This window comes from Miniopterus schreibersii (genome assembly GCF_964146895.1).
Source record: "Miniopterus schreibersii genome assembly, chromosome: 11".
Taxonomy (NCBI): Eukaryota; Metazoa; Chordata; class Mammalia; order Chiroptera; family Miniopteridae; genus Miniopterus; species Miniopterus schreibersii.
Window position 1 is genome coordinate 22,059,784 of NC_138111.1, and position 576,716 is coordinate 22,636,499.

General features: G+C 42.0%; 8 protein-coding genes, 1 long non-coding RNA gene and 1 pseudogene across 26 annotated transcripts; 6 read left to right on the forward strand and 4 right to left on the reverse strand.

Annotated features, from left to right (window-relative positions):
• Positions 1-20,264: 20,264 nt before the first annotated feature.
• Positions 20,265-146,188, forward strand: GRIN3A (glutamate ionotropic receptor NMDA type subunit 3A). 2 transcript variants are annotated; one of them, XM_081151830.1, is made up of 9 exons: positions 20,265-21,085; positions 64,793-65,397; positions 78,877-79,924; positions 104,727-104,872; positions 108,474-108,589; positions 116,441-116,592; positions 136,246-136,410; positions 137,405-137,481; positions 142,073-146,188. In XM_081151830.1, the coding sequence occupies exons 1-9, from the start codon at positions 20,387-20,389 to the stop codon at positions 142,398-142,400; spliced, it is 3,336 nt and encodes a 1,111-aa protein (XP_081007956.1). In that variant the 5' UTR covers positions 20,265-20,386; the 3' UTR covers positions 142,401-146,188. The 2 variants fall into 2 exon arrangements, with proteins under 2 accessions (XP_081007956.1, XP_081007957.1); XM_081151831.1 differs by lacking the exons at positions 136,246-136,410; positions 137,405-137,481 and having other exon boundaries at positions 20,299-21,085; positions 142,073-142,238.
• On the reverse strand, positions 38,310-38,620 carry LOC308564007 (intraflagellar transport protein 20 homolog pseudogene; annotated as a pseudogene). The gene has a single exon. The product of its transcript is annotated as an intraflagellar transport protein 20 homolog pseudogene (transcript).
• A 2,621-nt stretch (positions 146,189-148,809) lies between the features above and the next one.
• On the reverse strand, positions 148,810-169,597 carry RNF20 (ring finger protein 20). Of its 3 annotated transcripts, none has more exons than XM_081151241.1 (20): positions 169,304-169,597; positions 168,215-168,369; positions 164,243-164,410; positions 163,943-164,090; positions 163,638-163,820; positions 160,957-161,075; positions 160,425-160,571; positions 160,178-160,255; positions 159,865-159,984; positions 158,396-158,575; positions 157,353-157,488; positions 156,909-157,030; positions 156,416-156,795; positions 154,884-155,001; positions 154,153-154,302; positions 152,324-152,536; positions 151,479-151,604; positions 151,171-151,311; positions 150,151-150,252; positions 148,810-149,886 (listed from the first exon to the last, which is right to left on the reverse strand). In XM_081151241.1, the coding sequence occupies exons 2-20, from the start codon at positions 168,341-168,343 to the stop codon at positions 149,710-149,712; spliced, it is 2,937 nt and encodes a 978-aa protein (XP_081007367.1). In that variant the 5' UTR covers positions 168,344-168,369; positions 169,304-169,597; the 3' UTR covers positions 148,810-149,709. The 3 variants fall into 3 exon arrangements, with proteins under 3 accessions (XP_081007367.1, XP_081007368.1, XP_081007369.1); XM_081151242.1 differs by lacking the exon at positions 169,304-169,597 and adding an exon at positions 169,038-169,055; XM_081151243.1 differs by lacking the exons at positions 168,215-168,369; positions 169,304-169,597 and adding an exon at positions 165,423-165,484.
• Positions 169,598-180,797: 11,200 nt separating this feature from the next.
• PGAP4 (post-GPI attachment to proteins GalNAc transferase 4) lies at positions 180,798-196,614 on the forward strand. Of its 2 annotated transcripts, none has more exons than XM_081151249.1 (2): positions 180,798-181,115; positions 192,668-196,614. In XM_081151249.1, exon 2 carries the CDS (start codon positions 192,746-192,748, stop codon positions 193,955-193,957), a length of 1,212 nt encoding a protein of 403 aa, XP_081007375.1. In that variant the 5' UTR covers positions 180,798-181,115; positions 192,668-192,745; the 3' UTR covers positions 193,958-196,614. The 2 variants fall into 2 exon arrangements, with proteins under 2 accessions (XP_081007375.1, XP_081007376.1); XM_081151250.1 differs by having other exon boundaries at positions 180,798-180,995.
• Positions 196,615-218,899: 22,285 nt separating this feature from the next.
• ALDOB (aldolase, fructose-bisphosphate B) lies at positions 218,900-232,088 on the forward strand. Its single transcript, XM_081151253.1, has 9 exons — positions 218,900-219,032; positions 223,705-223,826; positions 224,581-224,792; positions 225,307-225,361; positions 226,226-226,386; positions 227,268-227,351; positions 228,202-228,376; positions 228,782-228,981; positions 231,640-232,088. The coding sequence occupies exons 2-9, from the start codon at positions 223,715-223,717 to the stop codon at positions 231,733-231,735; spliced, it is 1,095 nt and encodes a 364-aa protein (XP_081007379.1). The 5' UTR covers positions 218,900-219,032; positions 223,705-223,714; the 3' UTR covers positions 231,736-232,088.
• A 7,551-nt stretch (positions 232,089-239,639) lies between these two features.
• Positions 239,640-251,469, reverse strand: ZNF189 (zinc finger protein 189). Of its 5 annotated transcripts, none has more exons than XM_081151247.1 (4): positions 251,085-251,427; positions 250,284-250,368; positions 246,947-247,066; positions 239,640-242,348 (listed from the first exon to the last, which is right to left on the reverse strand). In XM_081151247.1, exon 4 carries the CDS (start codon positions 242,221-242,223, stop codon positions 240,628-240,630), a length of 1,596 nt encoding a protein of 531 aa, XP_081007373.1. In that variant the 5' UTR covers positions 242,224-242,348; positions 246,947-247,066; positions 250,284-250,368; positions 251,085-251,427; the 3' UTR covers positions 239,640-240,627. The 5 variants fall into 5 exon arrangements, with proteins under 5 accessions (XP_081007373.1, XP_081007374.1, XP_081007371.1 ...); XM_081151248.1 differs by having other exon boundaries at positions 246,947-247,051; positions 251,085-251,410; XM_081151245.1 differs by lacking the exon at positions 246,947-247,066 and having other exon boundaries at positions 251,085-251,469.
• A 181-nt stretch (positions 251,470-251,650) lies between these two features.
• On the forward strand, positions 251,651-252,972 carry MRPL50 (mitochondrial ribosomal protein L50). The gene is made up of 2 exons (XM_081150458.1): positions 251,651-251,776; positions 252,035-252,972. Exons 1-2 carry the CDS (start codon positions 251,685-251,687, stop codon positions 252,420-252,422), a joined length of 480 nt encoding a protein of 159 aa, XP_081006584.1. The 5' UTR covers positions 251,651-251,684; the 3' UTR covers positions 252,423-252,972.
• A 1,391-nt stretch (positions 252,973-254,363) lies between these two features.
• BAAT (bile acid-CoA:amino acid N-acyltransferase) lies at positions 254,364-272,470 on the forward strand. Of its 3 annotated transcripts, none has more exons than XM_081150457.1 (4): positions 254,364-254,560; positions 266,052-266,557; positions 266,785-266,987; positions 269,896-272,470. In XM_081150457.1, exons 2-4 carry the CDS (start codon positions 266,095-266,097, stop codon positions 270,535-270,537), a joined length of 1,308 nt encoding a protein of 435 aa, XP_081006583.1. In that variant the 5' UTR covers positions 254,364-254,560; positions 266,052-266,094; the 3' UTR covers positions 270,538-272,470. The 3 variants fall into 3 exon arrangements, with proteins under 3 accessions (XP_081006583.1, XP_081006581.1, XP_081006582.1); XM_081150455.1 differs by lacking the exon at positions 254,364-254,560 and adding an exon at positions 259,861-260,092; XM_081150456.1 differs by lacking the exon at positions 254,364-254,560 and adding an exon at positions 259,861-260,092 and having other exon boundaries at positions 266,055-266,557.
• A 2,102-nt stretch (positions 272,471-274,572) lies between these two features.
• Positions 274,573-451,771, reverse strand: PLPPR1 (phospholipid phosphatase related 1). 6 transcript variants are annotated; one of them, XM_081150461.1, is made up of 8 exons: positions 451,387-451,593; positions 358,150-358,257; positions 317,450-317,575; positions 304,292-304,424; positions 293,089-293,339; positions 288,605-288,781; positions 284,791-284,922; positions 274,575-279,483 (listed from the first exon to the last, which is right to left on the reverse strand). In XM_081150461.1, the coding sequence occupies exons 2-8, from the start codon at positions 358,210-358,212 to the stop codon at positions 279,451-279,453; spliced, it is 915 nt and encodes a 304-aa protein (XP_081006587.1). In that variant the 5' UTR covers positions 358,213-358,257; positions 451,387-451,593; the 3' UTR covers positions 274,575-279,450. The 6 variants fall into 6 exon arrangements, 5 of the variants coding, with proteins under 5 accessions (XP_081006589.1, XP_081006587.1, XP_081006585.1 ...); XM_081150459.1 differs by having other exon boundaries at positions 274,577-279,483; positions 317,450-317,638; positions 451,387-451,771; XM_081150460.1 differs by lacking the exon at positions 274,575-279,483 and adding an exon at positions 284,607-284,700 and having other exon boundaries at positions 317,450-317,638.
• A 129-nt stretch (positions 451,772-451,900) lies between these two features.
• LOC308563841 lies at positions 451,901-469,957 on the forward strand. Of its 2 annotated transcripts, XR_013999855.1 has the most exons (4): positions 451,901-452,222; positions 454,084-454,251; positions 468,298-468,392; positions 469,071-469,950. It is a non-coding gene; the product is annotated as an uncharacterized lncRNA (long non-coding RNA). The 2 variants fall into 2 exon arrangements; XR_013999854.1 differs by having other exon boundaries at positions 468,298-469,957.
• Positions 469,958-576,716: the final 106,759 nt, after the last annotated feature.

The window sequence follows — 576,716 nt, forward strand, 5'->3', positions numbered from 1 at the left end:
CTCCAGGGCACGCAGCCGATGAATGAAATGGTCACCTCCAGCGCTAAATTTCTACTTTTTTAACTTTTCCTTTTGAGTACATTTGATGTGCTCCCACCGCATGCCGTGAGGCCACATCACGGGTCAGGGGGAATAGGGTGATCATTACTGATTTATGTGGAATGAGAGTAGGTGTTTGGGCCGTAACCGTAGTAGGTACTTAAGCACTAACTGAATGGAAAGCTCCCTTCCTCTCGCATCCGCGTAGCTTATACTCCCTTTTATAAAACTTCACACACTTTCCTTATTTGACTGTAGGTCCTCAAGCACAGGACTGTGACTGTCCCACTATCCACGTTATGCCAGAGCCCAGCAGAATAGCTGGAACACAATGGCCCAACTCAAAATGATTAAGGAAATAAGGAATTAAGTGATTGTGGTCCCTTTAAAGTTAGAATTTTGCTGCAATGTCAGAAGAACCCGTATTATTTTAGGGAGTTAATCTTCACTTGGTTTGACCCTCTTGTCCAGAAGACACAGAGGACACAACCTATCTGATTTCCTGGATCTCTTCCTATCAAATATGCTTAGTACTTTGTTACAGAAAAGTTTCAAGAAAGTCAGAGAAAGGAATCAGTAGTCAGTTGCCTGAGTTCATGTGCCCTGGCATGTATCTAACCTCTCCAAGGCCGTTTCCTCTTTGTAAGACGGGTAAAAACAATAATTATAACTAACATTCCTGAAGTATAAATTACATGGTCATCGCTGTCCTACATGCTTTCTACAATCAAGCTCACTTAACGTCCCCGAGTGCCCCGGGAGATCGTGTCTGTAAGCGTCGGGGCCCTGCTCTGGGCTGCATTCTGCCCACGCACTTGGACCCGAAGCCTGTGTTTCTAAGCAGTGCCCTGTATTAACTCGCAGCGTGCTCACACTTAAAGTCACCAGCCTCATAAAGCATTCGGCACCGTGTCCAATGCGTGAAGAGGTCCCAATAAATGTTAGCTCTAATCATTAGTAATAATAATCTAACAGTTGCATGCTCTGCATCCAGCAGGGCATGGTAACCACAGGGAATGCTGCGGTCAAGCCCCCTCACCACCCCTCCTTCAGAACAGAGACCAAACTACCCCAGCTACCGGGAGTGCTGATGGTAGGTGACTCACAACCAAGTCACTTTTGGGGACATGCCCTTGACAAAGGGAGCAGCCTTTCCCATGATTCACCCTCTGGAGGCAGCCTCTTCCGATGTCTAGTTTATAAGGCGAGGTTGGGAGAGGCAAAGCAAAGACCCTGCCTGCTCGCCTCAATGTGGGACAGCTCCGAAAGGCCAGCCCCGCTCCAGAGCTCCATTGAGGGATCCATTGAGGACCCTGTCACAACCGCATCACCTTCTCCCTCTGCCCAGTCCCTCAGCCCCCACAGGTACTGCTCCTCCAGTAAACTCCCCACATTCAAATCTTCACGTCAGAGTCTGTCCCTGGAGAACCTGGCCTAAGACCATAAGAGAAGACTCCACAGTGTCGCACAGCTTCCTGAAGCCACAGGATGCTCCACAAGTGCCCGGTGTCTCACAGAGCCTTGTATCCAGATCTCCTACAGACCACAGATGGTAGGGCGCTCCCCTGATGGCCCACTCTGCCTCTGTCATCATCTTCCCTTTACTGCCACATTCTTACCCAAACGCCTTCCTGGGTACACACCTTCCTGTCCCCTCCTACTTCTGCCTTGAATCTGTCATAAACTTTTTCACTGAAAAGCTGATGATAAAAGTATATAAAATTACTTAACCATATAAAATTATTTAACAAGTATGGAGCATTTCATCTATTACAATGAAAATAAATTAAAACATGCCAAAATTTTAGAGTGTCCGAGGAAATCTAAAATTGTATCCAATTTAAAATGTCCTTACATTTGTTTCTTAATTTTGCTGCCTAAATTGGAAAGTCGCCTTCAAAGTAATCTTAAATTGACTTATGCACAAGCATCAGCTCTCATGTTCTTAACTTAAAAACTCAAGTTATTAACAGGAAGTTGGTAATAATCTTGCAGCTTCCTAAATTGTACTGGAAAAACAGAATCTCCATCTCAGATTACGCCCTGGTGGAGCCCGAGTGAGGCTGCAATTTTATATACTCTGGGTTGGCTGAGTTGAGCTTCTCCGGCCAGATCAGAGCTTCTCTATAAGAAGAGTTATATGTAAGTTAAGGGAATTAACCAGAAAAAAAGAGGAAAAATAAATGTTCATAGTTCTTCAATAACTGAATATAAAAACATAATGATCCATTCTTAATTCTAGCAGAAGAATTATGTGGGTCACTTGCCATGCCCTGGCAAAGGATATTGTCTCACTTAACAACTGATCAAGTCTGGTTGGAATATTAATATTTGAGTGAACTTGTATTGGCATTATTTTGAAACTAAATGGACTGTGTATTTTTATCTACATCCAAACACTCCCACATATGACAATGAAGTAATTTCTCACTAATTGGCTAACTAAACATGTGATGTTCCGAAGTGATACTAACAAAGCACAAACAAAAGAGAAAGAAACAGCAAACACAAGCTGTCTTCCCAAGACTGCAATCCTCCGAGGAAATGAGCCAGACGTTTGCCCAGGAAGACATGCCATGCTCTTGAGTTTGGGGGTAGCCCTCGGCCTATTCCTGGTACTGGTATAAATTTAAATTGTGGGGACACAAGAAACATTTTGCAGAGGGTTTTCTATGGTCTGAATGTTTGTGTCCCTTGCCTTAGATTCATATGCTGAAATCCTACCCCCCAACAGTGATGGCATTCATAAGAGGGGCTTTGGGGAGGTGATTAGGTCATGTGGGCGGGGTCCTCGTAAATGGGATTAGTGCCCTTATAAAAGAGACCCCACAGAGCAGCCTCACCCCTTCCATCATGTGAGGACACAGGGAGAAGTCTACAACCCAGATCAGGGCCCTCAGCCCACCATGCCGGCACCCAGCAATCGAACTTCCAACCTCCAGACCCGTGAGAAGTATACTTCTGTTGTGTACAAGCTACAGTCTGCGGGATTTCTTACAGCAGCTCCAATGGACTAAGACGGGGCTCTCACATCAAATACGTCTTCTCTGAGCACCCGCAGAAGCTGCCATCACAGGAGTGCTTTAAGCCCACCCCAAATAAACAAGTGAAGCTTTTTCTCCCTTTCTAGGTCAGGGAAAGGGACTGTCACAACCATTTGTGCCGGACTCAACTGTTCGCAGAAGGAAGTGTTTCCACAGGCGATGCCTCTGAAGAAGCTACTGAGTCAGGAGAGCGGATGATTCAAAGGGCAGGATTTTACCGCAGCTAACAGGAGCCTCTTCTCTCAAGCCCAGCAGGCCCAGCTGTGATGACTGCCCATTCCCACGCAGAGCCAACCATAACCAGCGCTTTTATTTTCACTGGCAGCCACGTTTATGATTCAGATGTCCCCAGTTCTTCAGGGAGGCTTTCCAGAGCTGCCGCACAACCTTTCCATAGTGTCTGCGACTTCACAGGGTGCTGGGGGAGCGAGACGCAGGCAGCTGACAAACTGCTGGGCTTGGTCCCTGTGCTTGAGATTAACTGTTTGCCAAGTTTCTCAGTTTTTTTAAACTTACTACTTACTAAGTTTTGAGCCTAGACCCAAATTTAAATTGCTTTACCTCCCCCCCCACCCCCCAGATCTTAGAAAAGTTTACAAAGGCACAAATTAGAGGTTATTTTTAGATAGCAAATAATGCTTACCTACCAGCATTCAGGTGAATGTAAATAATTCAGAAATAAGTGCTTTGAATGAGCCTTAGGATATATATGAATATATAAATAAAATACATTTACACAAGTAAAGTAAAAAGGAACAAAATACTTTCACTTTTAGTTCAAATTATTTGATATGCTGATGTATGTTATCATTATTGAGCATACCTACCTTAATTTTAATGAATGTGTTTTAAAAATGTTTATTTATTACAAGATTTAAAAATGGAAGAATTATACCTCATGCCTTGCAAAATCTTCAGCAAATATGATATCAACAAGAATGCAAAAGCTGAGACTGAAGGCATAAGTAGGTGAGCTCTACGTTCTTTCAGTTCTGAGAGTCTAACATCATGTTTGCATTCTGCTGAGTGTTTTTCTTATCAATTTAATAAATTTAGATAAATGCATAATGTGTAATATGCATGCTTTTTTCTTTATTCAAACAGAAGACACAGAACTTGGTGGACCCAACTGATTGATTGAATGCATGGCTGAATTTTGATGTATTATTTCCCACAAAGGATTTGAGACAACTGCAAAAAGAAAGGGCGGGGGCAGGAAATGCAATAGTGGAATATAAGTGATGTAAAACACTAAATCAAGAAGTAATATTTAAAAGGCCAAGAAAAGTCAGTGTACTTGCTATACCTAAATTTCTAAGTTGGTACTGAGCTTCCTGGTAAAGACAGCGAAAGGGAGTAATTAGGACCAATTATATTTCTCATTTCTAAAAAGGAGGGAGTAAATACTTCTTAAAGGGAAACCAAGCTTTTTCTATAAGTCCTTACTAAAAGAATTATTCACAGAGAATTTTAGGCACGACTAAGGTGGTAGAGAAGACCTTCAACCTTATTTCCAGCAAATGCTTTAGCAAATTTTGTTGTAGCAATTAAAATAAACGACAAGTGCATAATGTTAAATATAATTTATGACGTGCAATTCTTCAAAGAAATGAACGAATGCAATCCAGCCGTACAGGTATGTGGTGATTCAATTTAATTGAAAGAGAGAATAAGCGGATCTTTGTCTTCTATTGCGGTCTGTTGAAATGCAGAGATGCTCTCAGACTTTGAGTTAAGTAATGCAGCTTGCCTATAGAAGCCCTATACTTTTCAGTTCTTTTTTGTTTTTGCTTTTTATGGCCTATGGAGTTTGTTTTTAGTCAGTAATAATAGTAGTTAATATTGAGTGCATGCCATCACAATGTGACAATTTAGAAGTTCAGAAAGAGTTCATTTAAAATGTGAGCCTTTTTTCTTACCCACATGCTAGGTTCTCTATACACCACTTAGGTTAACCTTCTCTTTATGAATTTTCCAAAATCACCAGTAACATTCCCCATGACTGGTCAAAGGAACATGTATTAGAGCATTTCAGTCTAAGATTAGGTCCCAGATGTGGCTGAGTCTATTTGGCCACAGTCATAGCTCAAATGTATTACAAAACACAGGGAGTGGCGCTTTGGCGAGATGGTCTGCCTCTGTAGGTCCCCATCTCAGCAGCTGCTACCAGGTGCTTCTTGGTTTTGTTTGTGTGTTTGTGGGTGAGGGCTATTGCTTTGCTGTTCTTCTAGAGTTCTGTTTTTCAAAAGTGTTTATTACTCATTTATTTTTATATCCTTGCAAACCAGGGCAGGAGGGTGGGAAGGAGGGCCAGAGCTAAAACGTTTAGTGGCCCCGGCGACATAGTCTTCATCAGTCCAAGTATGTGATACATCTGTTCTCCTGATTGCTGGAAGGCGAGGAGAATCCAGCTAGTACCTAGCTGCTGGTAGCAGGCAAGTCTGATAATGCCAGTAGTTACCGTACATATAATTGGTATCATAAGCAAGTTTGGGGAGATATCAGAGTTAAGGTCATATATATCATCCGAGGAAGAGTAGGTTCCGTTATCTCTCCATACACACTATCAGTCCTGTTTTCCTGGGTTCAGAGTTTCACTTGCTAAAACAAAGACAGGACAGAAATGCAGTTCAGGGCAGTAAATCTCAGGGGTGTGTGGTGTGTTTGTGCATGTGCTTCTGTGTGTGTTGAAAAAATTACCAGCACCAAAGCTACTCCTTCCCTGAGCAGTCCTTTTATGGAACCAAGATAATGTAGAAAATGCCAATTAATCTGGCCAGAGGGAATTTAGAAAATATTAAATAGTTCATGAAGTCCAAAGACAACATGAGTAAGAGTAACTGAGGCCTCCAGCTCGTTTCAAAGGAGCACCGTTTGACTCAGATTTCTGTAGATCACAGAAGTCTTTGCTCACAATAGAAGCTTTTGATGTCCATTCTTTCACAGCCTTGCCTTCTTTCTAAAATCCATGCTATAAAGCAACATCAAGTAGAATTGTACATATTTCCACTCATTAAGATGTTCTAGGAAGAAAATTGGCACCTGTATTTGAAAAAGCCTGGTGTTCCTAACGTTTTTATTCTGTGATTAGAATGAAAACTATAGACGCTAGGAGAGCTGTGAAGATCAGAGTGGCAAGGGTGTTCCAAAAAAGGAGAAACCAACATCTATACATATGTAGCCATTTAAGCTATTTTGCCTTAAAATAAAGTCAAATTTCAAAGTGAATAGATAGTAGGGTAATTTGTTCAGTTCATTTCCTATTCTGTTTTGACTTTAAGTACATGTGTATTGTGCTTAAAGTTTTCCATACTGCTAGCTAAACACTATGCCAAGCACTTTAGCTACATTTTCTCATTCAGCTATCACAACAGCCCTATAAATGTTTTCTTCATTTTATAAATGAAGAAACTGAGGCTTAGAATTGTCACATAGCAGGTAAGCCAGGAGGCAAGAACAAGTCTGACTAATCTGGAACCTGCTATGGTGACGTTCCAAGTTGGCAGACAATCAGATGTCATTTTGCACAATTGCAAGACAGCGGATGCAGTGAAGGTAAAGAGATTAAGGAATTTAAATTTAAGTTGTACAGTCTCGAGCAAAGACACTTAACCACTTAAGTCTCAGTTTCTTCTTCTGTAAAACAGGCACAGTGAAAAAATAATATCTCAAAGTTTTGTATGAATCAAATGAAATAACACATGTGAATATATTTTACTAATAGAGAGATACTGCATGGATCTTATTATTATCATTAATTTCCTGAGGTTTGGTCCCTCTCTTCTGATTATCTCTTCAAATCTGCTGTATTATAGGCACCAGGCTCCTTGGAATGCTCGGAGTAAAAGTTGCAAGTGTTTTTCTATAAATAAAATGTGTGAACTTCAGAGCATTGGCCCTCCAGTGATTTTTTTTTTCTTTTTTGTTCCTTGGATATTTTTTGGTTCTTAATATACTTTTAAAATGAAAGGTAACTGGGTAATTACTTGCTGGTTTAGTTATAACTTTAGTTTACACATTAATTTTTCACCTTAAAATGTGTAAATGAGGTGCTTATTTAAAAGAAATGATAACCATTATCTTACATTAATATTTCTCTGATCTTTTCCCATCTCTATCAATGTGTAAACAAAGATTTTATATACAGAATTGTAACCAAAGTATATGCAGTCCATACTTGATTTTTTTTATATTTGTAGGTGATTTACCAAAAGCTAAAATTTTCATGTTCATCATTTTTACTGACTGAATGAAATAACATAAAATTAATATGCCGTGGATAACTTAATGATTTCCCTGTTAATATTTATGTTGTTTTTGGGGTCTCTACAATGTTTCAGTTGTGCTGCAAAATACCTCTCTACTTACACTTTTCGGTTTTTCTTCCTTCCTTCCTTTTTGTTTCTTCTTTGTTTTTTGGTATTAATTTCCATGGAGCAGATTACTTTATCAAAAAGGATCAGCAGTTATGTGGCCCTCCATATGTGTTGATAGTTTGATTTTATAATCAGCGTAGGAGTATTCCTATTTTTTCCAAAGCGTCAACAATGTTGCCTAAGTACTTTGATCTATGCCTTTTAATTTTCCCATGCAATTATACTTAGCTCTTTAATCTTAGTAAAGTATATTAGATAAAAAGTGAGTTTTCTCAATGTTGATATGCAAGCTTCCAAGAAGCAGTCATTTAATAATAATAATAGCATCCCCCACTGTTTTTATACCTATGGATAAGAATTATATTTTGAAATATCATCTGATATAGTCTTTCTTCTTGATAATTAATTTGTTTTTAATTTTGCATCCATCCCACCATTACAACTGGATAGAGAGGAGAGAGGGAACAGAATCATCTTTTGGCTTTTTAGCTCCTGAGTAGGTTTCTTTTTTTTTTTTTTTTCACTCTGAGTTATTTTTTATGTTTTCCAATTACAGTTTACATGCACTATGATTTTGTATTAGATTCAGGTGTTCAGCGTAGTGGTTAGACAATTACATACTTTCCTGAGTGGATTTTTGAGAGATGATTATTCTTGAAGGCCGCATTTTCAAGAGCCAGGCTTAGAAAAAAATTGGGGTTTTATTTTTTAATTCTGAAATTCTAAAAACTTGAAAGATTTAAAGACCAATCCTTGGAGAAGTCATAAATTTTATCTACAGATGGATTTTTTTAAAAATATATATCTTTATTGACTTCAGAGAGAGGAAGGGAGAGGGAGAGAGAGAGATAGAAACATCAATGATGAGAGAGTCATTGATCGGCTGCCTCCTGCACACCCCTGACTGGGTGTTGAGCCCACAACCGGGCATGTGCCCTGACCGGGAATCGAACCAAGATCTCCTGGATCCTAGGTCGATGCTGAACCCCTGAGCCTCACCCTGCCAAGCTAATCCATAGATGGATTTTAAGATGTGTACATGATGGCATAAAAGTTGTTGGGGGAATAAGACTGTTAGCAGCTGACAGGGAAAGGAGTAGAGAGGATGTGATTACAACTTTTCTGCCAGGTGCGTCTGAAGGTACCCAGCTCTCCACCTCATTTTAGGGTTTGTGAAGAACAGACTTCAGGGTGGCCCCAATAATCTCCACCTCCTGTGTCCACCCCTTAAATACTCCCTCTCCTTGAGTGAAGTCAGGGCCTGTGACTTGCTTCTAACCAAGAGAATACTGCAAGTTAAGGATGTCACCCCCATAATTAGGCTATGCTTTATGGTAGAGGTAATGGGATATCACTCCTATGATTATGTTTCACACATGCTCTATCTTAGCCGTCTCTCCTTGCAGGCTTGATGAAATAAGCTGCCATGGTGGAGAAGCCCACGTGGAAGGAACTGCTAGCAGCTTCTAGGGACTACTGGTGGGTGGTGGTCCCTAGGACCTGAGGGCAGCCAACAGCCAAGCCAGCCAGATGTCAGGGCTCTCATCCTACAACACCAAGGGACAAAATTTTGCTAACAACCTCAGTGAGCTTGGAAGTTTGGTCTTCCCCAGGAGAGACTTCAGATGAGAACACAGCCTGGCCAACGAGACCCTGATAGAGGACCCAGCTAAGCTATGCCTGGACTCTTGACCCCAAAGAAAGTGTGAGATAATATATGTGTTAATTTAAGCAGAATTTAATTATGTGATAATTTATTACCTCAACAGAAAACTAATACAGGGTTGATATCCTCAAAGAGGAAAAAGGTAGATCCTATGAACCCCAACTTAAGAGGACACCACAGCAGAAGGAACTATTCTCTGGCAACTTGGCATTTGACCTATGAGACTGGAAGCCTTGCAGAGAAGCCCCTAAGCGTTAGAACATTAGCTGAGGGGATGCCGAGAGAGAAGACTGACAGTAGCCCCCTCAGTTCCACACTCCCAAGGGTTCCACGGACGAGTCTCAGAAAATTCTCACAGCTGCTTAAAAGAGGTCCAAAAGCGGCTGAAAATGCCAATGGCCCAGAGAAGCCTGGAGTTGGAAGAGGGGGACACAGGAGGCATGGCCACATCAAGAAACACCACTGGAAGCTGGGACAGGGAGGGAAGCACCCACAAAGCCAATTCCCCTCCTCTAAAACCAGGACAATTCATAAATCCACTTCCATGCCTGGGAAGGGAAGAAAGGGAATGGGAGAGAAAGAACCCTAAGGGGTTGTATTCAATCCAGATTGAATTTCCTTAAATTGGCCTATTTAAATTGTTCACCATCCGTAGAAATGGAAATTTGAAAACTAAATTAAGTTTTATTTATAGAGAAGTAAAGTGACATTTTTTTACAACCCCAAATGCCACCTATTTGGACACCATAAAATCTGTAAATCCTTATTTTTACTATGACAAATACAAAATATATATGTGTGTGTGTGTGCATATATTAATATTTGGGCTTTATTTTAACCTATATTAGCCCACTTTCTAATTTCTGGCATATATTATATTTTCTGTGATCTCATTTTTTCTGATTTCCTTCATGCTTGATATTCTTATAGAGAACCCAATTACAATTCAGGAAGCCTTTTCTATTTCAAGCTTTAGTCTTCATATCTTTAAAGCTTTGTTGGAATGGCAACATTCTCTAACACTATTGAGATATCAAACAGGGACCATTTCATCTGTGTCTGCCTTCTACACCAAACATCTATATGTCCCTAACGCAGAGCCGATTTTGTTTCCATGGTGACATGTCAACAGTTATTAATTGTGAGTGTTCCCAGCCTTTATCCTAACTCTGGCACTGAAGATGATTCTGGTTTGAAGTCCTCAGTCTCCTGACAACTGGAGTCTGTTTTTCAGAACCAGGAGGAAAGCTAGCGGCAGAGACAGATTGGGAGGAAACAGGCTATGGCTGAGGAAATCTTCCAACAAGGGGAGGCTTGATGATTTTAGGGACAATTTAGGATGGAAGAAATGTGGAAGCAGTGGCAGGGAATAAAGAAAATGAATGTGAAAGATGAAGAACATTTTAAATTATTACTGCAGTGTGTGGATCTCTCTTCATTCTATTTTGAAAAGTATTTGTTGTTCTAAAATTATTTTGTGACTGGATGTGTTCATGTTCACCTTGAAGCTACTTCTCCTAGGTACTATGTGAATGTATGGAATTGGTTTTTCATAAAAGTACATGCTGAGTGTGTTCAGTTTGTTGATGGTTCAAGGTCTTTACTGTGGTGGGTCATGCAGTGGGAGAGACTTCACTACGTGAGGTTGTAGCAGTAAATGTGAGTGTTTGGGCTGAACGTGGGCTCTCCCCAGGATAGACTATGGAGATGTTGGAGGTTTTTTCATAATTGATTAATCTCTGGTTTACCTTTGGAATATTTCTCTGAAAAGTGAACAAGATGCATCTAATTACATTTCCTCCCAGAGATTTATACATGTGTATCAGTCACTCTGCAGCAGAAGAGAAAACAAAAACATCTCAGCAGCACAGAACAGGGCATTTCTTCCTCACTCGCTCATCTAGGCTGAGGTCAGTTGGACATGGCCCCAAGCTGTAGTTGGGTCCAGGTATGTTTTATATACCTCTCATGGTCTTTGGACCAGCAGCTGTCCAAAGAATGTTCTTCGGGTAAAGGTAGGAGCTCAGGAAAGCAAGCCCAACTGTGCAAGCACATTTCAAGCCTTTGTTTGCATCACGTCCACTAAAATCCCTTTGGTGAAAACAATGGGTTAGCCAGGCCCCAAGTCAAGGACTAGAGATATCACTCCATCACGCATGAGGTCATACTACAGATGATTGGAAAATTGAGACCAATAATTTAACTTGTACGTATTGCTAAATTACACTTTAATACATATATTTCACATTCCATTATATATCAATATATTGCTATAGCCTTTCCTAATACACTCATAGGACTCAATATAATCTCATTATCATATATTTTCTGATCTTGTAAAAACTATAGTCAAAGACTGAATTAACTAGTTTGATCTCTTTAAACCAGGTCCCCTGACTATGTAGACAAATAAAACTTGCTGGCATTAGCAGAATCAGAGTGAAATAATGTATGGGCAACCCATAGACATGATAGTCACTTGAAAATTGTGGATGCAAAAGCAAAACAAGCTGTAGGCAATCTCCCCTGTGCATCCCATATACATACAGATGACTGCACCACTAACTGTGGGCACTGCCCAAGCAGCTTCCTGACCACCCATTTCTGGAGTGAAGATGATGTATTTTGGCACGAGAGAAGATACCATGGGGGATGAGGGGGGTGGAAATCTGTAAGAGCAAATTTAAACCCCCTGATGGAGAAGGTGATAAACCAGGAAAATCACAGCTTGATTTAGAAAGCAGCAGGGAGCTAGGAGGGAGACTTGAAGAGCAAGATTGAATAGCAGCTACACTAGAGAAGGAAGATTGCTTTTGCTGAAAGACCATTTCTAAAACTTCACAGAAACATGCCTGTGCTGCCAACCAGACGAAGGACTTCAGGAAGAAGCCATGCTAAGGTGGGAGGAAATTGCAGCTCTCCCAGTTAAAAAAAAAAAAAAGAATGAAGATAAAGGCAGATATGGCCATTATAAGCAAATGAGCTACAAGTGTTTTCATTACCAGGAAAGCTCAGCTCACTAATGGCATCAAATGTCGAAGCAAACGGGTATTTTTGCATGGGAGCGGATGAGAGGAGAAACACCGGCCTCCACAGCACCAGCTGTGGTCATGGAGGTAAATGCTGCTTTCCCACTCTGGCTACTATAAAGTAAATGGGATCTTAGTCCTTCATCTGCCATATGCTGTGGCTCCTTGGGCTATCAATTTATTGACTGTCTGCCTCAGGCATCAGCTATTCACAATTGATTTAAAACTACCTTATATATAAATATATTAATATATCTGCCCTCTTCTTACTTTAGAATTTTTTTTAATCTGAAAAAAAAAAAAAGCATTAAAAAAAGAGGCATCATCTTACTTCAGAATACAGTAGATGTTATTTTCATCCTGCCTCATCCCAATCAGTCTCATTATACCAGCATTTTTAATGGATGAAATGTTTTCCCATTAAGTTCTTGGTAGAGTTCCCTGTGATCATAAGCTAATCACCATGACTATTGTCTAATCAGTCCGCTGCTCTCCATAGTGTGATAGTACTGTTGGAGGAGAGGAGCAACGTGGTTTTTTTTTTAAATCTGCACCCAAGGATATGTTTTTATTGATTTTAGAGAGAGAGGAAAGGAGAAGGGGAGAGAGAGAGAGAAACATCGACCAGTTGCCTCCCATAAGCGCCCTGACTGGGGGTTGAATCTGCACCTGGGTGTGTGCCCTGACCAGGAATCAAACCCAAGATCCTTTGGTGCACAGGACAACACTCCAACCAACTGAGCCACACTGGCCAGGGCAACTTAATTTTTTTAACCTAATGCTGGCACCCCAAAAGAAAGAGGTACAGTGTTGAGGGGGTTTCAAATTCAGGAAGAAGAGCTCATTCCTCCTTCAATAACAATTTCTGATGACTAACAATCATTTCAAAGAGAGGTTCCGTTCCCAGAAGATTCTCTTTCAGCATAATCATGAGATTTTTCGTTTTCAGCCTGCATCAGTTGGAAATGAACGGAGGACAACTGTGCTGAGCAAAAGCTCCCACATCAAAATAGGAAGCACATCCAAGATCATTTCTGAGTGAGCTAGCTCATACCAAGCAACTCTCTCATCCCTTGATCAGGATAAAAGTCCTGTCCATTACAGCGTGTGCAGAAGCAGCTCCCGTCTGCCTTGTAGAAATGAAAGTTCCCCTTCATTGAAATTGCCCCAGTGGGAACATTCTAGATGCACCATTCCATATCACCCAGATTTTCACATGCTAAATATTCCTTGATGTCTTGAGTATGTGGTTGCTGAACAGAGCCCCTAAGTAGAATGAGTTATAATAATTCCAGTGACATTTAAAACTGCAACTGAGGTAGATGTCCTTTCACAAATGAAACAAAAAAATATATATCTGCTGGGTATTTTGTGGCCCAATAAGAGAATAGGAAATCATAGTGATTCGTTATGTGTAGTATTAAACAGTAAGAAAATCATGTCCTAAAATCTCCTTATCTATTCAAATTTTAGCATTTTCATTTATATACCCTGACACTTGCTAAATAATCAAGTAACTGTGATTCTGTTCATCCCATACATTGGTTAGGTGATGGCTCTATAGTCAGCCAGGCCTGATCATGACCTTTCCCTTTCACCTGGAGACAGGAAAGAAAAGACCACGGTCTTTGGAGTCAGAGGATCAAATCTGGGTTTGATCCCTTCTTAGCAAATGATTCAGCCTCACCAAGCTTCAGTTGCATCATCTGTAAAATAAGAATAACACAGTCTATCCATGAAATTAGGAGATCATGCGTACAAAGTGCCTGGCGTGTGGAAGTCATTCAAGATGATAAGTTCCAGAATAATAAAGATTTCATCATTCTTGCACATATTCTAAAAATCTCCCTGAAAGTCTCTTTCTAAAAAATCAAAACTATTTTTCTTACACAAAATGCTTTTACAGACGTGAGGCATGAAATCCATGAAGGCAGATAGCACTTAGAAAATCCCCAAATTCTTTTGGCTACAGGTATAAAATTTGTGCTACAATCTGGGCACAAAGATGTCCTTTGTGAATGCCGCAGTCTGTGATGGGCCAAGTTTTATTCCATAACTCATTTGGATAAACACTAAGCTGGAATGATTGCCACCAAAGGAGAGAGAGAGAGAGAGGCTGAGAAGCACTGCCGTATTGTCACCCCCTTCCCCCGCCAAGTCCTATTCGATTCCCTAGTAGCCTGTGGTTTAGGGGAGGACTCAGGAAATCCAAACACTCAGCCAATAATCCTGGTGGATGTTGAAAAGGCCATGCACTTGTCACAACTGATAACTTACTCCCCCAACAACAGCTAGACCGAGCACACCACAGTGGTCTTTTTCATTTTTGAAAGGCAAACAACTATTGGCAAACCCGAATTTATTGCTTGTTAATGGCCCTCGCCCAAATTTGTTTTCCTGGGTATGGCTGATTCGCATGGTGCAAAAAAGAAGACATTTCCCTTTATATGTTCCAGTGTAAGGGCAAAGCCTAAGCACAGTTTGAAATAAACAAATTAATTCTTTGCTATGTTTTCTACACACTATTTTCTTAGTTCCTAATGCTCCTTTTCTCCTGTTTCCAGCCCCTCGGGTTGTCCAAAACTCCTTCAGTCAGACCCTACCTGTTCCTTTTCTATGTCCCCAAATTCCTGTATAATGCAAAATGAATTCCTCCTCCCTCCAAAATTCCCAACAGGATACTAATTTTACAACAATCAAGGTAAAATTATTTATACTAGTGTTTGATAAATAGTCCCATGACCATGCATTAGCTGCATTTTTAAAAGGATGGCTATTGCCAAAATTAATGCCTAATTAGTAGAAAATAGGACAGTGTTACTAGGTGTCAAGTCAATATCAGCTTTTTTTTTAAATGGGGGAATGAGAAAAGAATAATTAGGCTTTAGATGGTGTCTGCTCCTCTAAACTGACCTAATATTTTTCGAGATTCATTCCCTCCTCAGATTCTGCTACCATCACTTCCCTACCGACTCCACATCTTTTTTGGCTTGTTTTCACCCAGAGAGGTTCTCATAACAACAGGGTCTCTGGCAACAAAGAAGGTGATGTGGGGAAGGGCACAATTTGGGCTTGTGGGTATTATTAGCAAGAGGTGAGCACACTTTTCGTCTGAATATTGATTAAAGAAACAAACCTAAAAAAAAAAGAAAAGAAAAGAAACAAACCTACCTTGCTCCTTCTACATAAAAGCCTGCCCCAGAATTAGATACGTGCCACTTGATATTATTCCCACCTACAAGGCAAAGCTAGATATGGGTAGAACTTGAAATACATCAGGGTATAGGTCCCCCCCAAAAAAAAGTCCAAAGATGATGAAACTGATAGCCCTGGAGAAGCCTCTCACCCCCTTGGAACTTGAAAGAAGTCACAGGAGTCCACCCCTTGCCATATAAACAACCAGAAAGAGCTGTCACGAGGACCCCAGAAGAAAGGAGGAAGCTTGAACTTGGGGACATTAAATGTCCCACCCATAGGCAACCAGTGCTGAGAACAGGGTCGGAGCTCTGGCTCCCACCTCCTTCACTGCAGCTTCCTGGGCTGCCTCCAGAGTATCTCGGCTCTTAGTCGCCCCGTCGCTGGGACCAGGAAGCACAGATGTGCACAAAAGCACTCTTTAAATCGCCAGCATTTGGATTTGTCTTTGTTGATTTGACTCTCCAACGTGGGTTCTTAGATTAGTAGTTCTCGTTTCCAACCTGGCAATAAAAAGAGCTTCATCTCCTCTGGGTGAGCCAATTGTGACATTTGGCTGATTCTTGCTACCAACAGTGCAGCTGGGGTGAATTTAGCATTTCAGATCCACACTGCCACTCACTAACTACATGATGACTTTGTGCAAATAACCCAACTCTTCTCAGATACAATTTCCGAGCTACAGAGTGAAGATAGTAACACCGACCTGATAAAGTCGTTTTCACGGTTTCACAACAATGTTATCTGTCAAGTGGATTATTGCAACAGCCTCACATCTGGTCTCTGACTTCCACCTTTGGCCATCTCTTTCATCTATTATCAACAGAGCAGTGAGAGTGGTCCTGTTAAAACCTAAGTTCTGCCACTCTTCTGCTTTATGTCCCCTCCCCAGTGCTTTCTCATTCCTTTCGGAGTAGGAGCCAAAGTTATTCATTGGCACACGATCGCCCACATCCTCATTGCCTTCCTGACCTCACCTGCCACCTCTCTCATCCTGGATCACTCTGCCCCAGCAGCTCTGGACACCTCGCTATTCCTCAAACATACCAGAAACACTCCTGCCTCGGGGCCTTTGCACTTGCTGTTTCCTCTGCTTGGAAATTCTTGCCTTGAGTATCCAAATGAATCGCTCCCTCACCTCCCTTTACGTCTTTATTCAAAAGTTATCTTCTCAGCCAGGTGTTCCCTGGCTGCCCTATCTAAAATTGCAACCCACTCTCTTGCTAGTATTTCCTCTTGGTGCTTTATTTTTCTCCTTACCATCAACTAATATATCCTACGTTTACTTATTTGTGTCTCTCCCACTAGAATATAAGCTCAGTGTTAGCATTTTGTTCCCTCATTAACTATGTGATTTTGTGGGGAAAAACTCGAATTCTCTGAACTAGACTTTATTCACCTATCCCGAGGAGAGTCCTACAGCAATGCCAGGCTTATGGTAGGAGTGTAATTCATGGTTGTTGAAATGATGACTGAATCTCAAAAATTATGACCATTGAAACATGGAAAAGAAGCAGAAGGAGAGGAAAAAGGATTCTTTGTGCTCCTTTCCCCACATCTCCATGTCAGAGATGCTCAGATCACAGTGATATGCAAAAAGAGAACCAAGTAGCAGAATCAGAGGGGAAATCAGTGTTTCATAACTGAAAAGCTCAGGGGAGAAACAAAAGGAAGCACAAGTAGGAAGGGCTGGCTGCTCTTCGCTGTTCACTCAGTCTTCACATGATTCAGCTGCAGCTTTATCACCAGCTGGGGCAGCACTAACCCCAGAATTCTGGGGATCACCCTCTCTTCTCTGAACCACAAGGTGAGCTGTTCCCTCAAGGTAGCCATGGACTCGTGAGAGGCCTAAAGAGCGTACAGTGACTGTAGGATGCCGTTAACCGTTAGATCTGTTGACGGCAAATGGCACCAGATGTTAGACCTCGGTCCTTGAGTTTGGCTAAGAAAGAATTCAGAGCCAAGAACTGAAATAACAGTGAAAGTTTATTTAGAATGTCACAGAGGTAGAAGTGAGATGTAGAAGAAGGGAGCCAGCTGAGCTGCATGGACTCAGGAAACAAGTCACAGAGGTAAAAGAAGGGCCCTTGGAGCTTAGGAGAAAGAGAGGCAAAGAAAACACACCTGGGGAAAGGAGAGGGTGAAAGGGGCAGGTGTGCCCCAGAGAGAGTGTACCTGTGGAAGGGAGGGAGTGAGGAAAGGCACAGGCATGGGGGGGGGGGGGGAGGGAGAGGAAGAGGGAGGGAGAGAACTTGTACACACATGCAGTGGGTCTTTTGTCTTAAGGGATTTTATCTGTTTTCCAAAGGCAGGGATTTAGGGGAGGTCCCAGGGGAGGACCTCAATAGAACATTCATTAGCTTTCCAGGTGTCCTTTCAGGGTCATGGTCTCTACAGATTGGTCAGCACTAAGGTAGTTGGTCATTAGTCATCGCATCTGGTCCCAATGTCAGCCATGGCACTGCTTCCTCTGGTTTTGCCACTTCCCTGGGCCTGGAGCTGAAACACAACTGAGGCCTAGATGTTATGTCTAGTTCAACCAAAATGCCGTCTCTGTGGTCAACAGATCGGAGGCATCATTCTTAAGATTATTTGACGCTGGCCAGAACCTCATTGTCCTGAGGGCTTAATGCTTAAGGGAGTGGTCGTGCAAGGCTTGTATGGGAATCATATGAGGCTATTCTCCGGTCTCTTTGTTCTTCTCTAAGGGGCTACCACACGGGAGGAAAGGTGAGAGGAGGGTCCGAACTGCATGACCAGTGATATGAAAGGCCGGAGGGTAAACCACATGGCCATAGTTATGCTAGGGGAAGAAAGGTCACCGTGGGGCTGAGGTCCCACCCTACAATACTTGTTTTCCCAGATTGCTAGGCACCCAGGGCTGTCTACCCTGATGACCTTCTATACCTGACTTATTTTTCCTACTCTGCTCATGTCTGTCGAACTGCCTACTACTATATCAGACCTATCTAGTCTTCATCACCATCTACTTCTTAGGAAACTGATTTGAATGTCTATGTAATGCCAAGAACTTAAGAGAACCACTCTGGGGCTTGATGGCGAGCTGCAATGTGATACTCCTCAATGCACACAAACCCCCACGCGGACAAACACGCCTCCTTAGGACCCAAGTCATAGAGTCCCAATCTTCCTGCAATACAAGGGCCGGGGAATTCTACACTCTTCTTACTCAGATCCCACTCAGTAGGCTAAGCTGGAGCAACGAGGAATTCCAGCATCCACGGACAGGATGCTCTCTAAGGCCTCAGGAGGAAACTTTTCCCTTTGGGTTTAGCCTCTGTGATGATGCTCACGTTTCCCTCTTGAAGGCTTTTTTTTCTCTGGCACCCCAACTTGCAAGAGCTATTTTGAGGTAAGTTTTGCTCTGAGATGCCTTTAAAAGACTGGGTGGGGAAAGCAGCATTCCCTTTGCAGCCTTCTTGGGAATTTTATTTAGCTAGATAGAGCCTCTTCATCCCAAGGATTTAAAGCTTGATGGAAACTTTAGCTCATGAATCAAAACAATTCTCCAGAGCTAAAAGCTAACCGTTATTTGCATAACAATTTAGCAGATCCAAACAACAGGGCAAGGTCAGGTGAAACAAATTGCCAAGGTCATGGTTCTCTTGAATTGGTGATGAAATTCAGAATTGCTGATTCCCAGTGCTTGCTCGGCCCCCTACTCTCCTAAATGATTCTGTGGCATAAAATAGATTTATTGTATGTGTGAAAACCACAGACCTGCCCTTAAACTTCTCCTTTCCTTCTAATTCCAGATCATGTAGCTCATGGAGGAAAAGATCACATCATAACCCACTGACCTCGCTGTATTAGCATACAAATGAACGAATTTACTAGAAACAGTGATTGGGGGACTCCTGGCCTAAACTAGGAAACGCTGTTGGCTGTGCTTGAAACTCTGAAAGTATTTCGGGTCTCTTTAATTTCTTGATCAAAAGATTGCTTTAAACCGCAGAGCCTGCGAGCTCGTGAGAAGGACTTGGGGGGACTGAATGTCCAAACGATTCTGGGGTTGATATCCTTAGCTGCAAATTCCTCTAAAGCAGCACCTCGAAGAGAAGCTCGGTAAGGTCACGGCCTCTCCGAATCTCTCTCGGTGAACCACTGGATTCCGGGGGCGCAGCTCCGACCTCGGGATTCCCCGCAGCCAGAGCGCTCGCCCTCGGAGGTCTCCGGACGGGCGCAAACCGCGGCCCCTACCCTTGGAGCGGAGGGGACCCCCGGCGCGCGGGAGCGGCGGTCGCAGCCTCACCACCAGCGGGCGTTGAGCGCAGCCAAGCGACCGGCGGGCGCCAGCGCTCGGCGACGGAGGCACGGCCGAGGCGGGAGAACTTTGCGCTCGGGCAGAGCCGCCCTTCGCCGGCCAGTCGCGTCGCTCCTCGGAGGAAGCCGGCGGCGGCGACTGGGCGGAGAGGGGCGAAAGGCAGAGGGCAGGTAGCGAGCGAAGGAGAAACATGAAGCCGGCGCCGGGGGGGCCTGCGCGGGGGTGGCCCGCGGTGGAACACGGCCCATCTGGCTGCTTTTGCGCACCCCGAGCGTGAGCACCTTCTCCTGCGAGACCCCAAAGAAAGAAGCGGGTCCGCCCGGGTGGGAAAGGAAGAGAGAAGAACCCAAGTGAGCGCGTTGCGCCTCGGTCGCCGGCGCCCGCGAGGCCCCCCGGTGCCGCCCAGCCGAGCCGTCCCGCGGGGCACGCGCGGCGCCCGAGCCGCCCTGCAGATGGGGCGGGCACGGAGCGGGCGCCCCGGCCGCGGGTGAGCGGCACCGGCCCGCCCGGCTCCGCGCGGGGACTGGGCGGGCGGAGCATGCGAGGCGCACGGGCCCGGGCGCGGGACTGAGACTGCAGGGGGCGCGCTAGGCGGCCCCCCGGATGGCCCCGAGACCCCTGCAGCTCCTGGGACCGCTTCACCGCGCCCAGTGAGCGGCGCGCCCGCCCCGGGGGCGGAGACCGGAGGCGGCAGCTGCAGGGGGCGAGCCGGCCGCAGGAGGGGGCGCGCGTTCTCCCCGCGGGTCTCAGTAATGAGGAGACTGAGTTTGTGGTGGCTGCTGAGCAGGGTCTGTCTGCTGCTGCCGCCGCCCTGCGCGCTGGTGCTGGCCGGGGTGCCCGGCTCCTCCTCGCACCCGCAGCCCTGCCAGATTCTCAAGCGCATCGGGCACGCGGTGAGGGTGGGCGCGGTGCACCTGCAGCCCTGGACCACGGCCCCCCGCGCGGCCGGCCGCGCCCCGGACGGCAGCCGGGCAGGCGCCCAGCGCGATGAGCCCGAGGCAGGGACGTGGCGGCCCCCGGCGCCCTCGCCCGGCGCCCGCTGGGTGGGGAGCGCCCTGCACGGCCGGGGGCCGCCGGGCGCCGGGAAGCGCGGGGAGGGCGCCGGGGCCGAGACCCTGTGGCCTCGGGACGCCCTCCTGTTCGCCGTGGACAACCTGAACCGCGTGGAAGGGCTGCTGCCCTACAACCTGTCTTTGGAAGTGGTGATGGCCATCGAGGCGGGCCTGGGCGACCTGCCGCTCTTGCCTTTCTCCTCCCCCAGCTCGCCGTGGAGCAGCGACCCCTTCTCCTTCCTGCAGAGCGTGTGCCACACCGTGGTGGTGCAGGGGGTGTCGGCGCTGCTGGCCTTCCCCCAGAGCGCGGGCGAGATGATGGAGCTCGACCTGGTCGGCTCCGTCCTGCGCATCCCGGTCATCAGCATCGTGCGCCGCGAGTTTCCGCGGGAGAGTCAGGTGAGCGCGGGCTGGCGGGCGGCGCGGAGGCGGCGGCGCGGGGCGGGGAGGGGGGGGTGGGAAGGTAGGGGGAGCAGTCGGAGGGACGCAGGGTTTGAACTTTGACACTGTGTGAGCATTGGGCCACATCGGTAGGTGGTAGATGGAAGTGAAATTAAACATTTAAAGCGCGAGTGGGACTAAAGTGAGAGGGAGGGATAGCAGGTGGAGGGAAGCAAGTGGGGAAGAAAAAACGAAAAAAAAAAAATCGCGTTTTGGCCAACTTGGAGAATTCTAGTCAGTGGCGGACGGAAGCAGAAGTCTAAGTTCAAGATCTTGGAGAGCGACCCGGGTTCTAATGACTTGGGGGGGGGGGGGGATTGAGGCTCCCTGACTTCCAGACTTTGACTCGCCGCGAAAGAGCAGCGTCTGCCCCTTTGACTCCTTTAGAAGATGCTCCTGAGCCTGGGCGAGGGCGTCAGGAAGGAAGCACAGCCCTCTGAATTCCCTTGAGTAAATCAGAAATCTGTCACTCGAGCTGAAGCAATGAGTGAATAAGAGTGGCTAATTAGTCCTGGGTAACGGGAATGTTACGTGATCGCCGCAAGTGGATGGGATGAGTCACTTGGGATTCTTTCTTTCTGTGTGACCAGAGCTCAAAGACTAGCTGTATGCAGGTGCTCTGTTCAGCCCATTTCTGCTCCAGTTACCTAGAAATAATGGAAGAAGAATAGGATGGAATAGAATGATTTAGTTTCCTATGGGTTAAAAAAAAATCAAACATATTCTCCATAAAAGAAGCTATTTGTGAGCTTAACTGTTGACAATAATAATGAGATAAGTATTTAAGGAGAGGGCGGGTCCTTCAAGCAATAGAAGCTTTCTTCATTTTGTGCATTATTTTATCAAAATATAGAGGTTCATTAAGCCTCACACAAAGTATTTATGAAACAAATAGGTAATTGGTATCGGTCCCATTTTAAAGGCTGAGAAACTAAGCAAAGTTCTGGGGCTTGATCACTGTTGGTCAGTGTACTGGGAAGAGTCCAGAGACTGGAGAATTTCTAACTCTACCCCTTTAGCTGGGGGGGGGGGGGAATATATACATATATGTATATATATATGAAAATGAGTAAGGGCAAATATCAAAAGTTTGATAGAATCCATGCATAAAATATCAAGAGAGTACTAAAGATTTATTTTTCTAGAAAAAAATGAATCTTACATTGTTAATCCCAGGAAGGGCAGGCACAAGCTACTTTCAGCAGTTGCCCAGAAGATTCCTATTTAATGCTGAACTACAGAGATTTGATCTGCAGAGTGCAGGCTAATTAACTTTTATCTAAAATATTTCCGTCACCTGAATCTGAATGACTGTAGGCAGCAGATGGGAAGGCATAGAAAACACAGGTGCACAATGCTGCCAATGGCCAAAGTGTTATAAACATGAAATTGCATCCATAGGGTGCATCATTATTAATACATATGCAGAATCAGACCTAATGAAATGCGGGAGTCAGCATCACTTGCTTCTCTTCATTGCTCCTTTATTATCTAATATTTCATGAGTTGCCAATAGTGTTCACAGTCTCCAGGCTCCTCTCCATTTGTAGATTGTTTGGCAAGAGTCTTAAATCGCAAGAATTTCTCCCGAAATTAGTGTTCCTTAGTTAGAAGGAAAAAAATGGTCTGTGCTCCAGGAGGGACTTGTGCAGTGTACAGCACATTACCACAAGGGGACCAGGGCAACCATGAGAGAGCATCTAGCATCCGCAGGCGCCCAAGCTTTAGGACCCCGAGGGGAACAAAGTCCCCAGAGAACCACCTTTACAGGCAGACAACAAAATAAATACTCTGCCAAGCACATTTACTTCTGTATTTCAATTCAGAAATTTACTTTAAATCACTGTTGTCACTGTTGTTATTTTCGTGGCACAGTCTTGAAAGGGAGAGATCATTATGTTAACTCAGATCTCGTTTGCCCAACTGAGGACATTTTCTTTCATTTATCTTTGCATTTTAAATTCAAACGTATCTAACTTGTCTTACTTTTAGTATGTCATTAAATGTCAATCTGTAATGTTGTATAATAAGAATGTCCAGCTCAATGCCAAGACACTGTAGTATATAATTTTAGGATTATGACCATATCTGCTTTCAGAAAAAAATAAGAACTGACTTTTCCCTTGTTTCTCCTCAAAAGTGGACCTTTCTCTAATACACTAATGTGGTTTTTCAAAAACTACCTAAATATAAAAGAATGTTGAATTCATTTTATACATTAAGTAAAATGGACTTAATTTAGCCACTGTCCTCATTAGAGTCAACTGCCCAGTGGCCCAAGTTGTTGACTGTGCCAGTTCCTGAACAAAGGATCCTAGAAGAAAGTAGACTTGTCCACACAACCAAGTGACATAAAATTGTGTCTCTCATTTAGACAGATCAAAATTGCTTTTAGAGCAGGAGCAGTAACAGTGTTTTCTCTCTCTCCTGAAATGCTGATTTCTTTCATATTGAAGCTGTTAATTAATAAATGATGGTTTTAATAGTATCCTTCACAACTTCTGAATGGAAGAAGAAACCCCTGAAATGATCAAACCCCTGAGAAAAGCATCATGGTTTCATTTCAGTATACTATTTATTCAAAACATAAACACAAATAGATCATCAGCTTGGAAGGAATCAACTCCTTCGAGCAAGGAAATCCATTAAAAAGTAAGATAGTTAGCTACACACTTTTGGGAGCCATATGTATGTTATCACAACACAATAAAAGCTTAAGGCAGCATTCCACATGGGGTAGGGTAAAGCACCTTGCCATCCAAAAAATTCTGACTTTACTCCAACCTCTACTTGAGGGTAGCTTATTTTATTAAGATGATCACTTCTTAGTTCTAGGACCTTCAAATAATTATGTTGCGTATAGATCCAGTTATATTTACATATAAGTCACGTTACATTTCTATAGTTGCCCTTTCCTTCTCTTCCTTCCCCATAGTTTTTCTTGTAAGGGTTTTGTGTAGTTTCTCCAAAGTTAACTCCTTAAAATTTACCTGCTGAGGTAGTGACAGATACACATTTGTCTCGAAAACGTGCATCTCCTGTTAATTCCATATTGGTTCCATTAGGCAAAGTTAATGGAGTAATGCAGTTGGCTTAGATCCAGACACATGCAATTAAAAAGTGGCTACACTATTTTCAACTCATGTTGGATGTACCGTCCACAATTTGTCTGTCTCGTGAACCATATATACTAATTAATATATGTTTATTCCCATAGAAGTACGAGTGCTTTAGATGATCCATTTTCTTTGACAGTACAAGGCCAAGTACTGAAGACTTTTTATTAGAGTTTGGCTAGCACAGCTCTACTTTTGCATGATACAGGGAACGGAACAATGATACCGCTACATAACTTAGGTGCCTCATGAGGGGATAAGTAAAGGACATATATTTTTAAAACATCTGCTCTCAACGGTGTTGGCTTTCCTTGACTTGCTCCAGCTAAGCACTGCGCTCTCTCTGGAGAAAATGTATTTTTCTTCATTTCATGATGAATGGCTGATAGTAGCACCTAATTATTGCTGACTTGAAGATAAATGATTTCAAATTAAATGTCAAGTGATGCAAAACTTTTCTTAGCAGTGATCTTTCACAGGTTCCTCTTGAAGAACTGAGACCTGGGATTAATTTGGAAGTTTTTATTGTTAATTTGGGAGTTTTTCTTTACAATATTAATTTATTTTTCTAGATAAATAGACAAGAGGAAACTAGCAGACACTATTCATTAGGCAATTAGTCTGTCTCACCCACTTTTCTTTGTGCCTGCCACAGTGTAGTAGTCATAAAGAGTATTTGATCTTGATTTTCTTTGACTATTACATCTTGGCGTTAACTTATGATTGAATCAGCTGAACTAAGTATCTGAGTCATCTGCAAACCAATTTCAGTGTCTAATTCCTTAATGTTTTATCTTTTGCTGTTACAGAAAGCACCACAGATTTTGTGCCATCAGGTTTTATTTCACAAATACCCCCCTAGTCAAATTCCAATCATGTTGGTTAAAAGGAGTCTCAGTCAACGTCCGCCTCTTACTTTCCATGTAATCTGGGGCAGGTGTCTGTCCCTGAGCACCTATGCTTATCTGTCAAAAGAAGGCACCTTACCAATCTGACAGAGTTGTTTTGTGAATCAAGTGAGAAAGTGAAGTGCTTTGGATAAATGTATAGTGTTAGCCAAATACCTAGTAGAGAGGTTAGTTATGATCTGATAAGAATCATCTAAGTCTTAGTCTCCACTATTTCTCCATCAGTAGTTATTAATCAAAATGGGATGTGACTGTCTCCATCATCCACCTCATTCTCTACCCAATCCCTCATTTTTTGTTTAAAAAAAAAAAGTTGGCCTGGCTGGTGTAGCTCACTTGGCTGGATGTTGCCCTTTGCGCCGCAGGGTTGCCAGTGCGATTCCTGGTCGGAGCACACGCCTGGGTTGCAGGCCCCATCCCAGGTGGGGAGTGTGCGGGAGGGAGCCTATCAGTGTTTCTCTCTCACACATCAGTGTTTCTCTCATGCTCTCCCCCTCCCTTCCTCTCTCTCTAAAATCGATAAAATTCTTTTAAGAGAAAGAAGTAAGTGGATTCACACACAAAGTCCCCCAAATAAATAAAGAAAAAGAGAGCTGGGTTCCTAAGTAGGTTGCATACTTGCCTAGGAATAGAAGACATGCCATAGGTACTGTTTCTGTACCAATGGCAACATCTTACCTATGATACATCTAACAGTCTCCAGAGCCTTAGATATTGCCATAGAAGCTTCAGTACTATGCCCAAGGTTTTTCAGAAATGTTGGTCTCACATTGGTCATCAGTTTCTCCCACAGCGACCCTTAGTAGTTCATTCATGAGATTATAGCCACACAGTCTAACCTCTCTCCCCGCCCCAGACCACCTACTCTACCACTAGGCACACTGTTTGGCTCATCTAACATGATTTTCACAGCATGTCTTTCTTGATGAAGAAAGCAGTGTGTTGGTTCACGCTGGTACAAGCTCCTTATCTCAACATGGGGACATAACAGTTTGCAAAGCAGCTACATTGAGTACCATTGCCCTAGACGGTTATATGGGGCGTCTCATAGCAAGGTGTTGTTCATCTTAGTGGTAAAACTAAATGTAGAGATGGGATCTCATTGCCTTTTCTCCTGCCCACTCTAACTACTCCCATTGACAATACATACAAAAGTAGAGGAATTGTACGGCACCAGAAATGTGATGCCAACTCTATAAAACTAGGCAAGAGGAAAGAAGAACATCTCAGCATCCGCCACATTGCTTTTTGAGAGAATGCGTGAATAACACATAATGGAAATCTTTCAGCCACTCATTTGTCTTTCTCAGATCTTTCCTTTATGGGATGGTGGGCAAAAAGAGCGATGGGGAAAAGTGAGCAAGGAGTAAGCCAGGGGTCTACCACCTCCCACATCTTCCCCCAGCCTCCACCAGATGCTCAGATCTAGCCTGAATGTGTAAGATTCAGACACTTTCAGGGGAGGCTGCGTTTGATCTTCTGCACTGAGAAGCAGGTACCAACCTGGGCTGGTGTTGTGTCAGCCGGAGTGAACCCTGACACTGAAATCCTAGTATCTGGTTGGTCAGGATGGTCCTGCTGATGGAGATGAGCCTCCCAGGGTTCAAGTGGCAAAAGATTAAGCAGATGAGTTCTTTTTCAGTCAGGCTAAAATATGCCTCATTATTACTCATGTGAGACATAGATGTAGAAAAAATTCAATCATATGTTTTGTAGCATGCATGCTTTTTAAGGCTTCTTCGCAAATGTGCTCCTATAATCCTCCTAGCAGTCCTGTGAGGCCAATAACAATGTGTAGACAATAGAGAGAGTATGGAAAGAGCTATGCATTGTAGGAAGGGAGAAGTCAACAAGAAGAGAAGACAAATAGCTCCTTCTGAATTTAGTGTATTTGTCAGCCTACAATCCAAAAACAGACTGGATCCATCACTGCTTTTGAGTTATTCCACAAAAAAAGGGTAAATGAGAGTGATCTGCTTCCAGGTTTGATTGTTAAAAGAATATTTCACGCTAAATAAGCAATAATGAGAACTGAATTAAATGAATTATGATATATCTTTACAATGGAATGCTCTTCATTCAAAATGAAAATATATTTATTGACACAGAGGGATAGAAAAATATTATGTAAAATATGACCTGCAAAAGACAGAGTTGGGCAGAAGTAGGGTTACAACTGCGAATATTATTTTCCATATGGACAACTGTAAACCTACTTTTGCCCCACCCTATATAAAGCCAGGAATTTTATAAAAATGTTAACAGTGATTGTAACTAGATGGTAGAAGTCCACATTTTCCCTATCCATGCTTCTATTTTTCTAAAAATAAGTATGTATTACCTACACAATTAAAAATAATAAGAGAAGAAAAGGCAAGTTACCTTCACATTTCCTCACCAGTGCTTTCCATACTTCAAGATGAAGATATAGATTGAGGAAAAAAATGAATTGTAGAGTATATGTTTAAATTTACCAAAGTCCTTTCATACACATTTCTTTTTTTTTTTTAATTTACTCTCCCAATTACTTTGTGAGGTAAGCAGGACAAATAGTGCTAGTATCTTCATTTTGCAAAGGAGACAATAATAGCATATTAATGGAAGAAATAGAAGGGAGAGAATAGGTTTTTGAGAAGCACAGACCTCTGTTTGAATCTTAGCTCTGCAACATCCTAGACATCCTGGCCTTGGGAAGCAGGCTTGATATCTTGCCCCACTTGCCTGGTGCATCACAATTTAAGGGACAGTAGCCCTATTATATACTAAAGCTTATAGAAAAATGATACCCATAAATCAAACTCTGTGTTTTATTGAATGCTGACTGTATCAAAACTATTTGATACAACTTTGAGGGACTTGTTAAATGCATATTGCTTTTATGGTAACAGAAGTAATGTATATGCACTACTACCCCATGGCGTCCACAGATCACCGTGGGTAACATTTTGAGGCCTTTAATCTCTCAAGTCTCTAATGATTTAAAGTTTTTAAAAACAGTTGAGGACAATTAAAGAAAGCCTTATTATCACTCCAGCTGGGCATTGGCATCAAAGAATAGAGTAAAGCAAAATTAAAAATACATATATTTAGAAAAATCAGAGTTGACATGGCTTTTTGAAGCCTGGGTGCCCTGAGTTGATGGTATTTCTATATTAAAAGGTGGGTTTCCTTTGTATTTGCAATCTAGCTTTATATTGTCATCACTCCGCAAAGTGTCTGAGTCTGCACAGTTCCAAACATAGCTCTGTCTGCATCTTTCAGTAGCATTCTTCGAAGTGACTTAGAAATGGGCTGCCATCACTCACCTCTCAGTCAGGGGTGGTCATTAGCTGAAATTCCAGTGTCAAGCGCTGTGATGGCTGCACAGCCTGGATATAATCTATTCATGTTTTTTGTATTGAAAGCCTCAGCTCTAAGTGAAAAGTTGGGTTTATATTCTCTAGGTCAAAAATGAAAAAAAAAATTATTTCCATAAACAAAGTTAGATGCTCAGCATGTCTTTAACTAATAAGGTCACAATCTGGCTCAGCTATGGAATTTATTTGTTTAGTCCCAACCAGAGGTAGTTAAACAGAAATTTCATTAAACAAAGAATTTGCTTCTGTATATGGTGAATTTAATAGGTACAGACAGAGAGCTGTTACTGTGTCGGTGCTATACGCAGAATTAATTTGAGTCACATCACACATTGTGCTATACACATAAGGAATTGCTTCAGTGTATACCTGCAAATGAATGATAAATCTACACGGGAATTAATCCAATGTGCCTTCGCCTGGTCGCAGGCACAGAGAGCCACCTAGTGGTCCCTGAAATACAGCTTTAAGTTAAAGCATCCTAGGAATCCAGCCTCACAAGACAGGCAAAGGACTCCAAGCACCTTTTAGTCTATTGCCTGGTCTTTTGACAGTGGAAAAATCTAGGTTAATCCATCAAAGAAAATACCTTCTGCCTTCTAAGAACATCTAACAATTTCTATAATTACAATTATAAACAAGTAAGATATCTCAAAGTGTGTGTCTAGAGGGGTTGGGAGAAAATTGTGAATGACTCTTACTAACTTTAGAAATGTAGTGCTGTTAATATTTTAGTAGCTATATTTATGATTCCGTATTTGGTTCATAATGCAGTGTGAAAAGAGGCAGCCATTTTATTGTGTTAAGTATAGCATTTGTTCCCTTATTTTTGATTATCAAAACTTTATGTTCTATGTAGATAATTCTGAAAATTAATAAAATGGCAAAGAATAAAATAAAAAGTACCCATAAACCTACAACCCAGAAATCTAGACCTACGTATGAGTTATAAAATTTGGGCCATGCTATATTATGAATTTTTTAAAATTTACTGATATATTATAAACATCTTCTACGTTATTAATATTTGTTCATTATTTTGAATGGCCAGATAATTTCTCTTTGAATGGATTGCTTTATGATTTCTTTAACCCCTGTTGTTTGAAGTCAGCTTTTTCCCATTACAAAATCAGTAACACTGCTACTGATGGGACTTTGCGGACTCACCCTCCCTTACTGTTCTTGTCGTTGCGGGAGCGGTTGAACGCTCTCTGCTTGAGGTCTGGGACACCCTCGTGGCGTTTTCTTTATTCTTGGCTCTTCCATTGTTTTTTTACTGATTGTGCTTCTTGTCTTTGACCCCCTGTGGTAATCATAGTGCTGTGCTGTCCAATATGATAGCTACTAGCCCTCTAGGAATACTTATGTTTAAATTATTTTAAATGGTATCAAATTTAAAAGTCAGTTTTCTCAAACACTCTAACCCCATTTGAAGTGCTCAGTGGCCACTTGTGGGTAGCGGCTGCCGTGTCCAACAGCGCAGATAGACACCACTTTCCATCGTCACCGAAAGTTCTGTTGGAGAGTCCTGTTGCTGCCCAAGGGCATCCAGGTGCAAGGAGCGGAAACTCCATTGAGCTCAAAAACAAGGGGTTTGTGCTGAAAAGCTACAAGGGAATGAAAAGGAGCAGAGCTGCATGAAATAGAGATGGGCTGGACCAGTGGGAGTGTTAGGGCTTTATAACTCTAATCAAATCATCTGACGAGGGTCCCTCTTTCTCTTAGTTTACATTCCCCAGACATCTGCTTGGCTCAAGCCACATAGATTGGGTCCTTCCTTAATCCAATCAGAAACGGCCAGATTCCTGAGTTAAGGGTTCAATATAAACCTTAGCATAGAGCAGGAAATAAAATATCAAAGCCCCTCCTCTCAGAGAACTTACATTCTGGTGGGGGGGACAGGCAGTAAGACATACAAACAAATAAATATCCAATATGGCATTAAGTAGAGGCAAGTGCAATAGGGAAAAGTAAAGCAGGGCAAAGGACTCGAGAGTGACTGTGGTTGGTCATTAAGGCCTGTCTGCAGAGCTGATGTCTGAGCAGAGAATGAAGGAGCGAACCATGCAAACTTCTGAGGGAAAGAGCATTACAGGCCCAGAGAATGAAAGTGCAAAGGCCCGGAGGTAGGAATGAGCATAGTGATAAGTGTTTATTGAAGACATGAATAAATGAACCGTCCTTAGCACTGTTCATTATAAGATTGGTTAGTGTGCACAATTTCACAGAAGGAAATGTCAATAGTAAGGCAATGGCAAGACCTCGTGTACACACATACGGGTATTTTTCAAGGCTTAGATTCCTAAATTTGTCTCTTTGCATGTGGCAACACCAAATGTGGAATCTCCAGTTAAACGTCTCATTCTCACTTAAACGCAAAGTAGTTAAAGGTATCCTAAGAGGGTGTTCCTTCTCACCTACAAGATTCCTCCTAACACCTCTGACTTCTCCCTTTTCTTCTTACCAGGTTCTGTTCCTTCCTCAATATGTTTCTTATACGCCCACCCTTCTTTCTTATTTTCAAAAGCCATTAGTTCCTCCGACCAATACTCTTGAATGGACTTTATGTCTCTAGGTTTTCTTTTCCAAACCATTCTGCACACTGCCACCAGATAAATCTTCCTAAAGCAGAGCAACTTCCATTCATTTGTTCATTTTTTTTCATTCAACAAACACATGCCAAGTATAACTCACTGAGCTTCATGCCACCCTCTTGCTCAAAAGGCATTTTCTTTTACTGTATCAATTTATCATTCTTTTTCCATACCCCAGCATTCCTGAGGGGTAAACACACACCTTAACATCGGTGATTCAATATAAGAGCAATTTGCACAATTAGAATGGTTCACCACCCTGAAGAGAATGTATCACATTCTCCAGGTGTTGTGAGTATAGTTCAAAAAGCATTTCATGCCAACTGAGGACTCTGACATGCCTCCCCTGAAACCAGAGAAACGCAGGCTAATAATCACCAGCAAACTTATAGAACCTGGTCCTCAAGGCCTTCCACAAACACGTGCAGATAACTCTTTCCAATGCGTGACATTCTGTTGAGATACAGGTGCCCCAAGTGCGTAAGAGCTCCAGGAACAGAAATATGTGTGTGATACTTTTATCGATAAGTATAAATCATTATATAGAAGCGTTTCTCTATTATGTACCTGTGTAGAAAGACAGATGTATGCCCAAGCTGTAACGATCTGCAGATGAATTAAGCTCCAATTCAGAATTGATTTTTCCATTGAAACAATGTTATCTGTGGCTATTAAGACCTCAGGCCAGACTGAAATGCCTGTTTGACCCATAATATAGCAGAGCTGTGGTATTCATAGTTCTGTAGACACTAAACAGTGTCTGTAACAGGTTCTTTCTGTTTGAGACCAAGGGGATGTGCAGTGAGGAGGAAAAGCTGAAGACTGGCTTCAAGTTATAGCTTCAGACTCATCTGCATAGCCTTGGAAAACCTCTCTGAGCCTGTTTCCTCTATAATAAATTATAGATAGTCATGAAAGGTATTCGTTGAGTTCCTACTATGCTACTTTAAAGAATTGACATGAGTCTCAGTGACTTAATATAATAAAAACTGTAAATTCAAATTTGAAAAACAGATGAGAAATAGTTTTGTTGAAACTTCTTTTCCTTCAGGGAAACAGTCCTGGCTCCAGTTTTGGAAGCCAGGACGTATCTTCCTTGGAGCTGATTTGGCAGTAGGAACCCTTGTTCTGCCTCCTGCATTGAACCAGAGTGGTCGCTCTGTCTCCTAAACGGTCAGCAGTAGCTGGAAAGGAGGCCAGGAGAGCAGGTCTCCCACTCCAAACAGGCACTCAGTGCCCCGATAGCCAGCTGCCTATCTTAGGAGGAGCTGACAGGGTAGGAGGGCCACGGCCAGGACACAGGTCAGAAGGAGAGAGACATTGTGGAAACCAGATACTGCAGCTAAGACTGCCTGCTTCTGTTCATCAAACAGGTTAGTTAAGATTTTTGAGATTGTGTCTGTTTCTAAATAATGCCTCATACTGGGTTGGGTTACTGGAAAATAATAAAATGCCATTCTAACCTTCATTCCAAGCCTGCCTTTCAGCGCTTGTTGGGCAGCAACCAGGTAAAGATCTCTGCATGTCCATCAGGATTTAGCTGCAGCCCAGGGCAGGAGAAAGCTTAGGATTTCCTTGGTGCAACTGAGCACTAGAAAAGATCAGGAATAAACCGACAGGATTAACCGTGGCCACAGGATCTGCCGCAGGATTTCAGTGACCTCCTACCTGACTTCTCTGCCTCCATCCTTGCCCTCCACGACATCCAAGCTGCTGTCAGATAGGAACCCAGCTCACTACCTGCTTGAACCCTTTCACTACACCCTAGGAACAGTGTTGTTCCCCAAACTTTAGGCATTCCTCAGGCCTCATAATTTTTGCTGTATATCTGCATCATCTACCTGTGTTAAATTTTTTTAAAAACTTAGTTTTACTTAAATAAATTTATTGTTTTAAAAATCTTTCCATCATGACATTAGTGGAAAACCCCTGCCACAGATAGACGTGAACTGTAAAAATAAGTGGACAGTGAAATCAAAACAATCATAGTAGCTAGGTCCCCTCACCTGAGCCCTTGTCGAAGTGGGAAAACTTCCAGGTGTTGAAGAAGTATTAAAGATGTACCGACACCAAACTGAGGTTTTTCTCTTTGATTTCACAAGAGGAATTAAATGCTAATTGAAAGGGGATTAACTTTCTCACTTTGTGATTCGGATTTATTTAATGCCGGGTCCCTGAAACCTAAATTCTCCCATGAACCACCACAGGATGAATCCTAAGCAGCCGGGCCTGAGCCTTGCTCCACTCTCCTGCCTTCTAGACACTAAGCAGCGCCCTTTGCGCGCTGTGCCCAGCACTGCCCGAAGCGCTGCGCTGTTCGAGTCTCCGCACATGCTGTTCTCCCTGCTCGGGATGCCCTTCGCCCTGTGTCTGTCTGAAACCCCTTTGCTCAGATGTCACCTGTGCGCAGCTCATTGCCTGCCTTCTCCCTCTCGCTTCCCTGTGACTTCTCTGCCTGTACTTTTTTATTTTCTAGATCTGCGGCACAGCCGTGCAATCATTTGCTAACATGTGACTTTCTCCTGTACTCAGCTGAACCCCAAGCTCCTCGCACAGTGTGTGGCTCTTAATTGATGCTTAGTGACTGTTGATTAAACTCAATTGATAGTACACTTCCACTCCTTTCAGCGTAACTGAACTAAGTAACATCTGGGCAAACCCACCGTCTGGCAAGGTGGGGTGAGGGGAACCTGAGAAAGTGTGCTGCCTCCTGAAAAAGGGCCCCACTCACTGTGGTGGGTGGAGTTCACGGCCCCCCAGAATTTACTGTTGTGTAGAGCAAAGCTGGAAGAGAAAGGCCTGGAGGAAATTGATTTTGTGAGAAAAGGAAAACCTCTTTCTACTACCCTGTTGAACTTTTTGTGCATCCTTCATTGTCCCTCAATTGGTTTTCGATTTCCTGGGGACTACAAGTGACAGAAAGTGACATTATTCTCATGTCTTTGAGTCATGGCTTTCCCTCATTCTCACCCCTTCCCCACCTTCAGCCAATTTCACTATATTTTGAAGCCAAAGATTCTTGACATGTAAAATTAGAAAAAGTCAGAGTAGGTGAAATGTAAAGTTACTGGAAATAATCATCAATGAAAATGAGAAAAAAGCCTGGAATGGTATATTACCATGTCATCCCTTGTCAGACAAAATATCAGGAAATGAGACAGGAGTTCAGATCTGCTAAGAATGCCCAGTTCTATTCCTAGCTTCCCATTGTACTCACTGCCTTTCCTGCATCAAGTACAATTCCTTAGGCGTTCGGCCCCCTGGAGTGCTGGCCTTCTGTGTGTTAGCCACACTCAGAAATCTTTTCAAAATATAGATTCCCAGACTCATCAAATCAGAACCCCCTGGGGCTGGAGCCTAGAAATCTACTTAAAAAACAAACAGCTCCACAGGTGATCATGTCCACAGGTGGTTCTGAGTGTAAGTTTGGGACTACATTATCCTGAGTCTCCCCTAATGTGATTTTTAAATTGTGACCAGGAACCACCTGAAACAAAATCGATAGGTAATTTTTTAAAGTGTAGATTTTCTGCTTCACTGAGTCCCACTAAATGATGTGCTATGGCCTAACATATACATTAAAAAAAAAAACAAAAAAAAAAACCTCCCCAGGGGATTCATCTATGCACAGTACAGTTTGAGAATCAATGACCTGAGGCAGAGGCCTCAAACTCGGATGCCTTATAGGGGAACAGGAAGGTAATGAAAATGTGAAAAACATTCCCAGATAATACAGTAGGGAGTAATAAAAATTCTAGGTAATTGAAGAGTGCCTGATCTTTCTAACGGAGACAGCCAGCCACCCCTCAGCTGCAACCAGCTGTTAGCTCATGGGGATGTTGGCAGATATTGTAACTTTTCAAAGGAAGGCAGTCTGTAGGGTTCTTTAATGTAAAAATGTCCTTTAATGTTGACAGCTCACTTTTTCCAGCTTTACTGAATTATAGATAAAACTGTAATATATTTAAAGTATACACATGATGATTTGATATATGTGTACAGTTGACCTTTGAATAACATGGAGGTTAGAGGCACCAACACTCTTATGCAGTCAAAAGTTCAAATATAACTTTTGACCGTCCCAAAACTTAACTACTAATAGCCTACTGTTAGCCAGAAGCCTATTGATAACATAAATAGTTGATAACACATATTGTGTATGTTATATGTACTATATAATGTATTCTTACAATAAAGTAAGCTAGAAAAATGAAAATATTACTAAGAAGATCATAAGGAAGAGAAAACACATTTACAGTATTTCTTTTTAAATGTGTGTATAAGTAGACCCACACAGTTCAAACCTGTGCTGTTCAAGGGTCAACTATACATTGTGAAAGGATTCCCCTATCAAGTGAGTTCAGTGATTCACATTTTTAAAAATAATCTGCCAGCCCATTAGGGATAGAGAGTCACCAATTCGTTATTTTTGGAATAGAAAATGTCAACTTATTTGTTGTAGAGAAGTTAACCAGAAGTACCTCAGTGCCTTGCTAAGTAATAGGAAGTGGCAAAGGCCTGTAGCCAACACAAGTACAATCACTTTAAGGTGCAGATAGAAAGAGCTAGAATAAAGTACATACTGCAAAGGAGAGGTAGCCACCTTCATTTGAAAGCAAGAAAACGAGAAGAAAAGGTACTAAAAGACAATGAATGTAATGTAATAAAATGAATCTTAGAAACCTTACTCGGACAATAGAGATATTGAGATAATAACTACTTACAGTGTTTGAGGTATTGATTAAGTAGAACGGTTTATATCAAGTGGATTAGCAGCAGCATGTGACATATAGCAGGTATTTTTTAAAACAACTATGCTCGCTCCCTTGGTTTCTCTTTTCTTAAGCCTCTGTTCCCTTATTCTAAAATTCAACAGGCACTAAAAAAAAGCAAGCTCATGGCAAAAAACTGACAAATACCCCTGATACTCACATTTGTATGTGGTGTTTTTTTTTAAAGAAACCTGGTAATATTTCTATGACGAGATAATTAACAAGGCAGTGATGACAGAGTGATTGAAGTGCCTCATAAGAAATGTCATTTCAAAATACAAAAATGTCCTTGCATCTCATCACTGGCTTTCTTTCCTCTACTGTAGGTTCAGTGATTCCAAATCTGTTTGTGGATAGCCCCCCAAGTTGGAGGGAGAGGGCTCTCTCCTCCTCAGTCCTTGTCAGTCTCGTAAGAAAGATTTCAGATGAGTGACAATTTCATTGTAGTAAAGCAAGCAAATTTATTAAGGAAGCAAGACAAACAAATTTATTAAATATACACTTGGCATGTAGCACAAACAGGCCACCCAGCTAATCTGAGTGCCCTACCTGGTGGAGGTTTAGGGATTTTATACTTTTCTGTCTATAGGCTTCAAGGTCCCTCTGCCCTCTGCCAGATATCTTGGGCAACAGACTAGATTCCAAGGTCCCCCTTTTACTTTGTTGTGGCTTTTCCAGAATTTATGAGAACATCTGGAGATTTTATCTTGCCAAGATCCAGGACAGCTAACTTCTTTGTTCAGTGGGTGAGAGAAAACTCACTTTCCCCCTTTCTTGCCTTAGCATCCCCCAAGTGATGTTTGTCCTTGGATTTAGTTGGGGTTTTTGTTCTCTATTTTCCCAAGCCAGGGTGATTTAAGTTACGTATGTATTCTCTGGTTAGGGAGGAGAGGCATTAACCATTTGCTCTCAAGTGTCCTTGGTTGGGGGAGATAAGGTCTTGTGATTCACAAGCTGGCTTCAAGTTGCCTAAACTCTTTGGCCTTGTTTAATTTTTTTGTCTCAGTTTCTCTATTTCACTTGCCCAGGAATTTATCTAGCTTCTTACTATCCTGCCACAAATCCTGTGCAAAAGAAGTTGCTAAGCAAAGGGTCTGGAGGATTCTTGTGGATACTTCTTAAAAAGCTAATAATACTCTGGTTCAGGAAGGTTGTCTGCCTTATGACACTCTATTATTCATTGATTTTTTAAAGATATATAATAATTTTATATTCTAAGAACAATGTAATGATTATGTGAAAAAATGTGTATATAATTTTAGAGGCTAATAATTTTGTCACTTTAACATACATTTCAATCTAATTTTTGTCCCCTTGTATAATACTTGGTTTTATGTCTGTGAGGTCAGTGTTTTCTGTTTTACTTGCCATAATAATGCAAGGGCCTATAACAGTCCTTTGCACATAGTAGTCACTCAGGTATCTGTGTAGGAAATAAATGAATGACATTCTGAAATGATAAATGTACAGCCAATTTTGTATTCTGCTTTCTCAGTTCTATTATGTCATGAATCTTTTTAGTCTCCACAAACTTCAAATTACATTTCTCTATCTGTTTTGTTGATTCTTTTTATTAACTATAAAAATCAGAAAAATATGAAAGCTTAGAAAAAAAATTTACAATCCCCATAAACAAGCACTCTTAACTTGCTGAGATGTTTCTCCTAGTATTTGTTACAGAAAACTTTTTCTTTAAATGTGGAAAGTTTCTAGTCAGATTTTTTTCGTTTGATGTGACATTGCTAGTGTTTTTCCATGTTATGGGAAACCCACTATCACCATTATTTTATTTTATTTATTATTTTTTAAAACAATAATTTAATGCTTTTTCTTCTAAAGCTTTGTGAATTTACCAAAAAAGGGAGGGGCCAAAGTTTATAGCCTGCTTAATTCAGACTAAGAATGTAAGAGGTGAGAACCTCGTTCACTGTGGTCTCTGAGTCTTCCCCAGATATGCACTGCCACCTGAAACAACTCCCCCAGATGGTTTTATTGCCTTTACAGATGCTGCATCCCATACACACCATCTCATATGACATACTTGAGTCATTAGTCAAAGTCACTGGAATGGTACAGAGGATTTTTGGTGGTGGAAGGATGGGAGATTTGGGGTTGTTGGTTTTTTCCCTCCTGCTATAAAATTAAATTTTTGGTTCATTTCTTAAAAAATAAATTGGTCCCTTTTTCCCCCAAAGAGAAAAAGGGACATCTGTAATATTTTAAACAAAAAAAATAAATAAATAAAAATAATAAATAAATTAAAAATAAATAAATAAAATTTCCCCAACAATTAAAAGGTAATAAAAAAGGTTAAATAAAAAACTGTATAATCTTCAAAAAAATAAAAAAATAAAAATAAATAGGTCAATAAATTCACTTTGTTCTTCTTTACACAAAGCTTCATATTCCTTTCAACCTGCATTGTCTTTTCTGCTATTAGTGCTTAGAGTTTCTGCTATTAGTGCTTAGAGTTGCTGCTATTAGACTTCTCTCTGCTCTGCTATAGATTTGTGTAAGTTTTAAGCACCAATGGCCTTCATCTTCTCATTTTCTGCTTCTTTTGTAAGTTGGTCAACAAGCTCAATTAAAACACCAACTATTTTTTGAAATTGGCCAATTTGGTCCACAAAGTCCTTTCACTCTTCCTTGAGCTCAATGGTCTGCGGGGTAACCTCTGGGCCCAACACCCAAAGCTTGTTCAACTCATCAAAGTGCAGGGCTGCTTCACCCAGGATGCCCTTGAACATAGGTGTTTCCCGTCCAGCTTCCCTGCCAACTGACCCATAGCAGCCATGGGCTGCCTGTCACCATTGTTTTATTAACTGCATATTATCCCAGGTTTTTGGATATGCCTACAATGTTGACATTTAACTTTCTTTTTACAATTTTTGTCATAAAATATTTCACAATAAATGTCTTTGTTTATAGACTCTTTGTCCACTTTGTAGATTATTTCTTTAGCAGATTTCTGGAAGGGGTAAAAAAATGCTAGTTACTTGGAGTATTTCCAGGGATCTATATCATATGGGGTATATTTTCTACACCCTTATATAACTCAGCATGTCTTTGTTATTTTTCTTACACATAACAGATTGACAAGGCATAAAATTCATCCCAAACAAATTCAGTGAGCTATCACCTTATTGTCTTTGAGCATTTAATGTAGCAGAAATGAGAAACCATAATATTTATATCTATCCCTTTGAAGTTTATGTTTTCTTTTCTTTCTTCCTAAATACAATTCATTTGTATTAAGTTTGACAAGAATGAGGTGAGTCCATCAAGTTGAGATTTTTTTTTTAAACAAAATTTTTCTTCAGATATGTCTTTGATTAGTCCTTCTGTTCCTGTGGTTGTGGTTTCTTACTTAGGTACACCATAATTCTTAAGTTTATCTCCCATATTTAGGTGAGCAAACAGTTTATATCCAAATCAGGATAATTTTGAAAGTGAAAAGGGGAGCAGTTAATAATAACATGGGACCATAGACATAAAGCAGGAATTGTCTGAGTACAAACTGAGACGCTCAGCCACCCTGACCATCCTTTTTCATTATTACAGATCTTGATTCGTTTGTTCTGTATCCTGAAAGATCTTCTAAATTTGTCTTCCAAATACCACTAATTCAGTGGTTTGCAATATTTATCATGCCTTTTATGCTTTCGTGGCACATTTGAAATCTATTATTGAATTTTTAGTTTTCCTATTTCTTTCCATGTAACCCTATTATTTTTCATTCCATCCTATTATTATTCATCTCAACATGTTCTCCTCTTGTGAATTACTCATATTTCATAAAAGTCATGTTATCCTGTTTATTGTTTAAATGTCAGGTTCTTTGTGGGGGTTTTTCCTAATTTTCCTTTGGCTTCTAAAATATATCATTTTCTGAATGTCTTTACTTTTCTTTGCCTTTTCTGCAGCATTTGTATAGGACCCATATTGTTTGGGGTTTTTTTGGGGTGGGTGGAGGAGTTCTTATTCTAGAACAATAAGAAATCTATCTAAACCCTCTGTTTGCCAACAAACAGGCTGCTTAGATTGCTAATTGCCTTACTTTGAATTCACTTATGTTCTGGCTGAATCCCCATCTAATAAATACAGCTGGACACAAAGTTGCTGTGCACATCGCCTAAACCAAGTCCCAGTCCTTAGCTGCCACCAAATGTGTGGTATTATACTCTGCTGTACCGAGCCGGAATCTGCTTCTCTCCTGCTGTGTTGCTTTCTGATCATATGAACCAGTAGCTCTTAATCAGTTCCTCAACCTAGGCAGCCTTTTCAAAATACATACCTAGGCTCCTTCCAAGACCTCCTGGCTCAGAACCTTCGGAGACATAGGCTTGTGTACGTAAAAGATATCCCAGGTGTTTCTGATATGCCCACTTGGCTGAGAATCACTGATCTGAACCAAAAGTTCAATATACTGATCTCTACTGAGTGAAGTCCATGAAAAACAAAGATGCAGCTGTTGGTGTGCACGTCTACTAGGGTGATCTGACCCGGCTACCTTCTACGATGCTTTTCTTGTGAGAATTAAACCTCTCCCATACGCACTGCTCTTGGAGATGCAGTTTTATTTACATTAAAAAATATATATACTAATCAGAGGAGGCTAGCGATTGATTAGCATTCTGACTACTTCAAAAAGCAGAACCCATGCCGTAGAGGGGCCATGGTGACTTCTAATCAAACTGTGTGATAGATGGAAAGAAATGACAGTCGTCGGAGTGAGGAGCTGGAGGACCCAGATTGCCTAAGTTTGAATCCCCTCCCTGCCGGTTACTAGCTAAATGCTACTAGATAAGTCACTTAACTCTCATGCCTTAGTTTCTTCATTTATGAGACAGGAATAATAGGATCTACTTAATTGAGTTTTAAAGAAGATTAAATTAAATAACTTATAGAAAGTGTTAAGAAATGCCTGATATATATTATATGTTCAAGAAACACTAGCTACTGTCCTGGCCAGGTGGCTCAGTTGGTTGGAGCGTCACCCCATACACCAAGAAGGTTGTGGGTTAGATTTCCAGTCAAGGCACAGACCTAGGTTGTGGATTCGATCCCCAGTGAGGGTGGGTACAGGAGGCAACCGATCGATGTTTCTCTCTCTCACTTCCTCTCTCTCTAAAATCAGTAACAAGCATATCCTCTGGTGAGGGTTAAAAACAAAAAACAAAAAGAAATATTAGCTACTATTAGTTCCAGACACAATCATCAACTTCATATTTTTTCTTCTGATTGCACCAGCTTGCAGTTTGTGCAGCATCTTTCCATTCCAGCAAAGTTGATTGTGAATAAAAGTTCTTAGCATTGTGAGCATTCATATTTTCATGTCTCATTTGATATTTCAGTGGGAAGTTGTAGAATGCTGCATCAGATCAGTTCCTGAATTTTATTGGAGTTTTATGGATAAGCCCTTGAATGATGATCCATCACTGTAATTTCCGTTTGAACAGGCAGTCAATCATTTCATTTCTGTCTATGCCTTTATGCTATTTCCTATTGGCCGCCTTGTCTACCGCATTTCTGGTTCCACCTAGTTCTGTGACTTCAGAGCAGTAACTGGTTTGAAACATGGCAATACTAGATAAACTAGTGAAGTCCAGGAAGGAAGTTGTTCTGTGTGGTCCAAAAGGCCCCCATGGGTGATAGTCACTAGGAGGGAAGTTTGGCTCAAAACCAAGTTCTTTCTAAGCTGTCCCAATGATTCAATAAACTGTCAGATATTGAGTGTATCGGTGAGTACCGCTCAGGAAATAGAAACTGCACCAGGTATTTGAGGAGAGAAAATTTAATATAATGAATAATTAACTAGGTACAGAGTTGTTAGATGATTGGAAGGATTATAAGAGAACTCTATGGTATGAAGCTAACAAATTCTAGAAGCAGTTACCATCCCTGGAGCTGAGGATCAATAGGAAGAGGCTGGAATATTAACACTGAGGAGCTTAGAGGAAAAGCTCTGTGAAGCTGAAACTCAGATATTTGAGAAAAAGGAGCGCTGTTCAGCTGGTGATAGTGTCTCTGAGCTCCAAGGAGGGGCCAAGGGGCTCGGATCCAGATCTCTAATTAGCAGGATAAAGTAGTCCTGCAAGTTGCACAGGATTTAGCTGTTTTCCTGGAAAGGAACCACTGAAGGGATGAAGAAGCATTGCTGGGTGATGCTTAGAGGAACCTCAGACAGGCAGAAAACCCACAGGAAGTAACCAGAAAGCAGACAGGAGGAAGTCCCTTCCCTTCCTTCAGCCTTGCAGTCTCCCCCGATGGCCTGCACTGGCAGAGCCTACCAGGATCCCCCTGGCAAAGCAGAAATGTGGTTTGTAGACAGCTAGCTCTGGCATCCCAAAGCAGAGAAGACAAAGGCGGGTTTGGAGCTCAGAGACAATAGCCATAGCTGACACTCTAAGTATGAAAGAAATAGGAATGATTGCTAGCATTCATTGCACAATCACTATGTGCAAGGCATCACTCATTATCACAGTTCATTAATAAATCTTCCCTCATAGCTAATATTTTTATCCTTATACTATTGTGAAGAGATTAGGGGTTACTTGCTCAAGGTCACTAAGGACTTGATTTTCTTAAGGCCACTCAGCTAGTAAAAGGCACAGCCAGGAATCTAGTTCAGTCTTTGTAGCTCCAAAGCCTCCACACAGTTCTGCCTCCCACAGTGGACAGCATTGGTGCTATGGCTCCTTCTGAGATGCATTTATGAGCAGTTAATGTCTCTTTACTGAACATTGTTTGATTTTGTTTTATTATCAATGAAATTATTATTTCACAGCATTTAACTTAGTATGTTAGGCATGTGTGCCTCACTGCTGAGAGCTGTGGAGACTGGGCAATTTTCCAGTTCATCTGAACTAAACAGATAGTTGAGTCAGACACTACAAAATTTAGAAAAAATGTATTAATGTGAATTATTTGCCTTGGCCATCTACTTTGTCTTTCAGATGGCCTGGAACAATGCCTGGGTGCCAATTGACTTTATGCCACATAATGTCACTGTAATTGTTTGGCAAAATTCCTCCCTTGGGTACCTCATCACCAGAGGTTGACTCTCCTCAGTAGCCTCTCCATTAGAAAAGCAACTTGGATTAACTGATTATGCAATTTTGCCATAAATAGAAATCTCTGAGTTACAAGATGGATCTGTGGAACAGGGTTGAAATTGGAAAGTATTAGCCTACTGCAAATCTCTAGACCAGAGATTTCTATTTAGATAATAAATTATTGCTCTTAAGAACAGACTTGGGGCATCAGTCATTGCCAAACCTTAATATATCCACCGAGTTCTGCAGAAGATTACTAATATTTGCACATATTTTGGCATTCTTCATGCAACAATAAATTTTTGTCTTAATTTGTATTTATGCTTAAGACCCCCAAAATAATAAGAATTCTATGACATAGAGAATTTGGTTGGAATACACAATCACTATTATTCATCATTCAAGATTTTTTGATAGTTGAAACCAAGATTTTTATTAGTTTCTACTCACCCACCCCAACCCGGCCCAATGATCACTTACCTATACCTAGTAAACCAGTTGTGTTTTCTAAAAGACTGAACTGATCCTGCCAATACGTAAAACCTAATCTCTTTTAGTTCCTTCTTCTGGCCTCTTAAATCACTGGAATTCACTCAGAGTTCTCTAAAACAAAGGATTTCCATGAAAAACAATTTAAAGGAATAGTGGTAAAGGAAACACATTGTATATAGAATAAGTTTAAGTTTGGGATATTCGAACAACACTTTTTAAAGACCCTTTACTTCCTCATAGTATAAATATGATAGACCATAAAAACACCATCCCTACATTTTCTACCAGACTCTTTTATAACTACAAGAGGAGTAGGTACAGTATGAAGTTACACTAGAGTGCCTCATTGCCTTCAGTGCTTGGGGACAGAGCTTGAGCCTGTTTTTTGTATCTGTGTAATAAAAACAATAGCTCATTTGATGAGGATTTTACAATTTACAAAGTAATTTTAGTTCACATAACCTCACACATAACAATCTACAACAAATCTAGGAAGAAGGCATTACTCCCCCAAGTTACAAATGAAGTTATAAAGAAATTGAGCCTCAGGTAGACTATTTTACCGAGCGAGTATTAAAATGAGGTTTTCTGATTTTAAGTCCAGTCCCCTGTCACCTAAACCACTGTGGATTCAGAGATTCTTCATCTGAGAGCTTAGACAGTGGGTGTGTGAGCTCCTGTGGTACCAGCTTCAGAAGCTAAAGGTCCTGACTCCTTTCGTAAGACTTTAATCACCAGGCCCTGCTGCCTCAACAAAACCAGGGGTAGTCTACCAAAGATCCCATAAGCAGAAAGGTGTCCTCTGTTTCAATACATGATATATTCTTAAAAACTGCTTTTAGATTACCCTTTTGGCATCCAAAAATGTTATCTTCATCTGAAGCTGTCGAGATGGATAAATAATGGATCTGTTTCCTTCTGGAAAAGATTGTTAGAATTTGCTGCAACTTTTCACCTTGAATACCTATTCGCACATTTACCATTAGCTCCCCTTACTCACATCTAGCCTCTAGAAATCTTAAGCAACCCATCTTCCTAGGAAAAATCAATTTCAAAAGAGAAAAGAAAAAAAACTTAATTGCAGCCTGGGATATGGGAAAATATGAACATGCTGTTAAAAGAGTGAGTACATTGCCAAGGGCCATGGGAGAATTTTGAAATTGCCTGTGTGTTATGATCATTTTTAATCCTTCTCAGAGGTTTTTGAAAACATTTACAACAGTTAAAAATTTAATATTGAGCTTTCTACTATTATGTGAGATTCATAATACATGTCCTATATTCATGTTGGGGATTTATTGCAAAATTTTATGTGAGAGTCCACAAAGTTACTTTGAGGACTTTTAATAAACATCTGGGAGACATTACTGTAGACCTTATAATTTTGGAGCTAGAGGCTCACTCGTCCAGTATAAAAATGTCAGACTAACTGTACAAATGCATACGAGAAATCATCCCATTATTTCTGAAGATTTATGCCTTGAACAGATAATAAATTTAATTCTGGATCTCTAAACCAAAAATGACTCATTCATTATTAATTATAATTATATAAATAGGACCTTATCATGGCAGGTGTCATATAGATAATTCCAAGGTCACATTAATATTTATCTATGACCTTGAGCTCATCGTGTGTGCAGGGGGAAGGGGGTGGCTAAGCCACAGTTCCCCGCCTCTCCTTTCATGCAGAGCATTCCACTCCCACTATGGCTTAGCAATACTATTAGCAATACTGTCACATAATTCCGTAGTGCCACTGGAACAAAATATGCTTTAATTGGCTCTATGTAGAAAGCCATCCCAAAATTCACATTATCTTGTTGGAAAATATACTTAAAAAAGGGCATACGATGCTAGTCTCTCTGCCATTGGACAACCCATTCCCCATAATCAATAATATTAAATCTCTGAAAAATCATAAAACTCAATTAGCTGTTCAAGTCCTAAAATGGGATTGCATTAATCGCTTAGAGATCCATCGACTGCTATTAGCACTCAGCCACCGACATGGCCTCAGGACCCTCTATAATGAATAGTATTTTACTCTTACCAGCTAACTCATTTTAAACTCTTCATCCGAATGGGAGGGTGCTCCCCTTCCCTCTGATCTAAGGCTGTCGAGATCCAGCGCCTCCAAGGGCCGCCCCCTCCAGCTTTTTGCACTGAGGGACCCCCTCTTGCCCTCACCTGGTCATCAGGAGGATGTCACTGGGTACCGTTAGGGGGACAGCCTTGCCAAAGAACTACCAAAAGAGAAGCACCAGCAACTCCTGCTTCATTCTCTTTCCACCGTCCCCATTGGGAACATCAAGCGTGAAGGCGGGGGACCATCAGCCTGGCCCGGGGGGGGGGGTAGAAGCTCACTGTCTACCGATTCCAAGTCATCTGCACGGATAGTCTGGCCCCGTTAAGGACAAGACAGCTGCCTTGATATCACCTTAAAACTGTATGCGTGTTATGTGGTGTCAGAAGTGCTTCCTTAAACTAGAGAGAGAAGTCGATTAGTAATTCGTTTACTTCTTAATTAGATGGCTCTCATCTGTATCTGTCTCTTATTTCTGGGGATTGCCGTTCTTGGGGTATTTTAGAAAGCATATAGAGAAAGTATCACCAGGGCATCCAAAAGGGAGGTCTCTCCTGACTGTGCCGAAGAGATGCAGGACCGGACAGTCAACCAGCCATGAAGGAGAGCGGTCGAGTGGATGGGTGCAGGATTTGGGTTTGACTTGTATTATTTTACCTTATTAGACATAAGCAGTTATTGGTGATGATAATTAAGCTGGCTGGTGCGTCTGCAGTTGAGGCCATTAATGATCACCATGGACAAAGAAGAAAAGACATTCCTGCTGATATAGCCACGGCCCTGTGGCCGGCTGTGCGGAATGCTACACTCCACGAGACAAAGTGGGCTGCGGGGACGCTTCTCATTGCGTTTCTAACGTACAATCTCCACAGCTGACGTTTCAGCATCACGATTGTTTACTCTCCTGGGAGATGCTGGCATCTTCTGCAAATTTCAGTGGCTGTGGAGTAATTGCCGCTGGGATGTTTCTTGCTTCTCATTTGCTGATTTAGTCACCCACCTCATTACAAGTCTGTGATTTCTTTTCTGAAATCTGTGAGTTTTATCTGCAAGTTAAAAAAAAAAGAAAAATCAGTCCTCTTGGACTTGGTCATTTGGCCATGCATTCATTCCCCTTCCTTCTCTTGGTCTCCCTTTTTGTGCAGCATTGTATATTTTTAGATAAGGATTTGGGTGAATAATGAAATCTGTGACCAAGGAACAAATTGGAGCTTCCTGGTCTCTCTGGGAATTAAATGAACTGTTGCTTCAAGGGAACCTATGACGACCTCCTTTAGCAGCACACGCCAGTGCTTTGGTGCTTTGCCCCACGGGCAGGGAGGACTGTTTTTCCAATAATGTGTCATAAATTAAATGTTATAATGGCAGTTCTTCTAGTGCCCTGACTGCATAATCTGATATTCTTAAACACTGCCTCTCCAAACTGTAGCTTTATCTACAAGTGGCTAGAAGGGATCACAAAAGAATGGGAGTTAATATTGTTCACGTCTTAGGGTTATCATTGAAGGTGTCATAATCATCCGGAGTTCACACTTAACCTGAGGCAGACCATGGCTACCCAGGGAGTTGTGCATGCATGTGACCCATATTTATTTGTTCGGACTCTGTATTACATTAAACAACAGCACAGAACGATTATATTGCAGGAAGTAGGAATATAAGTGGGATTATATTCAGGAGAAGGAATTCACTACCAAATTGTCAATGGGGAGCCTCTGTATTCCTTTGAAAAGAAGGTTCTAGTATTAGCTGGAGCAGAACAGTGTTGGTGGGAATGAAATATAAATTAATTAAGTCCTTCCCAGCTCAGTTCTAATACCTTTTCCCTAAGAAAATCTTCCCTGATTCCCCAGACTATGTCACTCTGGAATGTACTCTCTTTATATGCTTTACCTTAGGCTCATAGAACTTATTATAATTATGAACTTACCTGAAATGGCACTTGCCTCTCATTTTTTCAAAATAAGTCTCAGGAGGTAGTAAAGCATAGTGATTGAAAGTATGTCTCTCGAGCCTCATTTCGAATCCCCTCTTGGCCTCTTACCAGATGTGTGACCTTCCTCTATAACATGGGGATGCTAGTAGTTCCTACATCACAGCGGAGTGTTGTAAGGATTGAATGAGTTAATAGTTGTAAAACAGCTTTAGGACACTGCCTGGCACACAGTAAGCATTCATTCAATAATCATTACCTATTATTTATTTTATTTTATTAATATATAAGGTGGGGCAAAAGTAGGCTTACTGTTGCAAGTATACAAAGCACAGTTTATTCTTGTATTACTTATTAATTATTGCATTATTTTCCATACGAACAACTGTAAATCTACTTTTGCCCCACCCTGTGTACCTCCCCCTTAAGACTCTAAGCTCCATAAAGACAGATGACATGTCTGTTACATTCAATCCCATAACATTCCCAACATCTGTTACAGTGCCTGGTATATAATAGCGATTCAACAGATATTTTCTGAATGAAATACAGTGCCTAGAAACATGAGTTCGTTGCTCTGGAAGTGACTATGACCTCAAACACCAAAGGATTAAATTGGGCCTCTCTATAACATCATGTTAGGGTATTGAATGAACTCACTAGCCCTTTTCTATCAAGATATACTACATGAGCCCTGTCCAGTGTGGCTTAGTTAGGTGAACATCATCCCGTGTGCCTAAAGATCGACTGTTCGATTCCAAGTCAGGGCACATACCCAAGCTGCGGGTTTGATCCCCAGTCGGAGTGAAACAAAGAAATCAATGTTTCTCACATCAATGTTTCTCTCTCTCTCTCCCCCATCTCTTCCTCTCTCTCTCTAAAAAAAAACACAACAACAATAAAAACATTTTTTTAAAAGATGTACTATATGAGAATATTTTAGGAAACATAATTTGATCCACTGATATCCAATTTTGGAGTAAAGAGCTGTGTCACAATGAGTTTTTTTAAATAACAGCTAAACTGTCTATTGTTTTAAGACAATAGCCAAAGCAGAAGCTATTTGAATATAATGGTTTCTAATGCTCAGTAAATGCAGTCACTTGCTGTTATTGTGCTCCTTTTAAAGGAAGCCCTTTGCTTTTTGTTTAAACAGAAGAGAAAGATAGAATAGAGCCACAAAGGAGGTAAATGTTTAGGTGGAGACATTTAGAGACCCATCTGGACCAGGGTCAAGACGGAGACAGGGGTAGACATGAAAAAGGGCTCACCCCACAGGCTCGGATGGAGCCAAGGGTAGCAAAGGCCGATTTCTGTGGGTCAACCACCCCAAAATAATCCTCGGAGATGTCTTATCCGTCAAAACATGAGCTTCTGAAGCTTTCAGTAGAAAGGTAAATTTTAATAGGTGACGGAGAGGCATCCTGAGTCTGGGAGTCAGTCAGCCAACAAACATCATCAACCATTCACCTCGGCCCCAAGGACAGAGTGAGCCTCAAGGGCCTGGGCCCTCCAGAAACTTTCATTTTAGTAATGAGAAAATACTCACCAACAAAGCAAGACGGTCTTCGTAATTACTGGGCTATAAAGAAGATAAAAGCATTCTATGGAGAAAATTATTAATTTCATGGTGGGTGATGCAGCGGGAAGGCTGCTAATATTCGAGAGAAAGCCCAGGGATTTGAGCTGAGACCCGAATGGTAAGAAAGAGTCAGTCCCCTGAGGGAGGAGTGTTCCCATTCTGCAGGAGGGGAAAGGGGCAGCAAGTACAGCTTGGAGAGTAATGGCTTTGAGACCACACAGGTGGAGGGAGTGAGCAGGGCCAGGTCCTCGAGGGCATAGGGTAAGGAGCTCACATTTTGCTCTCGTTGCAGTGGGGAGCTATTAAAGTGTTTTAAGCAAAGGAATGATGTGAATTTAGATTTTTTAAAAGATCACTCTGCCTGCTGTGTGTAGAAGTGATTGCCAGACAGGCGGTGGTGGAGGCAGGGAGACTGGTAGTGAGGGCTGTCACATTAGCCCAGGTGACAGATGGAGGCTCACTTGAGAAGCTGTGAGATAATGAAACTGATTGAATTCTGGACATATTTCGGAGTGAATGGGACTTACGGATGGATAAATGAGTGATGTGAAGGGAAAAAAGGAATTGGAAACTGATGTCTTAGTTTTTGGTCTGAGCAGTTGATGTGTGTGATGTATACTGATGGTGACTTGGGGAGGGCTTCCAAGGAGGTAGATTTGGCGGGGGTATCTGGAGTGGGGGTAAGAGGAAAGGACACAGTGAATCTCCTTGGACTTGTTAAGTTTCAGGTGCCCAACAGCCCTCCAAAAGGAGATATCCAGGAGGCAGTTGGATATATAAGGTGCAGGTTGGAGAATAATGGGTATTGGTGGTATTTAAATTTAGTAGCTGGAGTGTAGATAAGAAAAGGAGAGGCACTGATAGAGCCCTGGGGTACCTGAAGTTTAGAGAATGCTACCGGCAAGGTAGGAAGAAAATGATGTATGGGCTTGAGAAGCATAGAGAATGACATGTTCGAAAAGGAAATAAACAGCCATGTCAAATGGTGTTTAGAGTCAGAGTCACAGGTAGAGTGAAAATCAACCTTTGGCTTCAGCAGTATTTGTCACTGGTTTCTTTAATAAAAGTTGTTATGGCGAGTTTGAAATCCTAATCGGCTGAGAAAAGTGGAAATGAGAAAGTGGAAACTTTTGTTTGTTGATTTTTGAGAGAGGGAGAGAAACATCAATCTGTTGTTCCACTTATTTAAACACTCATTGGTTGTTTCTCGTATGTGCCCTGACCGGGGACTGAACCTGCAACCTTCGCACAATAGGATGATGCTCTAATCAGCCGAGCTACCCAGCCGGGGCCAAGGAGGCGGGAACTTGGAGCGTTGCTAAATCTCCAGACTGTGCTGAAGAGAAAGAGTAAAGTCTGGAATAGTAGCTAGAGGAGGAAAGGCTGATGTTAAGGAAGTTTGTAAGCTGATGGGAGATCCCAGGGGAGAGAAACTGCCGAAGCAAACTCCAGAACAAGGTCACTCGGGAGGTGAGAGGGAGGAATGAAAAACTGCCTATTGTTTCTCTAACTGAAGGGCCAGAAGCTTCAGGCCCGCCTCCCTCCAGCCCGCCGCAGTCTTGAGAAAGTTAAGCATCTTCACTCTTCCCCCATGTACACTGTGGCAAAACAGCTGTCCTTAGTTTCCTCTCCCCATCCTGCAGGCCATGCATAGCTGTGTCTCTGAATTCAAGTAAATAGCTGATGGCTTTCTCTTTTATGCAAAATGCAAGGTACTTTCTTAGTAATAATAGATGCATAGTAAGAATAGATGTGTTGTTTTAAAGTTTTAAAATCCTGGTAAAACTTCTGTCATCTTCCTTTACCTGACCTCTTCGCAGTCCTTAGGCTTGTTTATTTATTGTCATTTCCATTTACTTCGTTAGAATACTGTTCTAGGGTGGTCCCTGAGATTTCAGTTATTCCTCCACTTGTATAAAGATACCTCGATTAGTTAGGCACCTGGTAAGTAACTGAAGGCTGCCTCAACTTTGGTACCTCTGTATATTGAATCGTATTTTAAATGCATCAGTGTGGGGCATTTAAAAAAATTCCATTATGAATAATTTATAAAGCACAATAAATGTTTCCCCACAACCGTCTTGAGTGTAAAGAAAATGACTGACACGCCCCGAGTTGGTGCGGATCACGATTCACTTGTATTTCTAAACTGCGCCTCAGGTGCGTGTGCACTTGAGCAGGTCTGTCAGTCCTCTCAGCGTTCGGGTGCCGCTGTTCTGATTGACACCAGAGAAGATCTGTGTCTTCTTAGAAGGATGAGATTTTATGGGAATGCAGATAATATGACTCTTGCCTCTGGAGAGAAACTGTATTAGTCAAATAGGAAGGAAAAATGGCTCATAAAAAATCGACACACATCTCAGCTAAAGGTCAGGCCTCTCCATCTAAACCTAACTACACATCACCACTTATTTATTCAACCCACAAATCTTCGCTCTGAGCCTCTCATTTTTTGGGTGGTGTTACTTGGAATTTTACCATAAAAGACAACATCTCTAGGCCCCAAATAGTCCGGGAAGGAGAGAGAGGAGTAAGCTCATGATGAGCATGCCGTGTAATAAATGATTGGGGAATGTATGGAGCTAAAAGAGAGGCAGGTGATCCAGCTTGAGGGCGAGGCCAGTCGGGCACCTTTCCCTGGAGAAAGGAAGCCCGAGCACAGCCTTGAAAGGTGACTGGGAGCCAGTGATGTCAAAATCGGGGAAAGAGAAAATGACCTGCCTATGGCTGTGGGGACGAGTGCCGGAGCGCTTGTGTAAGTCCAGATGTTTTAGAATGGCTTCCAAGATAAAAGAAAACTAAGATGTACTCAGGCAATTGAACAATCAGGGCAAGATGCCACCACTGTTGGGTGTCAAAGGAGATAGCGTGAGGGCTGGTGTACAGAGAGGTGTCACCGTCTCTCAGATGGATCTTGCATAGTCTGGAAAGGGAGGCAAGAGGTAGGATCCTGTGTCCGCAGGATCATCCAGACCAGGTGGAAGGAGACGGAAAATGAACCTCGTGAATTTCGTATTTTGAGATGCTGGACTATGTTATAAAGGCTGGGTTATCGGTTCTCTTTTTTTTCCTAAAAATAACAAAGACTCCTCAAGGTCCCTGCTTTCTCTGTGGGTCTGAGCTCCCTGGTGGGACTGACTTAGAAACCTTAATGATGATCTTTGAATAGTCTTCCCATCTTAAAGCCTAAAAGCTTTCGCCGTGATTGCAAGAATTTCAAACAAAATATTCCCTATAGAGGCTAAATAATGCTAACAGAATGAGTATATATGAGCAGGAAATAATTCCAGAAAGAGATCATTCCAGGGTTCATACATTAAACCAGGTGGGAACCCAGAAAACCCACCGGATTTTATTTGATTCTTGTTAGCTAACATATTACTCAGTAATGTTACAGTGCTCTCGAGACTTCATGTGTTTGTAACGGTGGAAAAGAAAAAGTAATGAATTCCTAAGTTAGTGCACTCTTTCTACCCCTCTTATAAAGGGCAATTACATGTGGCTTGAGGACTACAGAGAGATATTAGAGTCTGCAAGGTAGGCAGAGCCTGAATCTTTCCTGTAAAATCCAGGAGATAAAATTAAACACAAGCAGATAGTCCTGAATGCTAGAATTTAGCCACATTCGCTAAAGGCCATAATGGAGACACCACCGCAATTAAGCAAGTGGTTAACCTTCCTAACAGGATAAATGTCTTTAACTCACACCCGATTTATGGCATTCCATAAACTCCAGGAATTTGGGCTAGGTGAGCTTTAACATCCCTTTCAAAGCAAATGCTAAAATCATATGTGCACTAATTGGCTTTTGGCGACTCATTCAAACTTAATATTTCTGCCCTATCTGATCATTGTTCGATTATTGAATGGATATGGGCAATGATTTGACAAGTGAGTTCACAACAGGGCCAGATTCAGTCCAAATCTTTAATTTGAAAACTAGCCAACGAGGTCGTTTTTTATTTCCTAGTCAGGAACAGCACTCACATAGACCATCCGGAAAGAACACAGACCTGTTCATCCAGAATTCATTGTCCTGGACCCGAGGTCACCAGGACTGCTTAACGAGCCTTTGAGTTTGATCACTAATTCATGAGAAAGTACTGCCTCTGTGACCAGGGACTTTAAAACTGAAATTAACATTTCCAATGCTTTCTTGCTTTGAACCAGGATTTGAAAGGCACAAAGAATTAAATTATGTTAATACGAGCCTAGTAATGCAAGTGAAATAAAATGTCATTGCAGCAAAGCTTAATCATAATTAGTAGATCACAGTTTTGAGATAAATGGCTAATATGGAAATTTACTGGGATGCTGATATGATACCTAGTGTGTGTGCTGCCGAAGTGACCACAAAATACTATTTCTAGTGTTAAACTGGTCAATGGCAGGTATCAAGCAATGAATGTGAGCCAATAAATTTTTTTTTTTAATTTCCAAATGAAATAAGCTGTTATGCAATTAAACTGATTTTACAATTATGAAATTAATCTGAGGCAGTAAACCAGTATATATAAAAGCTATATTACATCACAATTAGTTGAGCCATAGTTTAAATATATAAAACGTATACTTGTATCAATAAAAAAAAAAAAAGAATTACGGAATTGGGGGGGAAAGTTTGTGTCAACTGTGCTGTTGGTTCTGAAGGGTATTTTAGAAAGAAATCATCAGCATTTAGCTGAGTTCCCCCTCTTAGTGTAATAAAGCAAATTAGCATGTGACATAAGCAGTCTCTTCACAATGGTTTTAAGCCGCATTGACATAATCAAATTTCCAGAGGAAATTTAACTTGCATGCTAGACAGTTTAATTATCTGGTGCACATTTCAATAGTTTCTGGCCCTGTTATGAACTCACTTGTCAAAAATATAAAAAATATTTTTAAAAAAACATGCCAGAATTTGTCACCAAGAGTGGCTATAACAGTAATTTGAATACTTTGACAAGTTTTAACTCCCTGACTTCTGATGCATATAAGTGTGTTGGTTCATTCAAATATTACTTAATTTGACTGAAACTTGGGTGGTGATATAGGAGCTAAAATCATTCTTAATGCAACATCTTCTGAAAGTTCTGAAAATGCAACAAATAATCTTGTCCTCATTAATGTGAAGATGAAAAATTGGCATACAGTTTGAAAACTATATTTAACTTTATGCTCTACTCCAGAAAGGCCTCCTTTACCTCTACCTAGGTTACTGATCCTGCCCCCCCCCTTACTGTCTGGAAAACAGATATTCAGATGCATTGTCTTTCATTTTTATAGTGCTCTCTGCCACTTACTGCTTACTATACGCTGGGGCTTTAGTATATGTGCTGCCGAAGCGAGCACGATATGCTGGCGCTTTATATACATTATGTTCTTCAATCCTCACAAACCTTGCAAGGCCGCTAGTATTTTCATTGCAGAGAAGAGGAAAATGAAGCTCCATGAGGCTAAATGATTTTCACAGAGCCTGTCACACCCAACTGATAAATGGCAGAACCACACTTCAAAGATCTGAGTCCACCTAGAGCCACTGGGTGGGCTCTGGGTGGGAATTGCAATGACCTTCTCAACCCCAGACCAAGGTTTTGGACTTCGTTGCTTGCTGATAGTCTTTCCTGATATCAAATGCCCGCATCTCCAATGACTATCTGTCCCTGCTCCACCCTTCCCATTGTCGGGCCATTTTGTCTGAGCTGACTCTCTTCTCAATACCATATGACTGCATATCTTCTGTAGCCACAGCCCTTGATCAAAGCCCTCTCTTTCCCAGGTTGACCAGCGATGGTTTTCATCCCCAGAGGTTGGTATATACCATCCCCCGGGTAGGTATATTTTCTATGAGTGGGCTGGGAGAACCGGGCTCGGAGAATGAGTGGCAGCCGAAGGCTTTCAAGGTTGCCAAGGGTCAGCCGAGAGAAAGTATAACCATCCACAACAAAAGGCAGAAGTGAGGTGGAATAGAGATGAACTAGTTGAGTGTCAATAATTAGATGGAACCAGAATGGGAAAAATGCGTGATCAAAAGCTCAGTGCAGGAAGCTTGAGTGATCGCCACAGTTTTTGGAAAGAGGCCTAGGGAGAAGAGAGATTGAACTGGTTCAAAGGGAACCGCATGGGTGCTTCTGCTGTTTCTTCTGCCTGAAGACATGCAACTTTGCATCCATGGCCTGGCTGGTAATAGGCTTTCAACACATGTTTTGTTGGATGAATAAATCAGCCTTTGTTTTTTTGAAGACAGTGTTAGGCCTGCCAACACTCCCTCCTTTGCCTGGTCCAGTCTCCCACTGCCTGCTCTATTCCAGGAGACGAGACCAGCCTTCCCGATATTGCTGCAGTGAAGTAGACCACACCCAGCATGATTGGCAATATTATGCCAACTACACCGTGCGTCCACAATGCTGCCTCCTGAAGCATTCACTGTACTACTCTGTTATGTGTGTGTGTGTATATATATATATATACACACATATATATATAATCACTCAAAATCCTAAGGGATATGTCCTAAGATCTTTGTTGACACCCCCATCCATATTGGTTGAACGCCATTATGGATTGTAGTTTCAACAATGAAATTCAGTAGCATCTAAATGAAAAATTGAAGTGAGTTTTTCCAAACTTTCTTATTCTACCAAATACAAAACACAAAATGGGTGTCTCTAATTGTACAACTGAATTTCTTTATTAAATTAAATTGCTGTTAAGGAAGAAATGTGAGTCTTATGATTTTATAAGAGTTGCTACAAATAAACGAAGGAAAAGGCTGGGAAGCCAGGTGTGTGCTGGGCGGCAGGCTGAGCCCCTCACTGACTCCCGTGTGCCAGCCACACAAGGCACGTCACTCTAACGCATGTCAGGGCACATCTTAAAAGTGACTTGATCCATGGGCCTTTAGGATTACTTGCAAATGATTGGAACTATAAATATTAAGTCTACAAAGGTCAAGGCTCTCCCTCACACGTTGCCCTTATCAGGTGGAGGAAGCGGTACGGAGTACTGGCCAAAAGCACGGCTCTCAAGTCCTGTATATTTGGGTTTGGGATCCAGGATCCTTTTCTTAGTAACTGCAACCTTGGGGAAATTATTCTTTCTCGGCCTCATTTTGGTCATCTGTTAAAGGAGGCTGATCGTTGTAGTCAGCTCATGAGGCCATTGTGAGGATAATATAAGGCACTATGCATAAAGCACGAGGGACATGGTAGGTATTATTAGCTTTTCATTTGTATTATTAGAACACAATTTCTGGGCAAGGTCTATGCATTATATTTGCCTGAATCCTTAATGCAACCCTAAAAACAATTTATTTAAAAGCCTGGGCTTCTAAAGGAATAAGCATTAATTTTCAAAAAAAAAGACTTTTCTATAACATAGGTCAAATGAGGTGTGAGATGAGAAACAGAAAACCTCCTGCAGCCTCTGGCTGAGCAGAAGCGATAGCAGCACAGAAAGCCGGCTCTGGGCCCCTTAAACACTGTAGTAACCCGCAGACTTTCGAAAGGAATGTGATTTCGTCTCTGTTAAAAGGAGTGGAAATATTATGTTCACTTGAGCTTTCTGAGCTTTGGCCTAGAAGGCAAAACTGAATGGGTTTGCTTGCCAGGAAAGAGCTGAGAGAATTTCATCTTTTCTCCATTCTTAAAGCAAACCTGGTTTCATTACCTCTTTTCGTCTGCCAAGGGACTTTCTCAAAGCTCTCTGGCAAGCTCTTCACTGCAGCCAGTCCTGTTTTTGAAACTTTTACTGATCCAGAAAATAGCTTAATCTGTGCTCTCAGGGACAACAAAGATTGATGGGGATCTCCAGCCGTTGGCATGAAACATTCCTTAACTTGTAAAGTGCCACTAGATCTAGTCAACAAAGAAAGAGACTTTTCTGGGGGTGAGGGGGTGGCAGAGGGAACGATGCTGTAAATATAATTTCTCCCAAGTGAACTGTCTCACCCAGCCTAAGACAGAGCGGCTGTTTTCCTGGTAAAGAATTCATGTAATTGGTATCTGTAAAAGACACCAATTTCAGGGACCATTGTTTGAAAAGTGACAAGAGAAAAGAAACAACAGCAGAGAGAAAAGTGTCCCACAGTCAGTCACTTTACAAGCACTTCCAACGCAACAACCTAACTCCAGCAGATTGTAGCAGCCACCACGACCACAACCGACCCTCCCTGTGCAAGGCACCAGGCACTGTCCCTGCGTTATCTCCTCCTCACAGTTAATTCTTAAAGTGAATCTGTAAAGGAAGAGGCAGTGTTGTCCTCGTTTTGGAGATGTAGAATTTATGATTCTGAAATACTAAAAGACCACATGGCTCCTAAATGATGGAGCCAGAATGTAAGCGTATGTTGCCTTAACTACCAAGCCCTAACCACTGTACTCACTGCCTCCCAGAAGAGGAGAGAACAGCTCAGCTTGATTACCTTACCATCAGCAAAGACAGCTTAGGACGTAAGAACGTTGTAGAAGCTATGAAAGAAGACAATGCAGAATTAAACAGAAGGAATATAGAAGTAGGTGGTGGCTCCAACCACTTATCTAGGACTAGACAGATAGTGCCTAGCTGAAGAAGAATGGACGATCCAAATGAGACCATATTTTTAGTGAATATGTATGCTTTTATAAATCATTCGATGGTTATCTACATAGAGTGAATAATCGTTTTTATATACACTGTTTATTTTTATAAAGTCCCAATTAGAGAATGCCCGTATAGTGCAAACACTTGCATCCACTTACCCCTACTAATCATAATTATTTAACTTTTTCTGGAACTTTCTTCCCTCTTTCTCAGTTTTGCTACATCCTATTACATTTGCACTAATTTCCATAATTTATAATTATATTAAGTGTCTATTTGTCTCCTTACTCCAATCGTGTCTTCTACGTTCATGTATCTGGAATGGGGTTCAGAAGTGCGTCCTTTGCTGTTTACAGCAGGAAAATCAAGGATGGGGTCAAAGGATGATGGGTATTTTCTGATTTTTGCAAATTTCCACATGGCGGATAAATATCTGGAGGGATATGTCAGTGGCAGAGCTCCCCCCTGAGGAGCGAGAGGTCCCAGCCCAGGGTTCCAGTGCCGGGAAGAGAAGTCCTCATAACTTCTGGATATAAAAACCAGAGGGGATTGTAGCTGAGTGAGGTGAAGGTCTGCTGGAGCCCCAGACAGTTCCTCTTAAAGGGCCCACATATGGACTTACTTGAACTCAGTCCCTCTGAATTCCAGCACTGAGGCAGCAGCTCAAAAGGCACCAGGGACATATGAGGAGGAACTGAAGTGTCTGGCATCAAGATGAGAGCTGGAGGGGCAGCTTTCTCTCAGAGAGAAGGGCTGGCAGAGACCATTGTTTCTTTGATGAGCCCTCCCCCCACAGAGTCCTCAGGCAGGTGCCATTAATGAGTCTCCATCAACCTGGCTATCACTGCTCACCCTGCCCTAATGATTTCCTGAGACCCTGCCCCACCCAACTTGTGGGCCCACCCAAGCTGTTTCCAGTGACTTTTCCGTAGGAATGGAAAAGTCTTGGCTCATGCTTTAGAATTTCCTAAAATCTCTCAAACAAGCAACATTTGTCCTCAGAGTGCTCTGTACCTCTTGCTAAGTGGCCCCAGGCTCAGCATTAGCAGCAGCTGGCCTTGGTTCACAGCTCAGCCTCTCCTGGGCACCTCCAAGCCCAGCACAAGTAGCTACAATCTGCAGATCGCTTTTACTTTGTAGCTTATGCCAGGTGGCCTGGGCAGAACACAGGTGGTGACTGACCTTGGCTGACACCTCTGGGGAGGCCCCAGAGCCAGCGCACCTGGTGGACAGCTTCAGACCACATCGAAGCATAACCCAACCACCTCCACAAGCAACACACTCAAAGGACAGACTCAGCAGGCACCAGAGCCCCACTGAATTAAATCCTGCTCTGTGGGTGGGCCCCTGCACAACTGATCCTCCACAGTGGTTGCAGGGAGTCCTGCAGCAGATCACTCTGGGGGAAAATCCCTCCCATTGACGTGTGAACAGCAATCAAGGTTCAGGTACAACTGAAGAGTGTACACAGCCCACACAGCAGTGTTGTACGTGGAGTGCCCAGCTTGGTGAACAGGGAGACTGTGCCACTGGACCCTACAGGATACCTACTACATTAGGCCACTCTTCCAAGCCTGGGAGATGTAGCAGCTCTACCTAATACATAGAAACAAACACAGGGAGGCTGCCAAAATGAGGAGACAAACATATCCCAAATAAAAGAACACAACAAAACTCCAGAAAATAAACAAAACAGAGACAAGCAACCTGCTAGACGCAGTTCAAAACAACAGTTATAAGGATGCTCAATGAACTTAGGGTAAGGGTAGATGAACTTAGAGAGAACTTCAGCATCATAAAAAAGGACATGGAAACCATAGAAGGAACCAGTCAGAAATGAAGGATGCACTAACTGAAAAGAAGAATAACATACAGAGAATCAACAGTAGAGTAGATGAAGCTGAGACTCAAAACAGGATTTGGAATATAAGGAAACAAAAAAACCCACAACAATCCAAACAGCAAAAAGAAAAAATAATCCAAAAAAGTGAGGATAGTGTAAAGAACCTCTGGGACAACTTCAGGTGTACCAACATTCATATCATGGGGTTACCCTAAGGAGAAGAAAGAGAGCAAGGAATTGAAAACCTAAAATAATGATGGAAAACTTCCCTAACCTGGTGAAGGAAATAGACATACAAGCCCAGAAAGCACAGAGAGTCCCAAACAAGATGAACCCAAAGAGGCCCACAGCAAGGCACATCATAATTAAAATGCAAAAAGTTAAAGACAAAGAGAAAATCTTAAAAGCAGCAAGAGAAAATCAGTTAGTTGCCTACAAGGGAACGCCCATAAGACTGTCAGCTGATTTTTCAACAGGAACTTTCCAGGCCAGAAGGGATTGGCAAGAAACATTCAAAGTGATGAAAAGCAAGGACCTACGACCTAGATTACTCTACCAAACAAAGCTACCATTTAAAATCGAAGGACATATAAAGAGCTTCCCAGACAAGAAGAAGCTAAAGGAGTTCACCACCACCAAAGCAGTATTCTATGAAATGTTAAAGGGTCTTCTTTAAGAAGAAGAAAAAGAAAACAAAGATTAAAAATATGAAAAATAAAATGGCAATAAATATCTGCCAACAATTGAATCTAAAAAACAAAAAACAAAGTAAACAAACAAGCAGAATAGAAACAGACTCATAGATACAGAGCACATTTTGATGGTTGCCAGAGGGGAGAGGGGGTTGTGGGGTTGGGTGAAAAAGGTGAAGGGATTTAAAAGTACAAATTGGTAGTAGCAGAATAGTCATGGGGATGTAAAGTACAGCGTAGGGAATATAGTCATTAATATTCTAATAACTATGTATGGTGTTAGATGGATACAAGATTTATTGGGATGATCACTTAGTAAGTTATATAATATCTAATCACTGGGGTGTACCCCTGAAACTAGTATAATACTGTATGTCAACTATAATTGAAAAATAAAAAATGATTTAAGAAAATAAATAAATGATATTATTTTTCCAAATAATCTACTTTCTCAACTTCCATACTCCTTTATAATTTTCAACATGTAATATATTAATATAGTGTAATATATTAATATAAGTCCATGTACTTCTTTATACAATGTGTGGCAAAAGTAGGTTTACAGCTGTAAGTATGTGAAACACTGAGTTTATTCTTGTATAATTATTTATTAATTATTGCATTATTTTCCATACGAACAACTGTAAACTTACTTTTACCCTACCCTGTATACATTAACATCTGTTCTACTTATTTACCTGTTAATCCTTTTGTTAGTACTTCCCTGTTTTAATTATTAATGTTTTATAGAAATTGCAAAGTCCCTCTATCATTTTTCTTTTTCCGAATTTTCTTACCGTCTTGCCTGACTTTTCTGTCTGTGGAATTTTAATATTTTATAAATCCCCTCCGACCCATAGCAGGTGAAGCAGTCTTCCCCTGCACCACTGAACGATTCTCTGATGCTTGCAATTCTCTGACCTTGGCAGCTGCACTGCCATCCTGGTGGCTCCTCTCTCTCTCCAACTCTGTACTTGACTTCAGATTTCATTCACGAGGGCATTTTAGCATGGCCATTCCCCAGCCACACTTCTTGCCCTGTACTTTTGGAAATTTCAGTCTCCAAAATTACTGTAGAAGCAGATGATGGTGGGAATAAAACCCTAAAATAATCAATGGAGTAGAGTGGTGTGTCAACTTAGGTAGAAATCAATATTAAATTCAAAGTGTAGGAAAATTACATTTGAAAAATCCCTGAAAATATCTATTTACTTTGGCATATATGGTTTTATGTGTTATACAACTACGTATAATTATATTTATATATTACAATGCATAAATATATATAATATACCATATATAATAATGAGAATTATCAGTACGTTTAGCTTTGTATTTTCTCTCTCCCTACTGCCTCCTACTGAGCCTGTTTATTTTAATTTATATAAATTGAAAGCCCTTATGAGGCATTTTTACCCTATTACATGGTTGAGAGAGGCTTTCTGAATTTGGGGGTTTGGGGTTGTTCTGTTATTGGATCTCTGATTTAGGAGGTAAACAATATGAAAATTGTTTTTTAAAAAACTCTACCTTCTTTCAGGCCATAAGTTTGCCCTGTGAAAACAGCAAACATAGTAAGACTTAGATTTTATTTTTGAATTTTGATAGGTCTTAATTAATGTTTATCCCCAAATTTGATGAACTTTTAGGGCTGAATAATAGTGTTATAAGTTTTCATATCTGTGTGTGTGTGCATGCTTTCATCATTAACTGGAGAGAAATTGGGAGATGCTGCTCAGGCTGCCATATCACTAAACATTTCTGAAATATTATTGGATAAATATTTGTTTGAAGAATTATGTTCCTTGAGCCTGTGGAAGGATTAACTTAGACATCTGGATTTGCATAATAGAATTGTTTATAGGGATGATTATAGTGATTATATGCATTAATTATAACCCATGGGAGTGGGGGCAGGGGTCTTCATTTTACTCCCACGTCACTCTCTCACGCCACATGCATTGGTTTCTCTGTCTAGTGCTAAATGCCCAACATGACCAGCTAATTTTGCTTCCCTACTTAGCAAGGGGAGAACATGTTTGTCCCTGTCTCCATTAGAACTTACTCCTCACATACTGATTTCATGAATCCCTCTGTGGGAAGTGAATGATGGGCCCTTGCTGCAACTCAGGACAAAATATTGGGTCTTAAAGTTGTGCTAGGAATGGTCTTCTTCTCAGTCTTTCAGTGAAGAGATTATGATCACAGCCCAGAACTTGAAGCCAAGAAAAAAAAAGAATCCTGTGTGACAAACGCTCTCGGGTTAACTAAGAATCGTGCTGGAGGAATTGGTTGAGACAGGGCCCTTGTCCTAAGGAAGCTTCCAGTCGAGCGTGGTAGATAAATACATAACCGAACAGCTACACTATGGTGTGAAGGTTTCTGTAATAAAGGGATGGACATGACCCCATGACACACACGTGAGATGATGAATTCTGCTTGGTCAGCAGTGAGAGGGACAAGCAAACAGAAACCCAGTCCCCCCACTGCAGGAAATCAACAGGGAAAAATACTGGGGGGGGGGGGGAGGCCAACGGCAGCAGCAACAGAAACAGTCAGAAATGTCACATTAAGCTAGTTTCTGGAAGTCTGCACGGAAAAGCTGGGTTTTGAAGGATGCAGATGCACTTGCAGGTGGCGAGATCAGCGTATCATATCTGTGTAGGCAGGAAAATGCTCGCTCCGGCGCGAGAAACACATTGTCCGCTCTGCCTTGTCTTGGTGTGCATATTTGGGGTATGGGAGGTTAGAGACTAGGAATGGCCTCCTAAGCCATACTGTCGGTTTTCAAATGTGTCCTGTGGGTGATTCAGGGGTTGTGGTGCAGAAGGATGCTATGGACACATTTATATTTTAGAAAGAAAACTGGCAACAGGGTAGGGAGCCGAGGCCAAGAGAACAGTTGGGAATAGCTTGTTTCTGCCAGCTAAATCTGGAGCTTGCCTATTGCTCTTTGCTTCTGGAAGAAGATGAAGGCAGAGAAAGAAATAAAGAAGGAAGGAAGCTAAAAGAGAACAGAGAAAGCTCTCTGGAGCAATTCCTCTGACTCAGCGGTGGGGGAGGAAGCAAAGCTTTCATTCCTCTCACCTCAGGGCCTTGCAGGCCTTCCCCAGCCTGGAACCCAGGAGCTGCCTACGGGATTGGGGCTCCTGGCTTTTGACACCTTTCTCATTTTTGCCTCTCGTATCTGATCTTGTCATTCAATTTTAATTTAAGGAAAAAAGCCTTTCCCCATCGCCCTTTCTACCATTGCCAACACTGGCTTCCAGTTTCGACACTACGCAAGGTCCTGAAGGGCTAATGCTGCCTCTCCCGGGGGAATGGAGCCTGCAGCTGATCCCCAATGCTCTGCTTTTATCATTACAAGCCCTGCGCAAAGCTTAATTTGGGAGGAGAGTCCAGTTTTCAGAATACATTAGAAGATTCCGTCCCACCCGCCCCCCTGACTGCCCTCACTCACTGCCTCTGGTCATGGTTCTTCTCCCATAAACCCATCTGGAACCCTCACTTATTCTAAACATATCAACATTCTTCCAGCCTTTAAAGAATTCAGAGATCGGCTCAAATCCTATTTCTTATTACTTTTTTTTTTTTTTTTTTTTTGTGGATGAGGGAAGGCCACACTTCCTTTTGTACAAGGGCTTGAAACTTTACTGAGAAAGTCCTCCTCGTTTCTCTACTGATATTCTTGACCCAAATGTTGGACACTTTCTCAAGAATAATCCAGTAGTGGAATAGCTCCCAGTGGGAACAGGCTTAGTTCCAGGTGGTCAATATTTATTGTGCACCCAACACACGTAAGGCATCGTGCTAAACGTTCTCAGGGTGTCAATAGGAAACGATAAATACATCAAGTTTATCTTGGGGAGATACAATTTAACAAATTTATCCATTTGAGGAATATTTCCACTTCATCTGGTAGGGGAGGACCATCTTTTGAGTCACAGGTCGCCAACGTCTCACTGAGTCCTCACATGGTAAAAAAAGGACAAGAGAGGTCTCTCGAACCCCTCAGGCCTTAATCTCATTCATGTGGGTTCCGTCCTCATGACCCGATCGCTTTCCAAAGGCCCCAGCCCCTCATACATCACCCTGGGCGTTAGTATTTCAGCCTATGAACTGGGAGGGACACAAGCGCTCAGACCGTAGCACCACGAATATTAGAAGTGCCTTCCTCAGGGGCTGGACGTTGAAACTATGATGCATCCATTCCCCACACCATCCTTATCTAAGTACCTGCTATTCATTGTAAAGGAAGCAAATGTCATTTCTTTCAACTCTTTCCGCTGAGAGGAAAGTTTAACAAACAGGTTAATAACAGTGATGGTGAGAAATGGGACGCATGAAGGGGTCAGCCTGCAAGGAAGTAGGCAAGCCTGGTAAAAATTTAAGACCAAATGTACGTATGGTTGTGTCACCCCAACATTTACACCGAGAACCATCCGCTGTCCAATACTCTTAGCAAAAATTATCAGGAAATGAGTTGTAGGGAATCAGTAATTCCCTTAGATGGGAAACACAGCTTTCCAATTTATGGGAATTTTATCCCAGACATTCATTTGGATGCAACAGGGCAAAAGGAAGGATTAAGCCTCATGAGAAAGCAAAAGTACCCTATGTTATAATCCTTGGCCAGTGCTTCCTAATTGTTCTTTTTCGTATCTTTAAATACAGAGTCCCCTTCACCTACAGCTGAGTTTAGAAAATTCATTAAGTTCTGACGCTGATGTCACTGTCTCAATCCTGACCATGAACAACTGGTACAATTTTAGCTTGTTGCTGTGCCAGGAAGACTGGAACATCACCGACTTCCTCCGCCTCACCCAGCACAATGCCAGGTTCCGCCTGGGCTCTGTCGTCAACATCACCGCCAACCTCTCCTCCCCCGAGGCCCTCGTCGGCTTCCTGCAGGCCCAGCTCGAGAGCGTGAGGAACAGCACGCCCACCATGGTGATGTTCGGCTGCGACATGGAGAGCGTCCGGCGGATTTTCGAGATTACCACCCAGTTTGGGGTGATGCCCCCCGAGCTTCGTTGGGTGCTGGGGGACTCACAGAACGTCGAGGAACTGAGGACGGAAGGTCTTCCCTTAGGGCTCATTGCTCACGGAAAAACGACACCGTCGGTCTTTGAATACTATGTGCAAGATGCCATGGAATTGGTCGCAAGAGCTGTCGCCACGGCCACCATGATCCAGCCAGAACTGGCTCTCATCCCCAGCACAGTGAACTGCATGGATGTGGAAACTGCGAATCTCACTTCGGGACAATATCTGTCAAGGTAGGATGCGAGGCCTGGGGTACGCCCCTCTCCCCAGGCTGGGGGAGGGAGTCAGGTTCCCGTCTGTCCCCTTGGCAAAAGTCTTGACTCTGAGGAACTTCAAACTCGAATAATATTTCTGAGAGGCTTTCTGGTTACATGAGGCCGGTGTTTCATGCTCTGTTGTCTGGAATTTGATCTGTAGGCGTTTAGGACGTGGTGTATCGTGGAGAACTCTCAGCCCTGCTTTTAGGCCCTGGCTTAGTCCCTCACTAGCCGTATGTTCTTGGCTAGTTATTCAGCAACTCTGAGCCTCAGCTTTCTGATTAGTAAACTGGGGTAATATTGAATAGCCTGATATTATGTTAAAGATACCATGAAATTATATATGAAAAGTACCTAACACTGTGCTCAGCTTGTAGTAGGTGCACAACACATGTTTCTACCCCTGCTCACACTTTTCCATATCAACAAACTTGGACAAATTTCTCTAAATCTATAGAGAGAGAAACATTAGTCATGCAGGAGATGGACTTTTCTCTCTCCTCCCAGGCGTTGGTGCTTAAGACAGTATAGAGTAGTGGTTAAAGGCATAGACCCTGGAGCCAGATTGAACTTGAATTTTGGCTCTGCCACTTACTACTTGCGTGACTTGGTCAAGTTTCCTAACTTTTCTGAGCCCTAGTTTCCTATATTATATATTCATTTACGTAATCAATAAATCCTACTACCCATGGAGACATTGTGATAGATACGTAGGTAGGTACATACATACATACATAGAAAGAATGAATTAAGAGTTCCTACAAGAGTATTATACATATATACACACACACATATATATGTAGATTTTTTAAAAATTTTGGTATCTTTCCAGTTCCTTAGTCTGGCTCAGAAACTAAAACGAAAATTCCCATTTACATGAAAGAATAACCCATTTTATAGAAATTGTTTTCATGATCCCCCAAAAGGAAAATATTCTTAAAGGATACTTCATAGTAACCTAGAAGTTTTTCTGAAAAGATCACCTATGGTCAGAGAGGCCAAATCAGAGAACTACTGCTCTTTCAGAGGTGAAGGCTTAGCTCTAGGCTAGGGCCCATTTTTCAGGCAATCCTCTTGGAACGGGGACATCTGACGATATTGAGGAACACAAAGTAACCTCATAGTGTCTTACCTTTTAGAAAGATACGATTATTTGATGAAAGTTCAGGAGAATCTAAGCATTTTACATTTAATTTTGCATGTGTGGATTGAGCACCTACTATGTGCAAGTTGCTAAATGCCATCTTATATGGCATAGTTTAAGCACAGCCTATATACTCCCTAAAGAAAGTTGTTAATAAAATAATTCAAAATTTACTTATTAGGAAGCTTTTAATAATAAAATTAGATGTTATACTGTAATCTTATCTTTCCTTTTTTTTTCTCCATATTGTATTTGAATTTCCACAAGATGTAATTCTGTGCATATTTTTATTTTATAGCTGCTGTTTAGATTTAATCTACTGTTTTTGAACTAGCACATAATTGAGGCTCAGGATTTTATCTAGGATAAGAAACATTCTCCTTCATAACAAAAATATAAGCAAAGTTTTAATTTATAATTCAGAATAGTCATTATTTTGAGAGGACAATCATAAACAGCAGGCAGCGAAAAACCACTGGTGAAAATACATTATGTTATTTAGCATCTTTCTGTCTCATGTAAAATGGAAACCGCAAGAAAAATGATTCTGTTTGGATCCTAAAAATGTTTAAAAAACTACAGGGAAATATATTTGTTGACATGGTTATAATATACATCTTACAGGTTCATTTTATCAAGATCATACTGATCTTTCTGGCTCCTCAAGTTTAATTTATATTAAGTTATGTGCCCCCTTCCACAAGGATCCCATGACACTTTGTACATGAAATTACGTACAGATCATCAGTATTTGCCAGTGTCTGACTTGTGAGCCAAAATATAAATTTTATTAAGTGGAAATATTATTATTCAGCTTAGTTTAATGCCTAGCATATAGTGGCCACTTAATAGGCATTTATTGAAATTGATATAGAAAGAAGGAAAGGAAATGTTTTATTATATTTACATCCTACATCAAATGTATCTGTAGAAGAAAAACAAATGGTGGAGAGATAAATAAAATTTTGTCTAAATTAAAAACATAGTTTTTTTAACTTACCTAGATACCATCTAGTTTTCTTCTGTACCTTTTTTTTTTTTTAATGAAGTGTCAGGTTAATGAATAATCTTTATTCTTGTGGCTCTTTCCACATGTTTATTCCACAAACTATAAAAGCTGTCAAAGAAGATTGTGGGGTTTGGAGCCAGGCAGCCATTCATAATGTGTAAGGCTCAGTGACAGTATCTTTACCTCCTTGGATGAGTGTGAGACTGAACTCCAAGAACTTCAGGAAATGTGCCCGGGACTCCCTAAATTCCCTGAGGACACCATCAAGGGGCAAGTGTCACGGTGTTCAGGATCAGGAGCGGGCCAAGGGAGGTGGGCAAGACCCTGGACAGTCTTCATAACGAATAACCGAGAAGCTGCCCTGCGCTGTCAAGCATCTGTGGGGTTTTCGTCACTCTTTTCTGTTGTGCAATGCGGCCTTTTCTAAAGCTCGTTATTCCCAGCCCACGGTCGCATCTGCACACCGTAGTTTTCTTAACCGTTCCTGAATTTTGTGCCGCTGACCCCACTTCCTCGCTGCGATACTGACGGTCACCGGGCTAATGAGCCCCGGGTGGCGGGGGCAGAGCCACGCAGGCTTCCATTTCTCACAGTTTTACATGTTAATGAAATCGCCCAAAGCATGGCTTTTCCAGCCTCGCCTTCCCGACCAGACCAGGACAATGGCTTCTGGTGGCGGATACAGCGACGTGGCTGCAGCTCTGGAGGGTTTTGTTCTCCCTGGGTCTCCGCAGCCAGAGCAGGTGTCGTCACAGCTCCCTGGAGCCGGGACCGTTTCATTCAACGGTAGCCCTTGGGAGCGATGACATCCGATGTGTGATTCGGCGTTGGCTTCATAAACACGTGTGTGTGGGTGTTTTGTGCAGCCAGTGTCTGATTATGTTGAATCTGGGTGAGGTACACCAAAGGAAGCCTTGCCTGCTGCATTTGAGCTGACAGCCTGGTGCGGGAGGTTGGACAGTAAGCAGTGTTCACAAAACAAAGGCCCGTGGGCTTCTTAGGACAGAGGTGTTTCCCGTACACAGAGAGGAAGTAATGAGCTCTTCCCTGAGACTGGGAGATGAGGGGGAAACGCGGGAACTGGATCTCGATGAGTGAATAGGAGTTTTCTGGTGTGGAGCAAATTCACAGGCAGTGGAAATTCACCAAGACCAGAAAGAGAAACTGAGTACAGACGGAGCATGCATTGCACAGGAAGAGCACTTGACGTGATTCTGGAAAAGCAGTTAATTTGATAGCATGCCACCCAGGGTTTTCACGCCAAGCTAAGGAGCTTGCATTTTATATGCATACTGGATATCACTTGAAAGGCAGAACATTAGCCATGACATATTATAAAATCATAATCCTGTAACAAATTAATCAAATACGGTAATACAGCATAAAAGCCCTGCAAGTCATTTTTAAAATCTATTAGGATATAAAATTTTTTATTTCTGAAAATTGGTTTTAAGCTTGCCCACGTTTACTCCTTTACTGCATTCTAAACACCAGCCTCCGGTGAAAATGAATGGGAGTTTGGGGACTCACCTGCTGATCCTAGGGTCAGGATTTGCTCATGTTTATCTGAAGGCCTTGGGTGCTAATGAATCTATTATTCCTGGGTTACTCACAGCCCGGTCCAAGGCATTTATCCTGTAAGAATTCCAAGAGTGTCCACAGTGATAGACACCTTATTCCCCTTGGCCTAAGAAGTCCTTAATCCTTTGGCTAATTAGTCATAGTCCTGATAGTTATCCTAGCTTCTAAGTAGGGTATAGAATCTTGCCTTTCTTCTTTCAACAGCTTCTACAGTTCAGTTCTGCATCAAGTAGTCAGTGGTTAATTCATTTATTCATTCACAAACATTTGTTGACAGTTACAAATATTAGGCTAGGCCCTTGGCTAATGCAGTAGACACAAAAAACAGAAGACAGAGGCTCTGCTCTCAGGAAGCTTACAACCCTCTTTTTCTATTCTCCAACCAGGAGAGGCTATGCTCCCCCTATTACCTATATTTTTTATCCGTTTTCTTTGACTTAGCTGCCTGGTTAGTATCCTTCATTGGGACAGCACCCATTCTACAGTGATTATCCTTTGGCATTAGCTGGCATTGTTAGGCCCCCTCTTCAGTTGTCCTTGAAAAATAGTCCAACATACTAGAGCCTTTCCCCTCCAAGCTATGTTCATTTTTATGCTTACATGGTCAAGCAGCACCAAGATTCACTGGCCTTTCATTAACAGTAAATGTTGCTTTGTTTATTGATTCTGCATATAAATTCAGAACCTATTATGTGCCAGGCCCTAGGAAGCTTCAGAAAAAAAGAACCGAAACAAATATCCATTCAAAAATCCCAAGGTGTAACTTGATGATGGTCCCCATTTCATTCCTGGATATTGGAAGAGTTCCAGAAGAACGTGAGGCTGTGTGATATGATTCTAACTTGGGGTATTTCCAACCGCCTTTACAATAATTTGCTGGCATCATGACCCTGGCAGAGTTTTCTAATCTCTGTGAAACTCTAATTTCCTGAACTATAAGGATTCCTACTTTGAAAAGTTAAGTGGTATGCCTAAGGTCATTCAGCGAGTACGGTCAAAGGGGAGATTTAAATCAGTTAATCTAAATCCAAGTTCCAGGCTCTTTCAGAATTAATATAAACTTTCCTTAATTGGGATCTCATTAATTTATATCATTTCAGCCAAAAGCTATATACATCAGGAGGCAGGAGTACCCATGTATAGGCATTCTTGTCCTAAGGCCCTCTATCAAGCCAAACTAGTTAGCCTATATGTTCATCAGGCACTGAAAAGAAATGCAGTTTCACTGAACATGGGAGCCAGGGACTGAGTGCTGGTAGCGCTGGTTCCCTGGATCCCCAAGGAGAACCCATTGCTGTGGGATGACCTGCTTTGTCCAGCTGTTACTTCTACATTAGCTTCTCTGCTAGGGCTGCCAAGGAGTCAGTATCTCTCAAAAACACATGTGTTGGTATTATGTATCTTAGGGACCAGCCCTTAAGGTCTGTGTTTCCAGATATTTCAATAGGAATTCCTGTCATTGGGCTAATTTGGCTTAAATCCTTTGAATTCCCCCTTCCTTCTCTGTCACTTAAGTCATGTCAAGAGCTGAGTCTGAAATTTTCTCTAATTCATGGGGGCCTCAAGTGAGCAGCAATGGAGAATGTGTATTTCCTCAGGACCCTATTTTGGTGACTACAGCAATTTGCTTAATCTAGCATCCAGCAGGTATTAAACTGGAATGTTTCCAAATTATGAGAGCTTCCAAGCTTTTATTTGCCTGAGAGGTCATTGTGTTCTCTGTTGACTTTTTTACGTTGTACGCATCTACTATAAAACTTGGAAATGTGTCGGAAAGAGGTATGAAGATACAGAGGGCAATACTGCAGCTCTGCTCTGAACTTCAGATCTATCTCTTGGCTCATTTCGCTCTGCAGACCCTGTAACCCTCAGATGGACACTTGGCTGGTAAATATTGCATAATGTCCCGTTGCCAGGGTTATGCTAAGGGAAGAGATATCAGCACCTGGACTAGTGCTGGGGCCAAATCCAGAGAGCTAGAATGAATTAAGTTGGAGTATTCCACAGAGCAGCCAGGAGCGAGCTGTCCAAGGGGTGGGCACAGCCCATAATTGTGTGGAAGAGTCAAGGTTCATACCTTGGGAAAGGAAACCAACCTAAGCGCATGGAACAGATCTAACCACCATGTGGCAGATAACAGAAAACAAATGCCAGCTTGCCTGTTGTGCGACATGAAAGCAGGAGAGAGAGAACGTGGTATCCATGTGTCTGATTTCTAGACATAGTGACCCCCTCACACACACCAACAGTGACACAGCCCAAAATTTATATTAAACTCTGACCCAATCACATAGATTAGTATTTTTCTCCTCTTGGGGAAAAAAGTCAAGCAAAACAGGAGCTCTCCTACCCCTTCGTTTCACTTGCAAGTAACTGAATTTTGCAGATATTGGCAAAACGTAGATCCAAATGATTCATATATATGTACATGTGTACATTTAATATGTTATTAAATTACTGTTGTCCATTAGCCCATAAAAATCTATTTTAAAAGATGAGCTTTGTAAGTTGCTTTAAAGGATCAAGCAATCAATGATCATAATATATGGGGCCCTTTGCTCTGAAGACTGAAATTTAGCAATTTCTAATTCCTATTCAATTCTTTATCAGAGAGATTTCCCAATGAACTAAATTCTATTATCAATACTATCTATTCATTATTTAGGGGGAAATGAATTGGAATTTTAATGCTTGGAACAATCTATGAATTGCAAATACAAATACTTGCAGGCTGACAGAGGCAAAGTGATGAAGAGGCCTCTTTAAGAGCTGCATGTCTGATTTGTACAGAGGCGTGTTTAATTGCATCTTCCCCACATGCATTCCCGAGCACTTAGTCTGGCCAGGTGCTGTGTGTTGTCTAAGATCCAAAGATGACTCAGTGAGATGGGTGCTTAGATGACCGTCCCTTTCAGCTCAACAGCCTGCAGTGTCAGGAGGCACAGCAGTGGGAAAGGGAGGGTCTGTTCATCCCGAACAGCAACTCTGTGGAAGGGGCTGTTCTCAGAACGTGGACAATCTCAAAATCCATGCCTTGGAGCATCTAATAGTCTAAAAAGTCAAAGATGGATTTAATCAGCTACCAAATACTTACACACAAGGATATTAGCAGGATTCAAGGAGACAGTTGAGTCATTTTACACTTAGCTCAAGAAATCATCTACAGTTCACGTTTAATTTGGAGAGCTGCCCCATGTATGGAAAACAAAATCAAAGCGATGGCCTCGGACAGAGCTGGACCATCGGTGAGCTCTGTGGCTGAGAGAGCACATTTACGTTATCCTAGGAGGGAGGCAGATGCCACGGGGTCTGCTTCAGTGAAAGATGCTGCAGAGTAAAAACTGAGCTAGTAACAGCTTGTCATACAAATAGACAAAGGTTCTCCAGGGCCGTAAAAAAAGGAAAGATGGCAAAAAAGACATTTTTAAAAATGAAGGGAAATAAATACATGGATCTTGGAGGGTAGTGGGAGGGGGCCTAGAGTGGCAACAACAAAGAATGCTTAACTTAGAGATGTTCAGTAGCTGATTTAAGACAAAACTCTCTTCCTGACAGGACGGAATATTGGTATTTCCTTTGTACAAAGTCCACCAAAGGGAAGAGTAGGAGGGAGGGGAAGAGAGGAGAAAATAAAAGTCAGAAAAATAAAATATGAGAAAGAACATTAAAGGAGTAATGAGATGACCATCTATTAACCCACATGCCAGAAGCTGTGAGAGTATTGGAGGAAGGGGAAATAATCTCCAGCCTAAGGAAGAGACACAAAATGAGAATAATTCAGGGAGTAAGAGGGATTGGGGAAAAGTCTTGAGGAACTAAGAAAAATCACAGATTAAAATACAAACAAAATATAAATAGCTAATAATGCAGACAAGTGGAGGTCTATGGAGGTTGTGAAAGATCATAATTGGGTGTAAGTTTCCTGAAAGAGATGAGATTATCCAAAGAGGATAGTTGGGGCTCCTCAATGATAAAGAACAGAAAGCAATGACATAAGTGTGAGCTTGTGGCAAATGCAATAGTGTAGAACTGTGGAGGATATGAGGTTTTGATTGGAAGATTTGTTACATGATTGTAGGTATGAATCATGAGAAGAAAAGGTAGGATTTCTGAGCACCTACTGATCTCTTCCCAACTCTCCTTCTGTCTTCCCAGAAAAGGAAGAATGGGAAACTTTGGGAAAATTCCTTAGTTTTATACAGAAAGGGCTTTATTGAGCTTTTCTACTACAGTAGAAAAAATAGATCTGGAGCTAAATGAAACGTTACCAAGAAATACATATTTAGAGTCAGTGCCTAGGAGCAAGTAGACCTGACAAGAGTTATGTGGTGCTGATGGGAGGGGAGTTGGGGAGAATGTCACTGACAACACATAGCCAAAGATTTCTAATCAGGCAAAGGCAACACAATTAAGTTCTCACAGGCCAAAAAAATTTTATAGAGCATTATGGAAGATAAACAAATCTCTCATTCTTCAGGGGAAAATATTAAAAATGATGAGATGTTCATGGGAAAAGGAAATCAGCTCATTTTATAGGATATAAGAGAATGAGAATACCGATTTTTTTAATGATACAAAGAAAGTTTCCAACGGGAAAGATAAATTTTAAGGCATTACAGGGCAGAATAGATATTCTCGTGTTCAGATGTGATTAATGGAAGGCAAAAATATGGGAAAAGAGCAAAGATAGGAGGGCAATTTAATAAGAAATAAAAAACAAATGAGAGAAGCAGATATACAGAGACAAGTTGGTGAGTAAAAAAAGATTAAAGTAGAAATAAATATACGGCCTGTAAACAGCTGGGCATGGAAGAAGACACATGAAAATGCTAATAAATTTAAAAGCACAAAGGTGGATTCAGATGTCTCCAAAATGAGCACTGTAAACAATGGAATTATTATAGAACTTGTTCAAAAGCAAGAAAAGATACAAATATAAAAACACAATATTAGTAAAACTTTACTTACTGAATAAAACAGAAGAAAAATCAGGAAGCAATAGGTCTTAACCCTTTGCGGTCGTATGTCTGCTCTCAGCCACCTCAGCAAGGAACTGTACGAATCTTAACTCTATTCATTCATGTATCAGTTCATAATTTCTCTGAAAGCTCTTAAGTGTCTAAGCGACCTTGTCATGAACCAAAACATTGCCCTGACATTGCATGTTATGTATCACTGCTCTTTCCATGGAAATTAATTCCGACCAGTATGACACCCATGTCCAAATTTAATACGACCGCAAAGAGTTAAAATCTTTAAGAACATGACATTTGTAGTCAGATATTTTTATTTAACTTTAATAAATTTTAGCAAATTTAGAGTTGGGAACATATCCATAGATGTTCAGATATCAGTAAACTTTAGTAAAATTTAATTTGAGTAAATGTAGTGACTAGTAAATTTTAGCAAGTTTTTAAAAGTAAAAATAGTGCCTGATAATGTAATTAATCAGATAAATGAAGGGAAACACTGCAGTTCATGTTTTATTATTAAAGAATATCTGAACACAAATATGTCTTCATTTTTTAAAAAAAAAACACACAACACTAGAAGAGAGAAGTGGGAAGAGACCTAGAAAGAAGGGATTAAAACAAAAAACAATTATTTGAGAAATCCTTAAATTAGTATAAGTGATATATGTAGTTCTATAGCAACTAATTCTTAGATAAGTATCATTTGCCAAAATTGACTCAGAGAAATGGAAAACTTAATAGAAAAGATCGAAAACGGTGATTAAAGAATTACAATTTTTAAAAAGTGCCAGGAGGTCCAGATAGTCTTACAATTGACTCCTGCATACCCAATGGGAAAACAAAACACTAAACATTTCAGTTGATATTGATCTAAAACATTTCTTATGGAAGCTCTTTGTTTTCTATACTTTAAGAGTACCTTTGGTCCTACTTTGAAGTTAATACAGTAAAACTTCTCTCAAATGAATTATCTGGGGAGAGTATAATGAGATCTAGAATTTATGTTCTAATTGCCCAAAATTGAGGTAAAGCAATCAGAACAGAACTTCCACAAACCCACCTGTTCATGTGCACCCATCTGATTGCCTCTGGGCCCCATATTCTCTCTGCCTTCTCTGTACCCACACAGAGCATCACCCCCACTTGCATCTTAGGGCACAATCCCTTTTTCCCTCAAGGGCATCATCCCAGGAATTCTTTCTCTTCTCTCCTAGTTCAACAGTTTTCCTATTTTAACTGGATCATTCCCATCAGCACGACCCTCTAAAGAAAGCCCCTACTTTCTCTCTCTGCATTCTCCCTCGAAGCACTAGGCTCCAACACTTCGCTGAACTTACTCTAGTGAAGCCGCTCATGGCCTACACATTTCTAAAGGCCATGGTCAGTTCTCAGCCCTCATGGTATTTGATGGGTTAGACACATACGACACAGTTGATCCCTGCCCCTCTTTGAAACAACTTTTGTACTTGGCTTCTAGAACACAGCTGTCTCAAAAACATTTTTTACATAGTTTGCAAAGTGCAAATTTTATTTCAGCTCTTAGACAAAACAACACCTATGCTAAACTATAGTTCAGGTATACATCTTTTTTTTATCAGTAAACCTCCCAAGATACCACTCTGCTCCACAGAATGAAGCTCATTAGTTAATTTGCAGTGGGGTAACTTACTACTTTAGTAAAACTTGCCAATTATGACACTACCCTGTGCATTTGGACCTCTTAAAACCACTGCTTTTCTTTTTGAAACTATATATCTTGGATTATGCCATCTTCTTTCCATTTCTGCTATTGTAGCCCTTGTTGCCTTAAGCCCCTGTGAGAAGAGCAGAGAGGAAGAGGGGAAGGAGTGTCATTCCTCACTTCTGAAACTGCTCAGCCCCCTGCTCCTTCCAGCCATTTCCTATACAGCTAGGGGGAAAAAGTCTTTCCAATATCAAATCTGAGGATCATGTCCTTCCCCAGATAAAATTTCCCAAATGGCTCTCCACTGCCTTCATAGTGGCCTAGGCTCGGAGCTGTTTGCCAACGCATGTGTCTGTCACCTCTGTAACTCTAGTGCTAAGAACGGGGCCTGGTGTGTGTATTGGTTCATCTTGCCAATAAAATTATTGCTGATTTTTCTTTTCCTTGCTCATCCAAGAAAAGACACGAGCAAGATCAAAATGAACATGGTAGAGTTTGATATAAACAAAAAGATTTCAGTCTTTTAATCTTTTGATTAACTATAGTGAGCATTGAAACTTTGCCTCATAGTGTCATTACGATGAAGAGCGTGAAGTGCGACTATAAAAGCTATCAATGAGATCATTTTAATTTACCCTCACCATAAAACTGAAAATAAAAGAGACAGAAATAATCTGTCATAACTAGAGATTCTCTGAGGCCTAGTTTCCCGGTGCCAGTTGCATAGGGAAATGAGCACTGTGGGCTGGGGAAATTGGAGACATTTCGATCCTGATTGATTTGCCTTTCTGTGACAAATGAATGCCTGAGACCGCTGAGCACTGTCCTTCAGCCATGACCATCTTGATGGGATTATCACTGATAAGCAGGAATTGTTTTACTGGAATGAGGGGGTTATGTAATCTCTGAAAGATTTCTGATGACTTCTAGTCCCTTCCTTTCTTACTTATTTATTAAATTTATTGGGGTGACATTGGCTAGTATGATCATCTACGTTTCAGATGCCTTCTTTTCTGAGATAATTTAAGTATATATTTATTCACTGGTAGTCTTTCAAGGGTTCATCCAGTTAAAAATCTATTATCATTAAGCCCCAATATTCTTTTTTTGTTTTTTTAATCTTCACCCTATGATATTTTTTTCATTGTTTTTCTGAGAGACTGGAAGGGGGAGAGAGAGAGAGAGAGAAACATTGATGTGAGAGAGACACATCGACTGGTTGCCCCCTGCGCACGCCTGACAGGGGCTGGGGATCAAGCCTGCAACCGAAGTACGTGCCCTTGCCCACAATCGAACCCAGGGTCCTTCAGTCCAAGGGCGGACACTCTAACCACTGAGCCAAACTGGCTAGGGCAAACCCTGATATTCTTAAAATAATGAAGGGCTCCTCTTTCTATAACTTTACTTCCCCAATCACTAAATTACCAAATGAAATTAACCTATTTATTACTAATCACTTTATCCAGCAAGTGGGGGAGAGGGGGGTTGTGTGTGTTTCTTAACAAATCTAAAAGTAGATTGCTCATCAGAAACACAATTGCAGTCACCCTTTCCTTATAGTACCTCGGTAATTATCCATTGATTAATCTGTATATTTTAATGATTTGGATCCCTACTTCTCTAAAGAAGCAGAAAACTGTTTTAAAATCTAAGATAACTGAGACTTCATTACTTGTTGCAAAATAGAACTCATTTTAAGTGTTTGAATCCCACTGGGGAGTGCTAACATGAATAATCGCCATTACATGCAATCTACCAAAATGAGTAGTTTCATCATTGCATTTAGCGATAGTAGCATCTTCGAATATGATTTACATTTATATCTCTAATGAAAATTAGTACATTCTTCACACTTTCTGATTTTTTTTATCTCCTTTCTGTGATAGCATAACTTCTTACTACTTGTATTTGCATGTGTAATTTACTGGGCAATGCTTGTGGCAGGCAATGGATGAATGTGTGGTGCTGAGAGCCTAGATTTATAGTATATGAATTCCTCAAAAACAGTCTTCTAAGGTACATCTCAATTTAATTCCTGTTCATTTGAAATGTGTTTTGAGTACCCTCTATGAGTTTATCATAATGTAGTACTTTGTGTCTGCAACTTGAGAAAATTATACTAAAAGACAAGAAAGTGACCTGGGGACAGCCTTGATTGAAAAAACTTGAATGATATTTAAAAACTACTACCATATCTAGAATAAATACTCTGGATATTTTATGTCAGATATTTTATGTCAGAAGGTGTGGTATGTGCTTTATGTGCGTTATTTCCAACCCATATTCGAGCATATTTATACTGACAGTGTCCTGGTTCATGGGGTTAGGAAGCAGTATATCATTCAGTTGGTGATTTTCCTTCTTTTGGCTTCTGGCAGAAGCTCTTTCTAGAGCCAGAGACAATTGTTCTCCTCTAATGACTTAGAGGGAGGGTAGCCCGAGGCTCTCGGCAGAACTGCAAATCTATTTATCATCTTCTTGTTCCATGGCTGACAGCCCACATGTAGCTTTAGCTGGCTTCATGGGGACAGATATGATGATTGTTTTCACTCTACCAAGAAAAAACACTGGTAACAAGATAGGGCAACTTTCTAGAATTATGAATGCAGTTGTTAAGCAATTATGAAAGTAGGTGTATACTTACCAAAACTTACTCCTCGCACCAAAAAATATTTATTGAGCTGATTTAGTAAATAAATCAAATGTAGTGACCACAAGAAATGAAACATGTTAAAGATGCTGAGAAACTCCACAGCTTGGAAATTACATAATTAGCAGTTTATAACAGAAAGCAGTTAATACCTCCCTTAACTAGGAATAAAGAAACTTGGAGTTAGACTAAGAGCCAAGCATCTAGCCTGGGTGTTAGAACCTGAAGGTAGGACCTCATTGTCTCAATGAGATAGAATTCTTCTCCTAGAAAGAGTCCAGCTTATTAATTCTTAAAGAAATTATAGGCAATGCCTTTTTTAAAGATTAGAGTTTCTTTTTACTAAGACAATGAAGTAAAAATGAGCATGGTTTCCTGTCTTCGGCTTCACCTCTCTTTCTTACTTTTTGCCAGGTTTCTAGCCAACACCACTTTTAGAGGCCTCAGTGGTTCCATCAAAGTAAAAGGTTCCTCTATCATCAGCTCAGAAAACAACTTTTTCATCTGGAATCTGCAGCATGACCCCATGGGAAAGCCAATGTGGACCCGCTTGGGCAGCTGGCAAGGGGGAAAGGTTGTCATGGACTATGGAATATGGCCAGAGCAGGCCCAGAGGCACAAAACCCACCTCCAACACCCAAGTAAGCTCCACTTGAGAGTGGTTACCCTGATCGAGCATCCGTTTGTCTTCACACGGGAGGTAGATGATGAAGGTCTGTGCCCTGCTGGCCAACTCTGCCTTGACCCCATGACTAATGACTCTTCCATATTGGACAGCCTTTTTAGTAGCCTCCATAGCAGTAATGATACAGTGCCCATCAAATTCAAGAAGTGCTGCTATGGATATTGCATTGATCTGCTGGAAAAGCTAGCAGAAGACATGAACTTTGACTTTGACCTCTATATTGTTGGAGATGGAAAATATGGAGCCTGGAAAAATGGGCACTGGACCGGACTGGTGGGTGATCTCCTGAGCGGGTCAGCCCACATGGCAGTCACTTCCTTCAGCATCAATACTGCTCGAAGCCAGGTGATAGATTTCACCAGTCCTTTCTTCTCCACCAGCTTGGGCATCTTAGTGAGGACCCGAGACACAGCAGCTCCCATTGGAGCCTTCATGTGGCCACTCCACTGGACGTTGTGGCTAGGGATTTTTGTGGCTCTGCACGTCACTGCCATCTTCCTCACTCTGTACGAATGGAAGAGCCCCTTTGGTATGACCCCCAAGGGGCGGAATAGGAATAAAGTCTTCTCCTTCTCTTCAGCCTTGAACGTCTGTTATGCCCTCTTGTTTGGCAGAACAGCAGCCATCAAACCCCCAAAATGCTGGACTGGAAGGTTTCTAATGAACCTTTGGGCCATTTTCTGTATGTTTTGCCTTTCTACATACACGGCAAACTTGGCTGCTGTCATGGTAGGAGAGAAGATCTATGAAGAGCTTTCTGGGATACACGACCCTAAGGTAACACTTCTGTTTTACTCTAGCTCTCTTTATCGCCCATTATAACTCCATATATTGTGTCTTTTGCTGTAGTATGTCCCGTTCTCTCATCTAACGCAAAATATTCTCAGCCATCTGTAGAGACTAGTCCAAAAATCTGTTGCCTCGTTGAATTAAATATTTTATTGTTATATTCAAAGAAACAAAAAGAGTGAAGGGATTCGGGGGTGATTGTTCTAGAGAAAGTCTTTCTGGTAGAAACATCTATTACACAGTTTTTCCTTGTATTATTTGACTGACAGAATGGCTATCTGGGAATATTCTTACAAAGTATATTCACCCAAAGCAGACTTCAAAATGGATTGTTACTCTTGGGAATTAATGGAAATAAATAGTAAGATCCATATTTTAAATGGTAAAGAATCTCTTTTCCACCATTAAAAAATAGTAAAATGGAGTGAACTAACATTTTATCATCAGCTCCCAAAGTCAAATGCTAGTGAACACGATGGTAATATAAGAAGGGGTGCTGAACTAACTGAGGTGGCAGGATGAGCTAAAACTGACAAATCGCAGAGGGAAGGCGGGGGTGGGTAGATAGAGAAAGATTCACCAAGAATTTATATGCGTAACCCACAGACACAAACAATAGTGTGGTGAAGGCCTGGGGGGTAGGTAGAAGGGGTCAATGGGAGGAAAAAAAAGGGGAGACATCTGTAATACTTTCAACAATAAAGATAAAATTTTTAAAAAAGAACAGGATGTCTTTATAGAGTAAGGAAAGCTGTATAGCTGCTCACCTTGGGTTGGGGGGAGGTCACCAACAGTTACATTACAATTGTCCAAGGACATTTAAGAAAATGTTATCTAATCTAGGCTGCCTTTTATAGCCTAGATATTTGACCCTAAATGTAGAAGGAAGGGGAAAGGTGGAGTTCCGGTAAACAGGTAAAGCAGTGGTGATTTTCACAATCAGAACCAAAGATTGCCAAAATAAGGTCACGATGCTATGCATGGTTTTAGGGATTTAAAAGAAAATCATAAGATAAACCACACACAGCAGTAAAACAGTTTTTAAGCAAAATAAACAATTATTCCATTCCCACTCCTCCAGAACAGAAAGGTGAAATTATAAACCTAACTCAGCCCACAACACAAGGTGAGTAGAACTGGACAAAATCAATTCTATTATAGCTAGAAAGTTCTTAATGAAGTGAGAGAAACCTGATTTAACTATTTTTAATTTGAGATAATAAATTAACTTCTGCTAAGGTTCCCAAAAATGTATATATCTTTCCTAGTGTCGTTTCTATGTTAAAGTCTCTCATTTAAAGGTTTTTGGGTGGGTATATATATATATATATATATATATATATATAGACATCTCGATTATTTGACTAAGCAATATTTGACTCAAAAAGTAAGATTTGTGATCTGGATTTATGCACAGTTCATCAGTGAATTGAGTCATGGCTGCATAAGTATCTGTAATCACGATATCAGATAACTTGCAATGAATATAATAGGTCCATTTTTGTTCCTGATCATAAACTGCTTAGCATGCTGGATATACATTTAACACAATTAATAAAACTGTAAAGAGTTAAGAATGTGAACATTTCATCACCATTTTAGTGCTGAGATTCACTTGCTTCAACCAACCACGTTGAATCAGAGATAAAATTAAAAGCACAAGGCTATGCAGGACAGACCAATTTGTGATTCAGTGCGTGTTGCAGGACCCCAGGCAGGCTAGAATCCTTTTTTTTTTCTTTTTCCTGACCCGGTCAGAGGGAAGAAATAACCTTTTTGCTGGCTGCTGTTACAGATAACCCCAAGGGGCAGAGACTGGCTGCTGTGCAAATGAAATTCAAGAGGATGGTTCTATCCTCACTTAACTATTTTTGTCAGAATAATTTATTCTACACTAAAAGTAATATATGTAGCTTCTCGTGGCCTCCCATCGACTCTTCTGGGAGGCGAGCTCCATGCTTCAAAGCAGGTGGGCTCTTGAAGCATGAGCTCATGAAAGAAAGAATCTATGAGTGATATATTTAAGAGAGATGATATAGATATTTCTCTGACAAAAATCTAGCACTATTCATTATAAGCAATGCAGAAAATAGAGTAGAGAGATGGGAACAAGCACCCATTCCTCATCTTAAAGCCATTTCCTCTTAGCATTGTGAGATGATTGACAGGTGATAGAAACTGCGGTATTATTTTTATCCAACAAGATCTTCACGTGGGTCTATGATCTAAGGTATAGACCTGGGCATTCTTAGAACCTTCCAGCCATGGACATCCAATCTGCTGAGATATAAGACAAGATGAAAACAAATCAGTTCATGAATTACAAAGTACATTGAAAAATAAAACCGTACCTCCCCTCTTGGTGTTGAATTGGCCCAACTGAAAGGATACCTGAACATCTGAAATGAGCTATTTGCTCATTTTAATGGACTTTCTAATTCTTCTTTTCCAGCTTCTCACATAAAATGCCCCCTTTAGCTCTATTCTCTAACATTTTTTAAAATGTCAACTCCTTAGAGAGAGGCTAGTGTCATTTTTGTACAGGCAAATTATGGTGCTGCTTTAGGAAAACAGTCCTAGTGAACTTTAAAGTAAACATTTAAAATTAAATAGACCTGCTGTGAAGGCAAGAGCAGGCTTTAACCAGAAATATTAAAGTAAAGGACATTTGCATAACCCTAGCAGGACATAAGCATTTCCTCAAATAATAAAGACCACCTTTATTGATCTTCATGTAACAGCATGCGGCTGCCTCATAAAACATAGGGATTCATATAGTAAAAGCCGGCCTTGAAGAAGGGAGGGAGGCCAGAACTCCGAGGCAGGCAAGGCACTGAAGACAGAGTTTGAGGTCAGGAGAAAGGAAACAGAGCTACGCCAAGCCACTCATTCTTTCTTTCTTTAATTCATCCAAAAACAACAACTTCTGTTCCAGGCACCATGCTAGGTGGCTGGGTGTGAATTAAGTAGTGAGCAAAACAGACACTGTCCTTGCAACGTGGAGTTTAGTGGGAAAGAAAGACATTTATCAGGGGAGCCCATAAACCAGCTAACGAATTAAACGGTGGTAACTTACTGTAAGGGGAAAAGACCACAGAATCAGAGGGCCCCACGGGAGACCTGATCTGGTGGGGATCGGGGAAGCGTCCCCCACTCAGGCTCCTTCCATGTAAAGAAAGCACCTCAGGCTGAGACCTGCAGGATGTAAATGGGCTAATGGGAGAGGGGGTGCTAGGAGAAGAGCACCTCAGGGTGACGGCATGTGCAGAAGCCCTGAGAGTGCAGGAAGAGGGGTGCCGTTGTGGTCACCCCATCACTGGAAAGCCAGGAAAAGGAAACGAGAGTAAGACACATAATAAGATAGTGGGTTTCGATCACCAGGCGTTCTAGAGAGAAAATTTCTCAAAAGAAGAAAAATCCAAGAAATGCTATAGTTTGAAAAGGCACCTCCCATGGGCTCCATGTGCTTCCAGATCAAACTCATAATGGGGGGAACGTCCAATCGCTCTAGCAGCGAAAATTCATAACAGGCCAGGAAAGCAGCCTCTGTAGGAATTGTGCTAAAGCGATCTTTAACCTACAAACGTAAAAGATGATTTGAATAAAATATCGAATGTGCTGATGGTGGCACACATCTTGTCAACATACTAATATACTAACATTTCAATATACTATTGAGTTATAGTTCAATGAAGCTCTTTTAATTATAAGCAGACAAACACACTGCCATCTTACCAAATTGAAATAGTGAATATTTAAAGATGTCAAAGTTTCCCTTAGTTTATAGGCATAAAGCAAGTCCAATCAAAATCCCAAAGGGCTTTTGTTTGCTTGTTGCTTAATCTTCTAAAAAGAATGTATTGAAGTTAATATAAAAAATAGAAGATTCGAGGAATTTGATGTTGAAAAACTTAATACTAGTAAAACTAACGGAAAAGCTAATACTCATTAACCACTCCCATATGCCAGACACTGGTAAACGACATTAATATAGTATATCCCCCATTCAGTAGTCATGGAAATGAAAATAATCCAAGGGAGGCAACTTATTAAAAAACACACAAAATAACAAAAATAGTTAAAAGTCTTGTGAGGTTTTAATACCAATCTTAATTCTATTTATCCTGAACAGTTACTCTCCCCTGTCACCCTCTTTCTCATTGTCAGTGTGAACTTGGTAAATGGCAAGATTCTCTTTTTGGGCTAATATCTGGAGGGCTTGGAGGCAACTTTCTTGCCTACTAATAGCAGATTTATTGTCAATGGTGTATGTAATGTAAGCCTCATTCCTGGCTTTGTGTTGTTTCTTTTTCTACTTCAACCTATTTTAATTTATGCTATTCTGCATTTAGTGACCTTTAAGCTGCCTTAAATCCTTTCATGAAGAGAGCAAGGTACATATTAAATAGTGTTAAAATCAAATAATAAAGAATATTAACAGCAATTCAGAAAAAAAAATAAAATTGACCAAGAAATATAAAAATGTTAAGCCTTACTTGTAATCAAAGACATTCTAACGGAGACAGTGATGAAATGATATATTTACCTATCAAATTAGGAATCTTTAACTGATAGTTCTCAACCCTGGTGGAAGCACATTAAGACTGGCACCAGCATACACTGCTACTGGGAGGGTGAGTTGGCACGATATCTTCATAGATCAACTTGGCCATTTGTTTCAAGAGCCTTAAAAGGGTTCATGCCCTTTCAGCCTTGACTTTCACTTCTAGGAATCTGTCCAAAGGAAAGAATCTATGAACAACAATTTATTGCAAAGATTTGCTCCTGTCTTACTCAAAATAGCAAAAACTTGAAAATCGGGTAAATGGCCAACAGTCGCACAATCAATACATTGTATTATTCCTATGTGCTATAAAACTGTAGCCAGTAGAGATGATTAGGAAGAGTTTTAAAATGTCAAAAAATCAAAATAGCATGTTAAGTAAAAAGTTAGGATACGAAAGCGTATCTATATTTCAGATTTTGTAATACGCATAGGCATGTGCTATAAAGAGAGGTGGCTAGAAGGATATGTAACAGTGCTAACAACATTGACATCCAAGCACTGTAATTGCGGGAAATACATATTTTTATTATCTCCATTGCATATTTCCTGCAATGTCCATGTATTATTTATGTAATGAGAAAATGCATAACGAGCCAAGTAAGAATGAGAAAAATTGAGACATGAGACAATAGTCACAGCAGCAGTGTTTGCTCCACGGGCACTGTCGCTGTCCACAGCCTTTAAAGTCTCGGAAGGGTGAATCCTCAATGAACAGCATTCCCATAGTAAAACGTCTGCATCTTAAAGAGCCTGTGCTTTCCGCAGAGACTTTCCGAAGCAAGTTTTTATTCGCACCCAGTTCATCCCTTTCCTAGGATTTAATAGAGCCTGAAGTTGTCGTGGTATCTCTTTGCTTACTTGGTAGTTGTCCCCCAGTGTTTTGCTCATCACTGGATCTGCGCAGTGTTGGGTGAACAGTAAATATTCTGTAAATGTGGTTCAGTTAATAAGTGGGTGAAAAATGGCAGCATTGTTGGAATAGGGGTATAACCCTCTGCAGGGATTACTTTGAAATCAATGCCTTTGATAAGACTTTTCATAACCAGTCTCATGCTTGGTGCTATGGGATAAATAGAAGGAAAGCTCCAGGAAGGAGCACTGCACTATGACTCAAAGGGCAAAGTCCCCGTGTTGGACAGATCTACGTTTAATGTATCATAGGTTAGTTGCATGAAGTCTAGCAAGCTACTTCTCATGGCCTCTACGGCCTTCCCTGAGAGCATTCCAGAAGATAATGGATGTGAAATATCTAACTGAAGTTCTGATTCCATTCGCCACTCAATTATAAACTTCATGAGAGTGGAGACCAGATCTCTCTTATGCACCTGTATCCCTAGAGTCCAAGCAGATGACAACCGCTCGTTTAGGTAAGTGTTGGGTAAATAATGGGCTTGGCCATGAGGCCAAGCCTAGTTGTCCTGTAGGATAGAGGCGGAGGGCAGGAGCACTGCTCAATTGAAATTGGATGTGTACCCAGTTGAGTTCCAAATTACATCCAAGAGTGAGCAGGAGTGTTTGAGCCTTGAGATCGATATAATCAGATTATCAAAGCAAAGAAAACCTAAGACCATGATGCCTGTCTCTGAGCCAAGGGTCAGAGGTGCAGGATCCTTGAATGGGAGCGTGAAAGAGATGACACTGCCCCGGCCTGGGTGACTCTCAGTCCCCAGCGGCAGATTGTGGAGTGAGGTCAGAAACAGTTAGTGGTTCAGTAAGGATGAGGCACACAGTACAGTTATTCGGAGTCCTGAATGTTCTTCAAGGAACTTTAGGAAAACCATCTAGACTGAGCCAATTCAGGTTGATAAATGGAAAACTTGAACAAATGAGCATATGATCTGTTTATTTCCTTATCTATATCCACAATAATTTTAAGATGGTTCTTTATAGAATTTTTAAAATAACTGCAGCTTTATTACTTTCAAATAGTTACCCTAATTCATACTAACTGCGGCAAAGTGTTTTCAATTAGATACCCCTGCTGGGTTTGCTTTAATGAATGTCTAAGTGCACTTCCTTCATTTGAATACAAACAGGGAATGTGCCAAATTTTTGCAAACCTTTCTCTAAAAGTAGGGGGAGATAGACATAAAACTTTGTTTACATTATTAACCTGCTTAACAAGCACTCGATACTTAGATGCTTTCTATACCAATGAATATGTCATAGATATCTTTAAATAGTCACATCTATCTTATGTAATTATAAACAGTTATCCATATACATGTCTATGGACTGTATGTTCACATACATTTATATTACTTTAGAAGTTAATGTAGGTTAATGGACTCACTCACTTGTAATTTGGGAGAACTAAGTTACTCTAGGCCACTCTTGGACAGAAGGTAGAAATCACCTGGCTACACCCTCCAACTGCAAGTGAGGGATGCCCCCACCCTCTACGTCTATAACTCTGGACTCCTCTTGGCCACCTCTGCTTGGCCTAACAATTATTCAAAACATTCAAAACCATCCTCACACTAGATGCTATGGAATGGATAGAAAGAGAGCCCAGTAGGGGGCGATGTACTGTGGGCAGATAGATATTTGATGCAATTTAGGTTCGGTGGTTTGCCCCATGAAGAATCTCATTTCGTGCTCAATAAATATCTATGTGTGTCTGAAGAAGTTGCAGACAGTCCCCCAAAGGACCTCTTTTTATGTCTATGATGCATATTTTAGCTCCACACACAGTATGATTTAAGGTGAATGTTGGATTTTTATGATTGAGCCTCAACTTGACATTTTGATCCTTAATCAGATCAGGAACTAGCATAATCTAGCCACCAGTGTATCCACTGGCAAGTCAGGAAGCCGGACAGTGAGTTCAGCTCTATTATTAACTCAGTCTGGGAAATTCAGCCAGTTAGGGCTCAGTTTTCCCAGTTGGTACTGCATGCAAGCCTGCTCTAACCAATTACACAGATATATATAATGTTATTTATAACTTAAGTTCAGAAAGACATTTTATCAGACCCATTAATATTTTTCAAACTCAAGAAATGCACTTACCATGGCATTTTATCAGGAAGCTGCTGCCTAAAAAATGCCAAGTGACAGAAAATTTTAACAGTGCCAACCCAAACACAACCTATGAGTGTTTCCTTAAATTATATTTGCACTAAAGTTTCCCCCACATGTGATCTGAAGAAATATAATTAATAGAGGTGAATCTATTGGCAAACAAGAATGTAAATGAATGTAGATATATAAATATGCACATCTCCTGTGGTTTATGTGTTTAAAATGGTGATCAATCAACATCCTGAAGGCCCTACATGAACTATATAACTTCAGAAGACCACAGATATAATTTCAGTAACAGGAACTGAAAATATCAATGTCAGTAAATAATAATAATAACATTTATTGGATACCTTCCATGTTTGAGGGACTATGCTAACTGCTTTATATGGATTTTTCTCATTTAAACTTTATTGCATCCATACACACAAGGAAACAGGGCTAAAAGCATTTATATACCTTGTCCAAGGCCATATAACTAATCAATGGTAGAGACAGGCTTCATACCCAACAATATCTGGCTGTAAATTATTTTATATTCCGTGTTTTATTTACACATGCAGTGAGAATGTCCTCTGCAGCCTCATTTATTCCATCCAGCCCTTTCCCCACCCTTGTACTTAGTCTGAGAAAGCTGCTCACACACAAAGATTCAAGGACAGAGACTGCTGCTGAGGCTGTGACATTGGATTTGTGCACACTCAGTATATGCCTGAGGATGAGATGAAGAAGTGAGACACAGAGTGTTGCAGCAAGAATATGCCCTTCTGGGTACTTCCAAAACTAAGAGAAAGGAGCAATTTATCTTCATAGTGTCTTCCAGCCACCACCACAGTGGCACACTGTCACAGTCTCAGGCGATGCCCTGCTCCCTTGCCACCACTCCCTGTGAAAGGGCAGCTTCTCCTGGCTTGCATTTAGAAATCTCCAAATGAAGCTGTCGTATCTGAGTATGAACTGGTCCTAATCCATCTCCCCAGTATTAAATCCCTCAAGCTGTTACTCCATTCCACCTTCAGCACTACCCAACTCTCTTTGAATTTTGTTCAAAGAGAACAGAGACAGAACAGTCTCCGTTCATCAGGATATAGTTTATGCTGTGGGAAAGCTAGAAATAATCTACAGTCATGAAGAGGAGCGTGGTTAAAGTAGGGTGCATTCCTTCATTGGAACATAATGTTATTAAGAGAGAGAAAATAAAGTAGATATATATTATCAAGTAAAAAAAGTGGATTATGCAAAATATAAAATAGAATAGTATGTGAAAACATTCTACAAACATTTTTGGTTTTACTGAATTGGCAATCATGTAAAAGGGCTGCTCACCACTAGAAAACATGATATCAGGGACACCTCAAAATCTTCTTGCCACAGGTCCTGAAGTTCTCCCAACAGCCATTTCTTTGTGTTAAGAAATTTTTCTCCAGAAGGCCCCTAAATATACTGCATATGTTTCAAGACATTCTCTGAAAGTTAGTTACCTATATGGATTATTAATTTAGACTAGATGATTCTGCTTACAGACCTTTCTGTACCACTGGACATTTTCATGTATTTTAGAGGAAAGATACCAACCATCAGATTTGAAGAAGAGGAGACCAAAGGAGGAGGCAGCCAGCAGAGCCTCCTGCCAAGATTCAGCCTCCTCTCACTCTCTACTTCCCATAGCTGAGGCCACTTCTCCCTCACGGTCAGGCATAGCACCCTTCCTTACCTTTCCCTGAGCCAGGCTCAGGAACTAATCCTAGTCTTTTTCAGGGAGAATTTAACCTGCTCTGTCCAGGTCCTTTCAGAAGTGTGGTCCAAGAACCAGCAGTTTTAGCATCTCCAGGAGCATGTTAGGCATGCAGAACCTCAGGCCCAGCTCCAAACCTACTGAACCAGAATCTGCATTTTCACCAGATTCCTGCATGCTTCATTTATACAAGACTCTTGGAGAGGCAGTGCCATAGGTCATTTCCCACATGGCCCAGCATCAGGTCACTCTGCCACTGGCCCCATTCTTACCTTGACCCTTGAATGAGTGACATGTTCCAGAATTAAACTTTACCTCCATCGTATAATTGGCGCCCTGCCCTATTAACAAGTTCAAGGTTTCAGTGACTTTTATACTGTGATTCTGCTTAGCTCTGCTCCTCTCCCAGCATCTTGGAGATGCTTTGACTCAGAGCCACAGCTTGCCAGCTACAATTTTAACCCAACTGCTAAAAAACTTGGCTAATGGACCTGAACAATTTAGTTCACTGACCACCCATAATTCTCCCTACCCCACTGTCAATCTGATCTCTATTACTTCTGTGCCTTCTAGTCAAACCAGCAACATACCAGTTCATTTTCTGAAGAATTTCAGCAAAAAATCCCTGGTGCTTCTCACTGCTTCACCCTCAATGCAAACAAGTTCTCCCCCTGTGTTGCTCTGTAAGCCTTTTTACTGGTAACCAGTTTTTCAGCTTCTCCTTTGAGCCAGTATTAACCCATTTCTCATTCTGCTCTTCACGTGCCATAAATGACTTAACAAATCATTGCATCCAGCTTGCCTGGAGGAATGCAAGTGCTGCCCTATACTCACCCGTTACCATCACACGCTCTTGCGCAGGTTCTTGTCTACAGCCAAGTGCTGAAGGAAGGGAAAAAAGTATTACACAGAGGAAATACAAGCTCTGATCCTGACCCTGTGATTTTTCTTTTCATTTTTTACATGCTTTTAGAAAATTTGCTTCACTAATACGACAGTGACACAAACCGTTTGTAAAGCACTCCATTACTTCCCAGTGCTTTCAGTCCAGCGCCCCAGTTCATGCTCTACATCTGGTGGCAGAAAACGCAGTTCACAGGAGAGAAGACTGAGGCTCAGAGAAGTTAAGTGACTTTTCCAAAGTTCAGGTTGATGCTTAAACCCAAGCTCCCTAATTTCAGATCCATCACAATTTCAATACAATGTGTTTCCTCGCATTAAACTATACTAAAAATCTTTCTAAGCATTCAAGGGGAAGAATGCTCATGGCCCCCAAAGCTTTGCTCAGCATTTCAGGAAGGTAATTTGAGAAAAATAATTATCAGAACAAATAAGAAATTCATATTAAGTTCATTTAATTACTGCTCGATGTGCACCTGGAACTTGTGAATTACCTTAGGTTTTTAGATGGTTCAGCCTCTCAGGAAGCTGAATATTTTGCAGGCCAAATATAAAATCAAGCAGCCAATGTACTGAGAGCCAAGCTTAAATCCAAAAGTGCAGAATATATTTTGCTTTGTGTCATATACCACATGACTAATAGGCAGCAAGGGCTTTCAGGGTTATAATTTTAGCCTGAGGTTCTGGTAACTACACAAAACCCTTGAGTGGTTTATGATATCATCAGGTGAAATTATATCTCCCCTTGGGCAAAAGTTGTTGAAATGCTCTCAACCATTGAGAGCTGTGACTAGCCTGTCCTTTATGCCAATTATAGGAAAAACTATATTAAATGCCTAGTCATTTCGACAAATGACTTTTAAACATACAAATTCTTTTTTTAAATGAAAATGGCAGGCGGGCGATTCACTTATGGATCCATTCCATAAATATGTGTAAGTCACCATATACCTACCACTAAGATAAGGGCTGGGGTTTCAACGACAGACAAGTCAGATCTCTAACCAAAGTTCAGGCTGATACCAATGGAAAAGCCAAGAAAAAGTTACTGATCATACAAGTCATCTCTCAACAATATTTCAGTATCATTTCAAACAATTAAATTATTATATTTTCAATAATAATACAGTTTTTATTGTATGACACATTGCAATAGACATAATATCTTCTCGTTTTAGTGACTAGGTACACTGACAGTAGAGTTTTAACATAGCTAAATATAAATAAATGATCTAAAGTCATACCCATAAAATAAAAAATAGACACAAGATTATGTTTCAGAATTTGAAACTACATCAATAATAGGTGGAAGGAAGAAAACCAATTAGAGACACAAACCAACAGAACAAAAGACTTACTTAAATACGTGCCCCACATTCTAAATAAAGATCCTGAGACAGAGGCAGAATTGCTTTTGGGTTTATGATATCTATTAGTAATTCTGTTCCCCAAAAGTAGGTTTCATTAAGAAAATGACACGTTTAGAAAAAGTCTTAATAATGTGCCATTTATAAGAGACACACTTAAAGCAGATCTAAGCTAAAAAAAATTAAAAGCTTGAATAATATAGTTAAAAATTATATAGAAATTATTTTAAAATGTGTTTTGTCACTTCAGAGTTCATCATAAATTCAAAAATCATAAAAGTTACCAAAATATGTATTTCCTCTCCGAAAGCTGTGTGCAAATGAAACTGAAAGCAATGAAATATAGTCTAACCATTTTTGCATTAAATACTATAATTTAGTCACATACAGAAAGAATCTAGCCTTTGGGAATTATAATTTTTTTACAATCTTGCTTAGACGTCATTCTTGAGACGTGTGGCATATAGTGACGGAAGTTTTAATAACCACTCATACTTGAAATTTTTATGTGTTAATAATACTTGGAGTAAAAAAGAACAGTGTTTTCCAAATGCAAGCAGCTAAAAAATACTTGGAGACATTTGTGCAAATTTTTTGTTTTTGAAAATCACCTTGGGCTGAGTCAAACCATGGAAAATTTTAGCTCAAAGAAAAAGTATTCCTCCCCCCATCCAAAAAAAAAATGACGAGGATGGGAAAGCAGGATTATAATGGAAGTTGTCTTGCAACATTAACTGCAATGCTCATTCCCTTAAAAGGCATAACTCATGGCTGTTCCAGAGCCTCTTTCTTTCAGCAATTATGCATATTAGAGGAAAGTTTGAATACATAAAAATGAAATGCTGATAGAAAACCAAGCCTTATAAAAGGCAAGTTTACTTGACTAGTTTGCACTGAAGGTAAATATAAATACTAACTAGCCTGCCCAAGCGCCAGGTATCCCTGGTCCACGGGGTGGGGAAAGCATGAAACTGCAGTCACAGGGCAGGGCACAGGGCCTGCTGCCCGGGGCCCCCCATCGGCCCACTGGCGGCTGGTCCATCACTAGGGGACAGCTCTCTGGCTTTCCTGGGAATTCGATGCACAAGTTGCTCTTCTAAACTGACAGCTGCTACACAGGATACTCGAAATAGCTCTTCTCGCCCTCTTTCCCTCTTCTCCCTGTCTCCTTCTGAGGTCCACGGGGTGACATGGAAAGCATGTGGCCCATGCCATTTCCATCATCCCTGTACTCTCAGAACCTAGTACAGAGTCTGGCACTTACTTAGCATTAGCTGGAAGAAAAAAAGAAAGACCCCGAAGTCCTGTTTCACCTCAGAAAACTTGTGTTTGGTCTTGTCTCTGCTCCACGGGGGGCTTTGTGATCCTGGGCAAGGTACTTAAACTCTATGGATCCGATGTCTCACCTAGGAAATAGAAATGAAAATAGCACCCGCTCAGAGCCCTGCCCTTAGGCAGTTATGAGGCAATGGGTATAAATTGCCTGAGCACAGTGATTGGCCTGAATCAGTGTTCTGTAATCACTTGTTCAGTCTGTTGTAGAATGGTAGGTGACCGTAATCCCCGAGTAATAGGTGACCCGATGAGTGATGGACAGATAATACCTAAGATAAGGGCTGAGGATCCTCTCTAGTTATTTTCCTCATACTTCTAACAATAGGCCAAGACCAGATGCATCCTTGGCTTCTCCGGGAAGAATTACAGCCAACAATAATGGCAGTCAGGATTTATGCTTGGACATATATCTTGAAAACGAAGCCTGCGACCATTTTTAAATGGGAATTCTCAGAAGAAGCCCAGAAGTATTACCAAGGAATATGAAATTTATTTGTATAATTTACAGACTTATACTAACCCTCCAGGCAAGTGGCATAAATTTTAAAATCTCAAAGGAAGACACCACACACACACACACACACTCACACACTCATTGTGCCCTCCATTATCAGAATAATAAATCAGCCAGCAAGTTCTGCTCTGTACCTAGAGTCTACGGAAGATGAACGATGAACACAGTTGCATCCTCAGAAATGTACGATTAAGATGAAAGCTCTGCAGTAAAACCAAGAAAGGAAGTGTGTTCGCCCTGAAATGCCCAGTGAGGATGCTGGTACCCTGACTGCCCGTCAAACTCGGCCCCTTAGGCAGTGAGGCGAGCTCAGTAATGCTCATGGAGCCACCAAAATACCAGTAGTGGCTGCCCCCAGCATCGGGGAAGAAAAGAGATACTATAATGGTTATGCAGTAAAACTTCTGATTGTATTTTACAGTGAGACTCATGTATTACTTATGACATTAAATAAATGAACATGTTTTTGAAGATTTTTCGTAAAGTGAAACTAGTTAAGTTTTTTCCATAATTTCCTTTTCAACAGCTCAAACATGGATCTGATCTTCAGGGTTGCTTCTGTTCTGTTTTCATTCTTAAACATCTGTATATTTATAGGTTTTTAAAACTTACTGTATTTTTATTTACAGTATTCATGCAATCTCAAAAGCCCAGGAAACTAGGTTATGATCCCACCTTTTCCATAATCAAGTCTTTGGCCTCAGAGAAGTCACTTAACCTCATTCCACTCTGGTTTCTTATGGGCAAATTCAGGGTTATGAATTAAATCATTCAAACATAACCGGGTCTAACACTCTCTGATTCTGGAAAGCAAATGGTCCATTTGCAAATGAGCCAACTTGAAATAAGTCAGTCAGAGAAAGACAAATACTGAATGGTTTTATTTATATGTGAAATCTAAATAACAAACAAGCAAAACAAAACAAAAACAGACTCGTAGAAACAGAGACCAAGGGGTGATTGCCAGAGGGAAGGGGTGAGGGGACTGGTGAAAAGGGGAAAGGGAATGTAATCAATTATATTGTAGTGAATTTGCACCGTGACAAATGATCACTAGAAATAGTGGAGTGATCACATTGTCAGGTATAAAAATGTCAAATCACTATTTTACACCTGAAACTAATATAACCAACATAAGATTGTATACCAACTATACTTAAGTTACAAAAGCATAAGAATATGAACAAAAAAGAGGAAGATTTATGTAACAGATGATTTTAAAACAATCAAAAAGCTTCCACTTAACCCAGGTGCCCATTAACAGACAAGCGGATAAAAAAGTTGTGGTACATATATACTCTGGAGTATTACTCTGACATAAAAAAGAATGAAATGAATGAAATCTTACGCTTTGCAACAGCATGGATGGACCTAGAGGATACTATGCTCAGTGAAATAAGTCAGTCAAAGAAAGACAAATACCATATGATTTCACTTATATGTAGAATCTAAAGAACAAAATAAATGGACAAACAAAATAGAAACAGACTCACAGATACAGAGAACTGATTGACGGTTGCCACAGAGGAGGGGCTTAGGTGAAAAAAGTGAAGGGATTAAGAAGTACAGATTGGCAGTTATAAAACAGTCACAGGAATGTAAAGCACAGCATCGGAAATATAGTCGATAATACTGTAATAACTATGATGGTGCCAGGTGGGTACTGGAAATATCAGGGGCATCACTGTGTAAAGTATGTAGTTGTCTCACCACCATGCTGTACACCTGAAACTAATACAAAATAACATTGACTCTCAACTGTAATTGAAAAATAAAAATATTTAAAATAGCTTCCACTTACAATTACTTTTTTATACCAATCAGATACATTTAACTTCTTTTTTAAAAAATGCACACTTTTAAACTCAGCATAAATTAGTTAACATCATGAGTTTCTAGTTCTGAGTCAACTTTCACTGTTTCTTTCCCTGCACTGTGGGTGTGTTCATCACACTTGCTGAGTAAGTATTTACTGCTGCTCTCCAGTCCCTAGAGACGTCCATAGATCTGCTCTTTCGGTTGTGCCAGGCCAGTTTCTGCATGTGAATTATAAACTCCTCATTTCATGCTTCTAGTCTGTTTGCTGTGAGGAATACTCCACATAGTGGAATCAGAACTTATATTCAGGGTACGTTCCAGAGGCAGTGCGCAAGTTCAATACGTTAAATGTGCGGATGGCAAGGTTCCACTCCGTCGTCTCGTCTTAGCCAAATTGCTTCATCTTGCTGATCCTCGTTTTTCCAACCGCGTACTTTATGAATCATTGCAGGTTGTTTTTTTATTGCTGCATGAAAATTTTCTCAAATATGCAAAAGAAGGAGAAAGAAAATGCCTTTTTAACTCAGCTGACTGCTGCCCTCTGAGGCTTGGCTCACAAAGCAAAATGCTACTTTAGTTGTGCTGCTCTTGTGATTCATTTAAAAGGAGCAAATGTGCTGAACAGAAAGGAAAGATAGGCAAACACCAACTCAGCTGTAAACTGGGAGATGGGCTCAAGTGGAAAAGCTGGGACAGTGCTACAGGCAGGCTGCCCGGGGGAGGGGACAGGGGACAGGGGACAGGGGACAGGGGAGTCGTCTTCTCCTGGATGCCCTGATTCAGAATAGCTGCTTGGATCCCTGAGGGCCCCTCCATCATCCTGGCACCATCACTGGTTCCCTGAGCACTCCACGCAAAGGTAGACTCTTCACTGGCAAATAAAATCATTAGATGCAGCCCAAATCACCCCCAAGGGCTGGCCTAAGGGAAAGATAAAGCAAGAGGAAAGGCTTTCTCTTCTTACTGTTATTCAGTAGTTTGTCTTTCTGTCCGATATTTTTCTTGAGCAGCTTCTCTAAGAGGCTGGCTTCCTGGGGTCCATGCTGTGGGATTACGGACCTTTAGGTTAAACCTCCTACTGTACTTTTGCACCCTGAATGAAAGCCACATCCTTCAGGTCATGCTTCAATATTTAATTCCTCTGAGTTATATAATTAAATCAAAACTGGCATTGAAACCAGTTTCTCAGCCACAAGGACTGGGTAGAGTTGTGCCAAAAAGCTTACATCACTAGACTGGAGGTAAATGTATAGCTGTTTTTCTTCATTTGCATTTAATCGGCCCATAATTGCTGACTCTAGTTTGGGCAAGGTCCTTCCTGCCTGCTCTGTCTGCAAGGACAGTGCTGCTGGTGATGGGCAGTGACTCAAGCGAGAAGTTTGAGTTCCATGGGCCACAGACCATTTTCCACCTTGAAGTTTTTGGCTGGAAAGCAAGTCCATTATACAAACGAAAGGCCAGGGTTATTCTGATGCTAGTGGCTTAAAGAAATCCTCCCTTTTTCCATTAGAGGTGTCTGTTCTGGCCTCAGCTGACCTGGTTCAGGCCTCAATTGTGCTATTTACAGGGGAATCACATCTTTAGAGGGATCATGGTTCTAAAGTAATTGTGTTACAATCATAATTACCTTTGAAAATCCCATTAAGATAATACCTTACGTGTAGTTGGATTCTAGAGTCAGCTGGTAAGTGTGTGTATGACAACTGACTCCAAACAGCATGGGCTGAAGAGCCTGGGGAAAATTATTTCATGTATCTGAGCTTCATTTCCCCCATCCACAAACTGGTGTTATTAACAGAACCTACTTCACAGGGCCATAGGAAGCCTGAGATGACATGATGAATGTGGAGGGCTGTGCATGTCATCAGCACAATAAATCATAGACACTAGTATTAACAGATTGCTAGGAGCTAATTAAGCTCCCATGATTGGCTGTTGGGCTACAGGTACAATGGCTGAACTCTTTCCATCAGCCATTTTGCAGACAAGGGAACTGAGTCAATGTCACAGTAGTTAGGGGTTAAAGCAAAAAACTTTTATACTGTGTACTATAGCGGTCAAGAACATAAACAGTGGAGCCCCACAGGCAACTCAGGCCTGGCAGTTACCGGCCCCATAAGCTTAACCCAGTTAGTTAGTTGCTTTGTGCCTCTGGATTCTCATCTATGAGATGGATGTAATGATAGCATCTGCCACAGGATCGTTATAAGGATTTATAAGGTTCTTAGAAATTGTTATAAGGATTGTTATAAGAATTTAAAAAGTTGACATGTCTGAAGCATTTAAACAATGCCCGGCACAGGGTAAGCCACATCGTCGCCACCGCCACTGTGATTCTTACGATTCCATGGTTCTTTATTGAAGCGCCAAGGGTGTTCGCAGTGTCCGTAGCAAAGTAACTAGTCTGACGTAGAGGGAAGAAAGGACTTAGCGCTACCAGATCACTCAACACGAAACGGGATTTGACGGGGAAGTTGAGTAAGACAATGGGAAGGACCTCAGTGACCTGAAGAGGACAGGCCGCTCCAGATGAATGGAAGGAGACATGGGACCGGGGCCAGAGGAGAGCAAAATGAAATGACGTGCATGGAAAAAAAGGGGGAGGGGAAGCAAAGACATGGATAGAACACTCACAGCAGAGTAATGGTAATTCCCCTGTAGAAAGGCTAGATTCTTTGATTTGCTCTCTGTAGTGTCTGAAGGCTACACACTATAAAGACCATGATCACGGGCCCTCCCCTTGTGTCACTAGGTATGAGACAGAAAGATACCAGGGACTTCCAGAGGCCTAGTAAATGAGTACTGCAGAGCAAATTTAATCCAAGAAATTATTTTTTCAAGAAGGAAGTAGACTGGGAACTTAAGGTTTCATAAAGAGTGGATGGGGAAGTGTTGTTGAGCATAACATACTGTAAAGAAAAAATAAAGATTATTTTTATCAGCCATATACATTTGGGGAGGGGATCATACATTCGACAGGATTATATCTGGGCCTGAGGGAGGAAGGTTTTTTAAGCTCACCTTTGCATTATTGCGTGACCTGGAATAAGTCCCTTCTTTGCCTTTCTCATCATGTGCCTAAATCTGGAGCCGGACAAAGTTCAGAGCCCTCCTATATGCCTTTTGGCTGAGCAATTTAGGACAAGCTATTTAAACACAAGCCTTAGTTTCTAGTGTGAAAGTTAGAGATGAAAAGTACCTCATAGGGTTGTTATGAGGCTTAAATTAGATCGTCCATGTGAGGATTTAGCACAATGCCCGACACATGGGGAGTACTTAATAAATAGAAACTCCCTGAATTATTATCTATAAAAATAAATGAATGGACTAAATGATCTCCAGCTACTCATCTTTCCTCTAGCTTTGACTCTATATTTTTACAGGCTCCCCAGCTTTGACATCTCTCTTCAGGTTCAATCCCCAGCCCCCACCTGTAATCCAAGAAGAGTGAAAAAAAGAATAAGATGACCAGTGTGGGCAACAGAGATGTGTGTGAAGATGTGGAGATGCCAGCAAGGGAGGGACGAGTAGCTCAGTCCCTCTACAGCCACCCCCAATGCTTTTGGATGTTGAGCATGAGTGTTTGACCCCCATGGGATACAGGATGAATGTGCTTGTTTTAGAGAGCTTAGCCAATCTACCTAGCTCATTTTTTTTGCCTTTAATGAATAGAACATAGAAACTATCAGGCTTGTGCCTGGTGAATGGAATGATATGTATGAATGAGTTTTGTAAACAGCACAGTTCAAATATTGCTGTTTGTGCTGCTGTTGCTATAACTGATAAACACCTTGTTCAAAAGCCCAAAGGATATGGGCTCTTTGTCTAGTTCCTTTAAGCTGGCACTAGTTGTTTGGATTAAATTGACTGTTAGGCTTAAGGAATGCCTATCTTATCTATAGCTTCTCAAACAAAAAGGAATCCTTCCCGAAGTCAGTGTGAACTAAAGATTAATAGTACACGTTCTCCAGTTTCTGGATTCAGTTCCTTGATCTGTCACTTTCTGGTTGTGTGTGGCCTTGGGCAAGAAGTTGCTCTAATACTTCAAGCTTCAGTTCTCTCTTCTTTAAAGTGGGGATAACAGTTATGTGCACCACAGAAGGATGCTGTGAAAGTTAAATGAAGTGATGAATTTAAGATCTTGGCACAGTGCCTGGAATGGAGATATCCAATCAGGGTCGGCTATTACCATTATTAAAATAATGGAAGAAATAATATAGAAAATATTATCTATATTTCTAGGTAATATTCAAATATTTAATATGTAGATAATATTTTCTATCTTTAACAAAGTCTGCATCAAAAGGATGAGTAATAGAGGAACGTAGCAAAGAAAAGGAAGCAATGAAGCAGCTCAGCTAGATTGAATCCTCAAACCTGTGGAGGCTGCTGCAATACCCCCCACCCCTGGGCTTGAAAATTAAATTTAAAATTAGTTTAAGCATCATACTAATGTTTCAGTTTGAAATTTGTAACCGGAGCTTTCCTATTACTGGTCCTGGAAAGAGAGAAAAGACTGAGAAGGCGGGACCTCCTGTTGGAGGACTGAATACTCCATGCAGCTAGAAATGAGATGTGTCATTGCACTAAAGCCTGAATCTGGGCAGTGCCAGGAAGCCGCTGAGATTTATCAAACCTACCTCTGCTCATTCACCTGCAAAGGTGGCATCTCTTAAGTGACCAATGGGATTTTTTTTTAAATATTTTTTTAATTGATTTTTTTTTTAGAGGGAGGGGAAAGGAGATGGTGAGAGAGAGACAGAAACACCCATGAAAGAGAAACATCGATTGGCTGCTCCTGCATGGCCCCCACTGGGGATTGAGCCTGGAACCCAGGCATGTGCCTTGACTGGGAATTAAACCAGTGACCTCCTGGTGCAAGGGATGGTGCTCAATCCACTGATCCACACTGGCCCAGCAACCGGTGGGACTTTTGAATAGAGGGATAATTTGAAATATGGGAGTCAAGGAAATAATTAGATCAATATTGTCTATATCAGGGGCTGGCCAACACTTTCTGTTTGGGCAGGAAAGTGAATATTTTAGGTTTTGTGAAACTGCATAGTCTCTTTCCCACCTACTCAACTCCTCTGTTGAAAGCAGCCATAGAGAGCGTGTAAGTGAATGCACATGGCTGTGTGCCAGCAACACTTGATTTACAAAAACAGGTGGCTGGCTGGATTGGCCCGTGGGGCATAATTTGCTGAGCCTTAGTCTATCCAAGGGACTTGATGCAATGACTCAAGTTGTCAGAATGACCCAGGCTAAAGCTCATATAAATCAAACATGATGTCAAAGAGTGTGTTGACTAGAGATTAGCTGACCTAACACACAGAACTTCAGACCGAAAATGAAGAGAGGCAATAAAATGCTCACATTTAAATGGAGAAGCCTAGCTTCTGTAGAAGAAAATAAGAATAACATTGGAGAAAGAATTACAACATAAATGACTCAGTAATTCACATGGGAAACTGAGTAGGGCCCAGAAACATTACTCGCAGCTTTATTTTTCTATATCCTAAGGCAGCGATTTTCTACCGGTGTGCCGCAGGAATTTTTAAAACACACAGTACCTGACTGTTCAGTCAGGGCCACTGACCTCTTTCCCTTAGATTGTCAAATAAAAACAAATGACAACAGCCGGCACAGCAATAGCCCTCCGGTATCAATGAATCAAAATTATATCTATTTTTTTGTCCTATCAGCAAAAAATATACATTTTTTTTTTGGTGTGCTGCAGAATTTTAGTAATTAGTTTATGTGTGAGATGAAAAAGGCTGAAAATCGCTGTTCTAAGGTTCAGAGCATGAGTAATAACTGGGCGCACACACAGTTGTTTGCTAGGGACCGTCCTCATGTGCCTGTTGTTCCCATGTGATTATCAACGGTGTCCCCTTTTAAAGAAGTGTCCTAGTTTGCAATATAAATTATATGGCCACGCCTATAATAACCAAAATGATTTTGGAACTGTAGTGCAGACAGGTGTATATTATTCAAAGTTATCGTGAAAACTTGGACAGTGCACGTCTCTAAGGGCAGAGTGCAGTGCTGGATAAGATAAGGGCTGCCCCGCAGGCAGATTCAGATCTTAACTTCTCACTGTCTGCTGGTCTTAAACAATAGCCCTGAATCTCGGTTCTTCACGTGTAACAGTAAGTAATAAAAGTAGTTAGACTTAAATATATTAGCACATAGTAAATATTTGAAAATATTAGCTGTTATTTTATTATTGTTGTTGTTATATTACATATTCAAATAGATAGGTGGGCTGGGTGGGGACACAAACTTATCCTTCATATACAGAAATCACTCAAGATTTCTCACTGGAGACATTCAAGCAGAGGCTTAGGAGCACTTAACAGTGCCTCAAAGTCTGGTCCACGGACCGAGGAATGGACATTAACTGGGAGCTTGTTAGAAATGCAGACTCTCAGGCTGCAACCTCAGCCAAATGAGTCAGAATCTACATCGTGAGGAAACTCCAGGTGGGATATTCAGCTCTGCCATGGAGGCATCAATAGACAACTTGAGTAGGTGACTTTCAAAGCCCCTCCGAACTCTGAGACCACCCCACATCCTAGAGTCCGTAGGCTCTCAATGAATTCCATTGGGCAAGTTAAGAAGGGCTCTTTCCACCCTGTTTCAAAGGACACTGTACCAGGTCCAGTGCTACATTCCATTTATTATTTAAATACCAATCTCAGAAAAATACAAATGCAAAACCTCAAATGAACATATGCAATATTAGGGTTTGGCTTTTAATTTAAAGCATCACATTTACGTTGGACCTAGCAGCTTGATTATTTCTCGAGTTTACTTCTGGGGGGTGTTCTTTGGTGGGGTTTTGGTGGGGGTTTTTTTGAGCCATTTCTCTGCTTTCTGTGAAATGTCTATCTGACTCTTCTCTGCATAGGTGCTCTGGGTAGAGTTCAGTACTCCATTAATACTGAACAATTCACATACAAATAGGTAGTTTAACCTTACATATTTCCCCAAGGCCTGAAGAAGTTGACACAAATATAACAATTGGAAGAGCTAGTGAAATATTTAGTTGAGACTTTAAAGAAATCCTTTCTCTCTGGGACTTCCTGGCGATGGCTGTAATCCAGCTCAGATGCTTTAGCTCCTTGTGTACTTTTATCCCCCCTCCTTGACTCAGGCTTTCTGACACCCTGGCTGTTTGAACTACACACCACAAGGACACCAGGGTAGACGCCCCTCATCCATTGGCTTGCATCAGTCGCTTCTTAGATCCCTCTTCTGACCTGTTATTCTGTGACTGCTGAGCAGCCCATTGTTTTTTCCCGTTAGAAGCCCACACACAGAAATAAAAAAGAGCATATTGTTTCAATTAATTAAGATAACAAATAGAAAAAAATATTTTTTAAGGGGAAAGACGACATGAAGTGTGACAAAAGTATTGAATTGGCAACGTATCTAACCTAAGAGAATAGTGTGTTAATAATGACAACTTATTAACACATTATTTATCAAGAACCTACTATGTGCCACGCACTGTATTTGTTGCATCATGATGATGATGATGATGATGATGACGATGACGATGATGACAGTGGTAGCAGCTATATGTTGAAGACTTATGACCATACAAATGAGGTAGGCATGCGTCCTGCCCTCCTGGAAACTCACGAGCCAGCAGGAAAAGCAGACATTAGACAAGTGATTCCAAGTGTTACCTACTCTGTGAAACTGCGGGACACAGTGGGAGTCAGCACAGGCTTCTCTGAGGAGTGAGTTTAAGGGTTAGCTACACAAAGGGAAAGTAGGGCTGAGGAGAGAACGTTCCAGACAGAATGAAGACTATGGGGGAAGGGCTCTGATCAATCAAAAATATACGTTGGAAGAACTGAGAGAACTGGCTGAAGAGTAGAGGGCCCCAGGGAGAGTGGGGAGATGAGGCTGGAGAGAAGGCAGGAACAAGATCTGCGGAACCTTAGAGGCCACGTGAAGAGTGTTTTGACTTTATCCCAAGAGCAGTGGGGAGCCATTGATTGGTGTTGAGCAAGTGAGCGACATGATCAGGTTTGGGCTCTGAGCCCATCCATGGATTTCTGTCCCCAGGGCTTCAGGTCAGAACCAGTGATATCAAATATGTTAACATGAAGCAGAACAAAAAAAATGCACACACGATACCATAAACATGCTTAGAACACCTGTCAGAGATGTATATGGTTGTCGAGAAGTATAACCTCAAAAATGCTGCCGATTCCAGGATATTCCACTATTTTCATAATATGGCCCAATCCCAGTTCATTCTTATATTTGAAATAATCTAAGTGTAGATTCCACATTAACACTTCTGTGCAGCTTTCAAGAATTCTAACGTTTCTGTGCTCTGTCGTGTCTGTCCTAGGGACAGGACGCCTCTGCCGGACTCCCGGTGCTCCTCTCCTCACTGGGAGGTCTGCACCTAGGGAACTATGACATTACTGGGTCTCCCCCCACCCCCTTCTCTGTTGCTCCTAATTGTCTTACACACTATTCCGCTTGAGCAAATACACAACATGACTCAGCACTGGATAATACTTAAAGGAAAGAGATCATTTCATAGTAACACCAAATATAAATTCTGCAGACTTAAAATATAATACAGTCAGTCCTATTAATGTCATTGATAGGGTCTTGGAACTGTGGTAAAACAACATTAACAAAATCAATTGTACCACAGGCTAATTGATATAAACAAGAGATAAGGTCCTCTGGCATCTCATCAGCGTTCTGAGATGCCAAACGAAATGACATTGAATGAAACATTATTTGAGGACCTGCTGTATAACATAAAGATAGTTAAACATGCCCGGCCGGGTGTGGCTCAGCGGTTGACCATCGACCTAGGATCCAGGCGATCAGGGTTCGATTCCCAGTCAGGGCACATGCCCGGGTTGTGGGCTCGATCCCCAGCTGGGGGCATGCAGGAGGCAGCCGATCAATGACTCTCATCATTGATGTTTCTATCTCTCTCTCTCCCTCTCCTTTCTTCTCTCTGAAATCAATAAAGATATATTTACAAAAAAGAAAAAGACAGATAAACATAAAAGAGATACAGTCACTGCTTTGGGTCAGGTATATTTCAACCTCAGGATCCTAGGTTTTAAGCTGGCCTTTGTCTATTTCTAACCAAAGAGGAGCACGATCTTTAATTTATTACCTTAACCATATACTTTGTCTGATATGCAATTCATAATAACAAGATTGATTCTACATGCCTGTTGATACCGCTTCTAAAAATTGTGATAGGTCCTCAGTATAGAGCAGAAAATTGTTTTATATATTATGTTTGTTTTTCCATCTCTTTGCTTCTGGAAAATAGAACAATTACTGATGTGAAAGCTGAAATATGAAGGAGCATCTCCCTCCCTGTGTCTGCGCATTTCTATTGTGCATATTTATACTTGCCTGTGGTATAAAATTCTACATTATTAGATTTCAAATAATGATGAAAAAATAAAAATTTGAAAACAATTCTAAGACTAATTTATATTAAAGACATTTCTTTTTTCCCCTCATAGCTCCATCATCCTTCCCAAGGCTTCCGCTTTGGAACTGTCCGGGAGAGCAGTGCTGAAGACTATGTGAGGCAGAGCTTCCCCGAGATGCATGAGTACATGAGAAGGTACAATGTACCGGCCACCCCCAATGGAGTGGAGAATCTGAAGTGAGTGTCAAACTCTTGGGACCAAAAAGTTCTCACTGATGCGGTGTTTGTTGGTTTTTGAAAATGACAGCTAAACCTACCCACTGTGTGTTCAGTAATACCACCCACTGTGTGAGAGCCAGGAGGCAGTATGGAATAGTGTGCATTTAATTATGTCACTTAGATTACTAGTTACCTGCATAGTCTCAAGGTGGCAGTAGCTTTGCTCAAAGTGCCAGTGGGGTCATTATTGTAGTAGATGGTGGGGGAAGAAAATGCTGGCTTGACTTCACTTGAGAAAACAATGGTGCAGAAATGATCAAACACTCAGGGACTGTGGCCAGAACATAAAGTGTCCCAGAGCAACCCCTTTCTTCACAGTGAATCTCTAAGCCCATGGACTCTCTCCTCTTTCCACAAGGAAGAGGAATTTATCTTAGAGATTTCCTGTAGAGAGGAAATAAGATGGAAAGCAATGATCCCATGTCTGCATCCTTCCCATCAAAATCTGTGAGAAGCCACGAAGAGCAATCGCATTGCCGTGGCCAATTATTGGAGCCTGCAAATCAGTGAGGCAGAATGCATCAGGAAATTGGTTTCTCTATGGTTGACCACGGTGATCCTCCCAATGGACAGCAGGAACTGCCACCTCAAATTCTTTTCTTAAGAAAGAAGAAAAAATAGTTAACTTCATGGGGCAGAATGGCTGGTTCTGTGTTTCTCAAGAGCCCTAGTAATAGGCCCCTAATACAACCTTATGGACTTTAAAATAGAGTCTAGAAAGGAAGCCTGGTGCCCTCAGATTTGCAAAGTTATATATGGTGCTCAAATACTATGAAATGGTACTTTTAATTTTGCAAGAACACAAGAACATTAGAGTCCCTCTTGGACACAGAGTTTAGTGGTGCTCCTTGGCCCCAATGCTCAGCGTTCACCCCACTCCAGCCTCAAGAGAAGAAATAGTTAGAAAAGCAGGTGCAGGTGAAGAGGCTGAGGCCAGGAAGAAGCAACTTGTCCGTGGTAATACAGCTAGCGAGTGGCTGGAGCAGGACTAGAAGCAGGTCTCTAGAATCCCACCACTGCTACAGAAAAGTGGGTCTTGAATGTTGAAAGAGTAGTCCATGTTCCAGCAGCATTCATGTTCTAGTTGGCACCTGGGAGACATGAGAAATGCAGTGTCTCAGGACCCATCCCAGAATCTGCCTTTGAACAAGCTCGATCAGGAATTCACTGATCGAGGTGAAATTGGAATATAGGCAGAGCTTATCATTAATGTCCTCTCACTTCTAATCCCTGGGCTTCTGTCTCCATTTTTGGCCTAGTTACAGCCTAAGCTCTCAGCCACCACTCCAAGCAACCACAATCCTCATGTTACCCACCCCCTCGATATCCCAGAGCCTGCAGGGCACAACCCCCTGAAGTCCTGTGTACATGAAAGGTTCCTGTGTTAAACCTGTCCCTCTCTTCTCCTATCAAAATTCCCCTGGGCTTAGTTCTACTTACTTAGGGCCCTGCTTTCAGAGATGATGCTTGTCCAAAAAAACAATTCCTATTAAAGCATTAATTCCTTTTAGTATATTTACATATGACTGCGTTTTGTGTTTTATGTATTATGAAATGAAACTCAAAAAGAGCATGAATCTATGATGGGAGAAACCACTGGAGGCTCTGCCAACTGTAAGGTGATTCAGCTGGTCTAGAAGCTGCTTATACCTGGCTCACACCCAGCCCCTTCCTCACCAGTGGCTCAGGGCCCCATGAGAGTCTGTGGGCTGAGTGCTTCCTGCCTTCCTATGTAAGAGGCCTGTCATAGCCAGCCGCACTTTGCAGTCCACAATCAGAAGTTGTTTAAGGATACCACTGAGAATGGACCTGAGGAATTACTTGTCGGAAAAACTGAACCCCAGTTTTTTCTATTGTTATTGCAACCACAAATATTTGCAGAGTATTGGTAAATGGTAACCTGTTGCTATGTAGCCCCCAAGGTACATCCTGCTAATATAGCAGTAAAACTTTGGCTGGAGAAACACCTTTCGATTTTTATTTTATTGCCAAGATTCCATTAAGGTTCCTTATCATCAGCTCCTAGGAGACAGTTAACATCCCCAACCCTTTCTGAAGCTTCCCACGGCTGTGGAGCTAGGAGGTGTTCTTCATTTTGGTTAAGGTTAAACATAGGCCTCATTATAACCTAAATCCATCGCCCCGTGGAAAAAGGGATGTATTGTGAATTGGCAGTTTGACTTCCTGGAAGAACAGGAGGAGGGAGCAAAGGTCATTGGCACCAAAAGGGAACTGGACCTACTTAATACGTGTCCATGTGTGCCCCAGACAAAGCCATCCGTGTAAAGGTGTACAGCCCACCCAGTGATGAATCTAGAGGTGTCTAGGGTGCCTTTGTCTTTCAGACATGGGCCCTGGTCATGTTCTCCTCTGTATTGAATGACAATAGCCTCGTTTTGAGCTCTAAGTAAGGAATGGCTGAGCCCAGATGGGATAGAGAGGAGTTGTTCTCTTTGCCCAGCTGTTTGGACAGCGCTGAGCATCAGAAAGCCTTTCTTAGATGGCTAGATGTCCTACACCTTTCCAAAAAGGATTTGAGGTGACTGAAAACAAGAGTCATCTCATACACCTTAAACGATTCTCCTTAAACCTCCACCTTCCTTGCCCCCCCTTCGTAAGTGGGAGCTCAGCTGGTGCTGAGGCAGAGCCCTCCTCTGGACTGTCTCTGAGCCTGGGTCCAAAAGTGGGGAGAACACATGAAGGATGCACAAGGCACCTGTTGACATCTTAAGCCCAGCCCGTGGCCATTTCACTGATACAGTCCAGGGACACCTGCTTAAGTGATTCTTGCCAGAACTACCTCCCCGGATGGGAGTGAGACATGAATCTCTGAAGATAAATTAATAACACAGGCCACTAAGATCTATTACAGATTCTTCCCCTTGGTTTTATTGGAAGCTAGTCTATGGACTTTAAAGAGACCTTAACTCTCTTTCCCCCAGGAGTGCTAGATTTCTTATTTGAATTTCCTTATATCTCCTCCTAAATATAAAATGATGCCTGGTCTCAAAAATATGATAGTGATCATGGCAGAAAGAAATAGGAATGTGCACATGCTGATCAATGAGCCCACCTAGCTCCAACACTTACTAGCCATATAACCCAGATCAAGCTACTTCCACTCTCTGAGCCTCAATGTCCTCGCCTGTTAAAATGGGATAATACCACCCACCTCATGGTCATTCTGAGTGATAAAATGTGTACAGAATAATAAATACAATGCTTGGCACACAAAAAGTCCTTCAGTCAATGTACAAGACATGAACCTTCCCATTCAATTTGGTCACTCGGACTCTGTTGCTGGATTTAGAAGTCACGAAGGAACCGGTGGATAAAGCCACTGGAAAGAGGCCATGGTCTCTCATAAGAGAGGCTGTTTCCCTGGTCTGCTCCCTGGAGGCCACTGAGATGTAACAAGGCCGCGTCAGCAGCTAGCTTTCTTGTGATGCCCTTAGGGTTCAGGTTTCTGTCCCCTAAACAAAAGCTAGCTGTCAGCCTCAGTGCCTCCTGTCCATTAATGAATTATTCTTTGCTTTTCTTCTCTTGGTCTTAAATATAGGAACGATCCAGAGAAACTGGACGCCTTCATCATGGACAAAGCCCTTCTGGATTATGAAGTGTCGATAGATGCTGACTGCAAACTTCTTACCGTGGGGAAGCCATTTGCCATAGAAGGTATTAATCAGTCACTCCTAATTCACTCTTGCTCAGGATGTGCTCGCTTTGCCAACCTAGCAAGTCACAAATGCCAAAGTCAGAGGCAAAACGCTATTCATCTTCCCTTGTTTTCGTTTTCGACGCATAAGCACTTAGCTATTAAGCTGCTGAAGTTAGGGATTTATTTTTCACCTACTCCACAAACATTTATTTGCCCACTGTTAGAATAAAAAAAAAAGGAAAGGAAAGGAAAAAAAAAAACATTGTTGTTACCCAAACGATGTGGTTTTAGATATCTGGGAATGGCGGCATAGTGTAATAAATGGGCAGTCCAATTTTAAATTAATCTGTTTTCTAATGGGCAAAAATGTAAAAACTAGAATGCTTACATTTTACAGCTGGAAGGACCCTGATGTTGATCTCATCTCATCTACTCACTATACACAAGAAAGCCTGGGGACATCACATCACTTTTTCATAATCATGCAATGAGGCGATGATACTGGAATTAGAATCCACATCTCATGGTTCTTAAATGTATTTTCCACTAATCGGAAAATAAGTAGGAAAAAACCTCATTCTGTACCTTAGTAACCTTTACGAGTCCTAAACAAAACCTCGTTTGGGACCTCCGGCTTGCCTTTCTCCCCACTGGCAGCAAATTTTTGCTTCCAACTTGATCAACCCAATCAATCAAACTTCAGGGCCAAAGAAGGATTGCTTTGTCAGTAGCTCCTTTCATTTTGGACAACAGTTGATATATGGAGCTGGTCGTTTGAACCAGCAAGTTTCGTGTCTCCTAACACCCGGCTTCCCTTCTCCGACAGTGCATGCTGGCTCTCAAGACAGCCATGTTCACTTGTCAGCAAACGCTTTGACTTGAAATAATCCCAGGGGGGTGTCCAAGTCCTGAGCCCATAAAATTGTACTTCCCTGTGTGTTAACTAGTGTATCAAGACTGTTCTGATTCCACTTCCCAACCACAGGGTCCTCTGTCTCCCCTAAACACATCAGCAAACTTTGTACCGAAGCCTTCGCTTTGGGGTTGAATGGGAGTGTCATGGCCGATGCTATTTCTTAGTGCCTTCTCTCCAGAAAAATCAATCCAGGCCAAGTGGCCTCCCCCTGAACCAGGGATAGAAGCTGGGAGGAGAGAGATTAAGTGGCCATGGTCTATGAAGCCTGCAGCCTGATAGCAAAGTCACAAGAAGGAAAGAAAAGGGAGGAATCTTGAAAGCTAAAAGAACATCATAGAACCCCACTGTGATGTAACAACGGGAAATTCCCATTTTTTTGTGGCATCTGGAGATATGGAAGGGATCTTACGTATTTTCCTGTCCCAGATTCACTGGGTAATTGAGGTCCCTTCTGCCATTAGCAGCTGCTAAACAATAAATCATTGGCTGTGGGCGTAAGAATGAGGGATTGCACTTTCCATCTCTGTCTTCAGGGAGCAGCCTCATCTTGTCCAAAGGCACCGGTGAGATGGCTTGTTTGCCTCTGCTGGGCCCCAGGGCCAGATGCCACACAATTAACTCCCCGCCGACTTCCTGTTTACACTTCCATCTGTGCCCCAAGACTTCGTGTCTTGCCGTTCTCATCATCTCCAGACCCCACGTTGTTTTCAAAGAGGGTAAGAACCAAAATGGCCCGTGGAAGAGCTCTCCCTGCCAGAGAGCAGAAAGGCTCCAGGTCCGAACAGAGAACATTCTCATCGTTGTTGTTTTATTCTGGAAAGGAAAAAAAACCTATTGCTGATTTATTCTCGGTGAGGTGCATAGCAGAAAATTCCATCCAATACTGCCCCTGGCAACAAGTCCACAGCCTAAAAACAGGACTTGGCAGAGCACGAAGGGAGGTTACTTACAGGTTATAAACAACAGTGTGATGAAGTTACTAGGGAGAGTCCTCACGCTGCTGTTTTTAAAAGCACGTTAATTTCTAGATCTTTAGGGAATCTTTCTCTCTCAGTGAAATTTTTAAAAATATGACATGCTTTCCTTTAACAACATTTAGGTTTCTAGAACTCATGAAAATGTAGACTTTATTATTAATTAATTAAACTTTATAGGCATAAAATATCATCAAAGCGATTTGTGAACAATCCTTACTTGCAGGACTGTTTCATGTGTCTGTCTGATTCCTTTCACAGGATCTAGTACAATTCTAGGCATATAACAGTTATGTGATAAGTGATGTATTACCCATTACATAACCCATTAGGTTAGATTTGAAATAAGTACTTAATTTGCTCCCTAATGTAGTCACCAAAAGCACCCTGATGGTCTGCATATACATTTTTCCTAGTGCTTAAATGACTTTGGGAGCTTAGAAGGGAAAACGGAGCGCATTGGTGCCTTCGTGCCCAATGTGCGTTCCCTCTGCATAGTATCGCTGTCACACCAACCCACGGTGACTACTAAATACGCCTCCCAACTTCAGCACTCCACATTTATTTAGGCTTGAGAGATAAAAGGTGAGGCAAATGAGAGACAGTGACTCCACGCTGAGTTTGAAACCTTGCCTTTTTTTTTAATTCATCATTATTGTTGAAAGTATTACAGATGCCCCCCTTTTCCCCCCCAGTGACCCCCTCTGTCCCACTCACAAACCCTCTCCAGGAAGCACTATTTTCTGTCCATGGGTTATGCATATACGCATGTAAGTTCTTTGGTTAATCTCATGAGTAGTTAGCACAGCAAACCAAAACCATTAGGAATATAAGAGCATGTGGAAAACCTTTGGTCGTATTAAATACTATATACACCAGAGACATAAAGACGTATTGTGTTCTCTTGGGGGGAAAAAAAGAGAAAGTGTTGAGATAAATGGATACATGTCCCAAATTTATGCATTGGAGTTAGCTGACAATAAAGGTCAAACGAGAAAAGAGTAATGGAACTGCACAGTAATGATTTGTGACCTTTCTGCTGAAGACCTTTGCCTGTTTCTGAGTTTGTTCTTTTACTTGCTTTCTACTAATTATTAAATACAGTGCTTGGAGCATCAGCTGTGAAGCCTGAGTGCTTGGGTTAGAGCAGAGGTGCTGTTGCTGACTGTGCTACACTAGGCAGGTCGCTTAATCTGCTCTTCAGGTTCCTCGTCTGCATATTGGGTTCGTGAATAATATATCTGTGATAGAGTTGTTGCAATGATTAAGTACAATAAGACATGTAAAGTGTGTGCAAGCATATAGTAAGTGCCCCAAAAAATATTGTTCAGTATGTTGAATTAATAGATTGAGACCCATTCACTATAAAACTATCCCAGGAGAGATAGCCTTCAGATATTTCAGCTTCTCCCACACTCTTCTCTCTCACTTTGATGTGCGGGGGGTAAAGGAACCCCATGTTTAATGTCTCCTTTATAGTTGGGACTATTACAGTATGTTCTCAACCATTGCCCCAGAGTAGCTAAATATGGTCTCTCAAGGATGGACTGCAAAACTGAGTTAGTCTTTCTTCCTGAAGCCTTTTTTTTTTTTTAATGCTGAGACCTTATTTTCAAAATGCCTATTTTTCCAACCACATTTCAGGAAGTTCTCTTAGCTTATGAATTCTTAACTACACGTTTCCTAGCCAAAATATATTTCCACCCCTCTCAGCTGAGTAAAGCTGATTTATCCATGGGGAAAAGATTGGGATTCTATTCTGAAAATTGTTCTCTTGGGCTATTAAGCTGTATCCAATTTCCAGGGTGCCTGATGCCTTCATCTTTAGGGTTGAAGGATTCCATTTTGCTTCATCCATCAACCACAAAATAGTCAACCTCGCCTTTATTGCAAAGCCATGTTTCTAATGATAATGAAAGCAACTCAGGCTGCTAAGTTGAGTCAGCAATTTAAAAATAAGAATTCTTTGACCAATGAACACATTGAATTTGAAAAGCAACTGATAAAGAGGAGGATAGGAGTGAACCTGTCCAGGTTTTACTATTTTATGTTTCTGAATAATATGGAATTTTAGGTCTTTTAACAAATCCCTCTTCTCATTGCCACAGAAGTTTTTTGTTTTTTTTAATCTCTGCCCTTGTCCTGTATGCATAGTTTGTTTTATTTAGCTAATAATTATTATTAATGTTAAAAAATCATTAAAATGTCAATACTCATTATGTGCATTAAAATAGAAAATTAAAAAGGACAGCAATCTATTTTTAGCGGTCGATCGCCACTTAACCTTGGCGTGATGGAGTGGAGTGATTTAAAATTTATTATTTCCTATGTAGCAATTTTTTATAAATGTCCCTGTAACTTCAACAGAGCCTTTCCCCTGGGGCAATTTTTATACTTTTGTTGTAGTGCCAAAATTCTATTCTTGGAATATGTAGATTTATTATAAGCATTAATTTCAGATTTTTAAACTGCCTTATCATGTATTTTTGGCACCTCTGCCCAAAATACCACTCTAAGAATCAATCTGAGATGCCTTCTCGCCCTCTCCCCGGTGGCGATCTGTCACTCCTCTGACTCCGCAGCTCTATCCGGCCTCCTCGTGGCGTCCCAGTCATTCTATTTGATCTCTATTGAACTTATGCCTCGCTTAGCCTTGTCCCCAAGTCCTGTAGCTTCCCACCGTGTCGTGCGGTTGTGCACGCGCGCCTCCTCTCCGTGTCACCGTGAGCTTCCCGCGGGTGGACTGTCAGCTTAGCTTGGTGGCCTCCCTGGGCTGGCGGAGGGTCCGGCCCAGCGAGCACTCCCTGCGCGCCTGTCGCATTAGTGAGCGGATGTGGGACGCGGGTGCTTCTCAGGGAAACGTGAGGACAGTTGTGCCGTTATTGCACTCGGGTGGCTGGAATGACTTAAGAGGATTTGGGGAGGAATAATAGGGAGCGTCCTTGCTAGTTAATGTCCTCGTATCTTTACAGATGGCAGAGCTGTCACACACACATATATACCAGTTAGGGCTGGACTGACACTGTATTTGCACAACTTAATGAAAAGTTTATCAACAAAAGATGCCCCGAAATGATATGTATTTGTGTCTGTGGTTGAAAACAAAGCGCCAGTGTAGATGATTGTGGTTCTTACTGAGCTGCCTGGTTGGGGGGTCGCCTGGGTGCGACTGGAGCACACGGCCTGCACCGAAGGGGCGGGAATAGTCAAGCACCCCCTCGACTGGCTCACATGCTCCACTAGATGCAGCGGGCGGAGGCTTGGTTTGAGGCTCAAGCAGACCTACTTTCAAGCGCCAGCTTTGCCAACCCTGAGCTGCGTGACCTTGGGCAGTTTACTTATTCAGTCTTTGATACTTGAGTAATACATGTTCTGCCTGGGTTCATAAAAGAATTAGACACATGTGGAATGGTGCCTGGCACACAGTAGGGCTCAGTATGTTCTAGTTCTCATTAGAACCCCAAAGTGATTTAATTGACCGTATGCCATGCTCTAGTGCATGACCTGCAAAATGGGGTAAGGCATGTAAAAAGTTTATCATAGAGCAGGACTTGGCATAGAGTAAGCCCTTGAGAACTATTAGATGGTGTTGAAAATGGTTGCCTCGGGGCCTGAATATTACTGTATTTATACAATATTTTTATAACACTATTGTTTGTAATGTATTATAAAAAAATACAATAATATTCAGCAAACCTGGCCTAATTATCCTGACCATCAACCCACTTCCACCAGAGAGTTCCGAGTCCTCCTACAAGATGCTCGCATATGCCCCAGTTCTTCATCCTCATGGCACTTACCCCATTTGTGATGAAACAATCATTATGCAGTGCAGTGTTTAATACCTGTCTCCCTAACAGAGTGAACACACCACGACAGCAGGGACCGTATCTGCCTTGCTCACTGATAAATCCCAACCGCTCAGCGCAGTGCCTGTTCACTCAGTGTGTTTGTTGAGTGAATGAATGAATGAGTGAATCAGGAAATCAGCGACTGTTATTATACACGTGCCTAGGATTGCACCTGGCACGTAAATAAGCACCCAATGAATGTATGCACAACTGAGCTGTCAATAGCATTCATTATGAGAAATGTTTCTAAAGAAAACTACTTACTTATAATTACTCATTACAAAAAATGTTATTTAATGATAACATCAGCAGCAGAACAGGCTGCCCCTGCAAAGCCTTTTATTATCAGCCTCGCCTTTCAGAGCAAAACCAGTAGGCACAAAACAGGCACTCAAAACAATTTTCTATATGGAAAATTCTAATCATGCTCTTGACATTGTCATCATTTCCTTGACTTGCCATTGTTAAGGAACAAACAAAATTAAAATTACCAGGAAAAAGAAAACATACAGCTCTTTAAAACTCAGAATTTTTCTCTGCATTATTTATGCCTTTTCTTTTCTTGGTTATGCACACATCTCAGGCCGCATCTTAGTTAAAGAAGGATTTGTGTAATTTATGTACCTGCAATTAAAAAAGGAACAAAAACGAATTTCCTTGGAAATAAATTGTTAAGATAATTATGGCAGGTATTTGTCCTCAGTAAATACCTTTGGATTTGTGACAGCTTTTTAGTTTTTATCTATGAAAAGGGAAGTAACTATTTTTATACTTTTAATTTATCTTCCTCAATCATCTTGAGGGCAAAACTTTTTTTTTTTTAACTCTGCTAAAGATAAAATGCAGGTAATTAGCTCTTCCACATGGCTCATCAAGGAGATTAACAGTGCAGTAACAGTTTGGAAAGCAAATAAAGCCACACAGAGCGAGAATATAGGGTCCAAGCTGATTAATAAAACTGACAACAAATTACACACCTTTGCCTCCCTCCCTCAGCCTTTCCCCTGACTCTCTGGCCTTTGGTAACCACTGTCCTGGATTTTTAGATTCTCATTTCCTTGATGCTTTTTTCTAAATATACTTTAATCACATACATTTGAATTCCTAAAGGTGTATTGTTCTGTTTTTACTGTTTTTACATGTATACAATGGATTCATGGCTGTAATCTCCTAGGACTGACCTTTGTCACTCCGTGTCTTATTGCTAAGAGTCATCCATGTTATTGCATGTAGTTCTAGTTCATATGTTTCACACCATATAATATTCCAATTGTGTAAATATTCTACAATTTATTTACCCATCCTCTTGTCAAAGAACATTTGGGTTGTTTCCCATTTTTGCTGTTATAAACAGTGGCTCTAAGAACATTCTCATGCATGTCTCCTGGTGTGCTTGTTCAGTAGTTCTTTGGGAACGTACTTAGAACTGCTGGTCTTAGAGTATATAACTGTTCAACTACACAAAATTTAATGTATAGTTGAAACAGCAGACTGTTTTCCAAAGTGGTTATATCAATCTGCATGACCACAGGCAGTGTGTAAATGGTCTTATTGCTCTATGTCTTCTCAAACACTGGTTATTACCAGGTTCATTTTCTTTTTATATAATTGAAGTTAGTTATTATAAGTTTTTATTGATATTTTAGATACCTTTACATGGTCTTATTATATTATTTAAAAATAAACTAAATAAAAGCAAAAGGGGGTCATGTATGACCAGTGATGAGAGTATGTCATAAAGCAAAGATCATGATTACAACCCGCTTTTGTGTACGTAAGGTCTAGAGGAAGGGTTCTAGGAGGGGTGCGTAGGGCATCCTAGCCCTGGGAAAGACTTCAAAGGTGGCTTTTAAGAAATATCTTGAAAGGAAGCTGGAGGCCTTGGAATACAATGTGCCACCTGTATACCACGAACAGCCATTTCTCTCCTTTCCAGACTCATCTCCTTAGAGGGGCGGCAGATCTAAGGCAATCATACCTTGGATATATTTGAGTCCTTTGAAGGCAAGATGGGGACAGTTCACCCTACCCTGTCACCAGGCCTGATGCCATATCACTCAAGTGCAGTAGCAACCTCATGGGCGCCTCTCAGCTGGAAAACTCATCTGAGATTATATTTTCTCCTAGGATACGGCATTGGGCTCCCACCCAACTCTCCACTGACCTCCAATATCTCTGAGCTAATCAGCCAGTACAAGTCACATGGGTTTATGGATGCGCTGCACGACAAGTGGTACAAAGTGGTTCCCTGCGGCAAGAGAAGCTTTGCCGTCACTGAGGTAAGGGAAAACTGCGGATAATGTTAACGCCTTGTACAGCTTTACCTTGAATAGATTTTTTGTGAAAAAACTGAAAACAACCAATTCCCTTTTACGGATGTGAAACGAATACTCAGAGATCCTAAGTGATTTGCCCAAGGCTTACAGATAATCAGAACCTGCTTTCCATGGCAGGGTCTGCCTTTACGATGCAATTATAAAGAAACCTGATTAAGATAGGAGACTAAAAGGTGTAACAAGAGCCACGAGAGCTCAGGCATTTAAAAGAGAAGCCAAACACACCAGGACAAGGTCAGCCTGACATTTAAAAGAAAAAAATCTAAAGCCGACAATAATGCCTTCAAATAGCCCGTATTTACCAACAAGGCCCAAATATGTATTTCAGCACAGACTCTTCTCCTGAGCTCCAGAACCACATATCTCATTTCCCACTTGACATCTCCACCTGACCGTCCTACAGGCATCTCCCATTAACTTGTCAAAAACTGCGCCCTTGATCTCCTCTCCTAAACGTGCTCTTCCTCCCGCGCCTCGCGTCGGGCAGTGGCACCGCCGTCCATCCTGTTGCTCATTCCCGAATCTGGCAGGGCCCCTGAATGCCTCCCATGTCTCACCCTCTACAGCATCAACAAGCCGAATCCTCTCTTTCTATGAAATAGGTCCCAAATAGTGCCATCCCTGCAGTCCTCACTGTAGTCCAAGCCATTATCCCTCACCTGGACCACGGTACAAGGCCCCTCACCAGGCTCTCCGTTTTCATCCCTGCCTTTCTTCAGTTTGTTTTCCACGTGGTAGATCGCTCGTCTGCCTCGAAGCCTGCAAGGGCCCCCCGTGTTCGTTAGGGAGCAATCGGAAATACTGAGCACGGCCTGCCGTGCCCTGTGGGATGTGGCCCTGCCTAATTCTTCAGCCTCATCTCACGCCACTTCCTCCTGGATCAGCACAGCCCCACCACGATAGTCATTTTAGGTAGAGATACCCCAGTGGCTTCCTCGCCTTGGGGCCTGTGCACATGCTATCGCCTCCTCCTGCTTAAATACTCTTCCCCCGACGCTTACCCAGCTGATGTCTTCTCATTATAACCTCCCAGCCGAAATCTCCCTTCTTCAGAACCCACCATCGTTCCTGATTCAATCCGAGTCATAGCTCCCTCTAAATCTTATATCTCATATGATTTCATAGCACATCATCATTTATAGATTTTACTCTCCATTAACATCTATTTACACAGATTATTAGCTGTTCGTGTAGTTCTCCTTTATTAGATCCTAAGACCTCTGGAGACAAACACTTTGTTTACTTTGTGTTCTCAATGCCTGGTACATAGTAGGCGCTCAGTAAGTAACTATGGGCTAAATGAACTGGAGAAACTGAACGATGTATCTAAGAAGAAGTTGGGGAGCAAAAGGTAAGAACATAAAGCGAGTGTGATATTGGTAGTGTACTGGGTTGAATTATGTTCCCCCAAAGTTAATGTCTACCCAGAACTTCAGAATGTGATCTTATTTGGAAATAGAGTCTATGACTATTGCCACAGAGTGATGAACACTCTTTATACCAAAAACAATATCCTAGTTTGCCTAAGGAATTATATGGTCACCTAGTAATAAGACTCAGAAGATGCCTTTGACAATTGGACATTAATACCTGGTCCCCTGAGAGAACCTTGGTCTAGTCCCCTCTCGTTTCTCGGCAGCCCCAGAGCTGTCTAGCTGCAGTTTCTCTGGAAGATGAACTCATTTTGTCGAATTCTGGGGCTTTATCTGCTCCCTGGAGTCACCTAGGAAATTGCAGGTCCAATTCTGCAGACCAGACTCCAGTAATTTCCGGAGAGGAATTTTAAATTGACCTTAGATGTTTCCCCATGATCCTCCCAGCACAACTGTGCCTCTGCGCAGAGACTCATCATATATCAGTTCCACTGGGGAAACATATGGCAGGCTTTAAATTTCCCCCATTTCCTTTTACTCAGCAGAAAGAAAGAAAGAAAAAAGTAATTTTTTTTCAAGTCACTGAGTGAATTTAGGAGCTCCCGGAAGTTTTGTGAAATCTGTTATTTGCAAGTCAGGAGAGAGAAGGCAACAGATCACAGTTTAGCAAACTCCCAGATTCCTCAAGATTATTAAGATACGTGATGATAGCTCTTTTTGAAAGTCTGCTGTAAATAATGGGCTAAATAATGCACCCTTTCACCAGCTGGGAATAGTCAAGGAGGAAGAGGGAACGGTGATCTTGGCGCAGAACAGGTATCACACAAACCGTCTGAGCAGAGTTTTCAAGAAACTTTTTGCAAAGATACGGTTTAAGGAAACCAGCAGAAATATGCAGACTCCCAGGGCAGGTAAGGCGAAGGAGCCATTACCACACCTGGGCTCAAGGGCAAGTAAACAGAGCGCCGTTCCTAGGGCCCAGTGGGAATAGGAGAGGGCTTTCTAGCTGGAGCTGGAGCCTTGGGTGAGGGAGAGCCAGGGAGTAAACCCCGACATCAGGCTCCTCCCGCATCCCTGTCTCCCACCACTGCCCTAGATCAAGGCAGCCATCAATGGGGCCCATAGGAGACCTTCCCAGGGCACAGACAGGATGGAGAAAGGTGGAGAGTGGATCTGGAAGGGCAAAGAATGTCCAGAGTGTCCAGCACACGCCCTCCTGGCAGATGAAGGTGGGGCTGGGGCCAGTTAGAAGAAAGCGCTCGAGGCCTGGCCATGTGAGAATGCAGCTCCTGCCCCTGCAGACAAAGGGCCCGCCTGCAGGCAGGGGCCATGCCTTGTGCTGGAGGGAGAGAGAAATACAACCAGGCCCACTGGTTGTACCCACGGAAGGACCCTGGTCTTGGGAGTCAGACCATCCTGGCTCTTTTCCATTACAGTAAACCCTCAATTTTGCAGACCTCGATTTAAGAGACTTTGGATTTAACAGACAAAATTTCCAGTCCATATGTCATATGTGAAAATTAATACCCTGTTAATTTTTAAATGCTTTAAACCAAAATTGGCTTATAATTAAATTAACAGGTTATTTTTTTGTTATTAATTCACTGTTATTTTTAACAACTTTTAGTGAATATGCCCTGTGTTGGAAAAAACACTGTAGTAAATTCGCTGACATAAAGGAATATTACATACTTACAACTATAGTCTACATATTTAAATCCAAGAGTCACCACTGGTAAACAGTGTGTGGGGAATGATTAGCGTGTGATCACACCGCATCCCTCGAGGTAACTGGTGTGTGGCAGGTCTTTCTGCAGCAGTTGTAACTTGCGCCCTCAGATGTTCCCATGTGCACTAAGCCACTCCCCGGCTGCGTGCATGTGTTTACTCCAGGTGACCGGTGAATGCACGCACTTACTAGACCTATTCTGTATACATTTAAAATGTAGGAAACTTTTCTGTGAAATTAAACTTTTCATACATACCTAATTTCAATTACACAAACGTGTCTACATAAGTAAAAACAGGTAAACTAATTTGTCGATTTTTTAAAGTACGCATTCGGAAAACCTGCTTTATTATATAATGGACTTTCGGCTTTGACAGACACCCCCTCGCCAGAATTAGTCCGTTATTTTTATTGGACTATGAGGAGGCAGCTTCATATCCTTGGGGAAATTATTTAACCCCTCCGAGCCCAGTTTAATGTATATCTTGCTGGGTCGTCACAAGGTTTGCTGTCTCTGAATCCAGGGGTCTTGTGTTATTACTGAGTGCCGAGGGAAACAAATACTCACTAAGCAAGGGGCCAAAGTTTGCAGGGAAAGGAGCTCCATCCCTGGAATCCAGAGAGTTCGATTACACGGGGTAGGGGAAGGAAGAACTAAATTTTGAAACAGCCTAACAGTAATCATTACACTTCTCAGTGCTCTTTACTATCAAGGACAGTGCACGATGGAAACTTGCCCCGTTTCATCCCTGACCACACCTTCAGCTTGACCCTCACCCCTCCCTGAACTTACTCCGTCCTTGACCTCACCCCGTTTCCAGCTGCCAACCCCAACCTGACCTTTAACCCACTCTTCACCCTTCCCATCCTTGGCCTCCCCAGCCCTGAACTTCACCCAGTAAGGGAGGGGGCCACAGGGCAGGGTGGCAGAGGCCTGTTAAGCTCATTACTAGGTAATTTTTTAAAGCTTAAGTTGAAATCATCAGTTTTGGGGAGCACTGTAGAGGAAGAGATGTAAACATAACCATGGTGCCAAAATACCCGCATCAGAAGAGTGCAGGAAAACACCATGAACACAGACTACCTCAGCTCTCTGACTTTCCTCTGCAAAGGCTGGACAGCAATATCTGAGGTTTGCGATCTGCGTGAGGCCTAGAGGTCATGCACACGAAAGCGCTGGGCGGGCAGTGGGTGCTGAGCGGGTGGTAGATAAAGTCATCCTGCCCCTGCCATGACCAACTGAGTGACCTTCAGCAAATCGCTTAAGCTCCCCTAAGCTCGCTTCCCCACCTTAGGGCTGAGCGCTCAGCAGCCCAGCTTAGAGAATGCCGCGGTTCTCAAGCAGGGTCATCTAGGGGAACCCTGACCCCCCCCCAGCTGAAGATACGGATCCTAGGACACAGGGGACAGTGAACTAACTGGCCTCCGGCCTGGGCTCTTCATCCCTGACCCCGGCCCCAGACCACCCAAATGTGCATCTAGTGTGAAACCTGTTAATATTTGTTCCCTGAGAAAATGGGGTTTTCTCACGACAGACCCGTTCTTCCCTCTGTTAGCTTGGGGGCTGGGGGAGGGAGGAAGGGTTAGGCAACTATACACTGAAAGCCAAAGAAATCCCACAAGCCACATGAAGAAGCTTCAATGTTGGTCAATTTTCTGTCCTGTTTATTTTTAGAAACCCAAAGGGAATGGAACGGGGTGGGAGAGGGGGAGTTTTACTGCAGGTCCTTACTGCTCTTGACAAGGAGGTCACATCTCAATAGCTTCCCGCCCCCTTTCACTCCTATCCCGTTCTTTTTCAATTTAAAATGTCACTGCTATTCAACCTGATGAAACTTACGGCGAGGCAAGGAAAGTTAATGACTGTAGATTGCTTTAAATTGAAAACCCGTGTATGTCGAGAGCCACCTTGACAGCTGAGTGCTTCCCTTGGAATAGCCTAAGTAATTAAGTTTAATATTTAAGCCAAGCATAGGGTCAGATGGAACCTCTCCAGGTAGCGCTTTCTGGAAACCTGAAGGAGCAGAGCTGTTCGCGTGTCCTTTTAGGATGTGGAGCGCAATTGCGCTGAAAGAAAGGGAAACCAATCTCAGAAAGGCCTCACCTCCTTTTACTCTGCTCCCAAAACAAATTCATTCATTCATCCATCCATCCGTGTGTCCATCCATCCATCCATCCATCCATCCACCCACCCATCCATCAGAAAACATGTATTGAACTCCTGCGTCCCCTCCCTGCACTAGGTACAGCTGATGGAGAGATGGGTACAGAGCTCACAGGCAGGGAGAGACTTGTGAACAGACGCCCTCCACCACGCCACCACGAACAGCAGTGGAAGTAGATATAAGGTAGAAGTGGGACACAAGCAAACCCGTGATTCACTCCTGGAAGGGCAAGGAGGAGTCAGAGAAGGCCTCCTGGGGGAGGTGACCTTTGTAGGAGGGAGAACCCTCCAGCTAGAGCTTGAGCAAGACACCGAGGCATGAAATTACAAGCAATGCCACACCCAATCGTGCTGGATGGACAGGACTCCATGCCCTCTTCCTGGTGCCCTCCTCGGGGATTCTAAAATTATAGTTGGCCACCTTCCCTGGCTCACCTGTTGTGCAGCCACAGCTAGAACCAGAAGTAAACTATAGGCCTTCAACTTTTCCTGTGTCCCGCCTTGTAGCCCCCTCTTACTTCTGCAAGAGCAGGGACATCTTTCATCTTTTCTAGTCTCCATGTGGAAGGCATTCTGAAATAACTGAAAGAATTTCAGCTCTGAAAGTGGACACACTAGGGATTGACTCCTGTCTCCATCATCATATGAATTTGCGAGCCATGCAACTCCAAAAACTGCACATCCTCACCCCAAAACTGGGGGTGAAAATAGAGTCTATTGTAAGTAGTGAAATATGTTTAATGAGCTAGTCCATGGAGGACACCTAGCTTAACAAGTGTGTCCCTCTTCCCAGAGGACAGAGCTATGCGCACAGAAAAAAAATATTTGGCAAACAATAAGCACATGCAAGAAATTAGAGTTGGTCACCTCATGGACCCATCTGCAAAAAAGCAGGGACATTTTAGAATTACAAGCATCTTAGAATTCCAACATAAACTTTACTACTTACATTTGTTGTACATCTGAAAACTTTTTTGGCAGGACTTGAGAAATGCATGATTCTGGAATTTTCTATTTTTCAAAGTGCTGGATTAATCAGCTTTTTTCTCTTGTTTTTATTTTTTTTTATTAGATTTATTGGGGTGACATTGGTTAACTAGATAATATAGGTTTCAAGTGTACAATTTTATGATACATCACCTGTATATTGCATTGTGTGCCTGCCCACCCAAAGTCAAATCTTTCGTCACCATATATTTGACCCCCTTTGCCCTTTACCAACCCCCTTTCCCTCTGGTAGCCACCATGCTGTTGTCCGGGTTTATGCATTTTTGTTTGTTTTTATTGTTTGTTCACTTGTTGCTTTCAGTTTTATACCTCATATGTGAGAGAAATCATATGGTTCTTAACTCTTCCTGTCTGACTTATTTTACTTAGAATGATATTCACAAGATCCATCCATGTTGTTGCAAATGGCAGTATTTCGTCTTTTCTTTTTTTAAGTTTCTTTATCATGATTGTTGAAAATATTACAGATGTCGCCCGGCCGGGCGTGGCTCAGCGGTTGAGCTTCGACCTAGGATCCAGGCGATCAGGGTTTGATTCCTGGTCAGGGCACATGCCCGGTTGCGGGCTCGATCAATGACCCTCTCATCATTGACGTTTCTATCCCTCTCTCTCCCTCTCCTTTCCTCTCTCTGAAGTCAATAAAGATATATTTAAAATATATATATATATTACAGATGTCCCCTTTTTACCCCCATTGATCCCCTCCACCCCACATCCACCCTACCCCCAGGCCTTCCCCAGACCAATGTCTGTGTCCAGGGGTTATGCTTATAAACATATAAGTTCTTTGATTAATCCCTCCCTGCTCACTCCCCCCTCTCCACCTTCTCTCCGAGATCCCTCAGTCTGTTCCATGCTTCTATATCTCTGGATCCATTTTGTTCATCAGTTTATTTTGTTCATTACATTCCACCTATAAGTGAGATGATGTGACACTTCTCTTTCTCTGCCTGGCTTATTTCACTTAGCATAATACTTTCTAGTTCCCTCCATGCTGTCCCAAAGGATAACAGATCCTTCCTCTTTACAGCTGCATAGTATTCCATGGTGTGAATGTCCCACAGCTTTTTTATCCACTCATCTACTGATGGGCACTTGGGCTGTTTCTGATGACTGAGTAGTATTCCACTGTATATATGTGTCACATCTTTTTCTCCAATCATCTATCAATTCAGCTTTTATAGTATCATGTTATTCTCTTCTTCCAATTCAGCTTCGAGGTTCGAGTGGGAAAACAAGAAGATGGCTTATCCACACCTTTAGGCTGCACTTTTAACAGATCTTTAAGGAAACAACAGTACTATTTTCTTTCAATGTGATCAAGGGTATTTTGGGTGAGGTTGCTGGGTAGGCAGGCTGGAGACCGATAATTCTGCAGTCTTGTTTCCGCTTCATCCCACACCATCCCAAGGCTAGGGCTGCTTCTCTGTTGCTCTCTGGTTACTAAGTTTGAATTCTTAGGAAAACTATTTCCAGGTAGTGCCCCATCACCCTTGCTAATGACCAGGTAAACAAATCTCATGGAATAAGGGTCTCCTCTTTTATATACCAGAGATGCCTGGGGCACAAATTATACACAAGACCACATACTGTCAATAGTTCTTGCTTTTCCCCTGGTTAACTTGAGAACGTTTATGAATGTTACTTATTTACTCTGCAACTAAAAGGTGTGAATGTGCTCAAACTGATTAGGACTATTGTGAGAGAGTCTTTCATGTTTTTAGATTTTCTTATACTGAAAGCTATGGGTGATCGCACGAAACAGGTCTCCTCCCTATTTGTTCCCTGTGCTAGGTAGTTGCCTCCAGGCTCTGGAGATTCTTGGCTTGGAGTAAACAGAGAAAGCAGGGAAGTGTATAAAGATTGCCATCTAGTGGCCATGATATGAGATGTCACAAAATATCAGAAAAGCCATCTTCTTTGAGTTTCTCACGAAGGGCATTAACTGAGCCGAAGGATGTGAGAAATTGCCCTGACATTTCCCCTGGCATATAAGCCTCCTGAGGATACTTCCTCACCATATCGCTGTGAGAGTTGGTGGGATTTCAGCACATGTTGGTTGAGAAAGCAGCATCATGGGAGAGCCCTCAGTGCCTCACATGTCCTCAACCCTTTAGATGTTGGAACACAGTTGAATAAATGTCATGCTGTATGGAATGATTGAACAAACATTGCCCTTTTTTCAGTGCCCAGGGCATGGTCAATCCCTTCACTTTATCTAATACCATGCTGTCCCTTTACCTACCTGTTCAACCACACGGGCCTTCTTTAAGTTCCTCCTGCTTGATGTGCTCCTCCTGCCCCAGTGCCTTTGCACACGGAGTTCCTTCTTCCTGGACCGGTCATCCCTGCCTAGCACCTCCTGTTAACTTCTCCTCCTTGAGAATACAGCTCAATCATTAATTCCCCAAATTTCACTGATAGGATCAAATCCTACTGTGTTCTCTCTCATCTCTAACACCACCGGTGCTTCTTTCACACTTACGGGCATGATAAAGTACTTCATGTGCAACTTTCCTACAAAACTGTAAGTTCCATGAGAACAGAAACAGCTTGGAAAGTATCTGCTTTCAATCTCTTTGTATTCCTCTCATATATTAGGTGCTCAATAAATATTTGTGAAGAAAACAAATAATTGAATATACCTGCATGTGTATATATGCAGTCTGTTAGAATTTTCCAGGCAAGCCTAAAGTAGGCAATAATGACAACATCTACCATTTTTGTACCTACTGTATGCTAAGCATTGAGTCTAATTCTTTATGTATTCTATCCCATTCATTCCTGAAAATGGTATTATGAGTTAGCATGTATATCCTTGTTTTACAGATGAGCAGTCACTCAGACAAGTAACTCTGCCCAAGATCACAGAGTTAATAAATAGAAAAAGTATGATTGAAAATCATACATTCCAAAGCTCATATTAAAACCTATCCCAGAATCACAAAGGAAAATCAAGCATAATGCTTTTGATCTTTTTGAATATACATGCTAAACATGAAAGTCTGAGCAAATAAATCCTTAAAGCCGTATTGCTTACTTACTAACTATAGATTTCTCAATGGCACAACTACATATTTCTCAAAGGACTGTGCCTCGTTCACCACAGAAAACCGCAGTATGTGGCACAGGGCCTAGCACATAGTAAATGCTTAGTATGGGTTTGTTAAGTGGCTTTAAACTTGAAACAAGGTTGGTCACATCCAAAGAAGATAAAATACATATAACCAGAGTCAAACTTCTGCTTTTGAAAATGCAAATAAAGGAAAGAGAAAGTAAAACAGGGTGCAAAATATATAAAGCACCTACTGTGTGCAGGCAGGCTATTTCAGATGCTTTTTCAATTATTACTTTAGGTATTATCCCACTTAAACCTAAAGTAACACTATAACATCATTATATGTGCATAATCCCGGGACACAGACAATAGTGCAAAGGGGGGGGGGCAGTCGCTGGGGGGAAAGGGGGACATCTGTAATACTTTCAACAATGAAGATAAATTTAATTTTAAAAAAATTAAAGGGCATATCAGTTGAAGCGAAGGGGGAAAGAGTGAGGTCAACCAGGAGCCAGCATCACTGTCAACACACGCAAAGGACGTCCCCGGGCGCGCGGGGCCCGCGGGCCAGCCGCCGGGCAGCCCAGCAGCGAGGGACTGAGCGTAAGAAGATGGGCTCGAAGGGACAGGGTGGCAGAGGCCACACCCTCGGGACCTGTGTCTTCTTGAGAAATGCCCCGGGTCCAGCCTCGCGTGCACTCCTCGGGAACCCGCGGCGCCCTGCCGGAGACCCGCCTGAGCGCTGGGTGCCGCCTGGGCGCCCCTTGCGGGGACCCTCCACCCCACGTCCTGAGACGCCGGGCCGGCACCAGAAGGGCGCCGCCCTGCCTTCCCCGCGGGGAGTTTAGGGCTCGCGTGGGCGCCTCTGTCCTCGCACTCGCCCGTCCAGGGAGCATCGGCGCCCCTGGCGGGGCTCGTCCGAGCTCAGCGCGCACCCGAGCTCAGCGCGCACCCGGGACGCCGGGCTCCGGGCCGGACGCAGTGGCCCCGGGGCCAGCGCAGCCCCTGCCCGCGCGCGCGGTGCCTGTGTGAGGAAAGCGTGGAAAGGAAGGCCGTGAGAAAACAAAGCAGTGGCGGGACGGAGGTGCGGGACCCGCGCGGGCGGAGGGCAGCAAGCGGGGAGGGTGGCGGGCTCTCAGCCCCTTCCTCCCCGGTCTCTCGGCCCGCGAGCGCCCCGCCAGCTCCATCCCGCTGCCCCTCTCCTCTCTCCTCTCCCACCCCCTCCCCTGCCCGGCCCCCAGCGCTGCCCAGCTCCTGCCCCAGGCCCCCCCCCCCCCCCCCCCCCCCCCCCCCCCGCTCAGCGCAACTGTCCCCGCGGGAGCCGGCGCGCCCCGCCCCTCTCCCCTGTGCGCGAGCGGGTGGGCGTCCCCGGGGGCAGGAGGCCAGTCGCCCCGAGGCGAGGTGCTCCCACCTGGACCGTGATGAAACTGAGGCTGGGCGAGAGGGGCAAGGAGCTGGGCCTGGGCCCTTCGGGGCGGAGCATGGGCGAGTTCACGCCCCGCCGGAGCCCTGGCACCGCCGTTGGTCCCGGGCACCGAGGGCGACCGAGCGGTGGGCTTGGAGGAATTCGTCGGGGGCCCCCAGTTCGGCGTCGTGGGTTCGGCGTCCCCCGGGGGAGGCGCAGAAGCGGGGGCTCGCCCGGAGCGTCCAGGGCCGGATGGAGAGGCGGCTCCGGCTCCGGCGGGAGCTCTCCCAGGTGCTGAAGGGCCGGTGGGAGCCGCGGAGCGCCTGGAGTTACAGCAGGTCGTGGGCAAAACCATCACCACCCGGACGCGGCCGGCCACGGAGTGTCCTTCGAGGGATTCCTGGAGGTCCACAAGCAGTTGGTGTCTGTGTGAGCTTTTTTTAAAAAGCACCGCCCGACAGCGACTTGGACTTTCTCTCTTTCAAGATCAGCTCAAGACGCCCGGCAGCTGTCTTTCTGACTTGGAAGCGTTTCTCTTTGTAAAGCCGCATTTTCTGACGCTTTAGTGTCAGAAATGACCAACTCCGTGTCCTTAATTCCTCTTCTCACAATGATTCGGGGTGACACCTAGAGGAGCCTGGTGGGGGGAGGGGAGGAAATGGCTTTTATAAATGTCTTTTTCTTTGTTTTGATTCAGAGACCAAACTATAAAAAGTCTAGAAGAACTTTAAAAGTTAAAAAATAAGGGGGAAAACCCACCCAGCCAGTGCGGTTCAGTTGGTCGAGCGTTGTCCCATGCACCAGGAGGTCACTGGTTCCATTCCTGGGCCAGGGATTGAACCTGCAACCCAGGTACGTGCCCTTGACTGGGAATCGAACCCGAGACCCTCCAGGGCCAGAGCTCTAACCACTGAGCAACACCAACCAGGGCCCTGACAGGGATCAAACCGACAGCCTTGGCCTATCAGACGACACTCTAACCAACTAAGCTACCCGGCCAGGGCTCATGGTTTTATAAATGGGAAATAATCGTACAAATCCAGTGTCAGGTGAACAATTTTCATTTCCTTGTAGTGTTTAGGTGTCTTTTTGACAGACTGTTGATTTCCCATTGTAGCAACAGAGACGCATATATTTCTCTTGCCTGAGCACCTCTTAATCACCTCTCTCTGGGCAACAGAAACCCATCTTTCCCTTTCTCGGGCTGCGGCCCATTCCCCGTGATGCATCTAGAAATCCCTGAGCATACGTAATGCTGGCTGGGATGACCTCTAAAAAAGACACATTCTTTATACTCTGCAATGTGCACAGTAAAATATGGAAATTTTTAAATTATAACCAAGGGTTTGAAACATGTTAGATTACATATTCAAATTTAACAAGAAGAGGAAATATATTTCAGCTCTAGGGTGGCTGGAATTAAGCAAATAGCTCAGCCAGTCTACTTACTATAGTTACCCAAGGCTTTGTGGCATTAACCTTGAACTTGAAAGGCTGTTTCTAGCTTCAGCAATTGGAAAAATCTGATTTTATATGACTTTTGGGGAAGAAAGATCATATTTACTTCCGAGTTAGAATGCTTTGATTTTTTTTCTCTGTTGCTGGTTGCCAACAAATCTAGTTCTGTACAACTTCGGGAGGTGATAGTTAACATTTATGAACAACCGTCCCAGATGGTTACACTTGTTGTATCATTTAATTACCCTAACAACACTGTGAGGTAGGTGCCATTGTGTCAGTTTTACAGATGATGCTGTAGAGAGGTCTAGAATCTTCTCCAAGGCCTCCCAGCTGGATACTGGCAAAGCAAGGACTTGAACCAGCCTTTCTGGTTCCCAATCTCGGAGCTTTTCCCACTTCACTGCACTATCTCCTATTTTTGTGGTTCCTTTATTTACCGGCCTCAAATTATTTCTGATAGGCTTATTAATGTAATCAAATGAAGCCTCAATATTCACAAAAGAGGTGAATCACTTGTCAAGGAGCCCCACCTCTTTGGTTCCATGCATTGTGCAAAAACAAACAGACATACAAAAAAACACACATTCTGCAAGGCAGTCTTAAATCATCCTTCACCTTCGTCTCATCTTGAAAAATAGTGACAGTATTTAGATTAAACTGGTAACAGTAGCCAACATCCTTTGAGGCTCTAGAGATCAGTTACAGTTTGTTCACATGAATCCTGTATTAACCGACTGTGCCTGCTCTCTACCATACATTGCAATCCCCAAGCCACTGGACACTTCTTTTGAAACATAGGAAAAAACATGGTCCTAGAGCAGTTGGTGTATCCCCTAAGTCTATCGTGCTTTAGAAGAATTCTTAAGGAAAAACCTTCCAAGAATTTTTTTTTTAATTACAAAGTCCATTCTTCACTTATGCTATTGATTCTCTCTGTTAGAATGTAGAGTATGACTTGAAAAGGAGAGGTTTTTTTCAAATGAAAAACCATAACACTGACAGGACACTGGGAGCAATAAAGCTGTGAAGATCAAAGGATTCAACCTGACAGCTCAGCTGCTAAACCTGACCCACACATAAATTGTTTTGCTGTTAGTTTGACATGGCATTTGTCCTCACAAATATTTTATTTGCCAAAACCTTCAAAAAACTGAAGATTTTTTAAAAATCAAAATTAGCATAAAGGAACAAAGGCCACCCCAGGATGGCCCCAGGATGGGGTGGCCTTTTATTGGCTAAAGTACCTCTGAAGCACCGGCTGCAATTAAGTCTCAATGAAGGGAAACTAATGTGCTCCACTCTTCGGTACAAAAGCTCAAAATGGATTGACATGTTCATTATTTTCAAAAACAAAGCAACTGGTCATAAAGCATTTATCCCAACAAATGATATTTTTAATGACTACAACAACAGAAGAGTTTACAATAACACAAACACAACTGTGTGACATTTCAAACTGCTGTGTAATAAAATCTAACAAAACAAAGCTAACAGGAAAATTTGAAAATGGAGAAACATGTAACAAGTTAGCAAAGGGGTTAATAGCTTTTTTCAAACTTTTCTGAAGTGCACAATTGGGCAAAGGATGTAATATATGATTCACACAAAAGGGGATGGGAAAAACAAACATGAAAACTAGCCTGGCTAATTGGATAAATACAAGGGAGAATGTTTAAAAGAGGGAAACACCATTGATTATAAAGCAGGGTTGTAGAGCATGTGAGCATCTGTGCCTGGGTGTCGCTGGCAGCACTGAGAATGACGCTTACACTCCCCAGTCCCCGTCTTACACACCACCAAGTGCCAAACAGCAACAGCACCTGACCTGGTAGTCCTACCCATTGCAATACATAAAGAAAGAATCAAAAATCATTTTTTAATAGAAAAAGACTCATAGCTGTCAGAGAGGAGAGAGGAGGGTGAAGGGATTAAGAAAAAAACAACACGACTTATAGACAACAATATGGTGATTACCAGAGGGAAAGAGAGGTGGGAGGAGGCAGAAGAGGGTGAGGAGGGGATAGATGGCGATGGAAGGAGACTTGACTTGGGGTGGTGAACACACAATGCAGTATACAGATGATGGACTGTAGAACTGCACACCTGAAACATATAATTTTATTAACCAATGTCACCCCAATAAATTCAATAAAAAATAAAATATGGAAAGAATAATTTTTTTAAATGCTATGCACATTTTTTATTGTAGCAATATTTATCACATATATATAAGTAAATAATATGAGAGAAAACTATACACCTGATGGTTTGGGAGTAGTTAAGTCAGTTATGGTAAAACAGGTGATAATATAAAGCCATTAAAATAAATAAAATGACTGTGTAAACCCATAAAATTTTAGAAAATAATATTAAGTTTTTTAAAAAGAATAATGGTGATATGTTATGTTTATAACCCTGGAAAATAAATATGCATAAGGTCATAATTCAGAAGAGAAAATGAAGAATAGGAAGTAATTGTTAAAATAACCATAATTCTGCAAAAGGATTATAGTTAATCATCTCAAATTTAATTTTTAAAATGTTTTCTGAGTTTTAATAATAAATTAAGATTTTTCAAAAGACTGCACTGTGGACCTAATGTAGCAGATTGTGGACCTAATGTAGCCTTGCCCCAGGGCCAAGGCTAAAAGATGGTTGCCCAGCCTAGAAGGGGCAGGGGCTCAGGGGGCTCAAGGAGCAGGGAAGGCATCTCCCCAGCAACAGGGGCAGTGCCAGGCTGCTGAGCTGATTCCAGGTTAGAGAAGATGGGGGTGGCCCAGCCCCCAGGGCCGGGGAGGGATGGGAAGTTCCCTGATCGCAGCCCCTGATCGCTGCCCATCCGAGCCTGGAGTTGGGGAGGGTATAAATTTGGAAGTCATTGGCATATAGGTGGTATTTTGAGCTGTGAGTCTGGATAAGAAAATGAGTGTAGCTAAGTAGCTGAAGGCCTGCCAGTGTTTACGGTCAGAAAAATGGGGCAGAACCAACAAACAAGACTGAAGTGTAACAAACAGGTGTCCCCAAAACAGGGAGGAAAATGTACCAAAGAAGATCAGATAATCAGCAGTGTCCAGGCTGGTACACAATAAGGTGAAACTGACTATTGGATTTGGCCATGTGAAGGTCACTGGTGGCTCCGATGGGTGTCGTTTAGGTTATGGGTGGGGACAAAGCCTGGTTGGAGTAGGTCCAGAAGGGAAGGGGAAGAGGGGAATTGGAAGCGGTGAGTATAGGACTTAGAGGACCAGAGAAACTGCGTAGTTGCTGCATGTTGGGAGATGTGGATTGGGAGCTGGAAAGGCTTAGTTCATAGGACTTAACCAGGAACATCTAAGGCACATGAAGAGCAAAGCACTTTAAAACTGCATTTCTTGCTGGAGGTTTGAGAACTAGTCAGTTATCTAACCAGCTGTCAGATGTTTCCAGTGTCTACATCTGAGCAGGACACAAGGCGAGGTTTGGGCAGGAACAAAATTGATGGTCTCAGCCTCTGCCTGTCACTGGGAGCACTGATGGTCTGGACAGAGACCACTAGGAATGTTTGACAGTTCAGGCGTTTCCCTTTATCTGAATCTAGTTTGTTCCAGAAAATGTGTTAGCTGCTGAGTTTCCAGATTGGGGGGAAGGGGACGTTTTCCATTATTGTAAATGGGGAAAACAATAAAGAATTCCATCTTCTACCAAAATTCCAACCAGTTTCCTTAAATATCCCTAAAGCACTCTTAGACACCTTAGCATTGTTTAATATCTAATGCACAATGTATGGACTGTTACCTGTGGCAACTACCGAGGATTTCCCCCTGACACAAAGCCGTGAAAACACCACTTCAGTGCTTAGTTAGTGGGTGTTCCTGGGTTCCGTATGCAGAGTTGCTTTCCCTCCACAGTGCAAATGGACATGTACTAATGTAAATGAACAATAAAATGCTAAAGAAATATAAGTATAAATACCATTGAGCAAAATAAAATAAGTAAGCAAGGCAATTTTGTGAATGGTCACTAACTGATTAAAGAGTAAAGTGAGATTGGGTGGGCTGGCGTGAGCTCGTGGAAGACAGGGTGACGCCATAAATGACCGAGATTTGTCCCTGGCTAAATCCTGGGACAGGCTTCTCTCCTGGGCACTTGGGACCCCAGAAGTGTGTGGCTGTGAGCTATCAGATAAAGCTGCAGGTGACGCAATGAAGACAATAAAAAACACGCTTTTGTTTGCATTTCTTTGCTCTCCTTATGCAGCTCTTGGCGACATGGGGCTGGGCTGTGATTGAAGCTCTGAATGTGATGTTGCTGCTCCCGTCACAGCGGCAATCATCATTTTGTCTGCCTCGCTTAGATTTATTTTAAAGATTTGACATGGAATATTCATCGCTCCTGTCCTTCCTCCGACCGCTGATGTATGTCAGGCTGAGCCAGGTCCGCCTGATGAGAAAACGGGTTCCCGTGACTGTGGGGCAGGTGCGCACCCGGTGCACAGCACGTTCACCCTGGTCCTCGGGGACAGGCCTCCTCGGGGACAGGCCTCCTCGGGGACAGGCCTCCTCGAGGCTGCAGCCCTACATCGGATCACTCGGGCTCAGGCACAATGTAAACATTTCCATTGGACCTCACAGGCAGGTTACAGTGGGCTTTCCGTTCAGCTGGTGAGTTTTTTGAATAAAAACTTTTGCAAGTTGTCATGGGGAATAGACAGAGTTCAGCTAGCAAAGGATCTATAAATGGTGTTCATTCAAAAGGCAACATGGGCTTTGGCGGCTGACAGACCTGGATCCACAGCCTGGCTCCCCAGTTATTAGCTCTGTGATCTTTGGTTAGGTCATTAATCTCTCTGAGCCTCAGTCTCCTCAACTGAGAAATGGGGATGATAATATTTAACCTACAGGGTTATTATAACATCATGCTACGCATATGTGGTGTCCAAATACACATATTAGATGCCCAATTTTTAAAAGTAACTACTTCTATTTGTCTGTTAGTGTGTGGGTGTAAACAACAGAAATTTAGAGAAAGAAATGTATAAAATAAACGGAACACAGTCTAGCTGGTATTGAGGTAATGAGAGGAAAGCGAGACGGTTGTTAGGCACAAGAACACAGCGGGAAGCCGCGTGCTTAAAGGCGAGATGACTCACCGTCAATTCCACTCCTCCTCCTCTTGGCAGCGCCTGTCACTTCAGTGTTTTGCTGAGTGGTCGATGATGTTAGTGTTCAAGTCCAAAGTGAATTGCCTCAGTTTGCTTTCCATCCAGGGCAGTAATAGCACATTGAATCCTTCTATGATAGCTGGTTCCTGTATACGTGACACCAAGTGCAGGCCAAAAGCTATTTCCAAACACATTTGTGTATACTTTCTGGAGGTCGAGGTTATACAGTTGATCACCACCTGCAGGGAGATGTCCCAGGAAAAGCTCCAGTACCTGTGTGGCCCTCGGCCCGGTACACCTCTTTATCAAAGCCTACTGTAGCCTAGCGTTGCTTGTTCCCCAGGCCTGGGCTTCCACCCACGTTCTCAGGTCGTCTGCCTAGTCTTCCAGCCTGTGTCTCAGGCCCCTGGACCTGGTGTATGTTCTGTGCCCCTGCTCACCTGTAGTCATTGGTTCACCAGGGATCCTAACACCTGTCCTTGAGCCAGAGCCATGGCCTGAAGAAGTTTCATGGAGGAAATGAGGTTCCATGGGCCAGGCTCCACCACAGCCTGAGATCTCCAAGCTCTGCCTCTGAACCCTGCCCCCTAGATACCCTTCCTGGAATTCCTGGAGATCTGGGAATGCCCTGGAACTGTGCCTGGCTGGCTGTTTCTTCAGGATTAGGAGTAGAGGTGGAGGGAATAAAAGAAAGGAAAATCCCTTCAAGAGCATGGAAAGAGCAACCACATCAGTCAAATGAGGTGATGAAGAATATAGGCTCTGGAGCCAGGCTGCCTGGGTTCAAACCCCAGCTCTGACCTTTACTAGTTGTGTGACCTCAGAACAAGTTACTTCACTCCTTTGTTCCTAAGTTTCCTCACCTATAAAACGGAGATAGTCTAGTACCTACCTGATAGGTCGTGATGAATATGAGACAAGTTGCTGCATTGATAAAGAGCTCGGAATTGTGCCTTCCACATATTACGTGTTAAATATATATTGGTGATGATGCTGATGATGACCAAAGCCTCCAGCAAAGGGATGACACCCAGGCACCCGAGGGCTTGCCTGGTACCCCAGTTTCTCCGTCATGACACATGGCCCCTGCCCCTAAGCCACAGTCTGTTTCACAACCCCCTGCATCACTCTGCCAGAAGTCTCATCTTTCCTTTCCTTTTTTTCCTTTTTATCATAAGCTTAGAATGCGTACTTTTCCACCTGAGGCTCCCCTTTCTGACTCTTACTCTAAATCTTATCTTACGAGTCAGCCTCTCCACAGAACCCAGGGGGTGCGGATCGAGGATTCATGGGGTACACATGTTTGCTCCCTCCCCAGGGTCAAGCTGATCAAAGACAAAGACAAAACCCTCCTGTCTCCATCCAGTGGTACTTTGAAGAGTGCCTGGCACATAGTAGGCGCTCAACGTATCAAAGGTCCTTCCTTCTGCAAGACTGATGCTTGTCATGGATATCATGACTGAATAATCCCAGTTTCGTGGAGAACTCCAAGGGTCCTCTTAGAGAGCAGAGCGCCTGCCACTTTTAGTTATTGTGGCTAAAGTTGCTATAACTGCAGCAGAGCCCAGGATTTCATGCAAGACAAACATGGATTTACAGACAACTTTGTCACTTGAAAGCTGCAGGGACATCAGTTTCCTCAACTATAAATTGTGGTTATAGGTCGTATCTCCATGTAAAAGAGTAAGCAATTAATAAATATCAGATCCCTCCTCTTTCTCCTCTGTGGCTGACTAATTTGGGGACCTGGCTCAATTTATTTCACTTCTCCGGTCCCAGGTTCCCCATCTGTAAAGTGAGCACATGGAACTAGTTGGCCTCCATGTTCCCTGCCAGAGATAAAATTTCAAAATTATTTCGTCCATCATCTTTTCCCCTGAAACCTACTCATCCTGTGTTCCCGAGAGAAATTCTTTTCTTGATCACCAGTCAATGCTTTAAGGTATTAAATCGTTTCATTCCTTGGGCTCGCTCTCGGTCCCTCTCTGGAGACTGCAGCATGGTCCAGACTCAGGGCCTCTGCACAAGCCCAGGGCCGCAGTGTAACAAATTCATACAAAAGCACTGACTGTGTGTGAGCGGCACCCCAGGACCCGTGCTCTGCAGCAGCCTCAGTCCTGGCCGGGCCCCCTCACAGGGAGGCACAGTCTCCCACACCCTTCGGGTCCAGGAAAAAGTATTATGCGTCTAAGAACGACCAAGTGCGGGACCAAGTGGAGCACCGCGGTCACGGCCGTTCCTTTTCCGTTTTGCCCCAGACTTTGCAGATGGGCATCGAGCACTTCTCCGGGCTCTTCGTGCTGCTGGTCGCCGGATTCGGCCTGTCCGTCCTGACGGCCATCGGCGAGCACGTAGTGTACAGGCTGGTGCTGCCACGGATCAAGAGCAAGTCTCGGCTGCACTACTGGCTCCACACCAGTCAGGTGAGTGCGCGGGAGTCTCGGCCGTCAGAGTCCCCGTAACGGGAGAATCGGAGCCCGGGTCAGACCGACAGATGGCAAGCTACCAAGAGAACGGGGGTGGTGCAGACACCCCCAGAGTTCCCTCTGCCCCATTCACTCACATACCCCTTAAATTCAGGTCTCCCCTAAAGCCCCCTTCCTTTCATGTAACCCTCCACTGCTGCTCACAATGGAAGCAATAGAAATGTTCTCTAACCTGGTCTCACTTCATAGCGACAATCTGAAGAGATGGTGTGAAAGTTTTGTTTCCTACAGAATCTTTTCTTGCTAAAATTGAAACCCATTAAATGAGCTTGAGGTCCCTGATTCCCTTTGAACCCACCGGCCTTTGTTCTCTGCATTTTCAGTGGTCCGGAAAATGGGGCCGCTTTTGCCGCATTCATCTGTTTTGCTGGCCTCTTCACTCTGTTCTCATAGTACTTTTTTTTTTCCAGGTAGGTTTCTAATTGGTTTGGTTACACTTCAATCCTGTTTTGCCTGCCTTCGTCCTGGAAAGTATCTGGTCTTTTAAGGAGAACTCTGCAGACAAGTGATCTGCTCCACTGTGTGTTAACGTGATTACTCTCATTCTCAAGTGTCCTTCTTTCCCTCTTTGCTTTGGCTGCTGGAAAGTTCAGACTTTTTTTTTTTTTTAACTCACCTTTTTAGCAAGTGCACAGGGCCCTTTGCCACCCCTTAGTCATGACAGCTCTTCTTTGTATCACATACCTTTTTACAACCCAGAGCATTTCTAAGCTTCCTATCAAATTACTTTTTTCCCCTTCTGGTAGAATAATAATTTATATTTAAAATCCTTGTTCTCTTGAGATTAGGGGCAGAATGTTGATCTGTTTTCAAGCATCCCTGGAAATTTGTTTACCGAGGCCAAGGTCTATAGTAAGGAGATACACTGGTACTTTGTCCCTGACTGTGTGTTTCTAATGATCTCCGTGTGTGACTCTGTTCTTCCCGCCAGAGATTACACAGAGCACTAAACACATCGCTTGTAGAGGAAAAGCAGCCGCGTTTCAAGACTAAACGTGTGGAAAAGAGGTAAGAAGAGGCCAGGGCTAGGTTTCCTCAGATTTGTTAATGTAAAAGTTGGAGATGTAACTGAGACTCCGTGCTCAACAGGGAAATTATGTGTAAATAATTCAGATCAAATTAAGATCAAGTTGTTGATAAACACAATCAGTAAAAGCAGATGTGATTTCAAATAGAAATAGACCGGACAACATATCTGCACATATATGAACACTGAATTAAAGAATAGGTGATACTTGTCACGGTTAAAGGTGCAGGTGTGGTCTCTAGACTCAAGCAGCCGGGTCCACACCCATCTCTGACACTGACAATACGCGTGGCCCTGGGCAAGTCGGCTGACCTCCCCGTGCCCCCGTTTCCTCATATGTGAGACTGAGAGAAAAACAGCGCCTGCTCCTTAGATATGCGGTAAGAATTAAATGAGATAAGACATGTAAAGCCCTGAAAATAAAGCTATTTTAGCGATCACTCTTGTGTACAAGATACACGTAAGACGCTCAGCGAATGCTGCAGGTGACTAACTCCTGTCACGTCCCCGCCCGCTCCATCCCCACGCTCCCAGGGACAGCTGAAGTGCGCGGCCGGGTGTTCTGCTCACTCCGCTTCCTGGCGCTCTCACTACCAACTCCCAGAAAGAGGTCTCACTACCGGGAGTAACAGCCTGGGACGCACAGGCGACATTTGGAAATGAAAACGGCCCCCCCCCAGCCCGAGCGGGACTGTTCCCTGTGCGTTCGGTGGCTAAGGGTGTGGGGAGCGCGGGTCTGGCTGCCCCGCGGCCCTCCTGGCTCAGCAGGCGCCCAGCTGAGGGCATCGCCTCCAAGCGGCCCTGCCGTCCAGGGCGGATCCTGGGCTCAAAGCCTGGCTGTCGGGTAATTACGAAGCCCGACGCTGCGCCTCTCTGGCAGGGGCAGAGGGGAAATGGGTGGAAAACGCGATTTGTTCTTCTCGCTTGAGCCTCTGTGGGACTGCTGCAGCCCCCTTCTCTCCGGTTGCCCCTTCTCTCCGGGTTGCCCCCTTCTCTCCGGGTTGCCCCTTTCTCTCGGGGTTGCCCTCATCTCTCTGGATTGCCCCCTTCTCTCCGGTTGCCCCCTTCTCTCCCGTTGCCCCCTTCTCTCCTGTTGCCCCCTTCTCTCCGGTTGCCCCGTCTCTCCGGTTGCCCCGTCTCTCCGGGTTGCCCCATCTCTCCGGGTTGCCCCGTCTCTCCGGGTTGCCCCCTTCTCTCCCGTTGCCATCTCTCCGGGTTGCCCCCTTCTCTCCGGTTGCCCCTTCTCTCCGGTTGCCCCTTCCCTCCGGGTTGCATCTCACTGTCAGAAGCACTTCCCCGACCCCGGGAAGCCCCTCCCCCGGGGGTGAGCAGGCGCCCCTCGCGCAGTCGGTGGTCCCCCCCCCCATGTACCGCGGCCCTGTCAGCCGCAAGCTGTAGACTAATCAAGTCACAGCTACTCTTTGTCACGTTACATGTATCTTTTTCTATAATTATTTTTGACATAAATTTTTAGCCGGAGGAACACAGGAGACACAGCAGCAAAGACACCATCTCATAAGCACGAAGCGTTTGTTTTCCGGCCGTGGTGGAAACGGGAAGCCCAGCGAGCCCAGCTCCAGCTGTGGTGATTCCCAAGCACATCTCTTTCGCCTAAATCGAGGACCAAATGTGTCTTTCACTCAACTTACCCGCTTTTCTTGGCAAATCCCCTTCGGGACCCCTTATTTTGAGAAGGCAGAACATGTCCCCATGGCTTATGTCGGGTCCCCATTTCCTGTAACCCACCCGTGACCCAGCACCCACCTGTGACCTCTGAAGCGCAGCGCGTGTCTCGGGTCCCACGGCGGCCTGTCTCCTCTGGAAGGCCTGGTGGGTATCAGACCTTCCCCTTACGCAGTTGCTCGGTGGAAGCTTGTTTGGCTCAATTTTCGTGTTAAGTCCAGTTCACTCACTGGTCACATTACACTCTAAGGCTGAGAAAGCCTTAATACAAGACACAGCCTCGGCGCTGTGGGGCGCAGCAGGGCACCACACTCATTCTTTCCGATTGGACACCAAGCCTGACACCCAGCATCTGTCGTCTGGCATCCCCAGGGGGTCCAGGGCCACCTGTGGACTATCAGAGCTCTTGTGATGCCAGTAACCAGAGTTTGCCCAGGAATCCAGCTTCTGCTTATTCTTGTATGTTATGTTCCCAGATTCGTGTTCAGAGCTCTGGAGAAAACCAGATTGGCTACATCTATGTACCTGATTTCTGTGGTGGTCTGGACAGACCAGGAAAACATGCCGATAGATGCCCTACTCCCAGGTTTTCCCCACCATGAATCATTCTATGGCACCAGTTAGTTTCGTTGGCTTGAAAACTCTCCCTCTTTTTTTTTTATTTTGGAAGAATATCTGTTCAAATGCCCACGTCTGCTACAACCTGACATTCCTCCTGTGTGCTCCATAATTGTTGAAGAAATAAAGCAATACATACATGACGTGGGCTTGAGGAAAGGCTGGGAGAAATTGGGGGCCATGGTATGAAAGTTGATGTCGCTCCTTTTTTTCTTTAAAGCAGAGAAAAAGGTAGATATTGCAAGAGACTATTTACATATAGCCCTTGGTTTCTTTAACATGTGATTTCATGTAGGTTTTGGCCTATCCTTTGCCCCACTGGGTTGCCCCCTTTTCCCTTTCCTCTCACCCCAAGATACACAAAAATTGTAAACCACATAACACACACCACAAATAAGATTGTTTTGAAATTATTGAAACTCAATAGGAAATCAGTTGAAGAAAAAAATGAAAGGGAAGCGTAAGGCTAGAAGAAAACTATAACCGCATCTCTGATCCAGGTAGAACACTAAGTGGATTCATTACAGAATTGTCACCCAGCCCAGGACACGAGAGCGGAGAGCTCTGAACCCCCTGCTCATTTATCTGAGACTTAAACTAGGAGAAATGTTAAAGAGCCTGTGGCATGTAGCAGTTTTTACTGTGTGAGAAATTATCTCAATATTTAATGTTTGAAACAACAGTGATTTGCCTATGAGTCTGTTAGTCAGTCGTGCAGACTACTGATCTGGCCACACTCGGCTGATGTTGGCTCGTTTGCTCACGTGTCTGCAGCCAGCTCGTGGGGAGGGGAGAGCAGCTCAGGCCGGCTGGTCTGCGATGGCCTCGGCTGGGTCACCCGGGAAGCCTGGGGACTCTCTCCACTGGCCTGGTACCGTCCAGCGGACTGGTCTGGACTCGCTCACACAGCAGCAGCAGGTTCTGAGGGAGGCAGTGGAAGTGCGTGAGGCTTCTTAGAAGTTTAGGCTTGGAACTGCCACCTGCCACCTCTGCCACTTTCTCTTGCCTGAAACGGTCACGAGACCAGGCCAAAGGGGGGGAGAGCGGACTCCCGCCCTTGAATCCCCCTTGATAAGGATGAGGGCATGGATGAAAGGAAAAACAAAGGGCCGTGGCCGCCTCTGCCATCTACCGCAGGGAAACGTGACATGGAATCGTCCTGTTAAGTCCTCGTGGCTTTGTTCCCGGCCACGAAGCTGAATCGAGGCTTTGTCATGCCTCCTCCCCCTCCCCCTGCAGGTTCTCCCCTTCTCTTCCTGGCCAGTGAGAATCCAGTAATAAAATCTTGCTTCCGTTATCTGGATGGGGGGACCAAGACACGAGGACCTCAGAGAGCGTTTTTATCTTGTCTGGCCCTGTGGCAGATTGCAAAGTGGTCACAGTCCTCCCCCTCCCTCCCTCCCCTTCCAACCAGGCTAGAGGAGATCTGCAGCTTTGCCACTCAGGGCTCTCATCTGTCCTTGTGGCTCTTCACATTGCACCCAGCTGTCAAAGCGCGTTTCAGAGCCAGGTCCTCCGGAGCCTGGCCAGCAGTCCCTCCCGCCCTGGCTGTCCGCCCATCTCTCTGAGACCGGGTGGGCGGCTCCACGCAAGCCTGATAGAGGGGTGCCAACCGACTGCTGCTTGCCTTCCACTATCCCGGCCAGAGCTTGAGGCTTTCGCGTTTTTCTGTTGTCGTTAAGCTTCAGAAGTGAGCCGTCAGTCTCAGCCCACGTAAAGTCATCCCTGTGACGTAATGGGAAACGCTTTGCTGAAACCTGCCGCGTGTGCGCTTTTATTTTCCTCAAACTCATAAACATCAGGGCTGTGCTGCGGGACTGAGATGAGTCATATTATAGTGCCTGTCATCGGGCTCGTGCTGAGAGTCCAACAGCTCAATAAACCGATTCTTAGTTTTACTAAAGCACCGTTTCCAGCCACGGGCTCTTTCAAGGCGGAGCTGATGCCTGAGCCCTGCCGTCTGGAAGGGACTGAAAGGGCATCCGAGGCTCTTCATGTAAACACGCGTGACGCCCTGGTCCATGGGCCTCGGGGACACGCCCGCTGCAGTCTCAGGGCCGCGTAAGACCTGACCTTGAAGTGCTGTTGAAAAGGACGGTGCTGGCTCCCTTCATCCCCGGGAGGCTGGCACGCAGCCTGGCTGTGGCCTTGTTCTGCACGCTGAGCGCACCCAGCCCTCGGCCTGCGCGCGGAAACGGCCCTCGGTGGGTGGGGAGCGGCGCTTTCAGAGCGGCAGGGCGGAGGCCAACCCACGGTGCCTTTGTTTCCTAGGTTCAGTGCGGGGCCCCGGCAGCTCTCCGTGTGGAATACCTGCAACCAGAGTCACGACAACCGAAGAAAATACATCTTCAGTGAGGAGGAAGGACAGAACCAGCCGGGCGTCCGGACCCCCCAGGACATCCCTCTCCCGCCGAGGAGGGAGCCCCCCGCCCCGCTGGCCACCAACGGGAGGGCTGACCCCCTGCGCGGGGCGGCCCTGCAGGAGCTCTCGGAGCTGGAGAAGCAGATCCAGGTGATCCGGCAGGAGCTGCACCTGGCCGTGAGCCGGAAGGCGGAGCTGGAGGAGTACCAGCGGACACACCGGACTCGCGAGTCCTAGGCTCCGGTCTCCCGGTCCCCGCCTCCCTGAGCCCTCCGGACACTTTGGGATGCTCTTTGGTAACCACCGACAGAGGGAACCCGAGGTCTAGGTCTTCTCAGAGGTCAGGTCCGCTCTCCCAGCCCAAACTGCAGCAGCGGCTCTTCCCAAGCTCGCTCCCTAGGTCTCCAGGGTAGCAGCCTCCCAGAGCAGGAACCCTAAATTAGTCAGGGGTGTCAGGGATCTGTGAAACAGCCAGACGGCCCCAGCTCCTGTCAACCTTTCACCAGGTGCCACAGCACTGCTTCTGGTTTCTGGCCCTTGCTCTGCAGTAAGAACAAGAGATACAAAATTGTTACTCATACCGGTGTCTTACTGGGTTGCTGGTTAGAGATCAGGGGTACCCAGGGCTGTGGTTTTTGATACAACTCCCCAGTCTAGATTCGCTCCTGCATTTTGAATGGGAACAGAGGCAGAGCTAGAGAAACTAAGGACAGGGACTGAACTCGCTAGTATTACAGCCGGCCCAGGAGCGATGGGGCCACATCAGGGCCGTGTTTCTGAGAAGGCCCTAGCTCTCTGACACCACCCTGACATTTAGTAGGAATACATTTACGTGCCATGAAGAAAGGGGACAGGGGTGTGGTGAGCGGGGAACAGAGGACAGGCCAGAGAGGCATTAAAAATAGACATTGTGCTTTTAGAACACAAGCTCTGGGCCAGAAAAGCATGTTGGCTAAGAAATGAATAGGACCACCCTTCTGACCTAGCCAAGCATCTCCACCACAGTGTGTGCCTTGTGTAAAGGAGAAAGAGAGGAAAACAAAGCAAGGACGTGGCCTTAGGATGAAACCGGAATATCCCTGCTTATTGTAACCACGGGTTTAGTGAAAGTGTTCTGCAAACCACATACTAGGCCATTTTCAGATTAGCAGTCACCTGTCTCTTAGATCTGAGAATCCCCAAAGTGAGCCTCAAGCTTGTGAACATCACAGGCTTCACCATTCAGACATGTGCTCTGTGCTTTTCATGTCTGTACTGGTAACAACCAAGTCAGCCTCCCAGCCTTATACCCATTCTCTTCTGAGGAGCTGTAAACAGGTTTGGTCTCTGATTCTCTCCCCGGCCCCACGTAATGACCTTAAAAGGTTGATATCAGTAACCTGACTTCCCTCTGTCTAGGCTTCCCTTCCCCACTGTACAACTTCTTGGACAGGCAGGAAGGTAAAGGAATATGGGAACTAGAGAATTTACGCACCCAATGTTAGTGTAGACGGGTATCGTCCAGGAACTCCTTAGAATGCTGGTTGTCAGGACCCTTCCCCAGAGGTTGGATGGGGACCAGGGGAGAGACCGGAGGTGAGCTCAGAAACCTCCTGCTATCCAACACCCCCAGGTGACTATCACGTGTGGTCCAAAAATTACCCTTCAAGAAACACTGTTCTAAAAACGTGACTCTCCCAGGCAATGGGAGAAGTGAGAAGAGCATTTTTTGAGAGTTTAAAAAAAAAACCAGAACTTTGGCACTCACCTGCTAATTGGCCTTCCGTACAGCCCCTCCCACCCTGGGCCCCATTTGGGACTAGACTTCCTTGTGTTTCAGTGATTTGCTTTATCTTCTCAGTACTCTTTGCTGCACCCCAATGCATGTGGAGGCCTACAATGAGTTCATAGCACCATACCAAGGCCTGGTGCCCTGCACCAGCTGCCGATCACTGGAAAGGCACAGTCTACTGTTGAATGGAATCCCTGCATTTCCGCCAAGAGTGACCTAGTCTCCCAGGGAAAGATAACACCCTAAGCTGTAATTAGATCACATTTCAGCAATCGGTTAATTGTCTAAGAAAACCCAGGGGTGGATGCAGGCACAGAGATACTAATGAGGGAGGTGGGAGGGTTCTCAAATTAGACTTCATCAGACTCACCCACAAAACAGTTCAGCAGTGAGGGAGCTGGTGAGCCCTGGAAGCAGAAAGGACAATTCTGCTTTGAAATGCCCTATACTCCCATGGTCTCACCCCAGGCCCAGGAGATTTGCAACTGCCTTTGAAAGATTAAGCCCCTTAGCCATCCCACCCATCTCCCCTGCCCTCGGGGCTGCTGGGGGGCTGCTATACAGGTGTACCTCAATGCACGTAACAGCCATGCTCCTGAGATTGTACATGGACATTTTTATAACTCAGCTCATCTCCTGACTGTACCTGAGAAGCTGGCGACTTAAAGGAACCCAGAGGTGAATTCTTTTGTAAAGAATCCTTTTGTAATGCAATTAATTGTCCCTTAATGTATCAGTTTTGTAAGTTTGGATTTTTGTATATCGGGTTTACCTTAAGCTTCTCTACTGAGGCATTCTGAGCAGGTGATGACATGCCAGGCCACCCTGCCTCTCCACGGAGCAGAGAACCCAGGCACAGCTCCTCGGGTGTCCCCTGAGGAACCGCTTGGCCAGAGTTGGGGCCAGGATGCAGCAAAAAGCAGCAGGGGCTGGCAGCAGGTGCACCGCCATCAGCTCTGCTTGTGATGCCTCCAGGTCCTGCAGGCATTTACCTAAAAACAAAGCATCCTTGCTTGTGGTGAAATGAAGCAGTCTCCATGTTAAGTAGCGATGATTATTTTTATTGGTAGTGATTGAACAGTGTTTTGCAATTTGTGAAACAGCGTGTTGTGTTTTGTAAAAAGATTTCATGAAATGGTGGGTCCTTTGAAAACCCTCCTTTCTGTTCTGCTCCACCTCTGCTCCGTCAACTCCCCTCAGGCTCAAACCATGCAAAGATCAGAAGTCCTGGCCAGGCGGTCTTTGGGTAAAGAAGCAAGAGTAGAGGCGGCTGCTGCCTGCCTCCTTTGTGGGCTCTCACTTCATGAGCTCAGGAAGCCACTCCTTTCCAAGCCCCGGTGCTGGGAACCCCGGCATGGGACATGATGATGTCGCACACCCCCAACCCTGTTTTCCAAGGCACTCCTGGCACAGGAAGCACACACTAAAGTATGATGGGGTGAGTTAGAACAGATCGGTTCATGTAAATAAGGATCAGGGCCCCAGAGTGTGGGTGCCTCAAGGCAGAGGACAAGGGATTCCTCCAACAAAGACAAGTTGGAAGAATGACTGGGACAAACAAGTGAGGCAGCCACAGGGTCCCAGTCAGTTGAGGTCTTTCATGTGCCTGGAAGTGACTCTCCATTATTCATGGATCTTGCTGTGGCACAAACTCTATACAGGACCTGCTGCTCCCATGACAACCAGACAAGTGGTCAGTGGAGCAGCTGCCACTGAGAACAGAGCTTCATCACCTGGGCAGTGGGTCTGTCAGAGCCTTGCAGCTAGTGAGCACGTCCTGGGTGTGGACAGAGGAGGAAGGGAAACTACGCAAAGCCTCTCTTCCTCCCAACTCAGATTTTTGATAAGCAAACCAGGAAACCTAGCCAGTCCTCAAAAGAAACTGCTTTCTAGTCATCAAACCACTTCACCATCTTCAGGATTTAATTGCTCATTGCCCACTGACACCATCCATCAAATCCAGGATTCCCTCGTTTTTTTTAGTTTAGTTTCTAATCGTTTTATGAAAATAATGTACTTAAAAGTATTTTCTTAAGGTTTGTAATGAGTGTTTGCATTGTGTCTTCATTCTAACGTGTTTGCAATCGCTCCGCTCCAGGAAGACCTGAAATGCTGTCTTGTGAGCATGACGTGAACAGGCTGTTTTGCTCCAGCCACTTTTCTTGTACAACCATGTGGATGGACGAGATGTCCTCAAGTCTTTTCCATCTTCAGTTTCTATGACTGTGGAATAAATGTTCAGGTAGAAACTTCGCTTTCGGGTGGACTGCTGGCATTGTCTTTGGGGGCTCAGACGTTGATGTGGTACCAGCGCCTTCCTGACAGGAGACCCATTGATGCTGTGGTCTATGCTTATTTCCTTGGTATCATCCAAAGTGGCACAAAATCTGCTGAGAAAACTCAGCCCTGGCATCATGAAGTAGAACTGAAATGGCTTTGTCTGAGAGAGACGTTCAGGAAAAGGCACAATATTAAGAGCTGTCTGAAAAACTCTGCCCTGGTCACCCTCATTTAGTAATTCAGCAAACATGTGCCGAACAGTTTGTATCTACATGCCAAGGGTTGTATTGACAAACCCAACGGTGACTAAGATGGGCATGATCTCTAACCTCAGGGACCATCTCACAACCTGTCCTTTTCACAACCTGTCAACAGGCAATGCTGTAAGAGCTCACACTTATCGATCTCTTCTTTTATAAACCGTGATCTCATTTAATCTTCATTGAAGCCTAGTCTAAAGTAGATAAACTAGACCTCTAGTTTACAGATGGAAAAATTAAGGGCCAGGGAATTATATACGTTGCCCAAGGTCACACAGCTTGTAACAGTAGTAGCAGAGATTCTTACGTGTACTGAGTGCAGCTTCCAGAACAACCATACCGTACTGTTAGGATTCTGATCGTTGCCTTACCACCGCTTCTTTCTCTAACCCCCTTGTCTTTCTGCCCTGTCACCTCTGGCCCATGCCTCAGCCTGGCCCCAGCCCCACAGAGGGAAGCTGGTGCAGTAACTGCACCTGCATTGGTCCACTGAGCTCAACACTGTAGCCTCTGAGTCTCACGGAAATAGTTTGGGGCATCTCCTTTTGCTTCCTAGTCCAAGCAAGACCTGGAAAAAACACAGCTGCAAACCACTCGGCAGTCCTGCAGTCTCAGGCATCCTGCTGTGTGTGACAACTCAGGCAGTTCCAACTGCTGGCAAACTTGCCGTCATGAATCTACTAGCTGGATGCATTCTTCACAGATTCTTTTGGAATATACCCAAGTGAGATCTCAGAAAAACATAGACCTACTATAACCTAATTCCACCACCAACGTACGCAAGGATGTTATGCATCATTCAGGCATTCATTTTTTGGATTATTTTGAGCCAATATTGGGGCTAGTTGCGGGAAACAGAAAAATAAAAAAGCAGAGTCTGATCCCATGGAACTCAGTTTAGTGAGGAGACACAAACTGGCAAAACACTGTGGTGTGGACTTTAATAAAGAAATGCACACTGGGTGCTATGGGAACAAAGAAGACGCTTCTGTGTGTGTGCATGCACACTCAGGTGTGTGGTGGTGGATAACAGGCTTCCCAGGTAAAGGAAACATGCAAAGTTCCAAGCTGGGAAACTATGGCAATCAGGCAACTTAGGAACATCAAATAGTTCAATACGACAGAAGCATAAAGCACAGGTAGGTGGTAAGTTTCAAGGGCTAGAAAGAGAAAAGCAAAGGCAAGATCACTGTGCTAAATTGGATTTGTATCCAAAGACTATAGGAACCATTAAAGGATTTTAATCTGAAGAGGAACATATTTAAAAGGTCAGAATCCTCCCACTGGGTGGAACTGCCTGTCTTTCACAGGCATTTAGTTTGTTTGCAGGGCAGTAAGCAAATGAAGTTAGCTTTTGGATATTTGGGAATGACTTAGCCATGACCTCATCTAACCAGGACTGGTGGACTTAGGGACACAGACACAAACACACATGGCCTAGATTCCAAAGATGTCAGTCTTATTTTGTCTTAGAAATAGGAAAAAAATGTAGAAGAAAAATTGACTGCTCAACTTCTGTATTCACAATAGGTTAATGTTTAGCACAGTGCCTAGCACCTACCCGTTAATAACCAAACCCAACCCACCTGCTGCCCAAGTAGTCTACTGCCCCCAAAACCAACAAAGTTATGCTCAAGATTGCCCTGTAAGCACAGAGCAACAATGGGAAGTGTCATATTGCTGACTGCAGATGCATGGTGTCCAGCAGCAGGGCCTGAACCCATCATGGCTCTGGGTGTGTGTTGGGACAGGTGGGTGAGGGGATGGAGGGCCCCATGAACTCTCTGAAAACACTAAGATTTCCCAGTTAAATCATTGCTTAACCCATACCACATGACTGTGAAATTCATCACAAGCCCTGCTCATTATAGGTAGTGACCACAAAAGAACATGGAATTTGTCTTTAACCATCTCCTAGGACAGGTGGTGATACAGAAGGGATCCATTTTATACAACCCCATGCCAGAGATTTATGACTTTTGGTTGCCTGGTTACAATAAAATGTAAAATTCAAGAATTTGCAGCTTAAAAGTGCCAGGCAGCTTTATACTCCCTGGGAAACAAACCACAATCTCTTACCCCCACAGTGAACTGTGAGAACCAAGAAAAGCCAAATAAGCCATCCCCTTTTAGGCGTAGTCTCTCCCCAGAAGAACCTCCATAAAACAATGGGAGAAAAGTGCTTCAATTAATCAAAGCAATAAATAACCTGATCACAGTTAGCCCCTTAATCTAGTTGATTATTTCTGTCCAAGAGAATTCAATTCTGTAACAGCAGGTGTAAACCAACTAATAGTGGCAAATACAAAGTTTCAAAGAAACACAAACACAAAAGCAAACTGAATGATGCTTTATTTGAAGCTTGTGGAGTATAAAGTCCTACAGGAAGGTTACAGAGGATCCTCTGGAACACAGGGATCACATCAACCTCTGTGGAGAGGCTGAGAGAAATTCATAGTTCACTAAGGCCTCCCTGTACCGAGTTCCAGAGCTCCTTACCATCTCAGCCCTGTCCCCCCATCCTCTCCAATCTTGATTTCATTTTAAGATAAAAGGGGCTACAGTACCTGAAATTAGTAGGCCTCAAGAAATGTAAAGACTTTAATGGGTCGAACATTCAAAACTTAACTCGAACAAGGAAGCCAGCTCTCCTTCACAAGTTTCTTCACTAGTGAATAAAAAATGGACTGTGTCATCCTGGACATAATTTCATCAGGCTTCAAACCATCTAGGAAAGAGTAACACGGGTATAACATAATGTAATCCAAATTACGCAACTTTATTACCCAAGTCAAGAAATGTTTGTGCCCATAGATAGCTTATTTCTCAAAGATCACACACGCACTCCCTCCCCAAATGACGTGTCTCCTCTGTTCCCTGTTTACTTCTCCGTGCCAAAAATACCAACTCCACTTCTTCAGGAGTGGACAAGCCAAGACTGTATGCACAGTGAGTCTGAAGAAGATGTTGAAAAGTCTAAAAGCAGGAAATACCCAAGGCCAGCAGGGAGACAAATGAGAGTTGTTTCTAATTCATTTTATGACCCAAGGACCAGTGCATGAACGTCCTTTTCCTGGTGACATCTAGCTGCTAGGGAGAACCTCGATGCAGTCTGTGGGGGACAGGTGATGACAAAGTGCCCGGGAGGTGAGAGTCCAGGGGAGAAGAGGTAGAGGCTTGATGGTTAATGAGTAAGTGCCTGTCGAGCCAGCCCCTCCTCTTCTCCTAGCTCAGATCAGCCGATGTAGATGCGATGGAAATCATTGGCACCAAAAGCAGCGTTGCACTTGGGACATTTGCGCTGGCGGGTGTCGTAGCGTGTCTTCACACACTCAAAGCAGAAAACGTGGAAACACTTGGTAAGGACAGCGTCCTTTTTACGCATGTTGCAACATGGACAGGTCAGGCGTGCCTAAAAAAGAAGTCAGAGTCTGAGCAACCATAAAGGTTTATGACCCAAATGGCTCTCATGCATAAGCAAACAAGAAAATCCATCAAGCGCTAAGACAAAAGTACCATCTCCCCACCCCAAATAAACCATTCTCTGGTTACCTTCAGATAAACAAGTTCAGTATTTATTCTCCCAATCTGTTAACAGGCCACTGCAGGCCTTGACTGACCCCCAAAAAAGCAAAATCAAAAACCACAAAGCAAACACTGAGGCAGTTTCTCTAACCTTGTAATCCTTGATCTCCTCCATCAGAATCTCATCACATTTGGGTCCATTGTCTGGTTTCTTCGTGGTCTCCAGCTTCCTTCGAAGTCTGGAGATGTCCTCCTGCAGTAGGACAGACAGCAGACCCATTAGACGCACTCCCCAGACCTGCCATTTGTGAGAAAAACAATCGCTCCAACTTGAACATCCTGATGTGGGAAGGAAGTCCTTTCATTCCAGCTGTCTTTTAGGCATGTAGAGAATTGCAAATGGCAAGATATGTTTGTTTCAGAATAGGCAACTGTGATCACAGCGCCAATGAGAGCTGCATCTAACCACTGTCAGTTCAGTACTGTGAAAATACAGTCTAAGAATTTAGAGGGACTGAATTTTAAAAGGACGAAAAACTTGATGGGGCACTTTATTTTAAGGCAATTAGTTTTAAGCTGAAAGTAGACGGGATTAAATAATTAACAGATTTGCGGATAAGGGCAGAAAAGCATGAGAAACAGTTAAAATGCCAAAAATGGAAAAATTGTAGAACTTTACTTTTTTTTTCTTAATTCTCACTGGAGGATACATTATTAGTGATTTTTAGACAGAGAAAGGGGGAGAGAGAGAGAGAGAAACATCAATGTGAAAGAGAAACATCTGTAATCCTAGTTTACAAAAAGTTTACTACCCTTACCAGCCCCAACCAGGAATCAAACCTGAAACCTTCTGGTGCACAGGACAACGCTCCAAGCATCCGAGCCACCCAGCCAGGGCTAGTAGAACTTTAAAGTCCTCTAATGTAGGTATGTCGCTACTTACTTACTAACTCATTCATCTAGTAAGTATTTATTTTATGCCCACTAGGTGCTAGGCACCATGACAGGCTTTGGGGATCCAGCAGTGAAGAAAACAGACTCTGTCACTTCACTTGAGGAACTTCAGTCAAACAAGAAATGACATACTTTAGACCAATGACTCTTTCATAAGATGAAGGAGCTCAGGAAACACCTAACAAGTAAAAGGTAAAGAAAAAAACAACACTCTTACCTGGGCTCGTTTGAAGTTAAACATGTCCTTTTCTTTGGTGACACTGTTCTCCACGATCTCATCCTGAAAATCATGCAGCTTCTTCTGAGCCAGCTCCAATTGTGCTTTGAGGTCATCTGCAAGCTGGGCTGCCTCCATTGCCTGTGTGGGATGGACGGATAACATAATCTCATCACCTCTTACTATTTCCAGTGAGGGAAAATGCTAACCCAAGTCCAAGGAGTAAGGTGAGCCTGTAATTTCATCAGTGGCATACATATTTGTTCCTCTGAGACTGTCACTTTAGATTACAGAGTAATCAATCATACCTTGCGTTTATTCATCTCTAAGGCTTGGGTCCTAAGACCCAGCTCCTTCTCCCCGGTGCCAATGTTGCTTTGTAACAGATGCTCCTTCTCTTCTAATTTCCTTACTACCTGCAACTGGGCATCAACCTTTGAAGAAGAAAATCAGATTTTAACACAAACAGGAAGAAAAGAAAAAAAATAGGCTCCGTTAATCCACAGGCCCTCAAAAGAGAATGTTATAAATCTCAAACTAGAACTGATTTTACCCATAAGCCCTGCAAAGCACATGCAATTTAGGTATCTTTTCTGGCAATACTAATTCTCAAAGCCTAGCAGTTCTTACTAGAACATGTAAATCATAGCTCAAACAAAAGTCCAGGTGTGTCTCTTTCAGAATGACTAGAGATTCAAAGGTAGTCTTTTCTTGAAATTCACAAAATAGAATCAAACAATATGAAGGGGTAAAAAGTAAAGTCACACACCCACAAACTCTGATTCCAACATCCAGAGATAATCAGGTAAACACTCTAGGGTTTCTCACACAACCTTCCTGGAATTTTTAAATACACAGCACATGCACACAAAAACATGCACTTTTAATACGAAAGGGGTAATAAAACAAATCACTTAATGATATATTTTAGAGATTTTTCCATCATAGCAGGTCCATATTTGTTTTAACAGCCACACTGTAGTCCTTTGTAGGGATGTATAATTTATTTACCAGTAACTTAATGTATCTTTAGTTTTCTGTTTTTCCTATTACAAAAAAAAATGCCACAATTGTCATTTTTTAATGCACATTTTCCTGTAGGAATTACCCTACTTCAACAGAATTCTGGAAAGCTCTACACATTCTTAATTACCTGAGTCTTCAGGGTCAAAACCTGGTCAGCCAGCTCCTCCTTCTCCTCCTTAAGTAACTTATGGATCTGATTGGACTTGATGCGTTCAGACATGAGCTTGAAATTTGCATCATCCTTCTCCCGCAGCTGCTGCATCAAGCGGATGTTTTGCTCTTGCATGTCCTCGAAGGCCTGGCCTGTGACATCCATCTCGGAGAGGAGGGCTTCCTCCTCCTGAAAGGAGGAATGAACCTTCATTTAATGGAATCTTCCAATTGCAAAATAATGAGCACAGGAACCTAACTTTCCCACTGTTCATTCAGAAATAAATTAACCTAGTGACAAAGAGACACTCAGTTTCAAGGAGCTTAGTTTTGTCACTATGTCAGCCCTAGGAATACAGAAGGAGCCCTATTATCTGTGGCCACAGGGACTGATAGCTGGTCTGATGCCATGAGTTCATCTGTCCTCAGTCAGTTAAGAGACAAAAATGTAATATATACCAGAATCTAGCAAACCGAGCAAGGAGCAGTTGGTTAAGAGAACTTCATACATAAAACCTCAAATTTTCTCATACTTTCCTATAATTATAATACTGAATTTAATCTACAAACTTTCCAACAGCATTGCATAGCCTCTTATGGTGAAGAACAGTATCTAAAATCATTCCCTTACATTTGTGTTATTACAAATGAGCATCCTTTCGTATGTGTAAGAGCCATCTGTATATTTTTCCTGTGAACTAGTCACATCTTTGGCCTATTCTCCTATTGGGTAGGTGGTTTTCTTCCCTATCGTTTTTTGGGGAGTTTTTATATATTAGAAACGTAAACCCTTTTGTGATAAGAGTGAGAAAAATTTTTTCCTGTCTGTCATTTATCTTTTGGCTTTGCTAACAGTGGTTTTTGCCATGTAGAAGTTTTGTAGGTTTTTTCCTTCATAAGTCAAAATTATCAGTCTTTTCTTTCATGTTTGTAGACGTTTCTTAATAGCTAGAAAGATATTCTCCATTCCAAATTTCTAAAGAGAATTAACATTTTTAAGATAATGAGTTGTCCTCCATAAGAACACAGGGTCTTTCTACTTGTACTAGAACCTATAGTAGTACAATTTCCTAGTAACTGTTTTAAAAAAAAGAAGAATGAAAGTGGCAATCAACAGATTTAAGAAGAGTCAAAAATCCCACTTTATAAAAAGAATGTATACAGGGTCTAATAAAGTAGGTACTTAATGATCAAGTCACCATTTAAACTATTTAATTTCATTGTCATTTTGCTATTTCTTAGAAACAGTGAAGGTGTCCCTCATGGTAAACATGTATGCTTTTTCCAACCACTTTTGGGATCTTTTTAACTGAATGTTAATACACTGGGACTTAAAAATAAAAAATACATGCTCATTATCAGAAGGGGGAAAGTCTCTATAGTTCTATGACCCACATATAATCAGTTAACATACTGGGTATTTATTTATAACCTGTTTGGGGCACAGGTTTTTCTTAGTTTCATATATTTATAATCACAATGTATATAAAATTTTATATTTTTCTTTTTAATTTTATATTCATTATACCCCGATTCCAGACCTGCAGAGAAAGGACAGATCCCTCAATAAGCAATGTCCGAACAACATGCTATCCATCTGAAAGTGAAAGCAAACTTCATGTCTCACAAACACACAAAACAAAGTGACTGAAGGATGAAAGACTTCAGTGTAAAACAAACAAACATACATACATACAGGAGGAAAAAGTAATTTTTAAAAAGACTGGCATGAAAGAGCCAGTCTCCCTGCCAGTCACGTGCTTGTCGGGTGAGAGTGGCTTCAGAAGCTAAAGCACACGTGCCCACCTGCTTGGCCATGGCCAGCTTCTTCTGCAGGTACTCGATCTGTTCCTCCACCGCCCGGATCTTCCTCAAGGCGTCCTCATCGGCCATCTTCTTGTTCTCTTTTTTCTCTTTCTCTTCCAGGTCCCTGAGTCTTTGTCTTAGATCTTCCAGCTATAAGAGGAAAGGGATCACACAAAAGCAAAGAAAAGCGATGATAAGACTTCAAAAATCAATTAATACTGTTCACAGAGGGAGGGCCCCTAACATCAAAAGCACCTCTGCAGAATGATGAAAGGAGGCAGGCGACATGCTAGCGCACCAGCCCCAGCCCTGCTCCAACACTGCTCCATCCCACACCCCGCCTCTCTAAGCTAATTTGTGAGGAGTGCACAGGTATGTTTCTTTAGAATAACAGTTCTCACCCTTTTTTTCCTACGTCCCCAAATTTTAAGAGAATGAGACATTCTTCCCAAAAGTAATCAGAAAAGAGAATCATCATAACAATGACTTATACGGTGATAAAAAGTTTTAAAGGACTCCTCCTATTCCCAGGAATTTGATATACCTCACCCACCACCTAGTGGAGAATCTGGAAATCTCTATTTTAGATGGTCTTTGAAAGGGAAGAAAATGTTGCTAAGTTTTAAACACTAGCTTTAAAGATAAAGAAACTACAGCCTTCAGAAGTGTGAAGGAAACTCCCACAAATGAAGGTTTTAATCTGAATGACAGGTAATGGCAGACCAGATTACCTCTGCCTTAGACTTCTTCTCAGCTGCCATTAGCTGAACTTTGTCTCTCTGTTCCTTTGGGGCAGAGCGGTACATATCTAGTAATAGTTTCATCTCCTTTTGGCTCTCCTGTGCCTTCCTAAGATGAGGTGGTAGAGGAAGGGAAAATGTGTAATGAGAAAACAAAGGGCATCAGAGCAAGGGAATTTAGAATTGAGCAAAATATTTTACAACACTTCTATTTTACACTTTATATTACACATCTAAACGACAAATTCTCACATCAAGAGACTTCTGGATATATAAGGACAGAAAAGTAAGCTGTATAAAGGATTCATTTCTCGCTTCAGACCAAGTTCTCTAACATAAAGTTATCAAGTAGACACCTGTGGCCCTTATTAAACAGGCACATTTCTAGGCCATCACTCTTAGAAACTGATTATCAATAGGTCTGGGCAGGGGTCCAGGATTGTATTTTAAATAAATCACCCAGATGATTCTGATAACACACTTGAAAAAAAAAAAATTGTCTTAAAGAGATCAAGAGGAAGGGAGGAAAAAAAGGGGAAAAAATTAGAAGTTTAAAATATACTGCTATTTCCTGCCCAGCCAGCGTGGCTCAGTGGCTGAGTGTCAACCTATAAAAGAATCAGGTAGTCACAGTTAGTTTCTGGTCAGTGCATATGCCTGGGTTTCGGGCTTGACCCCCCGTAGGGGGCGTGCAGGAGGCAACCAATCAATGATTCTCTTTCATCAGTAATGTTTCTATCTCTCTCTCCCTCTCCCTTCCTCTCTCTGAAATCAATAAAAACATATTTTAAAAAATAATAAAATAAAATATACTGCTATTCCTAGTCTAAGACAAAAATTTCATCTCTTACTAAATTATCAAACTTCTTAACTATACTTTTAGGTACCAAAGAAGTTCAAATGTTTTGAGCACAGCAGTCCCTCAAATCCAAACATCAATAAAGGCTCAACCATAACCAACAGGGAGCAAGAAGTAACCCGTTCTACCAGAGCAGCTATTAGCTAAGCAGGAAGAACAGGGGCAATGTGTAAGGTTATGACAGTGTTTCATTCACCTTTCCGTCTCCTACTGTTTTAATGCCTGTAGGAATAACCTAAAAAATCTCTTGAAATGTACCTGATATGTACACAAACTAGTTAACTGCCAGGCAAACAGATCAATATTGGTCAAAGAGTGATATATACTCTACTGCATATAATTTAAATTACAATTAATGCCAGCAATCTGCCAGTGGTTAACTGCAATAATCCTCTTGTTACTTCAATCATGACACCCCTTTCTCGTAATCTGGATTCATGCCACGGGGTTTACTTAGATCTGACCACTGAACTGGACTACACAATAGCCAAGCAGGTCACTGAGGTCACTGTGGCTGTATATACACTCGATCAAGAAGTGAGACAACATTAACTGTGCACTCAAAATATACAATTGTGAGCAAAGCCAAGCCATCAACTGAACATTTCATGCTCGATGTCCTAACCTTAGCTTTGAGTCAGAAAGTTGCTCTAACATTGCTTACTTGAGTTCAATCTTCAACTGTTTGATAATGTCTGCTTCCTTCTTCCTCCCGTCATCATGTTTCCCTTTCTCCTTCTCCTTCGCGGAATCTCTCTCTTTTTCGGACTCCTTCAGCTTCTGCTTCTCCCGCTCCCTCTCCTTCTCCCGCTCGCGCTCCCGCTCGCGCTCCCTCTCCTTCTCCCTCCGCTCTCGCTCTCGCTCTTCCTCATCCCGCTTGGACTTCGCTTCGCTGACTTCCTCCTGCGACGCCTTCGAGGCGGAGGACTGGGCAGACTGGGCAGACGGGTCCTCGGGATCGTGCTTCACCTCCGCGGGCTCGTCCTTGGCGTCCTCGGTGCTAGACTGAGACTGCAGGAGGGCGCTGCCGCTGCGCAGGCGCGTCTAGGGCCACAAAGAAAGGCAAGCGGCTCACTGCAGATGGCAACGCACTGCTCTCCTCAGCGGAAACGGCTTTACAGAGAACAGCAAGGAACACTTGTTCTACTCCCGGTTACCTTGTTCAGGTCAGACTGGGCTTCTCTCAGTTTCCGCTTGTACCTCAGGACCTCCCCTTTCAGCTGGTGATTGTGATTCTGGAGGCTACTGATGAGGTGCCGCATCTCTCGGTTTATGGGGCCTTAAATACAGCAACAGCGATGTTATAAAGAACTGTGTCAGGGCAAAGGCACAGGGGAGAAAGGACAGAACACATCGGGGACCTCTAATAAATAGGGAGAATTGCCAAAAGAAAGCGTCCTCAGAAGATGAAAACAAAACTGGCCAATCTGAGTTAAAAACAAACACTGGGGCTGTGAACCAAAATGAATTACAAGATTTGATTTTTAGGTTTTTTAGGACTTCCGAGCTCCAGTTAGTACTAAAAAATCCTGGGGACCATGTTGTATCTTTCAAGGAAAGCATATGAAGCAGCCAAACTGCAGGGAGGAGAATAGTTCTACCTGCTTGCTCATTGGCAGCAAGGGTCTGCTCAAATTCTATCCTCAGCATTTCATATTCCTTGCGGACCTGGGCCAGGGTATCTTCTAGCTGGATCACTTCGGTCCTCAGCTTCTTATGAAGACTAACCTCATCTCGCTACACACAGAAAAAAGAACCAATCAAAAATCCTTATCAAAATGCAGAAATATCAGCATATTCAATCATGTTCCCTAAATTCAATCTTTACGGCTAACAGAAAAAAGAAAACACCAAGAGAGATTACTCTGAAAAGTTCCCATTCAATCAGTACTTAATAAGCACCAGACAGCTACAAAACACTGATTTAAGAATCAGCAGGATACTAAAGAAATAACAGAAATGGCCCCTAACTCTGAGAATGTTACAATTTAGTTGGAGAACTAAACAATAAAACAAAATGTAAAAATACGTAAGATATATTAAATTCAGTTCATTTGACGGAAATACAGTAAAAGACCAACTACTATAAACATTACTTTAAGGACTACAGAAGATACAGAAGTGAACACACAGAGAAAAGTTCCTGCCTTTAAAGAAAAGTGTGCACACAGGTATATAAGCTTCAGTGGCTTGTAAGCAGTGATGCGGCTTCTACCCACTAGTCGCCCCATGCACATAAGGCTCCAGCCACACTAACCTAGTTTTACATCTACTGTTCTCACTACTGAATGCCCTTCCCCTGTTTCTATCTGCTAGTAAACTTGCATTTATCCTTAAGAGTCATACTGCACTTTGACAAGTGGAATCTAGAAGTTTCCTTAGTCAAATCAGATGCTCTGTCCCCTTTATCACTGCATCTGTGGGATATGCCTCTACTGTACCATCTGCATTCTAATGGATGCGATTCTTCCCACTAGACTGTACGATTCTCGATGGCAGGATGCCCACCATGTAGCAGAGTAAAGACCTACAGCAACTCTACAAGTATTTGCTGAATGATTAAGAGATTAACTGCACGAGAGAATAAAATTAAAAACTTATGAGGCAGAAAAGCTTATATACAGAAGACAAAGCTAGCTCTTACCTCGATGAGCTCTACCTGGCGCTGGTGGGTCCCCCTGGTGCCATGGAGCAGGGTCCGAGCCTCATCCAAGTGCGCTTTCAACTGCAGGCTCTCGTTGTAGAGGACAGAGAACTGTGACTGCATGCAGCGGTATTCCGGGGTCTCCTTAACTACTTCCTCCACTGCGCTCCGCAACTCCACCTGGGGGCCCAAAGAAACCAGTGAAAAGAAGAATCTAGTGTCTGTGCCCTAGATGCAAGGCACGAATTGAGACAAGCTTTATGAAGATTATAAAGTAGTTTACCCACTCCTCTATGTAATGTAAACCTACCCCAAAGTCAATTAGACCCCCGAGAAGTGGTACCTGGTACCTGCATTCTTCTACCCAAGAACTGTTTTAATTGATAAGAGTTTTACTTTATGTAAAACCTAGACCTAAGGACACTAGAAAAGCTGTATGAAATCTAACAGATCTAGGGACAGAGATAAGCACCATGAAATTTGTCAGGATGCTTATTTTAAGAACATAGTTGATGCCAGGCCAGGCATGGCTCAGTGGTTGAGCATTGACCTAGGATCCAGGCGATAGGGGTTCGATTCCCAGTCAGGGCACATGCCCGGGTTGTGGGCTCAATCAATGGCTCTCTCATCATTGATGTTTCTATCTCTCTCTCTGTCTCTCCTTTCCTCTCTCTGAAATCAATAAAGATATATTTTAAAAAAAAAAGAACATAGTTGAGGTCTCCAGTCACTAACTTGTTCTCTTTATTAAAAGTCACAGAGAAAAATATTTTTGACATTTTTATCAAAAATAGTTATGCTTCTCCTAAGCAACTGCCTGCTTTAATTACCCCAACACTTCAACTGATTTAACTTAGGTTGTTCTTGTGTTTCTTCAGTTCAAACATCTTTCTTCATATATTTACCTAGAAATAAATCAAATTACAAAAGAGAGGTGGCTGTGACTGAAAGAGGAATGGAAGACTTTCAGAATCCACTTTCTTCCCCCCGAGAACCTGGGGAGAGAAAATTCCAATGGGCAGGTTTGAAAACCAACAGGATCACTGATCAGGTTTCTTTCTCTGTTTTGGCAGCTAGACACTCCAGAGCCAAATTCTGTGGCCCACATTTGGCAACTACTGACACGTGAGTGGCCTACCCTCCTACAGTGTGCACATGCTCCTGGTATATATATCTTGTGTCCAAGCCCCATGTTTAAAATCCATGTTGGATCCTCACCCTCATTTATCCTGCTCCTCGCTGTTCTCAACAATTCCTAAGTTACAGTGCCTTGATTCAGTCTGTGTACTTTGTAGGTTGCTTTCAATCTTTTTCCGAATGAGGCAGGGTACAAGTGTGTAAGTAAATACATAAGGAAAGAAACAGATACACCGATTTTCCCTCATAAATTCTGAGGGTTCACAAGTATGTACATGAGTTGGTCAGCAAAAACGTTTCATTTTACTCCCCATCAGAGATGTGTCTCCTACCTTCAGCTTTTCGTTTTGTGTAGTGACCTCGTCAAAGTCTTGCCGAAGTTTCTCCAGTTCACAGTGACGGTTCTGAGCCAACTCTTTGTTCTCCTCAAGCTCTGCATTCATTTCCTCAAACTAGAGAGAAGCAGGAAGAGAGTAAAATGAGAATAAAGAACAAGAATTTTTAAATCATTCCCATTCCTAAGTTTCCATCTTCACTGACCCACTCTTCTAGCAAAACTCCACTTGACAACCTGTGAACACAATCCTACGTCCCTAGCATAATACTGACACCAGGTGAAAAAACATGTCCTGAGTTGGATTTTACCTTCCGGGCATTGATAGTGATTGTGCCACCATAGAGACTGCTCCCCGCTCCATATACCTTGTAACCTTTCGAGTTCACCTGCAGAGATGACAAATATTAGTGAGAGACCCCAAGATTTCAGTCTGGTAACCAAAGTACCTTTAAAGGAGTCCATTTGTGCCCCAAAACTACTACCCACATCCATCCTTTCTGAGTAGACTCCTTAAAATGATTCTAGTCTCCAAACTATGACTAAGACAGCACTTGCCCGTTCCAGGACTTCTGCTAGGTGTCGGTTGAGTCGCTGTTCCCTCTTTCGAATTTTGTCAATATCCCACTGCAGGTCATCAATCATGGACTCCAGGACAGACACTCGTGACTCAGCTGTCTCCACTTTACTCTGCAATTTGGAGAACTACATCCCAAAGGCGAGCATGCAGGTAAATACAGCAGAAAAAAAATAAAGATAAAGGTAGAAAAAAAAGTCTTACATCAATATCTTCTTCCCAATGCATGAGGATAAAAGTGAAATTACAGGTTCTCTTAACAGTTCTGAGTCAGTTACTATCATGAAAACCATAGACATCTGTAAGAACTCTCATAAGTGGAAAGAGTCCTTAAGATTCAGTAATTTTTCTACCTCTTAGAAGTACCATTTCTCTAGACAGAACAAAACCCATCAGAAAAATGTGTATTTTTTAAGAGACAAAAAGATAACATGACCTTTGAAGCACTTAGAATTGAGTCAATGTCTGCCACAGGAAACTAGAAACTACCAACTCTCCTTTCTGGACAAGTACCTCCTGAGACATGGTGCGATGCTTCTCCTGAAGGAGGTCTGTCAATTCCTGTAGCCTCATATTCTCCTGTGCGAGGAAGGAATTCAGTTCCTGCACTGCTTCCTCCACTATCAGATTATCTGAGGGGAAAGAGCTTTAATTTAGCATCTACAGTGTCACATTTTAGAACTGCATATCCCACCAAAGCATTAACATGAAATCTCACTTTATTTTCCAGAAAACTTCAAGAATTAGGCTGGTTTTTATTATCTTCACAAGACAGATTAATTACGCACAGGTTTGATGACCTGCTTAAAGAAATGATCAGGATAGCCAAGGTCACCTAACTCCTATCCCTTTCTATAGTCAAAAAGCCTTGAGAAAAGAAATGGGGAGTTTCTATAACTTTACTCAGATAAGGCACAATTCCCCAAAAACCTGAATTTTAGAAGACAAAGGTATCTCCAATCTGTTAGACTTAATAGCAATAAAATTCTATTTTATAAGGCAATCACCAATTCCTATTATCCACTAACACCAACATGAAGCATCTCTGTGTTGGGAGCAAGAAGGGGACCAGAGAGCAGAAATTTCCTTATTCAAATGAGCACCTATAAAGTCATAAAGAACAAAGAATAAAAATAGAAATAAGAAAAACACAATATGGAACAGGTTGGTCATGTAATGATTTTTGTGGTCTTCCACCAGGACTGCCCTTCAGAATCACTTGTGGAACTTTTAAAATTAGATACTTCCCTAGGCCCCTTCTCATACCTATTAAATAGGAATCTCCATAGGGGCCAAGAGTAATGCTTGAAAACTCTCAAAGCGATTCATAACCCAAGTTAAGAACTACGGACTCAATTTTAGTCCTCTTAAAATCGTAAGGTGTTGAGAAAAATAGAATACAATAAGAACTCAATAAATATTTAGTGAATAAACAAGCTGATAAAGGCAATTCTTTTGAATCAAGGACCAAATAAACATGGGGGAAAAGCAAACTTCCAAAAAGTTACAGTGATGCTACAATTCATACTTTATATACCATTATCTAAAAGTTCAGCTTATCAACGGCAATTGCCCTTATGTTACAAATAGTAGCTTAGCAATTGGTACCTTGTAATTAATGTTTTTTTTAACTTAAACCCTACCTTAAAATGCATGCCATTAAAAGAATAATTTTTAAGTACTGTTTAATATACTACTCATTTTAGTTCCTTTTTAAATATAGTGACTATTTTACTTGATACTCATTTATAAAATCAAATTTAACACTAATATAACCTTTGCATATGGCATATTATCTGTGCACAATATGTACATGGTATATACCCCAATGCATATCCATGTGGCCTGTTACTAGGATTAAACAATACCATCTAACTGAGTACAGCCAAAGGGAAAAAAAGTAACACACAGCTTGGATGACATTAGGTGACAAGGAGGATTTACAGCCATCATTCACCATTAACTAAGGACCTACTAGACACCAGACACAGTGCTAGATGCTGGAGAAACAGAGGAGTGAGCCAAGGCACTGCACCAAGAGACAGAATTTAGCTGGGAACACACAAGTAGATGTTATATATGAATACAAAAGCCTAGGAGGACTCGAACCACATTGTTTACAATGGTTATCTTTGAGGAGGGAGATGGGAGGACTTTTATAGTCCACTTTTATGTTTTCCTGACTTGTACATTCTAAAACCACCATCTGTTATCCAAATAATAAAATACAGAAATAAATACTAATGGAAAAGCAAAAGAAATTCTTGCCCACCAATTTTTCACAAATCTTTTATATGCCTCTTCTTTTAATTCTATTGATAATTTAGCCCAAGTATCCTCAAGTCAAAATTACAGAGTAATAAAATTCTGATTTGCCAACTCGATGGTTCAATCTCCTTTACATTTAACATATTTCTTTCAGAAATGAAAGTTAAACATCTTAATGATAATCAGAGAAATTAAGATATTAAAACTAGACCATGTTTATTATTAAAAACGTGAAATGACGGCATTTAATAAGAAGATGCAACCTAACTACGTGTAACACTTTACACTACTATACAAATGTAAATTTCTGCATTAACACTGAATAGTAACATAACTATTTCAAATAATACTTTTGTTCTAGGTACTTTTCTACCCATATACTTAATCTTTTTTAAAAAAATATATCTTTACTGATTTCAGAGAGAGGAAGGGAGAAGGAGAGAAAGAAATAGAAACATCAATGATGAGAGTCGTCATTGATCAGCTGCCTCCTGCACGCCTCCAACTGGGGATCAAGCCCGCAACCCAGGCATGTGCCCTGACCAGGAATCGAACCGTGATCTGATCTCCTGGATCCTAGGTTGATGCTCAACTGCTGAGCCACGCCCAACTGGGCTATATTTTATCTTTTTAAACACAGAGATCATCTAACAACTCTAAAATCCGAGCCAACTCCTTTTGAAGGTATTAGAGATAACAGAAAAAACAACAAAAAAGAACATACTAGAACTAACTCTGAAGTCAAAAAATCAGTATCTAATCAACAAAGGAAATCTTTAAAAATATAATTACCAATATTTAAAATACTTATCACTAATAAATTAATGGCCAATACTACACAAATATCCAGAAACAGAGCTATTTCTTAAATAAGGTGAGTTCTTATTCCTCCCCCTCTGCTCCCCATCTCCTGGTTCTTGCCTCACCTCCACTGTTTAGCTTCCGGGATAAGAGCTCCACTTTTTCTTGCAATTTATCATACACAGTCACGATCTGGGACACAGCTCGGCGGGAGGACTCCACACGCTCCTGCAGCTGAGATTCTATCTCTTCGCTGGAACTGCTGGCCAAAGTAGCAAGGAAAGAGAAGGCTGGCTCTTGTCCTTCCCCTGAAGGACATGGGACGAAAAAAGAAGCCCCCAAATTATTCAATTGGAAATATCAAAATCCTTTTTTTTCCCCTCAAATGGAGAGCCTCAAAGCCAGTGGTAAAGCCCCCACAGGTACTTGCCTCTGTCTCGGTCATCTTTCCGTTCCTGATTGCTGTCAGAGTCCGGTTCTGGTTCGGGCACAACGAGGGCTTTTCTTTCTGTGAGTAGGTCCCCCAAGCCCTGCTCCAGATCATAACGTTTAAGGATGATACGGATGTTTTCATCAAACTGGAGAAGATTAGGTACAGTTATGAACAAAGAAGAGGACACAAATATGGTAGTTATGAAAAAACAAAAAGAATCAACTTTGAAAATGAAGAGAGTGCTCAGGAGAACAAAAACGCTCAAATAAAAATCTGAGCAAATGGACAGCCAGCTACCTGACTCCAGTACCGGTTGACAATCAACAGGGAGGCATCATCGGTGGCCTGTCTTCGTTCCAGTTTTTCAATGTGCTCACGGAGTTCATCTTCAATGGTCTGCCGCTGATCCAGCATTTCCGCCAGCTTGCGATTTTTGGTTTGCAGTGTTCGAATGTCTGAATCCTCCTGCCCGAGGAAACCAGTATTAGTCTCCACAATGAAATTAGACAAATCGGCTGTTGAATTCAACAAGGCCTTATTAATTAGTTATTTCTGAAGATCAAGCTATTCATTTTTTAAAAATTTACAACAAATAATTAGATAAGAAGTAGGAGAAGAAATAAAGGGTCTATGATGGGAGGAGAGATCTCTATTGCATGATGAATAAAATAGCATATTATTAGTATTAGGGAATTCAAGGCCCTTCAAAATCTAGCTTTTGGTCTAGACACCCTGCGTATTCTTTGTATTAACAGTCTATGTATACCTCTGCGCATGCTCCTCATTCTACTTGGAAGACCTGTCACCCTGCCTTGTTGCACACATCCACAAATGCCCAGGTCACTTTCCTACATTTCCTGAAGATTTAGCAACTTAGTGAAGATTTATCATCACTCTCTGCAATACTACTCCTGTGATGATCTTTCCCATACATACTGGACCGAGTCACTGGACTCCTCTCTTCCAGTGATTTGTCCTCTACCTCCCTCACTCACCAAAGTCCCAGTTAGTCTTCGTCTTAGCTGTACCTGTATATTCTCTATAAGTTCAATTCAAGCACTCCATTCTCCACAATTACAACCTATTTCCCAGCCCACTCTCTCTAGTTTCCTGACCCCAACAATTCTTCAACAACTCCAGGATCCACAATCCATTGGTGCTATACTTTTTGACGTCCTTCACTCCTCACACTGACTCCTTCTTTATCAAACTTAAATTCTGTCATCAGTCATTATAGTCAGGCCCTTTTATAACCTTCTTCTTCATCATACTTGCCTGGCAAAAACCCCAATCCTGGTAACATCCAACTCTCCACAGGCCTACATCCATGCAGCTGAATGTGACTAGAAGAAAGAAAGCACCATGCTGATTGCTCTCACTTTACACTCATGATCACATACTCAAGACCCTCAGTGCTGCCCAGCAACCCTACTCCACCTCTATAGTTCATTCTCTCTTCAAGACAACTACATCATACCTTCTCCTGTCTCTTCAAACCTCCAAAACTTCCTCCCCCATCCTCACTCTCAGATGAGTCTTGCTTCTGATTTCACTGGAAAAAAAATAAATAAATAGAAGCAATCAGAAGAAAACCTCCACATCTATCTCCCATAACTACAACTACTGACCTATCTCTGTCTATCCCCTTCCTCCTTCCTGTTGCTGTCTCCAGACAAACTGTCTCTGCTCTAATTAAGGCTAATCCCCCCACCTGTGCATTATAATACATTCTCTCTCACCTATTTAAGGAAATCACACCAGTAACTGTCTCCTCTTTCTACTACATCACCAATTTTATTTCCTTTACCTAATCATTTCAATCAACAGATAAACATGCTAGATCTACTTAAAAACAAACAAACAAAAAAAAAAAAACAACCTTCCCTCAACCTTACATTTGCCTCTGGCTACTGCCCCATTTTCTTTGTTCTATTTTACGTCAATGCTCCTCCAAAACACTGTCTTCACCGTCTTTTCCCTGATTCCTCTCCCCTTATATTCTCTTAAGCTCACTACAATCATGCTTCTATCATCACCACTCTGTGAACATAGTTCCGGTCAAGTTTCCAGTGAACTTTCTATTGCTAAATCTACCAGTCCTCACTTTACTCAACCCATCAGCAGCACCTGATCAAGTCCTTCTTGAAACACTTTCTTCACTTGGTTTCTGGGACCACACTCTCTCTGGTTCACCTCCTACTTCAGTGGTCCCTCTTTTTCTCTTTGGTTAGTCTCTTCTCATCTCCTTGACATCAAAATGTTGCAATGCTCAAGGCTCTGTTCTCAGAGCTCTTCTTTATCTATGCTCATTCCTTAGAGGAGAGTCTCTAGTCTCATGGATTTAAATATCTACAAAATGATACTTCCCAAATGTACAGTTTTAGCCCAAAGCTCTACCCACACTGCATATTACTATATCCAACTACCTATCCCCTCAGAGGTCCAATAAATCTCTCAGATTTACATGTCCAAAATTAAAATCATGATTCATCCTCCACAGCCCCCAAAACTCTGCTTCTCTCATACTCTTCCCTAGTTTAGTAAATGGAAGCACCATACTTCCAAAATCCCAGGGTCATCTTGCTGCCCTCTTCTCATTTGTTTCATCCAGTTCATCAGCATATCTTGTCAGCACCACCTCCACAGTGGCCCAAGCCACCATCATATGATCCCTCATCAAGATTACTGTAAGAGCCTCCAGTAGCAGACACTTGAGTGCCCATGCCATCTCCTGTCAGCCGGCCAGATTTCAGCACAGCCCTGGTGGACAGCTCCGTCCACACTGTCAGTGTTCCCACTTCGAGTCTTAAGTTTTTTGTTCCATGATCTCAGCTGGCAACCTTGAGTACAGAGGAGTTAGTGCCTTCAAGGGCAACGGTCAACTCATTGGGACAGGAATTAGTGAATACATGCCCCAGCTCCCCACCCTTAAAGAAGTGGAGTGAGAGGGGGAAGAGGGAGAAGGAATGAGGGAACAATTTTACTAACTGAACTCCTGCTTATAACCCTGGCTCCTCTACAGTCTGTTCTCCCAACGTAAGTCAGTGCATGTTACTCCCCTGCTTAAGACCTTCCAAAAGGTCCTGTCTTCTGGATAAAGTTCAAACTGGAATGTGTGCTCTGTGCTTCCCTTAGAGCATGTGGTTATCCCTATGAATGCCACATATCCCCCTCTATTCTAACTGCCTATTCCCTTGTCGGTGCCACCCTACAAACTGTAGTCCAGGAGCTATGCTCAGTGTAAAGCACAGTGCCTGGCAAATCAGAGATGCTTAACAAATATTCATATTTATTGAATGAATAAAAGTCCTTGGAATGCATGATGGGAGATGGTGCTAAGACAAAATCACCTTCTGGGAGCAGTATGGAGTAGCTGAACTCGACAGACTCAGACATGACACTTCATCAATTTACTCTGAATGTTCCTATCATTCTCTCTGATCCTCAGCCTCAATTCAATTAAATAACAGATGTGTTTTTGTAAGCTATCAAATGTAAGGCACTGTAATACCATATCCCCAAGGATGAGTTCCAAAACACAGACTCAACTTTTGATCTAAATCAAAACCTATTATAGAGAACTTCTGATGTCTGATAGATAACAACATTACTATTAGCTTTTGGTGTATAACAGTCTAATGAAAATGTCAACTGCATAAGAGCAAAGACAATATCTATTTTATTTACCGTTACATTCATAATATCTAGCCCAATAATACCATTAATAGCTTAAATATATTGAGTACTTACCACGTTAAAGGTAATATTTTAACCCTTAATAAGGACTTTCATTTTATCCCTTCAACAACCAAATGACATACATACTTATAAGTACATTTTGCAGAAAAGTAAACAAGAGGCACAGGGAGGCTAACACAAGGCCATGCAGCTAGACGTGATGGAGCTGAGAATCAACTCCAGGCAGTCGGGCTTCCAACTCTCTTCACTCTTTCCACGACTTTGCTATTACCTCTTAGTACCTGGCACCTAATTTTTCAGTGAATGAAAAATGAATGTCCAGTTTCCCACTGCTAAATACCAATAATCAATGTGTATTAGGCACTAGATTCTCCAAGGAATATAAGCACATCTTTGAAAATAAAGATCAAATGCAGTTATCTCTTCTTCAGACCACTACATTATTTCACCTACTTTTGGCTGTTTCATTTCCCTCTTCTTTTCAAAACAGTTCCCCTTACTCCAGAAGGCTTCCATAAATTCTTACTTTCAGGCTGTCACTGACAGAAGAAAAGCATTGCTTCCACATACCGTTGAAGAGACACCCCCAAGCTTAATTGTTTCCACTGTGGTCCCTGAATCTTCAACAGCAGTCTTCTTCTCTGGGGGCATGGATGTACCAGGCTCTCCAGCCACTCTTTTATTTCCAATTCCTGACATCTTGGCACAAGATGATGGCTGTTTTCCTGGAGGGAAAAAAAGAAATTTAAGTAAGATATACAAGGGGAGCAACAATAAAGAGACCAGCTAGAGTGTAAAAACTAACCATTCTTCTGGCCAACCTTTTAACCTGGATCCATTAATTCCACACCAAGCAACACGATCCCCAAATACCTCTTGGAAAAAAAGAAGTAAACTGTGGAGGAAGAGTCAGGGCTGAATTTACACAACTACAAATTTCTAAATAGGATGTTGGTAAGAAATAAGATAATGGGTAAATAAAGATGAGACCAAGAAAAATGTCAGAAATCTCACTCACTGAAATGCCAAAATCAGAAAAATAGTTTAATAACTTGACCGAAGTTATTTCTACTTAGTGGGAAGAGCCACAGAGCTGAAAAGAGATCTGGAAAGATGTCTACTAAGTCATTAATACTGTACAAGTCATTTATCATCTCTGAGCCTGTATTTCCTAAACCAGGAATAACAACAGTAGTATATGCTTCCTATGCCCCTTATAATGAATGAGTTAATACAGAAAACACTTAGCACAATGCCTGACATCAAGTATGCACTCAGAAATGGTACCTCTCCTTTCTATATGTGCAGTTTCTTTCCCATTTCCAAACGTTCTCCCCACGGTTTCCTACAACGCTAAAGAAGCCCCTACCCTGGGTGCGAGTTCCAGTTCTACCTTTTAGGGGGCCGTGAAAGACTGAGTGCTGCCGTGAAAGAGTGAGTGCTCCTTGAGCTTCATTTTCCTCGTATGAACAAGGGAGGCGAGCAAACACTCCGCCTGCCCTCCCCGTCTCCCAGGGTTCCCGAGCTCAGAGGCAGCGGGGTGGATGCCAAAGCGCTCTGCTGCTCTAGCAAGCTGCCCTGCCTTCGCCGGCACCGCACACTACCCCAATCCCAGCTCCGGAGCAGGGCTGCGCGGCAGCAACCCCAGTCGGCCCTCACCTGGAGAGAGCGAGCGAGCGAGCGGGGCCGGACAAGGGCCTCAATCGAGCGGCCAAGGATCCCCGGCTCCCGCACAGACAAACGTGGGCCGGGGGAAGGAGGCCCCGGAGCCGGAGAGGGTGGAGGCTCCCGAGGGCCTGCACGGCCCCGTCGCACCGCCGGCCGAGACCGCACCGGGCTTCCCGCTCGCGTCGCCGGGAGCGGATCTGGAGCACTCGCTCACCAACGTCCGCGCCGCCTCCCACCCCTCGCCCCTGACGCGCAGGCGCACACCCAGCGGAACTTCCGGGAGGCGGGGCCAGGGACAGGAAAAGGGGGAAAGAGGTGGTCGCTGCGACCAGCGGGCGGAAGTGACGCGCGCGAGGGCGGGCCCCGAGCGCCCGGAAGTAAGCGCCGTCTCTCTAGCAACGCCTAGAGGCGGGGCCCCGCTGGGAGCTCGGGGTGTACCCCCTTCTCGCTGACGCCGCGGAGAGCGCCCCTGACTTTCTGTTTGGCTTGTTGGCCTTTTACTGCGACCTGGTTTTTATGCTGAAAGTGCCTTGTTCTGTTGCCCGTGACTGGGCCACCGAGACTCGTCTAGTTGCCGACTGGTTGGTGGCCTGTCCATCTCCGCGCGGGCGAGAAACAGCCTCAGAGCCTCGCGGAAAATGTCCCGGGTACCCCGGTGCTGAAGCGAGGGGCTGGAGAAAACCCAGGCGATTGACGGGCTTCGGGGCTTGCAGGAGGCTATATATACACCCTGCCACGCATGAGAAGTACTTGGGGAAATGTGGGGCGTCGAGGGTAGGCCCCGGGCCTAGACACGTTTTTAAAAGCGTCCCCCCAACCCCACGCCCCCGTCCTTCCCCCTAGATTCTAAGGCGCAAACAGGATGGACAATTGCTGCTTTTGTGTTTCTTTGACACAAGAAAATAATCAGGGAAATGATAGGAAACAATATTTTCCGATCTCAACGCTAGTGTATTTTAAGCTAATTAAGCATTGATTTTTTTTTTTTTTTTTTTTTTTTAGTCGATAGCAAAGTGCTATTTCCCATGCAGTTCAACTAAATGTTTTAATGATAGGAAGGTAATCAATGCAACTTATCAATAAAAAGCTGTGTGCCTCGCAGGACTATGTAAAACTACCCAGTGCCCAATAACGTCATCAGAGAGCGGCCCAAGGATGGAAGACTAACTGCTATGTCAAAAAAAAAAAAAAAAAAGAACCAGTGGAATTCAGGCGTTTTTTAAAAACAGATCAAACCTACTCCAGGCTGGATTTCTAACAGTGTGAAGACGTTGGTCCCGGTGCCTGCTGAGTGTTACCTGGGGATAGGTAAGAAGGTAATAAGAAAACAAGGGTTCATTGTTCTGGTACTAAAATGCTTTGCCTGGCCGGGAAAGAAGCGCCTCCAAATGGGCCTCACACTTTGTTAGGCAAAGCAAGAGCTGAAACGCGTAGTAGGAGATAGGCACGAGTCGTCTGGTCTCCCTCCTCTAGCTGCTCTGCTCTTGGCGAGATTTGCATCCACGGAGCCACTGAACGGCGAGCAATGGTCCTTCTAGCCCCAAGTTTGTAAACAAGAGTTTCACAGGCTCTATTTGGTCAGCAGATAGGCTTTGTTTATTTTGAACAGTATTAGCTGTCTCTTGTGGTTAAAAACAAAAACTGACTTAGCCACCAACATTTAAAATAGGATATTTTACATAAAAGTCCACATTATCAACTTTTAGCAACACCGGGCTTATAATCTTGCATGGCTACGTTGCCTGGAGCTGAATCGTGCTTCCACTTTTATTCTAGTTTGCCGTAACCCCATTATCAATTTCCTCACACTAGTTTCGTTTCATTTGAGTATCATCCCCTGTATGTATGCTGTATTGTGATAAATCAATCACTGATACTAAGTGACGTTGTTGGTTGCCTACCTGGCATCCATTCCCCCTCTCTCACCTCTTAACAGAGCACAACCAGGGTTTTATTCATGTATCCATTTAGCTCCCTCCATTCTGTATGCCTCGGGGGAAGCTAGCTTCACTGGCATCTCCAAGAATTGTGTTAATAAAAATAGTAAGTCTCCTTCCCCAAGTCAGAGTCCTAGAGGTAAAAATGGACAGTTTAATCAGAGTGAATTGCTTGGCATAGTAGGACTAACGCAGTTTACTTATCTTCTGAAATTTTTATTCGAGGCCCCAAACTGTTGGAGGCTTCTTGCTACCCAGCTTGATAATGAAACCAACACAGAGGTGGACAGAACTAAGGAGAGTCTCAGGGAAATGGAGCCAGATCAATTGCAGGGCACCCCTAAGTTCAACCCCCCACATCAGAGTGCTAGAGAAGATACTGAAAAGAGAGCAGACGTTTGTAGAACCTTTTGATTCTCGCCATGTAGAGAACCATATTCTCCAACTCCTCCTGAGATCTGTATTTTCCAAAAGCCCCAGTCAGCCACCTGACACCTTCCCAATAACCTATCCTGATTGAAAGAGGTAGCCTCACCCGAGAACTGGGAAAATGGAATAGATGAAGGGAAGGGTGGCAGAGAATTCTCTCATTGACCACATTCTCCATTTCCTACAAGCCACCACCTGGTAGCCACCTTATCCAAGAGTAAAAAGAGTAGCCCTGGAAAAATAAGTTTATCCCTCACATAAACGGCTGAATAGCATTTGCTGTGCTAAAAGAATACTTAATATTTTATATCACTTGTCTTTGAAAGTTCTCATTGCTTGTATCAACAACATTATAATTTAAGTAATGATCTTTTTTAAAGAAGACACTCATAATACAAGTGACTTTTTTCGGAGTTAATGAATATTTGTCAAATGACCTGTCTTTTGACTTGCAGGCCGTCTTCATTAGCTACGCAGTTCTGCCACGAGGTGGCAGCAGGCGACATGCGTTCCTCCCCCTTTCTAACCTAACGCTGTGGTTCCCAAGCCCTGTGTCAGCCTCCCATCATGTTTTTAACTTAACTCTTAGAAACCTGGACAACTATTTAGGGTGGGCTTAATGCTCTCATAAAGGACAAAATTAAGATAGTTTGGATTTTTGTTTACCATTTTGTCTATGCTCCCTGCACTTGCTCTGCTGTGAGATTGTTGTTCTACCTCTATGTATTCCAGTATTCCATGATTGGGTTATTTGTGTGCTAAACATAATTCTACAAGTTCTTTATGTATCCTTACTTGTAGTCAAGCTGTATTTTATCTACCATGGCATCACTTGTTAAACAGAAACATGCAGGTCCCATGGCCCCTGTTCTACACTTAATCAGAATCTCCAGGGAAAAGCTCTCTGGAAATATAAGTTCTTACTTTTGCAATTGTGCCCCCTACCTGGGCATGTTTGAGGAACACTGCTCTAAGTGATGCTATCCAGTTCTGCCTGAAAGTGCTCTACAGAAACCAGCCCACTCCTCTTGTGCTCACCTCCCACCTTATGGCAACTCACCATTGTCCTATCTTTTTCCTTCTGTATGCTCCTGCCTTCTTCTCCCCAGAACATCTGGACCGCTATCCTATGCCATGCCCAGCCCTCCTACTTTGTGATTTCTGGGGACCATGGTGGTGGCTTAGTTCAGTGAACCAAAGCCAGGCCTCTCATCCTCAGTGTGTGAGGACGGAGTCCCAGCAAGGTCTATGGACGGATGAGAGCTGATAGATTCACAAATCTCATTGAAGGATCAGAGTCACAAATTGTCAGACAAGCCCCCCCCTTTATGTAATGCTCCCCTAGAAAGCTGCACTGTGTCTACGTTAGTCACAGTATTTTATGATTTATACCACATGATGTTGTATGTTTAGGTTACTACTAATATTTTTATAATTTTTATTTTCATTATGTACTTGTGCTGGTTGTGACTCCCTCATTAGAGGATGAGAACTTGGATAGGAGGCCACACTGTCTTTGTGAATTCTCACTGGGTAGGTCCACTACTTCATATTGCTGTTCCTGGGGAACTGGCAATCCACTGGACCCTGGAGAAGAAAGAGCAGCATCACCGAAATGCTCGAGGTAGGCATTGGCATGGAGATGTGAAGCATAATTACAAAGATAACATTTGGAATTTTCTTTTCCAGCCCTGTGGCATGATGATCCCTTAGGAAACAAACTGAGGACTAAAACTGGATTTCGGCTGATGGGCATTTTTCAAAATGAGTAAATGTGAACTTAGGTTTTCATGGGGGGCAAAGGGAGCAGGAGACAAAGCCCAGAGACTGTTAATGTTGGGTGCCTGTTAGAGACACACCCCATAAAAGTAAACTGGGAATAACTATTCTAACATCCAGGGGACTGAAATAAGATCATCCGTCTCAAAGCTTCATATAAAGATTTTTGCTGACTGATCTGAAATTCCAGAAGGCACTTAGAAAGAATTTCAAAGAATGCAGAGAAGTGGAGGAAGCGTCCACAAAGGCCCCGAGCAGAGCCAAATACAAATAAGAGATTGTTCCTTGCTGGAATATTCAGGAAATAGAAATGATTAAGACGGGTGACTCAGATGGGGTTTGGTGGCTAATAAACTAGGGAGATACCATACAAGCAAACTGAGCTAACTTCTGAAAGGCAAAGTGTAAGGTGGTTGGCACGGACTGAAAATACACACCGTGGGAAAATCCTGTGGTGGGGAAAGAATACATGAGGCAGGGAGCCTTCACTGCCACATGCTCTCCAAGACAATGAAATAAGAAGAGGGATAAAAGTTGTATGCATATTGGAAAGGAAGTGAGAAAACTATCATTATTTGCAGATGATCTGATCATTCCCTACCCCACCCAAAAGAATCCAAGAGAATCATTTTGAGAGTTTTGTAAGATAAGTCAAATACAATATATATATATACATACACACACATATATTTGTCCTGTATAGCACTTATAACCAAATGGAAAATATAATTTGAAAAGTTTTATTCTCAATAGAAACAAAACCTATGGACTATCTAGATATAAACTCAATAAGTAACATGAAAAACTTCTAACGAAAAACATGAAACTTTATGGAGACATAAAGGAAGACTTGAGAAAATGGTGGGACATAATGTGTTTCTGGTTTGGAAAGACTAAATACTAGATATTTTCATTTCTTCTTAAATTGTTTTATAAATATAATGCACTATACCAAAATCTGTTCCATTGAATAAGACTTTCTAGATAACGTCCCAGCTCTTGTTCCTCAAACCCATCAACCCTGACAGTGAAGGTAGTATTAAAACTTGAAATGCAAGGCAAGGAGCCATCCCCCAGGGAAGGCTAGCTGCTTAGTATAAAGATACCTCCTTAGGTGGTATTACGCAGGTGAAGTCACCTTGTTTTCTACCTTGGGGCAAACACACACAAAACTGATCACATTTTAGGACCCCCATAGGTAATCCAGGACTAAAGAAAACACTCATTATCCAAACTTACAGGCAATGTTCTAACCAAAATGCCTATTTGTTAATTATTTCAATAAGACCAGACACTTGCATTCTTTGGGTCATTAATTTCTCTCCTTGTAGCTTTTGTACATGAAGCCACATATATAATCAGGAGGCTACTTGGTGAACCTGGGTTCAAAACAAGCAGAATTAGATATATTATTTTTATATTAATGGTACTTATCGAGAAGTGCTGGCTAAATAAAGGTACAGCTTCACAATGAAAAAAAGCATCTAAATTTATGGTGCTAAAATGAACCACCATTTCAGTATGAATAGTATGACCTCATTTTCATTTAAAAAAATTAAACTGTATTGTATAATTGAAATTTGCTAAGAGACTAAAACTTAAATGTTCACACACACACGCACACACACACACACCCCACAAAACTTTTTAAAATCCCAGCCCAGGGTAATTGTGCTTCTTCAGCTCAACCCCTCGGAATAAAAATTGGGGGCAATTAGGTTTCCCGGCATACCCTCCCTCACCCTTGGAGTTTATAGGGGCCCCAAGAGAACCTTCATGGATAGAGATCAGTTATCTTCCCCGATGATCAGTCAAGAGTGATGAGATGGATCATTGGATGCCAGAGAATCTATATGATGCCATTTTCACATTGCAAGTAGGGGCTTAATTTCAGCAAAACAACAAGTGTCGTATCCAGTATTACTCATGTGAAGCTTATTGGCTTTATTTGTATTCAGTTTGTAAATATGTTTTGACTTGTATAGCTACGTAAGCATAAGGCATTTATACCAAGATTATGTTTATACACTTTTAGCTAACATTATAACAAAAATAATTTAAGTAAATACTAGGTGGTCCATGAGAAATTTTTTCCTTTAGAGAGGGGGGCTGTATATTTCTTAGGTTTGAAAAGTACTATTTATTACTTAATTGTATATATACTATCTTCTGTGGTTCATGAATGTTACTTATATCTAGTCTTTTTCATTCCCTAGCTTTTAAATTATTCTGAGAACAATAAAGGAAAATTAATGTCAATATAACTGACATAGTAGATCAATTTAAACATTTATTGACCCTAACAAATTGCATGTATTAAGATGTTATTCGCATTCATTCAGATATGCTACATTCAGATATGAATTTCTGGTGCCTGGGGCATGTGGCCAAATCCACTTAAAAGGAGGTCGTGAGCAGGAGTAAAGGACCAGGCCCCCCTGAATGTTTAGAATCTCGCCTCATCAGCACCCCTTCCATGCCTCAGAGGAGGAATATGGCTGGCTCCACGGGTGACTAACACAGTTAGTTATCTACAGACTGCCTCCAGCACCCCAGCTCCTGTGGAATCCTCTCGGGCCTTCCCCATCACCTCCGTGATTCTTCTGGCATTCAGCCAGCTCTTCTCTCTCTCAGAACCTCTGGGAAGACTGACCTCCTACCCACACATACTAACTGTTGTGAATTTAAGTTGATGTGTTATCTCTCACAAGTAGCTCATTCTCATTCGAAGCTTGCTTGATCTTTACTGCAGGACATCAGTATTATTTCCAGTTGAAGACATTTAAAAAGCGGGAGACACGTGATCTCTTTGGATCAGGTGGGAGGAGGTTCAGGTGATGTCCCTTCCCTAGCCTTAATTCTGGCTGATAACTTTCACCCTTCTTAATGACTTAAGTCATTATTCCTTACTTATTGAACTACAATCTCAAGTAACAATTTATGCACCAGCCTAGAAGCTGGATTCATTTGTAGCTTGTAATTGAATAAAGCTTTACAAGTAATTGGATGCCAGGGTAATAGGCATTTCAAAAGTACAGAGATTAAGATCCTATTACTTGAACATGTCCAGGCCAGGGAGCGCATTTTGACACTGCACTGTCGTTTCAAATGTTCAGTTAACCTTGGAGACCAGTTTCCTCTAAGACCATACTGGTTCCCCTTTTTCTCTTGTGCTTATTTTTATTAATAATTATGTGTGTGGAAACTTACAACTGACTGATGATCAAGCCTAATTAACTCAGCTTGTTGAAATGTGACCTTAACATTTAAAATAACAGCAGAGAGATGTGTGGTTTCAAGCTGCTAAATGCTAACATATCTGAAGTACTGAACATTTTGTTTTGTAGTGTTTTTCTTATGAAAGCTGTCTTACTTTTAAAATGAGTGCCAATCAATCTGTAAATTTGTACTAAAAGTTTAAAGTATGTCATATCTGATGATCCAGCAATTAGAAAACGTAATTCTAATTATGTATTCTAAAGGAAATAAAATCAAATTATTGTTGAAATATGACTATAGAAAAATATTTATCATAGCATTATTTACAATTTTTAATTTTAGAATCAACCTAAATACATTTGGTATATCTATAATATAGAATTCTATATAACCATTAAAGTTTTGATAGAGGGCTGTATTTGTTAACATGAAATAAGCTTTCAATGTATTGCTGAAAAGGTAATGGGCTACAGGAATATATGTGTAGCATCCATTTTTTATAAGAAATTAAAAATATTTAAAACCAATGTATTATTAGTTTAGAACATACATGAGTTGTCTCCACTTTGTTTTCACTTTCTCATCTCCCATTCACTCCATTTTCTAAATTGAATATTTTATTTATCAACTATTTATGTATAAATAAATATGAAATGGGTTTAATACACTGAGTAGCAAACACAAATCAAATTCTATAAAGAGAGGAAATTATTGTCATTGTTAAAAGACACCCCCCTTCTCTTACAAAAGAGAAGCTGAATAGAGTCTGGCTTAAGCTTTGTTAAAAGAAACTAAGGCATATTAAACATTAAGTTTATTTGAGCAAAAATCTATTCAAATCAGGCAGCTCCAAACCAGAAGTGTTTAGGAGTGCTCCACCAAAAGGAGCTTGCAGAGAGACTTTCACACAGAAAAGCAGAAGCAAAGGCAGGACACTATTTGATTGGCTATAGCGTAAAGTCTAGTTGGCTGTTTGTGATTGATTGTCCTTAAGGGCCTTATAGCCCCACCGGTCTAATGGCCTCATTGTTTAATTAATGTAACTGCTTCAGGGGAAGTCAGAGGCGAGTCCTGAGTAGCATATTGCTAATGGCAGTCACTGGGCTGTACTTGACCATAACTTTTGTATTCAGAAATGATTGTAAAATTAAAACCTAAGACAAAAACTCTACACCATATACACTGAGTGATTTGTGTCTTAGAAAACAAAGGCGGTCTTTCTCTGTTACGCATGTAGTGCCTCGGGTGGGGTGAGGAGAGAAACCCCCATGATACTTGGAATGCTCGTACTTTCCTGATGGACTGCAGTGCGGGCTGTGGTGCTCTGAGGTAGGCCTGGAGAAGGTCCAGTAGACAGGGTTTCAGACACACTGGGATATACCCAGTCTGTCGTACCAAGGATCCAGGCCAGCTTTGCCCTGTGACTGTGTAGAGTGCTAGGTGAAAGGCCGCTCTGGCAATAACTTATGGTAAATACTTAAGGTCAGCATCTATCGAACTAACCATGCCTAAAAACCACTAAAATTTCACCTTTGCAGTTTGCAGGCTGCTGGTGCAGAAAGTATTGGGTGAGAAACTGATTTACTGTTGGTGCAGCCAAGTCAAAAGCAAGGACTTTCAGAACAAGGTGCTCCACTCTTAGCACTTGATTCTTGGTATGGGTATCATCTGTAATGTACGCAAACTCTGCTACTCCCAGGGGGGGTGTATTTTTTTTCAAACGTTGAGGCTAACAGCAAAGCAGCAGTGCCCACAAGCTGAACTGTTCCTCTAGACACAGACATGGATGAAAGGAACCTACTGATGTAGTTCACAGCCAAGTGCAGAGGCTCATTCTGTAGTTTCTATTCCCCTACTTCACCTAGCGGGTCCACGAGGATAGCCCCCTACTGCGGGTGATGTCTGGCTGTTTCTTCACATAACCCTCTTTAGGCTTACATTTAATCACCATTTCCCTAAGCAGGTGGGAATGTCCTCAGAGTAGCCTGGGACTCTATTAACACTCACTGGCTTTTCATCTTCCAATGCAATTGGCATGTCCACAGCATGTGGTGACTCAAAACTACCACTCACTGGATCATCAAGAGATACCGGGGGTTTTCTCGGTTCAGGTAAAATGATGGCTGAATTAAACACCAGGACATCGTCACATTGTTTTTTTTCCGATTCACCTGGCCTCTTTAGAGTCTCTTCTGCTTCATACAAACAGTAAGTGCAAGCTGTTTACTGTTTGGTTCCAGGGAGTAACAGTGACATGCTCATCATTTATAGGAAGATCCTAAAGAGGTGCAACCCGTCGTCACGTCTTGGGCCTCGGAGGCCGTGCTGGACCCCGGTGGTTACCAGCCCTGCCCGGGTCCCGCAGGGCCGCCAGCATGCTCGGAATCGCTGGGCGTGGGCCCCGCTGGGCGTGGAGCACCAGGCACGTTCCCAGGCTGAGTGGGCAGCCGGCCCACAGCCCAGTTTATGAAACATGCAGGAGCAAGGCCCTTGCTTTGTGTTGTGATTGGCCACTAGATACTTACATTCCATTTCATCAAGTCAACTTACTTGTTTTTTGCTGACTTGCTGGTGTTGGAGAACCACAGGCCCCAAAGGCTTCACTTGTGCTAAACGCCCAAGATACCAAGCCTAGATTTAAGACCTGAGTTTTGCAGTTACAACCTCACCCAGAAACATAATCTTAATCAACCAGCCTCGAATTTTCTGGTCAAGCACCAGTAATCTGTCACATTTGCCCTCTCCACACCACCCCTTTCCTCAAAGGAACAAAAGGCAATCTGCAGATAAAACCCTTGCCATTCCCTTCTACCCAAAAGAGGTCCTAGTCTAAAAACAATCCATTGAACCCTACCCATTTCTTTTCTTTCACTAATAACTCCCCTGCCACACCCTTCTGCCTATAAAAAGCTTCCATTTTGTGCAACCCCTTGGAGTACCTCTCTGCCTGCTAGAGGAGATGCTGCGGGATTGTTTAAAGCCAATTAGATCTCCAATTGGATTGAATTTTGTTGTTTAACACTAGCAAGCCATAGGTCCTGCTGTAAGTGCGTAAAGAAACCGGTAGTGTAAGCAATGACAGTTTTTTCTTTTTTGTAATGCAAGTGCCTGATTTACACTTTGATTGCTGAGGCATAACTTCAAAGAAGCATCCACTTCAGTGATGGCTGTATGGAATAAATACATTTCCAGCCTCAAGACTCATGCCCCCTACTGGGAATCAAACCAAACCCGGGCATGTGCCCTGACCAGGAATCTAACCCTGACCTCCAGGTTCTTGGGTCTATGCTCGACCACTGAGCCACCCCAGCTGGGCGAGCCTCAGTTTTCTTAACTTGGAATAGTAATAGTAGTTTCCTTATAAGATTGTTGTATGTACTGAAATTATGTGACTTCTGTGTTTTACACAGTGCCTAGCAAGTAACCACTCCATTATTTAGTAGGCTAGATTAACCAGCTCTGTCACTTGGACAAGATCATTCCTTTGGCCAAACCTCCATTTTTCCATCTGTAAGATGGGTATGTTATTATCTATCTGTCAAAATTAAGGGCTGGGGATGGCTACTGCTTCTGACTAAAATGAACCACCAAGGCCACTCCTGGGAGAGACTGACAGGTATGTGGAAAGAGCTACAGACCTAAATCTCATGCGTGGCTAGGTGATCTGGTTAGAACAAGCCTTTCGGCTTTTTAATAAATATTTACATTTTTGGCGTTTGGAATAAGGGTTGCACTTGACTATCTTCTCAAATTTTTCATTTGCAAATTGGGGATGGTAATCTCTAATGTACCGAGTGACGTGAAAGCTAAAGGAATGTTCATAAGGTGCCTGGGGTAACGCTGGGTGTGTGTGGGGGGAGTGGAAGGGGTGTCCGCTATTATTATTTTTTAATTTATTTTTATTGAGAGTATTACAGATGTCCCCCGTTTTTCCCCTTGCCCCCTCCATCCGACTCGCGCTGCACCCCAGGCCTTCCCCACACGTGTCTGCGCCCATGGGCTAGGCACATATGATACGCATTCTCGGGTTCATTTCTTCCCGCGCCCCCGCCCTCTGCGCATCGTCGGCCGGTCCCGTGCTCCCGCGTCCCCGGACCTGCTCCGTTCCTATTACTGGCCACACCGAGTCCCCGGGCAGAGCCCGGCCGCCGGGAGGGCTGCGCGGCGCAGAGGCTGAGCTCGCGGCGTCAGCTCCCCGCCCGCCTGCGCTTCCCTCCGCGCCCGTCAGTCGGCGCCGCGCCGGCCTCTCCCCGGGCTGGCCCGGGGCTGCCTCGCGCCGCGGCTCGCAGGTCACATGGAGCTGCGCCGCGCAGGAGGAGGTGAGGCTGAGGCGCACCCCTAAGCCGCTCAGGCTCGGCAGCGGCTTCCCCGTGGGACTGGGCCAGCCGGACGAGGCGACACGGGCGGCCTCCGCGCGGGGACGCAGCCGGCCGCCCCCGGTAGGTTCCGCGGCGCGCTCTTCCCGGTGCCCGCGGCATCGCGGCCCGAGCGCCCGCCCGCACAGACCCGGGTGAGGGCCCCGGGATGGGGGCGGCCGCCGGGGCGCGGGGAGCAGCTGCGGGGCGGCCCGCCCGGGTCCTGCTCGCGGGGTAGGCGGCTCCGCTGGGCCCAGCCCGGGGCGCCGGCGCTTCCTTCCAGCAGGCTGCGGGGGGCGGGAGGCGCCCCAGCGTGGCCGCCCGGGTCAGCGCGGGGGAGTCGGCGTCGCGGGGGCGCCTCCCGCCTCCGCCTGCCTCGGCGAGACCCCGGCCCTGCCGCCCGCCCCGCCCGGCCCGGCCCGGCCCCGCGGGCCCGCAGCCGGCCAGCAGACCGCCTAATGGCCGCCCGCGCGCAGCCGGGTCCACGCGCGCCCACCCCGCGGCCGCGCTGCTGCCCTGGTGGGTGTCTGCGGGCGACCGCAGCCCGGGGCCGAGGAGCGCGACGGGCAAGGGCAGGCGCCCCTCAGGCCCCTGAAAACAGACGGAGGGCGCCGGCGCGGCCGCCCAGACGGTCAGCCTTGGCCCGCGGGGGAAACTGAGGCCCAAGCACGGCGGGGACTGTCCAAGGTCAGCGGCGCCGGCGCCGGGCTCTGCCTTCCGCCCCCCTCGCTCCCTGGGGACAGGTAGGCCCCGCGGCCGCCTCCCCGCCCGGCCGGCCCGCGCGGGGGTCCGGGCGCCGCAGTGCGCCCCGGTCGGGGGAGCTCGGGCGGGAGGGTGTGACCGGCGGCTGCGGGCCCCGCTCTCCGCCGGGCTGCGGGCGGCCGGGACCCCCGGGCAGAGCTTAACACCCGCCGGGTGAGCCTGCGCGGATCCCCCAGAGTTACACCGGTAAGGGAAATAGCTTTTTTCAGGGGTGCGTTTCTAGAGTGCAGTGTACGAGGTCATTTAGGAGGTGAGAAAAGACAACCGTGTCCAAAATTATTAGAATTTTTTAAAGGAAGAGTTGATTGCAGAACAGTCAGGAAATAAAAACGTAAAGGAGAAAATAAAGATAACTTCAAATTTCATCTTTTAGGTTGTTGAGATTTTTCTGGATATGTTAAAATTTTCTCTGCATAGGCATAGTTAACCCAATAACAGGGACAGAAGTAATATCTTGTTTTAATTCGCATGTCTGATTACCCAGGGGAAATCAAAACCTTTTTCAATGTGTTGATTACCCAGGGGAAATAAACACCTTTAATGATGTTTTGGCCTTTTGCATTTCTGTGGGTGAATTGACTTAATTCTGTTCCTCCCTTTTCCTCCCTTTTCAGTTGACTTTCTGTTTGTGATTTTTAAGCACTCTTTATATATTACACGTTAAAGTAGTAATTCTGTCATTTATGTTGCACAGTCTTTCCCAGTTTCCTTAATGGTTTTCCCAGTTTTTCATCTTTGACCATATATAAGTTTAACTTTTGATTTAGTCAGATCTATTATTCTTTTTCTTTGTTGTTTCTTTTTGAGGACCTTTCCTAACCCAAGTTTATATAAATATTCTCCTGCAGTTTTTTCAGGTACTTTAAAGATTTCATTTAAAAATTTTAATGTGGAATTTATTCTAGGTGGAGTTATGAAGTGGAGAGCTAATTTACTTTCCCTGAGTGGATAGCCAATTGCTGCAATTATGACAGAATAAATTATTACTTATTTGTGTCTTTTTGTGGATTTTGGCATGTTTTAGTATATTTTGGTGCCAGTGCACCAAACTTTTAATTCCTGAGGATTTATAATAGGTTTAATGTCTGGTTTGGCAGATTCTTTATTACCCAGTATCACTTTTCTGGGTTTTTAAAAAATCAGTTTTATTAAGGTACAGTAAAATGCACAATTTAAATGTATATATTGATGAGTTTTGTCAAATGTAACCATCACAATAATAAAATTATGGAGTACTCTGTTAGCTTACTGTCATCATTGCACAGGGCCCATGTTAATTTTCAATATATTCTTCCAATTTCAGTGTATGTGCCACCAAAGTGAGCATTTCCTAGCAGTCTCTATTAGACCTAACTCCAGATCTTTAGAATATTTTGGTTAAGGGAACCAACCTCTCCCTGCTCCACCAAAAAAACCAAAAGCATGTTTGTATTTCTACTTGGCTTTTGATAACACGGGTCCTGAGTGTAGGAGCCCTGAATGTCACGTTCACCCTCCTGGTGCCTGACACACAGGACTCAGTATTTGTTGAATGGAACATTTCATAATGATGATAAAAATAATATATGCTTTTTGCATAAGTATAGAAAGCAAAACAGGAAACCTTCACCTCCCATACCTTCATCTCTTCTTCACTAAGTTATATTCCCCATTAAAATAAAATGATCATACTATGAACACTTTTCTACAATTTGCATTGACAGAGTTTGCGTTTTTCCCTTAGAGAGTTTTAAAATCTGCTCAGTTGCTATAACAAATTACCATAGACTGGGTAGCTTAAACAGCAGAAACATTCCTCACAGTTCTGGAGGCTGGAAGTCTGAGATCAGGGTGCCCGTTCAGTTGGGTTCTGGTGAAGGCCCTCCTCCTGGTTTATAGATGGCCATCTTCTGGCTGTGTCCTCACTGGCAGAGCAGAGAGAGGAAGCAAGCTCTCTCCTGTCCCTCTTATAAGAGCACTGATCCCAGCAGGAGAGCTCCAGGGACAGGACCTAATTACCTCCCAAAGACCCAGTCTCCAAATGCAATCACATTGGGAATCAGGGTTTTAATATATGAATTTTGAGGAACACAAACACTCAGTCTGCAAGAGACCTAGCTAAGATTCTTTTGTCCTGGGCTTTTTTTTTTTCCCCCCCCTGTTAATCCTCATGGGAGGATATTTTTTCCATTGATTTTTAGAGAGAGTGGAAGGAAGGGAGGGAGGGAGGAAGAGAAGTGGGGGGGTGAGAGAGAGAGAGAGAGAGAGAAACATTGATGTGAGAGAGCCACATCGATTGCTTGCCTCCTGCATACTTCCTGCCTGGGCTCGAGATCAAAACTGCAACCCAGGTACATGCCCTTGACTGGGAATGGGACTCGCGACCTTCCTGTGCACGGGCCAACGCTCTAACTGCTGAGCACACGGGCCAGGGCTCTCTTTCTTTTTAATATATAATCCCCTTGTGTAATTACCCTAAGCCTGTTTCCTGTTGCCAGGCATTTTCTTGCCGTGCAGTTCAGCCGGCCTTCTCCTTTCCTTCCTGCACCTCGCCCTTTCTCTTTCTTCTTACAAATAAAAACTGCCCTGAACGTTTCTTGTCCATCTTTGGTAGCATGTACTTGCATTTCTGCAGGGTAGATTCCTACAAGTAAAATCTCTCTGTCAAAGGGATATACGTATAACGTTTTTATAGATACTGTCCCAACTTTCCTTCCAAAGGCTACACCAGTTTATATGAAAGTGCCCGTTTGTTGAACTGGACCACATCCTCTTAAAGTACATTAAATTGACCTTATGTTAACTATAGAGATGAATTTTGGAGAAAAAGGCCTCTATCTCCTCTTTCATTAGTGAGTCTCTCCAGCTGGGAAAATGTTATTTTTCTCCATTTATTAAAGACTTTTTAAATGTCCTTCTTATAGTATATGTGCATATTTCTTAAGTTTATTTCTGTGTATTTTAGTTGTTTTCCCCCCCATTTTGTCTGGTACCTTTTATCCCATTAATTAATTTGGTGGTTGATTAGGTGGAATCAATTAGTATATATAATATACATAATATTACTTTTACATGTTAATTTTGCTACTGCCCACATTCTGAAAGTTTGTTAACATTCTGATGTTTTTTTCAGCTGCTTTTCTTGGGTTGCCAATCTATGCAGAGGTATTATTGCATATTGGTTGAGAACATGGGTTCTGGAACCAGTCTGCCTGGGCTCAAGTTTCCTTAAAAGCTTTGTTAACCTTGGGAACAAGTTAATTGTATCTTAGTTTCTTTAGGTACAAAAGGAGCTTAGTAATAGTACTTCTCATAGGCTTCTTTTTTTTTTAAATTCTCACCCCAGGATATTTTTTCCATTACTTTTCAGAGAGTGGAAGGGAGAGAGAGAGGGAGAAACATCAATGTGAGAAAGACACAATGATTGGTTGCCTTCCACACTCACCCTGACCAGGGCCAGGGATGCAGCCTGAGGTACATGCCCTTGACCCAGAATTGAACCCAGCACCCTTCAGTCTGTGGGTCAACGCTGTAACCACTGAGCCAAACCAGCTAGGGCTCATAGGCTTCTTATGAGGATCAATGAGATGCTCAGAACAGTTCCTGGCACATAAGTGCTTAGCGAACATTTACAAATAAGTTGATCTGTGCTCATTATGTGACCAGGCTCTTTGATACTCCAGTTTCATAGCTGAAGAACTGAGGCCCACGGAAGGCAACCAACTTGACTGTGGTCACATACAGTGCTCTTCTATGTGTGGAGTACTGTGCTAGGTCTCTGAAGGATACCAAAGATAAATCAGACTGAATCCACTAACAAGGGATTTGTAAGTTCCTTGGGGCATAAGTTAAGGGCCATGAATAAAGCGATGGAAGGCAGCCGGCAGCAGCCGGAAAGCATGGGCTTTGAAATTTGTCCTGTGTTTGAATTTCCTGCTTGCAACATGGTAGCATCTTTTCCCCCCCATCTAAATGGGATTCGTTCCATTTGAGAGTGTTGTTTCGGTCAGAAGAAATAGATGTGAGTCTAGTACAGAAGTTGGATATGTAGTTGGAGCTTACTAAGTGGTAGCTATAAATAGATACAATCTAAAGTAGAAAGTGACAAACGAATGTCCTTGGGGGAAAGTTCATGTAAGGGGCCTAAGCACTTGAGAGAAAAAAAGATTATTTCTGGTTGGGGGAGATCAGGGTTGGCTTTTGGAAGAGGTCCCTTTGGAACTGACTCTTGATGGTTGATGTAACCTGTGTGAGTAGAAATGGGTCTGGAAAGATAGTTGGAACTGGATTGTGAAGAATCTTGGCTAAGAATGTGGACTTGATCCTGCAGTCATCGGGGAATCGGTGGACAGTTGTACAGAATGAGAGTGCTGTGTTCAGACCTGTGCTGCGGAGTATCGGATGGATGCTGATAATGTAAAACACTGCCATCATCTGCAGTGTCATGTCTGACAAAGGGCCTTTTCATAGCTGTTATCTCATTTCATCTTTACAACACCTCCACAAATAAGATATCTTTTGTTTTCTTATTTTGCAGAGGCAAAACAGTCTGAGAGAGATCAAACAATTTCTTCACACAAATACACCTAATTAGCAAGTGTTGCTGTTACCAGATCGCTTCAGTGCCAGGGGCTGGCCCTGCGCCTGAGTTTCCAGGACTTTTCTCTAGTCAGGCGACCTCCAGGTTCTTGACTCACCCAGGAAAAATTTCAAGAGCGAGCTGGAGTGAGAACAAAGCAGGTTTTATTCAGGTAGAGAAAAAGAGACCAGGGCCTGCTTTCTTGTGGAAAAATACATGACTCTGCCCTGTTGCACTTAAGAGTTATCATGTGACTTGCCCTGGTCAGTGAAATGTAGGTGGGCATGATGTAATTTTTGAGCTGTAGCTTTGAGATTCACTATCTGTCCCTTTCCCCTGTGCCACAAAACCAGCCATGTTCAGGGAAGAGGCAGTTCCGTCTACCTGGGTCCTAGAGTGTAGATAACATGGAGCAGAGACAGTCAACCCATAATGGACAAGTAACGTGGGCAAGAATTAAATCTCAGTTTTTATCAACCTCTGGGACTTTAGAGTCATTGCTATGGCCTGTCCTGACCTATACAGTATAGCATGATAGGGGGCCAGATGCCTTATGAGCATTCTAGAAATTTCCCAGACTCTCAGCAGATGGCTAGATCCTATCTTTTTTCCTGAGGGCTTAGAAATCAGCCTTCTGCTTTCCCTTTCTATTGAATCTTCACTTCCCCTCCTCTGCTGTGTGGAGGAGTACATTTCTCTGCCTCATTGCTTTGGCCATTGCATGGCGAGTGGACTTGATCTATATGGCACACTTACACGAGGCTGTAAATGTATCTGCATACTTTGACTCTTGTGTAGCTTCCATCCACCAAAAGAGCATGCCCAGGTGGCCGTTCTGCAACTTGACAGGGAATGACAGGTATGTGCTGTGACCGGATTCTGACCTGTAGTCTGGAGCTGAACCCAGCTGAGCCATAGCTATCCACAGACCAGTGAGCAAGAAATACATGCTATTATTATAAGATATGAAGATCTGGGGCTGTTGCACTGGCTGGTTGGCTCGGTTGGAGCATCATCCCGTACACCAAAAGGCTGCAGGTTCGATTCCCAGTCAGGGCACATACCTAGGTTTCGGGTTCGATCTTGGTAGGGTGCAGGAAGCAACCGATTGATGTTTCTCTCCCCCCACCTCTTCCTCTAAAATCAATACAAAAGCACCCTTCAACAGTGAGGATTTAAAAAAAAAAAGATCTGGGGTTGTTCACCTCCCTAGCAAGAGCAGATCTTGGACTGTGTGTCCTCTGAACGGAACCCCTCCCCTTCCCTGATTATCAGTAGAACTGCAGTCTCACACCATATTTTCAAAACAAGGGATTTCTGAGATGTTGATGATTTTATTGCTCCCAGTAGGGAAATTGCCCAGGATTAAAGGCCTTTATATCAGCACTAGGTTCTTTAGTTTCCATCCTAAGAAATAATGGAATCTAAGGAAAATCTTCATGCTTGCTTTATATAGCTTCAAGAAAGTCCCCTTTACTACTTGGAACACGTAAGTCTCTTTTGTACAGAAATTCTGGAGCCAGCCCTGCAAGCACACCAGGCTCCTTAGCAAGCTCCTGGAAAATTCAAGCAGGAAGCCAAGGGCCCGGGAGGACTTGGTGCTTTCAGGGCCTCTCCAGTCATCTGGTGTAAGGGTGTTCCCTCAATCAGTTTGTTCATTCAATAAATAATACGGACTTTACCCTCAGGTAGTGCTAGGTATTGGGTATCCATGGTGATCAAGACAGATCAGCTCATGTTCTGATGGGGGAGGCTGGTTGAACCAAGGATTAGCAAGGAATCTAACAAGCTATTGTTATAAAATTGCTAGGAGGGCAATGATATTTCTGTTAAATATATTAAAATTGAAAATTTATTTTTTATAAGTCAGTACCTTTAAGTCAAAAGCTGCAAATGTTTTTCATCTCACCCCAGTCCCTAAGCCACATAGTTCCCCTCTTCGGGGGCAAAGTTCCCAGTCTCTTGTATATCCTTCCAAAGATAGTCTATGTATATACAAGTACATTTATGTATATTTCCCTCCCTTTTTTTCCCCCACACAAATGGTAGCATGTCATGCATACTTTCTTCTTTTTTATCTTTACCCAAGGATATTTTTTCCACATTGCTTTTTCAGAGAGAGTGGAAAGGGGGGAGAGGGAGAGGGAGAGAAATATGATGTGAGAGAGACACATCGATTGGTTGCCTCCCGCTCGTGTGCTGGCCAGGGCGGGGGATTGAGCCTGCAACTGAGGTACGTGCCCCCTTGGCTGGAATCAAACCCAGGACCCTTCAGCCTGTGGGCTGATGCTCTAACCACTGAGCCAAACCGGGAAGTGCTATACATATTTTTTTATATCTTCTTTAAATGAAGATATAGCTTAAATTTTTTTCATATCTGTACATAGAGTTTACTTTTTTTAACTTTTTTTTCTTTTGGTGAGAACACTTAAGTTCTATCCTCTTATCAAATTTCAGTTATACAATCCAGTATTTTCAACCATAGTCGTCATGTTATGCATTAGATCCTCAGAACTTATTCATCTTAAAACTGAAAGTTGGTGGCTTTTGACCAACTTCTCCCTACCCCTCTGCCTCTCAGCCCCTGGCAACCACCACTCCACTCTCTGTTTCTATGAGTTTGACCTTTTTTTTTTTAAGATTGCACATATAAGAGATAACATGCAGTATTTGGCTTTCTCTGTCTTATTTCACTCAGCTTAATGCCCTCCAGGTTCATCCATGTTGTCACCAGTGGCGGGATTTTCTTCTTTTTTAAAGCTGAATAATATTTTATTGCATGTAATATATACCATATATTCTTTATGAAACCATTCATCTGCCATTGGACGCTTAGGTTGTTTCCATATCTTGGTTATTGTGAATAGTGCTGCAGTGAACATGGGAGTGCAGGTAATTCTTCAAAGTGGTGGGTTTTTTTCCTTTGGATATATATCCAGATGTGGGATTATACAGTAATTCTATTTTTAGTTTTTTGAGGAATCTCCATACTTTTTTCCATAGTGGCCATACCAGTGTATGCTCCAGCAAATAGTGTACAAGAATTCCTTTTCTCTACATCCTTCCCAGCATTTGCTGTGTACTGTCTCTTTGATAACAGGCCCCTTAACAGGTGTGAAGTGACATTTCATTGGGGTTTGATTTGCATATTCATGAAATGAGATGTGTTGTAAGTGTAAAATACTAGATTTTAAAGACTTAGTATGAAAAAAAAGAATGTAAAATAACCTCATTAATAATTTTTTAATATTAGCTCCATGTTGAAATAATAGTTTTGATGTATCGCATTAAAATATACTAAAATTAATGTCATCTGTTTCCTTTTACTTTTTTATTGTGGCTACTAGAAAAATTTAAATTACATGTGTAACGTGCATTACATTTCTATTGGACAGTGCTAGTCTAGAGCAGGGGCTGGAAACTGTGGGCTCCAGGCCAGGTTTGGCTTACAGCCTGTTTTTATTTGACTAGAGTACTAAAAATAGTTTTTACGTGTTTAAAGAGTTTCAAAAAAGAATCTGAGAAGAATATGCCACACACATAGCGTGTGGCCCACAAAGTCTAAAATACTGCTGTCTAGCGTTTTACAGAAAGACATTGCCAACTTCCAGCCTGAAGATGGCCCAGATCATCAAGGGCGTCATGGACCATGATAAGAAGCTTTGGATTTTATTAAGAGGAGATTGGCATGATCAGATTCATATTGTTAAATCAATTGTGTACGTGTGCATTTATGTGTGTGCACACACCGGCCTGGAAACATCCTACCCCTGGGACTTATCTGGGCTAAAGAGTGTCACATTGTTGCTTTACCAAAAACTGTCACTGGAAGAGTGTGTTGAAGGAGGGTGGATAGCAGCTTTATACCAAACACAGAGCTCTGCTTTGTCATCTTAGTACTTAGTAGGTGCCTTGCATTTTCCAGGCTGCAGGCTTTATCTGTTGACTGGTTTTTGCTCCTTCTAAGTGGGCACAGCTCTCTTGAGTAGGAGGAGAAGGGTGAGCCAGAAGCCACCTGAATGACTGTTCCCAAGGCCAGCTTAGTGGGAGTGTGAGCTCAACCCTTTTCGGTCCTTGGTTTTCATTAGTAGTGATGCTGGTGAGGCCATGGAGAAGTGCAGCCACGTGGCTTATTAACTCCCTGGACCTGAGCAGATCCCAGAGAGAAGCAACCGGTCTGCAGTACTCCAGAAGTCACAAGCCAGCAAGCTGGGGCTGTGTACTATTCAAACCTCTCCCTGCTTATCTCCCTCTTCAGTGCTGTTCAGATCTCTCACTAGTATTGGGATAGTCTGTCTCACCCCTGGGATCCCACAGCATGATCTGCTTCTGTTGCTGATGTGAGACTTGTTTCTGCTTCCTTAAATTTACTATGTTGTCACACAGTAAGTCCTCACTTAACATCATTAATAGGTTTTTCAACTTTAAGTGAAACAACATATCACAAAACCAGTTTTACCATAGACTAATTGATATGAACAAGAGTTAGGTTCCTAGAGCATCTCAGCAGCGTTAGAACTAGATGACACCATTTGAAGACCTGCTCTGCTGTAGAGAGCCTTGGTATCCTACACAACGCTGGTGGGCAGGGTAGGCTAACCTTTGGAATAAATATGTCCAAAAATCATTAGTAGCTAGGCACAGAGGTGTATGTATAACTCACAGCACAGTCCACTGCTGGTTGGGAGGGTGCCGCAGGTGCGTAGTTGGGAGGTACCTTTGTTCCATGCAGTCATTCAAGGACACAGGCTCCTGCCATCTGGTGGTTCCACCCTCTTCTCGATATCCGCCAAGGCTATTCATTCAGCTGGTAGATGTAGAAAGAGAAAGTTGAGAGGCACATCTGCCCTCAACCCTCTTGGCCCAGAAGTCACACCCATCACTTTGCTGGTAAGCCCTAGTCACAGGACCACACCTGGAAGAAGATGGGCTAGGAAAGGGGGTCTTTCTGTGTTCCCAGGGACAGGATATGAAAATGAGACGCCTAGAGACTGCACCACAACAGCCTTGTATGGTACCTGGGTAGTCAGCCCTTCCTTCAAGATAATTCACAAGCTAGGCTGTTTTCTTCCAAGTGTGTGCAAATTATGTGCTTCTGAAGTAAGAGGTGTACCTTCTGTAGACACCATTTTGTTATTATTTTTTAAATTTTATTTTATTTTTCCCCATCACCATTTATCCCCCCATGCCCTCCCCCTCCAATTCCCCGCAGTCACCACACTGTTGTCTGTGTTCACGAGTTGACACTGTTTAGTTTTGCGTTGACCTTACTGGTGTCATCCTGGCTTTGTCCTTTTAATTCTGGATTTTGGTGTGAACCTCTTTTCCCTCTGATCATTAGGTCTGCTTAGGCCTAAGATGTTGCCTGAGTTTGTACATAGGGATATAGTTTGATGGCATTTTTACTATGCATTATTTTGCTCTGTAACACTTCTAATCCTCATGGTAACCCTATGCGATGAGTAGTATTATCTCCATTTTCGAGGTTAGGAATCCAAGGTGTGGAGAGTGAAGTGACTTTCCCGCGTGGCTGAGCTGGGATCCAACGTGTGCCTGACCTCAGGCCTGCGCTCTGAGTCAGCATGCCGCTCAAGATTTCTTTCCGGAACTTGCTAAGGGCAACTGTCTCTCCCATCTTCATCTCTGCCTACCTCAGACACTTGCTTCTCTCCTAAAGGATGGGGCTGTAGAGTTCTCCTGCACAGGGGAGATCCTTTCTCTTACTGGTTCCCATGGTAGTAAAAAATAAAATGGGAGAACAATCAGGACTCAGTTGAGATGCAATTTTCAGTATAGTTGCATGAGATTAGAGAAACAGGAATGGAAGATCTTGGCAAAGACGTTTCAGGGAACCATAAATTGTCATTTTTGGAGAGTTGGGTGTGTGCAGAAAAGACAGTTTTCAGAAATTACAGCAACAAGTATTTGCAGTGCATTTACATTGGAAGGTACTTATTTTTTTGTGTCAAGCCTTGCTTTTATGCGTCTGCTTTAAGAACCCATGTCTGTGCAGCTGCTTAATTGACATAATGAATTTACTGGTGTACCTGGTGATTCACTGGCACACTGTAAACCTAACTAAGCACCTACTTGTAGGCATGGAGACTTGGTCGCATGCACCAAGGTTTCATTACAGAAGTAACAAAAGAATCCAAGGGGTCATTAGCAGATACAACCAAAGAATAGTGTACTGGAGAAAATACGTAATCTCTAGTAGCTACCCAGCCTAGAACTGGAATTTCTGGTTTGATATGTGCTGAGTTCTGTCCCTGGATTTTAGAAGCCCTTTACCAGTCTCTGCTTCCTCTTTCTTTAGGTTCGACTTGCACTGATTTGGGCCTGCAGTCCCAGGATGGTTTGCTCTCGGGACCAGACCTGACCAGAAGTTGACCTCATGAGCACACCAGCCCCTCCCGCTGCCATGCTCCTCCGGAGGCTGAGGCGGCTCTCCTGGGGCAGCACTGCTGTCCAGCTCTTCATCCTGACGGTGGTGACGTTTGGCCTGCTGGCCCCCCTGGCCTGTCACCGGCTTCTACACTCTTACTTTTACCTTCGCCATTGGCATCTGAACCAGATGAGCCAAGAGTACCTGCAACAAAGCTTGAAAGAGGGTGAAGCTGCCCTCCACTACTTTGAGGAGCTGCCCTCCGCCAACGGCTCGGTGCCCATCGTCTGGCAGGCCACCCCACGGCCCTGGCTGGTTATCACCATCGTCACTGTGGACAGACAACCTGGCTTCCACTACGTCCTGCAGGTGGTGTCCCAGTTCCACCGGCTTCTGCAACAGTGTGGCCCCCAGTGCGAGGGGCACCAACTCTTCCTGTGCAACGTGGAGCGCAGCGTGAGCCATTTGGATGCCAAGCTGCTGTCCAAGTACGTCCCCGTGGCCAACCGCTACGAGGGCACTGAAGATGATTACGGCGACGACCCTTCGACCAACTCGTTTGAGAAAGAGAAGCAGGACTATGTCTATTGCCTGGAGTCCTCCCTGCAGACCTACAACCCCGACTACGTCCTGATGGTGGAAGACGACGCCATTCCCGAAGAGCAGATCTTCCCAGTCTTGGAGCACCTGCTGCGGGCTCGCCTGTCTGAGCCGCACCTCAGAGATGCCCTTTACCTGAAGCTCTACCATCCCGAGAGGCTGCAGCACTACATCAACCCCGAGCCCATGCGGATCCTGGAGTGGATCGGGGTGGGCATGGTGCTGGGGCCCGTGCTGACCTGGATATACATGCGGTTTGCCAGCCGCCCGGGGTTTAGCTGGCCAGTCCTGCTCTTTTTTTCCCTGTATAGCATGGGGCTGGTGGAACTGGTGGGCCGGCACTATTTCCTGGAGCTGCGGCGGCTGAGCCCTTCCCTGTACAGCGTGGTCCCTGCTTCGCAGTGTTGCACCCCAGCCATGCTCTTCCCTGCCCCTGCGGCCCGCCGGACCCTCACCTACCTGTCCCAGGTGTACTGCCATCAGGGCTTTGGCAAGGACATGGCACTGTACTCACTGTTGAGGGCCAAGGGGGAGCGGGCCTACGTGGTGGAACCCAACCTCGTGAAACACATCGGGCTCTTCTCCAGCCTCCGGTACAACTTTCACCCCAGACTGCTCTAGCGGGCCACGAAATGTCTTTCTGAAATTGGCCGCTTCTTGGAGATTCATATACTGAGCTCTTTATTTAGACACGATTGCTTGCAGATATTCCGTTGTTTTAACGTTGCTGAGGTCGTAGATACTGGGATGGCAGAAGAACAGACCAGTTGAGAACCTTGGCAGGAGAAGCAGTTGGCCACAGATCCAGACCTTTGTCCCTCCACACAGCCACACTGCCTCATGCAGTCTGATCCACCCACCGAGGGGGGAGTCTAAATACCAGTTATAGTCTCCAGTTGTCTTCAGCTGTGCTTCGTGATAGAGATTGTGACTGCCAAAAGTATTGCGCACAGTGATGTGACTGGTTAAGTATTTTAAGGGTAGAATTTGGTGAAAGGTGAGATCCCCTTGAATCGATTTCTTTCTCACTGGCCATGAGAATGGATGTGTTTAGAATGTATGTCTAAAGAGGCAGGGTCATGTTGATAGATTCCACTTGTTTCCTTGACTTGATGTCATGAAAGCCGATAAAAGCTGTGCAGCGCCTGGCAGCTTGGAGGCAGGTGACCGGCTTCTGTTACCTGCCTTTTCTTTTCTGCACTGTAGTGCACTGATAATCAATATTGTTAGTGAGAACTTAAGGGCACAGCAGAATTCGAAAGCACCTTATGGATCATCAAAGTCAGATTGCTTGTGTTTATTAGTCACTTAATATTGAAGATTTCTGTCATATTCTGATAATTTGAAAATTGGACATTGCAGAATGATGTAGAATGAGGGAGCTGTTTATGAACTGCATATCCCTTTCCCTAACTTTGCTAACCAGTCATCCTCATTTCTTTTCTTCTAGGTAGCATGATGATACAGAAAAAAATACATGGGCTGTGAAGTCAGAGGACCTGGATTATTATTTCAGATCTCTCTTATGTCCTGGTGTTGTGAACTTGGCCAAGTCAAGACCACTCTGAGTCTCAGTTTCTTCACCTGTAACATGGGGACAGTGGTACCTACTTTTAAAGTTGCCTTGAGGTTTAAATGACAGAATGTATGTAAAACACCTTATAAGTGCTTAGCCCAGAAGGGGCACTTTGTAAATTTTAGTTATTTTCTCTCCTGTAATAAGCATATGAAAATCAAGTGTATTTTGGATAAAGATACTGATGATAGTGTTTAGAGTGTGAGATAGGACATGGGGCAGCTGTTCCAGACCAGCCACTGCTAGAATAAAGGTTGACTTGTCATTGTGACTTCTGAAGGGAATGCAGCTTTCCACTGGACCCACCTCCAACCAAGCCCAAAGTACTTTTCATTCAAATTAGAAGTGATCTGAGACTCCTCTTGAGCTTATTATTCCAAGACTATCACGTGAAAATTACTTTTCTCAAAAGTTACAGATAAATGGCCTTTGACGATACTGATCAAACCAGTAGACGATAAGTCCGTTCATGAGGACAGGTGGTCATATTAGAGTTCAAGCAGTTGTCCAGTTTGTTTCAGTGCCACATCTTCCGTTTGCTTTACATTTCCACAGTGACCTTCCATTTGGGGATCCACTCACGGACACAGAGGGAGTACATGGGGGGTGGGAGTGGGTTCAGCACCACACTTTACAGATGAACAAACTGAGTCCCAGAGACGTTGAACAACTTCTCCAGGTTCACACACCTGAACAGGACTGAAACATAGCTCTTCCAACTTCTGGCCCCTGTGCTTTTTTCTTAACCACATTCATGTTATAAATATTTGTGTAGTCAGATTATCTTGTAAAATCTGATTGTAACCTGGACTGAATAATATCTCTGTAAACTAAGATGGTAGAAGCTCATTGTCATGTGGGTCTTGGGGAACAAACAGGTATCCATGTCGTGTTGTGTTGTTATAGTGACCTGTTACGTATTTCCCAGGAATGTCCAAAGTGATCAGAGCTACTAGATGACTTACTTAAGATGTTCAGATTCCACACCTTCATTCCTCCTCTCCCAGCAATTGGTACACCCCCGTGTTTGAGAACAGAACCACCCTCAACCTAGACCTCATTAGAGTTTGTTGCATTAGTGATCGGATCCCCTCATGAAAATTATTTTGTCCAGTGGCAGGAGAGCCATATCTGAGCTACCCAGGCTCAAGACAGGGAATCATTGCTGGTTTACATTTCTGCTCTTTCTAATTCAGTTGTCTACGGCATGCAGACATCCCCTCCTCCCCTGATTCCTTCATTCTGGATGGCCAAGGCCATCTTTGCCTTGTCTAATTTCTCTCCCTATACCCCAAGACATCTCCTCCCATTGATCTTAACTAGAGTCTGCTGTCCTTGGACATTTTCTGCAGCTCAGTGCTGCCCTTTTATCTCTACTCACTTAGAGATTTTCCTCTCTTTTGTCCCTCATTCCTAGAGTCCAATTTTTGTATATTGTCCTGGATTAGGACAGCTGACAGCTTCACACCAAAGCTGAAATCTCCCGTTTAATCCTAAACAAGGGGACTAGAGGAGAACCCAAGTCCCCTTCCCATATCAAGGGGCATAGGTTACCGGGGGGTGAAGGTCTCTAATAGTCCCGCTCATCTTTCAGAGTTTAAATTATAGCCAGGCCTAAGAAGCTCTCATTTGTGACTGAGTGTATTTGCATAGACATATCAGTTAAAATAAAAGCACCCATTCCACCGAGGTGTCCCAAGAAGACTTTTTGTCATTCTCTTTTATTCTATGGGATGGATTTTTTCGGATGTGGGCAGATAGTATCAAAAACACACACACACGGACACACACATGCACAGCACTGTGGAGTCCCAAAGTACCATGCAAAAGAATAGGCTGTTCACTTGAAAATTCACAACTGAATTTCTCAAATAGAAACATTCGAATTGTGCATTCTTTTTTATTGTTTCAAGAAAAAATGGTGAGAATACTAGATTGTAACTGGAGAATACAAGTAGGACTTATATAATGATAAGATTAATCTAATTTACCTTGAGTACACTTCTCATTTGGGAGAACTTATTTAATTGGTAACTTAATTTGGGTGGAGAGGCATTCTAATTGGAGTTGATTACTGTGGGATTTCTAGATACACTAAGATTCATTGTGAGTTGCAGTAACACATGCTATAAATTTGGGTAATTTTAAGTCACATGAACAATTTGGATATTTTTATCCCAACTACAAGGAATTTGCTGAGAAATGTTCATTAACTGGCACAGGTTGGATTTTATTTGGAAAACCCTTGGGGCTATGTCAAAGACAGTTGGAAATTGAATAGTGCTAATGGCAAAAAAAAAGTGCTTAATATATTAGAGCTGCCATGGAGACCTGCAGTGGCTGGCAGTTCACCCTGGTACTTGGATGATTCACAGTAGTTGTGAGTCATCACTCTGCCGAATGGGAATTTTTGGTTTAGAATGGAACAAGTCATCTTGACCTTTTTGGCAACAACCTACACAGAAATATGGATAAACGAACTGATCTCAAAAATGCATCTCTGTTCATCATTTGGGGGTAAAACCAGATGAAAATCCTACGGCAAATGATGAATTTATCAAAAATGAACAAGGAACCGGTGGCATAAGAATGTAGGAGTGTGGTAGATTTAGTATGTCAGAGATGGGAGCAGAGAGCAATGATTAGAGTGAAGCAGAGGGTCTCACGTTTGTCACCTGTTCTTGTGTATCCCAAAGTCCCTTGTATAATAAATCCTTTGTGTGTTCAACTGTCATGAAATCTTTACAGGACCGGTCTGTGGATAATGCAAAGGAAGTCAACAATGGATAGTCCATGTTCTGGATCAATAATGCATTACTTTGCTAGGACCTGGCATCATAGTGTGTTTAGAATAAACTCAAACTCCTACACTACCTCCCAGATGTGATCTGGCCCCTGCAGACTCTGACTTCGTGTCTTATCCCTCCTTCATTAAGCTCTAACCGCACTGGCTTTCCTTCAGCTCCTTGTATTTGCCTCACTGCTTCTTGCTGCAAGGCCTTTCTGTCTGTAATGCTTTCCCTTTGCCCAATTTTTTCCTATGATTCAGGCCTGAACTCAGCTTTAACCCCCCCCATCCTCCAGCGGGCTTTCTTTCCCTCCTATCTAAAGCAGTCTTCCCCCTTTCCTACCCCCCAGGCCCATCTATCACCTTATCACACTACCAGGGTTAATTCCCTTCAAAGCTCGTCATTACACATCATTTTGGGTTGTCCCTTCTATCTCCTGCTACAGAATATAAGGTCTACAATATCAGGGGTCCTCTATGTTTCATATAATTCATCCCCAGATCCTAGAGCAACACCTGACACGTAGTAGGAAATGAATGAGAGAAAGAAAAAGAATTTACAGTGGAACTGTTACTGAATTCAAGAGGTTCACTTTTTGGGGTGCTCTATTCAAGGGCATGACTTGGTTGTCAGCTCTTCCTATTTATTTACTGCTGCATCTTCAAAATACTCTGCTATATTGTAACATTTAGCAAGAAATAACATTTACAACTGCCCAGACCTTGAGACCCTTGTCCTTTCTAACAACTGCCCACAAAAAGGAAGAATGCTGGAAGAAGAGGAATGGGGCTAGGGAAGAAAATTAGATGCAGAGGAACAAAGAGGAGGGTCCAAGTAGCGAGGGTTGGTTCTGAGGTACAACTTGACCCCGTAGAAGAAGTTTTTGCAGGCTTGCCAGATAGATGGAGTGGCAAGTGCACAAAGGCTCTTCTTGCGCCACCACACCCCTAGCTACTGTTTTACTTTGTTATCATGGTCTTGTTAGGGTGGGAGGGTCCGCCTGTGTGTGACTCTCGGGGAAGGTTGGGTTTCTCCTTCAGGCTGCAACAGCTGCATCTTCCTGGGAATCATCTAGACATGACCACCGCCCACGGTGGCACCACCCCGGTTCTAGGACTTTTGGGTCAAGAGGCTGGAAGGAGAGTGAAGGAATGACCACCACATTGTATCAGTGAGCTCTTCTCAAGTTACGTGGGTGACAGGGTTTAAACCTGACCGTGCAGCTCTGGGCGCTAAGGGTAGCCTTGGGCAAAACACTGTGATTTAACACCAATCAAGAATAGAGAGGTAACCGTTCTACGAAACTGAATGGGAGGAACAGAAAACTAAAGATCATTTTCCTGTTACAGATCTTTTGGTGCCTTTGATGTTTTGTTAGTGTAGCTGTGATTAAATGTGAATAAGTTGAGTCCTTTGCAAAACTCATGTGCCAGCAACACGTTAGACAAAGAATGTACCTCACCCCAATCTGTTTTTATCCGGGAAGCGATGTGAGCCCTGGCATTGAGCCCTGGCATTGCTGTGACCCAGGGACCTGAGACCATGGTGGTTTGTACATTCAACCTGATATATATATATATTTTTAAATATATCTTTATTGATTTCAGAGAGAGGAAGGGAGAGGGAGAGAGACAGAAACATCAATGATGAGAGAGCCATTGATCGGTTGCCTCCTTCACACCCCCGATTGTGCATCGAGCCCGCAACCCGGGCATGTGCCCTGACCGGGAATCGAGCCTCGATCTCCTGGATCCTAGGTCGATGCTCAACCGCTGAGCCACGCCCGGATGGGCCAACCCCATACTTTTGAATCACAAGTCAACCAATTTGTGTAGATTTCCTTCTGGCACCGTGTTTGGGCAATTTCTCTTGTTCTCCTCAACTGTACCCCCGTTCAGCCCCGACACCTCCAGAATCCTTAGCCAGCTGGGATTCAGCAAAAGAAGCTTGGCTTTCATCTAGCTCCCCCTCCAATGAGGTTTATGATAAAGAAGACACAATTCCATCTTCCTGGAATCTACACATGGAAAAGGACTCCTCTTTTGAACAAGTAAAGGAAAAAGTATCTAAATTTTAAAAGTTCTAAAAAAGAATAGTGTGTGTTTCATATTCAAAATCATAGTGTGTGTATTATTCTGCAAGGAGCTACATCGGACAAATTAACCATACATAAATCTAAACTTAGTGGTGTATCCCCATCTTAATAAATGCCTAGGTCATATTAGCAATAGTCATATGACTCAAGCTTTTTAAAAATGTAGCTGAACTGTTAGCTAAAATGCCCCAATATGCAGAAACACGCTTCCACATTTGAAACAGATGCTTTGAAGATGTTAGAATCACATTACCTTTCACCTTACCAGTTAACATCAGAGAAAGGAGAGAACTGGTCCAGCCAAATTAACCCCTTATTGTCATACTTAACCATTAAGTCTCACACTAAAGAGACATTAAAATTCACAATTCCACGTCAGGAACCCGTTAGACAATTTTTTGTTCTCAGAAGGCACCAGGTGTCGTGTCCTACGTATCAACTACATTTGTTGAGTGCCTACTGGGTGACTGGGGCTGAGCTAAGAGCTGGAGACACCACGGTGAGTGGATAAGACGTGCTGTCTTCTGTGAACGAAAAGGGTTCCCTTGGCAAGCCTGACAAGATCAATAGCTCAATAGCTAAAAGTAAAACCACAAGGGATGTTTTGATCATTAAAAAAAAAAGTCCTAACTGAGTGAAGTCGCATCCTAAGGCCTATATGAGAGATTAATTTCTACCTTGACAAGCTCTGTTCATTTCTTTTGTGCATCCAGAATACTTAAAATGTCAAAGTGATCTCTTTTCCAGACCCTGGTACAGGGCGAGACAACCCCAACACTCCTCCTTATTATCTCTTACCCACATTTCTCTTTATAAACTATGTATGTGAAATGTTAACTGTCCTGCACCCACCAATGCACAGGAAGTATGCATCTCTCTATTTTAGTTTTTATCCAGTCCTAAAGACTTCCCCCTCCTTAATCTGCTGCCAAGGGATTTCATGTCACCTTTCTTACGTCTTCTCCTTTGATTCTAATGTATAACATCAGTTGCAACACTGCTGTTCTCCAGAGCATTAATTATCTCAATCCCTTGAGATTTTGCTTCTGGGACTAGCCCCAAACCTTTCCTTAGATTTGGAATTTCTTTCAACGCTTTCTTTTACCACCTTGGTGTCCGGTGTGGGAGTTAGTACAGTGAGGCAGGTCCTGGGGTGGCAGGGTCACAGGGTGCCATCCGTAAGTTGCCCCAGAGTACCAGAACTCTAAGCTACCCCAACTTTCTCAGCTCCTCGGCAACCTCTTGCTAAAGACAACATGGCCTACAAAGAAGCCTCCAACTAACAAAGGAAATGACTGACACAAACATTGATTTACAGAAGTGGGTGGGGGTGGAAGGAGAATTCAGCTGTGCCAGCTACAGGGACGTAAAGGAAGAGAGTTGGCTCTTAGAGCAGGTACTTTGGGGAGAAGATGTATAGCATTTGATGCAAGAGGAAGACCTAGAAAATTATCTTTGAACCTATTAAAGGTTATTTCTTTTCCTTACATTTCCAGAAAAGCAAGCCTCTTAATGTCATGTTTTCTAATCCAAATTAGAAAAAAGATGTAATATCTTTTTCTGAAACTGAATTAAAAATACTCATTTGGAAAAGAAAAATATGACCCCAGAGAACTTTGCTTGCCCATGGATGACACACTTTGTTGCCAGCAGAAACTTACTACACTTTTCCCAAAAAAGAATCAAGAAAAGCCAAACAGTATTTTTCTGTCCATCCCATCTTGCTGGTCCTCAAATGGAGAGAATTGTGAGGGTCACACTTGTCCTCACTCCCTCAAGGTGAGTCTCATTCCCTAAAGCTTTCCTAGTTCATTGTCCTTCCCAAGTCTTGTGGCCTTTGGGGTTCTTGTGTAAAGTCTGTTTCTTAACATGGCTCATCTGCTTTATGGCTGAGTGCAAGTTAGATCTAGTGCCAGGAACTCTCTGCCCTCACAGGATGGCTACAGCTCACCCGTCACAAGTTGGAGGGAGCACCCCTCTTTGCACTCTGGACATTTTTTAACTGAGGGCCACAGTATTTATCGACTGATTCTCATCAGTGTTTCCATATGGATCCCCAAGCCTGAAGAAACTCATCCTTACTTTTTAAAATTAATTTTTTAAAACCAACCCACATTGAAACAGTATTGGCCAAAGAGCCCTCAGCCTGGCTCTAAGAATAGTAGGCAAGCTGCTGCTCCCTTAACAGTGGGATATTTTATAATTCACAAGCATTGTTCATAATTCTCCAACTACAAAGGCCTGAGTTTTTAGCAAATGTAATTCTTAACTAATTAGAAAGCATTCATGAGCTAATAGTTACTAGCCACTTGCCAATAAGAAAATGGGATAGTTTGGTTTATATATGAAAATTCTGATTTTACTTGCTAAAGATGGGACAGCGCATATGAAAAGAAAAATTGATGCTATCAGCCTATTTCTCTAAAAGCGATGTTTAGAGTGCTCTTTTACATTCTCACATATAAGGAAATATGTTGTAATTTTGCAGGTTAGTTTCATGAGACTATAGTGTTGGTAGCATTAAGGCATATTTAGCTGCAAATAACAGCATCCAGTCTCCCAGGGCCTTAAACGATAATGGAGTTTAATATTCTCACTGACAAGAAGTCTGGAGACAGCAGTCACAAGAATGTGATCAAGGCCCCAGACCCTGTCTGTCTTGTCTTCTGCCATCTTTTGCCACCTCATGGTCACTGCAGCTTCAAATACAAGTTCTCACAGGGCTGCATTCAGAGCAGGAAGGGGTGAGGCAGAAAGATTTTCCTAGCGAGTTTTTTTACAGGAAGAACAATTTCAGGAAGGCCCCTGACTGATTTTAATCACAGGCAAAGGGGAAAGGGATAAATAAGCCCAAGCACAATTCGTTCACTTGTGCCTTGGATGCGGGCCTAGCTGCCTTGACCTCACCAGCCGTCTGCCCACCACCCGCACACGCTGGGGCTTCTGCTAGCCGGGCAGAAGGTGTTTGCGGATCGCTCATGGGCAAAACGTGAACAGTGACTGCCCTGTTGCTGGCGGAAACCATCAAGATTTTTTCTATTCTTCATGTTCTTGCTGCTTTCTATGATATTTAGAAATTGAGACAACATAGATATTTATTTTATTTAGATTACATTTATTTAACCCAATAGTCACAGGGTTAGGTCATAAGAGCCTTTGGAAAAGATACAGCTACTGATGAACTGTTTTGGCGCGTCAGGGCTTTGAGAGGCTTAGCTGGTTAGACTCCTGGAGGCCCATAAGATGGCCTTTTCTTTCGGATCTGATAGGCCATCGGGGCAACCAAACACCAAACACCGTGGAGACAGTAAGACTATTATTGCCAGTTTCAAGGAAGTCCAGATACTCCAATGCAAATTGGAATGGGGATTAACTAGTTAACAGCTGAAGGTTATGATTTCTACCTATTTTTTTTTCCAAAACACGGCTTTAGTTGCTGTAAAATACCATAAACAAGTCTGAGGAATCATTCAGCACCTTGCTGTTTCTGTAGCTGGACCCCCTAGGTCTTACTCATTAGCCTGCCTCAACTGTTCGTTTTTCAGAAACATAGATACCATCCAAAAAGTGTTTGATACCCTTGTTTTTAACTGCTGTGGCTTGCTGAGTCAAAGCAGCTGAATTTAATCCAAATTCAATGCCATTTCCTTCAAAAATAAACTCATCTTTCTGGGCTTGAGATACTGCAGAGGCAACGATTGAGCGCTGGGTGGTTGGAGCTCTGACTTCCGAGAGGCCACCAGGGAGGAGGTCCCCAAGAACAATAACGGGGGGCCAGTGGAGTCCTTATCCAAGTGCCCACACTTGTGGTTTTGGTGCCCGGGCCCCTCCTGAGGGCGTCCCCATTATACCTCATTACTCTGTCTTGACAAGCACTTGACAGGAGTGTCATGGCTGGCAGCCGCTCCATATTGAATTGTCCAAGGTGTCCAGAAAGTCCGCTCTGCTTGTGCTTTATACAGTAAATAAAAGCTAAATTAAATGGGAAAAAATTGTCCGTATTTCCCTTCAATTGGATGCCACACAGACTTTGAGAGACTCGGCCTTCACTTGCTACATGAGACAATCAGAGACAATGTCAGGCTGCCTCATGTGAGAGCCAAGTGGAAACGTCAGCAGAGCATAAAAATACGTGAGGTGAAGAGAAGGGAATCAATCCAAGGGTCCAAGAAAACCTTCCTATAAAGTTTAGCTTGCTGCAACAAATACATTTTAGGAGATTTCTAAATCAAGTTTTTGCAAGATTCAAGAGGACCTCAAATCAATACATCATGTAGTCCTGCAACAATAATGAAAAAACGAAAAAACAAAGAAAATGTCAAAATTTAAATACATCTGTTGGTTGCAGTGAGTTTGATAAGTATGTCTGGGTCCCAAATTTCTGAACCCTGTCCTGTCAGCTCCTTTCAAAGGCCATCCCCTAGAGTATGTGTACAAGTGACAGTTATGGCAAATCATCCCCAAATCCTGGCATCGTCTGTTCTTGTGAGTGGGCTAGACCATGTGACTTGTGCCTAGATGAGGTATCTTCCTGACTGGGGGACTTCACTCTGGTTCTTGCCTGGTCTTCCAGGTGGAGGAAGCAAAGTTTTCAAGTGGAAAGAGGATCCAAAGTCCTCCTACAGTACCAGCTGCACAGGAGCAAAGAGGGAAGCAATTCAATAGGAAACATCTAAAACGGGAGGTCCCCCAACCCCAAGAGCAGGGGAGCATTTATCTTAACATAGTTCCGCTTCAGCTGTGTCCTTAGAAATACTCATTCTTTTCAGACCTCAGAGGAGAAAGCCTTGAGCTTCCCCTAGGAGGCAGAGCTCGTGGCCTGCACTTCCCCATTCTGGGCTCCCCATAGCTTTGCTCAACTGGAACCTCACTTCCCCTCTCAAGAAGAGGCTTTGGAGAGTCCCTCACGCCCTAGAGCACACTTCTCTTAGAGTATCTGTCACATTTTCTGCTTTGTTACAGCTATCTCTCCCCTGCACGTGTGATCCCAGAAGTAAACCAGAATATGACACGCCCCCAAAATGCCACTTTTACTTTGAGTTAGAGGCACCCTGAAAACAGCAGATGGGAAAAAAGGCACTCTGGTCTTCCTTTTTGTTCCTGAAAGTGGATGAAACTCCCTTGTGAAAGGTGTCCACCCTAGACCAGGAGGAAAGAAAAATTCTTATCTCCAGAGAGGAGGGTGAGGCTGAAAGTAATCTGTGTAAAAAACCTTGATAAACTAACCCTTATCGCCCTAGTCACTTCCCCACCATTAACTGTCCTAACCCGAGTCCCTTTGTCGAGTCATGTTTTTACAATTTACCACTTTTGTCCAGCTTCGTCTATGAGCACGAGTATTCTTTGGGACTTCACTTTCCTGTGGGGCCTCCCATGCACATGTAAAAACTGGTATGTTTTTCCCCTGTTGATGTGTTATTTTGATTTAATTCTCAGACCCAGCTGGGACCCCAAGAGGGTAAAGTTTTGCCTCCCCTACAAGTAAAAAGACTGGGGTGAGTTCTTCTCCATCCTTAGCAGCAGAGCCTGGAACCCAGTCAGCCACCAGCAAGTGCATTTGTTGGAGGAATGAAAGCGTCAGTGATCCCATTCCTGGAATGACCACATTTTATCTTGTAACGTTCAGTTATTTCTCCTTTCCTTCTGTTTGCTTTCTTCATCACATATCATCACTAACAGTTTACCTGGCCCTTGCACATGCAATTTTTCATTTAATTCTCACAGCTCTGTTGGGGGCAGATATCTGTGCCTGCCTTTACTAGGTGAGAAAATTGACATTTTAACAGGTGAAGGAGTTGTCCAAGGTCACATAGCCAGGAAGCAGTAGCGTGAGGAAAGCAGGCCAGGTTTTCCTGGGTTCAGATGCCACGATCTAATTCAGGCCACTGCACTGTTGTTTTCCTTTGGACTTTTGTAGCATGTCTTAGATTGATTTTCTGCAATAGTGTGTGTTGTGTGTATGAGCTCGCACACACACATTGCACATAAATTGGCAAAACGAAGATAGCTTTCTCTGGCTTCCTCTTCTGTTTTGTATATATGATCACTGATTGTGAAACAGTCAAATGATATAACACTGGCTCCAAACCTGACTGCCTGTTGAATCACCTGGACCTCACCCCAATGATGCTGATTCTGACTTCATCGCATTCAGATTTTTTGGTTTTGTTTTTTAAATATGTCTTTATTGATTTCAGAGAGAGGGAGAGAGAGAGAGAAAGAGAGACAGAAACATCAATGATGAGAGAGTCATTGATCGGCTGCCTCCTACACGCTCCCTGCTGGGGATCGAAACTACAACCCGGGCATGTGCCCCGACCGGAATCAAACCCCCATCGCCTGGATCCTAGGTCGACTCTCAACCACTGAGCCACGCCCGGCCCGGCTGCATTCAGGTTCTTAATGTGCTCCCTAAGTTGGAAATCACTGCAACACACATGCAAAAAGTAAAGAAAATGGGAAAAAAACCACCTAATACCACCACTCAGACATAATCACCTTTGTTAATATTTTGGTGGCTTTCTCTCTTCATGAAAACACAAACCCAATGTTACAAAAACAGGATATCATACAAGTTGTTATATAACTTGGTGTTTTTATGCACATCCCCCCGGATCTTGTGTGTGTGTAGGGCGCATATGTACAATTTAATGCCTTTATAGTATTCCATTGTATGACTGTAATACAATCACTTAAAATATCTCCTGCTAATGGATATTTATATATTGTTTAAAATTTTCTGTTAAAATCAGCACTGCAGTAAGCACCCTTGTACACACATTTACACCACCAGGCTTGTTCCATCTCTGCTATTTATTTTTCCAGTCAGATTTATGCTTCATTACAGTATTCTCTCTTAAATTAAGAAAGAAAAGAGAGCAAAGAGGGAAAGCGGGAAGGAAGGAAAGAAGGGAGGGAGGGAGGGAGGAAGGAAGGGAAAAATATATGAAAGGCAAGCTTAAGAAACAGAAAATCTGGTTTTCTTACATTTCCTCAGCTTATTTTAGAGATGACACATAGTGGAATGATGCCCTTTTCCACGCTGACTTCCAAGATTGTCAGTGTGTGTGAAACAAGGCCAAGTCCCATTTCCTCGTTCCCTGTTGGCCCATTTTCTGTAGTCTAAGGATGAACATTCAGGAGGCAACAAGCCAGGGATTCTCCAGAGGCAGATTTTTCCAACAGGTAGTCCATTAGCCACAAGAGGTCACTAGGGCATAAAAGATCACTGCTTCTTTGAACAAACTGCCTGGCTGAGCACAGTAGTGTTCAGGGCGTTTGTTGGCAAGAGCAGGAATCAGAGTGATCTGATAGGACAAATCCATGTCATGGTCACTCTTATAAGTTACTGTATTCAACTGCCTAAGATTTTGTTTAGAATTTTTCCATATATATTCACTCGAGATTGGCTATAATTTTCTTGTCAGGTCTGGTTTCAAGTTTATGCTAGTCTCATAAATAAGTTGGGTAGTGTCTCCTCTTTCTGTATTCTGGAGTAATACTAAGTAAAACCAGAAGCACTTGTTCCAGGATTAAAACAAACCAATATAAGGGTGTGTCCCTAGAATTTTCCTTGTGGTAAGATCAACTTCAGTTTTTAACTCTTTTATGGTTATTTCTGTTTCTTCTTGAGTCAATTTTGTTAGTTATATCACTCCAGTAATTGCCCATTTTAGTTAAGTTTTCAAATATGTGGGCAAAAAGTTTCCTAATATCCTTGTTGCCTTTTCAATGCCTTTCTTTTTATTATAAATATTGATAAAGAAATAAAAAAGGCAAAAATAAACAATCTTGGCACAGTGTTTGTCATTTTATACAGTTTTTAAAAAGAATCAACTTCTATCTCTAATTTGTTTCTGCTCATATATTTTCTTTAGTTTTATTCTGCTTTTTAACTGAAGTAGCATAACGGAAACCTGGCCAGTTGAGCAATTTCACACCACTATAAGATAAAATTAAACTCATTGCTCAAGAGAAGTACAACTCTTCTTAGTTCTTGGATCAGAATTTCTGTCTGAGTAGTCCATAATGCACACAGTCTGTGATGGGATTTTATTGGACAATGGCCACAGTGAGTTGGACAGACCTATTTTTGATGATGGCCCTCAGGCAAGTCAGATGGCATCACCCCAAAAGCTCATTAGTGCTATTCACCCAAAATGATTCCAGCAGGAAAGGCGTAGGCCTGGGTTTGTAATGTGCCCATTCTCTATACCTCTGATATTATATTGGACTGGATGGACTGCATATTCTTCAAAAATTCCTCTCTCAATGTTTCTTTCAGATGATTTTCTGATAAATAACTAGGAGACTTGAGCCCAAGTTGATATTCCATTGCTGTGGAATAAAGGTTTATATGTGTGTAAACAATCAAGATAGGTGTGGGAGGGGGCCTCTCCGAGGCCAAGGAAAATCCAAGCTATGTCCATAATTTTAAGCTTCCACTAGTATATTTAAAATGGAGAAACAGCAAAACCAGAGTTCCAAAACTGTGGTATAATTTGAATGCATACATTTAACAAATTAATGGTTTGAAATCACACCTAAAGTCATGATTGTGTATAATTCATTTTCCATAATATCTAAACCATATTTGAGGCTTTTCTTTTTTCAATTACAGTTTACATTCAATATTATTTTGTATTAGTTTCAGGTGTACAGCATAGTGGTTAGACAATCATATACTTTACAAAGTGTTCTTCCTTATATTTCATCCAATAAGGGGTTCATATCCAAAATTTATAAAGAACTCATACACCTCAACACCAAAAAAACACTCAATCCAATTAAAAAGTGTGCAGAGGACCTGAATAGACATATTACCAAAGGGGACATACAGATGGCCAATAGACATATGAAAGGATGCTCAATGTCACTAATCATCAGAGAGATGCAAATTAAAACCACAGTGAGGTATCACCTCACACCTATCAGAATGGCTGTCATCAATAAATCAACAGACACCAAGTGCTGGCGAGGGTGTGGGAAAAAGAGAACCCTCCTGCACTGTTGGTCAGAACGCAGGCTGGTGCAGTAAACAGTGTGGAGATGCCTCAAAAAAAATTAACAATGGAGCTGCCTTATGACCCAGTGATTCCACTTCTGGGGATATATCCAAACAGACCCAAAGCACTAGCTGGAAAGAATATCTGCACCCCTATGTTCACTGCAGCGGTATTTACAGTAGCCAAGGCATGGGGGCTTTCCTTGACTGTGAAGCTCAGACCCTCCTGGCGCTCTGGCGTCGGTCCTGGAGAACAGTAAGGAACCTGCTGGGATGGGCCTGAGTAGGAGACCATTCAGCTGTTGCTCTCAGGGAACCACAGGTGAAGAAGCCGATACGAAATTGTTTTACTTCATTTTAACTGGGTGTCCGAAATGCCCCAAACTTGTAGTCTGTATGCTAATAGCCAAGTAGTTCTAGCCTTGGCTAGGCTTCCTCCTTGGCCAAGATAAAAATATCGTTGATGCATATCTAATCTAAAGCAAAGCTATTCCTGGCTTTAAGCAAACATGTAAGAAGGCCTGTCCTGCGTGGGCTTGATTTTTACAACCCAGTTTAAAAGAGGTGATGTCTCTGACAAAATAACTCGAGGTTCCGAATTGTCCCTATCTGTCTGCCCTTCCCCTTCTTCCTGACCAAGATTCGCTAGCAGGCCACTGTCTGTCCTGGTCATGTCTAGCTCAAGAAAATAAAATCACACCATCTGAGTATAAAGGGATGTTCGTCCTTTGTTAATTCTTCTTTGGTGTTTTCTATTGCTGTTCTCCTCCCACAGTCACAGAGCAAGAGAGGAGGGAGCAGGCCCACGAAAGGGCTGCCCCGCATCACAGCTCAGCACCCACCCCTCTCCTCTGTCACGCACAGAAAACGCACGCCTGAAGTCCTGAAATCCTCCATTCCTAACTGGTCAGCGCGTCCCATTTGCGTTTTTCTGACGATCTCAGAGAAAGAGACTACCTTTCTTCAAGCTCACTTACAAAGGGGCTTGCCTCTCTTGTGGCCCTCACCACAACCTTGGAAGATACTTAAAAGAGGAACCAAAATTGTGACTTGTACCAAAGTGCCTCTTAAGGAAGGTGGGGGATGCCAGAGGAGGTCTCAGGGCTTGAGGGGCTCGTCTCTAGCCCAGCGGATGGCCCTGTCCATTAGCCCAGCAAGTTGATTTTTCTGGAGTTACAAAGATTTAGCCATGAGTTGGGCAAACTGCCTCAGCCTGCAGCGTGAAAACAATTCAGACTTCTAAGGGCAACCAGTGAGGGGGGAAACGAGGAGACACGGAAGAGGAGACAGAAAAGTGGGGCCTGCTGTCGTGAGTGGGACACCCCATCTGGCACATGGTGGGGTGTTTCTAAGGACTTTTAAGAATAGAGATGACCAATGCTCAATTTCAAATTGTTCTGTGGCCACCATGTCATCCCCCCTGCAGACCTTTTAGCTATGTCTGCTGTTAAATCAATTAAACAAGGAGGCCATTAGACGGAGGTGACTCCAATGCCATGGTGGCCTACATAAGCAAACCAAAAATCTAAGCCTGTAAGTGCCTCAGTGTTACGAAGTCAAAGCCTAAGGACAACTAATCACACACAGCCAACAAGGTTTTAAGCTAAGACCCGCCAACAAATAATTTCTTTACTTTGCTTCTGCCTTTTCTCTAAAAAGAGTTTTCTGCCCAGCTCCCTTAGACGGAGTGCTTCTAACTACTCGGTATCGCTCAAATAAATCCTTAAAAGTTTAATATGCCTCAGTTTATCTTTCAACATGACAAAAGGGCTCTGTGCAAGTGAAACTGTTTGTTCTGGGTCTTTTATGGAAATCTAAAGGAGGAGTCGTCTCCCATCTAGGTCATGGTGGCATGGGCAGGGCTGGCACACTGAGGCTGGGGGTGCCCCGGGTGCCCGACTGAACTGGTTCAGGGAGATGAGAACCCCTGAGTCAAAGTGACCATGATAAGAAAACCCCCTGGGGATTTTCCCAAATCTGGGGGAGGGCACTGGGCTCTCTGGAGGCTATAGAATGGAGGTTTGAGCTAGTCTTATCTGCATCTAAAAAGGCAAGGAGAGCTGAGCTGAGGTTGGAGTTATTTATACCTATTTGTGATCTTGCCTTCTCTCCCCTGCTAGATCCAAAAGGGACCTTCGCTTTTGCAGAACAACTATAAATGGCCAAGCTCTTGGGTTCAGGATGGATGCGGCAGAAGGTATGAGGGAAAAGATCCCAGAGACAGTGCCTTTGGAGGCTGGGGGACAGGGGAGGGCACTGGGAAAACGGCTGGTGAAATTACCTGCACACATGTGGGCAAGAGCTCTAGCAAGAGGTAACTGTCTATATTCTCTGACCAAAATATAAACTATTTTTAATAAGTGACTGCCCTTTTTCTTCCCAGTTTTGGGATCAAAGGTCTCTGTTCTCACTTGGCAAATGGCCCAAAGGAGAATCACCAAAATGAGTGGCAGAAGAGGGCAGGCCTTGGGCAGGAAACAGATTTGAAAAGGGTGAATGCAACCCTGTTCCCTGCTCCAGGGGAGCCAGGGCATCTGCTCCTGATCGTGCCCAGCCTGCACGCAGCCTCCCCTGCTGGGTGCCAGGAATTGGATGAGGACCTCCCTGGGCTCCCTGCCACAGAGATAACTCGTTCCAGCCTCTTACTTACACCTCCATCTGGCAGCCCAGCAGGGCCCAGCACGCCCAGGAGGCAGCTGTGGCACAGAGGAGAGGCATGCAGCGGTGCAGTCAGCCACACATCTCTCAGGGTCGGCACAGGGGTGCTAATGAAGTCAGCTTGTCTGCCTTCCCGGCAGGTGGCCCTTCCTGCCACTGTCTGCTCTGACTCTGGAAGCCTGGGTGCGTGGCCTTATCTCTTTGTTCGTCTCCCCCCTTTTACACTTTCCACAAATAATACTGACATTTCCTTCAGTCTCCTCAAACCTGCTTCTTCCTCTCTTTCAGTGAGTAGGTTGTACTCTCTTTTGGTTCACATAACAGGGGGGGAAATTCTTTCCTTGTCTCTAGCTCCTCAGTCCCCGCGAAGGGGGAGGGTGTCTCTTCTTGGGTGTGGGCATGCAACTTTTGAGATGGACTCAGGGTCCAGCTCACTTTATCTGCATATTAAATGGAGAAAGCTTTGGTGGGTGGGAGTGATTCAGATGGAAGGATTCAGAGTAAGGAACACAGTTAATGAGGTTGGGTGCTGTGGGAGTGAAAACTTTGGAACCCCTTCTCTTTGGTGACAGGACTTGGAGAGTATGGAGAGGAGACGGGAATGATGATGATGATAGCAATACCATGTATACAAGGCTTAATTCTTTGCCAGGCATTTTGCTTTTTTGTTCATTCAACCCAATCCCCCAACGAGGTGATAGGTCAAGTTTTAGGAAACTTGCTGAGAAACCTGAGGCTCAAAAAGGTTCGAGAACTTGCCTACAGTAACATAAGTGGGAAGCTCTGAGCTGGAAATTTGGAGCAAGTTCTACCTGACTTCAAAGTTCACATTATTAATGACTGAGTGATACTGACTCACCAAGAAAATGTATGGCTGCACCTTCTAAAGGGCAGAAAGTTGAGTTTGTAGGTGACTGGATTCATGCACCTGGGAGGCCGAGTGACCCTGTTCTTCAATTTGTGGGAGTGTAGGTGGCACTGAGGTGGTCACTAAGCAGTCGACTAGTCCACCATCTGCATGTGGTGGCTAGCTGCCTGCCCCTCAGAGTCTGGGACTTTTCTCCAGCCTTCCAGGACAGAGAAATTCCAGATCTGGTCGGCCTGGCACCCTTTACCCCTGAAGACTGCTGAGATGAGACAAAGCAAACCCCAAGACTAGCAGGGGAACGAGAGGCGAGGGGTCGGAACCACCTGGTTTCTCATACATGCCAGTATTTTGAAGAACTGTAGTCAACAAATAATCCATTTCAACAACACTTCCTTTAAAAAACATTTTAGAGTCTAATCTAAGTTCTTATATTATTGCTTAAAATCATTTCCTTTGCTCTACGATAACCAAGAATGTCAAAAACATGCAATCTGGGGGTGGGGAAGACCATAAAATATCACAGCTAGAAGAGACCTTGTCCTTCACTATATAGATGATGAGTTCAGGGTCCAAGGATGGCGTTAGAGTCACAGGTCTGTATTTCAGTCCTTGTCTTGCTGCTTACTAATGGTGTGACCTTGAGGCAGAGATGGGATCAACTCCCTCCTCTCTAAAACACCACCTGCCCCGCTTAGTGGGGGTTAAATGAAATTCTATGGGAAGCGCCCAGAAGAGGCCCTGTAAGGAGTAAGTGCTCAACAGATGGTAATAACCTCCCTTGGGCAAGGTCATCTAGCAATTCAGGGTAGAACTAGGGCGAGAACTTTGTTTTCTGATTTTCAAGTGTATGTTTCTGTGCATGCACACGCCACAGGAGGAGTGTAATGTCTGCTTCCCTGAAGTAACACGGTTTATGGCACTTTTAATTATGTGGGACTTTATAGTTTTCATAACACTTACGTAGAGCAGTGATTTTCAACTTTTTTTTAATCCTCACTTGAGGATATGGTATTTTTACCATTGATTTTTAGAGAGCTTGGAAGAGGGGGAAGGGGAGAGAGAGAGAGAAACATCGATGTGAGACAGAGACATTGGTTGCCTCCTGCACGCACCCTGACTTGGGCCGGGGATGGAACCTGCCACCCTTTGGTATGAAGGCTGATGCTCTAACCACTGAGCAACATCAGCCAGGGCAATTTTCAACCTTTTTAATCTCATGGCACACATAAACTAATTACTAAATTTCTGCGGCACACTAAAAAGTATATTATTTTTTGCCGATCTGACAAAAAATGGGTATGATTTAGATTCATTCACACCAGACAGCTATTGTTGTGTTGGCTGTTGTCATTTTTTATTTGACAATCTAAGGGAAAAGAGGTCAGTGCCCCTGACTAAATAGTCAGGTATTGCATGTTTTAAAAACTCTTGGGCCACACTGGTTGAAAATTGCCGATCTAGAGGGTATCCTTCAGACAATGCGACAATGTGGGAAAGTTAGACAGGAGTGGTATTGCTAGGCCGACTTTACACGTCAGGGAAGGGAGGCTGGGAGAGGCGATTTCCTTCAGTTTCATGGCTTCCCAGGGCCAGGCCTAGAGCACCGCCCAGACCTTGCACCTCCCCACCTATGGCTCCTTCCACAGAACACAATGCCTTCCCACCTAAAGGCCAAACGATTTCACCAAAGAGATATGGAAAAGTGAGAGAAATATGCTGGGGGTCATTAATGACATGACCAATAATTCTGATTAGATAGTGAGAGGAAAATTGAACTTTGAGATGATTGAGCAAGAGGCAGAGAGAAAACACTGACGAGGCAGTAAGCCACCCACGCTAAAGGAATGTGGGAAATGATGGGCGGTCACTGCCACCAGAGTAACTCTTTCCAGTCAGAAAAGTACTGGTCACTCAGGAATTTGAAAATCCTGCAGCCCACTCTTTCCAGTTGCCTCTGCCTCCGCAGCACCCTAACTGCACAGGAGTGTTTCCTCAGACCAGGAAAGCCTCAAGTTCTTGGCTATGTTTCGAGGTTCGATTTTACTCTTTAGTCTCAAGGGGGTGGTATCTCTAACCCCTGGAATTTGGATACTCTTAAATTTACTGACCCTGGAGACTTGATAAACACAGTGCTCTAGTCTTCCTAAGATACACAGGGCTTACATTTCCTAGTGATGAGGGGCATCTAAAAAAGTCACCCCGAGGAAATGAAAGGCTCCCCAAAGGCTTCTGCCCCAGGCTTCATTCTGGTGCTTTAGAACTAGTTACACCCTCAGATTTTGGCATTTTAAAAATCTACAGCCTCACTCTCACAAACTGACACTTATTGTAACTCTGTGATTACACCCAACATCACTGGATTGTGCACTTTAAATAGGTGTACAGTCTATTTATACCTATGTATGGGATGTGAATTCTATGTCAAGAAAATGGTTACATTAATAAAAGGGCCTTAAAGGAATTGAAAGGCTGGTCTCAAAAGGATGTGTGTACACTCACATCTAAAGCAGCATCATTCACAATAGCCAAAGGTGGGAGCAACCCAAGTGTCCGTTGGCCTACGGAATATATTATTCAGCCTTTAAAAGGGAAGACATTCTGACACATGCTACAGAGTGGATGACCTTTGATGACATTAAGCTAAGCGAAATAAGCCAGTCAGGAGATGACTAATAGTGTATGACTCTACTTATATGAGGTACCTGGAATAGTGAAATTCACAGAGACACAAAATAGAACGGTGGTTTCCAGGAGTGGGGGGGGGGGGAGGCGGGAATGATGACTTGTTTAATGGATAGAGTTTCAGTTTTGCAGGATAAAAAGAATTCTGGGGATTGGTTGAGCAACAATGTACATGTGATGAACACTACTGACTGGGCACTAAAAATGGTTAAGATGGTAAATTTTACGTTATATGTATTTTAGCACACTTTTTTAAAGGTGAGGGGGCATGGTGGTTCATGTGCACCATTTCGGGGAATCTGCAGCTAGGATTCCTGTGAAATTTCAAGTGAACAATGATAGATGTGTTTTCAGAGCATAGTATAGTTTTAGAAGAAAATAAGGGTCATATTACATCTCAGGTTCTCAGGGATAAGAATTATAAGACAGTTACTCCAGATTTTCCTGAGATTGATACACACGCATTCATATATTTGTTGATTCATTTGTTCAACAAAAATTGATTGGGTGCCTACTGTGCTGTAGACTGGGTGCTGGGGGGACAGTGGTGGGGCCTCACTCCCCCACCCTGCATAGGCCTCCCGGTCTGACGGGTTGACTCATTGGGATGGAGCTTGAGTTGGCCATGGAAAAGTCCAGAATACCTAGACTTTTTCACGTTACTTCAGAGTCCTCCATGAACAGTGCAGTAACTGCCGCCGCCACCACCACCATCTCTCGGCATTCCTACATGCTTTCTCTTACTTGCTTTGATTCGATCCTGCCCTCAACCCTCTCCTCACACTTCTTACACTGTAAGCCTCTTGTTGACAACAGGTCAGTCTTGCTCATCGAGTATTCTCTACAAAATGTATCCTCTACAAAATCTCTGTAGCTAACAAACTGCCTTACACACAGAGCCTCAATACAAATTTTGTGACCTCTGATGAAATAACATTAGCTCTATCCCTGTGACCAAAATAACGACTGCCAGTTTCAGGGTCCTGAAATCATCCCTACCACCTAAGCAGATTACAGTATGGTAAGGAAGTGTCCAAACAACAGATTAGAAATGATATCTTAAAATGCCATATTGAGCTAACTGTGGCTCTTCCTTGCATTGTGTAGATGTGTTCCTCCCCTTTTTAAATATATCTTTATTGATTTCAGAGAGAGGAAGAGAGAGGGAGAGAGAGAGAGAGAAACATCAATGATGAGAGTCATTGATCAGCTGCCTCCTGCACGCCCCCTACTGGGGATCGAGCCCACAACCCGAGCATGGGCCCTGACTGGGAATCGAACCGCGATCTCCTGGATCCTAGGGTGATGCTCTAGGATCATTTTAGTCACCAAAACCGCTGAGCCATGCACGGCGGGGCTGTGGCCCCTTTTTATGAAAGTTCTTTCTCCATGAAAATGTTAATCCTACAGTGAGTGTAGCTCTTTGATACATGAGATTTACTTGCATGTACTCACACCTCATACTACACATGAATATATTTAACTCATGGCCTGTCCGTTGACTTATGTAGATATATTCAAATCAGAAGTATCTAGAGCAGGGCAGGGAGTAGAGCTTAAGCAAGGCAATTATTGGAGGTACTGAGAGTAATGATTATGAATGATTTCTTCTTATTATTGCCTATTAGAAGAACCTGCATTTGGTCAGAATTATGGATTCAGATCCAGCTACTGAATGAAAGTTTACTGTGTGCTAAACCCCTACTCATATGTTATTTCATTCATTCTTCATAATCAGTTTCTGATGGTGCCCACTTACTGGCCCATTTTATAGATAATAGAACTGTAAAATATTTCACAGCCTCTGAGCCCCATGGTCTTTACACATATCATGATATCTCAGTTTTGCATATTTTATGGAGTTAAGAGACTTAAAAAACAAGCAGACACCTGCAAGCAGTCTGTGTTGCTCAGGCACTGCTGCTTCTCTAAGGTCCGTAAGTCTTAGCCTTGCTCTCTTGAACTTTGATACCCACTTAACGCATCCAACCCTGGAAGCGAGCGAATGCTGATGCCACGGGAGCAGCAGCAGGTGGCACCACTCGGGGGGCGGGTGCACCATGCCCCTCTGACGTGCTTGGCCAGTCTGCTGTTCACGTGAAACGATGCCCAGCAGGACGAGGGCCACCCAGGTCTGCAAACACAGTCATTCTTTCCTGATTAATGAAGGTTTAACGTCCAAGGTTATAAAGTGCTGGGAGGAGAGGGAAATCGCTAATCTATGCAGTCTTTGGTGACTAAAATGTAAACAGCTCTGCTTTAGACCACTGACTTAGAGTGAATCAGACTCTCTGTGTACCTGTCCTGGGATTCTAGGCAAGTTACTTGCCTTCTCTGAACCAGAGTTCCCTTATCCAGAAAATGGGTGATCTCAGACAGGGGCTCAGATTAGAGATATCTATAAAAAGAACTAGATGCATCATAGACCCTTAAAAAATCAGCTATTATTGTTATTTATCATAACAAGAATAATTAGTATTAGTAGCATAAGTGAAATTATTTTTACCATGCAGCTCTCAGTGGGTGGAGTGCTTTAGTCACAGTTTCAACCACTCAAGTCCTGACCCCCAACATCTGTCACTAACCCCACACTCCATTATTTCATCACCACCTACCTGTACTTCCTCCATTCTTCTTTGATAAAAATAAAATCTGATGAAACCTCCCCAGATTGGGTCATCTTGGTCTGATGAATCAAGCACCAGGTGCTTGACTGAGCACCAGGTGGAGATGGGAAAACCAGTAAGTATGCCTTTGGGTGGCATGGAGTCAAGAGTACTGATGGGAGCTGCACCTGGCCTACCCCCCCACTATGCTTAGGACAGGCCTTGGCCAAGACTTCCCCAGACAAATGAGCCCCAATTTTGTGTTTCAAACATTTCAATTTCCTTTAATAATCTCATTCGATGTCCAACAAGACCCACTTTTAGACACTATCTAAATCTAAACTCTATTTAGACAACCTAGCTCTCAGCTATGTTTTCCTTCATCTCATTGGCATGTCACTTGTTCACTCATAAATTCTAGTGTCACACTCAATACCATTGAGCACTTTGACACCCACCCCCTCATTTTATGAGTTATCCCAAAGGAGTATGTTCCTGAGAATTTACATTATGGTCATTTCATTATTTTTAGATTTCCCCATAATGTTTATTTGCCTCATTCATTATTTGACTCAGGAAGCATGCAATATTTTTATTTACCTTCTCTTGATCTAGATTTTGCTTTAATGCTCAGGAGAAAAATCTGTGGAATGAACCAATGCCTGGACAGTGCCACATCTAAGAGAGATGATAGCTTAGATCAATCACTTTGGGGTTTATTCTAGTCTTTACCAACTTTAAGACAAAAATGTAAAGACTGAGAAAGAATGAGACTAAAGTAAAGACAGTGTGTTCCGGCATTAAAAACACCAGGGAGCCCAGCTTGGTTTTTGGGCACAAGGCAGGGGTGGGGGTATCTTTGAGTGCCTACTGTACGCAGGCACTTTACAAACGTATTTAACGCTCTTGTGAAGTTGAGATTCCACTTTACAGAGGAGGAAACTAAGGCTCAGAGAAATAAAGACAGCCTTGGCCAAGGTCTTGTATTTTTGAAGTGCTGGAGCTAAGCTATCATTCTTTCCAGTTTCTCTTTGTGGACTCTAGAGCTCAGTCATTCATTGGCTGCGTGACTTAGGGGAACCCCTTAATCCTCTGTGCCTTGGTTTCCTCACCAGTAAAATGAAGCCTGGAGTAGGAGCTAGTACCCGGTCTCCAGAGAGCCCGTGTGGCTTTAACATTCTATGCATACAATGAGTATGTGAGATGGTTACAAGGATTGGCTGCTTATGAGCCAATCAGAGGTACTGGATAAACACCTCCCCACCAGGCCAAGGTGGGAAGGGCAGGGCAAAAGTTGAAAAAAACAACTTTGGTGAGAAGTCTATAAAAGCCCAGTGTTCCCCAAGATTCGTCCTATTTGGCAGCTGCTGCCTCACTCACAGCTTCTGATCTCTAAGAGGACACTCCCCTCCTAAATTGTAAGTGAAAGAGCTTCTTTTGTCTACTTGGACTGCACCAGGGACTCAGGGGTTAATGAAAGCTTATCGAGGAGAGGAGAGAGTTTGTTTGCTTTTCTTTTCAGGAAAAATAGGATGGTGGCTGAAAACTTGATGATCTACTGAAATGTTTGTTTTTCCTCATACCTGTCCTGGCAGCAAACTGCTCAAGATTGCTGCTGTTACCCTGTTACCTGTCTGAGGGCTCCTTTGAGTCTTGGCGTGGGAAAAACAACCTAAATGTGCTCATTTGGTTAGGTTTTACTCTGTTTTTAAGATTCCTGCTCATTTCTATTCTTTCCATAACCTAGTTTATTTTGATAATTTATTTACATATCTATCACCTTCTGTCACTTCCTTCATTCTCTCCCCACACCAACCAGTGTTAACACTGAAGTTTCTTTGTCACAGAAATGGACTCTGATGTGTTGCCCTTGGCCTTTACCTACTGCTCAGATGAGAAAATGGAGCAGGCTTGGAAATGTCACAGAGTTGTCATTTGATTATAAATTCTCAAACCTTCCACTTGTTTGATGCTTTCTAGAACATTTCCTACTGGCACCAAACACCCTGAAGATGCTACAGCTTAAGATACTTGGAATCAAAAGCTGCTGATGTATTTTGGTGCACTTGTTCCACTCTCTGTAAAACAGGCATGTTGTGAAGATATGTTGCCTTTTAAAATAAACTGGAGCCTGGCTGGGTGTGGCTCAGCTATTGAGCGTTGACCTCGGATCCAGGCGATCGGGTTCGATTCCCGGTCAGGGCACATGCCCGGGTTTCAGGCTGCAGCCGGTCAATGACTCTCTCATCATTGATGTTTCTATCTCTCTCTCTCCCTCTCCTGTCCTCTCTCTGAAATCAATAAAGATATATTAAAAATAATAATAATAAAATAAAATAAACTCGACTCTATAAATAGTGACCCAGAGCTCCATTAGCCAGTTGGGACCAAGCAGGGGCTCAAGCTCTGCTGCCATCATTGCTTTGGCCAAGGTGTATCTGGGAAGACCCAGGCCCAGGCTGGACCTGAGGTGCTGGGCCAGCGAATGGAGTGTAGTTGCTAGGAGTTCCTTTGACTTACTTGCCAGTTTAGAGGAAAGAGCAACACTCTTTCTGGGCTGCTGCATGTGTGTTTAGAGGCACCAGGGATCAGGCTGGCCCAGAGCATCTCACGGCACTTGTCACAGTGGTGTTGGGGTGGGTAATGAGGCTGTGAGCATCTTCAGACAGCCAAGCACAGCTGCTCACAGTGCTTGGCCCTCATAGGCATTCAATGAATAAGCCCATCCTGTCTGTCTTCTTGAAAATCCATCTGCCTTGCACATGGAGAAGCAAATGAACTCTCTACTGCCTTATAGTTCCCCAGAAGTTGAATATTCATATTTTACAACTTATTGTCTTTCCATAGAACGTCTTCTAGGAAGACAGAAAGAACCACACTGTAGGGTTCCATCGTTATCTTGTTGAAAAAGGATTGGAAATAGTATTCCAAGTCATACACCAATAGGTTGTGATTTTTAATCCTAGATCATCAGACATATTCTTCCTGGGCCTCCGTTTCCTCATTTCTAAAGTAGGCAGGGTTGATACAGATCGCCCTGAGGTCACTCATAGCTCTGTTTTTCTGTGGTTATCTTCTACACATATATGTGCATACTTATAATCTTCTCTCAGGTTTGTATATATATTACCTGTTAATATATTATGTATAATAAATTAATATATAAACCTGTTTACTAAGAAATCAAACATTATAAAAAAATTTAAACAGTGAAATGTGAGAGTCACTCCACTCCATCTCATGCCCCAGAGGTAACCCCAGGGTGGTTAATTCTCTGCTTATGTAGACATATGTGTGTATACTACTTTTTTAATTTAAAAAGAATGATATTATAAATTACCTACTTCTCTGAAACTTGATAATATAATGGGAACAGCTTCCAATCACACTTTAAAAAAAAAAAGTTGACTTGAGACCTCAGTGAGTAGAGGCTCAGGGGCATGGAAATCATGCTCTATCATTCCCCACTCCCACTGGCCTGTCTCCCGGGGGTGAACATTGGCCTGTGACCCTGTTTTATGATTAACAGATGGGTAACATTTGTGCTGATGTGGTACAGACCTTTAGTCTTTCTGTAGAAGTTTAACTTTGCATAAACAGATTTGGTTTGATTCGACCTTTCCTCTCTTTGTTTTTCTGGTTGAGTCAGCACACTCAGCCTGAAGAAAATAGCTTGGTGATTGATAGAAACATAGAAGTCCCTTAGGTAATTATGTTTTAAAAAGTTAAAAAAGAAATAATAATACCTTACATTTTCATAATGCTTTAGAAAGCATCTTCATGTTTATCACGCAATTCGACAAATTTATTTTGAGCGAACGCCTTGAGTGCTCCCGGGTCACATTTGATCCATTTGGCAATGAGACAACAAGAGAAGATATTACTCCCGTTTAATCCACAATAAACTAAGACTCAGAAATTACTGACTTGCTCATGTCCCAGCCAGGGAGAGGCAGAACTGGTCCTTGAACCCAGGCCTATTTGACCTACCAGCAGCAAATCTCTGTGTGTGTGTGTCAGATGCTTATGAACTGGCAATGTCAGTGGTGTGGGGATAGTGATCCACAGCCCAAGGATTTGGTGTACTCCGGGGGTGTCATCACCAAGTATTCTGGGGGTATCCTCAAGGACATCAGAGTCATCCACGGCTGATTCCTTTCACCAAACTCACTCTCTCCTTGAAAGAGGGGAGTACTGCCCCTTATCCCAACTTTGCGCCTTACCAGCTATTTGTCATTGGACAAATAATTAAACTCTCTTATATTCTTTCCTTATCTGTTATATTGGAGGGGGGCAATTCCAGCTGCCTTCTGGGATTATTGTGAGGAACAAATTATATAGTTCATGCAAAGCAAGTAGCAGAATGCTTGGCAGTAAATGATAATTTGCTATTATTATTGGGCTATTTTTTCCTTTTGTTTCATTAAGAAAACATCTTTACTATTTGGTAGATGTCAACTTCTCTGTGCAAATACTTAAACTGAGAGAGAAAACTTGCTCTTTGGCCTGAATGACCCCAACTTCAGGTTGGCTTTTATCTGCGTGAAGATCTGGAGGCCAGGTCCAAAGCTAATAATCCCTGACTACAATACTAGAACTAGCATGTAAACAGAGACAACATCAGGATGCTGGGATGTGAGGAGTCTTGGAAGATCATCTGCTCTAGAAACTGTTGCCCACTAGCCTGTTCTGGTACCCCAGGGGCGGCACCATGATTTCATTCTTTTCAGTTAAGACAAGATCCCCTGTTGAAGAAAGAGTGGCAACATTGGGAGTGGCATCAGTTATACCTTCTCATGAATTAGCTTAGTAGCCATCAACTTCTTACATCAAGGTTTTGAGAGCCTGCCTTCAGAGGTTGCAGAAAATGTGAAGAAATCAATTTGCCATGAGAGACAGGATGCGGTAGGAAGCTCTGCCTCATCCTGGCTAGGACCTTGGGCAAGTCAGTAAACTTCTTTGAGTCTTAGCTTGCTCAGTAATTAATGAAGATAATACCTGGGCTGATTCTTCATTACTGAGTGGATCAAATGAGAACTGAGGTGCCTCTGAGCTTCCAGGAAGTAGGATGCAGGTGCTGGGCATCTACCCTATGTATGCGTGGATGGGGGGAGAGGGGGCCATAGGACTGGATAGGAAACCACTCAACATACTATCACTATGATTTGTCCTTTTTGATAGCTCACCCTATGCAAAATCACTTTCTAACATATAAGAGCCCTGTGAACTTGCATTTTCAAGACTAGCCCAAAGTGGCAGCTGAATGGGATTTATCAGATCTACTTGTCAGATTTGAGTGGCAATGATTCCCTACAGAGAACCACTGCCGAGGAGGTCTCTTGGGTAGGGGGTCTTTGAGCCATGGTCTCCCCTCACTAAAGCAGTGAAGCTGAGAACTACTGGAACGGGATCACCATGGGACTTCAGCACCCTCTGGGCTGGTGGGAACCTCCAGCCCAGAGGCACATAGGAAGAATCCTCCCCACTGGCCTCAAGTGGTCTTACAGGTGTTTGAATATAGGAAAAAAGAAGCTTGCACTCTACCCTTTAAGTCCTAAAGCTGAAGGAAGGTTAACTTCAAGGCCAAGTGGTGGTTTCTCCTCTCAAACATGTTGCCTGGAGAATAGTCTGGTGGGCTCTAGGCTAACAGAGCGAAATGGAGAATGGCCATGCCCGCCAAAAGCCTCACTGGCCTGGCCTCAAGCCATCCAGGGTACCGGATGGAGCCAGAAATCCGGAGTAGAGAGATGGTCAATTGCTGCAATGCCATCTACTTGTCAGATTTGAGTGGGTCATTAACCAACTGGTTCAGTCTCAGGATCAGTGATCCCATAGGTCTCTTGGAAGGCATTCAATTTAGGATCACCATGAGCACTTAGCATCCCACCTTCATCCGTTATGGTTAATTTCACCTACTTAGGTTAAGGGGGGAAAACACCCCCCAGAGCTCATTTGTTTATACACCTGTGGAAATGGGCCAGAAATGTCAGAGGGGCCTGCAGGGCTTGTCTGCACACCCCAGCTGCTTGGTCATGACACCATCTGAGCCACCCTCAGCTCTGTTCAGGACTCTCATGTACTCTTTTCCAGACCTGTCACCATGGCCCACCGATTTCCAGCCCTCACCGCAGACCAGAAGAAGGAGCTCTCAGAAATTGCCCAGCGCATTGTTGCCAATGGGAAGGGGATCCTGGCTGCCGATGAGTCCGTAGGTGAGTGCGAGGAACCTCCTACAACAAGCATGCTCTTGTTTCTACACTTAGCAAAGGCAACTTGATCGCCGCATTCCCTTTCCTCTTGGAGGCGTAAAAACTCATGCACGTGGGACTTAGTAAGCAGGGGCCTTCTGGGGCCTGTCATTCCAGTAGGAGATTTCCGAAAGCCCAGGACAGAGGCTCAGCCTTCCATGTTAAGGCCCCTTGCCAGGGGTCATTAGAATCCAGGCTATGGGGAGACCAGGGACTCAGTCCCCAGAACGGGGTCAGTACACAGCGCCCTGCTGCTAAGGAGGAGCCAGTTTAAAGTCAGCCAAGGAAGGGCAGGGAGGGCAGGGAAGTGTCGGCGTCTGGCGCAGGAAGGGCTTGTGTCTGAGTAAGCCCAAGGTGGTGCAAGGGCGAGCTGCGGCAGGCCCACGGGCCACCGTAAAGCCACAGAAGCCAGAGAAGCCAAGGGTCAGACTGAGGGCTGAACCAGGGAGGGCCGGGGGAGCCTGGGGCCTTACCCACCCGCCTGCACCCAAGGGTGGCTTCCGCCCTGACTCCACACGCCCAGCCCAGCCCAACTCTTCCTGCCCAGCATCCTGACAGCGCCCAAGGGCGTTCCTGGGTGGGGTGGGGGGACAAAAAAAAAAAAAAAAAAAAGAGGCAGGAGTGCTGAAGCTCTGCACAGAGAGTCCTGCTGCCCTCCCCGAGGGTCACTGCGGGTGGCAGGAGGGCGCGGCCCGCCCCTCACCGCCCCTGCCCGCAGGCACCATGGGCAACCGCCTGCAGAGGATCAACGTGGAGAACACGGAGGAGAACCGGCGGCAGTTCCGCGAGATCCTCTTCACCGTGGACGGCTCCGTGAGCCAGAGCATCGGCGGCGTGATCCTGTTCCACGAGACCCTCTACCAGAAGGACAGCCAGGGGAAACTGTTCCGGGACCTCCTGAAGGAGAAGGGCATCGTGGTGGGCATCAAGGTGCGTGCCCGCGGCCCGCCAGGCGCACAGAGCGGGGCTGGGGTGGGCGCTGAGCCCAGGCTGCCCACCTCGGGGCTCCTGACCTTAGCCTTGGCTCTGCTGAGAGCAGAGGCTGGGCCCTAGTCGCTCTGGCCCTGTAAGAACACAGTGCCTGGTGTGTGCAGGGTGCTCAACAATACCTCTTGAATGAACAAAGGAATAATTTAAGGGACGCTGCCCTTCTGAGGCACCTCTGCATGCCAGGAACTATCAGATTACTTCGTACTTCCCAAGCTCCAGCCTTGTGCTTTCCATCCCCTTAGGGTTCACCTTGACCCTCTCGCATGGTCCCTTCCAGGCAGCTTCCCTTCTGCTGTGGACTGAGTTGTGTCCCTCCAGAAGACTAATACCCCTTTCTGGTTCAGCTCCTTGGTGTGTGAAAGATGGGAACCATTAGCCAGCACCAGGGGCTCTGCTCGTGTTTTACTGGGACACCCGACACCTGCTAATTACTTGTTAATTATTTAATTCACAGTTGGACCAAGGAACTGCTCCCCTTGCAGGAACAAACAAAGAAACCACCATTCAAGGTAAGGATACTGCCCACTGATATGAATCATGCCCACATATGCTAGAAATGAGTAAGGGGAAAGAAAATATCTATATCACACGGGTTTTAGAGCCACATTCACCTGACTTTCAATCCCAGCTCCTCTAGTCAATAACTGTGTGACCTCAGGCTAGTCACTTAAGTGTTCTGAGTCCATTTTAGGGATAACGATATCTGCTTTGCGGAATAGTTTTGGGGATTACATTAGACAACATATATGTACCACAGTGCATTACACAGAGAAGATACTCTGTGCCTGGAAATATTATTTTTAGGGAAAATTACAACAGCTGTAGAGAGGAAAGGCCCCAGGCTTTGGGATCAGACGCACCTGGGTTTGAAACATGGTTCCATCACTTACGACTTAGACAGTTTTGCTAGGTGCTTCACTGCCCACATAGACAAGTATAAACCACAACACTGAGTTAGCTAAGCAGGATTTGAATCCCAGCTCTGTCACTCTTAAAGCCACTCAACCTCTCAGAGCCTCGGTATCCACATCTGTAGAATGAGGATAATATTAACTATTAGGGTTGTTATGATAACTAAATGAGAAAAGGTGTGCAAAATGCCTAGACTCATGCCTGGAACATAGCAAGTACCAAACAAATATTGGTTCCCTCTATTCTTAGGGTGTATCCACTATGCGCATCAAAACCATATTTATTAAATCCAGGTCTTTGGGCTCAATATTGAGACCCATGTTTATTTGCCTAGTTGTTTTTGGTTCTCAAGCTTGAGTGACTGAAATCTAAGTCAAGGGAGACCTCCTTCGCTTTATCTGTGGCCCCATGGATCAGGGACAGGGGTGCAAAGAAGCCATTCTCTCTTTTGTGACTTGCAGGGCTTGATGGCCTTTCTCAGCGCTGTGCTCAGTATAAGAAGGACGGTGTTGACTTTGGGAAGTGGCGTGCTGTGCTGAGGATTGATAACCAGTGTCCATCTGCCCTTGCTATCCAGGAAAATGCCAACGCTCTGGCTCGCTATGCCAGCATCTGTCAGCAGGTGCTCAGCCTTCCCCTTGGGCTAAAAAACAGTAGGCAAGAGCTATCTTTAGAGCCTGCCTTTCTAATTTTACTATACTCACACATGAGCCCTTTCCTCTTCTCGCCAGTGTATCCAGGTGGCATTTTTCATTCCTGCTATAGCCAGTGTGGTAGGGAAGGGTCTGGTTGCTCAAGCCAGTTAGGAGCCCGAAGGCCAGTGCCATCAACAGCTGTCCTTCTGCCAAAGGGCCATATGCTGAGTCTTAAAGTGGTCAGGCTTTTGAAACCAGGGCACTTGCTCGTCTGGGTTCCACTATGTGGAAGACAGGATCCTCTGAGATCCCCAGCTCAAGGGTGATGGCTCTGACCCAATCCACATAATTTCATGGAGGATGGTGACATGATGCTAAAGTTTCCAACACATGCTGACATGTCTCTGGGATCCAATCTAGTTTGATTTGCTTGTGTGGGTGTTGTTTTAAGGCAACCTGAGTTGTGGGCACCTGGAAATTCCCAATCAGAATTGTAAACACTTCTTGAGTTCATTATTTAACCCACGCAAGAGGCATCTTTCTTAGTGACTTAAGTTCGACAGCTAGTTTCTGAGGTGGTGAAAGTAGTTTCTAGAATAAGATTTAGAAATTAAGAGTTTGCATTTATTTTACCCCATTCCCAGAAAAACTTACTTTATTCTTCTTTCTTTCTCTCTTTTTCACCTCACTGTTCTTGTTTTGCTCACTAGATATCCTATTAAATTTCTTTGCATTGCCTTTAAGTCACTTAGGTGGTGTTTCTCCATAAAGGCTTCATTTTCTACCAATCATGACTGTTGAATAAGCTATTAAGGAAAGGATGCCAGTGAGCAGAGCTTCACTCTCTCCTCTCTTTTTCCCCATTTAGAACGGGCTGGTACCCATTGTTGAACCAGAGGTAATTCCTGATGGAGACCATGATATGGAGCACTGCCAGTATGTTACTGAGAAAGTAAGTCTTGAATATAAAGTCCCAATTCTAGTTGAAAAGCCTTGCTTTTAAGCAACAGCAGTTACTTAACATATATCAGCTGTTATATGTGAAATAGTCTTCAGTTGGCATTGTTACGTAGCATTGAGAAGGTAAGGAGGTGCTAGCAGATCTACTTTTTGGCTCCTTATGGAGAAAGCACAGGACTTGCAGTACCAAGATTAGGGTTTGGGAATCCATGCCCCCAGCTGTGGGACCTTGGATAAGTCATATTATCTTTTTGGACCTCAGTTCCATTATGTGTAAACTAAGAAATTTTAAAATAAGATGAGGCTCACAGGAAAACATGTAATTAGAAAGTAATTTGTTTACTTGTGACTTTCTAAATTAGCCACAGTATATCTGTGAGAGAGTAAGAGTGTCATCATGTAACCCGGACCTCAGTTTCTTCAGACAAAATTAGGTGGATTAAAATGAGATCTGAAAGCACTTCCGTGTCTAAAATGTATGTTTTTTTATGATCACTTAGCATCTATGAGGAAGAGGAATTGAGGCCCATTTAGATGTCCCCAACTAACTAAATCAAGGCTGTCTCAACTGACCAAAGGGAGTGATGGGGAGGAAGGAGGGAAGGGAAGCAGAGCCGCGCCAACAGTCCACGCAGTGGGCAGCTGGCGTAGGGGTGGCAGGCCAGGCCAGGCCAGCATGCTACGGTTTGCCGCGCACTGCCCCATGGGGCCTGGGGGGGAAGCTCTGACCAAGCCACGCATGAGAATTCCTTCATCCTGCCTCCCTGCCGAGTAAACGTGCCAAGATCAGGTGACTCTAAGGCTGGCCCTGGGTTTCATCGTTTGGACCTCTTGTCCTTCAGGTCCTGGCTGCTGTCTACAAGGCCCTGAATGACCATCATGTGTACCTGGAGGGCACCCTGCTGAAGCCCAACATGGTGACTGCTGGACACGCCTGCACCAAGAAGTATACTCCAGAGCAAGTGGCCATGGCCACGGTCACAGCTCTCCACCGCACCGTCCCCGCTGCTGTGCCTGGTAAGGCTTTCCTTCTCGAACTTGGGGGTCTTGGCCCTCGGCCTTTGAAGGAGCTCCACAGGCATCTGTGTTCGCCCAGGAGCCTTCCATCCAAGAAGCAGGCCTCTGCTCTCTCAGGCAGCAGCGCTCCCCTCACACTCCACCATGCCACCTATCTGAGTCTGTCCAAATGCACACAGTGCAGCGATTTCCTCAACATTTCACCTCCCTCCCCTCTTATGAAAGCCCTTATGTCCTTAGCCCAGCGAGCCTCAGCAAAGGGAAGCTAATATCCCTGACCCAGGCCCATGCACACCAAGCAGAGGAAAGGCCGGGACACCGCACGTCTTCTAGGCCCGCTGCTTGCTCTCTCCAGCAGGCCCACGTGCTGGGACTAGTCGAGTGGAACGGCTTCTCTCTCTCTAGGCATCTGCTTTTTGTCTGGCGGCATGAGTGAAGAAGATGCTACCCTCAACCTCAACGCTATCAACCTTTGCCCTCTCCCCAAGCCCTGGAAACTGAGTTTCTCTTACGGACGGGCCCTGCAGGCCAGCGCACTGGCTGCCTGGGGCGGCAAGGCCGCAAACAAGAAGGCGACCCAGGAGGCTTTCATGAAGCGGGCCGTGGTAAGATGCTGCTACCCCTTATCTGCCTGATCAAGTGGGCACTTGGGGCCTGGCTTTCTCATGCAGAAAAGTTTTGCTTTCTTTGGGCCACGAAGGTATCTCCAGGTAGAGTCCACTATCTGGGTATTTGAAAGTGTGGCTTCGGAGCTCAGCAGGGAGGTTAGGGCTAGAGAGAGTTTTGAGTCATCCGCACTGGGCAGGTAGCTGATGACAGGGATTGAAGGACAATTTCCACAGAGACACTTGAGAGGGAAGATAAGAGGGACAAGGACTGGACTGGGGACACTTTTCATTTGGGGAAGATGAAGAGAAGCCACCCAAGCGAGCAGCAGGAATGTGATAGGAGGAAGCCAGGACTCTGGGGACAGGGAGAAACCCATTTCAAGGGGTTGGTGACCACACACTGCCAAGGGGTTCAGAATAAAGGCTCAGAAAAGGGAGAGGTGGGTATCTAGGTGCATATCAGTGACCCCAACTAAGGTGCACATTCAAGAAATGTGTCCAGAAAAGCCCTAGAAAGGCGACCAGGAGACAAGACAGGATCTGATTCAACTAGTAACCATTCCTTTTGGAACACTTATTCTGAGCCAAGGACTGGGGTGAACACAGCAAACACAGCCACTGCCTGCAGGGAGCTTAGAGTTTAAAGCCAAATAAGAGAGAGCTTGTCATATGTAAATGTAAAGCACACTATCAAGATGGTGAAAAACACCTCACAGAATGCATGAACGTATTTGTAAATCCTATAGGTGATAAGGTTTTATTATTCATCTCGGTAACAAAAACAAAAACAAAAACAGCCTAGTTTAAAAAATGGGCAAAGGACTTGAATAGACATTTCTCCGTCGATGAAGCACAAATGGCAATGAACACATAAGATTCTCAGCATCGCTGATCACCAGGGAAATGCAAATCAAACCCACGAGGTGACAGCTATCATTTCTACCCATTAGAAAGGAAAAAAAAAGCCAGAGGAGAGAGTAAAGATGAGGAGAGCGGAGATCATTGAGAGGACAAGGACCTGGGGGAAAGAGAATGACATGAAACTAAATATTACTACAGGTGGCAGAGCTGGTCTTAGAAAGGGGGAGAGACAGCAAAGAAGAAAGAGAATGGGTTGAAATCAGGTCTGTTGAGGTAAAGTAATGTAGCGGTTGATTGCTGACTACAGTTGAGGGCACCTGTTGTAACAGGAGAAGCTTGGAATAGCTGTTGAAGAATATTATTATAGGGTTCATAATCTTGAACTCAACTTTAATTGAAATTTACATTGGGAATCAACTGATACTGTGATAACAGCTACATACCTGTTCTTGTCAGCTCGGAAACAGACCAGATGTGGTGGCCACGCATCAGGCAAGGGGCAGCTGAAACGAGAGGGAGTTTGTGGTACATTAGCTTAGGTCCTGAATTTTCCTGACAGCTCTCTTAAGCATGCAGGAAGATTCAGGTCAACCGAAATGGAAACAGCAGGAGAGAAGAGTAAGAGTTCATCAAGGGGGCAGAAGAGTGTGGAATTTGAGGGATCGCCTTATTTAGCTTTCCCATCACAGAGGCTGGGCAAGAAATGAAGAGCAACAGAGGTTTGGTGATGAAGCACTAAAGGAAAGGGAGGCCCCAGAGAAGTTTAAAAAGTCATCCTAGGTGCATACGAGAGGTGTGAGATTTTAGAGGTAGAGCTTTACCTTGTGATGAGGGAGAGCTGGGTATGGCTGTGCCGGTGAGTGGCTCATGAGGTGAGGAAACGTAGCTAATACAATGGAGGGGCTGTGAAAGTTAAGGGCCAGAAGGGCCAATCACCCCAAAGAAGGGAAGCTGAGTTTATCGGCTGAGATGTGGCTCTCAAACTGGAGTGTGCATCTGAATCACCTGGTGGGCTTGTTAAAACGCAGATTGCTGGGCCCCAGCCACCAAGTTTCTCCGATTCAGGTGGTCTGGGGTCAAGCTAGAGAATTTCCATTTCTAACACGTGCTTAGGTTCATGCAACACACTTTGAAAATCACTCTAGATGAAGAAATAAGTCCTGGAGAGAGCAAACTATAGGAACAGTACCTGGAAGAGTGACATTTGAATGTTATTGTAGGGTTCATAATCTTGAACTCAACTTTAATTGGAATTTACACAGGGAATCAACTGATAGTGATAACAACTACATACCTGTTCTTGTGGTCAAATATAAGTAAAAAAATGGGAAATTAAAAAAACAATTTTATTTTATTTTTATTTATTTGTTTTTGCTATAATGTGCCTTCAGCTACACCTTGCCTGATGCTTGGCCATAATATCTGGTCAACTTCTTAGCAGACAACAACAGCTATTCCAAAATTCCCCACTCTTAAGACTGGAAACTGCATTCTTTTATCCCTACTAATGAAAAGTTTCTCAACTTTAATTTCTAGTACTGTTTTTGCACTATTGTTGGTACTAAAAAGAAACTTTCCCACTAACCGACACAAACCTCAGTTTTGCCAAAGAAATGCTCAGAAAATTGGTATAAAGGAGACAGGTTACAAAACGAGGGAAATGGTATCAGCCGCAGTATTCCGGCAAAATCAATGTAAGGGGGAAAATATCCAAATGAAGGTGTCGCTGGTTTCTGATGAAAGGCACATGGTGTGTTTGCTCTAACTCGGTCCCCTGTCGCCCTTGGCTTTCAGGCTAACTGCCAGGCAGCGAAAGGCAAGTATACTCCCGTGGGCTCTTCTGGTGCTGCGTCCACCCAGTCGCTCTTCACAGCCAACTACACCTACTAGAACCTGAGAAGGTCGGCTGCCTCCAGCTCTTCTAGGTGTCCTGGGAGGAGGGCTGAATGTGAACAGCAACCTTTCCACTGACCCTGGAAACTAGACCAAATTAGATTGAACCTGACAAAATTTCACACAATGGTTTCCTTGCCACACTTCCAGCTGCCATGCCCCAGAGTCTCCACCTAAGAAAAAAATAGACTTTAAAACAAAATCAGCTCTCCATCCAAATAACGACCACGTGAATGAAATCTCTCAGGAGCTGAGGGCAGAAAAGTGCGTCTTAAAACTGTCTTAGGATTGGTAGGTGATGAACGAGATAGCTGCAACTATAAGAGAAATAAAATACACTGTCAACCTTCTGTTGGTATTGGGTTTTACTTTTTGCTCTTGTTTTCAAAGAACTTGGTATATTTCATTACTTTTTACTCTACTAGGCGTGACTGACATTATGGTCAGGGAACTCAACTTTGGCTACTCATTGGAATCACCCGGAAAAACTTAAAAAACCCAGATGCTCAGGCCACACTCCGTGAGCTCAATTAAATCAGAAACTCCTGATGTCAGATCCTCTAAATATCAGGGTCCCTTAAAGCTCCCTTGATGAATCCAACGTGCAGCCAGGTTTGAGAATGACCAACCTAGATTTCAAGTATGAGGCTCTCCAAAAAGGAAAGCCATTTGTAATCTGAAGCAAGCTAACGTGTGAAATGATTCTGAGAAACATTGGAGTGTAAGGAGAACACCGATGTGACTTGCTGTATTGAGCATTCCTCTTCAGGTGGCCCAGGTTTGATGACACAGGACTACCGCTTCCTCCTCACATCCAAGCACACCACCTACTTTCGCAGTAAATAATAGTCACATAATGATACTTGATTGGCTTTCTATTTTCAGAATTAACCTACAGAAAAAGCATCAAAGACAACAATGGTTACGAAAGAGGATTTAAGCGTTGTAACTTTGGATAACATAAAATAATGATTTTGGTGAAAAAAAGCAATGATTTAACTGACAGAAGGTGGGGCATTCAAAGGGGAGGAGAAGTGGAGGAAGGCAAAGAGAGCACTAATTCACTTGGTAGGGAGTCAGGAATACTAAAAATTGATGGATTAAGAAATAGTGCTTAAGTCTACTAAAGTAATAAAGGAAATGGATATAAATCATTAAAATATTTGTAACCATAGTGAAAATATAGAAGGTAGTAAGCAAAATTCTTTGTCTGGAAGAGTACAAAAATAAATTATATTGCTTAGAATTGATAAATTAAGAAATAAAGGCATGCCTGGCTGGCATGGCTCAGTGGTTGAGCATCGACCTATGATCCAGGAGATCCTGATTTGATTCCTAATCAGGGCACATGCCCAAGTTTCAGGCTCGATCCCCAGCAGGGGGTGTGCAGGAGGCAGCCGATCAATGACTCTTATCATTGATGTTTCTACCTCCCCCTCTCCCTCTCTCTGAAATCAATAAAAAAAAATTTTTTTTAAAGAAATGAAATAGAGGCATAAGCATATTACTCAGAGGAATAAAACCAGAATTAGTCCAAAGGGCCTTCTTCCGATGAGAAAGACCTGGGAATGGGGGTAAGGAAGGAGTTATTATTTATATATGTAATATATATGTTATATATTTATAAGTTACATATAAGAAATTATTTATTATGTGCCTCTAGAACATTTGGCTATTTCCATATACCTGTATTACTCTCTGAAGACACCTGTATCCATATAAGAAATTCGAATCTACCTGAGAGGTCAGTTAGCCCAAGGCTTTCATTTTACAGATGACAAAACCAAGGCTAGAGCAGTTAAATTACTGGATGACGGTCACACATTTCAGGGGGTTAGAGCTGAGAGATTAGCATTCAGGTCTCTTTCTCCTAGAAGGGACACAGCCAGAAAGGGAGGTGAGGGTGGGGCAACAGGCAGTGTTCAATACCTCTGCCACCAGAATTGGTCTTCTACATTTCTTATTGCATCCATTCCATCAACAACTACTTGAGCTCTTACCATGTGCTAAGCTGTCCTAAAAGCTTCTGTTACAACACCTAATGTGACAAAGCTCTTCTGCCAGAAAACTCTTACCTAGAGCTTACTCAGCATCACTGACCCTCTGTGGTAGAGAAACCTCTTAGACTCACTGATGGGTTGAACATGAATTTATAATCAAGGCTGAGTTATTTATATCTTTTGGTCAAGGCCAAATTACATTTCACTGGGGGTGAGGGTTTGTATAATGCATTTTCCCTGGCTACTATCTGATATATTTTCCCTACTAAAGCACTACAGTTGTCTTTGAAATCTCAAGCCAAGTAATTTCCTTCACTCAGGGTAATATGAAGACAAGGGTTATGAAGCTACAGTCTTCTATTTCTATTAACTGTATGGTTGCTGAGTGACTATATTAATGATTTCCCAGCTTTTGGTACTTTGTCAGATTTATTCTAGTGGTTTTTGAACACCCACTAAGAGTAAAACATGATACTAGGCACTGAAAGTAATTAAGAAAACTTTCAGCTGTAGAGTAGCCATGGCATTTGTATGCCAGACGATTAAGCTTAGGTAGCTAAGCAAGAAACACAAATGCCATTGATAGGAGACTGAAGAGTGTGGAGGGGAGTCTATCAGTATAACTGGGTGCAGAAAGGGAGGTGAGGGCATCCAGGTTGGACATCACAAGATGGTAAAAAGGAACAGAACTCTTAGAAAAGGAACTGCCATTGTGTAAGAAAATACTTTGAGAATTCACTGGGAGAAGATATACCTTGAAGACATAAGTATCAAAAGCCAAAGCCAAAGTCACAAAAAATTACTAATTACTGGAAAGAATAAAAAGTTTGTTTTTGCTTTGAAGAGGGAGGGTAAGAGGAGGGGGGAAAAGAGAGAAGAGAAAGGAAGAATGGAGAAAGGGACAGGAAGAGAGAAGGCAAGGAGAAACCAGGGCAATATGGAATTGTGGGGAGGTGACTAAAGGATTTTTAAGCAGGAGAGATATCAAGCAGTCTAAATATATGTGTCTTCTTGGTACGAAGAGCCAAGTTTCACATATGAGTCTACATCATGCTTTACAAAAACAACATGAGACGATTCATAATGAATCATAATGTGAATGTAGAAGCAGCAGAAGCTGACTGTGATGATGAGAATATAAGCCTGTAGAAACTTGTAGAAACCTTGGAGTAGGCTTCAGGCAAAGTAGAAATGGGACTTCAAGTCCATCTGATTTAGCTCCCCTGGAGTGAAAGACTCCACCTGACACCTACATTTCACTCACAGCAACAGTGGAGGAAACTGGGATCCAGTGTGTTAAGGAAGGTGTCCCGGGTCACACAACCAATAGGTGAGACCAGTGTGATTTGCAAAGTCCTCTCTGTGGTAAAAAGCACAGGTTCTGGGACCAGACAGTCTAGGTTCAAATGCTGGCTCTCCCACTTACTAGCCATGTGACCTTGGACATGTTATACAACCTTTCTGTGGCTCAGTGTTTTATCTCCAAAATAAAGTACAGTATCACAAATAATTGAGAAATTAAATGAGTCAATACATCCCACTAACAGGTTCACAATCCCTTATCCATATTTCTGAAATCCAAAAGGCTCTGAAAACCAAAACTTTATAGCAAATTATTTGGTGGCAAAGCCTGACTCAAGGCTGCCATCTGTATTCCACTTGCTGGGATGCAGAGGTATTAATGTGTCTGACTGCAGGTGCTGACTCAGATCCTGCAGAGGAAGTTATACAATATTTAGCATAAGCACTATATTTACTCCCCCAAATCTGAAAAATTCTAATTTCCAAAATGCATATAGGCCTTCAAGGTTTTCAGATAAAGAATTGTGGGCCTGCCCTTAGAACAATATCTGCCATCCTTCTAGGGTATAAGACGCATCTACCCACGCTCGATAGAGCCTGGGGGGCTCATGTGATGCTACAAATTCCCTACCTAAGCCCGTTTTCTAGAGAGGAGGAATTAAGAGGTAGAAGTAATAACAAAGCTCAACACAGCCAGTCACAGGTCTCTCTCCATTACTCAAATAAACATGTTTTTTTCTGGCTGTACCACAGTCTGTCCCAAGCCTCCTAGAATAGCCCAACACTTAGTACTGGGCATCAATATAAGTAAACATATAAAATCAGTCAAGAATCCATTCAGCGCCTACTGTATGCCCAGCACTGTAAAGATACTACACGGTCCTTGTATGCTTCCCATTGAGATGAGGAAAGCAAGGATGCAATTGGGAAACGAAACGGTACACGACGTGCTAAATCGCAGTGGCACGGGCCAGGCGCTGAGGTCAAAAGGGAAGAAATGCTTTACGAAGGTGAGATGAGCTGCGGGCAGTTTCTTGCTGGTTATTTGGTCTTGGGGAACATACTTCATCTCTCTGAGCCCCTTTCCTCATCTACAAACAGGGCTGTTGTGAGGTTAGCATTATTTTATGTACAGTGCCACATACATAAGTTGTAAATAAACATTCCCTGTCAGTTGGCTCTTGAAGAATGATAAAGGCACTTGAGAGCGAAGATGAATGAACTGTCCTGACAAGAGTACAGACTATACGTGTTGAGGCAATTGCGGGAAATTTGACTAGAACGGTGAGACCAAGTGGAAGGGAAAGGGAGCTTGGGCAGAGATACTATGGAAAATCTTGCCTTGATGTACTGAGAAATAGGAAAATGTGAATAATTTTTGCACAGGAAATAACACGATAAAAGAGTATTGCTGAAAATTATTTTATAGAATGTAGAAGATTGGGAGGAAAAGGGGAGCCAGCTAAGTGTACATAATAGAGTAGGGCCGAGACCCTTGTTGGAAGTTGGTGAGTGGACATTAGACAGAGGAAAACAACAGGATTTTCCTTATGCAACATAGCCATTCATCATCCTCATAAAGTCTCTTTTATTCCAACGCGAGAGGCAAGTACTGGGACAAATGAAAATTCAACATGATTCCACACCTAGTTCTCAAAAAGAGGCCTACACACACGCACGGACTCAGCTCTTGGAGCGCCGCAGCGCAATGAGACATAGAGCATATTCTGAACACAGCACCAATTCTCCCAGCAGCCAGCAGCCAGGGCTAGGCCACAGCCTGAGGGCTCGGGGGTCAGAGGAACCTACCCTGCCCTCTTTAATACAGCCAAGGTCAAGGCATCTTCCCGCAGCCACTTTGAACTTTTTCTTGGTCTGCCCGGTCTACCTTGGGGGAATTTACAGGCTAGAGATGAGAGCGCACGTCTTGTTTCCAGGAGAGCAATGACTGTCCTGTGATGTGGACGTTTACCTTAGCCTTTGGATGGACACGCACTATGCTTTATTTGTGCGAAGTGTGTGGTGTTTTGGAAAGCAGGTGGCTTTCCGTGTCTATGCAAAGGAACGCATGTGGCTGATGATTCACGCCCCGGTCTCCTAGAGGGTGAAGGGCTGCTTAATGCAACTGCTTAGAGCACTGGCGCAGCACGGGGGGGAGGGCGGGTTCAAACACGTTAATTGAACTTGTACCACTTGGGCAATGAATTATTTCTGTCCTTCCATTTTTCCATGCCTCTGGTAATAGAGGTGACTTTAATTAAAAAGAAATCAATCTATCCACCCCCATCAACCACCCAAGGCCACCGCTTTCGAAGGAGGTAGAGAAGGTGAAAGGCAGCAAATGCTGATGAGAACAGTAACTTTTAAAGCGACTGGAATATCTGGACTAAAGAAAAAGTCGACGTTTACAGAGCACGTGTCGCGCTCAACTGGGAATGCTGTGTATACACTTAGGCTTGCTGGCGACGCCCTCCTTTAGGAAGGCACGCAAGTGAAATGCTTCTCATCAAAGCTACACAGAAATGGAATATATACAGTGGTTTCCATTTCTTTTTTTGCCACCAAGGACTCCTTTTAGCAGCTTGTTTTTTTACCCACGGTGATGGTTAACTTTGTTTCAACTTGACTGGGCTAAGGGGTGCTGGTAAAACATTATTTTTGGTGTGTCTGTGAGGTGCTTCTGGCAGAGATTTGCATTTGAATCTGTAGACTGCGTCAGGATTGCCTTTACCAGTGCTGGTGAGCATCATCTAATTCACTAAGGGCCTGGCACCAACAAAAAGGTGGAGGAAGGGCCGATTTGCTCTGCCTAGACTGGGGCATCTTCTCCTGCCTGTCAGTGCTCCTGGTCCTTGGGCCTTTGGACTCAGGCTGAATTATACCACTGGCTTTCATGGTTCCCCAGCTCCGATGACAGGGGCACTGTGGGTGTTCTTAGCCTTCATATTCATGAGTCTATTCTTTGTCTCTATCCACCTGCCCAGCCACTCATCTGCCATCTGCCTACCTAGCCCTCCTTTTTGGTTTATTGTTTTTTTTTTTGTTTTTTTTTTAATATATCTTTATTGATCTCAGAGAGAGGAGAGGAGAGGGAGAGAGATAGAAACATCAATGATGAGAGAGTCATTGATCAGCTGCAGTCCGCAACCCGGGCATGTGCCCTGACCGGTAATCGAACCCTGATCACCTGGATCCTAGGTCAACGCTTAACCACTGAGCCACGCCCGGCCGGGCTGGTTGATTCTCTTAAGAACTTGAATACATCTACTAATTATTATTTTGCTTCATCTACTTTACCTCTAATTTTCTTTCTAAATTGTTCCATGTATTATTTCCACAAGGAATTTGAGTAATTCCATTAAAAGTTCATGGTCCTTTATTTCAGCTGGGCCGTACACAAAACCCCGCAAACCCTCCCCAAGTTTTTGTGTGGGTCTCTTCCATTCTCCCCATTGTACTCTAAACCTTTATCATCAACAAGGCTCTTGATTCTACCCCTAGCGGTGCCCACCCCTCTTCTTTCCTTGACTCTCAAAACATTATCACTATTTTTTGAAAACGGGTCATCTCAAGTGTATTCTATTTCTACACACTAAGTCTGCCCTCTTTTTCTACCAAATTGGAGGAAGAAGGCCTCCAAAGAAAATTCTTCCATTAGTGCTAGATTTAATTTTAGCTTATATAATAACTTAATTTCTACCCACTTACCTTTATCTTCAACCTCCCTCGAAAGTGGCTTTTCAGAATGGAAAAATACTCAAATTTCTCTTTAATCTTGATCCACAACCCTCTTTATAATCAGTCTACCTTTTATGCCCTACTATAGACCAGTAAAATTAAGTGGGTAAGAAAAATTGAAAAAAGGTTACTTTTTTTTTTAACTACATATATTCAACAGACCATCACCTAAAATTACTATTATTTTGTGAAAGAATTTTTTAAATTAAAAAAGCAAGGGGCATAATTTCAGAATGAAGGTCTTTAATCCATTTAGCTTTTTACAAAGATACTATATTGTCCTTTTTACCATTTGAATGTAGAAGTCATGAATTGATAGTATTTGGGAACTGATGATTTATACTTTCCAGACACTACTGAACCTCCTGAAAACTGGTTCTTAAATTCATAAACTGCTCTTACAGAAGTCACCGACTTTCTAATTACCTAAAGGGCACTCTTCAACCCTTCCCTGGTATCTCCTCTGTACCCTCCCAGGTCACTTTCCTATAGCAACATCACTACATATTGGGTTTTCCACACTTCTGGAAACTTTCTGTCTCTACATCTTGAAGGAGATGTGAACATAGACAAGAGTGGGCCTCGGTATTCCATTTCTAAATTTCTTTTTGTGCTTTATCCTCTTGTTAAATCTTAATTCATTTCTGTGTCTAAACATTGGTGAATTCCTAAACCAATTTCTAGCCCAGATATCTTCCCTGTGCACCATGTCCACAACTCCAATTACCTCTGGACATCTCTACTGTCTCACAGGTAGAACAAGTGAGAGCAATTTCCTTTAAATCCTTGATTCTAATTTTTAAACATAGTAATATATTTGACAGGATAGATTTTACACTAACATAACAAAGAACTCTTACACAAAGCAAAAAAAATAGGTTTAATGATTAAAACAGATGAATTAATAGGTTTATAATAACCATTAACTAAGGGAAGCCCTAGAACCAGAAATAGGTATTTTAAAATTGCATGCAAAGCCTAGTTACTATAAAAACCAAAGCAATACCAAAATATCTCAGCTTCCTAACAGACTCCAAGTCTTTTTATTTTCAATTCTTGGCAATCAAAATATGTACACATTCACATGCTACTGGTAGTGAAGGAATAAGATTATTTGTATAGGACTACAAATATCTTTCACAGATGGGAGGGCACAAAAAGAATAGTGTCTTTCTCCACCTTTTTGGGCCCATCTTGAAGAAAAAAAAAAAAGGCACTCCCAAAGATTCCTTGGTAACACCTTTGCTAGGTTTGTTACATAATCTTTACATGTAAAACTAACGGTCCACTCATTTCACATTTTTGAGAACCACAAGGCATTGGAACTGCTTTCTTTAACTCATGTGCCAAACAATTGGCTTCAACAATGACAAAAACTTTGGATTCAATTAAAAAAAAAAAATCTGGGCTGTTTCCATGAAAACTTTATCATATGGTCAATTACTGGACCTTGCCACGCATAGCCCAATATACTGTGGATCTGAAACAACTACCATATAAGGTGAAGAATTATTCTAGCTTTCTAACATCGGTGGTCCTAGCTCCCTTGTACCAACAACTTTGTCATTCTTCCTTCATTATTATAACCAAATGCTCCGAGCCCAGGTTTAACCTGAAAGATTTAAAAAAAGATGCTTAAATAAATTACCGAGTCATTAAAACAAAGAGTAATGGAAGTCTTCAAATGCCTGTGGGCAGTTAGTTGTCCACTATTCACAGAATCTCTAGAAACCATTTGCCTAAGGCCAAAGATAATTTGCTTACTAAATCTGATTCATATTGCGTGATACTGAAACTGCACTTCGGTAGCTAGTCTCAAGTCAAACTAGGCTTAACTAGTTCTCTGCATTTATTGCATCCATGTAGTGTGCAATTTTTGATGCTGAATAAGAGATATGCGGCAATTGAAGGCTTCGCCACAAGCATCACATTCATGGGTTTCTTGGGTTTTCATCTCTGCATGGATCTTCTGATGGTTGACAAGGCTGCGCTGTTGACTAAAACTTTTGTCGCACTTTTCACACTTATAAGGTTTTTCTCCTGTGTGTATTCTCTGATGCTGAATAAGGCCTGAGTTCCGGCTAAAGGCCTTCCCACACTCATCACATTTATGGGGTTTATTACCTGTGTGAACACCCTGATGTCGAATAAGATTACAAAGTTGACTAAAGCTTTTGCCGCACTGTCTGCACCGATAGGGTCTCTCACCAGTGTGGATTCTCTGATGTTCAATAAGAAATGAGCTCCGACTGAAGCTTTTCCCACATACAGTACATAAGTAGGGCTTTTCACCAGTGTGGATTCTTTGATGTTGTACAAGATGAGCACTGACACTAAAAGTTTTCCCACATTCATCACATTTATAAGATTTTTCCTTAGGGAAGACTTCCTGCTGTATAACAAGACTGCAATTTGGATCAAAACTTTCCTTAGTTTCATTGTATGAATACGTCTTCTCTCTGGTGTGAATTCTCTGATGCTGAATAAGACCTGAGCTTCTACTAAAGGCTTTTCCACATTCCTCACACTTATGGGGTTTATCTCCTGTGTGGATTCTCTGATGACGAGTAAGGTTGCAAAGTTGACTGAAGCTTTTCCCGCACTCTTTGCACTGATAAGGTCTTTCACCTGTATGGATCCTCTGATGTTCAATAAGGAATGAGCTCCGACTGAAGCTTTTTCCACATTCAATACAAAGAAAAGGCTTCTCACCAGTGTGGATTTTTTGGTGTTGTATAAGGTATGTACTTAATCTAAAGGCTTTCCCACATTCACCACATTTATGGGGTCTTTCTCCAGTGTGAATTCTCTGATGTTCAACTAGTAATGAATTTCGACTAAAGCTTTTTTTACATTTGGTACAGTGATAGGGTTTTTCACCAGTGTGAGTTCTTTGATGCTCAATAAGGTGTGACTTCCAACTGAAGGCTTTCCCACAGTCACTACACTTATGGGGTTTCTCACCTGTGTGAATTCTTTGATGTTTAACAAGGCTCCTTCTCTGGCTGAAGCTCTGTTTACACTGATTACACTGATAGGGTCTCTCTCCAGTGTGGATTCTCTGATGTCTAATAAGGGTTGAGCTCACACTAAAGGTTTTTCCACAGTAATTACACTCATAGGGCCTTTCCCCAGTGTGAATTCTCTGATGTTCTATAACAAATGAACTGCGACTAAAACTTTTCCCACATTCATTGCATTGAAAAGGTTTCTCACCAGTATGGACCCGTTGATGTTGAATGAAATGGGCCTTGCGAACAAAGCCCTTTCCACATTCTTCACATTTATGGCATTTCTCTTCTGAGTTAGGTCTCTTACGAATAATGTTAGTGTTTCCTCTGAACATTCTCTGTTCCTGGGTCAAAGATTCCCTTGGTATTTCCCATAAGAAGATTCCTCTCTGTTTATCTAACCTACCAACAAGTTCAAAAGTTTCTCTACACATGGGATCCTGGTCAGTTTCACTTTTGATTCTTGTAACTATTATACCCTTTGATTCCACTTCTTCCTCAATTTCCTCAATTTCTTGTTTCACAGTTGGCTCCTCATCCTTATCTCTGTTTAAAACATCTAGAATAATAAATAGAAAACAGAAACATCAGCCAAGCTCTTTCCTATTAAGGAGAAACTCAGAAAAATGTGATAATTCAGATAAATCAAATTAAGATAAACTAACCTACTATATCAAACATAGTTTACTACCTCCAGTATTGTTTTGAGGATTAAATAAGTTCATGTACATAAAGCTTTTAGAACAGTACCCAGTACCTGGCAAAGAGCACAGACTACATAAATACTATTATTGAGTATTAGTTACCTGATGCAATGAAATGTTTTTCTTGGAGAATGGGTATGAAAAGAGTGTTTATGAGGCAAAGAATGAGTCTGCAGGAGGAGGCAGAGTTGAGAGGAAGGGCTGGTAAATCAATAGTAAATTATGCAAGGTAAGGTGGATAAACAAAGAAATAAAACAACTAGTGGTGGGATGAACCAGTTTACCCAAGGAAGAAAGACTAACATGAGAAGAAAACAGTAGGTTCAGGAAAATTTAGAATGAGATAGCATTATTGTAAAGTGAATATAACAAATAACTGACCAAAAGGAACACATAAAATGATACTGAAAAAGATAAAAGACAAAAACTAGGGAAAGCAAAAATTCATTCATTAATAAGCATTAACTCATTGCAGCCAAAAGTATTCCAGGCACCGTGTAATGAGCCAGGATTCAGAGATAAGACATGAAGCCTCCTACTAAATGGAATGGACAATAACATAAATGGAGAAAGAAAATAATGTGATAAAAAAAACATTAAGTAAAAAGCAGTTCCTGCATCAAGATACTTAAACAAAAATAATAATAGGTTGAAGTAACATTGAGTCTATGATATAGAAAGACAAAACAAAATAAATATAAAGGGAAATGGTCAGAACTAATAGAAAGAACAAAGAAAAAGAGCAGTCTGTGGTATCTTATGTCTTTACCTACCTCAAATCATACCACATTCTTCAAGTATATATGATTCTCACTCCTCTAAAGATATTAAGAACCCAAGTTGGAACCATTTAGTCCCAAATGAAAAGCTGCATGATCTCTAAGAGATGAAAATCTCCCATGTGTTGCAGGAAAGATAATATAAAGGTCTATGGTATAACAGAGTAGCATACTGACTTCTTTTCTGATTTTCTATCTCTTGCTGCAAGTTGGATAACTTCACTAGAGGATTCAATCACTACCAAGTATCAATTTGGCTTAAACAATTTCCTTTTCAGAGTTTCCCTTTCTCTCAATTTTCTAGTCTTCTACCTGTGAAGTCATCTTTGAATTTTCCCCCCACTTAATTTAAAACAGTCTTTAAGTCATTTTATTTCCCTAAAACTTACTCCCCTAACAAACTACTAGAAATTTTACTTCTACTTAGGCTACTTACAGTGCTCTCTCTCAAATTCACTTTCAGTAGACTGTTTTTCCTTCACACAATTAAAAAGAATAGGAGAACTCCAACTTTCTGTCCCCTACCTATAAAATTATCTGCAACTGTACATGAATAGATATCCCATTCCTATCCAAGGCTAATCCATCTACCATCTCTTGATCCCACTTGCCTCTGGGAACTTGTTCAATTATTACCATTTTTTCCTCTTTCTTCAATTCGTATTCTCCATTGACACCTTCCTACCAACATACAAATATGCCGAACTTTATCTTGAACCTGAAATCCTTCTCTTGATGAAAGCCAATCTTCAAAAAAAATCTTAGGTGTAGTATAGCTCTTCATTTCCTAACTATATTTTCCATGCCCATTCAACCTATTCTACAACCTACTGTGAAATCTGGTTTTTGCTTCCAGCATCTACAGAAACTTCTCATTAAGTCATCAATAACTTAGGAATAACAAATACAATGGATGCTTTTCAGTCTTTATTTTGTATTGCAGCATCTGACACTGGTGACCACTCCCATTTTTTGACACTGTTTTAGGTTTCTGTATTGTTATATTCTGTTCTCTCCCTACTTCTTCTTTGGCCTTTTCTAATACATCTTCCCTCATGGATTTCTCTTCCTTTGTCAACTGTTTAAGGTTATCGTTACCCATGTCTATACCATCTCACTCTATATAAACACTCCCTGGATATAGTCACAGGGCTCACAATTAACATGATCATCATCTGCTCTCATGTCTGTCTCCATCTCTAATCATGATTTCTTGAGAGGCACCATCATCCATTACCCTAAAGTCCCAAAGCAGAAAACCATCCTAGATTCGTTTATTTTTCTTACTATTAATCAATTACCAAAATCAGTGATGCTACTCTCTAGCATCTAATTTCTTTTTACCCTTACAACCGTTCTTTCCTTGGATTACTGCAAAAGCCACCTAATAATCCTTGGCTCTGGTCTTTAAGCTGACCCAACGCTACATCTACTTCCCTGAATCCAGAGAGAGCTTCATAAAATGGAATTCATGGCACCATCTATAGTTTTACCAGCACTCCATCACTTCTAAGATTACATCAAAACTCTGCACTATGAACTCAGCACTTCATGATAATGGTTTCCAAGTTGCAGTTCACCCTGCTACCTACTCTATCACAATTTAAGTGGGGAAACTATTTGTGTTATGATCCTTCATGCCATTTCATTCCATATCTTGTTTACTAAATTCCCCCCAACATTATTTACCTGAAAAACTCTTGGCTTCTCTTAAGATTCAATTCAAAGCAATAGTTTTTCTACAAAGCCTTCATTCTCTCTACTAGACAGATTTAGGTGTTCTGTTTTTATCACCAGCCCTTGTTGATAACTTCATTAAAGCTATTATTACACTGCACTTTTAACTTGTTTGTTTTTCTCTCTTCTACTGGATTGTAAATTCCTCGTGAGAAGGGAAAGTCTCTTCATGTTTACCCGGTAGATATTGTTCAGAGGATTTTTTTCAAAGGAATCAGGAAAAATTATCATTATTTGCAAATGATATGAATGACTACTTAAAATATCCAAAATAATTAAATGAAATATAATAGCAATGACAAGCCTAATATATAAGTATATACTGTTTCTTACTACCAAGAAAAATCATTTTATAGATTACAGAAAAATAAAATACGCTCTTCATAACAAAAAACACAAAAAACCCAGAAATAAATCTAATAAGAAAAGTGAAAGATCCATAAAATTTTTCTGAAGAACATAAAAGAGAGTTAAATAGAGGATTGAGAGATTCACTATTATAAGGATCTTAATTCTTCCCAAACCAACCTATGAACCTAATTACATTCCAACTAAAGTTGGAACTAAAAAATCCCCAAATGAATCTAAATTTCAACCAAAGCCCTACCGGCATGGCTCGGTGGTTGAGCATTGACCTATGATCCAAGAGATCACAGTTCCATTCCCAGTCAGGGCACATGCCTAGGCTTCGGGCTCGATCCCCAGTGGGGGGCTGTGCAGGAGGCAGCCGATCAATGACTCTTTCATCATTGATGTTTCCATTTCTCTCTCCCTCTCTCTTCTTCTCTCTGAAATCGATAAAAAGATAATAAATAAGTAAATAAATAAATAAATAAATTTCAACCAGAACAATGCAGAAAACTAGCTATCCTGAGAAGAGATGTAAAAGAATGACTTAATAGATATAAAATGTAAAATATTGCTAAAATAAATAAAAGAGGCACTGGCATAAAAATAAATAGATCAAATAGACAGCTAATGAAATTAGTGAGTCTAGGCTTCTAAATAAAGCAGTCTGGAAATGACTACCCATTAGATCTGGGTTTGGTAGCGATAATCACCTTCTGGGTTGTCTGCCATGCTTGTATTATATGTTCCTATCTTGTGAGCATAGCTAATCTGACTAGAGTAGGCAGCTTACTCAAAGTGCATCTTTCCCAGGAATTTGTAATTGCAACTGAATTAGTTAGCCTAAAGGTGACTAGAATTGTAACCTATCAAGTCAGAAGCTAAAGGGACAAAAACATGTGAACATAGGAGGAAAGACCATTCTGCCAAGGAGAAAGAAACAGACCACAAAGACAGAGTTAACTCCTGACTTCCTGAGAGTGATCCAATTTCTGGTTTTAGTTCTTTTCTGATGTCCAGTTGCAATCCTGCTCTTATATTCCATGAGCCATCTATGTCCCTATAATAACTTCTCTTATTGGCTTAAGCTAGCTTAAGTAGTTGATCTCTATAATCTTTAACCAAATAGTTTTATAATAATATGGTAGCTGAGGAGAAAGAGGCAAGGAAATGGCAAAGTAGAAGTGGCTGAACTTTAGGACAGAACCGGAGAAGATGGTACCCTTTTTCTGCAAAGGGTCAGATGGTAAATATTTCTGGCTTTGTGAGTCATGTGGTCTCTGTTGCAACAACTCAACTCTGCTACTGCAGCATGAAAGATAATACATAAATGAGGGCATGTGCATGTTCCAATTAAACTTTATTTACAAAAACAGGCATTGGGCCACATTTGTCCTGTGGACAATAGTTGCTAACCCTGCTATCCAATGGAGTATATAACAATAATTTTCTTGGTAAAAGAATGGGAGGATGGGGAAGAACTTGTATTCTTAGGGCTAGCATAGTGCTTGATAACTATTTATTAAATGATGAGTAGTTGAACAAATAATTGCAGAGATTATAATCAAAAAAGGAAACAATGAGCTTACGGTCTTGTAGGTACAGCAATTCCCAATTCTGTCAAGGTCCAATATGGCTCAAGTAGACTGGAGAGAAGTCATTAAAACTGAAGAAGTCGATTTCAATGGAAAAGACTGAAAGATCAAGAACTGAGAAATCAAGCTGTCAGCTGCATCATCAATGTAGCTATTAAAGTGTTTAAAGAAAAATCAGCATGGAAAGAAAGGTATGATGAACCAAAATTACAAAGCTAGAAGTGTTATATTAAGTAAAGCACAAGATAAAGTGGAGAAAAACACTACATTGGAATAGTCTAAGAATAGGGATCTCTCGTCCAGGGAGCTCTCATCAAGGGATGGAGATAGACGGTTTGTAGAGGGGGATGAAAAGACTGTGAAATAAATGATGAAAAGCTGCATTTTGCTAAAATAAAGAAGCGAGCTTGAGAGTAGGAGGTCACAGATGGGCTCACTCTCATGTCTTTATCCATATGGTACTCACATTTTACAGTACTAGGGACAGCAAAGTCTGGTCATTTGCCTGGTTCTGTCAACCAGGAGACCATATATGTGGATAAAGCTGGCAGTAACTCAGAGACACCATGTAATATTAAAAAAAACCTCAGCTGCTGATATTGCTGTAGATTGAAATGGTGTGCCAGAAATAGATGAAGGTAGAAAGCAAGGCAGAGACTATACTAAGGCGGTCCTAGTATGTATGATAAAAAAAAAAAAAAAAAATCAAGATTTTTATCTTTAAGGTATCAGTAATTGCCAGATGTTGTAAGCAATTAATTAACACAAAATCACTTTGGTGGCAAGAAAGAGAACATATTAAAACGAAGGGACATTAGAGGCAGGGGGCTAATGTAATAATCTAGTCAAGTTGTGAGTCTTAAGTATATTCATTCAGGCACATAAATATTTAAAAAGCATATAATATATGCCTGGTTCTGTCCTAAGTGCTGGAGAAATCAAATGAAAAAAATAGCTTTTGTCTCATGGAGATTAATCTAGTTAAAGAAATAACATAAAGAATGATTATAGGAAAGTGTGACAAATTCAACAATGTAAGTGTATAGAAGGCAGCAGAGGAAGGAGTGCTTAGTTCTCAAGAGGCCCTTGAGATCTTAATGGATTATCTGAGATTTGCCAGGTGTCTTGTGAGGTCTTCAAAAGGAGATGACTAGGAATTTGGAGCTCAACAAAGCAGGTAATGACAATGATAGTGATGATAGCAATCAACATTTATATTGTACTTACTACATGCCAGTCAGTGTCCTAAGTGTTTTATATAAATTAACTAGGTAATGCTCACAATAATCCTATGAAGTGCTATTACCATTCCCATTTTATAAAAAAAGAAACTGAGGCACCCATGGTTATAAGGCTAGTAAGTGGTGGAACCCCCAGAATTTTTACTTACACAGTTAGGTTCCATACTGCCTCTCTTAGGTGGAGATAAAGATTTGGAACTTACCATAACATGGGGGTAACTGATGGCGCAAGTGTAGATAAGGTCCGCCAAGGAAAAGTATATAGACTGAGAGGAAGTCTGAGAATGCAAGGCAATGGAAGGAAGCAATAGAGTTTCAAAAATGTATAGAGAGGTGGAATAAAATGAGGTCCAAAGAGAGTATTTTGCATTGGACAACTGAGCTACTATAGACCAAAGTTACACAGGTAAGGGGGAGTAGTACAGGCAAGAAAAGGGGTTTAGAGAAAAAAGTACGGAACACATTAACTAAATGCAGAAAAACTTGGCTGTGAAGAGAACGAATAGCAGATTACAGGGAGCAGCAAGAGGGAGACTGGCTCTAAGGACAGTTTTTTTCTTTTTCCTCCTTTCCCCAATTGCAAGAGCCATGAACATACCTATCATCAGAATAAAGACATCAGAGGAGAAGGAAAAGAGACTGAAACTGTAAGGGGGGAAAAAAAAAGCAAAGGATGACTGATGTCTAAGTACTTGGAGAAGTAAGAAGATAGGGGCAGCCTTAAGTGTGCAGATGAAGGGCAGAAAAGTTGAATTCATGTTTAGTGGCCTCTGTCTTCTCTGTGAAACAGAAGGGGAATGATGGACCCAAGGAAAACTCCTGGTTTTTGAACAGTCACGGAAAGAAACAGGGGAATGAGCAAATCAAAGATAAAAACTTGTTGAGATGTAAAAACCCAGTGAAGACTAGAAGAAAGCCGTGCATATATACAAGGCATCAATCCTTCCCATTACAGAATTTCTCCGGCTGTGTTTAGCAACTCAGGAAGGAGAGAAGAAAAGGCATATTTTATAACCAATACAGGATTTGAAGCTTGCAGAATGGGTAGAGAATAATGACAAGGTGGCTCGAGAGCATGCTGGTGACAGTTCATATATAGATCCATGGATTAAATGAGGCAAAGGCAGTGGGAAGAAAAAAACAAAAAAACGGAGAACTCAAGAAACAGGTACCATCATTAAGAATGAAGTTTACTAGGAAAGGAGGAGGAGAGGAAGAAAGGTAAGAAATTATAGGAAGCTCCACTTGAGATTATGTCCGTTTTGATAACCCCTACTGAGTTACCGTTAATAAATGCCTCAATACTTGGTCAAAGAATAAGATATTGGGGTTTAAGTTTTTACCTGTTATGACAAAATTGAGGGTATGATCATTGGTGTGAGTTGCTGAATAAAAAGGGAAAGTGGGGTCCCTGAAGACAATATGGTCAAGATATGCCGAGGCTTAAGTAATGACTGTATCATTGATGGTGTGAGTTAGCACAGAGGACTGAAACATGTGACGAAGTCTATGTGTGAGGGTCCAAAAACAGTTGATGTATGATAGTGAAAAGGAATTGCTGGGGCCTCCAAGGGGAGACACTGTGTTTGAAGTTGGAAAACGAATGCTTTGGGAAGAGCACTGAAAAGCTGGGAGACCAGTAACTTCTCCCTGCCAGCCCTGAGACAAAGGATGTGGAAGAAGGAGGATGTGGAAGAATCAGCAGCTCCTCCCAGGGAAGTGGTGTCCTTGGGAAAGTGCCAGGTTTCAGTTAAGGCCAGGAGGGGTAAGGAACACTATGTGAAGTGGCACAGGAGCTCCAGAAGGCAGAGTGAAAGGGGTGGGAGGAAAGCAGTGGGAGGATGAGCCAGGAGGGAAAGTACAGAGCAATATGGGAATGAGATTATGAAGATAGGAAGCCAGAAAGGCTTGTATTTTGGTCACTGCAAGGATGCAAGGAGTGAGAGTCATGTAAATAATTAATGGCTGAAAGGTTTGAATCAGAAGTTTGGAACAAAGCAGTTTTGGTACTGGGACTGGTCCAAGTGTTCTCAGTCTCATTTCTAACAGCCTCTTAGATATTTTTAATCAGAGAAACAGCCGATTCTTACCCAGTGAGACCAGGTTTCCATAATTCTCCATCATCACATCTTTATACAAGCTTCTCTGAGCCGGATCCAGATAATCCCACTCCTCCTGGGTAAAAAACACAGCCACATCCTCAAATGTCAGCAACCCCTGAAATAGTATGATTTCTGTAGTCAGTTCTTGTTGTCTCAAGGACAAGTCTTGAAAGTAGCACTTATAAGGGCCCAGTAGGCTACAAGGAACAGAATTAAGAATTCCAAACTGGGCCCAATTCTGAGAACCGACTGAAGAGACAGGCACCTCCGACCAGAGGGTAACTGAGCTGGATCCTTGTCCTTGGTAGCGAGGAGACTAAGGATACGGCATGTGTGGTTTAATAATTATATCCTAACATTTTAATTTTAGTAAGCTTCCCCAAGGCCTCCCCACGCTCCCTTCGCCTCACTGCCCCGCTCCAATTCGCGCTGGCTTATGACCCTGTTCAGTTCAATTCTATGAAGTTCTCTAAGCGTCTATCTCGGGTCCAAGCACAGCTGACAGGCGTAGAAGGCACAGCGGAGGGTCAAAAGCGATGCCTCACTGGGAATAGCTTACAAACGAGAGCGCTAGTTTGGAGCATTTACTAATTTATCCAAGTCGCTCTTGAAAAAAATGGAGCCAGTGGGCAGTTCAGTGGCGAGCCGCACCCCAGAGCACCAGGGGGTACTTCCTGGCCCTGCGCGGGCCCGAAAGACCGCGGTCCGGGGTGGGGGCGGTGGGGCGCGGCCTAGCCGGAGTGGGGGCGAGGGAACTGGGATACCCGGGGCGGGGGGGGGGCGGCTTACCTTCGGCTCCAGTGGGGGGCTCGGGGAGGCCATCTCCTGGCCAGAAATCTGGGCAGGAACCTGGGGCAGCCGCACGGAAAGGAGCTTCTGGTGAGGCCTCTCCTACCGTTGGAGATTAGGCCCGAGGAGAGAGAGGCCTCCAGGCTGGGTCTGGCCAAGTCCTGCCTCGGTCCCCAAGCGGTCACGACCCCAGCAGCATTTCAGTAGCGCTCCTTGGCCACCCCCCAACCCCGAACTTCCTTCCGTGCCTTGGCCCTGTAGCCTTCCAGGCCTCGCTGGAGCCTCCTCCCGGTCGTCAGTTCCTCCTCCTTCCAGCCCAGGAGCGCTCTGACCGCCCGCCCCCGGACCAGAAGGCGTCACCCGGAACCTTCCCGGGACTCCCCCCGAACTACAACTCCCGTCAGGCTCCGAGAGAGCGTCGCGGTCCATTCTCCGCCCACAACGGTTACTGGACTACATTTCCCGGCATGCAAAGGGAGCCGCTTGGCGTGTCTTTCTAGGAACAGAGACCATCTGCCACTAAGCTGACACCCGATTGGCTAGTCGTGGGGCGCCACTGTCGGGAGGGGGCGGAGCTCCGTGCCGTTGCCCTCCTCAGAGATGGCGGCGATTTCAGTGTTCGGTGTTACCCGGAGACGCTTCACGTGGGTACTCGCCGGGGTCCCACGTCGAGAATTTTGGTCTCGATTCAGGTAAAGCGAAAGGTTAGATGGTGGGTCAAAGTCATGGCAAGTAGGGAAAGGAACTGAGGAAGGCGAAGGGACGAGTTCGGAAGGGAGTGTGGTGCTGTGAAGACGGGACCCTGATGCGGGAGTGACGAGCGCGTGAGGGTTCCGAGCCCCGCTTCAGCGCCGCCTCCCGGAGCGGTGGGGCCCGGGCGCTGGTGCTGTTTGTCGGCTTCATTCGCGCAGGGAGCCAGAGGTTCACGCGCTTGCTCTCGATCATTGCAGAGAAGAGAAAAAGCCGGCGGTGGCCGAGACCGTAGAGGAGGCGAAGGAAGAACCCGTCCTGGTGTGTCCCCCGTTACGAAGCCGAACGTACACGCCGCCTGAGGACCTCCAGGGCCGTGTGGAGGCTCGTATCAGAGAAATACTTGGTTCGTCCGCCCCTAGCAGCTGGCAGGACATCTCCCTGGAGGACGGGCGCCTGAAGTTCAGCTTCTTGGCTCGTTTAGCCGACGACTTGGGCCACGCGGTGCCCAACTCCAGGCTTCACGAGATGTGCAGGGTCAGAGATGTTCTTGATTTCTATAACGTGCCTGTGCAAGATAGGTCTAAATTTGATGACCTTGTTGCCAGTAACCTGCCTCCCAATATAAAAATCACCTGGGGTTACTGAGCAGGCCAGAAGAGGAACACACTGCAGCCCCTTCCACCTGGCCAGGAGGCTGCCCGTCAGACCTGAGGCTTTGAAGGTACTGCCAGAACTGTTCTCTACAACCACTTTTTCTGTGGAAGAATGCATTATTTTTTTTCCCCTCGTAGCGTCATGAATGAACAAATAACAGGATTTTCTTTCTTTTTCACATCTGCTGAAACTTTTTTTTAATGGAATCAGGTCATTAATAATTTATGAAAATTTTCTTCTCCAGACACTGTAATTAACGTGGGTTTAAGATATAAGGCTATTTGCGTGTTCAGAAGTGGCCTTTATTCTTCATAGGCAAGAAAATGTATTAATCCTGTTCGTAGTCTTAAATCTAAGGTAGGATTATAGGTAGTATATATACAAATAAGGAAACTAGATATTTATAAAAGAAACAAAAGTCTGTGTTGCGTGTTATAGAAAGATGCTTCCCTGTTTGCTTTACTGTGCAAGTAGAAATAGTAGAAAATGATTCTGTTCATTCTGGAATAATCTCTTTTAGAATTAAAGTAGATTTCTTAAAGTGCGTTGTGTTTTTTATTTTTATTTTTTAAGTGAAATTTGTTTTTCTTCCTTGCCATTTCCTTAATTTAAGTTTTATAAATGAGTACCTATGAATATCCAGTAGGGCGCTAAGTCTTTTCGGACTTTGGTGTACTTAATTTGTGGAAATTTCTCAAATAGCGAGTTACCAGATGGTTCTGAATGACAAAATGGTTAACTGAGGATGTGATTAAATCAGGAATGATTTTTTTGTTCAGACTTTAGATATGGCTAGAGAGTAACATATCCGAGTGGGATGTTTCAAGACCCCCAGTGGATGCCTGAAACAAAACACAATACTTTTTTCAATTAGTCTGACCATTTGTCTTCTGATTAGAGTGTTTAGTCCATTTATATTTAATGAAATTATTAATATGGTTGGATTTAAGTATCCCATCATAGTACTTTCCTTCCATTTATCCTCTTTATTACTTAGCCTTTATTATTCTTACCCTGTTGTAGCAGATTGCATTTCCCAAAGACAGCTGCATAGATACACATGCTCACACACACGTGTTTTATCCTGCATGCTTTTTTAAAAAAAAACAATGTGACTAATATTTCTCCCACTGTGAGGAGTGGTCTATGTTCTCTCTACTTGAACTTTAATGGGGACTTGCAATTGCTACAACCAATATAAAATGGCAGAGATTATGTTACATGACCTCCAAGGCTAGGATATAAAAAGAATATAGTCTCTACTTAGCTTTCTCCCAGGATAGTTGCCCTTGGAACACAGAGACCAAACTGTGAGGAAGCCCAAACTAGCCCAAACAGAAAGACCACCTCGATGGCCCCATATAGGAGAAATAATGCCCCTAGTTGTGAGTCAGCATCAACTCCCAGTCATGTGAAAAAATGAGCCTTCAGGTGATTGTATCCCCTTTTCATCTTCCAGTTGAGCTATCAGACACCATGGTACAGAGGCAAGCTGATCCCGTTGAGTTCTGTCCTAATTCCTGACCCCTGACCCGCAGAATATGTAATAAATGACTGTTGCACACCTCTAAGTTTTGGAGTGGTTTGTTACACAATCAAAGTAATTAGAACAGCTGCCTTCCTTTGGCTTAAATATTTGTGTGTGTGTTTACTCTAGAAATTAAAATATGTATCTGAGGAATCAACACATTTTCAGGCCTGACCATGGACAAATTACAAAGGTTTTCCCTGGCAGGCTTCTGAGGGCAAGCTGTCCTCGCAAACCAAGTTTGGGGCACAGCCAAGGTGAAGGAACTTGCAGGTCATTTTGAGTCATAATGTTCCTCTTGAGATTTGCCTAGCTTGCCCAGGAGGCTTCATTTTTAGATCTCTTTACCTCAGACCTTTGATCAAGGTCCAAAGTAATGTTCAGAAGTCTCTGCTGAGGTCTCTATGCCAGGAAGAGGGAAAGTGGACACTTTTTCCCACTCTTGCTCAGTGTCCAGTTCTTTTCTACTAGTCCTCTCCATTCACTCCACTGCCCCCAAGATTGTGGAATCCTTTCATTTGGGGCTCCCTCAGCAGTGATGTCACCCCCACATTTGGCTGATCCACTCCTCGTCTTGCCCCAGGCACTTTCTCTGATCACAGTAAGTGACTAAATGTCTAACTCTTGTTTTTGAGTTGTTGCTGTAACTAGCTATTCTGACACCTGGCAGCCCAGCTCTCTGTCTCCCCCAACTTGGCTGAGCTCCTGTAAGGTGTTAGTCTGCCTGCAGACCATTTTGTATTGCTTTGAAAAAATAGTAATATAATATCCTTGCAACAACGTAATTCTAGTTACCCTATTCCTACATTTTCGTAATTATATTTCTATGTATTCTGTAAGTGCCACAACACATTGTTATTTTTATTTTAAAGTCTTTTAATTATATTTAAGCGCACACAAGTGTGTGCATATTTGTTAAAGGTATTTTTTAAAAAGGCTTTTATAATTACAATTTTTGTAGTATTCATTCTTTTTCACAGAGCCAGTTGTCCATCTAGAATAATTTCCCTTTACCTTTTTAGCATTTCTTATAATGCTGTTCTACTTTAGACATAATCTGTTACGATTTTGTTTTGTTTTCCTGGAAATGCATTTATTTTGCCTTCATTTTGTAGTGTATTTTTGTTAGATAAGGAATTTCAGTTTTCAAAAAATTTCCTTGAAACATTTTAAAGATTTATTTATCTTCTGGTGTCCATTGTTTATGGTGGGAAGTCAAATGTTATTTGTATTATTTGTTCACCTGTATGTGTTTCCATTTTTCTCCGGGTGCTTTGGAGATTTGCTCTTTATATTTTATTATTATCAGTTTGACAATATTACCATAGTTGTGGTTTTCTTAGGTTTGTTCTTGTTGTGGTTTGCTGAGTTTCTTGCAATTGTGGCCTGTTTTTCAACAATTTTGAACATTTTTCAGCTGTTATTTTTTCAAATATTTCTTCTGTGCCCTTTTCCCACCTGTCTCTCTAAAGCACCAATTACACATATGTTAGATTATTTGACATTGTCCCACACATCTCAAGTACTCTATTCTTCTTTTACACCCTTTTTTTTTTCCTCTTTGGGATTAGGTTAGGTACTTTCAATTGAGCTATCTTTAAGTTTTCTGGTCTTTTACTTTGCTGTTTCCAGTCTTAAGTCTACCTAGTGAATTCTCAGTTTCTGATACCGTATTTTTTATTTCTAGCTTTTCTATTTGGTTCTTTTACATAGCTTCCATGCTCAGATGAAATTCTCAATCTCTTCATGTATTTTGTCTGCCTTTCCCACTAGATCCTTTAGCATTTTTGTCATACTTATTTTTTACAATTAAACTTTTATTTTGAGATGATGGCAGATTCCAATTAGCTGTAAGAAACAAAACAGAGAGAATATATGTACCCTTTACCAAGTTTCCCCCAATGGTAAAATACTGCAAAATTATAGTACAGTATCACAACAAGGATATTGGCATTGATACATTAAAGATATAAAATGTTTCTGTCACCACAGGGGTCCCTACGGTGCCCTTTTATAACCATCTTCCCCCGACCCCAACCCCTGAAATTTGGCTACCGCTAATTTGTTTTCCATTTCTATAATGTTCTCATTTGGGATTGGCTTTTTTTAATTCAGTGTAATGCCCTTGTGATTAATCCAGGTTATTGCATATATCAATAATTTGATCTATTTTTCATTGCTGAATAGCTTTCTATTGTAATTGTTACAAAGTTCCTGTCTGATCATTTCAACCTCTGGGCTATTTTTGAATCTTTTCCTACTGACTGTTACCCTTCATGATCATGAGCCATTTTCTTGCCTTTTTTGTGCCTTGTAATAAAAAAAAAAAAATTGCCGCCAAGATATTTCATATAAAAGAAAAATAATGGCTAAAATAAATATCTCAAGAAAAGAATAGAGCCCTGTTCTGTCTGAATGTTAGAATTAGGGGCCATGTCAGGTAAGAAAAATTTTTCCTCTACTCTTATAGGTTCTTTTACTGGCCTAATAATCAAATTAACATAAGGCATATTAACAGGAGAAAAAAAATAATTTAAATTTTGTGTGTGTGAAGGCTCCATAAGAAGATGAGAGCCCATAGGTAGTCAGGCAATTGGTATACTCCACATCCTTGCCAACGCTTCTTGATTTATTGACGATAGCCATTCTGACAAGTGTGAGGTGATATCTCATTGTGGTTTTAATTTGCATTTCTCTGATGATTAGTGACTTTGAGCATCTTTTCATATGTCTATTGGACATCTGTGTGTCCTCTTTAGAGAAATGTCTATTCGGGTCCTTTGCCCATTTTTTAATTGGATTGTTTGTTTTTTTGATGTTGAGTTATATAAGTTCTTTATACATTTTGGATGTTAACCTTTATCAGATGTATCATTGGCAAATATGTTTTCCAGTTCAGTGTCTTTTCATTTTGTTGATAGTTTCCTTTTGCTATGCAAAAACTTTTAAGTTTGATGTAGTCCAATTCGTTTATTTTTTTCTTTCGTTTCCCTCACCTGAGGCAAGACATCAGAAAAAATATTGCTACAAGAAATGTTCGAAATTTTACTCCCTGTGTCTTCTCCTAGGATTTTTATGGTTTCAAGTCTAACATTTAAGTCATTAATCCATTCTGAATTTATTCTTGTGTACAGTGTAAGAGGGTGGTCTAGTTTCATTTTTTTGCATATATCTGTCCAATTTTCCCAACATCATTTATTGAGTAGACTGTCTTCAGTGTACGTTTTTACCTCCTTTGTCATATATTAATGAACCAGAAAGGTATCAGTGTATTTCTGGGCTCTCTATTGTGTTTCATTTATCTGTATGTCTCTTTTATGCCAGTACCATGTTGTTTTGATTATTATGGCCTTGTGGTATAGTTTTATATCAGGTAGCATGATTCCTCCAACTTTGCTTTCCTTTCTCAAGATTGCTGTTGCTATTCAGGGTCTTTTATGTTCCATATAAATTTTTGGAATATTTTTTTTAGTTCTGTAAAATACACCATTGGTCTCTTGATAGGAATTGTGTTGAATCTATAGGTTGTTTTGGGTAGTATGGGCATTTTAATGATGTTAATTCCTCCCTCTCCTTTAAAGCAAACCAGAATATATTCACCCCAAAATATGCCTCTTTGACATAAAATGTATTAGCACTTAAAAAAACAGCAGATGCAAGACCCTCCCCATTTTCTTCCTGAAAGCAAGAGATAAAACTCCCAGATGGAAGATGTCATCCTATATCAGAAGGAAAGTAACAGTCTTATCGTCAAGGACAAGAAGTTGAGATTGAGAGAATTCTCCACAAACGGACCTTGTAAAATAATGCTTATCTTCCGTTGGCCTCCCATCATAGTTTACTCTTCCACAATTGCCTCTCTTTGTCCAACCTAATTAAAGACAAGTAGGTTTTGTCATTTCCTTGGGTATTCATTCCTTATGATGGGGGACTCCCATGTCACATAAAACTTACATTAAATACATTTATATGCATTTCTCCTGTTAATCTGTCTTATGTCAGTTAAATTCGCAGGCCCAGCCAATATATCTTGTGTGTGTGTGTGTGTGTGTGTGTGTTTATGAAGACAGAGACAGAGAGAGACAGAGACTTAAGAATTTGGCTCATGTGAATTGTAGAGCTGGAAATCTGTAGGGCAGGCCTGCAGGCTGGAGACTCAGGGAAGAGCTGATGTTGTAGTCCTGAGTCTGAAGGCAGGCTGGAGGTTCAATTCCTTCCTCCTCAGAAGACCTCACAGTCTTTTCTGCATGGTCCACACCTACCTAATGACAATTGCTAATGCCCACTTTGTGCACAGTGGGCACCTTACTGCCTGGTGCTCCCACCAGTGTCCTCGCTTCCCATTTCCTACATCCCTTCAGGGTCCGTGGAGGGCCAGTTTTCCTGGTGTCTTCTGCACTGGGTGGCAGAGTGCAAAAGGTCTGGCTCGGTGCCAGTTTAACCTGCACCTCACTGCATCACCTGGGTACTGAAGCATCATGACTTGCTTACCTTTTTTGGTGCTTCTCTTAAAGTCTTAGAGAAACAGCACTATTTCTGCTGCACTCCTCCACCACCACCCCCTCCCATCCTTGGATATGGTCCTGGGAATTAGTCACTAAGTTAGGAGCCTTGCCATCCTGCCATGGTCCCTCTTAGCCAGTGTAGGAGCTGTGTGCCAAGTATCCTGCTCTGCTCCCACACATTCCAATCTGCCCATGCCTTCCAAACTTCAGCCCCTTCTCCTCAAGGCTTATTTTTCACTTTTAATACATTTGATCATATCATTCCCATTTCACAAACTAGAAAGCTGAAACAGCAAAGTTGATTTACCCGAGGCCATTCACTTTGATAGATGAAAAGCCACCAGGGTTTCAATCTTGGTCTTTCTGGTTCCAGAGACCAGTGACTACACCTCACTGGCTGCAAAATAAGCAAAAATTAAAAGACATGCCCAGCCGGGTGTGGCTCAGCGGTTAAGCGTTGACCTAGGATCCAGGCGATCAGGGTTCGATTCCCGGTCAGGGCACATGCCCGGGTTGCGGGCTGCAGCCGATCAATGACTCTCTCATCATTGATGTTTCTAGCTCTCTCTCTCCCTCTCCTTTCCTCTCTCTGAAATCAATAAAGATATATTTAAAAAAAAAAAAAAGACATGCTCCCCTCCCTGGAGGAATTCACAGCCCGGAAGCATAGGCTACAATCTGCAGGTGGGGTCATTTGTACATTTTAACTATGGATACTCAGTGACGGGGTTAACAATGGGGCAGGTTTCAGGGGTTCCGGAGGAGGCATTTCTGTGTCTGGAGGGCTTCTGTTATTTGGAGTGGTGGTTCACAAACTGGGCTGTGGAGTAACATCTGTTAAAAATACAAATCTCAGAGACTTACAGACCTATTAAGTCAGAATCTGGGTGCAAGTTTCAGGAATCTTTGGCAGACTATTCAGGAAAGTCTTAAAAAAATTTTTGTTTTAAAAAAAGAGAAACATCTGTGTGAGAGTGAAACATCAAACTGGCAATCTTTCGGTGCTCTGGGACACACAGGCCAGGGCTTTTTTTTTTTTTTTTTTTTAATTTACATTTTATTTTTCAATTACACTTTATGTTTAAGGTCATTTTGTACTAGTTTCAGGTGTACTGCGTCGTGGTTAGACAATCATATACTTTGCAAAGTGTTTCCCCTGGTATTTCCAGTGAGTCTTAAACCCACACTGCTCTGGAGATGGATACTGTGATTCACCTTTTTAGAAACCACCAAACCGGCAGCTGCCTAAGAGCCCACTGCCTTAGAGGAGAAGATACAGAAGGAACCGAAGCAAAGGAGACTAGAGCTGGGAGTTGAGAGGAGGAGTCGAAGCTTGGAAAGGCTTAAACGTCAGAGCTGTGTGATGAAATATGAGACTCGGTTATGAAACTCCTGCATGGAAAGGCGTGCCAGCTAGACCGAGCCTCTGGCTGAGAGTGTAGTCCTGCCACTGGGGCCTTAAAAAGAAGTCACTGCCTGTGGTTTCTGTGGAGACCATTTGACCTTCGAACAGTAGGCTGGGGTGTTTTAAATGATACAGATTAGCCAGCAGCAGGCCAGTGTCCTGTGCGAGCAGTTGGCTCAGTGAGGCCGCCTGCTCTAGACTGCTTCCTGCAGCTGAATTTAAGGTCAGTGTTCCTTTTGCTGTGTGTGTTCCTCTTATCTTAGCAGGTAGCACAGTCCTCAGAGGGACCATCGATTAACATCTGTGAGGGTTTATTGATCAGAAACGGTTGGCTGCCAAAGTCAGGGTCCAGCTAATGTGAATTTATGGAGAGATTGTTTATTGACTCAAGAAATTTTTCCTAGGATTGATTGCTTGGAAGGAGGGGAAGGAAATGCTGGTGATGAAGAAAGAAAAGCATCAGGCTCCTACAGAAAATGGGATTTTTGTCTCTTGATTAGTAATGTCAACTTCTATTGGTGACCTTTGCTTTCTTTTATTTCCTTGTGTTCTGCCTCCTGGTGGGTTGGTGTCTGGCCAGATTTTGACTGCCTTTCCTCGGAACACGTCAAGTTCTCCAGGGGGCGTAGGCTTGATGCACTTCTCCCTGGGAGTCTGGAGGTCTGGAACCGGCTCAGCTATGTGGCTTTAAGCTTTCAGGCCCGGTCAGGTTGTGTCCATATTGCTGAGGGCTCCCTCTCCAACAACAAGGCTAATCCTGTGGGAGGCCACTCACTTGTAGTTTCTCGCCCTCTGGTTGCTTGGTATCTTAGTTTCATTGACACTGCAGTGTGCAGGGCCCTGCCTCCTGCTGCAAGGAAGTGAGGAAGCCTGAAAACTTTATATTGGATTTTGAGGAACCTCCCAACTTCAGGAGTAGTGTATCAAAATTCAGTTGGGCTTCCATTCTTCATACTCTCTGAGAAATTTCACATTTTTGCTTTTTCATCTATCATTTTTTTAAAATTAATTCCTCAAACACTTACTGAGCAATTAATATGCGCCATGCACTATTTTAGGAACCAAGGAATAGAGTGTTGAACAATGAATACATCCTGCCCTTGAGGAATAATTTACAATCTAGAGTAGTGCGGTCCGATAGAATATTCCATGATGATGGAAATGGTCTATATCTACACAGTCCAGGGCAGTAGCTGCTAGTTACCTGTGCCTCCTGAGCAGTTAAAATGTGGTTAGTGTGACTGAGGAACTCAATTTTAAATTTTACCTATTTTTATGAATTGAAATTTAATTAGTACATGTGCCTGAGACTGACAGATATAGCTGATAAAGAAATAATAAACCCTGTTTAGATTCACACAGCCTATTACTTACAAGCAAGCTAAACATGTCAGCTCACTGGGTCCTTGTCTCACACATCCCTTAGAATGGCCCTCCAACAAAGCAGCCCAATGAGTCCCACACAGTTGTGACATACCCTGTTGCTGAGAAGCCAACTCCAGCCTGCAGCAATACGGTCATAGAGCCTATAGCTCTACCCTGAAGGGGCGTGGGGGGGAGATGGAAAGGGCCGAGCTGCTCTGCAATGGGGGAGAAAACTGCCTCTCGGCAGCCTCCCTCAAGATAGGGAGAGACACGTGAGAAAGCCACCTTGTGAAGCATCCCCTGAAGACTGCCTACCTTGGAATGTTCCTGGGAAGAGAGCACAGGCCTCCTACCCAGATTTAGGTCACATGGTGGCTCCAGCTTTGCCGGTGGACACAAGGACATTCTTCAGGGTGCTGTGCCGGGGCCATTCCCCTGCAAAAGGTCTTCAGTACTAAGCCAAAGGTGTTAGGCTTTACCCTTAATCTGGCAGCCACTGTGCAATTGTCGTTTGCTGTTAGAGGAAAAAGGGGAATCGGAAGGAGAATGTAATTTCAATAGCCATTTGAAATAATCAGTTCCTCTACTAGCCACACGGTTGTGGTAGGCAAGTTTCTTTTCAATTTTCCACGGGCCATTGCTCCCTCATGAAACCGTTTGTTAAAGATGCTGCACAGTGGAGCAGGACAGATTGTATTACCAACTAACGTAAACCCCTTTCACCATTAGCTTCGTTGTGAAGAGCGATTCTTGTTGTTGCTGTCCTTTGTGAAGTGAGTCAGAAGGTGGCAATTCCCCATCACTCATCTTATGAGACTTGTCCCTAGTCCTTCAACCCCCTTCTGTCATTTTCAATTTGTCTTCAAAAATCACTCTATCAGACTGTAAACATATTTGTAAAATGCAAATGCTTGCTAAAATATAAAAGAGTGGTATAATAAATGACAAAATGAAAAAAAATCTTCTAAAAACAGTTTTTATTAAAATGCTCCTCCTACATTGTCCACACTTTGCAATGTTTACAATAATAGCAAAGCATCAGGGTGCAGCTGAGTTGCAGCGTGTAAAAGTTTGTTTTTTGGAATGCAGAAGTTTCTCTGATTTTCTCTTACACCAAAGAGTTTGTTTACTCTCTTAACTTGTTCCACCAAGCATAAGGGGAGTTTGGAGTAGGTGATTCGGGAAGGAGAGGCAAACATTATCTGCCCACCACCCTCCTCTCCATGCAATATAGTGCTCACTAACCATCAACAGCGCCCCCATCTTGCTTGCATCCAAAGCTGAGGATGGACTCAACTAACTGGACATGGTCCTTTCGCATATTGCCCTATGGGGATGAAAGACTCCTGAAAAGAATCAGTGGTAGGCTGGCTCAGTCACTACCCATCATTGCATACACTAGCATCACATGACACTCAAAGTTCAAAAATTGTTTGTGTTTTTCCCAGTTAACAACTCCTGTGGAAACCTTAGTGACATTTTGCAGAACTTTGGGACTCCTTGGAACCCCAGTTGAGAATCCCTGATGTACAAGTACAATGTTTTCTTTTGTGTGCGTGTGTGCATGCACACCCGTGTGTGTGCATGTGCACCCTCACATATGTTGTGTGTATTTCAATACTAGACTTTTCTTGTTTCCACTGAATTTATAAGGGAGTGTTATATAAGGAACAGATGACACACAGACCTGATAAGTTTGAGGTCTGTTAGGCTTACAATCAAGTTTTGAAAAGGCAATTTGTCAAAATCTTCATGAGGGCACACCCGGCCTTTTCGACTTGTGACAGAAGATGACTTAATTTGGCCCATTGGCCCATACTCCAAGGGCAATGATAACAGAGTTACTGACCTTATGGCCCCCTCTAGTCTTTATTTGGTCAGGAAACCTAAGACGTCATTCACAAGCACACACTGTTGACTGATTAAGTCTCTCTCTCTCTCTCTCTCTCTCTGTTTCATGGGTTTGTTTATGTCAGAACCACATCATCTTGGGAAAACACCTGCTTCTTATAGGAAGTTTCACTATAATCTAACTCTTCCATATAACTTGGTGTAAATGGCAAAAAAATTAGACATAGAATAATAATGACCATTATGGGGAATTTCTGACAAGTCAGAACCAATAAATGAACACATTTAACAGAAGCTCCAGAAAAATTAGGAGACTAAACATCAAGCATTCAATAGTCAGCTGAGTGCTGAAATCTCCAAACAAAGTTGTAGCTCTAAGGTAGTTTCTCTCAAAGACTGAAGTCTTCTGAAACCTACCTTCTTATCTCTCTCTTTCCTCTTACACTTATCTACACAACCCATGACCTTCTAAATGAACTACCTAGGGGTTTCTCAAGATAAAAATGATCACATGTCTCTCTCTGTGTGTTCCTCTCTCCTCACACTCCCACACTCCACCCCAAGACAGACTTTGTGATGATCTAGGCACAGCTTCTGAATTGTGAATTTAGTCACATACAAAGAGTCCAGGACCAGGACTAGGGTGAGGCAAGAGGGGCTCCTGGGATCCAAACCTTCAGGAGAACTAGAGAGGCTTGGCCATGCCAGTAAATTTTGCTCCCTAAGTGCCCTTTTGCCTCACTTTTTGTCCTGACCCTGACAGAGTGACTAGTGATCTCTGAGTTTCAATTCTAAATTGGCAAGAGGAGAACATCCCTGGCACACCTTGACTCACGTATCTGGCCCTGATCCAATCAGCAATGACCCCAGGATTGTCACTTGGCATAAACATAGCTACTGAGAGTTCATCTCTGGGCTTTATGGGGCAATTCTCAGATAAAGAGGAACCATGACTTGGGAAGAAATCTTAATATTTTATATTACAAAAACACTATGTAAGTAGAATATTTTCATTACATTTTTGGTGCTAGTTTTTTTTTTTTTTTGCTCGTTATGAATCTCATAGCTCCAAGCATGTTGTGATACATGAGTATCAAAAGTTTTAGCACCTCATTCCTGCCCTTGAGGAGTCCACAGTCCACCTGGGAGGATCAGACCAGAGGCAGGATGCATGCTGGAGAGTGTGGGTACAGTAAACAATTCAAATTAATTCAACTTGAAAATAAAATCTGCATTGAGTCAATACATCGTATAGAAGTTTTGAGAAGAAAAATAATAACAAGAAGAACTGGAAAAGGATTTGTAAAATAGGGGAAATCATTTATCCCTTCTTCGTGATCTCTTTTTGGGGGACAAAAGGTAACAGCATATACAGAGGCTTACGGGAAGGATCAGATCAGAAAATACTTAGAGAGCACCAAAATGTTGCATGGGACATGGGGTTTTTAAAGGATAGTGTCCCATCTCACTAACATGAATGAAAGACCCATGAAATTTGAACTGATGCCACCTTCTTGTTTCAAGAACTTTCCTGGTATTGAGGAAAAACATTCACGATCATTCCATTAATTCAAATTGACTAAGGGTTTAGGTTTACATAGAATAGCCAGTAATGCTGGCTGTTGATAGGAGGTCAGGTTGGGAGGGAGTGTGGTCTCTGCAGAAAATCACTTTTAAAGTAAGTGCAAAATGGCATTTTCCCCTTGATGGTCGCCTACCTCCGAAGGCTCTCTTCCCACAGAGAAGGACTGGACATCGAGAACCCCTTTTCTGTCCCTGTCCTGCCAGAGCCAGTTATTTTTCTCCAGAAGTTTTGCTACTCACAAATCTACCCCCCAAAGCCTTGGTTTCATATTCCCCCCTAAAAATTAAGGGTCCCTTGAAGAATCAAGCTGTTTGAGGGACAGCTGCTACTACAATCTGTGTGAAGATATTATTGAAAAAAAATAGTACATACCTATGTCAGTCTCATAGGAGAATTATTATTATTATTTTATTAGAGCTAAATTTTGGAAAGCCCTCACTTATTCCTTCCCCCTGAGGAAGTGGTAGCTGTTTCAATGAGAATAATTACTTCTCATGCTCCAAGTTTTCTCTGATCCATGCCTCTGATTCTAGTTCATATTTTCCCAGATCCTAGTTTATTTTTATTTTACTCAGTATTTGTTTATCTGTAAACAGGTTCAAATCCTTCGAGAAATGAGATATAGAAAGAAGGAAGGAAGGAGAGAAAGAAAGGAAGAGAGGAAGGAAGGGAGGGAGATAGAAAGGAACACCCCAAATTTTCCTCGTAATTGAGCAGAGTAAGAAATGGCTGATCAGAAGCATGCTATAGTCTCTTTACTACAAACAACATTGAGACAAGATCATAAAGTTTTATTTTCCCTTATAAAGAATAAATAATAGGAACTGTGAAAAGAGTTGGAGGCTAGTCTTGCAAGGGCAGGGAGGGATTAGAGATACAAATAAACACCTCCACAATATATTTCTTGTTCATGTAACTGGAGCTCAGGCAGGTATGGGGGCTGAAAGGCAGTAGTGATCCTTCCTATAAGCCCTTTCTCATGCACCTTTGGGTCCAAGCACCCTGTGAAATCGATCACATGAGTATTCTCTCAATTGAGGAATTAAAGCTCATCTTACTTAAAACCACAAAACTAAGATTTAAACCGTGTTATATAATGGATAAGACAGGAAGGAGACTGTGATGTCGGACCTAGCTCGAATTTCCAGTTCTACTATGAATTATTTATGAGATTCTGAGAGTATCACTTAACCTATTTCCTCCTTGTTAAAATTAGAATAAAGGGGACTGTCTGCACAGCTACTTCTCCCTCCTCCCAAGGTTCTGCAGACCTTGCACTGTCTCCAGACATCCAACCTGCCCAGACGTAACATAAGCCCAGCCTGGGCCTTTTCCTTAGAACCTAAGCCTCCATCCAGCTCAAAGTCTCCTCCTTCCACAGCAGGGCAGGAACCACCACTCGGTGGTCCCTTGGCCAGTTGCCGATGTTCCAGCTGACAGCCACCCCAGCAAGTGCCCTTTCTGATGAGCCCGTGCACATCCGAGCGACAGGCCTGCCTCCGCTGCAGCTGGTGACCCTCACAGCATCCCTGAAGGACGAGAGGGGCAATGTGTTCCAGTCCAAAGCCTTCTTCAGGGCCAACGAGGCCGGTGAGCTGGACCTGAGGCAGGCCGCTTCCTGCGGAGGCGACTACGTGGGGGTCCATCCCATGGGCCTCTTCTGGTCTCTGAAGCCGGAGAAGCCTTTCCGGAGGCTGCTGAAGAGGGATGTGATGAACAGCCCCTTTTTGGTGACTCTGGACCTGTACGACTCGGTGTGCTTCCAAGACCCGGCCGAGCTCCAGCCCAGGGCCAGCCTGGTGGTGCAGCGCTGGTTCAGCCACCCGGGCATGCAGCGGGTGCAGATCCGGGAAGGCCGCGTGCGGGGAGCCCTTTTCCTTCCCCCAGGTGAGACGAATCTTTGGTGGTGGAGAAGACATTGTTGATGGAAATGAAAACAAAAACAAGCGGCGTCGAAATATTGGAGAGCTGGTATTCCCCACAGCCTAGCAGAGCTAAACTGCCCTCGCGTGCTTGTGGGCGAAGGTGGAATTCGTTTTGCTCCGCCTGTGCTGTCTGCTTGGCCCTCTTTTCACTCTTTCTAACCTCATTCTCTCCTCTCTTTGTTTTCTCAGGGGAAGGCCCTTTCCCAGGAGTCATTGATTTGTTTGGGGGTGTGGGGGGTCTAACTGAGTTCCGAGCCAGTCTGTTGGCTTCCCATGGCTTTGCAGTCCTGGCGGTGGCGTATTTTGCCTATGAAGACCTGCCCAACCTGCTGCAGGAGGTGGACCTGGAATATTTTGAAGAAGCTGCCAACTTGCTACTAGCTCATCCCAAGGTATTTAAAATACTTTTCATTTTACCTTGCAACTTTATAGCAAAAGACAAAAAAATAAAAAAAATAAAAATCACAGATGTCTTTTCTGCCCATTTTATCAATCTGTTTAGACTTGGGCATAGTACAACAGTTTACAGTTACAATCGGAACGCTATTATCTACCTTATAGGATCTATGCTAATATTTACCTTATGTGATTGTGGGGTTGATGAGAGATCAGCCTAGTGCTTATTGGCATAAAGAAGGCAAGACAAAAAAGGGTGGATATATTATGATTATTTTCAATGGGGAAAAAACCCAAGACTTCTTACATTTCAAGTGCTTGTGATTTACTCAGAACTGGCTCGTCAATGTTTTATTGGCCACCGACCTCAAATCTCAAATCAGCCACCAGTTAATTCTCAGGCTTGACATGTTTTCAGACTTCAGTGATTATCTCAGCATGGGGTAATGGTAGCATAAATCCCATTAAAGAGTCCTGAGACGAAGAACAATGCAGAGGTTCAATGTAAGAGTTTGGGCAGGAGATCAGAGCAGGATTATTAGCAAAACTGACTTGGCTTGCACCGTCTGATTTGGCTGAATTAGTTCTTTAGTTAGTTTCAGATCCAGGAGCAGAACTAAGCCTAAAGTAAGGGTTCGGTGTCAGGAGCTAGGCTAGGGAAAGGAATCTGGAAGGGAAGGGTCCTTTTAGAACTCTTTGTCAAGCATCATGTGCTACTGAAAGTGTGGTCCATGGACCAGAGGCCTCGGCATCCCCTAGCAGTGTTTGAATGTAGACTCTCAGGCCCTGTTTCTGAATCAGCACCTGCATTTTAACAAGATCCCCAGGTGAGTCACATAAGGATGATAAGGACTGGAATAGTACATTTGATAACTCAGCTTTTTTCTAGGGGTTAAATATCAGATGATATGATTTAGTTCACTTCAGGAGGTCCCAGAGTACTGGTACTTGTGGTAATGACTGAAAACAGACACGTAGAGATAAGTATCCCGTGGTCAGATGTCAAGGTTGACATTCTGTTAAGTTGAACCATATTAACTTATCGTTTTCTAGTTAAAAAGTATTCAAATATCAGTTATTTCTTATGGTTCAACCTAACAGTGGTAAAATAATCAAAGCAGCCAACATTAAGTGACTGTTAGACTCTATGCTAAATGTACTTTGTATGCACTCACTTAATGCTCATGAGAACTTTGTGAAATAAGTACGTGATCTTCAGTTTTCAGGTGAGAAAGCATAGTAGGGGAAGTAATGTGCCAAAACTGCACGGCCAGTGACAGAGCCCTTCTGGCAATGGCCTTGCTCCAGACCTTAAGTCACCCTGACTCCCTGACTTGTATCTTTCTCTTCCCCGAGAGCCTTGACTCTTCTCAAGGTGAGAGACGATATGCTTCCTGTTGGAGCACTGTCAGTATCATCATCATCATCATCACCATCAAATATATGTGCGATTTTTCTAAGCCTATTTGTTTCTTTTTAAAGGACTGCCTAAAAGGAATTAAATCCCGTACAAAATGGTTTCAAGTTATTTTCCCCCCCTCTCAAATGCAACCATTTGTGAATTGTCTGAAGAGAAAATTGCCAAAATTCAATTTGAAATTAGATTTGGCAGAAGAGGTTCAACCCCCCCCTCCACCCCCCGCACCCCCCAGCCCCTTACTACTGTTGTAACCTTGAGTGAGACTTAAACTCCCTGAATCTCAGTTCCCTTGAGAGGACTGAGATAATATGTGTAAAGCATTTAGCCTAGGGTCTAGCATATAGTAAGCTCTCAATTAACCCTCCTTGTCATCTTTGTCTATCCGGTGTCTTCCCTCCCCCTTTCCCCACACCCCAACCAATCCCTGCCTGATTTAGATTCTACTGCTGAACTTTTCTCTGCACATCAAGCCCCCTCGCCCTTCCCGCCACCGTTTCAGCGCGTTCTCATCGCTGCTCACTGCGGTGCGATGCGATGCTGTAGTTACGCAGCACTCAGCTCCCTGCCTCCAGTTACAGCTCTCCTCTGTCATTCCCTCCTCCGTTTCTCAAGCAGATGGTCCCCAACTGTGGGTGCACATTGGATTTCTTAGGAAATATGTTACGGAGTCAGATTCCTGGCCCACTCGGCCCTACTGTACTAGAAACTTGAAAAATTGGATCTCAGAAAGCTCTAATTGAAAAGTTCTTTTCAGGCGATCCTGATGACAGAAAGGTGTTGGGAATACAATTGCGAGCAAAATAACACACCGGGTGGCTACGTCTTGGCTGTTGTCTGTTCAGCACACTGGCCCTTTCCTCCCTCATCTCTCAGCCTCTTTCCTCCCCTCTGCTCCCTCGGCCTGTCACAGAAGGAAGGACTCACTCCTATGACCTACTAATTTTCCTGTTGGACTGGGTGCAGAAATTCACCTGTTGGTAGAATCCAAATCTTTCCTCGTTAAGATTAGCCTTTGGATTCATGGATGTGCAAAACCTTTGCAGCTGTAAAATGCTATTTAAATATGAACTACACTAACATAATATTTGAAAGAACCAAGGAAAACTCTTTTCCTAGCTGGAGAGAAGAATGTGATGCTTCAGAAAGCTTATCCGTCTCTGCTCTCGTGATGTAGACTTGCTGGTGCATTAGATCCTTCTGGTTTTGTAGAAGTCTGCCTTTGATAAAGAGTTTCTATCTCTATTGTTTCCCTTGATCCTCAGTAACAATTCTGCGAGGTAGGTAATGTTATCACCCCCACAAGACAATAAGGCTTAGAGAGGGCAGGAAGGTGGTGTTCCCAGTCACAGAAGCTGGTGAGCCCCAGGGCCAGAACTCGCACCTCGTGTTTTCTGATGTCCGTGTCCTAGACTGGCCTGTGGCCCGCAGCACAGCTCATTCTCAGTGGACGGCCTGTAACGGGTTCCCTTTATTTTGTGTTTCAGATCCAAGGGCCAGGAATCGGGGTGCTTTCAGTGAGCAAAGGTGCAGAGATCGGGCTGGCCATGGCCTGCTTCCTGAAGCAGGTGGTAGCCACCATCTGCATCAATGGGACCACTGGCGTCTTTGACTTTCCGATCAGGTATAAGGACCTGGTCATGTCACCCATCCCCTCGTTTCTGGAGCGCACGCAGGTTGACGTCTCAGGAGCTGTGCGCCTGCTCCACTACAGGGGGGACCTGCGGGATGAACTGAATCAGCGGAGTGTGCTTCCTATTGAAAAGGCCCAGGGTCAGATCCTCTTTCTTATAGGAGAGGATGACCAATCGATCAATAGCCGAGAGCATGCTAAGCACGTCCTGGAGCGGCTGAAGAGGCACGGGAAGAGCAATGGGAGGATGCTGGCCTACCCTGGGGCAGGCCACCTCCTGGAGCCGCCCTATGCACCCCTATGCTACATTTCCCGTACTAACCCCGTTTCCACATCCACTAATAACACCGCTCTCACTTCCTATAATCACCCCCTTTCCGTACCCGTGCTCTGGGGAGGGGACCCTGCTGCGCATGCCGCAGCCCAGGAGCATGCCTGGGGAGAGATCCAGAAATTCTTCAGGCAACACCTCACTAAAACCAGAAGCCAACTCTAAGCAAGGGCCGAGCGTGAGATGCAGGAGGGAGACAAAATCGAGGCTAAGGCAGAGATGTGGCGAGCAAAAGGGCTTCTTTGATTTTAATATGTTCACTGTCATCTTGAAGGAGCTGGAAGAAAATTGGACAAAATCAAAGGACCAGGGCATAGGTGCGTCTGAAGTATTTCTGACAAGATTGTATGTACTTTGAATTTTTGTAAGTTGATTTTTTGTAAATTGAATTTTAGTTTATATGCACCAGGATACGTTGCTATTTCAGTACAAACTGAATAATCTTTTGTACCCCACCCAGTTAGGGATACCTTGGATCCGGGTATTGTCAATCTAGATAAATTTCCTGGGACTTCCAAATTACTTGTGGAAATATGTTTTCTGTTTAAACTATTTTGAGTTGTGTTTCTGATATTTGACATGAAAAGTTCTAATACCTCACTATTTCCAGTAGATACTTTAATTTCATTTTTTAAAGGATGCTTCTCTTTATTCCTGAAATATATTTCTTACTACAATTTGAAACAGGGATGGGACTGAATTTAATCAAGTACCTTTGTAGCATTTATTGACATTAAATGAGTTAATATATTTAAAGCTCTTAGAACAGTGCCTGGTGCACAGCGATTTCTATGAGTTAGCTATTGTAATTTTCATAATGATTTCCTCCTTCAATCTGTTAATGTGGTGAATTACATTCATTAATGAACTAATTTTGCTTATTCGTCTAATTTTATTTTAGTTTATTTTTTGTTAATCTTCATCCAAGGGTATTAATTTTTTCCAGTGACTTTTAGAGAGAGTGGAAGGAAGGGAGGGAGAGAGCGGGGAGAGAGAAACATCGATGTGAGAGAGATATATCGACTGGCTGCCTCCTGCATGCGCTCCAACCGGGGCCAGCGATTGAGTCTGCAACCCAGGTATGTGCCCTTGACTGGGAATTGAACCCAAGACCCTTGGGTGCTCAAGCAGACACTCTACCACCGAGCCACACTGGCCAGGGCTATTCATGTAGCTTTAATAGATGAATTTCTCATATTGACTAATTCAGGTTTTAAAATTTATTGTGGAGCCAACCTGGTCATATATATTTTCTCAGAATTTCACCCATATTTTCTGGAACACATTTTCGTCTTATAATTTTTCACATATTCCCTGTTGTTTATTTGCATGTTATCTCTTTTTCCTCTCAGTCTGACGTGCCAAATACTTGTCTATTTTATTAATCTTTTCTAAGAATAGCTTTTGGTTTATTTATCAGTCAAATCTGATTCATTAGTTTCTGATTCTTTATAATAAATTCATTTCTTCTGCCCTTTTTGTGTTTATTTTTCTGGCTTCTTGATATGCAGCGTTCTCATTTGGTTAATTTCTAAATAGCTTCTCATTTACTCCCCTCCTGCACCCCCATTTAAACCCAAGAGTAGTTTTACCAAAGCACAAAGAATCATCCTGTAGATTACTTGCTGGTTATAAGGGGGGGGGGGGGAGATGATGTCATTTTGTAATGGAGGGATCAGACTGTCACTGCCTGGACTGCTAATCAAACTTAGCATCTCTAAAAATGGTCAATTTGACATAATGTGCTTCATGATGAGATGTAAGGTTGAGCGCCCAGCACTACTTACAACTACTCCTAACAACACTGTTAAACTTGAACTTAATCAAGTCTTTAGATCAAATGTCTTATTAATATAGTAGCTAGAGAACAAATTAAATGGCACTTACAAAGAGACGAACAAATCCAGACTGTGGGCCATTCTGTGACGTGGTCTCTTTACAAGTTGATTACCAACTGACCTGGTTTGTTCACAAGTTAGTTGCATGAAAATTTTAAAATGTTTTACTTTGTGGAACTTTTATTTTTTATCGGAGTGAGTGAGCTTGGGGGGCTGTTCAGCTGAACAAAATTAAAAGAGACTTAAGAGACATATCAACCAAATGCTATGTGTGGGCCTGATTTGAACAAAGTAACCAAAAAAAGACATTTTTGGGACAACGAGAAATTTGGAAATGGCCTGGATACTAAATGATACTAAAAAATGATCTTGTTAGGTGTCATAACGGCACTGTGGGTATATAAAAAAGTCAGGATTAGAGATACAGTATATACTGACATAGTTAGAGGTAAAGGGTCGCAATATCTGGGAATTGTTTTAAAACACTACAAGACTATGGCAAATGTGAACAATTATTACATCTAGATGATGGGTATAGTGAGGTTTATTTGTTTTCTCTACTTTTATGTGTGCTTGAAATTTTTCATAATAATAAGTTTAAAAAATAAGAGCTATAATCAATATATTGACCTTTCTGTCCCCAAGATGAGCACTTCAGCATATTACTACATCTTTTTCTCCATGACACCCTAGCTCGGACAGCCAGGCAGGAGGAGTTCCTTCTTACTTGAAGGAAGGTCATCCTTCTTGCCCTCTTCAGCTTTCACCTGATTGGATGGGGTCCACCCACACGTTAAGGAGAAACCATCTGCTTTACTCGGCCTACTGATTCAAGAAGTTAATCTCATCCAAAACACCCTCACAGACACACCCAGAATAATGTTTGGCCAGATATCTGGGCACCTGGTGGCTCAGTTAGGTGGACACATAAAACTAACCATCACGGCACAGGGAGTCACTAAATTATTTCCATTTTACTGCTGTGTTAATTAAGCCGTGGGGAGCTTCACTTACCTGAGCTCACATAAGTAGAGATAAGTTCACAATTGGGTTGAACTTAACAGTCTTTTTCCAAGACTCGTGTAACTATTATTTCACCCATCTGACAGCAGGATCTACCCAGATTACAGTAGCTTTTGTCTCTCATACTATGGCTTCCGCTATAATTGAGGCTGAATGTGGTAAGTGTCCTCATAATTTCTCAGTCTGATTGGCTCAGCACATAATAGTAAAAGACAGACTTTGGTAGGAAAAAATGTATTATGTAAAGTCTCTTACATAATCCTGAAAGTCAGACTTTCTCCTAGTCCAAAGACACAGGGCCTTTGCAAATACTTTGTGCAAATACTTTGTTATTACTACACTCTCAGAAAGATAAGGCAGACCAAACAGGTGAGTTCTGGCCTCAGTGAGGAAGGTTCAGTGAATGCCCAGCATTGCCCTAAGCGAGGAGAAACTGGGACAGAGAGGAAGAAAACCTACCAGCACAGGAAAACAAAAGTCATTCCAGCCATGGGGCCAGGGCTGTGTGGTAGGCTTTTCCCAGGGCTTGTTGACATATCCATATGTGCTATTCAACTTTGTTCTTTTGTTGAGATTTCATACTCACCAAGCAACATTTTAACTAATAAAATGGTTTTCTAGACATCTTAATTACAAGATGGGGTATGGGGAAGGGATGTAAAATTCTGGACACTACAGAGTGATGATTCCACCATCAATTAATAAATGATTTTTTAGTTTATGCTTTACTTTTAGTTTAGTTTAGTTTTTTACTTTATGGCGTGTTAGAGGTAATATTTTAAAGTGTATTTACAAGCATTTCTCTCTGCATTTCCTTGCTCCTTTGCTATTTACTTGCCTTGGGGGATGTTTAGGATTGTTACAAAAATAATGAGAAAAGAAGGAAAGAGTTAATGTCCCCAAAAGGGATTGATTTTATCATTAAGAGACTGGTTTAACTGGAAGAGATGCAATTACACTTAATTGGAAAATTACATTTATTTCCCCCCCCACTACTCAGTGGGATAGAGAGGCTTGTTAGGAAGTTTAGATTGGTTTTAGAAAATAATTATGCAGAGAAATGGGTTAAATAATTCGTCCTGCTACATTCAATAAGAGTCTGTCACAAAGAACTGGTCATCTCTGAGGAGCTCAGAGCCTGGTTTCAGCCCTGCAAGGCTGAGGTTCAGACCTGGCTTACAGTGACTTCCATCCTAAGAATCCTGCCTGAGTAATCGTGTAGAATCAGAGACCGTATCTCCCTTGCCTTGACACCCACCCCTGCCAGCTGTGGTAAAGATACTATGAAAAGCAGGTGGGTGGTGGTGGTGGTGGTGGTAATTGTAACCAGGAAGAACATCATAGAGGATATGGAAGTTGAACTGCATTTCTAAGTTTTGATTTTTTTTTTTCTTTTGAAGTTCCTAGAACAGAGATGCTATGAGAATGAGAAGGGACAAGTCTGATGAAGGGATACATTGCTAAGAATCCTATAAGGACACATATCAGGGCCTTTTGGTTTATCATTTAATAAGGGCGTTTTTTGAACATAGTTAGGCTCCAACTTCATGCCAATGAGGCAAAAGTTATGGTGGTAGAGCTGGTACATGTTCATCAAAATCAGTGATTTCATCAGGCAGTGGTAGATTAATTAATTCATATCCAGCGGATTTTGGTATGACTGAGTTTACCAAACACATAAAAATCTAATATTGAGGTGGTCAAGCAACTCAAAATCCCTCTAATGGCGAGTTAATTCACAACTGATGACTAGTTAACTAGCCCTAGATGCGGACATCATTGTCCCAAGACCCCAAACGGGAGAGAACCTTCCCAGACAACAGGCAGCTGGCGTGGAGGGGCATCTGCCTGTCTCCACACTTACCCTTGTGGTTGCTGAAGAAATGATTGCCCAAATGAGGAAATACCTCACTCCATGGTCCCCACAAGCAGCAGAAACTATTGGCTACAAAGAGGGCTAATGGGAAGATGATATAAACATTAAATACAGAATTATATATGATGAGTCTATCTGACTCTAGTGAGCCTGGATTTACTCAGTTCTGAAATACTGCAGAACATCACTTGACACTGAAAAAAATATGCTTTAAAAACAGTTCAATGGAGATAAGACTTTATGTCACATTAAACATCATTGTCCCAAAGGAAAAGCTATTATTCTCTGTTCCAAAAGAGATGAGATAAATTGATAGACGGAAGTTCCATTAAAGTTGATAGGGCAAAATCAAAAGAGCTTCATGTTCACCCTGCTCTCTACTCTTTGCACAGGCTTATTTGGTTTCATGGGAAGGCCACAAAATGTAACCTTCTATAGATGCTGACCCACAGGATACCAAAATGAAGAAGCCACACCGATCAGAGGCACCAGTCCCACGTGGTGTAATTGTTGCTTTCCTTGGCAGAGTCATTTCTAATGTTAGAAGTGCGTGTGGAGTGACCTGGGCTCCACAGGAGTCAAGGGGCTAGAGAGTAGAGTCAAAGTCAACTGCTTCTTCTTTCCAGCTTTTCAACTGTCACCAAGCAGGGGAGTGAAATTAGAAAAGTTTCTCTAGAAAGAAAGTGTTACTGAAAACTGTTATCCCACCTCATCCAATCCAGCTTCAAGCCCTGTTGAGTCTACCTCCCAGCTGTTTTGCATGTCTTTCCAACCCACTCTCTACCATTCCTACCACTATCCTAGTTCAAGTCATAATTATGTTTTGCCCAATACAGTGACCTTTCAATTGATAATCTCATTTCCATTCTTGATTCCTTTCAACTCATTCTACACACACAAGCAGCTCAGAAGGAATCCTTAGGAATACAAATCTAATTATGCCATTCTCTTGCTTACTGAGGGCTTTCTGTCCTCTAAGGGCTTCCTGTAACTTTGGAGTAAGTTCTAAAATCCATAACAAGGCCTCCAAAGTCCCCAACATGCTCACCAGCACCATCAAATGCCTCTCACCATCCTCCAGTCACACTGCCTTTCCTTTACCTCTTCACATGTGTACAGCTCTTTCCTGCCCCAGGACCTTTGCACATGTTGCTTCCTTGGCCTCATATGCATTTCTCTGCTTTCTGTCTAGTCACCTCCTACTCGTTCTAATATATATATGTCATTTCTTTAAAGAAGCTTTTTCTAATAACACTATCTTGCCTTACCTAAATCAGGTCTCCCTTCAAAGCCCTCATTATATATTAATTGGTTCGTGGTGGTTTTCCTTTTCTTCCACTTTCCTCTCTCAGTTCGATGAGGGTAAGAAGTAGGTCAATTTATTTTGTTGTATATCCTCAGTTCTTAGCACGATTCCTGACACAGTAGAAGCTCATTAAATACTTACTGAATGAATAAATGTATCAATCGATTCTGGGACATCTGGATCAAGAGCAAGGATGCAAGTAAGAGGTATGGTGTTCATTACAAAATCCCCATGGTAGTACAAGGCGTGATAGTAAATGACAGACCAGTTCTAGCACACATCTTGAATTCAGCAAGACCGAAGCTGTGTAACAGCCTTAATGTAACCTACTCCTTAAAACAAACCAGGGCAAGGTAGCACTTGATGTGTCTGCTTCTGAGATATTTAACACCCTTGAGAGGTTCTGGTAATTGCATATAATACAGAAATCAAGTCAATTTTTTGAAACACAAATGCCACTCCTGGCTCTTCTGCTCTTTCAGTCATCCCGAGAACACCCGCTCCCTCTGGTTCTGAGAATGGCATTATGCCTGTTCGCATTCTCTGATTCAGCAGAGCAGCGGAGAGCCCTCTCCCGCAGCCTGGTAGGGAGAGCTTTAGGACCTACCCAGGTGTTCACAACTACTGAGGGCAGTCTCCTCGCCCTTATTGTTCCTGCATCTAAATATGCTTATCTTCCAGATACCTGTGGGCGCTATTGGAATTCTCTTTAAGCCCAAATTAGCAGGAAGTCTGGAACCCACACACAGGACACAGAACAGGGCTCTGTGTCAGGCCCTGTTCTGGGCGCCGAATCAAAGAAATGAACTGTGTCGTAGATATCCTCAGGGGCTAACAGTGGCATGAGGTTGCCTATTTCAGCACGCTTTCTTAGCCTTTTGTTTCTTCCTACGTCCCTCTCACAGCGAGTCAGGCTTCTCAGGCTGCTCTGGGCCCTCCTCCAAAGAGGAAGAAAAGATCATCACAGAGTTCATTCTCTCTGAGGCCAAGTGACCACTGTCCTTTGTAGACAGAGGGCTTTGTCTTGGTAGAAGGCCCAGGTGGAGAAGTTGCCAGCCCTAAGAAATTAGCCTCAATCGCCAACCTTGAAAGATCAACGTGAGGCCCATGAAGCAAGCCAAATAGGGGCAACGCCAAGGTTGGCATAATGGAAGGAACCGGGCTGGCTCAGGGGGTCCCAGGGATGTGTACCCAGAGATGCCCCTTAGTTCCAAGTGCCCCAGCGTGGTGTCCTGTGGAGCAAGTAATAATACACCCCAAGCCAAAGGCCAGGAAATTGGGGTCTGGGGCTAGAGATCTTGGAATATTTCTAATGGATCCTCCCAGACTGAAACCAGAGACAAGAATACAAGGATACCGCTCATGTTGTCGACTTAAGTTCTTAAAAATACCATCTGGTAGTTAGACGTTTAAGTGGCCTCTCATGGAGAAAAGAAATGGGTAATGTAAAATCAATATAGCCTGACAGCATTTTCCAGAATTTATCATGAACATGAAATAGAATTGCTGTTATTAAAAAAATGCTAAAATATGTTTAAAAAATGAATCACTCTGACATTGGGCAACATTCTATTTCGGTAGCTTATACAAGATTGGAGAGCCCAGAGCTTGCAGATTAGTTCTTCTCATAAGCAGATGCGTCCTTATTAGAATGTGTTCTCACCTGCGCCGTCCCCTGAACCGTCCAAGCAGGCCCATCGCATTGGGAAGCCTTGGAAGGCTCGACGCCAGTGTGAGGTGGCGGAGGGGGTGGAGCTGGGGGCCGGGCAGGCCGGTTCCAACATCGGGCCGACATGTACAGCCTCCCCTAGGGTTTAGCGCGGCAGGCACGGGGCTGCAAAGTAGAAATGTGCTCTGAGGTCACTTCACTGCGACGCGACGGTTCCAGGACCTCTGCCCAGTGGATGCAGCTTAAAACAAAGGACACGAGCAGCCGGGATACATTTTGTGATAACTTTTTTTCCTTCTCTTTAGAAAAAAAATATGTACAAAAAAAGGTAAGAAGAGCCAACATGGAAGTGTCAAGAAAACATTCGGATAGGTACAGACAAGGGAGCTCCTTTCGTCGAGGAGTTACACATCGGTTATCACCATGCTAGAAAAATGAGATGCAGTTAAAACTCTAGAACAATTAAAAGCCACAAAGTCAAGCTGTGGCTCTGGGCTCTGAGCTGTAGATGCTTAGATACCCTTTCTGTAAAATAACACTGTGCAAACTGTAAAATATTCATTTTCATATAAAGTCCATTCAATATGATATACAAAACTGTTGAGTTGACAGGGGAGGCTGGTGCTGGCTGCTTTTTGGAAAGAAGGCTGCAGTGTGACCTGCCTGACCAAGGACATAGTTCCAGAATCATCTTGAGTTTCTTAGACGGGAGAGACCACCGTCTGAGAAAGAATCCTATAATCCAATACCCCTCAAATTTAGGATTTTCTTCCAACTGCTTGTGTAACTAGGTGACTTCATTAATATATTCCTTTAACTTAGAATGCAATGACAGGTTAAATCAGAAGACAAAGTTATTTATGAAAGTAATATTTCTTCCTGTACAATTGATTTTGAGATTTGCCATTAACCAACATTGTCCTCCCTGCAACTCAAAAGTTAACTTTCATTAATATTCAAAAATTCTGGAGGAGGCAGCAACTGTGGTAATAAAAGGTTAAAGTGAATTGTTAATATTAATTTTATCTCTGTGTCTATAAAACTGAGAAAAAGTTTGTGTACAAATATCACAAAACAACATTAATCATTGAATAAATGTGGTTCTTCAATGCACACTTGAACAAGAAGAGAATTTTGTTGGTTTGAAATTCTGGCATAAATATATTAAAGCTGACCAAAAGAAAAAAAAAAAAAGTCAGGGCAAGCTACATCACTTCTTCATACAAAAATGTACAAAACATTAGCCTCTAACTAGATAAACATAATACTTGTCTTCACAGTTTGACATCGAGTAACTGTGTGTCTTGAAGTATCGAATTGGAGGGTGATTAAAAAAAAAACAACAGCTTGCGACACATCAGCCATCTCAGGTGACTTCGGTCATGGAAGCGGAGTGATTCTGCAAACACAAGCAGATCAAGTCTTAGAGTCGGGTATTTACTGACACCCACAGGCACACACTCACTTTTTCCTGAATACCCCTTGCTTCCTGTCTCCTCGAGTTTGCACAGGCTGTTCCCTGTCTTTGATATGCTCTTCCAAGGCCTCTTAAATTGTTACCTCTCCTGGCAAATATTCTCTCATTTTTCAACCCAAATTAGATTATTTTCTCATCTAAATTTGTTCTCTATATAATTCTGCTTTATATTATACTTATTCAACTATATTCCAATAATAACATTTAGGACCTCAAAGTAATTTTAGTTGTACTCCACATCTTTGATAAGGTAATGTTTTTAATATTGAACAATTCTAATTTTTGAAAAATTTTCATATTATTTATTCTTTGACTCATGAGTTATAGAAAAATGAATTTAATATTTTCAAATGTATAGGGGGTTTTTTTGTTTTTGTTTTAGGTACCTTTGAAATTTTTTTCTAGAGATTGTGGTCTGTATAACATAGATTCTTTAAGATTTCTTGAGACTTGCTTTTGAGTTTGTACATGGTCTGTTTTCATGTGTTTTGAGAAGGATTATATATAATGTACATTAGATCAATCTTATTAATCATTGATGTCCTTACTATATTTTGTTTGTTTATTAATTAAAGGGAGAAACATGTTAAAATCTCCTGTTATGATTACAGCTTTTTTCCATTTTTCCTTGTAATTCTATCAATTTTTGTTTATATGGCTTGTTTATATAACCCTGTCTCTTTTGTTTATATAATTTATATATACAGTTGACCCTTGAATAACATGGGCTTGAACTGTGTGGATCTACTTATAAGCAGGTTTCCCCCCCCCAATAAATACTATAAATATATTTTCTCATCCTTTATGGTTTTCTTATTAACATTTTCTTTTCTCTAGCTTACTTTTATAAGAATACAGTATACAATACATAGAACATATAAAATATGTGTTAATTGACAGTTTATGATTGGTAAGGCTTCCACTAATAGTAGACTATTAGTAGTTAAGTTTGGGGGAGTCAAAAGTTATAGATTTTTCAACTCTGTGGGGGGTCAGCTCCCCAACCCCTGTATTGATCAAAGGTCAATTGTATTACCCCCACCTTTTGAAGGCCCAAAGCTTTCTCTTTTGTTTGAACTTACCCGCCCCCCCCCCCCATTCCATAGAATTGGCAAATGCCTTAAGAAACTGTGGCTATAGCTCCAATTAATTATTACAGGTTTCTTGATTCCTGTTTGAAAGCTCAACTATGAATTCTGTATTTTTCAAGGTATTTATTTGTAAAAACTAAGGTTTGATGCAATTTTGCCATAATGTGAAAAATAAGTGCTCCTTTGATGTTTCTAGTTTTATGGTATGCTTTCTTTTTGAAAATTGTTTTTTGGTTAATACTCGGGTCATTTAAATGTTTGTGAGATTCCATTTAAGAGTAAGAGGTAAAGATTAACTAGTAATTCAACACTCTAAGGTAAGCAAATGGGTTACTTTGGGCAAGTTTCCTTAACTCTCCAAGTCTTTTTTTCTATTTAGAATATGATGTCTATGATATCACTAGTTTTGCAGGAAGGGAGTCATTAGAATCCCTCTGGGTATTTTTTCTTAAATATCATCTTTTCACCCCAGAATTGCTGAAATTAGAATCTCCTGGAGTGAGGTTCCAGACATCTGGGTCTCAGCATAGATTAGATTCTTGTGTGTGTGCATTAAAGAAAATAAGTCTTCGTGTGTGTGTGTGTGTGTGTGTGTGTGTGTGTGTGTGTGTTAAAGAAAATAAAAGTTTTCTTTCCCCCTCTGGAGATATGAGAAGACTTTATACCACACCCAGAGTGAACTAACACAATTGTTTCACCTCTAGTTTCTTCGTTAATATAAACTGTGTTTGACATGGAGACAAGTTGCTCAACGCTGAGCTTGATTGCTCTGGGGAATGTGGGCGTGGAGATGCAGCAGTGGCTGGCTTGAAGCCAGTGTCATTAGGATCACAGTAACTCTACAGGACCCCAGAATAATGCTTTGGAAACTTGACCATTTTTGTTTTGTCTGCATTCTGTAATTATTTACTTTTTGGTTTCTCTTTACTACTTGGGAAAGACTTTAGAAAAATATACCTTGTTTCCATCATGCCAACTAAGGGGAATCGCAGAAGGCAGGTATTGCAATTTGAGTTGATGTTTTAGAGGAGAAAGAACACTTAGCTCTGGGGGCTCTACTTGGCCAAGGGAAAGAAAGTCTCAGGAGGAAGGAAAGGACAGTGACTGGGTACCCTCCCCACCCCGACAGTCTTCTCGTGCCCTTGAGGTATTCTGCACAATGGGGCGGATGTCACGGATGTGAATGTGTGCTCTGAAGAGAGGTTCAGATCTCCCCTCAGATCCCCACGGTCCCCCTCCTGGGAAGATGGCTCTCTCGGGAATGGCAAAGGAGCAGCTTCCAATAGAAACCAGGGCTGTAGGAGTTGCACAGGGGCGCTCTTGCCCGCAGGGGAAAAACCGGGCATCCATATCTATTTGGGAAGGGCTGTAGCTCAGTTAATTCTCCGGCGTGCAGCTCAGTGCAAATGCACTACCCCCTATGGCGCGTTTCCATTTTCAATGCTGAGAGCTGCAGATTTCAAAATGAAATTTCCCTTGAGTGAAATGTCAGGCCGAGTCATGCAGCAAACAGGGCCTTTAGAAGTAGTTGGCCTGTGTTTCAATGTTGACTCGGTGACCTTGGGCATATGACTTAAACTCTTTGTGCTTTACTTACTTTATCAAAGAGAACAATGATGCCAGTTGCAGGGTTCTTGGGAGACTGAATGTGATGGCTCATAATAAACGCCAATTTTCTTTCCTTGACCGACACAAAAAGGGCATATTCTCCTAACTGACCCTGCGGAAACATGTGGCACTAATAGCAGGCGGGTGGTTCCTCGAATCTTCCACAGTTGGCATGGAAGGCCTCACCTGAGAGGTGACAGCTTCCATCCAGCTTCCAGTAGCTTCACTTGGGCTAGCCTGCAGAAGTCCTGTTCATTGTTGCTCATAAATCTCTAATTTCCATCGAGGTTCAGAGAGTGACTATGGTCTTATTTTAGGGTCTTGGTTTTGACTCGTGTCTAGTTCAGGCTTTGCTTCTGGCCTGTATCTGTCTATTTACCAAACATCATTTCACACCTAGTCGGTCCCACGGAAGATATAGTTCAGATCCTCAAAGATCTCTAAGTCCCCGGGGTGGGGAGAGGCAGATAGGAGGGGGCACTCTTGGCTTTCAGTGTGAGGGGCAATTACAGAGGGGCCCTCAGGGTCCTCTGGCCCAAGCCTGGTATTCAGAAAAGGCCTCAGATTGTATCCAAATGAGGTGATCTCCATGGATACAAAGATATGTGAACAAATTTGAAAGAAGTCCTGTTACTGCCTATTGTGAACAGTAAATCAATATATTATTTAAAAGAATTTTTTAACTCTTATCATGTGAATAGCGGCTTTTGCAACCCTGTTTGGCACTTCATTTTTCGACATAAGTGGAATCCCCCCAAATGTGGCCTGGTTGTGTGGTGGCCTGGTCAGCTAGCTATTCCTGGTGCTGAGGGAGGGAGAAGCAACCTGGAGAAGGCTGCGGACGGAGGGAAGCGAGGAAGGGCAGGGTGGGGGCAACGGGGCCTTGGACGGGGTGTTCAGGGCGAAGTAAACAGCATTTATGAGGACACAGAGAGTGACATGTTTGTGGAACTCAGCAAATACTTCAGTTTGCTTTTCAAACTGACCTTTGTCTTTAGTTGCTTCACCTCAAAAATAGAGGGAACCACTCTGACGTCTCCAGGTACAGAAACATAATTAGGGAAGGAAAACTAGGGAGGGACTATGTCACCATTTCATGACAAGGTATCATTATTTAAGCTAATCTGCCATTCTACCTGCACCAACGGGCTATACATAAATAAACCAGGAAGACACTTTTCAGTACATTATTTCTAATTAGGCCACGTCAGAAATCTCATCTTAATACAGGTTAAGGGAAAATAAACAAAGTACTTAGCACTGGACTTAATGGAGGGACTTAAATATTTTTCCCAAGATGGAGATAGCTTTATTGGGCCTTTCTTCTGGTTTAGTGATAGAATTAAATAGGATAGTTGTCTTAGAGAGATCTCTGATGGTTAATAATCTTTAAATGAAATAGTGAAAAATATTTTTATACTACATGCTAATTCCAGGGGGAGGTGACCTGTTTTTCCTTTGCGGGACCTACACAAATGGTTTAGTAAGAAAATGCCAAATACAAACAAGATTTCAAGCTAAACAGATTGTTACTGAAAATAAACAGCAGAACTCAGCTACCTGAAAAAAGTGGCATGATAACAAAAGCCCTGTTTTATTATTAGCCACTCTCTCTCTGTCTGCTTAAAGAACTACCCACCCAGCTCTCTGAAACGCCAGCTATGCGGCCTTGGTGAGTAATTTAACACCTAGAGCTTCAGTATTCCTATCTTTAACCTGGGCATGAAACTATCGATTCAATAGGTTTTTGTTCAAATGTGTTTGTAAAGCCCCTTGCAACTAACTGTCTAAGGTAAAAGTGAGTGAGCAATGCCATCTGTCAGGGCTCCTTTCAGCTAGCAAGCCTTCTCCACCGCTTTCCCTGTCTTCTCAGGCAGAAGAGATATTTTTTCTTCATTTATGCTCACACAGCAAATTTTGGACCTGAGATTCAGCATGCTAGATTATGATGACTCATTGATATCCACCTTTCCCAACCATCTGTGAGTGCTCTGAGGGCAAGGATCGTATGGCTAATTATTTTAGGTATCCCTGGTATGAAGAGAGGTCCTGGTGTAAATTAGTGATCTGTAAGTACAGTTGCATTGAATTTTTGATTGTTGTCATCAGAACAGATCCAAAAGGACACCTACATCTATTTTGTTAATGACCTTTTAAATGTGCTTCTAGTTGACATCTGTCACTAGATGTAACAAACCCTTTTTCTTTCCAAATATTGTCCTAGTTACTAAATCAAATAGACCTCCCATGTAACTGGCCCAGGTTTCCTAACTGTGGTGTTACATTGGAGACCAAGGTGTCCTGAAGCAGCTGAGAACGTCCCGAGAACTCAGGATCGCCGAGCCTCAGAACCAACGCAGGACTAACTGAGGGAAGCTGTGAAGTTCCTGAGCGTCTTCATACCAGACTTCTACCACTCCTGGGTAGATGCAGTGGAGTCCTGCTTTCAAGGCGAGGAATGGATTAGCTGACCTCCGAAGAAACAGGCCTGGGCCTGTGGTTCTGCTTTGCTATCGCTGCTTTACTGTACCTGTGCGCTTAAGGTTTCCAGAGGGCTCTCTATCCTTGGGAAAGCCATTAGGGGCACTCCACGGGGATCCTCGGGTTTGGGTTTGGAAGGAGATCCTTGTGTTCCTTTAAAGTTATGGACCACACACATTCCCTGCAGGATGAGGGGTAAAAAGATTGGGTCAGACTACAGCCATCAATGCCTGGCCATCTCTGAGGGTGGCAGGCTTTCCCCTAAATGTCATTGCCATAGTGACCTTTTTTCCTTTGAGTTAGTGGGTGGGGCATGGTCCAGGTGTCTGCTGAGCTGGTTCTAAGTGCTGAGGAAGCATCTGTTTAATCACCAGATGGCCAGTGATAATCAATCCACCCACTGAGCCTGTTTCCTGACCTGTAAAAGAGAGTAATATAATACCTACCTCATAAATCCATAACAATTAAAAGACATGATGGTAAACCACCTGATAATAACACCTAGCATTTATTGAGGCCCACTATGTGTCTGGCATTGTCCTAAGAGTTTTACTTTATTTCATTCAACCTTCTAAACAATCTTACAAGAAAGGTGGTACTATGATCATCTCTAGCTTAGGTAAGGAGGCAGAGAGAAGCTAGGTAACTTAAAGTCATAGAGAGATTCAAACTCCAGAGAACACACCACTATAATATTTTGCCTCTTAACAAGTGCCAAATATACGGCAAATACTCATTCAATGTTAGCTAGTCTTTAATTCCCACCTAAGATGTTCTTAAATGATGTGGCCACTATTTGCTTGAGATTAAATAACTCAGTAGTGACACTTCTCTTTTATTGCTTCTGTTAAAAACCTTTCCTTCTAAATTACTACCCACTTTTCTTTATTTCCTACTGAGGCTCCTTCATACCTTAGCCTGTTTTTACCACCTGCTCTGCTTCTTTTGCCCATGGAGAGTTTATCTGCTTCTTTCCACACTCTCTCTTCCGTTGTTCTGTGTCTTTGTTTCTATATCCAGTGCCCTTGAATCTTTCCTGTCTTTCTTCAAACCCTGCAGAACATTTACATAAATATTCTCTACTTCCCTCCATCTCTGCTTAAACTCCCTCCATTCAGGAAATGGGAGAATTGGGAGATGCTGAAGTTGAAGAGACTCTGGAGTTGAAAAGACTCAGGTTAGATTCATGGCTTATTGGCTGAGTGGCCATTGGGCAAGTCACTTACCTTTGAGCCTCGCTTTCCTCATCTCTAAAATGAGGATAAGAATCCTGTTAGGGTTGTCCTAGGGGCACATGCTGTGGTGTACATACAGTGTAGGGTATGTAGTAATTGCTCAACTAATAATCTCCCCTCTTTCTCCCACTTTCATCTTCACGGGAAACACAAAACAATAGTGAACATATGCCACAAGCGTGCTCCGATTCTCCGACTCTCCTCCCTTTTTCTCTGTCTCCTCTCCAAGTCTCTTCTACGACCCCCCACATATCCCAGCTTACTCTGTGTGTGTGTGTGTGTGTGTGTGTGTGTGTGTGTGTGAGGTGTGTACACGTGCACATGTATACAGTGTGGTCTGTCTCCTGCCAGAGCAACTCAATAGCAGGTCTCAGTCTTACATAAAGATCATTCGTGGAAAACAAATTTTGACATTTGCCATCAGTTGAGAAGCCAATAATAGACCCAATAGTAACTGAGTGGTAGGAAACAGGGCTGTGAGTGACTGAGAGAAAACAAGTTTAATGTTAAAGCAGAATTTGTATATGGGGCCTTAGCAAACACAAAGGATTTTATAGATTTCACTCTGGAAGGGCCCCATCAAGTTTCTTGGGACAGTCAACACTCTCTTTCTCTCCAGCTGGGGATGGCTGGCCCTAGGATGATGGACAGCAAAACTGGCTGGCTTTCCTTTTGAGCCCTCTCATTTAGGCACCGTTGATGTCTCTTTGAAAACTCTCTTCTCTGAAGTCATCTCTAGTCTTTCCCTCTTTAAAAATAGCAATCTTAGGAAAATATCCCTTATGAGACATCTATCAGCACCTCAGGATCAACCTCAGCACCACTTTTCCTGCAGTTTCACCCAGACAATTTGCATTCAGGTCCATCTTTCACTATAGAAGAAAAGCCAAGATCCATTAAAAATAAATTTGAATTAGAATGGAGTTTCCAAATCAGTGTTCTGAATAAATGTGAGCATTTTCTGTATCTTAGCAGGTAAAAACACTGGGAAACTCTGTGTTAGTGGCTGGGAGAGGTATGTGTGTATTTTGTATGTTGGGGAAGACAAGGAGGAGTGAGGTCATAGGACAGCGAAATCCTTCTATGTGAGATGCCAGCCTTAATGAGTGCTTTGGGCCAGAAAGGGCAAAATGGGTGTCCAAACGGGACTGTGATGGCTTCAGTCTCAGAGGGGAAGCTGGCTGAATATTGTTAGTAATTCACTTCATGGGCAACATGTGAATCTCCAGGCCTGGTGATTTACTGTAAATCCTTTTGGGCCTATTTTGCATCTTTTACGACTATTAAAAACCTGCACCACCTGGCCGGGCGTGGCTCAGCGGCTGAGCATTGACCTAGGATCCAGGAGATAGAGGTTCAATTCCCAGTCAGGGCACATGCCCGAGTTTCGGGCTTGATCCCTAGTGGGGGGCATGCAGGAGGCTGCCGATCAATGATTCCCTCATCGTTGATGTTTCTCTCTCTCTCTCCCTCTCCCTTCCTTTCTCTGAAACCAATAAAGATATATATATTTAAAAAAAACAAACAAAACCCCTGCACCTCTATGGTATGCCCATGCAAAGGAATACTATACAGCAAGAAAAAGGAACACGTTATTGATACATGCTACAACATGAATGAATCTCATAATAAAATTACACTGGGTGAAAGGTGCCAGAAAAAATACATACTATATGATTCTATTTCTATGAAATCCTAGGAAAGACAAACTAATATAGAGTGATGGGGAGATCAGTGGTGGCTTGGGAATGAGGGGAAGGGGAGGGTGGGAGAGAAGGATTATCTGTATGTCAAAACTGATCAAATTGTACACTGTATGCGCTATTTGTAATATGCCTATCATACCACAATAAAACTGTAAAAAAAGACAAAAACAATAAAAATTAACCTCTTTGCTTCCAATCCAACTCAGATTAAGAGATTCCCTAGTTGAGCAGGTAGCTAGGCCCCCATTTATTTGAGAAACTAAAATATCATCAGAAATGTAAACATATGGAGAGAACTGCATTAACCACAACTCTTCCCCAGGAAGATTATAACATGTGGTTGAGAAGCCACTTGTAGCAGAAATAAGGCATGTTCAGGTAATAACAGAGGCCTTCTGAAAAGTTGAGGTGTGGTTAGCTGAGGGTTTTCATTTTTCTGAGTGCGATTTGCAAGTCTGGGCCAGAGCCGAGTTTCTTGGGATGCTGGAGAAGGGGCTGCCTGCTTCCACCAGTGGTCTCTGCTCTCTGTTCTTCCCCTAAGCAACACTTAGCTTCTGCTCCCAATACATCCTGAACAAATATTTTAGAGCAATGGTTTGAAGGTATGCAAATTACTAGTCTGCCCAGTCCCAGTCCCAGTCCCAAGCACAGTATTGAAGAAAGTAGAGCAAACCATTCTCCCTGGGCATTCCTCTCCCCGATCCCCAGGGCGAATACACATTTCTGAAAGAAGGGCAGCTTTAGAAATCCTTCTTGCAGCAACAGGATGCATAATGCTTGGACAATAATTGCAACTCATGAGTTTGGAGCCAGACGAACATGAGCTTAGACTGTGATGTCTGGGAACCTGACTCCCCAGGGTCTTGGGCAGCCTTTCAGAGGGCACAGGAAGGAAAAAGTTGGAAGGGGGAAGCTGACCTACCAGAAACAGGGCCACAGCAGTGCCCAGGATGAAGCCTGCGATCACATCGGAGCAGTGGTTCCTATACTCGGAGACCCGGTTGAGGCCCGTCAGGAAGGCCATGCAGAGGGTCCCGAGGCACAGCACTGGCTTGGCCAGTCGACTGCTCTTCGTCTTGATTGTGCTTGTGATGTACATCTGGAACAGGACAGAGACTGGGGAGTGACTGGACCCTCCTCACCTGGTGCACACCCATGCATACATGTGCACACACCGTACATGCAAACAGGGGCTATGCCATAGCAGCCACGGTAACCAGGTGAACAGCTCCCCTCGGCTACTTGGTAAAGAGTTTGGGTAGAAAAAGAGCGCAGCAAGAACAATGGATAGATGTCCATTAATCACAGTGTTTTGTATTGTAGGGGATATGTGAACAGAAATTACGGTGACATGAAGAATGACTGCATAATAATATCAGATTCAGAAGACAGTTTTAATGCAACCAATTAAAGCACCATTTTGGGTATTAGGAATCCCAGAGAAGATTCTCAGATACCAAATAAACCTTCTATGAGAGTGAATTTTATGGAGGAGAAGACCAGGTAGGTGAGCAGCTGTACATTTTACTTTTTGCGTCCCCCATACTTCTGATTCTTCACACTTCTAAGCAATGAAGACAAGAACATTTACTGATTAGTTGATTGACTGAATTAAAACCTCCCAACCAGTGTGTCACACAAGTAGTTTTCAGCAGTGCTGGGAAATTGATCTGTGCATTCCTTGGGACAACCATGATCAGCTTTGTCCATTCATTGACTTCAGCGTATTTTAAAATAAAAAAAATCTGTGTCACGACATACAAAACATTTAGAAGACCTGCACTAAGTAAAGAATGATTAAATTTATGACACCTGAAATTTATGAAGCCTAAATGTATGTAGGCTGTTCTTCTTTTCATTTAATTTTATTTTGCAATCACAGTTGACATTCAATATTATTTTATGTTAATTTCAGGTGTAATATGTAGGCTGTTTTCATTTTCGGAGCTGGGTCAAGTTTCATAGGCTCAGTTATCAAATGTGTCCCTATGGCCTAGTTAGAAAGATACGCCTCTTTCATGTAAGTAAACGCTGTTAGATCACCTTTGGTAATGGTTACAAGAAACCAGTAGAGGGCATTATTGAGCCATCATTTCTTTAACAAAAATGATAAATGTGTTTGCAACCCTGAAAAATAGTGTGCTGATACTCAAATTATAGTCTGTGCTGTATTTGTGTGGCCTGAACACATACAAGTTCAAATAGATGCATTTTACAGTATTACAATGGAAACTTTTAATTTCTTAGGATGATGCTTCAACATGGTGCGAATACAGGATGATGGGACTCTCTCTCTTCATTACATGTAGCAGGTAACCGAGAAAACTGTGGTTAGATCGGAGCTACATAAATTAGAGCAGATTATAACACCTTTCTGGCTTGTATAAGAAATGTTATGTAACATTTATACTAGGTATATTTACTTTCATTTTTTATGCTCCTATATTCTTTTTAAAATATAACCTTTATAAATCTTTCCTATTAAATTACAAACTATGAGAGTATGAGTCCTACAGTTAATTAGTATTCTTCACAGTATTAACTAGTACTTAGGAAATGTTTGTTGAGTAATTTCTGAAAGCATCACACGTAATAGGGGCTCAGAAATGTCTGCAAAATTGGAATCTTGCATCAGGGTATACCTGATGATTGTGAGGCATGATTTGAATGGAATTATATATGAATCCCTGAAATATGCTATAGCTGCATCTATTCTGAGTGAGCTGACTCTACTTACTTCTTTCTCCCCCAAATAAGTCTATATCTTACTTGATGAGAGTAGTTTATTATGAGTAACAGATTTAATTTTATAATGGTAGTATAACATTAATTTCACACAGCAATGACTTGAGTCTGATAAAAATACAGAAAAAGGTGCAAAAGTACATTGCTTCATCCTGGCTCGTGTGGCTCAGGTGGCTGGGCATCGCCCTATGCACTGAAAGGGTTCCCAGTCGGGGCACATGCTGTGGTTTCGGGCTCTCACATCAACATTTCTCTCTCTCCCTCTCCATCTCCCTCTAAAAGAAACAAAAATATTTTTAAAAAATTACATTGCTTCATATAACTTAGGTTCTAGATAATTTAAGGCAAGTCAATATTTTGAAAATTAAAAAATATGCTGAGTGCCTGAGAGGACTTTCTTTGCTTAAACAAATGCCTGGACTAGTTTTTTGTTTTTTAAGCAAAGAAACCTCATTGATCTGCTTTGTAAATTGAGGTTTCTGTATGATTTATGTTCATGTTTCCTTAACGTAGGGGCAGCTAAAATGACTTATCACATATTCATTATGGAGAAGATCTAAAAGGAATAACTAGGAAGACATTCTGGATAATTGGTGGTTGACAAATTGGTCCTATGGATGTGATCCAGTAAACAGGACGCAAAGGAACCGTTGTTTTAAGGAGGATATTTAGCAATTTATTTTAAAGTCTACTAAAGAGACCAGACTGGTAGTCAGCCACCTCTTTTCCGCCCTGAGTGCCTGTAATTCAGAGTAATTACGGGAACACACTTTGGTCAGAGGCAGAGTCTCAGGGGAGGCGGAGGGGAACATGCTCCCCGGGGGGTGGGGGGGTCTTCAGAATCCCTGGGAAGAATGGACAGTTTGGAAGGGGGCTTTCTTCGGTCTTCTCTTTCCCTCACCTTTCATTGAGAATCACCAGACCAGTCATATCCTGAACGTAAAATTCACAGAAGGAAAAGGGGTGTTTTCCACCAACAGTTGTGCTTCCACAGTAACTGCATGATATCCAGCCTTTGCGCCCCAGCTCTCAGCTCTATGAAAGTGAAGGGGCCAAAGTTTTTCCACCCTGAAGCTGCCTTTTTGGGATATTGATTTTTTTATTATTTTTTTAAAGTACACAGATTATGTATGGGCCATTAAACAAGTTTTTTTTGGTTGCTGTTTTTTAATATATATTGATTTCGGAGAAAGGAAGGGGGGAGAGAGAGAGAAACATCTATGATGAGAGAGTCATTGATCAGCTGCCTCCTGCGCGCCCCCTGCTGGGGATCAAGCCTGCAACCCGGGCATGTGCCCTGACCGGGAATCGAACCCCGATCGCCTGGATCCTAGGTCAATGCTCAACCGCTGAGCCACGCCCGGCCGGGCTGGGATATTGATTTTAAACTGTTTATTAAGAAACAGGACTTGGAAAGACTCTGTGAACCTCCCCGCTTTCCTGCCCAAGAGATTCAGACAGAGAAACGTGCTTCAGGAAGGAGATCCTGGCCTTCGCCTAATTTGAATGAAGTGTGGTAAACAAGAGGCTTCAGGCAGAGCCTGTTAGCTAGATACCCCGGGTCCCACAGTTTCCCAGTTGCCTAGCGAGGATTTTCCTGCCGTGTGTGTTCCTCTTCCCCTCAACTACCTGTAACTCACCCTTTCTCACTCCTGAAATCCAACACCCGGGTCCCCACCTTTCTCCTTTGTCCAGAAATGTCTCACATACCCAATGCTGTTTCATTGTTTTTGGAATTTTATGGAATTATCATGCCTATGTGCACACACCCCCAAGGACATATACTGAACTTTGATTTTTCTCTTGTTACTCTGTCTCTGTTAATTGGATAATTAGCCCAGAAGAACTTAGAAGGTGGGAGGGAGAGTTTAGCCCCCATAGAAGCACAGGCCAGAGAAAGGTGAAATGAGATCATTTCCCAAATGGATGCAATTAAGGGGTAGAAAAAAAAATAAGAGGGATACCATCGTTTCTTCTTGTATTTTAAGATGTGGGTTGCACTTTAGGTTCTCTCTGTGATAAGAGCTAAAAATTGAGAAAACAATCTAGCTTAGCCGGGGCACCAAAGCCTGTGTGATCTGGGGAGCGGGGAGAAGGGAAGCTTTGGGTGTTGGGGGTCATGTCGGGTCAGCCGTCTGTGCCGGCAAAGCAATGGAGGAGTGTCAGGAAGGGCGGAAGCGAGCCGTGGCTTCCCCAGGTGCGTGCACTGCAGGGGCGGCCCTTCACCTGCCGCCCGCGCCTGCAGGTTTGTAGGCAGGTGTGAGGAACGCGTGCCCGTCTGCAACCAACCAAAACTGGCAACGAGCACTGCTGGGGGCAGTGAGAATCCAACAGAAAGCCAGAAGCCTGGGTACCAGGTCTGTGTGTTCTTAGCTATTCTCGGGCCTCAGTTTCTGCATCAGTAAAATGGGAAGATTTGACTAAGTGATTACCGACATTCTTTCCAGAACTAACATCCTCTGGCAGCTCGGGATATTGCATTGAGATTTTAGGGGTGAGGGGAACAGCACTGTATTACATAGGAGAAAGATGCTGTAACAAGACTTTAAAAATCACTTTAAGTGACAGTGACGAGCCAATGGGGGTGAAGAGGGCAGAAAGACACACATCCCAGCCAGAGCTCAACTTGGGAGAGACGGCAAGACTCGCTTGCATACTCACCGTGGCATATAAGGCGGAGTAAACGCTCAGAGCGGCGTGCTTGGAGGGAAAGGATCTCCGAGCCTTTTCGATCACTTCCAGGTCCCCAGTACAAATGTTCCCATTGTTTATGAACTGCTGGTGGGCCCGGCAGTCCGCACTGGTGTAGTTGGGCTTGCACACCGTCAAGAAGTATGGCGTCAGGTGCCCAGTGACTACTTGTCCAGCGTTTACAAAAATGTCAGTAGCAAAAAGCCCAAACGCAAATACTCCTACAAGGAGATTTAAAATAATTAGAAATGGTGACACACACCGTCGACTGGTTTTGTCCCTGAGAGGAAACAGCAGTGAATCCAAACGACCTATGGAAAAGGTCTCCCCCAGAGTCAAATTGTCTCCTCACCTCTAACTTTCCAGGGAGTGGCCCCTGCTTCTCAAATGACTCCTTCATCCGAATTGATGCAAACACCGTGCTGTTAGCATTGCATTTGTTCTATGTAAGTAAATTAGAAGCAACATGTTCTAATGGAAAGAACTTTTGAATTTTGGAGTCATAGAGACCTGGGCTCCAGTCCCACCTTTGGTGACTCAATCACAAAATAAGTTATTTGCTGTTTCTGAACCTTGGTACCCTCAGTCACAAAATGATTGAGGGGACCTGTGATGGTGCCCAGGCCTAAGTAGTTACTCAACATCAGCTCTCTTTCTATAGAAAACAGCTTCTCCCTGGTGCCTTTGGAAATGCAAATTCTCCTAATAGGCGTTATCTATCACACCCTGGCAGGTGACAGTGAATGAGGTTAGGGAGTTGTCCTTAAAAGAGAGAAAAAAGATCACTGGATGTTTCATTTGATGTTGAAAGAGAAAATGAGAAGAAACAGCGTGTTAAAGAGGAATGTCGCTGGTTGTAGCAGTTTGCCATTGCTGCTCACAAATTCCCTACACTGAGTGCCTTGGACCACCACAAATGTATCCCCGCACAGCTCCAAAGGGCAGAACTGTAACACAGACTTCACTGGGCTAGTACCAAAGTGTAGGCAGGGCTGCATTCCTTCTGGAAGCTCCCGGGTAGAATTCATTCCTTGCCTTTTCTGGCCTCTAAAAGATGCCACAATTCCTATCTTGTGACCCCCTTTCAGCAATCGTATCATTATGACCCCAGCTCCCATTTTCACATTTCTTCCTCTGCCTCCCTCTCGCTTCCCTCTTATAAGGACCCTTTGGTTATACTGGGCCCACCTGGATCATCCAGGACACTATCCCCATCTCAAGATCCTTAATTTAACCACACCTGTCAGCTCCCTCTTGCCCTGTAAGGTACCACATCCACAGTTTCCCGGGGTTAGGTGTGGACATTTCGGCAGAGACGGGCAGTGTGCTTCCTACCACACGGCTGTTTGGCTGAGAATCCTGAGGCCGGGCTTCATTTTCTGGATTCTATCTGTTCTCTGGTAAATTCCACAGGACTCACCCCACTGACCTTGAACTTGGATAGGCAGATTTCCTTACAGGAAGCTTCCCTGTGAATTCTTTCAAAGCCTAGACAGTACATCTAGAGACTAGTTGTTAAATGTATCAGACATATCAAGAGAGGCCACGCAGAGCCAAGGTGTGTACAAGTCGCTAGGACGGATGAAGCTGATTTTTCAAATGCAGCTCAGTTATGGGAGAAGTTGGCAAGTGCGAGAGGCCGTGTTACCCTGGTGAATGTCATGGGTCTGCTATAGTTGCAATTAAATGTCTGCCCGATTTTGACTCCCGTATTCAATGTCCTGAATCTGCAAATTGTGCTGATATCAGCACTCCAAAGTTAATCCATTCTAGCAGAAGTGGAGGCCGGTCTGGCTGAAAGCTTCATCCGGTGTTCATGGTGATCTGTATTGATTGCCATAATTTTCCTTTTTGTGGCTTTGCCAGGAAGGGCTTTCTCACAATGAGAAAGGGCTCTTTCTAGGGCGTCCGCCAGCTCGCCCTCGCAGGGTCTGCCCCCCAGAGCAGGCATTCATTGATCACCCGTGGCAATTTTCACCCCTACATTCTGGAAGTCTGAACGGTTAGGACTTTTTTTTTTTTACATCTTCCAGCAAGCTTCTCAAAGAGCAGATCTGTTTTTTCCAGGGGGCAGACATTCTTTTCCAGGAAACGAGGGTAATTTATGATTTAAAAAGGGAAAAGTGACAGTGTTTTCCTCTGGCATTTTATTTGTCAGAAGTGCTTCCAGTTGGGGGGCGGGGTGTTGTTCTTTCGGAGACAGAGGATTTTGAGGCTCCTTGGCTCGCATCTGAGGTGTCAGCTCTGTGGGCACAGTGACTGTGACAGGCAGTTCTCTTGGCTGTCCTGTGATAACATTGCTGAAAGTTGCTTTCCTCTCCTCTCCGCCTCCTCTGGATTATGTCTCCTGATGGCTCCTCTCCTGATGGCTTAACAAGCATCAGCTTTCCAAACATTTCATTCTGGTGCGTTTGATGTAGCTTCAGAGGGCACTGCAGCAGCCAGGGCAACCCGCCTCCCTGGCACAGGCCATGCCAACAAAGGGCAGTGGCACCTGGAGCGCTGGTGATTCACAGACAACGGCAGATCCTACAGGGCTTTTGTGAGAAACTCCAGCCATGCCTGGCACTTACCCCCAAGCTCCCTGTGTGTATTTTACAAACCTCAGAAGCTAAAAATAGCTACTTTTGTCCTCAGAGTCAGCAGGAACACCACTGATGGTCTCCTGTATTGCAAGGTATGATTTGAAGGGGATGTTTTAAAAATGTCTAGGTGCCCTAAAATTGGTGTCTAAAAATCCTCGAAGTGAGAGCCTATATTTGAAAATTTAACAGATACGTTTTTCCATTCCTGTAACCCTTCCTCCTAGTGGGTTCTGTTTATCTTATGGCTCTGCTCCCAGCGGTGTGCCTTGCTTCAGGGGAGCTGGCTACATTTCTGAATGGATCTGCAGCAGACACAAAAGTCTAAGAGCAAAGTGCTTTGGATCGGCGAGAGGTATGTGCTCCAGACACCCAGTGCTGTTGCTTTGATTCTTTGGAATTCTGAAAAGGCTTGGCTGGGATGACCAAGAGCCATGGTCTGCAGGATGAGACCCCTGAGTTTCAAAATCAACCCTAGAGCAGGGGAGGCTGGGCTGAGGGTGCCACCCACGCGAGGAGGATCACCCTGCCTGGCCTTGCTGCAGGAGCAAAGGGCCAGTGCCACGCTCCCTGCCTCACGCTGGTTGTCAAGCTCCAGGGCAAGGGCAATAGCAACCTCCAGAATAGTTTTTGGAACCCCAGTTGAAGGGAGCCCTGTGCCCCTCAAGGTGTAGCTCGGAAGTCCTGCACGCCACTTAGAGTTCCACGTTCAGGTGGCACCAGAGCGACAGGGCGCCTGACTAGCGCTGAGGGCAAGACAGTCTCCATCACACGCCTATTCAAGCTGCGAGTTTCCCTGCGAAGACCGTTTATCTGCAGCCCCCACGCCCGTCTCGTTTCCTCCCAAGGACATACTGAGCTGGTGGGATGTTTGATTAGGGCTGCCGTGGATACCAGAAAATAATGATAACAATAAAGATAAAAATAATGGAAGCTAATACACTGTGCTCAGTATGTAGCAGGTGTTGTTCTACATGCCCGAAACATCGCTGCTCCGATTCCTCACCCCGCCTCTGTGCGGCTGACACGACTGCTGTCTCCACACTTCACAGAAGGGGAAACTGAGGCATAGAGAGGGCCCATAATGTGACCAAGTTCACACAGGTAATAAGTAGAAGAGCTGGGATTAGGAACTAAATAATATGGCTCTAAACCCATACTCTTAATCGTTGCCCTCTGAGCTTATACTTTAATGGACTTTAAAAAAATATGGGTGGGCCTCAGGCCACGAAAAAAATCACCTTAGCTTTGTATGCTTGGGAACACACACACACACACACACACACACACACACACACACACGTACCAAGAAGAGGCAAGGATTTAGAGCCTGCCCCTGATGAAATGTATTGTGTCGAACAACAGAACAAAATTTCCTTAAATTTTTAGTCAGCAATTTTCCAACAAGAATATGACATAAATACTTATATGTCAGCACTGATTGAGGCACTTTTCTCAATGAATCAACTTTTTAAAATAGTGTAATATAAATACTATTGGTGCAAATTGATCTGCAGACTTCAAATATTATCTTATGCTTCAAAAAGAAGTTTCTGACAGAAATGGACCAGCTCCTTGGATAGTTACTTTCAGGAGTTCACAGAACAAGATTCTTTCTCTTTCTCCCCTAAGACTTCACAAAAATACCAAGGACTGACAGCAGTCTACTTGTCTTGATGGCATAGTTTTAACCCTAAGTATAGATTTTATTTAAATTGATTAATCTGAACCTCAGTTACTTTATATCACAGGCTAATTATGCAAATCATAGAAATAGTTCTACAAATACTTTGTAAATTGTGAGTTCTATATAAATGTTAGTTATTATTTTTATAACTGAGGGAAGTAGATGTCCTCAGTATTTTTAATAAGTTGATCATAAAATTAGTTTTGAAACAGAGGAAAGAGTCAAGAACCCTATAATTACAACAGCTTCAAACAACATATTCAACCCCATGTGTTATTGATCCTTTGTATTAATAAAGCACTTTTTAGAATACCAAGATGTGTTTTTTTTTAAAAAATACCCTATATTTGTCATATTATAACTACTCATCATAATAAAGTGAAGATGAAGGATAATTGCTTACTAAAGATGGTGAGTAATCCACTAGAAATGCCCCAAATATTTTTACTAATAAAACAATAAACATACTTTTACTTCCCTGGAGCATAAAATTAAATGATTTCTTTATGTCATGGTTTTATCTCAACAGGAGTGTCTTCTTTACCCCCATCTCTAAGGAGAGCAACTCAATGCTTTCTCTCTTGAATGTCATTCAAAGGGGAGATTAGTTCTTTGCACTAAGCAGGGCAACCCAAAGCAGCCTCATCACAGCTTCCTGAGACCTGAGCAGAGGCGGATCCCTGGCTATGCCTTTTAGGTCAAGTAAGGCCCCCAGCTTCAGCACCCCTCCTCTCCCTGCACCCATGGGGCCAATCCTGATCCACAGGAGGAAGTACCAAACATCTTAGCCTCAAAGTCTGGTGGCTTGGCTACTCATGGAGTCCAGAAGCTGAGGTTCCATTTCTCCTCCTAAGATCCATCTTGGGTTCTCCCCCTGATCTATATACCTGAGCTTCAGCTCTGGTTCCTGTTGCTGTGTCTAGAAATATCTCCGCCTGCCTTGCTCCTGACATTTTTCTTTTAAGGTCTAGCCTCTTGTCTCAGAACTAAAGTTGGGTGCCAGGGCCCTGCAAGTTATTTTTAGACTACCCACCAGGCTCAGCTTCCTCAGTCAGCACATGGGGCCACCTAGTTCACTGGGCACCTGCTTGGCTGGGATGGTCCCTGTCCCACTATGAAGTCACTGCCAACTTTAGACAATTCTCATTGTAGAACAGGTTTTCCCTCCCCATTTAAAATGGCCTATCTGTCTCCACAAACTCCCTATTTCCCTTTTCTACATTATTTTTCCCCATAGCACTTATCTTCTAACAAACACTATAATTTACTTATTGTTTAATGTCTGGTTTCTCCTACGAGAATATAAACTCCATGAGGGCAAATCTCTCGCTATTTGGTTCACACATATGTCCTTAACACTTTAGTCAGTGCCCAGTGTATAGTATATGTCCAACAAATTATTCATTGAAGGTTGAATGAATTTGATCAGTCCCCTTGTTTCTAATTAAAATATAACAAGTAAATGCAAGTGGCAATGAGCTGATTGAATCAAATAAAGTCTCTTTTCAGATAAAGTACATTTTAATGACTTTCAACATGGAGAAGGATTGCCTCGTCTTGAAAAGGCTAACATTAGGCTTGTCTCAGGGTATCAATTGTTACAACCATTAAAACACTGTGACCTTTGAAACTGCATTTAAAATATTCATGCTTCATTTAGATCGAACTTAACTTACAGCAATTAATTAGTGTTACATGAATTAACTGTTTACCATGGCACTTTCTATTCTGTCCAGTGCTACCGACTCCTAAGGCCTGACCTAAATGGCAGAAGACTTGCTTGGGATTTAATTAAATTTTTATCAGAAGTAATAATGGAGCAAGTATACAATTCCAAATGAAAAGCCCATAATGAATAGCTTCTGGATGACAGGCTATTTTAGGTGCTAACAGACAGTCTAATCTTGGCTTATTTGGATCCATTTTTTTCTTTAACTCAAAAAAAAAAAAAATAGTAGTTCTTCAGGAAGAGAAAGTTAATTTACTTTTCCTTCTATATGGCAAACAAACCAAAAATCCTCAGTGAATTCTAATGCTTTTTATTACTTTTCAATATTAAATTAAAAAGTTACAATTGAATAATTGATATTTACAAGAATATGTTTCTCAAGTATATTTGTGAATGAAAAGGATTCAACTGAACTTATCTTCATGAATTTTGAGGAAAATGTGACTTCTTTATTTGGCATTGCTCATGAAAAGGAAGTATAGGTGTTCATCTCTCTTGAGAACTTAAATCTCTGCATTGTGGTCAATGTCAAGCAATACCAAGGGGAATGGTATAAGAAGGGAAAGCATGGAGCAGGAGGAAAGGGAGGAATCCAAATACATGCTGCTAGTGTGACTACATTTGCTTTTATAAAATGTTGGAAAAATTTGTTAGTGCAGCCAATTCCTTTCCTCCCTTCACACATCATGTATACACAACCTAGGAAATCATACAACAGGTTAGAGATGGGCAGAGGAGTTTGGCTGTGAGAGTTTATACCTACGGCCTGGGAGGTGGGGTGTCCTTCTGATAATGATAACCTTGGGGCAAATATATGGTGAGACTTGTGAGTCAGAGGAATTCAATTCTCCCTGACAATGTCAACACAATAGCATTTATCTACAGCAGGAGGCGGTTTAATCTGAGTGCTTCCCCTTGACTTTGCTATTCTTGCCATTTTCTCATTTAAAATTTAATTTGCATCAGTGGAACAGGGCGAGGGCTCTCTGTTGAAGTCTATGCCACACAGGTAGAGAAGACGGGGAGTTTGGGGGCTAAGGTGCCACTTTCAGCTCTGTTTGTATGCTGAAGACGATGAAAAAGAACATGGTCATCCCTCTGGACAGGCCTTATTTTGCCACCCCTCCTCTTCTGTTTTCTTTATAAAAAAAATAATGTTTAGGTCTTTTTCTGATTTTAAAATTATACCTATTCATAAAAAATTGGAAAACACAGGACAGAAAACAAAAAATTATTCATCCATTATCTTCCAACTCAAAGTGACAACAGTTAACTTTTAGCATATTTCCCTTTAATTTTTTCTATGAGATATACATACACAAATACATATATGCACACACATCACACACACACTCTTATATAATGTTGTATCCTTTTTATTTTGAAGTAATTATAGATTCATAGTGTCTTGACTTTTTCATATACCATTGTATTTTGAATATTTCCCCTTTCATTAACAGTTCTTACAGATATCATTTTTCTGAGGTTGCAACTTTTGGTGGTAGCATTATTTTTTTTTAATTGTATTATTTGCTATTTCTAATTTATATTATAATAAAGGAATTTTAGCCCATAACATTAATTTATATCTCTAATAATTTCCTTAGGACAGAAGTGGAATTTGAAGTGGAATTTTGGGTTTAAAATAGTTATTTTTAAGGCTATTGAAATATATGGTCAAATCACTGTGCAGAAAAGGTATATCAACTTAGCCTCACCAGAAATCTGTGTTTTCTCTTCCTTGATAGCATAAAGCATTGTTTTATTGATAATATTTTGCTCATTCATTGGCCATTTTTGCAATGTGAAGCTGGCTGTATTTGTCGGGATATCCTGGTTATAATGGATTCTAAAATGCTTACATAAACTGCAAAAGTCATGCCACTCAGCTTAATTAGAATAGTTAGAAACAGTTGTCATTTTCTAATGTCAGTTGCATAGTGTGCATGTTGGTAGCTATTGGGCTAGAAAAAAAGACTGTTAAGCTCTTTACAATGACCTTTCTAATACATTTTGATTACTACCTTATTTTACTTTATTTTCTTCAAAGAAAACATCTCCATTAAAAAGATATTTAAGTACTATATATTTTTTCTCTTATGTAAAAAAAATTCACAGATACTTAGACAAAGTCAGTTACCCTTTTCAAGGCAAATAGACACCTGCCACCATCTGCAATTCTCCTACATGAAAAGTCAGAACAGGCTTTTCTGACCTTCTCTTAGGAATTGCCTTTAATTTCCTTGAACTAAGCTAAAGAGTGGTAATAAAGTCAATTAGACAGGAGGCAAATGAATATTTGAGAATCAGCATTTCTGGGAGCAATTTTAGGAAATCTGTGATTGAATGGAGTATATCTTTGCTCCAAAAATTTTTATTAAAAACCTACTATGTGCCAGGCATTTTGCAATATGATGTTGATACAAAGTAAAAAAGATACAGTCCCTGCTTTCCAAGGGATCACAAATTAATAGCAGTAACGGACTTAAGTAATTATAGTAATATGGTAAGTGCCTATAGGGGACATAGGTATAAGGCTCCGCAGGGGGCCTGGAAGATGAGGTTGCTAGTTGTCTGGCTTGGTAAAGACGTAACATATGAGCAGCATTCTGAAGGATGAGTAGGGTCTGTCCGCTTTAATGGTGAGAGGGTGGCAATGGGACATTCTGGGCAGAAGGAGCAGCACATGAACAGTAACTGAGGCAAGGCATCAATTTTCGAAAACACTAGGGATGCACTGAAAGATTTTAAGCAGGGACATGACTTGATCATAATTTTCCTCCAGAAAAAATCTGCAAAACGGTCAGTGGCTGGCATTTTTGCAGGGCTGGGGTAAATGGAGCCAAGTCACAGACAAGATATGAAGAGACCACTTAAAGGGGCAAGACATTTTAATGGCCTAAACCTGCGGCTGTCAAGCTGTCGTATGCATCAGAGTCACCTGGACGGCTTGCCATAAAACACAGACTATTAGGCTCCATCCCCAGATTCTCTGATTCAATAGTTATGGCATGAGGCCTAAGAATTTACATTTCGAACAAGTTCCCAGATGGTTTAGGGTGACTTCCAGGTTTTTGATTTAAGCAACTGGGCAGATCCTGGTGCCATATAACAAAAGAGGGAAAGTATGAAGCAAGTGCTTCTTTATCCAGCTCCCCCCCCCCCTTTTCCATGCTGTTTCCCCTAATCCTCCAAGGTCTACCCGTTCCTGGCCGGCTGTCTCCCTCCTCTAGCATCCCTTCTCTGTGAGCAGCGTCTCAGGCTGCTGAACTCTAACTGACCTCGTCTGAATGTCCCTGGCTTACGCTCCCAGGATCCAGCTCTCTGTTTACAACAGGCCCAAATGGCCCAGTGCGTCACTGATTATGAGGATGGGAATGTGATGCTCCTCCAGGGTGAGGAGTTTCTACTCTAATAGTGGTCTTCCTGAAACCATGCCTCAGCCCAATGCAGCACTCAAGTGGGAATTTCAGGTTTCACAACAGGCAATCTGCAGGATTCATTCTTAGATGGTGGGGTCTTCTGACATCCCTTAGTGAACAAAGGCTTGCCTTGCCAATGCATAGAGGCAGGCCTGAAAGATATGATTGATGCCAATGAAAATTACCATTCTTTGGACTCTGCCCCAGTTGAGGTGGGTCACAAATAGATATGACTTATCTTTGCCAAGGAAAAAACAGCAGTTACTTTAAAAGACACTTCCATTTAGTTGTAATCTAATAACCTCTGTTTTGAATAACCTGCAAGAAGCAGATCAGACAGTGGTCATAAAAATCTTCTCTAAAACAAATTATGTACGTGTGTATACGAATATTCTCTCTTTCTCTCCTTGGGGAAACTTACTGTATCCCACTTGGTATCAGACTCTTCATCTGTACATTTAGGGCTGCAACCTACCTTACAGGGTGTTGGGTGGATTAAATAAAATAATGTATATAAAGTGTCTTGTCCAGTGTCCTGTATGTTAAGTATTTTCTCTCCTCTTTTCCCCTGATGATTTGTTATCTAGCTGGTGTGCTAGGAAGTGACCAAACTTTGAATGTCTTTGAAAGGTACCCCTGTTGTTTGGAATGAGAATACCAGACAGCAGTGACGTCATTTTGATCAGGATATACCCAGATGACCCGATTGCAGACTTCCACAGGTCATTCTGCAAAAAACATCAGTAAATGCCGAGGTCCCTAAATGTTAAGGGTTGCTGCTTTGAAATTAGATTTTCTTAGGTTTCCCACTCTACTGCTTCCCTTATTCCCACTCCAATCACAATAGTTATTGCCATTTGATTTTGATGTGATCGTTTGTTCATGACTTAAAGAAATCCAATCCTTTTTTACAGCAGGAAAAAAAAGATCATTAAAAAAAAAAAGATTAAGGATAACCAAAAGAGTTAGAGCATGCTGCATTCTGGCCCCCACTTTCTCAGCTGTCAGCCTGCCTGCTCTAAACCTTCTGTATCATGGCTGGTTCTACATTTTGGGAGTTTCACCCTTGTTCCCATGAAGATCTGATCAGTGGGTATTTAAAGGATATCATTAGAACACTGTGATGGTTATTTATTATTTACTGAACTCTGCGAGAGCTATAGCCTACCTATCCCATATCTATAACCATTATCCACAGAGCACCAGGAGCTTTTATAGAAGTCCTAGGAGGAACGATGTAGAACATGCCTTAATTATTCCTTGTCATAAACAATAATTAAGCTATTTGTTTTCCAACTTTGGAAAGGCATTATCTTCAAGAAAGTGATGGATTGGATTTTCCATACTTTGTTAAGTTCCCTGCATAACAAAATTACTCATTGGGAAAGCTCTGTCAGGAAACCTGATTATTTCTAAATTCATTTTATTGGTGTCCCTTGCTGCCCCCCACTCTTGCCTGATTCACCTAAATGGCATATGGCAATATCCAGTCAATATTAAAATATATGTCCAGAGGGAATCTCAGATAAGTATTGTGTAGGGGTAAAAATAAAAGTTGAAATCATTCGTAAGACATTTGATAAGTACTGCTTCATTTCAAGGATCAAAAATTTGACTTGGCGCTATGATCAGGCTCAGTTTCTGCACTTGGAAAAATCCTCATTGCACTCGTGCTCAAGTGGGTTCATCTTTAGTAAGTTTAGTAGGTTGTGCCCGTTAGTGGGTACTCAGTTCAGCATGCTCTTGTACTCACCTATGAATCTTACGATCCTTCGGAGTAAGGGGTTCAGGTAACAGCATTCTCCGGTTAAAATTGTTTTCTCCTGGGCAATCAGAGATTCTCGGGTTGACTTTATGAAATACATGGATATCTCACCAATAAAAATCTGCAGAAGGAATGTTTAAGAAGTGTCAAGTTGGAGAGCTGTCTGATAAAAAAGACCAGTGGCTTCAAAAACAAAGACACCAAGAACTTCTGAGGGTCCACAATCCTTTTAAAAGATGTCATATTGGAGAGATGGAGAGTTGTTTTTCCTTTTTTTTAAAAAACTATATCTTTATTGATTTCAGAGAGAGGAGGGGAGAGGGAGAGAGAGAGAGAGAGGGAGAGATAGAAACATCAGTGATGAGAGTCATTGATCGGCTGCCTCCTGCACGACCCTCATTGGGGATCGGGCCCACAACCGGGGCGGGCATGTGTCCTGACCAGGAATCGAACCGCGATCTCCTGGATTCTAGGTCGATGCTCAACCACTGAGCCACGCCGGCCAGGAAGAGATGGAGAGTTTTTAAAGAATAGTTTGCACTGAAATCATTGAAAGAATTAGAGAAAGCAATAATTAATAATTTCAGGCTATAATATTAAATTCTAAGGTCATATAAAAAACATGTTAAAATAAAAAAAAGTAATAGAATTTATAAGGTTTACTCATGCTGGGATTGAATCTTTTGTAACTCAGTATGTGAGTTGTAATACTGAGGAATGACTGGGGAAGCCAATGTCCCCAACAAGGCATTATATGCACATATCACAATATTACTACTTCATTATATGGCAATACTACCTTTATTTACATGATAAATCCTTATTTGAACATTTTGCCTGAGCTATATTTCTAGGCCTCTGAACGGGTTGACTGTCCCTGCTTCATGATTGGCACCTTCTCTTGTCTATTACCATTGAAATCATAATGCCTTTGCATAGACTGTAAGCTCCCTGATGACAGAGACGGCATCTTACGTTTCTTTGTTATGCTCATAGCACCCAGCACAATGTATTCCATTTAAAATAGGAACCAGCGCCCTAGCTGGTTTGGCTCAGTGGTTAGAGCATTGGCCTGCAGACTGAAGAGCCCTGGGTTCAATTCCAGCCAACAGCATGTACCTTGGTTGCAGGCTCAATCCCCGGAGGCAACCAATCGATGTGTCTCTCTCACATCAATGTTTCTCTCTCTACCTCCCTTCTGTTCTCTCAAAAGCAATGGAAAAAAATATCCTCAAGTGAGGATGTAAAATAAATAAAATAAGGAACTAGCATGTGGCAAGCTGTCACCAACTCTGATGCTGCGACAACTGAAGACAGAGAACCATCAATGAAGCACAGAAAGCTAATAGTTACCATCATCTATTGGAAACTGGGAGCCGGGCACTGTATCCGAGCATTTTTTCATGCGCGCAGATCCCCAGCGCAGGTGTTATTACTCTCGCTTTCACAGCGAAGCATGAAAGGTCAGCGAGTTAACTGAACCCAGAGCACACACTGGCACATGCGGCACTGGGATGGGCACCCAGGACAGCCGGGTGGCAAACTCCACACCTCCCACCACGTCATATGCGAGTTTTATTTTCCTAATCCCCTATTTCAACATTGCCCCAGAAGAATGTGATCTTGTAGATGCTCTTCTTTGCTACGTAATCCTGGGGTTTCAGATAAACTCTACCAATGCTTAAGAATTCCCATGCCTTACATTCCCCCCCGTCATTATGAAGTATCTGTTTAGATGAATTAAAATAACAATATCATGAATGGCACATGAGTGATGGAAATTAAACTATAGAATTTTAAAATTGGAATCATTTATAGATGTTTTCCATTTCCTTTTATAAGTGAGGAAATTGAAGATCCCAGGAACTTGACCATATACAGCCAGACTGTCTGAAGCAGCTCTAGAATGTGGCCTCTAAGTAGACACTGTCATCCTGCCTACTGTACTGATAAGACACCTGAGGTACAGGGGGATTAGATAATTTGCCCAAGGCCATCAGAGCCAGTAGGTCACAAACCCCAGCTCTGAAGTCAGGAAAGCCCGGCTCCAGAGTTCTTCCTGTTAACCACTACACTTTTACTTACCAGTGACTCGGTAAAAACACCCATTGAATTTGTGTTTAATAATGAGAGCACAGAAAAAAAACTTGTTCAATGCAATATGCTTTAATCACTGAAAAACTCGTACACTACCAAAGTACAGGAAAGAATAGTGTAGCAGAAATAGAACTATGGGCAGTCAGAATGGGGTGGGAAGTCGGTAGAAATAGAGAGAAACCAGGGTCAGACAGGCAAACCACGGGCAGGTGCTGAAATAGTTTGTGCGTAACATCCCTTGGAATTAACAATGAGTTAATGAGCGCTGCCATGTGAAAATACTTGAATGGCTTCAAGAACTCAGCCCTCCCTCCTTGCCCATTAGACCTATTGCTGCCAAAATAAGGTGCCGAGGGGCTTTGTCTGTCCCCACCGTTCACAATAGAGTGGCACCGCTCTTCTTTATCTTCGGGAACAGATGGGGATAAGTGCATGCGCTCCGGTACAGGAAACGCATTTCCTTGAGGGAGCTCTCACTTCTTCTAAGACTAGCTCAGGCATTCTTGCTGGGCATGAATCTCTTACCTTGTGTGTCTCCTTTCTAGCTCTCATCGCAAGTAATTACACACTATTATTGTTATTCGGTTACGGGATGTCATCCCTCTTACTCTGTTGTATCCCAGGGGCCCAACCCAGGGGAAGGTACATAGTAGTTAATCAATGCCGAATGAATTAAGCATGTCAGATTAATGAAGGTCTTTTGGAATATAGGTTTAATGGGGTAGATTATAAAAAAAGAAAAATGATTTCTATTATTTCTCCTTCCAGACCCACTGAAAATGTCACTGCTCTTTCCAAAGCTGTGCCAGCCCCCTCTCAGGAGAAGGGAGACCCTATCTTGTCATTGCTCCCACAACACATCATACAGATCTCTGTCCTGACACCTATCCGATTAATTATAGTTACTGCTTGTATGCCCCTCTTCAGTTGATTACAAAGTCCTTATGGGAAGGACTTTTGTCCTCCCTTGAATGGTGCCTAGAACAGGACTAGTATATAGCAGGCTCAATGAATACTTGCTGAATGAAATTCCCAATATGCACCAGTCAGCATGTATTTATCGGTGTATTGCTTAAGAAGAAATAAAAACCAGGGACCAAGTAACACAAAGTAAATGATCTCTTTTAAACTCGATTCTCTCACACTCATTTCACACTCACCAGTTTTGGAAAGGGGTTTTTTCTAGCATTGGAGACACAGCTGTGAGGGTTGAGGGAATGACACAAACAAACAAACAAAGAGCCCATGTAATGTCATGAAATGATTAAAAAATAAACCAGGGAAATGGGGTGGAGAGTGATAAACATGAGGAAAAATAAGAAAAGAAATAAGCATTGCTTGCCACAGCCATTTCGGAAGCCGAAAACATTCTTACTGTATAGGAAAGAGCTGTGCAAATTCTAGAAGTTCTACATCCATCTATGCTTTCTACTACTCACACAAGAGGGAAAAAAGCAAGATGTGTGAGAAAATCTATACACAACCTATTCTTGTTCAAAAGCACAAGTATACACGCACAAACTGAAACAAAATTACTTCAAGGCATAGCAGACCAAGTAGAATTTAGGCAAAAGGGTATGGGGTCCAAACAAACCCGTAAGTAAAATGTCCCAGGACTCTCCTGTCAAAGTGATTAACAGTACAAAAAGTGTCACTAACGGACAACAATATTCAAATCACAAGTGAGATATGAAGCATAAAAGAAAAATTCAGTTACTGCCCTAATGCCTAGAATATATTAAGTCATCATGGATGTTTACAAAAGGGAGGAAGGAAAGAAGGAAGGAAGGAAGGAAGGAAGGAAGGAAGGAAGGAAGGAAGGAAGGAAGGAAGGGAGGGAGGGAGGGAGGGAGGGAGGGAGGGAGGGAGGGAGGGAGGGAGGGAGGGAGGGAGGGAGGGAGGGAGGGAGGAAGGAAGGAAGGGAGGGAGGAAAGAGAGGAAGGGGGAGGGAGGGGGAAAGAGGGGGGAGGGAGGGAGGGAAGAGAGGAAGGGGGGAGGGAGGGGGAAGGAGGGGGGAGGGAGGGGGTCATCTTGTAACTTATACCTTTGTAGGAAGATCTTACTGGTTTTCAGTTAAGACAGATGGACATAAAGGTTGCTGAGGAAACAATCTAGCCCTTGGATCCCAGTGAATGGGCTTCATGGATGTTCACTGTCCTGCACTTTACTGACCACACATAGGGTGCTATTTCTCCATCCACTGGGTGCTATAGTCTCATATGGGGCCTGATTCTGCTTGGAGAAAGGGAGAGGGAGGGTTCTGCTTGATCAGGGGAAGGGGTCTCCTTCCTGCCAGGCCTCCAGCCCACACCGGATGCCATTTAGCACATTGTGTTGGATTGATGACTCTGGTTTTGGCAATGGCTGGGTTCCCCATCTGTGTCTTTGCCACACACTCTCTGCCTCTATCTACCACTCTGTTCAGAGAGCAGCTGGGGCATGTGGGATGCGCCATGTGTTCAGCTCTGGCTGCCCTATTATGGCCTTTCTGATTATTAGCTGACAAACACCATATCACTCATCGCAAATGAGAATACCCTCTGGTGAGAAGTCATCAAGGCCAAACTCTAGATCTGGCAATGAATGAACTGCAAATGAATTCCATTAGTGCATTTCTCATCCCCCAGCTATGCCAGCTACCATCCCAAGGGACAAAAGACATTTAGATAATAGTAAATATACTTTAAGTAATGAGGATAACTGTTCTATCTGGACAAAGTTGTCTTTAAAATATGGAAACCCAAATAACAAATAAATAAATAACTCTGGAATGTAGTGTATCAGTTTGGTGTGCTATCTTTTACACTTCATTTCTTCCCAATGTTTTATAGGAGATCTGAGAAGTGATTAATAAGTGATATAAATGCAAAATATTTAGGGAACAGTTTTTAGATTTCAAAATATAAATAGTCTACAGAAAAAAAATAGACACTGTAAGATGTAATATAATTTCATATTGTAAGGGGGATTCACTGCATGTTGTATGTAATTGTCATTAAAATGGCATTTAATTCCTGGAATATATGTTTTAGGTTCACACATATGCTAGTTGTAGCTCTGGTAATTGGCAATGTCAAGGTCAGTGCTCTTTCCTGAATGTGGGCTGTGAAGTTAAAATCCCAGCTTCCCTCCTTCTTGATGTGTGACTTTGGGCAAATAGTTGAATCTTTTTGAGCCTCACTTATTCCCTTTTTTTCATGATTTTGAACATGAGGATATTAACTATATTAGAAAATTGTTGAGATTATTAACAAAAATCTATGTCAAGGCATCTAGAGGTGTTCAAAGACTGTTGCCTTCACTTCCTGGTCTATCTAGGCAAGTATGTCTGTTGGAATTGATTTTTAAAATATCATTGTCCCTAGTCCTAGAGTAAAGAAACATGGGTGACTCCAGCTCTGCACTGCCCTGACCAGGTATTTGACCTTGGACCAGTTGTTTGACCTCTAGGGGCCTCAGTGTCTCATCTGTCAGTCTGTCAGTTTCTTATGTTAGACTAGGAGAGCTCTAAGGTTCCTTTTCAGCTCTAACATCTCTGTCTTTGTGATAGAGGCTGACAAGAGGCTGATTAAAGGAAACTGAAATCACATCATGGGCCTTCAGTCTCAGTACCGTTGCTAAACTCTCCAGGCCCAGCGTGGCTTCTTGCAATGCTTCTCTTCCCTTGAAGCAAAGTGGACACAGCATGCTCCTGAGTCAGTACATCTCTTGATTCCACTGTCACTTGGGCTTCTAAAGGACAGTAGAGGCTGGCGGACCCCTCCCTGGGTTTGGCTCTGAGGAAGAGGAGTGGGCTCTTTCCACACATCCCAGTAGTAGTGTCTAAGTGGCTTCAGAGCTTTCAGTCCCAGGGATTTTTAGATGCTTCCAATATTCTCTCTGAGAAGCTTCCATAGGCATGAGCATTTCCAAGACAGACATGGTTTTTACTGTAGATTTTGTTTAAAAGTGACACAGGAGATTTTAAACATACAGACTGGGCTACCAGACCTGCCTGCCAATGTCTTCATACTCTGCTTTAATCTTTCCTGATGAGTGTCATTGACCAACCAGGTCTGCAGAGAGGGTCTGGTCTTCTCACTTGCTCAGTTTTGGTTGTCTCAAGAGCTCTTGACTTCTACTTAGCACATGGAAGTGTAAATAAAGGAATTCAGCTCCAGACACTTCTTATGCCTTTCAAAGCTCAAGGCCTACGATAGAATCAAGGTCATTGGGATGATGGATGGCATTTTGAAAGTTGTTCAGCAAGTGGGGTAATAAGTGTTTCATTGATTGCAGCCTTCCTGCTGGTCTTAATCCAGGGACTGTGCCTACCCATTCAGAAGGCTGTCTTAAATTCACACTTGTTATAAAATGTAGCACCAAGGTGATATGCTATATTTCCAAAACATAGTCATCTCTTATGTTTTTTTCCTGGACAATGGATACAAGGGAAAAGGGAATTTAAAATGAGCTAGCTAAAATACTGCTCTCGATAAAATGTAAAATGCATTGTGATCACCAAGGAAATTGACTATCATGTTTTTTTAGGCAAACAGTAGTCTTTTGAAGAAATGAATTATCAGAGCTCCTTAACGCAGTCACCTAGTCACCAACCATTAGAAGGGGCATCTCAATAGTGGTAAGCAAAGCTCTCTGTGGAACAATGTCAGGGCACAAAACAATCTGTAAAGGAATTGGGAGCACTCATCTGCAGCGTGGACCAAAAATAGAAAAATCAATTTTTTCCCCTTTAACTTTTTAAAAATTTCACATAAATCTTTCCCAGGAAAAAAATTGTAAATCGTACATTAGCAACAAAGAAAATGTATTCATGGTAAAACAAACAGAAAATACAAAAAAGTCATGTGCTAATGGGCAAAAGGAAGAAAGATGTGTATTATGAAGTCTTAAAGGGTTTCAGCAGATGAAAGTGCTCAGAGCCTGGAAGAGGCGGGTCATGAGGCAGGACAAGGTCCTACAATGGCCCCTTGCTGCAGCAGCTGTGTCCTTGGTCAGCCGGCAAACAGACTTGCATTTATCGCGAGCCCCCTCTGTGATCCACAGTGTGCTTGGGGCTTTTATATTTATTGTAAGAGCTTACAGCCCAGAAAGCCCCTACGTGAAGATTCACAACTTCCTCCACATTGTGCCTTTCTATCAAGTTGCGTTTGTCTCTTTCTTTCCTGGGAGATTCTAGAAGAGTCTTGTGTGTGGTGCACACTTGCATGCAAACTGCGAGCTGTTTGGATTCCAATTCCCTTGGGCTGAGCATCAAAAGTTCTGTGCTTTGATACTAAATACTCCTCTGTTAGTTTGTTATGAGGCCAAGAAAAAGGTTTAATAGCCATTTTCTCAGGCCCTGTGGCACTGGAGCTGAGATAAAATAAGGGCAAATCAGATTCTCTGCCCAGTTAAATCCTCTTATCTAAACAGACTCTCTGCCTTGGAGGACAAGTGTGGAGCTTACAGAGGAGGCCCGAGGCAGTAGGTAGTCAGCCAGGGTTGGTCAGAATGTGCCCTGTAGATTTTTTGGAAGCACGGGCCACCACTTTTAGCTAAATGGTTCTGGGCACAATAAATCCCCCCAACTCTAACCTTTCCTGAAGATCTGGGATGGCAGGGCCTGTCCCTGTGCAGTGCATCCCATGTGGTCTCACCTCAACGTGATGCTGATCTTTTCTGACATCAAAGCACAAAAGGAGAAACAGGGAACGACAGGACAAACACACTCTGTCCTTTCCCTCGTGCCTTTCTCGTGCGTCCCTGCAGTTTGAAGGGGGTTGTTAATGCCCATCCACAGAGACTCACAGCAGGGCTGGGTGTTAGGTTTCCCTGTGGCTAATGTGCCTGAGAATGCAGAGGAAACCAAGCACCAGTCTAGTTTGAGCTACTTTTCTGAACATTGCCATTGGTTAGCGCTACACGAGTTACCCCAGAGGAATCCTGCCTTCTTTTGACTCCAGGGAAAAGAGGAAATGGGTTTAAGGGGGAATAAGAAATGAAAACAAAGAACAAAAACAAAAAGCTACAGTTCTATGAAACACTTGACCAGGTACAGAGGTGTAAAATTTAGCTCCAAAAAGAAAGTCAAGGGGATTGAGAATCTGACATTTGGAGCCTACGAGTCAGAATGTTCTTTTTCTAGCTCTCATGATTTATTAGAACTGGAAAGATCTTGGAGATCATTCAACCCAACCCCTCCTTTTATTTACAGATGAGAAATTGAACTCATAGAGGGAACATGACTCGCCAAGGTCACACAGTTACCATGCTTGGGATGCCTGCCCCCTTGTCAGATCAAACCTGAGTGGGATGAAAAGGAAGGATGCACATGCTGAAGCAGGGCTGTGCTGAGACAGGCTCTTGGGATCTGTGTCTCCGTGGCCCAATAAAGGCTCCTTTCGGGTGAGCCATCCCTCCCTCAGATGGGGCAGAGGAAATGAACAGAGCTCCTTGCTCCCAGGCAACGTCCCTGAGCGCCAGGAGAGTTCTTTCTGTCCCGATGCTGCTCATCTATTTTCAGATCTGGGGGAAGATCAAGCAGCAGCAGCAGGGTCCAAGGCCACAGGATTCTCTGACATTAACCCTTCAGCTATAATCAGCTCTGGTTCCTAGCAATGCCCCTCATTCAGGAAGAAAATAAAAGTGGAACCGATATCTGCCCAGTCACGTACAGAACTAGCTGGGACCTATGGGAAACCATTTGACCCAGTTAAGTCTCAATGTTCTCAGCTCAAAAACGAAGGGAATTGGACCATATGCTTTCTCTGTCATCTTTGGGATGTCCCTTTTCTATTTCACTGGTATGTTGTAAGGATAAATTAGGCAGGACTGCAGAATATAAGTAAATTAAAAGATGTTATTCTTATCACTATCATTTATGGGCTATTCCTCAGCACATCTCTTGGGGGCCTGCCAGCATTCTGGTCACATTTTCACCAGGAGAAGCAAAGGAGTAGGAAGTCTGAATCAGGTTCCACACATGAGAGCGAAAGTAGAGCTGTAGGTTCTTAATACTCAGTTCACGGTCCATTGACCATGTTGCCTTGGCTTCCCATCGGAGCATTTGGCTCCCGTGTCAATTTGTGTCATTTGGGGTAAGGAATCGTTGGAAGAAATGTGATCAAATCTGTAGCCTGGAGAAGAGCTTCTGCTGAAAAGCTTAGCATAAAAAAGCTATAATTTTTCCCTGGAGAGAAGAGAAAATTCTTTACAAACTTTTATTTTTCTATTTTTGTTTTTTGGCCATATGTGTCTTTGCTTTTTAGACTTGCCATTTTCAAGTCTTATTAAAGACTGGCCATTTCATAATTATTGCCAGAACAACTGGAGTATACAGTTTGTTTTATATATATCTTTTGGTTTGAAAATAATATGTAGAATTAGAAAAAATATATAAAAGCATTAAAGAGAAGAAAAAAATTAACTGTACCATTAGCACTCAGATAATTGCTGTAAATTTCAGTTTATTTCTGATGAGTCTTTTCATATATAATTATACATCTGGAATTATACTTGCAACACACACAAGGTATCTTCTTAGGGTCTATTAAGTATTCAGACCCATAGACAACCACATCCTACCTTTGGCCTTGGTCCCCTTGGAAAGAACCGTAGCTTCTGACAGGGAGAATTCATGCTCCTCTTTAGCACATGTCCGTGCTGTGGTCCAGCAGAGCAGTACAGCTCAGGCGTAGGGAGGCCATGGATATATAAGGGGATGCAGGAGTCACCCTGGCTAAAAAGTCTCATGACCTATAGGAGCCAATATAAGCAGCTCCATAGGCATAGCTTCCAAAGGGACATGCCAAGTTCCCAGCGTCGCTGCACTTGGCCTGAGAGTATGGTACCTCCTTGGGTAATTTCAGCTCTCTGCGTTTAGATGCAATTCACCCATCAGGGTTTAGTTTTGCCTGGTAACACAGATACATATAATCTTTTCCTTTTTCTAGGGAAACAGAGCCAGAAAATTAAGAGAAGTTCAGATTCTCTTGGAGAAGGGAAAAAGGTTTTTCTTAAAATACTATATATAATTTTCAGTCTCATAAAAATCTTAATAAATCAAAAGCATGTTTCATTGCTATTAAAGGTGTTTCAAAAACATGACTGACCCATAATGTATTTGCACAATCCTCTAATATTGTGTACTTAGCTAGTTCCAAGTTTTTAACTATTTAAACTGTTGCTAAGATGAAAATCCCTATAGACAAATATTTATATATATTTAAAACTCGATTTCCTTAACATAAATTCAGGAAATGGAATTAATGATTGGGTCTGAAGTTTATAAAACTCTTAATACATCTTTGACAAGCTGCTCTTCAGGAAGAAAACATCAGTTTACACTTTGACTAGAATTGTATAAAAGTAGCTACACCTTAAACCATTGGTCAAATTTATATAGGAAAAATGCTGTATTTTTAAAAATTACTTAGCTTTGATAATTGGTGAGTTTAGAATTGCTTATATGCACACAGTCAATTTATTGTTTTGCTAATTGTCTATTCCTGTCCTCTCCCATTTTTTACTTTGGGGTTTATCCTTTTAAGTATGAAGGATAATTACATTTGAGTCTCACATGCTACAAACTTTTTAGCATGTTTTATTTACTTTTTCTTTTGATAGAAATGGTTATTTTTAGGTAGACAAATCTATCAGTCCTTTTCTATATGCCTGCATCAACAATTGTTGTTACTATTGTTGTTACTATTGAGGGTGTCTTGTGGATGTGGATGTAGACTTTCTAAGCATTGGAAATTCATATTCTTCTTACTTTGTAATGTGCATTTAAAAGCTTTCTATTTTTAGGCTCTGGAACATTTTGTATAGTTATGGATTTTTCTATTCCTTTAAAGTTTGAAGGAATTTATACTATAGTTATGTGTCCCAATAGTGTTTTGCGAGATAAATTTTAGACATGTTTAAACATTTATTTTATTTTTATTCATATACTCAGCTTTTCTACATTTTTTAAAGGCATTGTTAGTAAATTATCTTGTCATAGAATATTATCAATTTTATTGGGATATAAGTATTTATTGACACAGAATTGTATGTACAATTTAAATAAAAATGCACTGTAGACTTTTAAGCGTTTATGTATTTTTGCTTATACATATTATTTTCTTAATTTTTGTTACTTTTGTCTTTCTCATATTAGACTAGCAAGGAAGTTGCACACTTTACTTTTCAAATAATTAACTCCTGATTTTATCAATTCTATTATTTTCTGATTCACTACTTTTTATTCATAATTTTTATTAATCTGTTTCTCTTCCTTTCCTTAGTTTTTTTTAATGGAGAAAATCTCTATAATTACAATAAGTCATTATAGGAGAACCTAGGTAATGCTATTTTCTAGATTTGAGAAGAAGAAAGGTATTTTAGTAAATCAATGGATCACTCAGAGTTTCACGTCTGAACATATAAGAAAGTGATGGAAGAAACAAGGATCTGATTCCAGGCTAAGTCCACTGCCTCCAGGCAGGGCCACCGTCAAACCACTTCAGACAGAACCCAGCGCGGCCTCTTGGTTCATCTGGGAGTGGAGGTGTTGCCTCTGAGGCGCAGGGAAGCGTGTTATTTACTCTTTCTCTTACTCCCAGGCTGGTGAGGAGGGATGCAGGGCCCAGCCTTGCCCTGGAGAGGGCACATCTCCCATCGCCCTGAGGAGCACCTGTCCCCAGGGTTCCCAGTGGACTCCCATCCTCTTCAGGTAAGGAGGTTGGTCTGTGACCCTGAAGCAGACAAAGCCAGTTTCCAGCCAGGCTCTTTCTCCCCCACTTCTAACCACTTAGAACATGCTGGGCACTGAGCTAAGTCATGCGTATGAATCATCTGATTTAAGTCCCAAGACATGAGACAGTCACATTACCCCCATTTTTACGGGGGACTTGTCTGAAGTCACAGGGCCGGGACGTGAATCTAGGTATGTCAGACGGCAAAGCTGGTGTTATCTACCACTCTGATACATCATGTTTTATCAGCGCTGACCTTAATCCCTATCGCACAGCCTAGCATTTAAGGGGGAGCTTGTCGAGCCCAAGATCAAGGATCAGAATGAATGTAAAGCGTTATGATTCCTTATGTCCACATTACCTTTCAAAAGTCTAGTCCATCTCTCATCTTAAAGCAAGCAAAACATCTGAATAGAAAACAACACTTGCGCTGAATGTCTGAGCAATCGGTATATTCCTCAGCATGCCAGTAAGTATTTTTATTACTGCCCAAAAGAGAGGGGAGGAGGGGGCAGGTGGGGGAGCAGTGAGAATTGGGGAGGCATCTATTGGAAGAAAAGGTGGAAAATGATCACTGAGATTACATCCCAGACGATCTGACCTTGTCGCATGTTTAGACACAAAAATGTTTACTTAAAAACCCTCACAAAGTCATTTTAAAAATTAAAATGTCTAAGTGTTAAATCACTTTCCCAGATTATCCAGCTATGTGAGTTTTATGCTTTGAGACAGTCTCCCTTAAGGAGTGTCTGGCCTTTTTCTTTTTTGGCCTCATGAGAGAAAGGAATGAAATAAATGAAGGTAAAGTTACAGCTTAATTGAATGTGATGTGACGTGAACAGAGCCAGAGCATCAAGAATGAATCACAGCAAACTTCAGGTCAAGCGATTTCTCTCATCTCTGGAAGTTTAATCAAAACAGCAGGAGACACAGGCCCGGGGATTCGACTCCACTCTGAACTGAAGCTTTCTATCAACCCCGGCATTTACATTCAATACCTCTTCTTATACACGCAGCCCACTGTATATTTGTTCAAGAGCACAGTAGCTGTTCTTCACACGTGAGCCAACCATGCCTGTTGATTTATGACATTCACGCATGCTTAAAACATATATATAAATTCAGATACCAAAAAGCAAAAGCCAATTATAAAAGACAAGACCTATTTTCATGAGCTTTTATGCAGAGCTCCGCTCTGTTTTGGCTGAAACAGGACACCCCTGATAAGGCCTCTGCTGAATACGCAGGAAGAGAGAAAAAAGGAGCAGAGGCAGACAGAAATGTTGTTTAGCATCTGACAACAAAGAAGGAAGTCTCTTTCTGTACTTACAATAGCAGTTGGGGTGGCAGCCAGCACACAATAGAGCACCAGAGGGGTGATGAAGCTCTCTTCCTCTGTCCCCGGGTAAGGCTTCATTAAGTCTCCGTCCTGACAGAAGAATCCTTGGATATGCACCTGAAAAGTGTCAGTGCATTCGAAGTAGTAGGCAAGCAGCACTGTCCCGGCCATGATGACAAGCTGAAAATACAGCATGGCCACACAGAGACATTAGCAGCGCTCGCCCCTCAGAGCACCGTCCCTCCATCACCCCGGCAGCTCTCCTGGTATTGGTACTGGCGAGTGTGTGCCTGCCTGGCTCGGCAAGCTCTGGGCTCGGGGAATGTGTGCTCGCTTGTCTGCCCTGTAACATCTGTTATCTAAACCTTCCAGCAAATAATGCACAGCTCCCATCCGAGAGGCACAGCACAGCAAGGCGTGCAGAGACCCAGCCTCTGCGGCCACCCTCTCAGAGGACGCATGGGGACCAAGGCAATATCTCCATTCAGGACAGAGGTGAAAAGTCAAAGGGCGGTGGCATGAGAATTGGCAAGATGTAGGTGTGAGATCTGTTCATGGGAAATTTCATAAACTAAGAGAGAGAGACTTACCTTATTATAAAATATTAGAGGCAGGTAAATCACCAATATGAATGAACGAATGAATAAATGAATGAACGAACAGGAAAGCTAAAGCCTAGAATTTAGCTTTAGGTCAAGGGAAGTTTTCGGAACCACACCCTAAATGATTGGCAGGAGTGAAAACAGTGCAGGTGTCCTGCATCACTTATAACTTTTATACTTTTCCAAAAAGCTTTTGCCTTTATTCCAAAATCCTTTCCACCAGCAAATCAAGGAATCTGATGATGATCGCATGTTATTATAGACCTGTATCTCCATAAGTTTAGGCATAAAAAGGGACTCAATTATGCTTTAACTTAGACTCAGAAATGTCCTGGATACTCACCAAGGTTTAGATGTAACCCTTATAGGTCTGAGGAGTTGAGGGGATATGGAAATGCCAACATTAGTTTTCTCATTTGTGTTTGGAAGAAACGAAAGGCCAAGATAAGATGATGATAAAAGTAGACAGAAAACATCTTTGAGGTTATGAAATTACAGAAAATTAAGCTAGAAGAGATTTTGGAGATCTTCTGGTCTAACATCCTCTTTCATAGATGAGAAAACTGAGGCCCAGCAAGGACAGCTGACCACTGATAAACCATCAAGTAAACTAAACATGTGCTTAGATTGAGCATCGACACAGTGAAACTCAAATGGACAGAGAATATTTTTAAATGTTGATTTGCTTAAAAGTATCAGTGTAATCATTATGGGGGAAAAAATCAGAACTTGGGAAGATGTCATGGTCTATGTGGCTGGAAACACATTTGTCCCTCTGGGCATCATCAGCCCTTGAGAGGTATATGTTTAGGGAAAGGCAGGATCTATGAGGGCTTTTTAGACAAAACAAAAACAAAAATAGCATCTAGCTTCCTTGACTGAGGAAGAGTATTACATTTCTGTGCCTCTGTGCTACCACTTTCATTTAATAAAAAGGGAAAGGTGAAAATGAAGTAAACAAAAGCAAAAACATATATATACACATACACATATGCATACATATGGTATGTATATGTAACAGGACTCAAAAGAAAAGAAAATTGAAACTTTTACAATATAAAACTGTCTTAGCATCAAACATATCAAAATTAACAATAACGACAATAGAAGAGCCAAGGTCATATGCCTAAATTTAAAAATTTGACTAGCTGCCTGACCAATTTAATCCGGAAAGCAGCATCCAGAGAAAACTGAATGAATGAGGGAATGAATCCATTACTTGCAGGGCATGGAATAAAGGACAGGGAAGCTCGGAGACACAGGGTAGCAGAGGTAGGTGGGAACTTGGACAACCTTTGGGACAGAATTGACCCATCGGCTTGAGTCCCCTTGCTTTTGCTCCTCCATGAACAGCCAGAAACTCCTCCCTGTCATTTTCAAGCAATCCTCAAGCTCCCTGGAGAATCCCAGAGATGAATCCCTGGAGAATGTCAGAGATGCACAGATGCAAAAACAACAATTCTGATCTTGATTTCTTTTCCATGGAATATTCTTTCGTGACTGTATATTAAAAAGAAACTTATGCATTTACTGCATGAACAGAAACACACACTGATTCTGCTTTCAGGAGCAGAGAGGTCTGGCTCACTGCACTGATGACACCACACAAGCAGCCATCAGCATCCTCGCTTCTTCCTCCCTGTCTGGGCCACGGTTCATCACTGTCTAGGTTTATACCACTGGTGCCAGCTGGCGCACTTGCTATCTCTGTGGCCTTCTCCAGCCCATTTAGGGATGCATGGAGGGAGGCCATAATGTTGATGTCACATGAGCAGATGGCGAGGCTGTGCTGGACCCAAGTGCTGGTGGAAGGGTTGAAGGTGTCAGTGTGAGAGGAGCAGCTATGGCTGCAGGGAAATAACAAGGTGTAAGGGGCTCGCGTACCAGGGACTTTCCCCAGCTGTCTCTTTCTAAGAATGACAATCCGATGTACCCTGGGGATGAAAATGCATTAATTCTTGATCATTCCACAAGGATTCAGAAGGCAGAAACCAGCAATATTTGAAATCCAGTCTCTCAGGGTTGAGAGCACTGCGTTTCTACCCAAGCCCTCTGCTGATCAGAGAAAAGTAAATGTCACAAACAGTGATAACTGGTAAGGTCACAAAGCTGAGACAAGAGGTGGAGATGACAAGAACATTTTCCTTCAGTCTGTAAAGTCTGGAGCAATTGTAGACCACTAATTTATATGACCTGATAGAAGCTGAGAGAGCAGGGGACAAGTAATGGTGGCATGGACTCGTCTGAGTGGGTGTGAATGTGTGTGTGTGTGTGTGTGTCTATGAGTGTATCAGCATGTCCAGAGGGTGAAGGCAGACACATAAGCCCATGGCTTAGCCAAAATCAACCAACCAATCAGAAACTCCACAAAATTCAAGGTGTTGCCCAGCATGTCAGTATGTGGAGCCTACTGTCCTGTGGGAAAAAGACATGCTAACAATGGCTTGGGCTGCCCAGCTTTAAAGATGACACTGAGGGTTGGAGCAAGGATACACAAGCTGTTCAATCTCCTCTCAGTTAAGTGCCAAAGGGAGGGGCGCTGGAAATCAAATCAAGGGCAGTCGAATGTCCTCTCGGTCAGGATGTTCCATTATACTCTGATGACATAATGGAGAATTAAAGAGGAAAATACCCCATAATTTGGAGATGGAGGCCTAACTTTTGGTCCTTGTTTTGCCACTGACTGGCTTTGTAATCCTAAACACATGACTTTGGCTTCCCTGACCCTCACTGGGGGGAAATACCCTAATGGGTATAAGATAACATGGGAAGTGGAATTAAATGAGGAGGCTTGGAGAAAGTCTTTGCAGATGGTAAAGCACCATACAATATATAAAGCACCATTTAATAGTACACATATACAAATATCTATAATCAATGAGAAAATTAACAAAAAAGTCAGGCCAATATAAGGGATGAATAGCCAAAACCAGTTTTAGGTCGTATAAATGCACACATTATTGGTATTTCCTTTAACTTATGAACATACTTAGGCCCACAGTCTAATTCTCCTTTATGCCAAAGGATGCTAACTTTATGCCTAGGAGAGTATGAACCAAGTTAATCTTTATTCTTCATTGTATTATAATGGGTGGAATTCTGAGCTTGCCCCCCAAATTTCTGACCCAGGTGTACATGCTTGGTATGATCCTTCTTTCTGGGTGTCAGCAAGACCTAAAATATGATGGGATGTCACTCCCTTGGTTATGCTACATTATTTGGCAAAGATTTAGGAATTATGATGATGTAATTAAGGTCCCTAATCAGTTAACTTTGAGTTAATAAAAAGGGAGATTGTCGTAGGTGGGCCTGACCTAATCATTCGAGACCTTTAAACAAAGTCAAAAGAGTCAAAGCATCAGAGACTTTTCTGTGTGCATTGAAGAAACAAACTGCCATATTGTGGAGAAGATCATATGGCAAGGAATGCAGGCCAACTCTAGGAGCTGAGGGTCTAGGTCTTACAGCTGCAAGGAACTGATTCCTGCCAACAACCAGCGAGCCTGGAAGAAGACCCTGAGCCTCAGGCAAAATCACAGTCCCAGCGGACATGGACATCTTAATTTCCACCTGATGAGACACTGAACAGAGAACCCAGCTAACTCTCACCCAGACTCCTGACCCAGAGAAACTGTGAGATAATAAGACTGTGTGGTTTTAGTGGCTATGTCTGTGGCAATTTGTTACATAGCATGGAGAACTAATGTAAGTAGAGAAGCTCTCAGTGACTCTATGAGCAGGTCAGCCTCATTGGGGCTGCTGTAATAGGGCCACAGAACTGCAGTTTTTATGCTTTCCCGGAATCTCCTTCATTATGCAGCAGAACCTGGAGTCGGCTTTTCAACACCAAGATCGTCTTTTATTATTTTCCTCTGTGGTTCCCAAACTTGAAATATGTTTACTTAACAAGTTGCATTTATTTACTTTGGAATAATTAACTTGATTTCTGATCTTAATGAAATAGTTACTTTTAAATTAAATGTAAGTGCAGATATTCTGACTGGCATGAAATGAACAGAGTAACCAAACCCCAAAACAAAGAAATCAGATATTTTGTTATTTCTTATAGGTTTACCATGAATAAATGTACATCTCACTTCTACTCAAGTTTTTTGAAAGGCAGAAAATAGCTCACTGGCACTAGTAGTTGACACCATCTGAGATGTTCATCCAGACCTCGATTTTCCTTCTCTGAGAACTGTACACTTGAACCCACAGTCATGCTTCTACTGCAAGACTGACTCCCTGGCTGCAGCCCACTTGCCTAGGGTAGATAACTGACCCAAGTTAGGCCCATGAGCTTCTCTCTCAAGAATATGAAGTGAGATTCACAGACCTGTGTGTGTCTTTGTTGATCACTTGAACTCAGCACATACAAATCCAAGAGCTACAGAGCTTCCTTCTGTGGCCATCTGAACCTGGAAAAGCCACGAAAGCTAATGGATGGATCTATAGAGAAAAAGCTAAATTGGACATGAAAAGAATAATTTTTGTTCTGGTGATTTTTCAGGTTCTCATTTTAATTTATGCTGAGGCCAGTCTATGCTTCTTGGGTTTCACAGGATTCACTTTTATTCTTCTTTAAAAAATTCCTTTTTGGTTTCACATAATGATTTTCTGTTCTATGAATCTAAAGAGCCATAGCCAAAACAACCTATGCTATTCTTATAGGACATAGTCCTTTAGGGTTCTGGAACATCCTCTGCTCTAAATCCAAAACTGCTCTTAGGTTTGACTGCCCCAGGGCCTGGCTTCTTTGTAGGAATGAACATCATTGGACAAGCTAAGAATAACAAGTGGGCTAGCTGGATGCCTGTCATTAGACACTGACACCAAAGGCATCACCCCCTCTTGCAGAGGAAGGGGAGAAGGGTGTAGATGTGAGACCAGAGCCTTCGCTCTGCCATCCACTCCAGTCAAAACCACTAATGAACATCTTTGGAAATACAAGTGCCCAAACATCCAGGATAGTTAGCCCTACTCAGAGGAATGAAGACGTGTGTCACTTCTGACAGGTGAGACATATGCAGGAGACTTATTAAGAGAATAAGTAGGTCCAAGGGGCTTTCAGTGGGAATGGGGGGGAGAATCTCATTAATCTGTGAGGCTGAGACCTTCTCAATTTTTAAAGAGCCAGTTGAAGAAACTACACTTATACTGTAATTTCAAAAGGAAATGTAATTTTCTTGCCATCTTTAAAATTCTCTTCATTAATAACCAAAAGAGGTTTCCACTAAAAGAGATATGGATTTAATCAGCAGACATAGCCACGGGGTGAGCAAACCCTGGAATCAGAAGTGAATGCACAGGCCTAGTGTCTGAATCATCACCATTGCAGTCTTTGCTTTCGCACTGAGCACTGCACTGGCTTTGGGGAGACTGGGGTGCCTTTCTGCCCAAAGAATGGCTTTCTAATTGGTCCTCACAAATCATCTGTAGTCTCGTGCCTACTCTGAAGACAAAAGAGCACTTCGCTGTTACTTCCTTTGGCCTGTCCATGTTATAATAGTATCCACATTAAAACCATAATGTGTGATGCTGCAAGGAAAAGTAACTTACTTAAGAATGTCAACATTCTAATCCACTTAATCATGGAAAAACAGGACAGAATAGGATTTCCGCCCAACAAAAGAAATGTGCTAGTCATTGTGGATGGTCCAGAATGGGATCCTTCAGCAGGGCTCTGTGGTGTGTCTGATCCTATACTTTCCTTGTTTGGGGGTGGGGGCATGTAATATGTTTTTCATCACTAGAAATACTTTGGTCTAGGACACTAGGTATAGATCTTATAAAGAAGGAACCCAAAAGTGGGTGGACACTGGCTTAGACAAACACAAAGGCTCCCGAAATGGCTCCGGAAGTCCTCCCTGACCACCCCTGCAGTGCGATGAAATGTCCCCCTCCTGTGCTTCTACAGCTCCCTGGGAAAACCTACACGATCCCAGCCCTCACGGTTCTGCACTGCCATCCCTGACTTTCCCGGGTCTCCCTCCATCAAGCTGTGAGGCCCTAAGGGACAGGATCCAGTTTAGCACAGGCACATAATAGGTATTTAAAACATATCAGTTGAATGAACGGAGGAAATTCTATAGTTTGTTTTACTCATAGCAATTCTGGCATCTGTTCAACAAACATATACCCTGAAACTGTTTAAGACATCTTACTAGCATATTGGTCAAAACTAAAATTTTGAATATAAATCAGCATGTTCTGAACAGTGATGCCTGGTATGCAAAATCTTTGGAAAGAAAGAGAGGAGATTTATGATTTTAAAAAAGCTGTAATTATATTGCTCTAAAAAATGAGGGACATTTTCATGGACCTACTGTTTCATGGTTTTAAAAGGATAGTAGATATATATAATCAGTTGCTATTAAATATTAAGACCACACTGTTATGTCTTAAATAAAATTATTGAGACTTCCCTTTTGTTATTTATAATGTGAATCTTTTCTCATCATGAGACTTTAAATTATGGATCTACTTGGGGGAAAAAGCACTATAAATGATTTTATGACTCTAAATTAGAATTAAAACATAAAACTAATACTGAATATTTTACATGGCATGTAGAACAAATGTTAAAGATTCAAACTGAAGAAAAAAAAAAAAACCCTAAGAAAACAAGGCAGAGCTTCCTGTTTCCTTTAGAATAATTTTCAACAGAAGTGCTTAAGATACTAGTTTAATTTCCCTACCAGAAAGGAACATGATTCTTCTTTCTCCAAATGCATTGCTATGTTTCTTGGGAATTAGGCAAGTGAGAAGAAAAGGAAAAACATTCTTCCAAATCAACCAGGTTGTCCTTCTTTTTAATTAAAGCAGGTAAATCTCAACGTTGCAAAAGACTTAGATGTTCTCGTTTTCCCTTCCAAATCACCCGGTAGGGATTTTCCATATTTTCCTTACAATTACTGAGCAAGCTGCCTCTCTAGCAGCGCCTCTCCCAAACCCATTACAAGATGCTGCGAAAATGAACACAGACCCGAGCCTCACTCAGACTCCTGGAGGCCGTCAGATCCCAGGTGCTCAGGCCTGCACCTGCCTCACCGGCTGCATCTAAGCAAAGCCAGTTATCCTAGTGAAAGCAATTGCCTGAGCGTGGAGGTTCATCTAGCTTGTCAGGAGTTTACCTTTGTGGGAGTAACATTTGGTGTCAATGGAAATGTTTTATATCTGTACTCTCCCAATATGGTAGCCACTAGCCATGTGTGGCCATCAAGTCCCTGAAATGTAGCTACTGAAACTGAAGAATAGACCTTTAAGTCTTATTTTATCTTTATTTAAATTTAAATAGCCACACACGACTAATGGCTACATATGGGACAGTGCACTTTGCATTAGCAGGGTTGCACCATGAACCAAACTTAAATTTGAACCTTTTTAAAAATTAGAAAACACTCTAACACATAAAGGTATAAACCGAAAAACATATCCTCGGAATTTAACTCACTAGAGATGAATCATTATTAACATGTAGTATGTATTTATTTTTCTAGATTTTTTTCTCCCCATATAAACACACACAGTCGTAAGTAGATTTTAAAATGTATAAAGTAGAATCACACTATACATGCTGCTCCACAGCTTACATTTCTCTTAACGTATTTTGACTATCTTCCTATGTCATTAGAGATATTTACAGTTACATGAGTTAATATATTCCTCCCCGCCTTTTTTTGGCTAGGCCTGTCTCATTTTGGTCATTTCCTGTCAAGGAAACTGACACAGATGTGTTCAGGGACCAGCTTCACCTTTAGGGTTAGCAGGCTGGGTGTAAAGGGCTCCTTCTCAGGATGAAATATGGCAAGTCAGCGCAAACTGGAAAGAGGGGAGCTTTGCAGGCAGGCAGACATTGTTAACATTATTCATACTCAAAAGGAAACAACTGAAGGGTTTTGAGCAGGGAGGTGACACCTTCGCACCTGTCACTGAAGAGGGTGACCTTGGCAGGAGTCCGCGTTTGGTTGGAGCAGAGACCCTTGTCAGAGAAATCAGAGCTGGTAGGAAGGTGTGTTCCCAGGTCAGTCACCAGGTACTCGGCATGTCGCTGACACTGCTGTGCCAGAGCATTTCCACAGCACGCTCACAAAATCCCACTGAGGTCTCTCCCTCGCTACGTGGTCAACCATTTGAACAGCTTCCTTTAGAGACACAGATACTGAACAGATACAGCATTTTTGTTCTTATGTTCTCTCTAAATTGAACTAAAATAAGAACAGGAATTAAGCTGCTTAGAGATCTGAATTAGAGGAACAATTATCCTAATACACATGATAGGGGAAAGCTCCCAGGACGCATAATCTCTCGATTCTTATGAAAAATTGTCACTCTCTGGATACCCATGCTTGACTGGAGGTTCTGCAAAGTAATCTAAGTCTCCTTTTCTCACTTTTACACTCTTGAATTGATTTTTGTTCCTTTTGAAATGACTGTTCCATTTAAAAACTTTCTGAACGTGGCACCATGCACAATCTGTACCACTTAGCACTCTGAATACCCTGCCATTATATCAGGGTTCTTACGGCTGAGCATGCCTTGTCAGTGGAAATTTATTCAACGATATAGGAAATTGCTTTAGAAGATACATTTATAGCATTTACTCTAAGCCAAGCATGTTGAGCTGAAAAGGTTCAGGAACTTAGTTACATCCTTAGGAAGTTAATAATTGTTTATCATTGGGGACCTTGTCATTCCTGACGGCTGCCTCCGCCTTTTGACCTTTCAGAATGGCCTTGGAGGGTAGAAAGTCCGGTGTGTGAAAGATCATTTCAATGTGTTTACATTTTCATGACATCTTTGATGTCAGAACTGTCACAACCAGAGTGTGCTGTCAGGGTGCTAGTCTGAGCTCCTTCAATGGTCACCTTCTAACCTGCATCATCACCATCTTAGTCTTTAAAAGTAGATTCTGGCCCGGCCAGGCGAGGCTCAGTGGTGGAGCGTCAACCCAGGATCCAGGAGATCGCAGTCTGATTCCCGGTGAGGGGACATGCCCGGGTTGCGGGCTCAACCCCCAGTCGGGGGCGTGCAGGAGACAGCTGATCAATGACTCTCTCATCATTGATGTTTCTGTCTCTCTCTCTCCCTCTCCCTTCCTCTCTCTGAAATCAATAAAGATATATTAAAAAAAAAAGTAGATTCTGGCAACTGTTAGTATTGCTATATGAGCTAAGCCAGGCTTAGCTGAACCCATTCCCAGGTAATGGCTCCTTTGTTTTCTATGAAGGAGAATAGAAACTTTATTCCCTGGGAATCAGGAAAAAAAAAGTTTAGCTGGATATATTGAAGAGGAAGTTATATTCACTCAGCATGTGCAGTGAGAGGTGTGTCATGTAACTTTAATTCCTAAAGAGATTCCAGTGAGAACCCTAACAAGTCTCAAAGATACATCTTCCCACCTGGGAGCCTGTAAAAAATCAGTGCACTAGACCAAGAGGTCCCCAGAGATGGTGCACACAGCACAGCTATTGTGTTCCCGGAGCCTGGCACGTGATGGGTGCTCCATGAGGGCTTGTTCAGTAAATGAATAAAAGCCAGAGTGGAATTCAAGATCCACATGCTAGCCATACACACCGACCGCCGCACCTACAGCCCAGGGTCTCTCCAGTGCCTCAGGACAGCCACTAATAGCAAGGGATGCTCTGTAAATCTAAACCCCATTAGAAAGTGAAAAACTTTCCCTCCTAAATAGCTCTTTAGAGTCCCTTCCCTTCCTATGTCGGCCGTAAAAATCCTCTTCTCTGACGTCACAGGTGAAGGGCGGGTTGATGCACATACCCGGTGGCATCATCTGGAAGCCCGAGGCCGGAGGGCGAGAGGGAGCTGGAGTTGCCTTCGTGTTGCTTATTTTCTGTGTTTTTCTCTCTCTTGTTGGAGACTCTTCTCTGGAGGCCAGATTTCTGAATCTAGTGTGCAAAGGGTTTGGCTCCAGATGACATATTATTGGGCTCCCCCTCCTTCTAGAAGCTGCTGCCCATGGCTTCAGGAACAGCCCTGATGCATCCTGGGAGAGTCCTTGTCACTGCAGCAAAAGCCTCGTTGGATGTGATGACATGCAGAGACATAAAAAGCATCTGCGTGTTCTCATTTGCTCTTGCACCTCTGCTCTTGCCAAGAGAACTGGCTGAGTTAGCCCGCTGGAGGTAGCCATGAGACACATGGAGGAGAGTCAGGTCACCCCAGGTGACAGCCAATTAACCCCCAGAGACGTGTGAGCCCCAGACAACAGCTGGTCAACTCTCAGACTTATGAGTGAGCCCAGCCAAGACCAGAACTGCCCAGTGAGGTCTAACCAACCTACAGACTCATAAGCTAAAGAAATGATGACCGTTGCACACCACTGAGTTTTGGAGTGGTTCGTCATGCATCATTATTGCAGCCAAAGGCACCAGACACAGCCACTTTCTTTTACTGTTAATGGGTAGTATAGTTCAGTGATTAGGGCACCTGACTCTAGAGGCTGAGAGCTTGGGTTCAAATCCTGCCTCTGCCACTCACTGACCTGGAGAGAGTCACTCTCTATATCTCAGCTTCTTCATCTATAAAATGGAGACAATACTATCTACCAACACATGGTTGATGTAAAGATTAAATGAACTAATTACATATGAAAAAGAATACTCTCTGGCATATAGGAAGCACTATAAATGTGCTATTATCACTTGCAATTATGTTGATTTGCACTAGTGAAAAAAAGAGCTGAGTAGTTTCATCCTGCATGTGTCACAGGCTGCCCTGTCCTAATTAGGGATGTTAGGGGTTTTCTTTTTAAACTGCATGTGATGCTGCTGCTTTATCTGGGTGGACACGAGGTGTTTTAAAGTTGGGCTCAGTTTCTTCTGTCTTCTTCGGAGTTAATCTCTACCACATCTGTGGATATTTATTGAGATTTTGTCAGTTGATATCATTTCCCCCCTAGACGTTAGTGTTTATGCAACTTTTTCCTTATTTTTATATTGTTTTTAAAAATTTTAAGGTATATGGGAAGGGAAAACAGAATCTTGTAGTCAAATAGGCATTTGACCTAGAGGTAAAACAGTATAGGTGCTTTTGTAATCCTCATTCCAGGATATGTTTATTGATTTCAGAGAGAGAAATGGAGGGAAAGAGAGAAACACTGATGTGAGAGAGAAACATCGATGGGCTGCCCCCTGCATCCACCCCAACCAGGGATCAAACCCACAACCTAGGTATGTGCCCTGACCAGAAATTGAATCCACAATCTCCTCTTGGTGTATGGGATGACACTCCACCAGCTGGCCAGGGTGACAGTATAGTTTTAAATAATCTAATGCAATCTTGCTTATTTAGTCTTCCTGATTTGAAATGTCCATTTACTTAGAATAACTTGATAGACTGATATTTTTTGCCCCTTTCCTCATATTTTGAGTCCATGTCAACATGTGTCAATTGGAAGCTACTGGGGAAGTTCCTTGGTTTATATATTGTTATTTCTCTGGATCATGAGATTACAGACTCTTGGAACTGGAAGGCACTTCAAAGAATGTCAGAAGAAGAACATAATCTTTCTTTTCAACTATTTGAAGAATTAAGGGGAGTTAAATTTGTAATAGCAAAAGCTGCTATATCAGGAAAGATACAATGGGTTGCTTTGATAGCTATATTCTCTATCTCTAGGGGAAACCAAGAAAATTACTTGATGGAGGTGACATTAGAAGGGATTCGAATAAATTAGGAGCATTAGGTTTTAAAATCTCTTCATGGCATAAATTCTATAAATCCCAAAGAAATAGGAAGACAAATATGAAGGTATTTTGAGGGACTTTCCCCATTAAATGTAAATATAATGTAAACAAAATTACATTATCATAATCAAATGTTAGTTCTGGTTCTTTTTGTCAGGTATAAAGGTCTGTCGATATCTTCAAAATTGTTTTTATAATAAAGCCAGCCAAGCATGAAATAACTTCTAGCTGCGTTAGTGAAGACTCATAGAGGAAATTACGCTAATGAGAGATTAATAAAGTAGACTGAGATGACCCTAGAAGCACATGTCCTTTTCAGACAAGGCTGCTGAATACCGTGCCTGTTGTAAGACAGGGGGTTATGTTCTCATTTTCTAAGGGAAGGTTCTGGGAAATTTATCACCAGGGGGCATTGGTGTTCTATAAGCAGGAGAAGGCTAAGTGCTCTTAGTAATTCTGAGCACTATAAAATGATCAACACATCAGAGCAGATAGGAAATGATATTTCTTAGAAAAATCTACATAGAAACATCATCTGCTCTGAATGAAACTGAAGGAAATAAAAGTACAGCATGTACATATTTGGTTTTTCTAAAATAAATGAAAGATGTTGGAGGCCTTAACAATTTTTTTTTAGAGGAAAAAAATATCACAGCAGCTGCAGATCCAGCATTTCCAAGTCCCAGGAATCGAGGAGACAGCTGAATCTGCATCATGGTGAACTAGCATCAGTGATGCTTACAGCTCCCTCTTAGCTGTAATGAGAGTGAAATTCAACAGTTCTCTGTGTGGGAAACTTCTCCAATACAACAAATACTAGTCTTTTCTCTCCCCCTTTACTGGTACAGACAGGCAAAGGCACACAATTATGAAAGGAAGTGAGAGAAAAGGACGAATATGTACATTTAATGCACAGTATATGACATGAAGAACTGCATTTCTTCACTCTAAAACACACACAGCCCTGTAATTTGTTATGGATAGAAAGGTTATTAAACACCAATAAAAAATAAACGTAAGTTTTCCCATATCTACCATAATATAAATGCCAGATGGCAGATGTAATGACTTATGATTATACTTTATTGAAGTTTAATATTCCAGCTTTCTTGCCCTTTATCCTCAAAAATACTTTTAGCTTTACACCTTAGAAGTTAGAATTCTAGGACTTAAAATTTGAGATCTTAAGGAACACCACAAAGGAAGACTACATCAAACCCCCCACACACACACCTCTAGATCTCTCTGATTTAATTCTATTTGAAGCATGATATGGTCATCTTATTCCCACCCAGACTAAGGCTCATCCAGGTTTTTACCTTAGCTCATTTAGCACACATTGATGAAGCCCTTCCAGGTAAGTGGCGGACTTGAGCTAGGAGTACATATTCTACACAATTTGCCTTGACCCCTGGGGCCGTACTCTGAACTCCTGGAATATGAGTTTCCAGTTGGGTTATATTTTCCTCAACTTAATAAACCCTTACAGAATTTCTCCCTGATACTGCCTACAGGCACAGGGAGAAAACAGCACCACTCTATTTACAAGTAAATCAACACTGAGAAAAGTTCACTTGGATGTTTCTGTAAAATGTAGGTTCTGTTATTGTGGTGACATGACTGACTCTTAACCTTCTCAGAGGCAAGAATTCCCTGAGTAATAAACTCAAGAAATTTTGACTTTTGTAGTGACATTTTCAAACCAATTGAACAAATTTGGAAGAAGAGTCATCAGAACTGTTTTGCAATTGCAAAGAATTTTTAGACCAAAACAATCGAAAGCATATTCAAATAAGAATATTTTTTTAAGTGTGGAATCTTCCACAAGGTCTTTTTCAAAAGTACCTGAAGAAATTAAATTCTTGCAATAGGAGAAATTTTGCTAAATACCTGTTTATATATTTTAATTTGTTTGGGGGCAGAGAAAAACTGATATTTAAAAACACTCAATTTATAGCCAGGAGACGTTAGGCTAAAACTGGCTTCCAGGCAAACCACTGCCCTCTTCTGTTACTATAGACAGTTAGTTGGAGTGCTGGGGAGTCTCCCACATTGGCCAAGATGGCTCTGGGGGAGGTTCTTAACACTGAGCCACTGAGCATACTAAAAGCTAAAAAGATAAATGGATAGTGCCCCAGGACATTGAAAGCTAGAAAGATGAATGGACAGGACCTGAGCATGCCAAAAGCTAGCAAGATAATTGGATAGAAAAAAAAGCCCTCCCCTCCCTACCCCTATAAGAATTGTGGGCTTGAGCAGAAAGGGGAGATGGTCTTTGAGATGAGAGTCTTCCATTCTGCCTGGTCGTGCAGCACCTGAATAAATCTCTTTCCTTTTGCACCAGCACCTGCCTCATGAGTTTGGCTTTTGTTGCAGCAGGCAGCTGAATCCATGTTTTTCAGGTTACACTTTTTTTTTTTTTTTTTTAAATATATCTTTATTGATTTCAGAGAGAGGAAAGGATAGGGAGAGAGAGAGATAGAAACATCAATGATGAGAGAGTCATTGATCGAGCCCACAACCTGGGCATGTGCCCTGACCAGGAATCGAACCCCGATCGCCTGGATCCCAGGTCGATGCTCAACCACTGAGCCACGCCTGGCAGGGCTCAGGTTACACTTTTAACAAGTATTCTTTTTCAGGGCACCATTTTTTTGTTCCCTTATTTCTCCTCTCCTTCTCCTAATGGCCTTGACAGTGAAAGGGTAGTAGGGGTTGTGGGGAAAGATGTAGTGAAAGCTTTCCTGAAGAAAAAGCTCTGGCCTTGGTGCTGGACAGGTCAATTCCCTGCTCTGCTGCTATCCAGCAGTGAGAACTCAGGCAGGTCACTCAACCTCACCTCATCTCAGTAAAATGGGGAAAATAATACCTAATACAACAAAAGAAAAATATCAATACACAAAGAGTAAGTTTCCTGCCAAGGAAAATTCTGGCCATTGACAGCTAGGTTTCTTCTCTATCCTTCCTTTTAATTAAACAGATCCAGAATTAAATACTAAAAAACAGAATGTACTACAGAATTCACAGTGAAAATTTAAAACAGAGAGTGGCTAATTTTAAAGAAACACCACAGTCTTTGAAACATGCCTGAAAAATAGAGTGGTGTTTTTGTTTTGTTTTGTTTTGTATTTAATTACCAGCCTTTGTGTTTGGTGATATTCACTTTTAAGGGAGCCAGCAAATAACACCCTTTTCTCCCACAAAGTGCTTTGAATCAATTAAGAAAGAAGGTTATAAAAAGAAAGAGAGAGAAGGTGTAAGAGAGAGTAAGCTGGTCCTTGGATACTTCTAAAAGCTGGGTTAGAGGATGTGGCTTAGATGAATCTCCTAATACTGAACCACGGAGTTAGGTGGACTTACCTACTCAAGCACAGACAGTGCTAGAAAACCACAGTCCTTCCCCACAAAGAAGGAACAGACCAGAACACATTTCCCATGGTATCTGGCTCCCACAGGGAAGGACGAAGAAAGAAGCTGAGCCATGCATGTCTAGTTCCTCTTCCAGACTTGCCAGTGATGAGACTTATTCCACTCCAGAGCAGGAGCAGCTGAGTGGGTGGAGGAGCCAGGGTTTATACCCTCATCGGTACCTCTCCACATGAAAGGAAATACCAAGAGCGGGAAATGTGCTTCTGGAAGCATAAATCATCTCAACATTCTTGTTCAGCAGAACGAATTGGATCTTTTCCAATAATGAAATTTGTCATAAGTAACAGAACTCTGCATCTATATCCTTAATGTTTCAACAGACCACACATTTCATCACCCTGATGAATACATTCTGTTTTTATTCTGGAATGGCTTGAAATGAGACCTGATATGTCTGGATTTCCCCCCCTCCACCTTTATTAAACTTTTACTGCATTTAATTTCCAGAGAAGACTGGATCATTTCCAGGGGAGGGAGGGGAGAAGCATGTGCACATCCGTCAGGATCTTTGGCAGTGTGACACAGAGCACTGACTTTTACAGCAGTAGCCCAAATTATAGTAATTAGAGAAAATATCCACATCTTTATAAACAGAGTGTTAACTGATTCAAAGAAACTTAATGAGAACCTACAAGAGGAAGTGTACTTTTGCTACTGAGAATGAAACATTAATTAAAGTCAGAAGGCAATAGTGAAATCGCCTCTCCACTTCAGTCACTTGGCAAGGCACAGAAACTGGGGGGGCTTTAGAACCTGCTGACTTTGCTGGCTGTGACCCTCCAAATGGTTCCTCTAAATTTATGGTCAGTTTTTAAGCTGACTTTTACTTCTTGTTAAAGAGTTTGTTAAGATCTTGTAGCAATTGGGAGATGAAAGCTTTCAGATACCCAGCACTTTAGATTTAGGCATCTTATTTTGAAAAAGCATTTTAATTGCCCTTTTTATTATAAAGATAAGTTTTTTAAAAAGCCATATATGAAATATGATCCCAACTATGAAATAAAATACACATAGAAAATATTGGAAGAACATACATCAAATTATTAGCAGTGGATTTCTTTGAATGATTGGACAATGGATGATTCTTTTTTCTTTCTTTTCTGCATTTTATATTCATTGCTTTTATACATGGAAAAAATTAAGTAAATTTTCATTCCTAAAGGTCTACTTATTCTCAAGGAAAAGCTAATCAGTGCCCCCTAATTGGCTTTAAGGTACTTAGGAAAACTAGCTTTTGTTTCTATTTCTAAGATCTGGATATGTGGCAAATTTGGTGAACTGGAAAATAAACACAGATAACATTTCAACCGTACACTGAACGTTGTTGTTGTTGTTTTGTTTGTTTTACTGAACGACTGCAGATACACTTTACTTTTACTTCAATATAAAATTAAGAATTAATGTGTCTCTTAATGTGGAATCTATACAACAAAATAAACAAAATAGAAACAGACTCATAGACACAGAGAACAGACTTATGGTTGACAGAGGGGATCGGGGGTGGGGACTGGACATGACAAAGGTGAAGGGATTAAGAAGTACAAATTGTAGTTCCAGAATAGTTACAGAGATGTAAATTACAGTATAGAGAATACAGTCAATAATATCATAACTATGTATGGAGCCAGGTGCATACTTGAAATATTGAGGGGACTACTCTGTAAAGTACATGATTGTCTAACCACTACGCTGCACACCTGAAACTAATACAGAATCATAATGAATATAAACTGTAATTGAAAAAAAAGAATTAATGTGTCATTGTGGCTTTGACCCAATATCAAACCTCTGATCTACTAATAAACAAGGCAAACTTCTGGAGGCAGACCTAGTCATTTTTTCATTCTGAGTTAAGAACTTGCTGATTTTGACAGGGCAGGTCATGGGAATAGCCAATTTGGTCCTATGAGTCTCCTTAGGGGCTGCAGCTCAAAATACTTTATATTGATTCCTGGGTAAATTATATAGCGGCTTGGAGAGAGGGATCTTTCCTCATTTGATTCCTTCAGCTCACCTATTTTGTATTTCTCCCCTGCACATTTCCATTAACTCCCTATTATTCCTCCGCAGCCAACTCATTCTCCCCCCAGTTTAGCTGCAACCCTGTCCAGTCACCTTCTACCTCTACACTGAACTGACTATTCTACTCTTTTAAATGATGACTTCCCCAGTTCTTGTGTAAAATTTATGGTGAACTCAATTGGCTCTGCTTTAAATAATTTCATCTTTCCCAATATATCACATCTCCAACAGTAGCACTAGAACTTATTGTCAGTTTCAACCTCTGTCCAGGTTCACGTCTTTTGTGTTCAAATTCATTGATTAGCTATACTTTATTTACCCTTTCTATCTCTTCATACTCCATCCTTTCCACTTAATTCCCTGATATGCTTTATATACTTCTTTCTTTGACAGTCTTTTTTTATAACTTTTTTTTACACTGCACTTTTGAGTGTGATATATTCACACCAAACTTCTGAGGCAAATATTATATCCACTTCCAGATCCAAATAAAGAACGTGAACTCCCTGCTTTCAGAATCCGGCCTTTGTACTACAGCACCCCACCCCTGGGTGCCTGGCACAGGCTGGCATTGGTACGAGAGTTGCAGTCAGCTGGGCTTATGTCTGTCCTGGAAGAGGGACCTACATTGGGGATGACAGTCAGGGAATTTGCAGCTCTGTTTTTCTCACCATTTAGAATGGCTTTGCCTACACCTCCAATAGGCTGTGAACTTCTAGATTATGTGCGAGTGTGTGTGTGTGTGAGAGAGAGTGAGAGAGAGAGACAGAGAGAGAGAGCGCACACATGCTTTCTTATAGCACAGAGCAAAGTACCCCAAACATGCTAGGTCCTCCCCTTGAGTTTGCTGAATTGACCTGAGTTGAAAGCAACAGCAGCAACAAAACTGAAAAGCGGGACCCCTCACCCCTTCTAAATGACCTCAGGCTTTCCTATTTCCATTGGGTCAAGTGAAGGATACAAAGGTTTTGCTTTTTTTAACCTCAAAATGAAATGACACGCAACCTGAGCTGCTGATCCCCAATTTGTTCTGAACCTCCTTTGAGGAAAAAGGCTACGGGAGAGCCACAGCTCCGACTGCAGCCTGGCAGGGACTTGCTGACTTACCTACATGTCCATGTTTGTGCCGGTTCCGGGACATTTAATGAGCTCGCGGTCTAGCAAGGGAGAGAGTCCTATACACAACTATAATGCAGAGGGTCAAAGCGCAAGTCTGGGTGCATTTGCAGGATGCAGTAGTAGCCCACAGGGGGGCATGTGTGTCAGGAAAGGCTTCACAGGGCAGACCAAATCTCCACTCACCATAAACCTTTTGGGGCAAATCATTAATTGTGAAGTTGGGTCTTTTTAGATGCTGAAAACATGTTGCTAGGATTCCAGTTGTTGAGGCATATGGATTACTCATGCTTTGATAAAAATTTTAATACAAATGTAGCAGGTAAAAATCTTGCCTGTAAGCTAGGATATTAAAAAGAACCTCCCCCCCGCCCCAAGTCAACTTGTATCTGAGTTTGAGCCACCATTACACTGGGCCTCAGAAATTTATTCTGTAGTAATTAATGGGATTCCCCCACAGGATCTCAAGAGTGTATCAGAGAGGCCCTGGGGGTGCTGGTCTGAACTGTGCTGGGCAGCCTGAAGCCCTCAGCATCCTGTTCTCACAGGTCCTTCTAGTTCATTGGCTCCACTGCTTGTGCCATAGTTTGGGCACAGGCATCTTTGCTGGGTCTCGAAGCCCCTGGGCCCAAGGTCCAGCGCTTCTGGTGTCCCATGTGGTCGCCACCTTTGAGGTCTTGCCAAATCACAGAAGTTCTGCCACCCAGCAGGACAAATGTCCCATTAATTGAAAGACCCACCCATTTTGTTCCTCTTGTCTAATCGTGGGGAATACCTATCCTTCCCCTCTGAGTATAAGCTTTGCTAAAAGACAAGGAAAGTCGGTGAGTTTGAGTAGCTTTGGCTGTTTTCCCGGCATAGATCCCTGTGATTTAAGAAGTACACTGAGCCCCTGGCCACTCGCTTGGTGTTGGAATGGAATGGTGTGTGGGGGGGAGGGGGGATAAACACACATACAAATAAATCTCATTATATTGTTCTACCACGTAAGCTACATGTTTCCCAGGAAACTCACTTTTAGAAGAGCTTCTATGACACCTGCCCAGAGTACAAGCAGTGGAATCAGCAGGGCAGGGTGTAAACTCGGGGACTGAGATTGAAAAAGATGAAAAGTCATCATGGGCTCTTTGGTCCTGTAGAAAGAACACTGAATTGGGAGTCAGGAGACATGGGGTTGGGTCTTAGTTCTCACTAGAGTTACTGTGTGACTGGACAAGAGACTATCTCTTTGGGACTCAGTTTCCCCAACTGCTAAATAAGTGGTATGGATGGGTTGATCCTAAGGGCCCTCCAAGCCCCGATTTTTGTATCTGGTTTGGTGTGACAGGAGAGGATCTATCATTTTCACAAAAGCACCTTAATAGTCACCAAATCATTGTCTCTAATTTTGTCGCTTTTAAGCTATATTATTTAGCTAGACAAGTACAGGGAACAGAGGGGGAGTGATGTGAAGTGGGGGTGTGTGAAGCTTCCAAAGGCAAATGTAGCACATAAGCAAGCCTGGGATGCGACAGACAGGTGTACGTGAAGCATCTCACTCCCACCGACTGCTGTGGGCCCCCCAGGATTGCTCATTTCTGGCAGTCTTCACTGCACGCTCATGCTTCATGGTCAGCTGCACATTTTGCAACTGGGGTGCAAAGTTCTGGAAATCTGGGAGTTTATGGGTGAGTCCTTGTAAGGCAGTGGTCTGGCTCTTGCTTTGGGTGAGCTGTGTGGGACCACAATAAGCCAATCAGACCTGCGTAGCGAAGGGAGGAAGGGACCTTGTTAAATTTGTCTACGGTGTCTTCTATTTATGGGACGCTGCGGTGTGAGCAGTGACAGTATTTTTCTCCACAAATGGCCCATAAGAAATATTAAAGATGTCATGTGCTCTAAAGGAATTGACTTAATGATTCTTTTCACCTAAGGAAGAATTGCTGGTAAAATTCATTCCTCAAGTGACCCCAAATGACAGATTGCTGAACAGGCACAGATTCAGGGCCCACATGTGAACAGTCTTTTGCACCCACAGATCCTCTCCAGAGCCCTGATAAGTGGGCTGGCTGTCTGCACTGGGAAGGAGCCCACAGGGCATTTTCTCCACCTAGTGAAGCTGCCACCAGGGTGTCCTCTTTATAAGGAAGAAATAAAACTCTCCCTCAAGACTCAATGACAGAGGCCTGAACATCAGTAAGTTTGGGTTCAATGACAAGGAAAAAGAAGTCCAGTCATTAAATGGAAGTTTTAATTAAGTTCCCTACCGTCACTGAAACGAATGCGCAAAATGCAATAGTGGATCGTATCTTTGGGGGTATGGCCCTGGGATCCTCTCTATTTTGCTAGCAGAACATTTGTAACCATTGTTAGTGTGCGACCATCAACTGCAGCAAAGAATCTACCCCCTGACTGGGAGAACACCCTCTGCAGAATCTCCCCATTTCATCCAGCCCCCCCATTGTCAGTTGTCAGAGCTCGAGCACAGAGGCCTCTTTCTCTCATTCCTCACAGTAGCTCTTCTAGGGAGGCGAGAGGCCTTGTGAGTCCATCTTTATAAATGGGGGAGATTCGGCCCCAGATGTCAAGCCACGGGCTCCCGCACACGAATAGGAACAGGAGAGGAATTTGAGCGGGGGTTTCATTCTGTTCCATAATTTGCTGAACATTTTTATAAATCTACACTCTGAAAACTGATTAGTTTTCCACAATGATGAAGTACTGATTTGGTTATATACATTTAGATATTAGGTGTATATGTTTCACGTTGATATTTATGTATAATTTTCTTTAAATTGATTTAAACTAGAATTAAACTAACTGGGCTTTCCATTTTATACAAGAATGGTCATGCCATCATTTCCCAGAGCTCAAGCTACCTCAAAATATAGCATAATTTTCCCAACCCATGTATTAAATGCATTTCCTAACACCCTTAGGTGGCTGGTCAGGTAGAAAATAGTCTGTAGCTTTCTTTTGCTGCTTCATAGCTGGGATGGATTATTCAAAGGTTTAAGTTCCCCTTAGAACTTATCATTATAGGTCCTTGTGCTGCAGGTGAATTAGTGAAAGGATTTAATAATGGGGCGGGGGGGAGTCTCTCAGAATATGATGCATGGTCTTCACAAAAGTTCCGGAAGTTCTACCTTCTGGATGTGACGACCAGCACTATTATATACCAACTAACATGTTGCCATGCAAATTCAGGAGACACTTGTCCCCAAAAGTTAGTATTATCCTCTATAGCTGTTGACTTCCACACTATTTTAGGATCTGTCATCCAGAGAATAGCTCCAACCTTTCAGAGGTAGAAGCATGGCGTTTTTCTAGGTTGATCAGTAGTGAAGTATTGCTTGCAGACAACTAACATTTGAAAGCTTACCATATGCAAAGCTGAGCTATGATATATATATGTATTTTTTTTCACTTAAATTTCCCAACATCCTTATGAAATAGGTAGTAAAATGTTATTTACATCTATTTCGTAGAAAAGGAAACTGACCAAGGACACGGACAATGGTGGGGAGAGGGACTGGGGAGGGGGATAGGACAGGGTGGAATGGGTGATTGGGGAAAAAAAGGGACATCTGTAATAATTTAAACAAAAATAAAATTTAAAAAAAAAAAAGAAAAGGAAACTGAGTCTTAGGTTGATTAACTCGCTCATGGTCACGGTCATGTCAGATAGGACAGGACCAGGACTCCAGCTCAGGACTAGACCAACGCCAGAGTTGGAACTCAAAGATTGCCTTCAGTTGTTTCCTCTAGCTGGCTGGTTGCAACTAGAAGATTGGCATCTTCTAGTATTTAACATTATACACACATAGTTTTTATATTTATGCAAACATAGCATCACCAGACTTTATTGTCTGCTGTTTTCACTTAGCAGAACACTAACGACATTTTTCAAGTTGCTATATCATACTCACAAGGTGGATCATTTTTATTGATAGTATATTCTTTCATGCAATCAACATATCATACTTGACTGGAACATGCTTCTATTGTAGCTCTTTTATATAGCTTCCAGATTTCCATTTTTTAAAAAGAAATCTCTAGTAAACCTCTTCATGCATGTAGTATTTTTTAATTTTGACCTATTTCTTGGGATAAATTCCTAGAAATGAAGATACTGAATCAAAGGGTAGGTGGCTTTTTATACTTCAGGTTTTTTCAAAACATTTTAAAAATTATGCCCCTATGAGCGCTTCTTGAAGCTACCAGGTTTACCATGATTATATCAAATTGAAAATTCATCATTTTAAGGTTTTATTGATTCAATAGTTGTCTTATGCTAATAGTCATTTTTTTGAAAATTACTGAGTTGGGATATATATCTATATATATTTCTTTTTACCAATTTCTATAAACTTTCTGTATAGTATAGACAAGGGTAAACTATGGCTCATGGGCTAAATCTTGCCCACTGCCTTCTTTTATAAATAAAGTTTTATTGGAACACAGTTACGTTCATTCATTTAAGTATTGTCTATGGGTGCTTTCATATCACAACTGCAGAGTTGATTAGTTACAAAAGAGATTGTGTAGTCCACAAATTGAACTGGTTACATAATTTGCAGGATCCAGTAAAAAAAATGTTGAGTCTCTTGGTAAAACATTATTAAGAATTTCAAGATGGCAACGAAGCAGCATGCCCCTATCTGGCCCAGCTCACAAAGCCTAAAACATTCACTGTCTAGCCTTTTACTAACAAAGTTTTCTGACCCCTGGCATACATGTTAACCCTAAATCCTTTATAATAGGTTCAAATATTTTCCCTTATAAATATCCTTTCTAAAACAATTATGCTATTTGTGTCAAAGCACTGACGTTCCTTTCCATATGTGATAGAACCTTTAGTTTCCTACAACAAGCACTGTTCCAAAGATCATGTAATTAAATCTATTTTCTACTAATTCCTTTTAATGATATGAATAGAATTAAATATAGTAAATCATAATGTTAATTTTAATGTGTAGCATGGAATCTGGTTGTATGCTAATCTATTTTAAAATTCATAGTTACACTTCCAGTTGTAAACATCTTCCTATTCATTGCCTAGTGATGCCTACTTTATCATCAATGAACTACTTATATAATAATTGGTCAATTTTTGAGGTTTTTTTTTTTAATCCTCACTTGAGGATATTTTTTCCATTGCTTTTCAGAGAGAGTGGGGGGAGGCGGGAAAGAGAGAGAGGAAGAGAGAGAGGAAGAGAGAAACATCGATGTGAGAGAGACACATTGATTGGTTGCCTCCTGTATGTGTCCTGACCAGGGCCAGGGATTAAGCCAGCAACCCAGGTACATGCTCTTGGCCAGAATCTAACCAGAGACACTGCAGTCTAAGGGCAGATGCTCTAACCACTAAGCCAAACTGACTAGGGCTTGAGTTTTTAAGTTTTTATTGGCATTTTTTTAGAGAGAGGAAGGGAGAGGGAGGGAGAGAGAGAGAGAAACATCAATGTGAGAGCGAAACATCGATCAGCTGCCTCTTGCACACTCCTGGGGACCAAGCTTAGGAGGTTACGAAACTAATCCATGTATTTCCAAGAAGTACTGTTCATTCCTCACATGTTAGGCTCTGTTATTCCTGGGCTCATACCTGGGTTAATAATCACTGCACAATCAAACTGTCTGTAGGAATCAGTGTTAATATTGAAGACAGAACAAATGATTAAATCTGCATGGCTGTGATCCAGAAGATAGCTGATGTGGTATTTTAAAAATTTCTCACTGCTAAAATAATCCACATTTGCAGAAATTCCTTCAAGGGACTATCTCAGTAGTTGGAAAAATAGACAAATCTGGAATAGTCAGATTCCTTTACATTCATTTGATGTGGAAATCAAATACTTTGGCTAGCAAGGAAATTGCACTGTCGACTGCTCAAAATATGCTCCCAATTTTACTCCATGCATTTCCATGCTCTCAACTTAACATATGTCGTTCATTGTGAGAACTGGTTGATCCTATCTTTCTGATCAACAGATAATGGAAAGGAGATTGTGGAAAAGGAAACAGCATAGATTATTGGGCTGTGAAGGTGCTAGTGACTAAAGGTGCCCAAGAAATCTGAGAAATGACCGTAGAAACAAAAATAAGAAGCAAATGTTTCATCCACTGCACAATTACCTTACAGGCTGGTCCTGTCTATAACATACCTATGCTGCAATACCCACACAGAACATATCTCTTCTAGACAGAAAGAGCTTACAGAAGAAAATAGGCTGCCTCTTTGAATACCATGGACCTCATCCCTTAGCTTATTTGTTTAGTTTCAGAGAGAGATTTGTGAGGAAACTCAGAGTAGAGTTGCTGGATGCCCTAATCAGAATCGCCCGGAGGGCTTGTTAAAACACAATGATGGGGCCCACCCCTACACTTTTTAACTCATTATATCTGGAGTGGGAGTTGTGAGTTTGCATTTCTGACAAGTTCCAACATCAGGTTGATGCTGCAGGTTGGAGACTACCCTTGGAAAACCATAGTCTAATTCCTTCACTTTATTAGTTTCTGAGCTATCTCTTCCAAGGCTCTCACAGGCATGCTCAATAAATGATTGCTAGTGAGTGAGTGAGGAAACCAAGGCACAAAGAGACAAAATGGCATACTCAAGTTGGATATTTGCCTTTTTTGCCCTTAGCCCAAAGGGAACCAATAAAGAGGGCGGTAGTGGCCAGAGAGATCTCAGGATAAATGGGAAAAATACCAAATTACAGTTCACACCTAATGAGAATTTGTGTGGGTCTTTTAGAAAACCACTCCAAAGATTCATTAGAAATTTTCTATCTCCTTTTTCTCACTGCTGTGGAAAAAGTACTTAATGAAATTACCTTTATAAATGTATTAATTTATTCTGCCCCAAGGATATTATATTCAGTGATTTCACAAAACTAATCTGAACTAACAACAGACACACATTTACTGAGACTAAGCAAATTTTCCAGTAGAGAAACAGTTAGCCACTTGGAACGAATGAAGATTGAGGTATAAAGATTAAAGAATAGCAGTAGTGTCCAGAAAAGGTGTTTACAAAGAGAGCAGCACACATTGACTAGTCTATGTTATACATAGAGTGTACACTATATTGAATGAGATACAACAAAAAAAGCAAAGAAAATTAAGATAATTGCAGATTGTAAGAAGTATAATCTGGCAGATAATCAAGATAATGCAAATAATAGCAGCAGAAAAATCTCTTAGCACACAGGTATTTGTTGCATGTCTATACTCCCGAACTGTGGTGGGTAATGTATCTTTTTGGAGGGATTCCATACGGAGGGACTATGTTCACTCTAGGTTCTGGGAGGGGTTGCTTTGGTGGTCGACTTTATGCCCATACAATGTCCTGCAGACACAATGATGCTGAGACCCTCTTCTGCCCTGGTGGGTTCCTGGAGCAGCTCTGAGTTCTTGGAGAAAAGAGTAACTCCAGGTATTGGTGATAGTTACAGGGAAAATATAATTAGCCCACATATGGTTAGAAATGTGATAGGTTAGCAGGAAAATCTGGGTGTCATAGTTGGGAGCTAAATCAATGTTCATTTTCAACCCCATTCAATAAGATAATCTGCTGGAAGAAAATCCTCCAAAGCTGAATTTGCCTCCAAGGTCTGTTGGGATCTCAGGCATTCCTATTAGCCCAGTAAGAGAACATCAACCCCTCTAGAGAAGCTTGGAAAGCCATCCAGGACCCTGAAGACCCAGTCTAGAGTGGAGTTTGTCTCCAGGGAGATGAACAGGTACACACAATGGCAAAGCTGTGGTTTGTCTTTCTCAATACACTGGGGCAGCAACTGCACAGTGCCCAGAAACTTGGCTGGAACTAAAAGCCAGAGCTAGTAACAATCTGCATCCTCAGCTGAGCATCAGCCAAGCCTGGGCATACCCTTAAAGGACCCAAGTGGGGAGGTCAGAGCCAAGGGTGATTAAAGGTAGTGCTAGCATAGGATGTGAATCTTCCTCCTCTTTGACATTTTTTATCATAATATGATATTTCATGCCTACTTTGAAATACTTGGTTTCCCTTATTCATAGCATGACATGAAGTCCTCAGAGATGGGGGTTGGGGTAGGTGACCCCCTCACACCACTCACTCTAACTCTTGGGTACAAATAGGATGAAACCTTGGACTAACACTTAGGCTAAATAAGAAAATGTTTAAAAAGCAAAGTTGTTTTTTAAATATTAAGAGATAGGGGATCTTTTATACTAGTATAACCCTGCTGAGCTTATGAGAAATTCAGAGAAACTTGCATTACAAGGGGAATCACACAAATCTTCAACAGATATTCATCTCTATAGACCATTTACACTTAGCCACAAGGAAAACAAAGATAATTCTCTTTCTCAAATTCCTTTCCCTGTTCTGACCCTACATGGAAAATATAATAGCCTCATTTGTAAGTGGCAGAGGAAATCATTTACAATTTTTAAATTGATTTTGAGAGAGAAAGGAAGGGAAAGAAAGAGAAACATCGAGGTGAGAAACATTGATCAGCTGCCTCCCATACAGGCCCTAACTGGGGATAGAACCCACAACCTAAGTATGTGCCCTGACTGGAAATCGAACCTGCAACCTTTTGGTGTATGGGATGACGTTCCAACCAACTGAGACACCAGGCCACGGCAGAAATCATTTGTTTGTAAGGAAAAAGCCATTTGAAATGACATATTCTGAATGCCATAAAAATGTGTTTGCTCATTTGGGGAGTAAGAAAAAAGACAAAATATGTAGCCACATATACATCTTACAGAAATAAATATGTGTATATACACATATGTGTAAGCCTATATTTTTTCTCCCGATCCCTACTTGATCCACACAACAGATACAAGTCGCATTGCTTTATATTTCATAGGACAGTAATACTGGAAGCTGGAAGAAACCTCTGTATTCAGTCTGTACATTTTACAGATCAGCAGAATGAGACCTAGAAGGTTCAAAGTGATTTCTGCAAGGCCACATGGCTGCAGGTCACACAAGACGGAAGATGGAAAGCTACATTCCCTATCTCCTGGCCCAGTACTGTTTATTTCCAAAGGACCATGAAGTCTTTTTTTCCCCACTAGCATTCTACTGAGATCCCATATAGCTTGGTTAAAAAAATAAAAAGCACTTTTATTGCACCATCTGTAACACAGCCTGGGCATGAAAGACATCCCCAAAGTGATAGAGTTAGAAGAAAAACTGCCCTGCTGCTGCTTTCAGGGATGACACTGCCCTCAAGTCACTCAATCCTGACAAAGTTGAGACCGTAGAAAACATGGATCTGTAGGAGGTGAGTAAAAATCAATGATCTCAGGTCTTAAGATCATTTGACATTTCTACAGCTCTTGGAAAATTCCATTCAATTTTGTGCAATGAGTTTATTGAGCATTAACAGCAAAGGTGGACAGTGCCCTGCCCATAATCCCTTGGCATTCGCTGTTTTCTTACAAAGCACTTCTCTGCCTGAGAGCTTCCTGAGGTGCAGGAGTATGCGGGCTGCATGCAGGGCTGGCCACAGTGCCCAGGAATCAACGCTCCTTGGAGTAAACCTCGAACAGCAATGCAGCTGCTATATGATAAGTACTCCAGCTTCCTCACTCCTCAGTTGGGATACCCCGAGGCACAATCCAGGTAGCTTTACAGAGTCTCCAGTGTGCACCAAATCCCAGATCTCCACATGGAACCGGCTTCATTCCTTACTATTTCCCTGCTCTCCACAGGGAATTTCTGGGATTACCATTAAGATCAGTTACTTGAACTTAAATCTTTGTTTTAGGGTCTGTTGCTGGAGGAATCCAACGCAAGATAAGCATATGCTCTGAACAAACCACTTCTTTATAATAGGTATCAAGGGCTGAGAAGATGAAGAAGATATCGCCTTGGCCACCATGAATAATGCTGCAATGAACACAGGAGGACATATGCCTCTACACAAAGACATGGAAACAACCGAAGTGCCCAGCAGGAGAGGACCGGATAAAGGCGCGCTTCCTGTGTACAGTGGAATACTGCTCAGCCGTAAGGAAAGATGACACACTGCCGTCTGCAACAACATGGATGGACCTTGCGAATATCGTGCTAAGTGAAATAAGTCAGACAGGAAAAGTCAAGAACTGTATGATTTCACTTATGTGGGATAGAAAACTGAAAGCAACAAATGAACAAACAAGACAGACAAAAAAATCATAGACAGACACCAGTATGGGGGTAACGGGAGGAAAGGGAGTTAGGGGGCAGGTAGATAAGGGTAAAGGGGGTCAAATATACAGTGGCAGAAGATTTGACTTTGGGTGGTGAATATACAATGCAATATGCAGGTGATGTATTATAGAACCGTACACTTGAAACCTATATAATTTTTTAACCAATGTCACCCCAATAAATTTAATAAAATGAAAAAAATAAAATTAAAAAAAAAAAAAGATATTGTCCCAGGCTTCAAAAGGCTGAGGCCAGGGACAGGTAAGATAAGAGAAGAGAAAATACTTTGGGAAGAGACTAGAGCTATACAATAAAAATATATTCACTCATGAAGGAGTCTCATAATGAAAAGTGGAATTTGCCATTAAGAACCCAGCATGGAATTCTCTACAGCAGGAAGCAGTCAAATAGGCCAAGTAGTGACATTATACACATCAAATAAATAAGCAGGGTCCCGATTTCACCTGGAGATGTATGTCAAAGAATTTGTTGCTGTTTATACAATGCAAGATTGAATGATCAATCCGAGTGGAAAAAACTCATCCAACCCAGGATTGTTTTTCAGTGGCAAAATCAACACAGAGGCCCCCAAACTGGTCGGACAAGTTTAGTTCGCTATTTTGCATCTTGTGTTTGAAGAGTGTCAAAACTATATGTCTTTTCATTCAATTCTGTCAAATAGTTTAATTTCTGTGGAAAGCAAACAAATTAAACAGTGCAATTGTGTGTCACTAGGCTGACAAGTCAGCAATTTGAGTTTTCACTTGAGCTAGAGGCCACGCCAAAGTCACCCAAACATTCAAAGGTCGAAGACTTCCAGCTACATGGAATCCTATAAATAACTCTCCTTCAGCCCACAACAGGTTACCAAATTAAAATGACAAAAGAGAGCAAGTTGAATAAACATAAATGCAAAGATACCTCAAGGGCATCCTTGAGCTGATAAATGCTGGCTTTTTCATGGTGTGTGGTTCTATCTGGTTTGTCCTGTGAGTTAGTGACTAGAGAGCATCTACCTGAAATGTGCTAGGACCTTCAAAACTATCCTCAAAACAACCTAGTAAAGCAGGTATTATTATTATTACCCTTTTATAAATGAGAAAACAAACTCAGAGATTGTCAGTAATTTGCTGAAGGGCATACTGCTATGTTGTCAGCCCCTCAAATCCAAAGTTTCCCCCAAATACCATGCTGTGTTCCTTCAGGGCTGAAAAGAAAGTGCATCAATGTTTCAGCTTCAAAGGGCTTTGTCTCAGGAGATGCCAAAGATGAATTCAAACAATTATCAGCTGAGAGAAACTTGTATTTCATGAACAGAGTTGAAATTCTTACTTGGTCAAAAAACAGTTCCAGGGAAAACGAGTCTTTAAAATGCCTTTTTATTTGGCTAAGCATTCTTTTGTCTACTATCAAAAGAAAATGAATTCCTAAGTTATCTAAATTCCATGTATTATACCCAAAATTAATATTCATCTCCAGAGAAGCTGAAGATTTTCTCAAAGGAAACTTTCAGGATTTAATATAAAATGATTAGGACATTTGGGGAAGGATGTTGAACACAGACTTCATAGAAGACTCACACAGAAATGATAGCAGACAACGTGAAAAATAAAATTACCTAAACTAATTTAATTTTAATTGGGCAGATTTCATAAAAGAAATTTGATGAAGAGAATTTTAAGTTTTTAGCCCTCCATTCTTCAAACTTATCCCCTAAAGCAGTTGGAATAAAGTCATTCTACTCCATATATGTTCTCTGTCCTCTGTTTGGGTTTCCCCCAAAGTGGACCTTGAGCCAATGATGTGGGTGCCCGTAGCTTATCTGTGAAGTGATCCCAGGCAGGATGTGAGGGGGTGGGGAAGGGAGGAAAGCCAGTGAAGGTGCAATAATGACAAGGTTCTCAAGAAGGGCAGCTGGCACTGTACCTTGCTGGGCACCTTTCAGAAACAATATCAAATATCCTTCTGAATGGCACCCCCTGAGGAGCAAGGAAGCTGGACGATTTCTGCACCATCACCTCTTCATTGGTTGAGGATAACTGGGGGTAACTCCCCAGTCATCGTGGCCTACTCAACATGTTAGGCCTAGCGTGTTTCTCTAGAGACAGAGAATGGCTTCAGGCAAAGGACAGAGAAACCTGTGTGTGTTCAGGGCTGTTTCCAAGTGTCCTTGGGACGAGTCAAGGGAAATGGGCAAGGAGCTGCCAGCATCTGCAAAACTGGGTCTACTGGTGCACCTTTCCACAATGAGCTATTGATTTAGTTTTCAAACTTTACGGAACATAAGAAGGACCTGAAGAACTTAGAAAAATGCATATCGATAGCCCCACCCTCCCTCCCCACCATTCTGATTAAGATCATTGGTTGGGTTCAAAAATCAAAATTTCAACAAGCACCCCAATCATTCCAGAGCAGGTGGTCCCCAGGCCAGTGTGAAGTTACTGTGCTAGTGCAGCCAAAGACCATGAGTCATTCCCATGTGGGCTAAAGAGTGTCTCAGAGAAAAGTCTCTAACTTGGCCAGAGGTGGACCTTACTTTTCTATGTGCCATTTTTTCAAATGTAAGCTGTTTTTCAAAAAGAAAATATAATGCGAGTGTGTGGATGGGTTAGCACATTGCAGGTCTAATTCTGGAAAATCACTTTAAATATAGGTACATCCAACTGAGCATGAATCAGGAGTAAAATCAGATATCCTTATGCTAGAGTGACCACACTTTTCCAGCACATGGTGTGAGGAGTAAAAGTAAACTTATGGGGAAAACAGGAGAGAAGAGCTGACACTGGGACAGAAAATGAAGTCACTGTATCTATATATACTGGTCAGGAATCTTAGGGGAAAACTGTCTTCAAGTGTCTGCACAGGGAACCGGCATATAAACCAGAGCAGCTTCGTGAAGCATCAAAACAACCCCAGCTTTTTTTTTAACCTCACCTGAGGGTATGCTTTATTGATTTTAGAGAGAAAGAGGGAGAGGGAGAAACATCAGTGAGAGAAACATTGATTAGTTGCCCCCCATTCTCGCCCTGACTGGGGCTAGAACTCACCACCTTTGGGCAGAGGGGATGATGCCCCAACCAATTGAGCCACTGGGACAGGGCACAGCTACCCCAGCTTTTGAGGTTGTCTTTCTCAAAGTTTTCAGAGCTATGATGAAGCATGAAACGGTATTTCTAAATGCAATTTGCTATGCTCAGTAGGTTGTTGATGATGTAGAGTTCCTTTTACATTCGCTCGTCTGTCTACTATGTATTGGGGAAAGTGGGGAATAGGGGCCTAGGACCCAATACACTTGTTCCTCCCTAGGAAGGATATTCTCAGCCTGGGGAGAGATGGTATCTATAATAAATAGTGATATAACATGCACCAAGGAAACTGAGGACCACGAGTGCGTACTATGGACAGGACTGCCAGTTCAGTAGAAACAGGCAGTTCCACAAATATGAATAGAAAAGACAGTTCTAAAACTGAAAATAAGATCATAGTTTTATATAGTGAACAACTTAATATATCAAACTATAACCAGAGGAAAGAACATCAGAGCTCAAATATGTTTTCCTAAGCAAGGCCGACAATTAAAGCATGATCATAACTATTTATAGTAATGTCCCTTAAGGCTTGGTGTTGGTGATGACCACATTAGTATATTGTAAAAACAATCAATTGTTAGAAAAAGCAAGAACTCACTATTGTTTTAGTTAATTCTACTCCAAGAATAAAGTGAGAGCTTGGATTTTTGTGTGAATATAATGAGTTTTCAAATTATGGAAGAAGTGAGCATTGTTTCTACCTTTGTATAAAGAATTCTGTATTTCATACTAGACATCAATAACTTCCTGCAATCTTAAAAAAGTTACTTAATTTTTTTCTGGTTCCATGCAAAAAATATACATTTAATCCCAACACCCAGAGATGAGTACTGATTTTTGTCCATACCTTTTCTTTCTAGGCTTATGGTTGTATATGCATATTTCCAAAAAGGCCATTTGACCCAGTGATCCCACTTCTAGGAATATATCCTAAGGAACCTGAAACACTAATCAGAAAGAACTTATGCACCCCTATGTCCATAGCAGCGCAATTCACTATAGCTAATATCTGGAAACAGCCCAAGTGCTGATCAGTAGATGAGTGGATAAAAAGCTGTGGCACATTTACACCATGGAATACTATGCAACTATAAAAAGGGTATTTCATCCTTTGGCACAGCATGGAGGGAACTAGAAAGTGAAATAAGCCAGTCAGAGAAAGACAAGTACCACATGATCTCACTTATATGTGGAATGTAATGAACAAAATAAACTGATGAACAAAATGGATCCAAAGACATAGAAGCATGGAACAGACTGAGGGGTCTCAGAGGGAAGGTGGGGATGAGAGAATGGGTGGGGAGAGATTAATCAAAGAACTTGTGTGTTTATAAGCATAACCCATGGACATAGACATTGGTCTGGGGAAGGCCTGGGGGTGGGGTGGATGCAGAGTGGAGGGGATCAATGGGAGTAAAAAGGGGGCATCTGTAATATTTCAACAATAAAGAAAAAAACTTAAAATAAATTTTAAAAAATAAAAATTAAAAATAAAGTGACATTAAAATAGTTTATGTAGGAAAAATATATATATATTTTTATTTATATATATATATATTGTTCCCCTAAACCTAGCAGTACTGCATATCTGAGGATTAGATTGCCAATGTCCCTCTCCAAGTGTCAGGATTTTGGTGTGTATGTGTGTATGTGTGTGTGTGTGTGCGTGCGCGCGTGTGTGTGTGTGTGGTTTGTTTCATTTTCATGTTTTTGTTCTTACCTGTTTTCTATTGGGTATGAGCTGCTCTTTTAAATTATTTTTGTTAGTATTTATTAGATACTCATTACTTGGCAAGTACTTTCAGGCCCATTACCTCATTTATTTCTTAAAAGTGCCCATGAGGAAGTTGTTTTTATTTCCATTTCACTGATGAAGCAACTGAGGTCCAAAGAAGTTCCTGTGTAGCAGCAATAGACTGAAACCCAGCACTTTTGACATCAAGTTATTTTCTCAGTCTACTCAACTAGACATGAGGATAAGATTTTGAGAGGTTTTCCTAGGCAAAAGCCAACTGAGTTTTAAAAGAAATTAAAGGAGAACAAGTCTCAATGTGACTTAAACTTAAACATCCAAGACAGTAACAATCTAAGTCTCAGGAACAAGGCATTCAGAGCTGCTAAATCTAAGCCCCTGTAAGTAAAGATTAAAAAGCGAGACCAAGACCCATTCTTTTCTATAACCTCAGGCACACAGAAAGAGAAGCATTGAGATGGCACTCAATTTCCAAACATGATGATGTGGAATTCCTTAACTTCTGGCCCCTGAGAAAAATACTCAGAATCATCAAGTTCTTGCAGAACTTCATGAGATTATTTATCTTCAGGCTGGGATTTATAACATTCACCTGGTAGGTTCGAGCTGAGAAAAATGAATTGTCAAAAACCGGCAATAAAAATTGCAGGTACAAGCAACAGTCAAAATGATAAAACTGTCACATCTGTAGGCATCAAGCAACAATTGCATTCATTACGTCCAAAATCCTGGTACTTAATATTGTCTTCCAAGGAAGCTAAGCTCTATTTAGAGTTTTGCTGTTAGTACAGACATATTTGAAAGAGACTTGACTGAATTATTCATGAGTTTACAGAGAATGCAGTGAAACTGTTAAGGGAATGCAGTGAAACTGGTATCTGGGAAGATTTGTCAAAGGATATCTCAGTCCTAAGCATTTTGGAAAAATATATCTGGTACTAGTTGTGGAAGCATGAAAGATCTCAAACAGCTCATATTCTTATTTTTAGGGGCGTACTGATACTTCAATTACCAAATTGAGTGTGTTTCCTGCAGGGAAATCCTCCTCCTATAGGTCCTCAAGTATGAGAGGGGTTGTGAAATGACCAAGAAAAAAAGAGAAAGGAGGAGCTCAGGGAGAGGAGGAGAGGAGATCAGAGACACATTGTGAGAGAAAGGCAGAGAGGGAGGTAGGGAAGGTGGAAGGAGGGAAGGAAAGAGAGAAGTACCGTGGATGAAAAAGTACCCTAGAGGGAATATTTGATTATTTAGGCCACTCATTTTTAGCTATTTTGTTGTGTTTTTATTCTCACCAAAAGTTAATATTATTGAGTTCAAGGAACAGAAGTGAGGAAGTAGATGCCCTCATGTTCACTTAAAAGTTGCTGATTTCCCCTTCCTTTCCTGCTCCTCCTGGCTTCTCTGGCTTTTGTCTGCCTCAGCATTTGCTATTTTTCATCTGCTCTAGTAGAGCCATTATCAGTGAAGAGCTGAAGCTGTTGGTCAGAAATATTGTTGTGGACCTTGGAATTTTAGTGATTCTGAATTTCTCTCTCCTCGATGGCAGAAAAGTTCATATTCTGGTCCTTAAAATCATGATTCCCTTGTCAAGGGCTGTCTATTTAAGAGGCTCTGGCAGGTGTGACAAGGTACATTGAATGATTAGCTGACATTGGGAGATGCACAAAGGAGACGGTTTCCTGAATGCCAGCTAACATTCTGGGGCTTCGTTTCTGGGACCACCTACGTTGCCATTACATATCATGCTTCTAATCCATTCTATCGTACTCCACTGTTGATCTCCTCCCTTTCAGCCCGTTATCTTCTATAGGTACTCTCTGAAATCTACAAATTTTGCTCTCTCTTCAGTGACATCTCAACTTCTCACTGTAGTTTGTAACAGCCAAGGGTTACCCCAAGCAGTGCTCTCCTGGTTGACCAGTACCGTGAGATCTTCCATGCAGCCTGCTCCTTTGACAGACAGCTTCTCTCCAGCACTGTTTCAGCCTTCTGGGTAGGTCCCAAGCAGGCTCCTACTTTGTCAGCAACTTTGAATTGAGAAGGCTAGCTGGCATCTATTCTTCTTACAAACTGCCACGAATAAACTTCCCCGTCAAAACTCTGTGCTCAGATAGTTAAAATCACCAAGAAAATGCATGCCAGTGCTCCACTATGGGCACTATGTATCTCTCATTCCTACCCTCCATCCCCCACACATATTGCAAGCCCAGCCAAATGATCCTGGCTCTCCAAAAGAATTGGTCAGATCCAAGTTACAGAAGCCTAGTTGGTATGTAAAGTTTGCAAGAGGGGCTAAACCCATAATGCCTTGGGGGGAAAATAAGTAGTAAAGAAATGTGTGTTGTTAATGAATGCATTCAGGAACAAAAATGGCATGAAAACATTCCGCTGCAAACATCTATAAACAATGGTTAGTATTCTTTCATTCCATTCTTTTGCTTCACAGGTGAGCCGAATCAAAAAAAGAAGAGTAGCAACTGAATAAAATGATGACACAGTGGAGTTAGATGGGAGTAGACAGAGGGGTACATGTCAATCTCAGTAACAGGATTTGGGCTTTAATGTCCATGGGGATGGGACATGAGGACTTAAGTTGGAACTGAGACTCCTGTGTAAAAGCCAGAATTCCTGAAAGCTTGCTTTTCATTTCAGAGAAAATGTGTTCTGTATAAATCCACCTGCTGGCATAGGAAGAATACAAGGAAAGTGAACTATGACTTCTTATATATTGGGAATGTGCAAGTTTGGGTTCTGGATATAGAAGCTTAAGCACAAGAGAAACGTGCATGCAAAATTGCTTCAAAGACATACTCTTAAAACCTAAGGCCCACAAGAATCTACTGAAGAAGCAAGTTCTGCTAAAAATTAGCTAAAAACAAATTATAAAGATAAATGAGGTAATAATCCACCATGAGCTAGAAACAGCAGACGGAACACTCAGGAGAATTAGAATACCAATAATTTCAGATAACAGAATAATCTGAAGGAACATAAAAGAAAAACCGTAAGTATAAAAACAGGCAGATTTTTAAAAACATACATAGAACTTCTAGAAATTAAAAAAAAGAAGATGGGTTAAGAGACACTGAATATAGAAAGAATGAGAAGATACAACCTATCAAATAGATGTTGCAGGAAAAAACAATGAAAAGAATGAAGGAGAGCGAGTGTTTGAAGAGATCACTGAGAATTTTATAGAATTGGTGCAAACATGACTTATCATATTCAAGATGCAAAACAAGTCACACTGAAAATTCCAAGGTTGGAAAATAAACTCTTCAATCTAGAATTAAGTGCCAAGCTGTTAATATAAAGACAACTTCGGATAAATATTAAGAATGCTTATAATTCACTAGACCCTTGCTGAAAGAACTACTAAAGGTTAAATTTCACAAGAAAAATGAAACCCTGAAGGAGAGAGAGGAATAAAAGGAGCAATGGTGAGTAAAGAAACAGATGAATGTGTAGATACATTCAAAAAAGCCCTGACTGGGGGAAAAAAAAAAAGAGTGAAAAATTTAAGTAATATATAAAAATAAAGAATGACACCCAAGATCTCAAAGTGACCTAAGAACATCAGTTGTTTGGGAAGCATAGAGCTGATGATTAAATATATAAACTTAAAAATTTGAGGGTAAAATTTAAGAGTAATCTTTAAAAAAAAGAAATATAATCTATAATTTACAACATAAAGGGGGATTAGAACAAGTTAAGTAATCTAATCTAACAGGCAGAGGACAGAAAAATAAGAAATGAAAGTCCATACTTATTTAAAGTTAGCAACAAGGCAAGGATGTCCTCTACCACTGCTTCTATCCACTATAATACTGGAGGTCTTAACCAAAACAATAAGACAAGAAAAACAAATTAAAGTCATATCAGAAAAGAAACAAATGTGCTTCTATTTACAAATGATGTAACTGTCTGAAAAGAAAATCTAAGGAATTACAGGCATACTCAGAGTTTAACAAAGTTTTTTCAAGGAAACTGATATAAAAATATCCACATTGATCCCATAATGCAGCAATAAACAGCTGGAAAATGTAATTGTCCCCCAACAATTCCACTGCTAGGTGTGAATCCAAGGGAAGCTCTTGCACGCATGCACAGAAAACAGAAATAATATTTTCTGCAAAAAAAGCTGTTAGAGTAAAAAACCCCAAAACTTGTAAATGTGAAAAAAATTAGGTAAACAAAAAAGAATCAACCAAATGGTCCCTCACTAGGCATACTCACACAGTAGGATAAAATACAACAATTAAAATGAATATTTGCCAATCTGGATAAATCTCAGAAACATAATGTTGAATGAAAAGGCAAGTTGTCAAAAAAAGAGAGAGAGAGAGAGAGAAGTTCAGTATGGTATCATTTATGTAAAATCTCCCTAAAATATTATTTATGAATATATACACATGTAAAAAAAATATGAAAATATACATGGGAATCATGCAGATGAATGAAGCCTCTAACTTCACATGTAACTTCTGAAGTAGGACTTCAGCCATAGCTGTAGTATTTTATTTTCCTTGGGGGGAAAAAATTCGATTAACATATGGCAAGATTTTAAGATTTGGTCTTGATGGTGGGTGCAGGGATGTTTGTTGTATTATTTTCTCTGTTGGAATTCTTTCATAATAAAAAAAAAAAATCAGTGAAAAGATATTCATTGATCAAATTGACATTTTAACCAAGTTGTTTATGAACATTATTCCAGGTATTCTGATAATAACCGATATATCAGAAAACTTGGTCAAAAATAATGTTTGATGAATGAAATGCATGAGAGTTGTAAGAGCCACTTTGAGAGTCACCTCCTCCTCTTTCAATTTCTACTTAATTCTGTTTTCTTTTTTTTCTTTCTCCTGCTTGTTTCTGAGAGAAGTCACTGATGTACTTAAATTTCCATGCAAAATAAGGATGACAATACAGCAAGAAAAAGAATAAACTATCTTTCCTCTCCCAGATTTTTAGACTTATATTTATGTTTGTGTCAGGTTAAGGCACAGAAAAACTGATTTATGTTTCTTGTTGCCTGCTGTACCAGTGAAGCTCATCATTCACGCATTAGCGGGCTAAAAATCTTCAGAGATATAGCTGCCAGCAATAAATTAAACCTCTTACTTTGAGGCTTGGTTCCCGTTTGATTTTTAAGAAAATGTCAAATAAAGTTGCTTTTGGGAGAATAAAGATGATGACGGATGACTTCTACCGCAATTTCCCCCAGATCACTTTAAAAATTCATTTTTCTTGTAACAAAAGAAATTTTTAGCGTTGGAAACTCATGCTATAGCCTTCTACCCTTTCCCACATTAGCAGTAGGAGAAAGGCTCCTTTTCCTTCATCACAACCCAAAATATACATGACGTATAGTTATTGTCTGAATGGAGTACCCTTGGTTTTGTACAGGAAGCTAAAGGAAGAGTATTAAGAATATGTGTTTATGGTGAGAGAGCTTTGCTTACCCTTTGAGAGACTGAGCTTAGCCTGAGTCTATGTGCATCTCAGCTTGTATTAATACCTCTGTCCCACCCTAAGTTCCTGTTTCTACCTGATGCTGCAATACAACAGGTTCGCAAATATCACCAGAAAGTAAAGCATCAAGTAATATTTGTTCATCTAAACTACTAAGGGGTGCCTATAAGGCAAAACTCAAGGATCAGCCAAACACGTATTGGCCAAAAATCAGAATGCTTGAAATTATCTAACTGACTATATAGACAGTGAAAGCTATTTCAAAAGGAAGAAGGTAAAAATACTTGGTGCACTGATTCATAGCATGTGTTTAAATAACATTGTACTGAAAGTATACTTCTGCTAATATAATAGGGGTTTAACCTGAGGGTCTGTTTTCACAGGCTAATTAAATGGGTCAACATCCACGTTCCTGTCACATGCCGCTAAAAAGATCCCACAGCACAAGAACATGCTACAGCTGACCAGTGGGATGTGGAAACTGCCCAGGCAGTTAGCCAGGAAGGAAACTCAGACACTTTTCAGTTCTTTACATTATCATATTAGAAACCTGATCTTTAGGATAAAAAAAAAAAACCATTAGATGCCCTATCTATTGAGAAGGCAGAAGTAGGTTTGTCTCTGGCAAATGAACATCTTATCTTGAGATAAGCTGGAATAGCTTTTGCATTGCATCATAGGATTCCAGATTTCTTAAAATGTCCATGCCTCTGTCTCCTCCATAGCAAACACATAGAAAGGGAGATACAGTAGGGATGGGATGTAAGAAGTTTAAACAAAAAGATGCTGGAAAAACTGTTTGCTGGTACAAACTTGGAGCAACTCAACAAAATAATTCATGACCAAAGAAAACTGCACAGTATACAAGCTCTCAATACCCCACTAAAGAGAAATGCCCACTAGAGATAGTCAACTCTAAGATTTTTTTTTTCTTGATTTGGGCTCCAAGGCAAAAGACCATCAACTAACATCATCTGTAAACTGGTTGGCTTATTGAATTCCTGAAACATGATGCTGATTTTTTTAAAAAAAAACAACTTAATTTAAATGCTGCACTCAATAACATATTGAAGTCACCACTGAATATAAACATCATAAACATAATTATTTTGTACCCCCATATAGGTGGAAGTTGATATGTTCTATGGCTTCCTATTCAAGAAACACTTTGCATAATTTATTAGATCTTTATCCTATTTGTGTTATCAAAATTTAACTATCGGTCATAAGATGAAATAATTTTAATCCAATTTCTCAGCATAAAAATTGTTACTTTATTCCAATTTATCCATAAAGGTAGAAAAAATAAAAATAAAAGACACATACCTCGACGAATATAAAACACGGGATGATGGAATAACTTCGCTGCGTGTCGTTTCCTACAGCCATTTCTTACACCATGCAGTGAGGCCGCTCCGTCTGTAACTGTCCCGGCTGAAACAAACACGTAGCATGGGGTAAGGCCACATGTTCAGCATCCCTGAGCTATTTACATAGAAACATCAGCTGCCCTGTAGATAAGCAGTCTGTACATGCACAATGCCAAATAGTGATCTACAACACAGTCAAGGCAAATGAATAATCATCCCCGGGAAAAGAAATCATATACACCAGCTATGAATAGTCTTAGAGACAAAACGACCAGATAGAGCCACAACCAGCAGAATTCTAGCTGCCTGGCACTGCACGGTGCCCCAACCCCGTAGACTGCCCTCGTGCCATGAAACAGTTTCTGCTACAGAACGCTTGGCATTGTCTCTCCTGCAAGGATCTTCTCTTTCTGTGCCCCATCCTCCCAGTTTGCCACTTAGGGACTTATTTGTTTCTGCCCTTGCTGACAGTTGTACCGAGGCAGTAATCTCTGACTTCCACCCGTGGCCACTCTTTGCCCTGGCTCCCTCGGCTGCAGGGCTATTACCTACTTTGGATTAATACATCGCTGATCCCTCTCACTGGCTTCCTTCAGCCCTGTGTGTGTGTGTCCCGAACAAATACATTCTCTTACCTTATAAGAATGGAGTGGAGTAGCTGGGCAACAGCAGGTAATTTTACAATGTTTCTGTCCTATTTTGAATGTAAAATACTCTATTAGCAGATGAGTTAATTTTATTTCTTCTTTTAAAAAAACAAGTAGAGATTTTAGACTTTCATGAAACTTCCAAGGGCAGATAAAAATACTTTCCCTCTACACTTTCTTTCCTCTATGCAAAGGAACACTTGCTTAACATGTCTCAGGGTCCGCTCTTGATTCATCCTTTCTGGTTTCTGCGCCACCCTTCCCAATATGCTATGGGTCGTGGCATGAAGAGTGACACCCGACCGCTACTGCTGTGGAGGGACAACTGCACTTTCTTAAAGGCCGTCAATGAATGTCGGTGTTTTTTAACTTGTTTTTCCTTTCACAAGTCCTCCCTTGTCTCCTTCCAGAATGAAACTTTAAAATACACTTCCTTTTCTGAAATACCACCTTGGGACTTGTTGATTAAACCTTTCTCTGAGAAAATTCAACATTACGTGTTGGACATGGAGCTCACACCAGTTACAGGGCCACGCTGGACGCTGCTGAATGTTTAGTTACATCTACCCACGAGATGCCAATAGCAGCACCCCCCCCCCCCCGCCCCGAGTTGTGGCCACTACAAAGGTCTCCAGGGACAGCAGCTGTCCCCTTGGAGGAGGGAGAGGAAGAGCGAGGGGGTGGGTACGGCCCCTGGTGGAGAGCCACTAATTTAGGAGAAGAAAGCAGAGCCCCTGGGACATGGGACGTTTTGGGCTGGTGAAGAACTTGCTTCACCTGGGAGAAAGGTCACAATTTTGCCAACGGGGACAAACCTTTTCTCACTTGGTACCAAACAGAGGAAAATCTGAGAATTACTGAGGTGCCTTACTGACATTTGGGGAAATGAAGGGCATCTCAGGCTCACAGACCATGGCTGGGTGATACTGTAAGTGGCGGTTACTACCACTCTGAACCCCAAAGGAGAGCAGGGCTGTTTCATCCTTTGGGTACTATATAGGCCCAAATCCTAGTGCCGTGAGCTACTTTGGAGCCCATGAAAGTATAAGAAGTAACAAAAAGGCACCCAAACCATGCAAAACCAAATGAATAAATATACTTAAAAATGTAAAATTCTCACAACTTCATTCATTACTAAATATTGTTTATAACAATTTAATTAATTTGAAAATAATTTGTAGGTAAAATTTCTTAATTCTAAAAATTCCTTTGCAGAGAAACTATGACTGTAAATTAAATTAGTGACACAGAAAAATAATTTCTAGAGAAAAGTTTTAAATTTTAATTTTGCCACAAAGTAAAACTTTACCATCAGATTATTCTTTATGTGTTTATTACATGAAGGAGAGCCTCAAAAAGTGAGCACAGAAAACAATCTTATAGAACGTTAAAATAGCTCTGGAGGCATTTTGCTTCCAGCCAAGAGGAAACAACTGTAGCTGGATTTCACGCCTGACACAGCTAAAAATACAGACAAAATAAACGAGACAATAGTATGCAAGGCATTGGACAAGAGGCAATGAAGGGCAGTGATCCCTGAAAGATGGGAACCAAAGGAAGTGAGCCCTACGAATGCCCTAGTTTGCTGCCTGGAGGGAGTCTCCAGGCCACACACACAGGGGGGAACCCAGAAGAGTGACTGGTGGTCTCCCCGAGTTGAGTTGATAAAACTGGGAATGTGGGGAGGCCAAAGCAACTGGAGTTCGCAAGGCAGAGCACCAGGGAGGGGCACACTGCGGAGAGCTGGGCTGCTCTGCACAGGCTCCCTTGAGTCTTCAGCACAGTACTGAGGAGCCTGGGAAGAAACTACCTAAGGGCCAGAGAGAAACCATCCAAAAGGACCGGAGCAAACAATCATCAGGGCTCACACAGGGCCAAGAATACATTCTGTTCCCACCAACCAACATAAAAAGACCCCACCTCAGCAGACAGCAGGTAGAGGACTTCAGTTTGGGTTAATTAATAACTCCAGTATGAACACATTTCTCTAACAGGGGCCGCTGGTGGTGCTGGGAAGTATTCCTTGCAGAGTAGTGTTTTTTCCTTTAGTTTGTCTGATACAGAATACTGAGTATTTGAGATTCTGGGCCACTGAGCAGTGTACTTTTCCCTGGTGACAGGGGACTCCAGAAGCAAGAGGTGACAGCACAACCCATTCTCAGGTCAAGCCAAAGGCATCTTTGACGTGAGTTTTACAACATTCAATGTGGTGAAACTTTCTAGAAGTTCCTCAGAATTAGGTGGTATAAAGATTGAGATGAGATGATGTCTAGAAAGGGGAAAAATAGGGCTTATTTCTACATGATCCAAATCTTAATTGGAGATTGAGTGAGGGTGGGGGATTTCAGTAGAAAAGGGAAAATTAAAAGGCGAGAAAAAATGAGTTGTGAGAATTATATTTTATGTAAAATAAAATATACTAAAAATGTATTAAGAGTTAGCCAAATCCCCAACTCATCTGTAACACATGTTAAACAGGCATTGACTTTCTTGGTGGCACTGAGCTACCCCTCACTGTTCTGGATCATTTCTATTCAGTACATTATCTCCAACCAGGATCACAGTTTGCATTTAATTTCCCAACACAGGAAACTTTTCTTTTAAGCAACAAAGACATTAAGGAAGAGGAACATTAAGTGGGATTGTAGATGAGTGCAAACTAGATTTCATCATGAGATGGTATGGGATTTAAGAAGGCTCTATGAGGCTCTCAAGAGAAATACTTAAGTTTTAGAGATGCTTTTCAACGCTTGCAAAGAATGACAATGGGAAAACCCATATCTGATACAAGGGTGGCATTGGCACTCCCTTTTTCCCCCAGTCTGTCCCCCTCCACGGTCTCTCATAGCCAGATCTATGATCCAGCCCTTGAACTAGCTCAGATTAAGGCAGAGAGATATAAAGATCATAAAATACACAATCCAGGAAATCCAGAATTGAGTTAAATCTTTACAAAATACACAATACTCAGAGGCCCTGATACCTAGGCCCCCACATTGCTCTTAGTGGCTTTTTAGACCCAAGGATCATTCCTGGTTCCCTTAGAGCTCCCATAGTACACTGGTCTGGTCCTTGTGACCACTCATTAGCTCTGTCCCTACTGCTTAAATCTGATGAATCACTCTCATAAAACCTCAGTCTCCACGTCTTGGGTCAATCCTTCCTAGGTCTTGCATGAACTCAACACGATCCTAATGTAGGTCCTTGGGTCAGTCTCTTCTACTTACTCCATCCAGGTAAGACCCACTATACCTTGAACCCAAACAACAATGAAAATAGTGTCTGGAAGGCCTAAAAATCAAAATGTAAAACAGAACATATTTCAAAACGTAAAACTGAAAGGGGAAATTATTCCACTAAATTCTATCTCTGGGTCTCTTTGATTGTTAAAAAAATACACACTTTCGATTGCTGTTTTAAAAGATGTGTTCCTTAATTAAATATAATAAAAGCTAAAGTAAAATGGGGGGGGGGGGAGTAAATCATCTCTGTTAGAGACCAGTCTTTTCAAAACAAGCTGAAGCACAAGGATGCAGCTGAACACAGCTCAGCAGACGACTGGAGCTGGGAAGCAAGCAGAGAGCATAATACTGTCTAAATGGCTGATGGGCACCCTGGGTGATCTGAGCCACTACCAAGAGAACTGCTTAATAGGAAAACACATGCCCAGACATGCAAGCATGGCCCTTCTTTTTAAAATTGTCGATGTTGTTTACCCCTAATTTTCCATCGGGGGGGTTGCGGGGAGGACACATAGCTGGAAAAAGTAGCAGGGCACAAAGAGCTTTTTTTAATGAAAACATAATTAATGTTTCCTTTGATAAAATCAAAGACTGGAAGGAAATGAGGTCTTGATGCTCAGTTAAACTGAAACCTTGATGCCCTGAAGCAAGAACACAGGGACACAGGGACACACAGGCACACACCCACCACAGAAGGGCACAGACATAGGGTAAGCTCCAGGGAAAGCTGTGCTCAGCCTAAAGTCTGGGAAGAAAATAGGCAGAAGATATGCCGCAAGTGCCCTCAATGGAAAAGCAGTGAATGTGCTTCTTAAACATACCTGAGTATTTGCATTCTCTTGCATCTGGCTCTGATTATAAAATTTCAAATATAATTTCAAAAGTGACCGCAGTTATCAACAACAAACTTTACAATGTCGTCATCTTCATGATCTATGTCGCAGGACTGACTAGATTCAAGATAAAGAATTCTCTTTTAGCAGCTGGTAACTACTGGAGTTAGGGAGACTTATTTGGGGCCGCAGTCATCTAGGGGGAGCAGTAATCAGAACCGTGTGATCAGAACTGGCTTCAACCTGGCTTTCGTATTTTTGAGAGGAGCAGAAAGGAGACAGGTAAGAGCCCCGGGTTGAATCCGGGCCTCTCCGAACCGGTCTAGAAAGGGAATTGATCCAATCGAGGCCGGAGGAGCCAGAGTGCCTTTCCCTACCCCTAGTCACTGGTTCCTCTACATTTCCCTTTGAAACCTGTCCCGGTCCTCCTCACGGCCACGGTGGTTTCTAATGATCCAAGAGATGGGATCAGTAATTAAGTGGAGGGGGGAAAAAAGCAGATTGATTCCGGGTGAGAAATTGCTAGAGAAGAGAGGAAATGCGCCCACGGAGTAGCAGTCTAGAGGAAACGCCCAGGGAGGCCCTTTGGGGGGGGGGGGGGGGGGACAGCGGTTCCAGGATCTCACACAGCCCTTTATGGCCTTGCCTGCGGGGACGTGCGTTGCAGGCCTTTGGGAGCTGCGGGGAGGCTGTGACACTGCTGCTCTGCCAAGCAAGGCTGCTTTTCCAATTTAAAGCTAAGCTGCCCAGGAACCAAGCGAAGAGAAGACAGGGAGGGAGGGAGGGAGAGAGGGCGGGGGTGTGGAGAGAGAGAACAGTGAGTTGAGACACCAAATCTATCCTCATGTCAACTCTCTAGAACAGAGTAGATTTGTGTGTGTGTGTCACTAGATCCTTGGTCCTTGGGCACCCTCAGGAATCACTGCCAGGAAGTCCCTGTGCCCTCATGACAGGTTAATTAATTAGCTCTGTTGGGGTCTCACAAGAGACAGGAAAAAGAAGTGAGAGAAATTTGATTTCTCCATGAGAGATTTCAGAGAGGGATTCAGGGCACAGAGGCACCCGCCTTGCTTTGCCTGCAGTGCCGCGCAGTCAGGGCAGGGTGGCCTGTTCTGTGGCGGAAGCAACCACGAATTATGAATGAGATAATGACAATATTGCCCACTCGTCTCTTGCATCAACATGTATTGAGGGTTTGCTATGCCAGGTTTTATACGTTATAGTTACAGTGTTTATGGTTAATTGGCATATGGTATGGAGACACGGTGACCACTCTCTCTAACACTGTACCCTGCTTCCCTCATCTAGCATCCCAATCTTACCCTATTATCTACACCACTTGTGGCCTAACATACTTAATAACTTTTTATGCTTATTTTATTACCTTTCTCTAGCTGCCAGAATGTAAGTTTCACAACTCCTTGACTATTTTGTTCACCAACCAGACCCCAAGTGTCTCTTGGGAAGATGATGACACTAAATAATTACAAGTGAGAAAAGCAATGTCTCTCTGAGTCCTACAATGGGGCTAACCTATAGGAAGCCAGGAAAGTCTCCCCTGAAAAAGCGATGTCTGGATGCACAGGGGTTAAGAGGGCAGTGGGAGCCGTATTGCTGGCTGTCAAAGGGAATAGCATGTGGAAAGTATTTGTACCTGAAAAGAGACAAAGTGTGGCCACATGGCTGAATCGTGAAGAGCACCGGCAATGGGACACGGAATGAGGCCAGAGAAGAGAGGGCCCAGATGATACAGGGCCAGGGAGGCCATGTCAAAAAGCTTGGAATTAGCTCTAAGACCACCGGTAAACAAAGGTTTCAAGGGAGAAAACTGCTGTGCCTGGTGTGCTTTTACAAAGGACTGTTCAGGATACAGAGAATGGTTTGGAACAGTGGGACAAGAATGAATGTGGTCCTTTCTGTCCCTTTCTGGCATCCAAGATGCAGAAGTGAGGATGTGGTGTGTCCTCTACTGAGAAATTCCGGGATTTCCCTGTTTCTTCAGGTGGGAGCTGTGATCCACTGAGCTGACTACACGGGAGCCAAAGATCTGTGTGTCCCCTGTGAGGGGGATCAGGGACACCTGAACAGGCTTCCTGCTGCTGGTGTGGGTGACTTGGCGAGAGCCACAGCCAAAAAAGGCAAACCAGAGCTCAGAAGGAAGGTATATCCAGAGCTGGTAATTCAACAACGAAAGTCATCCCGGAGAAAAGGTGGCGTGGTTCTTTATTTTGGAGATGATGCAGGGGGTCCGAGACAGCAACAAAGGTGAGATGAAAACTCTGCCATCACAGGACCAGGTGCAAAGGAGCGTGCAGATCTGTGGCCCAGGATTGCATCCAGTGCTGGCAGCATTGCACGATTCTCCGGTGTATTTGTAAAACAAGCAAACACAAAAAAAACCAACAACAAGAAAAAAAAAATTAAAAATTATATCCCCCCACCCAGAAAAGAAAGAATGAATAGGCGAGATGGCCAGCTGAAGGGTTCTGCGATTATCTAGACGAGAGGAGAGGGTGGCTTGGGGCAAGGGGAAGGCAATGGAGAGTGAATTCAAGGTAAGTGAGTTCAAGAGATAATTAGAAGAACAAATAAGATTGAGTCATTGATTAAAGTGGGAGTGGTGGGAATGTTAAATTGCCTTTTATTTGTTTGAATCCCTCAAACTGAAACATACATCTTTTTTGTGCCGTCTCCAGTCTGATGAACAGGTGATAAAAGCTTTCCGTTTACTGTGTTAAATCAGCCGCAGCCTCCACTTCAGGCTTCCCTCCTGAATCCCAATTGTGTCCTTTCATTGCCAGCTTCCTCTGGGCCAGAATACGGCACAGCATGAAAAAGACTATTTGAAAATCAACCATGCTTATTTAATATATTTTATATATATGTGTGTGTGTGTGTGTGTGTGTATATATATATATATATATATCATGCTGAAAGAAAAAAAATCAATACCTTATTGTAAATGTATTCCCCAATAAGTTGGGGTCCCTAAATATATACGAAGGCCTTTCCTTATTTCCTTTTTGCTTTTCCAATGCCCACATTCCCTTTGAGAAACAGTTCAGTTTCTGCCTCCGCCAGGAACCTTCTGAGTTCAGCCAGTCAGTCATTCACAACAATCATCTGTTGATCTGCCAATGAGCCACGCAGCTTCCTAGTAGAGCCATTGGTGTGGCATTTAATCACAGACAACATTAGGACATCAGTGATGGAATGAGGGAAGGCATCTCTTAGCCTCTTTCTAGTCTATGATTTCACTTTTGTGCTCTCATTTGATCTTTCAGCCAAACTCCAAAGTTCTTGGTTAACTTTCCATGGGTGAGTGGTTATCTTTCCTTCTGGATTGTAAACCGAAAGCCTGAGCTGACTTGTGTCTCTCACAGCAGCTCGCACAGGCTAAATGACAACATTGGTGAATATTCATGGTCGTTCCAAGGAGAACTGTGGAAGAGGCGATTTAAGTTGGCCTTAGCGCCAACACCCTCTCCTTTCACTTCACCACCTCTGCAATAATGTCCTTTCTCTCTGTACCATGCTAGCTTGTAACCCCTAGAGTGAAACCCGGCCAGGTTCACCAACACCCTACACAGCAGCCTGATGTCAAAGAATGCCACTAGAATGGCAGGGTTTCCTCCGTGGGTCAGCTGCAACCCTCATCACAGGAGTAAACGTAGCTTTGCATCTCAATGAAAAAGGCCTAGTTCTCTGGACTTGAGCACTAGATTTAGAGCCTGACAGGTGTGGATCTGGACCCAGGTCACAAGAAGTAAGTTACAGTAAGTCCCTGTGCCTTGCTGTGTTTCTGTCTGCTCCTTTGTCTCGTTGTGGTTGCACTGGGGCATTGTAAGGGGTGAATGACACAATATGTAGTGCTGAGCACATGCCAGGTGTTCTCTAACATCTGTTGAATGAAAGTCCTTTATGTAAGCTCATCACTTGCAGTTCAGTTTTCTACTTTTCCCTTCAGTGTCCAGACATCTCCAGCTAGAAATACACTACTGTACTATTCTGCTTACTAAGAAGGGACTGTTTTTAAAGAACATTAGCAAAACTTATTAAATATCTCCTGTTCACCCAGATAAAGAGATTATGAATGACTGGACGTTGGCTAATTCCCAGGACACCTAATTTGTTCACACCGATTTTGAGAAAAGCGTCAGATTTGGATATGAGTTAATTTCACAACCCCCCACACCCACCCCAGAGAAACCACAAGGCAACCAAGCAGGTAGCAGTCTGCGGGCCACCTTTCAGCCGGCAGGGCTCCATAAAGAGGAAATTCATTCTTGAGATTAGAGGAGAAATGTGGGTAATGCGATAAGGGGAGCAACAGCAAGGAAAATTAAAAAGCACTGTGGGTTCTGCCTGGAGCTCTTAATTAACCACATTCTCCACAATGCAGAGCAGACCCATCTGGGCAACCCAAAAATAGAAACAGCGAGTAGAGCTCAGTGATGGGTCAGTAGAGCTCAAGTGATAGGTCAAGCCCCGAAGACTTTAGAAGCCCCCCCAAAAGAAGAATCAAAAGTAATGGTGAGGTTGAAGCTAGAATGCCCTAAACTTAATAACTAATAAATCCAATTTCTGTCAGTTTGGCACACGAAGCTAAGACAACTTTGCCACAACAGCTCTAAAAGGGGCGAGAAGGCTGCAGAAACCTGTACACACGCTGTTGGCACAGAACTCACAATCCGTCCCTAAGTAAATAAAGCCAGTCGCAAACTCATTTGCTTTGTCCTTGGGAAGCCAGGTACTTTTGTCACCGATTTGTGGATGAGCCAAATCTGTCTTTAACCAAAGCATTTTATTTAAGGCCTTTATATTAACACAATCTGAATGTAATTCAGAATCTTACAAATATTTCATGTTGGGACCAAAGCAAGGCAGGAGCTATTCCTGCTGCTTGGGGTGGAGATAAAGCACTGTAGGGCTGGGTTTAACCGTGCAGACATACCTGGGTGGAAAGTGATAGCTGCAGCCAGCAGAAAGGCTGTTTTCCCTGAGACCCAGTGCCCTAGGATATACGTAATACGCACTAACTCATTACTTCTTCATTCCTTATTCTCTGCATATTCTTTTACTCTCTTTGTACAGCTGTGGATACTGAGGCTCAGGTGAAGTGACGTGCCTCAGGTGGTTACCAGGCTAAAAGTGTTGAAGCTGGAACATAAACTAGGCTCCCTGGGCTCCAAACCCCACTGAGTACCACTCCATGCTAGCTCCCTTGCCCAGGATAGCCACGCTATTGATATTTGGGGACAAGAAACAGTGAAATATTTACCCTAAGTGAGTACTATGAATCAAGTCCCCCAAATAATGGGGTCTCCAGATAGGAAGCTATCCCATGAGTTATCTAGTCCAAGGAACCATCTATGCTTAGAATTTCAGAAAAGGACTTTAAAGTACACAGTTTGAAATAAGGTAATCACTTTCCAGAAACACAAAAAATCTTGGGATTTGAGGAAATGCCCTTACAAGGCACTATTTCCTCCTCCATTTAATAAATAACATTTTGAATGCCTACCATGTGCTTGGCTGTGCTGGGCACTCCAACATTGCCTTAAGAATCCCCACAATAATCTTATAGGGCAGGCACTATTATTACTATCCCCATGTTACAGGTAAGGAAACTGAGGATTAGAATGGTTGCATAACTTGTCCTAGGTCACACAACCAGTAAGCCCTAGTACAAAGATACAAACCCAGTTTATTAATGTGGTCTTCAAGGGCTTGATATCAAGAGACAGTTGTGCTTATTTGCAAGTTATTGGAGAGAGATCCAATAGCCCAATCCTTTCTTCAATCTAAGGTATGTCCAACTTCTCTTTGGTTTCCTAGAGTCAGGCCATCTTGAGGGTACCTGAGGTAACATGCTAACTACCATGTATGGAGCCTGTATGTGAATATCTGCAGTGAAGGAAAATACTCTTACAGCTTATTCCACTTAGGAGCAGCTCTGATGATCAGAAAGTCACTTATCTTCAGCTGACGATGCAGTTCCATGAGGAACCTCCCCCTTGTATCTCTTGTAGGTGAAGGGCAAAAAATCACGCCAGTGAAGTGACATTATCGAAAGCAAAGAGGCTTAATGCCATTCACTGAAGCACGAGTGATCTTGAAGGAAATGGAGAGATTCTTTTTCAAGGACAGGTTTAATAGCTAAAAGGGAATACTGTTTCATACCCAGTCAACCGTTCAGCTACAGACAACTTGTTACACTCAAGTGGTCACCTATTTTTTTTTTTTTTTTTAATATTTCAATGACATTCTGAATGTACATAAGAGGTTGGAGAGAGAAAGACTTTTTTAAGAACTCGCATTTGCATTTAACTTGAAATTCTTTCCAGTCCTATGATTTCTGCATAAATATTTATGGAATCCCAATAGCTAATTAGATTATAAGCCTTTATCCAGGAATTTGTCCAATTTTATGCCGTCTGTGAAACCTGAGCTCTTTGCTGATCTTGGTTTGGTCCGTATTAAACAAGCATTTGTTTCAACAGCCTTAAAGGCTACATTTTAAATTCTCCCATTTGTTATGCGTGCTACATCACGAAATTTATAATCCTTGTTTTTGGACAAGAGTCTGAAGACTCAGATCCCATGATAACATGGGTTTCTTGTGTGAAAGCTTTCATTCTGATCAAAGAGGAATAAAGTACCAAATGGCCCCAAAACAAAGAGGAAAAAAGTGGTGCTTTGTATCAGCTACACAGCCTTCTACATAGCTGTCTTCATGTGGTCCCCACAACCACCCTTGGAAGTGGAGATTACTGTGCTATTTAACTGTGAAAGAACTTCAATATCTTTTTTTTTTTAATCTTAACCCAAGGATATTTTTTCCATTGCTTTTCAGAGAGACAGTGGAAGGGCGACAGAGGGAGAGGGAAAGAGAAACATCGATGTGAGGGAGACACATCGAGTGGTGGCCTCCGGCACAATCCCCAACCGAGGCCAGGAATCAAGCCTGCAACTGAGGTATGCACTCTTGGCTGGAACTGAGCCCGGGACCCTTCAGTCCATGGGCTGATGGTCTAACCACTGAGCCAAACCTGCGAGGGCCAGTATCTTTTTTTATATCACACAGCAACTAAGCAAAAGTAGCTCTCAAGCTAGGTGCTCAGACACAGCACCCCTTCTCTAGTTATAGAAGAAGGCCAGCTCACAGCTACCCAGAGGGTAATAAACCCCTCTCTCTGTTCGACCCAGTTCTAGAAGCTCAAGGTCTCCCCAGGTTCACACTTTAGGAACCTAATAGGTCTTTTCATCTACACTGAGCAGCCTCACTCCACCTTTTTATCCCATAAGGTAATGCCATCACCACCACCAAATTTTTCTAGGTACTGAAAGGCCTACCCTTTTGTTCTGGGACCATTATGTTACAATAAGCAAAATAATTCCTCTTGGTGGGAGAATCTTAAATTATAGTCTTAAGGGTCTGGTTCTCAGGGTCTTGGTGCCTGCAAGATGAGGTGCGAAGCTAAGCTAGCAACACCCACTTAGGACACGAGGCTGTTCATTTCAACCAGCTCAGTGTCCACCAACGCCCTCTTCTATTTCCACGTTGCCCATGACAGTCCTTCGTGCTTGTTCTGGAAGTGGCTGCTTCATCACCCTCACCTCCCTGGAGTTTTTGTTCTTCTGCACTATAGCTCTGACTCACACCTCTTCCCACTTGCCTCTCTTTTAGTGTTTCTCTTGTGTCCCACAAACGATTATTTCTTCCTAGAAACTTTAATATAAGGTAACCTATGTGCTCAATTTAAAAGGTCAGATAAAACTACAAGCTTATGACCCCAATAGCAGTCTCCCATTTCATCTCTCCATGTCCCCCTCTTTAGAGGCAATCACTTAGAAGAAAGATTTAAAATATTTCAGATATTTAGTACCAAGGCTCACATTAAAGGGAAATAAAGTGATCAGTATCAATATGGAGGGGAAAAGTCATTTTCAGTTTGATCAAAACTCCAGAGAAGAAAGTCAAGAAAAAACATTACTATAGCCCAAATGACCCCTCAAATCTTTCACACCAACACAACTCAAAATAAGATGAATTTGGTATTAATGCCTGTATTTAAGCTCTAAAATAAGAGGGTCCAAATATTCTATGACTTATCTCTTTTAGAAATGATTTTTAAAATGGATTTTTACAGAAGGGAGAGGTAGAGAGAAACATCAATGATGAGAGAGTCACTGATTGGCTGCCTCCTGCATACTCCCCACTGGGGATAGAGCTGGCATCCCAGGCATGTGCCCAGACCAGGAATCAAACCAGCAACCTTTTGGTGAACAGGACAATGCACAACCCACTGAGCCACACCAGCCAGGGCTCTATGACTTATCTTAAGGATATGAATGCTGTAGGGATTTTTGCACCTTTAATTTCACTCCTTAGATATCTAGACTACTTGATTGATGATTTCCCACTTTTATGTATTTAGTCACATAAACTTTATTTTTCACAGTGAAATTTCATTCCCCAGGTGTTTCTGAAAATTCAGTTATGAGAAATCAAATAAGACTTTCTACTTGTATGGAAAATGGAGTCAGGGGTCATTAAGATGATCAATTATAGATGTAAGATGGGGGGGAAAGGTCTTTATCTTACAGATTCCTTTTAGACACACTTTTAACTCTTAAATATGAGGACATATGACAAAGATATGAGCTAAATTTAGCATACAAACACCTATTACATGAAAGGTAATGGAGAGTCCATTCGATCCCACATTTCTATTCACTCTTCCAAGCATAGGAGAACCTCTTGGTGCCAGCACAGATCCCTTGAGCCTTACTACTCAGTTAATCTGGCCAAACTCCCAATTCTGCAGTATCTACATCTCTTAGCCTAGGGACATTTTACCTGAAGCAGAGGATGGCTCAGCTACCTGCAATGCAGGCTGCCAGTGCCAGAGAATTAGAACTCTTGGACCCAGGCCTTTTACCTTCACTTTGTCTGAAGGGCTTCCTGAGGTGGACTGGATTTTTGCCACAATGTTATTTACAACTGGAGATCCTTTCTATCAGATTTCGATTTGGCTGCTTGGGAGTGGAGCTCCCAGATATTTTGATCGTCAGCTAGGTTTGAGAACCACTGCTTTTTTCAAATCAGAGTTTGTTTTAATATAAGTACATTGACTACGTCCCTCAGCAATAGCAAGATGGATGGTGTGGTTGTCAAGATCGTGCCTTAGAACTAAAATCGAAATCTTTCAGCACTTCAGTGCACTGTTTACTCAGTTATTCAACATTTACTCAGCACCTACTAGACTCCTGACTTATGTGCTAAGGATATAAAGATGAATAATCATCATCCCAGTCCTAGAGGAGCTTTGGTTGAAGGAGAGGCAGATAGATAAACAGATAAATCACAATGTAACCTGAAATATGATATAAAACACTATCACACACCGTGAGAGCACAAATTGCTGTGGGGAAAACTAGACATTCAATAACCTTTACTCTATTTATTGCCATAATACTTAGTAGAGCCAGGCCCTGTACTTTCATTCTCAAAATATATTGTGTTTTTTGTAACAAGTAAACATATGAGCCTTTCAAAACAAAACAAAACTCTTAGAAGCAGCCCTCAGCCAATGACTGATGGTAGTTGGAATAAAATGCCCCAGCTGCCCATCCCTTGGATGAGAAGACTGAGGCATGAAGTTTACACTGTTTCCCAGACTTTCCCCCATGGACTGAGCTCCAGGCATCCAGGGCAGCTGACCTGAGAGTTTATTCTTTATTGGCCATCTTCCTTCCCCTACTGGTATTTCCTATGCTTCCCAAAGAAAGGTCTGGTGCTTGCCTTCTTGTGTCACGCGTTTCTAGGATGAAGGACAGTTCCTCCCCTTGTATTCTGGCTCGGTCACCTCCCATCTCACTCTCCTCTGCTGACTTCCCTCTCTTCCTAGGAGTCAATCCTCTCCGAGAAGAAACCCTCTCGTTCCTTTATGGCTATTTTCCTAACTCCTCCCTTCCCATCCAATTCAAAGAGTGCTCCGCACGGAGTAATTTTCTCTCCTTTACCGGTTGCAATCTGGTTTCTATACCCATCACCTCTCTACTGAAGCTCTTTTCACCAAATGTCCAGTGACCTGCCAAATGCCAAACCCAACAATTTTCTGCCCCTACTTTACTTGATGTCACTACATTGCAGAAACCACCTTCTTTGAATTTCATTTCTCTTGACTTTGGTGACATCGCTCTCTCGATTTTCTCTCATATTTCTGACCCTTCCTTTGCAGCCTGCTTTGTTGGACTCTATTCTTGTGCAAATACTCTAATTTAAATGTTGATGCTCCCTAGGATTCTCTTCTCAGAATTCTCCTTTCACCACACATGCTGTTCCTGGGGAATTTCATTTATAATCTTGGTTTTAACCATCACAATATGCTAACAATGTTCAGTTTGAGGACTGGCCACTCTTCTGAATTTAGCAACATATATTCACCGCCCCACTGGACATATTTACTGAATGTTCACTGGAATCTACATTTCATACATCTAAGACTGAACTCATCAATTTTTAGCCCAAATCTCCTATAACCTGCATCTTATTTAGTGAAACCTTCACGTGCTCACTCACCCATCCTCTCTCTCAGGGATTCTGACCTAGCAATCAACAAGTCCTTGGAATTTTACCTCCTAAATATTTCTCAAATGTATTCTCTCCTCTCCTTCATTATCACAAAAAAGATCAGGTAAAATAGGGACCAAAAAGCATTGGATTAGATCTTTAGATTTCGGCATTGCAACTTTGTCATTATAATGCTCCTCATTAGCTTCCTCACATGGTAACATAACCTCCTACTTAGGTTCCTCATCTCCAGGATTTATCTGCCAACCCATCTTGAATACTGTCACCGAATGATCCTTCTAGAATAAGTGGGACCAGGTCAACATGAGGCTCATCAATACATAAAAAATAAAGCTTAAGCTTCTTTATGTCATAGGGGGACCTTTATTATATTAAAGGCTATGATTGTCATTCAGAATCACTGATAGTTTGTAAATATTAGGCAGGGTTGTCTTTTGTTTTTGAACTCCAGCTATTACCTCTGTCTGGAAAGCCTTTTTCCCTCCATCCTTATGTGCCCACTGACAATCCTACTCCTTCACGGAAATCTACTAAAAGCTTTGTGGGCTTTTCCCTATGTGTGCTTCCCTGACTCTAAGACAGAATTAATGATTAAGTCTTGGGCTCTACTTCTGTTCCTGTACACGACTCTATTGTGTGTGTCATAGCAAGTTCTGTTTTGTTTCTGTAGCTATTTCTATTACTAGATGGCAAACTCCTCCACCCACAACAAACTCAGAGCCCCCCGTCAAATGCTAATAGCAGTGTCTGTCTACCACTTCGCAGCACCTTATGAGCTTATAATTAGTTAACACATACGTTTTGAATTCCCATCTTTCCTCCTACACGATGTGGTCCATGAGGGCAAGGTGGGTGCCTGTTTTGTTCACTGCTGAACCCCGCACCAGGCAGTGGGTCTGCCAGAGCGAGTGTTCATTAACTACTTGTGAACTAATCGACTTGCTCTTTGAAGGCAGGGCCTACATTGTATTCATCTCCTTACCCCAGTTCATAATAGTGCCCAGAATAGACGTCAATAAATATTTGGTTAAATATTTAAACTGAATGTCAGTCACCCTATCCAAACAGCATAGGAAATAAGCAAATAGCGGTTTCTGAGAGTTAGGAAATCTCATTTTTCTTTGCATAATTTCACATGTCTGCTCATCATTATTTTGGCAATATCAAATCAAGGAGTCCAGCGATGAGTTAGACGGGGTGGCAAGCAGATTGCTTTTGTCATGTCACCTTGAATAAATTTATAATAGATGCTTTATGTTTTGTATGGGGAAGGATTCTGGGGCCATGCTTGATCTCAGTGTAAAGTATACAGTGATAAATTATCACTCATTCGTGGACTTAGCAAGAGAGTAGCAGATGTGCCATCCCTTTTTAAAGTGGGGGATGACAAATAATACAGCCACACAAAAGGCTTCACTGGTACATGGTCAGGCATTCATCTACAATGTCCCAGAGCCTGACAATTAGCTGGTTACTCATTAAGATGTTGCTCTGTTATTTGGTCTGACAGTATATTTTAAAGCAACAAGCCTTTTTAAAAAATAAATTATCTTTATTGTTGAAAGTATTACAGATGTCCCATTTTTCCCCCCATTGACCTCTTCTACCCCGCACCCCCCACCCCAGGCCTTCACCACACTATTCTCTGTGTCCATGGGTTATGCATATATGTATATAAGTTCTTTGGTTAATCTCTTCCCACCCACCCACCCTTGCCTTCCCTGAGATTCATCATAAAGCAACAAGTCCTTAACACTTCTGCAATAGCTGATACCTCTCCCTGATTAAATAACATTAACATATTTCCCTTTTCAAATTATTAATATTTGAAACCAAGTAAGTAAAAGTGCCTTTGGTTATTCTGGCCAGTAAGTTTCTTAGGATGAATTTGCATAAATTCTGTTCTATAGTAAATATTACCAACTTATATTTAAACTGTCTTATATTTAAGTTGTTTCCCATCCATTTATTCCATCTGAGAAGGGTTCCAAAGAATTACATAGCCAACTCACAGTGGTATAAATACCCATTACTTCAGTGTTATCTAATTCATACAATATTTTCTATTAGTCACACATGGCTTGCTTTTCATCTGATTTGACCTTCCAAAATATACCTTTCCTTAAAGATGTAAAGGTGTTTTCATTTTACTCTATTCTCTCAAATACGACACATAAATATTAAGAAAAATAATTCCGTTTCATTGGAAATGGCAATGCTGCCCAAGTATGAGCACAGCCGACCAATACTATGAAATCTATGTGCCTGAGAGTGAGCACAAACCTCTGAAGAACTCAGACAGGACGCAGCTTTCACCAAGAGCCACTGCCCTGAAGGCCTAAGGAAAAGTCATTTTGTTTGAAGCAAAGAGATTTGGGAGCACAGGCAGGTCATAAAGGTCATATCCCTGCAGATCTGCAGGAAGGGGGCTCTGATGAGGAACTAAAGCTGAGTGGCTCTTTCTATGGTCCAAAGAACAACCATCTAGCTGACAGAAACTGTTAGAAGGACAGGGCGAGGGCCGCAGTCCTTGGATCATGACAGAACCTCTGAGCTAGAGGTTTTGCCGAGAGCCACAGCAACCCCTGAGCATAAGATAAATACAAAACAGAACAGATTTTGTGAAAGCGTGTTTGAGACAAGCCTTAGTCAAAACCAAGTGGAATGCTCTAATGTAACAGCTTTCATTTCACTCTGAAGTATTCTCCTAAAATGAATGGCCCAGGTCAAGGATAACTAGTCATTGAAAAAGCACCGACTTGAGACCTATGCACAAAAGCTATAAAACTAAAGCAAGCATATTTAAAAAACTAAAGCCCCACAACAGAAAAATTTAAAAAATAGATTAAGAGCATTTAACAGAAGAACAACCCATTAAAAAAGAAAGGGTTCAGAAAAATCTCAATAGACACAAACATATTGCAGGAGTTATAGAAAGAACTTAAAGAGATACAGGGTCTCAAACAGGCAGTTATTACTGAGATCAGAGGAGATTTAAAAAGTGAGTGGGTAATGTCCAAGAAAAAAGTACAAAATAATGAAAGCACGACAAATGAAAGCCTCATTCAAATATAAGCCTCATAAATATAAAATAAACACAACGGAAAACAGAGCCAGGGATATAGTGGATAGGCTTGAAATGACATCAGACAAGAATCAACAAAGATATTAACATGATTATAAGGAAGATGACAGATGTAGAAGGCAAAGGAAATATGATATACCTATAAGCGGTGATCCTGAACAAAAGAACAAAAAAAAAAAAGGGGGGGGATAAAAATAGTCAAAGATATAAAAGAAGAAAATAATCCTGGATTAAAGGTTTGAAAACTTCAGATAAAGACATCCTTTCCTATGAAAACCTGATATAATACCGATGAAGTTGTTGATATGCCCTGGAAAAGAGAATGCTGTGTAGGGGATCCTAGAAAGAAAGGTAGAATGAGTCTCGATGGGACTCACGGGCCTTGAAGGTCAGGTTAAGTGGGAGTTTCATTCTGTGATCAGTCAGGTGCTATTGAGTCAACATAGCAACAGCAACATTACTGAAGAAAGATTAATCTAGCAGAGAATCTTTAAGATGAATAATAAAGAGGCCCCAGGCAGGAGGCCCTTTACAAAGATAATGGAGGGGTTAGTAAAAGCTGGGGAGGGCTTGGCCTCAAGGCGTGGAAGTGGGAGAGGGGAATTGGAGAGAATGTTAAGAGTCATTCTTGGGGTAGAAGCAAGAGAAAAGAGTTTGGCAAATGGCTGAAAATGAAAACGATGGATGGAAGTTGGGAAGGAGGGATGAAAATAGCAGGTGGTCACTTGGGAGCTGCTAGCAATTTTAAGGGCTTTGAGTTGTCTAAGCAAATGATAACATTGACAGGTGGATGAGCTAGGCTGGGGCTTAAAGTCAGATAACCAGGAGCACCTGAGATTCTTCTAGTCTACAGCAGGGTCCCCAGGCAATGAAATACGGGAGTGGAGAAAAGATCAGAGTATCAAGGACCAAGAGGCCCCCAAGGAGGGAAAATGAAGTCACACTACCCCTTTTCAGTGTTATACCAGTGTGGTGACCCTGGACACCTTGGACTCTATCCAGTTCATACCCAGCAGAGGTCACCTGGAGACAGAGGTGGGCTGGTGCCAGCCTAACCAGCCTATCCTAATATCCACTGTCAGGGGAATGGGCATTCGAACCTGACTGCACTTAGGACCATGGTTTGAAGAACACCCAGGAAAAAGATGGTGCCCAGGATTTGGCCACAAGAATGAGCATTGGGGTCAAAACACATCTGGGCTTCCGTTCCATTTATGCCACTTACTGAGTGACAACAGGCAAGTGACTTAACCTCACTGAACCAGCTCTGGATACTCATCTCACAGGCTTCCTGTGGGGATTTCACAAGATAGGAGCACAGCAGACAGTAAAGAGCCTGCTGCACAACCCTCAGCCGGTGGGCGCCTGGTAGCCCTTATCCCACCCCCCAGGGTACCTGCTGCTCCAGCGGCTGGCTGCCTGCAAAGTCACCTCCAGATCCTGAGCTTACATTTTGTCTCCTCCCCGCATGTCCTCTTTCCCTCTCCTTCCCTGGAACTCCTTTCTCTTTGTCCTAGTTCCTGGGAATGCAGCCTCTCCTCCTCCTAAATTTCCATCTTAATTGTCCAGTGTCTGTTTCTTGATGCTTTTGCTCTGCTCCTCCCTCCTAAGAAGTCAGGACTAAAAAGACTCAGCAGGAGCCAAAAAGGCACTTAGTACAACTCACTTCCTTTTCCAATTGGCAGAGCAGTTCCAAATATCTTACTTACCCTAGTATTATGACACCTTCAAGGGGCCAAAAATGACTTTTTCTAAAGCCCATCCAAAGACAGAAAACTGGTAATTTCCAGAAAGCCCTTACTGTGGACGAATATGAGACATGCCTCACAAATTATAAATATACAGACACTGGAAATACACTAGCCCACTAGGCACTGGGAGGATGCTGCTTTGAGTCACAGAGAGCAACTTGTGAGTGGAGTTCACGTAAGGCCACCGAGCCAACCAACAGGTAATTCCAACAACACCTCTTCTGTGGGGTGGGGATGGAAGCTACCCTCGGTCACCCACGCAAACCCGATTTAGTTCTAAAGTCATCAGGCAGCTGCGCTGGGACCGCACGGTGTCAGAACTGAAGTGACACTGGGCCCGAAACATGATCTTACCATATCCTAGTCCTCACTTCTTAAGCAACATACATCAGAAACAGAAGAGTCTTTTAGAATTCCTAATGCTGCACGGAATAGAAACAAGGCTGAAACACTGCAAAGTATCAATCCCAATAGACAGAGCATCTCTGTCTCCTCCACAGGCTAGTGGCACGTGTTTGGGGAGCATTTTAAGTTTCCTGGAGTCAGGGACCCTTTTCCGCTGACTCTGGAGTAAGGGTCTGTCAGCAGTGGGAGCTGAGCTCACGATGTGCTGTTCCGGTTTAGGTCAAGTTCCAGTCTTTCACTTATCCATTCATTGATCAATTAACTCATTCAAAATATATGATGAAGAGGCAATATGGCATAGCGATTAACAGGGCAAAGTCTATAGCCAGGGGACAAGGTTTGAATCCCAGTTCTACCATTAGCAGTGAGACTTCAGGCAAGTTACTTAACCTTTGTGCTTACTTATATGTAAGATAAACCAATGAGGCATCTTCTTGGTGAAAGAGGAAACTTGGATCATCTAATGAGAGGGATGTTCAGATGGAGTTGGATTGAGAGGTATGGTAAAGGTTTGGGATAGAGAACAGAATTGCAAGCCAATAGGGAGAACCAAATTGGGGCTGGGGGATGATAAATATGCAGGGTTATGTTTTCTTTCCCCTAGACTGTTAGGCATCGAAGGAACAAGAGCAGAGAAAGTGAACAGAATTGACCTAGTTGGGGAATCACAGCGGGTACAGGGACTGAAATTCCAGAGAACAGACATAGAGGGTGCCGGTGACAGAAGTCCAAGAATCAGGTAAGGATGTGTCCTAATGCGGTTTCGCAATTCCAGTTCCTTGTATATTTATTCATGGCTTTCCTGTGTCCATCCTATTGCTAGAAAATTGCCTTTAAATCAACTATTTTTACTTAGTCTCATTCTAAAATTAACCATGGTGAAAGTATGGGTTAGATTTTTTTCTAATTCTCATTCAAGAAATATGTAAGTTTTCAAGTGCTCACCCATATACAACCTAGAATCTCCTTGCTCATCCTGTGCTAGGAAAAAAATCCATCGATATTATTAAGAACAAGGCCTTAGACCCAAGTTCAATTCCATCAAACAGGGAGTACTCAGATTTGCCACCTACAGTGATTTGGGGCAAGATAATCTCCCAAATCCTCTATTTTCCATTCTGAAAACTGTCAATGATAATATCTACCTCATAGATCATCAAGGTAATTTACGCAGAAGGCTTATCCTAGTGACTGGCACAGAATAGATGCTAAGTTATGGTTCTCCTTGTTATATCAACCCCCACAGTGTCTAAGATTTTACGATGCTAATGATTAAATGACATGAGACAGAACAGCCAATACTTCCACAGACCGAATGTTCCCTGTTGTCAGAGGAGATTCCCGTGAGTTCTCCCAGGAGACCCATCTCTCCTCAAAACGTCTAACAGAACGCCGTGTCCTTTGTAATCGGTAATTAATGCCTATTTTCTATTCAAAGGATTCTTATTCCTTATGACACTCCTACACAGGGACACTGGAGTGTCATACTTTCCTCCAGAGAGAAACATCCATATTTTAATTCCCTTCTCATGGGATTTCTGCCAGGTGCCATCGTTGGGATACCTCTAAGCAGAGAGTGTTACCGACCGACAGGCCTCGATGTCGCTCATCTGTGGAGCACACTCTCCGCCTGTTTCTCCCGTTTGTCTTGTTATTGACGTTTATGTCTGTCTCTTATCCTAGCACTGTGTTCCTATACTTTGTTTGGCTAGAAAGAAGACATACATATCAAACTGGAAGTTCAATAAGCCTCATTACACATTCCACCAGAACAGTCCCCCCGCAACACAGCGGCCGCATTCCAGGGTAGGTGGGTGCTTGGCTGCTATCTTCTCGCCCCATTCTCTCTTGCTGTTTCTAAGGGGTAGAACGATCTTGCTGGCTTCTTCTGTTACTTGTTATTATGTGTCACATTGCACCCTCTAAAAGGGGCCATTTATCCTTCTACAGCAGATGAGATGATGGGGAGCTATTTAAATGGGGGAAAGGCCCTGGAGAGACTTCTGTAACTACATTAGGTAGCCTCTCCTGCCTTTCAACCACCTGCCAAAGCACGTGAGATACAAAGAACCTTCCACACCCCTAACGATATCCACCCTAAGTGTTTCACTGCTGTTTCATTCTTGCTGGTGTGTCAAATACCTGTATCTCTTACGTGCAGGACCAAGCAGGGGCTCTGGTTTATAACACCTCAGCAAACACTTGTTGAATGAATGGAGCTTGGGAAACAGCTTCAGTCCATACAGGGAATCTGGTTTTTTTTTTTTACTTATTAACCTTGTTTCCTATGTCTCTAGGACAAGCCAAACCCATTCCTTAGAATTAATTTTTATTGAGAACGTTTCAGCCTTAGCCCTTTAGGTGGGTGACAAGAGGAGAGGAGAGGAGAGGGGGACAATGATACCTTTCTAGATCCTTTTGTACTCACATCATCCCTCTCGTGTGCGGATCCTACAGGTTCACAGGTTTTGCCTCATTCATTTTGTCAAGCGGCAAGTGTGTGGTAGATCCTCATCCACCTGCTGGGGGGCAGCTGAGGCAGGAGCAGCGAAAGCTCCCCCGCTGCTTCAGGTCTGGGTCTGGATCCCAGCCCTCGGCCTGGACACTGGCCTCATACCCGCTTGCATCTTTTACTTCAAAATGACCCTCCTACTGGCCAATTATAATCATACACGCCTTTGGTTTTATATTTCCGTGCCTGCAAGAATTAATACAATGACATCACTCCTAATGTGCGTGCAACACACGAACTCTTTGCTCTCTTTGCCATCACCTCCTGCACCTATCTGACTCCCACCTACACACTGTCAACCCGAAGGGGAAGCACCATCCTCACTGAGCCCCCATTAGGCCAGGATCTGAACTCATGTATTTATTTTTTATTTTTCCAATTACAGTTTATATTCAATATTATTTTGCATTAGTTTCAGGTATAAAGCATAGCTGTTAGACAATCATATACTTTACAAAGTGATCCCCCCATATTTCCATACCCGCCTATGTAATAACACCTATGTAACAACAATACATAGTTATTACAATACTATTGACCGTATTCCCTCATGCTGCACTTTACATCCCCATGACTATTTTGTAACTGCCATGCACTTATTTTTATTTCAAAATTCATGTTTTCCAGGCTCTTTGTCAGTGGGGTTTGGCAGGATGGGAGCTCCCTCTTTCCATGAACAGTGCTCAGTTCTGCCTGTCTGCTCTACTGTTGGCACATAGTTGTTTCCTTTCATTAAGGGGGTGTGGGGCTCCAGCAACTTAGAATTTTTTATAACTATTTACTTAATAGTTTCTAAGTATCTTTTTCTGTTTCTGAAAGGTGAAGAAATAGATTTACTGCACAACAAAATGATAAATAAAACCTACCAATTGCAATACTAAGTGCTTTACCATGAGGCCTCTTGGGGTGCATACATGAAGACAGAACTGTGTCTACTACCATATGGGATGTTAGTGACTTGGCTGCTCCTCTATCCTTGGAAAGAAGCCAGTGTCATTGTCCCCCATGCTGTGAGACCTGTGAGAACCTCGCCAAAGCTAATGTGGGGTAGGTGTTTGAGAAAGTGGTGAACACACAGTACAATATACAGATGATGTGTTGTAGAATTGTGCACCTGAATTTTATTAATAGTTTTGTTAACCAATCTCACCCCAATAAATTCAATAAATAAAAAAATGCCCCAAAATGTGATCATGAATGTTGGATTTAGAATGAGAAGGGAAATTCTCACTAATCGAGCATCTCTGTTACACACAGTGCTAGGTGTGGTACCTAATTTTACTTTATCTTTAGAATAATTCTAGTAGCTAAGAGCATATACTGTAGAATCAGACACTCTTGTGTTTCAAGCCCAGCCCTGTGACGCCTGGTAGGTTAGTTCACCCTGTGTCATTTCCTCGTCACTAAAGTGAAGGTTACTATACTCAGCCTGCCGCTCTGTGGCGAGGAATAAAATAATGCTTGTAAAGTCTTTTGCCCAGTACCTGCCACGCAGTAAACATTCAAATGCATTTATTCTTTCGACAAATATATATTGAGCACCTATCTGTGCTAGGTACTGTTCTTGTCTTTGGAGGTACAGTGATTATATGAAACAGACAGAAGCCCTGCCCTGAGGAGTTTAATAGTCAGAAATATAATTATGATTATTGACAAGCCAGTGAGATCTGAGGTAGATATTACTGGTCTCGGTTTACCTACGAGGAAACTGAGGCACAGGAATTAATTTCTCTAAGTGACCTTGGTGGCAGGAACCCACCACTTATACTGGTGGAGACAAGATGACAGTTGTCTTAATTATCGCATGTGCATAGCTTAATTAGGCTTATGCACCACGAGTGGCAATGATTATTCACAGACGCAGCCTCATTTATTCTATCTGGGTGCTGTCAATGTGGGTGGCCTGATACAGCAAAAAAGCCCAGGGCTTACACCAGGGGATCTGATTTAAATCATGACTGCTCGGTGTCATGTAGCCTCTGTGAGCAACTTGATCTCCTGAACCCGTCTGTTCATCTACAGTGTAGAGTCTACACAGCGGGGATAACAACACATTCACAGGATACTTGGGGAGGTGTGTGCAGTGAGGCCTGGATGTTCAGAAAGCTTGTAAATCCCACTCCGCTATGTAAAGGAATGTTATAATACGATCGCCTCAGAGGCAGTTTCTCTCCGGAGGTAACATGCTCAACGTGGCCCACTGCTCTTCAGAGCCTGCTCTTGTTCAGCCCACTCAGCTGCAGGGAGAGCACGCGGGCCATGCCCCGCACATGGGGCCACACCCCGGAGGCAGACGCCCAAACGCAGGACCACCTCCGCCCAGAGGAGCTGGCACCTTTTTCGAATTTGCCCAGAGGCAGAGTATGGGCTGGCGGTGTCCCTGCTGATACCCTGTGCCCTTCCTTGGTCTTCATCCATCTGCTTCGGTCCAACTTTTTTTTAACCCGCCACCTCCCGTTCCTTCTGGCCTGACTCTTCTCCCTACTTCTCACCTGGCAGTGCTGCCAACAGTGGTTCAAACCAACACGGTGCCCTCCCTGCCAGTTGCTTCTTTTGCCCGTATGTATGTACTTCCCTAGCCCAATGCAGGGGACACCCCTCCATCCAGACCTGCCACCTAGTCTGCCAAAGACTGTCACCTCAGACGGCCCTGAGGCCTGAAGAAACAGGTGCTGGGAGCAGACCACAGCCAAGTCCTTACCAGGTAATGATGATTTATAATAACCACACCGCACATTTTCACACATAAACGTACATGAAGCTCTACAAAGCCAACATAATAAATGCAATCCATGAGGAAAGACCCAAACACCTAGCGAGCCAGAACTGAAGGGGAAGCATGGGATTTCTGAGTGAGAGATTCAATAGCAACCAGGTAGAGCTAAGAAGCTTCACTAGAGTGAGAAAAACAGCTTAAAGCCAGAGGAAAGAGAACATTGCCATGCAAACTGTGTGCTGAATGGCATCAAAGAAGATCAGCGAAGGGGAACCCAGAAGTCTATTTTTGGTCCCAAATTTTAACACATCCAGTGAAACAGGTGTCTGATTTGAACATACCTCCATTTTTCCTCTCAACTCTAAAGCTGGCGGAATAAGCCGTCACTATGAACATTATACGCTTCTCCAGGGCGCTCTGGGCACTTTGCAACAGGCAGGCGGCATCTCGGGCTTACAGGGAAGAGGGCCGGTGATGGATGGCAAAGGAGAAGCGGATGCGCTAATTATTCCCCCACTGATCCTGACTCACCTGCCACTGGGGCTGAGAAGGGACGTGGAGGGAAAGGGAGGAGCTGGTGAGGTAGGAAAAACTCTGAATTTACACCCACTCAGAGGTGAAGGAGAGGAATTAAAGCTGATGAAAAAAATAGCATAGAAGCTTCCCTAAATCCCCATCATCTCAGTCACAGCCCACTCGGTAAACTTCTGCAGGTTATGTGCAGAGTTTCTGGCCAGCCTCCCCCTCCAGCCACAGCCTTGTGAAGTCAACCACGGCTGTGTTAACGCACAGGATGGACCGACAACCTGACGCTCCTCTCCTCACGGAGGGCCTGCTGGGGACACAGCGCCAGGAGGGGAGCCCTTCACCTCCAGTGAGGAGGTGAAGACGACTGCACCAGGATGTAACGACAAACAGGGATCGCCAAGGGGTGTGGGTGGCCAGCTTTTATCGAGAAAGGACTCCCGAGGCACTGGGACCTGCAATCTCTAAGCCAGAGGTGACTCAGAGGAGGAGGGAAACAGCTTTCTAATCCAATGACCTACACGATTCAGGAACACAGGCCGACAGAACGTAAACTCCAGATGAGCAGATCGTGGGGAGTGCCAGGGACAGCAATCCTGCAGGCTCCATTTAAGTAGATGATACGGTCTCCTTGCTCTTGAGGGAATTGATGGAAGTGAGAAAAAGACATACACTGCAGGAAAAAAACCCAACAGCACCCTGAGTCATTTAGCCTGGCAAGGATAGAGAGGAGATCCTTCAGGGTTTGAGATCATCGTAAATAAGCACAGGTGGTGCGATTCCGTGCAAAGCACTTCGCCCTGGGAATGAGAACTGGGTTCTCAGCCAAGTGCTCCAGTCACATCACTTCTTCAGGGCTGGGTGTTCCCAAGTAGGGACTGAGGAGGCCCTTGGTCTGGGTGACCTACGAATTAATATTTGTTTCTTTCACTTTTAGGAAATACAGGCAGAAAAAAAAAAGGGCATCAGTTAATCTTCAAAATTAGAATCTTGACCACGTGGGATTTTTCAGCTGACAGATGCAGTTCCACGTTCACTAGGCGAGGAGCCGGGGCTGGTGGGGCTGACACCAGCTGGCTCTGGTAAGCACGCCTGGGCGAAGCCATTCTTTATACCTCGGTTGCCTCATCTGTAACACGAGGAGGGGTGTGAGCTGAGCCATAAACTTGGCTCTTCAGAGTTCTTATGTGACCTGGTATGCCATACCCAGCCCCAGTTCTCACTATTTATTCAGATTCCCTCTGATTGATCCTGGAAATTCATCATTCCTCTGCTTCTCCCCTCCACAAACCACATGCCCAGTCCCACCATCTCCCCTCTGCTTTTGCTGTTCTCTTGAACTAGAACTTGAGTCCACCATCCCTAATCCCTTCCAAATTCTTAGTCGTCTACCATACTCTCTGTGAGTTATTCTCAGCTGCTCTGATGAACTGTCATTCTTTGCAACTTTCGTTTTCTTACAGACCACAACGTATCACTTAGCGCTTGACTATGTTACTCGAGGGTGTCTCTAAATTATTTTCTATGATTTAGACTCGTCCCTTTAACAGTATAGCAAACTTCTTCATTCTTAAACCTCAATATTCTTCATGGCACGAACAAAGCTTAATGCACAGAAATACAGTCTATTTGGCTGTGAGGACAAGTAGAAGCTATTAGTGGGTTCCAACCTCATTTTCAAATAGTAGAGCAAAACTCTTGCACACTTCAAACTGCAAACCTAAACCTGAGCTCAGTTGTGTTGTTTACAATCTGTGATTCCCTTCACTATTCTTGAATGTCAGTAATTCGAGTATTTAAATGGTTTCAATGTGGCAGTTCTATGTTCTAAATGTTTTATATGCATCATCTCACTTAATTCTCATAGCCACCCAGGAAAGTAGATGATATTATTGACCCAATTTTGTAGATGGAGAAAATGAGGCACAGCAAGGTTAAGCAGCTTGCCCAAATTCAGAGTAGTAAAGAGTAGAGGCGGGACTTGAACCCAGGTTGTCTAAATTCAGAGCCCAGGTTTATAACCACCAGGCACTACTACTACATGGCTTAAATATGATTTTACTTTGCTGTAGTTTCCTTCGCTCCCAACAGGGACACACTCAAGAAAAGGCCTATGATAGAGTCATCCTTCTGTGAGTATAAAACTTTGTTATTCAGTGTTTTCAGCTTAAAGAACAGATACATTTACTCTTTATTTAGTGCTCACTCTATGCCCAGCACTACCATAAGTATTTATGTTATATTATTTAATTCTCATGATTGCCTAAGACTAGTCATAAATATCATGTACCAAAGATATATTATTCTTTTTTAACAGACAAAATAATTAGAGCTTAAGTTAATAATTTATCCAAAGTCAAACATTTTTAGATGGTGAAGCTAGAATTCAAATTCAGTCCATCTGACAATAGAGGCCAAATTCAACTTGTATTCTATCTTTTCATATTATCTATTATAGAGTTTATATGTTTTAATTACAGCATATGATTTTTTTATGACAAAATCAGAGGGAAATAAATCTGTTCTACTCAGAAGTTGAACACTATACTTATTGCAAATGGCATTAACGTATAAAATAAATTTCAAAAAGCATGTGTTATGTAAGGAGACAGGTGCCATGGGCAGAAAGGGGGTTCAAAAGTAGATTAAAGCATGCCTTGGTGGGGAAAAGTCAAAAATAGAAAAAGAAAAATGTTGTTCCTAAGACTGGCACTCAAGCTTATCTTTCTATAACAGTTTCCTGATTGGAACCTGATCCGAGGAATTTATATTACAGCTAAACATTAGTTCAGCTGCAGAGTTTTGTAGCATGATTGGCTACATCTGGTGGCCAAACTTAGACATGAGATAACATGGACCATAATCCTGGGTTAATCATTTAAGACATAAGAAAGTTCAAGAGATGAAAAAGAGCAAAAAAGCCCAGTAGGGCATTCTCTAGGGGCCGTGTCCTGCTCATGTCCAGGAACTCAGTGGTACTGGTTAATCTTCGTCTCTTCACAAGCCTTCCAGGAGTTCTCTGCATAATGCCCTCAGTTTTCACACTATTTTAAAAGACTATGTAATAAGATGCTATTAACCAAATGGTCTAGAAGGAATATAGTTATGGAAAGTCAAGTATTTCCTTATAAAACCTCCCAGACAAAGGTTAAAAAAACAACAACTAACCAACATGGACAGAACACTTCCTATAAGCCAGGTTACTTTCTGAGAACTTGGACTTAACTCATACCATCCTGTCAACCACCCCCTGGAGTAGGTATTATTACCACCACTTTAAAGATGGTAAATCCAAGACCAAGTGAGCTTAAGCAACTTGTCCCAGGTCACCCAGCTAGCAAAGTGGCCGAGATAAAATCGAGCCCCAGTCATCTGAGTACAGAGTCTACAGTTTTAGTCTCTTTGCTAAAAATTCCTTTCAAAGTTCTTCATGACCTGTTTCTCTAAGGACTCGGTTCCCCATTTGCAAAGTCAGGTTAAAAATGTATGCCTTTCTCAAGCTTTCCAGACTCTATGGAAAGTGAGCTAAGAACATGAACATAAGTGGTGGCAAGTCTTTCATATCCATGAGCAGATGCCGTGTCTGCCGGAGCCCTCGCAGAGCCAGCGGGGCGGCTCCCTGCCCGAGAAGAGCCCTCCCGGCTGCATTCCCCTAGCAGAGCTGATCCGGCTCCTGCTGGGTGGTCCCTTTATACCCTGTGGCCCCAAACGTGGACACACCCGGGCCAAGAAATGTTAGGAATTAGAGGCCTGGTGGGACCCTGCCTTCGCTGCTTTGGGAAAAAAAAAAATACTGCTTTAGTTTTTGTTTTGCCTTCCTGCACTTAGTTTTTAATGTGACAAAATTTTCTCCTTAAAATATTAATAGGACTCTAGGTCAGATAATTTCACCCACGCACACATACTTACTCCAGAATGAGTTTTAGAAGGCATTTTAATAGTTTTTTTTTAGCACCATTAATGTCGGGTTAAATCATGTCTTTATCATCAGTATACAGTGGCCCTCATCCATAAGAGGGGAAATAAGGGCCATTCCATATATATTTACGCTTGAAATTATTTCTACTATTAATATACTTCTTACAATAAATTTGTGACAAGGGAACTGTTATCTACGTTTCACAAATGAGTGAAGGGAGGATCTGAGAAGTTTAATAACCTGGCCCAGGCTCACATACCAATAGTAAGTGGCTGAGCTGGGTGTAAGGCCAGACTGCCGAGGTCCAAGTGCCCACTCCTGCCAGTGCCTCCGGTCGCTGGCCGGTTGGTGGGTTTCCTCCGGGCCCCTGACCCACTCTCTCCTCCACCGAGGACATCTGCACACACACATGCTGCCACCTCAGCCGAGCGCAAACGATGGCGAACGGACAGGTGCCCAGAAGTGATTTTGTGTTATCTGTATTTTCAAGCATATTCTGCTTCCTCTGTTAGTTGCTTTATCATCAGTAATTGGTTGGCAACCAGTGAGAATTAAGTCAAACTGAGAAAGTTCTCCATAACTGTGTGCCAGCCTCTTAAAAAAAAGGGTAAAGGTTCTTAGCAATATATGATGTATAATAGTTACCATTCATTAAGTGCTAGGCCTTTCATCTAATTTAGTTTTTATAACTAAATTATAAAAATTCTGTGTATCATTAGTTCCATTTTATAGAAGAGGAAACCGAGGTCTAAGGACACTGGGGAAACTGGCCAGGGTTTGCAGCTGGTAGGTAGCAAATGTTGGATCCCACCAGCTCTGCCTGGCCGAAGTGCCTCTCCGCTCAGTGTTGTCCTGTATGCTGGTCTCAAGGGGAAGCTTCTCAGCATGGAAACAAGGACACAGTGCAATACTCAAGGGAAAGCAACGTGTGTAGAATAATTTCAGTTCATTTGCTTCTTTTTCTAGCTTTCTGAGGTATAATTGACAATAAACCAAACATACTTAAAATGTAAATGTGATGACTTTTGAAAACGTATGTATCTATTAAACCATCACCATAATCAAGATAATGAAAGTACCCATCACTCCGTTCCTCATTGCCTTAATAGACTACTCCAGCCCTCCCATCCCCAGGCAACCACATGGTGTATTAGTTTTCATTTCCTAGAATTTTATACAAATGGAAACACACAATATGTACTCTCTTTTGTCTGCCTGTTTTGCATTCAGTATGATTATTTTGAGAAATATCCATGTTGTATGTATTAATAGTTTGCTTTTTATTGGTAAGTAACCCCAGTATATGGGTGTGTCACAATTTGCTTATCCATTCACCTGTAGATGAATGGATGTTTCAGTTTTGAACAATTACAAATAAAGCCGCTGTGAATATTTGTGTACAAGTCTTTGTGTGACTACATGCTTTCATTTCTCTTGGATAAATAACTAGGAATGGAATGGTTGGGTCATATGGTAGATGCAAGTTTAACTTAAACTTCTAAACTGTTTTCTAAAGTGGTTGTACCATTTTACATTCTCACCAACAGTAGATAAGAGTTCCGGCTGCTCTACATCTTTGCTAAAGTTTGGGACAGTTGGTGTTTTTAATTTTCAACAAGGATTCCTTGGGCCCCTACAGTGTGTTCTTCACTGTGCAAGAAGGCATGGGGACATTAAAGAATTAGAGCTCAAAGTCTACCTGGGGAGACAGCTACACAGCTGCACTAAAGGTGCTCTATGTCTATGACCTATTATATATATGATAATAGGATAGGATATCTAAATATGATAAAAATAATTTAAAGGGGAAATAGGAATAAAAGCATAGCATTATTAAGTATAGTTGGTTAGGCTTAGCTTCTGAGAGCAGAGAAATTTTGTACCAACCTTGAGAGAGTAGGATTTGTGTTGTCAGGATAGAGATGATGCATCAGAGTCGTCTGTTGACTGGGTTAGCTTGGGTCAGTTATTGAATCTGTTCCTCCTAACAGGGGGTTATACTATGAATGACCCACATTGAACCATAAGACAGTGCACTGTGGAATCACCTCCTTCCAAGGTCCTCATCAGAGAACTGTGCCAAGCCTGCAGATTTCATGGACTTAGGCAAAGAAATGAAGAACTACCTACATATTTTGAGAGAGAGCGCACCAACTAACTTGGGCACATCAACAGAACAAATGCCGCCCTTCTGTCACATTAAACTTGCACTCTGCCGGGTGCCAAGCATACTATCCAGTTGCTGCTGTTCAGGGAGTGGAGGTTCCCACGCCCTCAAAGCCGCAACTGGAAACTTGGCTTGGCACTCGGTAAACTGTCAGCCACAGATTGACTCAAACGATACAGAGATTTGGCAAGAGTAGATAAGATCACTATTACATCTTAAAAGGAAAATGACTTCTATTTACCGTAGGAGAAAGCATTCATTCTTTTAAGGACTTCTCTGAATTTAAACAAAAAGCTGTAGGATAGCTTGGGAAGAATCATGATTCCAGTGAGATTCTTCTTTGGAATTTCTCTGTCACTGAAACGTTCTGGGGGCTGTTCCAGGCAAGCCATAGATTTCTTGGTTCTTTGAAACCCGAGGTCCCAGTTTTTCTTTAAGTGTATCTCCAGACTCAGCATACAGTTCTCCAAGAAACTTCCCAATACCCCAAAGGGCTTATTCTTTTCTAGATCCCCACAAAAATCCCTGGACTACCCTTTGTAAACACTCTGTCAACCTTAATCCCATAGCCCCTACATCATGTCCTCCGTGGTTTCATTTTTCCTGCTGTCCCACCCTACTTCTCACTGATCCTCTTGAAATGATACTTCAACTACCTATTGTTCTCACTCCACTCATACCCCACCCCTCCCCATGGACTTCCTCCTGTCCCATGTGCACCCACCATCACTGGGCACCCCACATCTATGGTTACCCATACTTGCCCTTCCTGTGGGATCAGACCCAGTCTGTCTGACCTCAAAGCTTGAAGGCCTCGCTGAGATGTTCCACTCTGTGCCTTAAAAGCCTTGGGACTGACGTATAGATAGAGCTATTCATCATTCCTAACATGGGCTTGACTTTCAGATTGTTTGATCTCAATTTTAGAGGCTGGAACGCTACTTAAGTCAGTGTATCTACACATTCCCCAAACCTTAACAGATAGGGAAACCATCCATGACAAAGTCTCTGAGGGGCTTCAGGAAACCAAGTCCTTGGCATACGCCCACGTGAATCTACCAAAATGGAACTAAATTCAGGTCTAAGGGAGAGAAAGATTATGAAGCCCTCAAAATATTGCATGGCGTGTTTGTTTTAACAAAGTCATTTATATGTGTGATGTCGCTATTTGCAATTCTGAAGGCAGAGAGAGAAGAGTTCTGATCTAGCTTCTATAGACAGACCTGAAAGCCCGCAGTCTTGGTACTGGAAGGTAGATGGGTTAGGAATGGGAGATGGAAGTTGTACCAAAACAAAGGCAACGACTCCAACTCAGAGTTTACCCAAGGTCAGTTTTTGCACAGGCAATTTTCACAGGGACGTGAATTGTCTCACAATAAGTTCAATAAATGGACTATTGATTCTGATTAGCTACAGAAATTGTTAAACAAGATTGACAACTAAGGGGAACAGTAAATGTGACTGAAAATAACTTCTAAAATGCACTTCTTTGAAACTGTTTTTGTTTTAAATTAAATATACACTCTAAAGCTTGTGAGGGTGGAGTGGGAGGGGGTTATTTCAGTTTTTAATTTTTTTCCTAGTCTGTTTAGGAAAAACAATTAAGCTTGATGTAGTTTCTGCCTCTGTAAAAGGAGAATTACATCAGCATCATGAGAAAAAGCTCTTAGGACGGTGCCAGGCACAGAGCAAGAGCAATGAACTGTTTGCTACAAATATCGTCCAACAGTTGTAGACAGTGTCGGCGTTTGTATAACAAAGGGGGACAAACAAGGTCTAAATGTCTGGGAGGGGTATGCATCTCTGTGACGTATGACCGTGCTCCTGTGGTGAGGTTAGCCTGCAGTGGCAGATCCGGGAAGACTGCCAGGTAAGATTCCTTGTTGTGGCTCAGATGCTACTTCTGAAAAATCCCTCTATGCACATTCATTTGAAACAAACTGCAAGAGCTCACCTGGAAACGAATATGAAGTAGATTTCAATGTCTGTTTTTACGAGAAGGAAATAAATGCCAAAAGGCGGACTGTTTGGATGGGCTCCAGCTTTCCAGAGAGCATTGGGAAGTGCTACGCCCATGTTCCTTGGGGCGACTCTGGCCTCGGAGTTCTGCAAACCACAAGTTAGTGGAATCCCTTGACCATGTGCCACATTTGGGATTAGAGCTCAAATAGTTTGCCTAGTGCATATCCCACATCTAAAGAAGAGGAGAGAGGCTCAGTCAGAAGAGTGAAGAGCTGCTACCTTCTAGAAGAACTCATTGTTCTTACCTGCCCACATTCACAATTCTTGCAGCATCGCCAGTTATGAAAACCTTGCTACTCCTGTAAATCTAAGGTGGTCAATTATTTTCCGCTTTCCTTGAGTATCACATCAACTCCACTAGCTGGGGTCTGAGAACTGATTGTACACACACGTTGCGATGAATGTAGAATGAAGCTGAGCTGTGTTTACGCTGCAGTGACTTATAAAGAATTACAAACTGCTGCTTGATCATAAGTTACTACTGTAAATGTCACTTGTGACTAAAATGCATGGTAAGGTTCAGAAGGACAGAAGTTTGCAAGCGTGTCTTTCTTTTTTAAAATTAAATGTGGCCCAGTGTGATGAAACGGCAGACCTACAGACAGCTCTGGCTTCAAATCTGGGCTCTGCTATAATGTAAACTTGAACAAGTGACTTAAACCCTCTGAGTCTGTTTCCTTACCTGTGGAATGAACAGAATAAACCTTGCCTAGCACGGTTATTGTGAGGATTAAAGATATAAAGCATCTGACACAGTACCTGACATATATAGTTCAATAAATGCAAATCTATTCTTCATCAGGTGAAAAGAAGCTAACTGCTGCCTCTAAGATGCACTGCCCCATTCCACTGGCTAAGGCTCAAGCATCAACAGAACTTGTAAGAAGCCCATTCTGAAAGGCTGTGATCATTATGTGTCCCAAATACTATAGAAGACTTTAAAAACAATCTGAGCATTAGAGAGAACTAGAAATAAGTAGCTTTCCACCTTCTGCCTAAGTGACTGTCTTTGGGCAGGTTCCACTGTTAGAAAATGCTTCTTTAAATTGAGCCCAAATTTGCCACCCACAGATGGATTGTATCCTCTAAGCCACCAATAATTCATTCCAGTATGTCCAAAGCAAAGGATGTGATTGTGGTAATGAGGCTGAAGAACCACTAAGTTCTGGAAATAACAATAGGAAGGGCTTCATAGGGTCGTCCTCTCTCCCAGGGTACGGAGATTTTGAAACCAAAGTGGGGTCAGTGGCTGAACTAATGATCCTCAAGTCTTTCCTGTGGTGAGGACCCCACACATACATCTATTGAAAGAATATAATAGTAACCATTTCCTTTGTTCAGGTGAAGAAATGGAATTGTCATGGGTGAAAACAAGGGGAGGGTACTTATTATATAAGGCACTCACCCATCTGTTCATTCAATAGCACCTATTGCTAACCAACTATGGAAAAAAGACATTTAGAAAAACACCTTATCAATGCCTATCAGGCAATGAGGCTCTGGTCAATAGGATGTTCATTCATGATGCTTTGTGGAAGAATACACTTAGAGGACAAGCACACAAAGACATTGGTTAATAAGATACACTTGCCTGTGAACTTGAAAAAAATAGAACATTCAAACATTCTCTCAAGTCAGTCACAAAGCCTAATGTCAGTAATTCTAACCATCAAGGCCAACAATGAGAATTCACAACTGATTCCATTGGCTGTCACAGGTAGGGTCCAAAAAGGAAAGGGAGAAGTAGTTGTGAGTGCATCTCATTCCATCTCTCTTTCCCACTTTGTGGATGATTATTTTTATTATTGTATGTGTAAAGTGCTTTTTCCTCCTGGGAAGCCATAGTAAGAGGAGGCTGGAACACATTAGGTGTAAAGATGTGGGACTTGAATTGGACACCAGAAAGAACCCAGAGATCTTAGCCAGTAAGCAACGATGCAATAAAGCATAGGCTAAACGTAGGGAGGAGCATGTAAATTCTGCTAGTCAAGGCAGTAACCTGAGGCAGATGGCCCCTAGGGAGGCTGTTGAATGCCAACAAAAACCTGAGTTTGTTCTAAAGACAGCTGTGGAGCCTAGTCCTACACTCAAGTACAAAGATGAGACAGAAATGGGTGGTTTAGTTGAGGAGGAATGTGGGAAGGATTTTTTTCCAGAGCCCAGAACCACTGCATTCTCTAAGCAAGTAAAAGAGCTGAAGACCATTTGAGGTTCCCTTTGAGGTCCTTTGACAAAAGTGGGTCTCATCCAGCTCACCAGCGATTCAAGTGGTCTGCAGAAGGCAATGGGATTGTGTAACGGTGCCAAGCTGTCCATTCTCCATGCTCTCAGCTGAAGTTTCTAGTATCCCATTGGCAGTCCCCAACCTACTGCAAGGTTTTTGAGGGGCCAGCTCCTTAATTCCCCCCAAGGCGCTATTGGCTCCTCTTCTTGGTTGCCTGTGAACATTCCCTGGCAACTCTTCACTCTTACTTCCTCCATCCAGAGACATCTCCTGGTAGTTCAATGGCCTCCAGAGGGAAGTTTCCTTCTGAGAAACTGGACCTTGCTCTGCAGCCCTCTGCTGCCCTCTGCTGCCCACATCTGATGGCCAGGGTTTGCTGTTCAGCTCTGGGCAATAAAAAACACGGAGTTGGTTTACATCAAGCATCTCCCAGGAGACCAGGTGGGCTTCCACACTGCCAAAGCAGCATACTACTGAGGACACCATAACAGGAGAAAGCAACAGGATGAAGGCCCCATCCAAGACCACCCATCAAAGAAGAGGTACCAGCGTTTCATTTACTGAACACATGTTGAGTGCTATGTGCCAAGCACAGGTTAAGGCTGGGAAGACAGATGAGAAGGACAGAGGTAAAGGACTCGCAGTAAGCTTCCAGCGCTGCATGCCCAGTTTCAGCTGACCGTTCTAGTGTAGGGGGTGGCCACTTACTACAGGAGCCCCAAGCCAACAAGTGTTTTTGGAAACAGACTTCTCAGGGATGTCGTCCAGAACAGCACTTTATCTTTGTGTCTTTTTTTTTTTTTTTTTAAGGTATAAAAGTCTCATACACAGGGTCAAGGAATTTCACAGTTGGAAGGAAGAAAGTCATAGAAAAAAATAACTGACATACATCATAATGTGGTAAGAGCCAAGCTGTGTGGGAATGAGGAGGGGACAATGAATTAGGACAGGGGGGACAGGAAGCATTTAAGGGTGGTCTTCCTTAAATGCCTCTCATGTCATTTGCATATTTAAAAAAATAATTGTATGGCTCCCTGCTGTCTATAGGCTCAGCTAGAATGCCCTTAGCATGTCCAAGGTAGGCTTCATCATCTTTCCCCTCCCTTAGGAGCCTCTCTCATCACTCTCTAACCTCTGCTGGTCCAGCTGAAAGTGCATGTTTATCTCAACATGTAGCCAGAACCCAGAGAGCATGTGCGAGCTCCAGGCATCACTTTTCAGCTCATGGGACAAGTCCTAGATCTCCTAAACATTTCTTCATTCCCATTCTATTTACTCGGCTCTCTTTTAGACCCTGCTTCCAAGAAAGCAAAATTTGGTCTTTAAGATGTGACTGCAGACATTCTCTCTCTCTCCTGGACATATTCTTTCTCTAGCTCCCTCATATCAGCCCTACTAAACCCAGATCCCCAGAACCCAAGCAGGCAGCACCTTTGTCGCACACGTGCAGTGGCATTTAAGACTCTGAAACATTATTACGAGTTGTGCTTGCCTTTCTTTGCCTCATCCCTAGGGTGTTAGTGATAAATCAGAACTGCTACAGCCACACTGTGTCCTGGGTAACTTCTCTGGGCTAAGCTTCTACTTTCTACGCTGAACATTCGATCTTCTTTCCCCCCAGTGCCGGCCATCTGAATGGTCCCTTCAGACTTTCCTCCTGAAACCATGTGACATAGAATCCGTCTCTGTTGACAGCATCTGACAAAGCAGCCCTTGGGCAGGAATCCCCAGTATCCTAGAGCCCTGTTGACCTAAGAAGAGGGACCCAGACATAACTGAAGTGCCAATGAGAAGCCGGGCAGGAGTAGGTGAGGTAGATTGAGTGTTTGCGATGTGCCAGGCTGCATGCTGGGTACATTATCTTACTTAACTCTCACAGCTAATTTTGGAAGGAGGTGTTAATGATTTCCATTTAAAGAGAAGTAAAATGGAGACTCTGGAGATTAAATAGCCTAAGTTCCTCGCACGTCTGATTTCAGAGCCTGCATTCTTCACGGTATACTTTTTCCTGGTTGCCTGCCTTACAGAGAGCAAGTGCTCTATAGATATTGATTGGATTATCTAGATGACGCTGACGTCTGGCCACAGAGCCACATTGGGATTTGCTGTCATTTTGTAGAAAATCTTCCAAGTTCTGTGCTTCTACGGAAGCTTCCAAACCAGAAAGATCTGAATAAAGTCTGAGAACCACTGTTAAGCAGGGAGAATGATCTGGAACTCAGCAAAAAGTGATGGTCCAGAATAGAGTGACTATTAGTGTTGCTGTCAGTATCCCTCTGAACTAATTGAGGGAATTCTATCAGTATAAGGAGAGGAAGTCATCCCTCTCGTTAAAATGAGATGCAGCTAAGTGTACATTCAAGTTGTGTGATAAAAAGTGTGGTGCACACATCCATATGGTATATGGTCTTATCTCACCACCAGGCTTTATGTAATGGTTGTTTTAAAGGCCATTATGCAATATGGAATTTCATGTCTCTCGCAGCTATGATTTTTTAAACTGGATTACTTGCCCTCTCTTTAATCCCAAAGGGAGGAAAAGACACATCCTTCAATCTTAACTGGCCATTTGTATTTTTTAAAGTAGAATTCTGAAAGTATGATGAGACCATGTCTGTTTTGTTCATTACTGTAGCCCCAAGTGTTGGCCCAGGGTAAGCACTCAATAAATAATTGCATAATTGAAATCAGTCACTGTTCCCACAACTGTCACAACCGCCCTCGTAGGCTAAATTTACACAGGTTGCTGATCCTCTCTGAGCAGCCTTGGAGCACAGACACATGTGAATGTTTAGGTTGCCTCTTTCCCCATATGTTCCTGAGCTCCGTTTGGAAAGAAGAAAGCGTCCCCCCAGGAGTGAGTGGGACACTCTTTCGCTGGGCCCCTGCTGTGAGCATGGAATGAGGTGTCCTAGATGCACGCCCTTCCTATACTGCAGAGATCGGATAGAATGCGACGAGACAGCAGAATCCAACACAGGATGGGCCCGGGGTGTGATGCCGACGTTACCTGGAGAGTCATCTCCAGCAGCTGCAAGGATCGGACTATTCTAAGAAACAATATTAGCTACAAGAGGTTACAAAATAGAAGCCCCCTCCATCTCTTCAAAGTACTAAGTAAATTAATAAGTGGTCCCTAGCTCTCCCCTGTAGAGAGGGGCATCCACCTACTGTGCTGTCTGTGAGTACAGGAAAAACAGAACCCCCTCCTTGACCACTCAGTTCTCATTAAATGGGGACTGGTGCTAGTTAAGCACTTTGTACAAGAGACAGGTGTCATTGATAAGAACATCTGTTCTGGAACAGATTAACTCCAAATCCCTGTTCCACTGCCACCGGCCTCCAGATCTACCTACCTTACCCTGTTCTGTGTCCTAGGGGCTGCCCATGTGGATGTCAGCTGCCTCCCATGCCTTCCTGCTTTCCAGCGAAGAGCACTAGCAGGAGATAGAGGGAGAGAGGGAGAGGTGTGTCCTGGAATCCCCACCTCTGCCTCCCTCTGCACCGTCACCTTGGGCTAGTACCTTCCTCACCCAAAGGCCTCAGTCCTTTGCAGGTGACCCTCTCTACACAGCCCTATTTCCTGGATCTTTGGGTTTAAGGGCTCCTTAAATGAAGCAAGTCCAAGGGTACTTACTGTCCGGCCCTTGCTGGGATCCTGGCTGATACGCATTATTAGTATGTGATTTGGGTGAGTTACGTGACCTCTGTGGGTCTCAGGCTGCTGTTTATGTTGAGAACGATGGCAGGACCTAGGTCACAGGGGTAACAGGTAGAGTTCAAGAAGGCTGTGACAGAGTAAGTGGACAGAGTGTGCGATTCCTATAAGTCAGAAGGTCAGGAGAGGCCTCTCTGAAGGTTACATTGAAGCTGAGACTTGAAGGAAAAGTGGGAGTCAGCCAAACGGGACAGCGGATGGGAAGTGAGGGGGGAAATAGGATTCTAGGCAGAGGAAAGGGCATGTGGAGAGCCCCGATTTAGGAGAAAGTTTGAAGTGTTGGAAGAACTGTAGGCAGGAGAATTTGTAGGAGCACAGAAAGCAGTGGGCCATGAAGACTAGAGACGGGGCTAAAGGGGAAGTGAGAGCCAGATTTCGCCAGATTTTGGACTTTGTCTTATGCGTAATGGGAAGCCATTGCCAGACTCTGAACCTAGGTCTGGATGCTGCTCTTGGCCTTGCTGGTTTTTTCAGTATTACCTATTTTCCCACTCCTGTCTGCTTTTCAGGACACCTGCATTACTTTTTACCTGACCTCCTGTGGGGCCACGCAGCAGCCCCATGGTCTGTCATGTCACCACCCTCCCCTGCTGCCTCCCCCTCCTTCAGCTGTGTCCCCCCCCTCCTTCAGCTGTGTCCCCCCCCTCCTTCAGCTGTGTCCCCCCCCTCCTTCAGCTGTGTCCCCTCCCTCCTTCAGCTGACAGGCCTGCTTCCAGGCTCCAGACCTTCCCCTCGTCATCGCCTCTGCAGCTAACTAGCCCTTCCATGCCCGCCTTCGCTTATCACTGGGCAGAGACCTCTCCACAGTTCTGCCACGAGACCAAGGAGCCATAGAGCTCAAGTTTCCGCAAAAGTACACACATTAAAAATACTTTTAAAACATTAAGAAAATAAAGTTTATTGTGTAAAAAAGTTCGTTTATCAGTGCAGAGGTTTGATTGTTTTGTTTTTGTTGTTTTATGTTTTGTTTTTGGGGTTTCTTTGCATGTGAAGAAGCTTCAGTGTCAGCATAAAATAAAGTCTGATTTTTTTGGCCCTTCTTACATTTCCCCTGGAGCAGACTGAATACTGGCTTAAGAAGTAAAAAAAATTCATTAGGAATGCAAATTGGGGTACCCGCGGTATATCTGAATTCTGATTTGTAAAGATCTTGAGATAACACATTTTCTAGTTCATCTTAGAGGAAAGATCCATCTCCTGCAAAAAATTTAAAAATAGTCATATGTCTCTTACTCACGTAACTTTCTTGTTGCTTTGCTAAACAAACAAACATCACTTACGGAGTACGAGGCAAAGATCACTGAACTGGTTTCTTTATATTGTGTTTGGGTTTGCTTTGGTTTAGCACAGTTCTCATTTGAATCAATCAGAACCAATACTCAGGGTTCTCACTGGAGGCCACTAAACCACGCTCCAGGGCAAGAAGCTTTAAAATGCTCAGCATAAAATTCTTATCCCTTCCTCTCCCATTTCTGATCATTCTAGCACCTCCTAAACTTGAGTGTCTACATGTAAAAGAACAAGACAGTCAAAGTTGAGGTTCCCAGGCATCTACAAGTATCCCAACTAACAGTTAGGCCTATCTTTCAGAAACTCTCAGCTCTCAAAAGAAGTCAAAAACTGGAGGAAAGGATGGACCTGCCAAGCCCCAAACCATGTTCGTTACAAAGATCAAAATATCTGATCCAAGTATCTGAATGGTGAGGCCAGTTTTTTCCGCTTCGTCTGATGTGAACTGACAAGGACTCATGTCTGCTGGGTTTGTTCCAACGTAAATGATAAACAAGCGCCACTACCTGGCACTCGGAGGCGGGAGAATGAAGGTTCACACCTGCTCAGACGTCCCACAGCCAGGCAGCTGCCAGCACCACTCCCCGCCTGTCTGGGGGATGAGCGCACCTTCAGCATCCCTCAGTCCCACGTGTCCCCCGTTTCAGCACCACGGGAAAGTGTCAAGCTCCGCTCCACACTGCGTGGGGTAACCGAGTAACAGCGCACGGGTTCCGCACGCCGGGGACACCAGGATTAAACGCAGGGAGAGAACTTCTGCGCTACAGCACTCAGAATGCCGAGAGCAATGCTGCTGGCATTTGAAGCCGATAATCTGGGATATTTTTACATGGGAACCGTAGCCAAACTCCTAAAGTCTATGGGAATATGAACCCAATCCTAAACGGGTAAGAGTATAAATAGCCAAGTCAGCTCAATGTTATTCACGATGGTGGGCTTTTACTTCCATCTGTACTCGCTTTTTAATTCTGTGTGGAGTACTAATTGCCTGTGGGTTTTAAATAAAGACACATACATGAACTTCATAATGCCATATAGAAGTGACTACCCGAGGGGTTGTCTTTACCATCCTGAATGGTGTTGTGGTGTAAGTGATGAATTCAGTATTAACCTAACACACAGGCAGGGTGTTTAAATAGGGTTGTAGGACTGTATGGTCTTTACATATGATTATCAACTGATGTGTATGCCTGTTGGTAAGAGTATGTAGATGGGGTAGGAAAATGCCAAGTGATCCTCTGAGCTTAAATTTGTTTAAATAAAGCACATTGGAGTTGGGGAGGGAGGAGCTAAAGTTGAAGCAAAGTTGTATTTTATTATTTTTATTTTTTAAAATATATCCGTATTGATTTCAGAGAGAGGAAGAGAGAGAGAGAGAGAGAGAGAGAGAAATATCAATGATGAAAAAGAGTCATTGATCAGCTGCCTCCTGCATGCCCCTTGATGGGGATCGAGCCCACAACTCGGGCATGTGCCCTGACCGGGAATCGAACCGTGATCTGTGATCTCCTGGATCCTAGGCTGATGCTCAATGGCTGAGCCACGCCCAGCCGCGCAACAATTCTTCCAAAAGTTTTCTATGTGTACACAGGCATATATGTAATTTATACATATATCCTGTACCTTTATGCAATTGGAAGCATGTTATATCTTAGCAATATATCTTGGAGAGTATTCCACGTCAGTACGTATATTTCCACCTCAGTCCTCTTAATGATTTCATTAGGTTTAGCTGCTTAGATATATCAGAGCTTATAAAAATGGTCCACTAATAATGGGTAGTAGCTGTCATTTAATTTTTGCTATTACATATACAAACTTGAATATACCAATATACAGGAAGTTTGTTCAGTAAATGGATACACGCCTTTTTCTTTTGCTAGCCATTGTCTTCTAAATGGTTGTATTTCTCAGCAACATTATGCCACCTTTTAACCTTTGCCACTCTGAAAGCTTAAGACATTATTTGTAATTGTATATTTTTAATTATGAGTGAGATCGATCACTTACTCAATTTGGACCTCGAATTCAAAATTCCAAGTGAATCATCACATAGATTTGGAAGATTGAGAAAAATCTTGCCCCTGATATTTTTCAATTAACTAATTTATCAGCTAAAAATTGGTGGCATCCTCAATGAGAAATAAAGAACTTGGAAAAGTACCTTGCTATTCAAAGAGCTCAATAAGTGTGAGCTATAACTATAACTATACACACACACACAAATAAGTTATTTCTGACAGACTAAGTTTATTCCATACTTTATCAGAATATAATTTCTTGAAATTCTTAAATGCTAGCACGTAAAAATGTGTTCCAAAATACATTTCCATAATAATTAGTATTTTTCAGTGTTTGCGATCACTGCGGTTGTATTTCAAGCGGGTGAGCTGGCAGAGTGTGAGGAGTTGGAGTGGAAGATACAGAGCTAAGCAGTTCAACTAATACCTAGAATATGCAACCCTAGGTTTTTTTCACAAAAAGTACGTGATTAGAAGGTAAAAACCTAGTTCTTACTCCTTTTCCAGGTCCAACCCTTAATCCACTAGTCTAATTAGCCTGCCTTCATTTGGAGATGAGGGTGGTTTTGCATTGCAAAGTAGTCATCCTCTCACCACAAAGGTGAAATCTTCTCATTTCACTTTCTAAGTGCAACATGCTTTATCTTTCCACCTTGCTGGGTCCTAAATTTAGTCAGGAATCTATGTTAATATCCCACTATTTGTAAGTCTCATATTTCTAAGTATTGCCTACGATGTGACTCTCAGAGGAGGTAATGAGACACTCCGACTAGGAGTAATAAAGGGAGAGGGCTGATCAGCCACCATGTTTCCCCCAAGCCCATAACTCTTTCTCATTTTACTGTCAATATTCTGAGAAACAAATAATCACCAGTCCCAGTGACTGGATCTAGGAAACAATTTATTGTGGGTCATTAGAACACATTCTTTTGTTTCTATGCAGCAGGCTGCTCAGCTGCTTCAATGGGAGAGGAGGAGGGGCACTTTCTGCTGAGCCATATATTTTTTTTTTAAGTGTATTTGCATTTTATGCTGTTTTGTTAAAAAAAAAAAAGTCAGTAATTTTCTCTTGATTTTGTAATATATGCCAAAAACCAGAAACCAAATCCTTCTTCCTAGTCAATATTTAGGCCATACATATCTACTGAGCTCATCACAGGATCACAGACAAAAAAAAGCAAAGGGTGCTGGGCTGAGAGGACTTTAGAGATGACCTAATTCAACTTGATCATAATTTTCACAGGGTTTTGTTGTTGCTGCTGGTTTTGTCTAATCTGAACACTCACTCTGTACTAGGCATAGTGTGCTAGGCACTTTATATGGCTTGTCTCTTCAAATACTCAAAAAAATCCTCAAGTCTACAGCTGTTAGACTTATTTTATAGGAAACAGTTGGAGATATTCAGTAACTTGCCTAGGATCAGAGAATTAGTAAATGGATTCAGGATTTTTTTATATGTCTATTTCAGGGAGGAAGGGAGAGGGGGAGAGAGAATCATCAATGATGAATGATTGATCGGCTGCCTCCTGGACGCCTCCCCACTGGGGATCGAGCCCACAGCCCAGGCATGTGCCCTGACCAGGAATTGAACCTCCATCTCCTGGATCATAGGTCGATGCTCAACCATTAAGCCACGCTGGCCGGGCGGGCTTCAGGATTTTAATCCAGAACCCAACAACTCCAGAGCCTGCCCTTGTGACAAGCATGCCAAGGACAGCCTTTAAACCCTTACCTGTGAAACAGAAACCACCAAACTCTTCTCTCATAGTCAAGATTGCCTTCTTAGTTTTTATATTTTAAAACTGAGGCCCAGACTCTAATGAAGCAAGGCCACAAATGTACCCAGTGGCAGTGCCAGAACGACACCAAGACTCCCCCTTGAGCCGCATGCTCTAACCAGGACCATCTGTAAGTGACTTAGGTTAAATGGCTTCCCCCTACTTTAGAAGGGACTCACTGTCTCACGAGGTCACACGCTTTGCTTCCCCCTACCTTTCTGATGGTTTCACCCGATTTCCCTTTGCTGGAGTCTCTTCTTTTGCCCATCACTCAAATCTTGATGATCCCAGGGTTCCCTATCTTCAGTCTCTCTGCTTTTTTAAAAAATATGTATTTTCTTTATTGATTTCAGAAAGGGAAGGGAGAGGGAGAGAGAGAGTTGAAACATCAACGATGATAGAGTCGTCATTGATCGGCTGCCTCCTGCACACCCGACTGGGGATCAAGCCCGCAGCCCAGGCATGTGCCCTGATCGGGAATCGAACCTCCATCTCCTGGACCCTAGGTCGATGCTCAACCACTGAACCACACTGGGCCGGGCTATGCTTTTCCTTCTCACCAAGTCTGCCCCATTCCCATGAGTGTAGTGATCACTGACAAGTCATTCCCAAATTTCTAACTTTAGCCTGAACTGTCTCCTGAGCTCCAAAGCCAAGTATACAACATCCCCTTCTGAATGCCGCAGAAGGGCCTAAATGGTTGGTGTCTAATACCAAATACATCATCCCCTTCTAGTCCATTCTCCCTCCTCTCCACTCTCTCATTCCACCTGATGCTCACAGCCCACCAGTGCACAGGTCCACAGAGTCCTGTGGATTTTATCTCCTAAACTGGCTTCTAATTTTGTCCCTTACATTCCATTGCATTTATTGTAGCTTAAGAATTCATCGTCTGTCATAATAGGTCGTGCGTGTGCTTGTTCGGAAGTCACACCTGAGACATCCCAAACCCCATCAGATAACTGCACATGTGCTGAGATGACACATGTTCAGTGTGTTGTTTACTTAAATCTTACGTGTTAAACTGTTCACTTTGGTCTCCAATAGATGCCACTTACCCTTTTTCACATAATACATGTGAAACGGATCTCACACGGTCTTATTCAGATCAGTGCTCAGTTAGACGTCATGGGATCATTCGGCTGTATGCTCCCTCATTCAGACACCGCCTTCCATGCCCCGTATGCACTGCCAGCCAGCCCACGTTAGAGCTGAAGGGCAGCTGCTGTTCTGCCCACTTATTCTTGATTATGGTCATTTTTAGGGGAGGTTCCTCTTTACTTGGTCTGTTACAACACCTGGCCACTTGGATGCTCTTGACGTGTCACTCCCTTTGCAGAATGGGCTGAGTCATCAGCTGCCTGCTTTTTGTGGTCTTCAGGTGGTCCAGCCATGCCATTGTTTATGCAGAATTTATATCAGTTTGCCACACTCCATCCCCTCCATCTACTTGGGGAAGCTGTTCTAGCAACTGTTAAGACTTCCACTGGGTTTGAATGTTTTTAGCTACATCTTCTGTTATTTGTGGGCAATAGGGAGCCATTGAGGGTTTTGAGCAGGAGGAGTGACTCGAGTTGACTTATCTTTTAGGAGCATCACTCTGGCTACAGTGTGAAAACATCTGAAGGAAGTCACGGCAGGAAGAACGGAGCTCTGCTACAATTGCATTCTGGTTGCAATTCAGATAGATGATGGTCTGGATTAAGTAGCAGCAGGAGAGATGAAGACGGAAATACAAATTACAGCGAGACTGAGGAGCTAGAAATAGGATCTGGTGATCTTGACAAGGGGTTGGGGAGGCAGGGAACTATGTCCTATCACATTTCTTAAAAACATGCAAGTTTTAAGACAAGTATCCCAAAGGGGCTGGGAACAAAAATCTGCTGATATTTGGCATTCCTACAGGGTCAGCCTTTGGTGAAACAGCCAGAAACACGGGCAGTGAGTGGCAGGTATCTAGTCAGTCATGCATTCTGGGGCTTTGACCGCTTCTTCTGGGATGATAGAGCAGTATAGTTGATCTAATGAAAAGAGAGTCACAGACTCCATTTCATTTGGCAGAGATGATAGAAGCGGCTGCCACAGTGATGGACTTACATGTCAATTGAGTCGATGAATGGCAACTCTAAAGGTAAAGCAAAGGGACCCAGATCTAGTGAAAAATTTGTCAGTGGCTATAATGTATTTGAGGGATGGGTCAAAACAGACAGGAAACTAATTATATGACTTCTAAGTGGACAGAAGTTTGACACTCTGAATTTCAAAGCTCTACTATAGCTGCCACAGCCAAAATATTCAGTTAAAAATGTCAGGGTTACATATTAAGTGAGCATTCAATTGAATGAATATATAAACGAGTGGATTTCTCTGAAATATTAAATCTAGCTTTCAAGATTCCCTGGTGATTACATTACTGTTCACATTTTCTACATGGGCTTGGTGATGGCATATTAATAACAGAGTGTTGATTAATGGATCAGCATTAACATGAGAGGAAGTTTAGTGGCATTCCCAGGTTTCTGCTCATAGCTCAATCCTGTTCAACATTTTTGTCAAGGGTTTGGATGGAAGCACAACTGTCACTTATCAAAATGACTCAAGGCTGATGCCTTCCCTGTCCTGTGTCACATGTTCAAAGCTCAGAATAGGCTTCATCATTGTGACTGTAGAGAGCCTTTAAAACCAGCTTTTCAGGGCAAACACAATCCATCTTCTCTGTTCCTCAGTTATTAGATCTACAGATTGGTGGGCATTAAAACTGCATCTTCCTTACGGACAAACTGTAAAGATTAATTAGGCGACATCAGCCAAGCGGAGTTCTCCTGAGGTTTACACATAAATATACGCACTCACTCGCTATTACAGGACTTAGAAATATTCTTTCTCCCTGTCATTTAAGATAATGAATCTGATCATTAATAAGTAAACAGCTGAAGGAGAGCTTTGTATTCAACACGGCATTCCTCAATCAAGGCGCCTCCTTTAAAGTAGGTGATGGAACCGGTACCAAAGATGCTGCGTGGTGGGCAGTCACCCGTCTTCAGGGGCCACTTCTTTACAGCCTGATGCAGTTTCCAATACCATTTTGACAATATTTTATTAAAGATCTACCTGGACTAGACAATTGATTTTCATTAGTCCCTAGAGTAAGTGCTTAAAGGAGGCGTCATCGCATTTATGTTCAGAGGCTCCTGCTCCTTTATGAAATGCATTTAATTTGCTACACAGAAAAAAGCTTCACTGACTAAGGGCTATTCTTTTCAGTCCATTTTGCATTACTGTTTTTTGTGTTGTTTTTTTTAATGCTGGAAACCCAGTTTTTGAATCATGGATCTGTTGAATCCTGTTTGTTTTCCTAAGCTCAACGTTTCCCCCCAATACTCTCTCCAGATCTGAAAATATACCAGCTAGAAGTTTTGAGAGCAAGGATGTCTGGTCTGTGATAAAAAAATTCTAGGGAGAAGTAGTGGATATTCCATAAAGCAGGATCCTTTTTTTTTTTAAATTCAGCTTATTGGGGAAACATTAATAAGATTATATGTTACAGGTGTATGACTCTAATACATCATCTGTGTATCGCATTGTGTGCTTTCCACCCATATCGTCTCCCTCCATCACCGTGTATGTGACCCCCTTACCCTCCTCTCCACACCCTCCCCTCCAGTAACCTTCATAGTCTTGTCTGTGTCTGAGTTTGTTTTGCTTGTTTGTTGCTTTGTTTCACATCCCACATGAGGGAAATCAAATGGTTTTCCTTTTCTGCCTGACTTGACTCAGCATGATCCTCTCAAGATCCATCCATGTTAAAAAGGGACTTTTATAATACTTTAAAACAAAAAAATAAAATTGTAAGAATTGCATCATTAAAAAGATCCATCCATGTTGTTACAAATGGCTGTGTTTCTGGATTCATTCACTAGTCTGCTCTGGAACCAAGTTCATCCAGGTCTCCCACTTGGTTCTGCAAGAGAAGCAGGCTGAGCTCACTCATCTTTGGTCTCTCCCAAGACACTTCTGAGATGCCTCCCCCTTTCTCCCTCTGACAATCCCATTCTTTGGGTAGAAATAGCAGCAATCTTAATCATGACGACAGAAGCTGCCCCTCATGGGTACGCGCTGGGCAGTTTAAACTTGCTTATTTGATCTTCATAGACATCCACAACTAACATAATTCTCATTTTACAAATAAAGAGGCTGAGATTCAGAGAGATTGGCTAGATCAAAGTCACTCACACATATTTGGAACCAGGTCTGTCTCACTTCAAAACCCACACTCTTTACTCCCATGCAATACTGCCCCCCAGAAGGTGGAATTAGAAAATCCTGGCCAAATAAGCATTCTATCTGTGCCGTCCTTCCAAATTTAAAATCCAGAAGAGACAAGTGGCCAAGCTTCCACTGCGAAGTAGTAAATAATTTCATTTTCTTAAGTTTGACTTTGCAGTTAAACATAGATCCAACCCAATTTCCTGGCATGGCAGCCACAGCTTTCTCCCTGCAGCACTGGTCACAGCCTGCAGGAACACTCACACCTAAGGGAACTTCACATGGGCGATATCACGCTAAAAACTGCAATCTCTTTGCATTAAAAAAAAGTGCTTTCCTGCTCACCACCAACACCCCAACCCTCAACATAAAAGAATTAGCAAATATCCAGATGAAATTATGTTGTAACATGAAGGGTAAAAGAAAAAAAACAGAGCAGGTAACCTAAGGACTGAAAGCAGAGGGGTAAGTGGCCACCACTTTTCCAACAAGAAACTAGAGGACATATTACTAACGGGTAGACTGTATGTGGCGTTTTCCATAGCAGCTGCTAGAGCCCCCTCCTCCCCTCTCCAATGGTCACTGAGTCACTGCCCATCTGGCAGCAGCTACGCTCACCACTCCCCAAAAATGCCCAAGCACCAAATTAGATGCGAGTTGATCTCAGGGACAACTTTGTAACATCCAAACATGCATCCATGAGAGCACTGCATTTGCTTAAAAATTGCAGATGTTTCTTAATTCTGCCAAGAGTGTGCTTGTTCCTGCGCTAATTGCTAAGGCCTTACAAAGGCAATGCCAGCCAAGTGAAGACCCACGCTTACGCTCCTAGCTTTGTCAATTCAGCTAACTCGCTGGTTTCAGTGGATTCCCCTGGTAATGCATTTCAACATCCACAAAGTCAGGAGATTTCTGCTATTACCTAATCTCCATTTCTCTTTCTGAAATTTAAGTACATTAAAAAAAAAAATGAGTAGGGATGTATCTACTGATTTCAGAGAGGAAGGGAGAGGGAGAGAGAGACAAAAACATCAATGATGATAGAGTCATTGATCAGCCGCCTCTCCTGCAAGCCCCCTACTGGAGATGGAGCCTGAAACCTGGGCCTGGGCCCTAACTGGGAATGGACCCTTGATCTTCTGGATCCTAGGTTGATGCTCAATCACTGAGCCACACCTGGCCAGGCTGCTCATCTTATCTTAAGCAGAAACAAAAATCTAATCATGTAAATATGTAGCACAGGGAAAAAATTAAGTCTTACTGTAGCTATTTCTGCTTTCTAATGAGAAGTGTAGGGGTAGAGATGCCACAATTCATATAACTGTACTCCTCCCAACCCAATTCAGAGACTACAGGGGAGAAGATAATTTTGAAAGCACTTCTGATTTAAATAGTGAATGAAACATGCACTTCTATTCCCTCTCAAAACATGGGAAGGTTTTGTTTTTTTTTTTATTGAGTTTTAGAGAGGGAGAGGGAGAGATAAACATCAATGATGAGTCATTGATCGGCTGCCTCCTGCACACCCCCGACTGGGGATCAAGCCCACAACCCGGGCACATGCCCTGACTGGAAATCGAACCTCGATCTCCTGGATCCTAGGTCAATGCTCAACCGCTGAGCCATATCCAGCCAGGCAACATGGAAAGCTTTTTACATGCATGAACTCACAAAGGAAAATGGGAGAGGAGACATTAAACCAAAATGTTTGGGGTTAGAAAGTGGATGATTGGGTGGTAACTGACTTGGTAGACTTAAAAAGGCAGAATTCTAAGTCAGCAGCAGGGAAAAGCAAGAAGCAACCTGCTTTACACTGCAGAACTCCCAGTAGGCTCAGGCATAACAGCATCGAATACTTCCAGAAGGGGTAGAGAAGATGAGGCTAACAGGAAATTTGTTGAAAGGGGAGCCAATTGCTTCTTAAACACCCTAAGTCTTTTCCCACTGCTTCTTCCACGTTGCAGAAGCTTGAAGCTTTGGGAGAAAGGGAAGAGAGGGTCTCTGAACTGGGGGACCCCAGGCACAGTTGAGAGTTGGGCCCCACACTGAAAACAATGGAATTACAGAGCTTTTGCATACTAGGTGTTCAGACTCAGCCTTTTTCCACATCCACTCGGCCAGGCAGGGAATTGGCAGAGTCTTCTCTGGGGATTGTAACCAAAAGGAAAATTTGAAGATGCTGATATTAAAAATTCCTCAAAATAAAATAAAAAATCACTGGATAGAGCAAAGAAAAAAATCAGCAGTGAAATAATTCAAGAAAATTCCTTACACGTGAAAGAATGGATCTCAGGATTTTAAGTGGTGACCAGCATAATGGCTTGACATAATGGGTGAAAAACCCACATCAAGGCATTTTTCAGTGAAATTTCAGAATTCTAGGATGAAAAGATGCTAGAGATTCCCAGACAAAACAATTATGCATTTTTACAAAGAATGAAGAACCTGAACAGTACTGGAAATAAGACAATAGAGCAATACCTCGAAAATGCCAAGGAAAAGGTGATTTTTTTTTTAATGTCTCCACTGACCTCAGAGAGAGGAAGGAAGAGGGAGGGAAAGAGAAACAATAATGATGAGACAGTCAACCAGCTGCCTCCCGCATGCCCTGAACTGGGGATCGAGCCCGCATCCCGGGCATGCGCCCCGACCGGGAATCAAACCTCGATGCCCTGGGTCATAGGTCGATGCTCCACAGCTGAGCCACGCTGGCCGGGCAAGGCGATTTTCAATGTGGAAATCTTTCCAACTGTCATGATTTAGTGTGAAGATGAGAATTTCAGACATGAAAATTGCAAAAAACAAAAAAGCCATATCTATCATGCACCCTTTCTTGGGAAGTGAGGGATGTGCTCCAGCAAAACAAACTATAATGAGGAGACCATGGAATTCAGGCAACAGGGTCCTCAGATGACAGTGAAGAGCTATGAGCAACTGCCTAGGGGGTCACCAGCCAGACTGGGGTATGTCAGGGGACATGTCTACAGAACATAAGATGTAACTTGCCTAATGAGAAAGGAAGTGCCACGAGGACGCTTACTCTACAGCGCGGAAAGTAGATGCCTTTGGGGAAACGGGCGCAGGTATCCTGTCGAGTCCCAAGCAGAGGGGAGGCATGCACAGGAATGGAGAGAGTGGCCCCCACAGTGGCTGTGGGGTTTGGAGAAGAGGCAGCACTCCTGTGGGCTGAGTGCCCAGCTGTGGGAGCAGCCTTAGCACGAGCCCGCCGGGATGCTAGCACACGGCCAGGGGCCTGTCACAGCAGGCCGCGCCTCCAGTAACAGGAGAGCACAGGTGCCCTTGCGGTAGGTGTGGCCCAGGTACACCCCCGTGAGTTCTCTAGACATGTCACAGAAGAGGGAAAGAGAAGGGAAAACGGCAGATACGAGTGGGGCTGAGAAGACTGTTTTGTTTAATGTGTCTACTGATTTCAGAGAGGAATGGGGAGGAGAGATAGAAACATCAATGATGAGAGTCGTCACTGATCGGCTGCCTCACGCACACCCCCGCAGGAGGGGGATCGAGCCCGCAACCCAGGCCTGTGCCCTGACCGGGAATCGAACCTCGATCTCCTGGATCCTAGGTCGATGCTCAACCCCTGAGCCACGCCTGCCTGGGTGACTTGTTCTACACCAAGTCTTGAATCATCCCTTGGAGACTCCATCAATATCCAAAGGGATTTTATGGTAGGAAGGTTAAGTTCCCACTCTAGGAAGCATGTTTTACACCACACACACACACACACACACACACACACACACACACACACACATACACTGTATCTCGGCTCTAATACCCAGCATTAAAATAGCATTAATTTATAATTGCCCTAATTATATTTCATTGCTAAAGCCGATTGTTTCGACTAGAAAAAAAATCAGTTGATAATGGGTTTGCATTTCCACAAGTATATTTGAATTTCCGTTATCTGACATCTCACAGTAGGGAATTACTATTTGCATTTTTAGGTACGGACATCTGGAATTCAGGCATGAGATTGAACACAATTATCCTCCCCAGTCAAAGTAAACAGAGCCCGGCATGAATCCACTAATTGTTCTTTCCTACTGAGCTACGATTTTTAGTTAGAATATATCCATAAAAAAGTAAGTACCAATCTGTCCATTCTCCTCACAAAGGCCAAAGTTATCTTTTCAAGCCTAGAGCACACTTAAAACCCTCCAATGGAGAATAAAATCCAAATTCCTTTTCAAGGCAAACAAGACTCTAGATCAGTAGATGTGGAGCTTGAGGGCGCATTGCCAGGAGGGCTGGTTCAAACTCCGCTTGCCCAGCCACACTCCTGAGGCTGAGTGAGTAGGTCTGAGATGGGGTCTGAGAGTTTGCCCGATTCAGATTCCTGGCAATGCTGATGCTGCTGGTCCAGGGTCAACGCTTGAACTACTGCTCTGCCTGCTCAGGGCTGTCAAGTCTGGCGTCATTTCTTAATACTAGTCACCTTCTTTGCCCATTAAGCTTCAGCCGCACCGATCACCTTTTGACCCTCAGTATTTCATGCTTTCAGTTCAGTTCTTTGCACTTATTTGTTCCCTCTGCCTAAATCTGTTCTTTCCTTGATTACTTTCTCAGATGAGCCTTCTTAACTACCCTAGCTAAAGGGCCTCGCCGCTGACCACTCATCTATACCGTAGTCCTATTTCATTTTCTTACCTCTCTAAAGGTATAATTATTTGCTCATCTGTCTCCCCTACAGAGAGTAAGTTCCATGTGGGCAGGCACTTCCTCTGGTTCTTTGCTTTATCTGTAGCAGTTGAAGGCAAGTAACTAATTTCTGGATGAACAAATCAGTGTGCGGAGACCAGATCTAGTCACAAGAGGGCTTTCATCTCTAGCCAAATAGGCCTCTAACAACTCTACATCAATTGGTCTCTTTCCATTCCTCTCTTCCAAGAACCTTTTGTTCCCTATGTCATCTGTAATTAGAAAATTTATTCCTCACGTCATCTGTAATTAGGAAATTAGACCAGGAGGTATAATTTAGAACAAGGCTGGTGGAATGTCAGTTCGGCTAAGCAGCAGTACAGTAATATTAGCATTAGTCAAACAAAGAAAATAAAGCTATTTTACAAAAAAAAAGGGGGTACTGGTGTTGTAAGCAAATTAAACATGTTAAAATGAAGCAAGAGTTGAATTTTGATGTGAAGCTACATCTGTGATCCCAGGCCTAGGACCCTTGGCACATCACCAAACTGGAAAACTATTAAAGAAAATGGTGACTTTCAGGTTTTTTGTTTTTAATGTCGTTCAAGCCCTTGGAATGACTCAGTTTTCAAACTAAAAAAAATAAGTGATTTTTTGAAGTAAAAATGAAATTAAATCCCTTCTCTTAGACACTGGATTATCTAACAACTATCTGTTCTCCAGCTCTTACAAAAGTCTTAATTTTTACAGCACTCATTTGAGTGGTTTCTCACAACTGTTGGCCATGAAAGCTTGTTTTCAGGAGAAGCTTAATGTTTGGTTCAAATTCTATGGCTCACAGTAAGCGATCTCCCTTAATTTCTTTCAGCTGGGAAGGGAAGTGAACCTCTGCACTTTAGAATCAGATCACTGCTGGGGGCTTTAATGGCACTTCATAAACTCCTATCTGCAGTCTCCTACCCTCATAGTTATTGTACCGAATGTGTTCCCATTATGTGGACTTTTCTCTGGGTAATCACGTGATAATTAGCTCACTACTTGGCCCTGCTCAGAATATAAACACACTCACCCCCCTTCTCTTGCTAAACCCTCAGGATAACCACCACATGTGATGTTCAGAGGGTACTTAAAATAAACCAACACAGCAATCAGAACAGGAGCATAAAGTCAGAGAAAGAAAACCTGGTTTTACCATGACCTCAGAAAATGTTTTAATAGAGTTTTGATGTTTAATTCAAGGAGAGGAACATTTATGGACCTGTTTCTGCAAATAGGTTATATCCTAGGATGTAGCAAAATCATTAATTAGCTGGGCTGCCTTGGGCAAGCTACTTCATCTCTCTGAACCTCACTTTTGGGGGAAAATTAGGGAGTTAGGATGATTAATGAGATCCAAAATTCCATGCTCAAATATTAGATTCATTTCTAAAAATTCCTTCTGGGAAAAAGGAAAAATATTGCATCCTACATTAGCATTCACAAACCATCAAGCTAATGTCTTTCATTTTATTGACCCACAAAATATTGGATGTCTGGTTCACTTTCCCTGATACATCAAATACACCACCAAGGACTTCACATTGAACTAAGAGGTGAAGCCCCAGAGCCTCAGTTTGCTCCTATGGGAAGGTCTGAAATCATACTTTGTTTTCATGCTCTGTTCCTAGCTCATTTCTTTGGGACAGAAATTATACAGGTGACCCCAGGATCCTTTCCTTTCGTATTTTGAAGATTTTATGGTGAGTGTTTAGAGTATCAGCACACAATAGGATATTAATATTCATGGCTTCATCTTCTTTCTCCATGAAAGAGATGCATCTAGATTAGCCCCGTCTGCTTCAGTGCAGATACATACACAGGAGCCAGGGCATGGAAATCCATGTCAGGAGCAACTTAGAAGGATTGAAGCAGATCAATCTTATTTTTCAAGCCGAACACGTTGTAAAAATGAAGCAAAGCAAAAGTCAAGTGTGGCAAGGATTTTAGTTGGAGAGTGGTAGATCACCATCATCAAAGCCCACAGGAAAGCACGAGGCTAATCTTATTAAGGTTATCTGGGTATGTGGCAACAACCAGCCCCAAGAAACCCACGGTTCAACAATCAATTCCTCTGCCAAGGGAACTTAGTTTATTCAGGCTAACGAACTGAGGGAAGACATGGGGCTGGAAATAACATCTAAGCTTTTTTTTTTTTAACTGAGAATAAATAATTCAGGCTGCACACAAACCAATATGTTGGTTCATTCTTAATGAAACATGCAAATTTTCCTTTGCATGTGGCTCTGAGAAGTTGCCAACTGAAGAGAGGCCTTTTCCCGGATTAGTGGCCCTTCGAATAACACCCTTCATGATGCAGTCATTGAGTCGAAACACATGCTGTGCACAGCTGCCTCAATTTGTGCAATAGATCTGCTGCAAAACGTTTCAGCTGAGAACCCTGTGTTGGTGAGCTACTATTGAAGTGGGAGTTCTTTGAGAAATAACCCAGCAAAATTAGACTTTTAAAGTATCACCATGCTTTACAAACATGCCACGGTTTATTACTTTGTGCCTAGTTCACCCAGCTCGGAACCATTCCTCCATAACTGTCTTTGTTATAGCCACGTAATAGTAGCTTCCTTTTATTTTCCAGGAGCAGTACGTATGTTACCTGTATTTTCCTCCTTCCTCTTCAGAACCTTCTGTCACAGTATATACATATTTAAAAAGCAGATTTTCCTTCACTGTTACAATGTTGATCTTAGTAAACCAGTAAGTATTCCTAAATCTCACCAATTTGGATGCGTGCTTTCTTAAGCTTTTAACTAACAGTACACGTGAATGGTGGAGTTATTTTCTTTAATAAGAGATCGGAGAATAAAAAGCTTTCATATTGACACAAGAGCTTCTAAACTTCTCTGTAAACCTTCCCATGAGTTGCTACAACATTGTTTGTCTCCTTCTCAAATAGGAAAAATGTCAGGGGAAGAACTTCATTGGCCTGTGAATCTTTTTGTTGGTGGCAGTTACATTTGGAAGATGTATCCTTTGCCCACAGCGTCCCCCCGCCCCAGCAGTAGCAGTTTGCTGTCAATTGTACTTTCCCCAAATCTATGGAATGCACATCTTCATCTTTATTCCCTCAATCTCACCTCCATTACTGAGGCAGAGCCTAAGTTATACAACAGACCAGCTCCCTTGTTCTCTGGGCGCACAGCCTCCCTGTGGCTGGCTGAAGCGGTGGGACTGCGTTCCGGCTAATGGAATGCGCCTGCAAGCGCTGTCTGCTGGCTGGATGGCCCATAGGCTCCTCTCAGGAGTATCTTCCTTTCTCTCTTGCAACCCACGAGCTAAATGGAGACTCCAGAGACCAAGAGGACGGCCAAGCCATGACATACAAGGAAGCTGGGTCTTCAGTTACGACTTGGAGAGCTAGCTCATGTCCACAACGAGGCATCGAACCAGGAACACCTGCAGTCAGTAGACTCTTGCAAAAACCAAATGCGAACTTTCATGGTGTTGACACTAAAATATAGTGGTTATTTGACAGAAGGTAGTTTGCCTGAATGATACACTACGAAAATCGCCTAGTGTCCTGGCTTCTCCCCCTTGTGATCCATCATCTGCCCTGAAATCGTGTTTATCTTCCCCAAACAGCACTTTGTACTCATCACCCCCCTAAAAATGATTCCTACATGCACTGGACACGTGCTGAGAGCGCCTGTTACGTTTCAGACTAATTTCTTACATAACCTTAGTTGCAAACCCTCCACACCTGGCTTTCTGGGCTCCATCTGGGTTCACAAGCTCGCCTCTCATTATACCCAACACCCCATGTCTCTAAGTTTCTGACAGTCTAAATGGTTTGCTATTCCTGACATGTGATTTAGATTTGTTTTTTTGGTGTGGTTTTTGGGGGGGCCTCCATGCTTTGACTCCTTTGTCCTATTTCTAAGCCTTATGTTTTCTTTAAGCTCTGGTGTAAACGTTACCATTAGCAGAAAGTTGCATTTTCCCTGACTCACAGCTGAAAGTAATCTCTTTGGGGTCTCTCCCTCCCCGCTTTCTTCCTCTAACTGCCACAGCATGTTGTTTCTCTACATGAATTCAACTGCAGGGGGATGGGCCCACATCTTCCCTGTTCATCATTTTATCCCGTGAAGCCAGCACAATGCCTGGCACATAGTAATTTTTTCCAAACTATAAGAGAAAGTTTATTTAGAAAGTCACAGAGGTAGGAGAAGTGAGCTGTAGAAGAAACGGGCTCAGGAAAAGTTACCGAGGCAAAGGGCCTTTGGAACTTAGAAGAAAGGGCAAGGTAAGGAGCCTGGTGTGCTCCGCAGTGCGTGCCGGTATTTTTTGAATAAATGTTACTCATTGGGCTTAACATAGTGCCAGTCATTAAAAATATAGATATTTAGTGAATGTGAAAATTCAAGTTTCCTCTGGGTTATATCAGTCTAGACCTTTACTCTTTCCCTCCAAATCTGTTCTTCCTTAACTGTCTGTGAGGGCTTTTCATGCTCCCAGTTACTTAAACCAGGAAACTAGGATGAGTTTTCTCTCTCGCCAGCCCCTTAAGAGAATCCCTGAGGATGCTACTTCCCGAGCAGGCCTTGAGTACCTCCCATCTTCTCCAGCCCTGTTCCCCTTAGCACAGGCTGCCACTGTCACCAGACTGGCCTTGCGGCCTTTAGTCTAGCCCCTAACCTCCCACACCCACAGCCCACTAACTACAGCAGCCAGAGGGTCTTTCAAAAAATCAAAGGCAAACCTGATCTTTCCCCCCTGGAAGTCCTGAAAAGGCTCTTGACGCATTTCACAATCAAGTTGAAGGTAAAGTTGGCAGGACCTATTCAGCTCTTCAGAACTTGCTTAATAAGCTTAAGAAGTACATAGGAAACGCCTTTTCTAAGTGCCAGATGCTGTTGTTGGTGCCGGAGGGTGCACCGGTAACAACAGAGTCTGGGCAGCTAGCATTCTAGCAGAGACACGAGGCAAGTAAAGGCAAGAGGAGCATTAGGTAGCATATTAAAAGTTTTACAGGGAAAAAAGAGCAAATAGTGAAATCAGGAGGAAAGGTTACAGTTTAAACAAGGTGATCAGTTTTTTTAAACCCTCACCTGAGGGTATTTTTTCCATTACTTTTCAGACACGGTGGACAAGAGGGAGAGAAAGGAACATTGATGTGAGAGACATTGATTGGTTGCCCCCTCTAAATGCACCCTGACCGGACTGGGGGGATCCAGCCTGCATGTGGGCACCAGACTGGGGGTCACAGCCTGCACCCGGGGCACGTGCTCTTGGCTGGAACCGAGCCCTCACAGTCAGCAGGCTGACGCTCTAACACTGAGCCAAGCCAGCAAGGCCAGAGTGTGAACCTTGCTGAGAAGGTAGCGCTTGAGTAGAGGTTTTGTTTGTTTTATATCTTTACTGATTTCAGAGAGAGGAAAGGAGAGGGAGAGAGAGATAGAAACATCAATGATGAGAGTCACTGATCAAGCCCGCAACCCGGGTATGTGCCCTGACCGGGAATCGAACCCTGATCGCCTGGATCCTAGGTCCACGCTCAACCGCTGAGCCACGCCCGGCCGGGCTTGAGAGAGTTCTGAGAGGGTAGGGGCCACACGGCTCGAGAAGTGGCCAGCAGCGTATCTAGCCTGTGCAAAAAGGCCGCGTTTAGAACCCCTTGCTGGTCGTTGCTTCAGCCACACAGGCCCACTTCTAGTTCCTGAACATGCTGCTCTTTCATCCTCTGGGAGTGGGCATGTTAAGCGGGGGCCTAGAGTGCCCTCCCCTTCCTCCTTCCACTCCGTAACGACTCGCCCCGCCCCGCCCCGGTCTGTTATGGATGAGGGGGTGCAACTGCCGCTCTCTTTTATACCTTAGCCTGCATAGGTGTCACCTGAGGTGGAGCCTGGCCGTCTGCATGTCTAACAAGCTCCCAGGTGATGCCGATGCCGCTAGTCCATGGGCCACAGGAGTAGCCAGTCTTGCAGGGCTGGTCTAGGTGCGTGGCTCTCAGCCTTGGATCTTATTGGAACCACCTGTGGAGCTTTTAAATGCATACATCTCCCCTCCACAGCAACACCACGGACACTAATCAAATCAGAGGTTCTGAGAGTGGAGTCAGGTATATCAGTCTATTGTCAAGTCTCCAGATGGTTCCAATGTGCAGGCCAGCTGAGAACCTGCGAAGTCTCTCCAATCCCTTCTAACTCAGAAAGCTATCACAGTGATGACTAGGCCTTCCCAAACAGCACAGCGACACTGCTCAGGCAGGACACGGACGTCACCATTCTAGCCTTGACCTTGGGCGAGCTGCTTTACCTCTCTCAGTCTCGATTGAAATGAAAGTCATCATGCCTAACACGTTGGTCTATTGAAGGATTGTAAAGGTGGTTGGTTATACACAGCACTTTGCAGGTAGCCAATAATTTGGGCTGCTGTTGATATGAAATATGAGATTTTACAGCAGTGCAGCTTCTTTATTAAACAAAGATGCTAGTTTGTTCTCTTGCTTTCCTCCTGAAGAGCATCCACATGGAAAATAAAAGCCACTAGGGAGGCCTGGATCAGCTTAAGCATCATCAGGGGAACACTTTCCATTCGTTAATTTCCTCCTCTGTCTTCAGCTCCCAAAGCTATTATGGGAGGAAGCCACTGTTTTATTTTATGAAACATTTGCCCACAATAATAAACAGTAATTTTAAGTAGTCTTTTGGCTAACAAACCATTTTTCCTATCCCCTGTCACCCTTGTGCGTATTAAGCGAAGTTGATATTGTCTGTCTTCATTTGCTAGCCATGGATTAGGGTTCTGATTGCCTTACATGAATCAAACACCCTCTTGGTAGAAGTTGCAACAGCAGTGAGATCATTAGGATGGTTCCACCTCATTAGTAAGTCACGGGAAAATTTGTCTCTTGGTGTTTGGAGAAGGGATCACTGGGCCAGTGAGGCCAGGTTTCCATTTCTTCCAAGCCATGGGCACCCTGAGAAGTGATAGCATTCTCCCTACTCTTTACTGATGGATTTTCACCCATACCAAATATTTAAGCATTAGGGTGGCCCTCAAAACCTGCGTATCTCCACCCCTCCAGGTCTGGCTAGCAAGTCCTGAGAAAGAAGATATGGAAAAGTTTACTATAAACTCAGGTCTGTAGAGCCCTTCAATGATGGTTGAAAATCTTGCTCTGATACCTGCTTAAAAACCACACACAGGCCTGTCTGCTCCGTTCACTTCCCTCAGCTTCTGTCAATGTACTGACTTACATATCTACTCTACACCCATGACTTTACTCATTCTGGAATGTCCTGTCTTCTCTCCCACATATGAAATTTGAGAAGTATTTTCCCTAGACATACCATCATAAAGACTAGTTGGATTTAGTAATATTATTAGTATAAGTAATTCAGTTCATATGTGTAAAGTGCTTATAAATGATGTGTACATGGTATATGCTCAATAAATGTTTGGCATTAATATTATTAGTCAGCTATATTATACCTTAAATAGCCTTTTGTGGGCTGACCTGCATTTTAGACATCTTTCAATAATAACTGAGTACCTTCTGAGCATTAAGCATTATGCTAAGCACAGCATGTGATTTACCTCACATCAGCCCTATAAAGATAGTACAACTATTCCTCACACAGTAAAGAAACTGGAGCTCAGGAAGGTGAAGGAACTTAGTCAGTCATACAGCTAGTAGATGCCAGAACTAGGAATCAAACACACGGCTATCTGTCCTTGTCTTTTTTGCTCTTAGTCACGATGTTCAATTCCCAACAGAACAATGCTTGGTGTTCCCCATCCATTTTTGCTGTTCTCAACTCAAAATCGTTAAGGCCACCAGAAACAAGGAGAGCTTGAAAACTGTGACAGCCTAGGAGAGCCTGAAGAGACATGACAAATAGACGTGAGATAGTATCCTCGTGGGATCCAGAAACAGAAAACAAACTCCAGGTAAAAACTAAAGAAATCTAAATCAAGTATGCACTTTAGTTCCGAATAATGTATCAGCGCAGGCTTATCGATTTTTGACAAATGTAGGATAGTAAAGTTAACAATATGGGAAATGGGGTGCAAGTTATACAAGAACTCTCGGTAATATTCTTGCAACTTTGTAAAAGTTAATGAGTCAAGGTCATACTTGGAGCAGTATAATATTTCTAACTATAAAGCCTCAGTAAAAAAAAGTACATTTTGAATCTTAGAGCAATGTAGCAGTGTTTGAGTTTTCCAATCCAAATTATCCACCTTTTAAAACAGCTCAGTAAGTAAGTTCAGTGAGATGGTTAAAAAGCAGGATCCTAGAAATCACAGTAATTCCTTCCTCTGGAATTCTAACCAGAGTAAAAAATATTAGACACATTTGTTTTTTAAAAACTGCTTTAATGAAAACAGAGAATGTGTTATGTAGAATATTAAGGCTGGAAATCCGAAACCAATTATTCTGAGAAAAGCTCTTTTCTACAAATGTGCCAAAGCAACATTAAGGATTAATGCAGCCCAATTCCAATGGTATGAAAAGAAGTGAGTACTCAATTCAGTGTCAGTGTGCTCATAATGTGATATCTACAATACCCTGCAAGGAGGCACTTTTCAAATACAAAGTCCTGCATACATACATATCTTGGCTACTTAAAGAGGTCTGTGCAGGAAAAAGTGCCAGGGAATCCCTTGGTGTAAAAGTAGGGTGAGAGAGAAAGCCTAGTAATAATTATTCCTTCAAATACTTTAAAATTCAATGACTCATTCCCTCCTGGTCAGTATTATGGTTTAAAAATATGTCCACAAATTTGTTGACACTCATCCAGGTCTATGGCGTCCACGCTTGAAACTGTATGCTCTGACCAACAGCGCATGGCAGAAGTGACACTGCTTCCCGAGGCAGGTCTTAAAAATCAACGTGCTCCTGCCCTAGCTAGTTTGGCTCAGTGGTTGGAGAATCAGCCTGCAAACTGAAGGGTCCCGGGTTCAACTCTGGCCAAAGGCACACACCTTGGTTGCAGGCTCGATTCCCGGCCCGTTGGGGTGAGTGTGGAAGGCAACCAATCCATGTGTCTCTCTCACATCAATGTTACTCTCTCTCCCTTCTACTCTCTTTCTCCCTTCCACTCTCTCTGAAAAGCAATGGAAAAAATATCCTCAAATGAGGATTAAAAAAAATAAAAAACATTAAGAAAAAATCAATGTGCTCCTGCTTTGCTCACAGGATACTTGCTCTTAAAACCTCCTGCCCCTGTGTCTGCCTCTGGCCCCACTGTTGTTCTAAATCCAGCCACTGTTTGACCATAGCCACTTGAGAAACTCTGAGCCGGGATGACTTAGTCAAATACTTCCTGAATTCTGGGTCCACAAAATCTGTGAGAAGATAAAATTATTGTTGCTGTCTTAATTCACTAAATTTTGAGGCAACCTATTATGCAACAATAGCCAACTGAAATAGTCACTTTACGATTGTTTAGGTGTTGGGTTAATATAAAGTGTCACTACTGAGTAATCACGATTCATTGGCTATGTCACAGCTAGCCAAAGAATCATAAATATATACATTTATATTAATGGTAAACAATGGTGTTTTCACTTAATATTGTAATTATCTATTGATTACCCACAGCCTCTGCCTTAATTTAGAAACTGTTTGTTAAGCACCTACTGTGTCAGGCACTATGACAGGCATTGGAGTTCCATGGTGTAAAAGACAAATGTCTACCTAGTCTCATGGAGCTAACAACCTAGTGGGAGAAACAGAAATAAACAAGTAAATAAATAAAATGATTACCAATTATGATTTGAAGTGCTACAATGGAAACCAACAAGGTGCTTGGAAAATCCTAATTTGACAGTGGTTAGGAAAGGTCTCTCTGAGGAGATGGCTTTTAAGACAAGACCAAAAGGTGAAGAAAGCACAGAAATGTTCCCAGAAGAGGAACAACATGGGCAAAGGCCGTGTGGTAGAAATATGCAAGGAGAAGAGTAAAGTCAGTGTAGCTTGAGCTTACTGTGCAAGAGGAGCATGGAAGAGAGCTAGTACTCAGCCAAAGATGCCCTTCTGGGTTGTAGCATTGTTTTGGGAAGATGACTTTCCAATAAGGGATTTTATTTCTCAACCCAACCCTTGCATGCAAACATAATCATGTGACTGAATCCTGTCAAAAGAACGTGGGTGGAAATGCCACCACTAGGCCAGATCCATACAAATGCTCCATTCTCCTTACTTAAGCACCAGCTGGACATTAATAACTAGAGTGTCCTTGAAAATGACGTGTGAGATGCCCTATCACTATCAATGTGAGCCCCTGAGTAACTGCATGGAGCAAAGGCCCATCTTTTCTCCCTCTTTCTACCAACTGGACTTATTAAGAAATAAACCTTTACTGGTGGTAAGCCATGAGATTTCAGGGTCTAGCTGTTAGAGCAGTTAGTATTACCTTAGATCAAACAAAGGAGAGGTATATAAGATTCAGCTGGAATTCCTAATGAGGGGCTGGGTCAAACAGGAAGGAACTGGATTTTTACTCTCAGAGCACTGAGATCCCATTACTGTACGCAGGGAAGTGAGATGATCTGATTTATAATTTAAGATCACTCTGGTCTCTGTAGAGGCTGGGTTGGGAGGCAAAGAGTGAAAGTACCGTGCTGGGTTATTACAGAAGGTCAACATGAAATATAGAATTTGAAGTCCCATGTTCTGTCAACTGGGAACTCTCAGCTTGGTCCAGAAGAACCAAGTTCACAAAATCAGAATTTTTTTTTAATGAAAAGGAATAACCTCTGGTTCAAGAGAGTGATCTGGACCTCACAGCTTTTAGATTTTTCTGGAACTCTTAGTAAACACTTTCTGTGTTGTAGAAAACATATGCTCATACATCTCCTCACCCTGGCTACATTAAGGAAAGTTTATGTCAGGCTTCTCACCACTTGGATGACGTGTAGAATAGTCAGCTGAGACCACACACACAGACAGTGTGATCTGCATCAAGCCGAGCCCTGTCTTGCTGCTCCTAAAACCAGACTCAGAGCATGGCCTAAGACTCCATAGCAAATTCAGGTACCATCATTATGAAGACTGAATAAATCGGGTGGGCACAATGAGGAATAAATAATCTGAAGTAAACTGTACTTGCAGACACAAGTCCAGTGGCAACCTAGGAGACAGAACACTTTCAATCCAAATTATCCAGGAGGCCAGGAATTATCCAGTTAGCCAGAAGGGTGCGTAATGGAAGAGAGCAGAGCCAGAGCCAGATTTTGAGTACCAGTTCACCCAGGCACAGCAGCATTATGTCCTGCGACAATATAGAGTCTCTCATTTCTTTGCTTTATCTTACAATTGCTATCTACTGGATCTCTCATTAGAGTCCTTTCTAAAGAAAGAATCTTTAGCCAAATACAAACTTAAGGCGATTTTAGTTATCTTTCCTCTCTACATAATATTTCATGAGTTAGTATACTCTTACTGCACTATTATAATTTGTCATAAGATATTCTAAACATGTTCCCCAAAATGTAAATGGTTAAATCAGTCTGAAATAATGGAGGCTAAAGTACATAAAATATACTGTGTATATAATCTAGCATGACAGGATGTTTGTTGCTTTCTATGTTTTAGGGTAAAGTCTATCAAAGGGCTTCTTATTCTGCAAAACTCAATGTTTCTTTAATGTGGTCTTTACATCTGCTTAAAATCCTCAGGTTTTATGAAGAAAATCCTATACAACACACACACTTCAAACCTTGTCATAACTGTGAGTGCCCCAGGGATACTTACAAAATGCAGAATTTGATTGACAGCTAGAAACTGCATGCATTAACAATTTTTAGCTTTTTCCCATTATTTAGCTTTGACCTACGCAATTACATGACCCGATGGACAAAAATGTAGGTGTTTACAAATGTTCAAAGTGATTCCCAAATGGCATAATCGTTCTTGTCTCTCCTGAAGATTCTAGGTTCAGGCCAGCCATAATGTATTTCCTGATTTTCCCACCTGAAGATTTTGTCCAGACTTGAGAGAAGCTGTCGAGGGTTCACATCCTACTGTTGTTCAAACTTATTTCTAGAGACGCTAACCAACCAGCTATTCAACCATTACACTAACATTAATGAGCCTTTACTATGTACCTGTCATACTATATATTGATACTATATATTGAGAACCTAGACATACATGACATCATCCTTACCCTTAGGGACAGAACAATCTCTAATGTACTGCAATACATGATTTGGGAACATAGACAAGGGACAATTCTCTCTGCCTGAATGTCTCCAGGCCTCGGTAGTCAAATGAGTTCACCTTAACATGAATCCTTATGTTCTACTTGTTCAGCATGTTCCCTCCAAGACTTCAATCTTGAGAAAAGCCTTCCCTTAATATTTCAAGGAGTCTTTCTTTAGGAGGCATCTCATAACACACTTCCATTCTCCCAGCAGGCCTCTATGTCCACTGATCATCACAGTCTCCTTTATGCTCTGTCATTAACAGGCCAGGGCACTTCACAGTTGGAGTGATATTGAGTGGAAGAGGCCCCTCTGTCACAGTCAGCACCACACTTTGTTTTCTAGTCACCTAAGCAGCTTTCAACTTCTGTCCATAATCTCCTTCTCCATAAGGTTCATGCTTACTTAGTGGTAGGGACCACAGTTGGAACCCATTGCCATTTCCTTACGTTTTATTTGTACTCAAATGATATTATACTATACGTATTCTTCTGCAACTTGCTTTTTTCATATATATATATATATGGAGAGAGAGAGAGAGAGAGAGGCTAGACCATGCCCTTTAAAGCTCTTTGCATTCTACTGGATGAGTACTTCTTACCATTCAAGGTGGGTGCCCAGATGCTCTCTGTGAGGCTACCAGTTTCCCCATAATCTTGCCAACCCCAGATATTGTCAATTTGGCTTCTACCAATCTGATAGGTAAAAAATGGAATCCGATCAATTTCCCCTGCTAAGGATTGAGGTTGAGCATTAGGTTGGGCTCGCCTTATCTTCCTCCCTATATCTCTTGGCCTCACTTGCTTCCCAGGCTCTCAGTTTATTTTGCCTTTGCTGTGGCCGCAACCAAGGGACTTCACACATCCATGTGAGTCTACTTCCCAGAGAGCAACAAGCACTTGCTCAGGAATATAGGGCTCCACTCTGGTTGTCAGTGGTCAGGCCTACCAGCTCCAGGACTCCTCCTACCCCTTGCTGGATGGCAAAAGGCCACACCTCAGGCATACGCTCCTGCTTCTGAGTGGCTATTGAAAGAGCTGAATGTCATGGCACGGGGGAGTTAAGCTCTATCACACTTTCAACAGTGGAGAGCCAGAGATGACAGGGATCCTGGGAGATGAATTTCATCTCTTCCCTCACTTTCCACAGCCCGCCGTAAGGTACAGTGTCTACGGACAGGCAGTTCCGAAGATAACTCATGCGGCCAAGTAGACAGACGTGCCATTTGACTCTCTCCGCTTGGCTTTTTGAGAAGCAGTGGCCAGAGTGCAACACATCATCTTTCACTGCTCCCCCTCCTCTTCCTCACCTCCCTTTCCCCTCACAAGCCTGCAGCAGCTTGTACTTTTTTTTGGGGGGGGGGCCGAGTTCATTAACAATTCCTGAAGAATGTAATGCATAGATTGGATCTGTTTCAGAAAGATGACTCTGGAGACATAATGGAAACTGAGTAGGAATTAGGGAAAGAGTAAGACAAGGAGACATGTTTTTAGAAGTTTATTCCATTGGGACAGGAGCTAGAGTTAGGGCAATGGAAGTAGAAATAAAGAGTCATATTCAGGAGAGTTTGGGGCAATTGGTGTTGATTAGATCATGCATGCGGAAAATGTAGAGGAAAAAAGTGTAAAGCATGAGGTTACAATAGTTGTTAAAGACTGCAGAAAGAAGAGGCATTGAGCAGACTGAGAAAGACAGGTCGGGAGGTATGAGAATTTGGAAAAAAAAAGAGAATTTAAAGGCGAGACCAACTGCTCAACATTGCAGAAAGGTCCAATAGCCTAAGAATGGGGAAGGAGATGCAAGTCCACCATCAGGTTTTACCTTAATAATAGTATTAAAGGAGGGATGGAGTCCAGAGGAGACAGTGGATTTCAAATACAGCTAGGCTGGTGAAAGAAGATGATGAAACAATGGCCTGAAGTGGGCGTGGGAATCCAGGGGGAAATCCAGGCTACAGAAGAACAGAGGGCCTGGGACCCCTGACTGAGAGGCCAGGGTTGAAATTTTAATGCAAGGCTAGGGGAATGTTCAGGATTCCTCAAGCAAGAAAGTAGAAGTATTTAGGGGGAAAGCTGGAAAGGAAATATTTATTAGTAACTGAAAAGAGGTTCCAGAGAATTTGGAAAATGGGATAAAGGGGGACCGGTGGGGGGAAGGTCTTATTTCCGAGTAAAGGTGCCCCTTTTAATGATTCCAAGTTTTTTGTAAATTTAGCCTCCACTTTCCAGCTAGCCCTGGGGGTCTGCAGTCATTAGTGTGTTTGGATTTATGATTTCCTGAAAAGCCATTCTGTCCCCAATTACTGCATAGTACCAGTGCCTGAAATACCACCAATACAAACCTACTGCTTTGAAATTAGCCTGCTTGCAAATGGTTCTGGGTCAGAAACCTCCGTTGTGGTTGTGAAGGTTAGATGAGAACTATGCACCGTGGGAACGAGACACTGGGAATGTCGGGGGCTCCAGGAGGTAGCAGAGGGGTTCTCAGGAGTTTTCAGAGGAGGACATCATTGACAACATTCACCTACCTCATGATTCTTATTTAGGATAATGCCTCCTTCTAAAACCCCAGGAACAAACTGCTCCTTTACATAAGTTAGAGTGCCTCCTGCACACACACACACACACTCTCACACACTCCTCCCCCTTTTTCCTTAAGTAAACTTCAGAGACGCCAAAAGAAACTTCCCCCAGGTCTGCGTGAATTCCTGCAAATCCAAAAGGGGAACCGGGATCTGAACCAAAAGAACATGCATCAGCTGCTTAATATGAGATGCGCTCTCCAGAATCAAGGGGCCTGGCAGAGCTGTTTTTCAGAAGTATATCCTGCAGCTAAAATGTTCCCTTACCTAGCACCTCCTCCAAAAGAACTTACCAAGTGTCTTGCAAGTTAGATCCTAATGAACATGTTATTTTAAAGAAGAGAAACACAAGTTAACAGGATGAAGGGTTCGAAAGAACAGCTCACGTGATTCAGTGATCGATCAAGACATTAGAAAGAGGTCACGGAGCTGCGATGGGTTTTTTCTAAGTGCAGCCCTGAATCTGTCCACTCAGAGGCCCATCGGCCCCGTCAGGCTATGATCCACCTTGGGAAGTTACTAAATTATTCCCAGCAACTTAGGGACTTCCTCCAGTCCCCTGGCTCTCTTCAGTGGTGACACAGATACCAGGATTGTTTTGGGGACACAGTCCAAAGCAGTTCAGAGCTTGGTGGGTAAGTGAGAGAGATTATATACAGGCTAAAGAATCACCTCTTTTTGTTAAAGAAAGGAGGATGGTTATTAATTAATAAAAGTTATTTTCTTACTCCTTATAAACTGGCTCTGGGGGAAATTCACCCAGGAAAGTTTTGAAAGTGTCTTAAGAAATGGCAGTATTATCGAAATAAACTCTAAGATGACTGCATTAGAGAGGAAAGCACACATGGAGATATATAAAGTCCTTCTAAGCTTGATATAGAGGGAAGAGCTTATACTTAATATGCTATTTTTAATGTATTTTAAAGACGATTTGTGCTAAGGATTGTCCACATTCTTATATATTTTAAATCTCATTACTTTATGGCCATATTGCATATTCCCTCTGTGTGATGATAGAAAGCGTTTTATATACACTGAATTCAAAAGTCTCTGTAAGACAGGTGGCTGATGAATTACAGGATCTTTAATTCACAAATTTAACTTGTTATACTCATTTGGTTTATTGTGTGTAATACACACAAACCTTAAATGATTCACACAAACTATTTTTTACTCATAAAAACATGCCAAAACCTTTTCAGAGAGTTGCTTTTGTCTCCTTTTAGAAAGCTCAATCTTCAGTGTGTATAAACAAGCAAACGCTTTGATATTCAAATTAATGAGAGCCCTCGAAATGAGAAATGAATCCATCTGAAAATTATACGCTTCCAGCTGATGCATAGTCATGAAAAGCTCACATACCAAAAACTGATTTGAAGAGAGTACCTACGTTACATGCAATGGAAAATTCCCTTGTGGGTAAAACAGACAGAAAGGTTATTTCACAGTTAATCACAAAACCTGACTTATAGTTTTGTCTGCCCCACAATAGTAAGTGGCTGGAAGTGTGGACTCTGAGGTCAGGGAAATAGGGATTTAAAGACTGACTCAAATGGAAGTTCAGGTATATGTGGGAAGGTGTAAGATCGTGGCCCCACTTAGCAATGAGGAGACCTGATTTCCCAAATCAGACTGGACCCCTTGGCTGTCTACTGAGTTGTTCTGACTCCATAAGATGAGCTCAGAATCTGCAGATGACTTGGGAATGGCTGAAACTCGAAAGTGCCCTTGTTTTACAGAAGATGCTGTAGGTACAGCCTGGTCCAGATCTGACAGAGGCACGTGACCAGAAAAAAGAATTAGGGGACAGAAGTAACCTAAGACAGTGTGACTGATATATGAGGATGAAGGAAAGACTTTGAAAAACAGTCTCTATAAAAGTTACATGTGGTTCTGAGGAGTGCATAACACTTTCAGGGGAATATCCATGGGTTAGGTGCCCAATACATACTTCCAGAAATAATTAGGAATGATATGCCTATAAAAAATAATCCACGGAGAGAACTGAAAGCCACTTCACCTGACCAAACTTCTCAAAATAGGACCAATGAGTAAAAGCTACAGGAAGATAGATTTTAAGGACATTTAAGATAATATGCTGTAACAACAAGAAAATGGAACAGGTTACCTTTGGAGCCTATATAATAAAATGAGAATCAGAAACCCATGAATGGGAATCTTGATGTTTAACTCGTATACTAGTTCTGTTACTCAACTTCTTTGGGTGTCTCTTCTCACCTGAGGATGATGAATAATAATTGTGCATACTTCCCTGGAATGTTGAGAACTAATGAGATAATAATATATATATAAAGCCTATACAGAATCTGGCACTTAAGAAGACTTAATAAATGGAAATTGTTATTGTTACTGCTTTTGTGTAAATAACTGGCAGAAAGTAGAAGTTGTCAACAACAGATAAAGGAAATGGTTAGCTTTGGGGAATTTACACCATGTAAACAAACAATGATTGTTCCTGAGCAAATGTATTCTAAACAAACAATGACTTTTAACTGACGGCTCAAAAGGGATAAAGTTCATTGTGTCCACTAGCAAGAGAAGACTCAAAATGTGTAAGTCTGTTCACTGAGCCTCCCATCCCACCCAAGTGACCTGGAACCGTACAGCCCAGCAAATAAACCAAATGGATCAATAAACTTTAAACAAGAATTCCCACATGAGGTAATGCAGGGGAAAAACCCATCAAATTGGATTGTGACATAAAGGGCCTCCGTGTGCATGTTGGAAATATCTGTAAGTGATTTTCTATGACCTGAAGCAGACTTCCAAGGGCTAGTGATCACATAAATAATGGAGCAGGAAGATAGGAACAGTGCTTAAGGTTATTCAAGACAATGAGTAAGCATAAAGCTGCCGTTTGCAATGAGAATGTCTAATCCAGTCACATAAGGAATTAATACACTGATCTCTGAGTTACTTGAAACACTTGAGCAAACCGCTTTGAGAAAGACAAACACAACTGCCTCAGCTGGAGAATTAAAGGGAAGCCCTGGCTTGAATGAAATAAGAACTCATAACACATTGCAATCTATTATTTGGTCTTTGAGGTTGTCTTTATTAGATGGGTATCCAAAGGATCTTCTGGGATTAGCATCAGAGAGGAAAGGACTGGTAAATTTAAGACCTTTTCCATTGCTAGATACTCAAAAACAAAGTAATGTTACAGATGATGCTGTGCAGACGGCAGACCCTTCAAGGTCTTATTCAAAGTGTGTGTGGGGGGGGAAATCCAGTGATACCCTCTTTATCCCACCATTGGTTTCAACTAAAAGGGGCTCCCAATCCTAGACGCTGACGGATGAGCTCAGGTTAAGCAGTCCAGCCGGAGCCCTTTGTTTATGAAATGGCCATGCTGTCACCGAGGAGCACAGAGAAAAGCACCTGGGCTCAGCCCCTGCCCTGCCGCAGGCCACCCCCCTTCCCCCTCGCCGCAGGGCAGCGCTCCCCGATCAGGTTCCTGCTGCTTCAGCTCCTAATGGCCTTCCTCAATCCCCATTCTGTCCGCCTCACTTTGGGCTGACACAGCAAATGCACGCAGAAAAGGCTGCAGCCTCGCAGGAATCAGAGACTTGAAACAAAGAAGGCTCCTTTTCGTTATTTATTTGTTTGTTTGCAATTCTCTCCCTCCGTGGATGGCCAAGGGTTTCAGGGGCCGGCGCCAGGGAAAGGCAATGGAAGAAATCAATTTGCAGTAACCTCAGACATCACAGGGCACCGGGTAATAAGCGATAAGTCTTTGTGAAGAACAAATCCTGTGTGAAAGAGGGCTACGGGTTTGTGCAAAGCACAGCTGAAGGCGGGCGGGAGGGCCTAATAGAAATATTACACCTTGACTTCACTACACCAAAACCATTCTGGACTCTCTTCCAGTTGCCTGGGTCATCAGGACGCTTCAGAAATGTGGCTGGGACCATTTGCAGACACAGGTCAAAGGTTGTGTCCAAAGAAATCAATGCATGAGAGGGGCTCCAGACATTATTTTTTGAATTTGAAGACTTTGTGAAAGTCAGGTTATAGAATTCAGGCTATTAAGTGGGTTAATTTTCATCGGGAAATTGTGATTCAACATGGAAAAGAACATTCAAACTAATCATTTTTTGGTATTGAAATATACTGTAAATAGGGTTTGGTAATTCCCTTTCTAGAGATTATTTCGAGTAGCAGAGGTTACCATATGCTCCTGGTTTCTTACACAATCAAATCCTGTCTTCTCAGCCTGATACACAAGGCAATTTAAAATCAAGTCTCAGACTACCTTCAAGCTGCATCTTTTCCCAATGACTTCCAAATCCTTTATTCCAGCCACACAGAAGTACCTCTTTTGTATTTCACTTATTGGTTCATATAACCATTCATTTATTCAGCATACACAAGCATCTCATTTATTTATCTGAACAATCTCATAAGATGGGTAGAGTATTATCATTTCTCCTGGTGGAGGGATGATAATGCTCTGCTAAGGAATTTGAACTTAATTCCTGAAGGACATGGAGATTGACTTGGTCTGATTTTTATTCTGGAAACATAAATCTGGAAGCAACAGAGTAGGTGGATGTTCTGGGGTAAGTGACAGTGGACAGGGAGGATATTGTAATGATCCAAGTATCAATTAATCCTATGCTGATGGGAACAGGGAAACAGAATCAATAAGAGAAACATTTAGGCAGTAAAGTAATAGAAGGCTTCATAGGCAAAGGAAGTAAGAGAAGATGTGGGTTTCTGGATTAGATAATGGTGGTGCCACTAACTGAAATGAGAAGCATGGGAAAAGCAGGTGGGAGGGAGAAAATAAACCTTTTATGTCTTCTGGCTTAGATATTGTGTAACATCCAAGTTGAGATGCCACCAGGCTGTTTACCACATGAATCTTAGCTCTTCTAAGAGGAAACATCAAAGATGAATTAATATAAAGTTTCTCATTAGTTCTGTTTCTTTCCTGCCCTTTTACTTTCACCTGACTGATTAAAGACTCTAAGTGCTACTATCTTTTAAACACCAACTTATAAGTATTTGTGAGAATGAAATACAGGCACCTGTTGGGTGAGTAAATTGGTACAGTCTTGGTGGAGGGCAGGCTAGCAGAATGAGTCTCAGTTAAAAGAGTGTCCAACCCTACCTGCTGATTTTTAAAAAGCCATAATGATTTGTAGCTCCTCCCATCAAAAGGTGGAGTCTATTTCTCTACCCCTTAAATTGGGGGTTGGCCAAAGAACTTGCTTTGGGCAGTGGACATTAGAACACAACCCAAGCAGAGGACTGAAAAATATCAACAAACTGGGGTCTGTCTTCTCTTATTGCTGGGAAACCTTCCTCTGTGATTGAAAAGCCCAGGCTGGCTTCCTACAGGAAGAAAGAGAATGTAGAGAGAAGCCCCAGCCACCCAGTCATCTCAGGCATGGCATCTGTGCCAACTGAGGGTCGGAATGCCCTAGATCGTGGTTTCTCAACCTTGCCACTATTCACATCTGGAGTCAGATAATTCTCCGTCATGGAGGGCTGTCCTGTGCATTGCACGGTGTTTAGCAGGAGCTCTAGCCTCTACTCACTAGATGCCAGTAACATCTTCCTCCCCCCTTGTGATAGCCAAAAAATGTCCCAGACATGTCCTCTAGGGGGCAAAATCACCACCATTTGAGAACCACTAGTCTAGACCATATTTACTGTCATATGGAGAAATTCAAGATATAGTTTTTATAATAGCAAATAACATTTATTATATGATTATGTCATACACGCTATGGGAAATATTTTATCTGGATTATGTCATTTAATCCTTACCACAAGCATAAGAAATAGGTATTATTAATATCTACATTTTACAGATTAGGGAATTGAAGTAAAGAAAGGTTAAGTAGTATGTCCAAATTCACCTAGTTAGTAAGTAGTAAAGCAGGCACTCAGGCAGTCTGTTCCTAGTACAACTCCTTAACTACTACTGGAGCCAACCCATTCAATTCTAACTTCCCATTAGGTATTAAAATAGAATATATATACATATATATATATATACACACACATATATATATCATATTACTTGTTAAAATGAGAGCTGTGTGCAGGCATAAATAAATCCTGCAAGGATATACCTCAAAATGTTAATATTGGTTATCACCATCTAAGTGTTAGAATTACTTATATTCTTTCTGTATCTCTAAATTAAAAAATAAAACACTACCAATCTTCAAGGAGGTGCACAGGGAGTGGAAGAGACTACACATGTACAAAATAGCTATGAAGCAAGAACAAAACTGAAATGAGCACTAACAGAACAGACTAAGACATGAAAATTTAGTAGAGTGATTATCTCTGAGTAGGAGCACCTGAGAAGGTGGAGGAAGACTTTAGTAGGTTCTGAAAGAGAGTTAAAATTTTGAGAGGTGACCATGGCACAAGATTTAAGACCTGGGAGCACAGATATGCAGGGTATGCCTGTGGGAAGGCAGGAAATTTTATGCAGCTTGAGCAGGTAAGAGATAAGGTGGGGAAGATAGCCTGGGGCTTAATGTTGGAGGGTATTGAGTGCCAGAACGAAGAGCTTGGATGTCATACTAAAATTGCTGAGGAACGGGGGGATATGATTAGAGCTGTATTTTAGATACACAGATCACACAGCAGTAGTTACAATGACCTGGAAAGAGTGGAGACAAGAGGCCAATTAAAATATAAGTAAAAATATGTATATGGGCAAAAATAATGACAGCCTTGATTAGGACAGTGGCAAAAACAGATAAGAAGCTGGAGAGGCAAAAGGAAAACTAAGAAAGGACCATGTAAAGGAAGCCATGGGAGGGGACAAAGTGAATCTAGAGTGACAGTCAAGTTTGAGTGAAATGTTCTTTTCCGAAGAGAAGGCTGGGTCCAGGTAAGAGGGGATGGATGAAAGGACAAGTGCAGAGACAGATGAAAGGCTAGGATGTTGTGGAACACAACTGCTTCAGGTTTTTAGAAGTGGAATAGTTCTGGTTTGCCCAGGATCAATCAATACCGCCATTAACTGGCATCAACGTGGGCCAATTTTGACTCATAAATATGTTTTCTATTAACTCAGCACCCCCATAGCGAGACAAGGTCCACTGAGTACTCTCTAACCGTCCTTTGAGACCTCCTTCCTCTCCTGAGGTCCTTCTTCTAGCCTTCTCCACAATACTTCGAAGTCTTCCTACAATATCCCCCATCCCAGATGCTATCCCTTCACACTTGCTTCTTCCAGTAACAACTGAAATAGTAGGAAACACAGCAGCTACTCATTTGGGATATCTTCCTCACATAGATCAGAGCATCAAAAATTAGACCCACTTGGAAAGCTCAACCATACTTAGTTTTCACTGCTTTTCTGTCTTTTAAATTCATGACTTCATGTTTAAAACACAACCTGCTCTGCGATTCCGCCCTGCCCCTCAGGGTGGACAGCACATTCTCTCAGTACATAAGTCTTTCTGCCAAAAAAGACATTGAGGAGGAATCAAATCAATTTTGAGAACACAAAATCACAGATCCTGGGATGTCCTGGGATCTTCAAGGAGGCTCTTGTTTTAGTTGTTTGGTGTAATAAACTCAAAGACAACCTGATCTCACTATCTTGTTTTTAAAAATAATCAAGGCTCTTATTAGAAGCATCATTTTAAACATACACAATGGGGCAAAAATGGGTTTACAGTTGTGAGTATGTGAAACAGAGTTTAGTCTTGTATTATTATTTATTAATTATTATATTATTTTTCATACAAACAACTCTAAACCTAGTTTTGCATCACCCTGTATATATACATAGATATGTACATGTATATATATACATGTGGTTATTTTTGTTGTTGTTTTTATACCAAAAAAAAATGAGAATTTACACTAGCCATTGCTTGAGGGAAAAGTGCACCATGGTCGGTAGGAGTGCCAGCTTTGGGGCCGGCCGCAGAGGTTTACACCCTCGCTCTCCTGCGACGCACTCGTGGGGCTTGGAGGTCGTTCAGCCTCTCTCTGCTTTATTTTCTCAACTGGAATTGGTAGTTTGACATTTGAATGAAGTGATATATGCAGCCTAGAATAGTGCCTGGCACATGGTAAGCTATACATGTTTTAGCTACTATTGTTCATTTTCTTTTCCCACTGGCCAAGGGAAAATGGACATCCCTCCAGGTGAATAAGCATTAAGGCACATTTTTCAAAGTGCTGTAATATTTCAATTTATTTAGTATTCCATAATTTATTCAATGCCCTATTGGTAAGTATTCTGATATTTTTCCATCTCTTAGCTACTAAATGCTGCGTTATTTTGTGTGTGTGTGTGTGTGTGTGTGTGTGTGTATTCAGGCCCTCATTTCCTTAGGATAGCTTCCCCAATTTCAGATTACTGAGCAAAAGGGGATATATGTATTTTCAGTTTTGAAAATATTTTCCAATCAAGTTCTGAAACCAACCAAGAGCAGTGTACAGAGTGTCTGTTTTCACACACACATGAACATACCCACATTTGCCACCATTGAATAAAAACATTAAATTTTTTTTTACCAACCTAATGACTGCAAAATGGTATCTTGAGTTTTGATTTGCTTTTTTCTACTTACTAGTGAAACTGAACTTTCCCTGATACGGTTATTTCCTACTTGCATTTTACCTTTTATGAATTTCTTGTTTGCACCCTTGGCTTGTTTCGCTACTGTCTATTTCTCATCATTTAGCAGTGCTCTCTGCCAGCATGTTTATTAACCCACTGTATGCCAAACGCACTGCTATTACTCTCCTGTCTTTCAAGGCTTCATATCCATGTCCTAGTGAATGGCCGCTCTTTAGACAATGGCTCTGAATCAAAATCTTTGCCGGCCTCTGAGGGTTTGTGGCTATTGAAGTATGAGCATTCAATGCAAATGCATTAGGAGATACCCATATTTCCTATTATAAAATCAATGCTTCTAAGAATCTCCCTGAAGTGAAACAGCATCACATCAATCTTCATAGTTTATCTTAAAAAAATAAGTAAACCTTTCCCTAAAAAGGGATATCTGGTGTATTCACTATCTCATTATGACCATTCCACCAGGACAGTCTCGCATCCCAAAGCATTGTGTTCTTCTCTGATACGATACTTTACAGGAATATATGACACTCACTAAGAAGCTGACGCAAGGGCTCTAGGATCCCTGTGGTTTTCAATTAGCTCAGGGCAGGCCTGGTGTATCTTACCACAAACACTCACTAGATCAGGGATCATGCTGTCTGTCTTATGTCCATGTTTTTTGTCTTCCCAATAAAATGGTAAACTCAGTTGTCATTTTTCATTCTGCTTTTCAGGATCCCCGATGTTTTCTTGGATCCAGAACAAGGCTATTTGGCATTTCTCCCTGTGAGTAATGATCTATTTATGGACTTGTTTCTCTGGCACATTTCCCCTGACACAGTTCTCAAGACATAGAAAGAAAGAATGAAGTTGGGCCAAATGGCTCCTGAGTATGGCAAATGGAATGAAGGAGCTGGAGATTCGTTCGGCCAGTCCATCTACAAATATTGAGTCTCTTTTATGAAATAGGCTGGGTGCCCACCTACAGTTATGGTACAATTTGAGGAAAATCACAAGACTTATCTAAGCTAAAACACCTCCCACAACAATAAAACTTCAGTTCCTAAATATCTCAGTAACATTAGTCAAAATCAGCAGCCTCAGAAAAAGAAACACATGACTAATCAACAGGAGCAAGAAGAAATGGAAGGGTTGCTCAGAGATGGGAGGGCATTCAGGGCAAATTAGTCACAGATGTATTTAGAGACAGAATTAACCTATAGCATGACTGTTATAAACATATTTTTAAAAGAAAATTAAGTTGATTTTATTTATTTTTTGCATTCAATATTATCTTGTGTTAGTTTCAGATGTACAGCATCGTGGCTAGATAATCATATACTTTACAAAGTATATGATATTTCCAGTACCCTCCTGGCACCATACATAGTTATTACAATATTATTGACTATACGCCCTATGCTGTACTTTACATCCCCATAACTATTTTGTAAGTACCAATCTGTACTTCTTAATCCCTTCACTTTTTTCACCCAGCTGCCCAATCCCCTTCCCTTCTGGCAACCACCAGTCTGTTTTCTGTATCTATGAGTCTGTATCTATTTTTTGTCCATTAATTTTGTTCTTTAAATTCCACATATAAGTGAAATCATATAGTATTTGTCTTTCACTGAGCGTAAGTCCCTCTAGGTTCCATCCATGTTATTGCAAATGGTAAGATTTCATTCTTTTTTATGGCCAAGTAATATTCCATTGCATATATGTACCATCACTCTTTTATCATCTACTGATAGGCACGTGGGTTGCTTCCATATCTTGGCTATTGTAAACAATGCTGCAATGAACAGAGGGGTGCATATATTCTTTCAAATTAGTGTTTTGGGTTTCTTCAGATATATACTGAGAAGTGAAATCACTGGGTCATAAAACATTTATATTTTTAATTTTTTAAGGAAACTCCATACTGTTTTCCAGAGTGGCGGTACCAATCTGCATTCCCACCAACAGTGCATGAGGGTTGCCTTTTCTCCACATCCTTGCCAACACTTGTTGAAACATATACTTTTTAAAGCACAAATATTGAGCATCAAATTATGAGGAAATCACATGGTTCAGACCTGAGAGTGAATGCATGCCAGCTACAACCTAAAATGGGGATAAATAAAATGAAAGGAGAAACTAAAGTGATACCATTGTAAGAGTATAATGGACGCTACTTGGGCTGATGAAGAAAATGAATGGTGTGCTCCTGATACAAACCACAGAATGGACAGCAGGGTGAGGCACAGCAGGGATGGAAGACACACTGGCTAAAAGACAACTGGATTTACCCAGTGCTCAGATACACGCTTAACATGCCTTTTGTGGTTTCATTTCTCAAGGAGCAGATGAAGTCATTGGGTGGACTACTACTCTGTAACTTATTCTGATCAACAGCTATGTGGAGTGAAGGAAACATCCTTAAAATAGGAACATGAGAATTCAAGATGGCCATGGACGGATATTTCAAGGACTGCAGAAAAGAAAGGAGCAAAATCCTTTAATCTAAAACTCTAAAAATGTTTAAAAGGCCTAGGTGTACATAGTTGGGGGAGGAGAGACTCAAGAGTAAAAGTATGGCTTTAAAACTACAAGCGATTCTGCTGGGGAAGGAAAGGCGAGTTATCTAGACAGAACAATGTGACTATACAAGACTGGGTTTCAATAAGCTCCAATTTAAAGACTACATACTGAAAGGGACATATAACCAAGATAAATGCATTAAAATAAATAGTAAGATTTGTAAGAACAGTAACAGCAAGGATAAGCCAAAGGAACTAAGGGTTCAGAAAAAGTTAAGAGAGAAAAGGGGGTTTCATTGGCTCTGATACGAATAAGAGAGTTGGCAAATTGAGGCAGATGATGGAAAAGAAAACCATGGAATTCGGTGATTCTTCTATTGCTCTGGGTGGAGGCATGGACTTCAGAGTTGTCTGAGGGTGGGGGTGGGAGTCAGACATGAGGGGTCAGTGGCAAGGGCTGTCTAAAATGGTCAAGAGAGTAGAGAAAAAGAAATGCAGAAGGTAGCTCAGAGAAAAGGGGCAGAAGACTGGGAAAATGTCAAAGGAGGAGCTATTGCGGGTTAAATCCATACAGAGATACTGATAAGGTGAAATTTGTGTTTAGCAGGCCCTCAATCTAGTACATTTATAAACACAAACATGCTTAAGAATGTATATGTTGGATTTTGTAGGAGTAAACCAGTGTTGGTTAGTTAATATGAATTTCTGAATGTTGGAGGAAATTATGATCCTTTGTTCATTTTTAATATGTCTGTATCTAAAGGATGCTGCCGATATTTTGTTCAAAAGTAAAAGAGAAGGCAACTGACATTTATCAAGAAGGAGATTTAGAGACAGCTCAGGTACTCCTTACAATAATTATATGAAGTAAGTGTTACTGGCCACTTTTAGATGAGAAACTTGAAGGTCAGAAAGGTTAAATATCTTACCCATGTCAAAGCCAATAAAGCAGAATTGATTATCTGTTGGATTCGAGAGCCCACCTCATCTCATTAGCCTCTACTCAGTATATCTCTGGGGCACCACAAGGCTATGGCAAACTCTTTAAGTGTCAGGTGGCATAATAGCTTCCTACCTACACAGCTTTGGGGCAAGCCTTTCAACTGACACTATCTTGCTTAAATACATTTGTTAAGAGCAATGACTCGAAATCTCTAACCCAGCACGTTTTTGGCTCACTCTCCTACCCATTGCTCAGCAAAGCTGCTCCATTAGGCAACTAGCTTCTGAGTCCCAGCAGCTCAGGGTAGTCCCATTCATTCATGACTCATTTAGCTCACTTATTCACCTGGTTTTTCATTTATTCACCCATTCAACAAATATTTGCTGCGTACTCAATACATATAATCATCAAAGAAAAGGGATGTGCTCAGTTTCAACTGTTGCGGGCCGTTAAGACCTCAGTCAGCCTCTCTGGGTCTTGCCTATTCATCCACTTGAATTTCCCTGGTGATTCTCATCCAAATGGTGTTGTTTTCTCCAACTCTACAGTGGTAAAGGGCATGGGACCTTCATTTGGCTATTGAGTTTGATGCTTTTAAGCCACACAGCCCTATCTGGCAGGGCCTAGCCTTCTGCTGTAGGTCCATGTGAAATGGTTCCTTCTGGATCAGCTCAGGCCCCTCCTCCCTCGGGCTTCTTCATTTTCATTTTCAGCAAGCAGCCCCCTCCTCGGCCCACCTACAGTTTCAAAATCAAGGTTGAGAACTTTCTCAACTCCTCTGGGTAATCTCAGACACATTTCATATTAAAACAGGAACATGGTTGCCATAAAATCTCATAGCTTTAGGTAAGTCATTTTGGGCAAATTAGGTAAAGTGATTCCTGTAAGAATGCTGAGCATGTATTCTGTTTATCAGAGAACACCTCTGAGTCACATCAAGAGAAACACATCTGATCCCAGGGTGACTGACATCTTCAGCCAGCACCTGCATTTCCATCTGATTCATACGACATGCTTTGGTTTTCAGTTGCAAAATGAACAGTAAAAATTTGAGCCTCGCATTCCTGGAATAGTTACTTCATCTCCGTTCACTTTCTATAAAACAGTGGTGCTGAATTAGTAATAATGTATTAATAAATGAGCACTTTTGCAGAATTTTAGAGTTTACCTACTCATATATTATCTCAGAACAACCCTTTATGAGTTCACATTTTACAAATGAAGTACTTAAATCTAGAGAGGTTAAGAAAACTCTCAGGACATGCAGTGAGTAAGTGATGTAGTCAGGGCTCAAACTCAGATCTTTTCATTGAAATCATACTTTCCACTAAGCTCCTCCATTTCCAAATGATCTTTATGTGTTCCTTCAAGCGCCGGGGGTGGGGGTGAGCTGCAAAGTTACCCGGGGGAGGGTTAAGAGTCATATATTAAAGATTAGCAGCAAGGGCTGTCTAAAATCAGCAAGAGCTTAGACAAAAACAAATGCAAGGGAAAGGGACTCTGGAGAAAGAGGGTAGAAGACTGGAAAAATGTCAGAGGAGAAACTATCCTGGGTTAAACCCATACAGAACAGTTGTTAAGGTGAAGTTGTGTTTCACCTTCTATAACAATGAAACTGTTGTTCTTTTTCATTCACATTTTACCAATATTTAAATCACCTTCATTTAGAAAATATTGCTCAGGTAATTATAATTTTCCCAGGTAATTATAATTTAATAAAACTTCCTTTTGCTCAAAAGAATAATCACTGAAGTTACAGTCATTTTTTAAACCCAAATCGAGAAATAATTCAGAATTACTTCTGAGGAAAAAGAAGAGTGCTCAGGTTTCTTCCTATAGTTCTAGATCAGGCATGGGGAAAGACTGGCCCACGGGCCTTATACGGCCCATGAAATCCTTTGGTCTGGCCCTGCCAAGGCCGCACCAAAGAGAAGCAGTTCCAGCCATCACTTTAGGGGTGACATCACAGTGCCAGTGAATGGCAGAGCTGGGACTGGAACCCAGCTCCATCTGACTCCACAGTCCAAGTTGTTAATCCACCACATGATCTTACCTCCATAGCAGGAAAAGATAATTCAAGTATTTAAGAATCAGAGTTTCACTTATGCTCCCATCACGGAGAAAAGTCATCAGTTAATACAAGGAAGGGTTCATGCTGTGATTAAAGTTGGCAGGTAAAATACATTTTTTTGGAACACATTCCTTCAGGTTCAAGATGGCAAGAAGCAAAACTGAAAAATAAATCTCTGCAAGTGGGTTTATAGAGCACCCTCCCTAGGTATTGTGGGCACCATCTCATCTCAACATATGGTCAGATTGTTGCCTTACTTCGAAGTGTTACTAAAACTGGAGACTATCAAGCCACGGAGGAGAAGGTGAAGTTGGGCAGAGGTTAGATGGGCAGGGAAGGGTATGAGGGTAGGGAGGCGGTCTCCAGAGCAACTTGTGGGTGAAAATGTTCACATAAAGCATGAGTTTTGCCCTGGCCGGGTACCAGGTAGCACAGTTGATTAGAGCGTTGTCCTGATATGCCAAGTTTGCAAGTTCAATCTCCGGTCAGGGCACATACAAGAAGCAACCAATGAATGCATAAATAAGTGGAACGACAAATCAGTTTCTCTTTTCTCTCTCTTTCTCTCTTTAAAAAAAAGGGGGGGGGGAGCATGAGTTTCAATTTGCTAGGGATTCATTGCTCAAACTAGCATTGGGAAGTGAATTCCCCAGTTCCCTCTTCCAGATGTGAGGGTTGTTTTGCAGGCAGTTATAATGGAATCAGCACTGAGTTAATAACGAGCTGAAAACCAGCTTGTCATCTCAGCCTCTCCCATCACCAGCTACGGGACACTGGACAAGTTGCTTAACCTCACTGGACCTCAATTCTTGTCTGGAAAAATAAGACAATTGGAATAGATTATCCCGTCCAGCAATTCTGTGAATCAAGGAGAATTTACAGCTGTTGCCATTCATTAGGTTCAAATTAAACCCTCTCATTACTTTATCTCTCGCTAGAATGTGACCTCCTGAAAAGCCCGTGGTATAGTAGGTGGCTCCTAGGAGGAGCTCAGAAAATTGTTCATTGATGATATCTACAAAATATACAGGAGGACAGATGGCCAAAGGACCCTAGGGTATGTCAGCCAGGCTCTATTTCAGACTGGAAAGTAGCATTCATCCTAATATTTACCAAATGTTTACCAATCTAAAGAGATTGCTTTCATTTGAAATTGTAACTAAAAGTACATGGCACAATAATATGCAAAAAAGACAATATAATAAGATGTGTAAACGTTAATGGACCAAAAATGGTGAAGGGATGTACATCAAACAATTGAGAGTGGTTTTCTAGAAAAGAAGTTTCAGCAGAAATATGACTGATTTTGACATCTACACTACGTGCTTCATTACATCTGCATTTGTACAACACTGTAGTACATGTATAATAGGTTTAATTAGTTCTGCGATTGCTAAAATACTCAAATTGTTCCAAACTAGCCTGGCCTAAAATTGTTTGTGCCACATGTTATATGCCAGCCCATGGAAAAAACTGAACCCAAAAGATTTCCTCAAACCTAGAGATATTGCTTTGCTTTTACACTGCAAAACAAAACAAAACAAAACACCAAAAAACACACAGAGAGGTGGTTTTTTCCAGTTAATACAAGTGTTAATGAAAAGGTCTTACTTTTTTTTTTTTTCTCCAGTTCCTGTGACCCCCAGGAGAGAAGGCTGTGGGCTGATTAGCAGAGCATTTGAGTGTGTGGGTTTGCCTGGGAGCGATAGCTAGCAGAGCCTGGAACTGGGAACAACCATAAAGCATTCTCAGCTTGTACAGCTCTGAGGCCAACAGCATTACTCCCAACCAGATTTCATTTCTTGTTAATTATATCTGATTTCACTTGATTATGGATATTATTGAATTTAAAGCGTTGGGGGTCTGGGGTCACAGCTCCATGCTATTCATCAGAAACGTCAATAAAAAAGCACCCCGGAAACCCTTGACCGTCAGCAGTTCAAACACATTACCCCTCATCGTGGCGGATTTGCTCCAGTAATTGTGATCACCTTTTCTTCAGTGTGTCGGGGAGCGTTTCTAGCACTCTTTGTGCCATAATACCTATAGGAAAAGCCCCTTCTAACATAATGGAGGCGATGTAAAATATGGGAGTTCCTGTGGCATAAAAACTTATGACATTCACACAAAGAGCCGTATTTATTCCCTCTGTGCGTGCATCTCTGCTTTCTGTTGTTACTGATGAACGGGGAGAGATAGATGTAGCGTAGGAAGTGAAAATAATGGCAGGGGGGGGAGCTGACTGCTGACTTCCCACCCATCGAACCCAGACACGCCCCTGAAGCCCTGCGCCTAAGGGTCTGGTGACAGCCGAAGGTAATAGGGTGATCTGTCACCCCAAGCCTCTGAGCACCAGAAGGATGAAGCGGGATGAGTAAAGGCTTTAAACCCAGGCCTGGGTCTGACTCAAGCTCCAGCTTTGAGAGCTTGGGTGAGCTAACTCACCTTTCCAAGCCTTGGTTTGCTCAGCTGTGGAATGGAGATATTAATACCTACCTAGCCCAGCACTCCATGGAAATTAAGGAAATACTACATGTAAAGCCACTTCTATACTTGACAGTTGTACCTTGGATGTTACTTAGTAGAAAGATACCTCCTCTAAATTTCCTCATTTATCTCTTGTTCGCCTTTCCATTAATGCTTCTTTTCCTTCCTTTCCTATTTTTTTGGCAGAAAGACCAAGTTTTTTGTTTTGTTTTGTTTATCTTCTACCTCAAATCTTCAAAATAGGCCAGAAGTGCCATAAGCCAAGACCAGCCAAGTTGATGGGTAGAATAATTTCCTCTTTTTTCTATCTTGGATCTTAAAAAAACTCAAAAAATATAGTATATATAAGCAACATACATAAACGTACAAATGAAGACAGTCTCTATGTAGTCCTTTAGCCCTGAGGTGTAAAAATAGGTAGACAGGTAATAGGGAGACAGAGCTTTTCTTCAACTTTTATCTTTTCCTTTTGTCCTTGCTTTTATACTGTGAATGTAATGTTTACTAATTAGCAGGTCAGCCAGGTCATGAAACGTTTATTAAGAGCTCACAACACCATGTCGAATGGTGTTTCCTTTGATATTTTCAATTAGGGCCCATGCCATGCACAGTGTAACTGCATTCTTACACCAGCGTTGGAAGGCTAGGAAGTGTCCTCCCTCCTACTTTGTGGAAAGAGCAGAGCTGGGACCAGTGTTAGAAGAGTGGGGCACTTGCATCAGGCACAAAACTTAAAAAAAAGTGTCAAAAAACTCAGTAACCAAGATAAACAATATTTTGATGCAATATTTTTAAAAATCAAAATTAATTTTAAAAATCCATGATGAAAAAAAATCAAGATTTTAAATAAAGATGGGAACCAACCCTGCACTTGCAGGACACTGCCCCCCCCCCCCCCCCCCCCCCCCCGCAGCTCACCCTGATCCTGTCCCTGGCTGGAGCCTGCATCTGAAATCAGGAACTGGGGTTCTGGTCCCCAGTTCTCACACTATTTAGCTACATGGCCTCAGGCAACTCACCGAGCCTCTCTGGCTCTCAGTCTATTCATCTGGTTTCACTTGGAAGTCTGATTATAAAACTTGCAGTGAAGCTTTGAACTTGAAAATGCTATGATTTCCTATAACACTAAGCCGCATTCTAGGGGCATCAGGAATGACTGAAAGGAAAAGATTCATTCAGTCAGTCAGTCATTCAATCAAAAATATTTGCTGAACAATTATGTGAAAAGCACTATGTTAGGTGCTAAAAATACAAAGTAGGAGACAGAAACACACACAAAAAGGAAGCCAACCCTAATAGGTCAGGACAGTTTTCCCGAGGAAGTCACTTTGACCTAAAGGACTAACAGAGTTAGGCAGGGGAGGCAAGGATGGAACTCCAGAAAGAGAGAATGGCATGGCCAAAGACCTAAGGGGCAAAGACAAAAATCTCAGCTGGGAAACTATAAGTTTAGTATGGCTGAAACATAAATAGAATCAATGGAACAACAAAAAAGCAGTCTTTGACTGCAGAGTAATAAAAAAAGTATTTGACAGTATGTAATGTAAAGAGCACCAGTCAGACCCGGGTTCCAGTCACTGCCCTGTTGCCAGCTCCCTCGATGACAGGGCTTCCATGCCCACTGGGATTCTATTTTTGAACACACCACAAACGTTTCCATGAAGAAGAGAGACTTTGAATTCCCAAAGAATGTTGCAAACCTCACGTCTGAGATATTTAGAGTTTACATCCCTCAGTACCAAAGAGGAACTGTAATTAATACATGCAGTCACTTCCCTAAAAGCAATTTGCTAAATACCCAAGTAGCTGTTGTGTGATGTCCATGAGCCTGAAAAATGGGAGAACCAGCTTAAGAGCAAGCAGACTTGTTGTTGTTGTTTTAGGTAGACGCATGCAGCACATGTCTCCTCCACCTCGACTTATGATGGTGGAGCTGGTCTGCTCCTGCCATATTTATGTCTGCACTTAGGAAGATAGGATTACAGCCAGCTATTTATAACCAACCAAAGTATTTTTAAGCCAATGCTGAAACACACAGTCTCTAGAGTGCTGAGCATAAAGCCAAAGCTTGATGTTTTTAACCTCACTGCTGTCACACATACCTACCATTTATTGAGCACTTACTCTATGCCAAGTTTACAGATATTAATTCATCTCACTGATTGTAAGCGATGGGTTAAGAAGGTTCTCTGCATCTTAAGACAGGAGTAATCTGAAGCACAGAGAAGAAAATCGTGTGCCCAAAGTCACACTGTTGATAAGTGGCGCAGCCAAAATTCAAACACAGCCTGTCTAACTCTAGAGTCCGTGTTCTCGTCACTGTGCTACATAAACAGGGTTCATCATCCTGCGTGCCCAAGTGACACCCTCAAAGTACAGCCCTCAGAGACTGCTTACGTTTCCAGAACACTCAAGATCTGAATTCTCCAGGCGTCAGTAAACAACTCAATAATTTAGTTATGGGGAGAAGAGTATGCCCATATCTGTCTTCAAATCCATCTTTCCCTGCTCTTAGAAAGAGGCATCCTTCCTCCCCTATCTCTTCTCTCACGCTCTCATTTCTCCTTAGACACCAGCTCTTTCCATCTGTTCCCCCTTGATAAACACTGCATTTGAGGCTCACTGAACCTTCTCCCTTTGGCCCCATAACTCTTTCCCCTACCAGACGTCATAAATGACTGATAGGTATGCCTCACCTGGATCTCCTCACCTCCCATTCCCCACTAGGCTCCCTGAAATATGGCCTCTGAGCATGCTGCTGGGCTAACATTGCTTTCTTAATGGTCACCAGTGAACTTCTTTGCATTGTCTTTTTTCAGTTCCCTACTTTCAGTCTTTTCAACCTCTCTGCACTTAAAATCATCCTGGTAATTTACACCTCTGATGAGTGGAGACAGTTTGTAGAATTTTTAAAATGGGTGTTGAGACCCGATTCTGCCACTTACTGGCTTGGTAAGTGTGGACAAGCTATTGGAATCTCTGTCTCAGGCACCTCAGCTGTCAAATGGAGAAGGGAGCCTCAGGTGACATGGGGATCAAATGAGGTTCCACATATGGGCCCTTACGTGTGGCCTGACACTCAGATCAGACGGCTTCAGTGAGGTCTGACCACACGTCTCATGAGCCTCTTAAGCTTTTGCTTTCTCGTCAGTTCTTTCCTGTCTTATCTGAGTATTCTATGATACTTGTTTCTCTCCTTAATTCCTGAATTTTGCTAAATGCCAAGACTTAGTCTTTGACTTCATAGTCTCCTGCTCTCTTAGTCATGTCCCTCAATAAAAACAATAGTTGGTATTTACTGTGAAATCACTACACACTGGGATTTGTGCGTTGTGACTTCCAGGAGGTTCCAGTGTCACACCAAAATCAATTTCCACAAAACAGCATTGAGCCCTTCACTTTTTGGAACTTACCTCCCTCCCCCATTCCTCTGCCACATTCATCCAGCTATCAAAGGTCAAACCCAAAATGCTATCTTTGATAATTCCTTCTCTTTCACCCCCTGTAGTCAACCTGAAAACAAATTCTTGTGTTTTTATCCATTCTGACACCTCTTATTGGGATTTTAAGATTGTGACTCAGTGTACTTGGGTTTGGCTCAGTAAGGGACCCAGTTCCTAGGGCTGCATGGCTATGACTAGAATGTGGGTGGTCTGACCCTCATTCCAGGATGCCAAGATGCTATGAGCATCTTTAAATGTGACCCTGTGGCTTATAGACTCCCTGGCCCAAGATGATCTCAAAAGTTTGAGCAAAGTACATGAAATCAGAAAATCCCGACAAGTCAAGGGGAAAGAGAAGGGGACTCGCATTTACTAACAGCCTACTACGAATCAGGAATTGTGCTAAGTGTTCTTGCTTCCAAGATGGGCTGATGGTATAATTTTTTAGATATATAAAAGTGACGTCACAATGCTGCTTTCTTATTGGCACTTCATAGGGCAGTTCCTTATAGAGGTAGTCCCCTTGGATCATTTTGTCACTGACCTCCCAAAGGTTGATCACCTTGGACAAAAATGGAAGTCTACTATTCTTACGCAAGAATCATCACTTCATGACTGTATTTCCTCATTCATTGATTTAATCATTCATTCGACAAATATTTATTGAGCCCCTATTGTGTACCAAGCCTGTGCTGAATGCTGGAGGTGCAGCTGTGAGCACCATTCCCTCAAAATACAGGAAAATGAGCTACACAAGTGACTGCTGAGGAAGTAGGGGGTAGTGGAGGAGCACACAGAAGGCGGCCTTCTCAGATGAGCAGGGCTCTCTTTTCTCACTTCTCTCCCAGCTCCTCCGCTCCGCCCCCACTGCTTCCATCCTCATGGTTTCACACCTATATTCTCACAATAAGCTCCTGGCCTCCAGTCTCACCACCTCCAATCCATCCTTCACACAGTCGTCTCAGCCTTTTTTCTCTAATGCAAATCTGATCGTCTCAAAGTTTCCCAACCTTCAAACTCTCTCCTAGCCTTTTGGATAAAACTGAAGCTCTTTTGCTTGGGATATTTTCCATTCGTACTTGATCTCGATCTCTCTGGCCTGATGGTTTGCTATGTCATGGAGCTAAAAAGCCACATCTCTCAGTGCAGCCACACAGAACTACTTCCAACTCTCATGTAGGTAGATTTTTTTTGTTTTTTTTTCTGCCTAGAAAGCCCTTCTCCACTCCTTGTCCTTCAACACTCAGCTCACCTCTACCTCCCTAAGAAACCTTCTTGACCTTCTTTCCCTCTTGTAGGTGGATGCCCTCCCTTTGTGCTTACATAGCATCCTGGGCATAGCTGTATCCAAACACTCCATGACATTAGTTGTTAATTAGTGTTACCCAAGTGCTGTTCATCTCTGTATCCACACTCCAGTGCCATGTGCTCTAGCCACATGGAATGGCTTAAAGTTACCCTAATTCATCGGGCAAGCTCACAAATTTCCTCTGTCTGGGATGTCCTTTCTAGCCTTCCCTGCCTGGTAAAAGACTATTCATTTTTTGAAAATATCTCAAAGATCAACTGCTCAAATCCCCCAGGGAAAGAAAAAAAATCACTTACATGTCTGTACTATTGGCACTTGATTTGCCCAACAATTATAACAATGAATCAGATTGCATCACAGTTAGCTAAACACTATATTACATTTCCTCACCCTTGAAAGCTGGAGCTGTTTTTAAATTCCTGTTCTTTTTTTTTGCTCTCCAGCCTCCAGCACATAATAAGTGCTGAGGTATGTTGTCTAAATGTGAGAAAATCCACTGGCAAAGTTGGAGTGAACAGCATACATGTTAAGAGTTTACAGTAAAGTACAGAGCTGACCTACTCTTTAATTATTCCACAGGTACTAATCTTGTATTTACAACTAGATCATAAACCCTTTGAGGACTAGAACTGTGTTATACATTTTTATATGAACCCAATGCTAAGTATGGGATAGGTGGTCAATGAACACTTGTAAATAATATAATCAAGTGAATTGAAAATACAGCTGTAGTAAAAAGCAAAAATTAATCTTTTCTTGCCAAGTTTGGCAAAGAAAATGATGACGATGTTCACTATGAAATAAAAAGGAAATAACCTGACAATTATAGTTTAACCCTTTCTGTGTCAATTTTAACTTGAAAATGTTTCTCGAAAGGTCTTTACCTCACTAGTTGTTAAAAAAAAGAAAAGAAAAACAGCCCTTTCAAGTTTCTATGTTACTGAATGCTTTTTAAATATCACAGAAGCAAAGCTGTGTTTAATAATATGCACCACTTTCCCAATTTCCTATTCTTTTTCTCTCTCTCAAAAACTTCACCCTTCACTATGTTAACTTATGAATCAAAGTCTCTTTCACATGGGAACTTTCCCAATGAACCTCGTGCATATGTTTTCTCCCGCTTCAAAAAAGTTACAAGATGTTAAAAATTAAAAATTAAAAAAAAAAAAAAAAGGGTCAGCAGAGTGACTGCCTCCACCCGTCATCTTAAAAATGAAGACAATACCCTCTGACAACCCAGCCACAAGTACTGGACCTGAGCCTCCGGTGTTTCCTTCCGCGCATCAGCCTGGCTGCGGGTCCCCCACACTTACAGATCCAAGCCCCTGACCTACGGAAGAGCCAGAACTACACCTGTCGGCCCCTCCCGCCTTCCACGCGTGGACAAAGCACCGGGATGACCACTCCGCAGGCACTTTCCGGCCTGGAGGAGTGGCTCTGAAGCTGCGCCAGGGTGAGCCGGAGCCCCGTCGGGACACCCAGGTGTGAGGCTCCAGGAACCCCCGGGTGCGAGCCTGAGGAGCCCAGGCCACCGCCCGGCAGCAGGGACACGCGAATTCCGTGAAGGCCGCCGCGCCCCACGCGGGACCGCCCGCCTCGGGTGGCCTCTAGTCCCTCCCCTCCGGAATGGCCACCAACTGTCCCTCTTCTCGCCTTTGTCCCGGCCAGGGCCCCTCGCACGCTGACGGCCTCTGCGTCTTCAAAGAGCCCCTGGACCTGAGGCAGTTCCCGGGTGCGCGGAGACCCGCCCGGGAGCCGGCGTTTTCCAGGGAATCCCCTCCTCGGGCACCTCTTCCCTGGGACCCAAAATACCAGACCGGTGCCCGCCCGCCCCTGGGCAGGTATCAGGCTGCAGGGACTCTTCCCGCGAAAGTGGCTGAGAGGGAAACCGATATCCCCACAAAGGAAAATAACCCAGAATCCTCCACCTGGTCCACGTGTGTCATGAAACCCCAGGGCCAAAATAAAGCCCGGCAGCCCGGGCCGCCACCGCGCCACCCGGCCACCGCGCCCCGCCGGCTCCCGCGCGGCCCTTCCCGGGCAGGCCCCGCGCCCGCCCCGCGCCCCGCGCTCCTGGGACTGCGGCGAGCCGCCCGCAACTCCTCACTCACCCCGCACTGACCCGCGCCTCACCCCGCGCCCGGCGCCCGCGCCGAACGGGGGAGCCAAAGGCTGCCCTCCAGTTCCCCGGGTGCCCCCCCGCGCTCCCCACTGCGAGACGCCGGGAGCGCGGGGGCGGGGAGAGGGAAGGTGACAGGTGCCCACGCGGAGGGAAGGACCCACGGCAGGCTCGCAGCTCGGGTGGGAGCCCCCACCCCGCCCGGCGGGGGATACTTGGCATCTGCTACCTGCAGGGCGCCCCCGCCCGCACCCCGGCTCCCGTGGCGCCCGGGAAGGCAGCCCGAGGGGCAGCGGGACGGAGGGCGCCTCCACGCCCCCTTTGTCTCCACGCTTCCCAAATGACAGGGAGGAAAGTTTACGAGCGGAGCCGGCGGCGCTTTCTGCTGGGTCAGCCCGACACCTGGCAGAGGCCACCCTCCCGGCGCCTCCCCCCGGGCACGGCCCGGCGCCGCCTCCGCCGCACCTGGAAACCCGCGAGCCGGGTCTGCGCCCCCGGGAACCGGCCCCTGCCCGGGTCGGGAGCGGCGGGCGGCCGCGGGCGCCCCACTCACCTCCGGCGGCGGGGCGTCCTCCCCCCCGGGCGCCCTACTGGGCCGTCGGGCTCCGCGGCGCGGGGCGCATTCAGGCGGCGGCCCGAGACGCGCTCGCGGGGCTCTGCTGCATTCCGCCTGCGTGGGGAGCCAGCCGGCCGGCGGGGCGTGAGCGGGTGTGTGAGCGGGGGTGTGTGCGCGGGTGTGTGTGCGCGGGTGTGTGTGCGCGAGTGTGCGCGCGAGTGTGTGTGCCGGCGAGCGTGTGAGCGCGCGCGCGGGGCGGGGGTGCGCGGGATCACGGAGCCCCCTCGGCGCCCATCCCGCGCTCCGCCTCCCCCCTACTCGCCGGCCGCGGGCGGGCACGGGGTCCAGGTTTCAGGATCTCCTGTTTGTTTAATGAAAGGAAGGAGCGAGAGGCTGGCGGGGAGGGAGCGGGGCCGTGGGGTGCCGGCGGGAAAGGGGGGGCCGGGAGAGGGGGAGAGGGAGGGCGTCGGGCTGCGCATGCTCACAGAGGGACCCCGAGCGCTCACTCGGAGCCCAGGCGGAGGGCGGAGCGCGAGCCCGGGTCGAGAGGAGCGTGCCTGCGCCCACCCGAGCCTCCGGGCATCCGCGGGGTTCCCGCAGGGCAGCTGGGAAACCCGACAGCGAGGGCGCCCCGCGCGGGGACTCCCGGCGCCCGGCCCTTCCCAGCGGACCGCGCCGCGGGAGCCGGGGCAACGCGGGCTCTCCTCTCCCCGCCTTTCAGTGCCGGCCCCGGGGTTCGTGCGCCCCCTCCCCCGCCGCTGCGCTGCGGGGACCGCGGCGCGCTCCCCAGAGGTCCAGGGGGACCGCAGGCAGCGGGGCTCGCCTGAACGAAAGTGAGTTATCGGACCTGTGCTCGCGCTTCCCCCCCCAACTGCCACTCTGTGAAGCGCAGGGAAAGGCGGCTGTCCGCTCGGGCCCCCACACGGGTGTGATGGGTCGAGGTGGGAAGGGTCCCAGAAAAATCCCCTCCCAGAGAACAAAGCAGGAGTGGAAGGAAGGTGAGTCTCAGAGGGCTCCGCGCTCAGCCCCCTTTGGTGACAGGGTTAGAGGGGGGAGACATTTGCCCCATTCAGGAAGGCCAAACGAACAATAGAGCCTTGTTCCCTCTTGCCCCCATGGCAAAGCATTTCTTGGAAAAGGAGGATTCTGGCTACTTGGTTCAGTGGAAGAACTGTCAACACGAAGAGAGCCCAGTAAGAGAACCTGAGCCCGCTATGGCGATGGCGCAGTAACCTGAGGCCACGGGGACACTGGCGAGAGGCTTTGTGAGTGGAGTGGAAACTCTTCTTTGGTGAGATTGTTTTATGAGCAAAACAGGCCAGTGGTTAGGACCCATTCAAGAGTTCCATTTCTAGCCTCCTTCCGGTTTAATCCCCCTGTCTTACCCCCATCCCCACCCCCACCCCCTTTTCTCTCCTGCAGAAATCATCCCAAGCAGGGAACTCCCTGTAAAAATATGCCTACCTCCTGTTTAATCATTTTTGATCCCTCCAGAAAAGGACTACCTTTTGGTCACCCAGCTTTGGAGGGATAGAAGACAGCTTACCCTATGCAAATCTTTTCCAAGCTTTTATCAGAAATCACCTCTGAGCACTTCTATGCAATGCAAGTGCGCAGATGCCTTCTTGCTGAACTCTGACCCCAGTCCCATTCATCTGCCCAATAATGCCCAGTGTCACTAGAACAGCAGGCCAATTAGATCAGACCCAGAGGAGAGAAAACAGCTTATCTAAATACCACCGACAAAAGCAAAGTTTAGGAGAAAAGATATAGAGGAAGGAAAGAAGAAAAAAAAGGGGAGTTCTTAAAAAGTAAAGTGCCCTGAGTGTTAGTGGCTGGTTCCTTTTTATCAGTAGCTTGTTGAAAGGAATAAAATTGCAGCATCTCTTTGCTTAAAGGACAGACAGTGAGTCTGAGTCTCTGTGCACCAGGTAAGGGAGATCAGGTTCTCTTGAAAAGCAACAAAGTCTCTATAGTGAACCACTAACAATATTTGGGGTTCCTACTTCCCTCCCTATTTTTCTCAGGCCTTCCTCTTGGCACCAGGCTTCTTGGAAGGCCTCCAGGATAGATCTGCCTTGTTACCACATTATCCTCGGAACAGTGAATAGTGTTCCCCGGGATTTCAGGCCGTTAGGATTGGCAGGGCCTTGAGGCAGGAAAGCCATTCTCCTGCCCAGGCACTGTGCAATCAGGAGGTGAGTGGGGGCTCTGAATCCAAGAAGTGGGTGGGAGCCAAAACAGGAAGGTGGGGCTCGGGTAGCCGCAGGTCTCAACTTTGTAGTTCTATCAGTAGAGATGTCCTGGGGCTCTTCCTCCTCCTATTTTAAGTGTCCAGGGCTGCCTGGCCAACCAGCACACTCTCCTCGCTCTGAGCCTGGCCTTGGGCGAGGAGACGAGGGACATCCTGTTCAGCATCTCAAAGCTCCAACAAGGTCAAGGGTGAAGGAGACTTTGTAAATCTGGAATTGCAAATAAAGTGGAATCCCTTTATGGTGCTGCTGTGAGAGGGTGAACTAGCAGTTCTGGAGGAGATTTTTACTCTTTGGGGAGCATGGGGGAAGCACGGGCGGGGGACATTAAATGAAATAATGTACATAAAACACAGTATCTAGCGGAAAGCAAGCTCTCTGTAACTTGTGGTTGTTATTATTTTGGTTATTAACATTTTCATTATTATATTTTTTTAAAAAGGCTGAGGAGATTTCCCCCCTTAAGCTTGAACAAAACAGATGAAAGCCAACTGCCTTCCAATTTTCCTGCTGGCTTCCTCCGTCGCCCCCTCACACATCGCCCTGATCACTGATGTATTCAAATCAGAAAATGAAAAGCATGCTATAAAAATGTGTGGCAGTGTGAATGGTGAGTAACCCCAACCCTCACCCTGCACACTCAGACCTAGACTAAGTGTGAAATAGCCTGGTTTTTCAGTAATATGCCTCAAGCACTTTTTGCCACTCACATCTCCCAGAGATTAAGGACCCCTCCCACCTGGCAGTCAGGGTGTCCTGCTGCAACACTCCACCTACATTGACTCACCAAGCTTCGTATTTTCATCTTTTGTTGGGGGGGGCCTCCCTTCTAATTTTAGCTATCTAATGTGTTACTCCTCCTAGGTAACAGAATGCCCAAAGCCAATTAATATGCATACTTCTGCAGGTGGTTTGGAGAGAAATTAATGGTGAGAATTTCAGTGGCTGCAGGTATTTTCAATGCTCCTTAAATTTAGGTTGCAGGCTTAGCACTCATCCTCCTACCGAGTGGACAGTCCCTAAACTTAGCACCTCTCTCCACCAACAGACAAATCCAGTGGCCTCACCTCCTATGTTAGTAAAATAACCTAGTATTGTTGGTGCTCAGAACAGCATTAATACCAAAAAAAAAAAAAAGTCCAGAATTAATAAAAACCAGTAATAGACACAGTGTTTGAACATAAAACAAAGTTATGGATGCTATAGAAATGCCTCCATTCTTAGAAAATTATATGAAAATAATTCCATTAGATTGCGTATTGCTGAAATAATATAACAACTCTATGGTGATGCAGTATGCACATACTGAATATTTTCTAATAATTATGAAGCATACTTAACATTTGCTTTTGAATTGTGTTGTACCTATAATTTGTTGGTTTTCAAATCCACCCTAATGAGACAAATAGATTTATAAGTTTTTCTTCTTGTATAAATTTCATATACTGTGTATATAGCAATCTTTTCTGGTTCAGCAAAAATGTCAAGCCATGACTGTAAGGGCTAAACTAGTGATTTATTATTATAAGAATCAAAATGTTGCCCCAACTGGGTGGCTTAGTTGGTTGGAGCATTATCCCATGCACCAGAAGGCTGCAGGTTCAGTTCCCAGCCAGGGCACTTACCTAGGTTGCGGGTTCCCTCCCTGGTCTGGTCCTTTGGGGGAGGCAACCGATAGATGTTTCTCTCTCTCTCTTTCACCCCTTCCTTCCATTCTAAAAAAAAAAAAAAAAAAAAAATGTATGGACTCATCTCACTGACTTTGGACCAAATGCTTGTTGCTACTTCACTGTTTCCTCTGCTCTGATTTCTGGATGATTTGTGCTCTGGGTAACTACCTTATGTGGCCCAGCCTCCAGGATCCAGGTATATTTGTTGCTGCAACTCCTATCAAGTCTTCACATCCCATGTGGGACCCAGACACCTATCATTGATTCTCAGACTGTTTGGTTCTATCCTTAGTGCCATCCTTGTTACCTCCTCTTGGAAATGTCTCCAGGAATTGTTAGAATTATGACTCAACCTCCCTTGGTCTTTACACATTGTAGACAGTCCACTGCTAGCAATTCTGTCTGCTGACCCTGCCCTGATCCAGGAGAGACTGGTCTGCAAGAGCCCATCTGTTTCTCTTCTTGATTCAGTCCCATGCTGCCAGCCTGGAACCCTTCACTCCCAGTGATATTAGTGTCTTCATTTTTCTCATCTTCAAAATGAGAGGTCTGAATAAATTACTCAGTATCACTTATTAATAGTCTAGCACAGGGGTCAACTAACACATTCTGTAAAGAAACAGATAATATACAGAGGGGTGGGCAAAGGTAGGTTTACAGTTGTTTGTATGGAAAATAATACAGTAATTAATAAATAATAACACAAGAATAAACTGTGTGTATTGCATACTCAAAAGTATATACCTACTTTTGCCCAACCTTGTATTTTAGGCTTTGTGGGCCATGCGATTTCTGTCACAGCTGCTCAATCAACTCTGCAGCCACAAACAATGCGTGAAAGAATGAGAATGGTTGTGCTCCATTTTTTTTTTCTTTTTTTTACAAAAACAGGTGGTAGACTGGACTTGGCTGACAAGCTCAGTTTGCCAACCATGAGTCAAATCCTTCACTCTCTGCCCTTCACTTCTGCCACCAGCACTGTGTTGGGTAGAAGGAACCTGAAGAACCCCGCTTCCTGTCCTGTCTGTAGGAAAATTATAAAAACCATGAGAGTGGTACAGGGAATCTTAGCCCATTGTCAGGTAGAGGCTCCTCGTCCGCGAGGCTTTCATACTGTCCTAAGAATATACTCAGAATAATTATTTTTTCTTTCCTACTCAGCAGTTGGCTATATTTTCCACATGGAACAGTGGCAGCAACAGCAACTATTCTATTTTTAGCCTAAAACCGATATGTGCGGTATAGGAGTTTAGTGAGAGGAATATTTTAAAGGAAAATGGAAAATAATAGTGTGAGCACAATATTCCTGCCTGTTAAAATAGGGCAGTAAATATAATCTAATTATGACTAGCACCTTAAGAAAATTGCCTCTCCAAAGATAAATAAACTCAACCCTAATGAACAAGAACACATTCTTATGTAAGTCCCAGTGTAGGAACAACACCTCTACTAAGTTGAACTCACACAAACTGAGCTGCTGGCTGAGCATTTTTACACATTTAGTCCAAAGTTATGAAATTCAGCCTATCTAAAAATGTCACTCCCCCAAGCAAGCTATAGATTCAATACAATCCCTACCTGTGTTAGTTTTCTGGGGCTGTCATAACAAAGTGCCACAGACTCGGTGGCTGAAACAACAGAAATTTATTTTCTCACAGTTCTAGATCTAGATGTCCAAGATCAAGGTGTTGGCAGGGTTGGTTTCTTCTGAGGCTTCTGTCCTTGGCTTATAGATGTCTGTCTTCTCCTTGTGTCCTCACCTTGTTTTCCTTCAATTACATGTATATGTCCAAATTTCCTCTTCTTTTAAGGATAACAGCCATATTGAATTAAGGCCCATCCTAATGACCTCATTTTAACTTAATTACCTCGTTAAAATCCTTTCTGCAAATACAGTCACATTCCGAGGTACCAGGGTCAGGATGTCAACATTTGAATTTGGTGGGGAGGGGGGACACAATACAGCTCATAACACTATCCAAATCTCAATGATGATTTTTTAAGAAATAGAAAAATTCATCCTAAACTTCATATGGAATCTCAAGGGACACAGAATCACCAAAACAATCTTTAAAAAGAACCGACTTGGAAGTATCACACTTCCTGTTTTCAACACTTACTACAAACTTCAATAACCAAAACATTGTGGTACTGGTATGAAGACAGATAGATAGACCAATGGAAGAGAACAGAGAGCCCAGAGAGCAATACTTGAATATATGATAAATGATTTTAAACAAGGACAGCAAGACCACTCAATAGGGGAGGGCAGTCTTATCAACAAATGGTGCTGGGGAACTGGATAACCACATGCAAAATAATGAAGTTGGATTCTTACCTTATACTGTATACAAAATACACACGAAGTCAATCAAAGACCTAAACATAAAACCTAAAACTATAAAACTCTTAGAAGAAAACATAGAGGAAAAGTTTCACGACATTGGATTTGGCAATAATTTCTTGGATATGAAACAAAAGCACAAGCAACAGAAGAAAAAATAGATGAACTGTCCTACATTAAAATTAAAATCTCTGTATACCAAAGGACACTGTTGATAGAATAAAAAGGCAACCCATGAAATGGGAGAAAATATTGACAAATCATATCTCCAGTAAAGAATTAATAGGATATATAAAGAACTCCCACAGTTCAACAGCAACAGCAAAAACCTAGTTTGAAAATGAACAAAGGACTTGAATAGGCATTTCTCCAAAGAAGATATACAATATTTAATGTGCCAATATTTTATGTGTGAATATGCACATGAAAAGATGCTCAACATCACTAATCATTAGTGCAATGCAAATAAAAGCCACGGTGATAATGGTTACAAGAAGCAATTGATAATAAAGTGTGATTTTCATGGAAATGAAAAAAAAAAAAAGAGGTATCACTTCATACCCATTAAGATGACTATTATCAGAAAAAAAAAATTAAAAACAAAATAAAAATTGTTGGCAAGGATGCAGAGAAATTGGAACCCTTGCGTGTTACTGGTGGGAATGCAAAATGGTGTAGCCGCTATGGAAAATAGTATGGCAGTTACTCAGAAAGTTAAAAACAGAATTATTGTATGACCCAGGAATTCCATTTCTGAGCATATACATGGGCATGTCATCCTGGGTATATACCTGGGTAACATACCAGGTAAGATAGTCACTTGTTCTTTCTTTTGTTTATTTAACCACTATGTACTAAATGTTTGATGCCAATGTAATCAGAGAATTTGATATCTAGAATTCCACATAGTACTATGAGGAAATTATGCCTAATATTCTGCCTCTGCATTTGTGTGATTTTTAGTTTACAAATGTATTTGCTCAAATAACAATTCCATGAAAAGTATAAACAAATGCCTTGAGGACTTAGCTAAAAGCAATCTTATGTCGTTACTAGAATAGTACAGTACAGTCACATGAAAAATTTAATTGTCTAACTTTGATGTAGACATAAATGATACCATAAAATTATTTGATAAAACTTTTTAAGAGTATGTCTCCTAGTCTTTGGATCATCCCATAGTCCTTATAACTGGTAGATGATACATTAACCTAGCAAAGTGCCTACACCACTCTTCTGACTAGCGAATCTCAGGAAATTACCGAACTATGTACCAAACTATATGAATCTCTTCATAAAATAGCAGTGATAATTAACATGACCATCATGATCATCAGCAGATAATCTACATCAGAATGAGTCACTTTTAGTCTACATAGCTTGGTAAACCAAAGATTCAAAGCGATTGGATGTCTGTTATTTTGGCTTGCAGTACTCCCCCTTTGACCAGTAATGGCATTCATATCTCCTCCAAGAAACCTCCCTTCTCCAACTATTAACCACATACTATTGGGATGAAAAACCCCTTCTCACCTCCAAGCATGGATGTAGAAGCCTGAGCTAGTTTATCAGAATTGCCCACTGCTCTAGCCACTGTGGTGTCTCAGAGATGGCAAACGATCCAGACCAGGAAAATTAGATGAAGACCCAGGACTTTTGCTAACAGGAAAGAAAATGTCTCCTTTTGCTGGGATTCTGAACATTTAAAAGGCTCTAAGGACAGAAGCCTTAACACAGTTCTGAACCCCTGAACCTAGCTGCGCCTTAAAATATCACTGGACTTTTCAGTTATTTGAGAAATTAATTCATTTTTCGCTTAAGGCATTTTAGGTTAGGTTTTCACTCCCACTGAATATGTCTTTATGATAAATTAATTTTGGCATCTCTTTAAGAATAAATGGCAAACAAAAGGGAAAGCAAGCAAAGGGTGGGAAGAGTGTTTCAAGGATCGCACACGGGGACTGGTGTCGAGGACTGAACATTTTAGGCAGGCTTCCACCCACACGCATACATCTTGGTGTCCTTGTCCCCTTTTCTGAATGGCCAGATTCAGAGCTGGCACTCTTCAAGGCTGACACCTACCGTTAGACAGATGGAGCTGAGGGGGGCAAGGCAGAGGCCAGGCAGACCCTGCCAACTCATTTGGCCTCAGGCCCAGCCCTATTCTATAACCACCGCTGCTGTCAATATCCAGCTAAGGATGGTCTCGGTTCTCCTTACTGTCAGCTTCTCTGGGCTCCTGAAGATGACAGTGGTGTTGGAAACTCCTTGATCCCCCCAGGCCTGGTGGGTTCATATGCCAATCATAGCTTTGTGTGGTCGGACAGGCGTCCCTTGGTACTCAGGCAAGCTGAAGCTTCCCCCCATCCCAGAGGCTCCTGCACTACAGGGGGAGTCAGGAGAGGTGCCAGGAGCAGCTGTCACCCCTCTGACTGCCAGGCTGACCTGTGTTGGCTTGGTGGGTGTTCCCTCCTTCCACACAGCCCCCAAAGTTGTTCAGTTCATATACATCGACGCCCTAGAGAAAGAAGGTTTTTGTCCCCTCACGTGCATCTTCTATTCTGTACCCAGAAGTGGTCTAAAATGTCATCTGACCATGTCGCTGACTGGTTTAACTCTTTAGTGACTTTCCCCAGCCGATGCTCAAGGTTCTTCATGATCTTGACAAAGACTTCATATGTGTCAGCCCCAAATCTTATCATTCACAACCACCCAAATCCTGCCATCTCCCAACCCCATCATATCTACCTAAATCTTACTTGTCCTTTAACCATCAGCTCAGACACCACCTCATTCGGAGAACCTTTTCTGAACCCCCAAGGTAGGAGGGAGGAAATGAAGTACCCTCTCCTCCGTGGTCTCATAGCACCCTCGGTTTACCTCTAGCCTAGCACTTCTCATACTGTATTGTAATTACACAGTTTACTCATGACTTCTTTATAAACTATAAACCAATAGAAGATAGAAGTTGTGTCTTTTACCTGGTATATAATAGGTGCTTAGCTTATGTTTGTTGAATGAATAAATGGCATAGGACTAGCTGTGCTTCCCTAGTAGAATTAGGGCATAAGATATGGCAGTAAATGCTGGGTTCTTAAGAGATGTCTCATCTCAGGAAAAAAGTTGCTGTCTTTTTCTGCTCATCCATAGGAGTGCCGGATTCAGAGTGAATGTGGACTGTCCTGGCCTGGACACACAAGAAGTAGGAGGATTCTCACCACTATTTCCCTCCTCACTATTTCCCTTCCTTAGACTACTCACTAGGTCTAAGAAAAAAGAAGTCTGGGCTCCGGAGCATCCCATCACCACTTCCACTGAACCAAATCACTTTGAGCTCTGTGCCCACTCCCCAAACAGCAGCATATGATGGATGTGCACAGAGTGCCAGGGTACATAGTCCTGCTTTGGCACATCAGCGATGCCAGTTCCTCCACATATCCAGTGGCTGCTGTGCCAGCTCATGCCTGTGCTAATAAGTGTCAGCAGTATTGAGGGCAATGGGACTTCAGTGGCACCTGCAATGCTGGCTCAGTGTATTGGTTTTGTTACACAGATCAGCATCTGTGCCAGTCATGGTGGACATCAGAAGCAGTTGCAATGGGGCGCCTCCCTCTTCCAGTAGAATGGTTTTCCCTTGCCAGCAGCCAAAATTAAATAGGAAAATGGTTGTTTCTATGTAGTAGAGAGATCTTTTCATCTCTACTTATGACCCCCTTTGACACACCCTAACAAACTGGAAGAAGCCAGAGGAATACTGTTTGCTTTTCCCGCCCAGGGAGATCATCTCCTCTACATTGGTATGGCCTAAGGTAACATTATAAACTCTGTATTGAAATAGGGCCCCAAACCCTGAGTTCAAATCTTGGTTTGCTCCTAATTTCTCACAATGATGTTGGGTAAGGTCTTTCTAAGCCTCAGGGGCACAAAAAAGGCCTACCTTCCAGGATGCATTCATGGATTAGGTAAGATTATGTATATTGGTGCTCTGCAAACATGGGTCATGGTCAGCAGCCACTCTGCCCAGCATGATGTTTTGTTTGTAGGAGATGCTTAATGAATATTTGTTGAAGGGGAAAACGAGAGAGCTGGCTCTAGCTCTGAACACAGCACTGAAATGTTGCCGGGATACACTGATAACTCCTTACTTTCTCCATGTCACATCGCTATCCTAAATTTGGGGGAAAGGATTGACATTTGCCAAATGGTTTACAGCTAGGTGGAAAAAATATTCAGGACCCGAGTCTTCATTTCAGTGAAAAAGATGCCTTCAAGGTCTGAAGCAGCAACCCCACTTCCCGGGTATCCTTAGAGATTCCCACAGTCCCACAAAGCTCTGCCTTGTGCACCTGAGGAAGATGAGGGGTGAAGAAGCCTTGGGGAGTGGTTGGTTAGCTGAACTCTCCCCTGACTATTAAACAGCACAGGGTTTGTTGGCTGTGGGTGATGGAAGCAGCAGACATCGCCAAGGACTTCCAAACAAAAGTCACACGCAGCTTCACCGCCAGGTATGAATGGAAAAGTGCCACTCTTCAGAGACCTCTTACTTTAATGAGGGTCATAGGCTACACAAGGGCACACCTTAGAGCATTGGATGACTGGATTATGCAATGGTCACCAGGAAATTACTCGGTGCAACAGGACCTATAAGAAAGGAGCAGCGATATCATAGGGTACAATCTCTTGTGAAGCAGGAGCAGTAAGGTGAGTGAGGGAGTGAAGTCTTTCCTATGCAGCTCAAAGAGCATAGAAGCACACACACACAACACACACACACACACACAGACTAGATCTCATGGATTCATCATATAGGTGGAAACATATGCAGCAAACTCAATAGAGATTGGATAAATGGAAATAGCATTATGCCAGGAAACATAGACTCCCAATAACTGCAAATCACCTAGCTTGGTTTCCTCATCTGTAAAATAGTGATGAAAATAATGCTTTCTTTGTGAGATAGTTTAGAGGATTCAATGAGATAATATGTTTGGCACCCAGGACAGTATCTGGCAAATAATATATTCTGTTGTTGTTGTTGTTGTTGAAGCTAAGCCCCATGCAGGCACAGGCTTTCCTTTTAACACACATATCATAGCACCTAACAGACTCAGGGTGTTGGACCCTCACCAGCGTCATGGATGGTGGGCGGCTCCATGCTTTGACATCACTAATGAGGAAAGGCTCTTTAGGATTAGCCTGGGAGACTGGCTTGCAAAATGCAGCGGCACTGCTTCCTCCTGCAGCTCCTGTGGTTACAGTTCTCCACTGGGGTGGGAGCGAGGGGTAGCAGGGCAGCTCCTCAAAAGCAGTGCTCCTTGCCAATAATGGGGTCCTTTCCATAGCGAGGAATGCAACAGAAAAATTAGGCCATCACCATTTTTCATTGTAGTTGACATATTTCACTTGAGCACTGCCTGAGCTAGATATTTGTAAAAATGGAGAAACAAATACTTAATGACATTTTCCAAAGGAATCTGATGAATCTGGGGGTCTGATCAGCTCCAGTTCAATAGACGGAGGCTGCGTGGGAGCTGTTCTGAATTTGCCAGCCTGTCGACCTGTCAGTGTCAACGTGGCTTTACTCATACTCCCTTTCAGTCTTTCAGGGCTGCTCTACTTGCATGGCTGCTATAGAGACAAGCTATCATAAAATGAGAAACACATGTAAATGTCTGCAAATAAAAAACTGAAAGATAGACAATTCCTTACTGACCACCAGTCATGTGTGTTTATCAAGGGGAACAAACTAGCCGAGCAGGCAACACTTGATGAGGTACTCATTTCTTACTGCCTCCCTTTGGATGCAAACCTGGATGATTTGCTAAAAACTATAGGAGTTGTCCTTGAGGAGACAAGGGTATTATTTTGGGAGAAATAATAGATTTCTTCTCCCCTAAGTTTTGATAAATACTGAAATTTATATTTTCCATTCTAGGGGCTATAAATTCCAATTTAATGTATTAGCGGAAGGCTTCTTTATGGGGGTAGAAACCTATTGTGATCTGAATTATATCCCCCCCAAAGTTCATATGTAGAAGTCCTAACCCCTAGTACCTCAGAATGTGACTTTATTTGGAAATAGGGTCACTGTAGATGTAATTAGTTAAGATGAGGTCATACTAGAGTGGGGTAGGCCCCCTAATCCAATATGACTGATGTCCTCATAGACAGGGGAAATTTTGAAACAGAGACACACACACAGAGAGAACGCCATGTGAAGGCTGGAGGTATGCTGCCACAAACCGAGGGGGGAAACCTGGGACAGATCCTGCCCTAATGTCTTCAGAGGGAGCATGGCCCTACCGACACTTTGATTTCAGGCTTCTAGCCTCGGAACAGTGGGACCATAAATGTCTGGGGTTCTAAGCCACCTCATTTGTGGCACTTTGTTACGGCAGCCCTAGCAAACTAGTACACATAATGTAATGTGTTTATCCATTCTCTTGTCGATGGGCAACTGGGTTGTGTCTGGTTTGGAGCTATTTACGTGGAAGGTTATTTTTAGACTCTAACTCCTTTTACACTAATATCACATTGTCTTAATCACTCGAGTTTCATAGTAAATCTTAGTCAAGTAGTATAAGTTCTCCAGTTTTTCACTTCTGTTATAAAGAACTACCCCTTTTCACATTGGCATTGCAGTCTAAACCTTGCTAAATTTGTTATAGTTTTTTTCAAACAACACTTTATTTCTTCTAGTTTTATCTTTATGCCATTATTTCCTTTTAGTTGCTGCAGAGATGTCGTTAGAGGAGACATCCTTTTCTCGTTTCAAATTTTAGAGGAAAGAAGGGTTTAATATTTCACAATTTTAAGTACACTGTTATTGTCAAAGAGACTCTTTATCAGCTTGAGAATTTCTTCTCTTTCTAGTTTGCTAAGAATTTTATCATGAAGGGTGGTAAATTTTGTCAAATCATTTTTCTACTGTATCTAGTGATATAGTTTTAAGGCTCCTTTTTATTTATCTTTATCTTTTATTCTTTTAATGTAGTATGTTACATTGGTTGAACATAAAACCAACTTTGTATTACTGGGATAAGTACCATAAGCTTATGGTGTATTATCTTTTTAAAAAATATTTCTGGATTGAATTTACTAGTATTTTGTTTAGGATTTTTTTTTCCATTTATTTTCATGGTAAATGTTAAGTTAGCAAACTCAAAATTATCTAAATAAGAAGGTTTCAGAAAAGTCATTCCATATTATTTTTCCTTTTCTACTTTTTCCAATAACTTTTCTTATACATTGCAAGAAAGTTGCATTACTTTTTATATGTCCCTTAGGTTCTTCTTTTTCTTACTATTAGCCTTTACTAGATTTTTATCATGTGCTCAGTGTTGTGCTAAGTACTTTACATTACTGTTATTACCTCATTTAATTCTTCAAATAATTCTATTTGGTAGATATTACTAAACTTCCAATTCCTTTAAATAAGGAAAAGAATACTTAGAGGCATTAAAAATATTACCGAAGATCACAAATGATAGAGTTTGGGTTTAAACCAATATTTTTATGATTCCAGAAATATATAATCACCATACTATTTTGCCTCCCAGCATCATTCAGGGATTTGGGAAAAGTATCTATTGAGTATATTTCCTCCCAATTAACAGTTTATAACAGGTATATTAATCACCACAAATTTGATGGATTAAAATAGCAGAAATGTATTCTCTCACAGTTCTATAGTCCAGAAGTCAGGAATCGAAGTGTTGGCAGGGCTGAGCTCCCTTTGGAGGCTCTAAGGGAGAATGCGTTCTTGCATCCTCTGGTTGCTAATGACTGTCAATATCCCTTGGCTTGTGGCCTCTCCCTGGTCCATCTTCATATCACCTTCTCTGTGTGTATGTGTCTTCTGCATTCTGTCTCAAATCTCCCTCCATCTCTCTTTTATAAGAATACATGTAATTGCATTTAGCCCCCCCTCCAGGTAATCCAGGATAAACTCTTGACTCTCAATATCCTTAACATAATCATATCTTTTGCCACATAAGGTAATATTCAATCTTTTGCCCAACGAGGTAATAGTCACATGCTCCAGGGATTAGGAAGTGAATTTATTTTTTTGAAGAAAGGGCAATTTTTCAGCTTACTACAACAGGGCAGTCATAGCTGAAAACAGCAGGCTTTCCAGATCACTCATACTTTTGCAGGGGTCGGGGGGATTGTAAAAATCCATTGACTCTTTGGATTACCTGAGGCTTGGCTCTTATCCTCAGTTCTACAAACGCTCAGTCTATAAAATCAGCATCATATCATTTATTCTTGCCTACTTAGTGGGCATGTGGAAAAATGAAATGAGGTATGACATATAAATCACTTTCTAAACAGCATCATGGAAAGAATATAGGGCTTAATTCTACATTCTAGGTCCTGGAATCAGACACTGGGATCATATCCTGAGCCCTGCAGTTTATTAATTTAGTGACCTGGCCTTTTCATTTATAAAGGGAAGGAAAGATACCTATTTTACAAGTTTGTTGTCATAATTAAATGAGATAATTATATTACAATGACTGGCATGCTGCCCGACTCATAGGCTCATAGTAAGATTCACCCTCTTTCTCCTCAGCTAAAAAAGGCCCAGAGCGCACTCTCTGTATTGCTACAAGATGTTACACAGATAAGCTTAGATCAGCAGTTTTCATTTTAAACAAGAAGGACAAACATAGATAATAACTATTTAAATAATTAATAGGCTGGAACAAACCTTTCACTGGTGCTGTGCTTGGGAAATAAGAATTCTCGTCCTTGGTTGATACATTTTTCCTTCTTTGTCTGGGGGAAGATTAATAATATTGTGCAAAAAAATTGCCTAGCCAGGGCCTAGAAAAGTGTAGACCAGTAACTTGTAGTTATTGCTACTGAAGTTGTCGTTTCCGTGTATTCTAGAAGACCCTACTAACACTATTATTATTCATATATAAGAACAAATGAGACTGTGATTGAAAGGGCTAATAAGTAATCTTAAATTCATATAGTAGTTCTATTCTCTTTTACATTTCTGACTAAATGATCCCATACATTAGTTCTACAGACTGATAACATCAGGTTTATGGATTTAAATGCCAGGTGACCTTTTACCCATGACCTCTTACATGATCACCAATTGAAGCCTAATATTAGAAAAGGTTCCGTAAATGGGGGCCTTTGACCAAAAGCAGGGCTCCATGAGGAGCTGTTCTTGTTATATTACCCATATTCGTTTATATCTTGTTTCGTTTTCTTCTGTACTTAGTTTTAATATTTTAGTAGTTTTCTTTATAGTACCGTCTCTAAAGAGCTATGCTTTATTGCTTTCTAATGACGAAGTCGGGTTTTATGAAATATTCTTCTGAATCCCACAGTTAATTGTTTTCTCAGACAAACTTATCCTTGACCCTTGAGAATAACATTTCCTTCCCCTTGTTTTGAATAAATTTACTACAGCCCTTATTTATTTAGTTTTATTTCTATCTCTTTATCTTCCAACTAGGTAAAGTCTATCCAAACTTAATAACAAATTGGTTGCTCTTAGCACCACTTCTCAGATAAACACAAATCTGCTAATGAGATTTGTCCTCAGCTAGAGGGCACGCTGGTGCATGATTTGCATTCCAAACCCAGTTTTTCAGCAGTTTCTTCCATCTTCTGGGCCTCTTTGCTCTATTTATATAAAATATCCTATCCCCATTGCTTCATTCTCTCTGGTGCTGAATTGAGAAAATTCTTTAAAAATTCCTTTCAGGGCATTTACAGCAATTAAAGTTTACATCTCTCACATCTTCCATTTATCCAATTACCTTTTCTGAATAAATATACAAACATGAGGTACAGTACTTTAGGCATCCATGGAGAAGTGCCTGTAATCAGGGACAACTGGCAAGTTTTCTAATCCACTGGCACAGTCGCTGGTCCTCTAGTTCAGGACACAGATGAAAGGAGTGTGAAGTTACTCCTTAACTTCTCAGATTGTGTGTTTCAAGAGGTGAAGCCTGAATAGGTTCTGCCCTGTCTGCCTTAGTGGAAATTTCTCTCATATGCTTGTATTTTATTTCCCATCAATCTTAGTATTTTGTATTGCCTTGACACTTATTTTTTATATTTATATTCCTGTTTGGGGATTCTAGGAACTCCGAATTAAAGGTCAGCATCTACTGCTAGTAATAGTTCTGCAGAATTGAATCCAGGGACGGGATTTCTGTCATTTCTTTGATTCCATGCAGTTAGATGCCTTTCATAGCTGTTCTTCTTAGGCTTTCCAGATGTAAAAAGATGACATAGTTTGGAAAATGAGTCACAAAAGTGCAAATTAACATCAATGGAAATACTTGGCATAAGTTAACCTTTTTTTAAAAAAATTCCTGTTTTGGTGTCCAGGAATGTGGTACTTCTCCAAGTATTAATGAGTTACGAAAAAAGCCACACTGGACATTTCTGACTTTGGGTAATTGCATTCAGATGTTCTGGGGTCTGATAAACGAACAACATTGTACAGTGGAAAGAGTCAGAAGGCTGGGATTTGAATCCTTTCTTGTAAAATTCAACTATGTGACTGTGAGCAATATACTTACCTCTGAACCTCTCTTTTCTCTTCCATGAAATGGGAATGATGATGATGATGATGATACAACCTCACCTACTTCCTTTGTTCATTAAGGAAATGAACTGATATAAGATGTGGAAGAGCCTGGCCAGCGTGGCTGAGTGGTTGAGTATCTACCTATGAACCAGGAGGTCACGGTTTGATTCCCGGTCAGGGCACATGCCCGGGTTTGGGGCTCGATCCCCAGTGGGGGCTGCAGAAGGCAGCTGATCAATGACTCTCTCATCACTGATGTTTCTATCTCTCTCTCTCCCTCTCCCTTCTTCTCTCTGAAATCAATAAAAATATGTTAAAAATTTTAATAAAGAGATGTGGAAGAACTTTGTAAATTATTAAGCCCTGTTTAAGTCATATTCATTTTTGAAACTATTTCAGAATGAAAACGGAGAGCTACTCTTTGCCAGGGTTAAATTTGAAAACATTCCTGTTAATCTCTAATTATTCATTCATTCCAGAATTGGCATAGAAAAGCCATAATATTTATTTTCTATATGATGGGTAATAAAACAGCCTAAGAGTGATGAAACTACTTTAAACTTTAAAGGTAAATGATCCTCCCTTCTCCTGCTGACGTGTCATACACCAGTGACAGGCACAGTTCTCAGCTTCAAGTGCCTAAGGTCCACGGCCTGAATCTTCCAACAACTTGAGGGAAGTTCAGACCAAGACATTAAGGTTAAAAACAAAGCACAAGGAAAACCCACTAAGAGCTGTACCATAAGAAATCGTTTTCAGATTTTTCACTTTCAGTTGTATTTTTCATTTTCAATTGTATTCATATAGGCATCATGGTATGTAAGGGATTTTTTTCTTTCTTTTTTCTACAGGAGAATTTGAAACATGCATTCTCACTGCCAATGAAAAGACTCAACACTGAGAATACAGTTGCTCCTTAAAATACAGAACATTCTGCAGTGGAAGATTAGCTTATTAGAATTATCTTATTTGTCTTTCACAAGAAAATATCATTGACCCAGGAGCAAGACTTTGATAATTTGTATACATAGAACAAAGGGGGAGGGTACCCCTGAAAGAGCTGCTGATGTGCTGATAGCACCGAAATTGAATAGAAACAGACTTGTAGATCGATAAAAAACTGATGGTTGCCAGAGGGGCAGGGGTAGGATGATGAAAAAGGTGAAGGGGAATAAGAGGTACAAGCCTCTAGTTATATAAAAAAAAAGCCATGGGCATATAATGTATGGCATAGGGAATAGTCAATATCATCGTAATAACATTGTACAGTGACAGATGGTTACTAGACTTATTGTAGTGATCACATCATACAGAATATAAATGTCAAATTCACCGTTGTACACCTAAAACTAATATAATATTGTAATAACATTGTATGTCAACTATAATTAAAAAACTGAAGGGCATTATATTGATATCTTTTAATATCACTGTGAAATTCATAGTAAGTGGATTATTTTTAAATGCAAAGTCTTTTATAATGTGCTTTTTGAAAACGTAGTGTAACCCCATTCTGTCAAAAACTGTGAGAAATTGTCTTTAATTAGAAAAAGATTTGTAAATCTTTCCTCAGTTTTCACTAACATTGGTGGTTATAAACTTGCTTAGCTGGAGTGTTACAGTTATAAAAAATTAGCAATAAAAGCTTCAGATTCCTCTATTTTCTCTTAAATTTCATCATGTACACATGGGATACTCATTTGTGCCTATAAATAAAATGGTTATTGTTGCAAAATCCTAATTGTTATTCATTATTGTTGTTTTTGTCTGTTTGTTTTAAATATATATATTTTTTATTTCAAAGAGAGAGGAAAGGAGAGGGGGAGATAGAAACACCAATGATGAGAGAGTCATTGATTGAGCCCGCAACCCGGGCCTGTGCCCTGACCGGGAATCGAACCCCGATCGCCTGGATCCTAGGTCGATGCTCAACCGCTGAGCCACGCCCACCGGCTCATGTTGTTTTTAAAGTTATTTTATTGATTGACTTTCCTGGACACCACAAAATATAGGACAAAGATTTAAAGTAGTTAGAAAGTGCAGGAGATTATGACAAAGAAAAAATTACTCATGATCTTACTATCCGGAAATAATTGTTGCTTAATTAATTTTTAAATTTTTTTCTGGGCATACAGCCACCTATATATATACTATGATTTGCAAAATTTGGTCATATTGTGTATTCAGTTTTATTTAATGATTCTGTGCTTTTTACATAAAATTTCATGGATGTTATCCATGTCATCAGATATTCTTCAAGAGTATGTTTTATTTATGAGACACAAGTACTAATTTTGATTTCTACAACAGGATATTAGAGAGCTCATCATTAAATGGTCAGTCTATAAATACTTTTCAGAAGTAATCATCATGTAATCTTTAGAATTTTTCCATAATTATAGAATTTTTTCTTCAATTTCTATTTCTTTCCTTAAGCAATTAAATTAATGTGTGGTTTTGTTTCCTTAATATAAAATTAGTTTGCATTCTCCATAGTATATTCAATAATGGAGACAAAAATAGATATTATCTGTAGACTCACCACATAGTTAATTTCTATTAATATCATATTTCCTTCCAGGCCCTTTCTTATTCATTTATTTATAACTATACCCACAGCTATGTTTAAAAAAAGGATATCATGCTATATATAGTCTTTCATCCTGATTTTTTTCAATTAACACTATATCACATTCCTAAATTTTTTGAGAATATGGCATTTTAATGGATGCATAGCATTCTATATCACATATACAATAATTTATTTCACTAGTGTTTTATTGCTATATGTTTAAATTGTTTCCAATTTCTCACTATTCACTATTATGCTTTATTAAGCACCCTTGATAGCTGCATATATTTCTATATGTTTAGATAAATTCTTAGAAATTAAGGTCATTTCATATTTACTATCAAATATCTATACAGAAAAATCAGGGACAGGTAATGTATGAAATTTCTACTTCCTTACCAAGAAGGGCCGACAGATCCTGAGAAGGTAGAACTGTGAAAAGACTGGACCTTGCCATTCATCCTCATGCCCTCCTCAACTCCAAGACACTGAGCCCACTTTCAAAATGTTGAGCTTCTGAGAGTTGTTGTTGTTTTCATTTTAGTCCTTCCTTGGGTTTTATGGAAATCATCTCCTCTTTGGGGGAATATAGGACTATTTAAAATGTTGCTTTAAAGAAGTTGCTGGTCCTTCCCATCTGTAATCATGTTTTGAGAACTAAGGTCCTCACTTAGCAACTAATTCCCCCTGCTGGATCTGTGAGAAAGCCTGGAAGGTAATGCTGCTCCTGGCTGGGGATGTAATTTTTCTACCACAAGCACAGAGACACAGAAAAACAGAAGAATATAGCAGGTAGTGGTAGCAGAGGGGTGTGTGTGTGTGTGTGTGTGTGTGTGTGTGTGAGAGAGAGAGAGAGAGAGAGAGAGAGAGAGAGAGAGAGAGAATTCTAGTTAGACTGAGTTTCTTTTGAAGACTAGGTATACTTTCCTGCTCTTAAATTCCATGAAAACATAATTTTTTAAACAGCTACTCCTTAAGATAAATGGTCTCTGAAAAGTTTCTGTTAGATGTAATCAAAACAACATTGACTAAAACACTCACCAGACATCATTTTTCTCATATCTACCTATTGGACCTCAGCTACGGTTCAAATAGTCTCCTTTGCCAACATTAGATCTCTGACTATCCTGGTTTCCCCTAAGAACACTTCAAGCTCCAACATTACTTCTCTAATTTTCTTTTCTAAAACAAACAAGCAAAAACACCGTCCTACCATATTTATACTGGGTTCAAAATTACAGTTGCTTTTTAAGAGGTAAAGCGGTCTTATTAAGATTTTACACAATAAAGTGTGAATGCCAATAGTTTAAGCCTCCCAGAGATATTTCTCTTAGAGATAGAGCTTTAATTTCCAATAGTTGAATTTTATGCAGCAGGAAAAGCTGATAATGACATTGTGATTCCTCTCAAATTTAATTTAACCCAACAGACATGAAATTACTGTCTTTGGAACCACATTTGGGTTCAATACTAAAAGTAGCTAAACTTTCCGGTATCTTCATTTCCTCAGCCATAAAATGAGGAAAATATCTATCTGTCAGATTTGCAGGGATAAATATGATAGCATTTGTCAAGCACAGAGCAAAGTTTATGGCATTCATGTCATATCCATGATTAGTTTTCTTAATTTACTCGGCAAGGTGCTGGAATTGCCTTACCTTTGAAGCCTTTTATTAAGGACAACCCTCGGGCATCGGGGAATTACTTGGCTTAGGGTCTCTCCTAAAATCAAAGGGAGTCACTACAGGGGCAAATGCTGCAGAAATCATTTCAGGAGAGTTTGAGAAACAGGTATTTTGGCTGCCTGGCAAGGTCTGGATGTAAAAATGGACCTGAGACCCGAGACCTGAGTGCTTCCTTTGCTAGACCCACCCACTGAGGTATTATAAACTGAAATACAACATGACAATATGTATGGTGTGTGTTAGGGACCAAATTCTTCTGCTGGAGCCCTAATCTGCACCATGGTGGTATTCAGAGTGGCCTTTGAGAGGTAATTAGGTTTAGATGAGAGCGCGAGTATAGAGCCCCTGTGATAGGATTAGAGCCCTTTTAAGGAGAGGGTGAGATCTGAGAGCTGCTTCTCTGCCTTGTGAGGACACAGCAAGAAGGTCGCCATCTGCAAGCCAGGCAGAGGGAACTCACCAGGAACCAAATCTGTTAATACCTTGATCCTGGTCCTCCCAGCCTCCAAATATGCAATAAATAAATATCTTTTGTTTAAGCCACCCAGTCTATGGTATTTAGTTATAGTAGCCTGAACTAAGTGTGAAATTAAGATATCAGTTTTCACCCATTTATTATTACATAAAAATTTATTAGGTGCCTATCAGTATGCAGAGGGTTGAGTATCTCAAAGACAAATAGGAAATATTTCTTGACAAGATGCTCACCATCCAGTCATAAGGGCATATGTTAATAATTATTATTCTATTTGGGAGGTTTTACTATAGAGGTCTGTATGAATTCCCCTGGGTACAAGGAACATGGGATGGCAAACTGCTGGGAACAGCAGAGCAGTGTGCACAGAAGAGATATTTTGAATGTGGGCTTGAAGAATTTCTCTAAGGCTAAGCAGAGAATGGAGAAGAGGCATTTCAGAAAAAGGGAAGATCAGCTGAAGATTCAAGGCCTGGAGGAACAGAGTGAGCTTGGAGAATTGCAGATGGTTCCTTAAGGCTGTCATGGAGGGCATGGTGGTGGGAAATGGGAGCAGCTGAGTCCAGGAAGGCACACTAGGGAGAGATTGCAGGGTTTGGATTGTAAACCATGCTGACTAAGTTGTATTTCATGCTGAGAGGAAAAAGAGGCTACTTAAGGTATTAACCAGAAGCATCACAGATTTGTTGCAAATATATTACTGTGGCACGCACTCTCCTTGAATGAGAACCCTTGGTGGTTATAACTCCTTAGGCGTCAATACCATGCAGAATGTTTCCTCAGTAGGTACTCAATAGACAGTGTCAATTACCCAAATGAGATTGGCCTTGGGTTGAATTGTCCTAATATAACATATAATTGTCCTGATATATCTGTGTGTGTGTGTGTGTAAGCCTTGTGTGTTGTTCGCATATCAATGCATTAACTTGAAAATATTCAGTGGTATATACTTACTATGAGTCATACACTGTAATAGATGCTGGGGATACAGAGAAAACACAACCAAATCCCTGACAACCTTTCCAGTTTGCTTCATTTACTCAATCATTTAACGGTCCTTTTAAAAATACCCTACCATGTGCCACGGTAGGGTAAATGCTGAACAAAATAAATAGAAGAGCATTTGGGGCAGTTGTGAAGGGCAGTTCTGAGACGTTTTCTAGCGGGGGTGAGGTCTGAGCTGAGGCAGAAGGAAAGGGGCAGGGTCGTGGCCTGAGCAAATGCGGCAGCCCCGGTTAGGCCTGAGGAGGGCAGAAGCGGAGAGTGAAAGGTGGGAAAGGGAGATGAGGCTGGAGGAGGGAAGCACAGCCGAGTGGTGAAGGGCCTTGGCTGGATTTGTGGGTGATGCGTACAAAGAGGCTATTATGATATGATGTGACCTCATCTCTGTACAGCCTGGTAACACGGGCAGGCCGTGGTCAGAACTGGAAAGATTGCTCTGGATCTCGGTGGAGCTGTGACAAGTGGACTGGATTTGGGGAAATGGGGAAAAAAGCTGAATCATGCTATATTCCCAATAACTAGCACAGGCATTCATAAACGCAAACAGGAGGTGGGGATCAAAGGCAACCGCTATTCATTTGCTTTCAAAGAAGCCAACCTGAAGTTTCTGATAAAGTCTGAGGCTAAATGTTAGCACATTTTCTTGAAAGCTCTTCCTTAGTTATTTTCTGTTCCCAAAGACCATTGGCAGGTGTTCCCTGAGTGACCTATAAGTAGCAATGGTTAATCTTCCAGAATATTAATCCAAATGGCGTTTTTCTCTCCTTGGCAATATGTCTGTTACAATCATTAATGTATTATTTTATTATCTGATTCAAAACGTCCCATACAAAATCACCAGGTCTACTTGACTTTGGAGCCTTTTTGCAAAGAGCCAGAATGACCTTTAGGAAAGAGGACATGATTTGGGAGCATAAGATCCAGGTTCTACTTCTGTCTGCCTCTTAATGGCTCTGTGATCACAAATAAATTAACGCCCCGAGTTTAAATTTCTCACTGGCAAAATGAGCTTAACATACCTAACTCATGTGGTTGCAAAGATTAAATGATATCATGCACACACAAAGGATTTTGTACAATCTATGGAACTATAAACATGTATGTTATCCTGGCCGGTGTTGCTCAGTGGTTAGAGCATTGCCCCATGCAGGGAGGGTTCCAGGTTTGATTCCTGGTCCAGGATACGTGCCTGGGTTGCAGGTTTGATCCCTGCCCCCATCGGGGTGCATGGGAGGCAACCAATCGATGTGTCCCTCTCACATCAATATTTCTCTCTCCCCACCCCCTCCCTTCTACTCTCTCTAAAAATCAATGGAAAAAATATCCTTAGGTGAAGATTTAAAAGAATATACATATGTCATTGAAGTTACTATAAAAATAATTTGGAAAATCTTTGTTCTTTATCATTATAACCAACATGCCCTGTTTTTGAACAAGTATAAAGCAACTCTTTTCTCACTAGCATGGTTTATCCAGAATCATAGATTTATTTAAATCCCGACTCTAAAGGGGTGACTTACCATGGTCACAGTGAGCCCCAGAACTGTGAACACTCCAATTTCTACTGAAGGGTTTTATTTGCCTCCTTCTTTAGGCCAAACCCCGAGGATGGGGGCGATCGATAAGATGTTTGCCTGAGGAGAGAAAGCAGCATCAGGCCCACAGAGAACAGAAAACGTCATTGGCTGTGTACAAAAATTTCACCCCGGAAAACACAAGGAACCTTTATGGAAGTGAAGTCATTTGTTTAAATTAGAGGATATTCTTCACGATAAATCCATAATGACAGAAAAGTGACAAACCACCATTACTTATCTCAGAAAGGGTAATCTCTTGTTTAGATAGCCCATATATATATATATATATATATATATATGTACATATATGTAAATGCTATATACTGCAAATATGAGAAAGGATGGTTGGGAGCCATGATGCTTTGGGGAAGCACTACCCTCAGTTCATGCACACAAATAATCCATACAAAAAAGAAATCATCTGCAAAGCCTAATGCTGCATCAATTTCTGATTCATAATATTTTACATTTTCATGAAAATTTGCACATATTATTGCCAGATCCATTATGGTCACTGCAACAAGTGGACTGAATCCGTATAATCCAACAGCCCTTCTTAACGTCTCAGAGCACGACCAGCTAAGATCAGTCAAATGTTCCTGAAGAAGCTGTTAGTGATTCCTTAACACCGCCTTGAGAGAGTCATATGCTCCCAGTCCCCAATCACATACAAATATATTGCTATAAAATACATATAATATCTACTCCGCAGTGCTATAGTCCATAATTAATATACTTCTTAATCCACCCCCTGAGAGAGGCATTTAATAATTTGCTCCTTGGGAAGGCATATTTCTGGCTGAGGAAAGTCCACACTTAACCAATGCATGTACCATCCTAGCCACAGGGCCTGGTGCAGAGAATACCCTCAATAAATGTAAGTAGTTTTTTATTATTTATTATTATTGTTATTATTATTACCACCCTTCTTAAAGTGACAGATAGAAATCTGTGTTTGGGAAGAGCATGCCCTTGTTTTCTCAAGCATTTCATCAAGGTCACCCTAGCAACACTGGACTATCTCCCTGGTGCTCCAGGCCTGTACCTCCTCACAGGATCAGTAGGACCAATTTTACTCTGACAAAATTTCCACTGATTCCCAAATTCCTAAAATGGAAACTATAAAAGTCCTTTCCCAAAGAGCCAAATGGATCTTCTACTTTACTGGGTAGAAGAGCAAGTTTGGGCTATGGAAAACTAGATTCAAATTCTAGCATTTACTAAAAGTAACCTTGGGTAAACTATTGATCTCTCTGACCCTTAGGTTCATCTTCTGTAAAATAAGGATAATTAATATAGTTTGGATGGTTGCTATGAAAATTGAGTAAATATTATATATTTCATAAATATACATCTTGTCTGGCATATGGTAAGTACCGTCAAATGGTACCCAACAAATCCTAGCCTTCTTCCTCTTATTTAAGTTTCTTGGATCTATAGAATTGAGAGTGATAAAGACCTTCTCACAGGGCATAAAAGAGTTTTGTTTGCTGTATACTGGAAGTCAACCAGGGGTCAGGGACTTCTAGTTTCCTCTAAGCTGTGGTATGCCAAGGTCTGAGCGATGATGAGATGTGCCTCTAAGTTACCAAGATATTTTAGCTGACATTCTAGGGCTTTGGACCCTGGCTGCCTTACTCTTCCAGGTGGCCACCATTCCAGGGAAATAGTCACACCCTAGCACAGTAACCTCTGGCTCTCCTCTATGGATCTGCCTTCAGAGCTTGTTGTAGATTTTTCAGGATGGCTTCTCTGCCCTCTGAGGAATGATTAGTAATTTTGGAAAGAGCCAAAAATCATTTTGAGTTTGAACAACTCAGTGGGTGATGAAGCTGGAGTGACAAACACAGGCATGTTTTTGGCAATGGCAATAGAATTGCCTCCTGGGACTTTACTTTTAAAACATGCAACTAGGTGCATTCATGGGTGTGTTTATATAACAAATCACCAGCCCCTGTTCCTTTACAAAAGTTATGCTCCAGTTGTGGAAATAAACATATGCTATTGTCAGAACATCGAAGATATTAAGGTGTTTTTCAAGAATTTAGAAATAAATTTCACACACAATGGATACGACTAGTCAACGATGGAAATGAACCAGAAGAATGCCTGTGAGAGAAACAAATGTGACTTGGGAATAAACTTGGGGAAGCGGACCTTGATGGTAATACTCATTGGTAAGTAGAAATCTAGTTAATTCCATGTGAAGAAGCGGGTCAACATAATTCATGGGAAGGGAAATGCAAAAAGCCAGAAGTTAACTGTTTTGCTCAGCACTGTTCAGGGGACAAGCACAAGCTTTCCTGTCATTGCAGAGGAGATTTCTGCAGTGGGCAGGGGTGATTTATTGCCTTTTCCCTTGGCCATGATAAAATATCTCTCAAGACTAACCACCTTCCTTTGCTCTGATTACAGGCTAGACAAGTGACCTTCTGATAATACTGAAAGGTGACAGCCCGAGGGCTGACCCTGCCCATGGCAAACCCTCCAAGATAATGCAATGTCATAAAGCTCCTTATAAGACCGCTGCCAGTCTCTGGCAAAAGCCACTTTCTGCCTACAAAATCTAGTCATGACTGGAAATCTAAAATTATAGAAAATGATTCCAAAAATTGAAATCATAACCCACAGACAATCACCATTAACATGTTGGTATATTTCACCTCAACTATATATTTTTTAAAAATTTTATATAACTTAGATCAAGTTGTATATTCAGTTTTTCACTTTGGTTTATTTATTAAGCTTTGCAACTGAGATATTTTCTGAATTACCTAAATGATTCATAAATATAACCATTAAAATTGTATAATATCCCACCAAGTGGGCCTACTTTTTTCAGCATGCCTAATCCTCTACTACTGGATATTTGGGTAGCCTCTAATTTGTTTTCTTTTGTTAAAGGTATTAAAATAGGCATACAAATGCAAAAGTCCTACCTCTATTTGGGATTATTTCCTTGGCTTGAGTCCTCACGGTTGATTTGAAAGCTTATTGAGCTCCGTTTCTAAATCCAACTGCTTATCTTGGGGCTCCTCCACTTGAAAATTCACATGGCCCAAGCACAGCAGTATTGAGGGTGAGCCCACCCCTGGCCTGGGCACTGCTTTCTGCTTCAGGAGAAATCTGTCCTTAAGCATTAGCCAGGGGATTGCTGGCAGGGGAAAGTAACAGCAACTAAAGGGTGAGAGTAGCAGGGGAGAGGGAGAGAGGAGCTGCCCTCACCACCGGCCTGTACAATCTGGGCCTATGAATCTTGATTAATAAACTTTGATGCTCAAGTCGGAGCACTGTGACACTTCATTCCACTCCAAAAGCTCTCGTTTACTGGCTCCTTCAGTGCCTTATTAATCCTCAGAATAGTCCTAGCTCTCAGGTAGCTTCTAATATCTAAGACTCAGAAAAGTTAAGAGCCTGTCCAAAGTCATGTGTGTGATAAGTGGTAGAACTGTATTCAATCCAGATCTTTTTGCTCCGAGTTTATAATATTTCCATTTCACCACGTTTCCTCTCTAATAGGTATGTTGGGGTGGAGGAAAACTACACCAGGATGCTAGAGCTTTTTACTATTCTTTGTGAATGTGTTTGAGAGACAGTGGTGGCAAGGATCAATCTGTAATTCCAAACAAACACAGTTTAAAATCCCAAGTGGACTATCTCCCGCACAGATCCACCTGAGACCCCCAGTTTGAGTGATGATAGAAGCAGCTGGAGACCTGCAGCAGTTATGGGAGATTATATATGTTCTGGGAGCTCCAGAGGTCTAAGCACTCCACTATCTATAATTGAAAATGTACTGAAGCAAATGGAAGCTTGTGATCCCCTGTGTATTTTATCAGATGCTTTGGACATTAAAGGAATTCCTGGAAAATTATAAATTGAAATACTTGTCACGTAGTAGCAACAGGAACAATAATCAGACTTTGGAAATAAAAGAATAAATCGCCCATAAAATAATTCATAATAGATTTGCAGCTAGAACTGGCTATGAGAGAGTAATGTGGTATAAAAGATAAGAAACAGAATTTCAGAAATGCATGGGAACCACTGCTAACTCTTTATACAGGAGCAAGAATAATTGTACAGAGACAGTTAATTGTTCTGCGTGGAATGCAAGAGGAAGACAAATGTAACAGCATTACTTAAGGCATGTGAGGCAGAAATAGAGGAAATATATTTTTTCTTTATTCTAATTCGATAAGAAGGAAATTCCACTCAAAGTGAAGTAAACAAATTGCTTTCACAATGAAAAATACAATGAAAACATTAAAAGTATGTCCTTGTTCTCTCATTTTGTGATAAGAGGGACTCTTTAGACGAAGAATCAGTTTTAGTAAAATACATAGACACATTTTTTAACTAAGTGTTGCAAAGATACTTCCAGACAGGATGCTGGCATGGGCTGCCCTTCCCCAAATTCCCTGGAAAACGACCAACAGAATGTACAAATAGGATCCACACATAAGAAATCGGAAATGGGTCCCTGGGAGAATAAATAGTACTAAGTGGATCAGATTAATGGAATCCATTGAAAACTGACCTGAGAGCTGTTGTTGAGAACAAATAACATACCTGGAAAGCAAATGTTTGGAAGCTCCTGTCTTGGAGGGTAAGAGTTTGAGAACAAGCGTAGGCTGAGGAGTTGATGGAAAATGCACCACCTGAAACGTTTTGTGGTCTGGCAGCAATTGGCCCAATATTGGGGACCACTACAGAGATGTGCACAGGTAAAAATGCACAAAGCAAATGGAGAAGCAGGTTCTGGGGATGGTGTGATGTGTGTGCGTTGTGTGCATGTGTGCGTGTGTATGTGTGCATGTACTGCAGAGAAGACTTCCATGGGGGTCTAGTTTGTAACTGTAGTAAATAAAAGAAAGTCTAATCTTTGGCTAGATTAGGTCATCTACTGTCCTCTCTCTTTGTTCTTCTTTCTATCTGCACCTAAAGTTTCATCTGTGGAACATTTACACAGAAACACAGAATCTCTGAGAGACCCTTCTGAATTTCATTCCCCATAGTGGGTAAGCATAGGTAGGACAATAAAGCTATGAAAAATTCCTGCTAGTCAAAGGAAGGGGGAAATTGGCAGGCATTTTCTTCTTTTATGATGTCTTCATCAGGTTTTGATGTCAGAGTTACCCTTTAAAATGGAATGAAGATTACCTTCTTCCATGAACACGAGAGTTTAACTAGCATGTAAATTACCCACTTAAAAGGTTGATCGAAACTCAGTTGCAAAAAAGTTTAGACCCAGTGCTATTTTAGGAAGAACTCTTTCACAATTTTCCTTCCTTTCATTGAGTCATTTAATCTTTTCTATTTCTTGAATTAAACTTGTTTTTGGGCTTTCCTCAACAATTCAGTAGAGATAACAGGACTGTTTTAAAACCTTTGTTCTGACTCTGAACTCTGTTTAGGAGGCCTCACCCCATGTCACATCACAGTCACTTTTTGGCAGAGGACTGTAAAATAATTGGCAGGGGAGGTTTTGGAAAGACTTTTAAAATTTTTATTTTTATTGTAATCATGTGAAGAGAATATATTTACATGATTCAAAATTCAAAAGGCTCCAAAATGTATACATGAAAGGTCCCTCTGCTTTTGCCCCAAAGCTGTTTGGTTTCATTACCAGGACAGAATTGATTTAACATGTGCCTTCAAATGGTTTGTAAAATTTCAGTTTTTCACACTAATAATTGCAGTTTCCAGCTCACTTCTTGTTTTTTGGCATTGTTGTGTGTTTGTGTTTCTGTGCTTACATGCCTTGGGATGCCACAGGCTCTGCGTCTAAGCACAGTGCCTGTTGTGCCCCATCCATCCCAGGGTCCTGGTCCGGGCTCAACCGGAGGCGGCTGGCCTTAGGTTGGGAAGATTGTTTCCTCTAATCAACTTCAATAATTCTTTTTCCAATTTTAGACAGACTTCTAAAGAACGGTACCTTAAACCTGCTGCTCTTGGTTCAAAGTCCTATCACCTTTACTTTTCCTCTCCCATGGAAGACGATTGGAAGGTTGTAGAAATGGGCATTTGGGATAGTGTGAGGCTAGCAGATTTATAGGGCTTACAGGGCTTGCATTCTTCCCAGCGTAATGCTAGGTAACCTTACAGGGGCTCACTTACAGAGCCTTCAAAGGGATGTGTATTTTATGATTCAATTATTCAAAGATAGCATGAGTGTGGTTTTGTATCTATATATACTACCACTTTTAAAATCTACTTGGATATAATTCCAGACCATTTTTGATGCTTTACACATATACCACATATTTTATGTGTGTATATAATGTGTGGATTCCTTTACTAGGACCTTGAGCACTGCCTGCTAAAATGGAACTAGAAGAATCCATCCACCCAGGAAGAGAAGGGATCAGAGGAGTCTGTTTAAAATTGGGGGGGGGGGGGGATCATTGCAGCTGATTAGAAGAAACGATCTTCCCAGACTGAAGCCAGCCCCCTCCGATTCCTGCAGCTCAGCTTCCCACTATGTTACACACAAGTGCTGCCGCAGGCTCACTTGAAATGGATGAGAACAGGCTCGCTTGTGTTCATAGTCGAAAGGCCCCGGGAAGGCAGCTGCGATCTGAAGGCAGTCATGATTCCCGCATCCCGGGGTGTGAGGGTAACGCCAGCGAGGTGAGCGGCCCCCTGCCCCTCTGCCAGCCCGCTGAGCCGCACCCCTGCTGCGCCCGGGGCTCTTGCGGGGACAGCCTCCCCTCCTTTACCACAAAGCAAGTCTCCTGGTAAAGTCTCGCTTATTATATGGTATGTTGTGAATTTAAGCACTTCGTAAATATTAAATACTAAGACTTCTGGGGTGCTAGAAGAAAAGGAGCTGAAGGTAACACAGAGCCCTGGACTCAGCCATGGTTCTCACCACAGTGGGAGCACTGGCATAAAGCCTAACTCCCCGGCTCAAAATTCAGGCCAAACTTTAAATTCAATCATGCTCGTGGAAGTTCAAAGAGTCTTATATTTACCCATAATTATTAATATTCTTACCTAATAACTGCTGGTGAAAAGTGGACATTTATGCAAATACTTATTAATATGACTGTAGGGATAAAAAAGTTTAGGTATTATGGAAACGATAATGATTTTTTTCCTTCAACTGTAACTTTAAGCAAGAAATACAAAGTTATACCAATAATATTAAAAGGGTGAAAAATAGTAGAAGCCAAAATTGAACAATTTCCAGAAAGATACCCTGATCCTTGAGAAAACCAGCAGAAGGGAAACTTTAGGTCACAAGTATCACTGAAGATTTTTAGAACCAACTGCAGCATTATCGGGAGTCTGCAGCATTATCAGGCGTCTGCAGCAACCGCCGCTAAAATGAGCAATCACAAGAAGAAAAGGCATTGGACAAACGTAAAACTCCCAAGTCAGGAGCAGGGACTAAGTCTCTGTGCAGCTGCAATGCAGTTAGTAATTAGTTACATTTAAATGATTACGGTCGAGGAGATTGTAACGGTGGGGGAAAAAATGTATGTGCTACCTAACACCGCATCAGGAACAGAGCAAATGTGTAATAAGTGATAACAGTCATTATTTTTTAATTTAGTATTACAGTCAACAGCAAAGAAAAGCAGAACTAGAGGTGAGGTAGCAGAGGGCACACTACTGCAGAAATTTAGCTCAGCAGGTTCTATTATTAGTGAGTTTAGGACAATGGTGATGATGTCACTCTAAAATAAAGAGCTAAAAAATAGAAGGCAAAACAACTAAAAAGTAAGATGAGATCTCTCCTAAATAGGAATTTAGTATTAAGTGCCTTTGCCCATCTCTGTTCTGTTAACTATCACCAGCAAGAGGTCTGTCCATTCTAAAGATATACAGGAAAGCCACATGCCCTCCCAGTTCTCAGTGACAGCGCAGAGGCCCCACCCGGCGCATCTCACCTTCAGAACCAAAAGCACACAGCTCCGATCTAGAATCAGAAGCAGGCAGCTGCTACTCCGAGACTCTGTCTTTGAGTGTCCGGTTTACCAAGAGTTAAGCCTCTGCATCCAAGTGCTGCTCCCGACTAAGAGAACTAAACAAGGAATCTTCTCTGATTAAGGAAATTGCAGGTTTCGACATATGTTGGTGTTTGAAAAGGATATTGTAATACACCACATTCTTCAAAATTTCATGTAAATATTCCTAAATTATCCTGTGATTACGGTCTTTGAAAATTAAGAGACAATGATGAGGTTTGTACGAAATGCCTCCTAATTTCCTTTCCTTTTAAGTAACACGAATTTTCTTATTTTCCATCCATGATATCACAAATACATGTCCCCTTGTGGCATACTAGTCTGGCTTACAAGAAATCTTCACATGTGATCATTGAAATCAAACCTTTATTTCCTTATTTGGGCTGCTTTAACTTTCTCAAGTTCATATCAAATGAATAGTACAGAATTTACCTGGAAAAGTAAAAATTACTTTTTTCATTTTTATTTTCATATATCTTTATGAAACAAAAAAAGCATGGAAAATATGGGAGCTTCCAAAATGCTCCTAGATTTCCCTTGCTGTACAATATATACACTAGTTAGAAAATACATTCTGATCCAATAGCTATTCTTGGTATATAAAATAAATTTGAGCTCTTACTACGAAGAATATTGTACTGATTAAAATATAAAAAACTTTCTCAGCAAAACCTATAATCAAGCTTAAGAAGCCTTTGATATTTAAAAAGTGACCTAGAAACTGAAGGAAATGGGATATACAAGGCTGATCCTTTGATCTCTTTAAACCAACTCATATTAAACATTTACTCTCTCACTTCTAGAAAATTGGATTAGGCATAGGCCCTAATCTCAAGGAGCTCCTCACCATATAATATGGAAAGTAAGAAGAATGATAACTTTCATTCTACTTGCAATTGTCCAAACTGACATGACTCCCTTAACAGTTTCTTTCCCAACCCAGGGCTCCATTCAATTTTCTGGAAACGCTCCTCCTATTCTGGAGAGTTGCCTGAAAAGGATTTCCAGACACTGCCTCTGGGTTTGCCTGGCCTGTTCCCTGTCTCCAAACCTTTGCTTGAAGGCCCTGCCTTCTCTCCTCACTCCCACCTTGGCCTGGGTACTTTGGAGCTTCTCTGTTACCTGAGCTCATCCTTGCCTAGGACTTAGAATCTGGTTCCTCTTCATCCCACACCTCATAGTTGCCTGCTCGTCTCATTCATTCCCTGACTTGGGTTGATCCTGGAACTCCAGCTGGTCCTGAGCTCTGGGCATTCTTTTGCTTCTGTTAAGAAGTCAGGGAATCTTCTCAATGAACTCAATGTAATAAAATGAGGCTTAGAAAGATGCAGGAACACCAATCAATCCCATGACAACATTAAATTGCAAATGCTTAAGCAGCTCAATGGCAATGATGACGCCACCATGTATCCTTAGGTATTCTATCCTTGTTTACAGGTGGGGAAACAGGTTCATATGGACTAAATAACTAGTCTAAGTTCATACAACTTGTAAATGTAGGGCACAGAGCTAATATTCAATCCCAAGTTTATTGAACTCCAAAGTTGTACCTGATGTAAGATTATAAAATTTTACTTTTAATGACAGTATCCCTGGATTTAATTAAGATGGAAAAGACTATAATGGAACAGCTGGAGGCCACTGCCACTCAACGAAATACTTGCTAATGTCGACTGCTTACTACATGCCAGGTATGGTATGGGCCTATGTCCTTTATAGAAAGCATCTCATTTAAACCTAAAAAACAACCTTATGGAATATATATTACTATTATTCTCATTTTACAAATAAAAAGATAAAACTATGGCATAAAAAAGTTAAGTAATTGCTGAGGTCCCACAGCTACTAAGAAGTAGAGCTAAAAACCCTGACTCCATAGCCTATGACACTGGTCACCATGCATCTCCTTCCTACCAGCCACTCTGCCCATTTGTACACTGGACGGATGTGAGGAAGTTCCATCCCAACGGGGATTTGCCCAGTCTCCCTTGCTTAGATGGCGTCCTTCCCCTCTCACCATTCCTGTAGCTTCCAGCTCAATCTATAAAATCAATACTCGCTGAAACAAGATCTTACAAATTAGTGTAAGTAGTAAAAATGGGTTAGACTTTCCTTCCCCTTCCTATGCAGGGGCTTCCAATTCCCTGTAAGAACATAAATCTCCATATCTTAATTTAGGGGTGCTATAATCTCTTCCAAAGCAAGAGATATAAGCGCTTAAAAGCTATGAACTGGCAAAAGGGGGAAACCCTAGATTAGGAAAACTGGATACGTTTGACCAGTTAAATGTTATATTTTGATATTGTTTACAGACTATTGTTCACGGACCTCATTGCTTTAGAATCATCTAAGACAATTTTTACATGCAGGTTTCTAGGCCATCCTATGTCTATCTCCAGAAACTCTGGGGGGCAGGTGGGGCTCAGGAATCTTATTTAACAACTAACAAGCTCCCCTAGTGTTTCAGATGTAGACACACACCAGACTCCATGTGCTTACAGGATTTTCAGTATTATCATCTGTTTCTGCAACTGCTTTTATGAATTACTTTTAGAACTTGTTACTTCAGAGCTTATAGAATAATTTATTACCTCAATCATTATCCGAATAGATTATAGATGTTATAGAATATTCAAATATTTAAAAATTGTGTTCCTTATTGTCATTGAGATTCAGCACACACACACACACACACACACACACACACCCTCTAAAAGTAGCAAACAAAATTCAGTTCAAGCATTTTTTTTTTGGTTATTATATCAAACTTATTTTAAATGCATTAGTCCAAGTCCTGCAGAGATGCTAATCGGTACTTTGAGAACAGAGGGCTTTACAATAAAAACAGAAGCAGAAAGCTCGGGAAACTGCTGTGTTAAATCCTTCTGAAGTTTCACAATCCATACTAAAGATCTGAGATGCTCCAGAGGGAAGAAGAAACTTGCTAACTTCATTTACTATTTAACAAACAGGAGATGGGTTTTTTTCCTTCTTTTCCGCACCTTCCTTACCACCAGTTTGCTTAGCTCTGACTTCATTTACTCCACAAATACATGTCACAAATGTAGGCAGCAGCAATGAACCAAGCAGCGCGCTAGATTAGGGGACGAAATGGTGAGCAAGCTGGACAGGCTGGTCAAGCTGTCTTCACTGCCGCTTGAAACGTGCCAAATCCCGAGGGGCCCTGATGCCATGGACTCGGACACACTGCCTCAGTTCCACCACTGGCCTTACTTTAGTTACAGTTTGCAAGGAACTTTGAGAATCTCCAAACAAACTCAGAGTCGCTGCCGGGCTTGACAGGAAGAGGGACTCCGCAGGGCCCCGCAGACCCAAGTTCGCTCTGTAACAAGCACCGTGTTAGAGGATGTCTTGGTGTACTCGAGAGCACAATGGCTACTTCAAAACAGGCTTTTGAACCAGATGTTGAATCACAATTTGATTCACAAATTTCGTGCTGGCCAGTAGTTTCTTCATATTGTGGAATACTGCTAATTATTTGCAAGGCTATTTCAAACGTCCACTGGCAAATAAAATAGAGAATTGGGGTATTTGACAGCCCAGATGTACAGTGCTTTGTTATTATACTTGTATTTTTGTTGGCTTATTATTTTTCTCCTGAAGTAAGGAGCACTAGACAATCCCCTAAAGGACCCGGTGTTCATATTACATATCGCATTGCTTGAAGAATGAATAAAAGAATGCTAAATCGCTGGCTCATGTAAGAATTGATTTTGTGGTTTTCTTTCTTTTAGTGACCATGCCGATAATAGGTACTCCAGGCTGTAAATTCTATGCTGATTATATACAGCCTCACATCTGTTACAATGCAGGCACTTTTGATTTTTTTTCTTTGCAAAAGATGCCTTCCAACATGGAGAGCCTGTACCTCGTAAGAGGTTTTATGAGTGTTAAACATTAGACTCTCCCCTAATTCTCTCCTGTGGCAGAGGAGGTAGAGGCAGGAATTCAGGAATTGAAATAAGGTCAAAACCCAGGTCATTTACACATACATGTGGCAATCTTTCCACTGTCTCACATCTTCTGCTTTGCCCAGCTGTAACTTAACCATGTGTATACCTAATCTAGGACAATATAAGACCCCTGTGACCCTTGGGAAAAATAAGTTGACTCACTTTGGAACCCTAAATTCTAGACTTCAGCTGGATCAGCTCATACACACAGCAGTAAATATCGCTGCCTGATCATACACACAACTACACTAAGGCTATTAACTTTGGATGTCTATGTATTGATCCACTCCCCTTTTTTTCTCCAAATAGTGAAATGTTTTTCTTTGAAATGTGAACAAAAATTGACAAACCAGTCACCTAGATTAAACAGAATGTGCTTGTTACTCTGAAAATGTTTGTTTGAGGTAGTAGAATATTATCCATCTATTAATTCAAGAACTAGTTAGTAAAAGTTTACTATCTGTCACATACTCTACTAGGAGCTAGAGATCCAGCAGCGGGAATAAGACAGTGTCTGGAATTAAAAGTACATTTCTGCAGCCGTATGAGGCTCAATTCTGAATGAGCAAAATAGCAAATGTCTTAGTTTTGAAGATGCCTGATCCGTTTGGGTCATGTAGGCCTATTACACTCTTCCAGGCTCATTCCTACCCACACCCACTTTGAGGATATTTATGGAACCTTACACCCAGCTGAAGGACTTCCAAAAAGAAGACTATGAAGAAAATCTGAAGGAAAAAAATAAGGTTCATCTAAGAGGAAGACTTCTAATACATGGTATTTTGAGTGGAGATGGAATTAGGTGACCTAATTCCCTTGTGCAGGGGAAGACGGTGCACAAGGTCACATGCAATGTTTGAGAGAAGTCCCTGCCATGAGAAGGCAGGTCATCGGGGAGAGGAACCACTGCCAGTGTAAAGTTTACCATTTAACACAAAACGGGGGGAAATATGCAAGTTGTGCTGTGCCTTTATAACCTGAATTTTGAGAACTACCATCTGGTCTCAAGAGGGAAAACAACACAAGTAGGAAATCAGCATTCCATTACCAAATGGCTAGATTTCAGTACTTTTTATCCACGATTTATTTACCTTATAACATGTGGGTTTCTTATTGGCCTGTATTTATGATTTTCCACTGACTGAAATCGATCTTGAGCCTTCTAAAGTGCTCTTGGAGAGTAGAGTACAGCTACATGTGGTGTGGAAATGCAGTGTGTTTGCAGACAAACTTTATACCGCTGAGCAATTCATCCTCGGAGCGCGTATGCGATAGCACTTTATGAGGTGCCTTTAAACAAGAGCTGGGAGAAACTGGAGCTATTTGTGTTTGTCTCAAGAGAATAAAAGCTTTTTCCTTGAGTTCTCTGATGCATGTAATGTTTGAGATTTACAGAAATAGCATCCTTTTCCCCTGAGAATAAAATCACCCCCCCAGGCAGGAAAATAACGCTGCAACATGTAACTAGCAGGTAGTCCAGTTCATCAGCTATTCAAATAAGAGCTTCAGAAATCTGAGAAAAAAACAACATTTAAATTACATTGCAAATGCACATAATTTTCGAACAGAGCTGATAGCCCATTGTGCTGCACCAAAATAAATGGCCTAGGATTATTAAAGTTGCCTCTTTCTGTGTTGTCCCTCTGCTTGCCCACTCCACCCCTCTACCCCACAGAAGTCCTATCGCTCCCAAGGAGGCTCTGCAATCAAGGGTAGCTGTTCACAAGCTCGGGACTCAGCTTCTCTTGCTGTTCACATCGCTGCTAATCCCACCAAATGCTCCAGGTACTCAGGAGCATCCTGACAGGTGAGTGAAGAATGAATCCTGCCTCCTTTCCAAGACAAAGCTGCTTCATCGGCCAGCTCCTGAGTTTCCTTCTGCCCCCTCTTCAACCCCAGAAGCCTGGCTTTTCCCCCCACAAGACATTAGCGCCTCAAGGTCTTGTCCAAATTATGCTCCCCTTCTCACAGCTCTGGAACCCTAGCCACTCCTGTCTTCCTGACACTCCGTCCCCTTTGGCTCCCCCATCATTTCTCAAGCTTGCTTTTCCTCGAACATGTCTGACTCTCCATCTCAGCTTGTCATGCCTTCCTTTAAATGTTGGTGTGGCTGGTATTTCATGCTCAGCCTTGTTTCCTGTATACTCTCCTTAAACTGGGCTTCCTTAGGTGAGTCGCCTCTCCTCTCTGGTCCTCATTTTACACGTATGTGGAGGGAAGAAAATAATGGATTAAATAATTTTTGAGTTTGAATCCCATCTTCAGATTCTATGACAATAATCCAGAAGGAAGACATTATAGTGGAGCTAGAGAGCTACAGATCCTGGGTGAGAAAAAGACAGGATTGGGAGGATGAATCTCGAGAAGGACATCATGAGAGAAGTGGGTGCCACAGCTCAGGGCAGGGCCCAGGGGTGACCTCACACCAAGGCCCCAGCAACCCTGTAGATCTCATGCCCTTGGGCCCCATGGAGATTCTCTAATAAACGCCAACGGCAGCTTGAAAAGGGGAAATAGTCACAAAAGAGAGGACTGAGAAGTGTCTGGACTAGAGCTTGGCTCCTTGTCTTCCCTTCTTGACCCAGACAGAGAAAAGCAAAATAGAAGCAACTCTCTCTCAAAGGCCACTCACAGCCCAGCTGGTTTTGCTCCAGGAAGCCCAGGCACCAGACACCTGACTCTAAAATATTCAACTAGGGCTCACTCAGGACTCAAAACTAGCTGAAATACTCTTTAATCAAGGCCTCTGCAAGGAAAACTTGATAATGCGAGTGTTCTGGGATGAAAACTCCATACACATGGTTTATGGGTAACTTACACATAAAAGTTAAAAAGAATAGTCATTTTGGAGTTGATATAAATGTCCAGCTGTTCCTCATTAGGGATCTAGTAAAAAGCCTTCACCAGACGTTACTGAAGGCTTCTGCTCTGTTCCCCAAATCCAGCTCCACCTGCACTAAGATATCTCTTGGTTTGGGGGCCCTGAATGCTGTCCTCTAGCACTGCTGACGAAGTTTGCTTGTGACAGTAAGTCTACAAAAATGCCTGTAGCACGCCACTTGTTACCCAGGTGTAATGGCTAATAATTATAAGGCTATTCTACAGGTTCTGGTTCAAATAATGTCTTTTTTCTCTTTCCAGTGTTGTCATATTTATTTGGAACAGTGGTTCTCAACTGGAGAACCTCAAGAAACATTCGGCAATGTCTGGAGACAATTTTCTTTATCACTCGGGTGGGATGGGATGGGATGGGATGGTACTGGCATCCCGTGGATCAAGGTCAGATATGCTGCTAAATGTCCTACAATGCACAGAACAGTGTCCACACACACACAAATGTAGTTATCCAACCCAAAATTTCTGTAGTGCCAAGGTTGAGAAACTGATTTAGAACCAATTCAGAGAACTGTCTGTCAAGATTTATGGTAAATCCAGTAACAGTTACACAGGAACTCTCTCCACTTCTTTCCTTCCCTTTTGGGGCCACGCTAAACCTGAAAAGAGATCCATGGGACTTCTGGTTTGGGAAGATGGGCTCCGCCTATCATTCTGTGGTTACTTGATGTTGCTCCTTATGGCTTGCCCTTACCTTCTCTTTTTACACAGCAGCCCCTGATTATCCCCAGAAATGTCTTGATGTGGCCAGTGGGATCTAGGACTACCTAAAAGCTTGCTTTCTTTTTTTTTTTCTTTCTTTTTGTTTTGCCTTTTCTGGAAGTAAGGAGAGCCAGAGCCAGGGCCTTAGGCACCTATGCATTCATTAACCTTTTAAAGGAGAAATCTACATGCCTTTCCAATTTTTGCTGAAGAGGTCACAGCAGCAAAAAAACGAAGCACAAGAAATTTCCCAGTGGGTCCTCCTGTTACGTTAAATTCACAGTAACTTCCCTGCATCCGGTAATGGTTTCTCTCACTTTGCCTGCCTGGCACTGTCCTGGACTCTGTCTGCCTTCTCCCAAGCTGGGGCCTCTGATCCTGAATTCTGCCCCTGGAATACTGCACACATTTTTACCAGCCCTATGGGGATGGGAGAGATGAGAAAATAGGCCCCCTTTGGAGAGAAGGGTAAAGCTGGTACAGGATCACATCTACAGCTGCGCATGGCTCTTCCCATGGCCTTCACTACACATCCTCACCATTGGTGATGGTTGGAGATTTCCCCATTTAGCCATGCCATTCGCAATGTGGAGTGACTCCAAGTCTTTATCAAAATACTTCTATTATGGAATTATAATGCTCTGTGTACCCGTTAGTTTTCCCAAGGGCTTCCGAGCTCTTTGAGGAAGACTGTCTCCCCTCTCCACAAAGTCAGCTCAAGGCACAGTACTCAGCACCTCGGAGGGACTTAGAATCACAAAAATAAAAAAAGCGACCAAGTAAGATATTTCCAAGTGAAATATTTCTAAGGATTTATAAAGAAAAGTAGGATGGGGACAGCTATCCAGAATTCACAGGGCGATAATTTATACAGACACCTGAACAGAGAAGCACACGGCTCTCCTGAAGCTTTTAGCACAATGCAATAAAAATCAGAAAGAGATGATTTTTTTTCTGTCATTCAGAAATTGTGGCAGCAAATACACTGTGTCTTTTAGTTTTGGGAGACAGAAAATGTCACACGTCATCATTTGAATTATTTGTCTCACGAGGTTAGTTGAGAAACTTCCCTGCAAGCTCAACAGGAGAGATGCTGGGGTGGGTTCTAGGGGCCTGCGAGCTCTCCCCAGTCTCCAGGAGAAAATAGCTGACATCAAAGGGGCATGGTCCTGGAAGCAGCTTCTCTCCTTTGATCTGAAGGCAGCTTAACAGCTGCCTGCTTTGAGGGATGGCTTTCAGTTATATAAATGATCTTTTTACTGGGCTTGTTTAGCCCAAGGTCAAGGAACCAGCATGCAAATATATTTCGCTAAGAGGAATTCCTACTTTACACCATTGGGTTTACTTGACTCAGGAGTGAAAAATGGACAAAGTCAAGTTTGCACTTAGAATTTTTCTGACTCTTGGGTCCTTGTTACTAAACTGTTGAACCACCTGAATTAAATCTCTAGGTTAAGTTTGAAGCCTTTATTATATAGCAAGTTATAAGCTGTGTTAAAATTATCAGTATAATTTATTTGTATTTATTTTCAAAGATTGCACTTTATCGAGCAAAGAATGAATTCAGGTGATTATAATATCAAAGTAATAGTAATTTTAGCCAACGTAGATTGTATTTATCTCAGTTTACATCTCAGATGAGCAAATAAATATAACTTTATAATAATTATTAATAACTTGACCTAATGTCTATTTCCCATTCTACCAAGATGGCAGAAACTTAACCTTAGATAATTTGAGGTCCCCTCCCCTTGCCTCAGAGCTGTATCTAAGTTCTGAGTGACTTGTACAATACTATGGCATTTGCTGCATGGGGTGGGACTCTAATCTGAGCTTCAGCATCATATGTCCATGCAGATTTCTTCCGAGGTAGGTATTTCCTCCTCTAGTTCTGTAATTAATCTGCATAGGTCGCCACTGAAGTAAATATCACTAACTTCTCTCTTCCCTTCAGGTCTGATGGCTGTCTCTCCTATTTCCTTTCCTTTTACGGGCACAAAATATATTCTAATCTTTCCATATTGTGCCAAAATCTCTGCCAAAATGGCCAATACCCATTCTTTCTAAACTTACTATACCTATTTCCCAGGCTTCCTCCAGAAATCAGGATACAGGGTCTGTCTGCTCTCCCTGAAACAATCCATCCCCCTTCCTCCAGTAGAAAGGTAACCCTCTTTCTATTAACCCTAATATTTTAGCCATGCCCAGAGTCTTCTCCAGTCACCTAAGGGCCTAGGCTTTTGCAGGAAAAAGTCAATAATACTTCTTTGCCTCTGTCTTCTGTCCCATCCCTGCCCTGAGCAAAGAGCATAGACCTGCCAGCTCCTTGAAGGGGGTAGGACTACAAGGTATAGGACACAGTTAAGCATCAGGAGAAAAAAACATAGGTTAGTATCTCAAAACGTTCTCTCACCACCTTCCCATTTACTGAGTGTCCTCCCCTTGTCCCCCTGTGGTCATTTGTTTTGTGTCATTTGTTTTGTTTCTCTGTTTCCTCATCTTTCAGTCCAAGCCCAGCCTTTGCCATGAGACGACTTTGCTGGATGGGCGCTCATCTGCCTTCCTACCCATTCAGATGTTGCCACTGTCCCTCACATATCCGAACATAGGGTCTGGAGGTTTGCGTGGAGCCCACAGCATCGCTCGTGATTCCCAGCAGGCGTCTGTCTAATGATGGGTCACTGGGCTGAGGCTGGATCTTCCTCGATCTGGTCATTTCTCTCACCTCTCCACATTCACTACTCTGACTCCACCTCTGTTTTCATTTCTGTGGCTGACAAAAGATGCGCTCAGGGGACTTCCCGCATAGTACAGCATACAGTGCCCTTTTTCTGGGCCCCTCTTCCTTATGCAGTGTTGGAGTCGTACTCACTACATGGATTGCAGAAAGAGACCTGCCATTTGAGGGTCGATAGACTGGGAAATTGTAGCAGGGTGGGGAAGAGAGGGTTCCAGCTTAGCCTGGCTTTGAGAACGTTCCAGGCATAACTGAGTCAGCTTTGTGTCGAAGGTGCAGGAGTCTTGCGATTCCCTATGATTCGTCATTCCAGAACAGGTGGCCAAGGAGATCTGAAATCCATTGATTGGCTCAGCTTCAGACTCTACCTTGGGAGCAGGACACAAGACCACTTGTAGCAAACCCTCAATATCTCCATTCTTTCATTTTCCTTCCATTTCTCTCCCACACCCACAACGCTCCTTCAAAGAAAACCTTCTCTAGCCTGAGTTTTAGAGACCAAGAAAGGGACTCCTCTGTCTTCAAACTCTCAAATATTGGATTTGTACCTCGAGTTCTCTCCACATTCCTAAATATTTATGTTTTTGGAAACCAAAGCCAGAAAATTCTCTTTCTTTCTATGTTTTACCCCGGCATATCCCTCCTCGGTGACAAGGCTCACCTAATACTTCATTTTTCCTTTCCTCAAGTCAGAGGAGTTAGAAAGTCTTGCAATTATTTAAGTCAAACACTTATATTTGTCTGTGGAGACAAGATGCACTACACACATAATATTTATTTCAGTAATCATCAGCATTTTCATCTTGATGTGAATTTTTTACAGCTGCCTCAGTATTAGCAATAAACTCTAAGGACTAACTTGCTGATACTGTTGAACAAATAAATAAGGACATTTCTAATCCTCAGCCTACAGGTGCAAGGACTTGAGCATGCCCAAAATATTAACACACTCCCCAAGGAGCCCTTGTGGGAGCCCCACCAGCTCTTGGTTCGGATTCTTATTAGCAGTTACAGCTGAAGCTAGGTATTCTAGTTTTCGTCAGCTATTTGGGATTTGATAGTTGAACCTAAAAATATTTGTTTGGAATTCTCCTTTTGCTCTTGTAGCTTGAAAAAGAGAACAAGCCACAACAAAGTGCTAAGAATAAATAAATACAGATTTTTCAATTCCCGATTGGTGGTAGGAGACTATATTTAGTTGTATATCTTGAGATATTTGGGCTATTGTTTGTCCAAATACAATGTTGCTTCAGTAGATCTATGTGTAACCATCAAAAAAATATCCACACAGAAAGACAAACAAGAAAACCTTCCAGGCTCCTAAAATGGCTCTTTCTCCCCCTTACAAACTTGAAGGATGGGTGACATCATAATTAATGTATGGCACTTAGCACACACTCAATGCTTGGTCTCTTCCCTTGTTACTGTTGTGTGGAGAGAGCTGGGCCTTCAAGTCTCTTTCTCAGTGCGGCCCCAGCAGGAGGTTGTAGTAGAGGCCCTAACTGAAACTGGATACCTGGGCTTTTCAGTGAAGCTGCAAGTAGGGGTCTGTGTTAGATTATTTTAAATACTGTTCTGTGCTGTTAAAGTTGTATTACATATGTGTTAATGTTGAATGTGACTGAAATTTTGTCTGAAAACAATTTCTTCAAGAATTTCATAAATGATACGCCAAGGGAAAATGTAGAAAACTTTCAGGAAGAAATAGCCTGGTAGTTCATAACTGTGGTCCTCAGGCACCTTTGAAAAATAATGAACCAGAGCTGGGAGTTGCCAAATCCTAGATGGGCACTCAGGGCTCCTCGGTGGACAATCCATGAGAGTAATAATTCCTGACACTGGACTCAATCATCTTTTATATACAGTGTCCTTTTAATAAGGCTTCTTCCTTTAGTAGTTTGTCTATAACCATGGTTGGCACAGGATAGGCACTTAATATAGATGTACTGAATGAATAAATAAATTAATGAATGACCCACCTTCAGAGTTGGGTGTGTTCTGGCCCTCCAATTACCCTCATCCCAAGGAATGGCTTTCAACATTAGAGATTTTCAGATAGATATGCAAAGACCCTAAAATGAAAAAAGATCCCCAAACAATCACATGTTAAAAGAATCAATCTTTTTTCCCCATAACGTATTAACCCAGAAAAGACATAAGTGTAAAAACATGCTGCCAAGCCTTGCCGGTGTGGCTCAGTGGTTGAGCATTGACCTAGGATCCAGGAGATCGTGGTTCGATTCCTGGTCAGGGCACATGTCCGTGTTGTGGGCTCGATCCCCAGTCGGGGGTGTGCAGGAGGCAGCCGATCAGTGACTCTCTCATTATTGATGTTTTTATCTCTCTCTCTCCCTCCCTCTTCCTTCCTCTCTCTGAAGTCAATAAAAACATATTTAAAAACAAAAACATGGTGCCAAGGCCAATTCCAACCTCCTTATGAATTTAAAATAGCCAGTGTTTCTTTGGGGAGAACAGGTGAGTATAAGAATGGGAGTCATGGTGGGGATAATGCAAAATGGGTTTCTCTCCAAGTATTTTCATTAGATTTTCTAACCTGGGAGAGTCAAATGTAAAACTATAAATGGTGAGGAGAAAACAAGTCCTGGGCAGATCAAACAGGGAAGTGTTCTATGTCATTCTATTACTCAAATATCATCCATCCATCTGCTGTTGTAAGCCCTTAGAGTAGAAAGACAAGGCCAACCCCCCTCGGCCTCCCAGGCTGCATCCAGCTGCCCTGACTCTAAGGATGTGTGCTCTCTAGTATCTACCCTGAGACCTACACCCAGCCCTGCATCCACCACAGACAGGACGAAACTAGACCAAGAGGTGAGAGTGTGAGTAAAATACTAAGTAGGCAATCAAAGTAAGCCTTTTTCCCAAGGAGTGCATTAAACCCACTGGGTATTTCACAAACTCGTTTTTCTAACAGGGCTCAATAGTTATAAATTCATCAAAACAACCCGATTTAATAAAAGGAAGGAAGAACAGAAAGAGAAGGAAGGAGAGAGGGAAAGGGAAGGAAGAAAGAATTTAACTTTAATTTTCTTTTCCATTTTAAAAACATAGCTGATACCATTCTAAAAGGCCTAGTAATGTAACCAACCCTTGGTTCCTACAGCTATAATTTGGAAATGAAGAAACTTTCATTTCTTAAAAACTTAGTCAATAGGTGTTTTTCTAATTGAATTTATCAAAGTAAATCAAATCCATAAGCTGAGTTATTTACAAAACTCAAACTAACTGAGTGGTTTTTTAAATGTAATTTCATTTTTCAACTTCTCTCATTTATGTCCCCCAAAGTCCCCCTTCCTTGATAACAATCATTGTCTGGCTGGGCTGCAGCCTTGTGAAAATACTATCAGCCGGTTTATCTGCTCATGGGAGAGCCAGGAAATGACTGCCCTGAGAGATTTCAAGAAAATAGGTAGACTAATTTACAAAGTCCTTTCTTATGTTTCCTTTCAGACTGGTAGTAACTGTGGAATAAATGCATTGATACTATAAAAAATAATTTTTCCACCTCTTCTTCCTTTATTCAAATATAGTTTAAATTCAAAAGGCTTCATTTGAAACATCATTGACACCCTAAGTTTAAGAGATTATTGCCTATGGAATTTTTAAATGACCTTTTGAAGAAAAAATGACAGCTGGATTCAGGATTTGGGCAGTAAAGGGGCATTTATTTGACTCTTTAAAAATATTTTTAAGAGCAGTTTTTTAAGTTCACTGCAAAATTAAGAGGCAGGTATCAAGATTTCCCATACACCCCCTGTTCTCACACGTGCATAGCCTCCCCCACCAACTTTTATGTGGACATACATTTTCAGCTCCTTTGGTTGAATAGCAAGGAGCTTGATTGCTAGATCATATGGTAAGTGTATATTTAGTTTCATAGAAACCACCAAATCACCTTTCAAAGTAGCTATGCATTTTCATGCCCACCAGCAATGATCTAGAGTTCCTGTCGCTCCACCTCTTTGCCAACATTTGCTGTTGCCAGTGTTCCAGATTTTGGCCATTCTAATAGGTATGTAGTGGTATCTCGTTGTTTTAGTTTGTATTTCCCTGGTGACATATAGGTGGAGTATCTTTTCATGGGCTTATTTGCCATGTGTACACCTTCTTGGTAAAGTATCTCTTAAGGTATTTGGCCTATTTTTTTAAATTGGGTTGTTTGTTTTCTTATTGTGGAATTTTAAGAGTTTTGGTATATTTTGGGGTAACAGTCCTTTATCAGCTATGTCTTTTGCAAGTATTTTCTCCCAATCTGTGGCTTGTCTTCTCATTCTCTTGGCATTTTCACAGAGCAGAAATTTTTAATTTTAATGAAACCTAGATTATCAATTATTTTTCTCATGAATCATGCCTTTGGTGTTGTTTCTAAAAAGTTACCTCCATATCCAAGGCCATCTAGATTTTCTCCTATGTTACCTTCTAGAAGGTTTATAGTTTTGCATTTTACATTTAGGTCCATGAAACTTTTCGAGCTCATTTTTGTAAAGGGTATAAGGTCTGTGTCTAGCTTAAATTTGTTTGCATGCAGATGTCCAGTTGTTCCAGCACCATTTGTTGAAAAGATCATCTTCCAAATGTTGCAATCCACATGACCTGCTCATTCCAACCAACCTTTATCACTTGTCAAACAAGCCTTATTGGGGGTTGGGCTTGCACTGCATGAGAACTACAGAGACAAACAGATCAGCCTACATAAAATTTCACTGTTGGCTTCCTAACCATACCTATATTTATCCTGCTCTTGCCTTCCTACATCCTTTATTTAAATTTCACCATTATTTACATCCTTACTTTAAGCCTCTTCAGATTCTTAATAAACAAACACCAAACAAACCAACCTACAAAATATTTAGGTTTCTCACAGGTCAAAAGACGTGTTAAAAGATTAATGTTCCCAAGGTATAATCCCCATCAGCCTCATTAAGAGCTGCACATGCTTAAGGTTGAAATGAGACATTATACATCTCTAGCTCAGTCACCCTCCTTTGAGGAATGATGCTGAGGGCACGTACGGGTGTGGCTGTCACACATGATTCATTACCACTGCTTAAGACTGTGTTTGTTTTGTGAACACTGGTGCAACTTTCAGAGGCTTACCTCAGCTGTTTGAATTGTCTCCATCATAAATACCCACAGTGGCCTGTTTGAAGCTATGATTGAGAATGATCATAAGTTTATGTCTTGACCTTGCTCTTGGGTTAGCCCTGTTTGAGATCATCCAATACAAGCTGGTTTATCATCTGTCCCAATCTACTCTCTACACATGGCCTCATTCAATTGTGTGACATCCTTGCAGTCCTGATAGGTGTCACCAAATTGCACTTTAGTTTTGGCCTCATATTTAGGTTGACGAAACAACTCAGAACCCCCCAATGTGGCATCTTGGGGTTGATCTGAGTTTCCCAGTCACCTAGGAGATAAGAAATTGCCCCTACTAGACAGATTTGTATTTGGCAGTGAGTTTGATGCCACATCTATCATACTCTCAGAGGACATTCTTCAATTTTTAACCATTTTTCTAAGTTCTTCGGTCTTCAACACATTGCTGACAAGAGTGTTATTTATGCAGTAGAATTAACTGATAGCTTTCTGCTGTCTCAATCAATCTAATAAAGCTGGTAGACAGCCTCTGAGTTTTAATTTTAGTTTTTCCAGTTGACTTATGTTTATAACATTGTACCAATTTTCTAAAATTTAGCCCTTTGTATTTATATATCAGTACTGGCATGGTATTAATGGTTGCATTTATTTTTTTAATTACCACTGTTATTATTCTCAGATGATGTTTCCTGAACTTAATAATCATGCTCTTGAGAGAGCAACACTCAGTTGTTTATGACTAAAAGCAGCTATGAGGAGGGATAAATAATTGAAATCCAACTCTTGTCTCTAAGACAAATTCAAAAGTATCTACATTTATAAATACTTATTTAGAGCACTGTATGAAATGCAAAATAAATGAAAGTTTTTTATCACTGGACAGAGTAGGAATTCTATGTGGGATACAGAGAAGATAAAAATTTTGCCAGTTCCTCCATGCTTGACACCACTGTTGGTATTTATAAGTGAAAATAAGTAGTTTCTAGAAGCTCAACGACCACTTGCCAGATTATAACTGGAGTAATCATGTGGGAAACCATGGCAAACTGAACACCCAACTGAGTGCTTAGGTAGATGAATAACATAGAGAATTGCAACTTGCAGTGACATCCATGCTGACAAGCAAAGCAGCTCAGTCTAGTAACTAAGAAAGTGGACTAAGGGCCCAGAATGACTGGGCCCACCTGCTCTGCCACTTTGTAACTGTGTGATCAAGTCACTTGGCCAAAGTTTCCTCATGTATAAACTAATGATAGTAGTAATAATAATAATAATAATAATAATATGCATACTTTATAGAATTGTTCTGAAAATTCAAAGAATATATAAATAAAATATATAAAATTAAATAAAAATAATAAGAACTACAATTTATGCTTACTACATTACAGTACTTAGACACAGTACCTAGAAGTATTAAGTGTAAGACATAGTTGTTGTGTGTGTGTGTGTGTGTGTGTGTGTATGGTGTGTGTGTGTTCCACTCACTAGCTGTGTGAGAAGCCATAGTTGCTGTTATTCTTATTTCTCTGTGTATCTGGAGTGGTCAGTGTTCCTGAGATGGTCAGTCTGTACTGAGATGCTGGTGATCAGTGTGTATAAAGTGATCAGCTCCCAGTCCCCGTCGTGGTGAGGTCCACAAAAGGCAGCACAGCCAGCATGCTAGCAGCAGGTGCAGGCCTTAGCAGCGCTGTCCAATAGGACTTCCTACAATGATGGAAATGTTCTATATCTGCACTGTCCAATATGGTGGCCATTAGCCGCATGTGGCTATCGAGCACTTAAAATATTGTTGGTATCACTACAAAACTGAATTTTTATTTAATTTCAATTTGCATTGGACAGTCAGCTTTAGAAACAGCCTGAGTCCAAGTCCCACCGCTGCATTTTCTGGCCCCGTGAAATTGGCAAAGTAACTTTAATTCACTGAGTCTCAGTCTTTCATAATATCTGAGAGTAACACATAAGTTACCATATAATGCTGCTGTAAAGATAAAATAAACTCTAAATTGAAGCACCTGGAATAAGATATATTCTGGAGTAAGCTTTTAAGAACGTTAGCTATTATATGCATTTAAAAATACTTACTTATATTTCCCCATGATTGAGCTGGGTTTGCTCTTCTCAGAGTATTGTTCAACCAACCCTAAAAAAAAAAAAAAAAACACAGAGAAAACATCAACCAATAGTACCTAATGGAAATATAACAAAAGCTATTCTCAACTATACCTTGGGGAAATACACCAACAACCAAACTAGTTGAGCCTTGGAGGAACATGCCTAAGCCTTTTTTATCAAGAAATATATTATTCTATGGGCATTTCAAAGGCCAAGTCATAAGAAAATTTATTGAAGCAATGACATATCTTGTTTGGTTGAGTCTGGAAGGGTTGGGCCTTGCCTGGAATACCTGACATAGATATTTAATGAAGAACCATCAACAATCACTTATCAAATCAGGAAATCAATTTAATAACTTTTTATTGAATATCTGCCCTGGATTTCACAAGAATAATATGATGTTGTCTCTGCTTTTAAAAATTTCACAGTATGTTTGGAGATGCAATCTTTTCAAAATACGAACGGCAGATAAATGGAATACGATAAGTGCCATGGGTATTTGGAAGAAGAGAGCTCAGTGTTGATTGAAATGGTTGAGGGGCACGTAATGGATGGAGGTGGGCATCAGATCTTAAAGCCCAACAAAAGAGCTCTGCTCATCCTCCAGGCCTCAGGAGGGCAGTATAGGAGGAACCCTTCTTGGAAGCTTGCAGCAGGCGTGGTTTAAACTCTGCAGGCTGCCATGCAAGTTACACATATGAGTTTCCTTTGGGACCAATTCATTCAACAAATATTTATTGAGTATCTCGTATGTGCCTGGCAAAGACACATCATAGGTAGCTTGTGGCTGCTCAGAACTGTACAGCTGAAAATTTCAAATGGAGTGGGGAATCTGCTCTATGCGTCCCATATTCACAAATCAGATGCCCTAGCGCATGAAGATGTGGACTTACATGGCTATCGTGACAATTCCTGCAGAAACATTACTGTCTAGATGTCTAGGTGTTCACTTTAACTCATTACAGGTGGCCTTTATGTTTCACGTTTTTCAGTTTCAATGTCCTTTATTATTCCTTTTAAAAGAATGGTTTTTTACAAAAATTCCTACTGAGTAGGTAAAAATTTTATCATTTTAAAAACAGTCACAGGTAAGGTGAAGGGATTAGCTAAAGAACATATATGCATAGTTCATGGACACAGACAATAGTGGGGGGAGGGGTAAGAGGGGGGGTATGGGGCTGGGTGGGGGTGAACAAAGGGGGGGAAATGGACATCTGCAATAGTGTCAACAATAAAAATTTTTTTAAAATATAGTCACAAGAATAGCCTTATCAGGGCTTTCATATCTCTTGTTCTAAGCAGCAACTTGAAATGTAAAAAATTCACAGAATCATATCATTCTCTTGTAAGAGTATAAACCTCCATTTTTGGCAAGATATGTAAAATAAGCAGGGAATTTCTTTAGTGTTAGGAGCCAGTAAACTATTCAACCACCACCACCACCCCAATTGTTTTAAGGATATATACATAAATAAAAATAAATAAGTAAATTTTTTAAAAAGTAAATGAGTTTAAAAAAGAAATAAATAAACTAGCTAATCCCTCCCCTCATTTTCGTATAGAAATACTGACCCTCCCATTGGAACCAGAGTAAAGGAAATGAGGTGACATCTCGCACACCCTCCCAAGCCTGGTCCCCAGCCCAGCAATATCAGCCTCATGTGGGAACTCGTTAGGAAGACAGAATCTCAGGCCTGTCAGAATTCGCTGAACCTACTGTTAACATTCCCAGGAGGTAGATACGCACATGATAAGTTGAGAAATGCTTCTCTAAGGAGTATTAAAATATTAGTTAACTTGAAAATACAGTGCCAGTTAACTCAGCCCTGCATCTTCAGCTCCTTTCACCACTAACTACATGTAAATCTAGGTCTTGCAAAATAGACAGGAAAGTGCTTTCATGCTGAAACAACAAAGCATTCTTCACAAGTGCAGACATTCCCTCTTCCTCAAATAAATATTGAACGTGCATTTTTAATACATCAGTTAAAAGAGATGACAAACTGCTTTTTTCCTAGGTCACATACATGACTGTATAGTCATCTTTCCCATCAACTGTTTCTTTTTTAACTTAAAGCGTGAGGTATAAATGCACCCTAATAAGTATAATAAACAATGAAGTAGTTAAGCATGGAAGGAGAATTGGAAAGACTGGGAAAGAAAGCAGTATTGAGGCGGTTGAGAGAAACAGAGGGGCAGCTGGGTCAAGGTGAGCAGTGAGCGGCAACCCCTGCTTCCTTACTTCTCAGGGTGCCCCTCTCCAGCATCTGTCCCCCTGTCTCAGGGTGACGGAGCAGAGCTGGGAGCAGAACCCCAAGCCAGAGGCGCTCATTTATAAAACACTCTCTAGGGCCAATGAAATTAAGCCCATTGTTGCTATAACGAGGTATTCAGCCTCCAATTGATGTTAAAGCTTAAAAAAAAAACAAAAAAAAAAACAAAAAAAAAACTGGAAGAGAAGTGTATTTTTTAGTTTGGAAAGATTAATGATTTAACAAAAAACAACAAAGAGGATCTAGCTTATGGTTGTTGCCTTTTTGTAGTTATTAGCCACAACTAACAATTCCTTATGAAAAAGAAGATATAAAAACCATTGCTTGAATATGAGTTCCTACTTTTGGGTAAAAGCAAGTTTATGAAAATGAAATTTAATATCATTTGTAGACTCAATCATTATAATGAAGTCTGGGAGTTTAATATAACTAAACCAAATATAATCATGCCATCATCAGGAAAGGAGTATAAAAAGGGCCCTAATAATGTGGTGGTTCTGATCAATGTTTAACAACTGGCTCCCTGGGGGGGGGGTCCTAATTGTATCGTTTGCCAATTTCCATGACATCAATGCTCCCAACATGGTCAGTTTCTGCCTACCATTGCGATGCTATTGAACGCAGAGTTCAGAAGAGACTCTTATAATTGGTTCTCAGGAATCCGTAAAAGCTGACCAGCACACTCCTAAAAGTAACTAAATGTGCAGTTTTTTTCTACTAATCAATAGATTAAGCAACACTTGGTCACTGGAATTTATTTATACCATGAAAAGTTTAGTGATTCTACTGTTAACCTTAACCAAAGGTTAAGGGCCAAAGTTTACACTTCACATGAAAAAGCACGTGAATTTTGAACTTTGGCTTCCATTTTTTTAATCTTTATCATATCCAAAAAGACCTTCAGAGGCTTGTGCTCTTTATGATAGCCTCTTGCACATCAATCACTCTCAAGATGATGTTTTTAATACCTGTTAAGGACATGTGGCTTATGTTTTGCTCTCCTGGATCTCTTCCCCTGAGTTTCTGTCACTGTGTTGGATGTAAGCATGAATTCTGAGGGCAGACATGAAGCAATGGCCATGGATAGCTACACTTCGAGCACTCCCATGATTTTGACAGCAATACTTCTCAAGATCAGCAGGTAGATTAAAGCTGAGGTTGTTGCCTCAAAAATAATTTTAAGGTAGACATTTATAGCACATACAAAGCAGGCTTATAAAGTTATTTGTCATAGATGATATTTTAAACCTGTAATAGAAAATAATGTTACTTATGAGGAAGGTTTAAACCACAAGAAATCACAAAGCCTTATTGATATACATGGTGTTCAAGTAATTAGACAAACTCTGTTATGCATTTACTATGATAGACATGAAATTCAGATTTCTCATTCAAAACAGTGTCTCAAAAACATTTATTTACCCAGTATCTTCCAAACTTTCACAGAAATATTAATGATAATACATTAAAGAAAAAATTCACTAGGCCACTAGAAATGAAGGCTCTCATACAATCTAGTGATAACTGATAAACTAGTAGCAGTTATGAGCAATGCAGACATGACTTTAGACTACTCACCCACGCATCAGCTCATGGCATTAACCAGCTTTGCTATAGGAAAAATGTACCAAGTAAAATAAGGTGGAAAAAATCTACTGCCACCCTTATAGCAGAACATGTTTCATAAACAGAGATATAGGGTCTGCTCTGAGAAATCGTCCCTCTAAAATGCTTAGACCTGCATGTACAGTATGGAGATCTCTGAACTCCTGAAACTGCTCCTTCCCACTTCCACTGGCATTCTCCTACCTCCTCGCAGAGTCTGTGAACCCTAGAGAATAACTGGGCAGGAAATAGGGGAAGGGTTAAAAGTGGGCACAATTAGAAATGGCACAGAGCATCCTACAAAATTTAATTGTGGTTGTTAATGTCTCAAAAAATTAGGCAATGAAGGGGAAGCCTTCACTGGGTTCATGTCTGCTAGAAAATGGAAATTTGTCTAGGACCTGTGTACATGAAACTTCCCTCTCCCAACCAGAGATCTAAGAAAGGGATTTGATTTCTGCACAAATAGAAAGAGCCACATGGGCCAAAGTAACCACCTATTTGTTGATAAACACTAAATCTAAATAGGTGTTCTTTACCAAGGATGAGTAGAGACGAAATTTCAATACGAACCAAAATATATAAAACTACAGAACAAGAGGGAAAATTAGCATCCAGAAGACCCAGAGAAGAGCAGGCCACTGTCAAATGATTAAGTGTAGGATCTAAAAGAAAATTTCAGTAAAGTGTAAAAGATATGTCATACGTGAAACAAAGCACGCCATTTTAAAAGCTAAGAAGAGATGAAAGGGGCAATAGATGAGATACTGATGAATTGGAAAAACACAATAGTAGAGTGTAAGACCACACTGGGGGGGGGACGGGAGAGCAAAACTTATACCGCAGAAAACTGAAGGAGTGATATGGGTAACAAGTTTGAAAAGCCTTCTTAGAATGCAGGGAATAAGGACAAGTACGTGTAAATTGTGTGAGATGATTATAGATATAAAAGAGGAGAATGGAGAAAGAATATCCAGATGTGTAGTGATATTAGAGACGAGACCAGAGTAAATTAAACTTCATGAAGAAGAAATCAGAATAAATTAAAAAGGAAGAAATCATCAAAGCTATAGTTTAATAAAATCCTTGGGCTAAGGAAAGACCAGTACATATTTTTTAAGAGTTCCTGAAGCCCAAGAAAAATGAGTTAAAGAAATGTAACCTCTAGGCAAACCAGACAAAACTTTGGATACTCAAGATAAATAAATTTTTTTAAAAATCTTCTAAACATCGGAACAAGGTTACCTATACCTTAACAAACTCACCTGTAAAGGATTGCCTTCCAGTGGATTCCCCCAAAAGTAGATCCTGAGACAAGGGTTTGGGGATCCCAGGAAGCATCTGTAGGGGCTTGGGAACATAAGAGAAGTGGAAGGAATCATCCAAGGGATCCTTACTGAGCTGGTTTCAGCTATAAGCAATGGGGGCTCAATCCTAATGGAGAAATCTAAGAATCTAGAGCACACACCTCAGTATTATCCACCCAAGGAGTTGGGAAGCGGGAATATTTATCCTGAGCTGCCATCCATCTTCAGCCCATATGCTGGGAGAAACCCTCAGACAGAAAGTCACAGATGATTGTAGTGAGATGCTATTGGCACATACATACTGAAATGGCGAATATTTAGGTGATGTGAAGAGGGCATTGAAAGCATCTACTAACAATGACCCAAAACCTAGTTAGCTGCAGACTTCACCTCTAAAACAACAACATCAAAAATAATAGAAGGTAGTGAATTAATGTCAGCAAAGTTTTGAGGAGAAATGAATATATATCAATATATGGATACACAACGCTTTTATAGGTAAATGCAACAGCAAGACATCTTCATAGGCGAGGCCTCAAAAACTGCATTGCCCATGTACCTATCATTTAAAAAATTAGTCACAAATTTTCATATAAAAATAACACTTGATCCTATATATTTAAGTCCCTTCCTTCCCAAATTCCCTTTGAAATTTCAAAGCAAAAATAAATTTTCATCCTCAGTGTAGCCCAGAAAATAAATGTGTTAATCAGCCAGGAAGTTGGAGGAATTTCTACAAGATAGAGCAAAAATAGAACCTGGATTAGGAAAGTGCCACTCCCAAGGTTCAATGCATGAATATTTAAACTATGTGGAGCAATTACGGAGGAAGAAACCCAATATGGTAAGGAGCATCTGAAATGACTCCCAATAATCTCTGCCTTTTGTTATTTACACCCTTGTGTAACCCCGCCCCCCCCATGTATGTGTGTGTGTTAAACCCAGTGACCTGCCTCTCACTAATAGGATACAATAAAATGATGGATATCACATCTGAGGTTAGATATAAAAGCTGTGACTTCTGTCATGCTAGTCCTCCCTCTCTTGCTGGTACTTTTTCTTGCCCTCTCATTTGCTCAGTCTTCCACGTTGTGAGATGCTCTATGAAGAGGTCCATATGGCAAGGAACTGAGAGTGGTCTCTGGCCAACAGCCAGTAAGTAATTGAGGCCCCCAGTCCAACAACCCTTGAGGAATGGAGGCCAGCCAACAACCGTGCGAGTGAGCTTGGAAGTGGATGCTTACTCAGTTGAACCATGAGATAAGAGAGCAGACATTGCGCACACCTTGATTGAAGCCTGTGAGAGACCCTGAGGTAGAGGACCCAATTAGGCTGCCTGCATTCCTAGCACTCAGAAACTATGAATAAATAAATGTCACTTTCAGCTATTAAGTTTTAGAGTAATTTTTTACAAAGCAATAGATAATACACCCCCCAACCACCAACCACCCACATCAAAATTCAGGACCTTGCAATAAGCATGGATCATCAGGAAGAGGTGGAAAAATTGAAAAAATCCAAGATCTATGTCAGTGCCCAGACTAACCTTCCTTGTAAATGACCAGTGTGCTCAATGGTGGAGGTTATACCAGTCTGAGCTCCCAGTCATTGAGGTCATATCACTTAGAGGTCGGCTTCAGACCCTCAGCCACCTTTGTGCTGTATGTACCAAAGGTAGGGCAGTGCGAGTGGCCCACTTCCTATAAAGGCAGTAAGGGTTCCATTTTCTGTAAAAGACTATAAAGAAACCCAACTAAAAGTCAGTCTGCTTTCTATTATCACTATGCTCTGGCAACTCTAAATGTCAGTGATGAAATACCCCTTCCCACCAGGCAGACAGCCCTTATCACCTCCCCTTTGGTACATCACTAACTGCCATACAAAGATCTTACAAATACTTGGCAGAGTGAGATTCCCTGCTGTGCATAGCTTTTTCTGATAACTCCATCTGCATTTTTTTGTGGAATATTGGGTCTCTCACCCAACACAGATGCCCTCACAGAACAGAGTGGCAGGAAAGAGCAGGAGTAAAGGCCAAGGCACGCTCTGAGTCAAAACAAATGACTCTTCTAATTGTCTTTCAGGAGCATAACAATGCCCCAAACATAGTCACTACCTGCGGTCACCTGTCAGCAGCAGCATTTATTCTCATTCACTCAAGAAATACTGAGTGACTAATTTGAACCAGATATATTCTTGCATTAGGGAATCAGTAATTAAAAGACACAAATAATTGCCTTTGTGGAGCTTATATTCTAATGGAAATAGATGGAAATAAATCAAAAAGTAAAATATGTATCAGATTATAAATGCTATGAAGGAAACTAAAGCAAGAGATGGGGGATAGCATAGGACAGGGTAGATTTTCCAATCTTAAACATGGTGCTCAAAGGAGACTTCAATAAGTAGGGGACATTTGAACAAAGATCTGAAAGAGGTGATGGAGAGAGAGCCACGTGGATATCTGAGGAAAGAACAATCCAGGTAAAAGGACGATCAAGTGCAAAATTCCTGACCATGTAGGGTTCTCAGAGTGTTTGAGGAACAGCAAAGAGGTCCAGAGGGCTAGAGTGGAGAAAATGAGGGGGCAGTAGTAAGAGATGAGATTAAGAGGGGGTAATGGCCTCTGCTTCTCTTCCTTTCTCAAATTTTCTGTGGATTCCCTTAACCTGTGGAATCTAAAATTGAACGCTGCTGGCAAAGGATTCTGGGAATGTAGTTCTAGGCTTCCAACCTCTGTGATACTTGGGTGAGAACATAAATGGGCAGGAAAAGTGCTAAATATCAATAAGCTATCTAGGACATTAACTTTCCCCACCTCCCCTTTACAACCTGAAAATAAGATCATCAAAAATACCTTCTAAGACTTTCAGACAATGACATAACACTTGCCTGAAAGAAGGCCTGATTTCTAGTCCAGTTCTACCACTTGACCTTGACTAGGTCCCTTAGCTTCTCTGAATCTCAGTTCCCTAATATGTCTAGCGGCGATAATATCTCTCAGAGTCATGAATATTTAATGATTTAGTGTATGTGGAGAGTTCATCCCAGTATCTGGTACACTCTAAAATAAATAGCAAACATTATTATAGATGAAAAATTAAGGGTCCTCAGGGTCCTAACTCTGGCTCCACCACCCACTAGTTATATGATATCAAGTAATTTCTTTCACTTCTCTGAACATCAGTTTCCTCATCTTTAAAATGAGAATAACAAGACCTACCTCCCAGAGTTATTTTGAGGATTAGATGAGATAATAGAGATGATACTTATGCTGGTTCACAGTACAGTCTCAAGGAATGCTAATTATGATTATCTAAGAAATTAAGGGGAATGATTTCTCTTTAGGTTTCCTTCTCATTCTACAGTTCTTGGCATTATCAGTGGGTCTATAATGTAGCACTTTTATAATCTGCCTCTTTCAGAACTTGTGGGATTTACAAATCTTATTTCTCTTTAAGTATATTTTTTTCTAACGCACTGTGGGGAAAACACACAGGAAAATTAGAAATGCTTGGCTATCCAATCACCTGTATGTTCACTGCTCAGATTCCTGTACAAGTGCTGGAATCAAGAAGCAGGAATTACCATAGAAGGTGAGCCTGACCTTGTGGATCTCATAGGATATTTAAATTAACTCCACTTTCTCATTTATCTACCACCCGGCCACTTGGTCTAGCCTTACAGGGCGACTACGCAGATGAGGTAGGTGGTCCCATTTCCTGGGGGTATTTCAGCAGAGAGTAAACCCAGCATCAAGGACTGGGCTGTCCCAAAGTCAGTGTCAAGCAATGAAGAAGAGAGGACAGCCCACCAATCACCAATTGCTCTGTTGGCCTTCATTCCTGGTGCGGGAGCAGTGAGAGAACCACAGAAACTCATCCTATCTACTCAGCCATTGTAGCAACTTCCTGAATGCTGTCAAAAGTGGTGCCGAAACACTGTTGAGGGAGCAAGGGAGTGAATGAACGAGAAGGTCCCAGATATGAGTATTCTGAACACTTGCCCAGAACGGAGAGTTGCTAAATAAAGGCCATGTTGATATACAGATGGCAAAAGAATGTGAAACAACCTTCCCCATCATTCCTTACAGAGACAGTGAGGAAACAAGCTCCAAGCTTCCTTCCCCTGAGCATGTTCTCAGCAGCAACCAACTAGTTAAGCTACATGTAAATAATGCTTACGCTCTACCTTTCCATTAAACACTCTGAAACTATTTTTCTTAAAGAAAGAGCATGGCATGTGGAAAACGCTTCTTCACTTGCCCCTCTGGAATTTTTAGTGTTCATTTAATTATTCATTCATCCAACATGTAATTATTGAGCAAGCACTATGCTTCAGGCCCTGGGCTAAATGAAACTGAAAATATAAAAATATAACAAGAACATGACCTGATTATTCCTGGCCCTTTGAGAAGCCCTAGTTTGGGGGAAGGAGACAAATTAATTAATCTGCAATTTGTCATAAGTATCATAAGAAAGAAGGAAGCAGAGGAGGATGCTAGAGGAAGATAATAAAAAATCAGAAAGAAAAATGAGGGAGGCTTCCAAGAAAAAACTACATTTGAACTGAATCTAGAAGCATCTGGAGGACTTGGCAAGTTAGTGAGATGGGGGTGTTGGTGGTTCGTGACCAAGATGGACTCCTGGGCAGAGGGAACAGCAAGGGGAAAGGCATGGTGTGTTCTAAGTCCCACAAGTAGCTCAGTGTGAGTGGGATTGGGGTGGGAGATGAGGTCTGAGTCTGAAGCTCAGAGAAGAGCTACAAGCTAGAGCCAGAGCCAGAACCTTGCAAGTCCTCAGCCTCAAGGACCTTGCTGAAACCATGGAAGACAACCATATCACCTGGGATGTGTAGTGTGATAAATACAGTCTGTTAAATTAATTAAACAAGGAGGGAGGCTGTTTAAGAAACAAAATAAACAAACAAGCAGAACTTTGATGTGGTTCAATTTATCAATTTTTTTCATGGATCATGCTTTTGATATTGTATCAAAAATTCTTTTGCTTAACCCAAAGATTTCCTTGTACAAATTTTATAATATTAAGTTTTATAATTAGGCCTGTTTTGAGTTAACATTTGCATGCTGTGTGAGGTGTTGTTGTTTTTTTATAAGGATATCAAATTGTTCTAGCACCATTTGTTGAAAAGTCTATATGTTCTTTTCTGGATGGCATTTGCACATTTGTCAAAAATCTACTGACCATATATCTTTGCAGTTATTACTGGACTCTCTATTCTTTGTAACCTAGTTTTTAATCTCAATGCCCATAACACATTCTCTTGATTACTGTAGCTTTATAATGAGTAAAGTTAGATAGTGTAAGTTCTCTAACTCTGTTCTTTTAAAAAAAAGTTGTTTTGGCTCTTGTAGGCCATATGCATTTCCATATGAATTACATAATTGGCTTGCCAAGTTCTACAAGAGAGTGTCCTGGAATTTTGGGTTGGATTGTATTAAATCTATAGGTCAACTTGGGGAGAACTAACATCAGCAATATTGAGCATTCTGATCCATGGACATAGCATTTTTCTCTATTTAAGTTTATTTTAGGAATGTTTGTAGTTTTTAGTATTCAAGTCTTGCACATTTTTATAAGATTTATTCCTAAGTATTGCATATATATACAAATTCAGTTGGCTTTTGTATGTTTATCTTCATAAATTCACTTAGTAGTGGCACTCCCTCCCTATCTCACTCCTCTCTCTCCTTCCTTCTCTCATCTTGGTGCATTAGGGTTTCCTGTACAGACTATTATATTGCCTTTGGAGAAAGACAGTTTTATTTCTTCAGTTAGAACTTCTAGTACAATATTAATAGATGGAGGTAAGAGCTGGTGGAAGAATACTGGCCATAGCTCCTCTAATGCCTTGTGATTGGACTGAAATTCACAAAGAGCTGTAATGTAAAGGAAATTTTCCCTGTGAAAGCCTTTCTCCACAGAAGAACCAACTGGAGGTACATACAGTAACTTAGACACCCAACAATCTGATGATGAGCAGTAGAGAAATGCCTTTAGGAAAGAATTCTTAAGGAGGAACTATAAAGACATGAATAGTGCAATGCCCTCTCCCCACTGTTAATAATATACATTAAAAAATCTGCAGCATTCACATCCTCTTTTTCCACCACCCCCTCCCACATTTTAGTAATTGGTTAATGGATGCTAAAAGCATGATGAGGAATGTAGCATACCCAATTTATTACTACAGCTCATTTCATAGATAGCATGCTGCGTTGAATATATAGATTACATTTAGAGATCGATATCACTTGGCTGCAATTTGATAAGTGCTTCTAATTTAATTTCTAGCTATGGCATTTGCTTAATCAAAACTTTGGCAATAAAATCCAATTTGAACACAATATGCAAGAAGCATATTTGGAAAAGAGGGAGGAGAAATCACAAGGTGACGGGTCAGAACCTTGACTCTTGAGTTCAGTTCAGTATAGCTTTAATAAAAACTCTATCAGCCTTCTAACAAGCATTCACAAACATTGACTGTCCCAGCACTAGAGGAAAACAATGACAAAACATTCTAGATGAAGGGACTCTAAGTAGAAGAGATGATCAAATCAGAAATGGCACCATCAATGTGTGCCATTTATAGACAATTAATAGACTCTAATGGGAAATGCCTTATTAACAAAATCATATATAAATGTCATCTTGATATTGCATCATGATCTGATGCTTTTAATCACTTCAAATACATATTAAAGTGTGATTTTTTAATTATAAAAATGAATCTTAGAATATATATATTTTTTAATCAACAGAAATTTATTGTCTCACAGTTCTAGAGGCTAGAAGACTAAGATCAAGGTGTCAGCAGAGTTGATTCCCTTTGAGGACTGTGAGGGACAATCTGTTCCATGCATCTCTCTTAGCTTCTGTACTTAGAATATTTTAAAGGCAGCTTGGGCACTATTCTTTATATACCTAAAAAGTTACTCTATTTAGGTTTCTACTCTAATTTATTCAAGCCTTTATATAGAACTCTTTTGTTACAAGTGATCAAAATTATTTCTATCCCATTGGAGCTCCTGAAAACAGCATGATTTCCCTCATTTTATATTTTAATGGTATTTCATCATCATAGTAAGAGTTATATAATCATGAATAAAACTGTTTACATCAGCCCTTTTGTTTAAACTTTGGGCCTTTAAGAGAAAGAATACGGTTAAAAAGTAAGAAAAAACAAACATCCTAAGATTCAAATCAATATTGAAAGCTGAAGACCAACACAGAATGTACCAAATTTCAACTCAGATCTTCAACCAAGACTTCCAAGAAACTCCCCTTCACCCAGAAACAGAAAAAGAACATAGTTTTGACATGCCAAGTAGAAGAGACTCAGCAGGTTTTCCTGCTGTTCCTTCCCTTGGATCTGTCCTCTCTTTTCTGCCCCTTCTCCTACATCCCAGGGCATTGGCAGCTTTCAGAAGAGAGGTTTCTGAGCTCAAAATGTAGTGTAGGGTGGACAGTTTGGGCACTCTGGAACTTTATAAAGAATTTCCTTGTAGATTCCTTCCCCTGGATTCAAGAAAGGGACACATGTCCCACCCCCTAGCTCGCTCACACACACACACACACACACACACACACAAGGGTTGGTGAGAAGAGAGCTTCTCTTTGTGAATACAGTACTTGCACAAGAGGCCACCTCTCCCTCTCCCGCAAGCTCCTTCTTATATTCAGTTGGGCGAGGCAAGCCCTGCAGAGAGGCAGGTGACACCTGTGGCTAACAGTTCTGTCCACATAGAATGTGGGGGACTTAGTTCCTCTTGTACTTAGCTTTAGGCCCTTGCCGATGTCTGCATTTCTGGGCCAACTGGAAACACCCAACTCAGCACCTAGCACCAACCTGTTATATTAGTATTAGAACAGCCTGCATGCCTATCCATGGGGAAACAGAAAAATAAAATTGACCTGTTTAAATTATGAGATATTATCCTAAAAGGAATTCATTAGATCTCTGTAGATCAATGTGAAGAGATTTCAGAAACAATGGTGAACGTGAAATGAGGCGAATGAGAGAGCATGGTGTTCTCTAACCTCAGTTTCCTCATCAATAAAACAGGGATTCATTCATTTAAGAAACATTGATTCAGTACCTACTAGGTACCAGGACCTGTTTTAGGCAATAGGGACATAGCAATGGAAAATGAAATTTAAAGTAAAGAACTCTTCCTTCATGGAGGTTATGTTCTAGTGGTACAAAATAGGAAGAGAGACAATAAGCGAGTAATAAAGCTAAATTTATAGCATGGCAGGCAATTTCTTAAGCTAAGGAGAAAAATAAAACAGGGAAGAAAAAAGTGTAGCATCAGAGGAAGAAGGCTAGGAAATTTTGGATATAAGATCTCCCAGGGAAGGTAATGTTCCAGCAAAGGTCTGAGGGGGCAGGAGTGCGGCAGAGACCTGTGTTGTGACAGACATGCAACTTGAGAGAAGCTTTCTCAAGCCTATTCTAACGCATTCTTTCCTATTTCCAGGGTTGATATAGAGTCTTCTCCAATTTCATATGCTTTCAAGCATTTCGGAAGGAATCTATTTGCTGGGGCTGAGAGGAGGGGGATTACCTACTAGCCTTTGAACCACTATTTAACCTGGAAATAATTTTATTTTGAATCAATATACATCTTTTAAGAGGTTGGGTAGAGAAAACTTTGTTATCGAGTTACACAGAAATAATTATGGCTGATATACCTGGTGCTTAAGCAAGAGAGTCAATACTCAAACCTCTGATGCTGAGCGTTTTAGTAAGCTGAGTGAAAGGATTTGCTTATTTCCTGAAGGACAAGCAGTATCCGTCAAAGCCTCACAAGCTTGCCTCTGAAATGTATTGTTTAACCGAATGCTACTCCAAAGCCAACTATAAAGTTAATATCAGAAGATATTCTGTGACAAATGGAAGGAAACCAGAATTAATGTCTAGAAAGAACTGGGTCTAAAACTCTACTTCTTAACTTAATGGACCTGCTCTATTGAGCAAGACAGCTCATTCCTCTGGGCCTCAGTTTCCACATCTGTGAATGGAAATACATTCCTGCTTTTCAAAGAATTGAAGAAAAGAATATACAAATATGTTTGCTCTACATCTTTCCCTCTGCTGGATTCTAAGCTCCCTGAGAGCAAGGAGCATGTCTGCCGTGTTAATCCCAGCAACCTATCACAGGTGTCCCCGGCCCATAATAAGTGCACATCAAATTTCTATGAACTGAATTAATGAACATATGACAATATATGAAAGAGTGCCTGGCACAGAAGAGATACTCACACAATAAAATATTAGTTTCATCCTTTCTTTTCTTTCCTCTAGCATTCTAGGGAAAGTTGCTCTGCCTTAACCATTGCAACTGGTCCTATGTTCATAGTTATGAATGCCCAGAGTTTTTTCCTGTTTGGGAATTGACTAGTCAGGAGCATAACAGAGATCTTCAAGGCATGACCATGACCCATGCACTGAATATGGACTCCTTTCACCAGAAGGTGATCCCCAGGTGGACACTAGGTCTCTCAGTCAGCGCTGGCATCCTAATATACAGGTTGTGCCTCTTTAGAGGCCTTTATTGTAATGTGGAGGGAAAAAAGCATTGATCTGCTTCCCTCAGTGAGGGGCTTAGTCCAGGCACCCTCGTCTTGAGAGCTTTACACTCTGCCCAAACCAGGATTGTTCAACCAAAGTGTTTAGAGTATAGGAAATGGCAGTCACAGTTTCCTGTACAGGAGTCAGGATGAGGTGTCTGGAGGCACAAACTGGGGCTACCCGCTTTCTCTCCATGGGTTCCGTGGCATCTCAGAGTAGAGGGAGGCAGCTACTAACAGTCCTGGAGGTCTAAATGAAGGAAAGAGATCAAGGATGAACTACAAGTGTGAATGAAATGAAGAGAAGCCACGTAGTACAATGTTTGGGCGCATTCTGAAGTGAGATTTGGTTCAAACTCCAAGTTCACTAACATGGTTATAGCAACCTGACAATTGTGTAACCTATCTGTGCCTCAGTGTTTCCTTGTATATGTTATGATATTAACATCTACTGAGCATGCCTTATGGGTTAGGCCCTGTTAATACATGCCCGTGTTAAATCTTTGCAATAACTTGATGAGGTAGATGCTCGTAGTAGTGCCCTCATTTTACAGATGAGGAAACAAACACATGGAGCAGATACGTGACCCACCCAAGTTCAACACCCAAGGCAACAAGCCAGCACTTTTATTCACTGTGCCATTGTGAGGAGTGAATTAGATGGTATGTGAAAAGCTCTTAAAATAGTGCCTGGAATATCATCGTGCTTTGGGAGAACCGTGAACAGAACGGCCTGGCCAGAAATGAGGAATCCTGAGAAAGAAGAGGACTTGGAGCTGGCTCCTTGGATTGCAGTGGGTGATGAAGCCATTCCTTTAAAACCAGCTGGTGGGCCAAGCGAGAGCAGGCTTTCAGAGAGGGTGGGTGCATTCCAGGTCCTCATGTTAAATTTAAAAAGAAGGCAAGACATGGCGGCCAGACAGAAGATTAGGAAAAAAGGCTGTCCATAAATACATGAGAGTAGACATGGAAAACAGTGCCATTAAAACGGAAGCTCTGAAATGAGCCACCTAGAGTAAGACTCTCCTTTTATATTTTTTTCCCCAGCAATGACATTTTGGGGGCTCCAACACCTCATTACTGCATTCTAATACTTCCATTTTTATGGGAGTAGAAGAGCTTTGTGAAAGATTTAGAAATTTTCACATGTGCTTCTTTTCTGGATAAGTTGTTCTGTGAAATAATTTATTTTGGTAGATTCTTGGGGTTTGAGTCTTTGTCTTGAAAAGTGAAAAGAAGAGTCTTTCTCCTTAAGTGGCTTTTCAACAGCAGTCACTAAGAGACAAAACGGGGGCGGGGGGAGCTTTCACAACCTTTTATCTGAACGTTCGGTTGAACTGTTCAAATTACAAGAACTTGTTTCTGAGTTCTTAAATTTTGAAAAGTGCATGAAATAAACTTTTTGCTCTCCTCAGAAATAATGTGGATATTATCTCTGCAGGAGAAGAGAACGCTAAGGTTTAGAACGTTCTTTAGGCTTTTCAATTGATGTCAAATCGACTGGGATGGCTTCCTACGTCAGGAGGCCCACTTGCCGCACTTTGCACCTGCCAAAGTCCAGTATTCCAAAATTCCCACCCGGCTGTTCACCTCCATGGGACACTTTATGCCAGCAGGCATTAACTCTTGAACTGCCAGTCTCATCTACCGCCATTAAACCTTCATTGTGTTAGTGACCCAGAAGAGTTATGTGAGATATGGCTTCAAGAAGGGGCCTTGTGCCTGAAATAGTCTAATATAAAATGAGTATTTCACCAAAAGTAGAAACAGATGGAGGCAAAGATGAAAAATCGTCTATAGTGCAAAACTGTTTTCTTCCTGGAAAGCCCTCACCATACCACATCTGAAAGGGGTGATGCCAGCAGGGACGCAAATATCAACCTTTAATGTTAAGCTCCTTCTTGGTTGTGCAGCACTGGACATGTGGCCAAAACATCTGTGTTCTCAGTTTCCTCGTGTGTAAAATGAAGATATAATGCCTATTTCACAATACTGTTATTGGAAAAATTACATGTGTAAAATACCTAAAATAGTGCATCCAATAAGTGTTGGTATACCTATCTCCCTCTTGGTTCTGAACCACAAGCTCATCCTCCAACCTTGCCTCAACACCTCCCAGAATCCACTTTTCTCACATGTATGCCCCTTTGAGATTCATGGGATCATATGTAAAACTATTAATGGTCAAGACTATTTGGCTAGGAAAATCTTCAGGATTTTTTTTACATCTGTAGTACCTTACACTAGGGGGGTTAAGGAATGCCCCTGTACTAGCTTAATTCAAACAAACAAACAAACAAACAAAAAACCTTTCATGTGTATTCTGCGATCAAAGCCTCCTAAGACAACAGGCAGAAGGTGGCAGAAAGGGGAAGAGGAGGGACCATGGAGGAAGTGTATTAGAGAGGGAAGGGATGCATACCTCTTCCTTTGTCTTAGGTTTGCATCCATCTTCTTCCATTATTTCCTGGCATTTCATGGTCTTTAGCACCTGTTCATAAAGACATTTACTACAGCATTTTGGTTGTGGCTCCCTCTTTCCTGTATAATGTCTTTGCCTCAACAGGAAAATATTTAGATTTCATACATTCTACATGTCAATGCAGAGAAAGGTAGAGAAGTAGAAGGAATCATTGAGGAACATTGTATAACTAGATAAGGAAATTCAACATGGGAGGCTTTACCCAATCCTACAGCTTTTATAATTCTAGGCCCCTAAATCTTATCTAAATAATACAAAATACTTCCCCAACCCCACTGAAGCCTTCCTAAGCCTCTGTCCTCCAAACTCATCACATAAACCCATTTGCATTGGCCATTGTTCAAAAATGTTATGTTCTGTGCTTAGATTAGAATGTGCTGATCACTTGTACCAACTTGTCCAAAAGAAACCAGGTTAAAATAGGAGTCATAGAAGTATATGTCACACAGACATCAGTAAGAGGTTATGTCAGAAGATTCCCACATAATCATTTAAATTACATTTTCCCCTTGGGTCCCAGTCAAAGGAGCTTCCAGCCTTTTTATGTTATAAATAAAGATAGTAATATATTTCTAAAATATCTTAGCATTAGACTATTATACTCAAGAGAAACCAAAGAATGCAATGAATTGAATTGGTCCAATTCATTCCTTAAACAACTTTATGGAGTACCAGATAGGTGACAGGCACATTCTAAGTATAGAGAAAATAAGACAACTTTCCCATCCTCAAGGAGGTTATAGTCTGTTAAAGGAGATCCACCCAACATTACGCATATACAAAAGAGCATGGCATGTAGGTGCCATGGGAGCCCAGAGTCGTGGGCAATCGAACTGGATCTTTAAGAATAGTGGAGAATGGAGGAACATTCCAAAAATTAAGCACAAAATATGGAAGTGTGGAAGTGGTGGATTGAGGAATAATAAAGTTTTAGCCTGGGTCCCCTAGAAAGCAGAACCTGAAGGAAGAATTAAGGAGCTAACACTTAATTTGGAAGGTACAAACCCAAGACCATAAATGTGACAAAAAGAGAAAGGAGGTGAGGAAAAATGTGATACGAGGTGATGCAATGCATTACAATAGCCACAGCTTCACAGGCAAAGTCAGAGCACTTCACTCAGCAAGCTATTTGCTCAGTACCCCTCCAGATGAGCCACACCTGGAAGTAGTGCACAATCAAGAAAAAGGGGGGAAAAAGTTATGTCTGTTTTCCCATCAGTCTGGGTTCTCTCCATGATGGGTCAGCTGGCCCCCAGACAGTTAATCAGGGATCTAGATCCCACACTGAGGTGTGATGATCATCCAAGTCTGAAAGTGAAGGGATGACCTGATGCGGTGGTGTGACAACCAAGAAAGACATTAGGGACTCTGAGAGGCCATCATGACTAGGACGTATAAAGTTTGGAGGGAGGAGGAGATATGGGGCAGAAGCAGCAGATATTAATTTGAGATGGCCTTTATGTACACCTTTAAAGAGCTTATATTTTGTTCTGTGGGTCAAGGATTTTTTACGAAGGTGAAGGTCAGCTAGATATACACGGTTAACTGAGTATCTAAGTAAAATAGATCTGCATTTTCTTTTTTAAAAACTATATCTTTATTGATTTCAGAGAGAGGAAGGGAGAGGAAGAGAGAGAGAAACATCAATAATGAGAGTGTCATTGATCGGCAGCTTCTTGCACGCCCCCAATGGGGATCCAGCCCACAACCCAGGCATGTGCCCTGGCTGGGAACCGAACCGAGATCTCCTAGATCAACGCTCAACCACTGAGCCACACCCTGTCTGGCTAAATCTGCATTTTCTACTGGTTGTTTCAATATTTGGTCAAGGTTAAAGAAATTATTTTCAGGCTATTACGAGCTGAGATGTAGAGACAATCAACTGAGATGCTATAATTATACAGAGAGCAGGCAAATTGTCAGGGAATAGGCAATGGTAGATGCTCTTGTCTATTTTGTTTAACTGCAAATAGGAATTAAATTATAATTTGCTCAAACAGCAGAGGGATACACATGGTATCTTGAGTTGGTCTAGAATTACGGGAGTTGGCTGATATGACTGTTGATACTCTCTGGTAAAGTGCTTCCTTTTCACACCTGGTTTACAAAGCAATCACCCTGAGGATGCAACCACATTTAGTGCTCTTTGAAACACAACCAAGAATAACATCTGGTGTTTTTTGGAAGAATGATTTTTTTCACTATATAGTAATGGTTGTTGTTTAACAACAACCAACATTTTAAACAGCTTCTCATAATCCATAACCTCATTTAATCAGCACAACAAGTTAATGAGAAAGGAATTATTATCCCTTTGTACAGATGTAAAATTTGAAAGACTCAGAAGCATTAATGTGCCCAGTGCCTGCAGATAGTTAATGGTGATGCTGAAATCTGGACCTTTGGTGTCCATCCAAGGCCTACCCTTTTTCTGGTCTACCTTGCTGCCTCCCAGAGTTGTTTTGGGAGAGGAAAAAGCTTTTTGTTTTTCCTCCTAGGAATACAAAGCCTTAAAAGTTGAAAATGTATACAAATGTCCATAATTTTCCTATGGCAAATTTCTGAAAATCTTTCTTGAACAGATTGATGTCAACTGACACCAAATTAAGGAAATTACTTCCACGTATATTACTTCCCATAACTGAAGTTGTTCTTCCCATTATGGGGTTGTGTTCACACCCTTAAAACCCACAGAGTTCCCATGAATTTAATATCCCAGGATTCACCTCAATGGTTTCAAAGATTCTATTAATCATACATCATCCTTCATGGCCAATAGACCTGAGTTTAAATCTGAACTTCATTAGATGTCTAAACTTTAACACATAATTTAACTTCTCTGAACCTCATTTTACTTGGATGTAAAATGGGGCTTATGGTAGCTCTCTTATGGGATTTCTAGTTTAATAGATATTAATACAAAGGTAGCTATTAGGCAACAGTTTTGCCTGAGAGTTGCAAGACCATCAAGTATCAATTATCCCAGTGGTGCACACACCTCCACCTAATCATGAAGGGTGAACTTCCCACTGCCGATCCCCTTATTTCCTTGAGGGTCACGATGATGAAACTTTGCCCTCAGAAATAAAGACATTGCAGAGATGAGGAGTGAGTCATTAGAGCGTTTGCCTTTAATCAGTTCAGTGAAAGATGGGAGCGGCAGTTTTGTCTCTTGCAATGTCTTTTGCCTTTGTTGGCAAATAGGATGGGCAAACAGAAAGATGTGGGGTCCCTCGGGCTCCCTTATGTGTCTGGGGTCCGCTTCTCTGACCCTGCCTGGTGCAGCCCATGGGCCTCGCCTTTGTGTCTCCCCTTCCTTTCTGCTCCCGACTCTGCTGTTTCTGACATTAGCCAATCTCACCCCCCCCCACCCCCAACCTGTATTCCTAGCTTTCCTGTGGTGGTAACTTGATTCTGGCTCCCTCTCCTTCTCATTTGTTCGGAAGCTGTTGTGTGAGGTTTCTGGATAAGATGGTACTAGGATAATTCACGTCTTACCCGTTTCCTCAACTTCCGCTGAAGCAACCAGTGAATATAAAAATCAAACTGTGGAAATGTTTTTAATATTTGAACTTGCACATATGTAACAATACCTGTAAGATATGACCCTTAATGTACTTTTACATAGAAAAAAAGGCTGAAATAAAATATAAAGTGATTATATGAAATGTTGTTGGTTGTTACTGAGTCATGAGATTATGAGAGATTTTTATTGTTTTGCTCTTATTTGCTTTCAAAATGTTAAACAATTAACCTGCATCACTTCTGCAAACAGCAACAAGATAAATGTCATTTCCTTTAAAAGAAAACAAAGGAAATAAAAATAAGAAATATCTTATATAATTATCTCAATTTTGCAAGCAATAGAGACTGTAGTTCATTTTTATTTTGTCTACTTTGGATCATAAATAGCAATACTAAGTACTCCAAAACATGCTCCAAGGCTAATAAATAAAAAGTGGCATATAATTCCCACAGGAAAAGGACAATACATTTTAATGGTCCTGTGGTTATGGCAAAATGTAGATATTTGAAATATTGTATAATGAGTTTGGTACTAAAATTTGAAATATGCTGTTACAATGCCACAAAACACTTAAACAGCATGGCTATTAAGCTGGTTTTAATTTTCCATTTAATCATAAAGAATACACAGATTAAATTCAGATTTCTTTTCAGCATCTTTATAACGTCGTATCTCTTTTCAGAATTATTATTACATCCCCTGAAGCATTCTTCATCAGTTCTCTGGCAAAGAGAACTTAACATCTCTATTTACTTTCTCAACTTTCTCTTTTCCAAAAAACATTGTGATCCAATAGTCTGTGAGTAAGAAATTAACCCAATGATGGTGTTCCGGTCTTAAGACATGACACAATAGTTGCTTAGTTTAATAGCAAATATGGAAGGGGTAGGAAAGGAGAAGGAATGGTTAGTTGGATTAGAAAATTTTATTGAAGAGCCTAAGAAATTGCTAAAGTATTAATACCGAATCTTCAAAAACCCCTCCAGAACCGTCTATGACAGCTACACAATGATTTATGAATTCATGTGTCTTAGATTTTCTCAATATTCACATCCGCCTATTTATCTAAATTCTTGAAATAGAGACATTTTTAGAAACTGCTTTCAATCATACTCTTAAAGTAAGCTCAAAAATACCCTCTACAGTACTTCTCTCCAAATTTCTCTTTCCCTTTTTTCTTTTGCGTACAAACTGAGCACCTGTTATGCATGTTCCTGAACACTGCAAGAAGCCAGATGCGCAAATGAAATAAGACACAGACCTTGCCCTAAAAGAGCTCATAGCCTAAAACAGAGGTAAACTTACAAATAAATAATTTTAAGTTCTATAACAACAATTTTTACTATGTCCCTAGCAGCACAGAGAAAAAATTAGTAATTATTGGTCAAGATGTCCCCTACTGGGAACTGAGCCCACAACCCAGGTGTGTGCCTGACTGGGAATCGAACCGTGACCTCCTGGTGCATAGGTCGAGGCTCAACCACCGAGCCATGCTGGCCGGGCAATTTTTCCATTCTTGAAGAAGAATGAAGGTAATATTGGAATGAAGGTTAAGGGATTGATAAGAGTTTAGCAAATGGGAAGGCAGAAGAAGGTCCTCCAAGTAGAAAGAGGAGCGTGCACAGGGGTATAGACTGTTCATACAGAGGATACGCAGGATGTCTAGACCAAAAGCTAGATTTTGAAGGGCTTTGAATTCCCTAATAATAATCTGCTATTTTATTCATCATGCAATAGAGATCTTTTTTTATTTTATATTTGTTTCAGGTGTACAACACAGTGGTTAGACAGTTATATAACTTATGAAGTGATCTCCCTGATAATTCTAGTACCCACCTGGCACCATACATAGTTATTAAGTTATTATTGACTGTATTCCCTATACTGTACTTTACATCCCTGTGACTTTTGTTTTAATATGTCTTTATTGATTTCAGAGAGAGGAAGGGAGAGGGAGAGAGAGAGAAACAGCAATGATGAGAGAGTCATTGATCGGTTGCCTCCTGCACGCCCCCAACTGGGGATCGATCCCGCAATCCAGGCATGTGCCCTGACCAGGAGTTGAACCTCAATCTCCTGGATCCTAGGTTGATGCTCAGCCACTGAACCACACCCGGCCAGGCCCCATGACTATTTTTTAACTTCTTACTCCCTTCACCTTTTTCACCCATCCTCCCAGCCCCCTCCCATCTGGCAACCATCAGTTTGTTCTCTGTGTCTATGAGTCTGTTTCTGTTTTGTTTGTTCATTTATTTTGTTCTTTAGATTCCACATATAAGTAAAATCCTGTGGTATTTGTCTTTCTCTGACTGACTTATTTCACTGAGTGTAATACCTTCTAAGTCTATCCATGCTATTGTGAGTGGTAAGATTTCATCCTTTTTATAGCCGAGTAGTACTCCATTGTATATACGCACCATATCTTTATTCAATTGCCTAATGCTGTAATGAACATAGGGGTGCATATATCTTTTTGAATTAGGGTTTTAGATTTCTTTGGATATATTCCCAAAAGTGAGTTTGCTACATTATAAAGTAGTTCTATACAATCTTTTAAATGTTTTTGAGTATGGGAATGCAGAAGGATCTGATCTATTTTAAAATAAAGGCTCTCTGGGGGAAGAGAGAGGATGGAGGTTAGCAAATGGCTTAGGAGTTGTTAAAATAATCTGAAGAATTCAAGTTGGCCAGTGGTTTACTCTGTGGCATTCTACTGGGTATTTACAATTTAATTCAAAGTTGATTCTCTATGGTACTTTTACACCTCAGCTGTTATCCCAAAGTACTTGGGAGGTTTAAAATAAATTTAACCATCATTTAGATATTAATAGAACCAAAGTGATTCCCTAGCCTCTGTTTGGTGTGAGGAGGATTTCACTCTATACAGATAAAAGAGAGAAAAATGAGTGAAAATTTACATTTTTAAACTAGACTCAATTCTTTTGCTTCAATCAAGAAACTCTCCTTGAGCTGTGAAAACAAATGACATTTCTAAACCTGTGGTTTATTGAGAAAATCGTGTCCTCTTTACTGAAATGTTGCATATTTTGAATCAACCTACCACGGAGAGATGGGATGTGGGAAATACTGGAATACCACAACGAATTACAGCGAAAGGCCTCTTTTCTTTCCTTTTCCTGCAATCCCTCTAAAAAGCCAGGTTTCTTGTTTCCTTGGGAAGTGGAGTCAGCTGAAGGGGTCCCTGATGAATGACATGTGGAAGAGAAATGTTTAGTAGCTCTTCTCACGTAAGGTACCAAGAGAGAATTAAGCAATAATGCCAGTGCCGATTGAATATAATGAATTAACTTTTCTCCTAGGCCTCTAGAATGTACTAATTGAGAAAACAATCACTCAAATAATTTTTTGTAAGGCTTAATTGCCTGGTGGAACCCAAGTGTTGGGTAATAGATATGGAAGAATTGTGAGTTGTTCAAAGAAGAGAGAGAAAAAATAGCAAAGCTCCTTTTACCTTAAGGATAAACCATACCGGGTTCATATAAACAATGAGATTGGAATTTAGGGATTTGTATAGTCAAGACTATTTTCCTTCTTTTTTCATCATGTTTCCTGAAAACAGTCAACCTGCATGATAAAGCCTGGGACTGTGAAGACGAGCCTTATACTTGTAATCCAAAACAAAATACCAGCCTATAGGGAAATATAAGCTAAAAAGGAGAAATTTGGGAAGCAGTGTAAATAATATCATCTGGTCTTAAATAAATCTTTAAGTAGCTATTTGAAAAATTTTGTTCTTTGAAAAGAAGTCTAGTTTCTGAAGTTAAACAATATGACCTGAAAGTACAAATTCTTTCTTTCTGAGAACTCACAAACATGACAGTTAGAGATGTTAAAAGGAATTCTATTTGTGGTTGTATGACATGCTAGACACCCCAAACAGTTCTCATAATTGTATGTTGACAATATTTTTTAATTAATGCATTGCAGATGACATAAAAAGCAAGGAATACACAGAAGTGAATGAAGAAGTGAAAGGAAAACAATCCCAAAAGCTGTCCTTTACTTCAGTTTTTGTGAAAATGATAATCTTTTATTTTGATGGCTACCCAGGTTGTGGAGGAGACAGAGAAAGTCACAGGTCTGCCTAAGAGAGACAAATTCCTCCCTCACCCCACCCCAAATAAACCTTGGTCCTCTAAGAGATATATCATAAGTATAATGGTGAATGAAAAGTAAATCCACCTTGTAAAATGGCATGATTCAGAAATCAAATTGTCTTTTTCACCTTGGTGCTGAGTAAAGGGAAAAAAGATCTAAGAATTCACAACTACAAACTACCGCTCATGTTACCAGTGTGGTCTGAAAAACCACAGGCAGATAATTTAATATAAAATGACTGGCTATGTTCCTTGCAGAAGTAAACACAAAGCATCTCTAAAGGAATTCAACTTCCATCCAGGCTTCAAAGAATTCCCACAGATAAAGTTCAAAAGAACATGAGCTCACAGTCAAAAATCCCAAGACACACAAGACACAAAGAACAATCACTGTTCGTCAAAAGCAATAGACAGAAGAATCAAATCTGCCAAGATTCTAAATAATGGTATTTCTAGATACAGAATATAAAATAACTGTGTCTGATATATTTAAAGAAACAAAAGCTTTAATATGTGAGCAGGAAACCAAGAGATTTAGAAGTCACAAAAGGAATGGAGAAAAGAACCAAATACCTTCCACCTAGGACACAGAAAGTGAGCAGAGAAAGTAGCTCCTGCCCTAACAACGAGAACAAGCCAGAGAGCCTATAAAAATCATTATGTTTGAGCCCTGCCAAGAGCTGAGATCACAAGGTAACCAACTGAACTAAAACCCCAAAGAGCTGGCAATACCCTGCAAGGAGAAGCGAATCCATGACTGTTTTGTTTTTGGCAAGCAATAATGGATAGAAGGTAGCCACCACAGAAGTGGGCAGGAAGAAAACGACTGAGATTTTAATAAAATGTTAAGGAACAAGTTTGGGCTGCTGAGAATGCCTGGGAACCCAGATGCAATGGGAGTCTGCACTCAGCCACAAACTCTTTTCCACTGATCTCCACTGAATGTTTATGAAAAAGATTAGATGCAGGAGAAGATAGCTGAAAGAGGCTGTCTTCATGGTTAAGATGTGCAGGGCCTACCTAAGTGAGGGTGGACAGGAGAATGAGAGCAAACCTCCCTTGCTCCAGACCCTGCCTGAGTAGGAGGCATGTGCTGGGGAGGGCAGGAAAGCCTGCTGTGCTCATCGGAGCAGAGTTCCCATCTCTCAATTTCATTTAAGGTCACTGCATTTTTTTAAGTTGTAAGTAACCTGCTTTGATCTAAAGGTGGTGTTTTTTTTTTATCACTTTCACCAGATCCTCAAATATGAAGAAAAGCAAATGACAGTAGCTAACATTCTCAAAGCTACTTATTAGGTAAATGTGTAGAATAACTCTATGAAACAGAAAAGTATTTCATTGATTCTTGAAATTGACTTGAGTTATGAGGTGATCTAGAATTCACTGGGCAAACTGAGAATCTTCTAGGGTAAGAATCAGTACTCCATAGAGAAGTGTGGTACAAACTTCTCCTTGGAGTTTCACCTTAAAATTAGTGATGCCACAGTCATGGTCTTCTCCCTCCTACTATTCCCCCCCCCAAAAAATACTTCCTCCAACTTTCAAAAACTTCTAGATATCTGAAACTACCCATCAAGAAACCCAGCTCTCTAATTAAGTAAATGAAAGAAATTTAGAATGCAAAATGCCTTCACGAGATATAATTATATTGAAAGAATTTTATTCTTAGATGTGAGTGATCTATCAAAGTAGGTTATAAATACAACTATATATGGAGGGAAATGAAGAAGTGGGTGTCTAAAGAGGGAAAAGGAATTGTTTAATTTTATAACCTAGGAAAGTTGTTACAATTTAATCGAAAAGTAACCATGGAAAGTATAGTTTTCATGTGGGTTTTCTACATCTGGTTTGGTAAAAACTAATAATTAACATATGCCTTCAATGACACCCACATTCTTTAAGTCACCTTAATTTCATTCAACAAATATTTATTGAACTATTACCATGCTTGGCACTGTTCTGGCCATTTGAGATACATCATAAGAGAGCAAAGGTCCCTCTCCTCATGGAGCTCAATACCAGTGGAAGGAAATAGACAATAAACAGTAGACATGTTAAATGGGTAAATTATTTAATATGTTAGGAAGTAATCTCACCGAAAGAGTAAGGAAGATGGGAGATCAGAAATGCAGAGCGTTGTTAAAATTATAGTATCAATCTACATCTCTAGTTCTGACTTGCTCCTGAGGTCTAAGCGAAATTTGTTTAGACACATATGTTCTAATAATACATCAAGTGCAATGGGTCAATAACCAAGCATAATTCCACCCCAAATATATTCTTCCTCTGCTTCCTATCTCAACAAATGGCATCATTGCTCTCATAGTTTCCTACACCTTATAGTTACCTTACTTTTTTCATTTCTTTACCTCCCATTTATAATCAAAGTTTATGAGTTCTTTTGTGTGCATATAGCAATCACACCAATGCCCACCCAACACCCTTCACCAAATACCTGCATTCATAACCCTCACCAGCCACATTGGTTCAAAGAAAAATATCAAATCATGAGCATCTTCTATTTGGAGACTAGACTAGGTAACATTTGCCATTTCCATCCTTTATTATAAATAAGGCTTTGGATTCTTTGTTGTTTTGTTTTTGTTTTTCATTTGCTAGTACCTAGTAAAGTAAATGCTTAATTCCTTTGATTCATTCCTGTGAGCAAAGAATTCATTGGCTTCTATATAAATTCAATTAATCTTAAAACCACACTGTAACAGAAAATTTCACAAGGGGAAACGCTTGAGTTGACTGAGGCTCGGGGAAAAAGTAAAAATTTGAAAGGCACCTAAGAGAGTTGGGAGAGAATTTCAGAAACAGAGAAAGAGAACAGCATTGGAGAATACAGAATTTTCAGACAGAGTCTGGAGTTTAAGGTGCCATGGGAAGGAGACTGAGAAATAAAGCTAAAAAGTAGGCAAGAGCAAGATTCTATATCCACCAGGGAATCACTGAAGAGTTTTTAGCGAGGGAGTGACCCAGGAAATATAAATGTCAGGAAGGCCCTCCGGGCCTGGTAGCTCAGTTGGTTGAAGCATCGTACTATACACCAAAAGGCTGCGGGTTCAGTTCCTGGTCAGGGCACATATCTAGGTTGTGGGTTCAAGCCCCGGTTGGGGTGCGTAGGGAGACAACCAATCAATGTTTCTCTCTCACATGGATGTTTCTCTCCCTCCCTTCCTCTCTCTCTAAAAAATCAATAAACACATATTCTCAGACGAGAAATTTTTTTTAAATGTCAGGAAGACCTCACTGTTTGTTGATGAAAGAGCTTAGCTTAAGTCATTTCTTTCATGCCCCACAGAACCTAGTAGAGTGCTCTTAAAGAATATGTAAAAGTCAAGAGGATTGTATTAGATTGAAGTAAATGATGGACACTCTGCGGAAAGCAAACAATGGCTATGTTGTGTGCAAGGCCCAACTCTGAGCTGTCGAATTTGAAAAGGGACGTATCGGGCTGTTGTGAAGTTGAGACCAGCCTGTAATCCCCACTCTCCCCGTTTGAAGGCTGGTGGTTACCATGGTTACGGTTGCATGAGTAGGCTTATTTATAGCTGTATACTATCTTTAGTAAATTCCACAACAGATGAGAGAAAATTCAACTGTGAAGCCATCTAAGTATATTGGAAGCACTTAGGAAGAGCAATAGAATTAAATACACACCAGAGAATCTCAAAAACACTATGAAGAACCCCATTTTAAATAACTGCTTTGTGAATAGTGTTCTGAGTAAGTTGAAAAAATAAACCCAGGATTTTCCATGCCCTCTGCTAGCTCCTCCACCTTTATAATTTACAAGCATAAGTTCGGGGCAGGTTTTGGAAATACCTAAATAAAAGAATAAAATATTTTTGACTAACTATCATATATAAGACACTTACAGATGTTGTAAGTCTTGCAACAACAACATAAGGTAGGTACTATTTTTACTTCCTTTTTGTACGTTAGGAAACTGAGGTACAAGGTTAAGGTTTTCCATAGCCACATAGTCGGTAAAGACCAGAGCCAGGCAACAGCCCAGGCAGGCTGCTTCCAGGGCTTGTAAGCGCTGTGATATACTGACTTGTTTTAATATGTAGAACAAGACGATCTGGAGACCAGAACTCACTGGGAGGCCAACAATCCATATTTATTTCAATTGAAGTAAATACAGATCTAAAATGATTATTTGCCAATGGAGAACACTGAGACTCTCTGCTGCAAAACCATGTACACCCAAACCTAAAATCCCAAACAAACTAGGGGCATCCTACTCCCATTTCAAAGAAGACTTTCAGCAGGATTCTTTCATAGGAAATTTTCTGGTTTATAGCAAATTAAATACAATTCATGGAAAATTGTGTGCACACACACAAATTTTTGGAGCATATCCACTATGCACCACAAAGTAGAATGCTGAGCTTATTAAAAAGGAATGGATATTGATAGCTATTGAATGTTTTCTTTCATTTACCTTGTCAAGTCAATGAGGCAAGTATTTTTTATCTCTAGTTAACAGATGAAAAAAAACTAAGGCTCACACTGGATAAAAACTTCTCAAACACATACCCCTAGGAGGTAGAAGAACTGGACCTGCAATCTAAATCCTTCTAATGCTAAAGCCTGCGGATTTTCCCCTTCCCTTTCTGTGTTATCTTATCCTAAAGGGAACAACAATTTGGCTAGCTTCTAAACAGAGGCTCTCCCCAGGACCACGAGAACTGTCTTTAAGCAGCCATAGCTTGTTGTAGGAGGTGGAATTTGCCTGGACAAGTTCTAATTCAATGCAAAAACCACTCACTTGTTGGACAAACAGGTATTATATTACCATGATATGTGTATGAATAATATGACTTGAATGGAAATACACATATGTCTTGCTGCAGATGTCCTTCACTGAGAGAGGTTTTGAATAAAAGTAATATAGTGAAGCTTTGGCATTGCTACTGTGATTAGTGATCATATAATCTAGGAATCCTATAATATTTATTCATTCATTCAAGTAAATATTTACTAAGTACCTACACCGTTCCTCTCATTGTGGTAGGGTCTGGTGCTATACAGTGGTGAACAAGTCACACAAATATTATCATTTTGAATGCTAGTGAAAACATCATCTTAGATTCACAAAACATTCAGGCTGTTCATTCATCCCACAAACTTTATCAAGTGCCTACTAGACACCAGGCAGCAAAGGAGACACTGAGGACATAAAGGTGAATAATTCATAGCTTCAGAGATCAACTATATGACAGATCACTGAACTGAAAGTACCAAAGCCTAAGCTCATGTCCAAGATCACACAGCAAAGTCAGAGTTAAAAGAAAGGGCTGGTAACTGGATCTTTGACCCCTGAGCTTTTCTTAAGAGTTGAAAACACTGTGAAGCCTCCTGCCATTTCTGACACTGCTTGATATGACATAATTGATGCTTGCTATCTTTTCACCTACACTGGGGAGATGCTAAAATTGGGGGAGACGCTAAAAAAAAGGTAAAAATACATCTGCCATAAAGATGCTGGAGCCATAACCCCAACAACAGACTAATGTCAAGAATGCCAAGGTTGCCCGGCAGGGCATGGAGCAGTGGTTGAGCGTAGACCTAGGATCCAGGCGATCAGGGTTCAATTCCCGGTCAGGGCAGATGCCCAGGTTGCGGGCTCCATCCCCAGTCAGGGGCATGCAGGAGGCAGCTGATCAATGACTCTCTCATCATTGATGTTTCTCTCTCTCTCTCCCTCTCCTTTCGTCTCTCTGAAATCAATAAAGATATATTTTAAAAAAAAAGAATCCCAAGGTTGAAAAACCCTGATCTCTAGTCTACCATTTTTTATTAAAAGGGTAGAATATATATTATAAAATAAAGAGTATCCTCTCTGCCTGAAATAAAATAGGAGCTCATGTAAGGCACTAGGAAGTCATTTAATGTCACTGAGAAATAAAGAGGTCATCTTCAAATACTGAAAACTGGGGAGAGAATCTTGGAAGGTGTATCACCAATACCAGCTTGGATGAAAGGTTTATACCCAACTGGTTTATACACTTAGACAGGTCTTGACCTGCACACCTAACTCACCAACTAATTCTCAGACCCGTTTTGTCTCATATGCAGATTATTTCAAAGAGAAAAAGTTCAACTTGTGGAGTAGCAAAAACCATGGGATGGGTGGTCTATTTGGCTTTCAGGTAAAAAATATTCCCATTTGGCTTAAATCAAACATAGGTAGTCCTGAAACCCTGGTGAGTGAGGTGCCAGGCCTGTAGAATAATATAGTTCAGACACATAACTGTAGAGTCTACACAAGCCCTCACTTGCTTCTTACTGCAGCCACTATCTGCCAACTCCTCAACGCACCATTTCCATTTCCTACTTTAAATATATAAATATCTAAATTAAAATATTGAGGTCCTGGCTTTGGAGATTTAGAAGATTTTTAAGGGGTGTGAATGTGAACTGAATTAATTCCCTAGAAGTACCTAAAATTAGACATGTACACAGTAAGTAACTCTTTCTAGTGGTAACAACAGTCAATTAAAATAAAATATTAATTATTAAATTGACACTCTGCCTCGAAGATTTTTCTGATTAAAAATAACTAAAACAAATGGATTAAAGGCAAGTAAATTGGCCAAGCTCAAAACATTTTTCAGGCAACTTCAGAAAGTAAAGAAGGAAGGAGAATAGAGTTGTAATACTAGCATGACAAAAATAACATTCGAAGCCCCAAAAGGGGAAAGATGGCCTTTTTTACTGATCTCCAGGGTGGACAAAAGCAAGTTTACAGCTGTGAGTACATGAAACACAGAACTTGTATTATTAATTTATCAAGTACTGTATTGTTAATTATTATGATTAATCTACTTTTGCCCACCCTTGTATATTCAAGCCATGTTAAGCACTCATGCATTAGGTAACATAGCAAGAAAAAAATAATAGTTAACATTTATTGAGTGTTTACTTCTTTCCCTTTAAGCTTCATAACAACCTAACAAGGTAAGTTTTATTAAAGGGTGAGATCACAACTCAATACCTGAAATAAAAGAGCACAGAGCTGATTTTATTGCTCACCTAAATAAGGAAGAGCTATGCTGGTCAGGCAGAGCCTCTCTAAGTTGCTGATCTAAGGAGAACATCACATATCCATAACAAAACTTTATGTGCCAACTAGTAATGCTGCCTCAAAATATTTGTAAAGGACAATATCTTAGAAATGTATTGAGAAATAGACAAAAAGACACTAGTGAAAGATTTCTACAGATCAAGCAAACAAAAATAAGCAGAGAGAGAGAGGAGCTGAATATTATAATTAATAAGGTTTATCTAGATGCCCTGGTACATTTTGCCTAGCGCCTATATCTTCTTTATTTAGCATGTGGTCTCTTTTCTTCCTCAGCAGGCCAGTCATTTCCCAATTGAGTGCTGGGATTTGATCCTAACTATGGGTCTGGTGGCCCGGAGGGGAGTGGAGGGTATGTCCTCCTAGGAGCATGTATTGACCTGCCAGGCCGAGGCCTCCACCGTGTCTTTAAGCAAGAAGGATCGACACTAACAGAAAGCAGTGGCTCACTTATGCAGGTCCAGAGAATGCAGGGGGGTCTGCGGTTTGAAATTTACGGAGTGCAGTGATTTATATGGCCTCATTCTAAATCTCAGAGTCCCACACCTTTCTGACGAGGCCCCTGACTTTGGCAGAGCCGACTTGTTGGAGTAAGCCATTAAAATCTCTCCAGAGTTCTATTACTGCTGTAATTAAATCTTAACTTGATTCTCAGCTTTTTCTACCCTTCTAGCTACAAGAGAAAAGAGTCTCTTTGTAACTACCAAAGAGGCCCTCTGATTTTCTTATTTTTACCTTAATCAACCTTCAGCCTGTCATTGTCTTCTTCAGTGCATAAATATTACCCTGCAACAGGCATCCAGATTTGTAATTCTTCTCATAACTACCTCTCCCAGAAATCTCAAATGCCTGATATTGCACCAGCCAATGCATTCCTTTCCAATATTATCTCATCTTACTATCCCACTAGTGAGTATGAACAACCACAGAATCCCAGCATGGCAGAGGCTATAGGGGCTCTACCCACCAAAGGTTGAGTTCATCTATCTTAAAAATTGTGTTATAGAGTCAGCTCCCTAAAACCATTTCTTTCTTTTTTTAAAGTATATGATTATCTAACCACTATGCTATAGACATGAAACTAATAAAAGGTAATATTAAAAGTGAACTATGATTGAAAAATAAAATTTTAAAAATAATAAAAAATAAAACCATTTCTTGTCCCATCTTAGGCTTGATTACGTGGAAACACTCTGGAGTAAAGATTTGCATGGAGGGGGTTTATCAGAGAGAGATGTCATGACTGCCAGGTTGGAGGGCTGGGCAGCGGGAGAAGCTGAGGTGGGATGCGTGATGCAGTTGCAGCAGAGGCCTCCGCTAATCCCACAGGGAACTCTCTGGAGAGAGGATGGCCCCCCAGAGTTGTCTGAAATTGAGCCTTGTAACTCCACATTGAGCCTTTATTGAATGTGGGCTACCCCTAGGGTGCATCACCTTAGGAAAGATGGACCCCTCCTGGAGAGGGACAGCTGTGAGCCATCAGCCCAGTACATTCCAGGCAGCTAGCAAGACATTTGCTCAAGTGATCTAGGAAGCTGGTACTCTAAGAACAGGAAATAAACCTTCCTTTCCATGTACTATTGTATTTTCTACATAATATTTTACCCTATAAACAGAAAAGAGAGTGTCTCTACAGAGTGTCCATCTACTTAATACTTCTCTGACTATAGAATTTGGTTTATGATACAAACTTCCTCTCCCTCCGCTGTCCCTTCATTTCTTATCATCTCTTGATTCCTCTCCTCTAAACTTTCAGATTTTAGTATCTCTAGATTCTTACCCTTGATATCTCTGCCTTTGACCAGCCTTGGATTAGCCTTAAGATGAAAATAGTTAAAACCCTCAGGCTGTTAATACATTTCAAAGGCTGCTCTCTACCAAGAAGGACAGTTCTAGTGGCCTGCCACAAGGCATGGGAAAGAATGAAAAGAACCAGAGAGACAATTGTGCTATTAGACCCAAGAGTTGATGATGGAGCTAAAAGTAAAAAACAGGTCAAAAGACAAGTACTGAATCAGCTTAGAAACAGACCCGCTGGAAAGGAGCAGAGGGAGGAACTAAGGAGGCATTCCAGAACATTCCCCATGTAAAGAACTGGAAGCCCCTGAGGTTTTTTTGAGATTTTTCTATATATATGTGTGTGAAGATAACCCAGGTCAACATGGAAAGGAGGTTACTGTCTGCATTTGGAGACATCTAAATATAATGTGGTGCACCCGTGGAATGCTGCTTGGGGAATACAGTCTCACCTTCTGTAAGGTGCCCCTGCTTTATCAGCCCACGTGCCATTTAGGAGACGAAAATTTACTATTGGCCATCAGGTAATTTAGGGAAAACAACATTTAAAAGCAATAGTGAGGAGTGCAGAAGGTCATAGGTCTTTTAATAAGGATAATTATAAAGAAATTTTGAAAGTCATAGAATTCTCTGGTTGAGCACCCTGAAACTCTATTTTCTTTAATAACAAATTGTGTGTTTTAGGGTAGTAAACATCATTTCATTCCAATTTAATGAACTAAATCATAGCATGATAGGAACTTTCTTTTCCTATGAGTCATAGTTCTGAATGCTGTTGATTTCTGAAATGAGATCCTATATTGAAAATCTCTCAAGATTTTGTAATTGCCATTTGAAAGCAGTATGATACAGACTAAAGCTGTAGTAGCTCCTACAATCACATCAAAATTCACATTACAGTACAAGCATAATTAGCATGACATTTTATGGATTTAGTTTGAAAAATGCTGCAAAATAATTTCTAACTTTGCAGAGATCAAAGAAAATTAGACATTAGATCACCATCAGTTATCTTTGCTCATATTTTATTATTAAAGTAAAAATCTTAATTCATCAAGGCTTCCTTTCTTATTTGGAAATAAGAAGTTGGAAATAGTCTAGCGTTCTTCTCATTATGTCAATAACTGAAAGACCATGGAAGTCAAATAAGTCAAATTTATTATCTAGCGATTATTGGTCTAGTTTTATTTAACACTGGCAAACATCAGAATATTGTAGCAAAGTAAATCAAATTACTTAAGAGCATGAAATTATGCAATAGAGATAGTTTTGTTACAATTATGTTTATATATTTATTTAGAAATTAATAAATATTTATTCAAATCTATCAAACACCCAGGCCTTAAGCTAACATTGCCAAAGCTAATTATTTTATTATATTGCAAGTCATTAATGTACAAAAATGAGTAACTTTAGTATTTGCTGGTATATATGAATTCATAAAGGTACTGGAATTGCATAACTAGTACTTCTCAGAAGCAACCTAAGATCAGTCACTCATATCTTATACCAGAAATTATAGTTAAACATACACTTTCTAAACTAACAAAAGATACGATTTACAACAAAGTTATAAATTATACTTGAATTGAGTCTTGTTAATGTCATTGATGAACACTGGCTAGAGTTTGTCTTAACACAACACACATATATACACACACGTGCACACGTTGATGATAAGAAACTGACAATATGGTTTTCACCTTCATGGCCAGCAGAATTTTGCTAAAATTACACAATCTTTTTATCTGATTAACATGCAACAACATGTTCTGACTGCTCGCAGAAACTTTTTTAGCCATTGACACAACGTGATAATACTTCAAGTTGCGCATCAGCCCTCCCTCCATCTGTGTAGCACAACTTCTGCCCCTGCTCTGAAACTCACAAAACGTACTCTCACATAAGTCACAGAGTTGGAGTCACGTGAATTAACCAACCTCCAAAATGTTGGGCTGAAAAATAATGTAAACACCTGGAGGTCCTTACTCATAACTACATAGGCATCTTTTTGGAGCTGGAGCTTTTATTCTTTATCAATGCCAAGTTGCGACTGGCTTCATTGTGCAATTTCTAGATCTTTGGCTGACAGCATATTGTCAATTTGCTTGATTATAGCAAAAAATCATAATTGCTTTCAGCTGCAAAACAAGTGCAAGGCTGACTCTATAGAGGTACGTGGCTTTTGTTTCTTTGATCAACAGCTTTTGGTTTCTCCCATCAAAATGCCCTCAGTACATTGCATCACAAGGTTGGGTACATTCAGTATAATGTATATTGTTAGATTATTTCACATGCATGCTAGCTGTTTAATTTTCTTCCCTTACAAGGTAGTTGAATTGGAACTGCCAAGTTACCAAGTGGGCCCATGTTGAGCTTTCGATTTCAAGGGCCAAAGTTAGGACAGAGGAAAAGCCAGAGTATGAATTTAAGCCAACATATAAGCATAATACACTTGCTGAGTTCAAATCCCAGACTTTGGAACAAATTGCCTCACTTCCCTAAATCTCAGTTTTCTCATCGGGAAAATGGTAAAATTTTAAAGTGGTACCTAATCAGAGGTCTGTGGTGATTAAATTAAGTGATTCTGTGAGCTGCCAATAAATATTAGCTATTAATAGCTAATAACATTAAATGTCAATAGACAATATCTATTAATAAATAGACATTAAAATTAATGAGCAATAAACTTTATCTACTAATGTTATTGCTGTTATCATCTAGGAAAGTTCTTCCTCTTCCTTGAATTTCAGATTTCTCAACTGTAAAATGGGAGTAATAACTCCTGAAACTGTTTTTATACTCAAATGAGAGCATCTACACGAAAACACTTTGTACAGTGTAAAGTGTGTCAAAATATATGGTGGTGATGTCCTTACTTCTGCTGTTGTCCTCATTGGCACTGGGGTATTCACCCAGTACGAGGGAGAGAGGTATCTTCATATATTAAGAAGGAACACTAGAACTCTAAAATAAAGTTGATTTATTATTATATGCCATGCACTGTGTTCAGTACATGTTTACACTGTTTTTACATTCCACTGGTAACTTCAACTACATGGGGGAAAGCTAAGATGCCCTTACACAGTCCGTTGTCTTTTCCCATAATCCCTCCTTTTTCCTACCTGCCCTTGTTCTCCAAAATATATGTTTGGAAATTCCTCAATCCTGTAGTCACTGCTTATAATATCCATAATATTTAAGGACTGCTTTTAATAACAGGTCATAAATTTTCTTCATTTCTTTTCCCCATTTTGATAAAGTACCAATGAGTGCCAATTATGTGGTACTTAAGTGAAAAGTTCCAGGTGATCATGGGACTTAGGAGAATGATGTTACTGGATATGGAGGAAAAATGGTAATATATTCTGTCTGTTATAATTGTCACCTTCAATGTAAAACTGAAACCAATACTCTCTTCTCATAGGAGTGTCGTATGGATTGAGTTGACTGGTACTCCTCACAGAGATCAAGACACATAGAAGTTGCTTAATGGTTGACTCTGAATCTGATTTCAACATCACTCAGTACAGTTCTGTCTCAATACCCTGGACTACAAATGTCAAAGATTCTTAGGCCCCAGTAGCATAAAGCACAATCTTACTATTGAGTTTCACAACTCATTTGAATTAATTGAAATTCATATGGCAAATAGAAAGAATGGAGGCTAGAAAGGGGATAAGTTTTTGAAGAAAGTTAAACCATATTGCTAATCAATAATGATCATGTCCCATGAAAGAAATTTATTTTTGACTGAAAATGAATAAGTTGTAGTTAATGGAAGGATCTATTGCTGGATTAATACAACTTCAGTGAAATGCCATTAACTTTCTCTGCCTCACTTCCTCTATCTTTAAAATGGTGGTTATAGTTATAGTTGATGACTTTTATGACTGTCAAATTAAAAGTTATGTTCACAGTGGGAGAGATGGATTTGTGGATTTTAATAACATCTTCCCCTCCATGTGGCATTGCCAGCAACAGGAAGTCCCCAGAAGCTGAACACTGATATAAATGTACACTCATATAATCAAGGTTATATTCATGAATTTGTAAAATGACATTAATAATGTCCCTTGGCTGCCATATTGTCCCAAAATGTTTTCCTTCCACAGTTTGTAAGAGGAAAATCATTCTTATAACTTTGTGAACAACCTTCAAACCTAATTTCAGTGGAAGCCGGGAGGCCTGCAAAGATAATAACAAATAATAATGGATATCTAAGAAGTGATTTAGCAAATTTGATCTGCGATGTCACAGAGGCATCCCTCTAAGAAATGCTGGCATACTGAAGAAGGTGACTAGGAGTCATATGTTGGCGAATTCTTTTTTTCCATTGAGGCATGTTATTTGCACGTTTGTATTACATCCCAGGAAAGGAATCCAGGATTCTCCCTCCTGTGTGTTTGTGTTGCTTCTTTATGGTCCGTGATGCCCCCTGAGGCTGTCAGTACAATGAAGCCAAACTGATGGGACTGAAGCAGGTTGTTCTGCCATCTTTCTAGATCTTCGAGTTGCACATCAAACCTGGAGCTGATTACTCCACACTTGTTTAACCTGCCTGTGAGGTTCACAACAATTTTCCCAGCTCTGTGGTCATATATAATTTCAAATTTGCCAATCTAACCATGCTTCCTCATCACAGTTAGGAACCAGACGATGACTTTGGAGCATGGCCTAATAAGAACCTAGCATGGAGGGACTGAGCAAAAAAGAAAAAAAGAGAAAAACCCATGGACATGGACAACAGTGTGGTGATTTGGGGGAAAAGGGGGAAAGGGAGGTAGAGGAGTGAATAGGGGGATAAATGGTGATGGAAATGGACTTGACTTGGGGTGGTGAGCATACAATACAGTGTGCAGATGATATGTTGTGGAATTGTGAGCCTGAAACCTCTATAATTATGTTAACCAGTGTCACCCCACTAAATTCAATAAAAAAGAATTAAAGATTATCTTCAAAGGAATAAACACTAGATTGCCTTAATTTTTTTTAAAAAATGAAAGAAAGAGAATGTAAGGTCCTTATATGGAGGTTATTCATGGAACATGGGACACTAGACTTGGAAAGAACTACTGAAGGCAAGATACTGTGGGGTAGCTACAGAATATCTTCCACGCTGGCTCAGGGAAACATGCTTTACATTATAGACACCCAAAGAGGGCAATAAAAGGCTGAGAGAGTCTAACAGCCCTCCTTGGAATCAACAGGCTTCAAAAAGTCATTAGGTTAATAGAGCAAGAGAAGCAGGATGTCAAGATTGCCAGGTCAATGGAGATCAGACACCAGTGTGAGAGTTGTTACATCTTCTAGGGGAGATGTCATGCATACAAATCTCTCCTGTCTCAAAAGACAAGACATGATGTACACCATGAGGAATATACAAGTTGAATTCTATGAAAATGCAAAGTAGAAAGAAATTGCTTCTCAATGAGATCTGCAGCAGCTGGGACTGTGTAACAAAAGCATGGAAATGATGTGTTGCAAGAAGTAAGCACCTAGAGATTTAGGAGGAGTTGTGATACAAGTTACAAATGCGATGGTATATTGATTAAAGCATTTATTGACTCCAGCTAAGTCTAGGACTTACTCAAGTGTTACTCACATTTAAATGTCACACACAGGCACTCAAGAATTGCCAATGTTCCCCACATATACAAAGTCATTTGTTACACATCCTCATAGGTCACACACCAATTCAAAAGTCTCTATTCACTGCCTGCTTAGCCAGAATGCAGAAGGGAGAATTTTAGCAGAGCAGTCAGATTCATTCTTCATGAAATCTTCCTTCCTCATAAGATTCTGTCTAAAGGGAGAGCCCAGTCCAACCTTGGTCTTTCACTTTTACCCTCTTAAAGTACATGCTGATTTGTTATATACACCTGAAGAAATTCACAAGGTGGTGGTGAAAGCTTCCCCCAAAAGACTAGGTTTTGTTGACCTTCATAGCACTAATAATGACAACTATGGTCACTTCCTATCACATAGAAACTCAGGACATTAACTCCCTATCTCCGTTCACCAACATCAATTAATCACCTTATTCTGTTAGACCTGCCTTACTTATATTTCTCCGCTCTCCTCCATCTCTATTCCCATTGCTTTAGTTCAGGCATAGCCACAACTTACGCATCACTCTGACTACTTTCTATCTCCCCACATTCACTCTTGACTCCCTTCAGGTGGTTCTCCATATCACAGCCATAGTTGTCTTTCTGAAGTTCAGATGTTAAGATAAACTCCAAATACTTTCCATGACAAACATGGCTTTTTCAGAGTCCCAGAAGAAAATTCGTGACACACTCAAACTGGGAAATTGAGAATATAATATGAAAAATTTATTTTCAAAGGACTGGGCAGGATCTAGGGTGTGGAAATAGTGGAGCAGCCAACTGCCTCAGTTTGGCCAGGACTTAGCATTTCCTGGGACTCAGGACTTCCAGGGCTAAAACCCAGAAAGCCCCAGGTACACCCAGGATAAGCTGTTCACACTCAGTTACAACCAGGAACCATCACCATCCTAGGCCTGAAAGAGCATGAGAAGAAAGTGGTTACCAGAACCCAGAGAGGAAAGCTGTATGGAGAAAGTCGCTTCACAAGAGCTCTGGCATTTGGGAGAAAAATGAAACCCAACCTATAAACATTCAGCAGGAAGGGAGCTAGAACAATAAAGACCCAAAGCTCACACTCCTCGTGCTTTCCCATCTCCTGTTAGTGCCTCCCACTGACCTAACCAGAAGAAAAGGTTCAAAGAGATTACTGGATGTTGTCCCATCGTCAAGGCTGGGGAGGCTGAAGAGAGAAAACCGAGAGATGGCAGCATAGGAAGAACTCAGTCTGATACCCATGGCTTTGAGATAGAAGAATGGGCCACAGTCCAAGGAATGCAGGTGGCCTCTAAAAGCTAGAAAAGTCAAGAAAAATAGCTTTCCCGGAGCCCCCAGAAGGAACACATCCCTGCCAATACCTTGATTTTAGCCCAGTGCGACCTGTTTCAAACTTCTGATCTCCAGAACTGTAGGCCAACAAATCTGTGTTGTTTCAAGCCACCGTGTTTATGGTCATTTACAGCAGGAATGGGAAATAAATACGAAAGGAAACTTAGAGGGTTTCTAACATCACCAGTACGTAAGCTCAGCCAGGGCTCTGACTGTCTGACTGGTGTGGGAGCTGACTTTCCTCTGTTGACAGTGTGGAGCTGTGAAGGCCTTGGAGCTGGGAAGTGGCATACTCAGAGCTATGCTCAGGAAGGGTCTTCAGCCCCCTCTTACCTTCAGTAGGGGTGAGATGGGAAGGAGGAACGACTGAATGAAGGGGAATCAGATAGAAGTTGAGCTAAGAAGCGTGACTCTTGAACAGCCTGTAACAGTCCTGTACCCATGTTGAGCAGTTCTCTATTATTAACCCTGCAGATAGGTTCACTGTGATACGTTTCAAACTGTTTTATATCCAGGCCTTTCCCTCAACTGCCCTTTTTAATGTCTGGTAGATTCAGGGAGACTAAACTTCTGGCAACTATCTCTTAAAACTAGGCAGTGGTGCTTAATTAAAGAAAAAAAATTTCTCCTTATTTGAAGAGTTTTATTTTAGAATTTTAAAAGAAGGTGTCATGTACATAGTGCTTTTTGGCTTAATTTCTTCATTATTCAGTTAAACTGATTGGATGTGTTAAATCTGTGGGTACTTTAAGAGGATGCAAGCTGACACTCTTGTTTCTAGGAAATTTGTTCTTTATAGTCTGCATAGTTTATCATCTTTTGTCCATGCTAATTGAGATTAATCATCTGACACGATAGATGCTATTGTTTAATAAAATATGTCTTCTATTAAATACCGTTTAGTTACAATTCTGACAAAGTAATACATACTCACTTTAGAAAATTTGGGAAAGACATAAAAGTTTTTTAAAAAAGAAAAATTTAACCATCTACAAAATTCCACCTAGAAATAACATTATTACATTTGTTATGGATCCTCCCTCTCTTCTGCCAAGTCAGTGTTTCTAGACATAAATATGAAAATGGTATCTGTCACCCACTTTGTAACATTATAGTACAGGACTATGAAAGTGTTTATTACGTTCACCGCAGGAACGTTGTTAAGACAGAAAGGAGATCGGTGGCTGCCAGGGGAGTGACAACTCAGTGGGTGTGGGGTTCTCGTGAAAAATTCCAGAACTAGATAATGATGCTGGCTGCGCAACAGTGTGAATATACTTCATGGACTTGTACACTTTAAAATGGTTACAATGCTCAATTTTGTTATGCACATTTTATCACCCTTTTAAAATTGTGTTTGCTTATTTCCTTGTTGAGGGTGTCGTTAACTAGATTTACGAATGCCCTGGCTATAAATGTCCGTGGGCGGGATGTCTCACTGCGTTACTGACATTGTGACCTGCACAGTGGACCGCGCGTCCCTTTAGCACTGGCCAACAGAAGGTGCGAGCCAACCGCTGGCCCTTCCCTGGCACGCGCATCGGGTTTCCCAGCCCGTCTGTTTGTGCTAAGGTAATTCCGGCTCTGTTGTACTTTTCTATCTTTATCTTTCCTTTGTTTCATTTTTCATTCCAATTTCAATTTCTTTTATCTTTCTATTATATATGAATCTTTGTGTGATACCTTAAATCATTTTATGAATCTGGCAGAATACAAATAGCCTAAACATCAGACTATGGCCAGATAAAATGTTTGCTTATTTTGACTCTCCAGATGTGGTCTCTTTTCCTAGTATAAATTCCAAAGTGGTCCTTGCATTGAGATCTCCAAGAAATCCTATTAGATGAGACACATTTTTTATTTGATAATTAGCTCCCTCATAGTGAACATCTTCTTTTCAGGGACTATATTCACACCTGGTATTTTTCTTTGTTAACTGAACACCTACCGTCAAGCACATATTACAAATGCAGTGATAATGATGAAATGTTTTTAACCCTGAGCAACAGCCACTGTTGAGAAAACAAATCACACTTACTCTCTGTCAGGTTTTTACTGTTTTCCATGATTACGAGGAAGAAACAGCTTAGCAATGCCTTTCTGCCCAAAGTGCAAAAAAAATTGCTACTAGAAACAGAAATAATAGACTATGATGTACATCTTTCTTCTTTTTGTGGCCAATTGGGGAGAATATAAATAATATTCAAAGCAACAGTGCAAGCTTTTGGGGGGGATTCCCCCATAAAACACAGGCTGGTTACAATGGCAAAGAACATTTTAAAATAAAAGTATCCATGGAGGGTCTGAAACCAAAATTGACTAAGTGGACTTTTGGAATATGTGTTGGAAGTTAGATGGGTCATCGACATTTTATTGTTGACTGATAAAACAGTGGCAATATTAATGATTTTATCTATTCCCTCAAAAAATGCAGGGTTCATCTGAAAGCCTCCAGTATCAGTCACTGAGGCCCACTGTGATCCCCAAGAATTTGGGGGAGAGAAGGCAGAAAAAGTATAAAGAAAGGACCAGAATCACACACACATACTTCAAACCCTACCTTTAAGATATTTAACTGATCTCTTCTGAATTCTCTCTTGAACCAGAAAGGTAGTGATTAAAGGTTAATGTCAGATATATTACCAGGTATTATCTTATATTGAAAGAACATCAAATTTATTCATTGTCAAAAGACAAGTTGTCATCACATTAGAAGATGTTGGTTTTCTAGTAGTAGCACGTTCTCATGTGAAGCTCACAGCAGCATATCCAAGCAAACGAGGAAACACTGTCTGAGAAGCAAAGTAATTTTTAGCATCACACAGAGATAAAGGGCAAGACCAGGATTCAAAACAGGATCCGCTTGTGTTCAGCACCAGTGATCCTAACCATTACACCACAGTGCCTCGTGGGCCCACCTAGCAGCACCGACAGAGTGCTCTCACCCACCTGGGAGGGACACGAAAGAAACATTGCTGTTGCAAAATTAGAAGTTCAAAATGGTTTTCACTTAGTCACCTGGATTGTGAGTGCATGAGCAAAAAGGAAATCTGGGTCTCCCAGCAATGAGTCCAGAAATTTTGTACTATTGCACATGCATGAGCGTGCACATGCACACACATACACACACAAATACGAGTGTGAATGCACACACATGTACGCACACACAGAGTCATGGGAACTCAACTTTACAACTGCAGGCTGCTGCTGACACCAGACAAGAAATGCATCAAATTACACTGAAAAAGCTGTGAAAGCAGAAAAATCAATCTACCATTTTAATAAAAAATGTGAGAAACTGAGAAGATGAGCTATGGTGCAATCACTTTGGGCGGATCTGGCTGGTTTGTTATTAATCATTTCTCTACTGTGCAGTCAGCAGGCCTTTATTTAAGTCTATTCAGTGTTTTGTTGGGTCCACTGCAGAGGCACTGTGACCAGATGGGATGAGATTGTGAGACCATCATTGTATCCTAAGGACCAGGCACACAATTGCAGTCTTCAAGTGGAAAAGATGAATCCCAGGAAAACACAATCGTTTTCCCCAACACCGGAATATTGAAACTTCCTGGCATGACAACTTACATTCTAGCAATTATAAATCTTGGATTTAAGATAAAATCTTATACTGCATCTGGACTCAGTCTTCAATCACTATCTTTCTGTTTTAAGAAAGAACCTGAATAAGATTAAGTTATTGCCTTACAGCTAGGGTTTTAAGTTTTCTTATAGATCTGGCTATTGTTTTTTATCTTTGTCTTCTGTTCCCAAATTAACTTGGGGATGCCAGAGGCCTTCATGCTGTTCCCTGCCAGTGTTTGATGCTTGGCATCACTCTGCTGGTCACTGAGTTACCGAGGTGGAATCGGGAACTTTTTCTACCAAGCCTCTTAAATCAGCCCATGTGAGCCAATTGGATACCTAAAACACCCAAGGTCTTGAAGCGAAGGCTTATACATTAAAAGACACTAGTTCGAAAAAGCAATAGTGCCTTCAAGCACCCATCTCCACTAATCCCACAGCAACACACTCCCAGGTCCAAGCATCCTCCCTGGGAATGGAGGTAGCTGTGTTGTGTCTGACGTTGATGGCCTTTCTTGAACCACGCTGAGACTGCCATTAGGTTCCCAACTACAGGGGCTCATCCAAGGTGAAGGTGTCGAGTCTCGGCATCAACCCAGAGAGCATGAGGGGACCCTGTTCTGAAACACCATGTTCCCTCCTAACACAGAGTCACCCAGAGCAGGGCCTTTCTTTGAATTAGTTCAATTGTTTTCTTTTGCTTAGTGAAGGAAAAAACCAAAACATAGACACATTAGGATACATTTGCTGAGGAGCAGAGTATTTTATCTTCTTATTTTCGCCCAGTCCTAAACATCTTTAACTTTTTTTACTGTGCTCTTGCCTTATATTCCATCCTAAGGTTGAAATAATCATCACGACATTCTCAAAGAATTCTCCTTGCATTGCACTCATCCGTCAGTGGCCCTGGCTGCGGACTTTGCGGGCCTCTGCACAGTCGCATGCTGTGCTATCTTACCCTGAGCTCAGTCTTCCTTTTGTCTTCTCTTGGAGCCATGCTCTCTCCAGCTACGGGAAAGGCTCCTCTTTCTCATTTGTTACCTATCTTCTCCTCAAGTGCAACACTAAAAAGACCTCATGATTCTCTAGACCCTAAGCAAACTCACCTTTGGCAGTATCACCCCAGGATAAGACCCGTACTTGGCCCACCGGCCACAAACTCTGAGACGTCACTGGTTCTAGATCCTTTCTGGCTTTGATCTCTGCCCCGGTTTCACTGTAAAACCCACTGACCCATCTAGTCTGAAAAACAGCAGTGCCTTCAGACTGTTAAATATTTCTGACCTAAAAACTTGTATGATATGCATGTGTCTCCTGGCAGTCTGTTCTAAGTTTGTTGGGCAGCATTCAAGTCTACAAGCACAGAGATCAGTGCCATTTATCCCAGTCCTATTGTTTGAGGAACAAAATATCTTTAAGACAAAGGGTGAAACAAGTTATTCCCTAGAAAACTATAGTTCTTCCTATGGCTTTCCCCTCTTTCTCCCTTTCAAATTACCCACTTACCATGTTTACTACATAGGGGTAAATTTTGACTTTATATTTAGAACAGGTGAGTGGGGCTCAGAAAGAATATTTTCATAGCATAAATTAAGTCTTCTAATTCCTTCCATCAGCCCCTTATAAGATATGAATTACATATGCATAGGCCAAATGATGAGTTTCTACACAAGACAGCCATCAGTCCCATACAGACTATTAAGAGCACATTCATTCAGACCCCATTAATTTTATATATATCTCATAAAGTAGGATGATGGCTTAGCTGTAGTTTGTGAAAAAAATTGCTATCCTAAGCAAATTAAGACAGTTATAGGAGAACCACATATGACATTAATCTTTTTTTTTTTTTTTTTAATTTCAGAGAGAGGAAGGGAGAGGGAGAGAGAGATAGAAACATCAATGATGAGAGTCATTGATCGGCTGTCTCCTGCACGCCCCCTGATGGGGATCGAGCCCACAACCTGGGCATGTGCCCTAGCCAGGAATCGTACCTCCATCTCCTGGATCATAGGTTGATGCTCAACCACTGAGTCACACTGGTAGGGCTGATATTAATCTTTAATCTCTTCTAACTACTTTTTTTTTTTTTTTTTTAAGAACTCTGGAAATATCAGTGTATGTGTTACAAAATTCTTTGTTAATCAAATCATTGTTGATATTTTGTTTGTGCCAAAGGGCTATCCTCAAGGCATTTATAATCTGCTAACTACAAGTTTCCCTAGTTAGAAATAAATCGTATGATTGGATTCTTAGATTATCTAATACTGTAGACGTACAAAAGGAAATCAAATATACATAAATTGTGAAGCCTAACAATGACTACTCTGTGACCTCAGAGCTAGAACATTCCCAACATCCCTGTATTAACTTGCATGCCCCTTTCCTATCCCCTCACCTGCCTCTTTCCACACTATCTAGAAGTTTATATTTATCATTCATTTGCTTTTGTTATAGTATTACTACATATATATGTATTCTTAAACACTTAATCAAGTTTTGCTTGTTTATAAACTTTTCAAAATTGTATTGAGATATATGGACTCTTCTGTGACCTGCTTTTTTTGCACTCAATATTATGTTTTAAGATTTGTCCATGCTCTAGCTGTGTAGCTGTGATTTGTTCATCTTTACTACCATATAATATTCCATTTCATTTATCTTTTGTCATGGTGATGGATATTTGGGGTACAAATAACATGCTAACACTACTATGAACATCCTTATATGTCTACGGTGTTTATATGCAAGTGTTCCTCTAGGTTATACCTAGGAAAGAAAATTTTGGGTGCTAGGGTATATTCAAATTTACAAGATAATGCCAAAAAATATTTCTAAAGTGGCTGTACCAATTTATACTCCCCTCATCAAGGTACAATTTTTCATTGACCCATATCCAACAGTTCATATTGGCAGATTTGTCTTATAATTTTGCCAGTTTAGTGAATGTGTAATGTTATATCATTGTGGTTTTAATTTACATTTCCTTGATTATCAATAAAATTGAGCACATTATCATATATTTACTCTCCATTTGGATTTCTTTTGTGAAAAGTCCACCCAAGTCTTTTGTTCATTTTATATTGGCTGTCTGTCTTTTCCTTGTTGATTTGTAGGTATTTGTTATTTATTGATAAATAAAATCTTATCGATTTGCAGATTCTAGTCCTTTGTCAGTTACATGTATTGCACATTATATCTCCTGGTTTATTACTTGTCCTTTAATCCTCTTTATGGTGCCTGTTGTTGAATAAAAGTTCTTCATCTTAATGTAATTGAGTGTATCAGTCTTTTATGGTTAATGCTTTTTATGTTTTAAAAAAATCATACCCAACTCTGAAGCAAAACAGATAAGAAATCATTTCTCTGATGTATTAATTACTTATCCTTGCAAATGGTATAATTTAATTTCTTATAAGGTATTCTATAATTTTAACCAGTATTAGGTTATTCCTAGGACCACCTAATCAGAATCACCGAAGTATTTTAAAATGCTAATTCATAGTTCTTATTTTTCCCCCCACAAATATCTGAGTTACTTTTATATGCCAGGTCCTGTTTTAAGCCTAAGAATACAGAAGTAATGAAACAGACAAAATACCTGTGACATTTGTTGTTTACATGTATGGGGAAGAAAGAAAATAAGCAATAACTGGGTAAAATTCATAGTATGCCTTCTAATTTGTATTCTTCCTTCCATTTCTCTGCTGTGGGACCCCTAGCTTTTCTGACTCAGGTATTTTATAGTTACAGTTCTGCTGTGGCAATGACGTCTTTTGCAGATGCTATCAGAAAACTGATGCTATGACAGATGTTAAGCCGTGAGGATTGCATCCTAGGGAGAGCTGCTAGCAGGATGAGCTGCTAGCAAGATAGAGCAATGAGCAGGATGCTAGTGAGTTGTAATCACTCACTTCTTCTAACATATAGAGCAAGTTGCTTCAATTAAGGATTCCTCTAAACTTGGCAGAAGCCCACCATCTTGACTGATGTTTAAATAGCTGATCATATCAATGGAACAAAATAGGGAGCCCAGAAATAAATCCACTCCTACATGGTCAATTAATCTACGACAAAGGAGGTAAGAACATACAACAGAGTAAAAACAGTCTCTTTGAGAAATGGTTTTGGGAAAACTAGGCAGATAAATGCAGAAAAAAGTAAAATGACCACTTTCTTACACCCTACACAAAATTAAGCTCTAAATGGATCAAAGACTTAAACGTTAAGACCTGACACCATAAGATTCCTAGAAGAAAACTCAGGCAGTAAACTCTGACATCACTCTTAGAGGTATTTTTTTAATATGTCTCCGTGGACAAAGAAAACAAAAGAAAAAAATAAGCAAGTGGGACTACATCAAACTAAAAGGTTTTTGCACAGTGAAGAAAACCATCAACAAAAGGAAAAGACAAGCTTCCAAATAAGACAAAATGTTCGCCAATGATACATCCGACAAGGGGTTGATATCCAAAGTATATTAGGAAACCATACAACTTAGCACCAAAAAAATGATTAAAAAATGGGCAAAGCATCTGAATAGACTTTTCTCCAAAGAGGACACACAGAAATATGAAAAGATGCTCAGCATCAATAATCATCAGTGCATACTAAAAACCAAAATGAGATATCACCTCACACTTGTCCAAATGACCATCATCAACAACTCAACAAACGAGTGTTGGTGGGGATGCGGAGAAAAGTTTCCTTTTACACTGTTGATGGGATTGTAAATTAGAGAAGCCACTATGGAAAGCAGTATGGAGGTTCCTCAAAAAATTAAAATTGAAACTGCCTTATGACCCAGCAACCCCACTTCTGGGTATTTATCTGAAGAAACCCAAAACACTCATTTGAAAGGGCATATGCATCCCCATGTTCACTGAAGCGTTATTTACAATAGCCAAGATATGGAAAAAACTTAAGTTAGCCAGGAGACAAATGGCTAAAGAAGATGTACATATATACAATGTAACACTATTCAGCCATAAAAAAGAATGAAATCTTGCCATTTGCGACCACATGGATGGTCTTAGAGGGTATTATGCTAAGTGAAATAAGTCAGACAGAGGAAGACAAATACCATATGATTTCACTTATGTGAAATCTAAAAAACAAAATAAAGAAACAAAACAGAAACAACCCATAAATGCAGAGAACAAACAGATTGATGGTCACCAGATGGGAGTGGGATCGGGGAAATGGGTGAAAAAAAGAAGAATGAAAGGGATTAAGATGTACAAATTGGCAGTTATAAAAACAGTCACGGGGATGTAAAGTACAGCATAGGAAATATAGTCAATAATATTGTAATAACTATGTGTGGCGACAGGTGGATACTAGATTTATCAGGGTGATCATTTCATAAAGTATAGAAATGTCTAATCACTATGTTGTAAACCTGAAACTAATATTGTATGTCAACTGTAACTGAAAAATAAATTAAATAAATAAATACCTGATCATATTAATAAATTCACCGAGGCCTTTCTTTTCTCAACCAGAAGGTGGAGTCAGAATATGGCACCGCAAAGCTTAGAAACAACCCACCCTTGGAAACACATAAAATCCCAAGAACTGATTGGCCACATGTGCAACTCGCTCATGAGTTGGCGCATGTCCACTCGGATGCACACCTTAGCTTTTTTCACAGTGATGCCACATCCTGGCCTCTCTCTTTGTCTCTATCCGAATAAAACTTGCTATTGCTCGCACTTGGACTCTCGGACTCATTCTTGAAATCTTTCCTGCATGAGTCAAGAACGTGGAGGTCCCGGACCATGCCAGGGTAGAGCCAGCCCCCAGAGCAGCATGGCACGGAAGCAGTTCAGAGACAGCAGGAGAGAAGAAAGGCAAATCATTGTTCCCTGTTTACAGTGATCATGAGTCCCTGCATAAGCAGGATTTTGCAAGCACTTCTACATATTTCCTCATGAAGCTCCAACTTGGTGTTGCAGGTGTGTGAGGTTCCTGGAACTTTCTAATTCCCTGAAAGCTGGTGGTCAACCTGAGATCTAGCAATGGCCTTCCTTGACCTTATATATCCCCAGCTCTTCTTATGGTTTAATTACCTGTATTAAATCCCCTTCTTGCTCGAAATACCTAGAGTAGTTTCTGTTTTCTAACCTAACTCCTGAATAATACAGCATTCCATTCCATTTCCTTTTGTCTCTTTCTTGATTTCTAAATCCCCAAATCACAAGTAATTTGATTGATAGCCTTCAAACACAGAAGAGAAGAATACCTCCCCACCCAGTTTCCTGAACTGGAGACCCAAAACCCCAGAAAATATAACCTTGAAGTAAACTGGTTGGGAGCCCAATAGATCTTTTTACCTATAGAAGAACAAACATCAACATAAGACTTTATATTTCATTTCATTATATTGTGGCCATAAAATTTTCACAATATTAGGAACTTCTATTCATAAATATGTATGTGCAAGTGCTGAGAAAGGTGGCCTTTTTAAGAATTACATATTTTGAACATCAGATTCAGGTAATTACATTTGCTAAACTTTAAAGGTCAGATTTCTACTAAAAGCGAATTTACTGAATATCTGAAATATGCCTTACAAGTCAGCATCTATATTAGTGTGCTAGGCCGTCATAATAAAGTACCACAAACTGAGTGGCTTAAACAACAGAAATTTATTGTCTCATAGAGTTGTGAGATCAAGCAGGGCCATGCTCCCTCTGAAGGCAGTAGGAGGGGATCTGTTCCCCGCCTCTCTCTTAGCTTCCAGTGGTTTGTTGACAATCTTTGTTGTTACTCGGCTTGTAGATTATCACCCTGATCTCTGCCTTCATCTTCACATGGTGTTTTCCCTGTGTCTCTATGCCCAAATTCTCCCTTTTAATAAGAATACCAGTCATGTTGGATTAGGGTACACTTTAATTATGCCATTTTAACTTGATTACTTCTATGAAGGCCCTATCTCCAAATAAGATCACATTCTGAGGTACTGGAGGTTAGGGCTCCAACGTATCTTTTTGGGGAAACACGATTCAACCCATACCCGCATCCTTCAAAATTATCTCTCAGTAGTCTCTTCAAGGTCAGATCTAGACAACACCAGTAGATTACAAGCCACATTCTGAATCTAATAAAATCCTAATGATTAAATGCAAGTATAGTTTAGTTCCTTAAGTTTTCCTCCCATGTGTCACCAAAGTGAAAAGACTGCCAGCTCTAGATGACCTTGATGTTTTTGTTTCATATTGTACATTAGATCTTTTCCTTAATTATTAAAACAATAAACTGTCATAAAAATTCAAACTAGACAGAAGTGAAGACAACAAAGTATCTTCTCTGGCCTCCTCCCCTCCCCGCCTCAAGTCCCATGTGGCAGAGGGGTTCCATTCAGAGTATATTTTTCCAGACCTTTTTAAAGCATGCACATATAAAATTTTTGTCTTTTTTGCTTACCTAAATTTTCTAATGTGTCTAAATGAACACATATTTCTTACCTTAAAAGAAAAAAATAAATAAAACCTTTAAAAAACTGAAATGGGAATTTTATTCCAACGTAGCTTAATTGTATCTCTAGAATTTTAGGAGAAAATTAAGACAGAAATACTCTTAGCAGGGAGAAAGGCAACTTACTTATTTGAGTATTGCAATAGAAATACCCCCTTAAATTCATAATCAGTTTAGTTACTGCTCAGCAGGGAAAGAACCAGAGAGCACATTTCCTGGCACACAATAGCTGCTCAATAATTTTAATTAATTAATTAAACAATAAAGTGGTCTCCGGGAAACATCTTCTGGGCCTGGCGAGTCTGGATCAGGAATCTGAGGGGGCACAGGTGGTGTCGTCACTACTTTGTCCAACTAACAGTTGGGAGTTTCACAAAGAAAGTCGGCCATGGGAGGTGAGAGACTGGCTATGCAGATGGTGTCAAAGAATGAAATTTAGATTTCTGGACTGCCATCTAAAACACCAAAATGCTAAGCTTTGGGCTAGAAATGCAGCACATGTTAGTAATACGGGGAAGCATATGTTTGTCCAAAAGCGAATGGACCTGATTAAAAGGTCCTGAAAATGGAGCAGGAGATCTAGACACTGGTTGAAGCTTTGCCTCAGTTAAGCATAATTAAATAAAAGTATTGAACTACTTTCATCCTAGTCACTTTTTAAATGACAACATAATGTCCATTGTCCCTTTCAATCTTAATATTTGATGTATCTCTAAAGGGGGAGGGAGAAAATTAAAAGTGAGGTATGTATCCACTTATTAAGGAGACCTAACAGGCATGGCATGGAAAGAATTACGGTAATGCCCAAGGTACCCCGCACGCCCACAAGACAGTGATTAAGAATAGGTTCAGAAATAATAGCCATAGTCGCAGATGATCACCCACCATTATGTAGAGTGTGGGTAGAAAATGAAAAAATCTTGATATTGTTTAAAAAAAAAAAGGCAAATGCAACATTACTGTTGCCCTCAGACTTGGTAGGCAGCTGCACAGAAATGGATTGTTGTGGTTTATGTAAAAAAAAAAAAAAAAGGAGGGGCAGAATTTTATTGAGGATACATAAGATATACACCTTGCTCAGAGATTCTTAAATGTGAGGAGGAAAACACCCTGAACAATACAGGGGTGAGGGTGAAAGGAGATCAGCTCTAATAATTCGTTTATCCATCCATCCATTCAACCTGGTACTGTACCACCAACCAGAATATGCGTTTTCCCCAGTCAGAAAAGGTGCCAGCTATAAACAAATTGTTTAATGGCACAGGCCACCTGCTGCGTGTGTGCCGGCCACCTACCACCCCTGTATTTAGCAACTGGATATATATGAACAGTGGGGGGGGGGGGGGCCTGTGTGTGTTTAAAAACATATGGAATGCTTTTCATCACATCCCCAACTTATATGACATCTTAGGTCCAAACTATTGTTCATTAAATTGTAAGATTATATATAGTCTTCAAGAGAATTTTGAAATTTGCATTTAATCTAAAAACTCATTCTACTGTAACTATTTGGCTTAATCCTATGTTTGACTCGTTTCACATAACCACGAGCTCTTCTATTCCATGTTTTGCTCATTCTTGGGACCTAACATTCTTGGGAGTAAAACATTCAATAATTTTAAGTGTTTCTCCATGCTTTGCACATGTGAAAATGCGTTTCTCTTGCCTTTACACATAAAATCTAACTTAAATAGGTATTAAATTGGTGAGGTTCAAAAGTTTCTGCACAGAAATTTGAAATCAGCTCCCCACGGTTCTCCAGCACTTATCATTCCTGAGACTTCTGAGCCAGCCAGATATTTATTCCTTTGCAGGTACACATATGCATTAAGATTTTTCTCTTCATCTGAGTATACTTTGCCAGTAAATACCTAGGTGTGATTCTCTCTTCTTATTCTTAAATTCTTTTTTATTTTTATAGATTTTTTTCAGGAAACTTTTCTGCTTTTATGTCTCTATGATTGCTTCTGCTTCCATTTCTCTACTCTTTCCTTTTTCAAAACAGCAATAACTCTTATTAACAAATACTTTTCTAAAATGTGTATGTGTATATACACACACACACACACATCATTTTTAGCCTCATGGTTTACAAATACACATCATTTTTAGCCTCATAATTTATAAATACACATCCTTGTTAGCCTCAGCCTCCGAGGAAGGCAATGCCCTTCCTTTCGCTGGCTCTGTGACCATTTTCCCACTGGCCTCCTGCTGTCGTGGCAGATGTTGCTGAGGTGGTGGTGGCCGTTGTTCTCATCGTCAAATGAGAAGCAGTCCGCCCGGACAGCATGTTTGTCAACAGACGGGTTTTTTGTCTCCTTGACGTTCTTCACTGTACGTTGGACGCTGATCAGAGCCCTCCGGGGTCTAAGTCAAGGGGGTGCTGCGCCCCCGCCGGGAGCGGCAGGCTGTCTGAGAGCGGCCTTGACTCCACGCTCCCCCTGACGCCACCGCAGGAGCAGGGGCAAGGGCGCCCGGGTGGGACACCGCGGGAGGGCAGTGATGCTCTTACTGATGTGCGTCCGCATGAGGGCAGGTGCAAATAAATGTGTACAATTCATGGCAGTCCATTCTAGTAATCCTATTTTATAGTAGAGAAAGATTCAAAATAACACGAAAAGCAAAGATGATACAGTAAAATTCATTGTTACCAGGATGGTGTAAGCAGAAGGCCCGGGGCAGCTTATCCAGAGAGCAATTGAGAGGGCACTAGTCATCGACGCAGACTCAAGGATTTCTCTCCTATTCACTGTATGCGCTCGCTAATCCCCCCCTTTGGCCTTCCTACTCCCCTAAGAGAGCCTGTAGAGCTAGGTAATTGCAGGAGGAAATGCAGCATGCACAGCGACTTTCCATTTTACGCCGCCCAATGATTAAGGATCCAGTTTACAGCAATGTCAACAGTGATTAAGGCAAGTCAGAGCTTAGATATTGTATAAAAACAAACAGACTAAGCAAATGAATAAATAGCTCTGAGAACCTGCTGATGCTTAATAATGGAATTTTATAATGAAATTAAAAACTAATCTACCTGTAAGTGATGGTATTAGTAATATGCAAAACTGTCACACCGCAGTACATTTCCTGGGTGCCTTCCACGGTTTGTCAGTGGCGAGTTCTTTATATCACGCAGATTTACAGTGCAGACTCTTTGGGGGACCATGGTCATAGAGGGTCACCTTGAACTCTTCAACTTTACAAAGAAAAGTCTGAAAGCTACTCATATGATACCATAGCCCTGCTCACTAGCATCTTATTAAATATTTAATAAGCGACAAATTGTTAAAAGGCCAATTAGCATGACCTCACAGTCCCCTTAGAAGCTCAACTATGTTTTTGTCATTTAATTGTGGAAAGATAACTGGGTTTTTGTATATGATGCAGTCACCTAACAATCTACCAAAAATTTTCTTCTCAATTCTAGGCAGATTATTTAGCTTATGTTTTTTAGTTGGAATATAAATAAAATAATTCAAAGAAATTCCCCACAAGTCATGTAGGCAAAAATTACTTGGATTCAGATCCATTTATTTTTTTAATTTGCTTTGTTTATAGTTTAAATATAAAAATAATATTTTAATAATGTCAATTAAGGAAAATTTAGAAAAATTTAAAAGATTATGGAGAAATTATCAGCAGTACTTCTACCACTTAGAAATAACAGGGTTAATATAGACATTTATTCTAGTTAGTCATTCAATACATTTTTACTGTAACTTAACCATATACTCAATGCTGTGCTAAGCGCTATAAATACAAGATGGGGCAAAAGTTGGTTTATAGTTCTTCTTATGGAGAATAATACAATAATTAATAAATAATAATACAAGAATAAGCTCTGTGTTTCCTGTACTCACAACTGTAAACCTATCTTTGCCCTGCTCTGTACAGTGGTGAGCAAGGACCAATCCTTGCACTCATGAAGCTAACGCTGTGGTAAGAAAACAAGACTCTGAACAAGCCGTTGTAAACTGGATCGATAGTTCTGGGGTAGGAGTTCTGGATACTTTGGGAGCATTCTTCAAAGATGTAAATAGCCTATGATTTAGAAGAGTTCACCAAAGAACTGATGCTCCCTCCTCTGAGCAAAATGTAAGTTCCAAACAGGCAGAGACCTGTTCACTGTAGTTCCCAGAACACAGTGGAAAAATTAGCCAAGAAGAGAGACAGCTCTTCAAATAGGTGGGAAGGATGGAAGATAGAAGGAAAAGTAAGGTGGCAGGTTAACAAATTCATAGAAGGGAGGTTCACAGGAGCCTTATTTGAAAACACCTACTTTCACAGTGAAGTGAGGTGTCTTAACCTGCTGAAAATTTAAGGAGAACTGGAAAAAAGAGGCATCAGCGGTCAGAGAAGGGAGAGAGTATTGAAGAGGCTAGAGTCTGAGCTGCCAGGAAACTGATACATATAGTACAGACCAGTTGAGGTTGGTAATGATAAATTTGTCCTGACACAAATTTGACCAGGTTGTGGTTTTTTGCTCACAGAGCTAGAAAGCTGAGTACAGGGAAGGAAAACGGAGCTCATCCAGGGCTGCGGCTTCGCCAGATCCATTATAAAGATAGGGACAGGAGAGCGTAACGTGTTTGAGGTTCATCTGTTCTGCAGCATGTACCCGTAGCTTGTTTCTTGACGGTACTGAGCAGTTTCCACTGAGCGTGTGCGCTATATTTGGCTTATCCACTCATCAATTAACAGACCTTTGGACTGTTTCTACTTTTGGACTCTTACAAACAATGCCCCTTTAAACATTTGCATGCAAGTCTTTCCTTGGGCAAGTACGTAGGAGCGGAATTGTTAGAACACCTGGAAAGTATAAGTTTAAAGTTTTAAGAATCTGCTACATATCATACAGCAGAGTTGACTAGAGTCTGTACCTTTTGGCCTCCATAGTTAACACTGTTGTCTGATACATAGGAAAGTTGTTAAGAGAGTAGACCCTAAAAATTCTCATTACAAGAATTTATTTTTCTTTTCTTTTTATTATATCTGTATGAGAGGATGGAAGTTAATAAAACCCAGTGTGGCAATCACTTCACAACAGGTAAATCAAACCATCACGCTGTACACCTCAAGTTTATACAGTGATGGCGTATCAATGATTTCCCAATAAAACCAAAAAATAAAAAGTTTTAAAATCTGCTGAGCTGTTTTCCAGAATGGTTACAGCACTTTTCAGTCCCACAAGTAACATGTGCAGGTTTCATTTCTCCCTACCCCCTCCACCCTCAATACTGTCGATCTCGGGTCATAGCCCTCCCGGCAGACAGGCAGAAACGCCATGTGGTTTTTATTTGTACCGCTCTAATGATATTCTAACGTGTTTGGGGACAGTTCCTTACATTCTTTGCTTTACTGGGATGGCTCCATTTTTAACTCAGTTCCTTGTTCTACCATCCCATCAATTAACTCTTATTACAAAAGTTCATATTTTCTTTAACTTACACCACAGTACGGGTGCATTTCTGTTTCTTGCTGAAAATCATTCTTGAAAGTGTGTTTTTCTCTGCCTCTTTCTATTTGATTTTATTTTTCCTATTTTCTCTTTCAGAATAATTTATAATTCTGTCAGATTCCATTCTGTTTCGTATTTGTTTTATTACCCTTGACTGAGGATAGCTTTAACCTGTTATTTACCCCAAAATGACCTGGTAAATTCTCCCTTAAATACTAAACTGAAGGAAAGCTCCCCAATGCAGCAGCCTGAGGAAGGGACTGGCACTGTGGGGAATGTCACTTGTCCGGCTAATCACTTCTTTGTTGAGAAGCCATGGCCGCCTTTCTGTATGTGATTCTCCGGTCCTTGTACTCAGCATGACTGACGGACTCCTCCTTCCTGACATTACTTCCCGTCATTTTGGGGGTGATTCCATCTTATTAGTGAGAAGCATGTCAAGCGAAAGCCCGGCCCCTGCTGGCTTCCTATCTGGCGTGATTGTGTTATTCTCTGAGCCGCATCAGAGCCACTTCCAAGTGTTATTGATCTGTGGTGTAAAGAGGCTCTGGGTGGCATGGCCCTCGCTATTGATTCTTCCTTTACCCATGAAACTTATTTCTCTTACCAGGATTTTCATTTCAAGCACAGTAAATCCTTTGGACCTGCAAACTCAGGTGGTTTCCAGTGAGTAAAAAAATTTTAAAGCAACATATTTTCCCTTTGTCCTGATCTCTCTGGCGTTTATCTGTATTTGTTACCTTCTCTGTTTTCCATTCTTATTATTTTCCTACCATCTTCACAGTTTCATATCCTTTTTCCTATATTCTAACATTTCAAAATTGTCTTCTACGTATCTTATATAATTTCCTAAAATATCTCTTGTCCTGTGGGCTCTGCATTCTGATTTTAAATCTGAAGTTATGTTTTTCATTGAACCTCGACTCCAGGTCTTCATTTCTTCATGTCTTTCAAAAGGCTCTTGTGTTCATTTCAACAGGCTGTCTCATTTCACTGCCTCTGACCCGCCATGACAGAGTGCATGAAACACTAGAAATGTAGCTCATCTCAAGTGGATGCTATCAAAATCCTATGTAAATCCTGTAGCAAACCTTTATCAGAAAGTTGGGCTTCTTGTGAATTTTTAATGACTTCATCCTATTTCTTTTGAAGAATCCCACGTTGGTTTTTCTTTGTGTTCACACTGGAATTGGAAGAGGCCTACCGAGGCCTGGGTTTGCCCTCACTGCCCGTGTGGTTGTTGAATTTCTTCCATCTGTAGAGTGAATGCTGCTTTATCTGGTGTTACATCACAGTTCAGTGGACCAACGGCAGCTGCAGCAAGGAAGCTTCACGTGTCATTTCTTCCTTGTGTTTGGTGGCACAGCTGTGACACAGGCCAGCTTTCTCTTGAGAGATTTACACTTAGCCTGGCCTCTGCACCAGTCACACGGTTTGGCCCTCACTGGCCTTCCTCCTGGACGCTCTGCTGGGTGCACAAGCCCTGCTGGGCTGCCAGCTTTGCTTAGTTTAGCAGCTGCATGGCTTCTGGAGCTGCTCTCAAGAGTTGTTGCTCCAAGTCAGCAAATGGGATTCTAAGTGGTTTGTTCCCTTCCTATATCCCAGCTCACCTTTTCCTCTCCAAAAAATGGCATGTAAGTGAATTTCTACCAGCTGCTACTGTCTCAGAAACAGCAGTGGAGAGTGAGCTTTGATTTTCCATCATCTTGAATCCTTTTTTAACTCCCCCGAACTGGAACAATTTGTTCTAAATTTATTCAGTCCCCTAATTTTAGTTGATAGTTACTTATCCCACCATCCCACCCACCAGCCAATCACTGACTCTCAGGATCCCTTTCATGTAATACCATCAGTGCTGACACACACATACACCACACACACACACACACACACACACACACACACACATACACACTCATGGCATACGTATAGTTACACACAATTCCACTGAAGTCAAGAACATGATAAGCTTATACTATCACAATTAATTATTATTGTTCTGGAGAGTCAAAGCAATTTTAACAGAAAACAAAACTCTCCCTATAACCCTAAGAGTGAGCCTCCAATCAGCAAAACCCACCACCCTGACCACAGTGACTGATAGGCGACCCAAACTTGGTAAATAAGTTGTAATGGGGTCTTTTTTAAAGACTACTAGGAAAGAGGCTTTGTCACTATTCTATAAAAGCTGCTACAAGAAATGTTTTCTCTTTCTGAAGATTATGAGCAAAGGAGTGTGAGGACTTAGGGCCTTCTGGAAGCCCCCTTATTTGACAGGGTGATCTGGTTTGAGCAAGTAGGTAATATAGTAGAAAGTAGCTGGGAGAAATGGAAAGAAACCAGAATTTGAGGGATACTGTTAACATTCTCAGTCAAGTCTTGCCCAAAGCCAACCCTACCTAACTGCCCTTTTCAATTATATAAGCCAATAAAAGTCCTGTATTGTTTAAGCTGTTTTCTATTATCTGCCACCTAAAGGCTCCTCATGGAGATATCTCTTAAGAAGCTGTACTCCAGGAAAGAGATACCATTAGCATGAGGTAGGATTGTAGCAGTAAACATGGATAACTGGGATGATTTTGAGGTTATTTAAGGGATGTACTCAGCAGAATCCGTGATGAGATGTTTGAGAGGGGAGGAGGTGTCAGGGGTGAGTGCCAGGTTTCTGGGGGTGAGCAGTAATGGTATTTCCAGAACTCAGGACCACTAGAGAGCCCAGACTTCAGGACAGGTTCAGGGGTGGGGGAGAGGAGCCTAGTTTTGCACATGTGAGTCTGAGGATCCTGTGAGCTATCCAAGTGGAAATGTCATAGGCAGTTGGACATACAAAGCATATAAGAAAGGAATAATAGAACAGTACTGCATAACAAGCTTTTTCTGCCTCATTTCTCTCTCCCTCAAACAAATGTAAAAGAGCAAGTTTATGCAATCTCTTAGAGTCAGCCTATTCTCAGCCTCTGAAATGAGAGTCAGAAGAATGACAAGAGGTAAAATAGGGAAAGATATTCATTGTTTAACAAAAGAGGCAAAGGAGAGTATCTCCCGTTCTGCAGGGAATGATAGAAATGCGAAGGAAATGAGAACTGGGTGTGAGCCAAAACATCTTCAGTGGAAGGCAAAAAACAAAAACAACCACCAAACAAACCCTGAAAACATTAGTAAAATGATAGTTCAAGAAAGAGAGGAGTTTCATCTAGTAACAATGTAAAGAAGTCTTTCTGGTCCATTAAATACTATGATGTATGTGAGGTCTGAACATGGCCAGGCAGGTATAACAACGTGCTGTGCTAAGCCTCGCTTGTTGAAGAAATGGCCTGTGTGAATCCTAGGGAAGCCGGCTTCATACACAATGGGGGGGGAACACCCCAAACTGCCAGGCGCAGATCCAGGGGTGTCTATGGTTTGTCCTCCCTTCCTTCCTTCCCTCCTTCCTCCTTTCTTTTTTATCTGAAGCCTAGACATTTTGGTGTGGACAGTGGGAAGGAACGTATTTGAGTTTCATTGTGATACAATCTTCAAAGCAGCATTCCTCCCTAATAATGTAATAGGTTTAAGTAATTAAATAACAACCCCGCCACACTCAAGGAAAGAAGGTATTATTTCTGTGGTCAGAAAATATTTGATATTTGGTATTTGATATGAATAAAATGTTTTTGATGAGTTAACAGTATGAAGGAAGGCAAATTCCCCGTGGAAGATGAAAAAAATACCCATATAAAGCGAACGGTCTGAGACTAGAAACAGTGGTGATGAGATGGCACAGAAAAGGATATGGAAGAAAAGTACAACAGACGAGTGAAAATCCACTTTGGAGGCAGAAGGAGCAGGACTGATTCTTCAGAACGGAATCAATGATAAAGAAGACAAACTTGACAAGTTTCCATCAATGTAGAGGGGGAGGGAACAAAGATACAGAAATTGAAAATATGAGCGCACGTGGAAGGCAAGCCGGTGAAACAGATTCTAATATAAGAAATAGGGAATGTTTTCAAAGGATTTCTAGGGACTCACAGGATCAAGAAAAGACTGGAAAATCAGCTTTGGAGATGGGAACCAAGGAAGCGCCAGAGGATAAAGATGCAGGAACTCTGGTCCATCCTGTGCATAGAAGAGGCTCTAGGGCCGGCCTGAAGGGACTTCGCTCCACTGGTTCCGAGCCACTTGCTCTACTTGCAAAGTCCCAGGAGAATGACTTAAGAATAAAACAGTATTTCCAGGATCCTTAAGTAAGTTCCACTACACTATAAGTTTCTTACGAGTCAAGACCAAATAATATATAATATATAAAATACATATAATATACACAGTCCCACAGTGCTTAACATTCATTGGGTTTGTTTTATTTTAGCAGCTACTTAAAAAATGCTTCTTGAATGAATGACTAAATAAAATCTAAACCAAATCTAGACACCAAATAGATTATATTATATAGAATATCTTTTCAGAAAAATTAATAACACAAAATTAAAAATAATTCCTTCAATATGGTCTCCATTCGATCATTAAAAATGCCCATTCCTTTCATTTCTAAGAGACCCCACAATTCCACCTCTTTCCCTACATTCTCACTCCATGATCTTGATTCAGAAGCTTAGCCTCAATCACCATAACTACAGCAATGAATCTAATTACTGGTGCTCAGATAGGCCTCCACATAGCAACCAAAGAGACGCATGCAAATTTTTCTAATGATTTTATCTGTTTCTGCTTAAAGCATTTCAATGATTCATTTTACCTTCTTGAACACACCCACACTCCCTAACATGACCACACAACACACACACACACACACACACACTCTCACATTTTTTGGTCTTCATTTGTAATTCCTGAAAATTCTTTGCCTTGTACTATACGCCCTTAATCTTAACCTGCTTTCTACCTGCAAAAGACATGCATCCTTTAAGACTCAATTGCCTTGAGGTCCCTGTTTTATGGATCTGTATTCCATTGGGATTCTGTGAGCTTTTTGAAAGAGGGAACTAAGTCTAATTCAGATTTGGATTCTCTCTCATACCTATCACAGTTTCTGGCAATGAAAGCGCTTTGTGGAAGATTTTTAATATATTAAGTAGCTAGCTGATGCAGGCCCAGAGCTACTTTGTGATAAGTGTTTCTATGACATTTCCCAATGTGTGAGCAAGCTATGATACTACTAAGATCTCCCATCATTGAAGTTTTAATATCCATAGGATAGATCTTCAAATAGAAAAACAAAAAATTACATCTGACCAGAATATTCTTTTCTGAGTGCCCTGGATTTGCCTGTCATAGATACACAAAACTGATTTTGACCCAGTTATATAAGATAGTTTGAGTGTTATTTTAAACACAGTGACTTCAAGTAATAGCCACAGACTAATGATTGAAGATAATGAATAGCTTACAAGAAAATGACAAATAAAAGCCAAGAGAAAAATTGGATTTTATTTGTCGTTGATGTTGAGATGCATTATGTAGGGACTGTAACCAAAAGTGATAGAAATGCTCTTAAAGTCTCTCATGCATCATTATCAGTCTCTCTGAGTAACAGTTTCTAAAAGGAGCAAGTTGTCCTCAATATAAATGAAAATACAGTAGATTTATAGCTCTGAATAAAATCTATCAATATCAAAATCAAGATGTATCGTATACAGTTCTAGATGTGAAATAAAACCCTAGAACTCCTGCTTTGATCCTTATTAGTTGAAGGGCCTTAGCCACAAAACAAGCTTTCTGAGCTTCAGTGCCATCTGCTTTATCTACCACACAGGATGATCATAAGAATGAAGTAAGTAACAAATACTAATGTTCTTCTTTAAACCATAAAGTGATTATAAAATTCACAAAAATAACAAAAAACACCCATTGGCAAAGATAAGTAAATCGGAATTTAAGTTCAAAATTGTCAGGATGATCACCTGTCAATGCAGGCTCAAAGTTCTCAGCAGGATTTAAAAGTTTGGTGTCACATGCTCGGCCAGTGTGACTAAGTGGGTGAGCGTCGGCCGGCTCGATTCCTGGGCTGCGGGCTCGATCCCCAGTCGGGGCGCGCAGGAGGCCGCTGATCAATGACTCTCATCATTGATGTTTCTCTCTCTCCCTCTCCCTTCCTCTCTCTGAAATCAATAAAAAAATAAAAATAAAAAAAATAGAAGTTTGGTGTAACAAAGATCTAAGAGCTTAAATGAGTGTTTAAGACACTGTCTCTCAGTAGCTCACCAACTCCACATCTGTCGCATCAGCACAGGTGCACCGACGGTCCCTGCCGGGCGTCCTTTTCTCACGGGCAGCATAACAGCATGAGCTCGAGAGTCAGGTTAGCAGCGCTGGACTCCCAGCTGGTACTGAGCAAACCCTGCAAGCTGCTTCCCCTTGCTCACCTGCAAAATGGGAATCATCCTCTGCATTAGATTCTTATTGCTGCTGTAGTAAATTACTATAAACTGAGTGGTTTAAAACAACACAAATTTATTATAGTTCTGGATGTCAGAAGTCTGAAGAGGGTCTCACTGGGCTAAAAATCAAGAAGTAGGGAGAGTTAGATCCTTCTGGACATCTAGAGAACTAGAGAAGAATCTATTTCCTTGCCTTTTCCAGCTTCTGGGGGCTGCTTACATTCTTTGGTTCGTGGCCCCTTCCTCCCTTCATCTTCAAAGCCAGTAGCATCGTATCTCTCTCACCCTGCTTCTATCTTTACATTTAGCTTTCTGACATTGTCCTCTTTAGTCTGTTGGAAGTAGTGTTTGTTGTGGTTAACAGCTCAGAGTTTTGAGCAAAGGTTTTACCCAATTAAATCCCAGTTCCATCTAATAGCCTTAAGCAAGATACCTAAATATTCTGTGCCTCAGTTTCCTCAACCATAAAATGGGAAAAGTAATAGTACCTCAAAGAGTTTTGTTAAGGATCAAATAAGTTAATACATGTAAAACATTTTGGACAGCACCTGACATATAGTATTCATTCAATAAATATTAACCATTATTATTTTATCTATGTCAAACACAATCTTTAAAAATACATGCATATTTTTAACAGAAAAAGTTAGTTATTTCCTAGCCTGGTTCTTTTACTGAGTAATGTATCATAAACATCTCTATACTCTAAATCTTTTTCTACATGATTCTTAAGTATAGATGTATCTCATTTAACGTAGCCTCGTATTTGAGGACATTTAGGAGAGTTCCAGATTTTAGATATTATAAAGTGCTGGAATTGGGCATGCTTGGACATCCCTCTCATTATTCTCTTAGCAAGAAGTAAAGCTGTTGGGATAAAAGGTGTATCCACTTTTGGTACATTTTAGGTCCCAGAGTTCTTTGCAATGTTGTTATTTTTGGCTTATTATGATGGGGGCCTAGGAGACTGTTTCTGAGCACAGCAGAATAATTAAGTTAGGGTATTGTGCTCCTTAGCCACTCTGAACAGCAACACGGTGTTGAAATGAAAGGTGTGAGTAATGTAAGTGTCCAGTGAAGGGGACTTGCTGGTAACACGGGCTGGCTACCATACCAGCATCTCCACGCCCGGGCTGCTTGAAGTATCAGCATTCTTCTAATATAACTAACTCCAGATATGAAAAGCACCTCTGGTCCTGAGTGTCAGGAATCCTCAGCCTCAAGCAGTGTTGAATTTGGGGAAGAGCAGCTGAGCTGCACTGACACACATTTCACAGGCTTTCTCTCTTAATTTATTCCATTCATGGAGAATTTCTCTTGGCAAGGTGTTATGGCCCTTGTGTCAGCAAAACCTTGTATAATTTAGAAGTGTGTTCCTAAAATAGTGAAAGAGCTGAAATGTCTCCAGGGCAGAAAAATTACCTAAAAGGATTCCACTGGGAGGAGCCCTGCCAGAGGGAGCTAATCACATTGAATCACAGGTGGGAAAGCGACATGACATGGGTGTCCAGCTCATTAGCCCAACACTTATGCTTGCCTGTTATGAAAGGGAGAGGCCTTAAAAAGGGATCATTGATAAACAAGTGTTTTAATATTTAGAGAAGTTGAAAATCATAGATTCACTGACTCCCAAGAGTACAGAGATCTTTAAGGTCATCTTTTCTAGCCTGATGGCCAGCTGTTGCTTGAATTCCATTTGCAAATATCCTGACAAATGATCTTCAGCCTCCTCTTGGACAGCTGCAGTAGCAGAGAACTCATCACTTCTTGAAAACCACTCTCTCCTTAGGATACCTACTATAGCTAGAAAGTTCATCCTTATTAGTACCCTAAAATCCATCAGCCTAAATAAACAAACAAGTAAATACATAGATGTTTTTCAAACAAATAAATAAAAATATGCTTTTCAAGCATCAGTGGGTGGTGCAGAGTGTTGAAAGTGTTATCTTTACAACTGGCTCCAGAGCCTTTCATAGGGAGGGAACTAACTTTGTTTAGTGAGCCAGCCCCCAATGCATCTTTATTCACATCAACCCCTGGACTCACACAATGGGTAGATAAAACAGGTCATCTCCAATCTGCAGATCCACTTTGGAGATTCCATGATTTATTTTTCCAGGACAGCAGGATTCAGACCCAAATCTCTGACTCTAACTTCAAAGTCTTTCATCCATAGAATGATAAAGTACAGCAAAATCCTATTACTGTTTATTCAGAGAGGAAGCCAGGGATCTGTGCAATTATGGTAATTGCAAAATTTTGAATGTAAATAACATGACTTTTTCAAACTAGAACCAAATCCTTTGGGGTATAACAAAGTATTTCAATTCTGCCCAGAAGAGAAACTGGTAATTTCAAACACTCTTACCAAGCTCAAGAGGACTAGAATTTAGCACATGCCATAATAGGTTGTCCAGGTACAGGGCATCACGGGCCTCATCCTTTTCGTAACTGCACAAATGCTTGACATTCTCTTTAATCATGTGTTTGCTGTTGCTATATAAGAAATTACCACAAACTTATTGACTTAAAACAACATAAATTTATTCTATCACAGTTCTCTAGGTCGGAAGTCTGACCTATAGCCATGGCTCTCATGGGCTATGTAAGGTGTTGGGAGGGCTGGTTCCTTCCAGAGTCTCTAGGAGAGAATGTGTTTCCTTGCCTTTTCTAGCTTCTAGAGACTGTCTGCATCCGTTGGTTTCTGGCCCCTCTTTTCATCTTCTAATCCACAAAGAAGCAAGTCTCTGCCTCTGCTCCTGCTGTCACATCTTTTTCTCTGACTACAGCAGAAAAAGGTTCTTTTTAAGGATTAATGTGACTAGATTAGACCCACTCAGATGATCCAGGATAACTTCCTACATCAAGATTCTTAATCCCATCTGCAAAGTCCCTTTTGCCATGATAGGTAACATATTCACAGGTCCCAAGGAATAGGGTGTGAACATCTTTGTAGGGCCATTTTTCTGACTACCGCAATGATTATTTTTCATTAGATGTATTAAAAATAACAACTAAAATGTATCAATGTACTTTTATATGTCAAATATCAATGTAAGGACTTTATATACCTTACCAAAATTTTTTATAAAAATATCATGAGGTTGGTATCACTATCCCTATTTTACAGATAGCAAAATTGACACTCATGGGCCAAGTAATTTGACAGGTCACCTAGCTATTCAGAGGCAGAGCAGGCTACTAAACCACTGTGAAACAACCTTGTGCAACTGAAACAGCCACTTTTCAATGAAACCATTGATTCCCAGGCATAAAGCTGTCAAGTGGCTAAGCTCAGCGGGAAGCCTCAATTTATCTGCATGGGGAAACCCTCCCTATCCACAGACCCCCAGTGTGCAACCCGACAGGCCTCTGCTGGATCATGTTCCATCCACAGCAAAAGGGAAATCTAGAGATTAAAATAGCAAAAGCTTCCTAAGGGAAAAACTCTTCTAAAACCTCCGCAGACTCTTGAGATTTTGGGTAACACATGGCTAACGTGACAGGTTTCCTGGGTGTCTGCTAGTATTTGGCATCATCACACTCCACATTCGGTTTCAAATTGTCATTTTTTGGCCCACTGAGGCTTTAAATAGCACCTCCTAACAGGCTGGCCAGGTTTTGTAGCTTTCGCTTTCTATTAAGAGCATGTGAGGGCTCACAAGCTATTGAAAATAAATGTCACAGAGTAAACACTTTTGTGCATTTGGTTTGTTTAAGTCGCTCTGAGGACGCTGAGGATGAAGACACGTGGTTCAAAATGAAATCTTGCAGAATAATGACGCCATCTCTCAAAGCACCAGAAATATCATTTGCTACCCTAACAAGATGCTGGGACAGAAATGCACATGTCACATTAATGCCAGGCCCAAAATGTGAGAGAATTAAATTAAATTAAATTTCAAAACACTAATGTTTATTAAGCACCTTCTGCTTGCCAGGAATTTTGGAGAACTAATCTCATTTAATCCATACAATAGTTATAAGTAACCCAGTTTTACTGGTGAAGACACAGAGCCTTAGAGAGGTTACGTAACAGGTTCAAGGTCACTGTGCTGGACAGCACTGAGGCTGGAGCTATCTGACCATGAAACGATTCCAACTCACCACACAGCTAACCAAAGAGGCCAGGCTCAAGGGTATAAGGGAAGAGTCCACCCTGCCTCATTGGACGGCAGCCTGAGTTGGAAAATAATATTTATTTGCTTACAGGCTGTATGAGAGACATGAAGCATTAAAGGTAAAGATAAAAGGCTGGCATGTGCACCTGTTTGGCTCCAACCATCACAATCTCAGTGCACCTAACAGGAGTGGTGATAGTAACACCTTATAATTCCACAGCACCCTTCTCGGGGAAGCTAAGAGCTCTTTACAGACACATTCACATTTGTCTTCCCAACAGCTCTAGAATGGAGGCGTCAGCACAATCACCTTCCTTTGGCAGAGGGAGAAGCTAATGCATTTGCCCAAGGTCATCCAAGGACACAGAGGCTTGGAGAGACGGTAGCCCTGGGACTCTTGTCCGGACCGCTTTACCCATTGGCTATGGGGGAACAGGTGCATTACCCTGAGCTCAGAGAGCCTCTGTGATATATTCATTTAGTCAGCTTTGCTATGCTCTGTAAAACTATTGTTAAAATGGCCCATATCGCTGGAAACATGTGACAGGAAGGGCCTCAATATCCTTCACCCCTGCTGATTGCCACTCCTGGCGGAGAGGGGATCTTCCTTTTGCTAATCAGTACATTTGCATTATTGAAAAAGAACCAGTCTTGAGCAGAGAAAGGTTTGTTTGCCAAGTTGATGGTCTATCCCCCAAAGAACCTCAAGGCCTTGAGTCAGAAAGATCCTCAAACCTCTCCCAGGATGGAATTAGAATTCCTGGCCTTGCCTACAAGGAGCATCAACGGAAGGAAGTAAGACCCCAGGGGAAGGCGAGGAGAAAGGGAAAAGGGAGAGAGACCCTGCGGAGAAGGGACCCTCAGGCGGGACAACGGCTGTATGGATGGGCCATTCTCAAGGTGAGCCATACGGACGGTAAAGTGTGGTTTAGCACAAGCTCTGTACGTCCTTGGTGTTTTCAATTGGTTGCTGGTATCACTGTGGTTTTTATGAGGGTTTTGCTTGTATGTTCTCCAGGTATCTCCCGGTATACACAAGATTCAGAATGTGTCTCCTAATTATCTCACAACACGACACGGCATAAAAGCAGGTAGAACTCTAGTGGTCTTAAACAAAAGTGTGCTTCCTGTTCCCATTACCAGCATTAACAAAAGGGTTCTACTGCACCTACTTAAAAGTCTTCACAATTTAACGCTCCTCACGGCACAAGGCTTAGCGCTTGAGCCCTGCACCGTCAGCTTTCCCGGCTGCGACCTTGACCACCCATGAGATAGTCTCAGCTCCAAGAGAAGTAGTTCAGTGGTCTTGTCCCCTCTCTGAGGCAGACTTTACCATTATGAGAATTTCAAAAGCTAATACCTGACTTTTAGAAATGCTAGTCTCAAATGTGAATTCAATGAAAATATTGTGTAATTTTGTTTTGTCTATTGCTTTTAGATTTGAAGTTCAAGATCAGGGGCTTTTGGATTAATAAAATCAGTTTTGCCTACCCCACCCTTTCCCACTTTTTGATGAATAAAATCCAAAAGAAAATAAAGAGAAAAACTGAACAATCTGAATTAGAGAAACCAGGAAAGAAGATTCTAAAAGCATCTGCTATGTAGACAACAGATGAAGACAAAGTGAAGGGAAAGAGCACAATCTAGCTGTGAACAATGGGGTCAGAGCCCAAGGAGAATGTCACAGCAGCCTCCCCGCCCCAGCTCAGACCTGCAGGGGTTAAAGGCAAGAGTAGCCATGCGTCAAACTCCCAGTCTCCCAGGCAATCACAGTTATAACTATATATACATATATCATCAATACAATGTTAGAAAATTAAATCTGTCAGGATATTTAAAGAATAATACATCGTGACAAAGTAGGATTTATTCCAGGAATGAATGCAATTATGGGCCAATATTAGGAAATCTATAATTCATAGTATTAATAGGTCAAAGGAGAAAAACCATCTAATTTCCTCAATAGATGTTTTTTAAAAAGCCATTGATAAATTTTTAAATCTATGACCTAGAAATGGAAAGGTATTCCTCAATATGATATGGACTCTCTATAGGCAAACTAATCGGCAACATAATACTTAAACATTTTAAAACACTGTGTACATTTTTTATTAACATAAAGAATGAAACAAATATGCCCACCATCACAACTAATATTTTAACGTCCTTCTGGTAGTTCTAGGCAATTCAGGAAGATGACTAGAATTCAAAAGAAGTATATATGTCAGGAAAGAGGAGGAAGTTCTATCCTTATTTATACATTATAAAATATCTATCTGACAAAAATCCAAAACATTCAATTAATATAGATATTGGAACCAATAAGAGAGTTCGATAGTATGGTTATTTTAAAAGTAAATATATATTTAAAACGATAAGTTTTACACGTGCCCATGATATCCATTTTCTCCCCAGCTCAAACTCACTTGTGTTGAGAAAGCCCCAAAAAAACCAAAAAACAAAAAAACTAGACACTTGAACATTTTGGGAAACATAAGGATACCAAAAGAACACCAGTTCTCTATCTTATAATTTCCCAAACTGCAACAGCAGAGTTGTGGAAAGGTCAGAAACATTTCAAGGATCAATACAGATGCTTACATACAAATAGGAACAAGGGGCATTCCCTTCCCTTTTTCACCAAAATAGCCTAAATCTGTATAACAGATTGAGTCTTTACCACAGTGCTCCACACCCATGCACCCATCTGCTAAGAGCACACATATCTGAACTTGAGGCTGTAGACGCCATGCCTAAGTCATGTCCCAGACCCCGGGTCACAAACAGGTCATCTCCCAACCAGACCTGCCCCGGTGCCCACGGGAGTCTCCTCTAACCTCTACAGCAACGGTCATCTTCCTCTCTTCCTAAAACGCTGAGTTTATTCCTTCATTTCCTTTTCAAATCCTGATCCCTCATCCACCAATTCAATTCATTAACAAAGAAAACTTTCTCGTATTCCTTTTACTTGGGAATTGGAATGTTCCTACCCACTTGAGGTCTGTTCTGTACATTTATTCATTCACATATTAATCCAACAAATGTCTGTCGATGCCAACTATGGCCCAGGCACTGCTGCTGGGTGCTGGTGGCGTAATAATCACTGAGCTGGGCATAGCAGGGGCCCTCACAGAGCTTATGACCTAGTGGGAGACCCAGACGAGTTGAGAGGCCATCACAGCACACTCAGTTACTGGGTGCTGGGGCAAGCACAAGGTGCTAAGAGAACAGAAAGTGGGCTCAGCCCACCCAGGTTGAGGAGGGAGGTGCCGAGAGACTGAATGCTGAGGGAGAATAGAAAGGCAAAGTAAGGGGTACAGATGGGGAGAGGAAAGAACATGGCTCATTTTACTCATTTCTGGCATATAAGACAGTCTACACCTTCAACGCATTTCTCAGACCCAGCAGGCGAGCTGGGAAGAGCTGGCACAGATGCCCCGTTGCAGGCAGTGGTGCAGGGCTCCTTGGAGACCTCCAGCACACTCTAAATAATCCTCCTGGAACTAACAGAAGTTTCAAGTAAATAAGGTGAATTCTGGGCAGAGTGGCTTTAAGAGTCTCTTCATCCTTTGGAGCTGAACCCCTTTCAAGGGCTGCTCAAGCCATCTTTGCGGTTAGAGGACACCCCCACGGTTACCAAGGATAAGAAAGGCACACGAAGATCACACTGTGCTGGCCTTCGGTAAATGTTTGAACGCTGCTGAGCCTGACAGCGAAACCCCAAGGACAGAGATGAATTTTATGATGTAGACTTTTCCCATCGAGGCTCATAACGAAGTCTTTTTAGGCTCAAATCAGGGTCTGCTACCATGGTCAGCATTTCAAGTATGTAGTATAGAAAAGAGAGGCTTTATAGATTTGGAAAATCTTACTGTCTATTGTCCAGAACAATCTGAATGGTATAAAGCAAAATTTTTTGCCGGTCTCCTAAGAACCAGCACGGCCATCCAACGCCAGCAGCTCCTCAGGGACCACAAGAGCCGTTTTATTAATATGTTGCTACTTGCCCCTTCCAACATTGCTTAAATTTTAAATAGAAAAGACATGTTTATTATTGGAAAGTAGTTACTATGACACCTTCCTAAACTTAAATATTTATAGGTATTTTGTTATATCCTGAAAGCGAGCAAACTCCAACATTCACTCATATAAATAGTAAAAAAGTTGGTTCTGAAGCTAATTTTTTATTAAACACATATGTTTATTGCTTAAAATGTGACTTAATTGTTGGTGTTTAGGAAAAAGTAACTTTCCTAAATTCCATGAGAAGGGAAACATAATTACTTTCTTCCTAACGTCAGGAATAAAATGGGGATTTCTGCTCTTACCTCTATTAATATTGTACTAAAGGTTCTAACCAAAGAAGTAAAACTGTCTTTCTCCAAAGACAATATAATAGTCTGCACAGGAAACCCTAATGCGTCTAAGAAGAGAGAAGGAAGGGGAGAGGAGTGAGATAGGGAGAGAGTGCCACTACTAAGTGAATTTATGAAGATCAATATACAAAAGCCAACTGCTTTTGTACATATTTGAAACACTTAGGAATAAATCTTATCAAAAATGCACAAGACTTGAATTCTGAAAACTACAAACATTGCTAAGACAAACTTAAACAGAGAAAAATGCTGTGTTCGTGGATTAGAAGACTCAATATTGCTGATATTAATTCTCCCCAAGTTGACCTATAGATTTAATACAGTCCAACCCAAAATTCCAGGACACTCTCTTGTAGAACTTGGCAAGCCAGTTATGTAATTCGTATGGAAATGCATATGGCCTAGAATAGCCAAGAAAACTTTTTTTAAAGAACAGAGTTAGAGAACTTACACTATCTGACTTCACTCATTGTAAAGGTGCAGTAATCAAGAGAATGTGGTATGGGCATTGAGATTAAAAACTAGGTTACAAAGAATAGAGAGTCTAGTAATAACTGCACAGATATATGGTCAGCTGATTTTTGACAAAAGTGCAAATGCAATCCAGAAAAGAACATATAGACTTTTCAGCAAGTGATGCTAGAGCAATTTGATACCCATATAAAATATAATAACTCACACCACATGCAAACATTAATGCAAAGCAGGCCTAATTATAAAACCTAATATTATACAATATGTACAAGAAAATCTTTGGGTTAAGCAAAAGAATTTTTGATGCAATGCCAAAAGCATGATCCATTAAAAAAATTGATAAGCTGAACTGCATCAAAGTTGAGGCTTTAGCTCTTCAAAGGACACTGCTAATAGAATAAAAAGATAAGCCACAGGGTGGGAGAAAATAATTGCAAAGCACCTATCTGATAAAAGGACTTGTTTACAGAATATACAAAGAACTCTCAAAATTCAACCATAAGAAAATAATAGTAATAAATCAGTAAAAGATTTTAACAGACACATCCTCAAAAAAGGTAGAAGGGCGACCAAATATACACATGAAGACATGTTCAACATTAGTGGTCATTCGGGAAATGCAAATTAAAACCACACTGAGGTAAGCACTGTATGTTTTTCAGAATGACTAAAACTTTAAAGACTGAACACTCGAAGTTTTGGCAAAGATGTGGAAGAATTAGAACTCTGATATTCTGCAGGAGGGGATGTAAAATAGTACAACGGCTTTGGGAAACACTGTGGCAATTTCTTAGAAAGTTAAACATACACCCACTGTATGATGCAGCCGTTTCGTTCCTAGATATTTATGTGAGAAAATGAAAGTATATGTCCAGGGAGCTCCACGATGATGGCAAGTTAGGTTGCAATTACACTCACCTCCTCCCAGGACCACACTGGGATACAACTAAAATAAAGAGCCATCAACCTGAATAACCAACTGAAGACTAGCTGGACAGAGGTCTGATAACAAAGGGTTTTTAGAAGAAGCCACATGAAGACTGGTAGGTAGGGTGGAGACATGAAAAGGACTGGCACTGTCCCTCCTCCCACCCCAGACACGTGCCAAAGCTGAGAATCCAGAGGGGTGTCTGAGCTGCACAGGTTCCCCCTGAGAGTGGTAGGTCTCAACTGCACTCTGGGCTCCCCAGGCCAGAGCACCAGAGCCAGGAAGAGGAGACCACATCGCATCTGGCTGTGAAAATCAGTGGGGATTCTATACACCAGGGAGAGATGGGAGTCTGCTAGAAACCCAGGCACCCTCTTCAAGGACCAGTGCACAAAACCTTGTTCATAGCCACTCACCCTGGGCTCTGGCTGCGGAAGGGTGGCTTAAAGTGGAATAGAGTCCTTGAGATCGCACCAGATTGAGTGGCTCTGGGAAGAGAGCTGCATAAACACCTGCCAGGGTCCCTGTGCTAAGTCCCCTCCCACACCACAGATGCCATCTCTCTTGGGTCCAGCACTCCCCTCCATAGGGCATCAGGCTGGGCACATGCAATAGCCAATAGCCCTATATTCCCGACTTCCTGTTGCCCTGCCCTGTGGAGCTGGGAGCTCGTGCCCTGCGGAGGATTCACCTGCCTGGGCCCGGGGTGTAGAGTTCTAGGTGGACTCAGAGGGTGTCAGTGACTGAGTTGTGGGGCTCTGGGGTGGAGGCTATTCTCCCCACCTTCCAGTGAGCCCAACCAGTTCCTCCCCCTCACAGGAAATCTACTAGCCCCACCCTCCTGGTGGCCCTGCCTTGCCAAGTGCCTCTGCCTGAAATGTGTGACTTTTAAAGTGTATAATCAATTGTGTTCTTTCAATATTTAAGAAAATGATATATTTTAAATATTTCAGTAATTTCAATTCAACATAATTTTCTTTTCTTTTTTAAAAATTATACCTTTATTGATTTCAGAGAGAGGAAGGGAGAGGGAGAGAGAGAGATAGAAACATCAGTGATGAGAGAGTCATTGATCAGCTGCCTCCTGCACGCTCCCGACTGGAGATCGAGCCCACAACCCGGGCATGTGCCCTGACCGGGAATCGAACCCCGATCACCTGGATTCTAGGTCGATGCTCAACCGCTGAGCCATGCCTGGCCCTGCTCAACATAATTTTCAATGTTTAAGATAATGATAAAATACTTCAGTCATGTTTTTTTTATTAAACAAATCATTTTTCAGGCATTCAAATGTTTCTGGAGATTTCACTGACCCTGATGGTTGACGTCAACCCAGACAAGGATATTATTTAAGCCTTGCTCTAACATTTTTTTTCATTTCAGCACTAAGTTCAAGGTATAGAAAACACTAACTGTGGCTGTACCTCTGTATCTCCTCAAGTCATCTATGCTTCCTGCCTCAGCATCTCTGTCTGGGAGGTGGAGATAAGGCTCCTTTTATCGTGGTGCAATTAGGAAAACCTAGCCTGGAAGAGCCTGTGAAAGTTCTTTGACAAGGACATGTGAACACTCTGATTATATATTATAGCCCTAACACTAATAACGTTAGGAAAATCCAATTAGGTAGTAAGACTCTGCTATAGAAAATCTGTTTCTCTTTTCTTAATCAAAGGACAATCAATGTTCAAGGAAAATTTTCTTTTATCCCTAAATGATCCTTCCAGGTCCCTCTGTCTTGGGAGATGTCAGGTCTCAGCTCAGGTCTCAGCAGCTTTCTAAGCGAGCTCCTTTAGGAGACCGTGTGGTCTTTAGGGGAATTCTGTTGAGCGACTCAGAAGCCATGTGACATTGAACTCTTAAAAAATACCTTTTTCAAAAACATACTATGCCAATAGAGCTACCAACCCACAAGACGAAAACTTTTTAAGTTTTTAGGAAGGAGTAAAGAAAGTTTTATGCTTTGTAACTACCTGCCACTGCCTCTCCTGTTTCCACTCTCATATTACCATAGCAACAAAGGGACTTATCTACCAGTTAATAAATAGGTGAAAATATACCACCAAGCAGCTATTTATTTCATCAATTCGTAGGGCATTAGCCCCTTGGATATTTTGGCAGCACTGGGCACTT

Bases quoted from the DNA above. Each gene is read 5' to 3' on its own strand.
- GRIN3A (XM_081151830.1), top strand. From the start codon at position 20,387: ATGAGGAGACTGAGTTTGTGGTGGCTGCTGAGCAGGGTCTGTCTGCTG. The intron at 21,086-64,792 runs GTGAGCGCGGGC...CTTTAAATACAG, and splicing joins AGTTTCCGCGGGAGAGTCAG to AGTCCCCTTCACCTACAGCT. The intron at 137,482-142,072 runs GTAAGAAGAGGC...TTTGTTTCCTAG, and splicing joins ACTAAACGTGTGGAAAAGAG to GTTCAGTGCGGGGCCCCGGC.
- RNF20 (XM_081151241.1), bottom strand. From the start codon at position 168,343: ATGTCAGGAATTGGAAATAAAAGAGTGGCTGGAGAGCCTGGTACATCC. The intron at 151,605-152,323 runs GTAATTAAGAAT...TCTTCTTCAAAG, and splicing joins TTTTGACCCTGAAGACTCAG to GTTGATGCCCAGTTGCAGGT. The intron at 150,253-151,170 runs GTAAGAGTGTTG...GTCCTACTGCAG, and splicing joins TTAACTTCAAACGAGCCCAG to GAGGACATCTCCAGACTTCG.
- PGAP4 (XM_081151249.1), top strand. From the start codon at position 192,746: ATGAGCACACCAGCCCCTCCCGCTGCCATGCTCCTCCGGAGGCTGAGG.
- ALDOB (XM_081151253.1), top strand. From the start codon at position 223,715: ATGGCCCACCGATTTCCAGCCCTCACCGCAGACCAGAAGAAGGAGCTC. The intron at 227,352-228,201 runs GTAAGTCTTGAA...CTTGTCCTTCAG, and splicing joins GCCAGTATGTTACTGAGAAA to GTCCTGGCTGCTGTCTACAA. The intron at 228,377-228,781 runs GTAAGGCTTTCC...CTCTCTCTCTAG, and splicing joins CGTCCCCGCTGCTGTGCCTG to GCATCTGCTTTTTGTCTGGC.
- ZNF189 (XM_081151244.1), bottom strand. From the start codon at position 251,117: ATGGCCTCCCCGAGCCCCCCACTGGAGCCGAAG. The intron at 250,411-251,084 runs GTAAGCCGCCCC...ATACTATTTCAG, and splicing joins GCCCCCCACTGGAGCCGAAG to GGGTTGCTGACATTTGAGGA. The intron at 242,349-250,283 runs GTAAGAATCGGC...TTATTATTCTAG, and splicing joins TGGAAACCTGGTCTCACTGG to ATGTTTTAAACAGAGATAAG.
- MRPL50 (XM_081150458.1), top strand. From the start codon at position 251,685: ATGGCGGCGATTTCAGTGTTCGGTGTTACCCGGAGACGCTTCACGTGG. The intron at 251,777-252,034 runs GTAAAGCGAAAG...CGATCATTGCAG, and splicing joins GAATTTTGGTCTCGATTCAG to AGAAGAGAAAAAGCCGGCGG.
- BAAT (XM_081150457.1), top strand. From the start codon at position 266,095: ATGTTCCAGCTGACAGCCACCCCAGCAAGTGCCCTTTCTGATGAGCCC. The intron at 266,558-266,784 runs GTGAGACGAATC...TTGTTTTCTCAG, and splicing joins AGCCCTTTTCCTTCCCCCAG to GGGAAGGCCCTTTCCCAGGA. The intron at 266,988-269,895 runs GTATTTAAAATA...TTTGTGTTTCAG, and splicing joins TGCTACTAGCTCATCCCAAG to ATCCAAGGGCCAGGAATCGG.
- PLPPR1 (XM_081150459.1), bottom strand. From the start codon at position 358,212: ATGGCTGTAGGAAACGACACGCAGCGAAGTTATTCCATCATCCCGTGT. The intron at 293,340-304,291 runs GTGAGTACAAGA...ATCTCCTTGTAG, and splicing joins AAGGATCGTAAGATTCATAG to GAGTATTTGCGTTTGGGCTT. The intron at 288,782-293,088 runs GTGAGTATGCAA...GTCCTGTTCCAG, and splicing joins ACTCCGCCTTATATGCCACG to ATGTACATCACAAGCACAAT.